The sequence below is a fragment of the Osmia bicornis genome, chromosome 16 (genome assembly GCF_907164935.1).
Source record: "Osmia bicornis bicornis chromosome 16, iOsmBic2.1, whole genome shotgun sequence".
NCBI classification, from domain to species: Eukaryota; Metazoa; Arthropoda; class Insecta; order Hymenoptera; family Megachilidae; genus Osmia; species Osmia bicornis.
In genome coordinates this window covers 7,160,144-7,658,611 of record NC_060231.1, presented here as the reverse complement: position 1 = coordinate 7,658,611, position 498,468 = coordinate 7,160,144, and the positions used below count along the sequence as shown (strand labels likewise).

Sequence of the window (498,468 nt, the reverse complement as noted above, 5' to 3'; positions counted from 1 at the left end):
GATTTATCTCAGGTTCCATAGAACCATTGAATCATAATAATAACAACAATAATAATAAGTATTATAATAATAATAATAATGCAATGATAATGATAGTAATAGTAATAATAACACTAATATTAAATAACAGCAACAACAACAACAATAATAATAAATAAGAACACTAATAATAAAATATATATATATATGTATATATATATATATAACAATAGTAATAGCAACATATAAATAGCCATGATAATATTTTGATCAATGAATATGTGTAGAACGATAATTAAAAATGAAACCAAGAATAATATGTAATTTTTAATAAGGATATTCATAAAAATAGCATTAGTAACAGCAGCAACAATAATATTGACAATGGTAAATTTAAGAAAGTAGTTGGTACCCGATAGTGGTTAATAAATAAATAAATGATAATCGCAGTAATAGCAGTTGCAACAGTAGTAGTGGCTTTGACAATGATAGTAATAGCGGCAATATTGTGTAATTGTGATAATAGTGTTAATGATGGTGTTACCACTATTATTATTACTGCATTTGCTACTACTACAATCATCATCATTGTTGTAATTATTATTATTATTATTATTATTATTATTATTATTATTATTATTACTGCTACCTTTAATAAATGTCATTATGATATTATTGTTGCTGCTGTTTCACAATTATTTAAATTTTTTTTACGGGATTCAGGGGAAGATCTGGAAGTCTTGAGATATGTAAAATTTTATTTTAACATTTTTATTCTATAGCAGTTTAAATAATACATAATATGGTACTGATTTTACTTCACAATAATTTTTCTTATAAATTTTATAATTTTTGAAATCCGCTATTGAATAGGGTTATATTCGGTACGCAACTATTACTGCTACTATCATTACCATTACTACCACTGTTACTATTACTACAGAAAAAGTTAAAAAAAAAAAAAGTACTAATCACACGTATTGTTGTTTATTGCTGTTCCTGCTATTTCCAATCGCTACTACTACCACTATATTTATATTACTCTTACTGCAGCCCTAAGTTTGTTTTATTTTTAATTTTTCGATTGTTATTATTACCATTAGTTATATTACACGTAATAATATATATATACATACATATATGTGTATCATTACTACTATGTATTATGGGTGCAATTATTGTTACTGCTACAACTACTATTACATATAATTAATGTTAAAGAAAAGAAAAACATAGAATATAAAAAACACTATTGGTGCTGTTTGTTACTGCTATTGTTATTTTATCAGTATTGGCATCACTGCTTCTATTACTATTATTTAAGACAATTCCCCCTGTCATTACTGATGCTGCACAGATAATGATAGCAGTAATAGTAATAATAAATAGTAGTGGTGGGACAAGAACAACAAACAGAAAGATTAAAAAATAAAAAAAGAACAAAAATAATGATAGTAGTAGACGGTCAGCTGCAGTAGTCACACACAATAGTTTTTAAGTGATATAGAATTAACCAATGGTAATAGTAATAAGGCTGCTAATTATAATATTAAACAAAAAAGAGTATAACTTACTGTTTATATAAATATATATATTATATATATATATATATTTAGTAATCAATGATCCGTAAACCACAATAAAAAGATAAGAGTGATTGTGACGAGGACGATAATAACGATTAATGAATATTAATAATCGCAATTATAATATTTTAAATCAAGTAGTATTAATAGTGGCAGTAATAATATTTGTCGTTGAATATTTAGCGTGTGGCAGCAGTGGCAGTATATAGTTTTAAACAAACAAAAAAAAAAGCACCAGTCATATAAGGAACATATATGTAGCGATGATATTATAATTAGTATATAATGTTAATAATATATATATATATATAGATATATACACATACACATAAATAGAGGTCTGAGGGCGTATTGAATATAGTGAATGTACCTTTTTTGCGTTCCACGCGATGGAACATAAATTTATATTGCAAGGAGAAAAAAAGAAATAATTAAATTTATGCAAGCGCTGGTACTTCCAACGACAATGGATCTTTCTCTTTCTCTCTCTCTCTCTGTCTCAATGGAAAGAAATGAAATGTGAGAATCCATTGTCCTTTTATCACGGGGATAAACGGCAGCACACTCCAAGCATGATCGCGACGTATTTGCTCGTAAAAGTTTGAAAAAATGCTAAGCTAAAGATAATATACCGAGTATTTATATGGAACTTGTACGACACTGGGGGTTAAATATTCTTTTAAATTGATAAACAATATTTTCGAGCGATGTTGTAGAAAATGTCCCCTTTTTTTTTAAATTATTTATAAAAGAATCATTGGAATTCGTTTTTAATCTAATAGTAATTTTATTTATGAAATAATGTGTTCAGAAATTAACGTTACAATTGTTTCTTTTTCTTTTTTAATACTTTTTATGGAGATAGGATTTTTGAGAAAGCGTTAAACAACGGAAGTGGAGGAAGGGGTGGTTCGTTTCTATATATTTTAAAACTTCATTTAAAACACATATCTATGAATAGGGAGAAAGGAAAAATCTCATCACCTCAGTGTCGTTAATTATTAATTTTATAAACAAACATACTTCGAGATATTAGAATTAGCATGCTATATATGTATATTTAAGGGTAATTCGCAATGCAACACCACGATAACTTGTACGCATGCGCAGAAAAAAAAAAATATGATAACGACGCGCTTCTCTCTCCTCCGTTTCTTTCTTCGCCATTTCGTCCGTGTACACACTCGTTACACCATTTTTATTCGTCGCAGACAAAGAAACATTTATTGTACCTAATATTACTTTTATTGTCTGTCTTCTTTTGAAACTACCAACAGCGTTCTGTCGCTCGAACTTATTCAAAGAGTCAATTATTTTTTCTTGTCAGGCCACAGTCTGTTGTTGTGATCACTAACCGTTCCGATTTCTACGATACAGTTGCAATAATTAGGGTTGAACGAGAATCTGGAAATCTAGGATTAGGTCCCGCGTCCTAGAAGTATCTAATGGCATCACAATCTAGGGATCCCTAGAATTTGTATCGACACGTGATACTCTTCGGACTCTAACCCGATCTGACTCTCCCTTGATCAGGTTCTCGTACATTCCTAGCAATAATAATTTTAATCAATCACGATAAACGTCCTAAGAAGAGTTTCTTCATCCAAACAGCTACTTAACCGTATGAAATTACAAGACCATTTTGTTTCTTTGACCAGTACAAATATCTTTATTCAAACTGATCACGTTCGAGCCCAGAATAATCGGTGCAACTGAACCGAGATCATGGGTAGATCGATCCAAACCGCCTCGAACGTGCTAGATCATAGATCGTGTCCAGTGAAACGCGTGGAACATCGAATTTCAAAGGCTTTAGAAACACGAACCGTTCGTAACTCGAATTTACGTTTGATAAATTAAATGAAGGGACAAAGTTTTAAAGGAATACAGTCAATAGGTGTATATTTATCAAACGTATTATGCATACGCGCAATTCGTAATAATATACGATACGAATTCTTCAATACGCTTACGCGCATGCGTGTTGTTGGTTCACAATTATTTTTGTTTCTTTTCATCTTTTTTTTAAATCTGCGTATGATAAGATTTCTACGCATGTGTGTGAGCTTACTCTATTTTTATCGTCAATATTGATTCAGTACGCTTATACATGCATACGCATTGGTTTTTTAATTCTATGTGCATGCGTTCCATTTGGGGATCCCCAGATTTACTTATGTTGTGCGCATGCGTACACACGCGCCAGTAAGAAAACGTACACATACGCTAATCCTTCTTTCGGGATGTTCATCTCTTTCCAGACATAAATGCGTGTGCATCAGGGGCGTGTGCCATTGTTGATTTGATGATTAAAAAAAAAAAAAAAAACGGATTGTAACATTTAACTAGTGTAATTCTAATCACTGATTATAAATTATAGTCAAGGCTCGATCATTCGAAATGTAAGGGAATCATTATAGAGACCAAAAGTATCGAATACTTTTTTAATTTAGGAAAGTATCTCTATTTTTTGTCTAGTATTTTAACAAGAATACTTGAATAATTGTAAATTTGATTTCTCTGCTTCTAAGTCGCGAAATTTAAGTACTTTTTACAATGGCTAATAAGACAATGCCGGTGAAGGTTTTAAATAAACAAAAAGGCATACGTAATTAGCTTTACGTCTTAACATTTCGTTATATAAACAATGTATGATAATAATAGTAGGTTTAGTGGAAATTGAACATATATTAAAGTTGCTATTTAATTAATTTTTTTTTTTTGTAAGTATCGGAAAGATTGCAAAGTATAAAAAAAATATCTTTATAGTTTTGATCTTTTAATTGTTATACACAGTATTATTTAAAGAAGCCGCGAAAGTGTGTGTTCAAATTTTAACAAATCACTTCTTTTTTCCCCCCTTTCCTACATGTTCTACAGTTCCTCGTATTTCTGTAAGAGATATATATATATATATATATATATATATACATGAAATGTGCTTAAATAATAGTGTACCCTCGATAATTAAGTTCTAACCATTATTATTATTTCTAAATGTTAAACATCAAGAATAAAATACTGCTTGTTGAATATTCTTTTACGTTTCTAGTATTTGTTTTTCTTAATCAATAAAGCAAAAATATTTCTCGAGTACTTAAAATACTCAGTTTTTGGAAAATTTCTAAAGTTTCATACAGGGGTGACAAAACACTGATCAAAAGTTCGGTATTCGATTGAAAAAGTGCTTTAAAAAACGAAAATGCGAAACCTGTAAATATTTTGTTAAGTAGGCATTACGAAAATGTAACAAAGGCTGACGAATCTTTCAAAATGCAATTTCGAAAGTAGCAAGAAATACGTTAAATAGCATTTTTTGCCTTAAATATATAAAAAAAAAAAAAGATAACACAATTGATAAGTATAAATAGATTTATAGAGTACATATGCTTGAAAGTGCAAAAGATTAAAAGGAAAGTTCGGTTCGAGATATGAAATGAAATTTGAAATGATTTCAATTTTGTGAAGATTTTTATTATGCGACTTAAGTGTATATTCATAATTGCAATAAACGTACAATCTCTATGGTGGATAGAAAAAGTATGAAATTTTAATAAAGCTTTTACGCACACTCGAAGAAAAAGATTTTCCATTGAAAAAGAGCTCTACTTAAAATTTTCTGTTATTAAATTAATATATGTACAGGGTGCTTCAGCAACGTTGGCCAAAAATTATGTACAAAATTTAATGTATAATACTTTGAACCACCCTGTAGATTTTAACACTTTGGCATTCAACATTCATTGAACCAAACGTAATTTAATTTCAAACAAATGCGATTGTCAAAGTGTTAAGACCATTAGAGGAATAATGATGTGTGCCATGCACTGATTTTCAAGAGAAATAATTCTAAACACAGCGAGTAGTCTGTGTGTCACGTTGTTCATTAGATCTAGAAATAAATAAAAATAAAAGTGTCCCTAGTGCACACGTTTCGAATTAAAAAAAAAAAAAAACATCCCGAAAGATCAAAGAAGTCCAATTTCGTCGTTTAAGCGTATTATTAACAACAATATACATACATACTTACGATTAGGTAGCAAGTACAGGACACATTAAGGCACGGATGTACGAGCGCGCGTACACACACTTATACACACACACACATACACATACACACGTAGTCACGCGATATCGCGTGATCGATTCTCACGTGTTAAAAGAATCAAATTTTCACAGCAGGCTTTTAAATACACGTACACGTTGTTTATCAATTTATACGTATATATTGCACTCGCGCGCGCGCGCCTACGCATATATACATTCCTATAATATTATTAATAGCATAAGATGGAAAAGAAACAACACACGCAGTTTGATAAAGAGTACTAGTTGATAAGGATTGAATTAATTATTGTAAAAGAAAAAAAAGTGACTATTGATTAATGCAACAAAGTGGACTAATTCGCGAGTAACCTCTATTCCTAACAAGAATGAAAGATTAATTAATTTTAAACAGATTAATAGTAACTAATAATAATAACGATGAATGAATAAGTAGGTATTAACAGTAATAATAAATAATAATTGATCGTAATGTTCATTAATAAAAATTAAAAATAAAAACGCGATATATATATATATATCTATATTATATATATATAGTGCTAATAACCATATATTAAAGAAATAGAGATTGCGGTACGAAATAATGGAAAAAATATATAAATAGTATAGTTATTACGATTTTTGCGATTTTCATTGTCTAACGGTATTTGAGAGATATATTCACAGTATGTAGCTTAGTATAATAATAATTCTAACGGACTCTTAGAATAAGATTTCGAATTGCAGAAAAAGAAAGAAACTAAACCGCGCGAGTAAATGGGGATGAATTTGAACAAGTAACTATGCTTATGTCAGCAACATTTCTTTCTTTCTCTCTTTTTCTTTTATTTAAATGTCGTTTGAGAAGCTTTTCACTTGTGAATTTTCTCTGGTATCTTTTTCTTTGTAATTTAATAATGGTTTTTTTTTTTTTATTATTATGAGCTCAACGTAGGTTTCAAAATCTCAACGAAAGTCCATCTGAAGTAATAGATAATTATCTTTTTTTAAATGGGATGTTACACATATCAGGATTGAAGAAACATCGAAAATTTATTTTTATTCTGTTATTTTGTGAACTGCGAATTGCGAATTCGTATCATTTTTAATTAATATGACACGGATACGCATCGTCTTCAATTGCGAAAGAAAAAGTCCAGAAAGAATTCAGAGTGAAAAAAAAGAGGAAAAAGGTGTATAGGGTTATTTGAATGTTAATTGTATTAAACATTCAGATATACATACATAACATGCATTACGTACACAATACACATACATATACATATATACATATATATATATCAAATTGAATCAAAGGGCGAAAAGCTTTCTTAAACTAGCGGAAAGATATTTGTTGTGATAATAAATATTGAGTATATAGCTCTTCTAGGATATAAATAATTACTTTAAATAATGAAGAATTAGGGTTAATGAATAAACCGCGGTGGATTTAGCTTGGGGAGGGAGAAGAAGAACAAAATGAAAAAAAACAAAAAACAGGAAATTTTCAAAAAAAGAAAGCCTCGACTTTTTTCTACTTGAGAAAAAAAGGTTCGCGCATGGTATGCGCATGTGTAACATTGAACCTGGTCCCATTTTCTACCTGCGTCTCTGTATGTGTGCCGATATTGTGATGAATGAGATAAAAGAAAGAAAAAAAAAAATGACACAAAAGAAGGAAATCTTTTCTTTGGGAAAGATTCTAACACGCTCGTGTGGTATATATATATATTATGCTTAACGATTCAAATATGTACAGGGTGTCTCATCAATTATAGTACAAGAACGCAGTTACGATTCCCGTGCTGAAAATAAGATGATTTTCAGGAGATCGAATACCCTTTTTTTTGTTGTTTCTTCAAAGATATTCCCGGTTTTGAAGGTACATTATTTTCCCGCCAAATTTACTTGACTGAAAGTTACATGAAAATGAAAGGGTGGGGGGGGAAAGCATTGCCGAAAATTATTTCGTTTTATGGTAGGGAATTGTACTGTACACTATAGCGCCTCCTATATTAAGCACCCTATATGTAATACGGTTATATAAATGTATAAGATTAAACCCAGTCGTCGTAAAAAGAAAAACGAATTTTACACTTTCTGTTTTTATGCCGCTTGAAAACAAAAAAGAACAATTATTCTAAATTTCATTCGATTCCTTCACTGCACGCATTTTTTATATACAGGGTGTTTGTAAAAGAAAGAAAGATACTGCTACAGGAAACAGTTGTATTCTTAAGCTTTATTTCTATGACAGAGCGAATGCTTCACTTTATTTTTGTCGATTCGACGAGTGCGTGTGCAACCGAGTATCAATTTTATTATTTTCTTGAATAATTGGTGTAATTTGAACCCGGGAGTCTTACATATCGCCCTTCCACTTCAATTGCACATTTTATGTCCGTATATATTCGAATATACGTGCACCTATGTGAACAAAGTGCTCATGTATGCGTGTGTATGATATATCGGTATACATTTTAAACGTATAGTCGCGTTTACCATGTTACTTTCCTTCGATTAAGCGAAAGTGTAGAGGAGGATTTAGGTTAGCTTCTCCAAAGAACAAAGGCAAACTCTCTATCTTTATTCTTAGCCAAAGTGTACAGTTGGTGGAAGAGATATAGCGTAGTCCCACGATCATTCAAGTGTGAACATACGTGAAATTTGAAATCGGTAACTCCGCCCAACGCTTCTGATTCGCTCGCGTCCCGAACTCGGCCAAGTTCGACGCAGCTCGGCACGTTCCGCCAGTATATCTCTGTCACGCTCAATGCCTCTTACTCGTTGTCAGTCAAGCTCCGACCTCGACGCAGCTCGGAGTGGTTCGAGGGAGCTCCTCCCACTAACCTCGCACGGTCAGTACATTTTCTTTTAATCGAAGAAAGCCATCCATGCACGCGACTGTACATAATACGTATATACGTGAACGATGTATGAACACCATTAAATATTATATATATGTATCCGAATTTTGTAGTCATGCATATAAATATGTAGGATGAGGAAAAATGTGTACCATTCACGTGTGCACGTATACATATTAATTACTTAACATACTTTCTACTACACACACACACACACACACAGGGTGTTTTAAAGATTGTAGTACAAGAGAAAACTGCGGCCTTTCTTAGATATAAAATGGAATATATTTCTTAAACCGTGGTTTTTTCTTCACCGAGAGAATGATTGCATCGTTAAAAAGAAAAGATAAAACACAATGTTGATAGATAGCGATCACGGCTTAAAAGTTCTGGCTGCAACAATCAACGATTTTTGAGTTGAAAATAACATGATTTTTCGATTTTCCACTTGATTTGTTTCCTGTGAAGAGTCGAATTGTACAGTGTATTTTAATGTAACTGTATAGAATAAAGCAATTATGCAATTAATTTTCAGAGTAGATTCGTGAATTTTAACTTACATTTTTTACAAATTTTATAACTTTTTATGAGCTGAGAAGTTGATGATCATCAAATTTTGTTTAAATCGACTTCTTTTTATTATTGGGAAAATTTCGAAAATCGTCTTATTTTCCACTTAAAGATATCCCAAAATTGTCTCTTGCACCATTATTTTTCGATCACCCTGCATTTTCTAAATGTGTTTCCCTTATTCTGTCCATTAAATGGGGACTTTTCTTTTATAAATGAAACGAAACAAAACGAAATAATCAACCCGAATCGAGTACGCTTTTTTTCAGAATTTAAAAATAATCATTACGAAGGTATTAATTAATGATTGTAGAACTGTACCGATAAGCGAATTAGTTAATTCTTTATAGAAGGTATTAAAGAAAAAAAAATGAATAATGTCGTCATACACCTATTAGAACTCTGGAGAATAAGTTAAACGTGGTTTTTTTCTTCATTTTATTATTTATTTTTAATCGGAATCCGTAGAAGTTAATTGTATTAATTAATATATATGTAACATATATATATATATATATATATATATACACAAATGAATATATCTATATGTGTATATATGTATCATTGAGCATATATACATGTATATGTATATATAGAAATGCATATGTATATTAATTAATTGTATGAATTTAATATATGTTTATAATAAGATCGTTTAAGTTTTTTCCTTTCTTTATTTTTTCTTTCGGATATGTCTCTGGGTTGCTTTCTTAAAATTACTTAATTATGTAATCGTTGAGTGAGAATTAGAATAACGAGTGATTGAACGATCATGGGTGTTCTCTCATTTTCTAATAATTATGATGATAATAGGAAATAAAGTTATTTAAAATCAAATTATAACCTTTTCTTTTTTGTTTTCAATATTTCCCTCATACGAATTTCTTCAGTTCGTTGCAATCACTTTTTTCGTAAATACGTAAGTAAATTAGTTTAATCTTCATTTGATATGTATTGGGAAAACAATGGACCTACGATTTAACAGTGATGGGTCAGAATAGGTACGTTCGATGTTTTGTGCAAAATTAAAATTTTTAATCTTCACTCACAAATAAAAGTCCAATCGATTTATGTTTTCATCATTAATGTCTAATGCAAAAGTAATTTAAAAGTACTTTTCATTAAACGATTATTTAAATGTTGAAAGAAAGTGCGTGCAGACAATCTTGTGTCGTATTCAACAAATCAAATTGTTGTTAAAAAGATTGTTCGGGTGCATGATATATGAATTTTCTTGTTTCCTTATTGAAAAAATTCAATTGTGCTATAAGCAAACTTAGACCCTCCAGCTTTGATCTATGTTTTTAATAACAAAATATGATACAGATTAAGTCTGTTTTATTTAACAGGGTGAGAGATACAAGAAAAGATAATGCAGTGAAGAGGAGGCGCTATGGCGTAGTAGTATTTATCTTAGAAATAATTGTTTGAAAATTTCTATTTATGTTAGAGAAACTGACAAAAAGTTCTATGTAATATATTATGATTAATTTGTATGTTTTTATGGCTATCAAAATTGGTTTTCTATGTATTTATTGAGTGAATAATGCAAATATAAAAGACTAATACATTTTGTATTGAGTGCGCAGAATTTGAACTTTTGTATGTCATACTGCGCATGCGCAAGATCCGTGGCGCGTGTATAAAAATAGAGCGTGCACAGGGGCACGCGTATAAAAATAGAGCGCGCACAGGGGCGCGTATAAAAATAGAATGCGCACAGGGGCATGCATATAAATAGAGCGCGCACAGGGGCATGGTCTTCAGTTCCATGTAGGATCTTCAAGCGGGTAGGACTGTAACACTTTAATGTGGAATTTTGTTTTTTCTTTTGTCACATTTACATGTAGAGCGGCCTATAAACAATAGAAAACGATGATGAGCAAACAACGAATAAAGAACTTTTTGTCAGCTTTCGAACTTGTTGAATTTAGTTGTAAGAAAGTTAAAAAAGTATCAAAACTCAACCAAATAGACGACATTAAACTGACGATAATTGTCAGCTATTGATTCATGAAATACCGTAGTAGAATGACATCAATCCTAAACCACGAAAATAATAACGTTGAATTCTATAAGTATACTGTATTTTGCGAAACATACTCAAGAATGATCTACTCTTAAAACTTATTGGAAACATATAATATGTACATAGGACGATTATATTAGGTTGCATCACATCAAATGACCAATTTGAAAAAACATAAAGTCTACATAAGACTTCCTAAGTTTTGAAATTGTCAGCCTTGATATGATACAACCTTATATTTAGCATCGTTAAGCCTTACGTATGAAAGATATAAAAAATTGATAATATTGAAATATTTTTTTGAAATATTTTAATTCTTCTTAAACTGCATGTACATTAATTAATAAACTGCCCTTGGAAGTTCTATAACATCAACGCTTTATCCAGTGATTCTTTTGTTTCTGTGATTCTATTGTCTTTGTTGTAAGTGTCAAGTGCCAATACACCAGGGAACAATAATTAAGAGAACAAAGTAATAAACATGTTTTTCCATTTGTTATAACTTTATGACTGATTAGCGTTGTATTAACCGTATAGAGTAAAATACAGAAATTTTAAAGGATCATTTAAAATAAATTATTTAATTGTTATTAGTGATTACTGTTATTGAAAATTTGAAACAAGGTTCTTCTTCAAAATTCGACAATGCTTGTTCAATCTGTTTCTGTTTTAAGTCGATTTTAAAATACAAAACCAAAATAATCGTACATAATAGTCGTATTTTATTAAAAAATTAATGTACGGGCGCGCGCGCACACACGCACACGAAAATACACTACAAAAAGTTATTATATTAGAAATCTCAGCATAAAATTAAGTAATTTCTTTTTCATTTACATAAAATTTGCATGTTATAAGTGTACTGATGCACTAGTCATTTTTACTGTCACTGTAAAATTTCTAAGCTCGTATCAATTATCTAATCAGCGGTTTTGTAATTTAAAGTTCCATATTTCTTTCGCTTAATTAACAAGTTCAGGGTGTTTAACATTTGTTTCTTTCAATTTCTTTTTTTTTTTATATACAAATAGTTGAAACGAAAACGTCTTCTGTCAACTGTCCACTTTTTTACATTAGAACTAAACGAAATTCAAAATAGGGCATTGAAGAAACAATTGATTCGTCCTTGTACTACATTTCGTAATACTAAAATACACCTGATTTCAAATCTTTGAAAATTGACAAAAACACTTATGGACAAGAATGGCGGCCGCAACTCTATAAAGGATCTATTTTTATATTATATTGAATCATGTTTCTATCATTATTTCACATTAATTTAACTATTGAAAATAATTAGCTGTCATTCAATTGAGGCATTAATATGTGTTGTACGAAAATCAAAAGGGGATGATTGCAAATCAAGAATCTGACTGTCATAATATACTTTTCCTAATTGCGACTTATTAAAATGAAATAATGAAGCTACAGAAACAATATACGGTAAACATAGGGACGCGATTGAGTGTTGAAAATCAAGAGATCAAGACTATAAACCTTGTTTGCGTCGGTAGAGTAAATGGCAGAGTATACTAGCGCAAGTAACTTATTTACTACCCCATATTTACTGGCTTTCGGCCTAGTTTACTGTGGTAGAGTAAGTAGAAGGGTCTATCAGCGATAGTAGGTAAAATCCAGTTACTGTAATTGCGCTAGTAAATGGATTTTCCTACTAATCTTACTCGCTCTGCTAAAGTAAACCAGACTTTAGACTAAACTTCTGACTACGGGTGAATACTACAGTCGAGAGGACAGATCTTGGATACTCGTAAAAGCCACATTGATTCATCATTCCTTCCACCATATCATTTAATTATTTCACCGTGATATTACTCGACTTTCCATTATGCCTCATAGTAACTTAACGAGGAAAGAAATAATATTTTAACGAAGGAAAGCGCGCTCGATGAACTGTAACAAAACAAAAAGCAAGGCGATTGAAATGAATAGCGATAAAGAAAAAAAAAAAAAAGAAAACAAAAATGATGAAAAATTTTCATAAATATCTGTGATGCGTACGTGAAAGGGCCAGTGCATGTGATAATTGCTAAAGTGACGTTCGTTTTCGTAATCGTAGAAAAATGGCCCTACATTGCCAAAATCTTTAGCCCAAAATCTACGAGAGATTCGAGGGCATAAAATGAGATACTTGAAATAAGTGTTTCTTAGATTTTAGTTCTTAATAACATATCTCAAGGAGAACAAAATCGGTACTGCATCCTTTGATAATGTCTCTTGTTAACCTGAACAATCCTAATTTCATTTCCTAAACGATTATCGATTGGCAACGTAACGATGTATTAGGTGTGTAAATTAATAAATAAACTAACGTGTAAATGTGAACGTTGAAACGTGAATGAATAATGTTTTGTTGCTTTATTAAGTAATTTACATCCAGAGGCATTAGCACAATCTATAACGATATTTGTGATACTAAATAACATTTATTCTTGTTACAAGCTTTCATTTTCTCTTGGATTCCTCGCGAGAAAAAAAAAAAAAGATAAACGACAAGTTATCGTACAATCGTACAAATTTTCTTTTTTAATTGAATTACGCTAAACAGTGACTTACGGTGCGCTAATACACATTACATGTAGTCGTGTGATCATGTGATGAACATACGAAGACAATTCAACCATGATGTACATTATACGTGTAAAGATTCTTAGAACAAACAACAGGAGAGATATTCTCAGTGTGTTTAATTGTAAGTAGTAAATCTAAACGAACGATAGAAATGTCACTGGAGCGAAAAAGAAAAACGATGAAACGATAGAAAACCGAAACAGAGAAATTAGAGGAACAACAAGTTCTTAGTTTATAACGTAGCGGACTGCAGAGAGTATTTTTTCTAGGAACGTTAGTGGACCAGCCAAACTAAAAAAAAAATAAAAAAAATGAAATAAAGAAAAAGATTTAAAAAAAAAAATGGATTGCGAGGGTACAGATATGGGATATTTATCGAAACGAGTAGAAAAATGAATATGGTACGATGAAAGCTGAAATAAATGCCTATCCAATGGATATAAAATGAGAACTTATCTTCTATGAACTATGGATACACCATTCTTCATTTGGAACTTTCTAAAACACTAAGCTATATATCAAATATTTTTTAACAACGATACTATTAATCGCTAACAAAAAAATTGCTGACTATTCGAACATAATCAACAATCACGATAGAAATGAATATTAGGCTTAATTTTCGTACGAAGACATCGATAAACTTGCATTCTTATACCGAATCCGTTTCAATTTTCCTCCTATGCCATACTTTGAAGAATGCTGGCTACCGGAACTTGGTACCAGCTTCCGGAAGGATGTTATAGGTATAATTTTCTTCTATTCGATGATCGATCCTTCTATTCTGTAATACAATATTTCTTTTCATTTTTACTTTAATAATTTTCCATTATTTTCTTTCGTGCCATTTCATTGTTGTCAATCTATAAATACAGATCTTTATATTTTATTTTATTTTATTTTATTTTTGCTGTCGAAATGGTCATGGATTAGAAGAACAATTATTATGTCAGTTATGATAGTCTTCCAAAAGAAAAGAAAAGAATCAATGGCTACAAATAGCTAAGCACAAACGGAATTTTTTTCATCGAAAAGAAATGGGGGGCAGGGGGGAGGATACTTGATCAAAAAAAAAGGAAAACAACGCAGAACGATGTCTAATACTTAAACTATCCGTATCTGTAGTTCGTAATGTGTCTTAAGTTGTCCTTCCGAGATTCGTAAGGAAGCCGAAAGAATGTACACTTCTTAAAAATGTAATATTTATGGAAGTTATATATATATACATACATAGTAGAATAAATAAATTAAGAGCAAATGAAAAAGCGACAGAAAAATTGTAGGTAAGGAAAGATGCGATAATCGAAAGAAAGAAAAAAAAACAGAACGATTATATTATAAGCAACAGAAAGTGCGTATAAAAGTATCGTATAAGTACACATATACACGCATTACAGATGTAATGCATTACGTAGGATATTAAGAATGAATAAATAAGTGTATATCTATATGTATTTATTTGTTTATTTATATAAAATTAAATGATATGTACGTATGTATACACGAGTGTGCACGCGTATGTACATGTATCGCATATGCACGCAAGCAACACAATTAAAAACTCAGATTGCAACCGATATAATAATAATATTAACATTGTAATAATAATTCGTAGTATTATGTTATATATTGGTGATGTATTAAATAATAAAGGTTGTCCTATATGTGAATGAAGCAATTATTCACTGGAATACCGAGGTACATTATTTATTAGTAATATTTTTTCTAATCTAATTTATTTATGCTAGTGCAACTAGTACCTCGGCATCCCTTACATTTTTGCATCCCTTACATCTCTGTATCCTTTATATTTCTGTATCCTTTATATCTCCGCATCCTTTATATCTCTGTATCCCTTACACTCCTGAATTTTCCCTGCATCTCTTGTATCCTTTCAACCCTTATAACAAATATATTATAAATAATATACTAATGGCCACTGGTTCGAGTAAAGGTAAGTAAAGGTAAGTAAAGTCTCGTGAAAAATAATTTTAAATTTAAATTTTTGCACAATTTAGTTCCTTTTTTTACCGCCAGAGGGCGCTGATTCGACGTCGAAAATTTAGTTCAAATTTTTGCCGCTAGAGGGCTAAAATTGATTCGTGCTTTAGTTCTTTTTTCGAAAACCAGATGGCGCTGTTTCGATGGGGTCCTAAGAACCCCGAGAATTATCGCCGGGGTCCTGAGAACCCCGAGAATTACGGATGGGGTCCTGAGGATCCCATTTGCGCGAACGGGGTCCTGAGAGCCCCAAAATTATCGGTGGGGTCCTAGGAACCCCGAGAATTATCGCTGGGGTCCGGAGGATCCCATTTGCACGACCGGGGTCCTAAGAACCCCGAGAATTATCGATGGGGTCCTGAGAACCCCGAGGATTATGATTGGGGTCTTGAGGATCCCATTTGCATCACCGGGGTCCTGAGAACCCCGAGAATTATGATTGGGGTCTTGAGGATCCCATTTGCATCACCGGGGTCCTGAGAACCCCGAGAATTATCGATGGGGTCCTAAGAACCCCGAGAATTATCGCCGGGGTCCTGAGAACCCCGAGAATTATGATTGGGGTCTTGAGGATCCCATTTGCACCATCGGGGTCCTGAGAACCCCGAGAATTATGACCGGGGTCTTGAGGATCCCATTTGCACCATCGGGGTCCTGAGAACCCCGAGAATTATGATTGGGGTCTTGAGGATCCCATTTGCGCAACCGGGGTCTTGAGAACCCCGAGAATTATCGCCGGGGTCCTAAGAACCCCGAGAATTATCGATGGGGTCCTGAGAACCCCGAGAATTATCGATGGGGTCCTGAGAACCCCGAGAATTATGATTGGGGTCTTGAGGATCCCATTTGCGCAACCGGGGTCCTGAGAACCCCGAGAATTATCGATGGGGTCCTGAGAACCCCGAGAATTATCGATGGGGTCCTGAGAACCCCGAGAATTATGATTGGGGTCTTGAGGATCCCATTTGCACCATCGGGGTCCTGAGAACCCCGAGAATTATGATTGGGGTCTTGCGAACCCCGAAAATTATCAACGGGGTCTTGAGAACCCCGTGAATTGGTGCCGGGGTCTTGAGGATCCCAAAATCTTGTTCTCTCATGGACAAAGGCATATCTAATCATCATGTATGTGTAGTCTATGGTATACTTACGACACGAAATTTAAATGATATTTAATTATGAACTATTTCTAAGCTTTAAAATTAATCACTCTGCAGTAATAATAATCAAAAATGTATGTAATGATTATTTATAACAGTATCATTAGAACAATAAAACTGAACAAGAATATAGAAAATAATTGATAAACAATCTGTACATTTCATAAAATTTTATTACTGAAACTTCTCATTGCACATATACATTATTATTACAAATTGCTCTGCTGCATCTACACGGATGTTACATACAGTAATTATATCGTATTGAAATATTACAAACAGGTACAAAAAGTATAGTCACTTCTTATCGTAAGTCGTTTGAATTTACTTAATTAAGGATTATAACTACAATCATTTACAGGAGTTTGACCCTTTATTTATTGTACCTATAATGAAAAAATTTTGTTGAAGTATCTTTACTGGTTCGACTGTGTAGTTATTAAAAGGAAGGATGTTACATAAGACGAGGATATGTAGGTGATTTATCATTTATGATTCAAGTCCCAATAGTGTTCACCGTAGCTACCATCAATGTTTCCCCATTTCACCTATAATTTTATTATATAAATTATTAAGGAAAAGTACATTTGATGTTTAAATCCTTACCTTTCCACGATGTCGATTTTCCGCAAAATCCTTTTCCTCGAACCTCTGTTCCCACTGCATTGGATTTTCACAAACGTAGCCAAATTGTAGTTTATTATTCTTTTGATGCTCCATAAAAATATCTCTAAATGTATCATATATCAAAACCAATTACAGAAGCAAGTAAAAATTTCTATTTTTGAAAAAGCCGCGAAAAACAGGTGGCACCATCTACCGGCGTGTGCAAAAATGAGCTTTCTGATTTTACCAACAGGGGCGCAAAAAATTATTTGCTCTTTTAGTTCATCGAACCACCGTTAGATGGCGTTACATTAGGAAAAAGCGGCATATTTGAAATATAAAATTTTTGATACATTTACCTGTTTATGTTTATAGTATTATACTTACTGAAAAAGATGTTTCTTTAAAGAAATTATATCAAAATCACCATCCACAGCTTTTTCTTCTAATTTTCCATCTGTATCTATAAATTTGTATCACTGTTATATTATTTAAAATCATTATATTTGAAATGAGGAAAGTATGACAAACTACCGGTAAGAAGTTTCTGTTCTTTCCTCAGTGCACTTGTAAAAATGAAAAAAACTGTAATTAGTTGTAAATGAAAAAGCTTAAACATATTATTATACTGATTCTAATCAATACTAAAGTATAAAGCGATTCACTAGTCAAGTTTCGAATCGAACTGTCGCGTTGATCAGTGGCCGCACATCTTTAATGCTCTAATTGTTTTCAGCGACGTGAAAGCTAACTGTAATTTCTTATTTAACTCTCCCCATTTCTCCCCAGTTTTTCCCAGGCAAGGCAAGATTGGAACTTAAATTTTTATTGTAAATAAATTTCATTAATTACGTTCCGAATCCTTATCATCCCTCGGGAATGCTCCCAAATTCCTGATGGCTAGCCGTCCCTGCTTCCTGATTTCTCCCAAGTGGGAGACTCCTCTCCTTTCCTTTCTTTTCCTTTTAAAAACAGAAGCCTGCATTGCATCAGAATATACAATATTTTGTGTTTTTTTTAGTGTATTATACAAAGATAAATGCTGATATTAGAACAAAATACAATACTGCTGTTAAAATATGTGTTAAATTATAACTGATGACCAAAAAATGTTTTTCTAAAAGAAGAGTTAAGCAGTTCTCAATTTATTAATAAATATAGACAATGTTTATCAATAAGGTTATACATATTATAAGACGAAATGTTTCATGTGAAACTATTAAGAAGTCCAATACACTTTTATTAAGAGATTACACTAATAATTTCCGATACTCGTCTAAAAGGAATTTTAGATATTTTTCCTATGAACAGAAGCTGAAGAGAAATCGTATCCTGTTATTGCTTTTTATCCCTTGTTTTGTTACAAGTTTGGTCGGCTGGAAAAGGTAAGTTTTTATCATGGAATAACTTATGTTTTCTATAAGATCATTGCTGTGCTAATAATAATTTTGAACACAGCAGAACTGAAATAAAATTCAATAAAATCAGTTTCAGTATAAAAGGAAGGTACTTCCCTTTTGTTGATGCAGCTGAACAGATTACAGAAGAGGAATCTAATGACGAAGATAAACAAATAGAAGAACAGGATAATGAAAAGAAAAAGAAGAAAGAGAAAATTGGTTTCAGAGATCGAAAGGTGAACAATAAGACGCAGCTTAGATATTTAGGTTTCTTTTTAAACAGTTATCTCCTTTTGCAGTGATCAAAAGAATCATCTCCAAAGCTAATAAATCCAAGAAACTATTTATATTATTTGAGAAAATAAATGTCTGTACAATTAGAAACATTTATCTTTGAATTGGTTACAGATTATAGAATATGAAAATCGTTTAAGGGCATATTCAACTCCAGATAAAATTTTTCGTTATTTTGCGACCGTAAAAGTGTCGCACCTAGACAATACCGAAGTTTATATGACGCCTGATGACTTTGTGAGATCAATTACTCCTGGCATGAGACAACCGGATGGTATTATTTTATTTTTCTTCTTTGTTTAACACAGTTTTTAACTTTCACATCCTTTACTAACATTAAAATCTGCTTTAACCAGATGTTTCTTTATTTATTGTGAACATATATTTATTTATTTTAATACTTGTGAGATTGGGCCAACTGAAGTGGCCATGGAAATTCTTTGTTACTGAAAAGTATTGAAAAGTTGTTCTAACAGCAGCTGATACCCTTGGAATCTTTTATTTTGGAGATAATACAATTGGTCACTATAAAAGAATCATCTTGCGTTAGCCCAAACAGCACTCATTATTAATATACAGGGTGAGGCAGACCATTAGGCCAGAAATTCATTAAAAGATTTGAAATATCTCGGAAGTTATTGATTTTCCTAACACTGTACTGTGATACTCACCCTGTGTAAGAAGTATGTCTAATAGAATTTCATCATTTCAAGATGCTGTGCTACTGGGCTTAAATTAAACGAACAAATAATTGTTTGCAATGCAGATAATAGAGTATGAAAATCGTATGAGGCACTATTCTACTCCGGACAAGGTATTTCGATATTTTGCGACACTACAAGTGGTCAACAACGACATCCCTGAGATCTTCATGACACCCGATGACTTCTTAAGATCTATAACGCCTGGTCTTAAACAACCAGACGGTAATTAATGAAATGTCCAAATATTGTGTGTACATGTATGCAAATTTATGCCTATAGTTGATTACTTGTCTGTTATTAAATTCATGGGCTTTCATTATTTTCGAAATCAATTTTGTTACACATATATGTTTCAATATTTTGTATACATTCATTTAGCATTAATAATAACTTGCAATCTTCTCAGAATAGGTTCCACTAATGCCTTTATATTTTCTGTTCGTTCTTGTAAAAGTGCCTGTTTCAAATCATTCTTAAATGTCAGAGATTTTCCTTTCTGGTGACCATGGAAATATATCAAGTTGCCTGATGCTTATAATCATTGTTGAAAATGACAAGTATCATTCATTGTGTCTTCAATAAAATCTTCTCTACTCTGAACATCCCTGATCATGGCAAGTTAACTACCACAGAGTCTTATTACTGAAAATGTTCAATTAAGTGACAGATCATTGATTCCAAAGGGGACCGCGTTTGTTTTTTAAATGGCATACCTTTTGTATAAGCACAGTAAACGCTGCTTTTGAAAATAAAATCATACAAGCTTTAGCCTGCCGTACGATGCTTACATACTAATGTGCGTATTTATATGTGCATGTAACATTACATTTTTTAACTGAAAACAGAATAATGAATTAATAATAGAATAGAATAGAATTATGATGAGAATTCTGAAATTCTGATGTAATTATTTTTAGGACTTGGCCTGGACAAATACAGACGCTATGATCCAAAGGTGTGTTAACTGTTGTATTATTAAATTTCAAACTGTAGAATAGTTATAAATATTGTTTTAAACTGTTATAGCATATTCACACAAAATTAGAGTTGGCTTTGGACGAGGACAGCATTTTCTATAAACTTGGAAGTGCAGGCTTAATCACTTTCTCTGATTACATATTTCTGCTTACAGTGTTATCCAGTAAGTTAATACATCTATTTCATTTTAAGTTAACATCTTTGAGAAACTAATAACCCTTTTATATAGCTTCCAGAAGACATTTTGAAATTGCCTTCAGAATGTTTGACTTCAACGGCGATGGTGATGTGGACTCCGAAGAATTTGGTAAAGTTGCTACTTTAATTCGACAACAAACTAGTATTGGTAATCGTCATCGTGATCATGTCGCTACTGGCAATATGTTCAAGGTACTGGAAATGATTACTGTTGTCTAAAACATTTATGTATGTTCTAATATTTATTATATGTTTATCAAGGGTGTTAATTCAGCGTTAACTACCTACTTTTTTGGATCCAACATGAATGGGAAGCTGACAATTGAAAAATTCCTTGATTTTCAGCAACAATTACAGAAGGAAATACTTAGCTTGGAGGTAAATTTTGCAGGAACATTTTCCTAGGCAGAAAGTACCGCTTAAGGATTAACAAAAATCATTTGTTACAGTTTGAACGAAGACATCCTGATGAAAATGGTCGAATAAGTGAAGTAGATTTCACTGAATTATTACTTGCTTATGCCGGATATCCTGACAAGAAGAAAACAAAGATTATAAAAACTGTGAAAAAACGGTGAGTATATTGGAGACTAATATCATTTCTAAATAATGTATAAAATATACATTTTGAATGTTACAGCTTCAAAGACGATTCAAAAGGAATTGATAAAGACGAGTACTTGAAATTCTTTCATTTCTTAAATAATATTAACGACGTGGATACAGCACTGACGTTTTATCATATTGCAGGAGCATCCATAGATCAAGGTTTTTAAAAAAATGATTTTATTTACACCCCTCTGAATCACTGAAATATATGTATAATAATATACAAAAATGCACAGTAGATCTATAAAAATTGGTTTCACTTAAGATTATATTTACTTAATTTATTAATAATATGTAATTAAAATATTTTACAGCTACATTAAAGCATGTAGCAAAAACAGTGGCACACGTTGACTTGAGCGATCATGTAATACAAGTGGTTTACACGATTTTTGATGAGAACCGTAAGTTTCTAACAAATAAGAACATAGTATTAATGTATTTGGAGAACTAAAATTTAATTTTTTCTCATTAATCTCTAGTGGATGGCCAATTAAGTAACAAAGAATTTGTTGCTGTGATGAAAAACAGAGTTTTGAGAGGATTAGAAAAACCGAAAGACACTGGATTTGTAAAATTAATTGAATCACTAGCTAAGTGCTTAAAGATTACGTATAACATGCATTTTGAAAATTATAATAAATAGCTTTCAAAATATGAATTTCAAAATAAAATTAACTAATTATTTATCTCATTGAAGTGACATGTATACTATGTAATTTTAAAAACAAACAAGTGTGTGTAATAAAAATGAAATATTATTCTATGATCTTTCTTCTATTAAACTGTAAGCTCAGGAAATAGATTGATCAAAATGTGATCTAGAAGTACATAAGCGAGATGTTTATTGAGAGGCGCGTTTTGTAACGAATCTAAAATAGAATCCATCAACTCGGTCCAAGGTTTATAAAATCCTATCAACCAACAGGGTAATAAACCGTACAAACCCTTCTTCGCATTTTCATAATAATTTCTACGACTCGTATCCTTGGCGCTACTTTTATCGCCCATTACTTTTGCATGTAGAAGTTTCACGACAATCGCTGCGCGTCCTCCGCTTAGAAGTTTTGCTAATGTATTGTACAACAAAACGTTGACATACGGATCCATCTTTGCGCGTGATGACGAGGCAAACATCCAAAGGATCCGTGTGATAATTGGTGGCACGTTTAATAACCGATCCACTGTAATAATAATCGTACAATGATTCAGTACCTTTTTACCTTTTAAATGCTCTAAGTAGCATAGGATAAGTACCTACCTGCGTCAACGGTACAAAAAGACGCACCCTTAACGTGAGAACGTTTCAACGAAGAAGAAGATGATAAATCCCTGACGTTTGGGTCGAAATTAAGATTGTCCCCAAACACTCCAAACAGAAGATCACGACCCTTTACCTTTTTGCTTTCGTTCACGCTAGGTTCACCTAAGGGTTCAACTCCTACATCCATGTATTCATTCTTAACATTGGTGGATGCCAAGAAGACATTCATGAATTTGTCCAAATTCTGACCCTTCTCTTTTCTCAATTTGTTTGCCATACTCTGATACAATATTCCAATATCTGGTGTGCTACAGTTTGTAAAGTAAGGCTTGAAATTTGGCATGGTTAAGAAATTGTACAGTAGTTCGCTGCTTCTAAGTACCGGCTTTGAAAGAAGCTTCTCAAGAAAGTCTTCGTATCTCTGTCTATTTATGGTGTAAGAACCATGAGGATTTTTTCGCGAAGGCAAAGGCGAATCGCTCAATTCTTTATCGCCATGGAATTCAGCTAATCGTGTTCGTAGAACGTAGAAGTCTTGATCTCGACGTAAGACCGTCCATGATTTCCCTTCGGCGACATTGTGTACAGCGATCACGTACAGGGCTTGATTATCACCTGTTTCCATGTGTGGAATATTCACTCGCCATGTCGTTAGGTCTCTGGAAAAAGTATCATCCGCGCCTTTGATCTCGTTATAAGCACGCGACGAATAGTCTATCTCTTCGCCTTGATAGATGTCTTGGAACGGCATTCCATCGATGGTCGTTGTTCGTAGCACCCCATCGATCTTCGGAAAATGGTTGCTGATTTTTGAAGAAGAATTTCCGATTCCACTGGAAACGCTCGCACGAGATTGCTTCACGGGATTAGGAGCTGGCTGTCCGCACAATAAATCATACAGCTGGTAACTGTGATGAAAAGATGGCAGACAAGTGGATTCTAATAACGCATGAGCTTCTTGATGCGCCTGATAGAATGGTCGCGACGTCCTCAGCTCCTGAATTTTCTTTGAACTTCTCTCAAGAATTCGTCGGATACCCATTGATATATCCTCAGGTAGATGTAGATACTCGGGACCCTCTGGATCCAGGTACGTTAAATACATACTTTGTATATCAACGTACAAACTATCTTCAGCGTTCGAACTCATCTCTGGATTTAACATACGCTTACTGAGATCATCGATGTCTAAGCAGAATTGAAAGAGATTCATAGGGCCGGTTTCTTTGATATGTTGCATGAACATGTACAGCAATTGAGGATTATTTAACACCTCGTCCAACGAGGGTTTTAAATAATTCTGTGCAATCTTTGGCACCGGTGGGATTGTCACCCAATACTGCAACATTGGTACGTTCACTGCGTCCATAGAATTAGAAACTAAACCGTCCCGATGTGTCGACAGCATTACTAATGCGTTAATGTTTTCTGGATCGGCGATTGCATCCACCGCTGGTAGAAGAATCCAATTAGCTAGGATTTCACGGAGAATTACCTTGTTGTTAGTGGACACGTGTATAGCAGGAAGTAAATGTGGGATAATTGCAGTGACTACTCCTCTAAGATAGTTCAATTCGGCTTTACGCGAATAACTGGCTGGGTGAATTTCGTGACCGAAGTAATTAATTACTTGATCTCCTAAACGAGAAATATCGTTTATTTTCGCATTCAGGTTCTTCCAATCTTGGGCGTGCTGCAATATCAACGGTACCAATCGACAAAGGACGACATTAACCACGTCTGTACGAAGCAACCGTACCGCAATGTTTTTCGCCGCCGTGGCTGTAGCCAGACGAAGTTGCTGTACAAACGCTTCGTCCGTAGAGAAGTCTGAATACCAGGCACAAACATACTTTTGTACCAAGTCTTCGAGAAGCTGCAAACAAGAAGCAGATGATTAAGATAAATTCATTGAAATTTAAAATTCTGATTGATGATTACCTGTTCCAAAGCACGGTCACAGTCCTTTGGTATTTTTACTTTAGCTGAATGCGGTAATTGCTTATGCCTTTTGCAACTATTGTTAGTACAGACACTACACGGATCTTTTACTTCAAAGGTAGGATTAAAAGTATCGCTTATAGCATTTAAGTTTACTAGTACCAAGTTGATATATTGTAATATAACCAGTCCATAAAAGATATTTATTACATAGAGACAACATATGACTAGTGCCCAGATGATACTGAAACACAGAAGTACAGAATTTTTAATTAATATTGTTGGGTTTTCGACAACCCTGTATCTGCAGGATGGGCTGTGAATATTGTGCAAGGAAATTAAGATTGTTAGAGCACTGACATATGATGAAGTTCAAATTACTTACCTTTTAAATACAATTAAAGTAAATAAAACTAGTAGAAAAACAAACACTGGAATTATTACATTACATACATAAAAATCTTGTACTCTGGCCCTGGATGAAAGTACCATAGTTTCTTAAAAAATTATGCTCTTCTTATAACATTGTCATGCGCTATTAACAATACAAATAACGTTTACCATTTTTAAATAATATATGTATAATCATGGACCAAGAAACAGTATAGACCAAGAAGTTGATAAAGAAGAAAATGTTCATTCGGGAGAAATTTTGCTCAAATAGCTTTTCTGTACATTCATTCCTTCAATAATCTTTAAACTGTAAAGACATGTTAACCTTTCCTAAATTTCTATTTCAATAAATATTTATAATTTATACTTCCGAATGTTTAAACTGTAATATGGATTGAGACTCCATACGGGGTCCTTGACACCCCGGATGCCATAACGTCGATGTTCAAAGAGGATCATCAGTGCATCGGGGTCCCTAACACCCCAAGCTGTAGGAATAAGTGATTCCTTAGGAGTTAGTATTCCTACTTTATCAATTGATGGAAAACAAGCTCACTACCGCTTTTCATATAGAGTTTTATTAATTGTTAATTATTATAAATTTGTAACTACGCTGTACATTTAACTGGTCCTAATGCACTTATCACAGCTTAGAACGCTCAACAACGCCTATAAATTCTTTGATGCGAACACCTACGAACAGAATACAAAGTTTCTCAAAACACAAAGCTACCGCTTCAAACGTCCCCACGAGAATGAAAAACTTCCATCCGGAACGGGAAAACGACGCTTTTCCCGGAAGTAGATGTCGCGGTATATTTATTGAAAGTGTACGCTTCGGCGAGACGGTCGACCATCAGCAGAGGTCGCCACACAGCCATCGGCCATTGCGCCATCTATATAAAAGCGGCGCAAACTATTCGTTAACTTACCGACTGCTGAAGTGTCGACAAGTCGGTAATTTATTGAGTAGTTTCTGCTGCTTTTGTATAGATGACGCGGTGGTCGAACTTTAAAAATACGTGGCGGTCTTTTCAAAATATAAGTTTGTCAAATAATTTTTCGATCTTGTACTGATTTTGTCTGACTTGTCAAAAAATAGAATCAAAGGGAGTCCAAATTGTGTCTTTTCAGCTGTCAGTGCAAGGTATGGTAAAAGAGGGCTGATAAAATAAGCACGACTGTTGCCTGGGAATGATTGGAACTTCGAAAATCACGATTCATCGAAAACAAAGGCATGTCCAATCTTTTACATCTGTAGTTACTGTCCTATCACAGCTGTATGTCAGTTTATGTATGGAATGTGTCTTTTTTTACAAGTTTTTAGTTTATATAACAGTTTACAAAAGAAATGATAAATTACATCTTTAGATAATTAAAATTACTTAAGTATCGATGAAGGAGAATTTCGATAGCTAAAGGTATTTCAACAAGTAAAAATAAATTTTAAACTGACATTGATAAGACGACAGATTTAAGGTTATGCAGTAACGTGAAAAGGAATGAACAGAAACGATGAATATCGATGAAAATTGGCAAAATTTTACTGAAAAAAAATGTATAAGATTTAAGTCTACCAAAAAGTCCGATAGCCAGAGTAATAAAATTCAAGATGTGAAGAGTCAATTCAGTTTTGAGAAACGTCGGCAAAAAGGACAAGGTGTTGTTTTTATAACTGTGGTTTATTTATTAGACAAATTTGCTGACATGTATGACATTATTAATTACTAATATATGCGAATGTGTTCATATTGAATATGTGTATAAGAAGTTGTAAGAATTAAAAAAATGTTCCTATTATCATCATATTATTTTTCTTCTTATCTGTAAATGAAGCTAAAGACCTTGTTTATTTTTAGAAAAGGAATTATTAAAATTAAATTATTTGAAATACATTGTTATGATATATTTCATTTGCATTTCTTTCTCATTTTAAAGTAAATATAAATGATGTATAGACAAAACAAATATATATTGCATCCTTTTTAATAGTAATGTATTTATTTATCACCACAGGTATGTCTCTCTCACAGTTTTTACGAACGGAATTAACGAGAGGCTATCAATTGGAAAATGATGAAGAAAGATTTTCTGCAAGAAGGGAAAAAATTTATTCCTTTATGAAAATTCCAAGGGAAGTCGAAAAGTTTATGATCTATGGATTCTTGCAGGTACAGCTACCTGCTTAGGTATTTCATTTCACAAATAAAAGGTAATGTATGTAGCTAAAAATATTTGTCTTCTGTTTTAGTGTGCAGACTCATTTCTATTTGTTTACACATTTTTACCGTTGAGATTCATGATGGCACTATGGACAGTAATTACAAGACCCCTTTGGTACTGTTTAAGGTAAGCCTGCATGTTGTGCATAATCTTACAAGTATCAAGATTTATCGTATGTTCTGTGTAAAATTTAGAAAAGAGAGGAATAATTTAAAAGTTGGAGAAAGACATTTAAGACCTGCAGAGATCTGTGATCTTTTGAAGGGAATTGTAGTGATCAGCTGTTGGGCAGCTACTTGGAAAGTTGATACATCTATGATGTATCATTTGGTGAAAAGTCAGTCGGTAATAAAATTGTACATATTTTATAATATGCTGGAGGTTGGGGATAGATTGTTCAGTGCTTTTGGTCAAGATACAATTGATGCTTTGCTGTGGACTGCTACAGAGCCTAGATCAAAGACCCAAACAGGATCCCAACATTTGGGTACGCTACCGCACTTGCTGTTTGCGGTTACTTATGTTTGTATCCTTTACATATAAATTAATAACTCGCTACTGTTTGCGGATTAATAAAATAAAAATGTCATTTTCTGTAAAGTTTTAAGTCTATAGCATAGAACGTATTTTCCTATACAAGATTTATCTTTAAAGTGTTGCACAGTATATTGGTATTGTTCCAAGCAACTACATTAAATGTAGCAATAAATAGCAGCAACAAAGCCTTACTGACTATAATGATGTCTAACAATGTAAGTTTAATTTTAAATATTCATCTCCTTTACTACTGTCACTTACACACCTGCTATGTACTTCTGTTCCAGTTTGTAGAATTGAAAGGTTCTGTTTTTAAGAAATTTGACAAGAATAATCTCTTTCAACTATCTTGCGCAGACGTAAGGGAGCGTTTTCATTTAATGATGCTTCTTCTTGCTGTAAATCTGCAAACGATGAAAGAATATGCATGGAAAGCGGAGCGTCTCGCGGTGCTTTTACCAGATTGTATAATGTTGTTATTGGCAGAGGTCCTCGTAGATTGGGTACGTATTTTAGTAGAACCAGATCATGGTGATAGTTAGCTGTTGATATAAAACGAAAGCTTCTACTTGTTTCAGGTGAAACACGCCTTTATAACCCGTTTCAATGAGCTTCGTTCCACAGTGTATAGGGGTTACACTATAAGTTTAGCTTACGATATGGCACAAACGCGTCAAGAAACTGCTTTTTCTGATCCTTCAGATTTGGTAGCTCGTAGGATGGGTTTCATTCCTCTTCCTCTTGGCGTTGCGATAGGGAGAGTCCTATGCACAACTATCACACCAGCTGCGAAACCAGCAAACATAATTCTTTTACTTTTAGCATACCTAATTCTAGTAGCGTTAAGAATTCTAATCAGCTTAGTAGTTCTTGGTAAGGCATGCGATTTGATCGCATCGCACACGAAGGAATCGGAGGTGGTGTCTTTAAAGCATTCAGCTACTAGTACGGATGTAAAGAATCCAAATCTAGCTACAGCAATGTTTTCCAATAGTTCAATCAGTTTAAATAATGTTTGTCTAAACGAAGCTGTCTTAAAGGAGGAGGTAGACAATGAAAAAATTAGTAAAGAAGTTATAGACTAATGTATATATCTTTTTTTACTAAGTTATAGACACAATTGATAATCTTATATTAGAAAAATTCTTTGAATGATAATGAAACAATTTTACAAATTTATTCTTAAAAAGGCCTGTATAAAAATCCTTGCTGTACAGAAACTGTGATAATAAATATTTAACATTTACTGGAAGTTTTTGCAACAGGAATACCTCTATTGTAAAGATTGCTGTTCAAACATTAAAAATTAATAATTAACTATATAACGATATAATAAAAATATAGTGCATAGATAGTTCATTATTTCAGTATTTATCAACTTTGCAAAGAATTTCTATTTTTTTGCTATATAATCAACAAATAAATGGTACAAAAAATTAATAAAGTCTGAACAACAATGAATTATGATGCCTTTGTTAAACTAACATATTTATTTGGTGCTGTTACACGTCAACAGGGTTTAACGTTGCGTTAAGTTTAATTCTTTATCATATTTATATACGAGTAGTAGCTATTGTTGTGTTAGATATTTCTGCTTATTGGTGTACAAAGCATAATATTTTTAAACAAGTAGAAATAAATGTATATAATATATGTATTTATATGTAGCCTATCGAAATGTATATTTTTTCATTAATTCGTACAAATTTTTTAATAAGATTTGGTGCAATAAATTTTATTATTAAAACGGAAACGAATTTACGAGAAATTAAATATTATAATGTTAAGAGATTTTATAATTTCATTAAAAAAAATTGTTGTAATTTTATTTTTTTCATAATAAATCAAAGAAAATTTATTAGTTAATTATTTATGTATATTACTTTAATTGCATGTACTGATTTTAGGTAAACATTTCTTCCTTTTCAATTTAGACAAATCTTTAAGCACTAGAGTTGGTTTAGTTTGTTCATTTTTCGGAAATTCAATATTATATACTGGTAGTTTGTACAGCTGATGGTGGCTTCTTTTAATCGGTGCTCGTAGAATATCTAGATAATTACTGTAGTAGACAAATATTCTAAGCGTCGCAGCCTTTTAAAATGTATCAAGTATTAATGAAAATTAATTTTGAATAATACATTTTTTAATTGTAACTTACTCTACCAAAAAACTGCAAAGTTATTAATTGCTGTTTCAAATCATTCATCCATAATTCCATGTGTTTATCAAAGTCTATATTCTGCTTTTTATTATCTGCATCTGTTTTAACATTAGTATCAATCACTTCCTTTAAATAATCATCTATATGATGTTGCATAGCAGATTCTAACTGTTCTATGTTGAGTTTAATTCTTGTAAGTAATTCACCACAATCAGATGCGGTTACAAGAAAATCTGATGTTGAAATTGGGAGATTCATTTTTCTTTGCTTCCAATCTTTTATCTTTCACATATGTACAAAGCAATGTAATTGTTTTCGAATTTTAATCATAAATAATCAATTTCGTTATAATTTATTTACCTAAATTACTGATTTATTTCTGACATTGCAATAATAATCATGAATTATAATTTTATCAAAGTTACTATCATTTGTTTTTCTCCCAAAATAAAAGTTTATAATTTGTAGAATTAAAAATTTATAAACATTTGATTTACAGAGATTAGCTTTACCGAGGTATTGAGCAAATTTATTTACATTTTATTTCATGAAAATATTTTTCGGTAGTTATTACGAAATACACATTCGAGATGTTTATTCGTATTACGTTAATTAATACACTGATAAATTAATCGTTCAAATAAAAGCATTCAAAATGGCAGCGTGTTTGTATCGTATGTTCCAATCACGTTATAATTGTCAGAAAAATATATAATCGAATGATTACTTTATACAAAACAACTAAAAAAACTAAATTTATATAATATACAGGTTGCAGCATCTAATTTAATTAATTGTAAAACTATAAAAGAAGCTATGTATTGTGTTTCAGTCTTATGATGAACAAACAATGATGTCTTCTTCATTTCTTGAGTCATTTATAATATCACTGTATCACCACAGTCATGTGCTACTTATGCTTCTTTCAGTTAAACAGAAGCATAGAAAAAGAACTTCACTTTTCTCAGCAATTGCTCGCAATATCCCTATGGTAAAAAGAGAACAGATATCATGGACACCATGAAAATGTTGAAGGCAATTACTAGAGTAATCTACTGTAATTCTGCAGGGCCATCCACAACTTATAAATTCACTTTACTTATCATATAATTGTTCACAATTATCATGTCTTCTGTGAGGAGCACATACGTTTAGTATTCTTTTTTATTACACATAACTAATCCAAGATGTTTTTTCATAGTCCGTGTACCATATGGTATAAACTTCCAATTTACTTTCTTCAGTAACCACCACCCATAACTTTTTTATGATGTTTTCTTATATTCAAAGATAATCCACTGCACCCAATGTTCACTTTTCGTTAGTAAAAACCTACTGCACTCCCGTAGAATCATCGTTCGCTTTTTCTAGTAACTGGCTATAACGGAGTCTTCTGCAATACCTACTTTTGTTGCAACAGCTTCCCTTATGATTCGTCCGTTCTTAATACCAAAAAGATGATTATTAACTCATTTTACAATTCTTCATTCATTATTTATTTCGAGAAATGTATTTACCTTCAGCTTTTAGCTGTAAAAATGTTCTTTTTTTAAATTACAATTAATTTAATTACAGCCCTTTTCTATGCGTGGATATAAAATAGAATTATTAATTTTAACCAAGTACATGCCACTTACACATACAGAAACATACATAATTTTTAAATAAAATTATGAAGTAAAAAATTAGAAAACTAAGAAGTCCAAAGTGAAAAATTAAAAGATTAAAATAATTAAAAAGCCCATTTAAAAGTGTATTTATTTTTAGATATTATATTAAATGTTTGTTAATAATATTATTAAGAATCATGAAAGAATAAAAAGGGGTGAAGAGATTTCTTCACTCAAGCAAAAGTTCGTAAATTTAAAAAAAGAGGAAATGGCAGTTGTAGATAAATTGCACGTATTTGCAAACATATGATTACCAAGTTGTCTTAATTACACTTCAGAAAGAAATGTTTTCATCGTTTATCAATGGAACCGATAAGGAGTACGAAATTTTCCCTTGAAACAGAAGTTCAAGACATTGACCTTTCGTACAATACTTATCAATCAAATACTTAGTGAAAATAGTCATTTGTATATCATTTTTTTTCCTTCTACAATAGATACACGCATAATGTTAGAATTAATAATTAAATAAGGTAATAGATAAGAATACTCGAGAATATAAATGGTTTTTTAAATTAAAAAGAAAATTTTCATCCTAGGTAATAAATGTTTAATACAATATAAAAGGGTAAAAATGATCACTTAATAAGCAAATACTAAAAGAAAATATGAATTATCCTTATCAATAGTAAGATAATACCTATTTAGATGATTTCAATTTCATCTCAGACAGACTAATGTTTGTTATTCTTTGAAAAGAAAGATATAACATTCCACGTGTATATAGAGAAGAATAATAATAAAAATGAGATTTGGTTAACATATTTACCATTGCAACAATGGAATCGTTTCCTATCGTACAAGAATTTTCCATACAAATAAATCCTCTTCATGTTTCTGAACAGATCTAGTTGATGCTTGCGAAACCGATTGACGGACCGCAAAACCTGAAATATGTTAATTTATTAATTAGAATGACATTTCAGATACCGGTGTATTGTTTCTATGTTACCTACGAACTATGGAATATTCTATATTAATAAATCTAATTAAATGACTATAAAGGGCTATCAAAAAATGGTATCTTTTCCAAATATAAATATAATAAAAATTGACTATATTTTGACTTGATAAATACAAAAAAAAATCGGAAGATCTTTTTCATGTAACTAAAATAATTAATACAAAAAAGTGCAATAAATATTTAATGTAGTTTGGGCTGTTGTCCAAAGATATCAATAAAAAAATTTTCAAAAATAAGAAGACCTCGCGAATGGTCCATGCTTATGCAGCGATGTAAGCATTATTTTCTCTTTTTTTCTTTTAATATCAACGAAATCTTTTCTTGTATTTTAAAAGAAATATTACAATTTTTGTATATTCTTTTAATATAAATAGATTAAAATTAGTTTTGATATTAAAAATTACAAAATATTCCACTATGTTTGTTAACTATTTGTATATAAAACAAAGGTTTTATTTTCTTATGAAAAACAAACCCCTCGATCCGTGACATCGAGAAAACCCCTATCCAGATGAAAACTAGAATAGTCTAAACTAGAATAGTAAAATAGCGAGAAAAGTAAGGAAAGATGTCAGTTTGTTCCTTTTCCTCATCAACAAATTGAAACCTCTTGCGACAGATCCAACCATTAATAATAATCAAACGTACAAATATACACGTATCGATGACACACGGTATCTTTGGTAATACGATTTGGGTCAAAGGTTTACCTGATTATTTTATTCCGAATAAGTATAAAAGCACGGATGAACGGGAACCCGGTACATATTCATTCAATTCTACCGAGGGTGAACAACTTTTTTGTATTTGCTGTATATATTTTTTGTTGTTGAAAGAAAGAAAAAGGGGATGCTGAAGGTAGCGCTCTTGTTGGCGCTCGGCGGCATGCTATGCGTTGCCGAAGGCGCGAAATTGACCGGAACTCGGACAGCCGACAAGAACTTCTTGGACAAACAGAAGAAGATCTACAATCTCTTGCTCTATGTCAGACAGAACGATCTGACAGACACGGATTGGTACAACCAAGGCATAAACTATGAGATCGAGAAAAACATGGACAAGTACACAAACCAGGTGACTTTTTTTGTTTTCTATTTTGAAAGTGGTCCCATTTTCCTTAAGGATGCGTACTATGCCTTACCAGGCGCTAGGATAGGCTCCTTTTAACTGAGGATAAGGGTAGAGGAAAGAGTCTCCTATAACTTGCTTTGGATTTTGAAAAGTAGAAGAAGCTAATCTAAAGAGTTTAACGTACCTGGAAAGGGATAAATAGCAAATTGCCATTTTTTTTCCATTGGAATACCATTTGAAAATTCAACATCTTTGTTCCAGACTGTTGTCGAAATGTTCCTCTCGATGTACAAGCAAGGAAAGTTCCTTGCCCGCGGTGCCATCTCCAACCAGTACAACCGTGAGCAACGGTTCGAAACGCACCTGTTGTTCGATCTGTTCTACGCCGCCAAGGACTTCGAGACCTTTTACAAAACTGCTTGTTTCGCTCGGATATTCATGAACGACGGCATGTTCACCACGGCCTTTACGGCCGCAGTTAAGTACAGAAGCGACTGCCAATGCGTAGGTCTGCCAATGATCTCAGAGATCTATCCAAACCTCTTCTTCGAGTCCAGAGCGATCCAACAAGCACAAAACATTAAAATGACCAGAGGTGATTCTTTTCGTCTATTAACACTTTATTCCTCATTGGACGGACAGGATCCCTAAAGACTCGATGTTTAATATTAATAATACTTTTCAGGCGCTGACACTGGTATATCTACCTACATAATCCCTGCCAATTACTCCAGCAAATACATGTATCCATACGTAGACGATGAATACAAGATGGACTACTATATAGAAGATGCCGACTTAAACGCTTATTACTATTACTTCCGCATGACGTCCCCCTTCTGGTTAGACACCAACAGACGCAAGGAAGTCCGTGGAGAATGTTACTTCTTCATCCACAAACAACTCATGGCCAGGTATAACCTGGAACGAAGATCCAACGCCATTAGCAGGATAGCATCGTTCGACTGGAACAAACCCATCTACCCCCTTTACTTCTCGAATCTGATGTACTCCAATGGCGTACCAGTTCCTACGAGACACAAATACGCGTCCCTCCCCTATCACAAATACAACTATCTTAAAGTATGCAGCTTCTACCGAAATCATTTTCAGTCTTAAGAGTTTACGGATGACTGGATACCAACAATTGTTTCATTTTCCAGGACATCTTCACTCTGGAAAATCGTATAATGGACGCAATTGACTCTGGATACTTGATGGACACAGATGGAAGGAAGATAGATATCTACACTCCGGGAGGTCTGAACATGTTGGCCAATGTGATCGAAGGAAACGGTGCTTCTTGCAACAGTCGATACTACGGAATGTACGATGCTCTGGTACGTAACGTCCTTGGCTTCAGCTATGAAAAACCCAACCAGAACATCTCGATACCCAGTGCTCTTGAATTCCACGCCACCAACATGAGAGATCCAGCATTCTACATGCTCTACTCGAGAATCATGTCGTTCTTCTACAGGTATTTTCATCCTTCAGAGTCTATTAAAGTTTACATATATTAATTGCCTAGGTCGTATAACATAAGTTAATAAAATTGCTCACCGTGTATTTCCATAGATACAAGAGAAACGTGCCTAAATACAGTGAAGAGGAACTGAAGCTGCCAGGAGTGAAATTCGAATCCGTTACCAACGTAGAGAAACTCTACACGTACTTCGGCAAGTGCGACACTGTTATTAACAATGCTGTGGCAGTGAAGACCGCCACGGAAGGAAGCCAATTTGTTATGAAAGCGCGTCGTCCTTGCTTGAACTACCAGCCATTCATGTACAACTTCACCATCAACTCCGATGCTAAAATGGATGCTACCCTCAGCATCTTCCTTGGTCCAGCGTACGACGACGTGAAAGATGACATGGTTTACCTGCAAAAATTCTACCATCAGTTCGTTCAAATGGACCAATTCAACGTGTCACGTTAGTGTCTTTATTATTTTATATTGAATTTTTCTTTAAACGGATGTTTTAATAGACTTTTCTTATATCTTTCCAGTCGTTCCCGGTCCCAATAACATTCAACGTAGCAGTTCAGAGTCTATGTTCACAACATCAAACATGATGGAAGCCGAGTACTTCCACAGCAAACTGAACAAAGCCGTCAGCGGTAGTGAACCCTTCGTCTACTCCGAGGTAGACCGCAGCTTCCCGGAACGTCTGACTCTGCCCAAAGGTAGACGGGGCGGTATGATGTACAAGATGTTCTTCTTCCTGAGCACGGTCAACGGCAACGACCCCGACATGTGCTTAAACCCCACAGTCGATAAATTCCCCCAAAAGAGAGCACTTGGATTCCCTCTGGACAGACCCATGCCTTATACATGGAACTACACCATCCCCAACATGTATTTCAAGAACGTGTTCATCTATCATAATACAAACCGCGAGGGAATGAACTACTGAACGGACACTTTCCTTTTGATGAAAGTGGAAGCATCTCTTTGTCGATGATTGCTTAACCGCAGAGAAAAGATTCTTTAAATAAAAGATTCTGAATAAAATAAATGCTTTTTTTATTAAATCTTAGTATTCTATTCCATTGTTTTCCACTAACAAGCCTCAATAATTTAGAATATTACAAGAAATATTTATAATATGGTAGTAGGGCCTAAGGAGAGGCTTATGGTGCCATTTTCCCTAAGGAAAACTACTCCATACTTGGACACTATATGCTTAGCTGCCGTATAGACTTCTTTTATTAGTTAAGAATAAGTATTATATTGGGAGAACCCACAATTACACTACTTATGCATTGCAATCTTCAGCCATTGTATCAAGAAAGGAATACTTAACGAGATAATGATTATCAGTATTCTATTACAAGAAGATTTACTCGACTAAACTTGTTACAAACACATGCAAAGTCCGTTCAATGATATACCAGAGACCGATAACTGTTAATTCCAGGAGAGAAATTAAAAATCCTAAGAGTGAATGAACTTTCTGTGTGCCGAGTGTGAATGAACTTATTATGTGTTAACAACGTTTGAAATTCCATTTCAAATATTAAAATACAAATCAAATCAAATCGATTCAAAATAATGATAACATTAAATAGAGATAACGAATGTATACATTCAATCTCCTTTACATAACAAATATTTAAGTATCATCTCTTTATAAATAAGTAGAAGATAACATTACTTTTTTATCACAATTAGAAAACGAAAGTTTCCATATCTGGATTAAATTTAAGATAAAGGGGGAACTATGATTTCTTCAAATGAAGTGCTCCTAATAAATAGTGGTGAATTAAAATAAATAACTTCAGGGACATGAAAATAATGGATTATTTATCTACCTCTTATTTATATTTATACACCTCTCAGAAAATTGTTAGACTACTGATAGAAATAATGCTGCATTAAATGTGACTATTTCTACCATGGCTTCTATAGTTTTGAATAATATTCAAACATCACGATAGAAATATATCAAACCAGTTTAATTTTACGATTATAATTAAACAGGTATCTCACATGTTTATTTATAGAAGACTGACTAAATATAGAATGTATTATAAATGATATCCAATTTTTGAAACACGTGATCAAAGGCTGAGATACGTGCATAAATTTTTTATTATACAAAGTGTGCATAAAATGATTGAGTACTACTGCTCAGACAAAATAATAAGAAATATAAACTAGAATAGCATTCTCTAATTATGACTGGTTAATGAAAAGGACTTTGTTTATATAAAAGAAAAATAAGACAAGATTCACTCAGACTGTATGATCTGTCGAAACAGATTTTTCGGGTCAAAGGTGAACGCATGTCTTGAATGATTGTTATTGATTAACGTAAATTGAAAGTTTATCAGCATCCTTACACCTCGTGCGTAGCCTGAGTAATCTCCAAATATTTGAATTTATAAGAGGTACGATTACTACAAACCTAGTAATCATACAGTAATTGACTAAATGATATCTCTCTATATTATAAATCGAATGCACATATAATTATGTAATTATTATGTAATTAATATGCAATTAATCGTTATCAATAATATACGTAAATAGTGATTTGTCATATCTCGTCATGAGAAAAATTTATCAAACAATAACGAGCAATATAACTTTCGAGTAAATAATAATCAGTTATATTTACTGCTTTCGTCAATCACTACTCTCACATTCAGATTATAAAATTCAGTTGAAAAATATTATTTTTGTTATAAATATTGATTCGTAATATTTTTTAAAAGGCACTGTTAGGTCTTCGCGAAAAATTTCAGTTGATTAAATCGATCGAATTACACCCTATCGAAGCTTGGTCCACGAGCCGAAGATAAGATTATTACTTTCACCACCCTTGCAACCTTTCCCTAAATCGATCCCGATACATTATCGCCGATGTTTATCTAAGTCCAAGCTATTGGACCCACTATATAAACCGAACGGGACCAAGATGATTTGACTCAATTACGGTTTAATGATGCTCGACATTATGAAGTCCGTTTTCTTGATTTTTGCAAGAGTAGTAATCTTCTCTTATAAACTTTCAAAATATATTTTTCATTATGGTGTCTGTTGGTTACGAAGCAGTGAACGGAGTTCACCCTGCTTCGTTCCGAGGAACGCCGAACTTCGAGGTGTTCTATAACACCGTTGTATGGGCTAGATTCCACGTGAACGACCTGACACCAAGTTTATCAAATCGCCGCCCTTGTACGAGGTGCACCCACACTTCTTCTTCAACGAGGATGCTACAACATCGCCATGGGTGACGTTGGTTAGTAAAATAACATTAACTTTCTTTCTAATGGTGGCAAGTGTTATCACTATGGCACTGCTATAATAGCAGTTAAATGCCAAATGGAGAATTATTAATATATAAATAGTTTAATTTAAAGTAGCTAGGGTGAAGAAATCAGCGATTGGAGGTGACTACTACGTAATCCCAGCTAACTATACTGAGCAGAGAAGACGTACCTGAACAAAAACTGACCTATTTCACCGAAGATGTTGGCTTAAACTACTTCTACTTCCTGGTCAATCATCAGAACCCACCTTTCGTGAACACCATCACCACCACACTCCATCCACTTTCACAAATTTTGATATGCCAGAAGAGTTGTTTCATGATGCTTTTAATTCATCAAATTATATTCAAACTTTCTAATGTATCGAAATGCAATGATCTAATACTGTTCTAAGTAAACGATGACAAATGAAAAATCATTGAAATTAACAAGATATACATTTGATTATCTCTAGGAGACGATCATTAAACGTTCGTTTCTATTAGGAAAACAACAGCTGCTCGGATAAGACGGCTTTATTTCCGGCATAAATCATGGATAATTATCGTGAAAACAATAGTATCTTCATGAATTATTGACAAAATATGAACTAATAAGGGAAGGGAAAGCTATGATCTCAAGTGAGAGCAAGTGTTTTCTGGTGATAAGAAATATCAATGACTGATAACGTGTTTTTTATACGTTCCATTAATTTTATATTTGAAACAAAGTTGAAATTTTAGGTATTTAAGAAATCTTGTCATTCAAAATATTACATATTCAAACTTTCACCTATTATGTTCAAAGATGTTTTTCTAAACTTTATGTTTGGTAATTGGTAATGACTAAGATTCAATATTGAAACCTGGAATTAAAATACAATTATTCTATACTACAATTGTATATGAAGTATAGCATAAGAAGTTGATTTAAAAATAATGAAACGTTTAAAATATGAAGTGCCACAATTGGCGCAACTGACCTAATCAACATACTTTATCAGTTTCTTCAAACGACAGCTTGTCTGTGAAATTAATCACCGAGAAGCTTGATAGATAATTTTCTAATGAATCAGTACTTAAGAAATAAAAAAATACAAAATAAATGTTAGGTCTCAATAGAGAAAACAAAATAATTATAAAAATTTCAAAATTTGCTCTTTGATTAACCCATTCGTACCATCATTATTTCCTGGTCATCATAAATGGCACAGGAAAAAAAAAAAACAGAAATTGCACGTAATTTAGTTTGACGAATTCCTAATTTGATCACAATGGAAAATATTATCGACGAAACGTAGTAATATAAAAATATTAATAATATCAGCAACATTACCTAATACCCATGAACTATTCAACCAAAATTCAATCTACAAAGCAACACGCTTGAATCTCATCCCGTCCATACAAGTGTCAGAATAAACGAATAAACAAAACATTATTTTCATAGTTAGTTAAATAATAAAGTTATTCGATAACGCTGAGGTCTTACTTATAAAAGACACAATTAATGGAGGGGATAACAGAGTATAAAAGTAGCCGCGAGCGGAGCATCCACGCTTTGGGACGCTAGAGTTTTGAACTTTGAAAAATAATGTTACTGTTGACACGGATCTGGGTGCTAGGGTTGCTGGCCTTCAGTTTGGTCAGCGCAGAATACTTCACCACCAAAACAGCCGACAAAGACTTCCTATTGAAGCAAAAGAAGATTTACAACTTACTTTATCACATCCCTCAACCCAATGTGGTGAACGTTCAATTGTACAATGAGGGTCAAGCATGGAACATCGAGAACAGCATTAGTTTGTACAGGAATCAGGTCAGTAATCATAATGTAATAATTATTAATCCTTTCCTTACTAAGAATCACTATAATCACCCATCTCCTGGCTATGTTGCATCTGTCTACCTGTATGTTGCACCCCATTTTACCTAAAAATAAAATTTTTATGTTAGAAATGATATATGATAAAATTGTTGTAGATGAATTACACATGTTATACTTACCTAATATTATGTTGCACCCCATTTTACCTAAAAATAAAATTTTTATGTTAGAAATGATATATGATAAAATTGTTGTAGATGAATTACACATGTTATACTTACCTAATATTAAATCAACCTTTCTTCACTGTAATTTTTTGGCACTCAAACTAAAATTTGAAGTAATAAAAAATGTTCTTACTTAATTTCTAGGATGCCGTGAAAGAATTCATGTACATGTACAAAAATGGAATGCTTCCACGAGGAGAAATGTTCTCGCCTTATTATCCAAAATTGCTTAAAGAAATGGTAGCTCTGTTCAGACTGTTCTATTACGCGAACGATTTCGATACTTTCTACAACACAGCACTTTGGGCAAGAATTTATGTAAACGAGGGTCAATTCTACTTTGCTCTTTGCAATGCTGTAATCAGAAGACCGGACACTAAATACATTCAATTACCACCCCCATATGAAATGTACCCATATGCGTACTTCAACTCTGAGGTGCTTGAAAAGGCACACCACGCCAAAGTTTTCGGTAAACTAGGTAATTATGCTTTAATAATCAATTTAGATGTCTTTACTGCAGTAGAATATCGACAGAATTAATTAAGGAAACAAATGAGGCTAAAAATAAACTTCAATGGGGTAGATAAAATTATTTATAAAATTTATTTCCTGTATCAATCTTGAAGACGGTTTAATATAGCGTTTATGGTACGGTATCTCATTGCGTTTGCTGTGAAGCGAAATAATCATAAGAAATTTGATTTCAGACTCGCAGAAAACTGGACCATACGAAACGTACATCATTCCTGCCAACTATTCCGGCTGGTACCTTAATCGCGAATACAACATGGAGAACAAGTTGAACTATTTCACAGAGGACATAGGTCTGAACGCGTATTACTTCTTCTTCCGTCAAGAATGCCCATTCTGGCTGAGCTCGAACGAATTTGATTTCTTACAATACCGAGGAGAAGAATACCTTTACGGGCACAAACAACTGTTGAACAGATACTATCTGGAAAGACTTTCCAATGACCTGCCTAAAATCGAAGACTTCGACTGGCAAAAACCATTCTACGCTGGTTACTATCCTACTATGACATATCACAATGGAATGCCGTACCCACAGAGACCAGACTGGAGCAACTTCCCTGTCTACAAATACAAATATATTCAGGTGAATAAATAATAGCAGTAATAACAATAATGGGCCAATTAATCTAACATAAATCTATTTGTTAAAGGATATAATGGACATGGAATCAAGAATAACTGCAGCAATTGATTCTGGGTTTATACTGAGAAACGACAGCAAGTGGTACAACATATACCAGGAGGATGGTTTGAATATGCTTGGAAATATAATCGAGGGTAACGGAGACTCTTACAACCGTGACTTCTATGGCAGCATCGATACATTGGGCAGAAAGATCCTTGGTTACAATTTGGAACCAGCCAGCCCCTATCAAATCTTCCCTAGCGCTCTGGAAACGTTCAGCAGCTCCATGAGGGACCCTGCATTCTACAGGCTTTACAAGAGAATATACCGCTATTACTATAGGTAATTAATAAATTTATAATAAATTCTAGATATTATTTTCAATGTTACTTAATATGTATTTACAGATACAAAATGCGTCAAGAACCATATACCAGAGACGAAATTGTTTACCCAGAATTGAAGATTGAATCGTTCGTTGTTGACAAATTAACCACATACTTCGATCAATATGACACATCCATCAGCAATGGTTTATTAGTAGAAGATCAAAGAGAAGCCGAATCGTCGTTAATAAAAATTAGACAGTACCGTCTGAATCACAAGCCATTCAACTTCCACATCGCGGTTAACTCTGAAAAACCAATGAAAGCGGCGTTCAGAATCTTCCTTGGACCCAAATACGACTCGCACCACAAATTAGCAGAAATTCCAGACAGTCTGAAATACTTCTACGAAATCGACAACTGGATCGTTGACTGTAAGTTTATATTTTATTACAATATATGTATTTATATTTAAATGTGTCTAATATAATTTATTATAATCTGTCAACAGTGACCACCGGTCAGAACAAAATCGGACGTAACAGTCAAGACTGCTTCTTCGTGATGCCCGATCAAGAACCAAGCGAAGTGTTGTACAAGAAAGTCCTGAAGGCTCTCGATGGTGCGGAATCATTTACTTATAACGAGAGAGTATTTGGATTCCCGGAAAGACTGTTGTTACCAAAGGGCAAAAAGGAAGGAATGCCGTTCCAATTCTTCTTATACGTCAGCCCAGTGACTACAGAAGTACCATATACTTCCAGAATATGGGGCACTTACAAATTTGACAAGAGACCATTTGGTTTCCCTCTAGACAAGCCTCTTTATGACTTCAAATACGATGGCCCTAATATGATGTTCAAAAACATTCTTATTTATCACAAGGACGAATTTGATATGGGTCTTTCTTATTAAATACTTTTCTTCTTTCGCTTGTATCTTGCACATTTACTTCTATGATATTGTAATTTTATAATAAATGCTACTTTTTCTATCTCCCAATATGTTTCTGAATTATTATCTTACCATGTTCTCCTTTAAGCTTATGTATACAGATTTGTTCTTCCTTAAATGGTACACCATGAAATTTGTATGACCAAAGAATTGGTATATAATCGTTTTTGTAAAAGCATTCAGCTTTGTGTAATATCTATCTCTAAATAGGTACTTACCTGGATTCATATCAGCCAAATGTTGGAGAATGTAGCCATTTGTCCACAGAACTCTGTACCATTAGGATTCTCTATGTTTTATCTCTTCTTTTGATTCTCCACACCATTTTACTCTCATCCAAATAAAATATCAAATTTATTTTCATCTAATTGTAATTACACAGACCTAAAAATTCATGTATTAATCATCTCTTTTCTTTAGAACGCAGTAATTTATTAAAGTCATTTGCAATGATTACTATTATTGTCAGTACTCGACAATTGTTTAAATAAAACATACTTACTTAACTGTCCTGATGTGTTACAGAAACTGAATTGTATATTTCTTGGATATTTCATATTTTGTAACGGATATTTTTTAAACGCACGTGATAAACTGAAGTTGCTTATAGAAGAAACGAATTGTTGCGGTTCCCTTCATTTTGAAATACTGATAGTTCAACAATGGCGACTACCGCTAATTACGCTTTTTCTCCTGACGGTGAATATTTTGCTCATTGTGGAAACGATGGAAAATTAAAGATTTGGGACACAGGAACTGGTCGTTTAAAACAAGAATATGTATCAAATTTTCATCTTTCCTCTCCGTGTTGCGTTTTGACTTGGCTTTATGTTAATTCCCGGTCAACAAATACATCGGTGAGCCATGTGCTCCGTTATTTTATATTTAAATAAATTTTTTATTTTATGTTAGTACATATATATTTAATATGTTGCGCTAAAAGGAAGATCATCATTAATTTCAAATAAAATTTCATGTCTGATTACGAATATTTTTTTTAATTATCTTCGTAGTAAAAAATAGAAGGTTATACTTCTCTACTTTTTACCATCTCTAAGGAGTTTTTAATATTTTACATGTTACAAATTGAAGTAAATTCTTGAAGATCACTTTGAAGTCCAATTATTTTTAATTTCACCTGCTTGTCAAGATAATATTTGTATGAAAAGTCTGTTGATTTAATAAATTTATGTAGATTTAATAAAGGTTATATTTTTATATGTATAGGCACAGATTCTTTCTATCTTTAAAATTATAAGAGTATATTTGTAATTGTATGAAAAAAAATATTAGGTATAAAATGAAATACATACGTGGATGAATATTTTTAGCCTTTACCATGGAAGAAACGCAGAAGAAAATCAGTTGCAGAAGAGCCCAGTCAAAAGAGCATGGTTGCAATGGGTTCTACAAATGGAAAAGTTACTCTTTACGATACAACAACATCTTCTGTTACCTCACAATTGGATGGCCATTCCAGTACAGTCACTGCAGTAACTTGGTCAGAAAATGTTGGTTTATTTACTGCAGGGGATGATCATCACATTATTCATTGGAATCTTCAAGAAAATGGAGTAAAATGTAAATGGAAATCAGGGAAAGGAAAAACAACATCTTTAACAGTTTCAGAAGATGGGAAAGGTCTGTTGTCAGGGGAAAGGGTTGTTAAATGGTGGGATTTGAGTACAAAGCAGGTGATCAAGATCTTCACGGGTCATGCTAATCAAGTAACATGTCTTTGTGCTGTTAAAATTCCGCTCGGAAGTAATTATGTTATTAGCGGAGCTTACGGTGACGGTTGTCTTAGCGTTTGGGCTTTGGATGAAGTAAGACATTTAATATTTAGCGATATATTAATGGAGCATGCGATGTAAGATTCTGCCAACTAATTATTGAAATATTTTCAGCAAAGAAATGATAGAGCAGCTGTAGCGAGTTTAGCTCTACAAGATGACGCGATAAGCGTGTCTGTAAATGTTTCGGAAAGCTCACAAGTGGTTGTATTGGTAGTAACTAGGTCTGGGCAAGCACACATATTTCAATATCAACCAAATGGGCGGACGAAACCATTAAAGCCTAGTTTAAATATCGCGGTTGCTTCTGATATAAGTCAAAAAGACAGTATTCAGCAAATTCCCATCTTAGATGCGAAATTAACGGAAGATCAAAAACTGTTACTCTCCTATGGAACGCATATTAATCCTGTGTTTGAAAAAGTAACACCTGATTTTTCTAATAAAGTACAGTGTTTAGTACGCTCGGACAGTAAAAAAAATAAAGATAGAAAGGAGGAAATTACTAAAATAAAACCTACAGTAATAGAAGGCAATGTTGAGTATCTTGCACCAGGTACTTAATATTTATTTACAACTTATATCATAATTTAATATTTTCGTTCATTTAAATCCATTTACTTTTCATAGGTATTGTTGAAACAACCACAAAAAGAACTAAAAGCAGTTCTGGATCGCAATTATTATTAAAAGATAGATTAGAAAATTTGAGCCTAGGTACTGAGAGTAGTCCTACTGGAAAAATTACGAGCACAGGTAGCAGTCGAGCACAACTTTTGTTACAAGGATTGAACAGTAAAGATAAGACTATTTTAAGCAATGTTTTTCTCATCAAGAATGAGTCTATTATTAGGAATACCATTACTAAGTTACCGATCCAGGCAATTGGGCCACTACTTAAAGAGCTGACCATCCTACTTCAGGGTAAAACTTACACGTAAGTTTCACGATAAGAGACAGTTAAATAGTTTATAGACACTAGAAATGCAATATTTTGTCTAATATTCTAATGTGTCATATTATTATAGGAGTAAAATTGCCGTGCGATGGTTAGAAACATTGCTAATGGTACATGCAAGTCATTTTTTGTCACAAGCAGATCTTGTGGATTTATTTGGACCAATTTTAAACTTAATTGATGCCAAGTTAGCTCTTTTAACAGAACTTTCAAAACTTAAGGGACGTGTTTCCCTTGTTACTGGCCAAATTGCTCAAATAGTAGAAGAACAGGATAAAGATATCACTGAGAATTGTCTTATGTATCAGGATTCAGGTTTGTTTGCTTCACTTTTATTGTACATTCGTATTTTAAAGCACTGTACAATTAATGTGCATAAATATAAATAGATACGTCGGACGAAGATGACGCAGTCGAAGATGAGGATTTAGAAAGTGAATCTGATGAAAATTGGGAAGAAATGTCGAATCAAGAGGATCAAGAGAACCAAGATGATCAAGAGGAACAAAATGAGAATGAAGATGTCAAAAGCACGAATTCTGATTCAGACGAAGAAAAATCTATGTCCAGCTAAATATTAATTTAGGTAAGAAATTATAATTATCAAATATACACATCTGAAGTATTAAGGTTTATTATTTATTATTTTCGTTGCAGTAAACGTTCGAGTTCCTGAACATAACAAATGTGAAAAACGAGAAAAACTTGAAATGTTAATAAATAACATTTTTCTACACAAACGATTCATTTTTATTGTTATTAAATATATACATCATTTACTGTAACTATAAAACAGATTTTATACTTCTAATTTTAATTTGAAGGTCAAAATCTATATAGAATTTTTAATGCTAAAAATATATAACAAATGTTTGTTTGGAAATAAACAAATATATTAAAGAGAAGATAAAACGATTAAATGCTTAATTTTTGATTATATGAACAATTGTGTTTGGATTATAGTTTTCTTTTTCTTTTCTTTTTTTTAATTATGGCGCTCTGTAATTCTTGGCATAAAGAATGACATCTTTGTGCGATACGATTTGGAGGTTAAGGCATATGATGGGGTGTATGCCATTTAAATTTTCTATTAGAAGGATAGTATATGTGAATAGTTTTATAATTTTATCTAAATGAATGTAATTTAATAAAACTTAGTGGTCTTCTTACTGTTCCTTAACAATTTTTATAACATGGCAAGTAGAAAAAAATAATTCAATATAAAAAATTTAGTAGAGGTTAAAAGTCATTCTTTAAAAATGTATCATATTATTTTAATAAAAACATTAAAATTATAATTTTAGAACATATATCACAATGATTTATCATTTAAAGTATCTCATTTATGTTTTAGCCAATGTCAAAACATGATATTGAAGTTCCAACTTCAATTCCCGATTTGTTATTGGAAAAACATACAAATTTCTTACTTTCTTATGGCACCGATAAAGATGAATATGTAAGTGCGATAATTATTTTGTTTAATATTGTATTAAAATAGGCATCATACAATGTGAATAGATATGATAAAGATATTAACAAATTTTAGATATATTGTATGACAGAACACATGAGAATGTCTGGTATGTACTGGGGTCTAACAGCATTAGATCTTATGGGAAAACTAGACCAAACTAATAGAAATGAGGTGCTTGAATTTATTGCTCAGTGTCAAACAGAAAGTGGAGGTATAGCTGCAAGCTTACAGCATGATCCACACATTCTTTATACTTTAAGTGCAGTACAAATACTTTGTATCTATGATGCTCTGGATACTATTGATATAGAAAGAGTTATAAAATATGTAAAAGAAAGGCAACAACCAGATGGAAGTTTTACTGGTGACATATGGGGTGAAGTTGATATGAGGTTTTCTTTCTGTGCTGTAGCAACTTTATCCCTCCTAGTAGGTTTAATTAATAAATATAATTCTCTTAATATTGTACAGAACAACAGATATACATATATATATATAAAAATCTTGTTTTAGCATCGATTAGATGCAATAGATGTTGATAAAGCAGTTGAATTTGTAATGAAATGTATGAATTTTGATGGTGGTTTTGGATCAAAACCTGGGGCTGAAAGTCATGCTGGTATGATTTACTGCTCTATAGGACTTCTATCAATAACTGGTAATTTTTATAATATAGGCATATAGAAGTTAATTCTTTTGAAGCAATTAGTTAACAATGTTAATAAATTAATTAATGTTTACAGGTAATCTTCATTTAGTAGATGCAGATCAGTTAGGTTGGTGGCTTTGTGAAAGGCAACTTTCATCTGGAGGTTTAAACGGTAGACCGGAAAAGTTACCCGACGTATGCTATTCGTGGTGGGTTCTTTCCGCGCTTACCATTCTTGGACGTCTTCACTGGGTTAATAAAGAACAGTTGGTAAGTATTTTTAAAGATATAAATTTAATTCAATTTATGCCTTTATTTTAATTTCGATATATAGGTAAAATTTGTACTGGCATGTCAGGACGCAGAATCAGGAGGATTTAGCGATCGTCCAGGAGATGTTGCCGATCCTTTTCATACTCTCTTTGGCTTAACTGCACTTTCCCTTTTAAATACAGATTATCCTTTGAAAAAAATTAATCCAACATACTGCATGCCAGAGTATATCATTCAGAGGCTACAACTGAAACCTTCAAGGCTTGACCAAATTAATTGACGTTTAATTAAATAATCTAACGTTTATGCGAATTAAATATTTATGAATTAATATAAAACAAGGAAATACAATGTATATCTTTTATACCAATCGTTTCACTGATTTTATTTCAAAAACTCAGTATTTTTTATTTCACTAGCAGCTTAGATTCTTTTTTCTCATTTTTATGATTTTATCTAATTTGCGAAATATGTACAATTTTATGCACAAAAATCTAGAAGTTTTATAAGGAATGTAATAGAATTTTGTATAAGAAAGTATTTGTTAAATACATTTATGATAGTGTTTCATTTACAAATAAATTTGTTAGTAATAAATTATCATCTTTTTTGAAAAATTTTAAATATTTTAATAGGTAAATTTGTAAACTGCATATGTACTCTTCTCTTTGATACACTGTATTCTTCAAAAGAAAGATTATGAATCTCTATATGGGGAGAAAAAGGAAACATTAATTTTTATTACATATTATCTAAAAGATATGATTTTCATCAATTCAAGAAAATACCTAGCTGTTGTAGAAACTGTAAAATGGTGTCCGCATTACGAATCGTTGCTGCAATAATAGCATACGTATTATTAAAAGATAAAAATATTTTTAAACCCGACACTAATGCACTAAACGAATCTACGTCGTATAAAATATCGGATCCAATTATTATATTCGGTATGATCCAATCTTCATTGATATATTTATCAATATTTTCCCATTTTAATTCCATTATTTTTACATTTGTGCAATTATACTTTACTTCCAATTTTAATCTGTCGGCTCTTGTCTGTGATTTTATTATTTCCTCATTGTGTAACAAATTAAGCTTAACATTTTCAGAAAGCATTTGAAGAACTGTCTCATGACAATCTGTGAAAATATATTGTTTTGGAAAACATTTCTTGATAATACATAATCCTGTTAATCCAACACCACAGCCAAGTTCTAAAATAACTTTATCACAGAATTCATTTTTGCTTTCTAAACACCAGTTGCTTAATTCAATAGCACCCTATAAATAGTGTAATAAATAAATTTATTAAACAATTACATGTAACTATATGGAATAATACCTGCCAGCTACATAATCCTGTAGTCCCTTCTGATATAATATTTGTACTTTCTAACATGGTAATGCAATCTGTATTTTCATTATCTATTATAAAATGCCGATAATGATTAGATTCATCAAAGGATGAAGATACCAAATTGCAATATGTAATATAAATACTTTCATGTATGATACCATCTTTTTTCTCAATCTGAGTTCAAAAATGATGTTGATAATTTAAGTATTATTGGAAAATAATTTTGCATACATTATCACAAATTAATTTTGTATACCATAGTCATGAGCCATTTTAAAAATGCTCTTTGATAAGATTTTTTTATGGGATACTTTTTAATCAGTTCACTATTTAGTGTCTTTTCCAAAATTTCTTGTTGTCTTTCAAACTCAGTAACCCAATCAATGTTATGTTCAGAAATCTAAAATTACAGTATATAAATTCATGAAGCTATTTGAAAATCATTTTAGTAGAAAATTTACATACAAGTACATTCATCGTATTTATTGGCGTACAGCTAAGAAAATACTTCACCAAACTATTGATATCTAAAGATTTATAATCCATTTTAGTCTATTACAATCAATAAATTACATAAACAATATTGACACAATCTAATACAGACATTTGTTGTAAATAAGTAGGTTAAAATCTGACTACAGATTTGCCTTTGTGCTCTGAAAACGGGCGCCATCTGCTTTGTCCTTGTATAAAAATGTAAAATGTGTAAATAAATATATATATATTTACAATTCAATTATTTCCTTCAAAGTTTTAATTATTAAAAACATAATATTAAACTAGTTCAATCTTATACACGGTTCAAATTACGCGGGTAAAGTAAAAAAAAATAAAAATGGAACCGCGCCATCTAGCGGACGGTGATTCGAACTAATGATTTCTAATAGGAGAGCAGAAAGAGCAAGGAGGTATACCAGGAGGTATACTATGTATACCCAAGGAAAAATCATTAATAACTCATTTTCTAGAAACAATTTATGAACCTTTATGATTTATTCTTAAACTACATGCTTGTAGCTACTTTCACATATAGGTTTTGTAAAGATTTTGCCAGTAATTAATTAGTAATAGCAATTTTAAGATCGACCGCTCGATCCGCGCTTACGGACGGTGGGGAACTTTTATAGTTTGCTGCTTTCCGGTGATTAATTTCTGTAATTAAACGATCGAGAAATAAAGAATAGCATCTTAGCTTTCTTCCAATATAGGTTTTATGAACCCCCTGTAAGTAATTAATTAATTATTAGTCATTTTTGGAGTGGCCGTTCCTGTAGGTTTGAGCCGCCCACCCTTATAATTGCTTATAATTAATTAATTACTAACTAAATTCTCATATAACCAGTATGAAAAAGTTGCTGCAAGTATATAGATTAAGAATAAAACATAAAGGTTCATAAATTGTTTGTCAAAAAAGAGTTATTAATGATTTTTCCTTTCGTTGTCGATTTTTTCAAATTTGATAGCACCATCTTGCGGATGGGATCGGAACTAAAAATTTATCTCACCATGCGTATGCCGAGAAAAATCATTAATAACTCATTTTCTAGAAACAATTTATGAACATTTATAATTGATTTTTAATCCCCATACTTGCAGCAACTTTCACATACCGGTTATATGAGAATCCACCTAGTAATTAATTAATTATAAGCAATTATAGTAGTGGCGGCTCGAATCTGTAGGAGCGGTTACTCCAAAAATTGCTAATAATTAATTAATTACTTATAGGGGGTTCATAAAACCTATATTGGAAGAAAGCTAAGATGCTATTCTTTATTCTTCGATCGTTCAATTACAGAAATTGATAACCGCAAAGCAGAAAACTATAAAAGTTCTTCACCGTCCGTAAGCGCGGATCGAGCGGTCGATCTTAAAATTGCTATAACTAATTAATTACTGGCAAAATCTTTACAAAACCTATATGTGAAAGTAGCTACAAGCATGTAGTTTAAGAATAAATCATAAAGGTTCATAAATTGTTTCTAGAAAATGAGTTATTAATGATTTTTCCCTGGGTATACATAGTATACCTCCTGGTATACCTCCTTGCTCTTTCTGCTCTCCTATTAGAAATCGTTAGTTCGAATCACCATCCGCTAGATGGCGCGGTTCCATTTTTATTTTTTTTTTACTTTACCCGCGTAATTTGAACCGTGTATAAGATTGAACTAGTTTAATATTATGCTTTTAATAATTAAAAATTTGAAGGAAAATTAATTATTGAATTATAGATATGTCGGTTGATAAACTATCAAGTAGTTTCAGCTGTTTTTGTATAGATGTTGCAATGGTCGGGTCTTGCGCGGTGGCTATGGGTGGCCACTGACATCGAATAATCTAACATGTTTTAACTTACGTGTATGGAATTTATTAATTATAAGCATATAGCAGTAAGTCTACAAAAAGAAAAGAAAACAATGATGTTGCATAAAACAAACATAAAATTATGTCGTCTATGTGGCAAAGAAAAACAACAGGGCACAGATTTATTGGCTGACAAAGTTAAAGGAACTGTATTAATGTCAATTATAAACAAGTATTTCTCTAAGGAGGTATAGTTTTAATAAATTCCAAATTTCATTATCTTTTTCCCAACAATAATTTAACAATGTACTAATTCCAGGTGATAAATATCTCTAATTCCGACGCATTTTCTAAATATGTCTGTATAGATTGTGAGCAAAAAATTTATGTATTCGATGAGTTTTATTTAATGGTAGCAAATGTACAAAAACAGCTAACAGCTCCATCATTGGAAATTGATTTTGCAGAGGTATAAGCATAATTTTTGACTGCTTATATTATTTGTTAAACATATTTAATCTAATTAAACTTTGTTTTAGGATATGTTATGTCAATTGAAAGTAAATGAGACAGTACCTAAAAGTACTTTAAACAAAGATGGGATAAGGAAAAATGTATGTCCAATATGTGCTAAAAGCTTTAGATGTCAGGCTCATTTAATCAGACATAAACGTATTCACACTGGACAAAGGCCTTTTGTTTGTAATGTTAGTAATAGAAAGACTGTTATGGTTGTATAGTAATTATATATTTTTATTATATAGTCATGTAAATGTGACAGGTTTTAAGAATTCTTTGAAATATTTTCAGATTTGTAAAATGTCATTCAATCAACAAGAAATATTAATGAAACATAAAGAGAGACACGAAGGAAAGAAAGAATTTCGTTGCGCCAATTGTCATCAGTCGTTTCGTTATAAAGTGTCGTTAAAATCTCATATGATAAGTTTTCATATGGATATGGAACAATCTGTTAATAATCAAAACTTGCAAACAGAAAATAACTCGTTTATGTGTTCGGAATGTGGTAAGCAATTTGTGACAAAATATAAATTGCAAAGACATTCACGGTGCCATACCGGGGAGAGACCTTATCATTGTACGTTTTGTTTAAAAACATTTTCGCAAACTGGTAATTTAAAAGTACATCAGGTGAAATATCATCAGATATCTGCTTCTTTGACCGATTTAAGAAGGGAGACTCAATACGATAATCAAATTGTCGACTGTGATGTACCAGCCGAATTAAATAATTTCCATACGATAAATATGTCAGAGATTGAATTACAAAATACAATAAACGAAACGATAAATTCTACGCAACAAAGTAGTTCATATGCTACAAAAATATATGAAAATTCTTTGTACATCGATGAAGAAATTGAAACGATATTAGATCGTGATCTTGGCCAATTGGAACAAAATAAATATTCAACAAATTTGCAAGATAAATTATCTCTTTGTTTGAAACAACCAGAAACTCCTGAATTATTAAATAGTTTGTTGTATGATGATGGATAATTTCCTAGATTTAGTTAAATGATTATCGACTGCCTATTTCTAATAACGTTATGTATCCTTATAGCTTACAAACGAATAATCTATGTATTTATAATTATACAATTTTAATGCTTCGATGTTGGTAAATTACTAAATACAAGATATGTATATATACCAATAACTTTCAACCCAAATAAATCCCTTTTTATTAGTATTGTTGTTATTAAAATTAGTAAATTTCAGAGAAAAGATAAGCATAAGATCAAAATGAAATAAAATTGATACACTATTTAAATTGTGGTATATTTTCAATTTTTTAATTAAAATATATAAAATTACTTTTAAAAATATAGGATAGGTCTTATGCAAACTTAAGTACACGTTAATAATAATAATCATTTTCAAGTAATTTAATTGCTTAAATTATATGTAATAGTAAAATATGAATTCATCAATTTTCTGCATACTCTATGTTATACTTTACAAATTTATGAAAGTTCAGAATTATTAATAAACTTCCTTCCATACGTAATTTTGTTTAATAAAACAATTATATCGGTACTGGAACTGAATGTTTGTTTTAGTATCGTAATATTATAAATGCATTAATAAAGAATATTTAATTGTCCAGTGTTTGTGGCATAAACTAATCCTTGTCCAGGTTGCGGTGCCCATCCGATGCAGTTTATAGCCTTATATCTATCAACTTCTTGATCATTTTGTAGTAACTCCCTAACAAGTACCATACTACCTTTTTTAGTTAAATATTTTATATTTAAATCACTAATATTTAAATACCTGAGAGGAAGAGGCCAAAGAATACTGTATGGCTTCCAATCACATAAATTACGATAATTTATATCGTTTATATCTAATGGTACTTCCGTCTGGTTTTCAGATTCTTCGTTTACAAGCTTATAAATACCGATAGATTTTGTTGAACCAACTAAAAGGTGTTGTTGCGTCGGTGAAATTGATACAGAAATTGAAGATTTATATCTTTCAGTTGAATACATTCTTTCACCTAATGTTTCCCATTGCAAACTGTAGATTCCTAACGAAAATCAAATTAATCTAAACATATATTTACACGTATATACTATCTTAAACTAATTATTTACCTATCGTAGTATTACAATATGCTGCTAATAGTTTTCCATCCGAAGAGATATCTATACTGCTATCGTTAAAAATATGGCAGTCACGAACAACAATATTTTTTTCAGCTACAACATATAAATACTTGATTAATAAATTATAATATTTATTTAAGAAAGAAAGATATATAAAATATTTACAGTTTGTAATGTCAGGCATTTCTCCGTTAGAAAAATCCCATGCTTGTACACGGTAACTCTGAAACTTCTGAGTCGGTCCTAGAAAATAAAATATGTTATTTCAGATAAATTATATCAGAATGATTAATATTCACATATGATGTATCGGCGGTCTACTTAAGATCGCATCTATCGTATATCTGCCATATTTACCATTAAAATCAGTATTATCATTATATCTGCGAGTTGCTGTTATCCTTGGCCTGGAATTATTGATACATTCAAAGTAATGGGAGTGTGGAATCCCCGTTCTAGATTCAGAGATTTCCGAATGATGTAAGCAAGAACAAGAGGAATTTGTTGTATTGGTAAATAAACCATTACTATTCGTTTCATCGTGGGTCGAATAATATTTTTTCCTTGCATTTAATATCTGAGATGTTCTTGGCGCAGAATTATTAGATACTTTGTCGATGAAATTTAAAATATTAGGCAAGCATGATTCAACTCTATCTACTCCATCTGCTGTTGCAGGAAAAGTTGAGTTTCTATCAGAATTATTCCGAACTGATAACATGGAATCAACATTACTGCTTCCAATAGATTGCCGTATATTTTCCAATAAACTCTCACATAATTGTTGTAACAACTTATTTCTTTGCAACTGAGTAGTAAGTTTCACATTTTCTTTGCTCTCGCTACCATTAGTAATGACTGATTTCATAAAGTTTCCATTACAATTATTTGTTAAACTTGTAAATCCTTTTGACGTTGACGGTTGACACTGACTGTAAAATTTTTTATCATCAGTATTACTATCTTCCTTTTGATCAGTTCCTAAAAGTACTTGAAAATTGTTAACCGTTTCATTTGTAGAATTTAAAGAGATACTTGAAATAGATTTCAATGGAGTATCGTTATAATTAACATTTAATTCTGTGGTCTCTTCGTCGTTGTCTTTTTTCTCTGTAGAAACAAATGCACGAACCGAACTTTGAATAGATAACGCTTCTGGATTTATACGCTTCTCTTCTCCTTTCCTTTCTAGTTGGTCTAAACTATCGCTATTTAAAATATTGTCAATTTCTTTAGTATCTAATAATTTACTGTTTATAGTTTCATTATTAATATCATATTTCAACACAGTACTGTTAGTTTCTGTGTTTGAATTGGAATTTCTTTCATCTATGTTTTCATAATTATTCGTTCGACCATCATCAGTAGTGTGCAGTTGAAAAGTGACATTATCATTTTGATTAAACGTTGTATTTCGTGATATAAAATCTTTATTATAGCTCTCAACAGTTACAGTATCGAGTAGTGGATTGTTCGTTGACGAATTAGTTCTTAAACGCTCTGTGGGAATGGTTCTACAGCACTGAACCATTTCATGATTATTCGAATTCCGAACAGTTCTTATCTCATAATTATTTAATATCTGACAACGACGGTAATATCTACGTAACCGACAACTACGAATCGAGCGTAATATATTTAAGTTTACCGAATGCCAGGTAGGTCTAAAATTTTGTTACATATATTATGTTGTACTAAAAGATGTGCAACGAGTTAAGTAATTGTTATATATATACTACCTTGATATATTTCCATCATAATGTCTTCTTAAACGATCAATTCGTGAAATGTTTTCAATAGCAGTTATTAATTTTCCCCCTAAATTGTCAAAAGATACATATCTGAAAAGTGTAATCTACATAAAATAACTATATTTGCATAAATTTTTGTAACAGGCATCAATTTTAAGGATTGCTGAGATAATAAAAAAGGAGTATTTAAAAAAAAAAAATTGAGGTAACTTTTTACGACATAAACGAGACGAATTATAAAGAATATGAAATTTCGTTATGCAAAGCACCTTTATTACTTAAAAATTTATAAACTTTGAGATAATAATTCTGTTACAAAACATTATTACAAATGAATTAAACTTTGTATGTATACAGCTATCAAATATACGTTATCAAAACTTACCTTACTTTTTCCCTGTTAGTAGTTACTACTGCAAATGGCGTGGATTGACTCCAATCCCAAAAATGTATTTCATTATGCGTCGCTATAACGAGTAATTTTGCAGATGGATGAAAAGTAAGGGATGATATGCATGTTAGATTTTCTGAATTCCAAACTTTACAACCACCCTATGTAAAACATATGTATCTATAAATTACTTTAATAATTTAAAAAGTAAAGCTCCTATGTAAATTATAGATATAATTACTAACATTTAAATTCCAAACACGAACTTGTCCACCAAGGCAACCAGAAGCTAGTATGTGACTAGAAGAAGGATGAAATGCTATGCACCATGGAGTACGTGGATGACCGCTAAGAGTTTTAATATTTTTTCCAGTTGCAATTTCATTGATATAGACATTATGATTACCATGAGTTGATGCCATCTTAGTTCTGAAATTGATAATCTTTTATATTTAACAAATTCAGTTTTTAATAGCAATATTTAACATAATTTATTTTATTTCTTACCCATCAGGACTAAAAACTATCATAAACGTTGTTCTAGGAACTCCAGGTAGGTCACATTGCTATAAGAAAGTTGAAATTTGATAACATTAATTCTTTGGCTTGAACTTGTAAGCATTCTATATTTACCAATTCCTTGTGATCTTTTAAAACTAGATTCCTTTCAGCTATTGATTCTAATTCACGGGTGCCACTTTTATGTAATGTACAAAATCCAAAATCTCTGAGCATTAAGTTTCGCAGTATGTTCTGAGATTGATTGCTATGAAGCAACTCTAGTCTCTTCTTGACCTTCTCCATTTGGTATAATTATTTTATCTACAATATGTAAAATACGTGAAAGTTTATTAGTCATTTTTTGAAGAAGTTAATTAAAAAAGAAGATAATCAAAAGAGTACTTGTACACAATTTGCTATGGAGTATATTTATTTGTTTAACATTGTGATTCAACATACTTATACTGTAACAATATATGGAAATCTGATTATTTAATAGTATATTTGATGTTACCTGAAGATATTTGTATATCTTTAAGTTGAGTTTTAATTGTTCTAATCCAAGAATGCTCAGCAGGGTCGCCCGTACGGGCAGCCGAGTGCAGTCAGGATTGTCACGGGCTCCACTGTTTGTACATACACACATACTACTGCGATTATCGATCAGTGATGTTAGATGGGATAGGTTTACTGCGCATGCGCGATTTTTCTGATGACGATCGCAGAACACGTGATGATGGTGGGAATTTTAGACAAGAGGTAGCAGATTTAAAATAAAGTACAGTGGATTAATAACTAAAAAGGAAATCGAACAAGGTTAATAGAAAGAAACAATTATAATTGAATCTAACGATACAATTCATTATTAGTTTTATGAAAACAACATTTACTTTTAGTTTATAAAATAAAATTTTTACATAGTTAGAGTTGAAAATTTATTTGATTTTTAATTTTAAATAAATGTACATATAGGCATTTTTTCTTTGAGTACAACAAATAAATTTTTTCATAATATATCCATTTAATGGTCTAAAATACGTAGATTACCAGAAACAATTTTATTCTCTAAAATTGTGCCCGACGGGAGATCGATTCGTTCTCCGTGATTAGCAATAATAATAACCGTTCCTTTAAGCGTTACGCCTTTACCAAAAGTAACATCACCAGACACCGTCAAATGATCCAACTCCAAAAGATCTGGTATAGCTGGAAATCTGGTAAGAAATTCTTTAACCTGCACAAATAATTTCAAAGGAATTATTTAAATGAAAACTGAAATGAACAATAATAAAAATAATAACCTTAGAAAAGTGATTATCCCCTAATTTTATAAGAGGCGTTGTAGGAAACATGCGTTGCGGGCTCATCACTAACGAACCATTACGGAGAGTGTATAAATTACTCATAACAAGCATCAAGTCAGAAGTCTTTTTTACTGGTAAAAATCTACTGCGTGGTACATTTATACCTATAACATAATTATGTCGTTCAAATAATTATATACATGTATAGGGTAACAAATTCAAGCGCGTCTTACCAATACTTCCTTCGAACGATTTCATCGCAGCTCCAACAGCTGTTTCTAGTTGAATTATGTTTAAGCCATTCGAAAAAGTCTTATTGTTGACAATAATCTCCATATTTAAAGAATTTTTTTCAAGCACTCTTTCAATCGCTACAACATGCAATTAAAAAATATATATGTACATCCTAATAATTATTAACCAGTAGTACGATTGGAGAAAATAAATATATACCGCTGAGTTTGATCCATAAATTATTAGTATTGAAAAACTTGAATGTTTTCACAGATTTAAAATCATCTGCATGATCTTTTGGAACTTGTGCGATTTCAAGGAGCCGTAGCTTATCCTCGTATTTAATTAATGTTCCACCCTACGAATGTGTATAAAGATTGATTCATTTGAATAAATAATTAAAAACGTTTCAATTGTATAAAAGTAGAAAGTTTCATTACCTTGACATCGGCCCGCGTTTTGTCGGTGACTTCCATAAGAAATTCAAGAGGTGACGTTTCAGTTTTATCTAATAATAATTTTAGAATTTTGAAATCTACCGTAGCACCCAAATTATCGATGTTCGAAATAAAACAATAATCACGACCCTGTGACAAACAGAATATTTGTTATCTCATTTAGTGGCAATATTATACACTGAAACATACCTCTTTCAAAAATTTTTTCAATAAACCGGAATTTCGGAAACTTTCATAGAAATCTCCATGGCCAGGAGGATACCATCTGTTAATAATATTTATAAATATTTATACATACAACACTTCTGATTGACATGCATCAATTTTATTTTTATCACTGATCTTACGCTTCGATATCATCAGCAATATCACAATGTTTTGCAATTGGAAGTAACGAATCTCTGTTGATACGAGGATAACAACTTTGATTAAACGTATAAATGTCAACGTCTATTCCTTTATATTTCCTGATGATTCTTTGTGTATCGTCATCGGTGTTGAAGGAATCCATCAAAATTAGAGGTACATTTGCATTATAGGTTTTATTCAAGTACTATACAGATAGACAAAAAAAAAATTAGTTAATTCTTTGAATATATTAATGACGTGTAATACTACCAATAATCACCTCAATTTGTTGAACGGTCAGATCAAGAAACGTAAGTCCATTGCGAACTGCTATCACAGACTTTGGTCCATGGCATCCCATACTAGTTCCAAGCCCTCCATTTAGTTTGATAACAATCAATTTATTTAACAGGGCTCTCACCTCTTCTCCTTCCGGCATTGGCAAAGAATTGTAATCTCTTATCTGAAAATGAAAACATTAATTTTATAATTTTTATCATTAAACACAAGGGAGAATAGACAGTTAAGTTGGATGGTAGAATAATAATTGTATAACTGAATCGCATACCGCATCGTCGGGAAGCTTTTGTATGCGATCCCATTCTAACGAGGGTCCTTCTTCTTGCAGAAATCTCTTGAAGAGATGGGTGAATCCTTCGAATTGCCGGTGGACCTCCTCTTTAACTTCTCCTGTAGTAGCTGTTCCCTCGAGTTTCTCCAATTCCCGTTGAAGTTCGATCAGGGCATCCCTCTTGGTTCTTTCACGGAATGCCTGTGTATCTGAGGGACTGCGTTGATGACCGCGTGCCTACGGATTTATTCAGCAACATAGTACAAACATGACAATAAATACCTCTTCCCTTCATAAGTAGCTTGGCTCCGCCATCGCCGCCATCCAATTTTGTAAGATCGTGCATCACCGATTTACGTTTCTTTTTTCTCTTTCTTTCTTTTCAATTCACACCCGATACCGTATAATGTTTGTTCAGAAACAGGGAGCAAAAAGCTAGTATAAATTTCGCTAGAATGTCCTTCTTATTGGAACAGTAATCGATGAAAATGTTTGGATTAGAAATAATTATTTTGTTTTTGATTAGAAATTCTTTTCTTTTACAAATGCAAATCAACAAACGTTTCTTCTTCTTTTTTTCTTTTCGTTCCTTTGCTACTTGTAAAGTTCTATGAAAAGGGAGATGAGATTTATTTAAAAAAAGAAATCTCTCACACGGATCCAAGAAGTAAGAACCTTAAGAAATTTTAAATATATTCATGAATAAGTGATTTGATCCTCGTTCAAGTAATAAAAACTGAGAGAAAGAAAGATGGAAATGTACTAAGAAATATCTATATGTATATATTGTATAGAAGTTATGTTAATAATAGTTACGCAACAAACGAAGTGTGTGTGTAAACTTCAACACTGATAGCAACTAAAATATAATTAATCATTATATAAATTAGAACGTCTGTCTGTACGATTCCAATTAAAGATTAAAATTCTTTACAGTTATCCTCTATGACCCAATCATAGAACCCGAACGTTCCATCTCTACCCTAGATTGAAGTTCACTACATTATTATATAAGTAATTGTTGTGTAATAATTAACGAAAGGGTCAGTTAATTATAAAACGTAAAAATTAATCGCGTTGGAATGTATACGATATCATTAAACTGTTACACAATAACGGAACGGAGAATCTCTATGATATTCATAACAGACAACTATTGATCAGAAATTGTTTACTCAGATGTATCGTATTGCTATTTGTAACAGGATACATGAATATGTAAATAACAAATTTTAAGATAAACTCTGCTCGATATAGAATCTTCAAAGTTTTGAAATTTGAAGACAATGAATTTAAATCAACGTGTCACGGCTCAACGCGTGCGGATCACCAATAAGAAACACACCAATGGAAATAATTAACGCGATTAGAATTGCAAAAAAAAAAAAAAAAAGAAACAATATTAGTTCATAATTAATTGAAAATTACATAAGTAAAAAAGAAAAATTAACATGTGGTCGTAGAAATGATCACGTATAATGACCGTGACATGCACATTCCCATTGGTCTTTTCTTAAATAACGTTAGTCTGATAAAACGTGTGTTGCGAATTGTCGCCAGTGATGTAACCGCGCCTGTTTAATTCTCCTTAACGTGCACTCTTTTGAATCCGAACGAGACAGAAGCCCAGAACGAATGTTTACTTGATGATCGCTCTTCTCTAAAGTGTCCTAAACTTATTAACAAGTTTCCTCTGAACGGAAACGAAAATGAACGAATGAACGAACGATGATTAATAAAAAAGAATTCATATCGCAAGAGTCGCCAAGGGATTAATTTAATCACGTGTGATCAGCATTTCGTTGAATCGAAGCCAAATTAAAAGGACAGTGGAGAACAGTGCTGATCTTTTTGCTCCGCTAACACTTACGTTGAACAAGTAAATTCTGTCAATAATATTCGACAAGGTTTACGCTTTGTCACTGTACGAACGCGAACGAGAGCCAACTAAATGCGACCGCGAGCTTGCGACTCTCGGTTACCACTGAGAAGCGTGTCGTATAGTAAATCGGTGGGTACAAACAGTGAAGTACATTGGTCATTGGTGTAGTTCTAACGAATGAATCGCCTTAGATAACCATTTACAGGAGATTGAGAGAGAGAGAGAGAGAATAAAAGAGAGAAAGAATTGTATTATCAGCATGGCCTTCGAACGGAAGAATTTTTATCATAATGCGCCGGTCAACGTGACTTTGCAACACTAAACTCCACTGTTTCTTTATCAAATGGATTCATAATTGTCTATGATACTTGACGAGGTCGCAGCATCGACATTAGCATGTCTTATCGATACTGAATTTCTAGTTGGAAGATTTTCACTTTACTACTACAAGCAATCTTAACGTACTACACGTCTGGTATTTAAAGGCCTAAAACCTCAGCGCCTAAGGGCCTAACGTCTAAGAGTTAAGACCCAAAACCTAGGAACTGGAATCTGACAATTAAGTCCTAACGGGTATAACGTAAAAAATGAAGGCTCAAGGGCTATGGCCCAACAACATTTAGAGCATAGGATCTACATTTCAGACATCAAAGTCTACAAGATAGATCCTAAAGTCAATAAGGAAATATCATCCACGAGGAACTCCGATCCCAGAAGCAATCTGATGGGATTACACCTGAAAGCAGTTGTAACGCGTGTTGAATATATGAGGAAGAATGAGAAGAGACAGTAAATAAAATATGGCTCATCAAAGTATTATCATCTAGAGGATTGTAAATATGTGTATACTCACTTGAAGACATACGTGAGAGAAATGTCGAGGCGATTATCGAGCAAACGAAACGTATCAATCAACGTGATGACGATTAATGATATCTCTTATCGGATAAGAATGACGGGCGAGAGGCAGATTAGTTCTGAAAAGATGAAATTTCATGATCATGATGTAAAACGTATAACATATTACAACAGACTTAGCCTCTTGATTATTATGACGTTTGAAAATGACTTGTAACTACTGTATAGTAGAATTCGTATAGTAATTTGAATACTACGGTAGTTGTGTACCACCACAACAGTGAGGCGTCCATGATAGATCACGCGATATCGCGTTGACAACATAAGACTATTATTCTTTCTTTGAATACAATCAAGGATTATATTAACAGGCATTAGTACTACTTCAAAACTTGATTTGTTAATAATACTTGTGGTTGAGTATTTAATTGCTGAGAAACGTTACATGATAGTCACCTTATTATTACTATTACCATACCAAAGATCTCTTAACTTTGAAATTAAATAGCTGCGAATGTGTACTGACTTTTGATTTTCGATTTTAGCCGATATCAAATGCAATCAATCGACCGTGTAACGATCAAATAAATGGATCAATTTCTTGCCTTTAAATCAGGGAGGATCGGTGAACATCAGGGTCAATCTCTCGGGACAATGTGTGTCGCAATATTTAAGTGTTGAGGATCGCTCACGCGATATCAAGTGAGCGGTAGTAAGCATTAAGTCAATACAATGTCATATGTGATCACCTTGATGCTTTCACGTCAGTATTTACAATAGTAATAACTGATAAACATACGGTTAAAAATAATATGAATGACTAACAATGTCATGGACTAATAACAGGTTTAAATGTAACAGCTCTTTAAAACTAGCAAATGCTTCTCATCTTTAGGAATTACTAATATTTCAAAATCTTCTAGACTTTACATTTCTTGAAGAGACTGACTCAATGTCCATCCATGCTTTAATCAAATCTTAAAAGATAAAAATCCTCGCATATTCTCGTTCTCTGAATCCACTTATTAAAATCTTATTGCAATTAATGAGCAATAATCATGGAAAGAACCATGCAACGTGCATCATCTCGATGAAATAATTAAAGAAGCGATATGGACGTTTAAAGTTATCATTCCGGGTAATTGGCGAGATAAATGTTGACTCGTAAACCCCTATCGGTAAAAACGTTCTTAGATTTTCCTAAAAGAAATTTTGAAATTAAGCTTGCGACATGGATCGTAAATCCATCGATTAGAATCGAAGATACGTAATGAAATAAGATCCAATTTATTTTGATCAAATCGAAATTGAAATTGATTTAATTACTTACTTACTATATATTTTTGCGAATAAGGTTATCTGAGAGTCAACTCGCTGTAAGCCGTTGACTCATTGCTACGATGTACATATTATGATACAAAGATCTTTGAAATATCTACGTATATTTCTCTCTACCTCATATTCTGTAAAAAAAAAATAAATTTCATACTAAACGAACTTATTTGAATGGTATACATAACATAAAATTAAAATGTTTTCATTTACGTGTTCGTGTCGGTAACAACGATGGATGACATTCAAGACGATTGAAACGAATGCAATATCATCTAAATACATACACAGTAGCGAATATAATGTTACTTACTCTGTAATTAAATTCGTACGTGATGAATCTAAATTAAATAAGATATATATGTTTTATGTTTACAAAAGTATACCCTTTGCAATCTAAGAAAATTTAACCACAGATTATCTCACATTATCTTGCGTAATATATATCTTATAGAATAGAAATGCTGTTCTATTACAAGCGAACAATTAAATTTGTGAAACACTAAGCGTTTTCTACGTATCGTAACTGCAAATATGATCTTTATATTTAAGCGATGAAAACTGACATTTGAAATTGAAACTTTAGGCGCAAATGGAATTTTTCCGCGGTAAATTTGAATAGGGTTTCGATAACTTCGTTGCTTGAATTTATTTTCTATTTTTGCCACGAAGAAAAAACTGTTTAAAGTAGATAAATTTTATCCAATTTACAATTAATAACGATAAGCGAATATTTTAAGAAACGAGTTATATCTCAATAGTCGCTTGACTTTGACAATATCCGTACCAACAAAATTTTAAATGCTTTTAACAAATGTAAATACTTTTAATTTTAGAATTTGTTACGGTATATTCATGACAGTTACAAATAACTTTCTATTCTAGGAATAATATGTATATCTACACATTATACGTAATGTTTCTAATTTGAATTCGTATTTCTAATTCTTATAACACTATATGTAATATTTACATAACTATTTCCATTTTACTGCAAGTAACAAATAAAAGATTTAAAGAAAACGAAAGTACAATACCATTACGGTGACGAAAATTCAAACAAAAAATAAACGTAACAATGACATCCGTCAAACAAAAAAATGTGTAATTGATATTTGCCATAAAAAACACATAACCTCAAAGTATACTAAAAATAAATTTAGCTGTTATAAAGCATATGTTATTAATTATATTTAAGTTAGTACTATTTAGTCGACAATGAAAAGAACGCAAAAAGATATGGATTGAAATAAAAAAACTTCAACGACCTTCACTGTAAAAAACTAATAGTTTCTTAATGTTTAAGGATTATGAAGGGGATAGCAAGTTAGGCGATGCTTTACCTTTCTATCATCTACTTGTAGCATTGTTATAAACTTCTTATTTCACACAGTAGTTTCTTTCTAATGTACGTCTTTTGTAGTGTTGCAAAGGTTACCAAAACATAAAACCACCGCCTTGGATCACGGCCACAGTGTTTGGATCATGCATATATCTATAATGCAGCAGTTGTACTCAATCCGTGGATCCTGATCTTTCCAGGTATATATATACATGTAACACTGATAAATCAAATGAAATGTTTACATAAATTTTACATGATAAAGTTGTAAATATTATAATTATAATACATAAGTGATTACATATTTATGCAAATAATAATCATAATATTAATAAAGGTTTATTTTCAGTCTGTTTTTTAGATAACCTATGAAATAACGGTTGAATGGATAGCAATTTACCAGATTAAAAAATATATTATGTAATTTACTGAAGAGAATCATATACAGAAAGTTTACGAAATTTTTTATTCAATTGTAAACAAAGTAACTTGTGTATTATAAAAATATCATCAATAATGGCGGAACTAGCATCTGACAACAATGTGGATGAATGTCCACTAGCAAAAAAGGCTAAGTTAAACACTGAAAATTCATCTGAAAATACCAAGAGTATACATGAAAATGACGTTACTTTGCCTGCCTTTGATTTAACAAAAGTATTACAAACTAATTGTATGAGGAAACAAATATGGGTTCAAGGCACTTTTGAAGGTTATGACGGGCCGGCTATTATAACACTGGAAAAACAGAATTTTGTAGATGACGAGAAAGCATTAAAAGAATTTTTCTCCAAAGATACAGCCTTTCAGAAACTTTATAGTAATACTATTTATGGAAATTATGAATGCTTTCCAGCCAAGAAATATACTGGTATGTTTACATTGGCATTTAACCTTTCTTCGTTTTCTCTTTGTTTAATTATAACACATATTTATGTTATTAAAGGTATAAATGCAATGGTAATACATCCTGCTACATCAAAACATATAGATAAGTTTACAAAAAAAGAATTATACATGATAGATGAGACATATGAACTTTATCAAAAAATTACTCTCCCATACATAGAATCAAGTAGTTTTTCTACAGAGGTACATGATTGAATTCAAAATAATTTGTTTCAATTTCCTAAATGAATGTCCACTTTTACTAAATGTTTTATTTTGTTTAGTGGATACACAATATTTTAGAACACAAGGCAGAACAGGATAAAATAGTTTATGAGGATAGAAATGAAAAAACTGGATTTGTATTAGTAAATGATTTGAAATGGGATGGACAACTAAACACGTTAAAATTAATAGCACTCCCGTTACAAAAAATTAAATCGATAAGAGAACTAAATGCATCTCATCTTCCGCTATTGAAAAATATAAGAGATGCTGGAATAGCTGCAATTGCTAAAAAATTTAAATTATCCGCTTCTCAACTTAGAATATATTTACATTATCAACCGTCGTACTATTATCTGCACGTTCATTTTGCATATCTTATGTATGATGCACCAGGTAGATTTAACATATCTTCTAATTATAATGTAGATTGTTTTCGGAAGTCTTGTAACATCTTCATATTTTATTTTTGTAGGTATATTCGTAGAAAAAGCGCATCTTTTATCTATGGTTATAAGAAATATCGAGCTAATGTCCGACTATTATACAAAAGCTGTGCTTTCTTACGTAGTTGCCGAAGGTGATGCTCTGTATATTAAATACAAGGAAGAAGGAGCTATAACTGAACTAAACTCTAAAACCACCGAAGTTTAAAAATAGTGCATTTAGCTTGTGAACAAAAATGTATACATTCAAAAATAGGGGACAAAGAACATTATTGTATGGAATTAATGTTGTGACGGTAAACTATTACAGTTACATAATACATCATTTGCATGTAAATAGTTTCTTCTTGTACATCGTCACGAATTAAGAAAATCATATAAATAGCATAAATTATTTATGTTCATTCATTTTATAAATCAATTAAATAGAAAATACTGCCCTTACACTGCTTTTGTATTCAATTTTAAAAGTCATTTACAATAACACGAATTTTTTATATACAGAAGTTTCTAATAGGTAGAGAAGAGAATATTTTGATAGTAATTAAGTAAAAATATATATATGATAATACACATAATTGGGCGAGGTAGAAAATTGACGAAGTAAGGAACGACGATTATATGTACACGTGACAATTTAATTATATTAATTGTAATATATAAATTATACACGTGTCATTTTACAATATTTATTTTAATAAATATTTCTATCGTATAAATGGTGGTACACAGTACACAATGAAGAGTCATTAAGTACTAATACCGAAGAAGTACCTAGTTTCTTTCCTTTTGTTCAAAATTTTACAGCGTAAAAGGAAAGTGTAGAATTATTTACAAAAAATGTAACAAGATTGGGATAGTAGCTTTGTTGTTTTTTTTTTTATACATACTAAAATATCATATTTTATTATGTGTGAAAATATTATGAAACATTTAAGTTAATTATTTTTTTTGTATACGAACGATTATTCAAAGTCGTAATTCACTGTGCTGCAATTAAAATTATAAATTACTGGGTCGACGTTCTTTCCAGGCTTCATGGAGTACAATGTGAACAGAATTAAAAGAAAACTGAAACAGAGTTATTCTCAATCAAACAAACAGTTTGGAACAATGGTTCAACAACCAATATAAAAACATATTTAATCCTTTCATCGTGGCAAACTTCTACTATAATAAGCTCAAGCCTGCCTGATCAGAGAAATAGCTTACAGTCGTCAAAGATTATTAATTTGAAAGAAAATGAAAAATTGTATCGATTGAGCAGTCGACAACAACATGTACATAGAAGAATCTCTTGTAATATGTCTCGTATACCATCGGGTTTGTAATGATCACGACAAATACGGAAATAATGAACATCCATGTATGTAGTTACAAGCATACGTATTAAGAATGTGTTCATTGTCTGTATGAAATTAAGTTTCGCTGTTAGAACAAGGTTTTTTTTCTTTTGTAAGTTCAATGAAAATTTCTTCTTCCATTGTTTCGCTTAAATAAATATTAAAAATTCGGTTATTCTTAACAAGCTATGCACATTTACAAGGACTAGACGAGTACTTTACACCAACTAAAAAATTGGAAAGTTGACGAATGAATCGCGTGACAAATGTTAAAAAAAATGAGATTATTTTATAATACTTATACTTAAGCAGAGAAGGACATTTGCGTGCATAGTCAGTACATTATCAGACAAAAAGTATAGTTTAGCGTGATTCGTATACTGTTTCACTTCCAACATTTCCTTAACGCATAATAAAACAGAAAAAGATTGATTAAATACGTGGATTGTTCAGTGTCAGCTTTTATAAAATATTGAGTTACAGATCAATGTTTGAAAATCATTTATCAAAGAGTTATACGCTTCTATTTGGTAACGAAACTATTCGTTTAAATTTCGTAGCTCTATTTTGGAAGCAAATCCAGTATTATACTAATATTGTATAACATCCATGACTTCATTTGTGCGATTATAGTAAGTATAAGAGCTTATCAGTTCTTGATCTTGTTTAAGAAACTACAAAATTCAAATATAACTCTTTAATAAACAACTTTTTTTTAACAAAAATTCATTCATTTGTGTATTTTCAAGTTCACCTACTTAATTTTTACCGCAATAACAGTTATTAAAAATATCGCACATCTTTCTTTCATAAATGAAGATAGAATATTTTATTTCACAAATGAGAAATCAAGAGACAATTTCGAAGTTTGTTTGTTTTCTTAACAATCGTTAAAACAAAGAAAAGATAACTTAGAACAGATATAAGTACTTCTTTTTTATTTGCCGCGTCTCTTAATAAACTCGTATCAATTTATTGTGACAAAAATCATATAATACAAAAAAAAGAAAAATACAATAATACATTATGTGCATATACAAGTACATATTCTGCTGTCATTTATAAGTACTCGTTTAAATTACAATTTAGCTCTAAAATGTTTCAAGCTTAACGAATTTGATACTGTTTATGTTCATGTCTGAATTTAATTATACACAGATATAAAACATACCGAAAAATAAATCCAAACACAAGCCATTTTATAATAAAAAAGCACATTTAGTCTTAATAAGAATACACACAACCGATAGATCATTTGTTATTTTGTGAAAAAAAGTTATGTACACTATTACATATACATTCCTGGGATATGGTTATCAAAATATAATAAACATCTTGCATCGTTACACTTGTTCATTGTTTCATTGTCAGCTTGTTACATTGTCCTGTATATTTTTTTTATTATCAATGAACGTACAGAAATATATTAACAAGAATGATTATGTGCATTAATGTGTTAAAAAAAAAGTGACCCTATTTATTCATTTTTCTTCTTAAAGGATGTTACAATGCATAACATCATTAACTAAATTTTAAGTTTCAAAATAAAAAAACAAAATCATAGCATAGTCCTTATTGAAATAAATTTTCTATTCATAAGGAAGTTGTAACATCCAATTAAAATCCTTTAATCGAAGCAGACACTAGTGTAACAATAAGCAATAATCATTATTGTCGTCAAAGTATGCTTGAAATAATATAACTGAAATGGTTAACGACAAGCTCGATATTGTGAAACATGTTTGTTACAAGTATGAAAAGCGCTTTTTCATGAAATTTAATAATTCTATTGTGAAACATAAATGATGTTCTTATGAGCAATTAAATACACGTGTACATGCTAGAACAGTTAAGTGAACATATATGCGCAAGTGTTTGTGTATGCCTACAATATATCACATTAACTCAATGTAAACGATATTAATTAATTAAATAGCAAGAGTCTGTTTGTTCATGAAACCAGCCTTATAGTGGAATCAAATCCATGATAAGTATATTAGCCGCGAATACTATAACATTCTCTGATCAGGTACTTAACGTGCATATGTTAATGTGATGCATTGAAAAAAAAAAAAAAATATATATATGTATGTATTCTAAGACGATTCCGTCTTGGATAATCTTTCGGCATTTTCCTATTTAAATTAACTCATTTATGTTTTGCATTTCAAATACTAAATAATGGGTGAAATTTTGTTTGCTTAGTCTATCCAGTCTATCACTTCTTGAAAATTTTAATAGACAGAAATTTGCAAGACATTTTAGAGCACCACAATCATAAATGAGTTAAAGAAAACAAGTTTTCTTTAAATAAATTAAATTAACAATACGTGTACAATGCTTTGACTATGCTACGCAAGTGTCCAAACAATTTTAGTACAAGTAATTTTATGCATTTGATCTATTTTAAGTAATTATTTACACTGTTTTGTTACATTAAAAGGGTTTATGCACATAATGATTCAAGTTGATATAGATGAAAATTCAATGAATCTTAACTAAAAGAAAATTAATCTTAAAGATGAAACTAATTGTCACACTGGTTGAACAATAATCAACAAGGGAACAGTAAATAGCGTATAGATGAGATAAACTATTTTGTTTCTTTTGTAAAAGTGATGTCAAGATACAATAACATATCGAAGTAAGCACATTATTCTTCAATAGTTTAATTGCTAACATCAGTGAATTATTAAAGAATAATAATTAAAAAAATATCAGTACTGTTTATATCATAGAACAGAAAATGAAGTATAGATTTTTTCAAAATTACACGACTTTTGTATCGATATGCTTTTCACTTTTTAAGCAAAAATTACTATCTTTTACTTATAATTGCCTATTATTTAAAATAAAAAAGAAAAAAGCAACTTTTTATACAAATGTTAATTCAGTCAATTTGTAGCTCTTAACGGCAATTTATCTAGATATTTAAATAAAATAACTTTTTCAAATACAATTATCGTGTAAATTGAAAAATATTCTTAAAATATTTATTGTGCATCAAATATTTTGCAATTACACTTAATACGTGGATCATCCAAGAAACATGAAATCAATTAGTAAATTAACAATGTAATGAATATCAAACGACTTTTGAAAACTAAAGACATTAATAAATGAACGCAAGTAAATAGTTGTTATTGCTTTTTTATATAAGGGTAGAAATATCAAATGAATATTAGATATCTAATAAATATTTGTGCTTATAGAAATTCATTTGACTAGTTGGTCATGATCCACTATGCTATGAATAAATTGTCATGACAGTGCCTTATATATACAATCATGGAAGAATGATTCTTACGATATCAACCAGTCGTTAATTGTTCATTGAAGCAAGCAGGTACTGGCTTTCTTGCGGATCAAAAGCATATGTAAAAATGATTTTATATTAGAGATCGTTTATGTGTAATGCCATTTTCTTTCTCTTCCTTTTTTCAATTATTTCCTGCATAAAATTAATTTACTAGGAATTTTATAAAGGAACAACATAATAATATATAGCTATACAGAATTAATATTTAACTTTTTGCAAGTTTATTGCAAAACTAATTGAAAAATGAATTTTGATACTTTTCAAGCAAATATTCCAATGCTAAACTCAAATAAGAATCAATTAAATCTCGCTTGAAAATTCATTCTTACTATATGTACATATTTAATTATTAAATACATCTTAAAATTTATATATATATATATAAAAAAGAGAAAATCAATTCAAAGCTAGAAATTGAAAAAAAAGTATAGTATACAAAAAATAGTATAAAAGTAATATTAGAAACTATATACTATGTACTTCTGATAATAGTTTTAGTAAATTATATCATCACTGATCGATACAATGAAAAGTATCATATTTTATAAAAGGAACATGTATTAAATGTGTAAAAGGAAGACGTTTTCAGGCAAAATTTTAGAAAGATATAACTAGGATGTTTAACAAAATATTATGCAATTCGATTACTAATAACACCATTAACAATTAATCAAACTTTTCAATTTTAACTTTTTTGTAATTTAAAAGAAAAAAATTACCGAACTGCATAAAATTAATAATAAGTTATTTCACGTCTTGATATCCATTTCACGAGTCAAAATCTTGAGTGTAAAATAGATACATCCTTTTTCTTTTTTTACCAATTAATACATCTAACTTAAAATTTCTACAATTTTCTATCTATCATCATATTAAACACTGTACATGTTTGAAAAACTATTACGAAATATTAACACTTATTTCATACCGTTCGAAAGCCAATACACAATTGAACTACGAAACTAAAAAACATTAAAGACATTTAAAAATATAAAAAACGTAGAGAAATGAAAGAGAGAGAGTGTGTGTGTATGTGTGAGAGAGAGTATTGATGCAATAATGAACATTTAAAATGAATTTGGCGTCTTGACATTCACATCAATCATTTCGAATGATGAACGGCAGGTTTTTCAATGTATATTAATGGCTGGTTCTGGATGATCACATGACTTAAATTGGCTTCATTTGCCAAAGACATTAAATACAGTTTGTATGCTGGACTAGCTTCGGATTACGACTTGAGTAAGATTTCTTTTTCTCCATAGCAAGTCGTCAATAGATTTAGGCGTATGCTGTAGGAGGATCGCGTACAGATTAAAATCTTTGATTTTTAACCTTTCTAATTAATAATAGATATGCTTCTACTCACTTATTGTTCCAATGTACATTATTTCACTTGTTGTATGTGTAAAGATTGTGTTGTGAAAATTCATGTACATCGAACACTATAAAAAATTAGTAAAATATATGTATAGTTTCAGTTAATTACACATTTCTTTTTTTCTTTATAAATCACATTTAGTGATACCGAATGTCATTTATCACATTACAATCTATATAGAAGTATTAAATTTAATTTAAAACTTAATTACTGATAACAAGTATATTCTGCACGACATTGTTCACTTCAGTTTGTTGTCCTAATACTTTTTAACAAAAAACGCCAACACGTTAAAGAAGATATCTGTTAGATCAACCTACAGCATGTTTAATGGAACGTAACTAACTATGAAATACTCTTAAACTCAATGTTAATCACGTCCCAGGGTTATACGTAGTTAATAACGTTGTATTACTTCACGTGACAAGTACAATGTAAAACATGTTTCTAGAAGCCTCTCATGGAAGACCTTACAAAGGATCTTTCTTGTCAAACTTATTTTTGCAGCAAAAGAAAACAGAAATATACACAAGTATTAGAATTAAATTTTGAGAGAACCAAATTACTTTATAAGTTTTAAGCATTTTATAATCGGAAAATTTGTGTTGTAACAAAGTAATATGTAATATTAAAAGTGGTATTTCAACTTCCATTGAGAAACAGACTGAAACATGTTCATGTAATATATACCGAATTTTTGTAAAGCCTTAATGTGGCCACAATTGTAGTTGTTCAAGCTTCGGTAGATGCTATTAAGGAATTCTTAGGTGTATATGCTGTCGCATTTGGATCCAAGTTCGACACTGTACACCCTGGACAGGGACTTTCGTTTGAACGTATTTTTGTACCTGTAACTCGTACTTCGTTACTTAACCGAAGTTTAGATGTCGCACAGGTTGGCGCAGGTCCAAATGTATCTTGTGGCATCACAGCTAAATCTTGGGCTATTTTTGTTTTTAGCATTTCAATTTCCTTCTCTTGAGATCTAATTAAACCTGATTCAATACAAAATGTATCAATTATGTCTTATATATATATATATATATGTTATAAAATTTCAGACTGCAAATACAACATAATCCTTCGTATCTCTTATAATAACATATTTATCATAATAAACATAATCAATTACCAATACACAATGAAACATTAACGACTGCAAACAATTGTACTTACTTTCTCTTATTTCTAATTGTCGCTTAGCTTCGCCAAGTGCAGAGAATAAATCGAGTTTTATTCGCGTTTCTGCACTTAAACTGTCTTCTAAATGAGCAGTTTTATCTTGTAGCACGTTAAGTGCGCCAAGTAAAATTTCCGATTCTTTATGATTTTCTTTACAACGAGTTACATCTTTTTCTAGCACGATACACCTAGTTTCAAGGATCAATTTTTCATGAAATTCATAGCATAAAAAATCATATATACATGTATCCTGAAAATATTGACAGACGTATAAAATTCTTACCTTTCCTCTTTCGTTTTAAGCTCTCGTCGCAGATTCTTGAGATCTTGTTCCATTTGTGATCTCCGAGTTTTACACGTATCTGTACATTCTTGTCTAATTAGTGGCGGGGGAGGTGGTGGAATCGCAGAACGTGCTTCTTCCGCTGCCCTTCGCGCCCGTCTTTCGGAAACTAAAGACGCTTCGCAAGCGGTACGTTGTTTCCGTTCTTCTGCGATACGTTTCTCCAACGATGACATTGTTTGTTTATCTAATTGACGAGCTGTTACCAATCCGTGTAACCTATTTTTCAATAAATAAGAAACTATATATTTTTCCAATACCAATTTATCCAGCTATAAATACATTAAAATGATATTAAGTACACACATACTTGCTTTGTAACTGATCGTTATCATGTTGAAGCTGCTGTATATCACCCTTAGCTTGACGTTCCCCATTTTGTAAAGTATTTATCTGAGAACGAAGTTCCTGTTCTAATTGTCGACTGGATTGTAGATCCGATTTCAAACGTTTTATGTCTGCCTCGAGCCTGCGACACATCAGTAACCTATTTAAACGATATTACATTACACCAAAGAAAAATTTGATTATATAGTTGCTAACTGTAAATTTTCTTTCATTTGGGATCAAAGTGATAATAAAAATAAATTAAATAACATACACATAATACATAATTGATGTTTAATCGAATTTCAGGTAATTTTAATATATTGGAAATAAATATAAGTAATGTACCTTTGACAATAATCATCTTGCTGTTTTTGTTGTTCAGTTATGTTATCGACTGTAGATTTCATCTGTCGAGTTTTACGTTCTCGTTGCGTATTAACAGTGGACGACGGTTCCCGGTTCTCCTTTATATTGTTCCATTTTCCGGCTACCGAACCATTAGTCTGTGATTTCATTGTAGCGTGTCCGCAACTTCCACTCTTAATGAATTTGTCTTTTTCTACTTCGTTCGCATCAAAATCATTTACTGATCTGCATTTTACAGTTGGAATATTAGTTAATATCTTAATACATAGATCCGGTCAGTTTCAAAACAATGTTTTTTCAAATATTACTTTATTCGAAAATTATAACTATAAGAAGCAAGTAATAATGTGACGTTAACATAAAATTAGTAAAAATAATGTAAAAAAAAAACCACGTGATAAACGATATTATTATTTTAAACTATTTCTGTTGTTTCTTTATATCTCAAATAATATCTACAATAAATAAGAAATTAAAGTGATAATCTGAGATCACCATATATAACCTACCCGATTCTTTCAATGAACTGTATATCACTCTGAGCAATTGTATTTCCATTTGTATGTATAAACCTTTTATCATTTTTCTCTGATTGAGACACATTTGTTACATTATGCTTATTATGTTGTTCCTCTTGTTTTTCACCTTTATCTAACGATTTTCTGTGATTATTTTTTGTCGTAACATTTTGGTTCTGCGGTGTAATTTGTGAACCTATATGTAAATTACCATTTTGTACACCCGTTTCCACAGAATTATTATTGTTTCCTACAATATATTCACGTGTTAAATTATCAGATATCTTTTTTTTGCATTATTGTATCTAGATATATGAATAATAGTAAAATTTGAAAATAAATACAAACTACCTCTACTTTTCTCAGGGCTTGGATTGCACTGCGAATTTAATTTATTAGACTGTGTTTTAACGTGTTGTTCTAACGATGTAGTAATATGTGTTTGCGATTGAACTTGCTGAATCGGTTGCATCGTAGTAGAGGTTTGTTGCTCTAAAGGCAGTGCTTGCTGCAACAATTGTAGATAGAATTCGTTTTCTTTTGCTACATCTTTCTGTTTTCTCTGGCAAAAGAAAAACAAACATTTCCATATACAGAAACTGTAGAATATTTTTAAAAATGTACATATTATGTATCTACCACAAATTTACCTGTCTCATTCTGTAGCCAATGTAGCTTTTAAAACCAAAACCTAATGTAACTACAGGATAACCGATGCTGAAAGAAACGAATTTTCACTTGGTATAATTTAGCTCTGTTCTTTATATCAATAAAAAATATATACCAATGCGCTGCAAACGGCCGACAGAGATCCAAATGAAAAGGCATATGTCGTAAATCTCTTAATCGAACTGCTGCTTCTATATATAGAAATAGTAACCATAGCATCACAGTTGGTAGGCACACACCTTTATCTGTTAAGGTATACATCAATAATTTATATTATTTATAATTATAATTTATAAAAATATTTCAAATAAATGATTTGTATTTACCTGTGTGCCAAACATATTGTACCCAAACATAAGTGCTGGCAGCAAAAAACAACCAATGTACTGGTATGAAAAAGAAGCAAATCATATCTGATGTAAGTGCGATACAAATAAAAAACACAGAGAAGGCCTGAAAATACATTAATTTGTTTTATTACAATGGTTATTCTGTTCTATTCTACTTCAAAAAGTAACTTATACAATACTTACCAAGCCTTGATATTTAAAAGAATCGTAAACGCTTCTCAGAAGTAGCCAAAATGGCCACAAGAATTCAAAACGGAATTCTAAAATGAAGTCTGCCAAAATTACCATGGCCCATAGCAGAAGAAATTTTAGATAAAGCAAAGTACTGAAATAAAACATTTATTCTGTTATTATTTTATTTCAATAGTAGGAACATGTGTATCGTTACATCTTAAGAAATGCTAGAAATCAATGATAACTGCAACTGCAACTACAGAGCATATTAAATTATTTCACACCTGTTTTATCATAATACGTATCTACTTTTAAATTCTAAACAACATATTGAAATGTTTTAAAAAACATAGTACTTGAAATAAAGTAAAAATTATAATTATAATCTATATATTAATTACATCTTAAGTGTGCAATTATATTGTGTAAAGTGATAGCAACTAAAAGTAGTAAATAAATATAAATTTATAAGAAATTTTTGTAACGGTTACATGTGAAGAGTATATAATGGTAACATTGTGTAACAAGTAATAAGACATAACGTAAGTTGTACAACATCTAAGGTAAGAGTTAATTCAATAAACGTATTTTGTAAGAAAACAGACACACATGGTCAAGGTTTTGGCAAATGTCAAGTTATATCACACAGCTTCTGGAAAGCGGTCAATCGTGTATTGATACATTGCACCGTGAAGGCTTTATGAATATCTTAAATTAGAAAACGTACAGATGTTCAATTGATCGAATGAAAATACATGAAAGAGAGATCTGTTAGATTTTTGGTTATTTTTAAAATTAATCATTCCAAATGAGAAGACATATGGCGGCCAAAATTTACCTTCCGTAGATTCCCTCGGTGAGCTTGTTGCGTTTCAAGGGCCTCCGAAGCTTACCGCACTCGACATTTCTTCTCTTCATATTCCTTGACACTTTCACCACGACCAAGTAAACGTTATTTGCGGCAAGCAACAGAACCGAAAAAACAGCAATTCTTCAGTGAAGTCGTGAAAAAATCCACTGTCTCGCGCGCGACTTCTATCAGTCTCTTTTGTTGTCATTCGTCTGTGGACAGATTCGAGGTTTTACAGCGGTTTACCAAGCAGCTGATTGGTCCATTGTGAGACATGGCGCTAATCAGTAAGAAAAATCACCTGCTGGAATCTTTATACCTTGATGCTCCTTCAGATTTAACGGACACGTTCATTTGTAGTTTTCAGTACATAAATCATTCGTTACAAACTATGCGAGAATTTTTCAACGAAATATCCATGTAGGCTTTATCGATTGTATATGCTTTCTATTATACGTACGTACCCGTAGGTCAATCGACTTGTTCGTTTACGTTAACGTTAACAGCGCTCGGATCTAACAGTACGTAAATTCTTTTTTCTTCCCTATTTCATTCCATTTTTTACCCATAAACAACATTTTTTAATATTTCAATTTTGGCGTGTTATAGGTACACTTAAAATTAGGAGAAACCACTAAAAAAGGTTTCATATTAGGTGTTTACGTATAATACAATACGTATCAATATAGCAAGTATTTTACATTTCAACAATGAAATAAGTTTTTCGAATATTTTTTATATAAACCTAGCGTATGGATAACAAAATAAAATTATCCTTGATAAGCTGCACTATTTCAGGTATATTAATAAAAATGTATTTTCAAGCAACAAATGATAACAGCAATTTAACTTCTTCAAAAAAGCTATTTTATATTATACTTTGTATCAATGCGGTTGTTGTGAGCATAAATATTTTACTAAGATCTTATCCACACATAAAAAATGCACATTCAAATACTTATAATATAGATTTTACAAATTTAATGAAAAATAATTTTAAAAATTGTGTATTTACATCAATTTTCAGCATTCAGTTAATGATCTATGTAATATTAACTGTTATTAATTATGAAAATTTGTATAATTACATACAAAAGTTTGAAGTATTAATAAGTTGCATGTTGATTTTATCAGCATTAGTGCAAATTATTGATATAATTGATCAAGATAACGAGAGCACCTTTGATATTAATTCGTTGCAAGGTTTAGATTATGGTACTGGTATGGCTTATAGTTATTATTATGGATATTTGAGACTGGTACTTCCTACGACTGGTTCCCTTAACAAGGGACTAATTGAAAAATTAGAAAATATAGAGGACGAGAATAATATACGTGTAGCTCTACATAAATTATTAATTTTAATTCCTGAGTCGTCATACGTACCACCGGATCTTAAAGAAGCTTCGTATAAATGGATGGAAAGTGCAAGGACACTGGAGGAAGAAATACGTGATCGAGCAGGAGTTAAAAATCGGATCTATCGTAATAGTTTATACAAAATTTTTCCGGATGGTGATAGAAACTCTACACCCATATATGTTCCTGTAGAAGGTGCAACTCCTTTAGTAACATTTGGTGAAGTTCAAAAACATGCTCATCCTGAAACAAAAGTTTATTCAAAATATCGGAAGGATGTTATAAAAAGATTTTATGAGAAGTTAAAAGAGTTAATAAGTACCGACCCCGAGTGTGCCGATAAATGTGAACTGATTTATTACAATGACTATGATGAGAATGGAATGAAAGTCAATGTTGCTAAAGTTATACTTGACAGATTACAGAGGTCAGAAACATATACATGATACCAAACAAATTTATAAATTATAATTATGCTTTTGTAAGAAATTTATTGTAATATATTTATATTGTAAAATGAAAAACAGTATTTTTTTCAAAATAAAAGAAAAGGACCTTATGAAGTTTATTTCTTCAAAAACATTGTTTATTTATTGTAGTAGTATAAATTTGTATAAAGTTATAAAATAATGGATCAAGTTTTGATTTCAATTTATTGTCAAATTTCTGTTGGTCATTGCTAAAAAATAAGGTAAGAATGTAATGAATCAAGTATATTAATTACATTCAATATTTTTGAACAAAATACAAAGACTTATTATACAAGGCCCCTGATCGTATACTTATGTAAAAAGATACGTTTTTGATAAGTTTTAGTCAGTTAATTAATATTTGTATAAAGGCTGGCACAATATGAACACAATAATCACAATTTCTTTACATGTCCATTTCAAACTGTTCTGCAGATTCCTCAATTATTGGAGTATCTGTAACATTAATGATAAAAGTGGTATCAAAAATAATACATTATTTTTTTTGATAATGTTTTCATATATAAAACTAAAACAACAAAATTTTACTAAAAACATGAAAAAGAAAAAAAGAAAAATTGAAAAGATCTACTAAAATCAATAAAACATATATTCACCTTTGTTAATTTGAGGTTTTGCAGATGTCACAACATTTGTTGAAGGATTCTTTAATAATTCCGTTGCAAAAGATGGCATATTTCGCGGCGGTGTTCGTGATATAGGTGAATTTCGTAAATTCATCAAAAACTCACGTTCATAAACTATACGGGTACCTACGTATAATTTGCATAGATTATGTTGATAACTAATCCAAATATTTATAAATGTGATTTACTGAACATCTCTCTTTTGGTTAAATTGTTTAATAATTCATAGTAATATTAATAATGATAGAAACTTATTAAATACATCATAACACAATATTTATAAATCTTAAAACTATGAACACACTCTAACTCTAATAAAAATACTCTAACATAATAGAGGTATATGTATGGTAAATTAAAGAATGAATTGTTTAAACAAAACTTTTTCATTTACACTGTACTTCATATTTCTTATATATTCCACCATCACTTGTTTAGATAAAAAGATATGTATACAATGAAAAGTGTGCTTTTATATTGAAATTACTTGATGGTAAATAAATTTTGAAATCAATGATGTTTACAAACCCTAGGCAACAAGGTTTAATAATATGCACAAGTGGCATGTATTTACCATATCAGAAGATACAAAACAGATTATCTAATCATACTTTGACCTAAAAATGTACATATCAATTACAATGATCAATAAATTTAAATCATTTAGCTAACAATTTACTAATCTATATTACATGTATGTATAGTATATTAATAATGTTTCAAATGTACCTTTGTATTGAAAAATTCTAAGTACTGACCTCCAGGTGTAGTTGAAAAAAGCGTTCCGCCAGGAGTCGATGAATAATCAGCAGGCAATTGACTAGAATCATTGATCACGATCCGTTTTGAAGGGATATTTTGGTTCTGGGTAGCTTGCTTTGCAATCGGTGATGCAGACATACTTGATCTATCGATTTCTTCAAAAATAAAAAGAATTTCCATTCAACGTAATTAGTTTATATCAAAGATAAAGATAAGATTTATGCATGATCTTTCGTTATATTGTTGACAAGAAATTTTACTGCGCGTGTACGTTAAACGCTTACAAATTTAAATACAATTAGGTACAGCTGTTGAACCAAAAATAAATATAAACTGGTTTCTCTTTTTTGTATACTTTCATATGAATATTATGCTCACAATTTTATTTAATTAAAACGATACACGTTCACGATCTTAATTAAATGTAAACAGCATATATAACATACGTGTAACCTAAAAAATCAAACCACAACCAACCACAGCGATTCACAAAGTCGCACCATCTAATAAGTAATTGTTTTATATAAGTTCCAAGTTTCCCCTCCACTTTCAAAATACTACAGAAATGCTTTTCAAAGCGTTACCAGTCATTGGCGCGAAATGTTCAGTTACTTATTAATTCAAATGTAATTTCAATTGAATGTACTTTAAAGCAATATTCACATACTTTTATGATAAACAGATGATACATTTTAAAAATGTAATAGCGATCACTGTTGTTATTATCAAGCATGTAGTTTATAATTCAGTATTTCTTATATATATTTTTTTTTTTATTTAGTACTGCTATTAATATGTGTATATTCAGTATTTTTTCAACAATCAAGATATTTATAAATATACAACTTAAATATTATTTATATTCGTAATATGTACATTCTTTACTAACAAAGTATAAAATACTTTTATACATACATATGTACTTATCTTGTATATTATGTACTTTTACATTTTACAATTATTTAAAAAAATTGTTTTTTAAGATTTAAAATACCTTGAATTTTAAACTAGATTATTAATTTTTGCAAATATTTATTTATATCGTTATATTGTTATGCATATTATTTATATAAGATTTATAAATTTATATTAATATAAAATTCTACAAATGTGAAAACTAGATTTAAAGAAGCTTCAAAATGTTTGAGTATAAAAATAAATTGACAGAAAACCCGTCTATTAGTTTCAAGATTTTTTCAAAAATTAAATTAGAAGATACTATGCAGATTTAAATGTTTTTAAGAGTACTCAAAGCATACAAAAATTTAAGTAACTTATAATTTATCGCTAATGTTGTAAAAGAAAAATGACACAAAACTATACATAGTGTAATATTCTATTGAGGTGTCCATATTTTATTTTAAACATTTGGAATACTATCCAATGCTTCTGGCATCTAGAAATTCCACATTTTAAAGCTATAAACAAGAAATTCTTGCATTAGCGCTCCCTTAATGGCAGGGATTGATGCCATACTAATTTAATCTATGAAAGATTTAAAGTTTTCTCATGACTTTAATAGTAAGCAGCCACGGTATAAACCCAGTTGAAAGAAGATATAAGTAATTTTATATAGATTTTGGAAGCGGATACGTCGGATGAAGGAACTTCACATTATTGTCGAAGTTCAGTCTACTAATAGACACAGTACAATTACTATTACACCTCCTCCTCCTCCTCCTTCGGAAAAAGCGCAATAACAATGAATGTAATGAGAAAAAGAACGCAATGCCTTATGGAGTCGATACTCGTTTAATTAGCTACCCCTCAACATAATAAACAAAGATCATTCAAAGTCAGAAGCAATTATCATTTCCACCTAGCGGTTTAAGTTTCTTAATATCTGATTAATCCTCCATCACTTTAATATTCATTACGCCACTGTATTACACACTTATATCACTTACTATTATATGTTAGATATACATTGTTTGCTTTTTTAATAAATATGTCAAAATTCATAGTTTTCATGATTTCTAGATTGTTTAAGGAAACTTAAACAATATTTTGTGAATGATACAAAACTAGGACCATCGGGAAGCCGTCATAGCAGTAACAACAGATTCAATTCGCAATACTTAAAGTAAAATAAATGAGTATTTAAAATAAATATAAACAAGTAAACTAGTGATGCAATGACTAAATGCAAACGACATTTACATTTATTCATATTGACTGTAAAGATTATTCATGTTATATATGTATATATATATAACGTCTAAATACAATCAAACTCACAAAAAATGGTTCATCAATTTAAAAATCATTTGCATTATTTACAGAGTTCAATAATGAACAGTTTTCGGAAATTCGAGAAGTTTCTAAATTATTCTAAAATGTTTCAACAATATTACTAAGCGTGTTGACCATAAAAGAAAAGAAAATTATTCTAAGAAATTGCTCCAACTTTCGAAAACTATTACTGACGCTACTATAAAGGACACGCGACTAAGCTGAAATAATCGATTATTATTTTTAATACATTTTTCATTAACATATAAAAGTTCTCACAATATATATGTATATATACCAAACACTGAAATTTTATTCTCAACGTAGCACATAAATACACGGCTAATGCAATGAAAAAAGTACTTTCAGTTTCCTTTTCTTTTTTTTTTTTTTTTGTTTTAATTGATAAGATATAAAATGATCGTGTAAAAGTTTGATTCCTATAATCGTTAAAAATAAATAATGCAAGCGTATAAATAAGTCGATATTTATGTATTATTGTTTAATAGCCTGCAAAGGGCAGGAAATTAGAGAGGTAATCGATTTACAAAACTTCTATATATATTCAATCACGAAATTTGGTCTTTATTTCCAAAAATATCTCCCTCATTTCTGGACCGCTCAAAATTGCCTGCAAATACAAATAAAAAACTGTGAGAACTTTTTCAATAATGTACAGAGTTGATAAAACTAGTTCCCGACATGATCTGGTGGATGATAATTTATGGTTATTATTAGTTTACACACTTTTATCATAGATTCCTTGAAAGGTTTTCGTTTTGGATATTAAATTGTTTCTAACATTTCGGCATAATAATATGTATGTAATAACAAAAACCACAATTAAAAGGTCAAACACTTTATTTCTTAATGAAGGTATGTACTTGGGATTTGGGACATACAAAAATTCGTATCATCTAAGCCTGAATGTACATCTCCTTCGGCAACGCTTATGATTAAAATATCCCTTCCAATACCCAACTAAACCTCTGCCTAGACAAACACGCTGTAATCGCGGTGGTAGAAGCATCGAACAGGGGCCACGGAACATGGAATGAATCCAATTGGAAAAGTCGTGTAGAAAAGACGATGAAATAAGATGATTCAAGATAAAAGGTTTGAAGCTCATAATCAAATTTCGACTCGGATAAAACTGTGGTTGCATCTAGGCAATATATCAAATCTCCTCTGAGGGTGGGGGGGTGGGGGGAGGGCAACAAAGAGATAAAAAAGAACCGATTTGTTTGAATGCCTCACTTCTTAACTATTTCCTTTTTCTTTTCCTTGATCGCTTTATACTGGTAGCAGTCACAATGATTGTATTATCGATGCAATATTAAACACACTACTGATTCTTGATACTTTTTAGTGACAAGAAATATTAGTTATAGTTATACGAGAGGAGCAGTAGCAGGAGAAACAGCAATAATAAATATTGAACGAGAAGAGAAAAGTGTAAGAGTATATACCAGTTATAGTGATAAGAGCAATAGCAGTAGGAATAGTAGTATAGTAATATTCGTAATGCTAATCGTAATAATTATAATAGTACTAGGTTCTTTCTCTCTAGTGTAACGGATAACTATTTTTGTAATCTACTATTATAAAATGAAATTGAGATGAGAACGTTGGAATATTTCGATAGATCGCGTTTACATAAGCGATTATAGTTCACCAACTCACTCTACATATACTCACACACCATGAGAAATCAGCTGAGAGCTCCGTATTTCACTTACTTTTATTATTTTTTTTTTTTAATTATAATGAATTGTAGCCAATAATCGGATTTAAATTAAATCTGCGACGTTCATTGGCATTTCGTCAATATGAGTGTTGTAGAATTGTTCAATATCTTTCAAGGTTCGTTTATCCTCCTCTGTTACGAAGTTAATAGCCACTCCCTTACGACCGAAACGACCACCTCGACCGATTCTGTAATATAATTTAACTTATTAAATATTTATACTTATATACATACCTATAAAAACTTGAAGAACATTTCAATTATAATTAGCAGGAATTAAAAAGACGCTTAATAAAATGTGCTATATACATTCAAGTCAGTTATATATATTGTGCATCATCGCTTACCTATGAATATAATTTTCACGATTGGATGGTAAATCATAATTGATGACAAGTGAAACCTGTTGAACATCGATACCACGCGCTAAAAGATCGGTAGTTATGAGAACACGGGATGATCCAGTTCTAAATTGCTTCATAATGAGGTCTCGTTCTTTCTGTTCCATATCTCCATGCATAGCAGAGACTGTGAAGTCACGGCTACGCATATTATCTGTTAACCAATCTACTTTACGCCGCGTATTACAAAAGATTACAGCTTGAGTAATACTCAATGTATCGTATAAGTCACAAAGGGTTTCAAACTTCCATTCTTCGCGTTCCACGAATACAAAGAACTGCTTAATACCCTCCAATGTAAGTTCTTCCTTTTTAACCAAAATGCGAATTGGATTTCGCATAAAACATTTAGACACGTCCAGTACATCTGATGGCATAGTAGCAGACAGTAATATGACCTGAAAATTTTATCTTACTTTTACCAATTTATAATCTAACAACATCATTAAAATATTACACAAAGTATAAATTATGTGTTTCTTTTACATTTTCTCTATTAATTTCCACGTACCTGTACTTCTTGAGGTAATAATTTGAACACATCATGAATCTGTTCTTTGAAACCACGAGAAAGCATTTCATCAGCTTCGTCTAGGACGAACAGTTTGATGCTATTTGCTCGTAATGCCCGTCGACTAATCATATCGTAAACTCTACCAGGTGTACCAACTACTATGTGAACACCTTGATCCAATTTTCTCATATCTTCGCGTACATTGGTACCTCCAATGCATGCGTGACATTCTGCATGCATAAAATCTCCCAAAGCAATAACAACTTTTTGAATCTAAAACGTGGGAGTTAGAATAAAAATTTATAATTACAGTTGTTACTGTTAGTTTAAAAAATATTAGTAATTACCTGTTGAGCAAGCTCACGAGTTGGGGCTAAGATTAAGGCTTGACATTCTTTAATACTAGTATCAATTTGTTGTAGAATAGAAATTGAAAATGTAGCAGTCTTGCCAGTACCTGCGAAATATCGTTCAAGTTAATCTACCAAGGTTTATTACTCGTTTCATAATCGTGTTTCGTTTGCCCGTTTACCTGATTGTGCCTGCGCGATGACATCGTGTCCCTTTATACATGGCAGAATGGCACGTTGTTGGATTGCAGATGGTTTCTCAAAGCCATAAGCATAAATACCACGTAGTAATTCTTCTTTTAAGTTCATTTCATCAAAGTTGTCCACGACCTGTATATCGTAAGATCAGCAATAATATAATGTTTTAAACAACTTTTTGATAAAACCAAAATTTCATGTTCAATTATTGGTCTAACATAATTAACTTACAACATCCCAGTTGGACTCGATGATTCCATCGGGATCCATGCCAGGAGGGCCATTGTACGTTTGTTGTTCACTTTCACTAGGACCATTTTTGGAGTCTCCTGCCCATTGATCATCGTTTCTAAAATATAAATGGAACAGTGTGTTTTTATTACAACAGTAATTACCTCAATATACAGTTCGCATTACCAAATCTACAAAGTGATTTTTCTGACTGTTATCGCATTAATTATATATTAATTATATTGCGAAACATGATCAATTGTGTATTAGATATATTTATTATAAAATAATACAAGTGAAATGATATTAAGTAATTTTCAATTCTAATGACCTTGAAAAGTAAAATTTAGCTTTACAGTAAGTTCAAGCTGGTATAATAAATTCAAATCACTGCAATTCAACAACGTAATAATTTTTTAATAAACGATACTTAATTTTATAAACATCATTTAGAATAGATCGTTAAATAGATGTAGTAATGAATTTATCGATGACTTGATAGATGCGTTGACAGTGACTCACGCGAGAGCATGTCAGAGACATGTAAGGCAAACGAAAATTTGCAAAGGTACAAATGATCGTAATTTCACGCAATATCTTTAATACCAAACATTTCGCTTTATTTATCCTTGAGATTAAAGAAAATATTCATTTTTTATTACGTAATTTTAAATACAAAGTAAAACGTGTGTTTGCACATCGGAGTACCATGCAAGTTTTTTTCATTAAAATTAAAAATATATCCGCCGAGTTTTAATATTCGATACATGTATTAAATCATAGGAATATGAAATTATAATAACATTAAGGTTATACGAATCGACAGTGATCAAAGATTACTATTCATTTTGTGAACAATGTGACAAAAACGAATGCACGCCATGTTGTCAGTCTCGTGTTCTCATGCATTCCCTGATTGCGGTACTATTTTTTAAAGAATATACTGTTAACTGTCCACGTCCAAGCTTGCACAACGTAACATTTACAGAAGCATGTATAAACAAAGAATTTCGGAAATGTAAAAAAGCAAGTATCTTTTGCGATTACGCAGGAAAAACAGAACTTACCTTCGTTCAGACGTATGCGACATGTTCCACTCACGGTAGGTCGACGGAAAGGACGAGTTCCTATTGCGTCACAAGAAATATTCTTATGAATGCCGCACAATGGCGCTGCGAACGGTCTTCAAAATTTCATTTAACTTTTTCGATCGAATACAAATTTTCCTACATCTATTCGCAATTGTTTAATGTCAACGTGAGAGAGTTTTTTAAACGTGTGTAATCGGTTTTAAATAATTCCTTATTTTTCACGATATTTCTTTTGTAAATGTCTATTGCGCATAAGGGAAGTGCGTCAATTACCCATAATCCTTTATGATCTGTTAGTGGGGTGTGTGAGGCAAATGCAAATCTATTACATATCTCTTATTCTTTCTTTAAATTTTACTCTAAACCAATATCCAATTTATTTGTTTCAATAATTCCGATTATATTTTTATTATATTATACAACATTTCTTTTATGCGCAGCAAAAATATATTTCACATATGATTTGTTAATCAAACACTATTTTTTGAATCTTTCAACACTTTCACATGATTTTTAAGTAGAAAAAATGTTATATAGATTAATCTTGAGAAACAAAACATAAACATAATAAAAATATCATTCACCAATATCTATTTTTTTTATTAACATTTATTAGCACAAATGTGTTATTTAAACTTTGTGCATTAAATTCTTAATAATAATATGTGTTTAGATATTTAAAAATTAGATACAAAAAATTATTAGCACATTATTTTCCTTACCTACTATGTATCTGAATATTTTAAAAGATACAATTTCTTTTATTGTTTATATAATATTCGATGTGTACATGCACGTATATGCATCTGTACGAGTATTTTAATATTTCTATATACAATTCATAATTAAAATATCAAACTTACATCATCTTACGTTTGTTTATCAATATATACACAATATATATGTACAAAATGAACTACATAAAAGCACAAGCAAGAATAAAGAATAATACTGCGATAGGGAAAATTACATACACTTCCATACGAGGATGACAGACTGATAAAAGTAAACTAATATCATCTATTTCATATTCAAGACCATCTTTAGTTGGTATTTCAACAATCACCCTATCAGAAGACAACAAGTTTATTGAAAATGAACATTTTGTTTGATTTATACAAGATTTTGTTATATTTTCATAATGAAAAATAGGTTTATAAATGTCAAACAGTGCGTATATATCATTTGATACGATATCGTTATCACTATAAAAGATATAGTAGTAATAACCATTTTCTATAACATTGTGGGTCGCTTGCATATGTTTACCATTCAATAAATATGTAACATTAGTACACTGTTCGGAAGGTGGAAATTCTTGAGACATTAAAATTGAACCTCCATAGCATTTAAATAATTCATTTTCGAAACTGGATACAGAAGAATCATCATCACCGTTTGTTAAATTTTTTACAGCATTTCCTCCATGTTTAACACCTTGATCCAATAAAAATGGCTTAACAAGGTCTTGATTTCTTTTCGTTCTTTTCTTGAATATTTCCTTTTCTTTAATGTTAGATCCATTTTCGATGTCCCTTCTCGTTCTTCTTCTTTCTTCAAGCATATTTTTTTCTTTTTCTTTTATTTGCTTTTTGTATTGTTTTTTTTTAGCGTGTCTTAATTTTCTGGCATTATGTACAATTGGTTCTTTTGGGGATTTCATATGTTGTTGCATGTACATTTTTGTATCCCAGACCAGTTTCCTTAATTCTTCTTCAAAATTGTCCTCATTAGATAAGGTATTGCTATTTATGGGCGAATGAACATTTGTAGCATTTTTATCTGTATGGTTTTCTTCCAATTTTGAGGTAATATTTCGGAAAAATTTATTTGTTGTATTGTTTAATGTGTCATTGTGATCAACTTGTACAATACTATTATTAGAAATGGACTCTATTGTGTCCGATTTAAATGTTACTTTAACTTGCTGCTTAGCTTCTGGTAGAAATATATTTTCTACAATTTCTTCATTATTGTGTTCTAACATACCACATGTTCGTAAATTACGTTCCCCTTTCACAACAAGTATAGATGCACCTTCAAACCTACATGAAAATACCAGCAAGAATAATTAACATTTTAAGAACAATTAATATAATGTTGAATATTGATATCCAAGTACACACCTTGAACAAACAGAAAGTGCTACACTTGATCCTTCTAAAAGATAAAATCCCCAATATTCTAATGTGTCATCTGGTAGAGTCATACTCTTTTTAAGACGTATATGCTTTTTATAAGAAGTTATTTCTGGTTTGTGGGCCATTTGAAAGGCATTAAACGTTCTATTCATTTGTAAAACATGTTCCTACACAAATAAATATTATCAATGTTAGTTTGAATTATACAATCTTACATATGTAACAAATTATCAAAACCTACATTGTTATTCCATGTTTAAAAGTTTATTATTAAATATAATACTTAATTGTACATATAAAAAAGCATTCTTACTGAACAAAATACTGTAGAAATTCCATCAGTGATTTCCAAGATATCAGAATCTGTTACAGCGTATGCTACATTACCATAAAAGTTGTGGCGCAAATATAAAGGTGTAATAAGAAACAGAATTGGTACAATTGTTGTTAATGTACAAAACACTAATATCCTTTTGATACCACGCATTTTTTATGAACCTGAAAGGAAACCAGAAACGTTAATAAATGCTTAAAACGTTAAAATCTTTGTACAATACTTATAAATTTTGTATATATAGTTTACAATTAGCGAATTTTTAATGTAAAAGAAATTTGAACATTATGTATCTAATATACATGAAAATAATTATTAATTCATTCTTTACATTATAAAATTTACATGTAAGGTAATACAGGTTAGAAATTTTACAGTGATAAAAAAACGTAAACTTAAGTTCCATTATACATGTTAAACTGATAATAAGTATCATATGATTCTGATTCGTCTATTATTTTGACGTACAGAAGATTTTCATTACTTATCGCGCATGCGTTCTCAGTTACAATATGACATTATCTCACTAATACAAAAATTAAAAGTAAACAATGTATGAAACAATATGATTTCAACATATCTTCAAAACAACTGTTAGATAAGCAATTAATATCAGGTTAAATAATAAAGATTATAAAATTAAAAAGATATTTTATTTGAAGATTTCAAGTTATTGTATACTATGTACAGGTATTACCTTTTCCATAATTTTATAGTTTAGAAACATTATCATAATCAGGAATGAAATAAAATGATTATAAGTTGAACCTGCATGACACAATATTTACCAGCTTATTTCTTTACCTTAAATCATTTGTGCTTAATAATTTTATGTAGAGATAATGTAATTCTGTGAATCTCAAACATTAATGTAAAGTAATTTTTGCAGTTGCTTGATAATATCCATTACTACTGATTGTGTGACGTTGCGATAGATGAATCTCTTTTAATACAGTTTCTCCAAGGAATGTATCTTTGTGAGCCTAAAAGTTTCAAAAGTTTTGTTATATAAAGTTTTTACATCGTATGATTTAAATAAATAATTAATGTCTTTACTTTCATTATTTCGGTCGCATCAAATGTGTTCAACGATCTCTTTGGTTTTTGTTCACGTTGCTCGTCATCTAGCAGAAATTTGGTATTCATGAGAGTTATATGCAACTTTACTGTGTCGTTGCGTGGCACTATTAATCCTGAAGGATATATATTTGCTATTAATGTATGTTTTCTATTTTTAAGAAGTACCATGTATCTTTTTACCTATATCACTAAAGTGATTAAAAATTTTATTTGCCATTTCTTGCAAAACATTATCCGGATCGATTATTTTTGCGTATAAAACATTTGTTTCGCTAGGATCATCGTTCATTATATCGGTTCCTTGTAAGCGTATACGAATTTGTTGATGTTTTTCCATCATAGGTCTACAATGTATTATAAAAAGACATATAATTATAAAGAAACAATAGTAATTATACTGATATCGTAATAATTATCGTACTTCACGATATGGTCTTCACAGTAATTTAAAGCCTTGATAGCTTGATTTCTTTCCGCATCATCGAGCAACGTTAATCCCACTATAGTAAGATGTAATTTGCTTGGTGTTTGAAATAACATTTTATCAACACCTCTGGAGGTTTTTTCAAAACGTGTAAGTACATCACTTTTGAACATATTAAATTTCATTATTATATGACCCTCATTCAATGGTATTGATATAAAATGTGTGATAGGAATCCTTTTTCTTGTTGCTTCCATTAACAAATCTATCCTATGACGTGCTGTAATTATTCCTTTAGGATCGCTACCAACTATCACTGTAAATACAGATATTATTATTACTTAAGATTGTTACTTAATGATACATTATGAAAACTAAAATATTAATTAAAATGATAGAAAATATGTACCAATGTCTCCATCTTGGCCAACTTTTGGAATCTGTATAGTTGTTCTTGTTTCAGTTTCTAATCTCTTACGAACTGCATTTTTGGATCCAATAATAATTGGGAAAAATGTTCTAAAATATTATAAGCATTATTAATACCGTTACAATGTTTAAATTGTCACATCTTTTTGAAAAGTAAATTTTACTTTGCCACATGAAATGTGTGTTTAAATCTTGATCCTCCATATGGTACAATTTCTATATTAGAATCACAATGTTCATCTTCATAATCATTGTAATCTAAGTGACAATTGTCTTCAACATAAGGAGAAAGATTACGAGCATTAGACCACTCGGTATTTGCCGATAACCTGTAACATCTACCATCTACCCAAGTTAATTCTGGTTTCAGAACGTTCATTGTATCAAGAATAATCTCTTCCTTTTTTCCAATAAGTATGTTAACTCCAATGAAGTTATATTCTTATACACAATAACATCAGCTTGAAATAGAACAATTTTTACTGCGAAAATGTTAATTCTTGTTTGGTTGACTATATAGTAAATTTAAAGGTATATATATAGATGGCGATTACATATTGTCACACTTCTGCAGAGCTCTTCTATATCGTATGGCATATCAATAATTTAAACAATTAAGATTCCCTTTTATTACAAATCTTACAGCTTGTTTTTATTTAAAGATCATACATTCCAGAACAAATGTATCTGAATTGCATAGAATAAGTTTAAAGAATAATAAAATTAAGTTTATAAATGCAAAATTTATTATTTTTCATTTACTTTTTACACGTATTAAGGAAATAGTAATTGCAATTTACTTTTATGAAACAGTTAAAAATTTGTATAATATATATTATTTACAATGTTTAAGATTTTAATATTGACATTTAACAACAAAATATAGATTTTAATGTCCTTTTTTTTCCTTTTGAAACCGATATAAAAGATAGGTCAGTACGTAACTATATAAGATATACATTTGTAGCAGGACATAAAATGCAATATTTTTTAAAAAGATATAACAGACATATTATTTTATACCAAATTAAATATCAAGTTTACACATTAAACGTACGAAGTTAGAAATTTACTAATTTTCTTTTAATAGCTAAATTACGAGAATGTTTATGAAGCATGTACAAATTGACCTATGTTACAATAATAATAATAATAATAATTACAAATGTATCTACATACAGGCGTTTTGTAGGTGTATTTTTCTAATAAGTATATTACAATGAACAAAATGAAAGAATTCGTATAATAAATAACAATTTCACGTTATAAATTATATAATTAATCTTCGTCTGTACTTTTTTGGTAAACTGCACCGAATTTACTCATATACTTACGTACAAAATCTTTAGCTTTATGTTTAACATTTTCGTTACACTGTAATTCATCGACACTTTTACAGTGTTTTAATTCTTTAGCAAGTACAAAATGGGTAAGCTAGAACACAAAAAATTGTTAGCATATTAAAGTTTTTCTTATTGTTATTATCAAGATAAAGTTTCATTATCCGAAAACATACCTTTCTAGCTAGATGTTTAAAATCTTCTGTATTAGTTATTCTACCTTGTTTACAATCATTTTTTCTATAAGGATTCAAAAAGTGTACCATCACGTTGGCCATATTTATTCGGAAAGTATCTTTAATCTTTCTTTCTGACATTGTTGACAAATCTGTTGAAGGTGATTGTAATTTACTTAAACTATGTCGCGAATGTGATTTAGATTTGTTATTGCGTCGATGCCTTCGCATTTTGTCAACGTGTTCTTTAAATTTTGCTCTTTCTTTTTGACGACGTAATTTTTCCTTTATTCCTTTGTGCGTTTTATGATCCATACGATCCTCTTCTCGACGTGGCTATAAAAATAGACAATAATAATAATAATAAATACCAATTATAATTAAATACAAAAATAAAAAAAAAATAAAAAACAGTATTACGTACACTAATAATTCTTTCTTGAACTAAACCTTCTCTTCTTTTCTTGCCCTCCGGTAACAATCCAGCATTTCCGGTCAAGTGAAAAGCACTTTTCTTACACGCATTATGTTTAGAACCATCCAATGATTTTTCTACTAAAATATTATTTAAACTCAATTCTTCGTTTCGTGAATCTTCGTTGTTATCCTCATCAACAATGTCTTCCTCATCTTCGTTCGACGAACTAGATTCTTCGCTAGATTCTGAAGTTGACGAGGAATCTGGCTGAACTCCAATATGATCCGGCGGAGGAGGTAACCACTGCGATATTCGCTCTTTCACGTGATAGTAATACGTTCTGCCTCTGGCGTCGGTTGCACTTTTCCATTTAGGTGGTAAATCTATAGGAGGTACTTCCGGTTGTGCTTGTCTAAAGGTAGATTGTTGAAATTGTTGATCCGACTGCTGTTGCTTTTCAATATGTTCGTACAGAGATTGAGATTGAATGGTGACTGATGTTCCGCTATGTACTATGCTATTTGGAAGTGACAATTGACCTTCGGGATATTGTTGATGACAATGAGATAACAAAGAATATGCTGTTGTCGTAGTTTGATTGAACACAGGCGTTTGACTTATCGTATATATTACTGGAGGTACACCGGAAGGTATACTGCTCGACATTCCAGATGATATCTCGGATGGAATCGATGGTGGTAGTACGTGTGAATTTTGTGATACTATTCCAGATTGAGAATGACCAGCAACCGCTTGTGCACCTCCTACGTATATCGGGGTACATTGTTGACTTATTTCGCTGTCTGTAATAAAATTTCATATAAATGAAATGCAACGCATATTAAATAATTTGAAGGATAAAAAGATATGCGAATGAAAACCTTGCGTAGGGTACTGCTGCCACTGGCCAATAGATGGATTGTAAAAAACGGGATATCCTGTTTGCGGATCTACCATAGCCGTCGTATGAGGATCTATACTTAACGCTAGACATCTTGTCTCATGATCTTGCCACGATTCTTGTTGCTGTCGACGTTGTCGTTCTTCTTCCTCTTTAGCAACTTTCAAGGCAAATAATTGTCTACGTTCGTACTTCGTCATACGCGGAATTGGAACTAAACTACTTCTTTCTTCTACTCTTTTATCTTTTGTACGAGTGTGCTCAGATTCTGGAGATTCTCGTCCCCGTCTTCTATCTCCACGTTTCTCGGTTTCGTTTCTTCCGTATCTATCGGATCTATGTCTATCAAATGAAAATGATAAATGATAAATTATATATAAAGAAACGTCGCGTTTTGATTATTTATCATACCTGTCATACGACGTTCCTCTTTTCTCCTCCTTTTCTAATTCTTCTCTGTATCCACGATCTGAAAGAGAATGAGTTATGTTAAATGAATTCCTACGCAGAAACGTTTCATTTTATATTCAATATTATACCTGCTTCTCTTTCGTGCTCTTTCATTTGTTCAATTCTTTCTTTTTTTGGTATACGAAAAACTTCCTTCAAATTTGACCATTCAGCTAACAGACTGGAGGCTAACTCAGGAATAAGATTTCGATCTCCGTTATCCAATTTTATTTCGCTATTTTCTATGTTATTTTCTTGTTTTTCTGTATCGGTTAATTGATTAACATCATAATTGCTTTGCAATTCCTCGCAATTTCCTTTTACTTTTTCTTGATCGTCTTCCGGTGAATCTCCGCTAGGAGAAAAATATAATCGTCTCGACCACTTTTCGACGACGTTATAAATTTTACTATCCATTAACATTGTTTTATTAGGAATCGGGAGTGTGTTTAGTGTCTTCAAAACTTCTAGCCGGAATTGTTGTGCCTCTTCCGAATCGTTCGTTGAAACATCCATAACGTAGCTCCAAATCAAACGTAAACCATGATAATCCAAAAATAATCTTCTACATGGTTGTTCTCCGCTTTGTATTAGACGTAGAAGCCGCGTCCTGTGTTCTAATTCTCTGCTACGTACCATTAGTCTACTTAACGTTAACGTATGAGCTCTATTTTTCAAACCACCTAAGCATAGCTTATCTATTTCTTCTTCCAACTAAAATAAATGAAGGAAATAGAAACAAGAATTTCGATATTTATAAATCTAACATAATATTTATAGAACTTACATCTTCATCTTCCATGTAATCGGCTTGTTTCTTTTCACCTTTCTTCTTTCTCATATCTTTATCACGTTTCTCTTTCTTCTCAATCTTTTCTTTCTCTTCTTCAGGCGTCTCACCGATCCAACCACGGCAGTTAGGAGCTTCACAAAAACATTTCTGCGCCTCTTTACTAACGTTATAATAAAATTGATAACATAGGTAATTCAGTTTCAAAAATTAATGTACAATATTAAAATCACATTGTATATATATATCATGCGTACCCATAACGTTGAAAATGATAGTCGAATGTAATTTCTTCACCGGCAGCTATGAATTTTTTATTAAAGAAACCTATTCTTAGTTCCCCGTTAACCGTCCACTGTTCACAAATTTCGATGATAAACATGAAAATTCATATAAATTATTCTGCATATATATAAAATATTTAATTATACTTACTTTTTGTGTTTCAGAATTCGGATCACAACTATGATTAATGAATCGTGAAACGTTTCCTTTCATAGTGGCATCAATAATTTGATCAGATTTTAATGCCATAAAATAATAATGTTTATTTTTATCTTTTGAATATTCCTTTGCTCTACGTCGGAAATCTTTTGGATCAACCACTTCACCTACGTATTCCATTATAAATTCTCCTCTAATGATTAGAGATTAAATGTTTATTAAAACAAATAATTATAACATCATAAATTCGCGTCGCAAAGAATACTTACGCTAGCATATCTACGATAGCTCGCAATCCAAATCCTTTTTTCTCGGTTCTAAATACTTCACACTTGGCGTATTCACAATTTTGAAATCTTTTATTTGTACAACGGTCACCAACTATACATCTAGGACCACTGAAATTTATATTCATTATAATATACACTATATAACAGAATCAACGAATAAAAATAATACAGTTATACCATTCTATCATAAGTAGTCTATTCAAACAATCCTCTCCGCAACCTAATTCTCCTCTCTCAATCTCTTCGTCCGTTAAAAAACAGTCGCACACCATGCGTTTCGTTTCTTTGTTTGTATACCTAAAAGAATGATTATTTATTTAGAAGAATAAATAAACCAATCTCCGACAGGTATCATAATTTTCCAATGAAATTACCTTTCCGTTAGATATAAATTTTCATGCAAATATTCAAACTGACTTAGCCTTTCTTCCATTTCTCTGTCTTTTATCTCAGGAACCATAGGTAAGAAAATTTTGGCGCCGACAGTTTTTGGAATTTGTACAATATTAGTGGTATTAGTTATTAAAGTTTCTTTCGTTTGTTCTGTATCTACGTTAGATTGAGTATTTGTGACTGTTGAGCCAGATCCAGAGTCGGAGCAACTAATATCCGTCAGAGATCCAGTCGTAAATTTAAGAGCAGTCGAAGATGAACCTGTCTCGGATATATTTGTGGTTGCGTTTGGTAACAGAGATCCAATTGTTAACGCGGATACAGCACCTGTACTTGATCCACCCATTTCAAGTTCACTTGATCTTCGCCAACGAGATTTTACTTTAACGGGTTTCGAAGAATCTGAATCGTAGCCTGTAGTAGCGCAGTTTGTTGCTAACGATGTAACAGAATCGAACGTATTCGCTGTTTTATTAACATTATTTTCTTTATCCGATTGCGGTTCAGTTGTATTATCAATTTTAACTTCACTGCTAATCGAACAATTATTGTTAATTATTTTTTCTCGTTCCGGTTGAACGATTGGTTTTGAAACATCTATATTGGGTTTCGTGACTAAACCGCGTCCGCGAGACCTGTTAAATGAAAAAAAGATAAAAATATATTTATGTACTTACACCGCGTTTTAAACGTTTCAATATTAAAATCCTTACCTTTGTTTCATTAAACCGATCGACCTGATTCTACTACTTCTTCTTACACCAGAACTATTTGATCCACTTTCCGAACCTGTTGTATCGGTACTACCGCTCCTGCTTCTAAATTCGCTTCTTTTATCGATATCATTCGAGCTGTTATTACACTTTGGGTCGAGTTCTGTCAGTTTACAATTATTCATGGACAATAACGTGTCGTTACTATTATCACTACTACTAGATAATTTAGTATCTTCTCCATCAAGTTTGCTATCTGCTTCACTGTCACCGTATTCTTCGTTAATCTGTTGCGAATTCATTGGTTTCCTTTGAACCTTTTCGTTCTTTTTATCTTGTAAAACTTTCAATTTCAATACATTCTGATTTGTACATTCTACTTTATCATTGCAAGAATCAGACTTATTTAATTCGATTGTGTTTTTATCTATCGTATCGAGCAAGGTAGCAGAATTATTCGATTGATGTAACTGTTCCATTTTATCTAATATCGACGAACTGCTTTCATCGTCGACACTCATCGGTATTACTTTCTCTATGTTGTCGGTAATTTGTAGCGGAGACATTATATTTTCAATATTAGATAAATCATTGACTAACTTTTGTATTTCTTTGGAAGATTCGTTAATTTGCATTTCTGCTAATTTGTTATCTATTTTACAGAACTCGTCTTTAGATAAATTTTCATGTGACTTTTTAACGCTTGTACCATTATTTACCTGTAATTCTTCTTGATCGTTAAGGATAGTCTTACTGTTACGAGTATATTCATTGTTTTTATCGATACAAGTAATTGGCACCTCTGTACATAAACCTGATATGGAATTGTCTGTTTTACTTCTATGCAAAGCGCACATATTCTTCTCCACGTCACAGCAACACTCGTTACTCGACGTGTTTATCGAATCGCATTCTATTAACATGGATGCCGCACTATTCTCATTTTGTATCACAGTATATTCCAAAAAATTTTTTTTTTCTAACGAAGGATTATTCACTAGTAACACCTCTTTTACCATCGCGTTATCCTCTTCTTTCAGGCTATAATTGTTATCTTTAACGTCATCTTTAACTTCCATCTCTTCGCAAATTATTGTTTCTTCTATCACATCTTCCGGCCATATTTCGATTTCATTGGAATCAACTTCGGTTAAAATTTCCTTACTTGGATTACCAACGACTACTTGTTGGACATCTTCCGGACTAAGTTCTTCGGATTGATCAATTATAATATCTACTCCGTCTTGACTATCGCTTTCGCTAGAGTCCTTTTTATATTGCGACGTTGTTGAATACGCGTATTCTTCGTTAATTGCAAGTACGTTACTATTAGAACCATTTTTGTGCTTATTATGCTTCCTTACAGAGTTTTGATTCTTCTTAGGAAGTACTTGGTTCGGATATTCTGTAGCGCTTCTACCATCTTCAGAATTATTTAAGTAAGATATTTGTAAAATTTCACCGTTAACCTTTTTCTCTTCTGATTGCTTTTTAGCTATCTGTCTACTAGATTTTCTAACAGGTACATATTTAATAGATGATTTTACGGATGATTTCATTTCAGTTTTACGTCTACGTGCCATTTTGATTCCATGTATTCCTCTAGTCTGAAATATTTATAAGAAACAAAGTTAAAAAATGAGAGAACATCATAGATTGTAATTAGTTAGGGCTATAAACAATGTGGTTATTACATAGTATTAGTATTAGGTAAGTTCTATATTATTTTAATAAAAAAAGAAAGAATTAAAAATTATTCAGATATATATTCTTTATGTAAAGAACATTATTTTATGCTATTATTAAATAAAAATATTAAAATTAAAAGTGAATATATCGATACAAAGAAACGTTACCATTTGTTTCGCTGCAGTCTTTTATTATATAAAAAAATTGTTTTATTACATAACAATTTATGAACAGTTTTTATCAAATTTCAATGATAGCTTAACGTTAATTTTATTATTCTACTATTACAGGTTTTATATAGCCTTTGTTTGTGTCTTGTTCAAAAATATACTATTTTGAGATTTGTATAAAACCTATAAAACTCTTGAATCCATTGAACAGTTTTTAAAATAATGATTATTATTATGATATATGTATATATTTGAAACTTCTAACATTATTTGTTACATACAATATCTTAGTAATTATCATAAAAGCACTTACTATAAAGTGATAAACATTGTTTCCTTAAAGTATACATTTTGGCCTGACATATTTAAATCAAAGTTTTAAAAAAAAGGTACTGATAAGTACTTACCATACACCCCTAAAATTGTGTTTCGTAATTTCATCATAATTATTATTTAAGATATTTTATATACATTAGTGAATAAACACATTTTTGCATTCATTGGATATCCTGAGGAAACATAAATGTAATCGACATAGTATGAATCATTGCGACGTGAATTGTGTTAATTACTGGCTAACAAATTCGAATGTTATTGCAAAGTTTGTAAGTTGAGTAATGCACAGTTGTGAGCTACACATTGACAGAAGTTTTAGGCAATATAGTTATCTTCCCCTGTCTTGCTTGTTTCTCACTTGGTATTCATCACCTTCGATACGAATGGAACGAAATCTCAATCGCAGCTAATACTTTCTGAAATCAATTTATGATTTGTTTAAACAAACATTAATCACCTGAACGAACTCATCACGAAGAAGTGCAAAGGATGTGTGATACTTGATTCATAAAGTGTATATCTCAAACGTATACGTAGTTGCCACTGGATATTACTTGTTTGTAACAATACCGACTGCACAGCATATAAGGCTGACGCTTTAGTATTTTCACTAGGTAGTTTCTTACACAAAAAATTATATTCCCTAGATATGTATCGTAAAAAACATGACATCGTAGAAGCAATGATATTGTGCACTTCAACATTTCTCGTTTTGCATGCTCATATTTACTTACACACCTTTAAAAAAATAATTCGATTTGTTAATTAGGTATATTCATACATTTCTTTCATAATGAATTTTGTTTTACTAGCAAGTTTTAGTGATTTCATGTTTAACTGTAAAACTTAACAGCACTGCCTGGTTGGTATTGGTTGGTCAACTGAGAAAATGGCCGTTCCTATTAATTTAAATTTGAAAGTAGTGGAAGTTTATAATTATTAACCTTATTTCAGTAATATTTATTGTGATATTGCAAAGGATTTGAAAACTTTGTAATATTGAAACACACAATTTTTTGTTATTTGTTTTAATGGTACCATTAAAGAATTATAAACATTGAAATATGAATTGCATTTTCCTGTGATTAGTCATTATCATTTTTGATTAGATTGGAAATTGAAACCCCTCAAGTATTTATAATGTTATATTTATTTAATTATTTATTAATCCTCTAGTAGATTAAGCAGTAATCACACTAATACAAACGTTTCTATTGTTTTAGATTGAAAGGTGTTTTCAGAGACTTGTAAAACTTTTCATTGCAACAAAACAACAATGTATACATTCTCATAACAATTATACATTTGCAGAAGCTACACATCTACAGTAAATAAACAAAGGAGGAATTATAACTTCAAATGTTTTGATGATTTCAGCTGACTCAATACTTTTCCACAATAAATATCAATTTGTTTTCTTAAATTTCATTGAAATAACAGGCATCACCATGGTTGTAGCTGTGCTACTTTGAATAGCTTCTAGTTCTTCCTTTGGCAGATTTTCTGAAAGCCAAGCATCAATTACAGGAAGATTTTTTTCAGTCCATTCTTTTCGGTCTGCTCTGAAAGCTTTTTGAATCATCAGGTTTGTAGAGACTTGATCAGGCTTAAAATCATCAGGATGGCTTTCGTACAGTTTTTTAACCAAGTCTAAACCTTGCTGAGTACTGAACGTAGAAGTGGCCAATTCTATGATGCGGGACCACAACTGCTGTTTATCCTCAAATCTTTGTTTAACAGTATCCCAATTGTCAATCAAGAAGTTGAACAATGTTCTGTAACCAGCTGCTCCACCGCTTAGTGTCACAAAGATTAGCTGAATATCTGAGTCTGAGAAATTTTCATTGGGATCGAGGATCGTCACGTTCAGTAATCTACGGTATTATTGTTAAATCTTAGTAAATTAAGTTCTCAATATTAATTCCAATTTGATAAGTTATACTACCTTTCAATTTTATACGTGTCTTTTGTACAGCCAGCTAAAGATTTTAGAAGATATGCACGTTCCATCATTTTTTGCTGCGGAAAATTGATGATACGTTGAAGTCCAAATTCCCATTCTTCTTCAGTGCCCCATTTAAACAGGGGACAAATGAAATCATTGGTTACTCTGAAAAATTCAGGAAAAAACTTTATTATATTGCTATGAAAATGGTATGTAATTAGGAAAATATATAATTTATTTTCGGAAACTTTATAATATAACATATTTAAAAAGCAAATATAAATATTTGAACGCATAGATTTCGGGAAAGAAAATGAAGATACGAGGTGCATAGGGTACTGACGAATTTCTTGCATCTGGATCTTCGTCCCTTAGCCATCTTTGATACTGATCTCTTGCTTCGATAATGCAAGGTTCGTATCCAGCACGACAGAGGAAGTTTTTCGCCATTCCTCGCATACGAGACTTCCAAGATGGTTCACTTGCTTGTTCACTTACCTTTAGTTCCATATACAGAGGCTTCAGCAAGGTACGTATGTATGCCTGAAATAACGAAGTTGTATAATAAATTAAGTATCGAAGGGTGGCTTATATTTGAAAATAGTCACACGAAAGGGGGTGTGCTACAAAACTTCGAAATTTGGAGATTTGAAATTAAATTTGAAATTTAAAAAATTTGGATTTGAAGTTTGGAATTTCAGGGTTTGGAAATGTACATTTCTGTTAATAAAAAGAGAAGGAAAGTATTTAAAAATGTTTTACATGTTTTACCTCAAATTTGGGATACACCTCAGATCCTTCGATACGTCTGCCAATATGATCGATCATCATAAAGACAGGTTCCCAAACTACGTGACATCTTTCTTCTTGCAAAAATAGAGTCATATTCAATGCTATTCCAAAACAGAGTTCTCCAGAATATGCTAAATTCCAAGAGTCGTGAAGTAATTTCGCTCTAGTTAAAACTGGAATCTTTTCGCGATTTGGACCCCGTAGATATTGCGTTAACATCTTCCAGTTGCATGAATCGTAATTTACTGGAAACATTCCTATAAAAATAATTGATTGAATATTTCACAAACTTTGACAATTTGTACTTAAAAATATCAATAATCACTATAGCAGCTTATTAGTTGCGAAACATTTGTCATACCTATTTCTTCTGGATTAACAATAATGAAGTGATCCTCGTCGGTGATGTCTGGAACGGTGAGATTCTTTGGTTCGTTTCCTTTTGTCAACCACAAAGGACACGGTTTGTGAAATTCTAATTTTTCCTCCGACATCATTACTATTGGTATGTCCCATTGATAGGACACTTTGGGAGTCGACGCTCGAGGAGCTTCTCTGAGATAGACTTTCTGTAATATATATTTTTTCGTATTAATATATATTAACCGTATTTTTAATCTATTTTTACAACTTATTCCAAACAGGTTTCAAAAATCTCAATCCGACCCTGCTACTGTGGTAATTGTAAGTGATAATACCGTATGTTTGGTAGCAATCGAGGAACGTAATCTCAGGGACTAACGCGGTTGTTAACGTAATCACCAAACGATCGAGGTGGTATGTAAATGCTTTCCACAATAGAAGTTATCAGCTCTGAAATTTTCTTTTCATTTGTGCGTCTTTCAAATGGTTGTAATAGTTTCTTTAGAGAGCGGATATCATTTTTTACCGCTTCCAAGGGTAAAAACATTTTCATTATGTTATCTCGTTCGTACAATCAATTACGCATCCGTTCGGTATCAGTCTTAACTGCTTAAGGACATTGCAATTTTATTGAGAACTTTAGAACCTTAGAATTTTAGTGGTCCTTATGGGCGACGAGGAGGGCCATATTGGTCCCTGCTTAATTACGTCGATGCTTTTGCACAGAAACGACTAAAAAATAATTGGGTGCAACATTTCTTTTCCAGGTATTCTACCTAAACCTACTAGGCTAACTTCACCAAGAGAATTTTTATTCAAAGCGTAAATGCATTGAAACTCGCATTTCCTTCGGCATCAAGGAATTATCCGTGTAAAAATCACGTTATCGTTCTGGTTTTCCCAACCCTGAGCCAAGTAACGCCTTTGTTCGCTGAGATTAGTAACACAGGTAAGTACACTTACCTGACTAAGCGTCATTGTCTTCGTTTCATAATCGCGAATGACCGTGACCAATGGCACCCTGTCCCGAGTGGTCCACGGACCAGCGATGCTGTTGATCGTCAGACCTTCCGGAAGAATATTTGTTTGGTTCGCTACATCATTTAAACGGCTGTAGATATCGTCTGCGAAGAAGGTTCGTAGATTCCTGAAAAATTATACTCGAATCATGTTCAAAATTGCATTGAAATTATTATTATAGATTTATAGTTAGTTATGGTGGTAAAATGGGTGTTTAATAAAAATCATCACTGTAGTAAACTCTAGCTATATTGCCGCTATTTACTATATTACCACTCTCTTTATATTGCCTATTTTACAAATCCCCCCCCCCTGTTCGAGGTGGTGGGGATACGAATACCCTCTCCACCGCTTGGTTCAGTTCGCGCTCCGCTTACCCAAGCTTCGTAACCGGCATTATAGCAAGAGTTTACTGGAGAGTTAATTTAAACGTAATATTAAAACCAGTAAGTGTTGCACTACTTATGAACGATAGTGTATATCTACTAAAGTTTAAAATTAAAAATTAAAATTGCTTTCTGACTAATTAAAAAAGCAGTTACTCTTCTGAATCTTGTCGAATGAAATTTCTGACGCCCTTTTGGAACAGCTCTTTGCCAAGAGTATAGTTGAACATTCGGAACACCAATTCGGCTACGAGGAAAAGAAAAAAGTAGTTTTTAAATTATTTGCTCTTAATGATAAAATTAAAGAAATACTTGAATTAAAACATACTCTTGCTCGATGTAGCTTCGTTCCTGATACCTCCAACCCTTGAGAAAGGCTCATATTTTCCAAATTCGTAATAAAGAGAATACAGCATCGTCATTGGCCATCTTCCTTCCATTTCATCTGGATTGATCTGTAACAAATTCTTCTTTTCAATTTGATATTAATCCCGGAGGAGGACCTTCTATCATTTTTTTTCTGGCAGAGTTTTTAGGGAGCTATAGCTCCAAGCTCCACTTTCCAGAGGGCCCTATCGTAACCCTTTCATTTTTAACAATAACAATGACAATACGTACATCAACCGTAGTCATCGAAGCCAAAAACGAGTTCAATGCTTTGCTGACTGGTGCATCGCTCCAGCGGAATGGTGTGATGTACTGCCCCATCCATTGATAGATCAGTTCGTATGTTACAGTCCAAATAGATGGATTGTTCAAATGATTCGTGCTGTAAACAATTTTATTTTTTTATAATTTATAAATGATTCTCAATCTTTTTCCTTAACGTATCCCTCAGCGTACTAGCTGTTTGTTCTTTTTAATAAATCCTAGGATGATAAAGTTTTATATTTTTGAAAAATTTTTCTTGCTTTATGGATCTTCCCAGTAAAGTTACGTACCCGAAGAACATCAAGCCCCAGTTGTCAGTTGGATTTTCATTGTACCAAGGAAGCGCCACAATGTCGAGTTTAGGCAGGACTATCGAACTATTGAAGTATTCTTGTAAATAGTTCATAATCCTGACAACCTTGTCGGGCACGTGTTTTAGGGAATCCAAGTTTGTTTTTGGTGCCCAAACATTGATCTCCACCCTTCTACCGTCCATTTCGTTAACTTCCTGGCTAGGTGAAATGCTTTCAAAATCGGACACCAACAGAGCTAACTGATAGGTGGACATTTTCGGTGTCGTTTCGAAGTGATCCCATACGAAATTTTGATCGTCCGATCTGAATAACGAGAAAAAGAAATTATTACAATTTCAGAAGGATTAAGGATGAGTTCTACAATATTACAATTAATAAGATTAACGTTCCTTCAAAGAGACATATTTTCAGCTGAAATTATTAAATTATTTACCAGTTCAAACAGAAATTGATACCGATGATTACTTACGCTGTAGTAAGTTCCAGAGGGGTGTTTGAACGAGCCGTCATGTTCACTGGTCGAAGGACGCTCAATTTGAAGGTTGCCTTGTAAGGAGGTTCGTCCATGCAAGGAAAGACGGTTTGTGCCTGATCCAGTCTGAAGGAGGTAGCTACGTAAGGACTGAAAAAGAAATGACAATAATTAAGAATATCCTTTTCCTAGATTCTTTCAGACGTTGACTGCGGATGACATTACAGTGATGTTATCAGAGTTGTCAGACTTACTGATTCAAGTATTCCTTTCTGTACAGCCCACGGTTTGCATCCGCAGTCAGATTTCCGACGAAACTGATATCCACTTCACAGCTGCTGCCTTTCTTCAGCATCTGCTCCAGATGAATCGTGTACCAAGGTTTCCGCCAATTCGGAAGATTAACCCTCGCCACGTTAACGTCCATCAGTGGCAAACCTTTTTCTCTTTTAACATTTTTTTTTATTAATTCAATAATTTTTGAATTTTTATGTTGCAGTAAAATGAAGAGCAACATTTCGACGGGTCGCAGGTAAATAATTGCATGCACACGAAATCGCCCACAGGGCGGCCAGATGCTCGTTTTACAAAATATAATTTCTTTATTGTTCTAAACCCTAATTGATTTTCACTTATTTATTTATTTACCTTTCTTCGGACGACGCTTCCGTAATTCTAACATTGTACTTTAAGATATGAATATCTGGATGAGCGTTCAAAGTAATTGTATCGCTGGTATCTGTCCAAGTGACGTTGATCCTCACTCGACCATTGAATTTGTCGTTGCCAACAAAGGGTTGAAGTTCTAGGTGGTAACTAGTTGGCACGACTTCCTGCGGCAGTCTGTGTTGACGAACTTTAAAATGGTAGACCTCATTTAGGTCCATACTTCGTTTAAATCTTGATGTTATCTAGGAAGGTAATTCACATTTTTTCGGGGCAGATAAAAATTAAGTTAGAATGATAGAATGTTAAATGTAAAGCTATCTAAGTTTTATAATAATAAAAATTAAAGTCCCTTACGGCAGGAGAGGCTGAGGCGTATTGCGGTAGAGCCAATATCAGGAAGAGCCCCGTGATAGCTGCTAAGTACCTCATGGTTCTTCTGTAGGTTTAATATCAATATACTTGGACTAAAACTTATACATTCAACTTTACGTTAATACCTTTCTATATGTTCTAGGTCTCGATTGACCCAGACCCCGCTATTCAAGGATTGAATAAGGCTTCCCGATAAAGTTTGAAAAAAAAATTACCTGCATCTAATATTCCTTGATCACTGATCACTAAATCATGGACTTACTTGGCAATCCTTGTCCAACAGGTCCGTAACCGCATTCGCCGCTGGAGTTCCAGGTGTCCGGAACAGTCGTCAGGAAAGATTACTTTGGGTCAAGCTGCGTTGACCTTGAATACTCGAACGTTGTATCCACAGAATGTAAAGGACTGCGTTCGAACGCAGTCGCTGGCAAACTGTCCTCCAGTTTCCTGCTTCTGTCAACTGGTGTACCAGCGTTGACGAGCAGGGAAAAATGCGTAAAAACTATCCCTGTGCAAGAGGGAGCAGAGGGAAGGTGAAGGAGCCATTTAGAGCAGCCGCGTAATCGGTGGATCGTCCATTATTCAATTCCATCGGGCAGACGTCACAAAAGGGGCCCAATCACCACGGTATCCGTCGGTTGACGGGCGAGATACGCAGCGTCAATGGCCAATCCTGAAAGCATTAATGAAAATTGACACGGCAAGAGCTACGCGTTGAATATATCCGTGTTTCTGCTACTGATTCTGCAAACAGAAACCATTGTACGGTCATTTAATGGTTGAAAAGCCGACAATTCATGTCCAGCCTCAACGGGCGTTTCTGATTTGTCGTCAATTGGAATCAGTGACGGGTCTTGACTTTTCCTTGACTTACTTATTCTTAGCCTACTACGCGGTTTTCGTTTCCAATCCAGGAATGGTTCAACCCTCGGACGGCGGACCACGGAGAGAGCCCTAATTTTAATTTAATCTAAATTTTACATTGTTCTTTTAAAAATTATTCTAATATAGGAAACTCTTTTCTTTAAAAATTATTTTAGTTTAGGTCTCGATTATTCAGACGCCGCTGTTCAGGGATTGAAACTGAGTTAGGTCTTTTTTACTTTGATTGAACCGCATAGAAGTATGTGGGTCAGTTGATGTTGTCAGTTGTCAATGGCCCGGTCACGCGGTATCGCGGTGCCCAATTGTAAACCGAGATGAGTATTCAGCGTTTTTACAGGAAATTTACTTATATAAGATTATAAAAGTCGGGACTTTTTCAACGTGAGCATAATCAATTTTTTTGTTACAGATACGATTTACATAGACTGTACATCCGTTTGCTCTTAGAAAATTGTTACGCGAAGAAGAAGGTAGGAGATGAGGAAGGCAGTAATTGAAAAAAAAAGCGAAGGTGGGGGTAGAAGCAACATTCAGAGCGTCGGGCAACGTTCAGGTAACGCTTCGTAGGTAGAACAGCTAATTGCGTTACACCTGCACGAACCGAGCGTGTTATCGTGCTCGCGAGTTTGACTCAGCATTTACGAGAAGAATCTATAAACCTTTCGTTTCGTTTCGTTTTGTTTTCACGTGACTGATTTGCTTTCACGTGTAATTGCCAGTTGCACGCGAGACAGCGTTGTTTGTTTGATCGAGGAAACCGGAAGCTGGCCACATGAGCCGAGGATCTATTTCCAGTTGGCAGGATTATGGACGCAGAAGTTGTGAGTGACTTTATCTCATTTCTTATCAGATTCAATGTGAATATATGATACAGAATTTTATTCTTTGTATTTAATAATTATCGAAATGATTTTTGTATTAATTAATATTTGATACTGTGCATTTTGTAGTGAAGAATTTTTAATTATTTTAAATTAATTATTTCGAAGGTGATTTAAAGATTTATTATTGGAAGAATATTAGGAAATTTATTGTGGAAATATGACATAAAATTTTATTGTCTTGATTTTATAATTATTGAAATTATTTTATATTAATTAACACTTGATATTGCGTAGTGGAACATTTTTAAATTTTTTGAAATAATTAGTTTGGAGATGATTAGTCAAATATTTGACTAAGAAAAGATGGTGACGGACATAAAGTAATAATCGCGTTAATGCTAAGATAAAAATGCGCGATAACTTGGAAGAGTTATAGAAGGTGAACTAAATGCAAGGTTGAGCTTATTTCCATATTGTTACTTGTATTATTATGACTTTAGCTTCACAGTAATTTATCTACTAAATTAATGGAAATGGTTGAATCATTAGGAACATGACATTAATAAATATTAATAATAATAAATAATAGACATTTTAATCTTAATAGAGATTATTAATAATAGTCGAAAAAAATGTTATCCTAATTAAAGGATTGAAAATTAAATTTTTGCGTGATTGAAAAATTGCAAAAGAAAGAAAACGTTATCATCAGTTGAAATTTTCCCGTGTAAACGTTTATATGCAAGTGGTGGGAGGCCACAGACCTATGTGTATAGGACTCTTCGCTGTATTGGCATTCTCCCCGGAGAAGCCTATGGGGATGGACGGGAATCCTGGACCTCACTGTTTTCCTCGGAGAAATCTGATTTGATCGCGACTGTACTACGATACACGCGAAACGCAGATGATTCTAAGAGGAAATATACGATTGCAGTGATTATCTGACATAGTTCTACTCCTGGTGTTCAGCGTTACACGTGTAACCATCGGTCCGATGAATTACCTTAACGTTTAATACGATTATTCTTCAACAGCGCATCTTATATTCTACCAAGGCGTCTTAAAGATTCAATTATTATTAATAATTTATATTTCATTCTATTCTTGATATTCTCATTCAAGGTTTATTTTTGTTAAAAATAAAAATAGAAGGCATTGTGCAATTACAAATTTTGATAGGTATGTTAATTTTGTTTACTAAAGTTATCGTAAGATAAACATTTGAATGCGAGACAGCCTTGAGAATAATTTTTATTGTAATTATTATCAAGAGACTTCGATTGAAGGTTTCAATTCGTAGCATAGCTAAAGAAAAAGGTGGATTTGGATTTCTTTGTTCTTCCATACGATTCGTAGAAAAATTGTTCTTTAATGACCATCCTTGGGAAGATGTTTCGTTACAATTGTAAAGAGATTTAATCTTGTTTCCTTTCCTTACCAGTTTTCGTCCTTCGACTGATTTTTTTTTAAATAGTTAAACACAAGAATAAAGGAATCTCAAATTTATCAGATTATTTTTATTAACATTTTAAATTTAACTATTTATCTTGTTAAAATTTCTTTTCGTCAAACATTTCACTTCAGAAGGACAATTCATTCGAAATGGAAGTTTCGTAAGCTTGTAAACTTTCATGCTTGGAGAACACACGATTTACCTATCAAGCTTATCGCAGGTTTATCATTTGTTTCGGTATGCGGTTGTTAAACGACTATGAATGGCCGGAGAACGTGGATCCGGTGTATTTCGAGTTCCGTTTGTTTTCAGATTGATCACGCGCCACGTGACATAACGTGTAACAACACAATCTCGTTGCATGTAAAGAGCTACATGTCCGATTCGCAATACGTAATCCTACGAAACACTGTAGTTATATACCTTCGCTCTCATCGTGTTATCATCGTTGATGAATCTTTAATTGAAACAATTCGAAAGCGCGAGTTCAGAGATGAATATATTCCAAGCAAAAAGTGTTCGAAACGGTAATTGAAGGGATTGAAAGATCGAACCTTTTTTTTATATTCTTATTTCATAATAGACAACATTTGAAATGAGGATCTATAATTAAAACAATTTTTGAAAAATGTTCACAAACTTGGGTCGCGTTATGGTAACATTTGTTTGGGACCAACGAGACACAAGTTTTCAATACGTATATACACAGATGCGTAGCATATTTGTAACGCATGAATGAATTTTAATTCGTTGAACCCGGATATGAAAACGGTTTATTTTGATTGACATATAAATAATGAAATGTGGAGTATTACGACAGAGTGTCATTTTTCTATCTAGGAAGTATGCGAGGTATAAATATGTAAATGATCATGAGAATGATTCGAGGACAGTTGGAGACACGAGTTGCGTGGAAAACCCAGGAATTTTCTGGACCCGAGTCCGTTTCCGGTCCCGGTAGCGCGCGCACCGAAAGAGGGTTTCCGGGGCCGCTGGGCTTCCGGGGAGACCGGCAGAATTGGTATTGCGCTCTAGATAGGGATAATCCCTTAGCCTAAACGGCGGCAGCCGTGTGTCATTCGTTCTTGAACCTTTCTTAAGTCAATGCGTATTAAGTAAAGAGTTCCAAAGCGAAGAATTTAATTTCTAACCCGCCAGCACTATCTGAAACAAGAACAGCGTTACTAAATACATTGGGGAAACGATTTTCCAAGGTCCTGCTCGTACACGCTGACCAGCTATTAACTTTAGCAGTCGCATAATCAGTTATTGAGTCGGCAACGTACGGTTGGCTATTATTTTCAATACGTTAACGACACTATGCGGTATGCTGCGTGGAATTTTGCTTCGAGTCATGGAATGATGTTTGACAAGTGTATACATATTGTTAGGTAAAAGAATAGATGCTGGAACAGAGCTGGGTAAAGTCCCGAGATAAAATTGTATTTCAAACACTGTTTGAATTATTACCTGTTGTAAGTTTTAAATAAAATAATACTTTAAATAGAAATCAAAATTTTATTTTTTACTTTAAATTATTTAAATAAAATTACTGAAATTTTTATTTCTATTTAAAGTATTATTTTATTTGACCTTTGACCATTAGAATACTAGGGTATTAGAATATTAGAATATTAATATCAAGCCTCCCTCTACATTTTTCATTATTTTATCAATTTGTACAGCTCAAGGCATACCACAATTCAGTGGAGGTCCGGTGGAATTTATGACTAGCGATGGCATGGAATACAAAAGGGGTGATGGTTGGTTCCTTTCGTACACAAAGATAGCAGGAATCGTCGTAGTATTTGTTATAGGCGTTGTTGCCGCGGGATTTCTCGGATGGTACATTAATTCTTTACCAAAGAAAAAAGTAAGTGATGTATTCAAGAAACACGACCATAATTGTAGCCATCATAGCCATAATTTTTTCCCCTCCAACTCAAACTTTGAAAGTTTGACAAATTTCAACCCCTATGAGAATATAACGAGAAATATGCAATTTCATTTATGTAATTCTAAGTTTGTACAGAGTGATCCAAAACACACGTTATCCTTCAAATGTTTTATTATTATACGTGCCATTTTTTTAAATTAAAATTATGTAAATAAATATATTTTATATAATAATTATTATCGATATAGCACAGGGGTTGCGTGGCTTCTGGATTACCCTCTCTATTAATAATTCCAATTTGTATAAAATTAGTATCACAAAAACTTTTCATTTCTCAGCCTTATGACACCTTAGATCTATTGAACGATGAAATCGAAGACATAGACAGTGTTAGTGAAACTTTGATTTCGCCTTCGGTGAATCCTTTGAAATATCGTCTCCAATTGACGCCGATAATTAATATCGATAGTGTGTCAGGAATAGTGGGACGAGTGATTATTGAATTTCGAGTAAACGACGCAACAAGTTTAAATAATCTATCTTTAAATGCCAAAAATATCTCAGTGGAGAATTATAAATTATTGTTGCTGGATCCTGAAAAAGGCAGGGAAGAATCCAGAAGAAGACTGGACAATGATGAAGCCAACTATAGTAGTCAAGAAAACAATCGAACGCTTGGTAAATTGTTTTTTTTTAATAACGATAATATAGGATTATTTCTAAATATAAATTAAACAATTCGTAATGAAAGTTCATTTATTTACAGCTGTTCGTGCTATGCATTCCGTAGAAAATGACGATTTAGTAACAGTATCAGATAATGAAACAACGGTGTTTGAAAAAAATGTTGAAACAACTCCGATAAATAATGATTCTTTTCGTTACCCTAATCAGAATAAAGATCCAAATCTTTCGGATAGCAACAGCTTCTCGGAAATTGAAATTACAGAGTATAGAATAGAAGATGAGAAAGATATTCACACGATTCAATTAGCAAATCGATTGAAAGAAGGAATTTATTTCTTAGAAATCAATTATCAAATTGTGATCAATGAAAATGCATTTTTTATTACAAATTGTTGTTCATCCGAGGAAGAACGGTGAGCAGATAGTAGTAAAAATTCATAGATAGATAAATGTAGTAATTGAAAAAGATTCTTATTATTTATCAGGTGGTTTATGGGAACAAAATTAAAACGATCAGGAGCTCGATACCTTTTTCCAGTGTTTGACGACACGTTGCATAAGTCAATATTTTCCGTGTCTGTAATACATTTCAGAGAATCGAGAGTCCTCTCGAATATGCCCCTTAGGACATTAAGAGATACGTGAGTAACAGTGATTAATAAATTTTAATTTTTTTTTAATACCACTCTTATTAAACACTAAATACTGAATATTAGCGCTAAGAATTAAATATCAGAGAATACTTAAAATCCTCAAATCTGTATAGAGGAAATCGTAATAACTAGTTTCATGATTATATTATTTCAAGTTCAAATGTATCGGTGGTAATTGACACCTTTGACGAGTCTCCGCCTATCTCGCCCCATAATCTGGCTTTTCTAATGGGTCACTTCGAGTCCATAGGGGTGACATTCGCAGGAAATTCCGACGTGGTGGCTACATTTTGGGGTGAATCGAACAGACAGTCGCAAGGAATTTACGTTTTTGATAAATTCAGTCTAGCTGTTACTAATTTAATTGACGTGTTCTCGATGCCATATCCTTTACCCAAGTTGGATGTGGTAGGTTTACCCTCAGGAATCGACGAAAATATGGCTAATCCAGGACTAATTGAAATGAAGTAAGAACCTCCTTTGTTCTTTTTTCACTTCCTTTTAATTTCCAAAACTATGAAAATCATGAAAATCATCAGGGGACAAAAATACAGTTGAACAATATTTATTAATTCTATTAATGGTAATAAAATTTTTAAAAGACAGTCGCTGTTTTATGCCACCGAAAATTCCTCAATGGCTCTAAAAACCAATGCTCTAAGGGTCCTCGTCGATTTGCTGCAGCAGCAATGGACCAGCGAGTTCACGAATGTGAATCGAACAGATGCATGGATCTTCGAGGGATCGATGATCTACTTTCAACAGGAAATCGTTCGAAAGGCAAGCGATCGGATCATGTAAAAGTAAAATGAAAAACCGTTTTGATAAAATTCCATTTCCAGATAGATTCGTTATCGATCGACTTCTTCGTCGGCGACATTCAATCGCATTCCATGGAGATCGATGAGTACAGTATCTCGAGACCTCTTCACGAAAACGTTAATCATCGATCGTTGCACATGCTCGATGATGAGTATGCGAAAGGTAAACGAATGAACCGATTCAGCGTTAACACCTTATCGATGGACGACGCTTTTTATGGCAAATTGAAATTATAAATTTTGCTAAACGACACGTTGCCTACCAGTTCATTCGCTATTTAATCAGGCTTCTTTAGGAAAAGTACTAAACCAGCGACCTTTTTATAAATACCTACCATCGACACCAAAAATGTTGAATTTCCAGTTTTTTATTTTTATATCTCTATGTTAGATATAAGTAACAACCGAATTGGTCTCATCGATAAGGTGTTAAATTTTGGAGATACCGTTAGTTAAGAATGGTTTAGCATTTTTGAATTGCTTCTTGTAGGTGCATGTCTGATACGCATGTTGCATGGCGCGATAAACGATACAGCGTTTAGGAACGGCTACAAGAAACTGATAAGCAGGTGGTGGGTATATATCGTTCGCGAGGAATTTTCAGCGTTTCATATCTTTTCTTTGTTACCTATTTCTAATGGGTTCGGATCCACTTGGGTAGATATATTCACACCGGCAGAAGCAGGAATTAAATATCCAATTTTGAATTATTTATATTAGACTCTCGTTATATTGCCGCTTCTATGTAACGCGTCTACTGTATTCGTTTATTTATAAAATTTTTCTGATTATGGTCCCTAATGATTGACGTTGAAATACAAATTAAAGCTACAATCTACGATTAATCAACACCTCTACGAATAATAATAGCGTTTTAATATTTTTCCTCTTGTTATTTTCCGTTTATTACCTTAATTAATCACAGAGTGATGCGTATATCAAGATGCAATGCGAGAAAATTCTGTTACCTGAATAATTGTGTAGTAACGTTCATTTTACGTAATTACGAACATTCCATTAGTAATTATTCCTTATCTTCGAAGATTTAGTAACGAATAAGATTTTGTTATTCCTTTAGGAAATATAATACTACCGAGGTTGCTGATTTTTTGAACTTCATGCAAGAAGAAGCGACTGAATTGCCTTCTGAAATGTCGTTGGAGGAAGCAATGAATTCTTGGATTTTTCAAGGTGGATACCCACTAATCACTGTTATTAGAAATTATGAAAAAGGATCTGCCATTCTTTATCAGGTAATACAGAACGTTTAATACCACCAAGGTATTTTAATATCAAGTTTTTAATGATATTTTGGATTTTTTAAATTATTTATAATTTTAGGAGCAATTTACTTTGGACAGGCCACTGGAAAGTATTTCCAAATTTTGGCACGTCCCCCTTGATTACATCCAAGAAGATGGTGACTGGTCGTCTCCCACAAAAATATGGTTTCAATCGGAACCAAAAATTAAGTTAGATAATATTAATTTAAACGAATCATGGATCCTATTTAACATAAACAAAACGGGTATGTTTTTTATTTAACATGAACAAAATAGATCGACTCCCATGTTTCTTAAGAATTCTTTATCCGATATTCTTGAAGGCTATTACCGTGTCCATTACGACGAAAGAAATTGGAAGCTGTTGAAAATGGTGCTGCAAGATAACCATGAGCTGTTTCCACCAGAAACTAGAGCATCACTTATAGATGACGTTTTCAGTTTGGCTGCGGTGGGCTTAATGAAATACGAAGCTGTATTCGATTTTATTAAATATATGCAAACGAAGGAAAGGCATTATCTACCTTGGACTGTGCTGATGCGACATACTTTTAGATTAAACAGACTTTTGTACGAAACTACCGCCTTCAGTGACTTTCAGGTCAATAGATAAAAGAATTTTTCAACAAAATTGATATTTATATTTTTTATTATTTCTGATGAAAATGAAAATGAAGGAACAGTGGACACGTAGAAGACTTTGTAGTTTATCTATTTTTCAGGTATTCATGATAAAATTCGTGTCACCATTGTACAATGAAGTGGGATCGACGCTGAAAGAAGGTTCACAGCTGCCACTGGTTGCTGTAAAAATGGCGTGCATGTTCGAGCATCCTCAGTGTCTAAACTGGACGAATAATGTCTTTGAGAATACAAAGAATGACACTGAACTTTATGAAATGTAAGTTTAAATAATATTTCAATAAAACAGACGCGACAGTTCAAGTTTTCTTGAACTACTCTCTTTTGAGCGATAGCTAAAGGGTTTAAATTTAGCGATTCCGTAATTCAAAGATCCTGAGGTGAAGAAGCAATATTTTCTCATGATTCTTTTTTAAAAATATTCATTGTACAATTATGCAGCGCCGTACAGAGCCAGATTTTGCTCCTCTCTACTTTATTGATCGGCTCTCGGTTTCTATTAAATTGTTTTTCAGTGTTCCTTCGCATGTTCGTGAAACCTTCTATTGCACTGTTGCTCGTTACGGAACACGAAGGGAATGGAGTTATTTCACGGAAAGGATAACGTTAACGGAAGACGAAGAGGAGAAGAAACGATTGTTATCGGCGTATGCTTGTTTCCAAGCTCCGTGGATCTTACAATCGTGAGTAAATTTATTTTGTGATCACTTTACAAAGCTGTTTCACTTCTTTTTCCGAAAAACAAAATTTATTGTAATAACGGTGCTAATAAAAAATTGTTCATCAAGCACTTAGGAAGTAGATACACGAAAAATATTTAAATTCCATTAGATGAAATTGGAAAAATTGATTACCCTTATTTTAATGCATAACATTATTTCATTTTCATTTTAATCAGCATTTTGAACGAAATCGTTCATGAAGAACTATTCCAAGAGGATGAAATAGCAGTAATTTTAAAGTCGTTCCCTCGAAATCCAGCAGCAGCTCAAGCTGCGTCTCGATTCGTTCGTGCAAATTGGCATGAAATTACCCAAAGGTATTTTAAAATTTTTCCAAGATAAAAAGAAAATGTTTGTAAACGATGAAATCGCGTTTAACAACATTATTTTGTTAATTTAGGTTTCCTGGATCTTATTCGTTGCTGAGAACTTTTGTGTTATCAATGATTAATGGTGTTACCACAGAACAAGATTTAGAAGATGTAAGAAAATATTGAAATTAAGTTTGCAGTCTTTCAATGATTTTGTATATTTATTTATAGTATTTTTATTTTATTAAATATTTTAGCTTCAACTATTTAGGGAGAATAATTACGAAAGTATGAAAGGAGCAAGGTATGGAGCAGCACTTGTTGAAGCGAATGGAAATTTTGGGACGTTGTGGTTGAAAAGTTTTTTGCCTGAATTTGAAAAATTACTGAAAGAAGAAATCATTGATGAAGCTTAAACTTCCTGAGAGTAACTAATTACTGTAAGTGAACACATTTCCAAATTTCTAAATTTCTAAATAATATCCAAAATTTTCAAAAATATTTTGTAAATTTATTCTTTATTCATTTACAGTTGATCAAAAATGATTCGCGCAAGAACAGTGCGATTTTAGTATACAATGTAAAAGAAATAACATTTAGAAAATAAATTTATTATTAGATGCTTTGTCTGCAGTAATTTGGGGATGCATTTGACGGCGGAACAAAGCAGCAGCAGTAACAGGTATGGCGGGGGGTTGTTCTCCTACAGCAGGCCTGGGCAACATCGGTTCCCCCACTCCTAGTATACCGGCTCCTCCACTACTAATCTATCGGTTCCCCCACTCCTAGTACGCCGGTTCCGCCACTACTAGTCTACCCGTTCCCCCCACTCCTAGTATGCCGGTTCCGCCACTACTAGCTACCCGTTCCCCCCACTCCTAGTACGCCGGTTCCGCCACTACTAGCTACCCGTTCCCCCCACTCGTAGTACGCTGGTTCCGCCACTACTAGTCTACCTGTTCCCCCCACTTCTAGTACGCCGGTACTTTCGCTGCTAGCTATCGGTTACCCCACTCCCAGTTCGCCGTGGCGTGAGAGAGGAACCTAGGAGAAATGGTTTGTAATCCACGGGTTAGTAAGTAGTCTCTCGTTATATTGCCGCGGACAGGGATATCGTAGCGGAAAAGTCAACTTTCCGAATTCCCACTTGAAAGATGGGAGAACAGATAAAAGTGTGGCATGTTCATAACCTATGATAGTAGAAAAGCGGCATTAGTAAGTTAAGGTCAAATTACTCAGGTGGCAATATACCGAGAGACTGTATTCTTTAAAGTAAACTGAAAAGAATTTCTACGACAACAAGTTTTATTTTTCAAATGCTTTCATCAAGCATGATTACAAAACCAAGCAACAAGAATCTCGTTCTTACATCGTGTAGTCTTAAGAACGACGGTCGTCGATAATTCATAGGTACATATTTAACAAACGATATACATGGTAGTTGTATCTAACGATAATAATCGATACTCGATTATTTTTCTCCGTTACAATTTCTCTCAGCTCGTTAATCGTCTCATTTTTAATAGCTCTATTGCTATATAGCACATTCGTTTTGCTAGAATTATATCTTGTAATAATGTAATCGTATCGTTTATCGTTACTCGTCCTTAGCCTACGGTTTAGCTAATGTTTCTCGATTACAGAACATTTTAGCTACCTTTCGTTACGTGACGCGTGAAAATGTGTTTAATGGTCGAAGATCGGGACGCGGGTGTCGATTAAAAACGAGTGCGAGCAATTAACTCGCGACGAAGTGATGACTTGGAGGCGACAAATTAATCAAATTCTATCTTTGTCGCTTCCGCAGTTACAAATGAGTCTCGATTCAGTAGATCAATGAGACAATTGAAAAGAGCAGATTTCGCGATGACTGATTTTTTGGTTGAAACGGTTCTTCTTCAATCTTTATTGTCATTGTACGATTTATAGGCTTGTCGCGCGTTTACTTGGCACAGTAAAATACGTGTAGTAGGAGATGTAAATGAGGAATGTACAGTGAATTCATCGAAAGCTTGATGGTATTTAACCCTCGGACAGCAGTGCTCAGCTATTTAATATGTTCTGGCCCATTTTCGGAAAAATTGTGAACAAATTCTTATAATGTTTAAAAGCCAAATTGCAAAATCGGCCTCTGTACGACGCTATACGATTGTATAAAGAATATTTAAAAAAAAGAATCATGAGAAAATATTGCTTCTCAATTTCAAAATCTTTGAACTACGAAATCGATAAATTTGAACCTTTTTTATGCCAACATGGCGGTCTAGAGTTTCTCAGTTTCGCCACTAGAGGCCTTCACGATCAATTTGGACTTGGGTCGTCACTTATGTTCACTGCTACTCCGCTAGAGGTGTTAGTATCAAAGCTAAAATGTGAAATATAAAAATTTACTTTTACATATCTTAAAAAAATGTAACTATTAGTTTATGTTTGACCCAATGTACGACTGTCCGAGGGTTAATTGAATCGTTGTCAAAATGAGATGTGTAAATGCGATTCAAATTCTTTTCTCCTAAGTTTAATACTTTTAGTGAGCTTTGATTGGTCTACTTAATTCCTCGGCATTTCGCGCAATATCTTCTCAATTAGAAGCTTCCAAGCCTAATAGAAGAATTGTGGACAAATCCACCCTCTTTCATCATCACCGAATCCTCGTTTTTCGTCGATCCTACGAGAAGTATAAAATTCCTTAAAAACGTTCATACTTTAACGAAAGAACTATCTTCGGTTTCCAAAAGTTACAGCATTCTTAAATGCTTTCGTGCAAAATTGAAATCTAGATAACACCTTATCAACAGGGACATAATCTAATACCTAAAGGATTTTTAAAAATATTATTTCTATAACTTTGAAATATGAAAATTATATTATGAAATAAGTAATCTGTTCGTAGTTATGATTTATTTGATTCAAAATTATTTAAATATTTTAACACGTTCAAGTCCATTGGGGTAAATCTACTCGTAGCAAGGAGGTTCTCTCCAAGGTCCGCCAAAGGTTGAAAAAGTATCAAACTTCTAATAATTTAATTTGCGACCTCTGAGATGCTCCTATCACCTCAAGCCCTAACGAGTAAATTTACCACCTCTCTTTATGGCAATTGAACCATACCCCTTATCTCGGGCTCGAACGTGTTAAAATGATAGGAGACAATGTTTCCTGTCGACAAGGTGTCAAGTACTTTAAAATCATGGAAAATATTCGAAAAGATCTTTAGTTTCCAGAAACACCCGCATAACGATCGTGTTTGAAGTGTGCGCAGTTTTATTCAAATTTCGCTCGACATACGGGGGAGGAAAGTTCTTTTCACATTGAAAGATTGTGCTTCAAGGAACGATTCGAGCGTCGAATGTATCGCGATTTTATTCTAGTTTAGTCGATACGAACTAACTGGAAACATACAAACGGTAATTGACTCCTTGCCTTACGATTTTCTTTTCTTTTTTATGTTAAATAAAAATTACAATGTATAAATAAATAATATTGATGCGATTCCGTAAGACAAGGGGTCAACGATGCATACTTAAACAAACTATCGTACAACGAAACAATGAACTTTTTATTCGAACTCGAAGCATTTGTGTGTGAAAATTTGAAAATACTGTATTTATAATACTGACTGAAAGTTAACCCTTTACGCTCCTGGGCACGAACCTAATTAAAGTGCCATTGCCTAGAATAATTCTGAAATTATTGTAAAATAAATTAGACTTATTGAAAGATCATGTTTAACACGTTCTAGAGGAAAATTAGTGACAAAATTGTTATTTTAATCTTGGAAACTCTGAGCGTGATATCTTATGACGCCATAGGGCGCCATATAACCACCTTGACGTCTTATGACACTATCCGGCTGAACGTGTTAACATGTATATAAAGAACCGCAAAATGCTAAAAGAAGAAAGCAAATTAGAAGAATCTTCTAGATATTATCTCGACTTGTTCGTTGTTATAAGATCAGCGTTAATTATCGGCCATCATTGCGATGCGATAATTTCTGAACAATTTGATGGGACTCTTTCGTGCAACCTGTGATCCCAGTTTTTTGAAACAGTGTAAAAAACGTTCGATCGCTTTATAGCCTCTGTTTTACGTTACGCTTAGCTATGTACACGTTATTTACACCTTAATTATTACATATCCCTTTCTACTTTCGCTAATAGAACCTAGAGATACGGCGCACTTGTTTTCCGTTTCAGACCTGAACAACGATTAAACAACTACTGCGACAGGTTAACAACTGTTCAAATATCAGAGTAACAATAGCCAACCATCGATGAAATTGCATATTAAATGGCCGATTTATTTACAAAATGTTCAACAGCTATAACTTTGTATTATTATATTTTTTAAATAAAAATCTGTAGATTTTGGCCAGGGAAACTTTAGACATCGCGTGATGTCCCTATCTGTAACTTCCCTTACGAATTGGTCTTCAAATGTTGAGTTATTTTGCAGTACCGCTAATATCATCAAATTGTATCAAACTTTTTATGTTTCGAATTCGGCCATTTGATATGCAACAACTTAAGGGGTATCCCCCATTTCAACGCACATTTTTTAACACGACTTTTGCAAATTTATTTAACAAGTTACGCTTAATATGCGGGTTTTTTTATATTCATATTCAAACATGTTTGAAGTAATATTGAAAATGTTCTTGCAAACAAAAAATTTAACTCGTTAAAATATCAGACTTATTTTCATTCTTAAAAGCACGGCTGCAATGGGTGTCTCCAACTTTCTTTATGTTAAAAAATATATCATTTCTACAGGCAACAGCAGTCAAAACTTTTTGTAAAAATCAAACCTTCCTCTTCAAAGTGCCATTTTTGTTTTTTTAGGATGAAAGAGATAACGATTATAGCTGTGCTTTTAATAATAAAAATAAGCTTCTGATATTTTAACAAACAAGTGTATTTTAAGTGGCGCAACTATAATCGTCCGATAGGGTGGTCAACAAATTTTGTTAATAATTTAATTTATTTTTGTTTATTCTCGATAATGTTTTCTGAAATTCTGGAAAATACTTCAGTATTTAGTTTCTTGGGTGGTGGACCATGGAGAGAGCTCCACTTGTAATTCTATTTCATATCCTGTGATTTGTAATTTTGGGTCTAATAGTTAATAGGGAAGTTAATTGCTCATGATACCACCCCCACCCCCTCCCCTCAGTTGCGCTACAGTTCTAAAATGTCAAATATATTTGAATATAAATATAAGAAACTGTACATATTAAGTTCTTATTAAATAAATTCACAAAGATAACTGTTAAAACAGGGGTATCCCCTTAATACTATTGTCAAGGTGGGACTTTAATTGTACAGCTGCTTCGACACTGATCGCGCATAATTATAGTGTTTAACATTTGTAAACGAGTAACTGGACTCTATCATAGAAAATGTGTGCGTTCTTCCCTATCGTTCTAGTGCAAAGTAAACTTCATTTTTATTTGTTCTCCTTTCTGAGTCTAGAATCGACGACGTGCTTCGGCGTTCACTGGACGATTTTTCGATCAGGTAGCAAATACTTTTACACTTGTCATTTGATGGCTACATGCTTCAGCCTCGATCAATCGATAACCATTTTTTCAATGCTTTTTTAAAAATCTGGATACCGATTAATAAAGATTCGGCAGAGACAACCGATACAACGGCTCGAAACGTTAGTCACGCTAACAACGCTTCCTAATGGCAGTATTTACGGAACCGATATTTACCCTACTATAAAATGTATGTACAATTCAACGTGACATAAGGCATCGTGCCTTGATGCGTTAAGACTAGAATTCTCAGCCACGAAATATGCCTGAAAACGTCGAAGAGTCGGTGGTTTGTCGAATCGAAAAAAAAAAAAAAAATAAAAAAACGAAGCCAGTAAATCAGCTGACCTTTTTATTGTGAAAAATTAGCTCGAATGAACCGCGGATTCTTCGACGTCGAATTACGTTTCCCGCGAATATCAGTCCGCTCGCACGAGGCGTTTTAACCGCGTGATTTCCTAAACGAAACGGAAACGAAATCGTGACAACTCACAGTGACACATCAACCACGTACTACGAGATTGAACAACGACCTGAACGGCTGTTCAATCGGCTACAACTATCAGCTTTAGAATTCGTATGCTTTACTTGTTCTTACTGTACTATTAGTTAAGTATTACTTTAACGTTTCGTGTGTTTCCATCATTGTTACAAAATACATAATATTTCTACAGAGGCGAAGTACGGTGTGTATGCAACGAAGATGTCCGTCAAAATCGTCGATGAAAGAAAGAAAATATGATTTATGAGAAAATAGGAGTACAATACAGATTCTTGAGACAGCCTTCGAATTTGTCCAAGTTGTATCTACATTGGTACATTGAAATATTCAGTATAGCTATCACGCCTGACTGGGTTGACGACCTGCCAGTATGTTTGGCGCGACAGTGTACGTTGAGCTTGTCGTCTTATGATGTCATCCGGTTGATGATTTCAACTAGTTTGGAAACTTTAGATTTCATCCAAGCTGAATGTGCTAATGCATTCAGACCTATTACACGCTTCAGACGCGTATATTATTTATTTGAAATGACGGAATGACTGTGGTAGGCACTTTGGATCAGCTTAGAACGAACTGAACAAAGTATAATTACGTTTTGTCATCTTTGGAGGATACTTCTTAATAAGGTCGCCACGTTAAGGCTTTATCAGTGACGTTATGTACAACTATATGTACTAATATGACTTGTACAGTATGAAGCATAGGCTTCCTTAGGGAAAATGACGTTACAAGGGAAGAAGAAATTTTCAGAACCTTAATTTTGACGATATTAGTATTAAAAGTGATTTAGGATAAAAAATAACATACTTTTTAATTATTAAATATTATAAAATTTAGTATATACTTGAAGAGTACAAGTGGTGGGAGCTAGGAACCTATATACATATACAGGGCCTCCTCCTATACACTGTCATACTGACCCATTCTCAAGAATCTGTAATTTGTGTGACAAGTAAAAACGACTGTTTACGTATAATAATTCACATACTTATTCGCATACTTGAACATTTCAGGAAATGTGATTTCAGGATTGTTTCTGAAGATACAGCGTAAATTTTATTTACGATATTTGTATTAAATATTCACAGTGTCTATCGTTAAAGGAATAAAATGTAATTATTTTACATAAATAAATGTTACTCGTATGCGAATAAATTTGTGATCTAGTTAAAGAAACAAGGATAATCATAAAATTCGGAGAACACAAATCACAAGCGACACTTCGACGCACGTACACAGAAACGATCACCCTCCTCCGTTTTCCTTAAAGATACATTCGTATAAACGGTTACGTTTCTAAATGTTTAAAGCTAATCGATTATACGTTAAGTTACGGGTTAAATTCGTGTCGTACAACGAGCTACCTACGATCGTGATGCCTAGAATAATTTCTCTTAACGTGTCGGATAAACGGGATATACAAAACACGCGATCGTACCAACAATTTTTCAACCCTTAGCCCCTGGGAACCGATCGATTTCGACAGCAAAAATTTCTTTATGAACTATAATGGTCAACGGGTGTGACACTAGCGCCTCTAGCGTAATGGCAGTAAAATACGAGAAAGTAATTCACGTTTTTCGGACACAATTCTGAAAAAAGGCCAAATTACAAAATCGGGCTCTGTACGACGCTATATAATTGTACAAAGAATATTTTTAAAAAAGAATCTAGAGAAAATATTGCTTCTCAGCTCGAAAATCTTTGAACTACGAGTCCACTAGCGAGAGGATCACACGAATCTTCCAGGAGTTTCTCAGTTTCGCCGCAGGAGGCCCCTAAGCTCAGTTTCTATTTGGGCAGCCACTAGTGTTCGCTGCTACTCCGCCAGAGGCGCTAGTGTCACCCTCGTCGACCCTCAAGCGTCCCGGTTGTTCGATCAGAACCGGCAAGGGCTTGAATTAAATTATTATTACAAGTACTTTTAATTAGTTGGTTGCTTTTAAAGGTAACCCGATTAAGTAGTGGCAGCTTCATATTACGATTTACTTGAGCAGACTATGTAGGTATAATTCGATCGCTTCTTCCGTCAACGACGAATCAAAATTCTTCTCGTCTTCTCAATTAGAACATACATATCTCGACAATTGTTCCAAAAATATTCCAGTACTCTTTGCTGTTAAAAGGTTCCGTGAGAACAGGAACAACGTCGTATATTGGAAAGGAAAAGGACAATTTAATAGAAGTTTCAATGAATATCCGTCGTCTGTTGTCTTCTGTTGTTGAAATACGTTCAAAGTGGAGCCCTTTTACCGTAATCTCGTGTACTGAAGTTTAATGTTCCTAAGACTAGGGCGGGATGATCCGGGTTGGTAGCACAGTTACTTCCGGCTGTTGGTCCTTAGTCTTTGTCTACGGTGCAGGGCTCGGGCATGGACTATTGCGGCGGGCAGTTTACTACCGTCGTGGTAGCGAATTCGCTGAATTTTTTATCGATTGGAACTCGGTCGTCGTAGAGGGTTGGTGCCTGCAGGATGATCCCGGCTGTCCCGACCAGCACCGCCAATGTGAAAATCCATAGGAACAGTCTGTCCAGCACCATCGCCACGTATTTCCAGTCCTCTTTTACCTTTTTCACAAGAATTAAATCGTATTACACGTTGCGGAAGAATTCATTTAACTCCATAAGTGGTACTTAAACTTGTGCTTTTAAAACCTAACCCTTATAAATGCAAATCAAGTACCTTGGTTGAATCTTCGAGCATCTTTGTATGCTCGGCGATAAAACGCACACAGATGCAGGATTTGTGAATTTCTGGAGGACAACGCGAATGCGAGAAAGCTGGAGGACTTCGTAGGACAGGACTTTTAACTTCCTCGATCCCTGCTTCGCCGGAAACCGACAGATCCTCGCACTCGGTATGAAGAGGAAGCGGAGGCAATGGTGGTCCATGGATTAAACAGCTTCCACCGAACCTTGCACCATCCGCCAGACTAAATAACAAACAACAAAGTGCCATTGAAACTGGGAAACTTTCTCTACCGAAGCAATATTCGGTGTCTATTATTTTGCAAGTTTCGAATCCTCTTCCATTTATACAATTGCGCTAGCTGGATTAACCCTTGAACACCGGAGTCGGGGTCAATCGGGACCGAAACTTACAAAATATTAACCCAAAGTTAAATGTATGATTTTTAAAAAAGAGTTTTCAGAGTAATATAGTGTAAAATTTAGAAAATGAGAATGATAGGAGGTAGAAAATTAAATTAAAATTGGGGCTCTCTTTATGGTCCGCCGCCCGAGGGTTAACAGTTTCACGTAAAAATTGCTTTTAATTCTGTAATTTTCTGCAGCATAAGAGGAATTTTTTTTCATTATTATTTTCTGGAATATAATAGTCTTCTGTTCAAAGCCTCGTATAAAATTTTGCAATTTATAAAGTTAAAGATCAACAGCAGTCGCGGCCTAAGTTTATACAGGGTAGCAAACAACCTTTTCTTTTGCCACAATGTTGGTTAAAGCTTCGTTTTTGAATTATTAACGAAAAACACTGTCCAATTAGAGCGCGGGCTGAAACGCGAGAGTGTTGGCTATTGATTACGTCCGAACGGCGGTCAAGTCACAATTTGCTGCTTCGTTTTCGAGATATAAGTAATTAAAAATTAGGAAATCATCTTCTGAAGCGCGTATTCTTCTTTCGAACAATTGACGCTGTTATGACGTCTGGTTAGATTCACAATAAACTCTATTTAATAGCTTATACCTACCAGTTCAGAAAGTTTCTTCGTGTTACTCTAAGTCTGTTTGAATTGAACTTCGAAGTAAAGTCGTGTAAGCTTGTTAACCAAGTCTAGTAATACTATACTAGTTTGGTGTACAGTACATCAACGTGTCAATTATTTTACAGATTACATTTCAAACATCCTTTGGGGATAACTTTAACTTAAAACCAGCAATCATTTCAACATTTTTCTAAAGCATCGAATTGAATTTATAATAAAAATAGATATTATATTACTATCATTATTGGTATTATTATAATATTATTATGTTCCAACTTTTTTCAAAAAAATGTTGGGATTTTTGTATTTTCTTATACATATGACACCTTGTATACAGCAGACTCTCGCTATATTGCCACAGACGAGGCTGTAACACTGCAAAATTTTTGGAAGGCTGACGAGAGTCAACTGTAGTTGATGTATACAGTGTTTGATTAAATAATTTTGCATACCTGGAAGGTGAAAGGTCTTCTTTTGATGCAGCACGACTATGAAATCGTTTAGGAGTTAAATGTTCTTCGCTATTCTCTTGAGTAGATGGGTGATAGGGATAATAACAGGTTTTTTCTTTCCCCCTTACTGTTCTCATTAACACTCTGCCAGAACTATATCTGTGAATATAAATTAATTCGTTAAATAAACAATGTATTAGAAGAAATACTACTATTGTTTGCTGCAAATGTTTCAGAGTGTGCCTTGGATATTACAAATAATTTAATAGGCGAGCTACTAGAAAAAGCACTAGTGCTAAAAATTTCTTATTGCAAATAAAATTTAATTTGCGTTCAGATATTGATTTAGATACATTATAATTTACTTTAGAATATTTATAATTTATAAAAACTAAAATTCTTACTTTTTAATTACCTATTTTCTAAAATTATTTTTATAAATTTTCAATAAAAACGTACGAGTACAGTTTCCGGCAGAGATATCCATAGCGAGAGGGTTAAACGATATTTGTGAAATAGAAAATTTTTGGAGTAAATAAATGATAATATGTGCTTACCTATTTGCTTCGAATTTATACTGAGGCCTTCGCATGACCAATAAGCGTGGAAGGATATGAATGAATACCCTTTTCACCCAAGGCGCCATTTTGTGAGTTTGAGGTGATCGAAAATGGACATTCAGTACAACCACCGTTACACATATACTGTAACATAAAAAGACAGAAATTCCTAATGATTTAAATGGTTAATGAAAATCAACTTTTAATTAGGGTCACAACTACTTTGCGTAGCCTGAGGAAAATGTATCCACCATATGTTTGAAAATAGTCATAGCTTATTCCCTTTGATGTTTTAATATTTTCGATGAAATCTTAGCGGTAAAGCAAGGCAAATTGCCGTAACGTATAACCGGGAGTGGCTGCGGTGGAACGACAGAACGTAAATCTCGCCAGGCCATTCATAACGAGGGAATCCATTCGGTGATGGCTGGCCTTAGCAGCCGCCGGGTACTAAGGGACAGACTATGATTTAAATTGAACCTGGTTCCTTTACCTTGACTGGAAACTAGGGATGGGAAGAAGTTCAATATGTACTCACTAATCTAAGTCAATTCCAAAATCCAAGTCTCAGTTCAGAAGGTAAAAGTCATTATTACAGAGTACTTAACTAAAAGGAGATGGTTTTGAAATTTCAACATTTTGAATGTACGAAAAAAATTAAAAATTTGAAGATATAAAATTGTAAGATGGATTATAAAATATTTCTTTTATAATCCACAGAATGTATTTATTTTAATATTTAAAGCTTAGATCTGATCGTTAAGGGTATTTCCATGAAATTCGCTAATACGAAGAGTCATTACGAGGAAATAATAATTCATAAGAACAGGTCAGCTGTTTTAACGTTTAAGAGGAGCGCTCGAGGAGAACGTGTGGCGGTCGATCTTGGCTTTAATGGCGGCACAATGTCTCCACGTTTCTCGGAAAAAAGCAATAAGCGATGCGGTTTAATGCACCAGAGCACCGACCATCCCCTTGAAATTCAACGAAGAAAAAGGCTCGGTTCTTTGCTTGGCCTCCGCCTTCGGTGAAGGCAAGTCACGAACGATGCTGTTACTGATTGTCACACCTACCACTTCTTTTCGTCTTTCACCAGTGGACTTTGTAATTCAGCGTTTTGATTGTGTGGTTAATAAATAATGAGATTGAGATTGTAGTTTAATTTTAATGAAGAAACCTACATTTCAACTTCCGTCTCCTTTATTATACTCCTGCAGCTGCATTCTGATTTTTCACTGATCAAAGCAGTGCTATAGTTGTCCTCAGACAGTGCTAGATTAAGGGTTCTACTTTTCAGGGGGCCCTGAAATATAAGCCTTCCACTTACGTTTTATGCTTTTATTTAGAATAAATTTTAGTTTTTATGATCATCTAGTTTTTCTACGTTGTTCATCAGCTATCTCACTTATTTTTCATCGATTCTCCCTTTCCTATCTCCTTGCTCTTCATTTCGCTTCTTACACCCCGATCGTCTCATATTTTTTGCAAAGCTCTCTTGCGTTCGTGTTACGGCGACGAAGAAGCGTTCTTTCTTAGAGACTGATGGGCAACGATGATGAAGCGACTTGGAAATTTGTAGGATAGCGGTTCTTCGTGGTGATGTAGAAGATTCCCGGGAGAAGGCGAATAAAAAAAGAACGTGGATCGAATACGTCGAGCTCCGAGCCTTTACAGCTTCCAATTTCGTCATGGATCGACTATGCCTCTTCTAACGATTTATGACGGTTTCACCACCAAAACCGGTGGGGTCATCAGGGCTGCTGGCGTCGGGGGTGGAGGCTCCAGACGACCATAGGATAAGTAGCAGGGGGAGATCTCAATTTGGACCTCCTCCCTTACATCTTAGCATCTTTTACACACCTGCATCCCTTACATCCCTACATCCCTTATACTTCTTCATTCCTTACGTCCCTTACATCCCTTATATCTATGCATTCCTTATATCCCTACATCCTTTACATTCCTGCATCCTTTACATCTATGCATTCCTGATATCCCTACATTCCTTATGTTTCTTCATCCCTTACATCCCTTACATCTTTCATCCCTTACACCTCAGCAAAAAACGAAACTAAATTTGGCAAAAATTATGAGCCCTCTAGCGGCAAAAATTTGAACTAAAATCTCGATGTCGAATCAGCGCCATCTGGTTTCGGAAAAAGGAACTAAATCATGCACCATTTTTGGCCCTCTGGCGGCAAAAATTTGAACTAAAATCTCGATGTCGAATCAGCGCCATCTGGTTTCGGAAAAAGGAACTAAATCATGCACCATTTTTGGCCCTCTGGCGGCAAAAATTTGAACTAAAATCTCAATGTCGAATCAGCGCCACCTGGTTTCGGAAAAAGGAACTAAATCACGCCGGAATTTTGGCCCCCTAGCGGGAAAAATGCGAACTAAATTTTCGATGTCGAATCAGCGCCATCTGGGGGCAGAAAAAGGAACTAAATCATGTCGGAATTTTGGCCCTCTAGCGGGAAAAATGTGAACTAAAATTTCGACGTCGAATCAGCGCCCTCTGGTGGCAGAAAAAGGAACTAAATTTTGCAAAAATTTAAATTTAAAATTATTTTTCACGAGACTTTACTTACCTTTACTTACCTTTACTTACCTTTACTTACCTTTACTCGAACCAGTGGCCATAAGTATATTATTTATAATATATTTATTATAAGGGTTGAAAGGATACAAGGGATTCAGGGAGAATGTGAACATGGGTGTTTGACTCCAGTTGATTCCTAACTCTTATTAGAGCAGAATGAGAGCAATGACCGATAGCAATCGAGGTTTATTCTCTGATTCCTGCTACAAAAAGCCTGTGTCTGGTTTAAAATATAATTAATGCGATCGATACGGAACGTTGGATGGTAAATGACGGGTTAAGTGCGAATTCATTGTGTCTTCGAAAGTGGGTTAATTGCAACGATCGTGGTGCTATTCTTATCATTGAAGGAACATTGTTTGTCTTGTATTCGGCTTGATTGGATCTAAAGCTGGCAATTAATTAAATTTCATGATTTGAAGTCGAAGAAATTAAGGACAGCTGATTTCGTGTAATCAATAAATTAAATAAACAACCTATTGTATCATTAAAATGATTCACAGACTCGCATCCAGAATTCAACTTTGTAAATTTAGTCTACGAACCTTTCGCAGCTGTTAATTATTCAATTTCAGAATCGCGATGTTACGATACGTCAACCTTTGCCTCGTTTTGGCATCAGGACGCTTGGCGTCTACGTTTAAACCGTGACAAGTCGAGAGCAGGGCCAGAAGTGGCACTCAAGCCGATGAAATTTACTTAGCGAGAGAAGTAACGACGTCACTGTCCACTCGAACAGACTGTTGGAAGAAAGAGCTGGGCAGACGCCGCCGCGCCGCGTCGGCTGGCAAAGCGAAAAAAGGGAAACGAAGCTGAAGAGAGACTCGCTCCTCTAAACGTTTCGCAGTTTCGGGTTACCCAGATGAGAACCTTTAATCTACGTTACTTTCCGGAATCTCTTAATTCTCTTTTCTTCTAATGCGTAGCAAAATTTTTGCACCAAGCAAATGAAAAATTGAAAGTTATAAATTAAAGTAGCTAAATTGTGTCTTTAAAATTTAATGAATTTAATGATTAATTAATTAATCTATAACACTTAATAATTCATAGATGATCTATAAATAAATTTATCTTTGAAATTTTTATTTAAAATTAAAACAGTAATTTTTGAACGTTAATTTGTAATAATGTGAAAAATTAAATTGTTAAAAATAATTAAGATATGATTTATTATACATGCTACGAATGTGAAGAAATTTCAAAGTAATGCTCAAACACTTTTAACTGTTTGAAAAGGATTAAGAGAACAAAGAGCCATATAAAGTTATTATAAACGTAGAAGCTTATATCCGGTAAAAAATTCATTTCATTTCTCTGAATCCTTCAAGACAAGCGAAGCGTTAACTCCAAACGGAAGTTTAAAGGAATTTTTCCATTTCCAGGAGCTTCAATTATTCAGGAAGGAGAATATAAAGAATTCGTTTTTCATGGTATATTCAACAAGTTTAAAAGCGATGCGTCAGCTTCAAATATTGACAAAAAGAGATAAATTATTTTTCAAACGAATAGTTTGCGCAATATCGTGGAACAAAAATACTGTTGCACGATGAAATTGTAATAGTGGAGGGATCCTATCGTTTTTTTTAAAATCAATTAAATTTGTTTCTGAATTCAATGAATTCAAAACTAATGATACAATGAATTTTCCAGGTATTCGTTAGTTAAATCGTGTCTAGTGAAGGGGAAGGACTTTCACAGGTGACAAAATTTACTTACTCTCGACTAACGACATCATTGCCCGCTTGAACGGCGACGTCAGAGAGAATGACAGAGATGGTGGTGTGAATAGGGAGAATAGGAAAGGAAAAGCCAGGGTAGGAAGAGAATTCACGGTGCCAAGTCGCGTACCGGAGCATTAATATTTGCGTGGTTCATTTAACACGGCAAACTAACCATTTTGAAGTATCTGCTTCGTTTGCTGCTTGAAACAGATTTCACGTTAGTGGATAATTTCTCCCAATCTTCCAACGATTTGCTAAATTCTGTTTAACTTGACAAGTGGGATAGAAAATGGAAAAGTAAACTAAAAGTTATTTATCAAATTGATGTACATGAAATGCAATGAATAAATTTAGTAATTAAAAATAAAAATACTGATTTACATTTTTATCCTTCCTATTTTTTTTTGCAAAAGAATTAGAGAAAGTTGTTTAAAATTGGAAGAAGATATTACTTCACTCCTTTCTCTTTCTTTTCTCTTATACAGTTTCCAGATTTCAAGATGCACACTATTTTTGCGACAGCCTGTATAAAGCGATTACAGCTCGGGGTTTCATAAAGGCGAACTGCGACGATAAACTACATAGAAGGATAAGAACACCATAAAAAACGTAACGTTGCCTCAGAGTTGGAAAAGGATCCATTGGTAGCAGTCTTATCGTAAGATACTTTCCTCCTCTGACTCTATATAAAGCTTGATAATGTTTACACATCAACGGTGAGTATCGTGTGTTGAGAAGCATTTTTCGAGGTCTTGAAAGGATTTCTTTCAGGGGTGACATTTTGGTAAAAGAAAATCCTCTTCAAAATAATCCCAGAGTTACGAGGAAAGTTATAGCGTTTCATGAATTGTGCTCTTTTTAAATCTAAGAAAAAGTTCTACATTTGTACGGTATCAGAAGTTTCTTCAACCCTTGGACGGCGGACCATGGAGAGAGCCCCAATTTTAGTTCTAAATTTTTACAATTTGAAAATTATTTTTATTAAATTTGTGAAGCTATCGTTCTTCCAAATCGTAGTTTATGAATTTCTAAATACTTTATGATAACACATTTGAAAATATCTAGAAAATTTCGTCACCATAAATCAGAAAATAATAGGTGCAGCTGTTGTTGGTTGCGAATTCGTTCTGTGTACAATTTTTGCCGTTTCGGAGTATCGTCTAGGCCGAGATAGCAATCTATTTCGCATTAACGTGATACCACACTTTCGCAGTGAAAGAAGAGGATCATCCCTTACATGTTTTTCTCGCCGTAGAAGGGATTGCACGTTCTTTTGTTGTCCACAATCCAAGCTGAAGTTTAGTCGTAATTGTACACGAGGATTTATATTAGATTTCAACGAATTACTTCCGGTTAAATTAAAGAAATCTGTACAGTAATCTTGATGTAATTACAAAATAAGAAAAAATTTTATTAATGAAGAAGCGAATTATTAATGCATCACAGACACTTAATGGAAATCATTTTTTAATTCAATTTTAATTTCAACCTTCGGCGGAATTTTACCACAGAGCATTGTTAGTCTTCGTACGGTCTGCTCGATATTAATTCTGCTAAGAATCAAGTTGAATCAGCCAAACAGTAGCTAGCGTGATCAGCATCGTACATCTCACTGGCGTACTTTGGCTATAGAAGTAGCCGGCTATGGTGGCTGTTAGGCCGAGTCAGTATCACGACTTGGGAAACGTGCCACGTTTAAATTGGATTCTATTCTCGAAGGAGTAGCTGAGCTAACGGATTCGTGGTTGGCAAACGGAAGTCTCCTGGCACTTCCTCCGTCTTCCTCCGGCCGGTAGGAATTTCCAATCCTGCCAGCTACCAATGAAAAAAGCTACCATGTTTAGAAGGAAACTTGTATTAACCCTACCACCCGGCTACCAGTTTACTGCTGCACCGACACACCCTATGTATCTTGTAAAATAATTCTAAAGTTTTGGATATGAAATTCAATTATTAAATGATTTTGCCTGTAACTATTAGAAGAAGAATTTTTAAAGGAACAGTTAAAAATTTGGTAAAGGAAAATAATATGAAATAGAAAATTAAAATCTCCATGGTCCGCCGTCCGAGGGTTGAAAAGAAAATTACCTCTAAAGAAAGGACGAGCATTGATTCTCGATCGAGTGAATTTATAACTATCCTCTGTGCCTTCGTTCCAGCTCGTTTCCCAGCTTCACTTAATTCCATCATTTTCCACCTAAACCATACGCCATTAGTGCAGTCACGAACCTGTGATAAAACGCGTCGTTGAGTAGCTTGTTTACGCAGCTCTCGCATATTACCCGACGCGTACAGAAATTAAATTGCTTAAACTCGTTAGAAGGGTAGCGTTATCATTTACCTTTTGGGAATTTTACCATACAGGGTGTCCCGCCTAACTTGAGTAACTAAGTTACAACTTTGAACGGTGGAAGGTAGAAAAATATTAAATAACGTCAGAATGAATATCATTTAACTTGAAAACGGTTGACAATGTTACGATTCTGGAGAGAAGACTAGACGAAATGAAGCTGAAAAAATAAGAATTTCACCATGCTAGAAGAGAGGCATGCGTTCGATATACGGGTCAGCTGGTCGTCGACATTCCAGAACATTAATTTCAGAAGTGTTTCTATTCACACCCCTGCATGGGTTCATTGGCCCGTAAGGGCTCTTTTCAAAGGGCGCTATGAGCCTCGTACGAGGAGGGAAGTCTCTTTGAAACCGTACCACTGGGCCCCAGTTTAATATTAATAGCTGCATTTGCGGCTTCGTATGAACGACATTTAACTAACGAGACGCCTAGATTTGGTCATCCTACTCCTTTACCCTTTCTTTCCTCTTTCTTTTCCGCCACTTGACCGACCACGTGGCAGTTGACCCTTAAACGTACCCTCCGTAACTACAGTAACCGCTCGATAATTTCTACCTTTCGGGCTTTTTCGAAAAACGAGCAGTTATCGAATGTATGATGAAGAAATTGAAAAATTTTGAAATCTGAAGAAGGAATAAAGATAAAATAAAAATTCGTCAGCGAGATTGAAAGTCGTCGAACAGTGTGAAATTGAATCAGTCTACGTACATTCCCATTACTATCGCTTTATTCGTCGAATCAGCTGGGGCAGTAAGCCCGGGAAATGCTCATAAATTTTTTCCTGTTGCGGCAGATGAAACGGGTTCCGTTTCATTCGCATTGTCTCAGGGAGCGTAGCGGAGGCAGCGGCCGTAACTGGGATGCAGTGGATCGATCGTGCCGAGCCATTGTTTCGCCTCAGTGTCGCTATCAATCGCGGTAGACGTTCATTATAACGGCATTAAAAGGCTTTTGAAACGGCGCGACGGGACGCGGGAGGGGAAGAACGATTTGCAGAAGGTAGGAAATTGCAGCGAAAGCGTGGGAGGACGAAAGAAATAAGGGAAAAGAGAGCCTGTTGCTGGTGTTATCAGCGGAGTAGGCGAGTCGGATGTTTGTTCCGTTTCTTCGATGTACACGCGTCGACGGCCAAGGGACGATCTCGAATTGTAAAAGCGGTAAAACAAGACATTAGCTTCATGGGGTGGAAGGAAATAGTGGGAAGGGGGAAAGGGTAACCGCGGACCTGGACCTTCTCCAAAGCCGAAAGGAACTTCCGTTCCTGTACCTCGTTGTTAGACCCGTTCGTACAAAACCAAGATTTCAAAGTCGGCAATAAACTGCCGCAAACTGGGACGCTACGATTTAGCCGGTCTCCGTGTTCAGTCATTCGTTATTAACGTTTCAGGAGTTTTCAGGGTATTCGGGTCCTTTGCTCGGTCTACCTCGTCCTCTCTCCCTTCCACTTGCTCTTTTTATCTCTCGCCATGGGTGCGTACTTTATTGCAGGTAAAAATGAATCTCTAGCACGCTTATGCTGCGATACAACCAGCGAAATAACATTTTTCACGTTTCATGTTCACCTTTGTAATGGAGAGTTTATACGAGGATTCTTTAAAAACAGAAGGTACACGAGTATGGGATCACGTATCGATGAAGATGGAAAACAGCGGTTCTCATTCGCACGGTCTACGTTTATATAAATTTTTATCAAAACACTCTGTGAAACTTACATTGCCAACCACCAAAGTGATCGTGGACACCCTCGCAACTCTAAAGTCTTAAAATCCTAAAATTCTAGAATTCTAATATTTCAAAATTCCCAAAATTTCAGGATTCGCCGAACTACGAAATCCCTGAACTTTCAATTAATAATAAAAATAAGAAATGTCTGTAAATGTAATTTCATATAAAAAGAGTCATTATATAAATAGTTATAATCGTAATTGATCTGTACATATGAGAGTCACTCCATATGATACATTGTTGAAACTAGCCTACCTGTTCAGAGCAAGGTGGGCTCGTATGGTCCATTTCTGCGATAACCCAGATTCGAAAACAAAAAGCTTTTGTCTGGACGCTGAATATCGCGATGACGCACTTTGATAATCAGAAAGACTTTCGAGAACTTGCATTCCGATAAGGTGTTAGGTAATCAGACCACATTTTTTTATTTCAACAACAGTTGAAATAAAGTTAAAACTTTCTTCTACTATCAAAATATATAAAAAGAAATGAATAATTTTGTGTGCTCCGAAATAAAGTTCAACCCAAACGAGGGCATAGAGATGTACAATAAATAAATCACTTACCGATCACTTTATGCACCTGTATTTAAGACGTTTAATCAACGACACTGTATGTTTAAAGTTTTACGAAAATTACCTTAATGGAGAATCACTTTATAACTTTCGTACAACACGATAAAGTTAAGGAGTCGATGGTAATAATCGACTATTCAAGTTATAATATACTTAAAGCATGTTTTGAATGCTTACCTTATCGAAACGAGTATCATGGCGAATATCAGGTACTTTCCAAGCAGCGGCACGACCAGCGACGTAGGTGGAATGATCTCAACGACCAGCAGGAAGAACACGTGAAGACTGATGAGAATGGAGATGGAGAGCGTGACCTGTAATGGTAAAAAAATTTGGTTAGACTTTGCCCTAGAAATATTTATATTATAACATTTATTATAATTATTAACGTACAGTGGTATCTTCGTTAATTTCAATTTAAGCTTAGATAAAAAATTTATAGAATGTGTCTTTTAATAAATATTTTTGTTTTGCGATTACGACAAATTGTTATTTTTTAAAAAGACACGAGTACATTATTTAATAAATTAATTTTTATAGCTTCTCAGAAGCCCTGAAGTCATTTGGTCCAATTTCGAAAAAGGTAATCTGATTTAAACGATGGTTATCATAATAATTCTTTTTCCAAAAGAAAAGTTACACGAAAATCTGTAAAATTGTACGAAATCTGTTGAGAAAAATATGAGAAAATGTAAAAGAACTGGGGTGCGATCCAAAGGGTCACGTACTCGAATATAAGCAAACAAATCCCTGAACTCCGCTGTATCAACACCGACTATGCAGTGAGATGAAATTTTCAAGCAAAAACTCGGTCAGTTTGTGTGAATTAAACTCCGCCAGTCAACTTGCAAAATAACTTGGAGCTTGTACATACCGGATCGTCCAAGTTGATGTTTGCGCAAGGTATATTTGTATGCTCTTGCAGCTACAGTAATTGAAGAGAAAGTGAAATTCTCGTAACTCCTGATTCAGTCTCCTGTTTTTACATTTCACTTAATGTTCCCGGGTTAAATGAATCTAAATCCTTTTTTTGTAAAATTAAAAATAGTTGTCCTGATTTTTTTCATAGAGAAAGGAAGAAATAAAGGTGTTAATGCACTAAAGCCAGAGATGCGTGGCCGCTAATCAAATTAACGTCGAAATAGCCAATATATCAGTGTCGAAAGATTAGAACGTTGCAGGATATAACGATCGGATTCATCGTTAAATGCAACACGGTCGTCAACAGTAATGATCGTTAACTGACACTGCATTTTGCCCGTGGATGCGACGTGATATGGCTTCCTGCCCACGAGTCATCAGAATCGACAGCTAACATGACAAGCATGTTCCTTTATTGTTCACATAATACGTATCTGTGGTTTCATACAAGAACTACCAATGTTTAAATAAAAATATTTTTGTTTAATAATTAATTTTTCCAATATAATAGCTGAATAACTTCACAAAGTAAATCTGTAAATAAATTAAATAAGATCTGGACTTTGTTAAACAAAAATACCACTGCGTTTAATCAACTATGGTGGATTGTAATATATTTTTAAAAAATCAATAATTTTGTGTCCCTTGAGTAAAGTTGAATCCAACTGAATTTTTCTCTCGTTAAACGATTAAATTCACAACAGGAGTCACTGTACATCGTTCAAATAGAAATTCAAAGTTAAATTCAAACGATAGCCTCGGGTGCAACGGTAACGCGATGTAATCAGCGCACGATGCAGTAGTGCAACGGAATGCAATCGTGGATTGCGAGCGCTAATGGGTTAGAATCGCAGCCGTACTTTCACGAGATCCGAGCCTTTGTAAATCGAGCGATTATTAAGGGTAACCATCGAGGAAGGCGGGTGCATTCCTTGCCACGGTTAATCACGGTGATTAGTTTAAGCGATCGCCGATCGAACTGTAATTAGTGGGCCGAGACTCTCTGGAGGATAGGGATGGAGATACTTGGAAGGCGTCGGTCACAAATGTCGGGACATTTAGCTGGCACCACGACCGAAATGTCAAACGATTCGATGCTTCATTGTAACACGACGTCATTGATCGTTATTCGTTCGACACGAAAATAAACGCCCCCGGATTGAATTTCACCCATTTCTCAACGTGTCTCTGATTTCTACAGCTATGTACATTTTCAGAGAAAAATATTGAAATAATTTCAATTAAAAATTAAAATTAAAATTAAGTTTTAATATCTTACAAGGGGAACTACCCAAGCCAGCTTGTAAAGCTCGTCGAGCTGAACAAGCCTGTACCCCCTTTTGGGGGCAGACGGCTAATTGTTTAAAAGATATTAACAATTACAGTTAGTTACTCCTTAAAGAGTTACACCCAACTCGCAATCTAGAGATCCACGGGTCAAATCCTTGGTTCCCAACATCTTTTTCTTTTTTAATGATAATTTGTCTCTTTCTGAATAACTATTATATAAAAATTATCATTAAAAAAAAAAAAAATTGTTGGGAACCAAGGATTTGAACCGAGGACCTTCAGATTGCAAGTCATGGGTCAGCTTCGTGGTTAAATACATGATTCGCTATCTAAAGGTCCTCGGTTCAAATCCTTGGTTCCGTTTTTTTTTTTTTTTTTTTTTAGTGATAATTTTTAGGTAACAATCATTCAAAAAGAGACAAATTATAATTAATTCGACAATTTATTTTATTTAAAAGGTAACAAAAAATCTGTGAACAAAAATATTTTGAACATTACCATTAATTTTGATGTTGACTTTAATTCAGGCTACCATTAAATGAAACATTTTGTTTAAAAAGGATATATGGCTATCAGGTATCTCTGTTCAAGGCCGGATATAGGCAACATAAAAAAACAAATGGACCACCCCATGAGTAGGGTACTATACATGATGTCCCATGCTGCCTGACATTACGAGCAACGGTACGAAAAAGCTGGTAAGCGCGAAGCATGCAATTTCGAGGACCATGGTGGCTACGAAGTCAATCACCGAACGGTGATATTGCTTATCGATTCTCTCGGATTGATTGACATGCCTCGAAGGCCGAATGGCTATGTATGCGTTCCTCCCTCCATCTTTTTCCTCAAAAATACAACTACCCCCTGTCCCCATCTCTATTTTATTTCCTTTGTTTTCCCCTATCGCAGGGATAGAATGGATTGTCCAGTGGTCACTGGCTTCAACCAAACTCGTTAAATACTCGAGTATCAAGTCTAAACTTCGATAACTAACGAGAGAAGTTGTTTAGCGAATGTGAATTGTAAATTTGCTTATTAAACTTTTAATTATGTATTTTGGAGGTCCAGTGAAAACTTATAGTTAAACGTATAATTTCTAAACAAAAGAGTTCCATATATTGGAAGCATAATATTTTATAATAATTTGTCACTTTTCAGTAGATTTCCAAATCTAAAACTTATAAAAATAAATCAATAATTTCATGAGCTTCAAAGTAAAGTTCAATAGATTCTTTTTTTTTACAGAAAATTTTTGTAAAGCTACAAGGTACGTATTTATTCTGCCCTCTGCCACGTATCGAGAGCGGTGTACAAAGAGGATCCTTAGGCGGGGTAGGTTTTCGAGTAGGGACAAAGCAGGGAAGCAGTGAAGTGTGGTGTGTAGGAGTAGAAGGAGTAGGTGGAAGGTAAGAGGCGATGGAGAGCAAGAGGCCGTGGTGGAAATGAAAAATAGTCCACGTCGTCGAGCGAAAAGTAACTACTAGCTCGTAGCTACAGATAAGGGAAAATAACGAGGCCGACAGCCGCGCGGAAGAGAACTAATTCGGCGCATATTTCACACGCGTCCGCTTTCGCGGCAGCCTAAGTATAGGTAAGCACGCCCGTTCTCAGGGATAAAGGAATTAATTGCATCACCCCGCTTCGCCGTCCGTCTTTTTCTTTCCGCTCGAGGCTCACCCATCCGCCACCCCCATCGCCCATCCCTCAAAACGCTCGATCCATTCTCCGCGTAGGTTGCTTTGCGGACCGCGTTGACTGGCGTCTGTCAATTTCCATCGACATTTTTCCGTGTACATTTCGCATTGTTGACGCGACGCTATATATATATGTAGAATCAAACAACTAATTACGGAGGAAAATACGAAAGAAGAAAGCTTTGACGAAAGGAATCGATACTCGAGGTCAATCATATTTTGAAAAGAAAGTCGATTTTGGACTCTTTCCTCTTACAGTTTTCCATGGAATTGGAACAAAACACGTATTGTCTAAAAAAAGAGTTAGAATTGCAGTAGATCGGTTTGGAACAGAGGGATCGGTCGCATGACGGACTTTGGTTCAATAAAATTTACATTCTGCGGAAACCCAGCTTTCCACCGAAACTTTCCTCACAATGATTAACGACCGCCATAAATTCTAAGTTTCTCCATCGGATTTATATTCGTTGCCACGGTTCATTCGTTCGCTCAAACTCAGGAAACTAGCGATTACAATCATTCTACGATCCTTCCCTTCTGTTTTATGTTTATTGCAATAGAAATCATATTTGCTTTGGTTCAGATTTTACGATCATGAAATTATCTTGGAACACCGTGTGCAAATTGGATTACTAATTTCTAAATACCCACAAAGCAATATAAAATAATATGTACATTACAAACTTTGAGCCAAGCTTCGCTGTCCAAGAATAAAAAAATAAAAAATTGATTCTACAATTTATAAATATAAATGTTTGTAAAAGGCAAAGAAAAATCCTAGTATTTGACCGTAAAAATTTCCGACACTCAGTTGCTGAAGAAGTTAACGGGCATTCACCGGCTCCACGACAGATAAAGGAATTAATTGCACTGCGGGAATCGTGACCGCCAGCGATTTTAATTAACGGTTGGTGCGGTTTAAGGGACCGGGATTGGTCATATCTCTGGACGTTTAGGTCGATGGAAGACAAACCTGTGCGTTTACAGGCAGCGAGTTTTAATTAACGGCCGACTCTTTGACGCAGCCTTTCTTATTGTTCGCGAGATATTGAAATATTCAGTGCGGATCGTTTTGGATGAAACTTTTCACCTAGCTGCATGAAACCTCTGACCTATGTCAGATGAAGATTCCACAAGTTTCTTCTTATCTTGTTATTAATATTATATTATTAATTTTTACTCACCTTCTCCCCGCTGTCGCTGGGTAGATAGAACGTCAGCACCGTAAGAAAAGAAATCCCCATACATGGTATAATTATGTTCACAGTGTAGAAAAGTGTTTTCCTTCTCATCGTTATATTAAACGTAATGTCTAGGTACGGCTCGTCGCAGCAGGTGTAAAATTTTTCGTTTCTGCGCAAAGAAGAATAATTTTCATATTATTTTATCGTACAGTAGACTCTCAAACTAATGGAATGATTCTTTTTTATTTTAACAGATCGAAGTTGTCAATTTATCTTCTTAAACGCCCCCCAAAAAAAGAAATTAAAGAACAGGGATTTAAAGAGAAGACAATTATTAAGTTTTACAATATATCTTTCGACTTCAAAAAGTTTAAGCGATCTGCAGTACCTATTATGAGAGTTAATCTAAATTAAACACTTTCGGGATGAAAGTATAAGTACGCTTTAACTTCAATCGCTTTGTATTACGAAGAAACTTTCCTTACATTGCAATTTGAAAGTTCGTTGAATTTCATAACCGGTTTTCCAAAGCGTTTCGCTACGTGTAAAATTAACGATTATACTTTTTGTAAATGTTTGTTTTTATAAATTATATTCTAGATTTTTTTAGACTAAAAGGATTATACATAGTTTTTTTTCCAAAGACAATGAATAGGAATTAAACGCTGGAATCCGATTTTTCATTAAGGTTTATTCAACAGACAACGATTTTGCTACACGACCGTGCTAAACGCGAATCGATCGAAATCCCGGTTGCAATTTAGAACCGTCTGACCATTGGTCGTTTGACTACAGCAATGATATTCCCTTTACGTGACAAGTCGTTTAAATATCCACCGAAAAACCGATTCGATCCGGGAGTCACGTCGCATGGAGAAAAAAGAATGATTCGTAAAAGAATTGGATATCGACTTTCCGTGCGGTTTTCGTAAAAGAAATTTATCGAAAGATTATTGAATACATTAATTAATATTAAAAGCTCACCTTACTGCAGGTACTTCCAAAATGTCCCATTCTACCGACATGTAGAACTCGGACAGATCGACCCCAACGTCCACCACGTTGCTTCCCGATTTTTCGTCCATGTGTCTTAGGTCGACCTAAACGAAACAAAAGAGCCGGAAAATTAGACTCGCTCCACGATCAGATTCTCGTTCGATTAGGATATTTCATGCCCACGTTTAATTTACTCGGAAAAACAAACGAGACTGCTGTCTGGACACCTTGCGACGTTAAAAATCAATCAATACATTACTATGAATAATATTTGAAATTAATTTTGAATATAATTCGTCGGACAAGGTATTTCCGGACGACAGTTCGCGTATACGGGCTAAGTACGAACAATAAATTCCGAAATGAAAGTTAAAGTGCATGTCTCGTGATGCACTTAGTGTTCGCAAAAGCGCAACGGGAGCAAAACACTAATAAATAGTCTGGACGAAAAACGGGCGATCCAAAACACGAAGGCCCAAGAAAGAATCTATAATAGTCAACTATCAGCGGAACGTCCTCTTCAACTATGCCTTCGCTTTCAACTATATTGTGCAGCATGACGAACGAACAAACAAAGTCGACACTGAAAAAAATGAAAACTAATCGCTAAGCAGAGTCCTAATTTTGTTGGAGAAACGAATAGTCTCGCCGGGTGATGTACATATTTTCTTTTTTCTTTTTTCTTTTTCAATTTTCTACGATTCTTCGATCATTCGGACACGATCGACAACTGTATCCGAACGCTATCGATAGGATGTTGTTATTGATGCACGCGCGATTTCAATGATTTCTCAGCGTTCGATTCGATCTCATTGGCGCGAGCTTTTTTTTCTCTAAGCGATTTCAAGCGAATGCTTCGAATTCAAGCGGTAACTTGGATGCACGATACCGTGCAAAATTTTTTCACGTATATCTCTCTCCATGCTGTACAAAGGTTCATTTACTTTACCTACCGATCGTGGAATTTCAAAAGTTCTTGCATATTCGTTCAATTATTTTCTGGTATTCCATCGCTCTACTGCGTTTTAATCAAGTGTATAGTCGGGCGCGGAAATGTAGCGAAGTTTAATAATTAGATATGAAAATACTTAAAGTAAAACAAATATTTCGAAGCACAATAATTTTCACCGTATTTTTAGAAGAAAATATAAATTTAAATAGGCAGGTGCCTATTTTGCTTAGCGATAAACGCGGCCCTACCTAAGTGCTAATTCCGAGTTTGCATCGTATGTGCCTCAACGGGACCCGAACTCTTTATCTTCCCAACACCCGTGTTTCGCTGCTTGAATTTTATGTTTTCTCACGGTTGAACAATTTTACGACAGTGCTATATCTCCCAACCCGACTATACTACCATCTGGTAATAATACGCCTCGTACTCGAAACAGAATGGATATTCGCAACAACTTTCTCTCAAACTCAAAACCAATAATCGTTTAATAGAAATGAATATAATTGGTTGAAGTAGTGTACATTGTTTATGTATATTTTTATGACAATCTGAATGCGACAGCATTAACAATAAGATTGCAAATTAATGAATATAATTACTAAGATTACACGTAAGAGATAGATACAAAGATACAAGTCAACATTAAAATAGAAACGTAACATGTATATTAAAAATAACAGATGCTAAGAACAATAATGCAAAGCAACAGTAATACAATAGCTATAAAAAATGGGGAACTAATAAACGTAATTAAAAATAATATTAATGGTTGATATAACGTTATAGGCTAAAGTCTGTTATTATGAAAAATTAAATAATCGATCGGTAGCTAAATTATTTATAAAAAATTTTTCATTCAACGTTACACACCGATCTTTTGCACGGTATTGTTGATCGCTAACTGTTTAATCTGTTGAACGTTGCACATCCAAAACATATTTGTATGCACGTAAAACAGTGCACACAAGCATAACTTCATACATATACAAAAGTATCGACAGAGACTTCTTAAGCAACGATAATACACAAGAACGTCGCACAATTAGCGCAATATTTATACCAATAATTCTTATGCAATTGCTTGGCTATCGGCGTTCAATAATTAAATACAACCGACGATGGTGTGCTCAACTTCGAAACTGCGAGGAAATTCGTTTGAACGTGTGAGTGTGTCTGTTGCGAGTATAAAATGTTAAGTGTATATGTTGTGAGCATGTAAATTGTTTAAAATAGTGTAATTATTTGATTATAAAATTCGGTGATATTTGAAAATATCAAAATGATAAGATAATCGTGGAATTTTATGGCTATTCTTGGATTTCTATTCTCTGTAGTTAAAGAAGAGTGCTATCGTCAGCAGAACGGAAGCAAAGTCTAGAATCTTGCATCGAATCGATAGGAAAGACGGAAGGATAAATATATTCAGAATATATTCTCTTCATAGATTTCACGGTAGGATTCGGAAAGCACTCTCATCTCAGACGAGAGCACTTGGAGAGGTTGGCAACTTTGCCAAATGTCCTTTTTGCTGGCTGCGAATCTCATCGATTGTTTTCTTCCACCTTTTCATAATATTTCCGTTTCCCATTCTCGCGTCCCCATTATATTTTATATGTTATTAAGAAATTTAAAACGAAAGTCATTTGACCATTTATTCTGTTAAAAAATAATACCAATCCATATTATTAAATATAAAAGATACGGATAATCCTGAAGCCTGAAATTAAAACTGCTTCGAAAACAAGAATGATTGATGAAGCCAAATATTACAGAATCATTGAATACATAAATCATTTTCTAAGCAATTCCAACTTGACCTCTTTCCATTCTCTGGCTAATAAAAGAATATTTGCTGTGCGAAGATATTCATAATGGTAGCACAGTGATTTTATCTCCGCGTTTAATATAAATTTGATAAATTGCTACGTTCGATTAAGAATAGATCTCAAAATTGGTAACTTTTGATTTCTTTTTCCATGGAATTAGAGGAATCATATTTATTGATTTTTATTAATAAAAATAATAAAATTTAGAAGAAAATTTAAGCGCCACTAATATCTTCTTAAGAAAAATGGTTATTATTTAATTTATAGGGTAGTTGTGAAGAAACTAAACTGAGAAAATTAATGGTAGAAAACACGTTCGGGCTTCGGTGCCAGGATCCAGTATCGGAAACCGCAAAAGTTGGCGTACTTTCGCGAACGGTACAAGATTCATCGCACCGTGAATTTTGCTTAGCTAGTCAAACCGAAATTAATCGCGTTCCTTTCTGCCAGGAACCGCAAACATACATACGTTCGTAACATGTAGCTAACAAGCCTCCGGAGACCACTCAACAGGTACACCGTTTTATCAGCCACATCAGAGGCTTTCTGGTAAATCAACTTAATCGCGTCTTGCGTGTGTAAATATATGGTCCCTTGATATTTGTTCTACCTCTGCTTATGAAAATCATGGCATCTAATTTAAATTCTATTGAAAATTTATGACACTACTTAAAAATTAAAAAACAATCATTGAAGTGACTAAGCAGGGGTCAAGGTGGGCCTGGCACCCTTAGGAAAAATGGTCTCTCCTTAAAAATGTGAACTGTCACCATTCTAAAATTTTTCAATTCCTCTTCTCCCTATTGGAGACGAATAATCTAATAATAAATAACTGAAACATTAAACTACCGCGAGAATATTAAATATTATATGATAAATTAATTGGCGCCAAATTGGAAACGTAAGTTAAAGTGGCACAATTTGGGCAACTCATTTCCGTATGTATATTTGCATGGACATCAGCATCCGGTTTATCGCAAACTAAATTGCACAAATATATGCTGAAATTTTACTAGCACCCCGTGAAACTAATTAAGGCAATTTGACGTTTAGAATGATAAATGCGCTTCACATATGTTTACGTGTATGAACGTGACGTTTACCACGATATGGTAAACTAAAGTCAGCCAGACGGATGAAATTAATTAAAAAGCCTCGCGAGCATGAAAGATTATTTTCATCGGCCTGAAAATCTAAATGAACTTTACCGGCGGTCGTTCCCGGTTATACAGGCTGAGGGTTTAATACACTAGAAAATAGTATCAAAGTTCACTTTCGAGTGGTGTGCAATTAATCATGAACAGGCTCGTTGCACTTTCTTAATAGAAAATTTATTTCAGACATTACTGTTTTTTTTAATTGTGTATTTATGTATTCTCTGTATGCACCTTTTGTTTTTATTGAGAATTTCAAATAATTAATTAATTCAAAAATTAATTGACTTTAGTTATTGAAAAATTTGTTCAACATTATTCTAATTATTTTTTCATTGATATTTTCTTATATATTTTCAAAAATAAAAATAAAATTTAGTCAGACACGTGTAAAATTGTCTGATACTAATTAGGTATTAATTTCTTTAAGAAGGGATTGTACAAAATTAAAATAGATCTGCATTGTTCCAAGCAAATGAGCTTTGACTAATCCTTTTTTCACAGTTTCTACGGTGACAAAGGGTGGCAACCCTCCGTTGTCATTTGTCATCAGTACTGTAGCAGTCCGTCGAATCGCCAGTGATGAATCGCACAAAACGAATGATGGATGTTCCATCTGCCCTAGTACGTTTGTTATTTTTTTCAGAACTATTAATGCTTCGTCTTTAATCCCCTATAGCCGTTACGATTCTACTGAATTGATTCATAAATTTTTATAAATTCTAATCTTACACTAACATAATAAATATTATAAATATTTCATAACTATTTATTTATTTTATTTTATATTCAACCTTTCCTGGTCAGTTTGCAGTTAGATATAAGAACAAAGGAACCAAGAGACCAAGAGACCAAGAGAAAAATGTGTTCCCAGAACTATTAACAACTTTATTTTTCACATAGTAACATCTATAACTGCAAACTGTGACCAAAAGCGTAAAATCCATTTACGAAGGGAATTCTGGAAAAGTCGTTATCGGTTTTTCCTCTCCCAAGTTCTCTCCTATCAGTTTTACTCTTAGTTTCAACGTCGAACGACAAATTGCGTTTGATGGGTCGATCGAGTTTCGAAAATTGTATTCCTGGAAAAAAGGGTAATATCGAAGAGATACGTTCGCGTTTACCATAGCGAATTGAGAGAACTATTTAAAATCTGATTTCTAAGAACCATAGTAAACTGTACAGTAACTGACGTCTTAAACCAAAACTTTACTTCAAAGAGATTTCAAACGATTTTGAATCGTGAAGAATATTCTGATAAGAATAAAAAGAATACCGTGTATTCACAATTTCTAAAAGTTCAGAGAGAAGAAAAAAAGGATACATGAAATTTTTTGAAAAACTTGTTGAGAAGTTAAAAAGGGTAGGATAAGTTTTTGAGAAATTTCTCGAGAAGTTAAAAAGGATATCGGAAGTTTTTTCAGAAGTTTCTTGAGAAGTTAAAAAGGATATTTCGATTTCCTTTGGAGAGGGAATTCACGTAATCTTGCCACTCAAAGGGTCAACCTAGATCGTCTGGCTATAACTCGCGTGATTCTCCTGTATTCGATGGTATATTGGCTTCTTTATTTTGAGAACTGTACGGAATCTCGCTTTATCGGGAACAATTCGATCCTCGCGAGACACTCGTTAAACCGGCGTCCAACAAAACGTATTGAACGCCTCGTTTCTTTTACGAGTTTCTTTTAAGAGATCATCAATATAACTCGCTCTCTTGAGTTCAGTTTTATTACCATCGAATCGTTGCATTGCGTTTCTGTTCAAAACTAAAGTTGCAGAGCGCTGAACACGGTGAACTTCTCCAAGGAAAATTATAATTAAAATAAATTAAAATAATAAGTATGCATCTTTATCGCAATTTAGCAGCCTGATGATTTTCTATTCGCGTATGAAGAACAAGGCATGCATCGTCGCGCGAAGAGGAAGTAACCTGCCGGAAATAGCGCTGACAGGAGCTGCAGATCGAGATAAATCGAGCTAATGAATTTCACGTTGAAATAGCTTCGTCTGATCAGGCGGAATTATCGAGCGACCTACATTTTACTCTTGTTATGTGAAGATTCAGAGACGTTAAATGTTCGTTGCTTGATTTTTCCACGGTATTGTTCTGTTAATCGAGAACAATGCGCGTTAATTACCAAGTTTGGTTCGTTAATGAGCTTCGATATTGCCTAACGTTAACGATTATTTACAATAAGTATTTCAAACATCACTATTTGAAATTAAAAATTAAAATTCCTACTCTATTTTAAAAAACGATGCAATATTGCAAATTTGCAGCAATAAAAAATTGTGATTATGAAAAGAAAATGAGATCTATTTTTTCCCTAGACTCTAGGGCATAACATGTGCTGTACCATCAGCCGTAGATCCCCTTTAACAGGCCCTTAGGGAAAGGCACAGTGTAGTCACGGCTTTAACTTGGCAACGGCAAGTCGCTGACTTGTTGAGTGGCTCGTGTCAACGTAACCCGGTCACAAAACGTACCGATATTCACCTCGTCTACGACACGAAACTTGTGATTACTATACGTTTTGCTCTATCGCTCTATATACGCGTGTACAGTCAGCAAAATTTCCCTAGCTCCATACACAGGGTGTCTATAAAAACAGCGACTATCCTATCAAGTTGTTTCAAAAATTCACAATTAAAAAATTCTAAATTTTGAAGGGACCTCCAGAAGAAGGTCCAATGTATAAACGATAGATTATTTCAATTTGGAATATCTCTACTTAATTGATACGACAGACATAAGTGAATTAAGATAGTGGTAATTAATCATTCGATAGAGTACATGATTGCAACAGAAATCCGAATCGCTCAACCGTGCCACTCTATCTGCTTTAGGTAACTATGCCTGCGACTAGTGATCTTAGGGTAATAGGATCGCCATGGCGCGTCGTCGGCTATGCACTTTGCGTTAAATCCTATAAGCGTGTTACATTGTTTAGAAGGGTAGTGGAAATGTTACTGGAGGCGAACAGTCTTTGCTTTTCGAGCTTCCTCGTTCCCTTCTGGGTTCGATCCAACTGCTTGCACATGTCCTCCTGTACAAGCTGATACGGATGATCAGTCACCGGTGTACGTTGAAAGGTACGTCTACGTTATAGTAGAAGTGTTTCAGAGACAGGTGGTCAAACCTTTTAACCGTGAAGTGACGGGCCAAGTCTGAAACGATCTTGATGGCCTTGCCACCCCTGTTCAAAAGCCGAATTCACGTGTCTTTCGCATGCACGGTTGAAACATCCAAGCATCGACGGGACTGACAGCCTGTTTGGAAGAGATACGCTCTTGTATGTACAAGTGCATGGGATTCCCTTGGTATACTCCCGTCCAGAATATCGATCTTCTCTTTATTGCGCCAGCAAAGGGGAGAGTCGCGAGAAATCACGCCTAAAAGAGAGGCTAGCCGCTTTGAACTCCTCGGTTTTCATGGCCCAATGTGTTCGTACTTTTTCATTTTCAACACCAGACAGTCTATTTAACATCTAATAGATTTTTAACATTCTGGTAAACATTTTTACTTTTATACAATAATTGAAATTTATTTTTAGGAAGAATAAAGTTAAAATTGAACTGTTCTTATTTGAAAAGTAAATTTTTGCACCCTTCGTTTCTCTTCCACTTAAGAACATCGATATCTACCAATGAAAATACACATACACGAATTGCTATGCTACCATAGAAACAATTCAAACAAGACTAAATTATTCCTGCCAAAATCATTTTTAACTTCGTTCTTTTTTTCTGACATACTATATCATGCTTCAATCCCTTCGATTCCCTCCCCAAAACCATAATTACATGCAACTCCTTATTTTTTATCGAATTTCCCAGCCAAAACCCAACGAATGTTCACGCGACTCGGAGAATAATGCCGTCATCTGCATTCTCGGGATTTTATTATAGAGCCGCGAATATGGAATTTCAACAAGCATTTCGTAATCACAATCTAATAAATTTATCGAGCTATACGAGGGCAGAACATAACGGTTAGGTTAGGTCAGGTTAGGTTAGCTTTCGAGTAATAAATGGATTCTCTATTTTTTGGAATAAAACAGATTAGAAGATTAGTATCCTTAAACTCTTGCCTTATGATACCGAGAAATTATTATAATTACGATTTGAAAATCAGTAGTTTTGCAAAAAACATTTAAACGAATAATTCTTTCGCTTTTTATTTCGTTCTATTTTTTTTATAACTGAAATAAATGCCATAAACCTATCAAGAAAGTTAAGAAACCAATACCATATAATATTTTTATTTTTTAAAATCATGAGGCAAGGGATTATCTGCATTTCATTTTATTTTACGAGCCGACGATATTTTCGAATTTGGGCTGACAAAAAAAAGGATTTACGATCAAGCATTCTCATATTTTCCACGATTTTACGAGGACCGCGGAAACTATGACAGAAATTGCAGGACGTTAGTTGGCAATAAAGTTTCGGAAACAAACCGAAACCGAAAGAACGGAACGGTACGACACACGTTCCTGCTTGCTCGACATTTTTTCGGGACTCGAGTTTTTATGGGGACCTTTCCTCTTCTACCTTCCTTCCTCATTTTTTTTACATACAATTCTTCGTTTCGCTACACACTCAGCTTATAAGCGATGCTTCCATGAAACATGCTCGACCATTTTCATGCTATGTATGCACAGATATGTATAATATACGTGTGTACGTGTGTGTTCGCCGACGAATGAAAAGAACATTGAACTTCGTAGCGTTCCTTTTCGCGTTTCTTTCACAGTGTTTCTCTTTTCCTTTTTCTTGTTGACCCTGATGGAAATTTCATGTATCTTTGAACGAGAAGAGAAGGTCAATAGAATTTTACAGCGAAAATTGTTGAAATATCCATGTGTTGTTTGTTCATTAATTAACATCTTGATAAATTTTCCTGTGCGATATTAAGTTAACTTTCTGGCTGATGGTATAATGTGGAAAAACTTTGAACTCTCAAATAGAGGATAAAAATCTTAAATAACTGATGCTCTTTCTTTGTGGAAAATGAATTCCAAAAATGAAGTGAAATAAGACATTCTGAATAATTCAGAGCAGTACACTATTGCTCAAAAGTACCTGAGAAGTACATTTTAAAAATGGTAAAAATCAGCGATGAAATTACAAGAATTGTGTTGTTTCTGTGTTTTTTAAAGAATTAATAGTGTATAAGTGTGTTCTGTTATTATTAGACTTACATATCGAATTATTCATAGATTTTTCAAAATGTATTCCAAATTTAGCATCTCAAATTATTTAAAATTATCAAGTTAATGTGACTGTACAAATAACTAATTAAAACGAATCATTTGATATGCAACAATCTAATAAAAGACGTGTGATGATAAATGTATCATGTAGAGAGTCTGCCCGCAAATGACCCACTATTCCCTACGTGTGTCGTGTATAATGTCGTCCAAAATTGAATGACAGCTATGATAAATAAACAATCGGATCCCAGGATCGGACGTTTAATGTTTCCATCGAACTGCAAATGTCACAGAGCAAGACGACCGACCAGCTTGGATACGCTTCGAAGCTCGTGATCGAGGTATCCTTTCGAAACCTTCGACGTGTCGCTCTTTCTAGTCGTTCGTCGAAGCGAGGATCAGAGAAGAATTAAAAAAAAAAAAAAAAAAATGGATTATATTGCTACCACATTGACTGCTGTGCATCCAATATCATTAAAGATATGAAAAATTAATTTCACAATTTGCAGTTTCCCTAAATTTTATAAGTTCTTAATTTTAATTTTCAATTTTTTAAAAATTTTTCTTACTTTTGTAATTTCTTAATAATAATTTTCAATTTTCAATCATGTGATCTCTGTAGTAGTCAACGTGTTGTTAAGCACTGGTGATCGATGATCAACAAATGATCTAGATCCTCGCAAGAACGACGACGCGAGACGTCTTAAAAAGATCGCGATTCAATTACGAGCACCTGTAAGAATCGTTCGAGCACACCGCAGAATAATAATACGTATATAAAAACGAGCTGACCGTACGACATCATGACGAATGTCAATCAAATAACACTGCAATCCACACCAAGTAACAATATTGAAATATATGTGTACGCCCAGGATCAGTCACTATGATTTCGTACCTTGAACAACGGCCTCAAAGTTGATATTAGGAAAAGAAATATTTTAGAAATATTATACAGGGTACAGGAAAACGAATATGAAAATATATGAAATAAATTTTCATTTTATAGATAGAAACTTTCCTTTCAACAATTTCTAATTTAATAAAGTACTACTCATTAGCAAACCTTTGTTGAATATTTAAGAGCATCGTGACTGAGAAACTCCGGTCGATCCTAGTCCCTCCCGCACGAAAAGGCAGAGACAGCGATAAAGGTACAATTTCAGCGATTTAGTAATTCAAAGATTCTGAAGCAAAGAAGCAATATTTTCTCATGATTCTTTTTTTGAAATATTCTATATATAATCATACAGTGTCGTACAGAGCCGGATTTTGCAATTTCTCTTTTAAACAAATTTTATTTACAATTTTTCCCAAAAAGTGCCCTCGTATGACTCCTATGGACCCTTGAATGACTTAAAACCTTAGAAAAATATAAAAAATCCTCTCCCATGAATATAATATCCTTCCTTACAAATTCCTTTATAATATCAACACAAAAGCAGTTATCGAAGATACCAAATTACAGTGACTCCCCTTGCATATGTACACATACGTAATATATATAATATATATATATGTAATATATAGATAGTATATAAATATGACGTATGACGTCCAAGACCAGCGCATCGCAGAAACGATTAACGGGTATCAAGGTGGCATTCTCTGATGGAACACAAAGAAACGAAAGTTGTCAACCAAGGATTAGGAAAAGAAATATAAACGAAAAAAGAAATTGGGTGTAGGACCGATTATATATAACGATACGACGAGCAAAAAGGTTGAAATTCTGGCGATCGTGCTCGTTGCTGTTTGGCGTTGGCACCTTAAAACCGTCATAGGTCCAGGAGCCTAACTTCAAAACACAGGTCTGTACGTCGTACGGAAAGAACTCAACGTCGATGGAGCAGGAGGATTTATATACGGCCGGCGGTTGCCAGACGACCAATCCCGAATAGTAGACGGTGGCCTTGGTCATCAGGGTCACCTCGTAGTTCCCGTCGGCGCTGGAATCACCGAAGAAACGAGCCGAGCGTGATCACGATTGGCTCATCGACGATCGAGCCACCGGATGCTGCCGTTGCCAGAAGAAAGCTTCCCATTTTCGTAACGTATTAACGAAGAAGCTAACGTCGAAGAAGAAAGCTGATGGCAGCATCCTAGCGTGGCTTTCGATTGCTTCAGCTGGATGAACGTGTGAATAATTTGTATAAACCCGCGATTATGGAAATCCACGCGACGAGCCGATCGTTAGAGGCTAGTCTAGTGCCTTAAGGACTAAAAAGGGGGGGTGGTGGTGGCGGTGGTGGTGTAGGTGGTGATGGGATCGTCCTGGACGTGGGACGAGAATAAGTCTCGTATCACCTCCCGGACGATCTCAATGGATCAGAGATCTTTGCCCAGCAACTTAGCGGCTACCATGCAAGTTTACCTTGAAGCCGTCATAGGTCCACGAACCGAACTTGAGGACGCAGGTCTGCTCGTCGAAGGGGAAGTACTCCACGTCGATCTCGCAGGATGATTTATAAATGGCGGGCGGCTTCCACTCGACCAATCCTTGATGGTAGATGGTGGCCTTCGTGGCCAAGGTCACCTCGAAGTTGCCGTCCGCGCTGCGAGCGAGCACATTAGTGGTTCTGGGCGCTGCGGCGGTCGAGCTTACTTTGTACTTCCGATTCGATATCAAGCCGTAATTTTTTTTTTTTTTTTTTTTTTTTAATCTTAACGCTGGCTAGAGGTATAGAACGGACTCTATCGATGATTTCGAAACGCGAGATTGTTACGGATTGTCAGAGGTTTTGGCGCGGAAGGAAGAGTAGATGTGTAAGTATATTGAACCTCGCTCGCTGACTGGTCACAGGAAAGCGAAATGAAGCCAAGTTGTTGAAGAATCGTCGCTTTTTGTCGCGTCCATGAATGAGCTCGCGGCTTTCAACGTGCTACACCAACAACGCGAATGGTAAAAGGGTCGATCAAATATAAAAGAGACTGTTTGAGTAAATGTTCGGTAAAATGGATCCGTCACGGTAAATGCGTTCATTCGGTGAATGTCAATGGATTGCATGTGCTAATTTCATGATTTACCCGCAAGTGGTGAGACCCCAACTAATAAAAATTAAAAATAAATTAGACCTCTTCATCTTTAATTACTGTCAAATTAGAAGGCGACAGTGTTTACCTATATAATTTTCAGGCTGCAGGTAACGCGCGAATGTAAATACGTTCGGGTACAGTTCCCGGAAGAGATGATCGTAACGAAAGGGTTAAAGTGAATTGATATTTGATCGACCCAGGAAAATTCTGCTTCGCCCGAGTGGTGCTAGAAATTTCACCAACGACAAACAAACATGTTCTAGGCGCGAATGTGCAATCGATATTAGGACGAAATGGTAAATAAAGCAGTGCACGTCGCGACTATTTCACCGAGTACGTTTTGATCGTTCCAATTTATCCGTCATTCGAAATCTCGTCGATGCTAGTGTTCCTGGCAGTGTACGAGGGGCTCTTATTTCGATCATAAAACTTAACGAGTACACGTACAGAAGTGGATATAACTAAAACAATACAAAGAGACGCGCGATGCTCTCGTTTATGATCAAGCTGCTTTAAATGGACCATTAGGAAATGGGATTGAGAATGTTTCTCAGGGAAATAATGGTTCTGCGTTGAAGAATCGTAGAAGGAGGAAATACGAGAGGTACTTATACCGCGGCAAATGAAACTTCTGTTGATTTTTCATCCAGAATTAAATCATTTTTGAAGATCTGCTTTTATTTCTTTCATTCTACGCAGTGGTCTTTAATTTCAACGGATAGCTCGTTAATGCAAACGCTTTAGGGTGTACGCACTGTTAACAATCCAGTTCGAGTTACCTCAAACAGTTTACTCTCCGACTGTACACTTAGCTCCGTTGAATATTTCAGCATGAGGGCAAACATCGAGAGGATATTGCTCTTGAAACCGAAACAATTTCCTCCTTATTTCTTTCTGGTAACGAGAACAACGAGCGTTTTATTCTAATGATAGCTGCAACCTTTCAAGTACTTTCTATTATTTAATAAACAAGGGTGATATTAGGGTAGATACCAATATAGAAAAATATATGAATATTGGAAGAATAATTTCTCGAGATAATAAAAGAAAATTAAATTAAAATTGGGACTCTCTCCATGGTCCGCCCTCCGAAGATCAACTATACTCTGTTATGGGTCAATTCCACGTAAACCTCTAATAATGAACATTTTATTTTTCTCTCTGGGGATCAGAATTGACCCGAGCACCGCCTTCCAAGATTAAAAGGAAACCATCGCGGAGCAGTCCAGTCACCTTAAATCCACCCCCTTCTCAGACGCTCTCAACTCCGACCTCTCGTTTAAACTGTCATTGTTATTTTTTCCGCGGTTCTATTTCTTCCGAGGCTTCCTTGGCCCCGGATTTGAAAAAGAGGTCTCCAGAATTTTCGCTCGTTTTCGCCCGGTGCTTCATTTTCCTCGTCCATTTCGATGGAACGGTTTAAGATACGAACGTCGAAAGCTCTTAGCCTGATATTCCTTTTAAAATCACAGAATTTTACTTAAGTATTATTTCTGTGACGCGTGAATTTTTAATATCAAAGATAATTATTTCTATTTTCTTGATTAATATCCGAGATTACAGTGTCTCGCCGTTATTTCGCCTCGTGCCGCTATTTGCATGCAAGATTAACGAGAAGAATTTCAGCAGCAATTCGTGGGCTACGTCATTGAAAAATGGCCGGCTGTTGGAAATCCGCGAACAGGGTAACCGGGATCCGGATTTTCTAGTAACGACACGAGTATTTTTCAACAGAACATATAGCCAGAGGCAATCTCTTCGATTGGAAGACACTAGCTCGTCGTACGACACGTTTCCGCAAAATCGAGTTCTCTCAGATCGTGATACCAGGCTTATACACACTGTCGAAATGGTCACGATGTTCAACCTTCGTCGTTGATTCGATTCTACCTCGAGTCCTGAGTAAAGCTTGCACGTTATTGAAACAAGCTTCCACTTCATTGCTTGTTTGTACACCTTTTGCTACTCTATTTCAGTGGCTTCCACTTGATTACTGAATTGCTTAAATAAAGGAGAAGAGAGGAACGAAGGGACGTCTATTTTTCAACAGTTTTTCCTCATCGATGGAAAACTACTCGCCTTTAACTGGTCCGCCCGCCTTCACGAGTTAACTATAAATTTTTCTTACGGTCCAGTCGACCGATCGTTTGCCCTCGATTCTGCTTCTCCATTTATTCCCGCTGATCTGTGGGTTACACGACCTGTACCTCCTATATTTATAACCCCGTCGCGAACATTTTCAATAAAATATCATTTGACAATTTTTTCCTCTTTTACCTTATCAAATATTAGCCTGTCTGTCAAAGAATTGAAAAGAGTGTGTGCCAAGATGGTTTCAGATAACATCCAGCACCCTTCCTGGTATCATCGAGCTACTTTCATGAATTCGATGGATTACAATAGACACACGGTGGATAGAATTGAATTTCCATACCGTGGATAGATTTAATCCGAAGATATCCATTTTTATAGAATCGATGGAGAGGAAGGGGTTGGTAGGGAAAAATTGGCGACACGAGGCTCGCGCGGACCGGGAAGAGAAACTTTTCTCCGGCATTCAGGGAGGAAAAGTTCGAAAGGAGTTTGCTGAGGCATGCGAAAACCGTCTCTTACGCTTAAAACGAGAGCAATCGGGTCTGAGGAGTGAAAGATGGCGGGAGAGGATAGGGGGTGAAAAGGCGGGAAAGAAGGAGGCCGCCGCGAGGGCAGGAAAAAGAAGTAAAAGAGACGTCTCTTTGGGTATCTCGTTACCTCGGTTTTGCCTCGACGTTCCGTCTTAGCCAAGGTTATGTGCCAAAGGATAGATTGAAGAGGAACACAGACACAGAAGGAGGCAGAGAAACGAGAGGAAAAAGAGGGAGCGTGAAGGTGAGGTCGAGAGAAGCAAAAAGCGAAGAAAAGAGCGGCTGATTTAGCAGAGAGTGCACTCTGCGCCGCACAATGGGTCGATGCTACAGTGCCATGCGGTATTTCAGTCTCTCTCATTTTTTTTCACAGGTGTGCCCGTATTTCTACATATCGTACACTGTACACTATCGTTGATAAAGTATCCGGACACTTTGTAACCCTTTAAGCAGCAAAACATTTACTACCCTCTGAAAAGTCTTGCAAACATTTACTAGTGTGAGTGTAATTATGATCACCTGTTCATTAGTTTCACTTTTTTTTTTAACTTTCAGCTACATTTTAGGTAATTACAGTGTGCTTAACAATGTAACTCGGTCAACACCCTCCCCAACCCCCATCTTTTACTCCTTAGACTTGATTGCTCTTATCTTTTAATTACTAGAATTAAGTTCACATGGTCAAAGAGTGCTCTTTATGCAATATTACCCTAATTACCTACAGCACACTCTCGTTATAATGTCACGGAAAATTTTGGAAACTTTCGAATTTTCAGTTGGAAAATTGTCAAAGGGTTAAAAATCTATGCGAAGGAAATCATTAGAATTTAATTTTTCGACTTATTTTCAAATATTCCTTGCAAATTAATGAATCTGAAATTTTATACAATTAATATTTAATTTAAGACCAATCAAAATCGAATACCACTTTCATAAGAGTGGAGTAAATTACAAAAACCCAAAATTTTATTCACCTCTGAATTATTTAATACCAGCTGATGCATTCGCTTTTTGCCTGGGGTTAAATTAGTTTTGCATACGATTTAAGTGTCATCAGTTCATCATACATGGTATGCATAACGAACTTCTCTTTGTACGTCTGTGATTTTTTCAGAAACCAGTTATCCGATTTTGATAGATCAATTTTTCCATTTCAACAACTGCCTGCGGTCACTATATAGCCAGCTTGTATAATTGACCAGGCGTAAAAATACATGAAATTCAATCTAAAAAAATTTGACCAGCACTGTTCAAACAAAGGTTTGATGGAGTGTCAACACAAATATTTATACATTGAAACAAACTACACAGGAAAAAATTCGAAATATTCTAAATAAAAATTACCATCTATTGATTCATCGAATCGATAGTAAGTCGTCGTTCTTTTGTTATACGAATGTCACCACATCAATCGATGTGGCTTCTTGATGTTTGAATGTATAGTACCCGCAGAATATCAGAGATTTGTAAACTGATATGAAAAACTGTATTCCACGTTCTCAGTTTATTCTTTTTAACCGACTTCGAAAAAGGAGGAGGTTACTCAATTCGATTAGTATTTTTTTTTTAACATATGTTTTTTTTTTTCTTTTTTTACATCAACAATGCTCTCTGTTTCGTTGCACGTTTTCCTAGCAACGCAATTTTTATTCCGACAACAGAAAACAACGCAGCGTAAATACGAAGGAAAAACAACAATTCGCGACAGATATGCAAATCGTAACGTTTGTCGCCTCTGTGCATACGGTCCGTTGGTAACGAAAGTTTCCAAGGGTAGCCTGGGAAAAATACTGGAATTCAATTCCCAAAGGGCAGTAACTTTCCAGGTAAGTGTATTCGTCTAGAGTAGGGAATAATACTCTGTGAAGATCGAAAACTATTTCTGTCTGGATTCAAGAGAGCCGGTGAACGCTCGTCGGTACTCGGAGACGAAGATTTTCCGAATGACCGACCAGCTAGGCCGAGTGAACTTCCAATGGAATTCGAGATTCCACTTTTCCTCGTCCTTTTTCCTTCCGTTTTCACTCAGCACGCGCGACGACACGCCGTTTCGTTTTCAATTTCAGAAGAGCCAGGCCGGATATGGCGGAACACCGGAGACTGCCACCCACGGGTGCGAGGATTACGGAACGAAGCCCATTTTCGACTCTCTATGAAATATTCTCGGTGGAAGAGAATACCTTCTATTTCTACCTGCCTCGGAACCGAATCTCCCTTTTTACGGAATAAAGCGATGCAATTATACCGAGTGTCCGAGAGGATTGAAGGGGGCATTAACTTGCTCTTAAAATCTATATCGAGTTAAATTATTTAAAAAGAGCAGTAACAAAAATGAGTGAAAATTTCCGGAAATCCTTTTACCGATATTTCCAGCCCCAGCCAGTGTCTTATCGAAGACATTCGGCGTGCAGAGAATCGCGACCACTGAATTGGAACGCGCACACCTCGATCTCATATTCAAGATATTCCTCGTAGACTGACAGTCACCTGCTCTCTATTCGAAAAGCCGCAAAAATAAGCGAACCGAGAGATCATCGCGAGACGCATCTTCCTTATGAACTCTGTCGACGAATTCGTCTTCCGTTTTCCTCGAGCTAAGAGAAAGGAGGGATCGCTTTTGCGATTCAATGCAATCTGTTTAGAGAATTCTCCTTTTCTGTGACTACGGGGAGGAAGGTAAATGTATCTGGGGACTTACAGAAAATTATATTTCCGTGATGGAACGAGAATGAAACGTTCGGGATATTAGATTAACTTGAAAGTTCGTAAGAACTTTTATACAAGGTGTTTGATGAACAGTAAGATGAAAATAATATTGCAAAATCGGATTTTCTACGACGATTAATATTTTAAAAAGTCAAAATTTTACTCAAAATCTTTGAATTAATCCGTGGCTCTTAACTACTTGCTTATAATTAGAACTGAGATTTATTCATTATTCATATTTCTCAGTTATATAAAATGAAATTTATTAAGGTTCAGGATCTTTGTTAAAACTTTTCAGGACATAACACGAGAAACTTTGGGAAAAATCGTGGTTATGCTCTTGCTCATCTTCCAGTTACTTTCAGAATCGCTTGAGTATAGGATTTGCGAATTTTCAAGAGACACCGCAGGTTTATAAACATTCCTATACATTTCACTGTCGCTGTATCTTTGCAGATAAATATGATTCCTCCACGACTGATGATCGCTACTGGTGTCAGCCGACCTACATACGTAAAATTAATTCATAAAAATATGTTCTAACGTATCGTTGCAATTATTATTATAGCGAAAAGAAATAAGAAAAAAGTGATAAAAGACGCCCTATATTTTCTTAACAACAAAGGAGATTTCTTAAAGCAGAAACATTGTTTCTCTCTGTTTGAAACTAAAAAGTCCGAATAATATTTTCTTTCCCCTGAAGCACGTACGAAAAGAATCAATAGGAAATTGATAAGATTTTATTGATTCCGTTCGTTCTCGGTGTATAACCTCTCCCGAAAAGTATTTGGTATCGTAGCTCTTTTCTGTATTCATCGAGAAAATCTAGCCAGATTCTCGATACGTTTCGTTTGAATTTCATCCTAACGCGACGTTTGGCTATATTTACTTTGAAATTTTCAAGAATTCGATATACAACAGGACCTTATGAAAAATTTATGAAATTGTTACAAAAGAAAAATACCATTGAAAGGATACTGTTAAATCTATATAGAATAAATTTTCAAATATTAACATTTATGAGCGCAGACTTTTAGGGGATCCAGGCCCACCCTCTCCTGATATCAATAAATATAACTCAAACAAGATAGCTAAATTCCACCCTTATAAAATTAAAAAGTGCTTCAAGTCGGAAAAATAAATTATTTTCCTACATTTGCCAAAACTAACTGGTGAAACGATTTCTTTACGAGTAATAGTGAGTGTTTCGCCATACTTGGATCGCAGGATGGCGAGCGATCGAACGTAGCTGGTGTTCCTCAGGCTAGCTCTTTCCATCGGAGGCTTCTTTGTAGTACATCGGCAACTCGTCGGCTTGATTCTCCTCGGAGAAAGCTGCCCGATCCAGTGAATCGTATTCCCGAAGGGCTGCAGGGACCTCACGAACCTGGACTTCAGTCTGTTGAGGTCAGCTGAGCAGATTGCCTCGAGGTCGTAAATTTTCCTCTTGTAGGAACAGGACGTTGCTGCTGAAAGGCGCTGCTCCAACAAGTTCAGTTCATCTTGTAACTCGTCGATGATTTTCTGATACATCGAACTCCCAAGATACGCGAGATTGTTCACCCTCGTCGGATCCTGATCATCAACGTTTCGATTACGGTCTAAGGGTTTAACTAATCAGCCATCGTCCAACTTACTCGCTCTGGGGGGATAGTTACATGAAATTTGGGAAACTTCATTGGGATCCGTGCAACGTTGGACATTAAAAAATTTCTTCTTGTGCCATCTGTGGGTCGAGCGATTATTTTTGCAGATCCAAATTTAATTACGACTTCAATATAGTAGAAATATACAAATATTTTAATCAAGTTCAGAAGTATAATAATGTTTAATTTAAGGCGTGCAGTTGTGACTGGATAAATTTTTAAAATTTCATTTAAAATTTTTGCTTCAATTAAATTTAATACTATAGTCTGAAATGTTGTATCTATTTTACCAGGGAATACGATATATGAAGGGCTCTCGTGTTTCGAAAGAGAAGGTAACGAATAACCTGACAAACTTCGATAGTTACGACGTTCGATAAACTTTTGCAATATCGTCATTTCTATTTCCTGATGAAGATTTAGTCTTTCGATTCGTAGAGCGTTTCGCAACTCCCCCAGGACTCTACGAAGGTTCTCCGCTCGTGAAACGAGGTTTGTGTCGTATTCTAGGTTATCCAACGATTCGCCACCATCCACATTGTCCATTTTTCTTTCCACCGGAAACGGATAAACGAAGCATGCAAAAAACACGCATATGTTATAGAAAAAAAAGAACCAGCGCGGCGTAGGAAAAATTAATACGTGCTTCTCAAGATTTCGTCATCTTTGAGGTGTGCCTTTCACCGATACACTTTCACCCCCGAGACCGACCATTTGACATCTCTGACAGACGCAAAGTTACTAACAGCTCTAAGATTAGTAACTTGAATATTTATTTATTATCAGTGCCGAATGAAGGAAGGGGTGTAAGGGGGTCTAAAATCCTGGATTCCCCTCTTTGAAGAAGTTACGATACCAGTACTGAATTATTTTTTAAAATTAAATTGACAATGTTAATTGAAACCTCCTATCAGTTTCATTTTGCTTTGGAAATGAAAAATTATTCACTGAACCCTTTCATTACGTTTCAGACACGTTCCCAAGGTAATCGATGAATATACAGAGCAAATGCATTAACTACGAAGAATTATAGGTATTATATTGAATAAATGAGAGAATCAACGCACGTGACGATTAAACGATCCAGAAATGTTAACTAAATTCTTGTTAAAAAATAAAAATGATAAAGAAGTCTAAAATTGAATTTAAATTGATATCTCAACGGTGCTCTATTCGAGGGTTAACGATTTAACAAACTGGTTCGTCTTAAAGATGGAAGACGTTTAATCGAGCGAGAAGGGCCCTCGAATGGCCCAGCGAGAACTGAAAAGGACAACAGCGAAAGTGGAGCATGGAACGAACGGAGACTCGTGAGTGATTTTCATCTCGCTAATGCATGCAAGAATCTTTCAGGGGGTGTGTAATGAACACTATTACACGAAATGGGTGTTCGTCTTCCTCGAGAAAACAACGGAACAGGACGATGACGATGACGATAATGAAGAACCGCCGTCTGTCGACACGTGGCTTAATTAAAATGACGCGATATCGACGGATCCTCTTTTTTTTCTCCCAACTGCTCATCTACTCGTCGCTCGAGTACGGTTTTGTATATGAATATTTATGATTAAATGCGTTTGAAATTTGCAGGATTGATCGCGAAGATGGAATCTAGGTCTGCGAGTTGGAATTCAAGAGATCGAAGCACGTTTCGTTTCGCGAAGAATGTATGTGGATTATTAATTTTGAAATTTATTATAATTTCCAAACATTTTTGGAATAACATTAAAATAAGTTAAAATTGTTATGTAGGGTGCATTAGCAGTAGATACTTAAATGGTCTAGTATCAATTAGAATGTAATCAATTTGCTACTCAGTGTTTAATCGACTCATATGACGTAAATAATGTAAATTGCTATTAGCCTCTCATTGATGTGTCAGAGGCTAGTCAAAGGATGACGTTTGACTGCCCTAACATTACCACCATTAATCTGGAAACTGTAATTACAGATGGTTATTTAGGGTGGCTACGTAAGCCGAAGGGTGCTATATCGGTAGTGTGCCATTATTCTCGTGACAAATTGCTACTTTGTTAAACGATACCTTCAATCTCTACCTGAATTGATTTCCCCTTAACATCCCATTAATAATAAAATAATAATTAACCACGAAATAAAATTAAATATTAATTAACCAAGTGAAAACTTTCCCTCGTTTCTGTGAGCTGACTGTAGGATTGAATTTTTCCCATAGCAATCGGCGTTCCCTCCTAAATACCAAGAAATTAATAAACGGGGTAAGTGAACGTGTCGAAAGGAAAGTCGACCCCTTGAACTGGCAAGTTTGCAGAAATTTGTACATCTAGGACAAAGAAGTAAAAACTCGGTTACGAGGGAGAACGATCGTAAAGAAAGCTGGTGCATCTAGGAGAAAAAGTAGGACAGCTATTATCGGAGCGAAAACCAAACGCCTTAATAAGAAAAAGTCGGTGAAATTTTTACTCGAACGTTCATGTACCGAAGATGATTAAAAAAAATTGATTTCTATCTCATCCACGCTGTATTGAGAGAGGAAATTCATTTGTTCGATGAGAGAGGGGAAGGCCATTCGTATTTGATGGCGGTGTTACTTTACCCCCAGCGTATTATTCACCATATAACGGCTGCACGCGTTTCTCTGGTATACGTGGTTAGAACAGTCGAATATTCAGGTCAGTTGGTCCTTAATCGATATATAAGCGCTCCAGAATGACCTTTGAGCGGTCAAGTGAACCTGTGTGCATATCCGTATGCAGCGGTGTTATCTCGCGTTTCGTACGTGCGCCTGGCACCAGCACGTACCGTCAATCCGAGGCAACGGATTCTCCGGATAGTCGGCAGCAAGAGTGCTCCTCCATCCTCGTTCGCTACCTCTCGACCGTAATAACGCTGTCCTGCCCCATCGGTATATCCTCGACCGAGCTAACTATGCGAGGATTCACAGAGCATCCGCGAATTTATCCTTTCCTTCCGGTCCCGACGCCTCGCGTCGCCTCGCGTCGCCTCGCGTCGCGTCGCCGCGCCTCGCATGGAATATCTTTTTCGATTCGCCACTCGCCATTCTACCCTTTCTATAGATACTTCGATATCTCTTTTTATTTTTTTCAAATTAGTCGATTTGGTAAATTGCTGGCTCAATTAATAATAATAGAAACGAGTTCATAATATTTATCAATATTAAAGATTTTGCAATATAACTACAAATAAGAGAGAGAATACGATAAATGATATTAATATTAAATATATGCAGAGACTCACACATTTATTTGTATAATAAGAATTAAAGAATATTTGAAATATAATAAATTCAACATTTATTTTTAGAATAAAGATGTGAGCCACTGTGATACACAAAATTTTAATTTTGTAACTACAATCTATAAAATATAGATCAACAAACTAGATAGTGTGTTAGAGTTAAAATGAAGGCTACGAAATAAAAAGAGAAATTATTTTCCAAGAATAATCTAAGATCAAATAATTCAATTTTAGCAATGTTTTACAAATTAAAGATTTTAAGAATAATAACCCTTTCACTGTATCAGGCGTATGTACAAAAAGATTTATTCTAAGATTTTAGAGGTTTATAGTGTTCATCGATAAGAATGAAGAAAAATACTTACTTCAATACTAGATTCCAAAATGAATGCTTTCTGTAAATAAAGAAATCAGCTTGGAAGATATGTTAATTCAAAGAATTGAAGAGAGGTTTTAATACGATAAAATATTATAATCGATATCAAAAGACTTAGTATAAGTGTTCAGTATCTATTCGATGATTGTTATAAACAATAAACAATAGAAGCGACGGCCTAAGTCTGAAATTGATCAGGGAAACTGAGAAACTCCGATAGTCAAACAGCGACGTTGACATAAAAGGGTTGAAATTTAGGGTTGAAGGGTTGAAAACCTTCTCTTAGAATACTAAGCATTATAAACCCCTAAAGATCCTTTCTTTTAATAACATAAATCAATACCGAATACAAATTTCTCCTAAAATTCCATAGAATAAACATAAAGATCAGAATGAAAGTATTATACTTTCCCCATTGTGCGATCGAAATAAGAGCCCGCTGTTCTGAAAGTTGCGGTAATACGATAATCTCAGTTTTACATGATCCCCTTATCGAAAGGGAGCATATTTGGAACGAGAAAACGTCTCGTATCGTTACGATTTCTTTCAGCTCGTGTTTGTATGGATGTTTCACGTTTACAGCCGAAGCTCGTGACGCGTGGTTGGTGCTCGTTCGAATTGCTGAAGGAGCTGATCGTAAAGGTACCGTATGGTGGTTGTTCGCGACAGTTAACAAAGTAAAACGTATTATATCTCGTGACCTAGGCCCGTTCGTAAAGAACCATTCACACGAACATTCGCCGCAGCGCCCATGTTTCATGCGATATGAATAATAATCTATCCGGTGGCTACATAGAGAGCACGCCGTGAGTGTCGAGCACGAGCCAAAAACCGAGGGAAAAGACTGCTGAACAGGCTCGTTGGCTCCGGCTCGTTTTAATAAGTTACGCAAATATGTGTACGCGGAAATGAAGGATGGCTGTGAAACTTTGAACCACAGCTGCCTTCGTTTAAATTATCATGGTTTTTTTCTTTTTTGGAATTTGTTTGTTGGCCGAATCTGCGATAGAGGTATTACAAGTGCTGGTGGTGGTGGTAAATGCGCGATAGATTGGGCAAATATTCTGGTAGAGGGAAAATAATGATCTTATTGAACTTGAAGTACAGAGGAAAATGGAGAATATATGGCCTATATTAAATTAGGTAGAAAGAATTAATAGCAACCCCCGAAATTTAGACCAAAAATAATAATTCCATTTTGCTGTTATTTATTAAAAATCATTAACAGCAACCCTTTAAGTATTTTAAAATTTCAAAATTTTATATAAACCATTGTATTTTAAAATTTCGATTGTATCAAAAATACGCTTTTAATTACAGCACAAATAATACGTCCATCGATGAGACTCGTTTCTGTTCTCTCTCGAAATGAAACGAACGTGAACAGTAGTATAAACAGATAAACAAAACGATGTCGCTAGAAATAGATTAGAAAGGGTGATAAGTTTCATTCAACGTTCGCGCTGGCAAGCTGGTGGTTCAATTTCAAGTAAACAGCTCACATTTTTCCGTAACTTTCGGGATGACGTCGCGATATGAGATGCACTCTGACATCAAATAGACTGTTCTACTTTGAAATGCAATATGCACGACGATGGTACCTCTCTTATTAAGTCGAGTGGACGCTCGTTTCTTCCTTCCTTTGTTTCTCGCGATAAACGTGCGACAAAATGTGTGGACGCGGAAATATTTAGGTACAAAACTGTTTGAGAGATAATCAGGTTACACTCCTTTTATTTACTCACGTCTTTCATATATTAACACTCGCTACTTGAAGTTGATAGATGAAATTAATTAGTTTTTAATAGCTCATAAATTATTACAATTAAAAATTCCAAACTATATTTTCTTTTGCTAACAAAATTGAACTTTCGCTGTCATGGATTGCTCATTAATATGTCCCTTGTAGATATTGCAAAATTTAATTAATATAAAATATTTTCGAATCCTATCAATTTTTTCAAATTAATTTAATTGAATGATTCATTGAAGAAACGAGCATTCAGACGACTTGTATATGTATATCCAGTAGCATGCTGTACCACTACTATTATATATGTATATAGAGTATGTAATGAGAAACTATAGAAGATGTAATTAGAATACAGAACAAAGAAGCAGACAGACTCACTTGTTGTAGAGGACTATGTCGGGCCGCCATATGTGGTCGGACGGCACGTGTAGCATGTGAACACCACCGTATTCCTTCGGCTCCCATCGCAGCTTGTAGTCGTACCATGACTTGAAACAGCCAACACAAAAAATATAACAATATTATTGATCCGTATTTTTCAATATTGATACTTAAACTAGTATTACATTCTAGATTAATTTTCAGAGCATGCGATTAGTAGTAATTAGTGTAATTACTTCCATTATTAATTATTTCAAAATATCAGAATTCCAAAATTACAAAATTTAAAAATTTTAATATTCCAAACCCTAAAAATTCAAAAATTCCAGAATCCCAGATCCTTCAAAACCTTCAGCAATCAGCTTGAATGAAAATATGCAAAAAATATTCTTGTTAGTAAAAGAAAAAAATTATATTAAAATATCAATCTTTGAATTTTTGTGGATTGCAAAATAGCGTATTAAAAATGAAATGGTTTATGAAAAAATTCTTGTCCATTATTATTAAAATATTTTTTACAAGCTTTATATTTGTTTCGAAATTCAACTTTTAATATATAAATATTAAAAACGCTTCGTTCCTAGAAATTTTAAGCTCGCAGAATTTTATTGCGCTCTTCGTTCTATTATATGGCACACGAAAATGGAAATTGCAGGTGGAAATATATACAAATGTTTGTTGCAAAAACGGAGGCTGTCGCAGTTAAAATAAAACTGTTCGTGGCAGCGTGAAGTCAAGAACGAATTTCAGCGTTAAAATCTTCATCGTTATGAAAGTAGGTTAATGAAATTTACTGTGGAACGCTTAGGACGACACCTCACCGATGTCATCATTATTTTTTACACTCATTGTCGGATAAATTTACGTTCTCGAATCCCGAACAATTCCAATTACGATCGCTTCATAATTATACCTATTGTAATTGATAAAAATTTAATTAAAATCTTCATTAAAGAGGAGAAACGAATACACCGAAGATACGGTGAAAAATGGAACATTTAATCACGGCTACGGTTGTCAGAGAACTTTTCAATCTTCGTATATTTCCATCGAACAAAGAATGAAATGTATCAAAGAAGCGGTCGCTTCAATTGTGAAACAGACTTTATCGACTTGGCTCGCGAAAACAACGTCGCGCACCGTTTCTTCGTGCAGGAACTCGACAAATACATAAATCCAAACTTTCCATTCCGACAAAATAAGTTCGAGTATCTTCGTATGAAATGTTGATAACCATAACATTATTCAAAACAACGATCAATATATTGGGAGGATGATGTTTCAATAAGCAAAGTTCTATTTCTAATTCATTGTGTTCTAAGCAATTATTATGAAACGTTTAATGTTCCACTAAAATTACTCGTTCAATATCCTTCTAATAACATCAAGAACACGCTCGATATAATTCCTGATATTAGCTCGCAAATCGATAACTGTAAAACCGTATCCCGAGGAGCGTTAACAGGATACTTGTAACGGTGGCGGTGCATTGGAACCAATGGACCGTGTTATGGTTTAGAAATGGCCCTGTAATGGAAGCACATTGGTGTGCGGTGTCTCTAACGATCTAATTGCGAATATTAATACGTTGAAACTATAGAAAAATATAACAGTATGCACAGTGAATCATCCAAAGCATAGGTCTTGAAATTATCTTTTTTATCTATGCCAATTTTCTTCCTGGACATCGAGCAAGAAAATCGAATAAAGAACCGGGGGTGTGAGAAAAGGGGCAAGGTGCACGGAATGGCACGAAATCGAAGCGAGAAATTCAGGATGATGGCCGTGTACAAAGAGGGAAGGAACTGATACCAATGGCAAAGGAAACGGAGGTATAAAGTAAAAAGATAGTCAGGACGTGTCCATAGATTTAAAGGGCACCGGTGAACCACTATTGTTAGCAATTTATTTCCGATGTATTGACTGGCCGTTAAAAGGGGCGCCGTCATCGATACGCGATCCTGAATCTCCACAGCAGAAGCCTCTTCAGGCTTATCGATTCCACCACCTGTCGACCACAGATACGTCCGGCTAGTTCAGGAAACACATCGGAGAATTCCGACATGGTCTCAGGGATCTGAATCATATGATTCAGATGTTCGATTTTCACCAATGACCTGGATTAATGACACATTGTTCCAATCTAGGCTGGCTGCAAGTGCCAATTACACTCCTCATCAGAGACATGAATTCTTTTTTCTTTTTTTCTTTTTTTTCTTAATATTCAATAGTTCTGAGCATGGAATGTGATTTTTAAAATTATTTTTCTTCATTTTCATTTACGGCTAATTATACTATTCCTTTTTTTTCAAACAGGAATAAGAGAGAATTGAAAAAGAAGGCGCAAGGGTGGAGTTCCATCATTAGGCTGTATTAGACGTGTGTACTCGTTGTAGCGAGTGGTAGCTGAAGACAAACTGGTTGTAGCTAACATAGCAAGCTGGTAGGTTGCCGCGAACGCTTGGGACGAGGTTGGTCGGAAGCTAAAGAGGGTGGTTTCGACGTTGAAGGATGGCGTGTCGCTGGGAGACGCGGTAGGAATACCTCCTAAGCGCACGTACACGCATAAGTGCACACCGAGACGAATGTGACTCGGTGTAACGCTCTGAAACCTTCTCCACCCTCGGTTCTTCCTCACACCCTTCCGCTCGAGCAAACAAACGTTCGCCACCACCGTTCCTTCGTTGCGATCGTGTCATTTCTCCTCCCTTTGAAATGCCTTTAAGGCTTCCTTTCGATTCGCTTCCTTTAAAATTTATACCAATTCCATGCTACCCGCAGAAAGGTGCTGATGTATGTATGAGTTCACCAGTCCTGCTGCTTTCTACGTTGACCAAATTTTCGGAAATATTTTTTTACAGGATCTTTTGTCTAACTTTAGCAGTTAAAATTTATGAAAAATATTTAAAAAGAATCAAGTACTTAATTTATCTGTTAAAGTTTCTAAGACATTTTCATGAAAGTGTCAAGAGGTTGAAACTAATAAATTCATGAAAATAATCCCACGACATGGGGGAACTGTTTACCTCGGCCATTACTCGAGCCAGCGTTTATTAACGAAAGCATAAATTCTTCAGAAGGAAAGTTAATTTGCTCTTTAGAGTAGGAGAATGTTCCTAGGTTCATGAGCATAAATTGCACGTGTACGTCTAACGAATTTAAAGGGATTTATCTTTGAAGACGTTTCTCGAGTTGCACGGGCAACGAGGATGAGGATGTTAATTGGTCTCGCTTAATTATTCTTCAATTACATTTACTGGTCTCTCAATTCTTTCGAGTAAAAAGCCAGAATGCAACGGCGAGCATTTTTACGGTATACGTGTTACTCAAGCAAAGTAATTACTGCGTTGTAAATTACTTGATATGTTGGAAATTTTTGGAAATTATTTCCGAGTATAATAATTGTACAACGATTAATTAATCCGTCCTGAAACATAGGCTTCTTTTATTTCACGTTTCATTTTTATAAAATAGAAATGAATTATAAGAATTTTTTCCAAAATTTCTAATTTGAGTTATGTTTCTTTCTCGACATTGTATTTATTCGAAAGTTGAAAATAATATTAAAAGCAATGTCGAATGGCCACAATATTGACACGGGAAAGTTTTCCATTTATATGTAAGAAACAGGAAAACTTTATATGGAATTGTATGGCTGGTTTCCAATGTCTCCAACAATGCATAAAATTTTCGTATACGTATGGAGTCATAGTCATTTCATATGCAATGTTACCAATTGGTCAGCTATTTAATAAATATTTTCAATTTTATAGATACGGTTTTAGATTCTTCCTTATTAAATTTATTAAATTGCTTTAATTTACCATATTCATTCGAGCTGACCCGAAATTTCCTCTCTAATTTTCCTCTAATAATGATATTAAATATTATTATTATCGTGACATTTTCGTCCTCATAAATATCGCTCAAATTTTGATTCTCGTTTTAACCGATCGTTGGCGACAACAAGAAAACAGAGACGAGAAAATTATTCTTTTCGTAATGCAACTGGCGAAAATGAGTGGCGGCAGAATAATTAAAATTAATCTCCAACGCGGGAAAATTTTCTTGCGACAAGTAATTTTATCCGCGAGAGATTAAGCCAGTCTAATCTACTTACATCGTTCCTACTAACGGGATAAATTAATGTCGCTCACCTGTTCGACCCACAAATTCGTCGTCATGATCTGATTCTTCAGGTTCTGTAACAGAAAACAGGGGAAACAATTATTCAATTTGTCGTTACGTTAACTTTTAGTTACATTACATAACAAATTATTTGAACAAGAGTTGACCCATGTACTTCGCAATACAATTATTCAAAAATTTCTAACTGATAACATGTTTATTTGCTGTACCTTCAAAATTGCAACATGGGCAAATTGAAAAACATGCAGAAATTGGAAGTTATTTACGCGATACGTCGAGAACGGGACGCGTTAGTTCACAGTAATAACCCATATTCAGGGATGTCATTTCATTGCTAGATATTTCACATGTTATTAGCTTTCAGCTCGCTTGCAAAACTCGTGTATAGAGCTGTTCGCTCCTATTTTGTGCCTGTCGTTGACAGTGCATTGTAATTTCCGGGTCCAATGTCGGATGGTAACTAATTGGACGAGCTGCAAGACTGCTTCAGGATTTAACTAAAACGCTCTAGCGAACTAGCTTATGGACATTTCTTCAGAATTTCAGAGATAAACTGAAGACAATTAATTCTTAATTCTTAATTAACAATAACTCTATTTTGTATCAAAAAAATTCTCTTAATCTTATTGGAACGTAATTCAATAATTTCAAACTTGCTAAATTAATCAGTTCAATTGAAGATAGTATTAATATATTCAACGTAACTGTCATGGTATATTTATTTTTATGGCGATAATCCTGTTCCGGATTTCAAATAAATTTGTCAATGTTCATTGACTTCGCTTATAATGAATAAATCACTTCAACCGTCAGTCAATATTTTAATCTTCTTATCCGGTTACAGGCAGTAAAAATATTGTCCGCGATAAGCGACATTTTTTTCCGGTGGAAAAAATTTGAATTTTCCGATATTTAATTTAAAATTGCACTGGGTGTCGAATAAAAGCTTGGCCGGGGAATATGAAATCCGTACTTATTGCTGGTATACATACCAGGGATATTGATTTCGCGGTGCCGAAATAAACCTGGTTAAGCAGCTCATTATTATTTACAACGTTTCCCTGGAAAATTACAATCCTACAGTATGGAATTACCTTTTTAATTTTAATCAACCTCGTCGGAGTGGAACACTTTTAAATTGCATAAAAACGTTGGATGGTTACTAAATTTTTCCAGCTTCGGAAACTTGAATATTCGGAAAAATAAATTGTTGTACTGGCTGTTGGATAACAGGTGAAAGAAAATTTCAGTTAGAGGTTCTAGATGTAAATAAATAATTATTAGAAATAAATTCCCCTCAATTATGAGTGTTTCAACTAGCAGTTCTTTGGTTGCTACGCAAATGCTTATTTAATATTTATTAATTTGATAAAAAGCTTGAAATTACTAGAAATCTTATAGAAGATAATTAGGAACTTTCAATAGGGCCATTCGCGGACCGAAAGTTTGATCAAGATCTCTCTTTGTTCCTGAATTATTCATTCTTTGGATCGATCTTTGCAAAACATTTGGGATGTCTTCCTGGTTCCTCACTGCTAATTTGAATCCTACGGTGTACAAGTTTTAACGAGGTCGGTATTCGTTCTTCTTCTTGAAGAAGAACGAAACTGTGCGACAGCTGGGAAATGTAAATGGCTCAGAGGTACCAAAGTAGCAAAAGCCGAGTGAAGATGGGGTTCAATGAACGAACCTTCGATCAATATGTACCGTTCCTTTCCAGACTTTAATATCCTGCCAACACATAGGATTGTACCTTGCTAATAATTAATGGATCGTACCTGTCCAAATTTAAACAGTATAAAAAGGATCGTATAGATCTGGCTTCCAGTCTTTTAACTGGGGAGCTAACACGTCGAAAGCGCATTCAAATATATTATGACAAGTCATTTTTAAGACGTTAAAAATGTATCGAGTTTCTTCAAAATTCTATGACGATTTAACTCGTCATATTTTAATGTTTAATTTTCATCGATGAAATTTTATCAAGAAAAATGTGCACGAAAGCATCGTTATTTAAATGAAATTCAGAAGCCATAGTTCGCGATCCACGAGGCACGCGGCATGATTAATGGACAAATTTTCCTATACGAATCTTGCAGCTTCGAGAAGTTGCAAGCTGCCGCGATATATAAGGGAAGAAGAAAGTTGCACGGTAAAGTTTAATATCTGTAGAACTGGCACGCAAACCACGCTGAATGTCGCGACTTGTCTGCGATTTTAGCGATCTGTTTCAGCGATACAAGTTTTCAACGGATCCTACATACAGAGTTTCAACGACGACGCGGTAAACTTTGGCCGGACCGAGTGATTTTCAAGAGCGAAAATGTTGGATACAATAAGCTATGTACACGGGCAAAGTGTAAAATACGATAATGTATACATTGCTAAAGTTAACTCAGAAACTTATGAAGTATAAAATTGAAATAAAAGAAGAAACCTTGCTATGTTTCTGACTTATGATTTAGGCGAGTATTCGAGAATCGAAATGCAGAAAACATAAAAAAAGAAAATTATTTTTTAAAGTTTGACAAATAATATCCTTTTGTTTTAAGACATCCTATATGTCTCGCATCACAAATATAAAAGCAGATGCATAAAAGCGACAGATCAGAAAAGAGGAAAGCATAGGGGATGGAATCGTTCGTCTTTCGATAAAATCTGACTAAAATACCTGGGCATGTGGTGTAATTTACGGACAGCGGCAGGTGCATCGGCAAGTACGTAGACATTCGATATGGAACGGTTAGGGAATCGCAACGGGTCGGGTAAAAGCCGCGAGCTCACCAGCAGACGCATAATGAGATGATCCCCCTTTTGCACTTGCAGATGCGACGCGACACGACGTTGCTCTGTATGAATAATGCAGAACGAGTCGAGTGGCATGACGCGTTGCTTTCGTTTACGTGTATACGGTGAAAATCGGAAAACGTCATACCCTATGAATCGGTAACGAATTCCATTATCTGCACGGTTTTTCGTTGCCACGGTTATAACCATGTTTGGCTAAGTAACTTGTATTTCCTTTGCTAACTGTGGAGAACATGCCTGAGGAGAATTTGTACAGTACCGAGTATGGTAGGTTTCTTTAAGGGAAAAGGTAGCAAAATTTTAAGATTCTAAAATTCCAAATGTTTTAAATTAAAATAATCGTATTTCAGTAACAAAGAATTTTGATATGACATTGCTAATAATTTTCCACAATATATTACAGTCAAATTGAGCATATTATTTAACATTAATTCAAGTTCTTACCTCCATATTACCGCAAAATTGGTACCATTCGCTATGATTTCAATTGCGTGTCATTCAAGTGTCTCTTATTACGTCTAAGGAAATCGTCTCTGGGAGATCCTAATAAGATTATTTGATTTTCATTGAATAATATTCTGGCAACGTTATTAAATTTGACTTCTCTCTAAAATTATGACGTTTTACCATTAACGTCCTGGTTTCAACCCAGTCTTCCCTATATTAATTATGTTTGAATTACAACGTGTCAAATGCAGAGATGCTGTTTATCGACTAAGCATGAAATAGGTTTTGCAATTTTTAATACAATTGGAAACCTTGCAACTTGACTTTTTAGTAAAAGCAAAAAATAAATTGCTTTGTTATCAAACTGATTCTATTGGAAAGCTGTGTACACAGTTGAAAAAAAATTTAAAAGTTTATCTCTGTATTCAAAAATAACTACATTGTTGTCGTTTTGCATTGATCGATACGAAATTCTAGCTGGAGAAGAACTTTTTTCTGAGGCAAATAAAAGAACCGTGTTAACGATTCAGGGGAAAGGAAACTTTCCCGATTTACTCGTAAATCGTTGTTCCACCCCTGTACGCGTCGATTAATTAAAGAAACGAAAGGGGTGGCGAGAATGTGAAAAAGAAGAATTATAGACGGCATGAAAAGCTCGCAGCGCGAAATTACGCGAGGTTTGCGGTAACGCAGGAGGTCCGCAAGTTAAATGAATTTTCATCGAAGTTCAAAGAAAGAACGCGAAAGCTGCTTTTGTTTCCCCGCTAGAATTTCTCGCTTCAGACTGCTCGCAAAATTACATATTTTAATTTGAAGAATTTGCAGGAAAATTTTAAAAAATTTTACGTTTAACAATAAAGAAATTTTAATCAGTTCTATTTCTTATAGTAAGGAAAATGTCTGAGTAGAAAAGTTGCAAAGGGAGTGATAATATGTCTGTAGAATCGACGAAAGGATTTTCGATTGTTTCAAAGAGGATCAGAGAGCTTACATGAAAATCCACTCAACGAATGATCCAAAATCGGCTTGTCACTTGGATAACTTTCCTTGTTACTGTTAACTAAATGGTAATAGTATTGCAAACTATGTAAAACCATTGCTCATCAGTTTGTTATTTTCTATAGATTATATAAGTTAAGCGAGACCGGGGTTAAAAGTGACTATTACATTTACAAGAGAAATATTTGCACCAATTTGTTTTTTTATCCCCCAAATGTAATTATCATAATTGATAATAATAACTGAAGTTCCCAGTAAATTACCAGTCCCGATTGACCACAATAATTACAACATGCAATTGTATATTGATTACAATAATCCATATAACAGCGTGTTTTACCTTTCCCTTCGCCGCGGTTCATTGATCAAACGCTATCTGTTTATCCCCACCAAACCGAAAGCCCCGTTTTTTACCAACTCACCCCTTTATCGACACTCGTTCCACGAGCCCTGATAACCAATCCGAAGCATTTCGAATTGGTGGCAGCCAGCGACGATGCCAATGCACTCACAAGTGGTTTATCGCGATAATTATAGGCAGCTGCTAGACTACCCGGCTCTCATTGCCGTGTGTGCTTGCGATTAATTAGACCACCTCATCTCGCTGAATTTGTGGATCGTCTACGACGTTACTTGCTAAGGTATTCGCGTAGAACACAAACAAATTTTCTGCCATGATTTCCGCAAGTGGTACGAGATAATTAACCGTCATCTTCGAATTAAAGGTTCTATCTTATTCTAATTACAAACAAGACTAGAAGTTAAATGTATAGAAATAAATTTAGAAAATAAGAATAATATGAAATATAATAATTGCATCGGTAGTGTTGCAGCTGCGCATCGATGCAGTTATTAACAGGTAGAACTAATCCCAGTCGGCTTTTGCTCCATAAACGCGTGTATTAACTGTCCTATAATGCATAATCCTGCACATGAGCCAATTGGCTGGCCAATGGCTTTCCATTACTACTTACCAGGCTTTTTACCATACACTCGTTTGTCTACCTACTTTCAACTGAAATCAGACTACAAAACCGCAATGGCTATTCGGATGATCAGAAATATGAAGGATAATAGCGGTAAATTGTTCTGGACAATGTAAAAGAGGATAGCAATAGAAGGTAGATTTATGCGGCTGCTATTTTCTGAGGTGTGAAATTTTTGTTATTTCTCGCCAGGCAATTTCCAATGTTCCAGTAGGACTTGGTAATCCGGGACTTTTATCAAAAATTGTTATAAAACTTTTATTTGCAATAAAACTAAATAATCCAATAGATACCCAAAGAACGTAAAATATTGATTTCTTTGAAAATAGAGTGCTGGTAAAATGAAATTTTATTTTCCACGAGGTATCGGCTGTTTTATGGTTGCATCGCGATTACAGAGGAACCAGGAACCGTATAAAGCTGCATTACGTATTCATCAAGTGAGATAACATCGCCAAATTCTCCACCTTCGTGGATCACTCGTGAATTCAACCCTTTTAACACTCCTCGTCTACACGGCCTGGTAATTCTTGCTTGGAATGATTTTCATTTATGCGCCACCACGTACCACGAAACTGGATGCATTTGAACAACGCTGCTGCTCTTTACGAGGCAATTTCAATTTATGCCCACTTTTTGATAGAAACTTATCGCTCCAATCTTTCTCCAACTATCTCCAGAAAGCCATAAAATATTTGGCTGTCTAACGTTGGAAATATTTGATTAATATTACACTATGAAAAAGGATAATTTAAATTTTTGGAATTTTTATAATTTTTATAATTTATGAAATGTTCAACAACCTCAGCATAGCAATCAAAGTGTTAAAGCATTCTTTGCCTTCTAATTTTTTGTTAAATGAAAAATTATATTAGACGGCCCATTTTACCCCTCTATGTGTCTAAAGAGTAACGAATGTGCAGACTGTTAAAGGCTTAACCACTTTCATGGAGGTGGTTAAAGCAGACGATGGCTATCGTCTGCACAAGGGCGCAGGGTGGTCTAACGATGATGCATGAACCATGAGAACCATAATGTTGGAGAGCGGTTAGTAAAGAGAACGCATAGCCCAATAATTACGTAAATATCGGGCGCCCCTTGTAGCTTTCACAATAGAAATGATCTAGAACCCCTTTACTACCTTCTAGCCACGGAATCTCTACCTAGAATACGGTATTTTCTACCCCCTGATCCGTTTAATGCTTCTGTTAGCCGTAACACGACATTAACTGGGATGTATTTGCAATGTAGGTACTAAATGTATTATGAACAGAGATTAAAAAATCATTCCTTATAATTATGCCTGAAAATTTTTCAAGAAATATAATATATTTAAATTCAACGTAATTAGTTTCTTTTTATTTATAATTGATAACAATTAAGGAGGTCAGAGAACTTGTACTTCTTTCCATGAACAAGTGAAAGAAATGAAAACATACCGTAGAATATCTACATTGAGAACAAAAGGTAGATTCCTTTTATTTAGGAAATGAAGAAAGACTTATAAATTCTTTGTCATTTGCATCGCGCATTACGCTACGGAATATTCAACGACTTGCGCGAAGCGAAAAAATGTCCAGGCAATTTTTGTGTAAATTGGATGTCGGCGGACCGTAACAAGAGGTTAAGAGCAACGAAGCTTTCAGTAGGAAAGATATTTCTAACAATAAGATACGTAGTTATCCTCCCTGTATTTTCTTCCCACTTTGCATTCTTATTTTCTGTGGGGTTTTCAACCTCGATTCTTAAAATTTTCCATAATCACTTGAAATTTCAAATCTAATAGCTCTGGGAGAAAATTAAAAAAAATAAAAATAATTTCTGTGCCAGTAGGTTGAATAATTATTGAAATTAATGTAGGCGCACGGATCGTTAAGTAATTATTCAGTTTCTGGTAAGCCAGGGCAAACAGTTCTCTAGTCTCTAACGTAATCTCCGCTAGGCTAGCCTCCAATTTAGGAATGCCAAGGATGCTTCTAGTTTCCTCTATACGTATACAGACGCAATATCCTTCATACACGTATGCATAAATCCTCGTACGGTTATTGAACAACTCCGCTATCGGTTCGATATAACGTCAGATGTTTCCACATCGTCGCTTTCAATCGATGAACGTCCAATATTTTCAACTTGGCCCATGAAATTTTAACCTCCTATAGGTACTTCGGTCAAACAGTTACGTTTCTTTTTGAAAATACTCAAAATACCTAAATAGTTTAATTTTCATTCGGTAGAATTTTGTTATATCGCCGCAGACGGGGCTGCAGCCGACTATAAAAGAAGCAAATTTTGAAAAGGATGTAACAAGAGTCAATTGCAAAATATTAAAATTGTAAAAGTGACCCAGTACCATCTGAACGAAGATTAACAGAGCATAAAAAAATTAAGTACAGTTTGAGGAAAGAAAAACAGTGGAAACGAGTCTGTTAACGAAATATTCCAATTAGTAAGCAAAAACTGGTCCAATTACAAGAAGAACTCGGAATATCTCGAGTTTGATTGTAGAACAAAGCTCTGCATCCCGGCGTAGCCCCCATACATACGCACCTACGATTTTTAATATAAATTCAAATACCCGAACTAAAGTGCACGTCAGAGAAAGTAGGACACAGATGCACCAGGCGCAGAATGAAAATTGTTAACAGACTCTCTGGGGGAGTTTTTAATACCGTCGCGTCGTGTCTCGCGTCGCCGATGCTCTCGAAACTTTCCTAGTCGAGTTTTACACGAAGAGGGGCTGTCACTGTGGCTCTAGCAAGCTCTTTCATGAAATATTAAAGAGACCGGTGCAATACCCATCGGATAAAGAATTTAATTGCGTCGAAAACATCTTTTAAATCGGCTTTGTTTCCTTCTACGTCCACTTTTTCTCGTCAAAAGTTAAACGATTGAGAAACTCCATTAGAAATTTCATCTTCAAACGTAAAAACAATTTTCATTACAGTTCAATGTCCGATTAGGGCTCTCTCCATGGTCCGCCATCAATTAAATTAATATTTGAAAATGAATAATTTGCAAAATTTCAATCATTCAATTGTAATTCCTATTCTCGGTTGGAGGACTCATAGTAAAAGGGTTAACGAAATTTCTACTATTCAATTTTATTTCAATCTGCTCCATTCCATAAGAAATGAAATTGAAATTTTCTATCAACCCAAGTGGTAAATTTTCTTAATCGTTCGAGGTGCTGGTTAATCTTGATGACCGCCTTTGAAAGGGGGAGTTATTTGGGTCAAGTTGAATCGAGTGTTTCATTCATTAGACAGCTTCATCTTTCCAATATTTTTTTTTCTAAAGTCTGTAGTGAAGAAGGTTCTTGTTTAAAAGTCATCTTATTCATTGCTAAACACTTCAATATAGAATGGAGTACTTTAACATATATTTTTTTCAATGGATTAAAATAAAATACTATATTAAATTGACCAGTAAGCTATGTCTAACTCTGATTACAACTATCTTTTTAGATTAAAGAACGAAAAAGTTAACTGCGATCTACTCCTGAAAGTTAATGTACGCAAGAAAAAAATGAAGATAAGTGTGTTTGACAGGTATCTCGTTAATCACAATCGCCATTAATTCCCACCGCCGAAACGTTGAAGAGAAGTTACAATAAAGTTATCAGTGGTTATTCTTTACAAGAAGCAGTTTCTAACGAACGTTAGATCCCTTTTATGTAGTACTCGTGCATCGTGAATAGGGATGGGTGTCGCTTTATTCCTCGATCTCGACTGTCTGCTCGTTTGTGCGAAAGCGCGCTGCACTTTTGCCCTTCCCTTTGTTCGTACCTTTTTAAAGGGTAGCAACGAACAATGATGACACACTTTCTCAGCCGGGATGGCTGGGACAGGACGACCGTGCGATCCTCGCGAGAGAGGCTCATACTCAAATTTTCTTTTTCTCCGCCGGCTTCTTTCAATCCGTCTGTCCTCACACGTCCCCTTTGATCCGCCTCAACCCTTTGTCGTCAAAAACACCTTTGAACCGGTTCAATTCGTGTGACCGTATAGGAAGTTTGAATATTCGTTTTAGAATATTTAGAAAAAGAGGATGATCAAGTAATGCTGTTTAAAAAATATTCTTTGTACAATTATGCAGCGCCGTACAGAGCCGGATTTTGCATTTTCACTTTTGGAATCTGACGAAACATGAATATAAAGTTTAAATAAATGGAACGTAAACATGATATACTAAAATTGTTGAAACCGCGCTCGTTCGATGCCAAAATATCAAATTTATTTCCACGTCGTATCGATGCATAAACTTTTATTATACTCGTATTTTATGCACAACTTTAAAACTTCTGCATTAACGCCTTCTATGGCTTCTTCAATGTTTCTTATCACAGCTTGGGGAGCATGAAACTTGAGCCACCCATATTTTTTAAACAGTTGTAATAATTTTACCATTTTCCGCAACAGAGTTATAAACTATCACGAGGCATAATAAAATATTATAACCACTATTTTTTCAAATGCACTGTGTGTAAGGGTGGAAAATTTGTTCAACTTTACACATTTCAGTTGGAGGGTAATGGAGAAATAAAATGATATGGAGAATGATGCAAAGAATAAGGGTGTTATATGTAATTATAGTTGCAAAACAAATCTCTAATTCACAGGTGCAGACGAAGCAATTTAGTCATCCCTGGAACGAGAATCAGCTAATTAAGCGAGTATACACGATGACAGGTAAACCTCGACCCCACATGCCATATTGCGCTATCCGCACATTATGTGAACCAAACAGATGCCACACGTGTTGTGTCGAAAGATCGAAATTGGTACATACCTATCTGTGTCAGAAACTACAGGCAATAATGCATAAACAGAAAGAAGAGAACTATGTACACTAATCTCTAGAGAATTTCTATTGCAAATTTTCCTATTTATCTATTGGAAGTTTTTCAATTTTTCTCAAAAAAAATCTAAAGCATTTTCCTAGCAGAAATTTAGAATATTTTCTTGATAGAAATTTTCTACTGTAAAGTTTATTAAAAATTTTCCCAGATCTAGACCAATGGCGAGGTCTCCAAAATTACCATTTTCTCTAGAGAACACTAGTACGCTCCACAGAGACTGAATACACACATCCTGCTTTCATATTCAATTCATAAGACGAGCCGACAGTTAATTAACTAAAACAATGAACGAAAATCAATATTCTCCAAATTTGCACATATAAATCGTTTATTGCAGTGAATACGAAGACCTAAATTGCGTATCTGTATGCCCCCTCTATTTACACTGCCAATCACCAATGACCCTGTATGCCATTCAACCTCACAAGGTGTGAAACTTATTGTTCGAGGTTTGTTTGAAAAAAAAAAAAAAAGGGTATCGTATACGTTTCATGGAAACGTAAGGAAAGGTCAATGGAACATAAACAGTCGGTTCTTTTCAAAGCCCATCCTTGCGGAACGACGGAACATGGATGAATGGACGGCCCTATCGATCCAACTAAAAGCACCGCAGCTAAAGTGCTAAGGATTTTGTAGCGAAATAGGAGGTGGAAGCAAGAACCCGTACCGTGAACAGGGTTAAAGCAAGCGTTAAGAAAAATTATTGCTTCGGTTAGACATCAGGCTCCATTTTCGAAGGCATGAACTATGACAGGAAAGGAGACTGTTCTTCTACTTTTCTTGCACACCTACGTGACCACAATATGATACCGGTAACCAGGATATCTTCCATGTATCACTTTCTGCCAGTTCATTTTTCATGCCATACACAGAAACGTGTTTCTTCGTTTCTCTCACAAATCCCTGTTGAAGATCGTCGACTCCGCTACACACCTTTTTACTTAATAAATGATCAACTTTTTAATTTTCTCATGTTTTATGGACACTATTAGTCAACGATTTCACACCGCTTCTTATAAATTGAATCGTCTTTTTATTTTCTTAACCCTTTATAACAGGAATGGATTTAGACCTCTGGAGCCCCGGGGCTACCGAACCTTTGAGAATGTTTTTTAATTGAATACAAATTGGAAGGAAAGTCTTTAACCTATGCCATTAATGACCCAGATTGTTATTAATTTTCCAGGACACGATATCAAGGAAATAAATATTAAAAAAAGGGATGAATCCTTAGTTGGAACGTTAAGGAACTTAAAAAGCAAACGTTCGATTAATAGTTTCGTACACGTAGAGGAAGGATTAAAAAGTGGGAAGAGGCGAGAAAGGGATTAGAATACTTGCAGAACTCGGTAGTTTCCGTTCGGCAAGGAGGTTGAGAGGCGTCGTTTTCCCGAATCCTCCTCGTTCCCGGCATTTCTCTCGGCTTCCGACGAAATTATTACACGCTCAAGTGGAGTTTCGGCGAGTGCCGGTCGGAGTAATTAAATTTCACTGTATATGTTAAAGAGGGCTGGCAAGAGGAGGGGGGCTGGTGGCGAATGAAGAGAGGAGGAATGAAGAGGAATTTAAGTACGGTGCAACGAGGACTGACAACGACACCTCCACAAGCTTTGTTATTACCGAATTAAATAATACAAAATAGTAAAAGTATGTTTGTCCAGCTTGAATGATTAATTACCCAAGAAAATTTTGGAATTCAATAGTAAAATTATTTTTCTACTAGAAATTTTCCTAATAAATTAATATTAACTACTTAAACATATGCAAATTACATTGCATTGTATTTAATTATAGCTATAATCTGTTATTGTATGGTATATAAAATTTGATTTTTGGATTAATGATCACTGCTGAACATCTGTCCCATGCTTTTATGCTTCTGTTACCACTGTTGGCACATTAATTACCCCTGTTATACCAGCTTACATGACCTCGGTTTTCTGCGACAAGGTGACATGGTAAACGAATCAGTGGTCACGATGTGGGAAGGTTTCCAACAAGGATGCGGATTCTGGCGCCAGGGCGACAAAAACCTTCGCAAATAACACCATGAAGACCACCAGAAACGGTAATTTACATTTGACGATGATTTCCCATTTATTAAGGGGAAGATTCCATTGAGGATCATGAAAGTGTTATATTAGAAACATAGTTAGTCTTTGAAAATAATAAATCCTCTCTATTGTTGAATCAAATTTATGAAAAGAGAAAGCAATGAGCGCTTGGGAAGTCGAACGCTAGGGTTCCCTAGCGCGAGGAGCCTGCGCAGAGACTTTGCGCACTAAGAAAATCCCTAGATGACCATCTATCAAGATTAGGAAAGATTTAGAGAAAAAATGTTAAAAATATTAAATACTACTAAATTCAAATAAAATAATGTTAGATTGAAAGTGAAATATTTTTAATTGTGCCACTATCACTGTCACGAAATTTCTAGATTTGAAGCTTCGCGTATCAACATGACTTCCCTGTATGAATCCCAAGATTAATTTACACCAGGACCCTCACTCCTGTTGACCTTAAGTGTTTGATTTTGAAAGTTTCATTGAAGAACACCGTTTCAAAGGGTAGGCACTGTAAAGCCGAGAGAAATTAGCTTAACAATGTGTGACCAAAGGCGGTGGAACCAACAACGTGTGCTGGCAAATATTGATATTCGCGTTGTTCACAGACTCCAGTCTGGCTCGTAGCCTGGATAATTTCCAACTAGGACGACAATAACGCGATTCGGTGCGGCGTGACATCGGCGATAAAAATGCCCGATAGTAAATACGTGATTTCGCCTTGGCGCAGCAGCAGATGGGGATGAGCTGCGTTCGCGTAAGGAATTACCATTGCAACCGGTGAATATTAATCACTAACCTGCAAATATTTTACGCTTGGCAACGTATGCATAAAGCGTCTGCAATTCATTCGCTTAAAATATGTAAATGGATAAATAATACAGGTACGTGCAATATCGTGCGAAAGTGTTTGGCCATTGTTAATCTTCGATATTTACATATTCTTTACACGGGGTAGTCCGTGCGACTAAAACAAGTGTACTTCTGATTGCAGTCAGAAAAATAAATAATTCAACGGGGATGAACGTAAATACGTAGAAAACATTTTACAAAGAGAGCAAGAAAAATTATTATTCATCTGTAAACTTAGCTAAATTTACTGTATGTCCTTAAACGTAAATACACGAAACAAGAAAGACTCTTATTTAGTATGAATGTAATTTGCACGAACATCTGCAGTCTATTAATCACGACCCCTTTATTCCACAATCTTCTAGAAGAGAAAAACGCAGGCATGGGAGAAGAAAAAGATGCATAATCCCAAGATTGACGAGGCTTTGGATTAAATCAGTGTTACAAATGGACTTTAGGAAAAAGCGTACCCACAACCATCATTAATATCTTCGTGACAGAATCATGTCTGTGGTTGATTGCTGCCTATTCGCGAATCTTAATGATAAGCCACGTTGTTTGATGGATTCCAGAAAAGAAAGAAAATTGGGGGGAATAAAAATAGCATGAATAGAAGAAACGGGGAAAGTCGATGTACGGTTATATTGCCGCAGACAGGGCTGTAGAATTGGACAATTTTTCAAACTCTCTAGCTTTCATTTAGAGGGAAAGAGGAAACAGAAATTCGTGTAAAAATTATATCACTCGCGTGGCAATATAACGCGAGTCTACTGTATATTTATGGAACAGAAGCTGCAAACAATTAAAATGAACAAACTTTACCCAAGATCACGACTAGTCGTGTATTTCCGATTTTCAATTCTGAAACGTTTGAAAGGAAAATGAGCGCGATAACGGTCTATCTGAGAGCGACAAATGAAAAGTTCGTTGCATAGGAGGAAAACTAGATATCAGAGATCGATCATTGACGATCGCGCAGAAGAATCGGCATATTCCTGAAAGGTATTCACGGCAACTCGTGTTTATCTGTACACGGTACGTTTCTCTTGCCAGTATGCTCACTTCATCGAAGTACACGTTGATAGGCATTCGGCTCGCGATAGTTGCTCAGCCTTGCCAGTATTGTTCGAACCATTCCCATTACATTGCATTGTCTTTCAACCACGCCAGTAATCAGCACGCTTTGTTCCGGGCCTTCATTTCCTCCAACAACCACCCCGATACCGACCCTGAGCAAGTTTTTAATTGTCGGATAACCTTCGAACTTCTAATGCTCACGACTATCCCTTAAACCGCTTCTGAAACTGCAACCTGCTATCTAAATCTGAATCGTAGTAAATCAGGGAATAATCGTTATTTTAATAATCTAGGAGCTTGCAACTAAAGGGGTGCTTTTTAAGAACATTAATTAAGGAGTGTTAAGTATCAAAGATTTATACTGCGTATACTTACGGAGAATGAACACAGAAACAGCAGTGAAATTTATTTTAACAAAATACCAGAAGAATATGGTGGAAAGAGAGAAGTATATAATAAGAGAGAAAGAAAAACGAAGGGATTTCACGGCTTTAAGCGCCCAGCGTTTCATTTCTCTCGCCACCCTTTTTGTCTATTTTTTACTAGCTGCCTCGCGGCTACCGAAAACGCAAAGACGTGCATTTAAAAAGCTGTTTGTCAGTTATCACCACGCCTCTTTGCCGCTAAGAAATCAAAGGGATCTTCTCTAAAGAGCAATTTGCACTTATTTAAATATTTTCTTTGCATCGTTCATGATACGATTTTTACAAAAGTCAATATTTCAAATTTTTTGGTGTAGGTACAATCGAAAAAAGGGGATGACTTTACATGAAAAGCAATTTGTATCGTTCTAAACTCTGTTTCTCTTTAAAATTAAATGGAACTCGAGGAACGAAGGGTTAATATAATATTCTTAATGGAACTTGGAGGAAAGAAGGGAAAGAGGAAACGTTAAAAATGTTGGCGATAAATTCAGCTGGAACAGTTCCATGTCCAAAGTACAAGAAAAGTATTTATACATTAGAAAGTTCCGCGGTAGCATCTATTTCTATTTGCCTCCTCGTCTGCCATTCAGGTCAAACTTCCGGGGCAGTCGGATATCGAAAAATAACGACAGAGTAACACTTGAAAAAGATTACGATACTGGGTCGTTTGTTCAGAGAAATGGATATCGCGGCTCCCGTGACTCTCTCGCCTTGGAAATTTCTATCGATTCTCAAGATTTCCTACGCTATCTCCAACAACCATCCCCTTTTCTACTCCTCCGTATCTCCTTAAAAGTGGTACTCGCGTAACAACTCTTGCACCTCTCGCTTCGTGAACGTGCAAGGTACTTCAAAATCGAAAGCCAACATTTATAAAAAAAGGAGAAAATAAAAATTGATCGATTAGAGCAGCAGTTCTCGACTAGTGGTACACGTATTCGACATCAAACAGTCGCACCATGTTCCTAGGATACCTTCCAAGACATTTTTATCTAAGAGCAAGTATATCAGGGTACAATCCAATCTAAGGTCCCTGGGTACTCGTATCAACGATCACGAAAAATCCGAGAGGGTCGAAGAGGACCGAAAGTAATCCAAGTAGGTCTTATTCGCTACAATCGTTCGACGCGTAGCACTATGATTGCCGTCGATCTTCCTTCCTTTTTTATTCACCCTGATAAAACGCGACGCCTGCTTTTATCTTTCAAAGAAAATTAAACGAACCGGTGCTCATACCTATCCATGGAATTAATAAATATTTTAACAATTTTCGTAAAAATAAAATTTCCGTGAAATATGAACCTTTTTCAGTATAAAATTCTGTGCTTCAGAGAATTAATATGCGCCTCTTAAAGAAACTTTCTTTTCAATATAAACTAGTTACGAAGGTAACAACTTTTGATGCAGCAAAACTTCCTTTCATTTTTTGATTGACGAAAGAAACAGGATATTGCAGCCGCGCTGCAAAGTAATCTGCATATTACACGTCTAATTTTATGACTCGATTTATCTTTAACCTCTGTGATACGCCGAGAAAGATGCATCTTCCTGATTCCATGTCCTTGCTCAATTTGCATTTTAAGAACTCCTAGGAAGTTAAATAAATTACACGTTCATAAAGGATCAAGTGCATCCTTATGATAATGTAACAACATGGAATACAAATTCTCTTACAAATTAATGCAGGAGACGAACACAGTAATGGGAACAGTAAAAATTATTATTCCTCCTTATAATCAGTATGTTTCCTTTAATTACAAGTATAATTCATTAATATAAATTACAATGAACTAAAGAGAATCATTTATTGAACTTAACAATCACTGCAGGTGCTTGCCAATTACTATGAAACTACAAAGTCATTAATGTAAAAATTGATCTAGTCAGACAGGATGGTCGACAGGGTAATTCAGTAAAAGGTTTGATTACAAGCGTTCCATAGTTTCGAGAACAGTTGTTGACAAGCGATCGCTCCTTTAAGGGTCCTCGAATGCCAGAGCATGCGATGCGAATCTCGACTAATTAGCGCGAGTTCGAGCGGATCGTTAAAGCGGAAGTAGCCGACGGGCTTCATCGACACTAAAGTATTCCCTGTGTTCTCGAAATTTTAATGGAACGAGACATAATTACCGATTGTCACGCAAGAAAACGTCTTATACTTATTATTAATAATATAAGCTACCTTCTGTTGCATAGCAACCAGAACTAGGGTATAGACACCACGATGTCCCTAGACAAAACGTAAAAAGTAACTAATTATAATTAGTAAAATTTATCTATCCCCCCTGCACTTGAGAGAACATCCTGTGCTGTTTAAATGGCAGCTCATTTCGAAAGAAAATCGCTGTTAAAATTGCGAAGCCGGGTAGCTAGTTTCAAATCATGTGTACTTTATTAATATTTAATGATATTTTAATGGCTCGGCAGAATGTAAAAGCGAAGCAGACGACGAGGAGGAGGTTAAGTGGTCGCTCGACTGTATTTGTCAGACGACTTTTCTGTTTGCATGCCGGCTGCTCGTTTGTTCCACGTACAAGCAGTCATTGTTCTCCCAGATTATTTTTCCTCTTTCGTTTCCTGGTTATCCCCTTGTGCACGTAGGCGGCACAATCGAACGCTTTTTTCCCTCCTTTCTTTCTTTTATATCTTTCTCTGCATTCGTTTCAATTGCTACGGCACCAGGGAAACTCTACATTAATCGTGGTCCCGTTTTATAATGCTTAATTAATTTGCATGAACGGCATTTCTCGTTATGTCACGGATTCTTTATGCCGAGTTTCTTTCCCATTTGCGAAGCTAACGAGAAACATTCAATTAGTCAATTTTCCCGATGCAAAGCTTATGAAAGTCACGATTATAAAAAGACTACAAATTTAAAAAACAAATTAAAATTTTTTTTAGTCAAGTAGTTCCACTTCCATAAAAGAGCAAATTAAAAATTCAGATAAATTTCGATAACAGAAAGGGACGAATTTGTGTGTTCAATATAGAGTAATTATTCCTTTAACGTTTCACAGGAAACAATGGTGATCGCAAAATAGGGTGATAAAACGGAGTTCAGTCGTTTTCGGATATTTCGCAAGGGTCGTAAGTGGTGTTCCCACCAGTATTTAATCGAGCCCCAGCATGATTTAATTTGATTCGCTGGACGAAGCCTACGATCCATTGGGAGTATCGTAGATAGTTACGGAACAGGTGCTGGCGTATCTAGTTCATTTACCATGCGGTTAATGATGTATCCGTAGGGGGACGAAGTACTCACAGATCCCAATAGATTTACCTTTTAATGATTTGCGTTTAAGTTAATTGAAAGTTGCCGCCGCTCCGATGTCGAGATACTCGGTTGCCGACTTAACACCATTAAATCAAACCGGTTAAAGTTAGAAATTCACCATTCGTCTCAACAATCTCATTTTACCTCTGATAACGTAATAAATAAATACTCTACTAATTAATTAATTAGACTTCGAGGTTTCAAAATTCAAGTTCCGAAATTTAACCCTTGCCATCAGATAATTGATCTATTTAAATTTCACCTATCACCAAATTCAAAGAAACGTTTTAATATTTTGTGCAATCTGAAAAATTGAATACACGATTGGAAACTGTTTGAATTGCCGTAGGAAAACTTATATCCAATAATTTAGGGGATGTTAACGTTTCTACTAGCGAGTCGACGACGGTGAACGTATTTGCTTTTCATTCAAGCGAAGGTAACGTGGTTTATGGAAGGTAGGCAAATATAAATATATATAATACTCGCGGAACGAGAATGTATACAGTGTCGTATACTTTTCTTTTTACACGTAAGGCAAAGAGTGATATTCTTTCTAAAGTGAAAAGAAAAGTCTGATTTAAATACTAAAAAAATCTAATTTTTTAATTGAAGAAAAATTTCTGAAGAAAATTCTTGTTTGCACAAACAGATAGAATCGCGAAAGGATTACCAATCACTCTTTACCGAAACACGTCGATCCAAAACGTTTCCTGTCGATAGGGACGTGCTTTTCGCAGTTTCCCTATGAGAATACAAGTTTAGAAGCTTGCCAAAGTTTTCCTGACAAATCGTCTAGAATCCGCGCGGGTGCACACGCGCATTCGTGACACTCGTTGGAGAACTTTTGCCATAACCATTGTTCATTCAGCTGACACGTACGGAAAGCGTTCTTTGTTTATATTTCGCTGGACAATCCACCGCCGTTTCTCCCTCTTTCTCTCTGTTTTTGCTCGTTCACCTTGCCCCGATTTCCCCGTGTGCTTCTTCACCCTCTTTCCATCCCCCTTCACCACATATCCTTCCTATCCGGCAATTTTTCTCCCGTACGCGTGCTTTCAGTGTGCATACACGCTACGCGTCGACATCCTTTCAGGAAGGGTGTTCCAGTTGAAAATAACGTAAATTTTTGTCTTTCGCGATGGCTGTTTTGTTGTTGCAAAATGCATAATTATATAATTCAGAAAATCATAGTTTTGGAAATATTAATGTTGGAATTAATTTAAAGAATATGTAAATTGGATTTCAAGGTTTTGAAATCCAATTGGTACCAGGTATCTGCCCTAGAGAAATTGTCCTAAATTTAATATAGGAGCTATTAATAATAAAATTTTCCTAAATGAACCTAAAGGATATAATGATATTAATTCTTTTTGAATTTACATAAATGGTACCTCTACTTTATTAATGTATTTAAACGAATCAATCAATGTTATTGGTTCCTTGAGTTTCTCATATTCCAAATGATTACAAGTGTTCGAAAATGTAAATTGAATCTATATATCAATGAAATATGAATTTATGCATGAATCAACTAACTAGAATAACAGTTTAATGGGATGAATTTATTTCCGTTCGAAATGCAATGGTTGATTGCATTTGTCGTGAACGCGTGGACCTTTACCAATACCTTTCTGCTATAACCACATAAATAGAAACTTACATAACGTTGGTGAATCGAACCAACCGTGTGGAAATTTTTCATCCAATCGGAGACTAGTCGATAAAACGTGCATACACGCTGCACGTTGAATTAATTTTCATTTCTGAAAATAAATTTCCTTTTCGACAAAATTGCCGTTGCTATTCGCTTTTTTAAAAAATTTTCATTTATATCATTCATTGCTGTAAAAATATTTATGCGACCTGTTACCCTTTTATTATTGATTTTGTTTTATGATTAACGATTAATTTTATGATAGAGTTCGTAAGTGTGATAAGCTTTAATTACTAAGCTTATCAAAATAACATCTATCTCTAATTAAGCCTCTATCATTATCATCACATTTCTCGTGAATGAAGTTTGCCTAGAGAAAGCTCAAATTTCAGCCATAAATTCCCAAACTATCCTCTCCCCCCACCCAACTTTGATCCAAGATCATTGGATCACTTTGTCACAGGAATTTCGTAATATCACCTTAATGAACTCTAATGGAACTTAATTGGAACTTATCGTGAACTTCATCTTCCTCGATATGAGTGTCTAGATCATGTGCTATTAGTCAAAGACATAGTGCTATCATGTTCAAAAATCCCAAAATTCTAAAATTTCGAAACTCTACATTTCCAAATATCTAAAAATATCTAAACTTCCACATTTTCAAAATTCTAAAATTTCAAAGTTCCAGGTTTCCACAATTTTAAAGTTTTAAAATTTCCAAGGGTGTTGGCCCACCCCAGAAAAAAGTCCAAATTAAAATTTCTTTTTATACTTTCTATAAAGCTTATACATAATTCCTGGAAAATATTATTCAATAAAGAAGATTTCATTAACCCTGTTATGGCGATACTGTATTGTTAGTTATTTTAAAAAATTAATCACCGATGATAATGGCCTGATAATACAATTATTTATTACATCACAGGATTTTAACTCCATTATCGCATCGTATTTCAATATTGCAACCTATTAACAGATATTTTTAATCCCTTGCAATTATTAAATCAAATTACTAAGATATAACTTTAAAAATCCAATAGAAATTCATTTTATCCATCGAATTAAAGTTCATTCATCATTTTCATTTGAAATAAAAGGTATGAATCAAATTCAACAGATAGAATAGAATAGGTCTGATGCTTTTGACTATGTATATCGCAAGGGTCGCACGTAAAGTGCACTGTTTATGATAGATCATCCTTAGAATAGAGCTAGCCTGGCAGTACCTATGTCGTCGTCATAAATACCTACATAGATATGTAGATTCGCGTGCTCTCTGAAGTATCTCTGAACCTGACAGGGCTGCTGCCTCTGCAGTGTTCTTAACAACGAAACTTTGTAGCCCCTTTGACTTAAAGAGTAAAGTCCATTCATCTTTTCAATGAACGACACAGTGAACGACGTCAAGTATTAAAATCAAATCATTTTTATTCCATTTTCCAAAAATACTCAGTCTTAATATTACCAGTGTGTTCATATGAATCATGTATTGTCTTAGCCTGTTAATACAAGCCGTGGAAACTTGCGGAAAACTTGAAATACAAAGCCACGAAACTTCACCGCGACTTACCAATTTCTCCACGGGGGGAATACGAAACTTTCCGCGTTTCCCCCCAATATCCTGACTCCGCTTTATTGTTAATCAGTTTATGAATGCGCGAACAGCGAACAACACGAATTTCAATTTCCACAGAATTTTTATAACAATCCAATGAAATTTTCGTGTTATTTATTGTTTAGATTACTAGGAATATTCGATAATCAATACGACATCGCGTATCGATTCTTCTTCCTCGTACATAATGGACGTACTTAGACATCGGAGGACTTGTCAGCTTATAGGTATAAATCTTTATTACTCACCACGTCGATGAGCTGCGATAGCTTCAGCTTAATGCAGACGCGTAGCACGTCCGAGGTGTTCACAACGGGTCGTACCAGTTTGTTGTAGTTTGAGAGGAGGTCGTCGTAAAGGCGTTTCGCGTCCGGATTCCCGGCGACAGCTCCGTGAACCACCAACGCCGAGAGAAACCATACTCGTAGCGTTTCCCCTATGATCGGGGGCATCATGATCCTCTGATTCCTCCACTATGAACAACACAACCGACACCCACGAACCCTCGCTCGACCGCACTAACCGTGAACCACGAATCTGTCAAGCACACAAAATGGAACATTTGTTAATTTAAATACCGGAGTTTACCCTTAGTTGGTGAGCTAGGGTTTGACGTATCCTAATTATAAAAGAAAAACATATAATTAAAAATATAATTTTTATATTTCAAAAGGTTGAGAATCACTGGCCTATAGCAAAAAGTTTATTAGTACGTTAGAAGGAATTTGTTCTCCTCTTTCTATTCATTTTTTTTAATTGAGGATCACTAAGCGAATACTACATTTGTCTTGCGATGCATTGACTTGTACTACTTGCACCAGTAATCTATATCAACGGTAACCACTACATCAATTTATACTCCTTACTAAAGGGCATATGATTTATTTTTAATATTTTTTATCTTAATGGTGACTTAATTTAGAAGGTTTTTGTTATAAACAAAATATCTACTATTAAGGTTCATTGTTTTGTTTTAAATATTCTAAAAAATGTTTCTTTCTTATTTTAATATAAATATCAATTTGCAACGATCATTTAGAAAAATCTTGAAATACAAATTGTCATTAATCTAAATTTAAAAATAAAAATAAATTTGGACGCTATATGTTGCATCTTGTTAACTACAACCTGCTAATCAGAAATATGAATTGGGTTAAGGACACAATGTTCCACCAATTATGTGAATTGTCACAATTCCAGATTTGCTATGCTATGATTGACCTACGATCAGTCTCTCCGCGGAATGCAACGAAGTATCCTCGAAATGCACGAATTTCATCTTTCAAATAGTACTGGAACCGCATCGATTGTACGACATTCTCAGATCTCGAAGCAAGACATTCCACGAACATTTTGCGACGGTTTGACATACATACAGGTAGAGAGCGTAAAATAAATAATTTATTTTTCGTTTGCGAAACAAATTCAACAGAAGGTGAGAATATCGAGGAAAAAATATTACGTAATATTAAATTTTGGGTCTCCTCTTCGTTTATTATGATTTTTGTGATTATAAAAAATTAAGGATTATTGTTAATTTAAATTAGAAAATTTTCTATATCGTTATATTGCCTTCATACTTCATTGTTATCAATTAATAATCCCGGAACACGATGAAATATGGTGTCGAATAATGAACTTTAATAACGTCCTGAGTGGATGACTTATATGGATTAAGCAGCAGACAACGACGGAGCTCGGGAGAAAAGACAAAACGCGTCTCCGTCTAGGTATCGTTGAAAGGCGGAAAATTGGATGCCTAGCGTGCTTTAAAATTTAATTTAAATAACTTCATTTATCGCACATCGGCCCGACGTTAATGTATATTAAGAGAGTTGTTCATAATCATATTTTCCATGGCATTAAAAAGCTATTAATACAGTCGCCTGGATTACTTTAAGTTTCAAGACTTCCATTTGCCGCGTGTACTAAAATTTCCTTGATTTAAAATTCTGCTAACAAACTTATCGGACACAAAATATTTTTTTCAGATCAATTTCTGCCTTCCACCTTTATTTCTAACGATTTTTCTATTTAAAAAATTAGCAAATGTTACTAAACTGAAAATGAATTACTCCTTGTCAAAGGAAGCCACAATCGACACCGACCGATTGATCTCGAAAAATTCGAATTAGGCGAAGAATTCCGATGGAACGCTTGGCATGGTTAATTTATCCGGCAAAGTAGCAAACAAGAGATGCAAGGGTTGCCATTAATGGACAACGAAGTGGTGGAATGCGAGTCGACGAGCGACTGATTGATTCGCGTATCTCGCGAAAGGCCATTAGAGGAAAGTCGGCTGCAATTCAACGAGATAACCGCTGCATGTAAATTCAAGCCTATATCTGACAGCGTTTAATCCGATTTTCAGCGATCGTTATGCAGGTAGCCTGAACACAGTCCAGGTGAAGCACTCATCGGTGCTGGGATTAGGATTATCTCAATGGATTTTCCACTTGGATATCAAGCTGGCAACTCGTACGTTTTCGACTCGCAAATTGCGCCACGGGTTTAGCAGCCGCGGGAACAGAAGACTTTATTATCGTGATCGAGTGGTAAATGTTCGCTAACGAGACTAATCGCCAAATTTCCATTTATAATTACCGATAAACATTAACAAACAAACGGATTACATACTAATTTTATCGGATCAAATTCGAATATCGGGTATCCGACCCTCTACAAAACACACTGGGGTCACGATGACCCAGGATTCCCCGTGTACAACGGTTAATCAAATGGTCGATACTCTTACAACTGGAGAGTGTAATACCGTAAATGCAATTGTCTCTGTTTGAAGCCGGCTCTGCTCGGATCGGATAAAGGCTATCTTTCAAAGTGGCAGGATACCCTTTATCCGAATTCTGACATAAAAGTAGTTTGGTTCGGTTAACGAATAGTGCAACTATTCGTTTGCATCTCTTCCCCGGGTAGGGATTTGAATTACCCTAGCGAGACTGAATTTCCTGCTCTTGCAGGCACGCTAACTCGCCGATGGGCGGCCCGCGTGCCGTATTTCAAGCCGATGTCACCGCACGCACCGATACACAAGTGGAAACGCGAATTTACGATGGATCGCGTACATGCGCTCGGCAACGACGAAGGATCGATCAACACAGCTCTCATCTACGCTCCCTTCTAGTCACCAACCCCGCGAATGTCTAATTACTTTTGCACCGCTAACTGGGTCAATGATATTTTATTTCGAATAATCCGCGCATCTCAAAGATGTCGACCTTCTTTCCCGCCTGTAACGCCTCGCCCTCCCTCGGACGAGGGTCAAAGTAACATACCATTAACAATACCGTCTTCATCCGGTCCGACACTTTTTAATTTTCTTTCAACCGTATCGAGCGCCACCGCTGCGTGCCGAGTTATGGCGCGCTTCGCGATTCGATTCGCAAGGTAAACTTTCCTCCCTGTCCTATGTCAACAAGTTTACACGTTCGTTGTTACCCGGAAAAGGACACGCTGTGTGCCATTGTATACTAATTCCTACGAGCAACGTCGAAGCACAGTCGACGGGTGACGCACAGGTCATCGAATTCTATGTCGACGATGCTTTGAAGGTGGCAACGAACGTGTTAAACAACGTCCTCGGGTAAATAGGAATGGATTCAAAAATGTTACTCACCGGAAGCGTTCTGAATTGCTCGATTGCCAGGTATCCTGTACAACGGGGATCACATATTCGAACGAGGTAAACGTCGAAAGGAACGCGAATGTCCGTGACGGGCAGACGAGTTGACACTGACCTAACCCCGCGCGCTTCAGGCCACGCCGGTCTCGAAGGAGCTCCCGAAAACACTGCACACTCGCACGCACTGCACCCGCGACTGAACAACCGAGGGGGGTAGCGACTCGAGGGCTGAAGGATTTCGCCCAGACGGCGGCGCCACTGGGCACGCACACCGCCGCAAGAATCGTGCAAGCGTGACAGGAAAGCACGAAGAATTAGTGGTAGGGGGGGCTAGAGCGAGAGAGACGGGCTTCGAATCTGGACCAATCATGCGCGCGCATAAACGCGATCCCTTTACGTATGCACGCGACGCGCCGTGAAGCATCGGTACAGTAGTCGGCAAGGTGCGAACTCGAAAAAAGGTGTCGACGCTCCGCCCACGAAAGGCCTCGTACCTCAGAGGATTTAACCCCTTCACGGCGCTAAAAAAAAAAGGTGTACACTTCTCTTGTCATGTAAATTAGAAGGTTTATGTGTAGTTGGATTAATCTCGGAGCAGGGTGTATAAATTTCTTCGCAGCTTACACAGTATGGACAATTATAAGATTTGAAATGTTTGCTATCTAATAATGTTAAATTACCAATAATGTACTACAATAGAAGAACAATACCTGGTTACAATGGAGCCCAGGACTGTAGTCCTCCCACCCATAGACCTTCCCTTAATTCACCACTGTTTGTCCAGTGCACCCTATGATGAAGTAATTATAATCACAATTATTTTGTAAATAAAATCATATAAAATCAGTTTCTAGATTGGTCTTGAGGGGGTAATTAACGGTGCAGCATTTCAGAGTAAAGCGGAGGAAGTAGGTTACGAAGAAATTAATTCTATTATTAGCTGTTGCACAAATGACGGCCGAAACGAAATAAACTCTAATTGTTCGAAGCCAATTAAGGGCCTCGGATTGATTTACGAATTCGAAGTTGTCGATTTCCAGGCCTCGCTCCATTCCTGCAGTTTCGAAGCACAATAGCCGTCGGATGAATTAAAAGAACTTTAATACTTAACAAATAATTCGGTCGAACTTTTCCAAGTCTCTCTACCCTACTCTTCATTTTACGCTTTACTCCATTCTTTTTCCTCCCTTTTTCTCCCCTTTCTTTTTCTCTCTATTTCCCGATTCAGCGAGAAGGAGATTGGCATTCGAGGTTCAATGATAAATGAGCTGCGCTGAATTGGAACGACCCTTCCTTGCTATTTTCTCTCCTCACTTTTCCATCGCTTCCTGAACTATCCCTGCTACGTCGCTTATTTCTCTCCGTCCATCGATTTACCAACACGTTGTATGATAATTTTGAAATTGACACGAAACAAGTTTACCCTCATTTCTAAACTATTATGTTGTTGCATATCAAACGGTCGATTTCGAAACACCAAGTGTCTCGCGTCGTTTGACAGCGCAAAAGCACTTTGGACACAGGAAGTTTCGTGATAATTAATTTATAATGATTTCGTTAACGTTTTTCATATAAAATTCATATTTGTCGATTGTTGATTTCAAGATATATTTTATTTTTCTCTCAATGTTCTATAATACAATGATTTTCATTGTATTGAAAAGGTTAACAGACGTTTACAAGGTACTTTTTTTTTCTGATACCATTGTGTGTATTATACATTGTGTGCGAAACGGTTGGGTGAATAAGAAGGACTGATAAAGGTGCTGGGTTTGATGTGAACCGCCATACTGAAGGAAAGAGTTGGCAAGTTACCAATAATCTTCTTGGATCAGCAATATCGACAGTACGCTTTACGATTCAACTTGGAAATGAACGTGTGAGATCATTCTATTGATTCGCAACTGTCCAAACCATAGGGAAACTTAATTCCTATCGCTTATGTCTGTTTGAAACTGCACTTCAACTCCCTAGTCACCGGAAATAACTATAACCATTTCTCATTGAATATCCGTTTTACATATATTGTAGATATGAATCCTAATGTCGAAGAACTTTGTATAAATCTGAAAAAGTGATTTCGTTAGACCATCAAATTAATTTTTCAATTGTGATTATAATTTTTTTACTGATCAAACGAGACTATAATTATTGAACATTATTTCACTTTTATCATAGTCGAGCTTCCTCGGCAATGATACCAAGAACGTGCTATGCTAATGAAATTACCTCCAAAGTCGTCGCAACAATTTTGTCATTGCTGCAACGTGACCTCTATGCATAGAATTTCCCAAATGCATTCTGAGAATTTGGAGAATTACAGTTTATAATTTACTCTATTATTCTGACCAATCAGTCAGAATATATGTTATTTCTGTCATCTAGAATCTAGAAAAATTTCTAATTTTCTTAAAATATTTTGAATTATTAATAATTCAAGATTCCAGGCGTAACGCAACATGTTGAAAAATGTAAATTTCAGTTATTGAAAATGATTGCATAGAAGCGAAAGGTTGTAAATTGAAAAATATGAGGGGGTGAGAATTTCGAAAGAAAGTTGACAACATTGAAATCTTAATGTTCCCGTTGTGGGATCAGCCGAGTTCCGACGCACGGATTTGTTATTCATGAGAAAGTGTAATACTACTCAACTTTTTCTCGTACCTACGTGTATCCGATTCCCAAAGGCTACAGGGAAACGTTTCAATCGCCTGTTTCGTTCAATTTATCAGCAGATTCCCTTGTGAGTGGTACGCTAACTTGTAAAGGTTCTCTCGATCCCCTGATAATTTACTTCATATCACGCTACATTTTCTTCGGCTACACTGATACCAGACTATCGACGTAATTCACTAACTATTTACACCGAAATATGTGAGATAACGTTAAATTGAAACACGATGTATCGTAACAAAATTCCGATAGATATTTATTTAAAAAGGGATATCACCGATGATTTTTTAATTTGCTGATAAGGCGGTCATTGTTTATTAAAAAGATATAAATTAAAGAATTTCGAAAAATATTAGGATTAACATTGACATAGAAAAATATGGCATTTGAGGAGAACGTAGGTAACATACAGAGAGACAAGAGTGATGACGTTTGCTGCAGTGATTCGGCAATCCTTGAGGACTGCGGTACGAGTTTTTAAGGTGCCAAGCAGAGGCCACCGACAAATTGCCCCAGTAAGTTCGAATCTCGGAAAACTCTTGCTGCTGATTTTAAGAATTCAACAGCAGTGCCAGTAAACTGTCGTCGGAATGTCTCTAAGGGATTCAATTTTGAGATGTTGTCGCAGTCATAATTTCTTTAATAATTTCAGAGCTTTCAATAAAGACTTTTAAATAAAGACTAAAATAGGATCAAATATCAGGAACCCATAAAGATTTATTAGGAATTATTATTTGATAAAAAATTATTAGTAAAAAAATTAGAAATTCGAGTAAAAAGTATAACTGTACCTGCCCCTTCCGACCTGACGTTCAGTCGTCGGTGCTGGGCGGGTTGCAGGTTTCAGGCGCTTTTTACTCGAATCTTTAAACGTTAATTACTGTCAAACAAAGCCGCAAACGCTATTTCGTTATTCTTGATTTTCGTCTTATTTTCATCCCTAGAATCACCCCTTAAAATTTTGCCCACCTGTTGTCGAACACCCTGTATTTTTGCACCCTGTGTATATGACCATAAACTGAAAAGCGGGCGATAGAAGAGTATCACGCTGGTGAAAAGGAGCATTCTGGACTTAGCCTATTCACCAGATGGCAGTTTGATGCTATCTGTTTAATTTCTATACAAAGTTTAGCTATCTAGACCACTGATGGCTCAATGGAACGAAATGTGTGTATACATACATAACCTGTAGTTAGTTACTGTCGAATAGCAACGAATCGGTATATTTACAAGAAATTGTACAATATATTGTACTAAAAGGGGCATACTCTAAGACATTTTTATTAGTAACGATGCCAAAATATTACTGTGACTACTGTGATACGTATTTAACGCACGATTCACCGAGTGTACGAAAAACGCACTGCCAGGGTCGTAAACACAAGGACAATGTTAAATATTTTTATCAAAAATGGATGGAAGAGCAAGCACAACATCTAATTGATGCAACAACGGCAGCATTCAAAGCGGGGAAGATTGCGTCTAATCCGTTTGCGGCAAACAAGGGAGCAGCAATTCCACCACCTCCAAATCTTGGTCCTCGACCTGGAGTTCCACCTCAAGGTCCACCAGGTATGATGCCACCACCAGGTATGCATCCTGGTGGTCCAATGGGCCCAGGAGGTCCAATGATGATGGGACCACATGGACCAATGCCACCAATGATGGGCATGAGGCCACCTATGATGGGTCCTATGGGACCAATGGGACCAATGATGGGTCCAATGGGACCTATGGGACCAATGAGACCTCCGATGAATGGACCACCACCACCTATGGGAGGACCTCCGCCGATGAAAAAATAATGTTGGAAATATATGTATTATTCTAATTATTTCAATTATATTAATACATATTTCAATAATAAGTATTTCATTAATTTTGTATATTTAAGCACAAGCCTAATGATATGTATATATGAATATAAATACAAATTTTCCCCCATGATTCAAAATATTCTTAGAATATTGGTTTTAAGTTAGAAAAATAAGAATCCCAAATTTACAGAAGACTAAGTGTGATGCTAATTTTATTTAGATAAATGATCTAGTATTGTAATATAAATATATATAGGGTAAGAAATAAAAACTAAATGTATAATTTTGCTTTCAAAAAACCTGTTTTATTTACAAAAAAATACACATAAAGAAAATTTGTGTATTATAAAATTTTATATTTCCAATAAAATGCTCTTTCAATTTTTGTAGTTATGTTTAACAGAAATTAATCATTGCAGTAAAGAGTAAATGTTGAATATCAATAATGATTAAATTTTAATTCATTTGTGAAGCATATTATACAATATTGCATACATTGTATGCTTATTTCTATCTTACAACCTATAATATATGAACTTAGGATATAACAGTACTGATATAACTTAAATGCAAACATAACTATCACATCATAGTTGTGTATTGTTACAAAACACATGATTTGGCGTCTCCCTGTAATGCTTGAAGTTTTAGAATTAAAAAGTTTTCTAATTAGGCGGATGATGTAACATGCATTCATCTCATTATGTATATAATTTTGTCCGAAATTGACTGCTTATTTTTATTCTAAATATGTATAGGAACAGCAGAGAAAATCAGAGTAGGTTGAAAATATTAAAAGCTTTAATAATTCGGTATTACATTTGAAATTAGAATATAATAAAAGCTTTAACGTTCACTGTAAATAATTACAAAAAGAACTCACATATTGTTGGTGTTCTTTCTCTAAGTTTATTAGTCTTTGCAACACATTAATGTGCTCTTGCTTAAGATTGTTGTTACTTATCCTTTTCTGAACTTCTTCCGCAGCTTTATTCATATGCGGCAAACTAAATGCAAGAGCTTCGTCTATAACGGTTTGAGCTTTATTCACTATATTTCCATCAGAATTTGTCGCTTGATCTTCTGTAACTTGCAAACTATCATCAAGGTCTGTTTTTGCTTTTTTCGATTTTTTCGATTTTTTCTTTTTTGTAGCATTTCCATCAGAATTAGCTGCATCATCTTGTTCTGAATAAGATGTATCCATTACTTTGCTACTGTCGCTTGTTTGTTCTGATGATTTTTCGGCACTATTTTGTGGTGGTTCTATTTCAGAATGTTTTTTCTTTGAGTGCTTCACAAGACTCCCTGTGGTTTCAATCGGTACAGTTATTAAATTAGGTCGAACAACCGTATCTTTTGACATGGATCTTGTTACCATAGGTCTAGGCTTCGAAGATGGAGTAGTACTGTAGTTCTTTACAGTATCTATCACTTCGCTATCTTTTCTCCGCACATGGTCGCGTGGTAACGATATTCTTTCTATAGGATAAACTGTACTAGATTCGTTAATATTAGTTTCCATATTAATATTTTCCACGCGAGCGTTCCCTGTACTACCCTCTGTAACGTTGTCATACTGAACAGTATTAGTCATCACAGGATGTTCAACAGTAGTAGAAATAACAGTTGAAGTTTGTTTATTATGTTTCACAGATGATTTTGTTGATTGTGCAGCATCATTAGTATTGCATGCGTTTGTTTTACCTTTCAATTCATTGTAATTTCTTATTTCTTGTACAAATGTTTGATAAGCGCTAGGTTTTGGTGGAGTATCGGTAATATTGCATGTATTTGCTTTACCTTTCGATTCATTGGTATTTATTATTTTTTGTACAAATGATTCATAAGGGTTAGGTTTTTGTTTCTTCTGCTTTTTACATTCTTCATTTTTTTTTTCCATGTACTTTTGATTATGTCTGATTTGTGTGTTTACTGATCTTTGATATTTTTTAAGAAAACGATTTAATTCAGCGCTCGTTAATGTACGTGGTAGAAATATTTTATTATAAACGTACATAATATTAAAATACAGCGACATTTCAACCTGATGCTGTACACTAGTATTTAAATATTTAATACATTTTCTCAATCTCTTTACCTCTGCACTCTGCTTAGGCATAGAATGAAACGCTCTGGTAAATTTTTCCTGAAGAGACATTAGTTGTTTCGACATTGAAGCCCTTTCTCTAGGATCCCGTACATTAGGTATCTCTTCTTTAAGTTCTTTTATTTGCTGATGAAGATTGCCGGGATGGTCTATATCTTTTCTTATTGCATCCAATTTTGTTTTTAAGAATTTCGCCATCTTCCTTTTACTATACGGAAAATCTGTAAATATCATCAGATGTTTATCTTCATCAGAAAGTTTAAGCCAAAACACAAAGATGTCACAAAGATTTGGAGCAACATTAGCCATAGATCGAATCCTTATCATTAGTGACCTTTGTGAATCGTAATATATTTTGATTTCAAATTTCATTATTTTTTTTATTTGGTCCAAAAATGTTGGAACAATACGACCCTTTAAGAAGTTTGTCAACTGAGAAGCATGAATTTGATCGCCCACAAGATTTCTCTTAACCTCTTCGCCCTTTGGTTCTTTTATATAGAAAGCTCCATACGAATACACAACAAAACAACCATCAAGGTTTTCTTGACCTTGAAGAAATGACATAAACTTATGTTTCTTATTTTTCGCTGCCAGCGGAATGACATCTTCACTCTTACTGCTTACAGCAGGTGGAGGATTTTCACATTTCGGTCCATCTACATAATTCGATACATACGCCGGTGTTGGAAAATGCTGCGACCATCTATATTCGTTACAGGTCGAAGAATCATGACCGCGTTTTGTACAATTACAACAGTAGAGTAAATCAGGGGGTTTCATAACGTCGGATATACTTTCTGGGATCTCTATGTCACAGTTTTGTGTCTGAAAAATAACAATATAAATTGTCATTTCAATTGTTTATATTAATAAAACAAAATTACTAACAAACTTACAGTCTGATGAAATCTTCTCCAGAGATCAGGACATTCTGTTGATTTGTGTCCTACAGCATTACACATATTACAATATAATGTGCGACATGACTCACAAGTTTTTCTAAATGTTCCTTGCTTTTTACCGCACTGTAAAGAATGAACATATTATATCAGAATTATAATGTAATATATTTTTTACCAAACATATTCGAACCGTGAGGCACATTTTTTCAGGGCATCGAGATTCTGTGTGTCCTTCACTACCACACATATGACATCGCGGAGGTTTAGTGAGTTCTGGACAGTTGCGTCTTCTATGTCCTTCGAACTGACAGTAATTACATTTTGAATTCCAATATCTTTGTTGTCTCGCAAGGTCAGGTATCAGGTCTTCATCTAAAATAGTCCAAAGTCTTGGGTCTCCTACAGTTTATTTAAAATATTTAATATAAAAAAAAAAATTAATAATCAAAGTATAATATAATTTTTACCGACTTACTTGACATTTTATTTTGTATTTCTCTGATATCGAAATTCTCTTGCCCTCGAGATTCGTTATAAAAGGCTTTAAGATTGTCAGACAGGGGAGCGAAGAAATATTCTTCCCATGTTTGCTTTTTATTTTTATCGTTATTAGGAGGTTTCTCGGGGCTTAGTTTAGTACGCTTACTTTCGTTACCTGTGTTTTCATTTTGTTCCGCATTATTACCAGTTTCATTATCAGTTTCATCGCGCCTTCTCTTATTTGAAGTTGATTCCTTAGGTGATTCATTAAGGAAATTCGTTAAAGGTACATCTTCCGCAAAATTGATCGATTCATCTTTATCTCTTTCATACACAACATTACTATTGGCAGTAGATATCGATGGTAAATGAATGTCTTGCGTGTTTTCGTCATCGCTGAAAGGGTAATATAATATACCTAATTGAGTTTGATTAGAGATCGGCTGTGACTGAACACTTTTACTTGCTTCTCTTATTTCTTCTATACTTGAAGCACATTTCTGAACTTCTGTGCAATTTAGCATTATGTCTTCGGTCACTGTATTTGTAACTGAAGATTTGTCACTTTTATGCTTATCATCTGTAATCTTTGATGTATCATTTTTATGTTCTACAATAAATGGGTCAACATTACTATCGCTATCACTTGATGAATCAGAACTTTCATCAGAGTCATTTAAATTTATAACAGGGGGTAGAGGCTTTGGTGGAATAGGTACTTCTAAAATGGAATCTTCAGAATTACTATCTGTTTCTGACAATAAAACGATTTCTTCACAACAATCAGGTGTTTTTTGGGATTTTTCATTTTTAGTCTGTACTTTATATCTAGTGTCTGTATCTGCTTCATCTACAACATTGGTACTGTTCCTAGTTTGTTGCTGTTTTCTTTTTTCTTCACTTTCTTTAAGTTCTGCTTCCTCTCTTTCTTTAAGTTCTGCTTCCTCTCTTTCTTTAAGTTCTGCTTCCTCTCTTTCTTTAAGTTCTGCTTGCTCTCTTTCTTTAAGTTCTGCTTCCTCTCTTTCTTTAAGTTCTGCTTGTTTTAAGCACTCTTCTTTTTCTCTTTCTTTATCTTTCTCCTTTTCCATTTCTTTTTCCTTTTCTATTACTTGTAACTTTTCCTCTAAATCTACATATTTTCTAAGATAGAGTTTATTAATGATCAATTTTGCAAATTCATATTTTGTTAAAATATTGTCACTATTTTCATTTGAATTTCTTTCGGTGCACGTTACTTCTTTCTTTTCTTCATTGCAAGAAGATTGGACAGGTGTTTCAGGATTTAAAAGCTTCAAGGATAATTGTTCTTTGCTTTCTGTTTCTACTTCTGGTTCTGCAACATTTCTTTCTGTTTTTACATTCTGGTGGTCTAAACTAGTTTTTGCATTCTTCACATTATGACACATCATTGAATCTGCATCATTTTTTAGAGACCCAATATTTCCTATAGAATGCTCCAATGTTTTTATAGAAGATACACTTAAATTATTTTGGCTGTCTGTGCCACCATACACTGGTTCAGTTTGACTTGGATTAACAGTAGCTTTAATATTTGATTTATTATCAATTATTGTTGAACTATTCTCTGAATGTCTGTGATTTGTATCATAGTTGTCCTTTTTCGTATTGTCATTGCGTTTGGGTGTTGTAATAATACTTTCTTTTCTTTGTAACGCTTCATTATCGGTACTAACGGTTTCGGATTTAATGACTGGTTTTACATCCATACTTTCTATATCCCTTGGACCATAATAAATTTCAGCATACAATCGAGATTGCAGATCAAAATTCGCTTCTTCGTCGTCGCTGTTTTCAGCTTTACAATAATCTGCAATGTTTAAATCGATTTATTAAGAATACATTGTTTGATATTGTTACGCAAGACCGAAGTTTATATCGGAGAATAATCTCACCCCGAAATAGATTATGATCCATTCTTATTTTATATATGTCTGCAACGTATTAATATTTTATATTAAATAATAGTACGTCTTCAAATCTGTACGACGGATACATATAAAACAGAAATATCAATGCTCCTCAACAAGGAAATCGTACATTCTTAAGAAAAACACATGTGCCCACGTACAAATTGATCTAGTAACATTTAAGTAATGAAACTAGAAATAAAGCGAAAATTATCCAGCTAGTAGGAGAATGCTACTCACACTACATGCCTCAATATTACTACTTATTTATATTGTACTCAAACAACTATTTTGTATAAAAATAGTATAGCATTATTTCTAACCAATGTTGTTAAAAAGAATGAAAGTAGCAGCTTTTGTTAAGAAAAGCGGATAATACTTCATGTGACAAGTAAAGTATCATCGAAAATCCCTAAATATTCCCTATTTCGGAATAATCTTGCTAGGAGGCGATCACTTACTTGCGTCGGCTGCTTCGGGAAGATTCGGCAGTAACGCGACCAATCAGAATCATTTATAGTTTGCGATCAGTGCAGTTGATAAATGGAGGAATTGTGTTTGTCAAGGTAGTTTTGTTTACGCGTAAATTTTCATTCAGTATCAACTCATCGTGTGTTTTGTGTGTGCTAAGAGGTAGATGAAGGTGCGTAACAGTTTCCTTCGGGTTTCGTATTCTGTTTGAAAGGTAGGAAAATTACCCGGACGAAGAAAAATGTTTTCTAACATGAGATTTGTGCGGAACATATGAACTGTGTAGAGATGCAAGATCGTTCTCGTTAAAAAAATAAATTACATTCCGGAGTATTGTTTAAAAATTGTATTAACATCTCTCACATGTTTTTCGACCAGTACGTTCATGAGAAGTAATAAGGTTAACTTTCGAATCTTAAGCAATTCAGTAATGTACATTTTTACTTCATAGGTTATAAGTATACTTTCATAGAATTACTAAACTTTGCATATCAAAATAATTTACTTTTTAACAGTATTATGTTCTTAACTGTAAACGTGAAATATTTTACAATTTATTTAACATAAAAACATATTTTTTTTATTTTAACATAGTGTCTGTACAGTGTAATTTAGATACATAATTCTCTAGCTTTTTACTCAAGTAATTTATTGTTCTTATAATAACGTTGTAAACACAAAAAAATGTTAAAGAAGGTTATTTACTTTTAAGTTTTCATTAAACTGAAATTGTTATATTCTATACATATGTATTTAAATCTTTGTTTTTATTATTGATGATTCAAAGTAAAGCATATTTCATTCTAACATATGTTTATTTTTTCTAGGATTTAAGATGTCCCGCAATCATAAGGACAAATATGAAAACTCCAACCAAGTCCTACCCATACTCCCTCGTCGTGCTCATACTTTCATGTCCACAGAGGATGCAAACTCTGGGAAGAAATCTTATTGGCCGGAGTTGGAGATAACAGGCAGCATAAGAAATTTAAGCCCAAATTTATGGCAGTTGACGCATTTGACAGCCTTGTATCTCAATGATAACAGTTTGCAAAGGATACCATCTGAGATTGGTCGTTTAGTCAACTTACGTGCTTTAGATCTCAGTAGCAATAAATTACGTAGTTTACCAGCTGAACTGGGAGACCTCATCTACCTTAGGTATGTCTTATATATTTTATATTTTTATATAAACATCATAAAATAATGATTACACATGTAAATAATGAATGATTAATAAGTTATTATTCTTATTTCAGAGAATTATTGTTGAACCAAAATTACCTCCGTGTGTTACCATATGAACTAGGAAAGTTGTTCCAGTTACAAGTGCTTGGACTTCAGGGAAATCCACTCAGCAAAGAAGTTATGGCATTGTACGGAGAACCATCTGGAACCCACAAGCTGCTGTCTTATATGCTGGACAACTTACAAGGTAAGTACAACAGTTTGATGTTAAAATTTCTTTTAAAACACGTCAGTTTATCTCTGTGTTACTGGCTTATCATAACTGCCAGAAATGATAACATGATAAAGTTATCGTCGATCGATATTGAGCGTTATGTTTGAAGAGCCCGCCACTAGATGGCGGGACGTGTTTACTTTCTCCCCACTTTCTCCAAAATCTTGATGGATACGAATCTAAACCATTTCCGTCCCACTATTTCTAGTTTCACTAAAAGTTCATTTATCAGTTGCTTCGATACCTCAGTATTTAAAAAAATGAAATTTAAGACCCACCCAATCAAACTCATAATTTAAAATAGAAAGTAGAAATGAACCCTCGCGTGCCCTTCCATTCTCAGGAATAGAATCCCAAATTTTCGCCACCCGTTTCCCCCTATCACCCTGTACGTACGTACTTGAAAAGTTGAAACGAGCGATGAAGAAATAATTTATCAAGTTTGGACAATCGATTCGTGACCAGCTTACAAAAGACGAAGGGGTTAAAGGTCGTAAAAAAGGATTGCCAGCGTCGATGGGGGTTCGGACAAGTAGGCCGGGCTAGCCGAGACCGTTTAGTGTCTTGGAGAGCACATTAGAGCCTACATAATTTAATTTCTTTTAACTTCGGGGTCAAGTGGGTGTGCCTGGGCGCAGGCGCGTTAGATGTACGGGTGGTTACATTGTTAAGGAGTAGGGGAATTGTAAAGAGGGCCAGAAGGGAAGGCGTACTCTTCTATCCATTGTATTCCAAGATTTTTGCCAGTTGCCCGATTGCCTGAAAGGTCTTGGCTGTACCATTCCGTTTATCCATTGTTCTCCGACTTTTACTGTTCGCCACCACGGTATTGTGCCAATCATTTCCTCCTCTTCCACAGGATATTCCCTCGTCATCGTCGTCCTCCACCTTCCTCCACTTGTCTTTCTTTTACGACCAGGGTTGTTCTTTGCATCTTGGATCAAAACGAGCGATGAACGCTCGACTGGAAGGGCACTGACTTCCATTTCCTTGCCATTTCTTTTCCACATGAATTGTATCTGGAAATTTCATTTGAGATTTGAAGTATTTAAGTAGAGATATCCCAGTATTTATTTTGAAAAAGAAAGAAAAAATGTTGAACCCTCGAATAGGGGAGTGTACTAAATGAAAATTGGCACTCTCTCCATATTATTGCTAGATAGTATGTTGAAGTGCAAAAGGGTTAATAGAATGTCTTGGTGTTCAGAGTGGGATAAATAGAAAGCAGAGAAACGCCGTTCAGAAATAAATAAGAAAATGCTGCTTTCAGTATTGCCGGGAGAAAGAAAACACGGTCTCGCGTGTCATCGAGTCTCCCCGAGGAGAGAAAAAAGAGAAAAAAAAGGAAAAGAAATGAAATTATACGCGATTCACTAGGTTGGCCAGTGCCAGCTCAGTCGTGTAATTACAGGGGCCTCGGTCTGGGCTGCGTGTAATTGAGGACGAGTCTGAAAGGAGAAAGTGAACCGTGGTTCTTGCTCCGGCTGTTGTGTATACACATGGTGTTTCGTGGCAGCAGCTTATATGATTCATTCGTTATTCGGCGTGTATGGTACTATTCAGCGAGCATGTACGAGCCGTGAATCGCGATCGGACGCGTTACGAATTCGTTTCGCTGCTTTCCTCCGACCCCGTTAACATCCTCCTTCTTGCACTCTTTTATTTTTTTATTTTTCTCTTCTCGCCGCAGATGCGAAATCGAACGACGTTTCGAAAGTGTACGCTCGCTTCCGGGTAGAAAATTGACGAGGAAGAAAACAAGCGGAGGAGCATCGCGCACTGTTGTTTAAAAGTATTAGGGTTCTTGTTCGTTTTAATTAGTTGCGTGTTTAGTAACTTGAATTTTTCAAATTTTTATCAATTCCAGTTTTACCAATTAGGTATTACCTTTAAAGGCAGTGATCAGAAAAGTTGAAAGAATTATTTCAACTTTTTGGAGCAGTCACGGAAACGATTCGGGTCATCGAAAGCGTGTCTGTCGGTTGTGGCCGTAATAGTTCACGTTCTCATTCTCGTTCTCCAGTTCCAAGTACATGGTTCGCTTTCTACGAACACCTGACCCATGCCACCCAAAGTACTTTCTTTGTTTAAGTACTAATTTCCTGTCTTACGATCTTTCCTAGTTTTATTCCTTGCTGCTTAATTCCTTGGCGTCAGACTTCAAAGCCGTATTTGAGAAGTTTCAAATTATACTGTTTATAGAGGAAAGAAATAAGATTAGTTATAATTAGAAGGTGGAAGAGAGTTGTCTATATCGTGTTACTATTAGCTTTCTAATTAGTATTAACTTTCTTCTTAAGACAGCATCATTTTATAAAATAAAACTATTAGATGAATGTACTTATTAATATATGACATTTCAGAACCTTTTATCTAACAACTCTTCTAAGACTTTGAGCGATAGCGTGATTCACACAAACACTAGAAAAAGAGAATAGTTATAACAATAAATTTTGACTTTTATTTTTTCGAAAGTCTCGCCATCGAGTTTAGCACTGCACGAGGCTTTTTCTGTCAAATATGCGGCTGATGTATCGCTTTTATAAATCGTTCGGACATCCTCCGAAAAGTAACGCGACAGAGCTTTTTTTTTTCTCAGCAGCTGACAAAATCGAGATAACAAATGGGAGCGGTGTTATCAATCACGATAGATTTCCGATTGCATGCCTTTCCTAAAAATTTATCGGTAATTTCGCGTCGCGTTTTACGAGGCTAACGTGTATCTCATCGATAGCTTTGTGTTTCTCTCCATCCGTTCCTTTTTTACGAGCGTATCTTCGTTTTTCGTGACCCGAATCAATAATTCCCGTAACATAATGTAGGAATGAAATATCTCGTCATTCGTATGCAACGTGTTAATATATTTTTTTTTTTGATTGAAACTTACTGTATATATTTTTTTATTTGAATCGTTAAACTTTTCTTGCGAGAGAAAAGTTTCATTAATATTTGATGGACTCCATTAATTTACACTTGAATGATTTATTAAAACCAGTCAGATTCGTTCTATTCCCTCGTTTCCATCGTCTGCATTCTCACGCCAAGCCGCTTGTTTGTCACAAACTGTTCTCGAAATCTTTCCGCTTGTTGGAACGCGTACTAGAACGCTCGTTTCCGCTCGCGGTGCCATTATTCCGCGAAAACTTTGGACGCAGCCCGTCACTCGAACGTCGCCACAGAAGTCATTCTTTCCCAGCTTTCTCTTCCTCCTGTATTTTCGCTTACATTTCGCTTATACGCTCCCCGAAAACGTCTCTTCGATTTCTTTCCCCCGCGTTGCCAGCGTTTCAGCTTCGATTCTTCCGGCACGGTTGCTCGAATTTCTCCTCGGCGATCTTTGACAATCGTCCAGATTGTCTGCGGTTGCCGAGATGCTAGCAAATCGCTCTCGAAATTCTCAATCGTTGCACAGCATTGCTTCTGACAATAAGTCTGCACCAGGGTTCAAGTCGATATTCTGCTACCCATTGCTGAATTGGAATTATTTTAAGGCAATGCCTCTTCCCGGCTGACCTGTTTTAAATCCATTTTTCAAAATGAAAAAGAAAAATCTACAACATTGGTGGTTTTCATGTTTGAATATTGGGGCAACATTTTGCCAATAACGATATTTATTGCCTCCAAGATATTTATGAAGTCCATACGACCACCATTGAATAATACAACATTTGTGTTTTAAAAAAATTAATTGCTCGTGTTTCATGTTTGGTACAAATAACAGTTTGCCAATATCAATATTTATTGCCTCCAAGATATACGTGAGGAAAAATCTGGTATACGTACACTTGCGTGCATAGATGGCTTTCCTCTGTAAAAAGGAAGGGAAGAGGCGTGGCTAAAGCACCGACGCGAGCCGAGTAGTGCCGAGTAGTGCCGAGTGGAGCGCGTGGTGGGGGATCTTCTACGCTTTCTCTTAACTGCGGAAGAGCATCTATGCACGCGACTGTACAGAGCACATAAAAATTGAATTTTAGCTACCTTTATAGTACTTTTTCTCCTTAAATTAATCCTGTAGAGAACAGCTCGAACGTTCAGTACAGTATGTAATTATTTAATCTCTAATTTTCGTGCGAATAATTCCATTACACAAAAGCCAGTGGAGGAGTTATGATAAAAGGCAGGTTGAATGTGTAAGAAGGTAAAAAAGAGGTGTACGAGAAGCGAACCCGCTAGAAGAAACTTGAGGCAAAAACGTCGAGGTTATCTTGTCTGGCTTGTTCGTTTAGGCTAATGTCTAGAGGAAAGAGGTGGAAGGAGTGTGCGATGTAGAGCAGCTCGGCAAAAACTTTCCATTCTCTTTGCTCGGTATCGATGCGAAAGCGTGCTGGCAATGCTTTTCCGTGTTTCAACCGATTACTTGACCTCTTTAGTGTCAGCCAACTTGGCCCCAACTTTCCTAAATTGGTTGGGTCATTTTCAGTTGCTCGTACTAACTTTCAGCTTTACAGTCGCTAAAGTTTAAACGTTTACGTGTTCGTGCAATTGACATTGATAATAGCAATGGTAATAAGATTTTGTGCTTCATCGTTTGAAGGGTTTAGGTGATTTGTACGATTCAATTATTAATGTGGCCCTCTATAGATCTGCTCTCGATTCTTCTCTGAATTTACCGCTAACACAGCAGAAATCTCTAAGTAGAACAAAGTCAATTCCAGTTCCAAGCCGTACCAATAAATACTTTCTCTAATTTGAAGCGGAAAAGGAGGAAGGAAATAACTAGTCAATCTGAAAATCATAATTCTGTTCATCGAGAAGGAACGATCGAAGCGTAACGCGATGGTAGTAAGAAAGAAGAGCATCAGAAGTCAAAGTTATTTGTAAGATGCTTTATTCTTCGCGACGCTTTCCGTTTGTGAAAGAAAACTCATCCCGGCGGGATTGGATTCCGATTTCTCGTCGAGCATAGAAAAAGCTGCAGCAGAGGAGGCGAGTGCAAAACGGAGGGAGAGTGAAAGCCGACGCATTGTTCCTTTTTTCCTCGTTTTTTTTTTCTTTTTTCCTTTTTTCGCGACGCTGAATACGAATCGCGGCACGTGGCGTAGACACCTGCGTCGAGACACCACGTTCACCGACGGAAGGATAATTTTTCCCCATGGAAACAAACGCGCTACGTGCTCGGAAATCTCGATCATTCGATTCGATATCTCACCGTGGACTTTTCCAATTAGGACCTCGCGAAGATTCATGGCGATGCAACCTCTGCTCCGCTCTTCTATCTTCCTCTCCGGATTCCAGAATATGATTTTCTCAGAAATGTGACGACGACACGAATATATTATTTTTCAAGAATTACATGCTGTTACAAAATCCAATACTAATTTACGAACAAATTGGTGTGCCAAATAATAAAATGTCTTAAGTAGTACGATTTAGACAACTCCTCCCTTCGAATCTTGATAGCACTTGTTAAGATAATTTCAGTTTTCCACTCGTTCGTGTTTCGCCTCCTTGCTTTCTTGCAAAGACAATGTCTTATCGATCCGTCGAGACCTTGTTCAATTTAGATTACATCGTAGCGAAGTTCGGAAGGGGATAGGACGTGCGCGCAATTAAGTCTTAAAACACGTTGCTCCCTTAAGAGTACTTCCACGGCACGTTTCCCAATCACGTTGTAACTGAAAATAATCTTCTCGATAATTACATATAGTTTCCTTTACAATCGTTGTGTATCAGCTTGCTATAGTCAATTCACAGGAATTGTCCGACCGTAATTTTCGATTCCTGATTTCTAAATAGAAGGAACCGGAAGATTGTAATAGCTGTGTCTCGGCTAGCTGTTAAAATGACTCGAATTAAGCTGGAATCGGAGCGTTTCAAAGCGGTGTGAATCGTAAAAGGAGGACACGCGGCGACGAGAACGGAAATTTCTTAGCGGGTAGGAAAGGAATGGGTCAATAAGGGACGGGACGGGAAATGAGAAGGTAACTTTCTCCCGTGATCGTTCCACTAACCGCGATATTATCGAGTCGAAGATTTCTATGTGTATCTGCTATATTCTACGCTCGCTTCGCAGATTTCCCTTCTATATACATTTTTATCCTCTCTTCCCGCGATTTGACCTCCATTTCCTACCTTTTATCTGTTTATTGAGTAGGTTGAGTTAGGTGAAAGAGGCAGATGTGTCTATCGGATATTCCCGTTGCTCTGTGTAGATAATTCGCTCTGCGCAAGATGAATGATGGAGTGTCTCAGAAAAATTGTATATAAAGAAAAGGGGTTACTTCAGTGCCGGATTAAAGAGGGATCTAAGTAGGGTTGTAGCCCCAGGGCTCGCTTTGCACGGGGGTCAGATTAATAATGAAAGAATGAAAAGTTAAACGAAAATATTTTTCTGCAAATGAAAATTTAAGCAATCGACCTATCGTACGAATTTCGTAATTCCTGTGGCAACAGCTTCCCTGACAGCATATTCTCAAGGACGTCGTCAAACAGTCGCGTTTGGTAGAGAAAAATAGAGAATGCAGCTACCTATAGGGAAGGCTGGCTGCATTATTCAGGCGAGGCACAATAGGCTAGCCTATTACAAGATGCAGGCACCGTTGCTGAAATAAATGTGCTTCCTTTTGAACGAATGCTCCCGGAGACCCACTCGGCCCGTTCCGGCTGTTTTGTGCTTGTTACAGGTCTCGCCTCTTTACCAACCCGGCCCTTCGAGGTGAAAAGCGAGAAAGGGTAGGGAAACGGACGAAAATGTCGCTGGAAGCTTCCTCTTCCTTTTGCCCCTCGAGATTTTCATGCCTTTGCCGTTCTGTTGGCCGCAGCTCCCGTTTCGTCTGAATTATTTATTGCGATGGATATTCCAACCTTGGAAATGATGCATTTCGTATGCTCTGGAACTCCGGTGTAATTCTGCTGGATTATTTATTATAGAGTTGAGTGAAGAAAATTAAGTGAACAAATGTTGTCTCAAAAATAGTATCATTGTTATTTGATGTAACTTACGTTGAGGTGGTGAAATTTGTTTACAATTTAATTTAATGATGTATAATTTTGTAGCAAACCCTCCAAAAATTTAATTCCAAATATTGTTTCATTGTTAAAGTGAATTCACGTTTAGCAACATTATAGGGAAGCTATTATTTTCACGACAAAAGGATCGCCAAGGCTATTAAGTACACGCGAACTAATTAACTTACCAGCTTCTAGGCTGCTATTCTTCTTCGAACTCTTCCCCAACGATTGCCAGGAAAATTAATATCCGCGCTCTACGTAACTTTCTGTCATCTGGAAATGACAGCGACGAAAGTCCTTAGGAAATTTTTCACCTGTCTTGCTGATATAACTCGAATGTACGTCATTTCTAATTACGGAAACTATTGACGAGTGAATACACGTTGTATGGCTTTCATTAGTATTTCGACCTTACGTCATTTAATTAATATTACGTAAATGCTTTGTTTGCAGAATTATTGTTTACCATAAAAATTCAGCATACACATTTTATTATACGCTGTTTCCTTGGTATCATACGCGAAGGATAGGGTCAAGATCCTCAGAGTACCGTTTCAATACTCATATTTCAGGGCCGATGTATACAGAAATACTGTTTAACGCGTGTGTAATTCCGTGACACATTTCTCTAATGTTTCCATGATTTGTCTTCCGGCGTTTCCTGGCAACGGTATCTGCAACAAATGAACGCCGTACATTTGATCTTTTGTAATACACCAGACGAACGTTTCGCAAGTAGGTAAGCATTTATTCGTATTTGTCTAATGAGCACCAGGTACCAGTAAGTCGAATGGAACATAGAATCGTAGCAACGCTTTATTGCCATCAATTAATTATCTACGTCGAGGGTTCACTGGTACCGTTATGTCCGGTAGGATTTCGGGTTCGTGGCACACCGATAGAAAGCAGGGGTTAAAAGCTATGGAACGTTATCTTGCCAGAGTTTACAGACGTCGTTTCCCTTTTTTCGACCCGTTTCGCACGACCCTTTGCACCAGATACCGTACACTTCTCTTTTCAGTGATGACTCAAAGAGTTAACTTAGTCTCTTGGAGGATTAGATGATTTGTCAGAAAAGTAATGACATTGATTTTTTTTTCCATTTCTCTATAAAGTGTACTTGTTTACAAAAAGATAATAGCAAAAGTAGTAATTATAGGTTTTTGACACTAATTAAATTTTCCATTACTAATAATTGATTTGCACATGAAAAACTGAAATGGCAGTGTGGGAAAAACTGAACGAAGTTCCAAAGGTACTTAATACATACGTTTCGGTAGAAAGGTCGTGGGTCGCAGATGTCTGACCCTAATCAGCATGCAGATGATACGTTTTGTTCCAACGCATCGTTAATTCGTCTATCAGGCTGTCGCTACTGGTTAAACATTACCATTCCATTCTCATCCATATTAATGAATGGAAATACAATGGAAATTTTTCATATTATTTCTCCTGATGGCAAGGTGCCATTCTCGATGGAACATTTAATTTCTTGTTCGTCGTAACGTCTCCCTAGAAATGAGGGACACTGATTTAAATTTTTTCCTCCTATCTGAGGAATAAATTTAAAGCTTGTATGTGAAAGTGTAAAGGTGAAGGATACGCTGGTCAGAATTTTTAGAAACTGTGGGATTGTAGATGTAACAGATGCGTTGATTCTAGGAAATATAAATTAAAATAGAAAAAATTCAAGAATGTTGCCTAAAAAGAGATAATGAAACACTTCATCATTGATTATTTATATAAAGATATTTTTTATAAAGTGGCTAAGCAATTTTTCTTTTTATAATTATGTAGAATAGGATCTATTTAATGAAAATAAACTAGTCACTGCTCTTCGTATGATAAATTATTGAAGAGTCATAGTCTCTGTAATACCATAGTGAAATAATTAGTTCTGAAGTATATACATAAGTACCTTGCAGCTGCTCGATCTAGCTGAATACATGTACCTACTTCATGTTAGTAATTACTTGTAAATGTTCTTGGGGATTAGTAGCGTTCAGTGTATTGTTTCTATCTTGTTTTAGGTAAGCTTCTTAGATCCAAGTTATTAACGTCTGGATTCGTACTTCTAAGAGGGATCTACGCGGTGAGTAAGCTTTCAAGGAATAAATTAAAAATAATTCATTTTCATATTTCGTCCTTTAACTCCTGCACGCTGAATAGAGGGTCATTTTAACCCAGTCTACATCGTATATTCGCATGTATACTATTTTTATGTGTATATGTTCATTTAAACATACATATTTAGTATACAATTTTTAGGGGTCAGAATGACCCTGTCGCATCACGAACACTCGAAAAATCTGAAATAATCGCGTCACTGATTTTGGATAACTCTGTACATCGAATAACGTTGACAATATTCCACGGAACAACTGGCCTTTCATTTCACTGCTGAAATCAATTTCATGGATCGCGTTTTAACGGTTAATGCCGGTTCATGAATACAGCGTGTGTATGCGCATTGATCCTCGAAGATGCATAGTAGGTGTTCATTGTTACGTCGTTCAATGATTGATCGGTTTAAGAACAAGACTACCCGTTTCTATAGGCATGGATTTGCTCCGATTTATAACGTGATTAAGCTTTCGGTGTCGCGGCGGTAATTGATAATAGGAGTAGGTTAATAGTGCTCTAAATAGAATCAATTATTTCTCGTAATAGAGTTCGCAGGGTGGTACCTGAAAATTTGGCTCGGGGTCAATTTGAGCCTCGAACTTGATGAGACACTACCCGATGTTTCCTATCATTATCTGACTCAATACGAGTCTATACCTTGAAAAAATTTGTAAATAATTGAATTTGTGTGGAAATATTCAATTTAATCGCGAATCTGTAATTTTGCTTTCTAAAATATTTCCTGCTCGCCGCAAAAAGTATCGTTTTGCCGGTTAACACGAAACAGTTTCTGCTTAAACAAGACGGTAAAACGAAAACCGCAACGTCGAAACGAGAGACAGAACAGTTAGACGGCAGTTTGAATATTCCAGCCGGTGCTCGAGAGTTTCGGGGAATTTGGTAGAAAATAACAGTGTTATTCGAAAAACGCGCTATTTGTCTCATCTGGTAGGAGAGAAACAAAAGGATTCGTGCTTGTCGCGTCAGAAACCCTTTTCAAGCGTGTAGCCGCGACGTGGAACCAGCAATGGAACAACAACAACGTCGAACGAGCGTGTCCCGTGTGCAAATGGCAAGGCATTTCGTGCATCCTTGGATAATATGCGGCGCAATGCCAAATGCCAGCACGTCTTCTGCGTGCATGACACCAGCCGAGTCAGCCTTGCAATATGCATGCGTGCAAGCTGCGCTCAGCACGCGTGCACCACGGCAAAATAAAGGCTGCGTACCACCGGTAGACAAAATGCTAAGACATTCTTCGAATACCATTGAAAAATTATTCAATCTTTATCTGTCTGCCTATCAAACTACGCGATAGCTGAAAATATTGAAAATTTTTATTTTTAATAATATATTATTATACTTATTATTCGTAATTTCAAGTATTTTTAACGAGGTAAATCACAGAAACTCTTATTAAGACCGGATTATCTTTTTAATCTCTGCTTTGAAAATTAAAGGGTTATAAAGTTTTTCTTGCCTCCTTTAAAGTATCTAACTGCCAGCAGGATGACCACTTGACACAACGAGTAAGCTCTGTAGAATCAAAAACGAATGACCCAGCGATCGTTTCGAACCGCTTAGTCAGCTACTCGAAGAAGCATCTGCACAGAATGTCCAACGCCGCGGCGTGGACGTTCCTAGATGACTTCCTGCGGAAAATTTCGGATACTCGATTTCACGGACGACCAAGCACGTGATATTACACGTTCGTTGCTCTAATATCCAGTATTTCATTTTTTCGTCTTATTTTCTCGATTCCCATCTATTCTATGCAATATAATAAAATGGCACTTGGGCTGTATCAATTTAAATTACTAGGTATCCCAGGTTGTTCTGCGCAAATTAATCTCAAGAAATTTTTGCATTAATTAGTTTTATCGTTAGGTAATTTTGAACGAACCAAAGGCAGGACCGTGATCGCGCGTTGCATGCCAAAGGTTCCTTAATTTCATAAAATTGCAAAATAACTGGCGATAGGCACGCTTAGGCAAGGATTGAGACATCGATCGACGTTTGATTAGAAAGTTTGAAGAAATCATATGCAAATGTTTTCTATGGAATTGCTAAATTCTTCCTTGACATTTCATTCACTGAATTTATTTTTATTTTTATTTTAAATTTTAAATCAGTTAGTCAATTTAAATCAGTTTTACTTTTTTAACGTGATATTTGTATTTGTGAATCCCTTAAGAATTATGACTGAAAGGATTAATATAATTAAGCGTTAATTAACATGTTTAATGCAGTGTTCTTTGGAAAAATATGAAAGTGCCAGGATACAATCTCTTTCTTTTTTATATTCATAGCAGCAATTCGATTGTAATGAAAGGAATCGTGTGACGAGTTAACCGGAAATGAAATAGCGTTCGGCCACTTTTATGGACGTTACACGGGTGTACTTGTGACATATTCGGGCTGGTGACTTTCCCCTTTATATTGAAATTATATAGCATGCTTTTGATTTCGCATGATGTCACGGATATGACTTTCCTATTACACATACCATAGATATACAGTTCTAACATATGAAAGTTAAATTTTCTATTTTAAAATATATCCTACTGCTCAAATTATTTAAATTACATGGACTTGGATTTTTTATTTCAAATCACAGTTGCAATTTTTGAAACATGCACCCAGGGCTCTGCTACGTAAATTCCTGCACTGTCGTTTTATTCCTTTTTTCGTGTTTAAACTGGAAGTTGCTGATAAAAGTTTTCTTAAAAATATATTTTGTAATTTGCATATTTCTTAAGAGAATCTTTCTAAAGCCTTCATGGTGGCTCAACCCTTTAAGATACACTGCAGATATGTAAATGAAAAGAGACTTTAATTATCGCTAATGATTTTGATAAGATCTGTAATAAATTACTTCGCATATTTATTATATGCATAATTAATTGTATAACATATGTGAGAGTAGTGTTTTCTTTTAATTCCAACAATTTTCCTTAAGTCCATGAAAGTTTAGTTGGTATTTTATGACTCCTGGGCGGAAGTGCATATGCATAATTATATATAAACATAGAATCTTAGAACTCTAATGGAATACCTTATGGTTTTATGGGGTAATAATCAGTAAATTTCGAATTCATTTTCTTCATCATGCATAGCTTGTTCAGAAACAGCGAGCAGTCTGAATTTTATTGAATTACATATTGCAAAGATTTCACGTAGCTAAATGTGCATAGTAGGGAACATTCCGTTTCAGTGGTTAATATTTTCTCGTTAAATATTGTTAGAACGTGGTTAAACGTTTCCCAGAAATAAGTGTTCTACAAATTTCCAATAATTAACACCAATGGTTTCTCACTGTTCTACGAACGGGAATATTAATTAATGTATTATCGATCGGCACCCAAGTATGTAATATTCCAAGTAGATCTACCCCTTATTGTTTTCGAGAATCAGGGTTGAATCCATAGCTCTCTGAACTTGCAGAGATTCAGATACAGGGTGATACTTTTAGGGTGTTCTTTAAAAAAAGTTTCTTTCGCAAGGAACCGAATGCTAGACATTTTTACTGGCGACTGAGCTTATCCTTGCTTGGTATCCACCAATGCCAAGGTTGCAGGACAAACAAACGTAGGGTATACTCGAATCCGAGCACGTACGTCTGGTGTTTGTATATGCACGGCCTCTTCGACCTCACGGGGGCCGGTGTACCACGGCTCTCGCGTTGGTTTTATGGCTCGCAGTTTCACCGGGAATCGGCCGTATCACCCTGTACAACACCGTTTTGCTAGGACATGCACGATTTTCACCGGACACCGACGATTTCTCCTGACAGTCCGCGTCGTCCTGGGAAAAAAAGGTACCCGCACCCAGCACCCAACTCTATTATGCTAAATGCATTGTCCACTGCGTCCTCGCGCGGGACGTGACTTAGCTCGTCTTCTTCTAAGTTTTTTCACCTATGATTTCTGGAAAAAGGAAACTCAGGATTCCCAGGATAAAAGATTACCCGAGGGTTGGGTCCCCAAATTTTCGGGTACCATATCACGGGAAATAAATGTTCCATAAATTATTGCCTCCATATCCCACTAATTGATGCCGGCAATTAGTTAAACATCCATTCAAGCGACGCAACGTTAATTCAGATTATTAATGAGTCGTGTAAGAGGCAATGATACAATACGTTGCAATTTGAAACTGAAAAGTATTCAGCCGAAAATTAATGGAAGCTGACGGAATTTTTTTTTTCAACGGCCAAAGGCAAAGCAGAAGCGGCTGAAAAATAAAAGAAATTCAAGGTATTCGTTTCGCAATCCATTAACGAGGTGGTTTCGGGAGCACGTGCACGTGCCTGATGGAATATTCGGCGCGGATGCGAGGCCTAGGCTGGCTTAACGCCGCATTTCCAGAAGGACGGTATTTAGAGGATGATTTCGAGGCACGTGCCAGTACGCAGACCGGTGGTCATCGATATCCGGCCACGGCATTTTCAAAGGAGTTATTCAGCATGGTATGCACTGGTCTGGCCGTTGAACCGTCTGGATAGAATGCCAAATCTCCTATTCCTCTGTACGCGTCTTTGCCTCTTTATCTACCCTATCCCTCCGATACGATCCCTGTCGTTTGATTGCTTCTCTCTGTCCTCCTGTGTTTAGCACTTTGCTATGATTAATCGAACATCGAAGCTGAAAGTGCTGGACGATGCATATCGATCGTTTCTACCGCGTTTCGTAAGGTACGATTGTTTAATCAAACGAGTGGTACAGTACCTGGCAGAGATGACGCTTTTCCACACGAAATGAAATGTTCGCCTAACATCTTCGAAAGTTTCAATTCGATCCCGCGTATATAGTGTTGTCTTTCCATAAGATAAAATAAATAAGGGCTGATAATGCAGCGAGAGAGGGAAAGGAGTCTCCGTGCATAAAGTGCAAGCCCGATATGGAAAGGCAGCGCGATGCGTTAAACTGTCCACGAGTTTTCGATTTACGACGTGACGGGATCGGAGTTTCTACAAGCACTTTGCCATTGGCTATACTTCTGTCCCACCGTAACAGGGGAGTCAGGAAGAGTCAGAAGGGACAAAAAGAGAAGGAGGTAGTCCCAAAAGAACTGTAGTCAAGCAAGGATAAGAAGGGTTGACATTCAAGAATAGGCGCGTCCGGTCCGGCTTCGCTGGTTAATAAAAAAAAAAAAAAGCAGAAAGAAAGGGTGTGAAAAGAGAAGAAAAATGAGCCGGGAGAGAGAGCAAACAGAGAAATATTAAGGGAGATACAGCTGTTCGAGAACTAATCACTATCTCCACATAGCACCCTAATACTTTTTCACGTGGAATGAAGTGAGGAATCATCTTGTGCAACAAAAATTATACATTCCCATTTTAAAAAATTATGCTATTAACAATTGCACATGCACTGACAGCATTTGCAAAAATCAAAGGGCCTACGGATGTCCGTCGCTTTTCCGCGCTCCGTTCTTTTTATCCGATCCCCTCTGTACACGTTGCATTCTATTTGCATAAGTGGGTAGAATAATGCTGGCGAACGCTTAAACCGCTGCGTTTGCGTGCACAACCCGGGGGTCGCTGCACCCCTATTCTTTTCAGTGTTTTCGAACTGAAACAGGAAAGCAGGAAAATGGAAAATGCGGTTGGATAAAATTAGAATTTCAGACCCTTATGATTCCATAAGGAGGGGTGGAAAATTATTAATTTTATATTCTCGAGCTCAAAGTAACAATTAGGGTAAATAATATTATTTATCGAGTTGATTGTAACCACAGCAATCGCGACTACGACTATCGAGTAAATTGCAACAAATATTGAAAGCTATTGGCGAGAGAGTTAATTACTTTTCTCGTAGACCGTTGCCTGGGAATACTTTATACCGTTCGAAGGGCACGATCTGAAACGGAGGAAGCATCATCGATCCTCTTTTCTTTGAGAATTTTTATTCTCTGCTATGATCGATCGATATCGTATTAATTTGTTTCTGTACCAGAACGAAACGAAGCGAAAACCGTTTCAGCCGTGTTTCTACGGAAAATAACGAGCTTTTATGAGCGCTTCTCAACTTTTAACGTGTATTTTTCTTTGTCACGGAAAGAGAAACATTTATGAAACTCGAGTTTCAAATTCAACGCGAATTCCACCGTTTGGTATTATAACATTTTGTTTGAAGTAAAATAATGAAATCGATAAAACTGTTTTCAACATTTTATAACGCTGTTTATTTTTCAAACGTATTTCAATTTAATTCTGTGTTCAATTCATTTTCATTTTCTTCATTTTACACTGTTCTTCTGAAAATAATATTTTTCCACATTCATCTTACTCAAGATGTGTTAAAATTGTTAGTTCTTTCCTGGAGAGGATATTATTCTTTAATTTTATCTGTCTGTTTCTTTTCTTTTGTAATTGTCACCGTTCCTTTTCTGTGATTTTATTTTCAATTGCTAAAATTTTGTCGACAGAGTCAGTTTTTTATACTATTGAATTTTTAAATTATTTTTAAGATTTCAAAAATAGTACAACTTTCAGATTTTAAGCCATTCCTAAAAAAATCTTCGAACGTCGCAATCTGTTACTATGGTAATAAAAATGGTGATTGCAATAGATTTGCAAGCATCGGTGTATTTAGATGATAAATCGCGAGCCGAAAATTGAATATCGGCAGCGCATAGTTCGTCAGGTTTGTAGAAGCGTTGGGTGTTAATTGGGTTGCATTTATTAGCCCAGCCCGATCGTACAATTTCGCAATTACGAGCTTGCAATCGATGTTAAAACTACAGTACGTGCCAATAAAATCAGCGCAGCGAAACGTCGATAGCGAGACAGTGTATTGCTTGTAAGCAAGAATAAATTTAATATATACAACTGACCCTGTTGCAAACGAAGAACCAACATATATACAATTTTCCTTCGTTATTTTGATATTTTCGTTTAATAGAGTTTGATTGTTTGCTCGTGATTGTCGTTAAATCGAAGAATACCTCTTCAATTTAATATCAATCATTATTTGAACGCTTCAATTTATATGGTATGCTTGTATGGATAGGAAATGAACAAAATTTAATTTTATACGAATGGAAATATTATTTAATAGCAAAAAAATATTTTGTGTACACCGCGTGTTCAGCTCAAAAATACCAAACGTAGAAATTGCAAAAAATTTTGGAAATGTTCAGAGGATGACCCGTTAATTAAAACAGAATTTTTTTTACTGCTTATTTTGAAGGGTTTCATTTACTGCAGTCTGAAAGGGTATAAAAACCTTCAAATTTTAGTTATTTTTTTTTTATCCAGATGAATATAAGTGTAAAATTATTATTAAAATTCTTTGTATTTAAGATTACTTGATTATAATTAACGCAAGTTGCGGTGAGATAGAAATCTTGGTAATATGGGTGGAACCGGAAATCAAATCTCCGTCTCATCCGCGATAATTCGTCAGTATTGATTAACCAGTATGATTGCAGTGTCCCTTGGTAGAAGGAGGCCTGTATCGAACCGTTCATGAACGTGCAGCGTACCATGGTGTATCGTTGTTCCATTCGTAAGCTACCTCGTCATTCTCTCTTTCTCCCGATGACCATACACCACGGGCTTCCATTCGATATCGTCCTATATCGCGGTTCTAACGTATCCATTGGGATATTGCGTCCACCCATTTCCAGAAACTTTATACTCGGCCAATTTTATCGTGATATCGAAGGTCTGCTTGTTTCCACAGCTCCACGGACCATTTAACTCTGAACGATAGTAACTGGGTCATTTTTTACAAATACTCCATTTGTATATTTAAACGAAATAATGGAACTTTCGGAATTGTCGTCTTACTTTTAGTAAACAAATTTTCACAATTTTTAAAAAATAAGGCTGCCTGTAAAGAAATTTTATTCTACCTATTTTTCTCCTATTTTTTCATTAAACTATGATTATAGTTAACTGAGTCTATAATTAGCATAATCATAGTCAATTCTGAATTTGGCAATTCTTTGACATAGCAAATGCCAAGCTTTGATGTAATAAAGAATGGGGCACACCTGGAGTAGGGTGCAGGGTGTTGTCCCACTTCAATCCCCCTTGATTCGACGCTGCTAATATTCCATGGGAAATGAAGGTTTCCCTTAAAAATAGGGAATAGTTCGAAACGAAGTGCACACGAAAGGACAAAAACCAAGCGCGGTTAGATTGGCGTTCATCGATTTTATGTCGCTTTGAAGCACGACGCTCGCAGCAGACTACTTTATAAATATTTGATCGATCCGCCGAGCGAGAGAGTTTAAATTTAACGCGGACGCGACGCGTTCGGATATTTACAAAATTATTGTGATACAAACGAATTGGAATTTAAAGTGGATCCATTCACTCGTATTGATCGCTCGAAATTGCTTTGCTCTTTGGAACCAGTTATCGATTATATTTTCAGAGATAATTAATACTTAACGCGCTAAACTATTCTTCGTTGAGAAAATGAAATGTAAATCATGAAAAATTGAATATAATCGGGGAATTCAATAAAAAATCATAGAATGATCAGAGAAACGACCCTCTAAAGGGGATCGAAAGAAAGCAGGAACCTTTCGGCTAGCCCCGTAGAGAGAGATCTGAGAAAAGTGTGCGGAAACGTATCCCACGGTGGTTGTTTTCGGTGGTACAAAAGGTAAAGGTACCCGTCCTTGTTGTTTTTAGTGCGGAACCGAGGCATGTGGTCGACACTTCTCGTAATCGACGTACCAACCATCCCCTGTTCATGTTTTTCTGTATTTTTTGCACGCCTTCTTTCTACCTTTCCTCTCCCCTTCTCGTCTTTTTTACTATACCCATAACAGCCGTTTTGTGTCTAGGAAACCCTTTTGTGTGTTACGTTATTACTGGAACGTTTGAGACCTTGTTAAATCCATAGATCTTTTTAAAAACAATTATTGAAAAAATTAATAAAAATTGAATGAAAATTGGAGCTCTCTCCCTGGTCCGTCGTCCGAGGGTTGACCAATTTCAGTGGCGTGTGTCATCTTAAATCAAACGAAATGGTGAATTGGAGAAATGTAGGGCAAGAGGTGAGAAACGTTTTGTCGCCGATAAATGTCTAGCCAGCGAAAGGAAAGCGGTGTATCACGGTGGTAGTGTCGGTGAATATTTCAGTGGATCGCTTTCACCGTAAAATCACTCGTTCGGCCGTACTTATCGACCGAGATTTTCACAACGGTCACAACTTTACTTTCACGTAACGCTTCTCTCCCGCTCTCTTTGATACGCGTCATTTCTCTTTCACGAAAACGCCACGTACTACCGTTTCGAACACCAAATCCCATGTTTTACTGCATGACACTATCGAATAAAAATCAGTTTTTCTTTCATTTTTACTTTTAACCCACCGAGAGAGCCCCAATGGGGTCAGTTCTGTTATGTCAGAGGATACATGAAACGAGGCAATAATTTTGATCACCTTAATCATCTCTATCACTTTTACAACTTTAATCACAAAAATTGTACTGTATCACGGCGGTGATATACCATCAAATAGAAGAAGGTTATACCAGGCAATAATCCTGTTATTATAGGTTGTTAAAATTGTCTGAAAGTTTTATAGGGACACTAAAGTATAACATGCCATTTAAACAAATGAAGGTAATCGTGAAATCTCCAAAAATCCTCTGCCCGCAAAAAGTTTCTATGAGTATATTAAACCCCCCTCGATATCCCACAACCTTTCATGTATCTCAAAAAGTAATGAAGGTAATTAAAACGAGCGAATTTATTGCACCACCTGGTATATCAGATTTATTTAAATCCCTTTGAAATCAAAATAGTAACTCGGCTTTAATACAAATAACTTTTGATGATGATGAAGTTCATCTAACACGTATCGCACGACTGATTATCTCGAGCGCAGATTACTGTACTCCAGTTGGATGGGAATTTCAGAGAAGTTCTGCATGCTGGTTACGAGGATGGCTTTGCTTTTTGAAACTTGATTGGAGTGTCTTTAATAGTTCTACTTGCAACTCTTAATGCTTAGGGTTATGTGACTTTGGAATTGTATCTTGCGGCTTCTATTTTCCACTAGTAAGCATTGTTTCAAATATTTAAAATCGTTATTAAAAGAGAAAAATTAAAATAAGCGATTATTGCAATTTTTCTAAATTAATATTGGCGGTAATAAATATTTTGGACAAATTTTGATAAAATAGACTATTAAAATTACCAAAAATTTATTTTTAAATGGAATAGTTTATTTCATTTTACAAAATTACATTCATAGCGTTGGTCATTAGTGACCAAGATTAGCGATAAACACGTCAGGTGAAGTTCTGTTTTCCCAGGCCCCAAAGTCATAAAGATCCTAAGATTTGGAGACTTAAAATTCCTTTGTACGTCGTGCATGTTGCAGATGGCAACTGTGAAAAATAGAGATATTTTAGAAAGAAAAAAAAAAAAAAACTAACGGCATACGATGGCTTTATGAATCCACTGTTGACACGCAACGAACGTGTCGCGTTGCTTCGCTCCAGATGAGACGTTCCAGAGTAGAATAGGTGGGTCGTGTGCTTGGGTTCGAGCGAGCACGGTAGCGTGCCGCAAGCGATTGATGACTTGTGACCCACTTTTGAAAGGCTTGTGGCCTAGATGCGAGGGCGCCGTAGCCTGATCTAAGATATCAACCTTCCCTCCTCTTCTTCATCGTCTTCCATTCTTTTGCTCTTTTTTAATCCCTATCTACCTTTCGGATGACGGTACCCCGGACGTGAACACGCGGGACATGACTCGTGTGTTCCCCTGGGATTCTCGTTTCCTTTCTCAAATTTCGCTTCCACTTCGCTCCGCCTTTCTCCGATGTAGGGTCTGCCGCATTCGAATTTGAAAGATCTTTGCGGTTCGAAATTTCTCATCCTTTGTGTCACAGTAGATCAATGGCTACAGCATTGCTTCCCTTCTTCATGAAAAATTATTCCATTGGAGTTATAAAAGAAACTGTGAAATGCAATAGATTTTTTAACTCTTAGACGGCGGACCATGGAGAGAGACCCAATAAAAATTTTCTAAATTGTGACCTCCCGACGATTTCGCCGGCAACTATCTCGCAAAATATCAATCACACTCTTCTTGAACGTCGAACGTTATTATCGTTCGCAGGGGAAGCCGTGCTGTCAATCTTGGGAACGGTTTACAGCAACTCGCTAACCACGCAACTTACCTTCCTCGCTCAGCTTTCTCCGATAGCCGGCTAAATCGTGACAGGCTCGTCCACCGGAAGGAACAACGTTACGTGTATATAAGCGGTGTACGACGGCGGAGAGTTTCACGTCGAACGGTGTGGAGAGGTACATTGTAAAGAAAGGAGGTGGCGGTAGCGATGGAGGGGAAGGATGCTCTGTCGATGGAGGGTGTGCGACTGGCGGCGGCGATGGTGGAAAAGCGGTGGGGGCAGTTCCACGTCGCAGAGCGAGCCGAAAGACGATGTAGGCGCGTTCGCCGGATCGAGCTTCAGTGTCGTTCCGACCGCCGTTTCGTACGGTTGTCCGACATATAACGGTGGCGAAATTATTTGTCGAGGTGTTTTCCCGTTTGTTTCGTATCGAAACCGCACTCCGGTGATTAGGAATCAGTGTCTGTCTGTTCGGTGATCGATCGGTAAAGACCGACGATGAGAATGGGCTAAAACACGGTGGTTAGGTGTCCGAGCACCGAAGACGTCGCGTTGGGGATCTGGGTCAGTGGAGTATAGCAAAGGTGTGGATGTGTCGGGTGATTAATCGGTGAGGTGCGATTAGCCGATTGTTTGTCGAGAGGCCAAGTGGTATCTTTGGCGGGTGGTCGAGTAAGATGAGCCCGGCCTCCCAGGGCGGCGTGGAGGTGGAGCGTTACATCGGCAGTTGCTTGATATCGTCGAACATCAGAGGTGGATCACAGAAGATCGCGGGCAAGAAACAGGAGCCGGTGATCCGGGGTAAAAGTCGAAGCTGTTACGGCGGGCAGAATTTCGCAAACGGCAGCGAGCAGTGTCAGGTGCAGTATGGTGCGGGCGGATGGACAGGTGCCCCGTTGATATCCATGACGTCCAGTCCACGCAGATGCAATCAACAGCAGCAACAGCAGCAGCAGCAGCAGTCGCAGCAAGTTTGCGATCAGCAAGTGTCGGTTCACCTGCACAAGAATCCGCTTTCTAGACTGGCCATTCACACGCAGGGAGCGCCGCTGATCCTGGCCGGTAGGTTTCACAATCGCGGCAAGGTGCACACCAACGGCACCGCTAATGGCGTTGGCAACACGGTGTGCGGTAACGCCGCGGTTAATAGTTACGTTCACAACACTGGGAACACTGGCACGATGAACGCAGGGGTCAGGTGTCCACCGGCTCGGCCACAGAGACCTATGGAACTGTCGAAGAAACAGCAAGGGAATCCCAAATCCGAGAACGCGGCGGCCGGCAACAGTATCGCGAACATCGATTCCCTCAGCATCGCCAGCGACGAAAGTTCCGGCTCGAACAATTCCGAGAACAGCCTGCCGCGGATCATCAAGCCTAGGAAACGCAGAAAGAAGGACAGGAAACCGGCGAACAACGTGGCTATCTCGACGGACGTTGCGAAACACGAGGAGCAGCAACAGCAGTCCGGTGCTGGCGTAGCAAGCAGCGAGCAGAGCAACGTGGTCGCCTTAAAACCGTACGTGCCCGCTTGTTACGAGCCGCGTTACGAGGCTGTGCCTGCTCACCTTCGAAGCCACAGAAGGCCAGGTCTCGGGAGGGAAGGCGCCTCGATGTACGGCATGTCGATGCAGGAGATGGTAGACTGCAGGCAGAGGTACGCGCATCGACACGCGGAGACAAAAGTGTTGGACGACAATCGGAACGTCGTGATGCCAGGGCAGATGCGCGCCATCCTGCCGAAAGATTACACAAGACAGAACGGTCCTCCGCGTTACCTGCACGAGGACGGCGTTAAGGACGGGCTTGGGTCGTGTCAGTGCCGGTACTGCGACCCCTCGGCGCTCATATGGGACGTGGATCAAAACTGTTACTCGCCCTTCCTCACACCGTCCCCGTCCACCGAGTTCTGTCCCGGCCACTACTCTCAGATGCCGCTCTTTTTATCCCGGCCGAGTTTGAACTGCCCGGAGCAGAACATCGACAGGCTGTTCAACGTGGACGCGGCGCGGCTTCAGGAGAAGGACAGCTGCGGCTCGAACGGTGTGGTACTCAGGCGCAGCTGGAGTGATCCGACCAGTTACTTCAGCGAGGAGATCGCCGCGCCTAGCAGAGACGTCGGGGTGATCGGCGACAGGGGACAGGCGGAAAGCGGGAAGCGTCGAACGCTATGGCGCGGGGACACGATTGGTGTGCCCACAGGCAACGTCGGATCAGCATCCGCGGCGGGGATGAACCTGGCCTCGCCTAAGGGCCTCGAGGTGTCGACGGAAATCATCACCTCGCCGAACGGTCACAGGGACCTGGAGATCAAATTCTATTCCGCCTCGCCTAACGCTGCCCCGACCGAGGAGGCGGACGAAGACGAGGACTTTAGCGACATATGGAGTTATCACGAGTCGAAGCTGCAGCAGGACTTTCGCACACTGCTGCAGGCCGAGGAATGAGCGCGGTCTTTGGGACCGAAAGGGAAAGCATTGGTCCATGGTGATCCGTGTGCATCCGCGTGACTACTGTGAGTGTGAGCGTGGGTTATGAAGATCCAGTTGGTCCGTTTTAGGGATTCGTCTCGCGTTGCCAGGTCCTCCGTTTCAGCCACCTGATTAGGTCCAACGACTTAGCCCTCGGACCCAGACCTGTCTGGACTATTAACCGAAAGACTGAGAGATAGTCCTAGCCAGTGCTGTCCACTTAGGCGGTCCTAATCGCTTGTGACGAAAATCCTTCTGTGAACGCGTACACATTACTCAACAATGGAAGGCTGTGGGGAGTCCGGCTTCACTGGACGCTGCGGCAACCCGATCCCTCGGTGCCCCCCCTCCTCCGCCCCCAGCCGTCCGAGGGTTAAACGAATCGCGCGTTACTTTCTAACGCCAGCAGGAAGACTGTAGTGTAAAAGTGGAGAAGTAAATTAGGGTGAAGAGCTTTTGGACCTTACGTACCCTAGCTATTTAGCCTCGTGCGACGGCCACCGCGTCGCCAGCAGTCCTCGGCGAAACGATCAACCAGCGTAACTGACGGTAACGAGCAAAACTACGTGTCGAACGATTCTTCTTCCTAACGGTGTACGTTGTATACACGTAGTATACGTGACGTGCGTGCACCGGTGAAGCATGCACGAGAGTAGGTCTGAAGGATCGTGGCTCTGCCTCGTACCCGTTTATCGATGACAACGTGCCACTAATAAACGCTGCTCGGACTCGCGTTTTTTTCCTCTTCCGCGTACTCCCTATTTCCCTTCGGATACTACGAACTTGTGATCTATCCGATTCTTTCGGTAAAACGAAATATATCTGAACGAGCAACTGGTTTGTCGAGTCTCCAGCATCAACGGTAGATGATTTTCAGTCGAAACGCGCCGTGGCGAATGGGATAATCACAGTCACCCAGTGTCCCGTGAATAATTGCCTTTCGATCGAACGCCAACGTTTTCGGTGTGCGTCCACCTGTCCGCGCGCCCACGCGCGTGTGTTTTTCTCGTCAACGGTTGAAACGGTGCCGCGATATTTCAGACGCATCCTCGAATTGGTTCGCCGCGTTTGCTTCGCGTTAACTGTTCGGTTCGAACGTAGCGCTGAGACGAATCTATCGACCTGTTAACCGGGTAAGACGAAGTAACTCGTCCGATTCATCAGCATTCATCAGAGATATTTGTGTCCGAATGTATCACCGTACTTGCGTTAACCCTTTTACTATGTACGATGTTCAACAGTGAAAGGGTTGACCAGCCAGACGAATTAAGTCGTTTTCATTCATTTTCTATGACGCGTATAGGAAAGAAATGATTTCTTTCCCCGGTTAACAGGTCACACTGGTGGACAAAATAACGAGATGTTGAAATTTATTTTAGTTTGTTATTGAAAGGAAGATTTAAAGGATTGCTATTTGCTACATTATGATGTATTTTGATTTAAAAGAAAAATTTTCACTGAAATTTTTTTTTCTTACTTATAATTCAAATATTGAAAGTTTAAATTTTAATTTACAAAATTAGCAACCAAGTCAACGAACTGTCTGCTTATTTTGTCTATCAGTGTAATTAAGTCGCGTTTTACACTGATCAACTTAAGACTACGTATTAGGGTCCAATAGTTTTCAATTAGACTACTCCTAACTTTTTTTTATAAGAATTAGTTATTTACTGTCTGAAGATGAACGAAGAATTCTGAAATATTGTACATAAATTTTCTTCGGAAATCTTCAGCTTTGTAAATGACGATTGAAATTTTAATTAAAAGTTGGGTATAATTTGTTTTCTCCCATTTAGACTATTTTTATTTTGTTATTATAACATATACCACAAAAGCGTATTGAAAATTAATTTGTTTTTATGTGTAACTTAAAATTAGGCGCTTTTGGACCTTAATACGTAAAACAGCGATAAATCCCTCGAACTTTCATCGAAAATATATTTAACACGTTGACTGTCACGATCTGATAAGAGAAAAAAGAATACAGCTTGAAAAAGCAATAATTTTTAAACGAAAGAGTTTCATATATTCGAAGAGTAATACAAATTTTATTTACTTTTAACATAAAAATGTATGAAAACTGACCACAGTTAAAGGGTTAAGGATAAAATTGAATAATTTTCAAATTTCACGACAGTCAACGCGTTAATAGAAATACTCGTAAGAAACATGATGTACCCACCAGCGAGCATCCTCTTTCATTTAAAATGTAAGGAGACTAGGTATTAAGGCGATCCAGTTAGATTATCACCGTTGTCTATATGTGTATAGGAGAAACGCGCGTGTCAAAACGGTCTGCCTTTTATTTACCAATTAGACCGTTAGAAACTGTCCGAACGATTGCGACGAAAGCAACAAACGAGCGAGTCTCGATTAACCCTTTCAGTCTTATCTGCATTCTGCACTCGAAAAACATTGGAAAGTATTCTAAATCGTTGTACGATTGAAATTATAGGACCATCTTTCGACAGTCTGCTGACAGAATTTCACGAGTTATATTTTGTTATAAATTTTTTGTAAAAGCTCCACATATAATTTTCTATAAAATCTCTTCATCGATAGATAAAAAATTCTATGAATACCATCAAGGGTCGTTAGAATGTTAAAAATTTTTAATTTTGCAAAATTCCTCTTTGTACTTGAAAAATCTGAACAATTTTATATTGGATATTTGAATAAAATATTTCATCTTCTTCAACATTCCAGTGAATTTTTGCAGTATTACTCATTCAACTGTATAGAATATTAAAAAAGAAATGCAATTATTTAATTTGTTTTTCAAAACTTGACAAATGTCAAAATGCAACCATCAATATTTATTTTTCATTTTACACCGAATTTCAGCGAAACGAATTTCTGAATTTTGTTTTTAACAAATTATTTTTGTTTGCGAAAAAAATGAAAAAATTTATTTTCAATTTGTCAGGTTTCAAACTTAATTAAACAATTTTTTAATTTTGAATAAAAGCGGTCCCTTGATTTTCGTATATACCTTCGTAGTCTTGAAAGGGTTAATCACTGACGACCGATTAACTAGACTCGCAAGGGAAATTTAGAAACCCGAAAAATCCGAATTTCCTTGAAACTGCAGCTTTGTAGAGATTTCTATTTCCCTACTTCCTTGGTGATTCGAGGTGAAAGTACTCCTTAAAGATTCATGTCTGTTTTCCCATTTTCTCCTCGATATAAAAGAAAGATGTTAGAATGAAAATTTAATAGCGCTTTATGCTCTATAAAACCGTGTAATGACGTTATTAAAAATTTCTTGTTTGAATAAACTACCTGGTTTAAAGATTTTCATCTTATTAAGTAAGAAGAATAGAATTTTATTAAAAATATAAATATGTATATTTAATCTGTTTGTTAATTTCGAAAGTGTGTTGACAAATATATTTTGACAGAGTTTGGCATTATTGGAATTAAATAAATAATTTCTCTATTATAAATCATTAAAGTTAAAAACAAACTGAAAAATATTAGGGTAAAAAATTACATATGAAAAACAATTTTTTCTCTTCTGTAGGAATCTGAAAACAATAATTATTTTTTGGATGGTTGTATTATCTTTTTCACTTTTGAAATATTATTAAAGTAATTGAGCTATGGGATGGTAAGAAAACATATGAATCTTTCAAATTGTTTTCCTTCTAAAAAGTCCCTCAAAATAAATTTATCTGACATTTCCATTAAGGTTGTTCACAACTCTATAAAATTCCAAATAAAATGGAATTTCTTGGGTTTCCAAAGTTTCCTTGTTAGCGTGTCAGACGAGACACAAGGTCCTACACGAAGAATCATATTAGCAATATTTCTCTCTTGCCGGGTTCGTAGCAAGTTTTATTGCTAAGTAGCAACAGACAAATATTGACTATTGAGCCTTGTTAAAGCAGCACCGCCGCGTATCAAATACGGACCAGGTGATTGTTGTTGCTGCTTTAATAACAATCGTCGTTGATATTTTTCTTCGAGTGCGAGGGAATGTCGTTCAGACGATACCATCGTTCGCTCTTGTCACGTCTAAACTTTGTCGTGTTGCGTTTCTCAATCAATTCGAGCACACTGATCCTCCTTAAATAGTGTGTATCAATATTTCACAACTACTAATCAATCGAAGCCTCTAGGAACACGCGACTACCCGAACTCGAAAAAATTTCTGACCCGAATTTTCGGGTACCCGCCCACCCTTAGAAGCGTCGTTGATTGATATTTTTCACGAACAGTTTGTTTGAGAATCGAGCGAGCAACGGTACGAAAAAAAGCTTTGTGTCTCGTGTTGGTTTGAACGAATAAAAAGAGAAAAATCACGCATGCTTTTTAATCAAAGGAATCCTGCTACTTAACTGACGTTTGAAACGTCATTTCATTATTTTTCTTCTTTTTTGCTTATGATCTCTGAAGTAAGAACGAGAGAGAGAGATTCGAGATCGTATCATTTTATTTTATTTTTTTTAAATTGCATTCATGAGACTATTTTTCCTTTGTCGTTTGACTCTTCTCCCTCTCTCCTTCTGATGATTGTATTTATTTTGAAAAATAATAATCGTCCTTTGACGATGCAATGTATTGTGATAACGCAACGATGATACACTCGACTCTGCTTCGTCGTTTAGACTGATCAACGCCGATCTACCAACGTCGCTTTAGTGCTCTGTCGTGCACTGATTCGAATTACATTGTTTGAAAAGAATTCAATAAAAACGTCTTTTAATTTAATCTTACAGATTTCTATGATTTCATTAGAAAGCTTATTTAAACTCCCTGTTCTTCATTCAAAAATCCTAAATCTAACATTATGTGATTTTCTTCATTACTGAACATAATGATTGTATGGTCATTTTGACCCAGGTGTAGAAATAAGATATGCAAAATATAGGAATAAATAATTAATATCCATTTTTAATATTTTATGAAAAATTGTCCACTCTTACAACCCCGCCCACAGCAATATAACAGGAGCCTATTGTATTATGGCAATCGCTATTGTTCGAAATACAATAATATAAACGTCATCGACTCGGATCATTAATAATTCTTTTTCTCTTTTGATTCACAAGGGGAATGTTTTTCTTCGACGCACCATAATAGTTAACGCGTGAAGTCCTGACGGTTGGGTGGATGCTACCCTTCTTGTCTTTGTACCTAAGAAATAAGAGTGGCTTCTTCCCTTCCACCCCTCCTTAATCGAGCGAATCTACCCTTGCGTCAGTCTATACAGACCTATGTCGTTACTATGACGCAGGAGACGAAGGGAAAACTTCACTTGGCACATTTATCACCTTACGACTATCATTTGTTTGAGCCACTTAGAGAATGATGGGGCATTAGGAGAAAAGTTTCCATTACAAGTTTTCACCAAATTGAAGTCAAAAAACTGATATTAATGGGTACTTTAGAAAATAACTTTGGATTAGGTTCATTTTGTAAGTTTATTTATTAAATTAAATCCTCTCCAATTAGATGCTTGGAAACTTGAAAAATTTTTCGCTTCTGCAGTCTACTGTAATAAATAAATAATTCTAATTCTATTTATATTCCATCAAAATTAGTTTCTAATATTTTAGAGACACGCTTTTAAAATTCATGGCTTTGATAGTACCACCCACCCATTGGATGTTAATGACTTCTTTCTCATTGCGTGGGTTGACAAAACTGTTATACTTCGCCCACACTAATTTCTCGACTTCATCTTCAAACTTTCAGTCCTTTCTTTTTCCATTACAGATCATTTTTCAATTGTCCTGTAAATTTAAGTGACGTTTCATGAACCTGAAAGATTATGGAGAAAGCAAACTTTCACCTTCGCTGATATTATCGTGAAACTTCTGTCAGTTGAAATGAGTTTCCATTGGAACGAACATTGATAAATTGCAATTGCTTGTAAAAGATTTTTTTTTAAATAGATACATAGTTATTATCATCTTTAATTCGTACAGATAAATTTTTATTTCGTGTTGGAAGTAAAAGATGTAGAGTGATAAAATATATCACTCGTAAAGGATTGCTAGTAATTATTTTCTCGTTAATGATCCAGTTGTCTGCGCTCGAATTGTCGTTTCACGTACCTGGTTCCGCTTTGTTAATTAATCCGTCCCGTTTTTCATTTAATTAGCTGTTTGCAAATCGTTTTATTTCGTACGAGGAAAGAGAGGCTCTTTGAAATATTAGGTCAAAGCTAATCACGTCGGAGGAATTCGAGCCTCCCAGCGAACGTGTTCAGAAAAAAAAAGTCTCTCTGTGAGTTCGGATTAACATTTTTAATGAGTGACAGCTAATTACCTGATCAGCGTATTGTTCGATTACCCATTATGCGCCTTTTCAGTTACCTAATCAATCTGTTCCAGAGACACGAATAAATTTCAATTATCTGCTCATCACATTTCATAAACAGCATTTAATTGCAATTATTCGCGTTACTTAAAAATTTCATTTTACTCATTTATTATTTTATCCCTCTTCGTGTTAATAATATAATTATTATTTTACTGATCATTTACTTTAAATTCTTGTGACCTAAAATATTAACACTTGATTCTCTCAGTAATGCTATTTTGTGAGATTTTTAGCTTTTTCTCCCTATTGTTAAAGACTTGCCTACCAATAAACATGAACCTGCTTTATACTTGGTTCTCCGTTAATAGCATTCTCGGTGCCGTATTATTTACTCTTTTACATAAGCATGGTTTCATAAATCGCTACGGTTTGTAGTTAATTTGCATCTGAATGCGCAGAAAGCTCGGCTGGTCGGACGAATTTTCCATAGACGACCTTGCGTTCAGTCGAACGAGCAAAAGCGGCCGCCTAATTGTTGCTACTTAAGGAAAATTAAGCTGGCCGCGCGTTCATTTCGAACGGCTCGAGGACAGTCGGTTGAGCGAGCAAAAAGTAGCTCTGGTAATGAGCACCAATTACTATAAGAGCGATAAGTGCACGCCGCTTGCTCGAGTGGATCTTCAAGCATCGACCGCGAAAGAAAGCACCTGAGCATCGTAAAGCTATCGTTGAACCTTGTTCTTCGACCGTTTTCCTCTTGAAATATGGTAACACTGACAATTTCGCCCTTGGGACGGAAACATTCCACCATTTTCTTCCGCTTCCAAGTTTTCTTCTAACTTGTAGAACATCGAACCGCAGAGCAATTAACTCTTGGAGGGTTAAATTTTAATTTAATCTGATATTTTATATTATTTTCATTTTCGGTAAATTAAATTTAAAATGGCGAGTAGTAATTCTACCAAACTTTTTAACAATTTCCAATATCTGTTCTCCATTTTTAAAATTCATACACCTCGGCTATTACGTAAGAATTTTGTTCATAATCCCACCATTATTAAATTTAAATTTTCAACCGGTACCAGGTATGCCAATCGTTAACTAAGAGTGTAGAAATTTTGCTGCAACTCAGCGTATAATTAATCCAGGATTTAGAGGGATATCAAAATCCAGAAAGTTCTGAACAAATTGGAGAACACCGATTGTTAGAGAGGTACCGTTCCAAGCGCCCATTTACATGAACCCCGTGTAACGTGCAACGTCACTCGCATGCAGAAGATTAGAATGCAGTGCAACATAATAACACGGTTGTGTAATCACTATCTATTTGATAATTTCGCACGGTCATTAGTTTACCTAGATATCGTAAGGTTTCAACGGATACTTTCGCACGGATTTGCTGTTGGGTAACCTGTCAGGACCAATAGTAATGAAATTCTTCAAAAAGAAACATTTAACCCTTGCATACAATGTAAAAAATTTGTAATTACAACGTTATCATGAAACAGGAATTTTACTTACATTAATTATTTAACGCCAATAGCAATCCTCTTCCGTACATAAACAAATTTGATCCTGAAGTTAGATACACAGAGAGTAATGTTTATCGAGATAAGAAAAAGATGATAAATCGATGGTTTTTGGCTTTCATTTTCACCGACGATCATTAATTTCTTTTCAAGCCTTCCGGTAGGTGTTTATTTTCTTTCCTCGAAACGTGTATTAACGACTCACGACCCCCGAGTTTCGGTTTAACGTACATAAGTACGTGCGTGACGCATTGGCCATTTTTTGAATGAAACTCGTCCTTCCCGCTATTCCTGCACGTGACGACCTTTCGAAACATCCGCGTTGGAATGTAACGGGGAAACATCAGGAAATCGTAGATACTTTCTGCGCTTAATGCCAATGCTGCTGAATTATTAACCCTTCCGCAGTCTAACTTACCTTCACGATTTTCTACACACCAGAATCAGCTGTGACTGAGTTAATTAAATCGTAAGGACCTCGAGCAAGGGTTTAGTCGACGCGTGGGCGTAATTCAACGGATTCTTGACTGTTCGTTGGCAAGTGTAGCTCGTTTACGAGCGAGGAGGAAAAGGAAAAAAGGGTGCCGGTGTGTCTGGGCGTTGAAGCGAGCTGTGCAGAAATATAGCGCAACCAATGCCAGCTGTAAGAACGCGTGCAAAGAGTCTTCTTGGCCGTCTGGCCAACCGGTTAATTAAACGTATGAATAATCCGTAAACTAGATTCGACATCCGGCGATTAAGCTGCGATAAAAAAGTCTGCCGGTTGCTTTTTGTTTTTAATTTCACTGACATTCATTCAACTCGGTTGCATCCACTGATTAAATATTATAAATTTCATTCGAGTACGAAAATTAAATTTCGGAGGAAAACAATTTTTTTCTATTTCCATTTATTAAAAATACAGAAGAAAATTTTTTAACGATTGGTACTTGTGGTCTTTTTTATTTTTGAAGCTGACATTCGCGGTGAGGACGTTCGAAATAGAAATTTTCATTATTTCCTGAGTAATTTTCCAGGTGTGGTTTTGGAATAGTTCGAACGCCAGTGTACACAACTGTTTCGGATAACGCGCGGTTGTTATTCGTTCGAGCACGTTTTGCAGAAAGGTCTCGCCCTCGATAAATCTCCGCGCATAGAGATTTCGTTGTACACTGCCGGTAGCGGTCTGTCAGGATTGTTAATTTCGCAGACACACGTGGAATGAATCGAGCGTGGTGTGGTTACGGAGCAGCCGTCTCTCTCCTGGCCGCGTAAACAGGTATACAGGTACAGGTTGCACGAGAAATTCAACAGTGTAGGCAGAAGTTGAACATCGTTACGTGGCGGAAGGGAAATATTGGATCGATGCAAAAGATTTGCTCTGTTTTAAAATAATTGTCGATTCTTTCTTTCGCTGGGAGGACGGACCATGGAGAGAGGCCAACTTTGTTCAAAAATTAATTTTCAAGAGCCTAATATTTATGAATTTTAGAAAGAGTTAGAGACTGTTGATAGAAGAGGGATAGAAAAAAGTCGATTAATAAGCGACGAGTGTCGAGAAACAATCGATAAGCGTGTCACCGGCCAGGCAGACAAGAATTTCTAAACACGAAGTAGATGTTAAATTATTCTGTCTGAAATGGCTAGCTGTCGTATTCGACGCGTGTCTTCACCTCGACAGCAGACTTAATTTCTTGTCTCCGCTCGAAGCACGTGCGCGAACGCGTAGGCCAAAAAGTAATCATGAAATCTTTCCACGGGCTCGGTATCGAGGAAAGGTCATTTTATTAAATGACGTTCGATGAATTTTATGATACATCCGTTCGAATTTTTGCCAACTGTCAGTCGTTTGTTTAATTATTCGTCTAATTGAACGATTCACTTCTGAAACGTTCAGTGCAGCGGCGCGTTATCAAACGACTGCATGACCCATGCCGCTCATTCTGCCTAACCTGTCCTGCTCGTATCACGCAAATCACCTCCGTTTCATTACCATTCCATTCAGTTGCAATTTCATGTTTCATCGTCCTTTACTCCCTCCCTGCGATGCCTTAGCTGTGTTCCCTGCCACCCACTAATCGGCGAATCCAATCCGCCTACGCTTAATAGGACTTGTCGCGCGCGTTTCCAGCGTACACAGACGATAGCTACCGCATCTGCACTTGTACCGACCATTACCGATAAAACGTACAGTGCGAAGTGGAAAATTAATCAATATTGCTCGGCCCTTTTCTGCATGCGATTGACGATGAGACCCATTCAATCATATTCTGCTTTAACTCTTTCATGCCATTAAGTATCCAATCAATTATAATAAAAGCTATGAGTATTTTCTTAAAATAAATACGAAATTTTGAATCACTCCTTAATTAATATCTTTCCATTATTTCGCCATGAATTATAACGATCGTTTCATTAATTATCGAAATATTAATATTTCTCGATATCTTCGACTATTTCAGAAAATGTATTTGGGAGAATTATTTTGAACGGAAATGCATTCGTATTTATCGCAGCGTAAACGAGCGCGAAATCCTATTAAAAATATTAATTGGAGGATTGTTTATCCGGTTCAATCAGTTCCAAGCGTTCGAAAAATATCGATACACCGGCCTTTATCATTCGTGTTCGTTACGTTCGTTCGGTGTGCTTTTTTGCTTCAACTGAGACCGATAAATTTTCATTTATCTGGATCGAATTCTTTTTCATAACCGACAAAATACTCCCCCTACGTGTTACGCTTCGAGTGAATGAAATTGATTAAAACTAAAACCCCGGGAATGAGCGTTCTTTATAACGCGAACGTTGCGAAAAATGTTTTTTACGCTATTTCGTGGCAATCGAAATTTTCTTGATTAACGTTCGCCTAGCTGCCGGATAAAAACATGCATTACGATTAAATGCAAATGCAGGTGTCCGTGAATAATAACTTAAAGCCCGTAAGCTACAAGAATAAACTAAGAATTGTACACACAATGTGATTACAGTAGACCGTGGAGGGGTGGAAAATTTGTCAAGCTTCCAAAGTTTCAGCTGAAGGTGAGAAGGAAAATAAAAATAAAAGTATATCATTTTTGTAGGTCATGCACTAGTATGCTTGAAACTCCATTGTTTGATAAAAATAATTATAATTTTTCATCAGGTATTCGAACTTTGCCATAATAGCCATAATAGATTTTGAGTCTCCCTCCAGAATTTCCACCCCAATGAGTGCGCTCCGGGTTTAATCATCCTCTCTACTTGGATCTGAATTCTCAAGGAGTATTCTTTCCAACCTTGATCCCTCCGCGATTTATCGTAATAAATGATCGCCGGTTGGTTGGTTGTTAAAAGGAAGAAGGCGGTATCGGTTCGCGATTGAAAATAATGGTAACTGTCCGAGTATACGCGTGTACGGTTACTAGCGTGCGGCACCGTTTCTGATCGGTGTGCAAGCGCATCGACCTGGTCGACGATTGATTTCGCACTTGACTCGGTACGGGCTAATGTAATGAACGATGATGTCGATGCATAGTATTAATCAGCGGCAGGGTCTATTACTTTTGCGCGTGGCTCCGGTTGATTAACTTCTTCCGCAGATACAATGCTCGATTTTGTACCAGTTTCATCAAAGATATGAATGAACGTAACTACGTATCCGTTTTAGGTTAATTAACAGAATACCCGTTTTCGTTCGAATTCGCGTTACTCGTTCGTAATAAAATTAATGGAGCGTGACGAGTCGTCCCGAGGACATTTCTTGCTCCTCTTCTCCCCGGCAACTTTAGCTGAAGCGATTCGACGTTTCAATTTCCGCGGCGTTCATTCAACAACTCACGCACACGCGAACACTGTCACTCGATGGAACGTTTTGTGGCTTCGAACACTGCTTGATTCCTAAGTTATTCTCAAACTGTGACGGAATTTGTCTGTACTCTTGCCAGAGGGAATTGACTTCCATCTAAAGACATTATGTGGAGAAAAGTTGGAAGTGAGGGTTGAAAATGAATTAAAAATTCATTATATTATTGTGAGGCAAACAAATTCTCAAATTTTTAAACTAGGTATCGTTTTGTGTCTCTTATTTGCAGAATTATGTATTCGTGTGAAATAGTGAAATAGCAGTTTGGGGACAAATAGCAGTTGACGCGAGTAGCGCGTCATTCCAGGTCAAGGGGTTAAGAATATTGATGAAATGGTTAGTCATTATGCTTCATCTTGTAATCAAAATATATTTTCTAATATAATCTTCAACATGTTCAGTGCAGCAGTCGAGACGTTAATTTTATTATAAAATAATCTTTACTCGTGAAAAGTGTCTTCCATCTTGTAATGAGGACACAGATGCCTGTCATGCAAAATGGTGTCGACTTAACTTGAAAATATGCAAACACTACATCTTGAGAGCCCTTTGGTTATTAATGCTCTGTCGCGTAGTGTTCGCCGTGTCATGGAACTGATGATAATCTGATGATAGTCTGTTGACTGTGTAGTGTGTACTAGCAAGCAGAAGAGACCCTTTCTTGTTCCCAAGCCATGGCTGTTTTGCTTGAAGTTTATCATGTGTTCTGTATACATAGCAGGTAATCAGATTATAAGAACTACCTGCATAAATTTACAATTTTATATTAAAAATTTAATTCTTAATTAATTAAATGTTCTAAAATTCAAATCAAGTGTTCTATTAAAAATTATTTTTTAAGCGAAAGCTTAGTTATACTAAATTTCTATTATCTTCTAATAATAGCTCTAACGAGTTGGTTCTAATACAATAATTTCTAATGATAGTTTGCCTTGGTCTACAAGTTAAAAATGACTCAGATCTTGCAATAAAGGCATAAAAGACTTTTGACGAGATATTGTCTGTGTATTTTGAGATTAAGTCAACAGAATTTTATATGAAAGACATGGATGACCTCATTACACGATAGAGAAGGTTCTTGAATGTAATGGAACCTATTTTGATGAGTAAAGGTTATTATGTAATCAAGTTTTATTTCACCAATGGGATTTGATGTATCATAGAATAGATCATCAAAGATAGATAGATAGCAGATATTAATTAAAATTCTGCAATAAAGACACGTTGGCCATTTACGTAACTCGATAGCGCCTAGGGTGTGTCCTATTAAAAATGGGGATTAGTTCTCTCATCATTATAAAATTATAAAATTTTTTAATTTCAAAAATGGCTTTGGCCTGGCAATATTTTGGAATGAAGAATATTAGGTAAAAATTTATTCACGTTTGTGACGAAAATAAGCGCGATGTAACGAGAGGAGAAGCTGTAAGAGAAGGGGAGGAGAAAAGAGAGGAGCCATAACTGGAGAGCGGCACAGTTATCGTATATGGGCACAGATCTCGCTTATAATAACCGCATGTACAGCTACGTTCTACATAGGCTATCGCGTACGAACGAGATCCTACTTACTGTTTCCATCGCTGTTCAACACGTTCACTATTCTGGTGGTCAATAATCACCATCGCCACGAATTTAATTTAATCAGTTAATTGCAGTGAAATAAAAACGAAGAGAGTAGCATTAATACTTTACTAGGAACTGGGAACAGAAAATGGAGTATTTTTAATGATTCTTTTTAATATTGCAATTACCAAGGGAATGAAAAATCGAAAAATTTTCCACCCCGCAGTAAAGAAAATAGTTTCTGAAAATATTTGTATTTGATCATTGAATGTGTAAATTTATTACAGGAAGCATTTTGAAATTGATCATTATCGTTGTCACTGAAGTGGATAATTTGAGGATGAATAAGATTCTTCTATGATGAAAGAAATTTTATCAGCATCTTGTAAATAAGAATTATCAGTAATTAAATATTATTAAATTGACAGGCTACAATTATTAGAATTATTAGAACTGCAATTGGTACTTTTGGCGAATTTAACATAGCAATCAACTCTACTTAGAGACACTTCGTCACTCGTGTGTCATTGATGACGATGATGGACGACTATGACTGTAATTTCCGTGGTAACGCCCCATTGGCTTGCAATTACTCACGCGAAATGAAGCGGTCAGTATGCGCGTGTGATTTGCCACACTGGTGCTTAGATAAAATTGACCCTTTCGTTGCTAAACGCAGCTTTAAAAAAAACTTTTCAACTTCTTCAGGTTCTTTGAATTTGTCGAATTCTCTAAATTTCCTTAGCTTTTCCAAGTTTTCTTCAATTTTAAAATTCATTAAATTTTCCAAGTTTAATCATTTTTCCCAATTTTCTAAATTTTCCGAATTTTCCAGATTTTTCAAAACTCCAATACCCCAATAATTAAAAACTTTTACCACGTTCTAACAATAAGCGTTTAACATACCGCTGTTACATCAAATTTATTATTTAATACATCTCTTTGGTGATTATTGTCGCCGAAGCGTGAGTGCATGTTAAAAATCGAATTAATGAGAATGAGTTCTGGACACGAACGAACATTCTGTTTGACACGGTTGCCTTGGAATATGCAAAGCAGTTAGCTTCGTCCGTTATGTTGATGCGATGTTACGGAGTGCAGTGTACACGCGCGTCATAAAATGCCATGTACAGCTTATCTACTGCTATATAATTACTGAATCTTTCCGATCATGAGTATACCATACGTGTGTATTACTTTCAGCCCGTCGAACTTTGGTTACTCAAAGTATGAAAAAAAATTCTCTATTTCAAAGAATTCCTTTTCCAACCAGCCTGTAATTCAATATGGTTTTTGAAATGTTAAAACATTGATAGCTGTGTACTTTATGGAATCGATGCTTTTTGTAATTTTCAATTATAAAGGGAATTAATTATATTTGGACGCTTTGAAAATGTATGTTTCAAAATGTTCAATTTCCAAATTGAAAAGCGACGAATACGAGGCAATGGTCGTCAAAGTGTTAACAAATATGAATAATCAATAGCCGTGTAACTTTGGTAATAAATTTCTGTCAAACGCAACACCGTAATACCTTTTTAAATTTTGAAAATTTTTAATTTTTAATTTTGAAAATTAAAAAAGGTATTATACAAGGAATATTAACATTGCACTAGAACTGATGTATCGAATCGAATGATCAAGAAAATCATGGTACACGTAAAGAAACATCGGTACAAGAAAATGTGGTAAAAAAATATTGAAGAGATTAATCGACGCGTTGGGTGTTTCGCGTGTAATCGCGCGAGATTCCCGCATTATCGATTTCACTGCAGTTTTTTACTCGCATATGCCTGTGTTAAAAAGTCCATCGAATTTATGCAGGTTCACGCTCACCGCAGAAAATCTCGATAGCGCGAAAGCTGCGGAGCTAATTACCTTGTGTAGCCGAGTGAAGAGAAAGCAACGCGGTTTTACACGTCTTTAGAAAGCGGTTGCAAATATGATAAATGTTCTTTCTCGATAGAAAAATTCTCTCGATAAATACTGGCGATGAATCAACGCTGATGCAAGCTAGAATATCCAACGTTTACTCGCTATTTCGAATCAGGGTGTGCCGTTTGACGATGATAGCGGTGAAAAATGCAGCAAGTGATTCGAGCGTGGGCAGCGTGGACTGCAGTTGTAAGCTGACGCTGTCGCAGCCACTTTCGACTGCTGTCTACACCGTTAATCGTCCCACTGGTAAATTATCAACCACTAGGCGATCTTTAATATGCACGGTTAATTGGAAGGTTGTTAAAAGTATCTGCGTGTGAATATTGGTTATCGATGACCCAATTTCTAACACCTTGCATTTCCATTGAGCACCTGGCTATTTGATGCCTTTAGAAAAATCCTAATTATGGAGTTATTTATTGACGAGTTCCATGGAATCATTTGTGGAAAATCCTGGCAACCTAACGAAAGCCTATTGCAAGTGTTTCGATTTAGGTACATTAGTCGGGAATAATGGCACCGACGTGATCGTTTCGTGAGAAAAGTGATTGGGCAATGATTTATAAAGGTTCATTGGATGTCGAAGAGAATGGCTTTCGCAAAACTGCTCCGATTTGCGCGAGGAGGATTGCCCTTTAACTCGAGCGACTGACTATAATAAGCGGTGAGGCCGTGTCGAAGCACATTCTGGCATTATGGCGAAACCTTTCGTGATATGTCACGAGGAAAGCAACGAACGGGATCGCGTTGCACTCGTTGGCTGTTTGTGTCTCTGGATCGACGTATAGGACGTTTCAGACGTGGAGTGACGACTGAAGTGGCAACTAGAGAGCGGGGGTGGCTGACCCGCTATTAAGAAATGAAAAATCTGTTTTTTAATAAATACAGAAGAAAAATGAAGAAATATTTTTTGAAACCCATATTGGTCTTTCTGGAGTTAATACAATCAGCTTGTAAAACTTGATCCGGAGTATTATTGATAACTGGTCCCAGAAAATACTAGCCAGGAGATCCGCGTGGAGTTGGTAAACCGATTTATTTATCGATTTGAACTCGGAACAGCGGAGCGTACTAAATCCTCCGAACGATAGTCCGCACGGCTGGTAACCATATTCGCATCCAGATACTTTACGACACGGATCCATGCTATTTATCTTGACTTCTACCTACCTGGTTGCTGCAACACGCGGATGGAATTCGAATTGCACTCTCCTTCGCCTGCGAGACGAAGAACTTTCTAACGGTCGGGCAGCGCGTGGACGATCACCGCTCGCCGCCTCTGGAAAATCCTCCAGCTAAGCTAATTCACCGGCTATTATCGATTCCAGTTAGCGTGCCTTGTGCCAGATTTTTAGGTAGACGAAAAATGAAATTTGAAGGAAATTTATAGATTTTTCGTGTCTATCAATATTCTAACGTTTCAATTTGACTCTCACGAGTCGAGCACCTTAAAGTTCGAGGTACGGTGTGAACGAAGCTTAACGGGGCGATGGACGTTCGATGACGTAGAAAAAACATTATGTGACAGACTGGTCGCTTTTATAACGAGCAGCACGTGTGTGTTGATCGTGGAAAAACGAGCTTGAAAAAGGACGCACGAGGGAAAAACCGATATCGTAATTTATTTCGCTCGACCGCGGAACGAGTTTTGGAAAATCCTGTCAACGAGCAACCTCGTTGCTACACTTGGATTTTTCATAATATTTAACGCGATGCATGATTCATGTTACATCATTGATCGACTCTTTTCACAATCGTAATTAGAAACAAGAATTAGATTGCTGCAATAATGCAACGTAAAACTTTCGTTTTTAAAATATTAAAAAACTTTTCATTAATTTCCCTGATGTCTTTTGAATGGTTCTCAAGAGCGGTATTTTTCGAAATGAGTTCGACCCATAGTTGTTTTTTCCACGGTCCTCCAAGGGACACCGTATAATTGGCAGAGAAAAACGGTGGTCGGTGCTTTGTTTCCGGAGGGAAATAGATGGTCTCCCTAACGTTCTTCAATCACTGCATCGACTCTGTTTTTGCTTGTTACCGAGTCAGACCGAAATAGCGTTTCCAGCAAAGGTGCATTGGAAAACTGCGGATCAATTTGTACAGTTGCAATCAGCTTTTCGAACCCGGCTTTTTAATTGTACTAGCTTTCAATATTTTTTCCCTCCGTGTTATTCGTTTGTATTCCGAGAATTATTGCGTTACCAAATCCTCGAATTCGTATTGCTATCATTTGGATGGGAATTTTACAAGTTTTTTTTTTATTGCATCTGACGGTATTTTTGTAAGAAATTCTGAGTTGAATAAAAATATAATTCTGAATAAATTAATATAGAAGGAACCTTGTCCTTTAATATATAGAAGCTGAACCGTAGGTTGCTCGAAATCGTTCCATTATACGTCGGCTCACAGCACGCATACCTGCATCTACGTATCATTATGTGAAAACCTCGTGGAATCCGCGAACAATACGTCTCGACTATGTGTGCCGAGCATGCGAGAGAGAGAGAGAGAGAGGACACGTTACAATAGAATTACCGGGATACGCGATATTGTTAATAACCTGGCCTCTGGTATTTTCCATATCCTACGGTTACACGTCGACCCATCGTGTTGTCTATCCATTCTCAAACTAATTGCAAGATGTCTCAGGAGGGATTTCATTTGTAACTGTGAATTCATCATTTCACTCCTCTCAGTATTGGTTCATTTTAAATGGAACCTTCGACTGGTAAAAAACGCACAAAGGATCGGTTAAGTGAATTGGTCCGCCGGTAGACCTTTAATCCATCGAGTTATTGGATCGTCAAGGTCGGTTCGATCGAAATGGGTCTGTATTTGCTTCAAGTGGAAATAACAATCTGCGAAATTACGTAGCGGGCAAGCTCGTTAGGTCTTCATAAATAAAGCTCTCGTATAGACCGCATGCACGCAACTAAAGGAAAAAAAAGAAAGAATGGTTTTGCAGGAGAAAAATGATGCTGCTATGTTATTACATTACCTCTGCAAAAAGTAGACGGATTATTAGCCGAGCTATTTCATCCTCTGCCTTGCACTTTCCCTGCCCTTTGCTCAAAGATATATTTTCTTTTTTGCGATCCGTTTTCGAAAGCTAGCAGACGATTTCGCGAAAGAAAAATCGAGCCACGTTCTGGTTCCAAGTGACGTGGAAATCATCTTAGTTTTCTTTGCAATTAAGAAAAAGTGTGATCGAACCACGGTTACCTAAATTTCCAAGCGTTCAATATTCAACAGCGGTCAGTCCACGCTGAAAGGAGACTAATGCGGAATGCAATCTTCCCTTCTTGACGGTTCGAGTCCAGTCACGTCCACGTTTGGGGACACATTCGATGGACTCACCCTCTCGCGTTCCTCGTACGCGTATGTCATCGGGGCCGACGTATTAGCACGTCGCCCGAACCCGTACACTGTAAATTTCCCCGCAGAACGTCCCGTCCAATTTGCCATTGGCCATCCGGAATTACCATTCTCCTCTGTGCATCTTTTTCTCCCTGCTAGTTGGTCAAAGGAGCGAACGGTTCATTTCACGAATCGTACCAAACGTATTTCGAGTAAAAATTCTAGCTACGGTTGTCATCTTTTAAGGTCATCGACTGACAGCAACTCATCGATGTTCCATTTCGAACGATGATGGTTGCACACATTGCCGAGAGATGTTGACCCGCAGCGATTGGCTAGACAACATCGATTACCAGCGATAAATCCTACCTTGTCAGACTTCTTTCACGCTGAAACGTAACCTCGATTTATGATGAACTTACATACAGCTTCGTTAACGGTCCCGATCGGAACCTTCACCGTGCTCTATCATTCCGAGCGATGCTTGTATAAAATGGACCTTCTATCTGCTCGGTGGAATTTCAGCCTCGCGATATTTCCGTATGTTCGTCGAATTAGTCGACGCTGATTCTGCACGATTAGTATCAGGAGGAATCGATAAAAAGGGGATGGTCCTTGGTTCGGATGGGTCAATTTCCTGAATGGCCACCTACAGATTACCTACTAGTCGCCGGAAGCTGTCGGCGAATGTTCTGGATTAAGGGCGGAAATCGCTTCGTTGCTGACCACTGTCATCCCTGACGACCATCCATTAGGTGTCAGGAAAAGTTTCTTCGAATTCGTCTTTTTTTAGAGGGTGGAAATGTGTTTACTGTTACATCATTTGTGGGTGAGTAGGGTTCGAAGATTAATTAAAAATAACCCGTCTATTATAATTGAACTTTGTCTCATCATCATCATCATCATAAATTTAATGACGTTGCCTCCTTAAACCCCTCTTGATCCTGATTTAACGTTATCAACCGGTTATTATTATAAAAAATGGCAAGTCTCAAGGTGACGTGTAGGTACATTGTATGTATTTTTGCATTTCTCGTATCTTTATATCTTGGAACATTCTATAAATCAACGAATAAGATACATATATCTTCATCAAAGCGTAATGATAAAATTACACTGAATCATCTTTCTGTTTTCTTTCGTTAATTAGTGGAGTATTTAAAATTTACGATTGTGACCACCATGGTGTACGTGTTAATGTTGAACGAAAAATCGACGGTGGTGCTAGATGATCATAGATCAAAGATCGAGGATACGTTGCAGACGTTCCCCCAGATCTTATCGAAGGACGTCCTCATATTTGGTTGAACAGTAATTGATGGTTACCAAAGATTCAGGTCGATGCGTCTGTCCGGTTTCAAGAGTCCACAGCTTGCATAATTACGATCCGAGATTACAGACTTCTTCTTCGACGCTATTACTGGTTTAGATTTATTGTGCTCTCTTTATCATAGATATCGAAAGACGACTCTTCGTTCAGATCTGTGATAAATCATGCTCCCTGTTTCCTCGAAGAAACGAGGCGTTAACCTTGGCTGATGGGTCTGTTTTCTAACTTGTAGAAAATAATTGTTTATTTTTCGCAACAGGCAAGGGTTTGTTGGGGGATGAGCCAGGTTCCATAAAAATTTGTAAATTCTGAAATTATGGAAATCTAAACTTTCATTTTGAAATTTTTATTGCTAACAATTTATCACTGTCTTATCAACGGGAACCATTTCTTAAATAAAATGTCTGAAAGTGTCAGAAATTGTGAAACATAATTTTATATTTATAACGTTGTTAATTCACTGTAATATTTCATTTACTGAAAGATTTTTATCTTTGATCACGCCATTACAGTGTAGTTGGTGTATGCCACGTCTAAGATAAATGAATTCTTCATTTACTGTTTATTACGTCTGTTAACGGTTAATATCGAGATAATTTATGGGTTCACAGTCCACGATAAACGATTCAGGAGTTTCTACATTGTAAGTTACATAAATCCGTTGTTAGCTATGTGAATATGTTTTTGAAGGTAATTTTTGAAAAAGATTCAATTGCAAAACTAGAATATTTTTTTAATTTATTAAAAAATTTATAAAAAAAGAAAAATTATACAATTTCTCTTTAAATAAAGATTCTATTATACACAAACTCATTCAATTATAAAAATTTTCATATAAATTAGTAGCTTGAACTGTGACGAAAAAGGATTAAATATTATCACGCAAAGAAACGTGTTCGTTTTCGAACAATGCTGAGGGGTGCAACATCCAACAACATCGAGCCAGTGTCCATTTACCAGGGAAGATCGATGGCTAACGAGAACGTCTCCAGCGATTTCCCTGCGGGAAACATTCTCCACTGGTCCACCTTCGATTCCATTACCTTCAGCTCACTTTCTGGTGGCCGGGTACGCGAACATAAATCTCGAGGAAACCCGACGAAGCAATCGGAAACGAACGTCTATTGTGTCCACCAATCTTTTCTGACCAATGGACACTGTTTTCAACCTACAAATTGAAAAATCAAAAAAATCAAAAAAAAAAAGAAAAAAAGAAAAATGGTTTAAAAACGTACTACCACGCGAATGAGCGCAAGTGTGTTAGGATACAGTTTCCGTCGAAGCTTTGAGCAATTTAGAACGGCGTGGGAGGCGAGTCGCATAGCCCGGAGCGAATCTCGTGTACCTCGAGGCGATTCCATAATTGAGTGGTTTGCATCTCGGTCGGGAGCGGTTAGCGGACTTCGGATTGCACGTAAACGCGGAACGAGAGGGTCAGAAAATGGGTGGAATACGGTGCCTGGCGAGGCGGACACGTGTGGGAAAATGTATCCGCGCGTGTTCGTTAAGTGGCCGTTAAACGGCCATGTGCCCGACGATGTTCATTAGTATTTGCTGCTTCATAAATTCCCACGGTTTTGAAAAAGCGCCAAGGGTCCTGTCTTTCAGCGAGCAGCTGCTGCTGGATATGATGGTCCATAAATTGAATTCTTTCAAAAACCCGCCAACCGGTTCACCTAATGAACCTAACAATTTATGTAGATTCTGTACTTTTAAGCATAATCACCTGTCTTGTCTTTCAATTCGTATCTTATTGGCTGAAGACTTACTTTCTGCTAATAATATATTAACAAGTAAAATTGTAACAATTCCATTGTTATCGGGCAATTAACGGTATGTAATTAAACCGTCCCACGGCGAAAGGGTTGAAACGATTAAACATTGACACACACGCGGCTGGTGAATTGGCGCGGTTGCACGGTGGGGCGCACGTAATTTATGCATTTCTGCGCGATTCCGGGAATGTGAACGGTGCAGAAGCGCGGAGGGGGGTCGGGTCGGGGGGATTTAATGAAAGGAGAACACCGCGTAAACGGGAGCAAGAAGGGCCAGGGAGAAGTCGAGCGAAGCCAGGTAGACATTGATTGAACTAGGAGCACTTGCCTCGGCATACCAAGATAATGCTACTAAATTATAGCCGCTGCTCCGAGATGGCACACCATAAAATCCTTCACTGATCGCAATTAAATATTCTTTAAATATTCTCGCGTTCGCTGGAAATCGGATGAAATAAAATTTCACGGTGATTAACCCTTGAACAGGTGAGCAAAACTTCTGCATCTTGAAACGGATTTCCTTGAGAATGGAACTTGACTTTGGGGAAAAGGAAGAAGTCGTACAGAAGTAGATTTGGTGAGCAAAGGGTCTTGAAAGAAGGATCATTCATTATTTAAGGAACAGGTGAAGAAGACCGTCAATTTATCAGCTACCTCATACATGGAGGATTAATCCCCAGAAACCTAATCTGGTCAATTACTAACTCCTACGCTCGTATAGTCTGATCTTACCGCAATTTCCACGCACAATAAACGCGTGTCCCAGGATAATTGCAACTGGACTGGAGAACTACGGTATAGAACACACCTGCTCGTTGACACCTCGGCGATAGCATCGTGAACAGAGCCAAGTACGCTGCTCAAAGGCCCCTGGTTTATCGCGATCAGGAGGATAGAGCTGAACGAGGCCGATTATGCTGCAGCGGGGAACAATTCTGAACCCTTTCATAAGAGAATCGGGTGTCGAAATAGGGTACTTTTTATTTCTTTATCTTCAAGCACTTTTGTTGCAACTCGCTGAGAACCACTGGTGTAACATATTTGTCGCACAACGAAAGATCAAATGTGGTACAATATACAATAAAGTCACGACGCCTACAACGTATGAGACATAAATCAAAATTTGATTCCTGCTATGTATAGCACACCCATGCCTACTGTAATGGATGAAAGTAACCATTTGCTATATTTGCTCTTACAAAGTAGAAAGGATATACACTTTCAAAAGGAACAGACATCGTGTATCTGTCACTACAAATCTTGTAAGGTGTAACTCAGTGACGTAGCAAAAATGATGTATATCGATGTGTCTGTGGTACATGCTAAAAGCAAATCTACCGCGATAGATCCTGTATTTATCATCACTTATGTCCTGATACCTATCAATTTTAAGAAACGCGTTTATCTGGCCTTTTTTGTTTATTCTCATCGATACCATATTTTGTGTCTGTAATAACTGTTATTGTGGCGAAAAATTATTATCATCAAAGAGTTAAACGAGTTTATTAGATTTTTGTAACAATCTAACACCGACGATGCTAAAATTTCTGCAATTCAATTTACACAAATATTCCTGATGATAATAATTTTAATAACGGTATTACTTTCTATGAACAAAAAATCCGTTTATATTGTTCCGTTACAAAGTTATAAAGAAAATTCAACACCTATCACATTAGACGAACATATTCCCTCGATCGTCTCTATATCGCGATACAACGTGCAAATTTTCAACGGAAATCACGGTGATCGACAGGTAACGGGGAAACTGATGCACCAGACAAAGTTTTTTCTTTCCTACGTTGTAATTACCGTGCTCGTGTAACGGTCCATTAAGCTCGTCAATGGTAACAAGAGATATAAGTTTGCGACTGGTCTAGATGTGTCAAGGTGTGTCAGATAGCGATCGATAAAGTGGTAAAAGGCAAGGATGAAACGGTACGATGGAAAGATGCTGCCTGACCGCTTCAAACTAGCGTTCCCCGCTTGTTTTCACGAACCTCATCAGCTCTTATCGATCCACGTGCGAGCTTTCGACGATTTACGAGCTACCGTTAACACCTCCTGATCAACGCTACCATAAAATATACCTCGTTTGACAAAATTGTGATTTCAAGCATTCAAACGTGGCGCCAATTGATCGCGTGACTATAAGTCGACTAATAGTACGACTGCGCATGCGCCACGTCGAGTGCGCCACCTCGTGACCGCGTCAATGTATCGCGCTTGTAATCATAAGACGTCATCCGGCCTGAAAGTATTAACTCTTCCTCTACAGTCGTCTCTACCGGAAATTACATCTTCCATTTTCATATTAAATTATCTCCTTTAATGAAATAAAAATTAGATTACAGAGAAGTAACGTTACAACCACATTTATTTCAGTTTTCATTTATTCTTCTTTGACAGAGACTTCCTGTGTGATTAGAGTCGAAGATTAATCAGTAGATGTTAATAAAGAAGGTGAAGAGAGAGAGTGAGAGAGATATGTATATAGAACGAGTCAATTCTGCGTACTGCAATCTGGTTAGCTGACACGAGATTGGCCGGAAATAGGTTGGAGATCGGTCTCCAAAGTAGTCCACGAAACTAGCTTTGGCCAGAGAGACTCTGCTAGCGTTTAGCTTCCCCTCTTTGCAGACAAATTATCGTCGCTTCAGAGGGAAACTCGTGTGCACGCGACACCGAGTGGCTCCGCTGCGTGATTGCGCGTTATTGTGAACCGACCAACTTCTACTGGGTACCGCTTATGGAATGCTAATGCCGATTAATGAAGTCCCTTGCATCGAATCAGCCGAATTTCGGTGAACGTTTGCAACGCTTGCTGGTTGAAAGCCGGATTAATTGCACGGACGTCCCGCGAGGAATTATCTGGTTATCTATTTTCTATCGAATCATCGTTTTAATCTTTATTTTAATTTTAATTTCATAATAAATAATTAGCCTAGAATGTCCATTTTCCAAGGATCAAATTAGCGCTTCCCTGTTTCGTATCTTCGCCTACTTTGGTCTGAATTTTTCTCATCTCCCTCATATTAAACATGCTATCAGTTGATCGCATGGTCTTGTTCGCGTCTCGGTCGAATCAGGTATGGAATGTTAATCGATAAGTGACCCATGACCCGTTTGGCCTGATTTTCCGCGTGTAAAGGAAAAATCCGTGGAAGCGTTCTCACAATCAGTGTTATTAACCATCGACGACCCCTGATCTAAGTAACCTCGTTTCCTCCGCGCGAATATGAAAACATTTTTATGAAAAATAAAAGATAACTTCAGTGATAAAATGTAATAATTTACTTAATTAAGTAACAGGTATTCAAAAGAATGCAGTGGAAGTGACAGTGTTCCATTAGATCAGTTTCGTAAAAGTCGTAACAGAACGTTCGTCGTCCTTTCACTTTGCTGGCCCATGAAATAGTTAGAGATCTTTTCCAGCTATTACGTCGCCTTTCGACTACTTTGCATCGACGATTCCATTCATATTCGCGTGCTGCTCCGTTTGCCGAACGCATTTATGCTCATTGACAGCCACGATAGCGGCTGCTATGATTGTAGTTAATAGTCGAACCGCGTAGCCACGAAATTCAATCAATCTTTCTTTCTATCCGTCCTCGGTTCCCCTCAAACGATCATTTATTGTCCTCTCGATACTCCGGATCCGCCTTAATGAAGCTGCGATCTTTTTATCTGGATTCGATCAATCATAGAGCGTTTATTTTTCCAATCGCGATGGAACGTGTCTATTTAACCATCGCGATGGATATATTCATCTGTAATATCTTACTCATCTCTAGTATTTTTTTTTTTTTGTATCTCTGACAGCAACCCAGGGAGAAAGAGATGCATTCCTGAGTTTCCAGTCAATTTTCTTACGTAATACGGGGGGATCAGTGATGCAGGTTCACCGGTACCAGATGGGAACCGTTACCATTACGCGTTATTCGCAAATTACCCAACGAGTCTGTTAATGTTTAATGGACAGTAACGAAGATTCATCGGGATGATCGCGTGTGCGTAGCCTGGTGGCTCGTCAATCGCTTTGCTCGGTTGATCCCGTCGGAGAAAGTAATCGTCTGTGCGTGCAACGGGGTTTCAGTCTCGCTTCAGACACCCGATTCTTTTCTATATCAACGTTTCAACTGCAACGATGACCAAGATTTACTCCCTAGAATTACTTGCTGATCCTGGTGACCCGGTTTCTTTCATTTTTAAGCTGGCTCGTATTTTACCCGGTAAACTTAGTCGCGCCGTGTTGCACCAGATCCATGTCCTATGTAGATCATGATGGATCGTTCTTTTTCCAAATTGTATTTTCATGGAGCTTGCGATTCAATGGAAAATATGAGTATCAGTATTAGGGTAGTTTTCAACTCTGTTTAATATTTGAAATATTTCAGGAAACTAATTCTAACTTAAAAATATACAAATTTACGTTTCACACTATGTTTCTACGATATATTTCACCGAAGATTCCACGCACTTGGTTCCATCAGGACTCGCTATTTATCTTCCGCCATCGAGGATAGTTCGCTACGAATCGCAAGGATATTAAACTAAAACAGAAGCGCGGAAGTACTTGGATCTTCGACTCGAATCGGCAAGTATCTCGGTTCCCTACGGTTTGCCCCCGTGGTTGAGTTTATAAATACTCTGTCGCAATGTCACAGCACGGAAGTTGCTCGGCAAAAGTTTCGTCATGCTCGAGTTCCTTCCCGCGGTAAGTTTCCCGGGGAGTGTATTCCCGAGATTGAATTCGGCCAAAGTTCGTCGAGAGACGCGTGTACGTCAACCGGGCGAGCGGAAGCGTGTAATTTCTTGTGACGGTCCAGTTTTCTAGCGAATATCCAAATTTACAGATAGATGGGCGAGATCGCAGACTATACTGTCGCATAGGTTTCCAATGAAGACTCCATTTTCGACACGTCCAAAGTGGTGAGAATTTAGGTCTCTGGGTTTTTAAATTTACAGGTAGACAAGATCGATGATCGATAAGTTTCTAACAAAGACACCACTTTGAACGCGTTCGAGAGGATCAGCTAAGAAAGCAAATGTTGGATGATTTTGAAAATAAAGATGGGAAGTGGATGATCCGAAGGCGTTCTCTCACGAGCTTTCGTAAGCTGCAACTCTGCTCACTGGTTATAAGTAGGGAATCTCCCCTTCACTCTTGCACTTTTCCCACCGTTTGTTAGGCTCTGCCTGTGCTATCCTCGTTGCTGCATTCTAGCTAATCCATTTTTCGCGACCTCCTTGCCGGCTAACGAGAGAGAGCATCTGGGAAACGAGGTTAAACGTGCAACAGGAAACCGCGTTTTGACGCAACGTAACGTAGAATGCACTTTGCCACGAGCGGACCAAAAGGTTTACGACCGCCGGCATTAGAACGCGTGTTACCATCTACCGTTACTCGAAAACGCACGTGTTTTCCTCTGGGATGTTTGGTAACCGTTTAGATCGCTGAATGGATTGCTTAACTAGGAGGAATGTTTGTGGTTATCGATCAATTGGATGGAAAAACAATTGATCGTTATATTAAGAGCTTGTACCACTTTAGAAAAATAAAAAATTTGTTATGCATATTTTAGGAGATATAAAAATATTTCACTGTTAATGATCTATCAGAGAAACGTTGAAGTAATAAAAATTGAACGTAAACTTTGAAATATTACCGTCAATAAAAGCCACCTAATTATAGTACCAATTCCGTTGTTATCTTCGGATAATGATGCATTAGTGGAATAATCATTCAGGAATTCAGCAGATAATTTCCAGGTGCATTAGTATCGAGCACATCTGAGAAACCATAAAATTGTTCGCAATTTACGAGTTTCATCTATCATTCTAAGCGAATCTTGTTAGTTTATAAACCCATAAGATGCACTCTCACCAGGTCTGCATTGTTCACTGACTGCATCTTGGATGCACTTTAGAAAGTGAACTTTGAGATGTTTACGCGGGATCCGGTTGAATATGCGCGTGTAGTGAATTACAAAAGTCAATTCTTGACTTTACGCAATGTACGTGGGTACATGTTTTTCTCGTAAGAGAAACATTATGCGATTTCTGTTGATGATTGTAACCTTTCAAGTGATATGTACTGTGTTAGCGAGGGAGTGGATCATTACTGTGAATACATTAACAAGGGGTACTACCCAAGTGTTACACTCACTTATTAATTACAATTATTTACTCCTTACATTCTGAAGTATGACAAACTCACACATACAACTCGCAATCTAGAGATCCACGGTTCAAATTCTTGGTTTCCAACATTTTTTTTTTTTTAAATGATAATTTGTCTCTTTTTGAATAACGTAAATTCTATAACAATTGCAGGGTATGTAATTACTTATTAATAGATGCAATGATTAAGATTTTCCATTTTCTGAAAGCCCTTATCAATTCTTACCAACTTATAAAGGGTTAAGTATTATTTCTTTGAATTTTTAACACGAATCTCGTTCACGCTAGATCATTTTTCCTTGATCTCGTCTTTCCGCACGACGCAGCCGTACTATTGAATAATCACATTCCGCAGTGGATTCCGCGTTCGAAAAACGAGCTGCAATTTGCCCGTGGAATCGATTCGTTGGCTTCTACGAATTGGCCGAATTCCACGGGTGCCGATCAGCTAGCCGATTCGCAGTTCAAATTTGACGCACAGACACACGGCTAACTAAATCATTTCCATTCGTAATCTACAGAATCTTTTAGAACAGATATATCCAATATACAATAACGTCGAACTTTCATTATTTCAATGAAATATTATATTCTGAATTTGTAATAATCAAAAGGTCAGTAATTAGTTCTTCTTCAACAGTCGATACTGTCGAAAAGCCTATCAATGTAGATAAAATATTAATTATATGAATTAATTCTTCACAAGGAAAGAAAACAGAAAATATAATACATTAATATTTTAATTCCAATAAAAAGATTCAATTAAATTTCCATCAGAAATATTAATTTGTCCCGTATAAAATTTCCTTAGTTATTAGTTTCCGCGGAAATTGCAGTTTCACATAAGAGGTCATGATTGCACTGCAATGCATATTTATTCCTGTCGCGTATTGACTCCGCGAAGGAAATTATTGACTGGCCTGCATTCATAATCTCAGTCATAATTAATGCATTCGGTTAAATATAATTTGCAAATTATACTTGATGTTTATCGTAGTCGTGCAATTTCAGCATCGAATTATTACGATGCTCGACAGAATGTTAATTGCAATTTCGAAAATGAAATTTTCGAGCGTAGTTTGTTCGAATGAAATTTTCAAAGCGTAAGAACGTATTTCGATGGGAGGAGGGGATTACATATGGTGGGTGTTTCGTGCAAATGACGATTTCACGTTGTTTTTGGAAATTAGATTGCACTCACGGGAGTATAACGCAATTACAAGTTTTACCGGAAAATTGTTCATTCGTCGCAGGCTGAAATTAATTCAGCTGTTCGGGGGATTAGTCGAGAGAAATCAATTAGTGGGACGAGTGCTGTGTAATAGAAAATTCTACGTTTCAATGTTTTTGTTAAATCGACTTAGTAAAAAAGTAATAATTGTTCTGTGCATAAATAAGTAATGCTAGGTGACTAATAATTTATCATAACACCTTCAATTTCATCTTCTGGTACATATTATGCTTTCCAAAGTGTATTATTAAATTCATACGTGTCACGAGATATTACCGTTTCCTTAATAAAGAAGACTTAATGAAGATTTAATGAATGAAATTCCCGTCTTACGCAATTTACCTTCATCAACGTTTTCCGGTCGATATAATGGAAAAATAACGATCAGTAAATCGAACGATATAGCTTCTGTGTTACTCGTAGAGTAAATTTTTTCCGTGACATTGCAGAATGCAAAAAAGATTTTTTGTTACTTTTGAAAGCGAGGACGTCTTGCGTTGCGTAATGCACTACTCAACCTCGGTACGATACGTGAGGCATTATCAAGGTGAACGTAAAAAATTTCCAGTTCTTTGTCTAGGAAGTCAGACTGGAAATTAGGTCATGGTATGATTATCGTTCCTATGATCGATGACACGTATTTGTGACTTTGACACGAGTCCTTCCTCGTAGAAAATAAAATTTCTTAGAATAAATGTGTCTGTCCTGCCGAACGATCAAGATACACGCTGGTTGCAATAGAGGAAAAGGCGAAAGGATACAAGAGTAAAGGATAGAGTAACTGGAGGTCTTAATCAGAACGTTATCATTTATCTTCGTTGGTACAGTGCTTGAACTGGGTGACACAAAACGGAATGAAGGCTGATACGAAGCTAGCAGATAGGTAACGATCACGATATGAGCTTGAAACTCCAAGGGGAGACGGGTTAGAGCAGCTGGGGCTCCCAACCGCGATGATCCATCTTCGTTCCTCGACGATGCTTGTTGTTTCGCTTGTTTGTCCTCCGAGAGGGATCACAGGGATGACGGTGCATCGTTCACGCTATTCTTTGCTTTGATTCCCATTCTTGTTTCGCCATTTTAACTTATTATATCTCTATTTTTCCCTAGAACAGTGTTTCTCAAATTTCAGATCATTACCGAGATAATAATAATAATGAATAATATTCCATTGTAATATTACAAAATTAATAAAGTTCTACAGGTTCCCTCACCACTAATTACTCCGTACCCTCGTACCGTATATTATTGTGAATGACTACTATATCCCCCACTCCTTCCATGCCGTGTATGCGCATGGTAGGAGTAGCTGAGAAGTGGGGGAAGCAGGCCCCCTAAACTCCCCTCTCACGCTAGAACGAGAATTAGTGCTTGGCGCGCATTCCAGGATCGCTGGTGTCGCTGTAAACACATCACGTGACATCGGTGAGATACGCAGACACAATATTTTGTTTATAACCTCTGTTACTGACAATGCAATTTAATGATTGAAAGAATAAAGTGGAAGATTCTGATTGTAAGTATTAATTTATCTCTCGTAAGCGTGTGACTTTGTTAGAGGAGTAATTAGTGGAAAATACCGAGAGTCGTCTTGTTTCTTTCGAGCAATTAACGGCTCAGGATAGATGAAAATCTAATGTAATTGTTTTTATATTGTTCCAGGTAAGTGGTTGCAGTTATCCTACTACTACTTTTTGCTCCTTCTTTTCTTCTGGAGTGTCTTCCTCTTCCGTTTCATCGATTGCATCGTTACGGTAAGTTAAAGTCCTGTTCATGGATTGTTAAATAAATTGATAAGATCTATGAAAGTATAAAAGTTGATTTATTGTTTACGTACGTTAGCTATCGTGTAGGAAGTGAGAAGAAGAATTTATATAACTGACTTAGACATTAGAAAAGAAATCATAAGTCCATTAGATTTTTATAATTATTTTTTTAATTTTCATTTCGAGATCAGAAATTATTTGTCGATTTAATATTTATTGTTCATTTGGAATAACTGTCTCTATGAACATTGTGTACGGACACTCTGTCGAGAAATATTTTAAAAATCATATTGAATGGTTAAGTTAGGTTGCTAAAGCGTTGGATGGTTTCATGACGAAGAATCGATAGGCATCCGTGGAATCGAATTAAAGCCGTGAAATACACTCGTGACAACTTATGATAGGTTCTTTTTTCCATGATCGAATTATCGAGCATTCATTGAACGAATGCTGCATCATCGGAGCGTTAGAGTACAATGAACACCTCCGAATGACCTGTGACTCACAAGCAAAATAGCAGTGTAATACGAGATAGCAAAGAGACGATCAACAATTTTTAGTAGATAACACTACAAATCTTCAGGAACATAAATATAAAATTAATTATTATACCTGAAATTAGATAACTATTTCATTAATTAAAAATTAGAATGATAATAATTTTTTCAATTTTTTTTGTCCTGCAACAACTAAGTTTTAAATTTTCATATTTTTTTTGTAAAATTATTTATTAATATTTGAACATAGCAAAGCTAAAGCTTAAGATAAAAAAATGATTGATTAGCCACGGAATTACACAAACGTTAAATTAAATTTATCATTAGATTAGAATAGAAATTGATGAAAATATTTTTTTTTCTTTCTGTAAATAAATCGAATTCGAACAAAAAGGTTGACACTATTCACGTAGCACCGTAACGATTAATCGATAGTAGAACAACGAAGAAGGAACGCATCGGGCACGTACGTTCGCGGTCTTAATTACAATTTAAACGGTAATTAAGTTCCTGGTAGAATCACAATTCCATTCGCGAACTGCAGCATCGTTATGTTGTGGTTTGTTCCACCAATAATACCATTGACATTGTTTCCAATCATTTCTTAGAATTCGGCTCGTTAGTATACTTCCGATCTCTAACAAGGATTGTTTCAAGACCTTTTATTTGAGAAATTGAAACTACTAGGTAAAAAGTGAAACAGAGGAAATCTATTACAATTTATGAAGTGTTATTTAAGAAATATTGAAATGATTTTTAATTTTCTAATTGCCATAGTATACATTAAGTCTTCATTAAGTCTCCAACGTGTATTTGAGGTATTATCTGGAGAGAGCCTCAATTTTAATTTAATTTAGTTTAATATAATTTAATTAAAAATTATTCTTTCGTTATATGAAACCCTTTCGTTTAAAAATTACATATTTACCTTTAGGCTAATATCTTTGTACATGTTTGAGGCCCGATTGACTCAGGTTCCGCTGTTCAAGTGTTAATTACTGCATCTGGTGTTGACAATGTCTATCGTCGGATATTACCATTCGGACGATTGAAGTACAGGAAGGAAAATATAGCGATTATGTAAGCGGGGAAATAAATTTTAGCGTCGCGTTCTGAATTGCGGCTGAATAAATTTCAACCGAGGAGAATTTAGCAGGTGTGTGTGGTAGCTAACGGCTGAAAATGTTTCATTATGAACGTGTCTGCTATTTATCGTCTGTAAACCGGTGAATTGTAACTTTGATCATTTAACATGCGCGATCAACGCTTCCGTTACTACCATACCTCCTGAATTCAATGATAAGTCGCCCTATTAATACTAGATCTACCAAGTTCAAATGATTTACAGTAGACTCTCGTTTCATTGCCACGTGAGCCACTCGAGTTTCACATGAATTTTCAATCATATTCGTATCGCTCTTACATCGTCATATTCTACGAAGATGATACACCTTTATCTTTCCTCCTTCAATTTGAAATATTTTCCACTTTTACAGCTCCGTTTGCGACAATATATTTGATATATTCATAATAATTTCTCATTTTTTAAATGTTTAGTGAATTTTATTGCCAGTAAAACATTCGAATAATTAGTAAGATAAGATACATTGAGATACGGTTTAGTTAAATAAGCGTATCGAAACACAAATATACGAAAATAATAATCAGTTGACACATACTGATGATTGATAGAGGAGACAAGAAATTTTTTCATTTTTGAAAGACATATTTTGGCAAATTATAAATATGAAAAGAGTATAAGAAATAAGTTGATATTAAATTTTCTTTATAGCTCTTGTTGAATTAAAAAGATGATGAATTGATTATTTAAAAAAATGTCATCATGAAAATTCAATTAAAATTGTGGCTCTCTCCATGGTTCGGCAAAGATTAAAAATGATTTATGATTTTTTTAATATTCATTTTATTCATAAATTGATGAGAATATTTTACCTGTTTCACTCAATGCTCATTATTAAACGTAATTTCAACCAAGATACATTTAACGAATAAACCATTCGTTTTACCACTGATTTTCAAGCTGGAAAGATTCCTTTTTGTGTTCGTAATTACGAAACCATTAGACGCTTCTCTTGTAACACGAAGCAAAACCGATTATAGTTTCGGGTCGATTATTTCAGCTGAGATTTTCCTTAGTTAATTTGCTGCGTCGCGGTATTAATTATTACTGCAATTAATTACGAAATTCTAATAATATGCTTAAAGTTTTTGGCTGTGGTCGAATTACCTCTTGTTATGAAAATACCGTTAATAATTTATAAACCAGTTAAATATTTTCAGATGAGAGATTTTAATTTTCTAAATTATATTTTATAGTATTTTGATATTTTTAATTTTACACTATTTTCCATTATTTTTTCATTAAATAATTATACGTCTAACTGCAATTGAGCCAAGCTCTGCCATTCTAAAATTAAACGTCAACACATTAATAATCCAGGATGACAAAAAATCTTTAAACAGAAATAAACACGCTTAGAGCGATAATTTCATCGAGCAGACGTTTACGAGTTAGTAGAATGATAATAACTAAACCCGTTTGCTATATCGGGCTCTATTATTGCCGGACTGCAATCAGAAGTATCGAATAAATGAAATAATTCACGTCGCGTGACTAGTATGTCACGACAATTACCGGCTGCATTGAACTTCGCCCCTTGGTCGTTACAGCTCCATCAGGCCGCGCTCGTTTGCTTGCGGCGAGAAATTTTAATTATCACGCGCGCTTTCATTTGCTCGCTTGCGCATCCGTTCTTCCCAACGAAACTATTACGTTCCCTTGTTTTCCATCGCACGGACACTGTTTTGTCCTTCTTGCATATTAATCGTCACGCATTATTCTGCACCGACCGAACTGATTGGTGTCGAGAGACGAAAAGCAATTGCACGTACACTTGCGATCACGTCTGACCCACACTGGTGTTTCTGCAATGCATTTCCGGGTCTGTTTCATTCGGAATGATTTTCATTTATCTTCCTTCAAGTTTTAATATTTTCAGATCGACATTTTTCAATTTATTTATAGGAGATTATATTAATAAAATTATTTCTTTTAGCTAATTTAATATAAAATTGGAATTCAGTTGCACGTCTTATTTTATTTATTATTTAAAAAGAATAATAATTATGCAGAGATTTCTCGTGTTGTATTGTAATTTTCGCTTGGTTTACCGAAATATTCGAGGTTAAAGTTTCTTCATGGGGAATGAGCGTTCAATTAGTTTCATAATTAATGATGCGCGGCAATCCAGGCAGTGGATGAACCTGGAATCACCGATCCGTTTCGTAGCTGTGTGTATGTTCGTTAAATTGCGGCCATAACGTTGCGGCGATACCCGTTAAAACGTTACGATCATTATAGCGGCAATGTTATAACCATTGTGGACGCTTTTCTAAATTTATCGGTCGATACGTATCGGAAAGTCATTCACCGATCTTTGATTTATCGTTCGACAGGGATTGTTTTCATCATCCTCGCGAACGATAATTTTATCGCTAAAATTCCTTCGAATATCGTGTCGATCGACGATCAGGGTCTTTAAGAACTAGGTACAGCCCTTGTTTCACAAAGTTGTGTGCACTGGCTGCAAGCAGCAATTTTCTCTCGTTTTTTGCTCTGCACATTCTGAAGTTTTCTGCTTTTTTAACCTCCTTTGTACTTCTTGAAAAATGGTTTTTACTCTTTACTGCTGTCTCGAGTGAGATATGAGTGACGACAGAAAATGAAATAAAAACCAGTTGTTTCGTTTAAGACTGGAGATTCTTTTGTCTGCAGGTGGGATTTATGCGTTCTGTGTTCCCTGTTTTACAAAACGGCAATTTGCAGTTCAATTGCATTGATTCAATTCACACTTTGAAAGATATTTTTTTAATTTTGAAAAGAAATAAAATTCAAGAAAGTGAAAAGTATTTTTCTGTTTTGAAAATTTATTTGAAAAAATCCTTTATATTTCAAATTTTTAAAACAAAGAATTATAGTTGTAGACAATAAAAATTATTTTTCATTTAGAAATATAAGAAAAATTTCATTAATAGAATTTTCTATGATCAGGCTTTTCCAAAAGTATTCTTTTTTTTTGAAAATTCTTTTCTCTTCTGTTAATGAATCATGCATGCAGAAGTTGAATATACAGAACACCGAACATTTATTTCTCTCTTTGTAGTTATTAGTTCATTGTGCTAGTTTTTTTTGTTCCTGTTATCGATAAACGAGCTAGTGACTCGTGGAAACAATAGTTGGAACTGTACAAGGGGTATCGAGAACACGTTAAACCGAATATCTCTGGCGAAAATATTTGGCTGAATGAGTGCTTGGCCAAGCGTTCCACTGGTATTTGCTTCAGAAGATACGCATTTAACGATTTCCGATCGTAATTTCGTAGAAAAATGACTAGTGCTCAAATGAACCTATGAAGAAACAAGAATAGAGTTTGCTTTGAAAGAAATTATGATTTACTTTGATTGAACAATGTAGGAGCAAGAATAATAAAAATTATCATGACCAAACTTTTTGAAGAAACTATTAGAAATCTTCTCGAATTTCATGAAAATTACACGAGAACAAATATTTAATCAAATGGTCAATGTTGATAACAAATAATTTCCATTCACCGGATATATCGAACTTCAAATAAATCAAAATTTATTTGAACCAATTTTCGAAGAACTTTGACGATAGCCATCGGTTGTGCTTTTAACGAAAATCTGACTGCACGGGTCTTATTGGAATTGGCAAACGATGACGATTGCGTCTCGATATCTCGCTGAACGTTCAGCGATTTATAAATCGAGTGGAAAATGGCATCGTTCCGAATAAAAGTTGCTCGCCGATTTTCCTGCTGGCACGAATAGAAAATTTTCGTGTAATCGTTTCTCCATCGACCCGCGCCGAATGAATTATTATTCGAGTATGGATTATGCTTCTTTCATTCAACTCGTTTCTTTTTCTCTCTTAAAAGCTTCGACTTGTTTTTTTCATCCTTTTAAGAATTGACAGCTAGTCGAATCATCGAGCATCTGTTAACATGCTTGTTCACGTTACGTTGTTGTACGTAGTCATTGAAAGTTATCGATGATGAAGCATATTGAACGGCCTTTTCGTTGTCATTGATTGTATCCATTGGTGAACGGTTTTATATGAACGTATAATGGTTCATAAAGACGGCGGACCATGGAGAGAGGCCCAATTTCAAAAGCCCTTATTTCTTCTGAATTTTTTACCGCCACGAATAAATGAAAAATAGGCAGAGCCTTAAATATACGAAGAAAAGTCATTTTTTAAGATACAGAGTCGAGGCGAGAATTGAAGGAGAATTTCATATGATCATGAATTAATTGATGCCGGACGACAAGTTTCAGCGGCAACACAGTGATAACTCGCTACACGACAGATATCAAGATCCATATCGAAGCTGCCTTCGGCGCAGAAACTACGTTTTCCGTTCAATTTTAATGACAGTTTCAAAGTTCGCCCGTGGAGCAGCCGTTTGCAAGCTTGATGCTCCGCTTCCGGGCATTTTGGAAATTAAATTAGATGGAGTATCGTCACGACGCTCCTTCTATCCCGCATGTTTCCTCGCTACTTAATGAATTTACTTGCAAACAACGTTCGAAATGCAATTTCCTGTTGGACGTATTCTGCAACTTTAACGTTAGACTTTATCGAATCATCTGCTGATTAAATTATCGGAAAAAATGCTCTGTAGTTTAACACGTGGATCGATAGACAATGTTCTATTCATCCTGATAATTAATTTTTTTTTCAAAGAACAAAAGGTAAAGGTAATATGAGTATTCTTATTTTTTATAACAATTCATCGGTTGAAAAAATATAGAATTACAACAGTTTCAATCTGATTAGGTGATTTCAACGAATTTCCATTAGCGAAGCGTATCATTTCCACGTTCCCGATCTACTTCCATTCAACAGAATTCTCGTTAACTATCTTCCTTGTAACAATGATTCCCACGACTCGATAAGGAACAATAGACCAACCACGCTCATCAAGCTACAAGCTAAATACTGCTACCATTTCTTTCTAATGAAACGAATACATTAATTAATCATTTCTAATAAAAATGTGCTACCAGGTTGTGTCTATTTATAGTGTATATATTTCTACTATGTCGACATAGAACACTGTTATTCTGCAAATTTTTATTAAATCATTTTGGTTTTCATATTGTTATTTTTTATAGGATTTGTTTCCTTCAAGTAGAATTTTCTCTTAACCCTTCTGTTGTCTTCGGTTCTATATGACCCAACGATATCTTTTTTAAAATTTTATTCTTTGTTGAAATCGGGGTTCGTGATTCTAAGTTTGGTAAGAAATCGTCTGAGAACTCCTACTCAAACGATCTGACATTTTCCAAGAGCAAGGTTATTTGATTCGACCACTTTAATATCCGGTAACATTTAAATCTCGAGGAAAAAGCTTTCTGCAACGACCCATTGACCTTTTTCCCGAGGCCTCTTGTACTCTTTCTTTCGGCTCGTAGCCGTGCATAAATGGATGAAAGGGGTCGATCGCTTGAAACTATTTTAGTACTTCGATACAATCAAATCCACGACTCGGGAAACTTTCGTTTCAGCTTTCTGCTCGTTTCTAAGCAAACTTCGGCCGCACGTTCTGCAAATAAACGTGTCGGGGATCAACGGAATCTGTAAAGATTGTTTCGTTCAGATCTCAACACGAATCTTAAACAAATAAATGAGTTTCTGCGATCTATTAATAAATTTTTTCCTTTGATCACCTCTAGAAATCAATTAATACGGTTATACATTAATTATTCTATCGTGTCAGATTTTATATTTTACTTTAGTCCGTGTATTTAATCATTTTTGAATATTTTACGTGAAATTGCTTGAAAGGTTCACGAAGTTATATTATACAGTCAGCTTCAGAATATTAACATCCATCAGTATGCAAAAGCTCATTTAAATATCGACAGAGCAGTTGGAGAGTTCTCTTTTTCATCTTGGCACAAAGTGTCGTGTAACTGGTGATAACGATTTTAGACAGTGAGAATATAGATCAAAAATCGGTAGTAAAATTGAAACTGTAGTTTCCATTTCAGGGAAAATCGAATTTGAAAGTTTATAGACTGTGTACTATATTTACATTTAATACATAAAAAACAAAGTATGACAATATAAAAAGAATTGTAAATATTTGATAGTGAAATTATACAAATTTTAAAAATAATTTTTCTTGGATAAAAAATGAAAAATAGAAAATTAATTTCTTAGAATAGAGAAGGTTCCATTATCAGATTAAATTAAGTAAAATGTACATTATTTAATTAGGTAACAGAAATATACAAATGATACCTATATATTACGCCAATGCTGACCCCCCACTGTGCATTACGATACTATGCAACAGAGAATGCACTAATTCATTCTAAAATCGTTTCGCCATGAAAAGTAGGTATCAAATGATGGTGGCTTTTGTGCGGATAAATTGGCTTCTCCTGGGATCGTTTTCCCAGGCCTGGTTGCCCGTTGATTCGTAACATTTCGCGGAACGAACACGTTTATATTCGACACGTTACACAGAGAAGACCCGATTCGATGGGCATACTGAAATAGCTTTCCTTTCAAAAGTTTCACCGAACCTCGACGGTACATACACAGGAGTAAATAGCCGGGCTATTTGCGAATATTCGTAGAAGAGGAAACGATACGCGCTGTATAACCTACCGTTTTCGCTATTGACTCGTCCTGGAAAAAAGCTGGAACAGTTTCGATGAAAAAAAAAAGAAAGGAAAGAAAGGGAAAAAGAAAAATTGGAAACGAGTTTTGGTTCAACATTGTTCTCTATCTTTCCTTTTGTTTTCCAATATTTCTGCATATTTTGAGGAGAAATATAATGGTGATACAAATGTCACTTGCATCTTCTTGATTAAATAAAATAATTGGAATGCTTTACTATTTATGGCATTTGACGCGCTAATAATAAAAATATAATTCAACGTGTACCAGGAATGGATGTACGATCGGGTTAAAAATCCTCGCGAGAAAGACGGATGAAAACGCTTCCCACATATCATTGCAATATTCTCCTCGATTCAGAGCGAATCAACCGACAATCCTGATCCTTTCGATTCGCAGGTGCGAGCGATTTCCTCGTGTAATCGTGCAATCAGCACGGCGCGTCTTATTTATGCAACCATAAGCGTTCTATTCGCGAACGCGCTATGATGCTCACGTGCAATCGGCTAACAAGTCTACCAGCATATATTGCGAAACGATTTCTGGAAAGTAACAGCGGTTAAAGTTGCCTTTGATGAACCAGTGTCTGAATATGTATGCACTGATAAAGGAGACCTCTCGAAACCTTGTATGAGCTTTTGTAGGTACAGTGATAGATGATGGTAGCCTGAAAATATACAAAATGAGCTTCAAAAGTTTGACAAAAATTAACAGAAGTTTTATGTAAATTAATTAGTAGGAAAAGAGAAAAAGGCAAACCTTGAATGTCATTATTCTTGAGAAAATTATTTAAAATTTGACCGCTATATACAGGAACTCGAAAAGAACAGAAATCTTCGACCCCCTAGAATTTGCATTCCGTTAGCAAGTGTTCACGTTTTCAACGTGTTGACCATCGTTTTGCAAATAGAAGGTTTTCAGCGGCGCAGCTAAAGGGTTAAACTGGCTTCAAGCCACCGCTTTATGTCCTTGCGTTTCTGCCTGGATCGATCCTTGTTTTTAGTACCGTTCCTCTCTTTCTTCGCCGCGTTCACCTGTTTGACGCATCTCTTACATAAGAGTGCTGCTTTCTTCACCAGCACCGGCATTGCTGTTTCCATTTGCGGCTGTAAAACCGCGCCGCAGGTGACACGAGGCGCACGTGCAACCTGCGCTTCGTTCAACGACCGCGTATATAAGTACCTGTCTTTTTCTTTTCATACCCCTTCGATAGAAGTGCGGCTTGTTATTAGGAATTAACACGTCGACGCCACTTCTGAAAGGCGAGAGAAAACTGATTTAATCGAACCGAAAGCTCTTTATTAGTAACGGAGAAATGCAGTTTCAAGGTGCATAAATGCATTTCAACTCTCGGAGGGCGAACCATGGGTAGAGCGTTAAGGTTCGATTAATTAATTTTTAATTTTCTGAATGAAAAAATGTTGAAAACAAAGTTGTCTAAGGAAATAGAAAATTAGTATTATCGTGGAGGGAAATATCGATCATCTGACGGATTTTAAGAGAAAGCCACAACCGGCGAGACACGTGCGCTGATTTACGTCGTGAGACCAAGGCACGTGCCATCGCGGCAACCAGAGGATTCTCACGATTATCCTTTCCACCGTTAACCCTTCTTCGCACCCCATTCCACTCTTGTACTTATTGTTCCTCTCTCTTCCTCCGTACTATACAATCTCTCGTTATTTGTCCTCCGAAACATTTTATTTTTCTCTCCTTCCTCAACTTTCTCACTCCGCGTGCAAAGCAGCATTAATTTGGAGTTATGAGGTTTGGAGCTTACGTGACGTGATTCTTCAGTATCCGGATATCCTCTCAGTATTCACCGCGCTTCTCCCTCGCTTATTCTGATTTCTTCCTTCCGCTTTCGTGAAATAGTACGGAAATCTCCTGGCGCGGTTTTGCTAAATCGTGGACGAAATTTAGATTTTCAATTTCATGATAATTTGAAATTCTTGAAATTTTCAAAGTCTGTTGAAAAATTGAAAAATTAACAACAAGTTTTTAATTCAGTCTTTGGTCACGTAAAATGAACACTGTGAGTAATAAGCAGTTAGTCAATCAAGTAAACTGCAATAAAAAGAAACGAAGAAAATAAGATTGGTCAATCTGTAAATGTGTGTTGTGAAAGGGGAACTCGTGAAGCAGGCAAAGAAGATGAGGGAGAAGGTGGATGAGACCGAAATTACTGCATTACATGCTGAGTTAATACAGAGGTGAACACAGCCATGGATGAGTATTCTAGGAATACTAATTAACCTGCTTATATCCGCCAAGTAGAGAAACTCTAGATGGCCGGAGATGACTTGATTAATGGACGACGCATGCTTAGCGTGAAACAGATAAATTGCAGGCGTGATGACATAATTGGAAGAAACACCCTTTACAAGCTCCATTATAAAATAAAAATAATAACATAATCCTTTATATAAAATTTTATAACAAATATAATAAAAATAATCTAAAATCTGTCCCATAAAGACATGGATGGTTAGTTTCAAAATTTATAAAAACAGGAAAAAATATTTCTGCTGGACGAGGTTAATGGAGCACCCCCTGGAAAAATTGAATCAATGGAAGTTTATTTTTTTCAACTACGATAACGTCATTCGTGTTGCCCAACAAACACCAAATATTGCATTAGTAAACCCAGCCCAGCGAGAAGCTAATTCAATAACTCTTTCCACGGTATCGGGCATTTACTGTGCGTTCGCTTTCGCAAACAAACGCACCACTCAGCCGTGTCTAAAATGTTTGCACGTTGCTTTTATTTTTCCTTTTTTTTACCCCACACAAATCGTGTTTCTGTTCTTTTGCAACAGTGAAAATGGAAGAAAAACAAAGTGTGCTCGGGTGTAGACAAAAATTGGTCAATTACTCGCTGCCCTGTAAACGGTGTAAAAAAGTAAAGGCTAACGTGGAGGAAAATTTTCAAAAAAAACACTGCAACAAAGTGTACTGTTTAAGAAGCAAATTTATATATTGAACAAAGGGTGTTGCCCGAATGCGAAAAAAAATTCCTGACCCCAGCTCGACCCCAATTCTCGACTAGCTGCACCCTTCTAGTTAGATGGTATCCAAGGTATCGGGATAAAAATCCTATTAGAAAGCATCGCGCTAAATCGTCTGCACCATAAACCAGGTGCAAATTGCCCGAACAGTTTCTATGGTTAGGACAAGCATGGCGGCGCAATCGAAAAGATAACACGGCAGTCCGGGTCGAATCTGCGGAGCATGGAAACGCGAATACGTTTTCGCGCTCGTTCCATTTGCATAATCCCATAGCGAGGGACCGTTAAGCAGGCGAACGTTTGCGGTCAGGTAGTGAGAAGTATCTGGAAACAAAGAGGGCAGGCGGTACGAAAGAAGGATATTTTTCAGGGACGTTGGAAAATTAATGGACGCGAAAGAAGGACGTTAACAAGTAAGAAATTAGGGAATACAACGTGCGGTTCGAGGCCGGCTACGAATGAGAGCCGAGAAAAAGATTAATTAGTGAGAAGTGAATGGTCAGTGATTAAGAAGAAATAAAAGAGAACGAGCGGTTGCTCCGGGGGAGGGTGGGGGTTAACAGGGAAGGAAATCCGGAAAAATGTTTGAAAGGAGGAAAACAAGGCAGAGTAGAGGAAAAAGGCTGCGGGAGAACAAAAACACCATCATTGCCGCAACGTAAGCTGAATCGACAAACGATCCTTCCATTTCCTCTTCCGTTTAAATTACTAGTCTGTGCGTGAAACAGTCGACGAGTCAATAATTCAGTGCCACAAAGATAATACATTGTAGAACGAAGTTACGTATTAATTTTTCCTAATGACATATTTTTCTGTCTTTGACCATTTGAAAGATATAATTTGGCCCAGTTAAATGGGGCATTCTGTGTTTGGTTACGAAATTACAAACTTCTGTACCGAAGCTATGAAAACTCTAATTGGTATTTACAGAAAACTTTGCTGAATTCATTAGTATGGATTTCTTTTTCAAATGTAAATTTTTAAAAATATTATATTTGAACGAATATTAAAGTCAAAGAGAATCCAATTTTTCAATAAACATTTTCAATATTGCACACCAATTACGTTTACAAAATTTAATATTAAAGAATGATATAATTAAATCTGAAAAATAGAATGCAATGTTCCCTTTGAAATTTTTATAATATGTTACTTTGTGGATAAACGGCTTTGAAAATTGTCAAGTGCAGATGTGGCAGGCAAAAGAGTTTGAATAGCATATTTTGCATGCCTTTAATGAAAATATTTTCATAAAAATTGCATTGAATTATGTTTGAACATTTTTACATGCACTTGATAGTATAATGAAACAGTTTAATTTTTCTTGAAATTTATATAATGATTACACAATCTGTTTTAATGAATAGTGATGTACTGTAAAATTTTCACGTGATAAATTGTTTTCTATTGCACATGTATTTCTGTCACTAGTTCAAATACTTTTGACAGCCCTTGTGACACTTGAACAAGCTGAAACGAAGTGAAACAGGAAACAGGAAAAAAACAGTAATTAAATTTCGTTAAAAAATAAAAAAAAAAGAAGGGCACAGACAACAGAAGTGCTCTTCTCGGTATTTATCCAACTATTGAAAATGTATAAATTGTACCAAAGAACAGATTCCAGTTATTTGTGAAAATACACTTGGAAAGGAAAAATACGTGAAATTAAGTTGATTATTAATAAAAATTCGAGTCCGTTGAGAGGCAAGTTAGCGATTACGCGGACGGAAGTGTCTCGTGTTACCGCGAAAGTTAATTTCGAAGCAATTTCACGACATTTTCTCGTCTGCTTGCAGTAATTTACGCGGTTCGAGAGAAGCTGGAAAAAAAAGAGCGAGGCACCGTTTCCGCTATACGAGTAAATTTATCGCTCTTAATGACGCGTTATTAGAGACGGACGACTAAAAACACAAGCGATATCGCGTGCACCAATTAGTCCGAGTCTGGACCAATTAAACTTCGGATCTGCACAACTTGCCCGAGCATCGATGTACTCAGAAATTGAGGCATCGATCTTATATACCACTCGGTTTACCTTACCGAGTAATTAGTATCCTCAAGACATAGTAGCTTTTCATGAAAAATAATCAACGAGTGCTAAACGATGTCTATCATTACCAAGGTGTACATTTATATACAATAACGTAGCAGAAATATGAATTCATTTAACTTTTTCTTTAAAATATATATATAACTCTTAAATTAAAAAAATAATAAATCATAAATTATTGGCTGGTATAAATAAACTTTTCGGTAAAGATTAATTAAATTTCGATGACTAATCGATATCCTATTGATACTCGGTAATATATTCGCAATATCATTAACTATCTGCAAACAAATTAGATTTTCTTCTAAAATTGTAATTTTACTTCGTTTCACAACAATTTTCCTTGTATTTCAAAGCATTGTATTATTTAATTTGTAATAATTAATCGGAAATGATGTTCAGTGTGATAGAATTTGTAGCAAACTAACTACAAAGCATTTTCACACCGTGTCAAAGGAAACTGTACGTTTAAAAATGAGACTTGATATTACTGAATACGTGATGGTTCCAATCTCCGTTCGTTGATATCAAAAAACAAAAGGAAAAAAAAAGATACTATGGATAACAAGCACGAAATATCGTTTCGATGCGGGAAAAAGTTACTCGTAAAGTGTTGTATCGCGAACATGAAAAAAAAAAAATCGTATAAAACGCGGACCGTTAAAACTGAAATTGTAAAAGATACCAGAGACACGTTTTGCACGTATCATTTTCTTGGTTTTATATTCAGGTAACGGTTATGAGCTGGACGAATAAAAAAATTAAGAATATTTCACTTTAATCGCACTATGGATTATCTTTATTATTTAGTAGGTACTATAAAAAGGATAAATTATCGTAGATTTTCATGAAAAAAAAAAAGTTATTGAAATTGTTTAGGAAATATTTGCCAGAAATTAAATTTTGAAAACTGTTGGAAGACGAGACTTCAATTCTACTTTCTTGTCTTTGGCATTGAACTCTTTCATAATAAATGAAGAAAGGGTTAAAATCCTCCGTTATTAAAACACCCTGGGCGGTCCTCGAATTGCCACGATTCAACGATGAAAAAAAAGTATTCATAACTTTCTAAAGTTAAAAGGTGTATTGCTTGAATAAGAGAAAAAAAGAAGCGGCATCAAAAGGTTGAAGACAATAGAACGATGAGCAGACAGGAGGGAGCACAAAAGATTTTTATCCCACAATTTTCCCCGTAATCGGCTTCTTCCGGCCAAACATACCGCGAAGCGAGGTAATGAAACGAAACAACAGACTGCTCGGTGCTCCTTAAGAAGCATAACGGACGCCTGCGGAGTCAAACGTTCCCAGCAATACTTAAACCTCGTAAAATGGTCGGCATGTCGCTCTTTATTTTCCGCTAAATGTAAGCCGTCCGGTTTCGGTGCGGCCAACGAAAAGGGAGAACAGCAACGACGCTCAGCTGGACGCCAAAGACTGAAAACGAGCGAGATTCTTCCCGGCCCCAAGCTTTATGAATTTTACACTCCCATTATTATGTGATTACTGGAAAAAGCGAGCGCCTTCATCACGTGCCCGCAAAAGTACACTGATATTTACCAGCTAAGAAGCTTTCGACTTGGCCTTCGTGGACTTCAATGAAATTTAGTGCTATGATAGTTCTACATCTGACTTTAGCCTCGGATGGTCAATTAATGATAAGAAAAATGCATTTGAAGTTTGAAAAAGATCACATACTGCAAGATGCATTAGAACACTGATCAAATCTCATGGTCCTGGGTTCGAATCCACTTTGGGGGAAAAGTTTTTTTTTTTATATAATTGATATGGAATATTATTTAAAATTATTTTAAAAAGGATTATTAATAAATATATAATTTACAAAGTGAAATATCTGAATTCGATATTATTTATTATAGATAATATGAAAATTAGCAAGGGGGAAAGGGAGGGTTGTAATAAAAGAATCCGATATCAGTCATGAAACGGTTTCACCTCGCCCGCCTTCGACAAGTTCAACCTACCGGCTCGTACTTGTACAGAGCGAATGAAGAATTGAAAGTGGAACGTAAAAAATGAGAAATCGTGCTGAGAACGTTCCTCTTCGCGGTTTGCACTCGTTGTCGGCCGCAACGATCAACACGGCCTAGTACCATTATTACGGGGCACAGCGCGGAATGCTTTTGCAATTTAAAACAATGGAACGGCTTGGTATCGCGAAATCGACAATTACAACGTATCGGCTGGCCGAATGTAATGATAGAGCAATAAATAGCTCACAGTAGATCTCTGATCCCTTTTGACGAGCCAACATGAAACACTGTTCCAGCGAATTACGCGTAACTCAATCCAGCACCCTATTTCCTCCACTTTTGATCATTTCGTACTACCACCATCGTAAAATTGTTCAATAATACATGCAGAAGCTTTGAATGTGCTTTCGATGTCAATTTCATTATTGTGTTGCTATTGTGGATTATAAAAGTACAATTTAATAGAATATTTTCAAAATTCTCAAATTTTCCAAATTTAGAAGAAAGGAAAATTTTTTAAATTTAATTTTGTTCCTGATATCTGGACTTCCCTTTACGACACAGGCCTGAATTTGCTGAACATGCACTTTCAGAAAACTTTTCCAGTGTCCTATCATTTTTCCCGCCGATATACTCGAAGATCATAAATTACGTTTCGCGTGACGCCCATGAGACTGGAACGATTTCACGGTGTACATCATGGCGAGAAAGAAGTTACCGTAAATTACGAAGTTGAACGCCTTTCACGATATCTTCTCAGGTTTATTGACAGTCGCTGTCTATGGAACATCCATCTGCTGTATCTGCGGGCCACGGAAACCGTGGATGAATAGAGTTTGACGGATACCCTGTGGCGATATTCCCTTAAACGAATCTGGAATCCCTCTGCTCGAACGCCAATTAACATTTCCAATATTTGCAAATCTTAGATTCCATGTAAGCGTTGAAAATCGGAAATTCCGTGAAACTGATCGAATCGAAGATATTGTAAAATTAATTTCGGAGATGTTATTTTGCTCCGTGGAAGGATCATGACGGTTTCACGTACAAATAATTTTCTTTTATTGTTAGTCAATAACTTTACACACTGGCATCATTTTTCCTCCAAAAAGTTCTTTATACTCTATTTTTCCACAATTTCGGTGTGTAGAATCAATTCTGCAAAAGTGATTCCTGTTTTTATTAACAGGATGTTTGCGTGAAATAGATCCATTTTTGTGTACAACAAAACAAAGTGGAAACCATTCCCTTTCTCGTTCATCGAAATAAAAACAATTTTACAAAACGGTAAAAACTGATGGTTTTTTACGTTAGCGTTATGTTACAGGACGTTTGTCTGAATAAAAGAGGGGAAAAGTTGGTAGCTGTTTTCGAGGGAATAAAAAAGTGATTAATTTATTAGCAAGTGATAAAAGTAATAACCGATCGCTTCGGTTAACGTACGAATAACTGAATGTATTTTTCAAATTCAGAAAGAGCGTCATAAATGTTTTCCATGCAATTGCGAGAACGGTAATATTTGTTTTCCGATCTCGATTGAACGCGATGGCTCAAATAAATATTTATTACATATGTAGCTTTATTTTTGTTTATAGTTTTCACAACTAAACACGCGCGTGACTTTTTATTCATATTTTTTATCAATATTTTCCTAGTATATTAAATGGCACTATAAATTTGATATCAAAAGTAGGTATCCAAAATTCAAAATAGTACTAATCGCAGTACTAAGTAAACTTCTTGAAAATGTTAATCACACCACCCTAATCGCAATTACTCATCAATTTCATGCCTGAAGTTGCACGGGCAAAGTTTGCAACAATTTGACGCCGGGAATTCTATTTCTTTCCTGTCGGGAGGAATCGGGGTGGATCAAAAGGGAATGAAAGCTGACCGTGGAACGTCAGTGTAATTTTCCGCGGTTGATCACCGAGGACCGTGCCATTATCCTGAAAGCTTGATATATCGCATGGCATAGTTACGGGTAATTAGCTGTTACGCGCAATTGGTAATAATGACCGTGTCCAGCCCTCGTTTCTGCCTTTTTCAAATGAAACACATCCACTCGTTCGCAGAATGTCGCGTTCCGATTACATGTAAGGCACGTGTTCATCGGCTTCACAGGTATTTCAAAGTATTCACTTTAGTTTAAAAAAGAAATCTAATTGTCAGATACTATAGTTAAAACTTTAGCAATTCGAATATATTCTAATTGAAAAGGGTCGAAATAGTTGAACCGGGATAAAAAGTTATAGAATTGAGGGAAGAAAGTTGGCAATAAATATATTGACCGATACGTTCGATAATATTGCCAATTACTTTTCGCAATTGCAAAGTTTCCAACTAACCAAGCGCTTCAGAACTTTTGTCCGAAGTTCCGATTCTCTTCCGGTTCTTGTTAATTGTTTCACCGGGGATTTTCAGCGGAAACTTCGTGATCGTTATAGACGATCTCAAAGACCACACGTGTCGGCTAACGTTTCAGTATACCCCTTCAGGAACAAGTAAAACATACTTCCTCGCGAAAGATTGTTGCCTGCTGCTCTTTAATTATCTCGTTCATGAAATTATAGTAGACCTACGCTTCAGACTGATTTTAACGTCCATAACATAAATGCACTTGCCAGCAAACCCCTGTACTTCAATGTCATTATGTATAAAAATATTGCAAAATAATATTTATGGTATACCAGTTTAAGAATTAAGGTTTGATAAAAATAACAGTAAGAATGATCACCTGAAAATAACTCGTTACCTAATTTTATCAGAAATTGTCAATGACCAAGTATCTCTGTTGCATTATTCGGACACTTCCTCGGTTAGCATTTCCTGTTCACCGTTACATCTTGCTCTGATTCATGCTTCCTTTTTGGCCGTATTAGTTGTAGCGTGGAGAAGAAAACGTGCAGTTACTTCCTGTCGGAACTGTTCAGCTCGCGACCGGGTTGCAACGGAGTTATGAATATTCGTGTGTCGGCTAATTAGAGTGTCTCGAGAAACACCGTTTAATCTCTTGTTTTGATTCGTCCGCGTTTCACAGAAATTTCATTGTCTCGATGGATTTGAAAGACTTAAATGGAACAATAGCAGGAAGAATATGTGATGGAATGCTTAAGTGTCAATTATTACTATAAATTATTAAAAAACATCAGGTGTTAAATTACATATTGCAATTAATTTTTTAATCTGTTTTGTTACATTTATTTAAAAAAAAAAATTTAAGCAGTTTTGAGAAACAAGGAAAGGTGAGCAATTTTTTCGAAAGACGCATTTCAGCAAAAATACGACCTGCTATGGATATACGAAACTAAAGGATAATTTTCACTGCAAAATCGCTTTGCTCGAGTTTTAAATGACAGTAATATAAATTTATCTCGTTAAAGTTACCATTGGAATTCGCTTACACCCTCGTTCCGCGCGGGTTCATACTAAATTCGTGCCTGTTAAATAATCCGCTTGGCTGGTTTGCTCATTAGTTTTTGTTTCAAAGATGAGACGGCTTATAAACTCGTCAGCTGAAATATCCGACGTTCGGTGTGTTTTGCGCGATACAGAATAATATTATTGAATAAAAGACACCTCATCAAAATATTTCTTGAAAATACCTCCCTCCGTATATTTCATGTTATTTTACGATATAATAAAAAGTTAGTTTATCACGGAAAAAGAAAACAATCCCACTTTATTCTACTTTTTGCTTCTCTTCATTTCACAAGTTTCCAATTTCTTTTACTTCTTATAAAAAGTAATTCTCTCGTCTGCTTCCCTTTTTCCTTCTTCAGCAGCTATTTATCTTTTCTTTCCGTATCTTTCCTCCACTACCCTCTCGTTTAACTCTGTCATGAAATTTATATGGGAAACAAGGTCCGAATGGATTTCAATGTATTTGTAGTCTGTCAAAGAGCAGGACAGGAATCACGGTTCGCGAATTTCCCAAAATTTCCTGCTTTTAAATAATTAAAATTAGCATCGTCGTCGCCAGCTCTCTCATTCGGTAGAATGTAAATGAAGTAGACATGATTAAAGTTGCCGTACTGGGAATGCAGCCCGGCCTACTATACTACTTTCATTAATATCATTAAACTTTCTGCATTAAGAACGGGGCCTCATCCTTGCCTCTCCATTCTTTTCTCCAAAAGTTTGCAGTGAAGTTACGGCTAACCTTTTGTTACACCGAGGAAAGACCATTTATATAGCCTTTCGAAGCATTACTCTGTGTTTTTCAATTTCGTTAATTTCTCCTGAAGCAGCTTAACCCACTTGTCTCGAGATTTTCCCTCAACTCTGTCAGAGTCACTTACTTGAGAATGAATTATAATTAATTGTCGTAGTAGAAAAGGACACGTGTAGTCAGATAGATAAAATTTTCAATATTAAAACTTTGGCGCTTTACAAAAATGGAAACATTTGAATTATTACAATGATTATCTCCATTTGTAATATACAGCCGGTATCCGGCCACGGTTTCCTCTTTCACTGGCAAAATATTTTCGAACCCTTCCGAACAAAATGCTGGAATATAGCATAGTTCGAATTCCGATATAATAATAATGATTGAGACGAGTAGCAAGCCGCGACGGTAATACCGTGCATTTTATAACGATTGCCGCGATCCCCTTTATCTCTTTCCGTTTCCCTCGTTTTCTCTCTTCCATTTTCCTTCTACGTATTTATGCTCCGATGAACTGTGTCGCTCGTAAACAAGACTTCCTAGTCTTTGGACTCCATTAATTCGCCACTCATCGTTGCTAGTACCGTAGCCCGTTTTCCGTTAGTGCTTCAATAAGTCCTGGATAACCGTGCACCGATGTTTTTCTTTTCCTTTCGACCTGCGAGCAAATGGTTAATTGCTTGTCGTTCAAGTAATAATGGTTTCCCTTCGTGCCTCTTCAATCGTTCGCTCTGCTTTTCCAATTGTAGCCGATGGTTTACTTTTTCCATACAAAAATACATTTTTTTTTTTTAAATATTCTATTGTACTTAGGTCGAAAATTTTAATTTTAGTATTTCCTAAACGTTACCTATTATCAAAATATCCATTATTTATAACGCTTGATTAAATGATGAATTTGTAATTTCATGTAAGTAATTAATATTTAATTGAGCCAATTAAAATCTAATATACACATCGCAATAATTATGAATATTATCTACTGTATCCTTATATTTTTGTGCGAAATATCGCATTATTCTGGATAATTTGCATTTCCCAAAAATGATCTATTATCAATCTATAATAATTGATTAAATAATTGATCGAATAATGAATTCGAAATTCCATATGATTAATATTCAATTATCCCAATCAAAATCTAATATCATTATTAGAATAATTATGAATATTATTCACCATATTTCACCATAAATTTCGTATCAAAAGATAAATTGTAAACTATTGACGTCTCTGTTGATCGCATCATCCTGAAATTTCAATCGATCACTTCTATTTGTTATAGATTCTGATTCGCCAGTATGTATACAGTTTCTCTGTTATAATAGGTAGCCGAGATCACGATTTGATCTCATAAGCTTGCACCGTGGTCTTCCTGAATAGATTATTCCACGTAACACACTAGGTTCGTGATATCGTGCGGCGGAAGTGCACAAAGGAGAGCGTGGTCGCTGAATTATCTTACAGCCCGGGGGCTAGCGAGAAGAAAAATTTCTTGGCAGAGATTGAATTAAAAATGGAAAAGTTGCTGGTATAAATTTCTCTCGCCTGCGGTCGAGAGGATAATAGCCGGGTTAGCGTTGGTCGCTGCGTGAAGATTAAACATTTCGCGCCCTCCTTATTAGGAGTCGGCAAATATTTTAACCCGAGCTTCTTTTCATTCGGCCAGCACTATTAAGTGTGTCGATTCTGCTGGAAATTTTGATCTAAAAATACGTATCCATTAAAAGAACAAAGAGCGACACTGTTTACCGAACAATTCTATGGTGTTTCTCATTATCGTTGAAAAGAAGAGAACAAAATTGTGATACAAGTTACAGGTTTTTATTGAGAGACGTGAATAAAAGAATAGATGTAAATTCTGAAGGTGTTCCTTTTGATCTGAAATAAATTAGATTTAATAAATAAACCTCAAAAGGCTAATCATTTGCTAGAAGTAAACAGGAATGGCATCGATCGTCACGGAAAGCTGAGTTTTCTCTGCAGTTTCCATTAGCTCACTCATTCGTGTAGTAGATATTTGCCCATTCATTGATAAATACTATCCTAAACGCTTAGATAGAAACTGGTAATCAGATATTTACCATGAAATACATATCTGTATCGAGTTTATTCACTTCTGACAGAAAGTTAATTCTAAACTTGAGATAAAGTACTCGTAACTTGGAAAGAAAGTGTTGGGACTTGATTCCGAGTAGGAACATAAATCGTTGTTTATTTTTCATAAAACAACTCGAAGCATTATATACATATACACTCGACTGAGATCATTAATAGTCATTTGGATGCACGTGAATAGGAGAAAAACGTGTGTAAACGCATGAGTAAACACAATGACTAAAATGAGCAGTCGCATAAGCAAAACATGGTGGATACTCTGCACATGAATGTTATCAAAATATAAAAGAGATTAATAATTTTGTGTGACCGAAAATAAAGTTTATTCAGCATCAATGTACTTTTGGAACAGCCTATACAGGAGGACATTAGATCCTATGGAATCAAATCTCGGCCAACAGAACATCGTGATGCAAAATCGAATCGCCAAATGGTGCGTGCTAGTAGGCGTTACATATGCACGTTTCACGGTTGGCCAGTCACGCTGCTTACCCTACCGTTCGCCATAATTTACACGCCGAGGCGAAGTCAAATGAAATCGTATTCGCTGCACGGTCAATTTATTAATCAATTAACTAATCGATATCTTTTAAGATGCGCAAACACAGAAAAATTAATGATTACGTTCAAATATCGTGGAGGTAATCGCTGATCTCAGAACCGACTAGACTAATATAAACTTCGTTCTTCTTGGCTCTTCGTAATTATCACTTGGAGGAAGTGCTGTAAAGTACTATCTTCGACTTGTCGGGTAATCAGTGCTTAATGTGTATTGATAAATATATGTCTGTTTAAATTAACTAGAACCTCCTCTTGCATGAAATAATTAATTAAGGAGGTTTAGTAGATTTTCTCAGGAGCAGGTGGAGATAGGGGGGATAAATTTACATTCAGGTTGCAAATAATTTAGTTAAAATTTTATTTTTGTTATTTAATTTCAATTTTAATGTATGTTATTGAGCTGCAATCAGCTATATCGAAAAACAAATAGTACTGAATGAGAGGCATTCAATTTTTGTATCGATCGTAGTATTCATAAATTCTTCACCAGAATTATTTTACTCTTTTAACGAAGAATATTGAATAGAAGATTAAATAAGTCATTTATTGAAAGGGAAAAATGAAATCTGTTCAAGCGCCAGTACGACTGGTGAAATTATGAATAAGGGAAAATGAGATTTATAAAAATTTTCGAAGCACTTCTGGTAAGCTGCTGCTGGGATTTTATTTAGTCATTCAGTACGGATATCGTAAAAATGAGTGCCTTTTAACATATAAATATAGTCGATGGCGAAACAAATACCTTCGAATCCCAAAAATTCAAGTAGCATTCAAATACAAAATTTGAAAAATGTGATTGCATGTAGAACCTGATGACTGTACTTTAGCTTTGACAAAAAGAATGACCCAGGGTGCAATTACTAATTAGTCGTTTAGCTAGTGGCGAGTTGGTCCGTCAAATGGAGAGTAAGGGAAGAGATGGAACGTTGGAGCAACTGGGGTGGAAAGGAAAGAAGGTAGCAGCTCTGTAATGACCTTTTGTCTTAATGCTTCTACGACGTCGACCGTTCCTCTTAACCAACTTGCTTCCTTGTGTTTCTTTCCTCTTCTCGTCTGGCACTCGTCTTCCCTTTCGCCTCTTTGTCTCCTTCGTTCCAACTCGGTTGCACGCTCGATCTTCAGCTATCTGCGAGGAAACACCTAGCGCTCTGTGGATTTATGGTCGCCGTGGAAGAAATTCTATAGCGTTCGCTTGTCCCGAAGAATCTTATCGAGATTCAACATTTCCTTAGCTTCTTCTCTATGGACGGGCAATAAACGCGTTCGCCGTTGATAGAACCGCTAATTACCGTCATTTCGCCCTGCGACCAAGGGAAACGTGTGTACTTGACACCTCATTTAAGTGAGGTACTCTGTTAATAGGCTTTTGGACAGCTCGTCTTAAATAACAAATGAATTCCTCAATTTTTTATAATTTCATTGAAATTGCAAGGTGCTACACGTTTATGGAAAGCGTTCAGTTTGCCTGGAGTAATCAATAGTTGTCTAACACGAGGTTCAGCTTCGGCTGATACCCGGAATATCGAGTGCATCCGTGTCTGTCCTGGATGCGAAATTCCCAGCTGATCTTTCATGCGACATATCCGTTCTGGCTCGTAAGACGACTTACGCTCGTACGGATAAACTTGCAGACTTTGTTCTGAAAGAGATCGCTGCTTTGGGACGTCTTCTCTTCTTCCTCCCGTTTTTCCTCTTTTTCAGACGAAAGATCAAGGAAGGACTCGGTTACATAATACCTTTTTTATCCTTTTACGTAAGTTTTCCTCCCCTCGACTACCAGGGAGAAACTTATTTTATCGGGTTAAGTTTGTTTGATGCTGCAGAGGTTTTGATTTAAGTTGCGTAACAAATGTACGGGAATAAAGAAGCGAATTCTTGTCTTCTGTTCAGGTTTCCCAATATTTTTTGCAATAATTATTTCTTATCGATTTCAGGAGATTATTTAAATTTGAATAATCCATTTTGGAATGGAAAATTCCTTGCATAATTTGCAATTTTTTATAGAAAAGTTTGTCGCGTGATTAATTACTTAACATTGCCTTTCTTCCAAGAAATCTTGATTTTTTTCCATTTTCCAAGATTCTCATAAGTGAAAATTGAACACTCTAAGACAGATGTTCACCGGTTGAACCATAATTGGCTCAATGGTGATTACACGTGAACACTCAAGGGTACTAGCCGGACAACTTACGCCACTGCACTGGATTTACGGTAGTCGCATTCCGTCGCGTATCTAATAATGTTCAGTGAAAGTTCCCCTTATGCATGGTCGCTCATGTTTACAAGAATGCTTGCAGACACGTTTGCAGTTGCACTGCTGCAGTTGTTTCCCGTTAATGCGCTCAGATCTGTCTTGTATATCGACCTCGATGAATCGTTTAAACAATTTTTCTCTTCTTTCATTTTCCCATTGATCCTCAAAATTAATAGTTCAATATTTTTTTTGTTATTTAATTGTAGACATGAGCGAACATTATTTTAAAAATTATTATACAAAAATCCTACATTTCATTTCTGATTTTATCTTGTTCCACATTTTCTTTCGACAAAGAATAATTCCATCATTATTTAACAAAAAAAAATCTATGCCATTGCAACAAAGCTGCGCTAACGAAACGGGTTACATACACCGTGCAGGAGGAAATGGTTAAAGGACCGATCGATAGCGAGCATGGAAACTGAATCGATTTAATTACGCGACTACCGAACGAAGCAATTAACGCGCGAGTAATTTCAATCGTCAGTGTAATCAGCTCTACCCGTACGCTTTAGCCACGTGCAAAACGTTCCTGTCCGCGTGACACACGTTTATTATATAATCGTAATCGCATGATATCGGCCCTTATACTGGAATCGGTACGCGGAAGAGAAACAACGATATCCGTTCGCTTTATCCTTTCCCTGTTATCGATGGATTTTACAGCGACACTGGAGCTGAAAGATGAAAGCGTAACGATATCGAAAGGTAACGGCTGTAGTGCATGGTTGGGTCTCAGGTAACAAGAATTTTTTGTTACTCGCAAGGTGCATAGAAATGCATTGTTTGGAATTTTCGGTGCTGCATCGATAGTCAGTGTGACGTATGGTTGTTTCCTGTGATTTCTTTATGCGTACACTGGACACTGGGTTAGCGAAGAAAAATATTATTGAACAAAAACCTTTGAATATGGATTGAATATATTTTATATTTTGTTAAAAATAAATTTAATTATTTGAATCTAGATTACTTTTATAAAAGTTTTATTGCATCAATCACGTTCGTTTTAATTTCACTGTTACTAATTAATAATTTAATAAAAATCTAACTTTATAAATTTTATTGAAAATATTTGTATTTTTGTGCAGTACAAAGTTAATTTTTAATTTACTATGAAAAATACTTGGAACAGAATGTTTGATGATTCTGGATATTTCTTTTATTAAAATACATATTTGAAGGAAATGTGACAGTTCAAATATTGATAAAAGTATATAAAAAGCATGAAACGGTTGTTTCCAGGTTTGAAATTTATTCTGCTGTATATTTTCTCGCGAATTTAGCTGTGTCTAATAAAACTTCATACCCGAGCTGTAAATGTGACACAAATTGCATGCAAAAATTGCATTAAATATTTGAAATCTAACTTTTATTCCTCTTTTACATGGACGGTATTTGATTCCGAGTTTTGATGTCGAGTTTTTTTCAATGAAAACATTCGCAAGATGAGCTGAATTGAAAAATTCTGCTTTTTATAAAAAAAAGTGTATAAAATTTTGCATGGTTTTTCATTCTGAATTTTGCGTTAATAAAAAAATAAATAAAAATACGAAATTAAATAGGCTATTTTAAATGGAACAGCCTGTATATTTTTCACCCCTGAGAATTAATGGGTTAATTTTCCCCTAATTTCATATGCATACATCATTTGTCGAGGAATGATCGAATAGCAACTCGTTGAAAGATGGAACTCTTCCTTATTCATTAAAACAGGAAGATGGGTGGAAATCTTTCAGTGGCAGTTGCAAATCGACTTCATCGTTCGAGTAATCGAGGCGAATAGCAAAAGCAACCAAGTCAGTATGGTCGACAGTGGGCATCAATCGTATCGAGCCCTCGAACGCGTATCGGCGTCGATCGTGCGGATCGATCGATACCGTGGCGCCTTTAATAACGAAGAAGATGTATCTTTAATCGTTTCTCACGATCGTCTGCTCGGTTCCGTTCTTCTGATTAATTGCAGCCGATACAAAGAACCGTATCGAACCGATTTTTCCAGCGTATCCGTCGAGATCCGCGCCACGATTCGACGCGAGCTTGGTGCAATGAACTTTTGCGCTTATAGCAATAATCATCGGCCAATAAAACGATGCGGTCGTTAATTAAGGCTACGCAAATGGATCGGTACTGCTTGATAAATGATCGCGATGAAATTGATCCAATACTTGCTCAATTTATAGTTGTGTCTATTATATTTCTGACAACAGTAGTAGAAATTTTTAACAAGTTTTCTTTCTAATAGAACAATGAATTAATTTCTAATAAATATTCCCATTAAAATAATACGGATACAAGCTGGTTTAAAACCGCCTCTGTAATAAAACTTTCACTTGGTAATTTCATTCGTATCATTTATCGGTGAAGCAATTTTTTTGCAAGAGATAATTACACATATAATGAACAGCTTCGCTTTCAACATTGAGACGTTCCTGACGAAGCGTCGGATCAAGATCCATTTGACTGGTTAATTGCATCAGCGATCATACTTACCTGCAAGGTGCTGGTGCAAGAGGAAATGTGCAACAAGTGTGACCGCTTCATCGGTCGGCTGGAGTGCGTGGTGGGTAGGCGTGAGAAACTAAGCTCAGTTGGTACGAGGAGGATGAAAAGAAAGGATCCGAGCGGAGAGAAACGTTGGAAAGGTCGCATTTCTGAGATTTTCTCGAGTTCCCGGTGACCTGGAGCCGTGGCTGAAGCTGGATCCGCGTAGACAAAGGAAAGGCGACGCCCACGCGGACTCTGATCACGAGTTGCTTTTCAACGATTCGAAAGGGCACCGTGTGATTGTAGGCCGAAGTCTTTCGATTTAAGGAATTCTTTGTTCCTTCGATCGGAACCCTTCAACAGCGGAGTCTGGGTCAATCGTGACCCTTGGAGCAACAGTGCAAAATTTAGAAAATTAAAATAATATGAAATACAAAATTAACCCTCGAGTACCTTAGGGGGGTATATTTTTGTAAATCAATGATCGAATATAATTTTGAAGTTTTGAAGCATTATAGTTTGTATAAATGTAAATTTTCATCAATTTAAAAAAAAAAATAAAATTGGACGAGTAGTTTTTATTTCCAAGGGGCTGTGACATTTTGTTCAATTTATTTTTGCAAACATGCAGCTGTTTGCTTTCGATGCGTTTGATCGCCGTTTGATTTCCGGGAAAAAATCAGAGAGCTATGATACATGTGACACTTTCGCAACGGTTATTTCCATAAACCCGCTTTTATATCATCATCTGTCATTCGCATTTGTTTGCAAATAGATCGGGGCACGTGCTGACTAACCCAATTCCATGGAATATCGATTATCTACCAACTAAGCCATTAATACACGCATTCGTTATAATTAACAAATACGAATGAAATGAAATTGCATGGGATAGTAGTTTACAATGACAAGCAAATTTGTATCAATGATAGATATTGTTTCCCCAGAAAATTATTCATATTAAAACAAAATAGAAAAATATTTCAACTTAAGAAACAACAAAATATGTGTCTGATAGGATTTTCCCTAGGGAGGCCTGATTGCCTAATTCTGTACACATGGAGGAACCATCTGAAAAGAAAACCGAAATAAGTATTAAATAAAATGTACAAGAGTGCATGTATAGCAGATAGAAAAGGGAATCCCTTGAAGCATCGTCACTGATGTGTCAAGCACTCGCGCGTAATCCGTTTCTGTCGCGTAGCCAACGATCGATGGGGCTGGTTTGATTGACGCTGGAAATCTAATATCCGAAATGCGTCAGAGAAAAGAGCCGGGCGAGTATAGCGAGGCTTTTCTCCCTGGGAACTGCTAGCGTTGTGTGTTGCTTTCACAAAGACGACAGCAAAGGTTAACGGTAATCGATTTTCGCATCATTTTCTGCGCGGTGGCGATGTTATACTCGAACGAATTCGATCAAACGCACCGTTAATCCAATCTACCATGATTTCTCATATCCCTTCTTCATTTTCCAAAATAAGATTTATTTTCTTTGGTTGGCTGGAAAATTACAATTTAACTCCTTCAACCCTGAGCAAGAAAATATGTTACATGTGTGCATTATGTATAGCTATCTTCGATTGACAACTATGGCAGTGGTTGAGTCGAAAGGATAATTATGTGCCATATAATTTTCCATTTGGAATGCCCCATGCTCACGACTGTACATCTCACTGTCCCACTTACTGTACAATAAATATTTGATAATTCCCTGCTCTTGAATTATTGAATTATACATTTATAAAAGAACGGATTAAACAGAACAATGGAATATTAAATAACTACGAAAAAATCTTGTCATGTTCCTTTGTTAATTTTTCGGATTAATATATTATACGCCATTATCGAACATTTTACTTTTCACAAAATTTCTAGAAAAATTTACAGTTTCAAATAAAATAGCCGGAAATTCAATTCTTTGAGCACGACAAAGGGCTCGATTGAAAGGTCCTTTGAACCACTTTTATCGACATTGTTACAGGTATTTCCAGAATAATTCTTTCTCTGAACGCGGTACTAGAGTAGTTTCGTTTGCAAATTACCGAACGAAAGGTCAAAGGTTCGTAATTTCTGACGTAGCAAAGGGAAGAACGTGACAAAAGCGTAGGTTCCAGGTTGAGAGTAGTACGAGGAGAAAAGGGAGCTACGCAAAATCGTATCTCCGGTAATCGACGTGTTTCCCTTCCGGCGACACGGTTTCTATTTTTTCCTTTTTTCCCAGCTGGCTTTTCCAGCTTTGTGTCTTAGCCTGGCGGAGACCAGTCTTTCCATATGTGTCACGGATCTGCTTTAAATTCATCCGTCCGCGAACTCGGGGATTCTCAGAGCCACGGCGAGAATTACTGTACGTTTCTTTACCTTCTTTTCTCTTCTTCGCTGTCCATCCGTGGCGTGGAACAGCTATCGAGCTGTGTACCAGCTTTCTGTCGAGGAACGTTCACGTGTGCGCTACTTCTTTTCGGGGAAAAAGCAGCTTCCTTGTCGCAGCTGCTTCTTTCGTTAGCCTTTAAAATGACCGTGTCTCATCTGACTCTCTGCTGAGTTGAAAATTGAAAATATAAAAATTGCAAAAGTGAGAATTGAAATCAGTGCAAATTTCAGTTTTTTTTAAAAGGAAAGGATTACAGTTTAAGAGGCTTAAAACAGGTTTAAACCCTGTTTAACCAAAGGGTGTCACAATCCTACCACTGGTCATTTTCTTCAGAGGTTGAAAGAGCCTACAGAACTTGATCATCGTTTAACTCTATTCCGAACGACGTATAATTTAATATAATTTGCTCATAATACCAGACGGAGAAGAACTGAATATGTTAATCGAGTCTGTCCACGGGAACAGTAGCTCGATTGAGACGCGTGACAGGATGACGAGGCAAAGTAGCGATAATAACAAGGTGTATAGGAAAGAACTCGTATAATATTAGAGGTCCAGCGTGTTGTTCAAGGACCGGGTACCTCTCCGCCGTAGGATGTATCAATCACAGGAAACCTCCCAGCTGAACTTTTTAGCCGGGACAGGTTTTTTCGTAATTAAATTGTCCAGGAGCAGGCTGCAATCAGGCAGAAAAACTCGGTGTTAACGTCTGTACCAGGTGAGGGAAATAAGCTGTACGAATGAAACATCATTTCTCCTTGATTATTCCTGTCTTGGTTTAATATTCATTTATAAGATATTCGGTTATTTATGAAGAACCTTGGGGAATATTTTTATTCGCTATTTGCAAATTTCTGTGGGGAAAAAATGGTTGAATTCTAGGTGTCTGCAAATAACCATTCAGAAGATTACAAAAACGCTATTCTGTCTTGGGCATAAATCCTCTTATCGGTATCAATTGGTGGTACGCGGCAGCGTGTGTTACGACACCTGGTTATCCGATGATATAAACGCGAGACTATCTCGATGAAATCGCTGGCGAGAGGCGGTAAGACGAATAGAATATAGTAAGCGACGTGTACTTGCAGATGTGGAAGGAGGTCGAGCGCACGGTAGCAGAGATTAGGATTTATAATGTGGCTCGTGCGGACGTACTTAGCCTAGTGTATTCTCAAGGCTTGATGGTTGGCATGCAGGGATTTGTAATTCCCATATAGGTGTATCGTGTTCGAGGCAGAGAAAAAATATTTCAACCTACTATTCAAAATCACATTCCTTATTTCTGATATTTTGAATAATAGGTTGAAATATTTTTTTAATCTTAATCAGATTAGTAAAATTTTTCTTTCTGTTTGAACTGTATAGCATGTAGTATTTTAATTATCGCAAGTGGATATAACACTTTCAGCTTCTGTTTACAAGAATTTGCTGTAACTTTAATTAATAAGGAAAAGAGTATACGCGAATGCTTAAGTTTGTAATCTACTTATGCTGAATTTTTCAACCCATTTCCATAATGTTGCTGGAACGTACAGGAAACTGGCTGCTAGTTAGATTACCAGGTGGAAAAGAGTTACGAGTAGAACTGGTTAAAACGTGTTAAAAGGTGCGGCCGCCTTATGAGAAGGTACACAAAGCGTAGTGTGCGTGAATTATGCATGAGTGCATTCTCGGCTCGTTTTAAAACAAGCTCGCGTAATAGTTTGACACAAATATTTAAATAACACCCTGGATACCACCGGTTAATCCTATGCGTGAATGAACGTTCGAGTGTAATTTGAACAATCCGCAGGATGTTATAAAAGACACGCGAGTCTAAGGTGTTAATATTCATCGTATCTCGATTCGAAATCTCACCGATCCAACTTTAATATTCAAAATCACCGGTCTGTTCTTAATTAAAACATAAAGCGGCCATGCGTGTTCTTTATTGCCTCGAGCGTGTATCTTGAAAGAAACATGCACCACTCGGTGTAAGTACAAGTTCCCTCTTCCCGGGTAAATCTACTATGCTCATTTGACGTACGCACGTCTTTAAGACAATAGTAACTTGATTATAGCGTAGTCGGAGCTGATGTGCCCTTAGGTGTAATAATAATAGATGTGGATTTCGAGTAATGTAATCATACGGTTGGGAATGGCGGAAAATGCATTAGAAAAGCAAATTAGCACGGTGGAGTCTCGTTTGAGAGATTCTGAGCTGTTAACGTGTCACAGGTATTATTCTAACACTTTTATGCCATCAAATCGTGTTAGAATTTCTATGTTAGGCTTAGAAGAAATTTTCAGGTCCTCGCACACCTCTATCAATAATTAAATTAACAAAAATTCGCAGATATTTAGCGTATCAATTGGACGTTGATCAAGCACGCAATTTCGTTTGAAGAAACCAAGAGCTGTCAGGTTCACTTAACAACCATAAAAAGGTAACGAAGAAAGTTGAGCATGCCCTTCATTGCGGTAGTTCTGTCCGTCGTATTTCAGTTTTCCCCGACGATGATTCATATTAATTGGCAGATGTCGGAAGCGTTCAGTTCGCGTAACTGGTTCGACGTGAAATACGCGACGGACAATTCTCTGTTGCTTTGAAGCGAAAGCCTCGCGTCTCGTCGTTGGACACCGCAAAATACGGTAATAAGTTATCGTCGGGTCTGGCCAGCTGACGGGGAACGAACATTACGTCAGCGCAGGTGCGATTGACGTTCCCGCCGTGCCATGTGAAAATTTTAATACGATACTACCTATATTTTCGCTATCAAACTCTGAGGAATGGAAATTTTAGCCTTTTCGCCGTTCGAAGGGCAGAGTTATCGTCGTGACTTGGATTTTCTCGGATTCACCCTTTTACTGGAAATGGCGTATATATACGTCATTTCCAATTTTTTAATTTGCCAACAAGTTCGAAACTAATATTTTTTCTAATTGTTTAAATTAGTGATTTCCATTGCATTCGGTTTGTTAAATTTGCTCAGAGTGAGAGATCCACGGTTCAAATCCTTGGTACCCAACATATATATATATTTTTAATGATAATTTGTCTCTTTTTGAATATAAAAATATAAAAATTATCATAAAAAGAAAAAAAAAATTTTTGGGAACCGAGGATTTGAACCGAGGACCTTCAGATTGCGAGTCATGGATCCGCTCCGTGGTTAAACACATGATTCGCAATCTAAAGGTCCTCGGTTCAAATCCTTGGTTCCTTAAATTTTTTTTTTTTTTAATGATAATTTGTCTCTTTTTGAATAACTAAAATTCTATATAATTCTAAACTAAAATTCTGTATTCTGGCAAAGTTTCATTAATAAGTGAATGTAACACTTGGGTAGTTCTCCGTATAAGATATAGGTATGGAATTTTTTTAATATTACATCGATTAACATCACGGGTATTACATTTTCTCTATAAAGAGTTTTATATAAAAATTATGCGCGAGTTACCAGGAGTCATTTGAAATTCAAACGGTGTGTCATACGATGAAAGCATAAGAATTTATGATCCCCGGAACGAATTCATAAGCTGCAACTCCATTGTGAGCCACAATTAATGAGAATTTTACCCTTAGAAAGTGACGTTCACGCATTGTAACCATCTCGATGTGTGTGAAATTTCATCTGTATGCTAAGGAAATATAGAAAGGCGTAAAATTATTTTTAATTACTAATTTTTATTCTCTGGGACTTCTATTTATTTACGAATATTCAATTTCACTCACTTACTAATTTAAATTTTATGATTCTTGTATTTTGTTTATAGTTTTATTTTTGAGAAAATTAATTAGAAAATTTTCTTTAAATATTTGCAAATTAAATAGAGGTATTTAAGAGATTGAAAAGGTGAAGAAACTATGCATTATGCACTTCCTACGTTTAGTATAAATTATGCTCCCACTCGCGAGCAACTTTTAGTTAAACTATTTTAAATCATCTGATCAACCCACGGCCATGTTTACGCCCTTTCTTTCACCTCCTCGTGTCGTTACTCTTCCACACGCGTCTGAAACTTCTCTCCTCCGTCTAGTTCGCTTGGCTCCGTATATTCTCGTCGTATCTTTAGTTATCTCCTTGTACCCCAGGAGAAATCAAGCCCGCCCGTGGGCCATTTCCACAGACTCGACGAACCTCCTCGTCTCCGGCTTCTTTGACGCCGCACTGCGTCATCCGAGACGCCTGTGATCATATATTATGGGTAACAACATGTAGAGTACGACAATGGTAAACATTCGGATCGTAGGATAGATTGAAATTGCAGTAGGAGTCAACGAAAGCTTTTTCTATTACACTAAAAATATTTTCATCCAAAAAGAAGAAAAAGAAATATTAAAATACCCAGAGAATAAATTTGAAAGAGATGTCAGCGTTAAAGCGCTAACTCATTGTTTTCAAGTTGTCCCTCAGCCTGTAGCACAGTTTAACGTACTTTCTTCACATTTTCATTCCACTTGTCTGTACCTACCTACGTAAACGCGATTGTGAGCAGTGTCTGTACATCGTACTCATTATTCGCGAGACAGGGTGAAAGAGAAGATCGTCGAGAGGCAGAGATCAGATAGTGAAACGAGAACGAAAAAGGAAATAGCTCTCTTTGTTCGTTGGAATGTCACCTGTCTTTCTGCCCCTCTGATGTGACGCTTCGCGAATGCACTTTTGTGTCAATAAAAGAACGCCTTGACGCTTTGTTGTTGCACGTCTTTTTGACAAGCCTTTGGCAAAATTTACGTTTCAACGGCTACTTTTTTTATTTGCACAATTTAATGTGACATAATTTTGAAAAAAAACTGATGGAATAGGCAAATATTATAAAATTCAAAGGTGTTTTAAACTCTACTTAATTTTACCAAATCTTCCAGAATTTCTTTGGTTGAAAAATGAAAATTGATTCCGAATAAATTGTCAGTAGACCGCGTTTCTCACCGAAAGCTCTCGTTTCGATCGCGACCGGTAGCTCGCGGCTGACCGCGTCTTTTGCGGCTGCTTTTCCCACGAGAACGGAAGAGTCGCATTCGGAATGCTTTCCGGTACCGACAAAGACCGCGTGCACCCCCAGTGCTGCTATTGTCAGCGCGATCGCGATCGCTCCCGTCGATGGTGGATTCCGAGACACCGCGATATCATCAAAGGGGACACGCACACGCATGGTTAACAGCGTGGAGTGACATAAAGGGAAGCAGAAACTTGAAGGTTTCCCTTTTGCTCCTGGAACCGCTCTCTCCCTACGTCATTATCATTTTTCTCCGGCTGTTTGTTGCCGCGGCATTTCTCGCTTGCTGGATTTTCGCACGGCTGATGAGTTTTCGTCACGATTCTGCGGTCACAGTCTCTGAGTAGTCTGCGAGCGCCGTGGAATGCCGCTCTGCCTCCTACTGCGTCGCCCACATCAGTGGCAGCATTTAGGACCTCCGCTTCGCTCGCCTATTTCAAAGGGTTACGCGTGAGAGCACGCACTTGCCACGAGGAGAGACCTCCTAGATTTTCCTTAGGCCGAGTTTCCATTGGGAAAATATGGAGGAAGAGGGAAGAAAAAGGGGAAGATTATTGGAAAATTTTGTCAAATAAATAATTTTGATAAATTCGTTCTGAAAGAGGATAAGCGATGTATAATGTTGAATCTGAAATTTTTGGACGAAGAAATTCGTTTCCATTCCCTGCTGCTTTCGTCGTCCCAGTATTGCGGGAAATATTCACGCAAGAAAGCGCGAAACTGTTCTTGCGATAAGACATTACGAGCAGAGAAAGAAGAATCCTTGTAACGTGTAAGAAACGGGAAGCTGCTTTAAATGGCTTTTAAAGTAGATAAATTCCGCTGGCAACGAGCGGTGATGAGATACTTTGAAAGTTGCTCGTAACGCAGCTCTTCAGTTTGTTTCAATTGTTCTCTTATGAATGAAAGCTCTTACTGTCCTTCGCACCCTTTCTTTCAAATGTTTTGTCTTTGCCGGAACTTGTGTTTACTCAAATTTCGCTTCTGTCAACCCTTGTGTCGCTCCAGCTATGAAATAGCAGTAAAATAATAAGGATCCATATTTTGGCACAAAAAGTAAATTTCTTTATAGCTGAAGAAATTTATTAAATATTTGGGATTTGAAGAGTTTTTTCTTTTTCTTTTTACAAAAATAGTGCTTCAGTTCAATATTTCAAAAAACTATTGTTTGCTTTCTCTTTTTTAATTTCGAGCCGTTTAATGCGATCCTCTTTTACCTGATTATAAAGCACTTAGGTTTCTCGAAGAGGAAACACCAGATTCCGTCGCTATTTTCCCTTATTAAATTTCTCTTTACCATGGAATTATTCTTATTCCCTCTGGTCTGCTTAGCTTCCATTTCACAAGGTAATAAAGAGAAAGAGGTAGAGGATGAAAGGAAACAAACCTTCTGCCTTTCATAGCTGTTCATTGTCAGCTTAAGCGTTCAACAGAATTTTTTAGCGATCCGACTTTTATGATGTTTGAGGGAAAATCTTTGAGAAAATTATTTTTCTTTCATTTTGAAAATTCACTTTTCCCCAAGAAGTAGGTCGATTTTTTTTTTTACAGAAAAAGTACAAGAATCCTCTTTTATTATTATTAACCCGTTGCTATTAAATGTAAGTTTATATTCTTTTAGAATTGTTTAATTTTTAATTAAAATTATATTGCAAGTGGTTAAATAATATTATTAGGCTGACAATGAAATTTCTAATTTTGCAAAATAATAATATCTGGCGAAACTATTGAATTGAATTGAATTGAAAGTTACGTAAAGATAATAACGATATCAAGGTAGAGATTCAATTTATTCGTCTGGCATCGAATTCCTTTTTTTCCTCTCGAAGAAGCCGTGTTTTCTCGAAATATGGGTCTAAAGGAATGTAAATAACGTTTCTGGAAAGTATCCGCAAACACAATTAAGTCCCCCGAAGGAAAATATTCGACTTGGTTTCCTCTTTCCAACGATTACACAGCTCCAGCGAGAGTACACCGATTACTTGGACCGAGTATTCATTTCTCTGTTACGTAAGGAGAATTACCGACGCGGAGAATTCCCTTCGTGCCTTACCTTTAAACGGATCGCTCGTTTAAGATTCAAACGTCGCGTTTCGAACAGCAAGTTATGCGCTTACGGATACTCATTGCTGCGTTTAACGATCTTTACGTCCCATTGAAATATTACGGGAAGCTCGGTTCCCACAAGTTACACTGGCTCGCATTAATATTCGGACAGTGCTATATTTCAGTAGTTATTGCACCGTATAACCATTCGCGACTGCGTTGAAGAAATAATTGTTGCAGCGAAAGATTTCTTTGCGACAATTTATTTCAACTCTTTTTATCGTTAATGGCAGCAAAAGGCTATAGGGTGGTGTAAAAATGTCGTATTTATAGATTTTTTCAATCCCTGGTTAAAATTTGGCAAATTGAAATATCATATATAATTATAAACGAATTTTTCCTGAAAATGAAAAAATCATGCAACAAAGAGTTAATCTTCTTAAAATCTCAAACAAATACACGAGTATTCATATTTAAATTTGGAAATAAAATAAATGTAGCAGGAAAATGGAGACCAATTTAAACATGCAAAATAGTAATTAAAATGTGATAAAATAGTCGCTGCATAATAAATGAATGCCAGATAAATAAAATGTCTCGTTGACCAACGAAGCAAAGTGCAAGCGACAATGATCACCATTCATTCTGTGATAATCTGTAAAATCCCAACTCGACGTATCATTCGTTATCAGTTCTATATATATATCACTGTGATTTAAAAAAAAAAAGCTCACATGACCGGGAAATGATTGAACGTTTCAAACGAGCGCAATAAAAACGGAATCTCGCTCGAACCTTAACTCCTGTATTGCAAGATAAACGACTGGCGTTGTTCGCTTAAAATTGCATATTTTTGCATAAATTCTACCGAATCACTGGTCGTAAGATAAAACATGAATAACTATGGTTCCGCGTTTCGTATTGTTCGAACTAGCATTCTTTTTCGCAATATTCTTATTATCGTTATCAGCAATCGTGTAAGAAAAATACAAGCGTTTTAATTTTAATATCAGAAGCCCAGTAGTTGGAAGGGTGGGATAAATGAACGCAAGCAGCGAACCGCGAAAGTGTTAACAAGTTAACTGAAAGTTTTTCGTATTATGCAAAACTCGAAACAGAAAGCGATGAGTTTTTAGTACTCTGCCGGGCTATTCATCTGGCATGCGGTTTCCCGCGAGACAGCCGTTGGAAAAATTTCTACGACGCTCTTTCCTTCGTACGGGAAAGTTTTCGAAGAGTTATACCAAGACGGATTATTCCATTTCGCTTGGCCATGGTTACAGTCCGTGAGATCGGGACGGTAAATCAACCGTATTGAAGTAAAATAAAGTCCCATACTTTTCTTACTGGCGTGTTTTCATCGTAAACATGCATCTTGTACACGTGTCATAAAGTACCCCTTTGCCATGGGGTAACCACAAAACAATATAGAAAAATTTTTATAGCTCTTATTTTAAATGGTAATAATAATTAATCATTACTAATTTAGAATATAATATATTTATAAATTTTTAGATTTCAAGTGGGACGTTTTATAACTTTATTTGTTAGCATACCTCAGTGCCAGATATCTCGTAGTTGAAAGTATCCAGGAAGTTCTGGCAAAGTTGTTCCGTTAAAGGCGAGGATGATCCGGTGTTTTCTTCATCCTCTTTACCGGAACTCTTCGCCTCGTCGCGTTCTTTACCAGGGGTAGGAATCAATACGGTTGTGCGTTACCTCGGAAAATGTCGTTTACGTACTTGCTAAAGCTTGGAAATTGGCGTATCACGAGGCTGGCAAGTTTATAAAGTTTTCTCAACGCCTGTGCACGTTGATGTTCTCCTGTTTGCCGAGGAAGTAAATGTACCATGCTTTACGATATTTAGCTTGCGAAGGTAAATTCAGACACCTCCTTCCTCGGCTTGTTACGATCTGTATGTATTAGGTCGCAAAGTAACTATAAACTTTCTGTTTATGACTCATCGTCGGAAAACTCATCTGGTGCTCGATGAAGAGTTTCTGCTGCGGTCACGTATTTTCTAGAGTTCGACATAATTTTGTTAAAATATTGAATTTCATCGTAGTATTACTTTCTAGTATGGATAAAATTTATTTCAACTACCTTGTACCATTAAGGCAGTGGTGTGATAATTTTGTGAAATAGTAGACCTCTTCTCTAGCTGCAAGTTTTCATATTGCAAGGCATAAAAATTTATATTCTATTTTGACTAACTTTAATTATTAATATCTTTTAAACAATTAGCCGTCTGCCCACAAAATGGAGTATAGGCGTGTTCAGCTCGACGAGGTCTACAAGCTGGCAAAGTTTCATTAATAAGTGAGTGTAACACTTGGGTACTTCTCAGTATTAGTGTAAAAGCTGATAGGTATATTCTGTTTGTAAATAGAAATATTCAAAGGGGTAGGTTTTATGTTCCTATAGGAATGACATCCCCTAAGCACGATCCCTTATTTTGCATTCATCGAATGTAAAGCAGAGACTGGTTTTCGGCAAAGTTTGACTGCGAAGGCAATTAGCGATGGCATAAATTGAGACAGACGCAAATGTCGGCCAGCACGTTGAGGAGCGTTCTATGGGACTCGTAGCTCATGAATATGAAACGAGCATGTCTGTAAGTCCTTTTGTTCGACTACCACTCGGTTTGTCACGTCGATCCGTTTCCCTTCTGTCATTGCGTCTGTTTTATTGCGTCTTCTAAGTGTAACGACACATGCCTAATCACGTTTTCCTATGGCAAATGCCTGGGGGCAGGGAGGGATGCATGTTACAACCGAGTAGAGAATTATTCTACAGGAAGTGTATAGGGTTCTTCAAATTGAAATTTGTCAGGTTCTTTTTATTTTGACATAAAATCTTTTGTGTACATACTCAGAAAAATTGAATGGGGACAAAAATAGATTGGTAATCTCCTTTGCAACAATGTCTATAATAAATGCAGAAAATTGAAATCGTAAATCAGAGTTGCTTCAACTTGGCTCTGATACAATGGGTGAATCAGAGATAGTACAGTTGCCAAAGCTGAACTATATTACAGAAAGCGACGAGCTCATCTTCAGAGCTTAATATGTATTCGGTGATGCAGAGGAATAAAGTGTGTACAGATTCGAGTTCCAAAGTAGATTTCTAAGTACTTGGAAAGTCCAGACGAAGAAGTCTATAAATTGGATTAAGCAAGTTTATTGTTGTTAATTTATCGCACAATCCTATGAGAATTAAGCTGTTTCAGGAAATGGCTTAAGAGAAGCTGAGAATTGTCTGGTAGGAAAATTTCAAAAGGACTTTGAAGTAATCCCTCATTGTAACTACTACTTTATTTTATGATGAAATTATTTTTTGAGTTGAATTTAAAAAGAAATATATTTTACTTCAAACTATTTCAAGCAGAACTAATCTCCTATTTTAAACAAATAGCAAAAAATTAAGTAATTCTTAACTCCTGAACAGCGGAACCTGGATGAATCATGACCCAAACTTACAATACGGATATTAAAGTTAATTAAAATTGGGCCTCTCTCCATGGTCCGCCGTGCTGGGTTTAAGAAATCAATCAACCATGAAGGCATTATTCACAGCAACAAATGCTGTTTGCTCGAAGTTTAAACGAAACGTGAATCACGTTTAGCGATTACGATTTCATCACGTAATAATCCGTGATTTGGAAAGTCCGAAACTGTCGAAATCGATTCGATCCCCGACACACCATCGCCTTTGTCCGTTTCCGCTTCAATTTCCATGTAAATCGCCTTAAGATCCGACCGTAGGCGGCCTCGCAAATAACTTGAACGAACCGTAGCCGTTCCTTTCAATCTCACGATAGCAAATCCGTGCCACCATCTGCAGCACTCGTTAACGATCATTTCTGAAGCAACCGAGCGAGAACGCTTTTCCAGCTGGCAATTTCCAGCTAACGACGCCGCTGGGATTTATTCGCTGATTACAGTGCCGGACAAAATGCTACGACATTCTAACTAAAGCACGAAAAATCAAAGTTTACCCTTTGTACAATATATTCGCGTTGCCCCATTTTATTTTCCTATAATACAACGGCGAAAAGAACCGTTTTCTGACTCGTAATAAAATGTCACAGCTTCGATTGGCTGTGACACGAATAAGTCACGTCAGTTTAACAAATACGTAACTCTTCCGATTACGACTTTTCGAACTGCACCAGTTGCATCAACTTTAATGCCAGGCAGAGTCGTAACTGAAAGTTACGCGTCGATAACGCTGTTCGTCTTTCTCGTGTGCTGCGCGATTATAATTCAAACACAGCTGTGTACCACTGTGAAATTTTGCATCGAACTGCCTGGAATTGAATTGGTAAATTCCAATTGTTTATCGAGTTGGTAAATGAGTTTTCGTAATTTGTTAGCTGTAGGAATTGACGTAACTAGGGTGGACCTGGTTCCCCTTAAATTTGGACTAACCCCTTCTAAAAAATGTGGACCTTTTTTTATTCTAAAATTTTTAAATTTCAGAGTTTGCCAAATTTAAATTTAAAATAAATAATTTCTTATCAAGTATAATCGATTACCCCTATTTTTTTAATTAACATTCATGATTTAAATTTAAAGTAAACAACATTCCGCTTAACAACGCACTTGAAAGTAGATTTATTAAATGGTGGGATTATAATATATTCACATGCAAATATGAATGAATTCACACAATCCAAAGAGAACAAATGTTGGCATATGAAAGTGCCCACTGCCAGGTATGCACTCATAATGTTTAATTAGGTTCACCAGTAACGTAAATAACTTTGCAAAATAATACAAATCCCTGCAACGTTACTGTACGTAGCTTGGTTAATCAGCTTCTGAATACATGCTAACGATACCAAACGAGATTTAAATTAGAAATAAGCATATTCTATTCTTGTTATCCAATTGGAGTACTTGTAACCGTAGAATTTATTATAATAGGATTAGGTAGATACATTTCAGTGAATAGATTCTAGAAAATTTATGCAAATAATGCCTCAGGTCTGTGAAAAATGTATAATTATTTTTCAACAATAATTATGGCACCCAAATTTTCAGAAGAAGGTCTTTTATATGTCGCCAATAAAACAAACGAATTAATAATAGAATAATAATTATATGAATATCTCATTTCGCATAGAATTTTTTAAAAGCCATCTTCTTTAACAAGGAAAAGGTTACTAATTTGCAGCCTTTGTGCTTTGGGAAACCTTTTGTAAGTTGGACTGGAATTCCGTCCTTTATTATCGATAAAGATAACTGTGCAAATTCCCTAGATACTTTTGTCAAAAGAATATTTCTATCGTAAAAGTTTCAAGAACAACTTCAACCGAGGCTATTCAGCATGATCTGCTAAGGGCTTTTCAAACAATTCAGCAAAGTTTCGAACTGCTTTCGAGTATTGCTGAAACCGTTTGAAAGATCATTTAATTCATGGCGGAATTTAATCTCGATTAATGTAAGAAAAATTGCAAAATTCTGGAAAAGAGGAGCTTTGAAGTTTTCCATGATGTCTGAACTAATTAAATGATCACCTATTCACACAATTTTATTGCTCATTAACGTGTTCGATGCTCTGGTAGTTTAATTAAAGTTAGAATTTTACATAATATTTTTATGCACGTTTGAATATTTTTTCAATTATCTAAAACAGATAAAATTGATAAAATATTTGAATATTCATTTTTAATATAAAAAATTTTAATAATTTCATGGGTAAAGAAATTTATCAGCATACGTTCATTGTTCTCCAAGTTATGAACCAGATATTGTTGAAAATTCAGTTCCTTTTTTCTTTTCCATTGTGTACCTAACAAATGAAAATTCACGGACGCATTAAGCTGGACGAGAGCAAGCGAAACGTGATTCCCCCAGGAAATTCGTTCTCGACATTCTGTATCCAACAGGGTCAGCGAAATTGAATCAAGAGGGTCGCATAATTCGGTGGTTAAAGTCGGCTGCAGAGGTGGCTGGTTTATCGAGAGGCGGGCAGGTTGCTTCGTTGTTAAGCATAATTGCTATTTATTGCGCCTGGCTTTGCACTTCTCTCTGCCATGCTGGCTGTAATCCCGACCGTTATTGCCACGTTTTAGCCAACGTCTTTGCAACTGTTATCTTTTACACGTGCACCCTTATTCTTCCTTATACCCTTCCATTTGTTACAGTTTTAATTCCTGAACTTTAACACCACCAAAGGATAACATATATTATGGGAGCAAAAGATAATTGTTAAATAAATTTAGCAATACTACACATTTATTTATGAAAAATTATATACTTAATTTTAAAAGGGTGAAATTTGAGAATTCAAGTGGGAAAGGAACATTGAAAAATGGTAATTAAACAGGGAGCGACGAATAGCGAAAAAATGGTAACAAAAAGGATCTGCCTGATGAATTGCCCGCATTGTTTCATTAGCAGGCTATTGATAGACGTCGCGATGAAACGGTTTCCATTTTTCTGTTCACCGTTGCACGATCATAAACGTAGCGCATAAATTACGACTACAGCCTGATTGTCTGCGATTCAATGACAACGCATTATCGGCCATTAATAGCCCGAGTCGCATTCACGTCAGCTTACGAGACCAATAGCCAAGTTATTGTTCTCCCAGGTGGCACACGCTTTATGAAGCCTGACCCACCTGCACCTGCCAATACAAGCGTGCAGGTAATGTTCGTTGAAGCAGTGTTATAGTTCCCTAATCTTAAGCTAGTACCCGTTAAATCAGACGCAACAAACAGAGATTCTCTAGGTATACTATGGCGAAGGAAACGATGATTAGGTTGGATGATATAACCATTGCACCTGCAATACCACCAAAACAGAAATTTTGTAATAAATATTATTATTAAAAAGAAGTACATAAAACGCCAGGGGGTCCAATAATGATCCTTTTTTCTAAACGATTTAAAAATCAATAAAATCATTGCTTGAAACGAACAATTCATAATCAATTTCGTATTCGATGACACTCGATTCCTGAACGAAGGGGACAAATGAAATCCACGAATGAGACTTGGAAACTGTGTCTGTCGGATGCTCGTGGAATCAAAAGCAAAGTCAACGAATCTCTCTATTCGCGTTATAGTTTCACGGCATCCAACGGGACGCGCATAACATGATTTCGCTCTCACAGGTTGATTGAGGATATTGTTCTTGATAATCGTGAACGTTCGCCCGTAAAATAGAGCAAATGTGATCGAAGGAGTGGATGTTTCTAATTGAACAACAAAAATTGGGTTCAACTTTACTTCGGAGCACACGAAATTCTTCACCTTTTTAAATATATTTTAACTTTAGTAATCTATTTCTTCAGAATTAACATTTTACACGGTATTAAAACATCTTCATCGAAAAACGGCGCGATCGAACGAGAATTTTAATGCGACAAAAAACGAGGTGCATCATCGTCGCTGCAAGAAAGCCGGGGTTAACAACGGACAATGTTTCCAGCATCCGGTCATCGTGTTTTGCTACCGTATCATAACGTCGAACATTGTTTCGGACCGCGAAATTGTGCAATCCGACTAGAAATTTCGCTGTTGGAATAAAAAGGAGGATTATAATGAGCTTTTATGGACGAGTAACATTGTAGTTCTTGCTACTTTCGCAAATCCTATGAAATAGGCTTGGATGCATTTTTTACCCTTGAAAATGACTAGGAGATCCAAACTAATAGGGACCCATATCATTTTATAAATTTTTTACTTTAACTAATAATAATTCCGATTAAAATTTTGGGATTTATTTGTAAAAATCTTTGATTTCAAATCATAAGTTTGTTTGTTATTTTCATGCGAAATGAAAAGTACGTAGTCCTTCTGCCGAGTAGTTTACACAGCAGGTACGCTGTTCATTAAATTTCTAACAAGGTAAAGGTAAACTTCGATCCTCGGAAGTTCCGCAAGATGTCTTATCATTTAGTGCGCCAGTGTATTTGCTAACATATTGGAAAGTAGCAAGTTCTCGAATAGACGGAAAGTTTCAGGAGGTGGTTTTATAGAAGTCGTCTCGCTCTTTCCTTCGGCGAAAAGGCGAGGAAAGTGGAATATCCTCTCTCGACTTTTGCGCGCCACCGCGATAAGATATTTTAATACTCGCGGGAATTTTCCACGTGTCACGTGAAATATATTTTCCGACGGGGCCGGATTATACGCGGTGCTTCAAGAAAGCTTTCAAAGATTTGATTGGCTTTCAAAAGTCCCAACCGTGTATGATAATTCTACAGCCTGAGAGTTTTATGAATGCTTTTCTGTCGAAAATTCACGCGGTATTATCGAGCCGAGAGAAACATTCAGTTCTCATTTTCTTTTGAGTTTTATGGAGTAATTCGGTACCACTCACCTACTTCCGGTGTACCATTAGCGGTGCATGTATACTGCTAGTTGAGAATCGCTGTTCTATTACGTTATTTATAAAATGCATTGGATATTTCACCTCCAATTCCATTTTTTCGAATAGCATTTTATTTTATTTCTTTTTGTTATTTTGACAATACCAGTGACGTTTTACACGATAAATAATATAAAGGCATTCTGTGTCATAAAATAGGGCAGGTGAAACAATTGAAATTAATTTCTTACGAATCTCATATTTTTTCCAATTTAATTTGTCTCTGTTAAATAGAAGATGGTAAATTTCATCGTGTAAAGGATGAACTCGTTGTCAGTGTCTTAGCTTCACGAATTTGTGTATAAATATTTGAAGTTTACTTAATTACGGAAAATTCTTCTAAAAATATATAGAAACGACGGAAATTTCTCGAGTTTTCAGTAAAATTCTTTTTTTAGAAAAAAGAAATAAACAGAAGAGAAGGTATGCGTGAAATTCAAATTTTAAACGTCTAATAACAGCGGTTCGAGGAATTCCGCGACCAGTTCAGCGCGGCGCAACTTCGTGCAGGCCTCCGCGTTTAAAACTTTATTTATTCCTCGTCGCGGCCTGTAATAATCCTGGTGACACATGGGAAATCTCGGCGAAGCCGTAAAAATATCGAAGAAAAATTTTATGAGCGTAATCTGCGCGAGTACGCTACCAAGTATTTCACGATTTTACATTGGTAAACCGGCGGGCAAAGTGGCTGCGACCAGACGACTTAAAGACGATAAAAATGATAAAATTATTGAAAACTTGGATAATACAAACATAGACTAATGTCTAATAAATTTGATCATTAAATTAAGATCATTTAATATTTTCAAAATTTTTAATTTTTAATTATTAAATGTTTATTCTTTGAGGATGAAACATTCTTAAATTTGACAATGCAGATATACACTTGGAATATTTTTATTTGTACTAAATTAATAATAGTATATTTTATTGTACATTCAAGTGCAATTTGCTAATTTTATAAAATAATGTAATTTTTAATACGGTCTTAATTCAATGGCTAAGGGTTGTACAGGCTCAGACATTAAAGCAGGAGGGTTAGGTCGATTGATCTTGAAGTTTTCCAGTCTACCTTTCCGTTTGATCTGCTGCGATCACCGCTAAACGACTAAGGGTTCAGCAGGTTGCAGTTTCCAGCCAGCCAAGCGAATCCGAGACGAGTCTGGCCGCAAGTTCCCATGCCATTACTTCTCCGTACCTTACTTTTGCATCCGATGAGGCAGAAAGGAGGACACGTATTCGCGAGGGTCCTTTTGCGGAGAAAGTTTATCGCTTACCGTGTACATTGCTGGACAAAATGATAAGACATAGGAAGAAGTTTCTGAAAAAAAGCATTAATTATACATGCGCAGTCCCCGGAAGTTTCGGTGCACTTTATAAAAAGGCAATTAATATTAATTATTTTAGGTATAGGAATATTTGTGTGTAGAGGGTTGATGATGAACGGTGCTTTCTTTCTTTCATCCTACTTTCAATATTCTATTTAGCAATGTCTTGTAAAGTTCCTTTTTCATCTTTCAAGGATTGCTACTTTTAATTAATTTGAAAACATTCTACTTTGTTGATTTTGATTAATTCAAAATTGTATGCTTCCTATCTGCATAATGGATTAGTTGGTTCAGACTTTGTTGGCAACTTTAAGAACAGTATTTTATCAACTTTAAAGTCATCTTTCATTACTCGAGAAGTTTTCTGGGGCGATATTTATTGCATTATGAATAATAAGAATAACTCCAAGATATTGATTAGTGAAGGAATATTTTTCAGATTTATTAATTATTGATTTAGATTAATGTTGATTAAATCAACAAATATATTTAAAAGTGACTCAGAGGTAAGAAATTTCTCAAATTGAAATCTTTTTATTTTTCCTAATGCATAAATAATAATTTTCTGAAAAAATAATATTATTATCTGCATGTCGACGCTAGTTTCAGTTTATTACTTTACCACTTGTTATGCATCCCTGGGCAATTTTAATTTCCATTTTTCAATTATTCACCGAACTCCATGAATATCTTATAATTTTGCCTGCCAGTGTACACTCGGAAAGATTCGAGGTGGAAGCACCGGAAACTCTTCATAGTCGTTTTCTCTCGTGTACCTCTTCCACCTTCGGTCCCCTTATTTCAACAATACCTCGTAATACAGATTTTTCCCAGTGTATCTCTCTATTTTTCGTGAAACGGTGTGTTTTTTAACCGTGATCACACGCTTCCGCTTTAAAGATCCTTTGACTGGAACAGGAGAAGCCTGGTGTCCATTGTTGCTCGATAACGAACGTCCAGCCTTGGCTGCCGAGATTGTAACAATATGTTGGCTATGAGATCGTGGAGAATGGATTTCTGGGCACTTCTATTTATTATCAGTCGACCGTGAAACTGAAAACTTCAAAGGTACGACTCCACTGGACCAGTGCTCTTGCTCTTGTTTCGGATCGTTCGATGTCGTAGTTTTCTACCTCCGTATATTTGCAGTCGTTCTACTCTAACAAATACTTGACAGAACGAACATGCCTGTTTTCAACGTGCACTCGCTGATTTATTTCTTCCTAGGGGAATCGTATCGAGGAAATTAAATTTCTTACGTTTTACTACCCTTGGGACTAATAGAACTCGATCGTCTAATCATCTAATGGAAGTAAATTTAATTTTAATTTCTTTTTTCAAATCTAAATTTCACCTTTTCATTTTATAATTTAAATACCAGAAGCTCGATTTCCTTATTTCCTAATTCCTCGTTCTTTCCGCCGACTTCCGCGAGACCTCGACGCAGGAAGGGGTTAAGTTAGGAAACTCGGTAGAAAAGAGCCGAATACGAAAGGTGTATGGCCAGTTGCATCGAACTGCAACGGAGCGTATCTCGCGCGAAACGCCAGCAGGTGCCGAGTTATAGGAAACGCTGACGGTCAATCGGCCGAGGATTTATGTACCAGGAAGATGGTGGTGCGGATCTACCCATTTATGTCCATCCGGCCGCGGTGGGAAGTTCGATTAAATTCACGGCTCGAAAGTTAGCTAGCATCAGCGCGGAGTTAACGCGAGACCCGTCGTGTTCTGTCGAAACCGAAGACGAGTTTATGAACTCTGAACTCGCGTCTCGTAATAATCGTCCTTTCCTCTACGGGAACCTCGACGAAGTAACGGTTCCAACAGCCGCCAGGGAGAATATGATGATGCTTCAGAATTCGTTCGTTCAACTGTTGTATTAACCTGTTAACTGGAAAAGACGGGTTAACTCGGCACACGAAGGAAGGATACGCGAAACCTGTTAATGTCTTTACGGTAATTAAGAGGAAAATTTAAATGTTTAGATTATCTAAGTATATTCCTGTTTAAAAATCACGACCATTGCGTTTCGTTGGTAGTCTAATAAATAGTGCAAAGGAACCAGGACACGTTCCTCGGTCTGCACACCTTGACGAGCCTCTTTTTTTCCGGCATACATAGCATCGTTCTCCTAGCACAGATGCATTCTACTCAACCTGCCTCTATTATCTTTGTACATAACAGGGTAACGTTTGTTTCGCTCATTAATTGCTGACGAGCGTTTGGCATAACGGGAGCAGACTTTCATGTCCCAGAAAGGATCATGGACGCAGTACTGGGATGGTAGACTGCCATTCTTAGTCGATGTTTAAATTCTAAATTGGATCTGGTAACTGTAGATACAGTACTGGGGGTCAGAAGTGAAACTTTGGAATGGGAACTTGCTTACAAATTAAAATTTAATTGTAAAGAGTCTAAATAAAGCCTAAGGCGATCCTAGGGAAAACTGGAGGAAAATCTGTCCCAAGTGTGTTTAACCCACTTAACCGAAATTAACCCACGTGACACGAAGAGCAGTGGCAGTAGTTCACCAGGATTCACTGGAGCATCCGTTAGAGTTGCAATGGAAAAAGAGATGGGCGTCGGAGGAGGGGGGTCAGACCCAAACACCGGTGGTTAACCTTCCGGTGGTCGTCTGAGCGGTCTTCCGGGGATTGTCTCGCGTTCGCCATTCGGTCACGGTCTATTTCCGGGGGCCGGGCGATCGCTTAACGACGCATTGTACCTATGTATTTATGGTGGAAGCGATAGAGAGACGGTAATAAATACTGTTATACCGGCATTAACGTTAGAAACGGTGCATCCCTCTCTTTCCCCCGGTCGGGTGCTTGTGTCGCGTGTGGGTAGCTCGCAAGGTCCCCGACAGAATAATGAGAGGAAGATGAGCCTGGCCGGAAGAGGAGGGAATAGAAGCAGACTGGTGGACCTGTCTTCGGGTACATTACCTGGTGTCAGTAATGTATTAGGTGTTTACGGAGAATCACTGGTAATATCTGCAACATGGACGTGGATATTTGCTTATCTGTGGGTTGTATTTTTTCTCAGCACTTGCTGCGTCTAGAGAGGGACGGTTCTTCTCAGTTTAACTCTTTGAACAGCTGAGTTTAGATCAATAATTTTTCGAGGAAATAACGATCAAGCTACTTAGAGGAAAAAACTTCTTGAAAATAACGATCAAGCTACGATCTTTTGTTCAATTGATTCAAGTCCCAGTTGAAAAGTGAACTTTTCTTCGAAAGTCTTTCAATCTCGCAAATGGCTTTTCTTCGTATTTCTACTACCCACTCTTTTCTGAAAATGGGATCCAAGATCTCTGTAAAGAAATAATTCTTTAAACAAATCAACGATTCCACGAATTTCATCGTATTACTACGTAATCCAGTCTATAGTATTATCGTGAATGTGAAAAAATTGCCAAGAAAGCTTGGATCGTTATAAGAAATCTAGGAAAAGGAAAGGATCTGCGTGCCATTAAAACGGTACCGTTGAAAGTCTTTAGATTTTTGCATGAAGTATTCGCTCGAGCGTTGGATATAATCCCGGCCATTAAACGGGTAATACGAGGAAGAAAGTAGAAAGGAATCGTAAAGGAAACCGAGTGTACAGTGATCGGTGTTCCCAAGAACAGAGAATGTTTCGTAAATTGCGAAAGTTGCCGGATCCGCGAACGTCGTTGCATGGAATTTTCGTTTGAAAAGAAACGTTCCAGCGGTCCCTTTGGGGAGGGTATATTCCACGGTCGATGACTCGCTCGGTGGAAACCGATTTCGCGATAAAAAGGAGCGAATTTGCATGACAAACCACGGTTAGATCGTTTGACAAGCAGACATAGCTTTAATCTCGAGACTGTGCCGCAGTCGTTACACTTTATTGCGCTAGATCCGAGATCGAATGCTCCTCGATGAAACGGATGAAAGTCAAAGCGTGCATGAACGGCGCAACAAAGGGTTTCGATGCTTTTGGCACTGGCCACCATTCTTCCGGTTTGCCGGAAAATTTCGCCGCTCCATCTTCCGCCACGTTCTTTGAGGAAAACAGAATTCAACGCTAGAATTTATAGCATCGAATATTTATACAAGTTTCTTTCGTTGACTCGAGTTTTCATCGTGCCGTTCTTACCGGAGTTTTACGATACCCGGCGCAAAGTTTTTCAAATGAATGTTAAAATAAAGTAAGCGGATGGCAGGAAAAAAAACGGCGGAAGTAGCTCGTGACTTCATCGCCGGGATTTTCTGCAGCTTCGGCGAAGTTTGATTGGCTCGAGCTATCGGGAATTCGGTACCCTTAAAACGCGAACGTGCGGAATACGAATTCAGGAAGTTTTCAATCGACAGTAACCACGTGCGCGCAGGTGCATCCTCGCGTACGCCGATTTACGAGCTGACGGTGATAACGGTTTTAACGCTTTGATCATCGTGCGAAAAGGATCGTCCGGTAAGCTATCCGATGAAGGTAGCGTTATATTGATGAGATATCGAAACGCTATCCTAAAAGTGCATGCATTTCTTCTTTTCTGAAAATTATATATTCGTCAGTGGGGCTGACGACAGACGGTCCCTGCTTTTTGGAACCCATGCCACGGGACCGCTAGCGAGAACAGAATCAATCCCGCTGCCACCTGGCGGTCGCCGACCCAAATTAAGGGCGTCCAATTACATAAATGTAATTTCTAAAGTGCCTTCTTTGTTTGACCATTTCTTCAGTTGTCTATAGAGACATTACGCGGTAAACGTTTTATCATTTTCCCAGGAATTTGACTCGTTGATGGTTGAAAGTGGAAAAACGAGGGTGGAAGTTGGGCGCAGTAGGAGTTATGCGAGACACGTTTGAAGGCGGTACGGTTTCAAAGTAGTCTGCCTAACTAACGCTTCTATACAGTGCCGTATTCCGTATGCAAGTGGATTGTATCCAAGTTTCGTACTTCGTTACGAACTTGCGCGCCCGTCTTTCCAAAGTCGCTCGGCTTTGTTTTCAGTTAACTCGCGGAATAACCACCGAAACTTTCAACCGTGTTACACTTAAGTGGCTGCTGACGCGATGTAAACTTCCGGTTCCACGGCCATTTCCTCCGTTTCAATTAAAATTATTCAAGCTACGTCCGCAGCAATGTTAAACGACCGCCGTCGACGAGTTTCAATTAATGTTACCCGATCGAAAATCCATTTACCGGCTGTTCTTGCTGGAAGATGAAATCTTTCGTTATGGAACTTGGTTGGATAAATCTGAATCTCTAGAAGTTTCAAGGATTATTTAAAGATTAATGTAGAAAATTTTTACTGTTATTTCTAATTAAAAAATATTCTTTCCTTCAATTTTTCTCGCGGGTCCTTGTAATGTTAACTTTTCACTCGCGAAAGAAACTTAAATCTAAAATTAATTGAAAAATTTAATTTCGAGCAGAAAGAAAATCATAAAAGGGAAAAGCAACTGTTTGATTAAAAAATATATTGTTTCCTTAAAGTTCGTTGATTGTACCGAAACTAACGGTGAACTTTTCCAGATGTGTAATGTCAACTTTTCGCAACAGAAAACTTTTCACAGTTTTAGAGATCGTAACTGTTCCACCTACTCTGATGAAAATTCATTTCAGCTTTTATGTGGTGCTTGCCGCCTGGAATACTAGAAACTAATTACTGAATACTTGCCACTGTTAAGCCAAGAATCTCAAAAACAGCTGTCTCATAAACTCAAACTAACATTCTCAACGAAAATTCTTGCCGGTTTAATTCTGTTTCTGGTCGTACCAGAAGAATTCTAGTTCCTTAAAAAATATCTCGCGTGACAGGACAAACTTCCCTTTTCACTTTCAGTTTAATTTTCTTCGCGATAATTTCATTGTGAACAGAGGAATTCTAAGATTTTTCGTAATTTTTTGTATAAGAAAAATTCGTCTGTTTTATTAAGAAATAAATCAGAAATTACAATACAAAATTAAAGTAAAATTCTCTTCATAGAATTCTCATCCATTTCCCATAGATCCAAATTACATTTAACCATCGGCTACACGAGTTAATGATCTACCAGAAATTAATTACCCCTGGTACACAGTTTCTTTCTTCTACATCCATTTTCACTTGCGCGAAAATTTGTTCGTTTCATCGATTCGACCCCGATCCTCGTAACTCATTGGTCCAGAAGGAAAATCGTCCTTTGGTCCTGTCCGTCCTCCGTTGGCATTCGCGCGATAATAAATTAGCCGGCGGCTAGCTGCGATTTCAGAGGCGAGGAACACGCTCGCGAAAGGACTCGTGAATCATGGCAAAAGGGACCGGGCTCTAATTATAATATCAATACCGTATTAGATTAATTAGCGTCACATCGCCAGCCGGCAGCCGTGCTCGACGCCAGCCAGCCGAAGATTAATTGCCTTGTCCTCTCTCCGCTCCGCTGTCCATACACCTGCTATACTTTTACCCGATTGCTACGATTTAATACACACACCATACACGTCTGCGATCAGATAACAGATGCTTCATCGTGCACTGTAACTGGGAAAGCGAGTTTTTAGCTTGGTTAAAAGAGGGATGGGGTTGTCCCTGATGCTGTATGAAAACAAACAGGGTACAAGAAATATTGGTTGGTCCGATAAGACAAAGTACTAAAATTCGAGGAATTTCCAGGCTGATTTTCGATTTATTTATTTAAATTTTTGAATTTTTCGTTCATTATTATTTTTCATAAGCAAATTATTGCAAATAATTACGTTTGCACTTGGGTGTAAAGTAAGCTTCCTGTAGGCAAGAGTAAGAATAGGGAAAGGAATCATCCACCATTTGTCTTCAGTCTTAGGGAACTCTAGGAGGACTTAGGGAGAACTAGAAGGAGCCTAAGGAGAGCTTAACCTAGAACCTCTTGTCCTTACATTTAATCCAACCTTTACATAGCAAATATCCCTACTATTTTAATAAAAGGCTGTTTCTCAAGAAGTAAAAGGATTTATCACTTATTGATATTTGAAAAACATAGAAAATAATTTTTAAGCATTCAAAATATTGTGCTTCATAATATGGGGAATATTTTCAGAATTGTTTTGAATTTTTTTGAAAAATGTAATTAATTTTGCCTAGTAGATCATTAATAAATTTTTAAAAAGTCAGAAAATTCTGCCATATATATTCTTTTCAACAATGCTGTTTTTGATCACTATTTGTAGTTCCCTGGTCAGATTCTTTGAAATATGTACCACCGCTTTAAATACTTTTTAAAGCAGTACTTCTCGCTACGTTAACTTCGCTCAATGGATCCTTTTCGCCAAAAGGATTGAACGCTTGATGTGCATAGATCTTCCTTATGAAATTCGTCTGACGTAATGTATTATGTATGAATCGCTTTGCAGTCATTGTATAATGATAAATCTAGAAACGGAGAGACTTCTTTTATAGTCTGAGCTAGGTTGAAACGAGGAAACTGTAAAACGGTAAACTGTATTCTAACGTGCTGCCCTATGCTCCGTTATGCGATCACCAAGTTGCAGGAATAAATTCCTCTCTGGTTTCAACCCTTAAAACATATCACGCGAAAAGTGACAATTTTAAAAGTAATCCCATTCAACGCGCTCCATTCAACATTTTTTGTTTATATTTACATGAGAAATCAGCCCGTGACTGGCAGCAGTCGACGCACTTTTAAGCAGCTTTCATTTATCAGCCTGCTGTAAACAATGCGCGCTGCTGATTCAATTTGAAACTCGACGCATACAGATTAGCTGGTTAATTCCGAGTGAATCGAGCCTGCCGAGTAATGGCTTTGATACCCGCGCGATGAAAGTTTTCAAATAACGAGCTTCTGTAACACGTTTTAATCGCGACCAGTTGCTCTATCCCTTTAGACAAAATGATACGCTTTTTTGGTTATTATTTATTTTGATTAAATTATTTTTCTCAACGAAGTATAAATTGGAGGAAGAAGAAGGGTACTAAAGTCTTGAGAGAAGCACGAAATACTAGAAATACCAACAATACAGCTCAGAGGTTGTATGATAGCGAGGCGTATTAAACCGACGAAAGTTTCACGCGGAACGCTGGTAATCCAAGAGAGGCATTAAGACGGCGCTATCATGGGGAACCATGATAACGAGCGCGCGTACTTTCGCGAATGAGACGGTACAATGTTGTTGCCAGCCATAAAGTCGGTCCGTGCGGTAAATTCCATAAATTTTCTACTCGTTAAGGATGGGGCCCCACGGTAGTCGGTTCCGAGGTCAGCCAACACTGTACACTCCTAGGTAAAATCATAAGATATTCAACGAAAAGCTTTATGAAACTAAGTTTACCGTTGAACATGGAACAGGTTATTCCTTTACAAAACTTTTGACAATTGCACTCGTAACTTACAACGCAATGTAAATCTAGAAAAAATGTTTTTATTTTTTGAACCCTATTCAAGGGTTAATGCTTGGAGCACATAATATTCTGATAATAATTTTCTCGTCTAATGGTATTAGAATAAACTTAAAAAAATCTGGAGTTACGAGCTCGAGATTCGTAAAATTTAAAGAGAACGAGCTTTTCGAAACGTCATTGCGGTTTGCGCATTCGTAGTGGCAAAGCGCTTTACCGTGCTGGCCAGTTGGTCGACGAGCTCGGTAACCGCAGGCCACGTTATTAGTAAATAAAGACGCGAGGAAATTCTGTTTGCGGACAAACATCACGGCACCGGTGTGTACAGAACCCTCGACCGCCGGGCTTTGCGAGCCCTTCCTAATGCACTCGAGGAAACGTCGCAACTCTCCGCGAAACTTTCCTGGCTCCTTCGAGCGGGAACCGCGTCTCCTCAAAGAGAACTTCCTGGCAACGACCTTTCTCTGGCCACGACGACCATTTCTCTACCTCCATGGAAACCACTTAACTATCAGGCAAGTTTTATTCCCTTCTTATCGGTTAATTATTTATCGAAACTGATTGAAACCTCCCTCGAGTGCCAGCTGTGACCTTCGTCGACCAATTTGTTCAAACACTTTGATAACAGGCTAATTTTATTACATTTATTGTTTGCCATTTTGTGAATTAAATTGTTCATTTGTTTTTATTTTGTAAAATTATATAAAAATCAGCAATACCATGATTATTATAGTTATAGTCATTAATATCAATCAAATGCAACCGTAACGTTTTGATTGATAATTCAAAATACATATTATGTTTCTGGAAACCACGTAATTACGATCTTCTAATTGTTACGAACGCGTAATTGGATACGAGAAACTAACAGAAATTGATATTGCCTGATGCTCTATTATATAAACACCAAGGAGTAGAAAATAATTAAAAAACATTATCGAGAAAATTATCGTGGAGGGGTTCGTTTCCTCGTGGCTTATTATGAAAGGGTTGTAAAAGTAATTCTTTGTATTAAGAATATCAATTTTACGGATGATTTTTCATCGTCAACAAAATTTCAAATTCAAATAGAAATGTCAGGATCGGCGAATCCGTGTGTAACGAGAAGAATGAAGAGCTCGTTAATACGTGTCTTCGGCACTTGGTTATCTTAAACGGTGTCGGACGCGTTAAGGCCGGGAGTCGGCGATAAATCCTCGGTGGTTTTAATTTGCCAGTGAATTCTCGGCGGAGAACCGAGCGGCGGGGTGCAGTTTGGGGGAATGGAAAAAGAGAATAAAAGTGGAACGGAGGAGGCTGGAACACTGACGTATTAAAACGGCCAGGTATAGACGCGGTAAATTATGTCTTTCTCGAGGGTAGCGGCGCGCGTCGCTTTAAAAAGCTCGGAAAAAAGTTTCGACTGGAAATGTATAGCCACTTGAGGTTACTTTTTCTTCCTCCCACGAACTTCTGTCGACGGAAACGAAGGGAACGCCTTTATTTGTTCATTCGATATAGCAGAGAAATTAATTTTCCTCGAGCAATCTTAGCGAATGTTTACATTCCCTATTAAAACTTTAATTGACAAGTACTTTGCAGAAAAGAAAAATCTGAAGGAGGAAATATTTGAACAAATTTTCAAATCAGTGATGACATAGCAAAGAAATATTTATATTATTTTATAAAAATAACATCCAGTAGATAGCTCGTTAGAGAGCTAATAGCACACTTCGTTGCAACTGCAACACACACGTAGCGTGTAATTGAACAGTTTGTCATTCGGTGAGTCTAATTCCGGTACAACAGCCACACTTCTATTATCGTACATCTTTTTCTTGCCTCCGGTTGTGTAACTCGTTGTGCAATTAGCGTCGAACAGCCCTCGGGTCATTAATTATCGCTGGACCAGTGCAGAGGTGTGTTCATGCATCAACGAAAGACGAGTGCAATCGATGGATTGGATAGAACGGACCTTAAGCTTTTCGAAGGACTTCCTTGTCGTCGAATCGGATTTACAGCTTTCATAATGGCCACTAAACGCTCGTACCGTGTCGTAATGCACTCTCGAATGTACTACTGGAACATTCTTTTACAGCAATAATGAAGATCTAGCGAAGGTGCAGGTTAAATTCTCTTGGAGCAATCATTGACTGATTCATTTTTGGAAAATGAAGAAATATTATATTTTTTTGTGAATGAAATCATTTGAAAGAACACTTCTGTATGGGACGAATAATATTTTATTGCTGTGATATCTGGATTTAAAAGGATACAGAGAGAAGTAGAAAGAGTATCAGTGAAATCGTAACAGAATGTCTGTCGGGCCATCGTTTAAATGCATATGCATTCGTCGATCGTCCCTTTGTTTCCCTCCCCTTTCAATGCCTTTTTACAGACAAGCTTTTCACGTCTATTCATCGTCCCGTGAAAAACTAGCAGAGCGCGAAAAACATTGAATCTTGAAATATTAAAAGCAAACACGTTTTCGGTCTGTTTGCCAGGGTTACATAACCAACTTCATCCCTCGCGTGTCAATAAACCCTTTCGCGTTTGCTCGTCGCGATACGGCAAATAAAAGAAAATGCTACAAAAATAGCCAAATTTATGTTTCCAAGTCAATAGAAATTTTTTTACAGATAAATATCACCATTTCCAAAAATCTTCAGTTTATTATTTAAATGTTGTATAATTAATTTGAAAACAATTTTACAAATAAAAATTTTTCAAGTGTTAAATTAGAAGGGTCGATAGAAAAGTAATAATTTTGGACGACAAAGGTTGTTTACTAAAAAGAAAAACGAAAGGTTTGAAACATATTTTCTATTAGCTCGGTCGAGAAAGACTTCTCTCTGGTAGCACGAACGAGTGCGCCGGAAAAACGTGATGCAAATTTTCAATTTTGCGCCCAATCGATCAAACTAGCGGCAAAGGAAGCTCGCCGGTTTCACAACGTTGTGGAAAACTCGAGTTTGAGAGGGGTAGGTTTGGCCAGAAGGGGTGGCGCAACGGTTTTAATGAAAGTTTCTGCATCGGGAGGGGGTTGAAAGGGGACAGAGGGACGAGCTGATGAACCGTAAATGTGCGAGGGTGGATCAAATATAAACGAGACTCTTTTTTTTTTGTATTTTGTATCGAGTGGTTCGAGAGTCTGTTGATGGACAAAATGAGAAGATACTGAATTTATATACACTTGTTCGACAGATGCAAAGTGGAAGAAAGTATTGATTTTATTCCAAAGGAAGAAGTAAAATATTTTTTTTAAATTATAAATTTATTTTTAATGCTACCAAAGATATTACAAGAAATAAAAAAAATGACTTCTGCATACAAACTTCACTGCTGCTTTCGGTAGAACGAAACGGAAGCACAGAGGCATGCAAGAGTGGCAATTATTTCCTGACGCAGCACCGAAAACCAGTTAACGCACAGTACATTCGAATTATCGATCTAGCAGGATTTTAATATGAAAGGATGCGTTTCATGGGATGAATGAAGCGCCGAGTTGCGCGTGTACATAACTCCTGTAATACCGTTCCCTTCATTCATATGCTAATGGAAATTAATGCGTTCAGTTCCTAATACACGCTCTTCTATTCAACGGGTTCATCATTGATGCTTCGATGTTTCACGATTCAGTCGATGGCGATTGAAGAGTATTGGACAGATCCTGCCACCATAAAATCATAGAATTGTAATTGCCACAATGGGTATAATGGAATCATTTTGCTTGATTATAAATCGTTTTGGATGTTTGATAAAAATTGTTGGTACCCGAGTAATTTTTTAAAGTTTAAAATTTTATTTTTATTTTATTGACAACTATAACAAATAAATTGGAAAATAACGTATGCATCTAGGTTTTATTCAGTTTTATTCTACATTTTCGAATCAGCTTTTTTACCATCACAGCGGTACCCTGAATATTTCAGGAGGGTATAAATCGGATTTTCTCTCGAACGGGATGACTAGTAACGTATTAATAATAATTGCTGTGGGAGGCCATTCATATTTATCGACGACAATCCCCCCTCGTTTCACTATAAATTCCATTTTGGATGCAGCTATAAAACAAGAGCTATCGTAGTCTCTCGTGCCGTTCCTCGCATAAATCTCAATTTCTCGTCGGTTGCGGCGTCGATCGTAACCGACACAGAGGATTCTATAAGCCGTGAGTTGCTGTTCGCTTCACTTGTCAATTGCTATTGTTCCAGTACGCTTGTTCCCGGTCCCTTCCGGCGTCTGCTCTAGTTTCGCTTCTTCTTGTATCAAGGAAATTCGATATCGCTTCTTCTTCAGCCTTAAGTGCCTCGATCCTCTACGTCTTGTTTAATGAACAATTTTCAGAATCTCAACTCGACGCTATCGATCTTCCAAACTCTTCTTTCGAAACAGCTCGGAATGAGGTTAGCCATTTCGAACGAAAATTAACTGAGAAACAATTTTTTTCTTGGAATATTTTCACTGTAGAACGCAATGTTTAATATACATCTTCTCAGCAGTAATGACGTTATGACGAGCTTGCAATAACGATCCTTGATGCGTGAGTTTGCACTGCAGGTTGTGTGGTAACGGTAAAGAGAGCCGCGTCGAATAGGATTCACTTACAGTGGCTTCAGGAAGTGTTTAGGAATTTGGTATGCTGACAGATACCGAATTAACCCCTAATAGTCCTAGAAGACTGCATTGAAAAATATAAAAAGAATTTTTAAAATATTATTTCAAAAGTATTTCAAAAAAATGTTCCTACAATTTTTTGCTATTTCAAAAAAAAAGAGATGAAATACGGTTTTACTGTATTAGACACAGTAGCAGAGGAAAGGCGTGTTCTCTGTTCCCTTCGGCCACGTACCGTTCACACCACTGTCATCACCGTATTACAGCTTTCGCGAAATAACAGCTTGAGGTTCGCGTAATGCACGTGAACTTCGGCGAGCTTTCACTCCCACTCAATGACCCGGGGTAACTTAACGGTAATCGTTTTGCATCTTCGAGCGACGAAGCATGCGTGAGAGCTGGTATTCCATTGATAAGTTACCAGATGATACACTGCTGGTCATTATAATAAGACTAGTTCATATTTCTAAATTTTAATTTACACTTGGACGGTGACTAACGAACACACATTGAGCACCACCGGTGCAAAGCTTAAGAGCGGCATCAAACGAACAGTGTATCGACAGGTTTAGGTGTTAATGCTGTATGCGCACAATTATGTCAGTTATTATACCGAATTACTCTCCTCCCGTCGGCTGATTCGACACGTTTTACGTATTACTGAAACCTGCCTGAGAACGACGTGGTATAATGGCTAGGAAAATGACTATCGGCTATCAAGTACGATCGCGTGGGCGTAACAAATCATAAATTGGAGTGTTTGGAATTTGGTGTGCAGATTTACACTTACCAACGGTACAGGATAGCCTCAGGAAACAATTGTAACAATCTCTTCAGCTACTGTTTCTGCAATTTGCATTTCATTGAATTACGATGAGTACCGATTATTTGATATACACATTATCTATGATTTATACCCGTAACTGAAAACAATGCGCACAGGCTCGGTTGTTTAAACAATCACAAGTCTACCGGTATTATTTTACCACATTACACAGTTGGTTAGACGTCGTTCGAGAATGAATGACACCGCTTTGGTAAAACAGCTCAACAAAGCAACGGGTTTGATAAATCGACACGCTGTTATGGCAAAGTTTTCGGAATAACCACATTCGTGGCCGATCGCTCGATCAAGTTGTATTAACAGTTACGAAATGCCAGACACACGCGGAATATCTGTCGTTCCGTAATAGCCGTATTAATCCAAGCGGTCGCGTTCCGTGGAATTTCGTGTTATCCGTCGAAATCGATAAACGCGTTGTTATGGGGGAAGAAAGTTGAGGAATTAACTCTTTAGCGACTGCCGGATAAAAGGACAAAACACGGGAAGAATTTCATTATCGATGTACAGTCACTGGCAACTCTGCTCAGTACGTTCGGATCCATGCGGGTAGATGTACTTAAAGAGATCGTTAAGTGGACTTTTTTGTCCATTTTTTGGGTGGCTCATTTTTCAGAAAGGTGATAGAAAGAATTGATGACAAAAATTTGATACGTAATCTCAGCCTTTGGTTAATTATACAATTCAGTTTTGTAATGCGATCTGGGTTTATCTCGGATTATCATAACGTCGTAAATCACAATGCATCGCGGCCCCTAAATAAACATTTGCAATCAACAGTGTTCGCATAATCTATTCGCACGTGATCCTCATATGGACGCACTGCTGGGTACTCGGCTTTGTTTGACGATTAGATCGGAACTCGAAGTGCATGTCATTGCAGTCCTGTCTCTGATTTCCCGGAATTGTCTGCGGTGTAACTTGAAACCCCTGCAATAGATATATCACTATTGTTTAATGGAATTCCAGTGTCTCCTTAAGATCAAGTAGGATTTCTATGTGTGTATGATTAGATAAAATAATTATAAATTTAATTTAATTTTTCGTTTAAATTACTGTTTTCTCTCTTCATTTATTTATTTCGTATGTTCATTCCCGACAAAAAATTCTGCAATACGGTGGTATTAAAATTCTCTGAATATTAACGCAACATTTTCCCCAAATTAAGAATGTAAACCCGCGAATTAATGTAAATTAGGATTTTTAATTTTTGGCGCGCGGATTATGTTTCGTAGCGAGTAATTCACGGAATTTAATTTTTAAATTTTTTCCCTTCGGTACGTCATCCATTCTTGACGATGGTTGCCACACGCAAAAAATATAAATACTAACGAAAACGTACCCAATTAAAAATTCTGGTATGCGTAATTATTCAAAAATTAAATCTGAAACTTCAAAGTATTCGTGTTCCTCAGTTATACATTTTATTCAATATTGAATAAACATCAGCCCAATAAAAAATGTAGACAGATTTGTTGGTTCGAAAACAGAAGGATCGTTCCTGCGGCGGAAACCGTGAATTACCTGAAAGCTCATTTAAATATCAACGGAACGGTGAAGGAGCGTTGCTTGTTAAACAACGGTATCGGTTCGCCAAAGCTTCCGAATTACACGTCGGCAAGCGGGTATAAACACGGTTTATTTCGAACTGTAGCAGCGTGTCAAGTGGTGGATGAGGTGCGATCAAAGGTGCACGTATAGTCTCTGACGAAAGGCGATCCGGTGAAAATCGATAATGCGAGAAACCGTAATCGACGTGGTTGAGCGAACCAGCGAAATTATTCTTGTAACGGTACATCAAGGAAAGCCTTTCGATATCCCGCCCCTTGGCTAGAAATACGGGATTAGACGATTCGAAGTGGCCAAAGGAATTTAGTGCTTCGCGCTTGCCCGATTTTATTTGCATAGGCTGCTCGTTCGTTCGCTTTGTTTTGTCACGTGGCCTCTTTTACGAGACCTCTCAGAAATGCTATAAAATCGCGCCTACCCGGGGCATCTGGCTTTTCAATTACCCGCGGGAGAGCCGGTTCTCCATTACGCGGTCTATTCGCTCATGTAATTGCGTCCGACTGTAGGCCTCAAAGCTCTTCTGTCCCCACGATTACAGGACACCGACTTATTGCTCTAGATTGTTTTTCCCCCCTCGTCGGAAAAAGAATATTCATTATCACGTTCGGTATTGCTAGACCACGTATAGCTGATCTATGAGAGTCGTTCTAGAAATATTTAAAGCTATCCAAGAACTCGGAATTTTCTTCCAAAGAAAAAGTTCTATATACTTAATTAACTTTATCACCGTCGATAGAAACTTTTCGAATAGCAAGTGAAACAGCTCGATGACCAGTCACGCCAGTTACGCAACGTTGCTACAGTCTCTGGTAAAAAGCGTCTTACACCATTCCACGGGCAGAGTATTATTGCGCAATTACAGGTGGATTTGCTTCGGTTTAACTAACCAGTCTATCGCAGGATGTACTAGCTCTCGGTGGCTTGTATTCCGTTGGACAAGCAGCACCGGGTGGCACTGTTCGATGCCCCATTAAATCCGGATAAGGCGAAACATATCGGTGACTAGCGATAATTAAACTGCACGCGAGCACAAAGAAAACTTATTAACCCATAGGAAAGGTATTCGCATAAAACGAATTAAAGGAAACGTCGACTGCTGTTCCATCGTAAACGAGAGATTTATTGTTCCTAGACATGCACGGAAGAACCTATGGAGTCGTTTCTGTGTAAAAAAAGAAATAAAACGTTCCACTTTCCAATGGAAAATATGTTCAGCTGTTCGGTGCTTTTAAATGCTCCTTATCAACGCTTGATGGACACCTTGAGAAAAGTAGACGACGGTCCCTAGGGTAAGCGGGTCGTGAAAAGGGAGTACGCGTTCGCGTAAGAATCCACTTTGTATTCCCCACGGTGCCGGTTGTTTAAAATAATCGTTACGTGAAACGAGCATTCGCGGGAATGACCGGCTGATCTCGTTGTCAGAACGACGGGGTCCAAGTCGCCTGGCTTTGTAACCCCCGAGCAATCGCTGCATCGCTAAGGAACGAGTCAGAGATATCCGAGGATTCTCCGGGACACATTAGCTAAGCCGAGACTCCTTGGAACGAGGAACAACGCGTTTAACGCAATCCTTCTGCTACGAGATCGTGTATTCTAATACCTTGCAGGACGAAATAATCAGACGTAATGTTGCAACTTATCCGTAAATTCTTGGAAGTTTCTTTGCTGCAACTACAAGTGTGGACAGCAAATCTTCATTTATCCGGGATGAAGGTAGAAGGATTTTTGTTTAGAATAGCTTTGGACATTTGATAAAAAATGGGAATGATTAATTTATAATAATTGTTTCTTATACTTTTCTCTTGTGATCGAATCAGTAGTCAATGTTTATTTCATGAAACCACAAATGCCTGAAGTGTGATAAAAAGTTAATCAGGTGATATGTCCACTTAATCTCGTGCTTAACTGTAAATAGTATTTATAGTGAGTATCGAATGTATTTTATTCTACCAGTTATCTGTACGTCTGATCATTTTGTCACCAGTGCAAATACCATTAATCCAATTGGCTGTTTTTGAAAAGAAGAGAACCGGTGCTTCCTGGGAGACGAAGGCGGTTAACTAGTAGGTCTCCTCACGGTTTCTAGTTTTCTTGTAATGCTGCCGCAAAGAGATCTCAGGATCGCTTCCTGCTTGCTTCGTTGAAAGAAAAAGAGAGAGCGGTTCGTGCTCGCCGTTATTTAGTCTTCGATACTGCGTGAAACGATGATTTATGCGGTTTCTTGCACAATGCAAATCGCACGCCCTACTCTTTTCAAAGATCCACACTGTTATTGTGAGAAGGAATTAATAACCCAGAACGTCCCGAAGAAACACACCTCAATTTTTTCTTACTTCTTAGAACCCTTATTTAAGTCCTTCTCAAACACATTTCTTGAGAAATGTTTGAAATGTGGTAAAAAACCCACCCATGTAATAATTAGATTATTATGACCCAGATAATTTTTATTTTTTGTCTTTGCCAGTGAAATTAGTTGCCATTCAATTGAAATGCTTCAAAATTTTTGTTTAGAATTCTCCTATTGTCGTTTTGTCCGTGATTAAATCTGGTTAGAATCGGAATAATTTCACGCTTATTAGCGAAGCACACTGCTCCAGAAGGAGAACTTATCGCTGGGAATTACGGGACACAGTTTGCGGTACACGAATCCTCACCGTTGTCACCGTGACTAGACCCCTGTTCTACTAACGTCGAACTCTGAAGATTGCAATCTCCTTTCTCTGCCACGATTGTTCTTGTCCCTGTTCCTCTGATCCGCCGTTCTCTGACCGAAAACTTTACGGATCAGAGAAGAAGAGAGGAAGGTGTGGCGTACGTTGGAGGAAAATCAGGAGTGAATGGGGAAAGAGGCAAGGGAGATCGATGAAGAAGGGGTTAACTGCTAACGACACAGTTTTCATCATGCACAGGAGAACGCTTAACCCGAGGATTTTTCTAGTTAGCCGTACGTGCTCAAGGGAGCACCGTGGCGTCACGAGTGGAGTACTCGAGGTTGCAACAGCACCGAGTGCCTAGAATATCCGAAGGATGGAGTATACCAAAGTCCACTTCGGCTTTTCCTCGGTCTACAGCCGGTGAAGTGACCCGCCAGACACCCATCAACGCCTCAGATACAGACGATGCAGTTAGCTTCTTCCACTTGTTCTCTTCGCCTTCCACTCGCCGCCTGCTTTTTCCCTCGTTACAGCTTCCTAACTTCCCTTCGCCATTTCGCTTTTCTATCTTCTCCATTTTCTACATTAACACGTTGATTCCCACGGCGATCATGATCGAATTGATAAGACACATTGAAGCAACAGTTGTTAATCGCTGCTGTGGATAACTGTAGTCACTTGTAAAATGATGGCATACAATCAGTACCAAGGGGAAGTATAGTCGTAAAATCATGATGAGCCTATAGTAAGACGATTCAATTTGTCTTCTCGGTAAGAGAGATTAAATGAACTTGAAACATGATGTGTTACTAATACCTTGATCGTACCTTAAGATCACTGGCGAACAGCTTTCGAAGTATTATGCTGCCTTTCTTTTACTTCTCTCCCAGCGATTGCGATCTTATTACGGTGAGATTAAAGTTACAGAAAAGGAAAGTACCGAGGAAAGTGAGCGTCTCGTTATTCGTGAAAAATGAATTTTTCGGCAATGAAATATCGACAAGATTTGGAGAGAGTCCCGATACTTAAAATTCATTTTCTGAATTTTATACCGTTCCTTTAAAAAATATGCAAAGTACCACAGAAGTACCAAAAATCTTCCGCTTTTCCTTTCTCTCGTTTCTCCGCGTATCCTGCCACGATATCCTCGAGTTTCTCACGCGTCGAAGTAACACAAGACGAGTAGGCGGAAGAAAACGAGGGCAACGAGAGCGAGCAAACAGAAGACAGTGGAAAAAGAACGGGTCGTGAGAAGACAGAAAGCTGGAAAGAAGGACAGTGTAACACGTGTAACAGACACGAAGGGTGAGAATAAACACGGAAATCCATTGTGACGATACTTGCCACAAATGGATTGTAGGAAATAAAAATTTTTGCAACATTTCCTGAGAGATTAATAACTGATAAGCTGTTAAAAAGTGGACTTGTGCTATTTTAGAATTCATGGTTTCATTCGGCAACAGAGGAGACTGTAATGAAAGGGTTAAAAATTGAATGAAACCATCCAATATGAATGGCATTTCTAATTTTATAGAATGAGTTAATAAGGAAACACGTAATTCATCGTTTGAAATTTCATGGACTTCATTACAAGCGGAATCTAGACCGTTGCTAGACCGCGTCGTTGTTGGAGCAGAGATCAAGGTCGGATGATAGAATAGAACGAATACAGGTCGTATCAGCGATCTCCAGCATGTTCAGGCTATATAGATGCAAGATTGCGAAGTAATGTTAACATAACTCCGAGCGAAATGAGTGGAAAATGATAGTACCCAGGCGGTTTATGGATGTCTTCTGTCCGGGCGCTTCTTTAACCCAACAGCTGATGTGGACAGCTTGATTTGTGTGGAAATAACGCTTTGTTGCAGTTCACTGGATGCGGCGATGATAACCTTCTAGAGAATCCTTAACTAACCACGAATCGTTTCAGAAGGTTTTTAACCCTGTTAAACGCATTGTTAGGCTGTGAGATACAAGGAGTCGTTAGAAAAACGATAGACGACGCGTAAAAAGCTGAAAGCTTTTAATTTAAAATTAATTTATTAAGGGTTTATTAATTAGGGAAATTACTTCTTGTTTAAAAACCTAAGGTACCCTTACAATTAGATCTGGGTTTTGTAACTCTTGGACGGCGGACCATGGAGAGTGCCCCAATTTTAATTTCATTAAAAAAGACAAGAAATACAAGAATTTCAAATTCTACAGAATTTATATTCGTATTCATATTTAGATAATATCTAATGATGAAAGATTTTTCAATTCATGTTTAAGTTTTACGGCGCTCGTAATTTTTGTAACTCCCTATATGTCACGTTAAATCTGAAATCATACAGATAAAACAACAAAGTGCGCGTTGTTTCAACATCGCAACGGAGATTTATTGCAGCCCTGGTATCCATTTCCGTGGCATAAATCTTCTCGTGTCTTTACAAAATCGGAACACTCCTGGTGCTTTCCTTTGCACACCAGATTACTGTTGCGTACCGCATACGTTCGCTAGCAGTATGACGTTCCAAGGTGCGCAGATATCGCTATTAAAAAGCTTTTTCGCGTATCTAAACGTAGTTTCTCCCCTGGCTTATCGTAAGTACCGTGCAAGTACAACCACGAGCCCGTACAGTTTCTATCGCGTCGTGTTTCATCGTGTAAATTCACGCCGTGTCGTTTTGTTTTAACGTGTTAAACGTTTATAGCTGTAATGAAAGAACGAATCATACCTAAAAGAGGTTTTCATAATATGAATCAAATATACAAATTTTAATATTGAGAAAATGATACTTTCTATAATTAAAATAGTAGAAAAATATTATTTATATCAAGAAATGTATTCCAAAAACATCCAGGTTATATATTACCTTCTTCTATTTAAAAAAAAAAGTCGTAGAATCTGTCTTATATTTGTTTACTTACGGGAATACGTTTTGAATTGCGCGCGGGATCGCGTGGACGAATCAAATCGAACCTCCTACGAGGTAGGACGAAGTCGCCCGAACACGGTCGAATAGTTCCGAATAATAGCGTCAGTACGAAAAAGGAAAGTGATATGGACGGGAAGTAGTGCGAATGTTTCAGTTGCTAGTAAACGAATTAGGGTGTTTAAATAAAAAAATATCTGTATTAACGAAAGTAACGCTTATATTTGGGAGATAAATTGTGCGCGTTATGGGCGGGTCCTTCGCTAATGCAAAGGTAAACAGTAGTGCGTGCCGGTGGCGACGATACGGTTTGTGTACGGTGGAGCGTGTAGCATTTGCGAAGCGAGAAGAACAACACAAATCACAGATAAGCCTTGTAGTGTTGTGTGGACACCTCTCCTAGTCACTTCAGTTCCGAATTCTTCGTGAATCGTTGACGAAGGCGATCGGTCTGGCGATACTGGAAGATTTATAAGGTATTTGTTCGCGAATAATTCATTTTCGCGTTACGGTTGGTAGGCTTGAAACTTGTATTGAGAATCATGTCACGAGGTTTCAATTGCGTTTCGATTTTTGCAAATTACAGTGTCTTCTTTATTTGTAATGGTGTTAACTTAGGTATGCTAAAAGACCTTTGTAGATAAATGTTTACATATTTCATTTGGTTAAATGATTATACACATACAGAATACTTAAACGGAAATTACTGTACCGGGTAAGTGAGAAAAATTCGAAATGTATGTGGGTGTTTGCAACGCGTGCTATTCCGCATATTAATTAATTAATCTGTGTAGTTCGTGTTTAGAATTTATTAGCTTGTTTTTAAGCATAGCTCATACGATTTATTTTATGTGCTTCGCATAGTGTTTGAACGTCTAGCGTGTATGAAAATTATTTATGCGTTTGGAGTAAGGTTAGGAATTCCAAAGTAAATTGTCACGTGCAGGCTGTATTCGCGTTACAAAAGAAATTTCTATAAACAAATATTTTCTGTAAATATTAAATTTCTCTTTATTAACATTCTATTTTATTGCTCTGTTTCAGGTAAGGTGATATTGGCAAACCTTGTTTCGATTCACTCTCCACTGATTCTCTACCTTACCATTAACCGGTAAGTTATTTTATTGCTAATTTCCAATATCTGTTTCGCTGTTTAATCTCGAGCTATCTTATTATGCAATCACTGATAAAAGTTGGAAGAGCAATTTAATAAATTAAGTACTAATTGTTTCACTTTTAATACCAAATCATGCTTTTGGTGTTGATTACTGGTTTAACCCTTGAACAGCGGAGCCCCGGTCAATCGTAACCCAAACTTACAAAACATTTAATTGATATATTAATTATACTTAATTAATACTGGAAGAACCTTTTTTAAAGTAACGGTACAATATTTAGAAAATTAAATTAAAATTATGGCTCTCTCCATGGTCCGCTGTCCAAGGGTTAAACGAGACAAATTATACAATGGAAAATCATCAAATAGATGATTGTCAAAGATAAATTAATTTACTTCCTCCTGCAATATTCGATCAATAAATAACAAATTCGAATATTTGACAAAAGACTGATGAGGAGGAAATTGCGATAAATCGTTCAAAAAATAAACAATTTCCCGATAAACTGGAATTTCGCGATATTCAACGTTACAGTTCCATTATTTTCTAATTATCTCCAATGTCCTTTTACATTGCGTCCGTTTAATGACGGATTAAATGAATAGAACGACGTACAGCACATAATCGACTCTCGTTGATGTCATTAGTGAGTGTCTATTGATTATGCCGTTCGGTGCAACGTTACTTTGTCGTAATTACATTAATCCCATCATCGATCAGTCATTTAATTACCGCGCCGTTTTAATTGGCGTATTCGCTCATTACACTTCCTTGCTCGATGCTGCGCTTGTGTGTACCCAGTATCCATTGAGTTCTTTTTCAACGATCGCGTACCACTTTAATGTGCTGCATTGATTAATTAAAACCATTTTAATAGTTTTCATCGATGGATCATCTCCATCGTTCGTGTTTCTTGCCATGGTGTACCGCTTCTAGGATCAGTTCATTTATTTACATGAAATATTGGCTTTTTATATTTATCTATTTAGAGGGAATTATATATTTAAACATTTTGTCAATTTTTCAAGTCACTGTATTTGAAAAGGGTCGTCGAGTCGTTTTGATCAACGATACTTTTAGCCGAATCGTGGGTGTTGATCAAGTTTGTAAAGTGGTAGTTCGCGAACTGTTTCCTAGAAGATTCTAATAGCGGTCAGAACTACTGGAGGGCTTGCTAATCGTAGGATAATTGCATTCAGTAACCCCGACCCAGACAGTAATCTGATTCTCTTGGCCAAGCTTGTCGAGTTAACCGTATCCTTCGTTGAAGCTTGTGTTGGCTGTAGAACTCTCGAAATTACGCGGGCTCGAACGCCTTCCTTTGCCGCGAAAAGCTAGCAACGAAGCTCTCGTTCCCGGGAAACTTTTCTAAGCTTAAAACGATTAAAGAACGCGTAACTGTTTTCAACTTGCATTGAAACAAGCTGTTGTCCGGTTAATTCCAGCGCAGTTGCAGTCAAGTGCATTCCACTTTATTTTTAATGCACCAAACTTATGGATCTATCGTCTTATCGAGTGTCTTTAAAATTGTTATCAACCGTATCTGAACCTAGACTAATTACCAGTGCTAGCCTCGATGGCGACCTGCCTCTCGTTCGACGCGATCGTTTTTCTTTAACGACGACCTAGACTAACGGGTCGGCACGGGCAGACATGTGCCCCCTTATCCCCGAAGAAAGGATCCTTCGAAACGGCGTAACGAGCCTCTAATTAATTGACTGATCGATCGATCCAGCCGGATGGAATTGCGTAATTAATTGATTAATTAATTAAGCCTGTATCAGCGTCGTTCCTATAACGGAGGAACGTCGATTATATGTCCCTCGGTCGATTGTTATGGCTGATTAATTAATTGCTATCCTCGTTGCCTCTGAATTACGTTACTTCCACTGTTCTCGAAGATTTGTCGATCGAGTGATCGGCGGTCGACAGAATGACTGATACTTTAATTCCATATCAATCGACGATTAAGGCGTTCGGTTCGCGCGGGTACCCGGAAATTCTCAATCGTCTTGTCTTCGCGTTGAAATTAACACAGAAACCGGTTGAATTCTTTTCAATTAAGAAAGCAACGAACACGATCCGGAATGAGAGCTATTCTTCCGCTGGCAATTACTCGGGTAGACACAGAAAATCCAGAAGCCAGCGAAGAGATAGTCGCACGGCTTCACCTGCTACGTTTGTCGCCACAGTTTTTACCCCCTTCTGTCAGCCAGCGACGTCGAAAGCGGTTGCTGCTACAACGCAGCCCACTCGCATTCGGTTCCCGTCTCTTACATGCCAGTCGTTTTTATCGTGCTTAACAGTATCTTCCGTGCAGAGTAGGGCGTCCTCGGATCACCTAAGGTAAAACGCACATGCCCTCGTCCGAGTTTTCTGTTATCCAGCACAACCTGCTGCACGTCCCCCTCCTCCTTGCACGAAGTAGCACGCGCCAGTCCCAATTTGGTTAAAAGCATTCGAACCGCCTTGTCAGCCGATCGACGATAACTTTCGAGAACGTTAAGTCCCATTTCGTTTCTGCAACGAGTATATAGAAATTCTTAGGTTTATCCTCTTCCAAAATTTCCTAGGTATAGAACTCCCTTTTAACGATTTCTGAAACATCCTATATATTACGTTAGGGGAAAAACGTAATCGTTGATTCATCTGGTAGAGGAAGTGGTCGGTTGTCGGTACTGTAGACAAGGTGGCACCGGTGTGTCCTTACGCGTCGAGGTCCCTCCAGGCAGACAATGAACCTACTCTTCATTCTGTCGATCCACGTGCCCACTTGAACAGGTAAATACACTGGGCCCATTATCCTCTTCCTAGCCTTGCCGTGATTCCAATTCCTCCGACTTATCGACGCAAGGAAATGATTGGCGAGAGGGGAACGGAGGTGACGGAAGGTGGAGGGAGGCCGCATAAAGGGAAGAACGATGATCCGTTTTCAATAGATATTATGCGATCGCTTCTTCTTTCGTTCTCTCCGGGTCTCTGTCGTCGATATTCCTCGTCGACAATGCCGACAATGACTCGGCTGGTGGAACGTCGCCTTCTTTCGATCGTCGAAAAGGGTCCTTTCGAGGGAAAGCGGCCGCTGCAATCGGGTCGTTGACCTATAGTCACCGATGGAACGACGTTTCTGCTCCATCATTCGCGTTCGCTCTTTGATCGTGGCAGTTTGCGCGGAACGCAGTGATCGGTATTGTCTGATGGAAGATTTTATGATAGACGATCCTTTGCACGTTTGCGAGATTCCTTGGAGAGATAGCTTTTCAGACGCTTGCCACGAATTGTGTCGTTGATGATTTGTATACAGATTTTTAATTATTATAGCGATAGGTCATTGTTAATCCTTTCATTTCAAACAGAAGAGAAAAATTAGGTTGATACGTCATTTTTGAATGAAATCTATAGCTGCACTAATATCAGCGAGTTCATCGAGCGTGGAGAAAAAGCGATCGGTTCAATGGAGCGATGCTTAAGATTTAACGAGCACTCGTACGAAAGGCTTGCTTACCGATTCGCTCGCTTTCATTTCACCCACGCCACGTCATTGTAATTGAATCGCTACATTATCGATATTCTCGTGGAACTTTTAATCCGGTAAATTGATGCTTCGCTCGTCACGGTAACAAACGGGACTCGCGTTATTATCCATTCGTGCAATTGGAACGACGAAACTTAAAAGCTTCCATTAAACAATCCTGTGTTGCTGTGTTTGCTGTTAATCTCGACCCATTTTTCATCAATGAATTGATGTATCGGAAAAGACGTCTTAGTACTTATCATTACTCGAAACTCATTACCCTTTATTACTTATTATTCATTGTTCGTTATTCAGTATTCGTTAATTAGTATTCAACACTTGTTACTTACTGAATAATTATAATTCAGTTGAATAAAATAATTTCATAGTGGTTGAGCAAGGAAAACGAACTTCTTCAGAAATCATTGACCATAGATGAAGAACAGTGGCGCTAGTTAGACTTGTATTTCTATTCTCAATAAGGGGTGCATGACATTCGAAACGTGGGAGGCTAGCACGTGTCCACTGCATCATTAGTGCAGTTGCAAGCTGTTCGCATGCACATAGAGGCTTCCTCGTAATGACGCCTGCTATTTTATACATACAAGCACCATTATCTACGTCCATAGCTGTGTGACGTTTGCAACCAGTCAGAAACCTAACAGAAGACTCTTCTTTCTCTTCACTTTTCTTTTTATCCTGCCTACCCTACCGTGTCGTGTCACTAACTGATTATGGATTAGGAAAATGAAATCACTATAATGCCAATTTTTTATTGTTTCATTTATTAGAGCGAGGAATAATATTCAGGAATATTAACATTTGAAGAATATTTCGTTTAAAAGGTACAATCTTCTTAGCCGCAATTTTCAGTAAACTTCTCAGTCCCAGCTTAAAAATTCAGAGAAAAGACGCAGAGCTTCGCAGTTTTAAAATGAGAAAAAGATCAGACGCAAGAATTTCCGTTCCCCGGTGAAATCTGTTGTTCTCTTCGAATTCCGTTCGAATATTGGAATCGAAATGATTCCTTGGCCTTCTTTATTTCCCTTCAATCTAAACAGATGCAGTGCACATGCTACGTTCGCGTTGCATATATTCTGTTTTTGTGAGAACTAGTCGAGTTAATAAGATTTCGATAGAAAATAATTATTTTATCACCAGATGAGAATAGAAACTTGGACAAATCAGTTATCATTAGATTCTTTATTAATACATAGTTTCATACATTTCTATCCGAACGGTGGTAACGAGCGTGGGTGTTAAATCAGTAGTTAAAACAACAGCTTGTAATTGTACGCGTTTTCATCCACGATGTACCGTTAATGTAAGTGGACAGCCACGTTTACCCTAGAAACGTTTGCGAATGCAATTGATACTTCCACGGTACTCGGTAATTTCTCAAACGATCCGACCGTCGAAAAATCCACAATTGAATTATTATCATTATTTGTGGAATAGTCGGCTTAGCCCAAACCAACCTGATCACACCGTTACTCCTTTCAATGAAGTATTCCGCCTTAGGAATGTAAATAGGCCGCGTGAACTCTTTACACGTCTGTCAGTGATTAAACAATTATAATCCGTTAGTCGACGAAAGATATTATCCTTTCACGATCGTCGCTGGTTCCGTTTATAGGCTACTAATTTATCTATCAACGAACATCTGAAACTGAATTTATTTTCTTTCGTTATTTAAGGCTCTCTTTCATTACGAGACCCTGAAAATTAATTCTGACCCGAGCCATCACTGAAGAAAATACTGCAACACGTGCATTGGTTACTCTCTAAACTCTTAACAACGCGTTTAGAATAGCAAAACGTAAGAGCGCATCCGTAATGGCGATTACGATCGGTCGGTTTATTTATTATGCGCAACAGTAACAATGTAAACTAATTAAAGGCATTATGCATACGCAACACGTACGTATTATCCGAGTGTACATGAATAAGCTGCGACCGATAAGGTGAACTCGCTTATCAGCTGCTCGCTTATCGAAGACGATACATTTTCTAGATTCACTATCACTATTGAACGCAAAAGCGCTTAGTGTTTAGAGAGGTTAACGAGGTCCATCTAAATGATTCCGAGCTGAAATTAAAATTTCGAGGATATAGAATATTAATTAAGAGAGGGTGAAAACGTAGGGATGGCTTTGAACAATAATTGGGTGAATAACTCTTCAATTATAATTATTATAATTTTAATCAATTATAGGGGTAATCTCTTTGCTAATTAGTCGAATTATGAGTAGAAACCCTAAAAGCCCTCAAATTAAAACTTGTATTTTTGAATTTCTCTCCTTAAATACTATTAGAAATGGGGCACTTATTCTTTCCTACTTAAAAAAATTATACATCATTTGTGTGTCGCATTTTATATTTTCGTTATTCCCTCTAATTATAAAAATGGCTCTTTTGTGCCAGGGTAATTGCACAATTACTTAAAATTCATCGTACTAATTTTTGCCCGAGTGGAAGAGATTAAATCAGCTTCTGAAATTGTTCAATTCGCCGGTAATAACGGCGCGCGGCACGGAACAGCGCGAAACGGCGACGTTAAATGGAAACGATAATCATTTAGGTATCTGATAGGCCGGTATACCAGGAACACGAGGGTGAAAGAGATGCGGAACGATGTCGAAAAGCGATGAGAATTCTCGATAGGCCCAGTGACGAGACCGACAGCCGCGTTTCAGGCCACTGTCAACGGAAGAGACGTTCGTGAAAACGACAGAGATAAAGGCCTGGGTGATTACGTTGACGGTGGCAATCGGAAGCGCGATACCGCGATAGCGTAAAAGGGATGGAAATATGAAACGATGAGGAAGACAACAACGAGGAGGCGGAGAGAAGGATCGAAGTCGCTATCGTCATGGTCGTCGTTGCCGCGAGGTATACGAATAGTTAGGTGTCGAGTTCGCCTGGATTCTATGGCCTTCCTGGAATGGAATGCTTTGCATAATGTGACTCCACAGACGGCATTGTGAGAAAGCAAACTCTCCAATTCCTGCTGGCTTGGACGCGATCCAGCCTCCTGCCAGAGAGAGGCCGTGTAACCGCGCTTTCCGTCATCCGACTAGTCGATTAACACTCGCCGAAATAGTTACATAAACTGGCTCTTCTTAGACCCATATCGTATCTAATTATAGGAAAATTTGATCAAACTTTGATGAAATTTGATTATTATTTCGATGTATCAATGTTTCTTGGAGTTTAGTAAGGTAGGATAGAGGATGTCTTGTCATTTTGTCGAGCGGTGTAGGTCAGTGTACCGGTTTAGTGAGATACACATCTACAGGGAGCAACCGCGTGTACACCTCTTCTGTGGCGTCGTCGGTGGTGTCTGGGCATTCGTTGTCGCTGTTACTGCACTCGCGACATGCTTGTTCATTACGCCGTACCGATGCGTATACCGAGGCTGGTGTACACGGCCAGGTATAACGGAAATGGGAACGTCGAGTGGCGATAGGCGGGAGGCGAGAGTGTCTGTGCTCTGTCAGCCGTCAATGGGGATTCTCTAATTAGCTTTGCGTGCTCGTTACTTTATCCGCGGAATCGGCGCGCACGCGCTGCTGATTAACAGCCAGCCAACCTACCAGGTATCTTCCTTCGTTTGATACGTCGACAGATATTCAATTATTTTCTTGGCTTTCTAACGAAATAACGAACCTAAGACGTTTCATTATCATCTTTTGTTCGGCGTTCAAAACAGCTGCAAATAAAAATTGCAACCTTTTTTCGTATCTATTCATTATACATTCTTTAAAGTGGAGATTATCAGATCTCGTAATTCATATTCGTTATTACATTGTTATGATGCAGTATTTCCTTTCTACGTCTTTTCCTGTGTTAATTTAAAATTTGATATTCCTTTTTAAAGTTTTATGAAATAAATAATATTCATGTAAGCGTGCATACATTGTAGGTTTGTCGGAACTGTTTTAATTAATGAAAGGGAACAGTCTGAGTTTTTCGTATTTTAATAATTCTATAAAATTAAAAATGTTGGATTTAAATGGAACATGTAGGTTCTGGCAGACATTTTTTGTTAAAAATCATTAAAGAATTAAAGAATTTTAAGGGAGATAATTAATTACGATATGCAGTATTAAAATTGTGTTGAAATATTTTTGTATATGCTTTTAATTCAGGCTCTGTCAGTTTGTTTGATCTCTGAATTTATAAAATTCAATTTCGTGTTTGCAGTTTTCGATTTTAATTATAGTTAACGGGGCCGTGTCTTCATTATATTCGCAAAACTCGTGGAATTAATTAAAAATTTAATTTAGAGGTTTGAATTCTTATATTCAATAAATTCGTTTTGAAATTCTGGTTAGCTTTATTTCCTTTCATAGAAATTTGTCCATTGAATCTGAAATGAATATTTAATGAAATAACATAGAATGATGATGTTTCGATCAAATCATACCAAATGAAATTACATTATTTTTATTCCCCTTGAACAACGAAGCAATTAAATAGACATTTTGATATATCTGAACAGCAGAATAGCATGGAAACATTGAACGTTCGAGGAAGATTCATTAATACAACAGATTGAACGTGTAATCGTGTAATCTGATAAGTTGGATCTGAGCGTCCTCTCATGCTGGTGAAACGTCGAGGAAGGTTGCACGCGATCTGGCAATTACAGAACTAGTTTAACTTTGTCACGTCGAATTGTTAAGTAATCCTTTATCCACGTACTCGTTACGAACTACGTCTGGATTTTCCAGCAGATGTCGTCCCTTGTAGAGCCGATATTAACTTAGTTTTCGGAACTTTGTCCTCGCCTCCATCGTTCTGGAACTGACGCTTGGGACCGAAGGTCAAGTTTCTTCTCACAATATACCTTGTTATCAAAACTACGTAATTGCTTCTTTTGCTTCAGGGCACACCAACTGTTTGTTACTAGTCTGCACAACAAATTTAGTTGGAATCCTTCGAACGAAGATGGAATTACAGAATTTTTACGAAACTTTTGTTCGTTTCCTTTAATTAGGATTAATATTTGATCAATATTATCAGATTATTATTTGATAATATGAAATTACACTTGTGTTAGTCAGTTTGGAACTTTACTTTACTCTAGAGACCTCAAAATGATAAGAAACTTTAACAGCAATTTTCCTGAAAAATAAAGAGAGTATTTTTATAGATAATATAGTAAATTTAATGTATATATTAGTAATGTTAACCATTTTTATTTCAAACTGTAACTAAAGTTTGTATGGCTTGTATCATAAACGTATCTCGTGCAGGGCTTTACAATTCAGGGTCCCGCGTCGCCATTTTGCTTCTTTCCTAACATCTTTAAATTTTAAATTATAGGTAAAAGTTCACTTAACATATCCCTGTAAAAGTACCTTTCGTATCTTTTATACTTTTCGAGAAAACTGCTCTTGAAGTTACCTCTTATGTACTCTGCAGTTTCCAGCAGTTCCTTCAAAGTTTAGTGAACATGAATATATATTATTTATTAATTTTCTTAATACAAAATGGGTAACTATTAATTACGACAAACAATAGATGCAATTTTATTCATCGTTGGCAAAAAATACAGCCAGTACACATGTTATTTCAAAGCATAAAGCGCGCGTCTGACCAATTATTGACTTGTACTACTGAAATCTGAAATATACTTAGGGTACGCTTTCACAGGACGGTAAATTGTAATGACACGAAATGTTATATCTTTTGCCATCATGAGAATCACTAATTACATTGTCATTGACATTGTATTTCATGTCACGAGTTTAATATCTTGATTGTCACAGTAGAAAAACCCATATGTAGTCAGACATCGTGCTTCAGTTCTATTATTCAATATTCTTAGTGCAATTTTAATATTATTTAAAATATTTCTGTCACGTGGGAACGTACCCTAACGTACCAAACTTTCCATAATTTCAATATTTTGCTGGAAAAGGTAATAAGCGTTTAAAATGAGGGCTGGCCATAATGAAGTGACAGAGAAGCGTAGACGACAAAATCGCCTCTAATGAAATTTACAGCGACCTTCCTTCTGATTCCTTTTGTCTCGAAAGTAACACCGGGGATCTTCTACAATGCACTTATCACTAGAATACGATTTGAAGTTCTCTGACGTCGCTGATAGAATAATGGCGACGTGGTCATAAGAGGATGAAACTCGTGGTCCATGACGCACACTCGGCTCCTTTCGTTGTCAATTGCCTTGTAAGCTGAGCTTGGTCATATTCAGGGGATAAAAAGAGACCTTCTCATAATTCCCTTTTGCTTAGTACTCTGCTGACCTGATCAATAACCATTGTGCTCTATTCTCGGCACGGTATGAGACCCGAAAGATAATCCAATGTTTTCTCTTTACTTTTCCACGTTTTTCTAATTATTGACAAACGTCCACGCGGACCATGGAGAGAGCCCGTGTTTTAATTTAATTTTCTGTATAAAGCTTTGGTTGATAATAATCATCGATAATAATTTTTGGTGTAGAATAAATTTCGCTTTAAGTACGTTTTTCATAATGAAATTTTGAACAAAAGATTCCACTTACGAGCATAATGCAATGCATCGTAAATTTTGAAATAAAACAGACAAATCTGTACATCCCAGCTACATTGCAGCCGTGTTTAATTAATTTAAATAAAACAACTACAGACGAACGAATTACCCTCTCTCTTTAAAATTTCATTACGTGTTAATTATCGCAGACAAGTGGCGCGCAAATACTGCCTACGGTATCGAATTTAAAATCAGCAACACAGAGAACCATTGCAATGAAACACACGATTCAGAATGCAACAGTGCCTGTTATTCAACAACCCTGGGAAATATTTAGTTTACAAAAGAATTTTTTTTTTATTTTGTGAAACATTTAATGTAAAAATTGCAAGTTAAGCTTTTATTGTAGTCTGTTGCCAATGTATTGCATAAAATAGTATACTATGAAATTTTTGCAATTTTTACATAAATTTGATTCTGCATCATAATGCAAATTTTCAGTATTTTAATTTTCAATATCATTTCTATTGTTTAACTTGCAAGTTTTAAAATTATTTATATAAATTTATATAAATAATGATTAGAGGCTCTTTGAAATGAGAAATAATTTTATTTCTATTTTTTGTTTGTACACATTTTTGAATTTTGTATTTTTTGATATTATTAATTACTTATAATTAGACTTCTAAATGGTATTATATTAAGCCTTAGTTTCCAAAAATTTGTCATTTGTTCAGTAGACGTGTTCATTCAGTAGATTCATCCACACTCTCATTTCTACCTTTCGGATTTCAGAAATTAGCAAATTTTACAGGGTATTCAGAAATTTCTACGTTTACCCTTCCAATTATAAACATTGCTACCCATGTTAGCTTGGTAACACAGTGTGTTCGTAAGCGCTAAGTGACATTCTCGTCAGATGAATCTCGATTCTCGGAAATTCATTTTGCAAGCGACGGTATTAGGCAAATTACCGTCGGTGCAAAACGAAATCTGCCCTTGTGCCACATGGTTCGTCATTTCCACGAATAGAATTTCAATTGCAACCATCTTCTTCCATCATATTTGCATTTCCTGTTGCAGAAATTAATTCTGCAGAATTGTGAGGTTTATGTAAATATTTTTTAAAACAATTAATGTTTCGTGGAGAAATATTTAAGTTTTTTAAATGAACCTCTATCCATCGTCGAATCGTGACAGATTTCCCAAAAATTTCCAAACAATTTTTCTATCCAATGTGGATCAGAAGTAATCGATCGATCGGCGGGTGCAACGCGGCAGCTATCGCCATGAATTGATCGCTAATGCGGCCGACGAATAAATTCGCCGATCTGACGAGCGGTAAACGTCAATTTCCGTGCGTTAGCCAGCACCACAGGCCACTAGCTAGGAATGTTTAAAATAATGGAAGCTGCATTAGTAACGCATCGATTTCCAGGCGATCTGCAATACGCGACAAATGATCCTAGCTGATGACAACGACTGTACAGAATGTTCCCTCGTAACGGTATTGATTTTAGATCGTCAGGTGAATCGGTTGCTGTTCTGCAGGAAATTATTCAATATCTATTGCGTAACTTACACAGGCCGGCTTAATAATATCGCGTGTCAGCGCTTTGTGAAATAATATTTAATCCCTTAATATTATGTGTATGCTGAAACGTGACAGTTACGTGATAACAAATTACATTTAGATTTAATATTGAAATATTGAAATGGTGCGAAACTATATCATAGCTTTTTTTTTTAAACTGAAGGATTATAGAAGAATATTTTCATCGATAACTTGACAAGAAAAATATTTATTTCTCGCATATTTATATTATTTTTAAAATCAAAATATTTGACTGGGAAAACACAGATATTCTTCTACGATCCCTGTGTTCTCGTTTTCTTCTACCTTTTTAATTATTCTCGTTGTTGCACGGTGCAACCAATTACATTTTACCGCGTGTATCTCGCGCAGGGGGAGTTCGAAAAGGACGAATACACAGCTACCTAAATATTTGATATTGATTTTGCTGGAGGCAACCGGAGACGTTCAAATAACTTCGGATATATTCTATCGTGGCGGGGTGTAGCCGGTACGTGTGAACTGCAAAATCTATCGATATTGCAAGCTTTCGGTATACGTGGGTTTCATGTTATTAGATATTTGTCAGCGGTAAATATTCCCCATCTTGCTTTACTCGCGATCGACACAGGGATTGCGTTCGATCTTGGCGTTTTCCAATTGACCAATATAGAAGAAAATTTGCTCTGTACAAGTAACGATCGTCTTTCGAAATTATGAATAACAATAAAATTTTAGATCTTTAATTTAACACCTTGATTGGGGAGCTATAGCCTGAGGCCCAAAAATCTGAATCCGCTCCAATTTATTTAATTAAAAGCACTCGTATTGCTTAAAATTATGAATAATGAATAAAATTTTTCAAAGTTAAAAATATTACCCGATGAAATTTGTATCAGTCTCGGTGTGTCAAAATGGTACTAAAAATGCAGAAGGAAGAAAACTAGATGTGTTAAAATTTTTTTCACGATGACAATCGTATGCTCTTTAAGTACTTCGATTGAAACGATGGTATTGTTTCTTTTTGTGGCTTTCGAACAAAACAATCTTTCTCTTATACAACGGAATCGCCACGCTCTTAAACGATCGCAACGCCCATGCACGCTCGAGCAAACAGCGGAATCGTGCGGAAAGATTTAAGCGGGGCCTGGTGCACGCCACGGAACGTGCCGAATCAATCGTAACCGAACAAACAGCCTCGAGCGTTTCCGTGTTGATCACTGGGCATCTTCGTAACCATTTTAATTTTTTCTAGCCGCGAACTGTTGCTGGGAACGGCCTTCAGGTGCCAGATTTATGTACAGTCTCGAGCATGATGGGCTTCCTTGAGAAAAATTGCATTTTGGGGAAAGGAGCATAATTTGCATAAAATTTTTTAATATTCGATAAATAAAAGTACCACCTACATTGTCATTTTCCTTGAGGAAGGCCTCCATGCTCGGTGCTGTACAATTATAGTTTTCTGAGAGAACAGCTGATTAGGCTTTGAAACTCTCTTTTTCGTCCATCGTTTTGGGACTCTCTCCATGGTCCGCCATTCGAGAGTGCAAAATGATCATTTTCCCGAGTGATCGGCGATCATGGATCTCTCGAAGGGCGAACGGTGCCTGATAAATTATCCGGTTGGTCGGCGATGCGCGGCGGCGGCATTATTAGTCACGACAAAGGCAAGCAGCTGCAATAACTCAGCTAGCGCCTTCTTATATTTATAATAATTACACCTCGCGTCTTGATCGCCATTCTAACCGTCGATATCGAGCGGCAGGCCTCTCGAGAAGCTGTCCGATCTTTTTACTTCTCCACGAATCGCTGCCGCGGCTACGCCTATTGCTATCTCTTATCGTTAATAAATTTTCTGCGTTTTCTTCGCTGCGCGTCTGCTGGCGTGAAACCGTGTTTCTTCTGTTGTTTCGGATGTGAAGGAAGAGTGCATTGTAATAATTTTGAGATATCATCGATGCTATTAATTCTATAATGATATCCTGATCGCTTTTAAAAAATAATTTAAATTATTTTTTGGAGCCGAATTATTCTTCAGCTCGTTGACCCAATTGCTCTAGAAAGGGGGATAATTTTTTTCGGAAGAATTTAATGTAACGAATGAAATAGCCCATACAATTAAGGTTAATGTTTGTTGAATCGAAGAGACAATGAGTATCCCACGATGCTTGTTGGAGAGTTAAATAGCAGCTCTCACGACCCGATAATTAGAGAATGGAGAGGTTGGGAAGGGCGCGCCTTCTTACCTCGTTATTTCGCTCGATAGCTGCGAATGTGAGAAAATGTAACGCACGAATTCTCTTCTAATTACAACGCTGCTAAATTGTAACTGCCTGGCTAAACACGTGTGAAATTCATTCGTTGACACAAAACGTTAGCTACCATAACGACCCGAATTCTAGCGCCGAATACTCGGGAACGGATACGTTCGAAGTAGGTCAGAAATGAATTCTGAAACGAGCCGAGATAACTCGACCCTTGAGTAGGTGAAATTAGGCTCCCTTTGTGATCCAACAGCGTTATAAATATGAGCTGCAGCGAAACGAGGAAACACGAACTGTCACTGTAAATGATGCTGATGCACGTGGTGCATAGCCGAAGTCGGGTATCGCTGAACACGTGGCTCATAATTCACGATAAAGTAGACTGAAGCGAAGTTCCCCAGGCACCGTGATCGTCTATTAATGACCAAACGCAATGTGTACGTATTATCGAGCGGAATAACCCTTAACCTTGCTCCCATTAAACTTCGCCGAGCTGGATAGAAAGTAGAAAATGCGTTTCTTGCTCGAACCAGTCGGTTCTGGTTCTATCTACGTCCCGATATGCATCTTTCCATTGGTGTACTGTCATTACGGTGAGGCGGTTAGTTATTTGATAATTACAGAGAAACTGCATGTGCACTTTCATGCGGTGATTTTCACCGGGCCGTGAGAATTGAACCGGTGCTGATGGGAATCGGTCTGATGATTAGTTTCTTCTATCTTTTAACTACCAAATAATAGATAATGGATAATTAAAAGATAAAACGTGAATGATAGTAGGATAGTAGTCAATCGTTAGTAGTCCATAGTCATCAATTAGCAAGTTAGTAGTAGTAATTGATTGATTAAGCAGTAATTAATAATTAGTAATGTAATTTTAATGGTTCAACATGGTAACAGATTACCATGACAGAGATTGTACAGATAAGCAATTGGTAACCACGGTTCGCCGTAACAACTTCTCTTTGGTAGAATCGATCGATCGACCCTCGTAGTCGCTTTCCATTGCACGTGGCCCTTTTTTCGCGAGCTTCCCGACCATCTCCGTGTTGCGCTGTGAAATCCAATATCGCGTGGGACAGCCTATATCCAGCGAAAGGTCCTGGCGGGAGAAAGCCCAGCCAAGTCGAAGCAATTATGTAAATCCACTTCCAGGATCAAGATACATTTCAATCCTGCCTCTCCTACCTTCTTATTCGCTCTCTAAGGGCATAGTCCGGTTACATTGAGCCGTACACGCGAGCTATGAAGTCGTCCTTCTCGCTGTTCATCCTTTGACTAAGCTGCGTTTCAATCCCTTTCGAACGATGATTATTTTACGAGGAATTTGGAAAGAGGTAGGAAATAATGGAAAAGGTAAAGAAGAGTTTTTCGTCAAAGGACTTGGTGGATTTTTGTATTTGTAACTTATTTTCTAATGATCTCAAAAGATCTATCGTTACCTTTACTTTTGTCGGAAGTCTACTTTTTCTCCGATGAAATTGCACTTTTACCTTTGTTCTCTCGCTACTGAAACCCTTCTGTCGAATAAAAGAAGAATTCGTTCGTTACTGCGAAAAAGGCTTGTCCTTTAAGGGAAGGTATACGACTTCGTGTTCGATTCGATGATCAAACCCCAGGCGAGCCATTTCGTGGGGACGATCCTAATCTGATAACTCCTTCGGGACTCTTTTTTTCCCTTCTTTCTTGATGTCTAGTGAAGAAACGATCCGAACCTTAAAGGACATCGGGATCAAGAAACTTATGATTCTGGTTGGAAGGTTTTAGATTTTCTATCTGGAGGATGGATCTTGAAATCAGCGATTTTTGGGGAAATTCTTCAAGTTTTTGTTCCCGAGTTGGAACAAAAAAAAATCTTTCCTTATCTATAAGATAACAAATGTTGCAATAATTACAATTTCTGTTAAAATTATTTTGCATATTAACAATATAATAATTATTCATTCATTAACGGTGAATAATTAGAAAAATCTGAAACTTTATCATCGAATCCCGCTCGCTCGTGCCGATGATGCACTTAGCCGACGAATAAATCTCGACAGCCAGTAGTCTCAATACCGTGGTCGTCGACTTTTTCTCCACATGTAAAGCAGACACGATGCAATTAAGCTCTTCGGGTTTATCGGCGTTCCTTACGGGACCGTTAATTAAGTGGCAGATATCGTAACGAAGACATCGTTGGTACCGCTGTTCTTGCGCGTCCTATCTCTGGCTTTCCGTGAGAGATCACCGGCTTCTTTGTTCCTGTTTTACTGTATTATATCCAACTACCAATCCGTAACATTATTTTGCATATTTCAGAATGAAAGAAAAAGCGGTTGGATTTTATTGTTTAAGTTCTTCGAAATCCTATTCCCGTTTCTCGGTAATAAAATTCGAAATACCCGAAGAATTTTCGAAAGTCGTTCGCAATCATATCCAGCGGTTCGAAGTAATAGCCAGAGTCATAAATGGAAAATATTTTAAGACGAGCGGAATACATTGAATACAAAATTTTACCATTTATTTCGGTTCTTATTGAATAAATCGTTGGGATTTTCCGAAATATGAAAGAAAAAAGAGAAGATTATCGGCGCCGATGTAGAATGCAATTTCCGCGCGAAAAGAGTAGAATCGCCGGTGAACTGGAAACGTTCAAATTGATCGTCTCGAAGAGAAAGAGTACTGGATATCTTGCTGGTCGGTCGAAAAATAATTGCACGGTTAAGAAGTTAAATGAAACGTGAATGGTACGTTAAATCCTCTTCCTTGTCGCAAATATCAGCGTCGTTTTTTCGCTGGGGAAGCTTCTTCCGCGTTTTCCCTCGACTGACAGCTGCCGTCCTCGCGATTTTTCCAACCACTTTCCAACTATTACCTCGTCGTTGGATTGTCGGCGATTTGCACTCTAACGAGTTTCTTAAACGCTCATTGGGGGTCACCGGTGTACCCATTTGTCACTCCACACTGACGCGTTCCCTTTACCTTCTTCGTCGAATGAATTTTCATATTAAACGACTTGAAATCTGACATCAATCTTCAACGTGAGTTGTTAACTGTCATTGTTTATGGTTGAATTTTATTTTGGGACACGTCACTTAGAATCAAACCTCGCGATCATCAGCGGTTCGGTGCGAAAATAATTAACCAGTTTAATTTGAAAAAGAACCTTAATGTTCGCACTATTTTGTCCATTTAGTATATCGTAGGACTAGGTTCGATTAAATTGACGGTCGCGTGCAAGCTGCGCAGACACACCGTTATCGATTAACGTGATTAATTAACGCGATTGCCGCGCGCCGTGCAATTTCAGCAGGCCACGAAAAGCTAAAAATAAAGCGCATCGACGCGAATCGGGCCTGGATTGCGACGGGTCGATAACCGGTGGCCGCTAATCAGTAAAACGGCCAACGAACGTCAAATCGTTCGTGCCTGATAGAGGTAACAAAAGCGCGATTCCCGTGCTGCCGGATTTACGAGTCTCGCCACGATACACGCGTTCGCAATCTGAAATCGGTGTAGGCAGGTTCGTGTTGGTGTGCCGTTTAGGCTCGTTGATTAACGGACGTTATTTCAGACTTCTTTTTTTGATTGCGCGTTTGCCGGAATTTTTCGGTGGAAAATCGGCCGAGGCATGCTTCGAAAGAGAAATCAGAGTTTTGGCAAGGTATTACAATCAGATTTCTAAAAAAAAAAAAGAATTCAAATCATTTGATTCAATTAAAAAAAGAAACAATTATTGTGAAATGAAAAGTGGAAAATATTTTTGAAACCTACTGTACATTAAAGACTTAAGTTTCCTTGCCTCCTTTTTTTCTTGTATACAGCATCAAATGCAAATGTTCCCTCTTATAATCGCAAGAAAAAGCATGTCTTACCCGTGTCGATGGAAGGAAAGAAAATTTTCCAACAAGCCTGAAAACGGAAGAGTAGAACCGAAGGCTATAATTCCAGGCTTACAGTGTTGTTTTGATTTCAATATCGCCCGAAGGGATAGAAGAGGGTGCGCCTCCGCTCGCGCACGCTTATCCGCCTCGACGAGATTCGCCTCCGCGAATCGAAAGATTTGCATTCTGCTCTGCAACTGTGGCTCGTTTCGCTGCCTAGGATTTACGTTATTTCTGAGCTTCCGCCCGTGTGCGACCAGCCATTTCATAAACATGAAAGTCCCATGACGCAGGTGGAATGACAAAACGAATCTAACGTAAGTGAAATCTCTTCGGTTCTTTTTCAATTTTTATTTCAAATAAATTCATACATTTTTAACCCTTTTATTAGAGAGCATTTTTAAGGGAAGCAAGAATTTTCATACATTAGAAAATATGTACTGAAAATTCAATTATATCTGTATCGAAGCAAATCTTACCACATAGAGATTGTACTATAAATCTGTAGCAACTCTTGATTCATTACAATGTATTTGCGATAACGAAAATTATGCCCTTCGTAGCTGGTAGAAGTTAACAAACGGATTCATAGGCGCAACCGAAGTTATTACACCGGTCCGTCGAAAGCTCGCTGTGAATGGTAGCTAGACTCGGTTGGTTCGTTAAAACGAAACCTGTTCTACCGTTGCCATCGTCTACGCGGGGCTAGATTATCTCAGAGACATCCTGCGCTTCCTGCCCGATATATCTAACTTTTAATTGGACAACGAAACGCGTCATAAACCAACCCCGTCAAATATACAATATATCTCGACGGATGGGAACCGGTGTTCTGATTCTGTGCTCTATTTTCATTGTCTCTTTGATTCGATAAATTGATTCATCGATGATCTGTACTTAGGATTTTTGTCTAAGGGTGGTTAATTTAAAAAAAATGTCAGCAAAATTTGCCGTAAAATTGATGGATAAAACGATAAGCGTTCAACTTTCTCAGCCTGTCGGGGTCGTTTTACTCGTCCCATTGAACGTCATGATGGACATATTTCCGCGAAGAAATTCCAGAGCGTCAAACGCAACGACGTCGAGCAGGAGGGCATTAATTTTGATTAGCTTGTACAGGGAAGCGAACATGGAACGAGTTAAAATTGGAAGCTCAAGCTCATCCGTCTCGCGGTTTTTTTTCTAAGTTAGCACAGGGTTGATCGACCGCGACTCGCTTTGGATGCATGTAATGGCGTAACGTCTCGGTTCCGGCTCTAATCTCAAAATGACGCGATATAGTTTAAAATCTCGTACACGCTTCCAGCAACTGGCTAGTGTCATTACGCCGGTTTACTCGTGCACCAGTATCAGCCGCCTCCCATTTATTCTACAAGATTATGCACTTTATTATTATCGTACGAACAACTGGTGTAATCCATTCCTCTCGCTGTGCCATCTGCTTTCCGGATTGTTGCTCGTGCCGACCGGTATGCCGGCGATGAGCGCATAAACATGTTGCCTGAATGGTTTCATTCATTCAACCCTTTCCACCAGTTCCTCTCTCCCTTGCTCCTCTGCCCGTCTCGTTCCGGCGTAATTCTTTCCTTTTTCTTTGCAGACGATCTGCTTCAGGTGTGCGTATCTAACAAGCTCACCTCTCCACGTGTTCAGATATTTAAACGAGCTTTTGCTAGCTGATAGATCTTCATATTTTATAGCTTCCTATACGGTGACAATCGCTAGGAATATTCGAATGGGATTCCATTGTAAATTTATTCGGGTAGAAATTTCTCAATATTTGAATTCGGATTGGTTGCTTGTGGAAACAAGGATCGCACACAGCTGTGGATAGACAACCGTAGATAAGACAACTATCATCCACGTCTAACAACCTTTCGTATACTCGCCGAGGGGTGGGAGGTAATTACGCGGAACTGATGAGATCTTCATCGTGGCTCGCATTATCTATTCTAAATCTAGCTAGAACGCTCGTCGCTTTGTGCCAGACTCATCTGCCCATGTAAATGTCCCCCGCGCCACGAGACCACGTATCGTTACACGGAATGCATTAGGGAAGTTTGTTGTTGCTCAACAATCTAGCTGAATCACCGTGTTGTCTGGGATTGATTCGATGTACAGAGCGTATCAAAAGGAATGATTTTCTAAATATTTTAATAGTTTTATGTTCTTTAGATTCTCTTTATAATCATGAAATTCAAATTTTAAAACAGAAATGGGACTCGAGTCTACAATTATTTAAAAAAGAGTCTGATAGAAATTAGACGATTGATTCTTAAAATAATCCTGCAGAGTTTACCTGATTTATTAATTACGTATGAAAATCCAGGTATTCAAACAACTAATTCATCCTCGTCTCCCAACATAATTTGCTTTTATCGCGAGAACATAAATACCCTCTGTCAAGTTTAACCTTAGCTACCGTTAGACATTAATTCCACTCGCTGTCTTTTCATACGTTCAGCATCAACTTGATACCCTCTTTGTAGATTTCCCATTTTTTCGGTCATGTTACAAGAGACTTCTTCCGTGCACTCGTGTTAACCTGTGCTTCCGTAAATGTAAAATGACTCGTCCCTGGTGTGTATTGCGTGTAGGTAGATCGACAGTACCGTTAGATACAAGTTTAAATCTGACCATGCCCATTCGTGGTATTCCTATTCTTTGATTATTAATCAATGGCGAGCTTTGAAAAAAAAAAAAAAAATCATAATCATTCGACTGATGATATATTATACTACTTTCATGGTGAATAATTAATTGGCAAACGGTGCACGCTAGATCAATTTCAGTTTCTCTATTTTCTATTTTTCTATTATATTATTTTCCAATTTTCCAATTAATGAAATTATTCCTCCCTTCGCTACAAGTGCTACCACCAACAAAATAGATAAGCTCGAAAGGAATCATGCAAATAAAGTATCAACTCGATGGAATTAAAGTTGTCGTCTCCATGGACCTCGTGTATTCCGTGTATACAGTATTCAAAATACGCTCGAGTATACTTTATCCGAGTTTCCCTAGCTGATCTGGGATTTCTCCTTTGGAGACAGATGTTACAAGAAGCGAAGTTCGGACTTCCGGTACTCGGCTACGTAAATCCCATTCCATAGCGAACACGCTTTTATCGAGAAATATAAAAAGGAAACCAGAATTCTTATAGTCACTTCGAAACTTTTTCTACCAACATTATAAGAAAGGAAAAATAATAAAAATGAGTAAATAATGATTTATTGCCATTATTTAATGGTGTTAGAGGGCTGGGTTCCAAATCTTTGAATAGCGATGTAATATTTAACTCCCAGTGAATCAAAGTTGCAAAATAGAGGATGGTTCTGTTGGTAGATACTACTTGAAACTTTCAAGCAAGAATGATTCACGAGGAGGCCTCGACCTCGCCGCTAGTCGTCTCTCGACGCATTCGAGGTGCATACATTTTAATCTTAGTCAGTGGCGCGCGGACCGCGGAGAGAGCCTCTTCTTCGATCCGTCGCCGCGTCTTCCGCGTGCTATATACTCTCGTGTCTCCTCGTCCTTGCTGGAACTTCTGTGAAACGCCACTTTCGCTGAAAAGAAGATTCGTCTCTTCGTCGCCGAGGAAAATTGTACCTGTTCCCCGGCTGCCTTTCACCGAATCCCTGCCTCCGGCTTGTCGCCACTTCGAGACGCGAATGCTTCCGGCCTCGTAACACCGCTCTTAATGCTCACCGTTTCTCGGACGTGGCGAATCTTTCGTCGAGTGTTCGGTAAAAGACGGTTTAACTTGTTTTAAATTGACGGGAAAATGAGGGTACCAGTCAAAGATGGGGTAAATCCTTCGGAGATTATGTTTTCTTCTTTTCTGGGCTGAGAAGAGTGCTACAAATTGAGAGTACTTTCTTTCTTTTAAAATAAATTTAGTTGCATTTTGTATTTTTACTTCAGCTTAAAGATAAAATTGAAAAAAAGTCCAGTGGGTGCTTTCCTTTTTAAATTAAATCAGTTGATTGTTTAATTTTTGTAGTTTTTTTAAGAAAAAATTTTATATTATTAACAATATAAAGTAAATATTTGATGTCTTATGAAGCGACTGGCATTTCTCTTCAAAGAGTCATTGTTTTGGAGCGAGGCATCGTAAAGCACACACCGCGGAATCGTAATCAAAATGAAAGCACCCATCAAGTACACGCAGTACTACCAATTTCACCGGGCAAATGCAGCAACCATTTCGTCTGCGGATTACGACATACCGTATCGTTCCTCAAGAAACACCTTCCCTCTGTGATTCTTTTCTTCCCCTAAAAATACCTGCTTCGAAAAGTTCACGGATGACTTGGATTTAGGTTTACGATACATTGCAAGATCTGCAATTTGTATTAATTTAATTAATTCAGTCAATATAATTTTTATTACAGCATCTATATTACATAAATTATTTTCATAATTTTGATTTTAACAAAAGCAAATATTAGACTTGGAATTGGATAGAAAGATATCAGCGATTGCCAGTTGGATTTAATTAAAAATCTGAGAGCCCCTTAACGATTTGCTCCAGTTTTAGTTAATTTTAGTTAATGCACTTCTTCACTCGGTTCGGTACTCTCGCTATCTTTTTATTTTTTTCGACGTGCAATATATACCATCCAATACGTAAAATTATTAAATCAGTAAAGAGGCTGAATTTTCTAATAATCTAATAGTCCTTACTCGCGACGATAAACGTTTCGATTCCGAATTTAATTATTTCTTGCCAATTAAATCAATAACGATTCCCCGCCTACTTGTCCCTGTTCTCCTTATCCAATTAAAAAATACTGGGTTCGTGATCTCGAACAGATTGGGTACATGATCGTCCTTTTGCTTGCAACGTGATAATTGAATTTATCTTATTAAACTTTATTGTTTATCAATATTTTAAAAGAAATCGAAATGGTTGAAATAGAACACCCTATAGAAGAACGTATACGAGCCAGGTCATCGTTTCACTCTGGACAGTTAATCGTTTCTCTACCCAAATTGAAACTGTTGACTGGACGAGGTTATTTAGTTCTAAGGAACGTCTAACAGCGGTTGGATATTAACCGGAACGTAGCCGTAGTCTCGTTACTCCGTAAATTGATTTCCTCTATTATTCTCCGACCAATCGAGCTTTGATGGAAAATTTATTGTTTATACCTGTGTATTGTGTTAGTAATATCAGTGGAGGTACTATAATACATACGAATTAATTAGAATCCGTAATTAGAATTCCTATCATATTCCCCAGAAATGCAATTAATTTGACGAATTTAAAAATGAAAGAAAAATGTCTGCCATCAAAGTAGACGTAACTTTATTTCCCGGCTGTACATCGTCGTCCAACGTAATAAACTGTCAGGAAATGTAACGCGAGCGGATCGCAAAAGCATCCATATCGCGATGCATCTGTCGTTGACACTATCGTTCCGTTTTCTCCTGCTTCACTTCCGGTCAACGTTCAGCCGATCGGTCTCTCCCGCATTCTTCGGTTCGCCTCTAAACCCATCATGTTTCTTCCTTTCGTACCGTTATGAACTATGACAGGTCCGTAGTAAATCCTGCACGTCGAACCCTCGGTCTATCGATCGGCCTCGAATCCACGCTGATTGCTGGTCGCCGAACCGAAACGATCCTCCGTGACCCCGCCATTCGATCGCAAGCTCATGCTAATTATTTGACTGGGAACGCTTTATGCGGCGAAGCGAAAAGCTTGATAAACCTGGGATCTGAAAATTAGAAATGAAATTTTTCGTATAATCCATCGAATGGCTCATCAATTGCCGTTTCTTTTCGACGCCCAATACGGAAAGCTTATCGGGATGCAATTTCGTTTCTCGCGAGTCGAACAAATCGTCGGTTGTACATATATCAGTGGGTGTACTCTAGAATCTCTTCTTGTTCGCTCCGCCTAGTTTCTCGCTGGTGATTCAACGCGATCGAGAAAAGAAACAGACTGATCGTAGGATGATATTTTTCCGAACGTTCGGACCATTAGCCGCGCGGTGAAAAATAAAAGGACGGAGAAACGTTTTAATCGAACTGGCTGGAATTACACGGATGCTGATGTCGAATGGGGAGGGAAAGCACTGCAATTATGATGTTACTCGGTCGATTTATTAAACACGCGACCTACGAGCTCCTTCCTTGGTTAATTAACGGTTACCGCTTGTCGTCTTCCATCGTTGCTAATTAAATTTACATGACAAAGTCGTATTCCGAAATCGATTTTCAGCTTTGAAGTCTTATTAGCGAGCTGACTGTGCCAAACGTGTAATTCTATGTGCACCTGTAGTCATTTTCAAACGAGGTATTAAAGTTATGACTTCAAATTTTTGATTAATTAATCATTAAAAAATGAAAAATTTTAAAGAACCCAATTGCAACTCAATAATTATAGTTGAAGTTATTTGAAATAATGTTTATAAATTTCTTCATTTCACTGAACTGTAAACATTTTCTCGTCGAACCACAACTAAGATAAATTAACAGCGAAGGTATCGGGATGTCGGTGAACACACGGCCACATTAATTCCCAAGTAAGGCCTTAGCTGAACTTAGCATGTATCCCAGGAAGCGGGAATTTCGGTTCTAAATCTTGCCCGAGTCATAAACTCCAATCCTAGTACGAAATACAGCATGCAGTAACGGTAATCGAGTAATTACCGTCACCCTTTGAACCGTTCGCTGTCTGGTGTAACCAAGAAGCTGCTGTTCTCATTTTACACCTCTGTTTACAACATATCAGATGTTTCTTGATTTCATCTGTGAATCTTACATGTGTAGATCAGAGTTGGATTAGGTTTTAAATTCTGATAAAACAAGTGTCATCAAAATGTGTCAGAATTTTCATATCTTGAAATTTACCATAATTACTAATTTCTCATTAAATTTTAACCTTCAAATTGCTACCTCAAAAGTCCAATTTCACGTTACTTTTATATGATGAAACGATATTCAGAAATGCATCATTCAATATTCAACTTTCAATTTTACGATAGTCGATAAACGTTCCACTTGAGAAACAAAAATTGATCACCATATAAATCGATGTTCGAATGTAACATCTATCGTTTATCATCCTTTGGCAAAGGGAAAAACAAATATTCAGCATCGTAACATTTTCACGCATCAGGTGAACGAGTGGAACGCTGACGTATCAAAGCGCATATCTCATAAGTGAAGTTAACGTTGAACACGCTTGCAGATTATACAAGCATAATCGAGGGTGCATGGAGGATCCACGATGAGATGCCCTCTTCATTGAAACGGTGTACATCCGGTGCGCGCGTGCATCGGATATCCGGTGCATTTCCAAGCGGAATGTAACCGCGCTTTGAACCTCAGCTTTGCCGTTTAGCGAATGCAGCTCCCTTCGTCGAACGCTTTTTTTTTAACCGCTTTGTAGGTCAACAGAAATATGGCGGTGACAGAGTTTGAACAGTAAATTCATATTTTAATTTTTAAACACAGCCATTCGGTTTTAAAATTCAGACACGTTCGTATTTAATTATTGCTCGACATTCGCGTTAATAATTATGTTAGAGAAATAAAATTTCAGAGATGTAATTTTGCGTTGTTGAATTTGCATTCAACAGGACATACAGTAGACTTTCGTTATATTGCCACGCGAGTGATTTGCAAAATTGGATAGCTTTCCTTATGTCGACTTTTCTGTAATATCGTCGCCGTGCTGTTTGTATTAGGTCGAATTAGCGTTAAGAAAGCTTGTATAATCCTGTTATTCCGGACCAGTTGCTGTTCTTTATATGACTACTTAATTAACAGTGATGCATTCTAATTCCAGGCTTTACTTTTCGGACGAGGACAGGGACTATGCCAATTACGACCGGTACAATTAGCTTTCCCTCGTACAATCCACTTCTCCCGTGGCAATTACACGCGAAAGCTTAATAGTTAGCTGTTCCCTGGCAATGTTACTTAAAAATTCGTTAATTGCTCTTATACCGATTCCGTGGCGAAGAAACTTCCTCCTCGTAATTCGAAGATAAATTCGTAGACGTCGAGTTACATGATACTTTTTCTCTCCTTTCTTCGAACCAGTTAATTGCACCTTAGGAAACAAGTTAGCACATGTAACAAAACAATTTCAAATCGAACTTCCTTGAACGTGCACAATTATTTGAAATGAATGAATCTATTTCCTCTTTAGAAAGTAATTAATATTTTAATTCGATTAAAATTTCTTTCTTTTTTAAATTTATTATTTGGTCATCAGTTTATTTTAATGTTCAATATTTTTTATTAAATGTTTAGACAAAATTCTGTGAAATATTAAAATTGATGGTATCTGATTAATTGGGATCATTAAAGCGTAATGCATTTACGTTTACACGGTGCATGAAAAGAAATTGTTTGCTTTGGGAGGAAATTGTATACAACTATTCGATAATTGCCCGGTACGAACAGCAAAGATTAATGGTAAATTTATACGGGGTTAAACGGCCCTCTGTTCCCGTTTATATCCATGTTGGAAAATTACGTCACAGGGATAATTTATCTTTGGCCGAACACGCGTCGAGAAGTTGCTTTTCGCGTGTTCCGCTTTTATTTATGGGGCTATCTACCTTTGCCACGGATAATTTGCAGTTATTAATTCGGTGGATCGTTCGACGTTTGCGAACTGATACTTTGAATCTTCGTTTAATGATATGTTTCTATTCTTGTTAATTTGTAACGTAAACATATTATTTCTGCAGAGTTTGATTACAAAACTGATCAAATTGCAATGTATTTAGTAAATGGAGTATAATGATGTAATTATTTATAAATTATTAGGTGTACAAATTAATTCGGTACCTTTGATATTAAAAGTAAATTGCTGATTAATTTGGAACTTTGAAAATTTCCGAAACCTGCGAAATGAAGTTGAAACTATTTCAACGTTCCATAAAATGTATCGATTAAAAATTGCACGATGGACGATAAATCGTGAGATTCTTTCACAGAAACCAATAACCCGGCACTTTTAAATTATGTATTTAGCTGTGGGCTACAGCTATTTCAGGGGAATGCAGTCACATTTTTTGTACCTTCGGCTACTGTAATATCATCCACGTTCAAGCTTTAGTTATTTTATACTCTTCGAAAGGCAATCTATTTTTTATTTTTTATCCCTCGATATTACATTTTTTCATAAAAAAATTTAATCGATTACTTCACACTAGCGATTATACACTGTTTGGAGCCTCGCGATCAAACGAGGCTTCCTTAGAGAAAACAGCGATATAGGAAAAGCTGTGATCAGTATTTCAGGAAAGGGTATCGCGATGCGTAGATGAAATTTATCGACAAAACATTTCCCAATGTATTGATCCCGGTGGAATGTTACTCTATACAAAGTCCGGTGAATCGCTGCAAAACAATTCCTTTGGTTAACAACGGTGTCGATAGCGAACAGTGCAATCAGCTGGAAGTGCAAAGTTACCCGACCGGAACTCGATAGTCCGTAACTGTGAAACCCGTGAGATGTAGGTTCGCGCGTAGTCGTTTCGAAGTTTACGTGACGAGACAGCACAGTTATCAATTGCTACAAAGTTTCAGTCGCTTTACTCGTTTCTATATCGTACTGCTGTTTTTCTTCCTTTCAAACCTTTCCATAATTAATTACATAAATTTCTTTTTCTAAATTATTCTAATATCAGTATCATCAAAATCAAGATTCTGAGAATTTCATAATAATTAATATTACAATTCTCAGAATCCTAATTTTAAAGATAATTTTTTAATTTAATTAAAAAAAGAATTACCATAAATTTTCTCACATATGAATGATAGTAGGCTCTAAAAGAGCCTACTATGCTCGGTATTGCACATGCATGGTTAAACAAAGCAATGTCAGAAACGAGTCAAAGTTTGCAGATAAAGGTTAAAATGAAGTCGTTTCAGTGAACAGCTTTTCGCAGTTCTTGAAACTAATTACAAGAAAACGTAGATCATCGTGCTTTCTCTTTCAAGTAAAGCTGAGCGTCGAGTTGGTAAATCGAGGAAAAGTCGGCTTAAGCCTTGTGTTGACTTTTCGGCTTTGCAAGCACTTGCTGGTAAATTGCAAGCGTTGAATGGTGCTACGATACACAGCTTTTGAATCGTACGTGTTCTGTAAAGACTAGGACTCAATATTGCTTATACCTTGCCATTTCGTTATGATTTTATTTTATCGATTGTTATCGACAGCTTTCTAATAGTCTGCTTTGCTTTCTTTCCAGGTAAGAACCCGCCATTTTTAATAGATCCGACGCTATTCCAGCGAAAGGTAAAGTAATTTTTACTTCCTGAAAAATAAAATTGTTATAATCGTTTCTTTGAAATTAAGTAATTTAACTTTTAATTCTTTTATCTAATTAGTAGACAAAAAATGCGATTACAGAATCTCTTGTTATACGCTCGCTATAAGAGATATTAATTTTTAATATAAACGTGTCATCATTTCCATAAAAATGATTGTCAAGGTTTAAAATTAAAATTCAATTATCGGGTGTATCTTCTCGGTGACCGTGTCACTCCATATTCAGTTCTACAGAGGAAATTGATCATCATTGAAATTTCAAAGCCAATAATACATAATGCATTTATGATGCACCGATGCACAAAAATGCATAAACTCATTTCCAAAAGATGTACCACTGATACCATTTAATTTAATTAGTAAATCCAAAAGTACAGGATTCAATTTGAAAAACAAAATGCAACTGCATTTTTCTGATGCACCGATGCACAAAAATGCATGCACTTAATCCCAAAATTATGCATCACTGACACCATTTAATTTCGTCTTACGACTAATCTTCTATTTCTAATCCTTTTTAAAAATACAAATCGTTTTTTTTTTTAATATTTTGTTTTATATATACACATTGAATGTATTGAAAATATTTGTTCGGATATACGAAGCTTTTACTCTGCTATCGTTACGGTGGCTCGCAAAACACGTGGACAATGAGCTAGGTCGAGAATGTGGTTTCCAAATAAATGACCTCGTTCTTCCTCTCGGTTACATTAGGGGTGGGTCGGAGTGCATTTCGCGTTTCCTGGATTTCGTTGGTTTTTAAATACATCTCCTATTTCAACGTAACATCTCCGTAATATTTGCTTCGTTGTTTCGGTAAAATGTTTAAAATATTTTTAATTAATCCACCTATTATTCTATTGCATCTCTGAATGTTTTAATCCCGTGTATCCTCCGAGGCTCAAGCTTCGTTTAGTACAGTGGTATATCAGAGAGAAGAAAATTTTCAAATATACATTTTATTTCTAATTGGATATAATGTAGCAATGAGAATAAGAGAATGTATATTTGAAACTATTATTAAAATATAATAATATTTAATAATAAATTAAAAATTAATGATAAGTGACCAAATGAAAATATGCCAATTTTGTAACAGAGTTTAATAACAGACCTTTGAATATAATTTTCATTGTATTACGAATTTAAAAAACTTCCGTTTTCGTCTGAATAGCGAGAGTGATTAATTAGTAGAAGCTCGATAAACGATCAAAGTGCAATGTAAAGGGATTACGAAAGCGAAGCAGCAAACGATGTCCGACAGAAACGTAGTCTGTGTATCTAGCCGGCTGTTCTGTGCCTAATTAAACCGAGGTTGACTCATTACCGTCAGTGAGATCTAGCTAACAAGCTAGAAAGGGAGGGTTTTAACATAGACTCCACTTGCCATCATTTCCTGGTGATAAGACTATCACTAGCCACAATTTGCAGATTATTCAAGGTACATCTTGAAATGAAATTTCAAAATTATCAGCTAATTAATTTTTAGAGTAGTATAATAGTATACATAAAAATATTAGATTATTACAAAAAAAAGATATACATTTCTTAATAATTTAATAAATAAAATTTTGTTTGTTAAAAAGACAGCCATGTCGAGACTTGTAATCTTTAAATTTAATTATACATAGTATCTACTATAGTTGTCCTCAGTAGCTGATATTTTCGTTTGAATATTTCTATAAACATACTCTTGAGAGAAACGGAATTGTATGATCAGCTGAGTAAAGTTCGCCAGTTATAGGCGTTCCCCAGGAAATTGCTATCGTTTAATTCCTTTTATACGCAAAGTAGATCTCTATAAAGTAATAGCAACTACGGTATTACGTGGAAGCTTATTCATAATGCTCTGCCATAACCAGAACACGACTAGCTCCATTAAGTGTACCAGACGGATTATGCGCACCCATTTAGAACTGAGTTAAACTTCAGCTGCGCGTAGAAATCCTTGACAGTGATCCACAAATTGCAGTCAAGTACACGTATCGTGTGGACTTTGTAGCGTGGTTTAATGAGCACGAAGGAAGGATTTTGTATTTTTATAATTATACCCAATTTTCGTTCAAATGATACACTGGTGGATATTCCATTCAGTTCTTATCAATGTAGATATAAATGTACAGTTAGGGGCAATGTAGACTTCTTTCGGTTAAAATGAAGCATTGTGCTAAAATTTCAAAACTCACTTGCTTTATTAATCCCTGTTTTTTAAGGGAAAGATAAGAAATTTAAAAAAAACTTAGCTCCTCCTGCATTTGCTCTGAATTAAGAGAAGACTACGTTGCTTCGCACTGTACAGTCGCTTGCAACTTAAGTTTCTCTCGATCAAAGGAGAGATTAAGTATAAAGGAATTTAAATTATCTTCTCCCAAAAGCAAATGGTTTCCTTCTGTCCTGAGGAAAGTCATAAATTTCCAAGTTCATCAATCAAGGGTGCTCTCGATGTTTAATATTCCTGGAGCCTTAGAAATCTTAATCCTGCATTGGAATGATAAAATGGGAAAAAAGGCAATTTTTATTAATTAATACCGTTTTCCTTATTATGCCATGAATTTTATAATACACTCCATTACCAGTTCTTAATCCTCAAAGCAATGGCGAACTCAGTCGCTATTAAGGCTTTATTAATGGCAGAAGAATTAATTAGCGTGAGAATCCGTGAACAGGCCACAGCTTTCTCGTCGAACGTTTAATCTTTGAAAGTATCCTCCCAGTGATTATAACTTAGTTTACTTTCGTTCGCGATACATAAATCTGAAGAAAGCTCCTGCACCGTCTAAAGTTTTCCGCTTTCGATTTAATCGCTCCTCAGAGTATCTTTCAGCCTCCTTCGTACTTCTTCGAAATGCACCCAGCAATATTCGTAATGAAGTCTTTACGCTTAGGAATGTTTTATTCTCCGAGAGTTTTATGACGATTGCTCCATCTTTTCACTGATATTACCAAGAAACATCTTTCCTTTCTGTGGTTTCTTAATGCTTTCTGCTAATAATTATAATTCATATCTTTTTTTATTATTTCAAATAATTTATTTCAAAGAGTTGACAAAATTAAAATTATAATTATTTTAATTTAACTTTTTATTTTGCTTAGACAAGTACTTAAAATTCATCTATTTTGAAGTTTTGATTAGTTCAATTAAACATTAATTGTATGAAATTTTTGTTATGTAACCCTTTGTTACATCATTTTTTTTTTATTTTAATATCCTTGTACGTGTTTCGTGAGTTTTAAAAGAAGATAATTCAATTAACGATACCTGTATAATCGTTCGTCGTCCTTCGAGCAAGAATTCAAAGATCAAAGTTAAGTTCTTAAAGCTCGACGTTGTAGAAGCATGGCGAGCAGACTGTAATAAGTAACCGGTCGTAATCCAAGCAGAAATCGATGGTGCAAGCTGTGTGTGAAGTTTCACGGATAAACCCTGCACCGCGAGGCAAATAGACGGCCAGACGAGGCGAAGGGTCGTGAACTTGCGTTGTTTCCTGAAAATTATGGGTATGGTTTCTTCGTAGCACATACCGGGTAGTGATACCTTCGGCTGTCGATCGCACGGCGAAGGAACATTGTATACAACCGGAAGTTGCAACAATATGGCATTGCCTTTGCAGGGATCCGTAGGAGGAAGAAATTAACCCTTTGCACTTCAGCTTCCAACCTGTTCTACAATGTTCCCTTAATATTCTTCTGAATGCCTGTACGAACAGCATTCAATGTACAATAATTTTGTTGTGGGTCATTTTCGACCTGTAACTGTAATTTCAATAGTGCATTTTCATGTTAGAAAGATCGAGCTTAATATTTTCTGTTTCTAATAACAAAAATTATTTTGAAAAAAATTACTAATGAATTTTCATTATTTTTTAATTAGTGCACTTAATGAACCCCCTCGATCTTTCTAGAATTGAAATTTCTCTGCCTAAACTATTAATGAAGGTAATTAAAAGCCATCATCAGACGTGCACACAATACTTTATTAATTTTTGCAATTGGAATTTCTTAATTGTATTTCAATTAGTGTTTCAATGAACAAACTCTACTCTTTTGTAACTTTCAATCGAAAACTTCTGGGTGGAGATGAAAGTCGTGCCTGGGAATCTTCTGAATCTGTGTTGCACGGTGCTAATCCAGTATTTTTATACTGATAACTGCCGTACATGTAACCACACAGGGGGCAGATCATTCGAACCTTCTTCGCGCGTTTCATCATTAGTGGCACGAAGCAGAGAGGCCAGCATCTATTAAAGATGTTAATTAACCCATTCAGTTAGTGGTACCCACATAATTGTACAGTATCGAGCAGAGTAGGTTTCCTCCCACCACACCCCATAGGTGACCATGGGGAGTAATAGTCTGAATTTTCATAAAATTTAATACTTCTGTTTCTGTTCCCTCCATTTTACAATACGAACATAAGAAGAAAAATTGAAAGCATTTCGGCAGAGATTGCGAAAATTTTCAGAACGGTGCAGCTTGTTTTGACAAAGTTCAGTGGTTGCAATGTGAACGGGGCAAATTCATGGACAAGTTAAACGAGTGGTGGTTTAAGTTTCGAGACCGCTCATTAATCTTTTATCCTGACGCGAAGAGCTGAACTAGCAGACAGCCAGCGTGAAATTAATTGTTGGCTACCTGTGCGCCGACCAAAACCGGCTCTGAATTCTGAATCATCGTCATTGATGCGTACCAAGTTAACCCGATCCTCAATTTGGGTGGCGCGGGAAGCGCTAAAATTGCAGAGTCCAATCAATTCAAATTCTCAAATCATTATTAAATCTACTTTTTTTTTATTCCCCACAGAAGATTTATGATATTCATTTATTCCGTAATAAAAGTTCATTTCAAGTGAATTAAATTTAAGCCACTCTATAATAGGTCTCGGGTCGTTCCATAATTGTTTTTGCATTTTTTATGGTATAGTTTTTTTTAATGAAGATTAATCACATGTATAAAAAATATATTTCGGTTAATTAAGAATAGTGTGGATAGAAAATTAAAAAAAATTCAGTTTTAACTCCTGAACATATAAATTATTAAAGAAACAAATATTTTCGTTGCATTAAAAAGGAAAATGTTTACAAAATTTCGACGTACCCTAAGAGACACAGAGCTCCAATGTGTGACGTTGTTAATTTGTCTCCTCGAGCGTGAAGCGTAGGTACAGCTTCCTTTTTACATCTTGGACAAAGCTTTTTTTCATTGTGCGACTTCCACGTGTCTACTGTTAGGAAACAATAAATGACATCACATTTTTTGCACGATGCAAAGAATTGTTATTACAGAGGACGTACCACGAGTTGCATAAACTTTCCTTGGTTCGTTTTTCCGGTTGGTGCAACCAGTCCTCAGAGAACCCTTTGATGTCAGCTGTTTTGACACTGTCCTGGACTCTTTCTCCTGATATTTTGGAAAAATTCTTTAGTTTTGCATTGAAACATTTCAATCAATTCCAGAGACCAAGGTTGACCCTTTACTTCACAATTACTTCATTTAAAAATTAATAATTACATAATTTTAATTATGAGACCTTTGGACTGAAATAGGTAGCAAAAAATTCCTTGAATATTCCTCAGATTTTATAATTTTTTGAATTTCTGTTCAAGATTTTAATTTAAAAAATTGATGGTAAAATTAGAATAATTGAAAAATAAAAAATGAGAGAGTGATTAAGCTAGAATAGTTTTATTTAAATTGTTCATTTACATACCTGAGTCAAGAATTGGTTGGAATGTTTCGGATGAAATTCACGAATATGGGCGAGCAACCCATACGTGTCCCTCCCTTTATCGCTTACTCGTTTATCACACACGGGGCACCACGTAGCCACGTACGGCTGTAAGGGAAGCAAGAAAACAATGTAAACGTACAACATCATTGAGTTTCTAACCTTCGTGATTTTTCGGGAAATTTCGTTTCTGTTGCGCCTTATGAGAGAAAGCGGAGAAAATAACCTGTGTTCCACATATCATACTTCCTTTTTCGCCGTAAGTTTGTTGGGCATTATGAGGAAAATGTTGGTCGTGCAGACTTTAAGTGACAGAACTACGATGATAAAGTGTGAATTTGTTCACTTGTCGGAAAGAAAATTTACTGTGAATTTAGTTAGCTTTAGGGTGGAAAATGAAATTTTTTATTAGGGTCCGATCTACCCAAATATTTCTCCAAATGTATTCCAGTTACATCTTCCATGAAATACGATAAAAATGAGAAAATAAATATTATTTTCATAAAGCAAACGGAGGAAGGGGAAAGAAAAAGGAGCACAGAAGGGAAGAGCTTTGTCACGTTTCAGAAGTTAGTCACCGAGTCCAGAAGTGGTGCTCTACGGAAGCAATCTCCGAAGAACAGAGAGAGGGAAGGAGCTTTTCCTGAATGCGGTATGCGAAGTTCATGCCGGAGTCAAAAGTTTCAGACAAAGGCTCGCGCAAAATGCGCCCCCAAGTCCGCTGCTTCTCAGTTTCCGGAATTTCCTCAGTAGCCTATCGAATCTTAGATAATGCCTCCTAAAAGATTTCTAACTCTTCAACTTTTGAATGATGAACTTAGGCAACAACTGTTGAAATTTCATTCCTTTGAACCACCCCCTTTCTGGTACGGGTAGATCTACCCAACCGAGCCTGAATATATTTCTAAAATTTTATACTGAATCATCCTAACCTATTCGAACGACGTCCATTTTGATCGCGACTGTACTCGCCACCATTTTGGCGTTTTAGCGAAGAACACGGTACGTGACAGCGTCAGAAAAAAGGAGATAATTCAATTAGAGGATGAACACGCGCGTGTCGGGTGGAAGCGGATCGCGCCGTTGGCAGTGGGTCAGAAAATCAGGTCACATGGAAGAGGCAGTAAGGAAAGGTTAGGTGGTAGGGGTTAGGTACCGCTATGCTCGTCTGGCGTCTTCGCACCTGGAGCTTCTTTCGCGTCGAGAGATAAAAAAAAGAGGAACAAATCGTTGCTGATGTGGGTGAGATGTATTGAAACCCACGCCCGTTACTTCGGATTTTCTCCCTACCTCTTTATACAAAATTCAACGGCTAGGGCGAATTTCAAGCCGGTGAAAAACTAGGGAAATTACGGGAACGTCGGGAAAGCTTTTAGACCAGGACACTGTCTCGACCGCGAATAAAATATTGAAAGCTCCTTGGACGGGGAATGTTTGCCTTTCTGCTTGCTTCAAAGACCGTCGGTCGTGAAAAGATAGATTTTAAAGTAGTTAGGTATTTATCATTTTCATATGGGTTTCTGTTAGAACATTTCTTCAATTTCCACCTATATAGTAAAATTTCTTTTTATTCAAAAATCTTAATTAATTTTTCAAAAATTACAAACATTGTACAATTTAGAATCGTATTCATCGAGGAATAAAAACTTGTGAAAAATTAACTGTAACAGAAATCTGCAAATTACAACTTGTAACTTATAAATTCAGTAATAATTATTAGTTAGAGGTCCTCGGTGAGAACAGCAGCCTTGATTGCATCTACGATCCCTGTTCGCCAGCGAGTACGTGGTCACTGTAATCCTTTATCGCCCCGGCTTACCAATAATAAATATTATTATCGTTTATCGTGGTAGCAGGGGCGGACTAAGCCGAAGGCACCATTAGGGTTGCTTTATGCTGTCTTATCGCTGGCTAGCCAGAAGCTGGGAGACCACCGACCTCGATGTGTTACTTCTGACCATTTTTTTCATTTATTAATATGAATTGTTATCAGCTAGATTCAAATGATTGCCTCTGAGTTACCTTTCTATAATTCATATTCTTTTATTTTTGTAAAAATAATAATAGTATAAAAGGTGGTGATAATAATTTTTAATTTGCATCACATATGAATGAAAATAAGTTTGCAAAATTTTTGCAGACATAAAATTAGAAATAATTAATCTAATATTGGATAGGAAAAATATAGAGGCGGGTATAAATATGATACTTCGTACTTTCAACACGCTTTCATCGTCTAACAGCGTGAGTAATAGGAAAAATACGAGTAAACGAGAAGAAATTTATTGCCACGGTTGTTCTCGCTACGAAAAACCATCCGACGTATCTATAATAATGATTCTCCATTTGAAGTACTTTTCTCTTGCTTAGTTTTTACGAGGAGCGCTTTCAAGTTGTATGGCAGCGCTGTGATTGTAAATCGTGATAGGGGCGTGCAATACGACTTTCGCAATCACTTGGCATGAACTACGCCAAAGACCTGTTTTACATTCACTGCAAACATACTATGCAATCTAGGATATTATATAACTTTGTTCATCTAAAATGCAGTAGAACCCTGATTATCCATGGCACACATTTGCACAATTAAGTAATTCTGTTTCCACATGAGAGATGATCATTTATTTTAAACGATCTTATTTCTGCTGGGACTATATCTCGATTGAAAAAGAACAGAAACCCCAGAAAATGATTAATTTCATTCAAAAGTTTTCTTTTATATTTATTTTAATAAAATTAGAATAATTTTGATCTCTGTTCTTGTTTCTCAATTGAGGTATAGTCTTCGCAGAAATATAGTTCGATCATAAATTCATCTGTTTTTTAAATAAGAATTATGATTGTAAAATGGCAGGTAATTTTAATAATGTACATGATTTTTTGAGACAACCTGTACAAGTCAGTAGAGAAGTATTGCAACGTGATCTCTCTGATGGCGTATCCGCCTGATCGTGTGCTGCAGTTTCAGTCTGGTTAGACCCAGTGATTCTACGTCTTCGATTGTGTGGCTGTATCGCATCGAACGATCGAATCTAGTGAGAATAAGAATGCACGCCCGCGGATACACATCCATTTTGAGATGTCTGCGAGGCTGAGCGATAAGGTTAGCTCGTGAAATAATTAATTTCACGCCTCTGTAATCTCCGTGATCGGGCATCATCGATAAACTTTCTCATTTTTTTGTCTTTCTTTTCTTCTATCGAAGGAGTGATGATAATTCGAGAACGCGTTCCCAAGATTATCGTCCCGCCATTTGTCATAATTATCTTCCCAGTAAACTTTCCCATGAATCACGATTTACCTGCTGGATCGAACCTCTGAATTTATTTCTGGCAGAACAGAATAGATCGTATGTAGAACGAAATTTATATTCTTATCAGTTTTCGAATATTATTAGTATTCATATGAAAAATTACAGACTTTAGTGGTTTTTATCAAGTAGACCAAGAGAGACGCATAAAATTGGGATAAGGTAGCTTTAATAGTAATTAGTATAAAATTTTAATTTCAAAATGATTCAATTCAGCCTTATTTCATGAATTTTGTATAGTTGATTGTTAACTATGTCTGCTTCCAACTACCTCATCCACTATACCAGACAGCCGGCTGTCGTCTCTTTCCAGAATCCTGTGATTACTCTCTGCTAAATAAAATGGTATAAAGAACCACGGTAACGCGAGTATGTACTCCGTGGATCGTGATGGGCCAGGTTTATACCCGCGCCCACTGAACATTCAGCTTCCGAGTGTACCGCAGTCAAAGGGTTAATCTCGCGAAGAAGATAACAGCGACGAACCATCCGAATATCTACATCTGCTGACCCTATGGGGCAACCGATGCCTATCTACCCGACAATTTGTACCGGAGGACGCAGTCGAACGAACCCGAGTGTCTGATGGTACCCGGTGATTAGATTCTGATAGTTGCGCTGTGTCTAACGGGACCGAGTCGGTGGGCAAAGTAGATCCGTCGTGGCCTTTTCATCTCCAACCGATGGACATCTAGGGTCAGCTTACCATTGGCACGTATACACGTGGCCAGCTCCCTAGAGACGTGGACAATTTAGAGTCGTGAGCTTACCCGTGTCGATTCACTCCTACTCATCGTCGATGTTATTTCCTCCCTCGATCAATTCTACCCTAGGTCGTTCACCTGAAGCTAGTTTTATTTTATGAATTTTCGGTAGCTCGTGCGTGGAATATATGATGGCTGATAGGGTTATCTTGATGGTTGATTAGGTTATATTCATAGCTAACTAGGTTAGGTTCATAATTAATGAGGTTAGGTTATCAAATAAATTTATGGCGCCCTATAGAACAGTTCTCCACGTTGTTTACCACGTGTAAACAAAATGGAAGCTCGATGTTGCAAAAGGAAATATTTGTAATGTCTTAAACTTGTTCGATGGTAATTCCTGAGTGAAATTGAGTGAAACTTAGCGCATGTAGCTTCGGAAGGAAACTTTTAATTAGGGAAATTCCTCTAATATGCTTTTGTTCGGTATGGACACAAATGTTCCCGTCTAAGAAGGAAGGAACAAAGCGGAATTCGGTTGAAGGAGTTTGCGCAGTGCCGAGTTTTCGGTGTACGCCCATGACTTCTTGAACAATCGCCCATTACTTTGGCACGGAGCTTTGATCGTCGTCCTGTGATATCGAATTAAGCTTGAAGGGGGTCCTTTCGAAAGCAACGAACAAAGTATGCACCTACAAGTACGGGCAAATTGGTTTGGCTCTTAGCGAACTCACTTTAAGCCGCGGTCTTCATTTCAACGCGTTGGTATAAGATTTTTTCCATTTTCTGAGCTTTTCATTCAAAGATGGCGTGTATATAAATAATAGATTATAGATAGTTTCACTTCATGAGACCCCAAGATAGAATGACCAACGTTACACCATTCATTTTCATTGTGATGGTTAGTGCAAAACGTGAATTTGCACAACGCTAGGTCCATGGAATTATAGCGACTTAAGAGGCTCACACGACGGTTTGAACGTCCGTTTGATCCATTTCGTGGCAAATTTATCTAACAGTTAAGACCACAGCTGCAGACCAAACACAATGTATTTCGGTTGAGTACATTCCCTCTGTTTGCCCGGAGCACGTTCTTAACTGCCAGGTAAATTTACCGCAAAGTGGATCAACCGGTCTTAAAACACACAATTACATGTCTGCACCGTGTTTAGCACCGAGTAAATATGTCTAAACAATCGTTACTTTGATATACCTAAGTCAAGCCTTCCAGTATTTACAAATTTTCCATTCATAAAAAATTCATTAATTAAAAATTAAAATTCTCAATGCCAATTCAATTATTATTGCAGGCAATATTATTATAATTATTTTTAAAATGTTATAGAGTACAATTAATTGCAAAAATAAATATTCTTTTGTAATAAAATAAACAGAAATGAAACAGAAGAAGTCGTGTAAAAAGTGAAGTACCAAAGGTGCAAATAGGTGTCCATATAACTGTCAGTGTTGAAAAGTTGTGATTTCTGTTGTGCGCTACAAACGAAACAGTTTCGAAAGGGATAATAAAAAAAGTCACTGTCCCATCCGTGGCTCGATCAGAACGCGAGGCTCGGTCGTCAATTTGTTCTTTGATTACGTTTCCATTTGTGACGGAACGCGGGAAGATGAGAGAGCGGCGAACGAACCAGTTGCACAGTGATAAACGATACGACCGACGGCACGAAAAGAGGCAAGGAGAAGGAAATTCCTTCCATGGGAATGCACCCTTGTTTTCTGGTATTCCGAACGTTGTTCTCTTTGTTAGCAAACAGCAATACACTGTAATATGGCATTCCTTTCACCGTACATGTACAATTCTGAAAATTTCACTCATGGTCTCTGTTATTTTGGACCAACTATGTCCTTTAGGTATCTACAGAGGCCAATTTTGCAATTTGAAAAATACTTCTCTGTTTTAAAATTCCTGTAGATCTATAGATCCTTAATACAGATTTCAGAATACAAAATATCAGACACTCTCTTATTCGGTATCACCTTAAAGCAATTGGACCGCAAAATTCTCTGGGTACGAAATTCTAAATGCCAGTGCTTTCTAACCGATCCACACTGACCCGTCTTCTCTGATCGTAAAGAAATTCGACATACTCGTTGGCTAGGGAATCCTTTCTTGGCCATCGAGGCAAGACGAGAGAAAAGGAAAATGAAAACGAACGCGAGCGAGAGAGGTCGTCGAGGTGAAAGACCGGACGAAAAGGTAGCGGTTCGTGTCCGGGGCTAATGCATCCGTGGAACGAAACGAAGAGGCCACGTTAAACGAGTGGGTGGAAGAAGGAAAAGGGAAGAGGTCCATTGACCCAGTGACACACTTCCGTTTCCACTTTCAGCGAACCCTCGCACACTGCCTCGCATATAAATGTACAGTATCGAGCATGGTAGGCTTTTCTTAGGAAAATGGCTATATAAGGAGATGGGACTTATTAAATTTTATAATATTGAATAATTAGAAATTTCGTCAGTTCTTTTCTAAATTAATCCTTTAAAATTAGGATTTTGAGAATTATCTTTTTTTTAAATAAGATTATTTAAATATTATTATTGAGAAATATTATTTCTATTGATTTTTACGAATGTCATAATAGGTCATTTTAATTAGTCAATTTCCTACAATTAGTTCGAGGTAGAAATTAAATTTTGTTGAATCAACCAACTTGATTCTACTTCGCGATATATAATTTTATAAAATAAAGAATGGATGTTCCGAGAAGACGAAGAGACTAAAATAACTGTGAAAGTTGGTCTCATAGCTTTACGCCCTACAGTGAACTGTCCCGATAGGAAATGAAGATTTACCACTCAATTTATGCGAGGCTTGAACATCCCCAGCGATTTATTTCAATTTAAACTATTAATGCATTCTTTCCCTTCTATTCCACAAACGGTGAAATTTAAGAAAAGTTTCTTACGAAAACTAATGGCTCTCATATACATAGTGCTCACTATTTTTAACGACTCTAATTTATATTCTGTCATTGCTAATTAGAGCTTTAAAATTATCATGCTAATTATTGATTGCCTAGAATTGAGTTGATATTTGCAAAATTAAAATTTTTCTAACCCTTTTTACTTCATAAAAATTTTAATTTTTCAAAAAAAATTATCCATTTTATCTGAAGGATATGTTTTTCTTCGTATCTATACGTATCTAACCGCATGGCCACCGTTTCTTCCGCTTCGATCTCTCTAAATTCGATTTACGCGATTTTCTTATCCTCTTTCCGCGATCTCCACACTACTCGAGACAAATTCACCGAATAACGGGCTAAAGGAGTAGAAAACACGTACAACAGGGTGGAGGTAAGAATAAAAGGAACAAAGTCAAAGAAAACAAGGAGATAAAGCGATTGAAGGGAAAAGGGGATTCGAAGAATGGGGAAGCAAACGATATTCGTTGAAATACTCTTTTCGTGAGCTACTTTTTCCAATAAAAGTTTTCCTCGAGTGTGCTGTTAGAAGATCGATCCACCGATATCTTTGTACGGTACAAATTTGTCTATAGAACCGAATATTAAATACAGTGGATGATCAAATTATTTGATCAACTGCATAAAAAAAAAAATAGATCTTTTATCTTTTAGAAGATATAAATACTGACACTAAATATCCATAAATTTTTTCTTCCCACAACGAATAACTGTTCCTCACAGCAACCTAGGTATTTGATAATAGATGTCTGTATGTGTGTATGAAGGCGTATCCGGCCAAGAGACGTTTCTCTGTCAGTAATCGATCACTCGCAATGTTATATCAAAATTTGCAAGTGAAACTCAGCTTGGTAACACTGTACGTTGTTTGATCTTGGCGTTTGTCCGCTTTGGCAATGAATACCAGATAGGTACACAGTTCCTGTTTGGGAATATCGTATTGTTCCGAACGTTGCAGTCCGGGTTTTGTTATTGAGATGTTGAATTTCGTTTTAAATTTTAAATTCTGATATTCTGGTTGCGAGTTCTAAATCTTCACCTGTACATTTCAAGGATCGAATTCGGACAGGAAGTATCTGATTGGAATTTAAATTTAGAAGATGAAAATAGTTCCAGATTTCGAGCATTCGTATTTAATAAAAATAAAATAAAATTTCTTATCAGTGGATTCTTGTCATATTTTCAGGGAGGGGGTTGTAAGAATGGAAATATTCCATATTCTTGAATATTTATTGAATTTCAAAGTGACATACATCAAATATAATAAATTCTCGCGTAACAGACTGTAAACTTGGATTTTTAGTACTTTGGTGGTACGTCCTGTCATTTTGTCCAGGCGGTGTGTGTGTACGGTGCATTAAGCGCGGGTCTCATAAAGAGACATAGCCGTACACGTGTAGCATCCTTATACAAATCTGGCGCCGTTTCCGGCGAGGAAAGAGTGGCCGGATATTACTTCCATCCGAGCCCTCGTCTTGTCACGGCAACGACTTTTGTTTCTGACGGGGCCAGTCTCATCGCCATCGTGCTCGGCTTGGCTCCACTCCATCAACCTTTTCTTTTAGTCGGCCAAGCCTGATGCAGGTTCCTCCGAGAAAATTTCTTCGTTGGAAATGAGGGAAATACGTTGGGGAGGTGAAACGTCGTCGAAACATTGGATCAATACCGTGCGACTCTGAAACAAAACACGTTCAGAATAATTTTTGACGTGTTTAGTAAGTAAGAATAATTTCAATCGTGCATTGGAGATTTGAGAATGAAAGGGTGGAACGTTGAATATATAAAGGCAAATATTTCCTCCTAATTATTTGCAAGGAATGTTTAATTAGGAGTAATTATTGTCTCAAGGGATGCCGAAGTTTGTTCGTTACTTTGTACACGGTGTATGATATCGGTGGGCAAACATTTTGAGGCATTATTGAAGCTCACTGCCGCATATTAACTCTGTGATTAAACCGGGGATGGAAATACTGAGCGTGTATTAACTGTTTCAGACGTATCGGGGAGAATTCATAGAATTCCCAATGGAGCTTTTCGAATAATACACGTACCGTTTACGGCCGCATGCCGGGAATATTGTGTAAGAGGCATTCGACGTGAATCACACAAAGCCCTATCTGTAATGGGAATTGTTACACCGTTATTTCTAATAATATTAACTCGTTGAAAAGAACATATTTATTTTAATAAATTACAATAGTGCACAGTGGAAAAGGCGAAGTCAAAAATTTAATAAATTACTATGCCGGGACAATATTTTTGAAACCCACTGTAGATAGGATATTACTTTGGTATCTTCGACGTAACAGAGATATATCATCCAGGAATGACTTTAAATACTTTACGCCATATTTGTCGGATGATAATGTTTCAGAAGGAAGTACCAGAACACGTTGATAGCCTGGCGGATGCCTTAGGCAGGATACACCGAGCGTCGAATGGAACTCGCGTCGTCGCCTCTCGCCAGAGATTCATTCGAGCCATCTTCAATAATTACGTTACGCTCGATTACGTTCTGATTGTTCTATGAATATCAAGCCTCGGATAAGCCGTGTTCCCGTATCTGTTCAACGGTTGTACTACATATATTAAGCGTCGATTCGATTGCCACTCACAGTGAGATCCTGCCTCTACTTTCTCTCCCCATCTAGCTTTGCCGCCTCTCTAATTAATTATCAACATCCTCGACCGCCTTTAGCGTTTCCATCCGTATTTGCTTTAAGTATACGTGTCCTATCGAGATTAATTTCATACATGCGCGCAATTTGCATGAATTCCAGCCTCATTAACGGTACGCTATCTTTCCGGTTCGAAGCTGACACTGTTTTACCCTTCTTGGAATTCGTGGTCCCTCGAATCTTGAAATTAAACATAAGGGACAATTGGTGAAAAGTGAAGGGGTTGGGGGACAAGTAAATCTCATGGTAGCGTAGACATAAAGTGTCCATCTGGACCAGGCGCAACAGCTCGTGCGCGGCTCAATAAAGTGCACAGATGTTCGCGCAGCATATGCGGGCGTATCGTTTATTCGAACCGCGGGAAAGAATCTCAGTCAGGTATCTACCGATACTCGTTCGATTTCCAAGGAACACGTCCCGGTCACCGCGCGTATACATCGATGCCAGCGCGGATGGGCAGAGGGTAATGCAAGGCCGTCGCCGTGGTTGGCGCAGGTGGGCGCATGCCACGATGCGCGTGTCGCGATAACGTGGCCAGCTCGCTTTCCATCTCCCCCGACAACTTAATTCCGGTGCCAGGCGGCCTGCACGCCGTGCAGCCGGCTACGAGGAAGCCGGCACCCCTCCAGAGAGAAAGGCCGTTGTAGCCCGTGACGAGCCGACCTGGCTTTCCCCTCTGCCCGTCCGCAGATCGCTGCCTCGAAGAGCTTTACAACCGTGTATCCCCCGACTCGGCTTAAAGCTCGGCGAACAGTATCTACAGGGTGCTTTAAAAGAGGTGAGACGCGATGAAAAGTGGAAATTCCCTGGGGTATCTATCATAGACGTGTAGACAATCTCGTACAGATACGCGCCCTCCGCCTTTCTTGTGTCAATTTTAATTTATTTCACAGAGGAAGGGTAATTTAATAAAATTTAAGAAATTGCCTAAAAATAAATTTTTGTTAAAAGTTTAAATAAACCCTGAATTTGAAAAATGAAGATAGAGGTTTCAAATTATACAAGAAAGCAATGATATATATCTGTAAGTTTTCCACGACATGCTGTGGGAATGTACATAATTTTCCATATAACTGTGCAAACTAAAGCCCGTCACGTATATCATTCCATAGATCATTACAGGTGGAGAATTACTTGTTGTTACGGTTAGCTCGTGATAATTAGTGTTTCAACAGTTGGCATTAAATCCTCCCGTTGACAATGTGCTCGCCAGTTGCCATGGCGCTAAATCAAAGACAAGATGCGCCACAAATAATTTGCCCTGCTATTGCGTTCTCCAAAGTTATCCAGCCACGTGCAGTTCCGCGTGATTTACGTTGGTTCGTGTACTTAGGCAACATTTGTGAACCACCGGATTAATGGTCACTTTTAATCAATTCTTTGCTCATCATCATTCGGAGATTACTTTCAGACTAATTAGAAACCTATTCCATTAAACTGTCCTTCATATTTTCATTTAAAAGAACATTTACACTGTAAATAATTCCTTTATTTATTATTTTCTAAATAATTCATCAAATCATCACTTTTATATTATTAAATCGTATCAGATTTCCATTTATTTCACAAAAATTTAACGATTCCTATTGGAAACGAGCATGCGCACAGGGTGCCAGCGCAAAGGAGCATGCGCAAAGACTGCACGCGCAAAGGAGCATGCGCAAAGGCTGCATGCGCAATAGAGCATGCGCACAGGGTGTCAGCGCAAAGGAGCATGCGCATAATGGCACGCTCCGCGTCCGTGATCAGTTCGGAAGATTGCACCACGAAGGTTGCCACGATAATCATCTGGATATTGCTCCTGCGTACGTTGCATTCGAATGCCGCGTACATCGGCCAATACGCAGGATCAGATAATTGGCATTCAGCCGATCGAGCGTACCCGATGCAATGGCCCGGACCTATCGGCTGCGATCTCTCTTTGGAAAGTGACTAGCCATGGCCGGCGCACGACAAACGTAAAGGGCCAGCGGCACGCACGCTTTAGTTTCGCCGCGTGGGATATCGGCCGAGATAAGACTCGCTTTTCGTATTGTTTCCACTCGTTTGCCGCCCCTTTGTGCCGGATGAACGATCTCAACGTAGACGCGCCGTGCGATCGTTGCGGTTTACTTGAAACGCAGTCTCATGATGAACAGGGAAGTTCGAAGAATCGAGGAAATCGCTCGGAATATTCTTCGTCATTGACTTCACTCGGGATGAGATTCTTCGAGACGTGTCTGACTAGGATAAATAATTCCTGTTTATAGGTTAGGTTATCATTTTTAACTAGAAATAACGTAAGATTTAGGGAAAGAGTTCCTCGCCATTCGTTTACATTTCGCAGCTAACCATTGCTCTTTCAGTGTCGACGAAACATTCTTGCTTGGCGGCTGTCGCTCATTTAAGAAGGATGAGGCGCTAAGTATTCCCTGCACTCGCCATTAAGCCAGATTAAACAGCTCTCCGCGACAATGTCATCTACGCGAAGCGACGTCGAGACGAGCGGATTTTGCGTTTCTGCGAAGATGCAAGTGTGCGGGATTCCGTACCACTCGCATCGCTTGGTCCCTTTACGTAAATGTATAATACTCGTTTAAATCAGCGTAGAACATGGAGGATAAGAACCGTCACTGGGCTTGAGTAACGACTTTGTTTTTTGGGCTCCTTTATGAATCATTCCGAACATGCTTTTCATGTTTCTGAATATCAATTTTCTATGCAGACGGGGAAACATTTTTTTTGTACAGACTGTTTCAGACATAGGTGGATACAATACAATTCAACCAAAATTCAATTTTCAAACAAATTTTGGATAATCTAATTTGATTACAGACAGTCGTTTCAGGAAAGAGCCTGAGTAGAATGCGGAAACCGATGTATCCGCAGTCCGAAGCGTATAAAATGAAACGTGATCTCGGACGTAAAATTTGCACGAAGGTTCCGGACCTAAGTCTCTTAAATCTGTTTGTTGCGTTGAAAGTGAGCACGTTGGTTCGTCCTAGCAACGTAATCGCGTCTTCTCTTAACCAGGAAGTCTTCCTTCTACGCCAAGTGGTCTTAATTTATTTAACCCTGCTTCTACGTTCTCCTTGGGTAGCCCTTTACATGTTGTGGTTTGACTAACCACAAATTGGTTTTGCATTTCAGCGACTTTACATTTGAAATCTTATTTAAGTTTAACCACCAATTTACTAGATATTTAATTCTAAAAAGTAATCAAGGAACAAAGATTATTCTAAATTTCATTACAACATTTTATTAAGGAATAATGGTTTGGACCCTAAAGATCCTAACTCGGGTTAAGAGCTGTACACTTAATCCGGCCATTTTGAAAGACAAGTGGCGCTATCATTTTCCCTAGGAAAGCCTACCATGCCCGATAGTGTACATGAATTTGTACGAGTTTAAATTTCAATAATATTCAGTAGTCACTGTCAGCTAACTCCATGTCCCTGGCAAGTACATACGTCCCGAGGAGTGAGCATTGAAACGGTTAATAGAATGAATCGTTGAGTCTACTGGAATTCCATTAGCAATACATAAAAGATCGACTCCCATTTCATCGCGATAACGTACGAGGCTGGAGGGCACTCTTTTCTCAAATGTAACTCCCAGTCGGACGAGCTAAAGTGGCTTGCTATCGCACGACAGGAAACGAGAGAGGAAGCGATCGAACAGAGAGAGAGAGAGAGTGAGAGGGATAACGAGAGAAAGAAAGAGAGCATCGGAATCGATTTCGTTTCTTCCCGCTGCGCCCTGAATCTCGTAGCTACAAGCCCGCTCCGTTTGAGCTTTTAATGGCCAGATACGGGAGCCAGCTTACGCAATTAAACCGAGACCCGTAACGAGTTTCCACCAACCTGCGTATCTTTGGTTAAGTGAATTAAATCCACTCGGCGTGGCGTGGTCAACTACATGGGCCGAGCCCACCACTCGACAAAAGATGCCATTTCCGTGTCACCGATTTGACTTACTACTTGATTTCGTTATGCAAATATATTTGAATGAATCGCAGAGCCGAGTTGGAAGTCGAAATAGGAATAGCGGTGAAAGGATAGGATCGTCTAGGGTTCCCTAGCATCGGTTACCGCGTCGTCTAGGGGAATGATGATAGTGGCGCCACCGTTAGGTATAATTTACCTTCAGAAATAGTTGAATACTAAACCCAGGAGCACTGGGAGAAATAATAGAATAACTTTTTCCCAAATTTTAAAATTCTTTACTAATTATATTAATTTAGTTAATATTCTTTATGATGGAAAATATTCCCTTCAAAGTACTGTGTTTTTACAGAATAAATTTACATATTTAAACGAAAAAGTTTCATATATTTGGAGAATAATTTTTAAAGGGACAGTAAAAAATTTAGAGTACGAAATCCGCCGTCCGAGGGTTAATGTAAATGGATTTAATTTATGAATAATTTTCATCATTTCTACAATCAAAAAATTAAACTCAACAGCATTTCATAAAATATTCATCCGAGTTCGTGTAACTCCGTCCTCGTTGTTTTTGAAAATTCCATTAAGCTTCGGTTCGGTGGAAATTCGTTAAAAAAGAAACCATCCATCGAGAATTTAGCCAGCCGAGAAACTGCACAAAGGGAACATCGTACATACGATCGCACACACGTAGTCGATACGTGTTATTTCCTCGGGATAAACGAACTTTCGAATAACCTCATCCCAGTGTGGACCAGAACGTACGAGCAGAATCCTTTCCGAATGCCGGATATTACAGATATTGGGCCGATCCAGCAAACACGTACCGCGATAAAACACATATATCTGAACCTAATTCGAAACAACATGCGTCAGCTAGTGTGCAACAGTTTCCTTTTGCTGGTCGAAGTGCACGTGGAATTTGAAGAAGTGGCGTTCGATTATATGGAAGCTATTCTGACCGGAAATTGGGACAGTATTGTTCCAGCAAATTTATGTTAAACTATTTTCCATGTAATTACTTTGAATTATTTAGGACCGTAATATTTTTGTGTCATCTTATGATGTCATTGGGCCTTTCAAGGCTTACAAATCCGAATCTTCCAGGAACGTTTATGCAATCATTTTTATTCGCTCGATATTCAACGTCTAATAAAAATCGTCACGTGTCTCTTACCGATCGTTCTTCCTGAATCATTCAAATGCTTCAACGATCTCTCGAGATACTCCGACGCACGAACCAGCCGGAAATATCAGTTTCCATTCGAACGCTCGGTGGCAAGTGCCCTCCGACGCGTGTTCCAGGTTCTTTTCAGCATCCACGAGCTCCGCCATCGTGCCAAGGGTTTTCAATGCGGCGAAAAATTCGCATAGCTACGCGGTTCTCTGCTGGGTCGAGTATGGTGCACACATCGTTCCGTGTTTTCTGGTCGGTGTGACATTTCCACTCGACGTCAGCTTCCTCGATGTCTCGTCCACACGACCGTGTAACCCAGTCGCCCAATTCACGCGTCCGCGTGCACCTTTCTATTCATACGCTCCGCTCGTACCGATGCTTGGCGCAGAATCCCAAGAAGTAGAGCGGAGACGAAAAAGATTTTTCAAAAATTCCTGATATTTTCATTTTTTATATCGACCAAAAACCTCGGGAAAAGAAATTGAAATTTTCCTTGACAAATTCCAAAAATTGAAGTTCTACCAAGTTGAGAAAAATAGAGGATTCTAGAGGAGGCAGTTGGTCCTTAATGGTACGAAAGTGGAATTTTTCTAGCAGTTTGATACCAGGGATACAAGAGGCTCGTCACGTGCCCGCTTTCCGTCATACGCTTGGTAGTTCTACCTTGGAAGAAAGTTTCCGTCAACGATGGATTCAGCTGCCCTTAACTTCTTTCACGACCCTCGAAACGTATTACCGCCCAGTCGAACTTTGTACCGATAGTTGGGGAAATTTACAGTGAAGCGTGGAATGGTCAGAACGCAGTTGTATTTCGTAAAATTTGCAGTATTTCTTTGGTAGAATAAAAGTAGAAATACGATACTTTGTTTCTTTGGATTAAAATTAAATGAAAATTGGGACTCTCTCCATGGTCCGCCGTCCGAGGGTTGAGTCAAAGGATGTTCAGGCAGAGGAGATATCTTAAATATTAAAAAAATGTATGCAGCACAGTAGTAAAAAAGGTAAAGTAGACGGCCATCTTGGGCGATTGCTCAAAGTGCAGAGGAATTATTCTTTTGCTACGTCACCCTCGCATCTCTTCTTTTTTCCATTCCAAAAGTCTGCTCCACGGGATGGCTTAAAAATTTATGGAATTTCTAAGCGGTTGTATGCGATCCGCCAGCCTCTTTCGTCGCACGATGAACAGCACTCGGTGTTTTTACGCGCGGTCGCATACGAATCTACAAAGCATCCACCTTGTAGCACGGTAGCCAGGAAGCCAGAATTCGACGGACGATGCAATATGCGTTGGCGACGGAGATGCCCCGCGGGTTTTGTCTGCGGGGTTGGCAAACAGCATGCATCGAGAATCACCGAGGTAGCTGAACCTCGTTGTTTGACCTACATGAATCTGGTATAACACCTAGGCCACCCTTGTTCGAGTTTCCTTAAACGATCTTTAGTAAATGTACCAGGTGACATTTTGCCACTTGCATCCATTGATGGAAAGACCAAGTCTTTTGTCACAATCTTAAATTGAAATTCTTCAGGTTTCTTTATTTTAACATAAAATCTGTTTTATTACATAATTTATGAAATGAGGTTTGTTTATGGAATCACCGTATATAAACGAAACTATAGGGAGTAAAAGGAAAATCACCGTCCACTTTCCTTTTAATTTCTTTCGCAAATAGAGTCGAACAAATCGATGGAAAGACGTAACCATTACGGTGGTCTGTGTTTTTACGAATATAAATTGTACTTCTCTTTACGATCCACTTTCCGCAGAGATGCGTCCTCGGTTGTCATAAAATCTCTCGAGAGTAAAATGTCCTCGTTCCGCTGTAATACCTCTGTTTCTTGCATCAGGACGGACGTGGAGCTCGGTAATTTCCAACGGAATCGTTAGGGTGTAAAAGAAAAACTGGATGTACCGCCGATTTCGATTCGCCTTTTCGCCCGGAGGGCAGAGATTTTGATTGCACCAGCCGTAAAATTCAATCGTACCGAGATTCCCTAGCAATAACCTACATTTACACATCATAATCCGGGATAATGCTCGCGAGAAGCTACCAGATAACGATACAACAACGTGTAATCAAACGCGATGGAGGATGAGCTACGATGATCAGCTGGGAGGAATGCGAGCAAACCGCAATTTCGTTCATTTTTCTTTTTCTCTTTTTCCTCCAGCTGCTTTTCCCATCCGCGACAACTTCACTTGAAGGAAACTAACGTGTCCCCCCTTGCGATTCGATGCGATCTAAATTGTAGAGAATCCTGAGCAATCTAGGGTTGCTATTAAACCTTGCTGGCACTGCTCGTTTGAAATGCGGCTTTTTATTGGTAGATGAAAGATTGGACATAGGTAGATTTTTCAATTGTTTTTCAGAAATTTAGATTTAAAAATATTAATAATGCCTATGTTTATCTTGTGAATCAATTTATGCAAAGGAAAAAAGAAATGGAGCAACGTTTGTAGAAATAGCTGCTTGTATAGCGACACGTGTTTTTAATAAGAGCACATCAGCATTACCACAGATAATACAAGGGATGAAAATATCAGTAGGTAGAAATGCACAACAATATGCAATCTGGGAGAATTTGCGAGAGTTGAATTTCTCTAATCTTGCCAGAAGATGCAATAAAAGGGAGAAAAGGAACGATATTTTTAAAGCTTTACTGTCTGCTGAACGTTTATTATTAAAATTCAATTTCTATTAAAACAAATGTGGAGATATAAAAAGAAGGAGAGAAACAAATTAAATGGCAAAGCCTTACATAATTAAATTCACTATTTAAATTCTAATTAGAATTTAATTAAAATTCATTCGATTCAATGAGTTTTAATTAAAGCCTCTGATGCTGAATTAATGTTTCTGAAATTATTTTACCATTGAAATCGTGTAAGTTCAACTATGAATACAAAAAAATATAATGTAAATTAAACAATTAAACACTGATATTTGTTTCTTAATCGAAATTGCAAATACGCTGACAATTATTAATTAGACCTTTGCAAAGTCCACAGGTGTCTCGTTATTCGCGCTTAGTTCACAAGTTACATCTTACATCAGGGTAAAGATAAACTCAGAAACTATCTCGGTACGATGTAACATCGCCCGTTTGCATCCAGTTTTCCAAAGTCTGCCGCGTCGGAACAGATAGGGCGGTCTTTCAATTAGTAGGGTCTCCATGGAAGCGCCTCGGTCGTCTCACAGGAAGTCTAGAATCGGATCGCGTCTTCGTGGTATGTAACGAAGCGCACAGTAGACGGTTCAGTAATGATACTGGGCGGCGTGACGAGATTGCCGATGGTATCAGGTGTATCTTCGTTGATGAAGGTTGTAACCTCGGCCGGACCCCATTTATTAAAGCGCGTCTGCTCCGGGCAGCGTGTAGCAGCTTGCTAGCAATGGCCAGAGTCAACAACCATGCAACAGTGACTCCAAGTTCTCTGTGGACCTGTGCAGATTGGCCCACCATTGACGCCGTAGACCTTTAGGACTGTTTCATTCAGACACCAATCTACTGTGACAAATTAGAAAGAAGAAAACTTAAATAATTCCTATTTTATCTTGAATTATGTATAATTGTTTTTAGTGTTATTTTGGAAGTGTTAAGACTGCTTAGTCATGACGAATCAAATTCGGGTATTTTTGGGTATTAAACAAAAATATCCTGCTAATTGGAAGCCATCAGTGGTGTTTCATTCGCATCCCGGAAAATTGATTCTTCTGGTGTGAAAAGGCATTTACCTGAGGCTCGAGGAGATTGCAATCAGTCATATTAGCCGGACACACCTGGAATATGTGTGGCCATCTGGCACGTAACTATCCATAGTGCGCAAGGGGTAACGGTTGCTTGACGTAATCACTGGTATGCTCGGCAGTGTCTACCACCTAGAGAGAGACGGACACTTTCCTCCCTGGCCGTCCGCTTTCAGACACACGATATCGCGGAAAATCATTTTCGAGAACGAGATATATCGCCGTGACCCAGGTGCCAGACGATCGACCACACCTTCGGAGACGTGCTGGCATCCGTTCTATCGCCTGAATATCCGGAATTTTTCCCTGTCGAACCCGGAGATGCCTTGTTAGATGACATTTGAAACACGGGATTCCACATCCCGTTGTGGCTTTTGAAGGATTATCTTCGAGGGACGTTAAAAAACGTCCGGCTGTCGGGAAATCCTAAACCATCATCGTTCCGACCATTTCTGTACAGTGAAATCAAAGGATTCTGTGAACCATGAAAAGAAAAGGTCCGTAGTGTCGATGGGTGGTTGGGTCGTAAAGGAAAAGTTGCTGATTGTGCACAGGGCCGCATTAAGATTTCTGGGACCCTGGGTTACCAAACCCTTTTAATTGATATTCGATTCAAAGATTCAAAAATTAAATATTTTCTAACACAAATGGGGCCCAGGGCTTAGGTCTCCTCTTGAGCCGGCGCTGAATGTACAGTGTCGAGCATGGTAGTCTCTCCTGCAGAAAATGGCGACGAGGTTGCCAATAATCTTCGAGCTATTCAAAGTGATAATTACAGACAATGTTGTTTAGTTTATTTACTTTTGATATTTGCTTTTAATTGTTCGGTCCAAGTGTCTCGTCTCGGGACGTGTGTATCACCCAAGGACCTTTTGAACTTCGTCGAGTTGTTCGTCGAACAAGATATCCAACCGAATGAATGCCAGCACGTCTACGAAAGGCGTGGCCAAGCAATAGTCTGGCGATGATTTATCTCGCGTACGGTCTCGAAAATGATTTTCTACAATATCGTATCTCCGTCCACGAGGAAGCAACTTTCTCGAGTAACGTGACAGCAAGATTTCTAACAGTTACAGGACACACGTCGAGGATACGCCTCGCTCGTAGCAATTAGAGAAGCTAGCCTGCTATAACGTACAGTTAGATCACGCCATAAATGATATCTTCATTATTTTTCATTCTATAGGTGAAATGATAAAATTATTACACTGTGATAATAAACTTCAATTTAGTTAACCCTTTTCAGAATCATGGAAGCTGCTGTAGATTCTAAGATTGTCGGTCCAGGAATATCATTATTTTAAAATTTATTTAATTTTTTATTAATAAATTTAAAATGAAATATTTGATTATCGATTCCACTGCAAATTTTTAATAATTCTTCTCTCGTTTCTAATTATTCATATTTAATTATGTCTTCATATCATAATATTCGTCTCTCAATTAAAAAAAGAGGAAGTTTTATGAATACTCGTTCCACTTTCGTAGCACTGTAAAAAAGATAGAAAATTTGTAAAAGGGAAAGAAAACGAAGGTATATAGTTATTTATTTGCACATAAAAAGTGGTTTATAAGATACTACACGAAATGAGCACAAGTAATTACCTGTTTAATCATGTCCAGTGATTATCGAGTATTTATAAGTTTGCAGTTAATAAGATGATGGCATTTACTGCGTGTACTTAAATTTTATTCGGATATAAATTCTTTGATACTTGTTACGTGCTCATCAAAGTGTAACATCAAATTGCTTTTTCCCTTCTTGATATCATACGGTAGTTCTCGATAAGTATTGATTTTTCTTATTAAACTTGATTCAGAGGTCTGATTTATGAAAAGCAATTTTGCTGTTATAAATGTGATTTTTAACAATTTCTAATTATCAATAATTTAAATCTTACAATTAGAAAATCAAAATATTAATACTATTTTATATTTTTTCATCCATTTTCCTGAATTAAAATAATTGTATCCTGAAAAAATGTATGTACTAACAATTTCCTCGAACCGAAATCGCTTAATCGTTTAAATCTACCAAAGCTTTCCACTATCTAGCGTCTGAGGTAACCGAATTCCTTTATCCAGTGAACGCTTTCTGAAATTTAATTGGACCGATAGGAAAGCACAAACGATTCGTTTGCACATAGCTCGGTTATCGGTGATCGAAGCAATTCCGATGAATCGTACACGATACGGGCCACATTGTAATTAACGTTTCGCGTATAAATGACCGCAACGAATAGAATTGAGCTGTACGAGATGATCCTCCTTGCAGGGCAGATTTATTGCGAAAGAAAAGCTGACCGTTTGATCCGCATGAAATTAAATTAAATTTCCGATCTGCACGAACGCTGTTACAGCTGGAATTCCATCTTGATACGCGTGTTAATTAGCGCAGCTTATCGTTCCAAACTTGGTCATGCGTTTCACCGACTGCTACCTTTAATCTTCCCTTTGGATACTCCTTATTTTTTTATTCGCCATCGCACAGCTTTGATCAGAGGAATCTAACCATCCATTAATTTTAAAATTTTCAAAAAGGACGATGGACTGTGCCATCATATATTAACATTTGTTTTTTCTTTTTGTTTCAGGTAAGTGTCAGACCCGAGTGCAAGTTAGTTGCCCTCATCTCCATAGGGTAAGAGTGTCATATTACCTCATCGGGATGGAACGCTTCTGATGTCCATGGAGGAAGTAATGTAAGTAATAAAGAGGCTAGTAATGTTAAAGCCTTCGAGGCAATTGGAGTGAATTCATTGTCATCCGACACGGTTCGTGCCGATCGTTCGTCCATATAACAAATGACATTGCATGTTACTCTCGGCGAACGTCAGTCGGTATCAGTTGGTCGGATCGTCTGCGAACGAGCGTTCGTGCGAAACGAGATTCCACTGGTGAACTCGTTACGCGTTTTATAAAAATCCTTGCTCTCTGACGAAGACGAAGACGACGTTGTGCCCGAGGCTCGAAGGCGTGGATGGAACACTTGCCCCGATAAAACTGCACGCACAATAGCGGCCCCCACCTTCCTTGTGTGACTCTCAAGATCTCTTGGGAGACTATACCCTTAGGGTGAGAGGGATGACTGATGGTCGCGAACAATAAAGAGACTTTGTGTTCCTCCACGCCGTCGAGTCTGGGGAATCAGTGCTCCTTTTTGTGTGCCATTTTGTAGTAACAAGGGTACATTTCAGTTCTAATATTATGGAGGACGGTAATTTAGGACTTCCATTTATTTTGCTTAGAGTGGAACAAGAAAAGCAATATAGGGAGAGGGAGATCCATCATTCGTTTTAATAAATTGAAACCCACTTTGAATTTAGAAAACATTTGTTTATACAATTCTGATCTTTAGGGGTTGAATTCCATCTTCTTGAGAGCTTAAATGATTTTAGGACCTAAGTGAGTCTAAATTTATTAAATTATTAATCTCCATAAATATTAAAAGAAATTTAAAATTGCAAATGTCATCTATTCCAGAAGGTGTACAGTTCCCAAAGTGTTAATTTGATTCGGTTTGCTATTTCCATAAACCTTTTTTAAAAAAGCTGAGCAGATAATAAGAATGGTATATCTTCGTTTTATCATAAGTTCGTTTTAAATGTCTCGCTGTTGTATAATGGACTATCATGTTTAACAAAGGATGCATCAACTGTGTATAACGCGGTAGTAAAGTGAACTGCTAATGAGCTATGTGTTTGTAGAACGAACATATCTTCGTCTTTCTCTGTTGCCATAGCAGCTCGTTTTGTCTGTCTTTTTCTCTTCTCCTCTGTCGCTACACGAACATTGAAGGCAGAACGAGTGGCTTTAAAGTGCACTCAAAGGCAAGACACTGCAAAATATATACATCAAACGGGGGACACTGTTTTCTTACCATTATGACACTCGAAGGGAATGTTGATGCCATTCGACAAATTATTTTCAAAAGGGATCCTCGTTAAGTTACTCAATTAGTATTGTTTGACGTTCTGAAAACAAGTTTGGGAATTGAAAAGCATTAGTGACATTATTTCAAACATCAATTTGTTGTTAATATTAGAAATGTTATAATAATTAATAAAAATAAGAATTTAAGGCTGTAACATTTGGAATCACGTCAATTTTGGAAAATTAAAAAAGAATAATTTTCTTTTAAAAGAAGAAAGTATTGGAAAATACCACTTATGGCATATCAGTTTACAGCTTTGAGTTTTTTGAAAATGACTGCATAAACACTCCATAAATGTTTCTTCAACATAAATTGCCCAGTTCTTGAGAAAATGCATCAGAGTGCTTTATCTACATCTAAGAATGTTCAGTGCTAATCAAACTCTTCAGGTTCTTGTCGCAACGGAAATCATTCCCTCGTGAAACGAACGACACTTTAAAGAAAATGCGATCCGCGCGGTTTCTCGATGGTCGTTCGACATCTGAACACTCGGAAGAAACCAGAAACTTTTATTTCTCCTCGAGTGATAAACTTGGTTTCCAGTAACCACAGAAGTACTTGTGTGAAAGTAGCCAGAAGGAATAGGACATGGTTCTTGTAACCGCAGCTGTATCTCATCTTTGTCATTTATACATCAGTGTCATCAATTCATAAGTTGAAATAGTAAAAAAAATGTTTTACCGAAGAACTCCCTTATTCCATTCAATTCAACTTTGTATTCCACTGTTTCTCTAAAACTTATTCTTCCAATTATATGATTGGGTCTCGATTGATCCGAACTCTGCTGTTCAAGGTTTAATAAAATTGTAGGTTTCCACGAAACACAAAATGGAGGGAATAATAAAAAGAATTTCACAGAAGAATTCTTTTATTCCATTTCCCAACTTACACTACAAGATTATTTAATAAAATCGTAGGTTTGCATGGAATACAAAATGGTGAATATATTTCGAAGATCAAGAAAATGTTGAGGTTAGGCAAGAGATGTTCCTTCAGATGTAACTATCGTCATGAATTTTCTGTGCGTTTTAAGGCATTCTGTTTCGTGCAGAGAAATTTACTGCGTAGAGTTCAGTTGTGTATGTTTCAGACGTATGAAATATTCCTAATGGCACGATTGTACGCGATGAGTTGCGTGTCTAGCATTTTCGAGTAATGGCGGTGTTAGACAAACGCGTTGAAGGCAGCAAAATTGCGAGATGCTTGGGCCAAGGTGGTTTAGTCAGTGATTATTAATGTAAAAATTCTGCGCAGAGATATTTAGGTTAGGTTAGGTTCCGCCGGAGGCGCCATCCGAGGGAGACAATAATTACTACTGGTCAGGGCCGTACGGTGCAGATTGATACCAGGGTTCTACCAACAAATGGCCACGATCCATCCCTTAAAAACCGTAATACACGTCTGCTCGTATGTTTCGCTCGTGTTAGTGCGTGCATGCGATGGTACATATAAATATACATGACCCTTGACAAAGAGTCTCGCATGCTGCAACGCTGAATGTGACTTCTGGGTGGTGGTTCGTAATTACCATAAGTCGTGAAATATGACTTCATGATGACGTGGCTGCGCGACAAATGGAACAAGCGACGCTCTGCTGCCCAGTAATACCAACCGACATTGGCCCCCTTCGTTTTCTTCGATGCATCCTGCCAAGGTGATTACTCTTCCTGTGACCAGCATCCGATGAATGTGTATCGTTGACCCCTCCGAGTTACGTGCTTTAATATTTTAAACGGAGAATTCCAGTTAACTCGTCTTTTAAAAATGGAGTGATTTTTATTTCATTTTTCTTTCTACAAAAATTTGAGGCTTGATATTTCAAAATGAAAAATTGACATATTTTGTAATAATTGATAGGTGGTTTAAAAATCTTCGAAATTTTTTCCTCCAATTTCTATCGCTTTGTTTAAATAAGTGATACATATTCATAAAAAATTCTTTGCTGTCAGTCAATTGTCCCCCACTGTACACCGTGCGGTAAAACCATTTACTTTATATATTCAAACGATGTACCCTCGTTTCAGCGAGCTTTTAACATCTTTAATTTCCGGGATTTTTACAAGCCGCGGAGAGACAGGTACTTTGGTTGCCGCAAGTGGAATATTTTTTTAATGAAACTGTCTCGTTGAAAGCTCATCTAAAAAGAATTAACCGAGAGAGAAGGTGCATAAAGCGGGTTACGTTCGCATCGGGTAGCTGGTTAAAGCAGACGTGAAAATAGTATAGAAGTTGGTCTTTGACTTTAGTAGACGAGTCTATTGTGAAGTTAGGGTACATTTGGGAGCAACGTCGACTTCTGTTGGTAAACATGTAGAACGGGGGACAATTTCGTGAAGTTCATTGTGGGTTCTTGAAACTGTAAAGTTAGTGTGTCCAAGGGGGTAGATTTGGGTGCCAAGACCTGCGGTTTGTGTTATAGAGTGTAGATCTACTATAGCCTTTATTAAGATGAGCAGACGTTTGCTTCTGGCCAAGGAAAATTAAAATTAATGTTCAATATTATTTCTTCATGAAGTACAGTTGTCAGTTGTCCTGATGAGTATAAAGCAAAATAATAATTTTGAAAATAAATTTATATGAAAAATGCGAGCTTTTACAAGTTAAACACAATATGTATGAAGACTCGTTGAAGATGTCGTACGTACGCGAGGATCCGCTTTTATCATCGTCAAGAGGGCAGAAAAAGGAAAGCGATGTAGCTGTAACAGTCAAGAGTTCGTTCTCTTCGCTTCCTTGCTCTCGCCACTTTCCACAGAAATCTTTGCTCTCTTTGCTTTCTTTCCGCTAGAAAATTTTCCACTCGTGGTAAAAGAAATAACGTCTTGAAGACACTTCTCTCCGGTGTTCGACGTACCTTTTTTATTTTCTTCTTTTTTTCAAGAAAATTGCACCGTCTAGGGTTGATTAACGTTTGATCGGCCAGTAGGTGCTTTGAGAGCTTTTTAAACAATAATTGTTAAGAATTTAATCAGGGAAAAGAAAATAATTCAATAATTACTTGAATAGAGCCCGAATTTTAATTTAATTTTAGTTTAATTTTGGACTTTTGGATTTCCTCTGTCATGGACCGCCACCTTTTTGGCAGCACCCTGTAGAATTCCCAAATAGTACAAGAATGAATGTTCATCGATTTAAATGTGATCGAACATTAGTGCGAGAACGTTTTATTGAAAGGTAACGAGGTGAGAAAGTAATAATCGATCTGCGAGTCGAAGCTGTCGATTGGTGAACAAGATAGAGGAAAAATATCAAACCCCTCAGCCGTTTTCCGGTGATGCGGATATCGAGTGCCAGTCCCATTTAGTCGAAGCAGTCCACCCTCTCAGGAACTCGCGTTTCGAAGCGAAATACGAAACGTCGTCTATTTCCGACCTGGATGTTTCTCCAAGTCAAACCATCTGCCGTAATCGTACTTGCCAGGGAAACTTCGAATGATTCCATCTCTGTTTCTCTTACCACCTATGCGCCCAGCATTTTATGCTGCGACCAGTTTAACCTCGCTCGATGCACCACTATTGTTCTCGTTTTTTCTTTCTCTCCTCCCCTCGGTTCGATTTTTAAAAAGGATCGCTGTGCTTTTTCAGGCGAAGGGCGCGGACCATGACGAGAGGGTGTTGTTATCGACGCCCCTATGTTTTTTTCCAATTTTCTATAATTTATTTTTCCAGCATTATAAACTAAAATGTGCAATGATTCTTTATTAAGGGATGGACATATTTTCGAAACCTACAGTGACTATCAGATAATATGCCACCCCTCTAAAAGAAGTGTTTTTTTTTTTTTTTTTTTCATAGTATTCAAAAATGTGTTCAAAAATTTAATTTAATTCTATGAAATATTTGGGATAATTTGGGAACAGTGTAATGTGTCAGCATCGATACGTCTTCGTGAAATTTGAAATCAATGCATTGTTGCATCTGCATAGCGAATCCTGGCTCCCGGTCAAATATCTCCATTAATTAATTCGGCACAGGGATACATGCAATTGCAAGGACGTTACCGGAAGATATGATCGTAATGGGAAACACGCGAGTAGCCCTAAATACCGAAAGTTTCGCGTCAATGCGCTGGCAGATTGCATTAAACGGGGCTGAGCCTCTTTAAAAGGCTCTCATGCGAAAACCTGATACGTCTGATGCATTCATCCCAGACATAAAGGGAGGGTCTGGTCCGCCTCGTGAAAGGGGTGACTCTTCGTGTAAAAACACGAATTTCGGGGATTAAAATGAAAAAAAGCTGAAGCTTCGTGCTTTGATTAAAGGCGTAAATTTTTCTTTACACATTTTCAATTTTTGTAAATGTTTGAATAATAATCTGTGGATGCTTAAACAATCTCAATGCAGTAGATGCATTTTCTAGGACGACGGACCAGGGAGAGAGCCCCAATTTTAATGCAATTACATAAATTAATTTCATATAATTGGAAGAATAATTTTGAATGAATTAAATCGATATTGAGGTTCTCTCTGTGGTCCGTCGTCCGAGAGTTAAACGACCTTTGCGCAAGGAATAGAACAATAAAAAAGAAGGAAATTCTCAACTTCTAATTGCTCTATTCTTCTCGTAAATAATTTATAGCTGTTCATTGAAACTGTTCATCTTATAATCCACGATCGGCAGGTAAAACTCGAAGGAAAACTTGTTTCCTTGAAACATCGCGAACGAATTCGCACGTGACGGTAGAGTAATCGAAAAAAACTTATTCCCGATGGAGGAAGCAGGGTCTTCGAGAAAAGTTATCCAACTTCTCTTTCGCGCATGCACAAGTAAATTGAATTTCATGAATTTTCGAGAGCAATTCCTGCTCTTTAACAACGAGGCGTTAACTTGTCGCAGGGTAACTCGTGATTCTCGTAACGACCGCATTTAATTTTCCAAAACTTCGAAGCTCGTATTTTTTCGAAGAAACCTCCCCTTGAATTATCGCAAAAGTTTCTGCTTATTTCCATGCTAAGAAACCTAGTAATTCTAGGCGATACTTAATACGTAACACCATTTTTATGGCTGCGATAAAATGAATGAAAAATTTTCAAATTATTAAAATAGATATTTAAAATTAATTTTCTTCTCTTTTATTTATCAAATATAAAGCCTTTCGGTAGAAGGATTATTAAAAGGGGTAAATGTCCTATGATGTTGAAAAGGAAGTGTATATCAACCTCAGTTATGGTAGTTGATACTAAATTATCTGGTTTAGCGTGTAGGTTGTTAATGATGCTACATCATCGATGAAAACATGGGGAAGACTGTCTAAAAACGTGTTCATAGCTTAAATCGAAGTTGCCGCGCAACTTATCCGGTAGTCTCGCACGAGATTGATCGTTCCGAACATCGGGGAAGAGTGATTATACCAGGGGGTTAGGTTAATCGCGTTTCTCGATCGGCTGTCAATCTGTCATTTCTAAAGCAGCACTGTTGATATCGATACATCTCTGCGATAAATTACGCGACAAGAACCTCGGGTACAAGTTTGTTTAGATATATCTACAGTCCCTTATAAAAGTCTTCGTTCCTGGTATGAAATTTTACAACTCTTTTAATTTAAAAAAAATCTTCAGATAAAATTTTTATTAATATTATGTAACATCGTATCATTAGTTTCGCAAATGACCTCGTAATAATTTCATCCGCAGTTTCCCATAATTCTAAATGAACGTGTCTGGTATAATTAAAAAAAATGTAATGCAATTTAGCGTTTACCGTGGAATATAACAATTTTATTTAAATTATATGTTCAATTATGTCTGAAATGGTCACTCGAGATAGAGGCAATTTATTATAAATTCACAATATACTGTATTACATCTGCTAATAAGCATATGAATATATGCATATCTCATTAAATTTCAACAGTGATCATTAATTGTTCATGAAAGGCTGAAACAATATGGCAAATGATAATATAAATTCTTAACAACGTTGGTATCTTATTTTATTTGCATTTTTTAAACATCATACTATTCTCGATTCCGAATTCCGAAGTTAGGCGAACAATGTACGGTTAGTAAATAAGGAGACTGGGTTTCTGGGTCCCAAGCTACCTAACGTAGATCAGAATTGAGTGGGAAGATGTTGTTAGATAAACAGAAGCAATGCCTGCAAGTTTCAAAGACGTCTTGTATTAGTTTGCTGTTACACATTGTTTGAAGTTGCCGTGTTGCCACCATGGTACGCCGCAACTTGCCAATGTTATCAGAGTGTCCAAAATACTTCCGTATAACCGAGAGCATTTACATTAATGAACGTGTCTCGTGTTATAAATTAATTATATAATGATACACATTTTAGTTTGTTCTTTTTTTAATTCAGTAATTTAGAACCTTTTTTATCTATACCTATAGATATTTTAATTTCTATAAAATTTGTCCATTTCTTGAAATACAAGGGGTCATTTTTATTCCCCATAAGTCCCACACAAAATCGACCTTGATAATGGTGCAAGATTTTCATGCTCCTCGTTCGTCGATCCTCAAACCTATCATTACCGTGCACCCTGTATTTATATCTTAATTTACGTGACAATGCGCCCACACTTTTTGTATGCAAAACAGGTACCAGCTACGTGGTACTGTAATGGCGACTTATGCGTTGTCTGGAGCACCATGGTGCGTTCCCGTACGTACAATGGGATGACGGTGGGTAGGCGTTCGTTAGGGTGTTCAATGGCACCCACGTTGTTTCTCCGAACCGCTATGAAACAATGTACGCTGCTCTTACTAGCCTCTACTTCCTTGTTCGTCGAATCCCTACATCGGCTAAGCGTAAAACATTATCCAAGAATGAACCTGAGTGTGTTCCTAACATCACATTGTAATTGGGAACCTCTGTTTGCTTCGCCCTTAGGGTGGTAATTTATTAAGTTGTTGCATATCTAACAAGGTTTCAGGTGCTTTCAAGACCGTAAAATGATACTTATGGCATATCAATTTGATGCTTAAAATTTAATGAGTAAGATTATGTCAAAATCAATTGTGATACTTGATTTACAATTTAAATCACATTTAAATTTTCATCATGAACAAAATAATGAGCATGTGCCCTATGATAGAGTATATTTATGAGTTAAAGTTAATTTAAAAAAAAAATTCCAAGTGAGTTAATTTTTCTAACTAAGGGCAGTTGGGCCCATTTGCAAGAAACTCTGAGTTGTATTTATTATAGTTATAAATCCAGAGTAATGATTAGGAGCCTACATCCCATAAGATATCATGGTGATTATGAACGGTTCTCTAGGAGGAAAATATTTTACCACACCGTTAAGCTTTGCGCTCGTCCCGTTAATGCACGAGATGGTAGTTAATGAAACAGAAATTAATATGCCCCAAATCAATTTATTATATCAATGTTAGGTTACCGGTTCGCATAATTATTTCCAGGAAATACGATACTAATTAATACAGGAACAGGATTTTGCAATCGTCTAGTCGGAGTAATTGTCTCGTTGTAGGAATTATGGGTAGAATCCAATATATTTTTGAATTTCACTGATACAATATTACAACAAAATATTTTCAAAAATTTGATAAATTTTTAACATTACAAAATTTTTCATCCAACCATTTAAAATGCCTAAAAATATCAGAATGCCCGTAAATTAAAATTATCTTTCGTTAAGAACAAAGGGAAATCCGTTCGCGAGGAAAATGAAAAAGATCTAGAGGACCTGTCGTGTGTTTGCTGTTGGTCCTGCGCTCATCGCCCATTAATTAAATATCACTTCTCGGAAGAGAACGTTCCTCGTCGACTTTATATACGTACCGCCGCAAGAATAATAATAATCAGCAAAGAATAATAAGACCATGTTCGCTCTCTTTCCGTGCAACGGGGGTTGGAACCCCCGCCGAGACCGTTCGCCTCGCGGTTGCACGCAATTTCTCGCGTATCGCTTGACGTACTGCATGCTGCATCGCAATAATTATCTCGCCAGATCGCGTGAGCGCTCTTGTAATACAGTCGCACCGATGCAACCAGTGTTGCACGTCTAAAGCCGCGGAACTGCGAGACTGAAAAATCCAACTGGGTTCATTATCGATCCACTTTGCTCCATATGAGATGTAGTTGATCAATTATGTCGATAGATAGTGCTCAAGGGGATTGAACACTGACAGGTAGAAAACGCTTCGATCCCATTGGTTTTTTACTGCAAAAAATACGAAACCAGGTGTGAACGAGTTATATTATATATAGGGTACTCCATTGCACTCGACCACCTTTAATATGTTAATACCGGTTATTACCTGAATTGAGATGATCCATAGTGATAAATAAAAAAAAAAATATTTTGAAAATTTCAACATTAAGCCTCCAAGGAATAAACTAAACAGCTTTGGACCTTTTACTCTTCTCTTACTCCGCATCAATTTTTCTTTCTCTTATCACTGGCTGCAATAATAATTGCAGTCAGTTCGAAAATGACTCCATTACTTTTTACATGGCTAGAATGGAAAAGATGACGCTGCACGTGTGTAACAAATGTACCCATCACGATCAGAAATAAAGTACCGTCAGCTAGAGCTGTCGAGATTATTGGGTAATCTGATCCAAACGTGTCTTCGTTAAATCCATCGAGTACGACCATGGGTGCCGTTCAAATAATTCTGATTTGCATCGTCTGCCATTTGTCAAGACACGCGTCGGGTGACACCTTCCGGAGCAGGAAAAGCGAATCGTTCGTTCGTTATCGTAATTCAATCTCTATTCACTGTTGCAAAGGCAGATCAGTTCGACGGCAACCTGATTTGCAGCCGGTTTCTTTCTTCCACTTGTCTTCATTATGCGACTCTTATCCGATGAATCGGATCCACAGTAACAATTTGCACTGTGAGACCTGATCCTGAATGAGAATCATGTGTTCTTCGTGTAACATGTTATATAAGCGCTACCGCCTTCTTCAGACCTGGTTCGCAAAGACTCTCGTTATATTGCCGCTCGAGCAATTTCACGCGAATTCTAAAGTCATCATCTTGACTTGATTATCATCATCAGTCTATGAAAATAATACATTTTCCCCTCTAAATGAGAGCTTGCAGCTTGAAAAATGTTCCTCTTATACAGCTCGATCGGCGGCAATATAACGAGAGTCTTCCTTATTAGCGCTATTTTCCCTAGGAAATTCTATCATACGTTTTGGTCGTTAATTAACTGGTTTGATTTGATTGTGTATCAAGCTAGACGAACCACCTCCAACGAGTCCTATTTAATAAAATCGTTCCAACGCGTTGCACCTTTAATCTTTGCGCAATTACCAGCGGCTGACCTTTTCATGAATCACGATGTTCTTCCTCCTCACATGTGCATCTGCATATCGGATTACGCGAGAGTAAGAAGAGAAAAACGGGCGGGTAGATGCATGTGTGGAAAGGCAATCGCTTCGCATAAATATGTAACGCCGAAGAATGTTTTGCGTTCGCGCGTAATTGGCCGGTTGAATCAACGTTACTTTCCTATCGCAAAGGAGCGGCCATGTTTCTGCGTCCATTTGTAGGTGTATCGCGCGAAACTTTCCACCATCTTCCGCGAACCGATTACGCGTGCCCGTTTGAAAGATGGCGCAATTTGATCGCCCGTTGAGAATAATTTAGACGCTCTTCGCTTTGTGTTACGTTTGCTTTTAGCTCTGCGATCTCGGCGACTAATTACACCATCCAACGCGTGTTTTAGATATCTTTAGCAGAAATATTAATCGTGACATCTGAGGATCAAGATTTTCTTAGATAGACCGATATTAATTTCTATTGCAATGTAAATATTTAAGATTATTTATACAAATTTATTCAAAAAGAAGGTAATTATTTATGAAATATCCAAATTTATTACAATTTTTTGCATCATCGCATTGAATTCGTTCTAAATGTACCGTATAAATTCAGGCTGTATCCGATTAAGATCCATCGTTTGCGAGGACATCGTGTCGCTGTTCTCGGGGATACGATCGGGATATATATCAGAACGTGTAAGTACGGCGAATCCGTGGAAAAATATTTTCCGCTTTTCACGAGTCGTCGTAAGACGGAGACGAATCTGGGATACGCTTCGATAATAGAATCGTTTGTTATGCTCGAGCATGCTCCGCTGCAATTCGCGCGAGAAGTTTGTCAACATCAGAACGCAAATACCACGGATGAATCTCGTGGTTCCATTTTGAAAATCCACGAAATTGTAATGTACCCATCGTACGTCATGATTTTTGAAAAAAAAAAAGAACAGGATTTAACACTTTGAAAAATTTGAAATTATCCGATCTCCATGGTAATTTCACCGAGATTGATTACAAAGTAGATGGTTGAAAATAACCGGGAAACTAGCCTTCGAAGTGAACTCTCATTGATTTAAATAATAACGATATTTCCTCGATGTTATCCGCAATTCACCGGCCTATGATTCACTTTAGTCGTCGAGTTACTTACGCGAACGAGTCACGACCTAGCATTACCGTAGCCTGTATTGATCATACTGATATCCTGGTCGCGAATCAGACTGGGAAAATTGCTTCTATGTTGGAAAAGTATTTGTGTGTTATAATCAGAAACAGTTCTTGTACTTCCATTAAGCTAGTCAAAAGGGTTGTACTCCATGAAAAATGAAAATTTTCTATGAAAAGTGAAATTTAATTAACAATTGGGTGTTCCACTTCTAGGGTGCCCTCTTTAACTTCCGAACGATGAAGCTGGGTTATTTCTGACCCAGAAGTATTTTAACGAAATAGACCTGTCAGACGTGTCACTTTTATAATAAAAATATTTCATGAATTTGAGTTGTTGCCAAAATGATCCGTCATTCGAGGATTCAGCCACAGTCAATTAAGTGAACAACTGATTGTGTAATCAACGATAGTAGTAGTGACGCATGGAATTCCCAGTACTGTACAGAGCTGACAGTTTGACATCCCGAAGGAATGCGGGTCCGATTGATTATTGTACAATCTGTTCTCTATAGGCTTATCTTCCCTGACATAATCATAAAGGCAAGATAATGACCTAAATGGACTGTAACATCGATGAGTCAGATCCTATATAACTGAGAACGAGCAAACCAGAGTAGAAATTGTAAATGATTATAAAGAACTCTTTTTTACCACCTCTGGTACGAAGAATGTACAGTTTCCGCGGTGTAAAAACTTTCTGAAGCACCTTGTACGAAGGGTAAGAGAAGCCAGTGTCCGGTCTGCGTCCAAATTGCTTTGCAAGACACGCGAGTTGTAGGAGGACCGGATACAACCCAGAGGACGAATTACACAGGTCTGCAGTTCTCGACTGCACAGCTTGAACCTCGCCTTTATCAGCATGGTAGAATTGAATTCCGTCCTGAAATTCCCATATCAGAGGTGGATTTATCTTTGCCCTGCGGTAACACAACTCGGTTTGTTTGCAAAAAAAAAGAACATCTTTTTCAGATTTTTTCAAACACTGGATTTTAATTAAAAGAAGCTTTAAGGGTGTAATTGATGAATATTGCAAAAGAATGATTAACGATCTCTGCAATATTCTTTATTTCAGTCTGTTTCTATTTTTTGTAAATGGTATTATTTTTATTATCGTTGGCATTGTGCAAATGCAATTCGCTATCAGTCGGATTCAACGTTCTTCGTGAAAACACGAGGCAGAGCCCTTGAAATTTTAGATGCAATTTTTCCGTTCCATGCATCGATTCAGGAGCTTCAATCAAGCCCCAAACTTTCGTACACCAGAAAAGAGGCAAAAAAAGAGAAAAGAAAAAATTGGCTATTCATCTTCTGTCCATGCTACTTCGCAATAGCCCATAGAATTTTACTTGCTATACAAGCCGAATATTTTCTGAAGTACATAAAGGAACGAGAGTGGGTTGGAAAGAATAATTGAAAGGCTGAGAAAAAAGAAAGAATAGAGGACGAAAAGCAGGCAAAGAAATGAAAGGGCAAGCATTAAGGAGACGAAAGATGCGACTGCGCAACGAGTGGAAAATAAAAGAAAAAGAAAAGTTTAATATTTTTACCACATCGTATTTAGCGCGACGTCTTATGACGCCATCCGGTCACGAAGTGTTCGGAGTGACACAGCTTATATAAAAGATCACCCTTATTGTTTCTAAATCCCTTAATCTGATTTAAAATCTGAAATGCTCGAATGAAAACCTCTCAGAAGTAACCATAAATCCATCACAAATCGCCCTAACTCGAGCTTTTACGGTGAATAAAATACTCCCCTACGCATCGGAGTAGGTAAAGTAATGATAAGTTTTACGAGATCCGAGAAAGCAGATTTCATGGTGCAGTTGAATCAAGATACGAAGCGTTACATTTTGCGCCTTACAATGCTGATGGGCATGTTCAGTGAAATACCAATAGCGTATCGTCTATATTTTCTGCTATCGCAGCCAACGTGCAATGTTATAATACCATTCGAACGTTTCACTCTACACGAGATAGGATACATATTAGTATAACATTACGCTGTTCTATTCTATATATTGTATTCACTTATCGCGTGCCGATATGGTATGGAGCCTGTGATACGTTTATTTCAGGTTCTACTCTATTATTATTCGTTATGGAATTGCTGGTATCTGGCTAAGTGATAGTTGAAAAGAGGGAAGTTTTCCTGAGGAACGAAGGTTCAAAGAAAAATAATAAAGATGGAAATTTTATACTAATCACTTACAGATAATTTTGTGTATTATTACAAGTGGATGCAGTACAAAATGAAAATAAAATACAGTAGCATTTACCTAATCACATTGAAAACGAGATCCACTCGATAAAGGGTTAAAAAATTGAAATACCTAGCGATCTTTTTTAATCGTCCCATTAATTTCATGTAAATAAAATAGCGTACCATCGATGCACGATCGTTATCAGTGCTGGTAGCGATAACGAGAACGATAAACCGTCACCGTTGGCATTAACAGAGTTATCTCTTATGGTAATACACAACGATCCAACGTTTGATTATGCTCTGCGTACTCTCATTACGAGCATTTGCCGGATACGTTTCCTCTGTCCTGCTATTTTCTTTCAGCGACCACTCTCGTTACGCCACTCCAATTACCAGTGAACGTTGCATTTGAATACAGCTCGATATATAATTAAAAGAAAGAAACGTACCGCGGAAGCTGACAGACAGAACCTTGTATTTTTGTCGCCATCTTTCATCCGCCACCCTTCGTCTAAAGCCCAGAAGGGGTTGGTATAACTCTTCGAGCGAAGTTTCTCTTGAAATGTCCTCTCGGGTTACCTCGTAATCCTTCCGTCTTCGGGACACCGTATAATTCGGTTGGGTAAAATTAAAGCTGCATCCGTTACAGCAGTTTTCCGAATCAACCGTACCGTAACGCCCTCCCGGGTTACCGTTGTTCCCCTGGAAAAGTATAATTGGAACCGATGGACAATCCCGTCGGTGGGTCCTTGTTAAGATTCTTCTGTAATACGGCACTCGAGGTAGTGGAAATCTACAAAAGAGGGAGAGTCCACTTGGTCGAGGGGTAGATCTTCCTTCTTCCTTTCTATTTTAATACCTACCGCGTTTATCATGCATTCAGGGACAAAAGGTTATTATTCGTCTGTCGTCGGGTCGTTAAAACGGGGGTGGTTTTAAGGGAGTACCAAGAAAATGATGGACCCCTTTGATCAAATGAATTGGACGGTTTTTAATTGAACCGAGTTCTTTATTATAAAATTATTGTTACATACATTGTTGAATGTAATTGGAACGAGTGCTTAATTACATTCTTTTTTTCACACTTTGATACCAAGATCGGCTGGCACCCATGGGACAGCTCGGGGGTGCGGTTTATCGGTGATTAGAGCCTGGGGTGCAGTAAGATCCATGAAGGGGCGTCAGCTAGAATTTCTCGCCTCGCAAATCGAATCGATCGTATCGTTCGAGTGGAGAAGAGCGATTCGATGCTGGTAGTTAACAGAAGGGGAATGGGGGGGTGGTCGATGTAATTCATCGATCGGCCATCGAGCCACCACTCGGCGTTACCCCGTGCAGGAGATATCGATGGCTCTTTGAACGTTGTCCGTGGACAGCGAGGTCCGCCATCGTCGGACAGCTTTACAAGCATCTCGAATACCATTACAAGGCTCACCGACATCGGCCGTTATCGTGCCCCGTCGTTCACGTACGCCCGGTACGTTGCAATGGTGTTGTTGTTGTTATGTTGGCGAACCGCGGATTCACCAGATGAACGGCGGTCCGATTCCGTATTCACGGGCCGGGATAATTCCTTGCCCGTAACAATATCAAGTCACCGTGAATTGCTCCATGAATCTCTCTACGAGCGTTTATTCGTGTGTCGGTCGCGTAACTCTCGTAGATTTAGTGCGTTCGTCGAGCACACCTGACCGAACTGAACGACCGGATGCCGGGCACCGCGTGCCCGGAACCGGTTGCTCTCGCCCAGGCCACCGCGATTCCACTTTGAACAGCTCCTATCGGCCCGTCCCATAAGTAATGCCAGTCTGCCGGCAACTTACCACTGGAGCAATAAAATTCTATTCCTTACCTCGTACCCTGCTGGGATAAGTATCGGTGTAAGGTATAATTAGGTTTGTCCGTGATGACTGTGTAGGTACTTATTAGCTTTTGATTGGACAATATATTATTCAGGAACGTGCAAAGATTATTCTGTGGAAATTTAGTCAAATTCGATCGATTTTCAAATCTGACCATTATAGGTAGACATCAGCCATGTTGTTGATTAGAGATGGAATGCTCGACTTCCGGGCTGCCCTATTTAAGTCATCAGTCGTGTGAAACGTCGGGTCGAAGGGGTTAATCGAAGAACTTAACGAGTAGCTTGTTATATTTGTCGTACTGTACTTTGTTGCAGTATAGAAGAGGAAAGAATTTACGAGAGACTAAAAGGATCGCCACGTAGCTGTTACTAATTGATTATGGTGCGCCATCGTGACTTATTACCAACATGCTCGTGTATACCCGTTGGTCATGAACTGCTTTTTGCACATATAAATGAGTTGTCGCCGAGTTCAGCGTTCTGTCTATCAGATCTTTCAACCATTTTCTCTACTTTCACTTTATATCTCCATTGGAATTCTATTAGAATTTTGTGATTGATCACACAATTTTTTAATTATGTTTACTTTTAATTATAATAAATTTGTCTTTTTTTGAACTACAAACGTGTATCAGAACGTGAAAATTAAATGACTGTGTTTTATTCCCTGGAGTAGGTAATATATTTCTCGTATCAGCATATCAAGTTATGGCTAATTAATCTTGTATGTAATTAAAAATTCTTTCCACGATTTACAGTAATGTACATAATTAAAAGTAAACAAGCTATAAAAATCGCATTATCGTTTGTGAGAAATTGAATAATCCATGCATTATTTTATTTTAGGTGAATCAATTAAAAATTACAATTTCTAATTGAAAAGAAAAGTGGATCGAATTAAGTTGTTACTGTTTTAATATGCTTCATGAATCTGTTCCCCTATTTTAAATGAAGCCGAGGTGGAAATAATGCAGCAATTATTTATTTTCACACTTGAATGTAACATAAATATATAATCATACTTTTCTTCTTTGAATTGGGAAGAATGTGAATCTCTTATCTCGACAACCATCTTCAATTTACCTTAAAATAGTGTTGTTATTTAAAGTACATTAAATCAAGTCTGAAGCGATGCATTAGAATGGCCCACAAAGTGTTCGCAGAATGGCAATATGTCGATAAGCTGAAGAAAGTACACGGTACGATTCAATGATTCCCTTCATCCTTTGCCCCATAGACCATGTCTTCGATGGGAGAACTACTGCAGCTTCGTACCACTAGAACCTTCTATACACCTCGCAGCATGAATTATGGCACATTGTTCTATTCGTACGATACTTACGGTCCAACCTAACCAGAGAAAGTGAGAAACGAACGAACAGGACTACCTAATGTCTTTCGAGAGTGGATTTAACATGGATGCAAGAATAATATTTCTTCAACCCTTGAACGGTAGAGTCTGGGTCAATCAAAACCCAAGGATGTTAACCTAAAGTATAAAATTGAATTAAAATTGGGTCTCTCTCCATGGTCCGCCATCCAGAAAAAAGAGAACCAAAACATAATTCTACCAGTGTCCTTTCTCTTTGAACGTTCCAACTATCGCCAGAACGTTTTACAAAGTTGGCAATAGATTACAGGAAAAGATTCCATTGCATCGGATATCCGGCTGAGAACGATCGAAAGAGCGGCGTTTCAGATTCCGCAAAAGCAGACCGCGCGCCTCTTTGAATTCTTTTCGTTCTCTAGCCACCGTTCGTCCTTCCTTTCTATCGTTTGTCCAACGTATCAGTTTGTCCCCTTTTCTCTTTCGTGTATCCGTATCGTTGGAGTCGCGCGATAACGATAGATTTTATTGCGGCTCGTAATACGTTCTCATTACAGAACGTGCTCCGAAGGTTGAATGGCGCATCTCCTGCGTGTGTCGGCCTCTTAGGTCACTCCTTTCCTAACGAGTTGCCGTTTCCCATGCAAGCGAAATGGGAAGAAGATAAATTCGATCGATAACAGAGCTCTTCTTCGTACGAGAGAAAAAAGGATTTAATAACGCGCTGAGATTCAACGAAGATGTGAAAAACTGGTATTCCATATATATATAATTAAATCCTTGCGCGTTTCACTTGGACATCTAATAGCAAACTATGATGGATATCTATTTTCGTTGTATCAGCCCCTTGATTATCAACGATGATGAAACAATTCTTCCATGATTAGGTAATCTTTCATTAATTTCATTAACCGACCAATCTCTGTTCAGTAGTCATTTTGTTTCTGGTGAATTAATTGAAGATTATATTTAAGTTGGTATTAGTAATTTTTTTTTCTGTTGTGTTAGCGAGGTACTAAATATTTAGTTCCTTAAGGAACTAAAGAAATAAGTAAAAGTAAGGCGAAATGAATGCTCGTTCCTTTTGTTTCAACGATAGAGGGTTACAGTAGACGTATCTCGATATTTCATCTCTCCAGAGTTTAATTAGCTCGTATAGAATATTGTGGGGAGAATTCCATGAAAGTTTTTTCGATGTTATTAGATTATGCTTACTGGTGTGCAGCTTGTAGGCTTTTCTTTTCTTATTCTTTGGACGATAGAAAATGAAGAAAAAGATTGGAATGCGATGCAAGGCACGAAACAGAATGCTAATAATTTATTATTTTATAAATAATGGATGATCATCAAAATCGTATAAAGTTCCAAAGTCACCGAGGATCTAAAATAGATATCTGGGAAAAGTATGCCAATGCATGCCTGTCTATTGTACTTCCTACAACATAAAATTTATTTATTGTTATTTACAAAAGATCGCAGATAACCAGGGAAGAAAGAAAAAGTTTGTATGACGTAAATAGATCCACTTTGAGAGCATATGCGTGAGTCTAGTCCGCGTGATAACGAGCAGATATCCGATGATAGTCATCTCTGCAATGTAAATCACGTCGGATGATGTGGAATACTGTGTCTGCCACGCCTTTGCTTCTTCCTTATTTCCCGCGTACGTATAAAGATACAGTTTAAGATAAAGCCTGATGCTCGACTGTATTTATTCGCTTGTTGTACAAAAAGAAAGATGTACCTTGGCTCACTGACTTTTATCTCTTTAGTTAAGGAAATAAATTATTAGGGAAATTATATAAATACAATGATTATCGTGTAATTTCCATCATAATAAAATTTCAATAAAATTTTCATATTCAATAAAATTAAATTTTATTGGTATTACAGTATTACTTTAGTGGCAACAAAAAACAAATATTTTTCCATTTCACAATTAAACCCATCACTATAACAAGTTTCATATTTCTTTTTTAAAATTGTAGAATTTATTAAGGGGCCATTGAAAATTTATTTGATAACAATCATAAGACTGTTTTTCTCGTAAAAGAATAATGCTGTTTTGAATAAAGAAACGTGTCCGCTCTGTTTATTTCGAAAACCATTTAAATCTTTCGAACTTGCATATTGTTTACGATGCTATTAACCTTAATTCCACTATACGACCCAACAGTACCGAAGACGTTAAAGTGGTACATGTACAATCGTAAACCCAGTTTGGATTTAACTTCTCAATATACATAGTCAGTCCACGTTCCAATACTGATTAAATTATAAAAAAAATTTAATTTTTACAGTAATTTTTGGGAGGGTCAAACTAAATTAGGGAGGGAGGCTAAATCAGATTTTAATCGCACTTATCCCCCCCTCCCCCCGACTATTAATTACCACAAGACTATTATAATCTCGTAAAAATCTTCGTTCTCATTTCTGATTTAGAAACTTTCCCAATGATTTTCCTTCTCGTACGAGTGTTCATTGTTATTAGTAAAGGGTGTCTCTGAAGATGAATCGATTTCGCGGGTATCATTAAAATTCGTGCTCGTTATACGGAACGGAATTAGAGGATAGACGGAAGGAACAGTCGGCAGAGAATATCGAGCTGAATCAGACTGTGCGTGGCAAATACGTGTCCACAGTCGGCTGAACTCCACCCTTCGATCGTAACCGCACCAGCATACAATGGCTGATTAAGCCGCTTCCAAGCGTTTACAATGTCCACGAGCTGCCACTCAACGGGCGTTTCAATCGGACGAGCCGACGACCGGATCGACCGGTTACATCGCCGTCACTTCGTGTGTGGACATACAAACACCTATGCAAGGATACACACTGATGTGTATTCCAAGTGATTCAGCCCTTTTTCACGGTCTTTAATCAGTCCTCGACGAAAGCCGATTGATCTTTGTTCGTTAGCTGTTGAATTGTTTTTAACGCGTCGCCTGGTTACTGAATGATAACTATACCGAAACGTGGACCACAGATAAATAATAAGTTTCCCTAGGAAAAATATGGTCATACCCCATTTTCCCTAGGGAAGTCTACCATGCTCGGTACTTAATTAGCCCTCAAATGGCGGACCACGGAGAGAGCCTCCGTTGATCACAAGTGTACAGGGAGTTACAAAGTAAACAGTTACTCGTTATAATGGCAGGAGACGATAGGGCACAGGGACAAACGTTACTGTCCGTGACGCCGAGCGACGACGAGGCGAGATTAATAAATAATCATTAAGCGGCAATAAATAGCCCAGATGTCCAATGGGCCAACCACGCGCGGATGTCTCTAATTATTAATGGAGAGAAGTCGCGTTGCACGTTGAAGACCGCACGTGGAGCATCAAGAGCGGTCGGGGCAGTCGCGATCGTCATGGACACCGAGCTTCGAGCTAACCGAGAATTTATGATTTAGCTGGTCAGTCCGTGTTGCAGCTGCGTCCCAACGTTATTCTTCCTATGTACGACGGTATATCTGTATGTATAAACTCCCACCGACGCTTTTATTACGATGGAAGGTTCGCCGCGTGTAGACGAATCAGCGATGGAATCTCTCGTTCGCAGCTTGCTAGATGTGTTCTTCTGTTCCATTTTTCCAGTTCCCTCGACAACTCATTCTCTTCGCCGGCGTTCGGGAAATATCGCGTCGCTCGTGACGGTTTCTCATTTGTCCTTCCATTGTTATTACAAAAAGTAGAGATGTGTCGAGAGTTAGGTTAGGAACGTCATTAACGCGACAAATTTTTTTCCACTGCATTTCAGATTTGCATTTCTTTGCAAGAAAATTCAGATAGATATTTATGTTCCAAATACTTTACGAATCCTCTGGAAGCCTCATATCCTAGTTTCTGTAAGCAAAACTGAATCCCGGTGATGGAAAGTAAAGTTTGCGAGGGATAATTATTACAACGGAGAGATTGATAAGGTTGGGTTACGATACAATCTAGGTTAGGTGCATAGTATTGTCCGTGGAGGCGAAAACCCGAGCAATCAGGAAAGTGGGGCCTCTACTTGCAGGTCCAACCTGCTTCGCATTACCTACATGTATAGACAACATAATACTCAAACATTCTGCACGTGTAACCAGTTCAAGCCACCTATACTGATGAGGTTAGCAACCTGGTGTACCAGGTCACTCGGAAATCCTGCTCGTAATTTCCTGTCGATCGCATTACGTTTACGTTAAAGAAGAATTGGCATTTTGCCTGACGGTTTAGGAAAATGTTTCCAGGTCCATATTCTGAAAAATTATTATTTAAAAAAATCGATACATTTTTGTGTGGAATTAAATAAATAGAATCCATTTTGTTAGTTCATTTTACAAGGATTCGATTGGTGTCCAACGTCGATGAAAATAAGTGGAAAAATGACGGAAATATCAGCTTAGCACGGGACGAAGGTTCAATGATAAACGGCCCGCATAAAAGGTACGGAACTGCAGCGAACGTATTAAAAGGTGGCAATAAATCTTAATAAAGTGTATAGAGGGTGCCATTGTGGCGTAACCTGAAATCTACGTTGTTTTTTTAAATTCTTCAAATTTTTCTGGATATGACAGCTTGAAAACAAGCCTTAAGAGCTTTATGTCACATAAATAATCTCCCTTTAACTTTCAACCATTCTGTTTGGGAACTTACTAGAGTGTATATATAACAAAAAAGGAAAAGAAAAAATGGTGAACTTTATTCTGGAAACGGAACGCAACAATAAATCGAGCATCAAACGACAAAGTGGCCCAGGAACGTGAATTATTGGATACGTAGGTTGCAAACGTTGTTGCTTGTAAGAATTGGTGCAGTCGTGCTTTGAAGCGTTTCATTTCTTCGATTTTTCATAGATTTCTCTTTTTCTCAGAGACCAGCTCGCCAAGAAGCCGACATGATATGTAGGTATCGATTATCTATGGTCGAGAGAGTCCACCCTGGCGTAGTGCCATTAACGTCCCGTTGTCAATTCGCGATACGACAAGGGGGGTATCGGTTGCACGAGGAAAAGAGACTAACGTTGATCGCTTTGTATCCCGTTTGTTCGTTACGTAAATGCCCATGGTACGTTCGATACGTCGATACGTTTAACGAACGATTGATCGACGACGATGAAACGAGCGTTATTTATTCTTGTTATTATCCCCTGTACAGTCGGGTTCAATGTAGCCTTCTTTTGATTAACCTTTTCACTAGTAGGGGCACTGCAGTCGATCATCGTGAGAGGAACACTGGTTACTGTGGGCGATTGTGGTCGTTTTATAAGAAGCATTTATATTCTAAAGTATTAAAAATAAAAAATCATTTTCATTAATAATTAAAGTTACATTAATTTGTATCCTGAAAAATAATTGGAGAAATTTTATAAAAGTATCTATAAATCGTGAAAGCATGTTGTATATTAATTATTTCTACAAAATTACTGGACGGAAATGCGAAACTCTTCGTTTTGTAAAACGTGTTCAGAAAGTAAAAATCAAGGTTCATTAATATCAAGTTAAACCGTGTCGTTTATGGAACATTAGCGTTCCTCGCTTCGAACTTTTCCATCCCCCTTCTAATTTTCTTTCATTTAAAAACACTTACGGTGTAATTAATTACAGACGAAAAGGTAATTAAAAGAATCCTGAAAAATCTCTTCCTTTGCGTATAATTGTATAGAATTCACCTTGCCGCCCTGTAATTTCAGCTTGAGAAATTCTCGTTTAACTCATGGATCATAGCTCTTTTAAATATTCGAAGGATTATACCTTATTCACAAGCAGATCTCCATTTTCCAAAAGAATTTTCATCTTTTTTTATGGTATGCGCAGTTGGATTCAAATTTAACTGCAAAATTGGCGACTTTGGGTATTTTTATCTAAGGGATTTCTTTCTTTACATTTTCTACCCTGCTCGGTACTGTACAGTATCGAGCAAAGTGGACTTGAAGGAAGCAGTAATTCTCAGAATCTGAATTTTGCAGTAAAAATAATTTTTAATGATTAAACATAAAATTCACCAGCAAAGTGATAGGGTTAAAAACTTACCACTTCCTTTATATTATCATTTTCCCTAGAAAAGCCTACTGTACGTATTTAGAGTGACTCATGGTTGAACTCGATGTCTGGTAAGTATGCCAGACAGGACGTGGAAGATCCAGATGAAAGAAAGCGAAGAAAACAGGAAGAAAGAGAGTGAAGTAGGTGCGTCAAGTGTTATATCCTGGCTTGACGTAATCTAATGGATAGAGGTTAGTTGGGGTGAAGCCGAAACAAGTCCGCAACCGCGGGTGGTACGCATGCGGAACGCGGAAACGCTGGTCAACTTCCTCGTTCGGGTGAAAGAACAACTCTGTTCGCACCGGGTTCGAGAACTTTGCGTACATTTGCATGCTGGTTTACAAATGGTACCGCGTCTGTTCCCCGAGTCAAACGTCACAAAACGGTCACGTTCGATAAAAAATCCGACCAACGAATCACACCTCGCTAATTGTAAGATTACTATGATCGACCTGCTATTCTCGTTCAGCTTAGCACATCACCGGTACAGAACAAGCTCGGAAGCAATTTCCTCGCTGATTGAATATGCTAATGCGGGCTTGGCAGACGATTAAAATTAGATTATAACCCATTCATAACGTGACACCGACAAGCTGATCTTTTGTTCGGTCGCGCGCTCATGAGCTTTGTAGGACATTGAAGGAATTCTTGGGGGGCAACGCAATTACACTTCTCATTATTCATAGTCATTGCGATTTTACCTCCATGAGAAGACTAATTATAGCGTGGACTATGAAATATTTAATTCGAATTAGACATTTTCTAATCTTCGAATAACAAATTTCAAACGATTCGACGGTAAAAAGATACAACACGCGATATCGCGTGATAGGTGTTTCAGGCGGCTAACCACATGGAATCATGTAACAGCGAACCTGTTAAACAATCGGTCCATCATTTGTTGAACTGGTACCTATCGTATTTCTAAACCATTCAGCCAGGTATCCTGTGTCCAGGTCCTGATTGAACCCTACACGCAGTCATAAATTACAGAAAACATACATGTGGCTTCTAATAAACACATTTCACCTATCAGGTAACATGATGTACACTTTCGGGCAAAGTACACTTCTCTTAGTTAACCTCCTATATGCCCAGTCCATGGAACATAGTGATATGACTGTTTTGTGATCAATTTCTTATGTAATTGATGTCAGCACTGTGTGCAAATCAAAATCTTCGTAACTTCAAATGCTCTTTGAAGAATTCAGCATTAGAGTTGCAAAAAAGTCTCGTAATTAATTCCAAAAGAGTGTTGTTTGATACTTGTAGAGGTTAGATGAAATCGTTCGATAGCATGCATCAGACAGTAACTGACTGTAATGGACATCATGTTCGGAGTAAAGGGAGAGAGCGTAAGGAATGTTACATGGCAGTGGATGGAAAGAGAGGAGATAAAAAGAGAAACAGAAGGTGAGCTCGCCGCAAACAAGATAGGGTCACGGAAATGGTAAGGTAGGAATTATTCATTGACTTCGCAAACAAGTTGTTGCACGCCAATTTGTTGCCAGTTAAACGACACGCATTGAAAAAAAGCTTTTTGTTTATTTGCCACGGTGACAGTATTCCTGTTTGTCCGACCGTGCATTTTAATGCGTTATTAATGAAAATAAAGTAACAGTATCTCTTTCAATTATAATTTAAATAAAATATTTTCATATATAATTTACATTTCATATGGGATTCGATTTTCATTACAGATACGTTAAAAATAAGTTTTTCTTTTCATCTAGTGGACTCTCGTTATATTGCCACTTTCGGCCCTTTAAATGAGAGCTCGGAAACAATAGATTTTCTCCTCTTACAGTGTCGTCTATTGTAGTTTCTTGTCCCTTCTCCTCGAATCATCTCATAGAGATGATCTGTAGCCATATTATTGTTAATTATGTCGATACGAGTTTAATAAAACCAAAGAAGGTTAGGATCATCAAGAACAAACCCAGTTTCATTGAAACAGTGCCGTGTAAGCATCATCAATCCAGGGATGCTAGCTCGTTTCGCTATCGTACGTTTAGATGCCATGCGACTCTTTTTAGCAAAACGATCCTGTTTCTTTCGATCAAGAGCAGAACGATCGTGGCTGCGTAACCCCTTATTACGAGTCAGAGATTTCTTTTACTCTCGTTTCCAGCCGAGTCGCAGCCGGTTTCCACCGGGCAGATCCTGCGAAACTGGAACGTGACGCGGACTCTGGCCACTTTCCATTAAATTGCTAATGATTCTACCGGGAGGAGGAGTTTGTTATCAACAAAAAATCTGTCGTCCTTATGCCAAGTCGATGAGAGCTAAGCGCCATGATCATCCTTTACGGGAAAGATTAACCGATTTATCCGCATCCTTGTGGATTGAAGGCTTCCTAAAAGGGTTCAGATGGGATCATAACTTCCGGATGTGTCCCTGACACTGTAAGGCTCTAGAAAGCTCTGGAAAGCCTCTTTGCCCCCAGGTGTACACTTTGGATAAATGGGAGAGCCCATATTTTATCCCGGATTTAAATCATTCACCAATTACCTTCTATGCAAAAAGGCGGGGCGTAAAAAAATAATTACTCAGATATTGATTAATTCCACACAATCTTCATTGTACGTGACTGAATTCTTTTCACGTCCGAGTCTGAATGAACGGCAGAAGCATTTCTCCCCGTCATTGGACAAGTGGTCACGCCGGCTCCGCGGAACGATTTATGTGCGATCAAGAGAATGATCCTTTGCAGAGCCAACTCGTTTCTCACGCGCAATTATCAGCAAGATAATGCTTAATGACCGTGTGGCACGCAGTATGTTTAACACGTAGACAATTTATAAACGCATGGGCTGAAACTGCATTCTACGAGTGTTCTCTTCGCTGAGCCGACGAAAATAAAAGGCAGGAAAGTGTAATAACAGAGGGAAATGAAGTTTCTCGCGTTAATACCTTTGCCAACTCGGATAATAGCTGGCTGGCTTCTTATCGTGAAACCGAAACTTTCCTTTCTTTTTTTAGAAAGAAAATATGATGAGTTGGTTGCTATTAACTGTTTTGTTTAATGTTTTGCAGCAGACTCGGTTATATCTGATTATAATTGGCCCAAAATTACCATTTCCCTCCCTGTTGGCAGAGGAATGAACATATTAATCAGACTATTAAAATTATACTTTCTCCAATTTATATTCATTATTAAATTATCTTATCCGCTTCGTGTGCAAACGACATGTATCGTGTGAAGATGTATTTCAAAGTGTCACCAATTGCTATCGTTTCCATCAAATCTATTTTGAAAGAAAAACCACTTAATGCTCGTTGATAAAGTGAACCTGAAATGGCTAGCATTGATATAAGACAAGTATTAACAACTTAAGATCTTCTATCATGATCTGTTTCTATCACTCGTATAAAGAAAAGAAAAATGAAGCAAGTCACGTCAATTACATGATTTGCAAATAGCTGACGGTCAATGATGTTTTACTAGGATTCCATCTAGAAGCCTACACGTAATGGTAGATGTATACCATCGGAACCGTCCACCTGTCCGTAATGAAAGATCGATACTCATACTTCAATGAGCTCAATTTTCTACGGTGTCCGTAACGTACCGCGATGTAATCACGGGTAGCCAACAAAACAATTCATCATACGCAGGTGAAAAAGATGTTTCACGTGCGTGTGGCCAATGAACCACAATGTATACCGACCGGTAATTGCTTTCAAGGTGGAAGTAGCTAATTATAAGGTACGCCGAGGGGGTAGAAGGGGTTTATCAATCGGCGATATCAAGGTAGAAAATGAACGAGCGGAAAAACGAGCAACAAGTAACCAGATGTAATGAGCTCTGCCACGATTTGCTGACACTTTCATTGGCGTTTCACTTCGACGCGCTGAGATACTCTGCACGCGACAGGATGTTACAGTTCCGTTGCTGTTTTTTTTAAATACTGATTGTGCCAGGTGTCTTCTGAGGCAAAAAAATTAAGATTAAGATATTTTTTAAGAAAATTTAGAAATCGAAATGCAATTTTATTTTTTATTCTGTGCTAGCCCCTCTTTTCACCGACCTCTAGGCACGTGCCTATTTTACCTAGGGTGGCACCGAATTAAGGAAAAGTGTAAGGGAGCCTTTGGGGGGCAGTTATAAGCCTCCCCTTCGCTATATTAAAGAATATTGAATGAAATGATTTCTCTATTGCCCAATATTATTTAATTGAATCCAGAATGAATTTCACTCTTTGGACCAGCGAAGGGTAGATTCAGAAGGGTAGATTTAAAGTACAAAACACATACTTCCTCCTCTTCTAATATCATGCACAGCATTTATCTGATTCCACTCAGTTAAGAAGGGTATTGTTAAGAAAAAGTCCTCTCCAGGAAGATAAATTGTTTCCTACTACTTACCGCCTCCTTTTTTCTCGCGGTAGCTGACACACTTCCGTTCTCAAACTCTATATTCTCTGTTCCCAGCTTGCCTCCCTGTTTTTGTCAGACACCAACATTCCATTTCCTTGTTCTTTCTACCTTTTTCGCCCTCATAGTACAGCTAAAAACCCATCCGCACCACCGACGCGTTCCCTTTTTTCAAAAAACTAAAAACACACGCGTACATTCAATCCTCTCGTCGAGCACGCGACTAGCTAGTTGAAGAAACGGTGGCATTGTTGAAAAGTATGCTGCCAGTCGATATATCCCTGTACAAAGCGAGCTTCCACGACACGGTTTTTCTTTATACACCAGGAATTTAGCGACGCTTTAACGCGTTTCTATGAAGAAACATTAACGGGCACGACTACCACCGCGTTACAGCGTGCATTGTGTTTATTCGACTCCAGTTGGCCGAGATGAATTGTTACGACGAACAACGAGCGTACAATACAATTGAAAATTATACAGATGCCTGCAATTAGTTGCGCAAATATATTCTTTGTATCTCCGTGCACCGGTGGATCGAGTAAATTTTTTCTATTGTTATCCTTTTCATTTATGATTCAATGAAATTTGGTTCGAACATATTTAAACAAATTTATTATTCCGATACTGTCTCCATATTTTTGGCAATTCGTGTTATTAATTCTTTGACATTGATATTTTAATAAACGCCATTGCCTTGGGTTAAATTGATAAATTCGAAAATTTGTGATCTGCTTTTATATCGACACGAAGGAGATTAATAATAATGCAATTATAAAAGTAGCAATTTATTTGATGTTTTAAAATTGAATTTATTTATTGAGAAAATAAATAGCTGACGTGGAAATTCAAGCTACATTCTGTACACCAGAATGCCTCTGTTTAAGCATAAACGTTTGCTTCAGCAAAGGCAAACATCCGTTTGATGTTTGCAAATGCGCGACGTAGTTGTCGCATATCTGTAGAATGTTTGATGGATATTCAAATGCTGCACGGTATTGTTTATGCGACATGCGAGACGCGAAAGAATTTGATGCTCATGAATACAATGGCAGCATACGTTTTTCTCATCAAGCTTTTTTACCCTGCACCCTCTTCGAAGGCATGCATATATTGTAAGCAGCGTAGAGACAAAGAGTATCGCAACACTTTTAAACGATGCGTTTTATAACGCGCCTGGATTTAATGAGACGTTCCATCTTAATCATCCTTCGTTGACGAATATTGCAATTGTCATTCAATGGCCCTCCACCGATTTGTGAATCGTGCCAATAAAATCTTAGGAAACCAACTCGGTGAAATATTCAAGAAGAAAGCAATTAATAAATAAAAGAAAAGAAAACATCACAGTTTGATTGTTTTTAAACTTGTATTTGGTCAATGTTTTTCCGGAAGAAAAGAAGAAAAGTGCAGCCATGTACCCTTGGACAATACCATGACAAAGGTCTCTGGTAGAGGGTAGTGCATACGGCATATTTGGTGGCATGCGCTTCGTTCGGGGTTGAAGTATAGCACTCGTATGATTTTCAGCAGGTATTGTTGGTGAAATGGGCCGGTCCATGTGGGTGTCTATGCTCGTATCCCACACTGGTGTACACCGAAAACTGTGAAAGGCTTGGTACCGCGCGAAACACTTGGAGCTCGATGTCAAGGGGTCGCAGGAACAATATAACGGCATTGCATAAAGGCAACCTCACTCCACCTCCTTCCTCCAATACTTCAATGCAAATGGTTCGCTCTGGTCCCACCTTCACCCGGGCGTGTGTGTGCATCTTCTCGACCCCTCTGGTGCTTTTCGATTTATCGTGTCGGCGGATTCTTCAAAGTGGAGGAAGGAAGAGAAAAAATTTCCCTGGCCGAAAATAAAACCCAGGAACTTACTGCCTCTCCGAATGCTGAAAATGCATCGATCATCTACGTCTCACTAGCAGAGCCGGGTAAATTTTATTCGAAATTGTGTGAAATATCGAACGGGACTATAAATTCACGGTCTTATTAAAATTTTCATAAATTTCATGCCGTTCGTACGCTTCGAACGAGGTTAAAATTTATTTTTCGAAAAAAATAAAAAGAATCTCTGGTAGCAACGTTAAAATTTTACGGTTTGCTGAAAATCGCAGCCGAGTCATGGTGTTTTGCATCGTTGAGATGCCAAGCTAGGTCGAATAATTTTTCATTCTCCCTGCAACCATCCCTCCGCGCCAACGGCCATGCTAGTCTTTTATTCAACCCCTCACCTACGGGGTAACTCACTTTTGGAATATGTGAAATCGTAATTCGCCAAGCTACGATGTAACTGAAGGCGAAACGTCATTTGCCGCCGTATTTCAGAATAATATTCAAGGTCTACGACCTTGCACCGACAGATGTTCGATAATCGGGTGCAAAACGATTGCTTTCAGGGTCGAGACAATTACTGATAAATTCAGAGAAGGATCGACAGCCCCGGCCCATAGAAATCCGTAATCCGGTCATACCCCCAAGGCTTAATTTATAAAGTTTGTATTATTTATTGAAAGAAATTTTAATTCCACACGGTTTGAACTAGGGAAGGCAATAATCATGAGAGATAGTTTTTACTTTGATTTGTGAACAAGCAACGAAAGAATCGGGTGCGGTCAGAAACGTTAGAAAGATAGGCTTTTGTACCGCTGACGACAGGCTAAGAATGATTTGTGGAAGGAAGACGATGGTAATCCGTATAAATTGTGGACGTAATCTGCGGTGAACAGTTTTAATGCGTGGGTTTTAAAAGTACGTGATGCAGTGTACGTGGTAGTCCCTTTTGCAGTGAGAGCAACGGGTTATTATAAATCATATCAATTTATGATTTAAGTTGCCCCTTGCTATTTTGCATCATTGGGTAATCAAGAACAGCTTCTTCTGTTATTTTTTCTTTTTTTATAATGATTTAACATGCTATTTGCATGTGTATATTGAAAAATAAGAATCCAATTAATTGAAATAGGTGTTAATCAGTTTCTTTTTTTACGAAAAGATTACAATTGAATGGATATTATATTAATATTATTATTTTGGATAATAGAATCAATTGTATCTGAATTATTTCAATTATTATGATTTTTTGTAAAAAGAAAATATTGATTATATCGACTATTTTGATTGTTTGTTTTTTATCATTTTATATGCAAAAAGATTTTACTATTTCGATCAATTTTTTTCTATTCAAAATCCACAAAATACACTTTTGGAAATGGTAGCGAAACTCCAGGGTGGATAAAAAATTCGAACTGGGCAAAATGGTGAAACGGAATAAATAAATAACGTTTCAACCGTTTCGATGTTAGGACATCCAGAATTTCTCCTGTGATTTTCAATTATTCAAGCACCCCCGGGATCCCTGAAAAACGTGCGCGACAGTGAACAACGAAAGCACCTTTCACCCTTTCATCGGTCAACCTCTAACGTCGAATACGGAAGTGATCGAACGTTTTCATTTCGCGCGTACTGCAGTACGATTTTTCAGTGCCTGAAAGCTGTCGAATATTTTCAAATTGCTTAGCATTATCGAAACGTTTCACAGTATGGTTCGTAACGAGAGTTTATTTCTTTCTGTATCGGATTACATTTGACTTTTATATCTTATCCAATTAATTCAGTAACATTCTTTTTTGTAAAAAGTCTTTTTAAATGATTTTCTTTAGTTTCATTAATTGATTTTCATTTCAGCCCCCGATTCTTACAAACCACCCCTGGTAAAATTTTCAAATATCATATTTCGACAAAATTATTTTAATAATTATTTTCAATAGCTTGAAATATATTCAGCTCTGCCAGTCGCTTAAATTGTAACGTTTGAATCAAAACTTGAAGCACTCGCAGCTGATTAAATTTCAATATCTGCCTTAACACGTGGATAGTTTCCTGTGGCAAATAGGGACGGCTGGTAACGTAGAAGTGGAAGATCAATAAAAAGGCACATCTATATAAGCGTAAAGCGTATCTATCCGGGGTATGCTGGATTTTCAGATAATAAGGTGCTCCGGTATGCCATAGAGCGAGTTCTGAAAATGGATCGACCCTTTCAAGAGTAATCTCATAAATACAGAGCTTTACGCTCTCCTAGTGAGTAGTTTATGAAAAAAAGAAGAGGGAGGGAAGAAAAATGAAGGGTAGTTTGAGAGAATAAAAAATCGATCAATTTGCATCGTGTTGATCGAAAGTTCTAATAAATGCGCGTCGCAAAAGAGAGCTTCATTAACGTCTTACTAAATATGCAAATTTTCTTCGTACATTTCGTACGTTTGAACTTCGTAAACATTCGTGGAATTATTTCGTCAGGTTTGGTTGGGGTCACGCAGGTTATAGATCATGGTTCACGCTTATTTACAATTAACAAGGTCTGCTCATTGTATGGTATCGATGGTTGGTAGACAAGCTGACAAGTCTAAGGGTCTTACGTCTATGACCCCAGGTAATTAGATCGCAGCAGGGGGTTAATGGCCATCGGTTCATGACAGGCTACTTGCTTAATGAGGTAATTGTCGTTAAGGGGCTCCCTGCTGTGACGGTCCTTAAAAATGTCAATTTTTAGAAATTTCTTGAAAAAGAAGATCATATATATTTTCAATTAATTAAATAATTTATATCAAATTATTGGATAAACTCGCAAACAACTGTGCAAATGAAATGTTCTTCTGAATTATCCTGCAAACAATTCTGTCGATAAAATAAAATCTCTCTCGGAATATCATCACCTAAAAGTTAATTTAGTAACAGGCTGATGGAAAGTTAGCGTCAATTTATCTTGGTGCCTAGGTAACGTTATAATTTCCAGCTTCAATGCTGATCCCATTGTTCCCGAAAAGGAAACTCACGAAACAAACTCCTTACCGAGTTGCGACGTCGAGGTAACGAGCTCCAGAAGCTTCTTGAATCGCTTTCCTTACCGTTCGCATAATCAAGCATCAATGATGTCCGTCAGACAATAATCGGCTGGCTTACCGTCGGTTAGCGGCTAAATCGGAAAACTTTTCGCCATCTTCGTGTCGAGCAAACGGCTACGGGAAGCTTCAACTGCTAGAACTGTCGGCAACTCGGATTACTTTTAAAGTAAGAGTACGGCCCCGGCCATCCTTCCTCTTCTTTCTTGCACCGCAGACATATCCACGATGTCTTGATAAACTTTTCACTGCCATCGAATTTTCTTCGCTTCCACGATCCCCGAGAAAACAAATGCTTTCTTCAGGAAATGGGTTGAACATCAGTTAGAAGAAACTAATTTATTTCTTTTCGGAGGATTTTCGATAACTATCATCCATTACAATTTTAATCAAATGATGCTTACAAAAATTAAGATTACAAATTTTATTTTCTCTTGAAAACCCCATGCTCGGCACTGTACTCAGTACTGTCATAAAATACCAGGACTGCACCAGCAAACAAGTCCCTAGGAGCAAAGAAAAATTTAATAGTACTTCGACGAAAGTTTAAAAGTAGTTGAACAACAGTAATCCAGAAGTTGAAGAAAAATGGTCGTTCTTGCAGCATGCAAGTGTAACTTTCTCCGAAAGAGCCAACGGTACCTGATTGTTTTACGAGAACATTATTGCAAGGCAACAGCTAATTCTCTCGTAGGTGAGACAGCCTTATCGACGAGGGTGCGGTTCACGCGTTCACAATTAGGAGTACTGGGATTCGCAATTAGCGCTTGCCTGGCGTTCATACTCGACTAGGCCATTAACATTCCCTCGGTACAATGCTTCCATCCGGCATACAGCCAGCCTGGTGTGTATACTTATGTAGGTGAAAATGGTGGCACGTTTTCAACGTTGGATGCTAATTCCGTGACAGAGACAGGGAGCTACCTTCGAGCGCCGTTGCATTCCAGCCAGTTTTATGAAAATGGAGCTGACACACGCATGAAGGAACCTTCGTTTCGAACCGTGAGTCCCTCGCTCGCTCCGTTCGCTTCCGCGATTTCATGAAATTGCAATTTAAAATCGTGGAACGGCTCGAACGCGGACGTAGCTGGAGCGTGAACGGGACAAAGTCGCGTTTGAATAATGAAAAGAGAACGATCAAATGCATGGAAAATGACGACGTCCAAAGGCAGAGACGCCGCGACGTCATTTCTTCGTCCACTTTCATATTCGTCTGAATATTAACAGAGGAAATCTTTTCCGGATGATGCATTATAGATCAACCGCCAAACATTTCGTCTCTTCTCCTTTTCTATATCTTTTTCATTTCCGTCAGCCGTATTGCTAAGTAATCTTCAGGTAAATAAAATATTTTTTCAAGAGATAATTAAATTTGCCCCTTAACAGAAACTATACCTACCTTAAAATCGAGTAATGACCCAAAATTTTAAAGACCTTGCCTGAATTAATTCAGCAGAATCTAAAAGTTTCAAAAGTTAAAAATAATCAGTGTGTAACTGAATGTAATGTATCCTTATCTAAACGCGGTAATTAAATTACAATTAAGCAATCATTATTCTAACCAGCAATTAATTGAAAACCTAGATATACAATACCGGTGGAATCATCGGTCGAACAGCGTTAACGTGCAGTAGGACTAGCGCTAATTGCGTTCGCGTTTCTCTTAATTACGAACGGTGGCTGTCCAATGGTCGAAACAGCTGTGCTGCTGCGACAACTAGATGGTCCCTAAGCAAAATTAACGATAGCAATTACGCAAAAATGGTACGCGCGTATATGGTACCGACGGTATTGTTTTTACTGTTTCATTTTCTCTGTATACACGTGCTACCAAGATTAATTTTCTCTTCCCTTTCCTTTTTTTTCAATAAATTCTACTACTCACCAGAGGCGAAGGAGAATTTATTGACCAATAAAGATAACAATTTCTCTGTCGGTACTGAAACATTCCCTAATGAGAGTTTGCAATGTTTATCGAAGAGTATCGGTATACGATAAGAGTTACACTTAATTGTGCCCTACGGTTGTTGCGAGTGGGAGGTGCACTTCAATCGACTCAGACATGAATTGCGAATGCAAGTACAATTAGCGGCATTAATGACGTCATGTTTATACACGTAATTTATTCGCCGCATATTAGTACAAGACCCTTCCCCCTCCATTTCTACGTCTCTGCCATTCGTTTATCGAATCAACGATAGAAACTGAATGTCAATCAAATTGATTGGTACTGAATGAGAATACCTATTTCACGAGAACAGTTAATTAAATGAAGTTACTTTATCCGAATCGAGCGGTATGAAATTATAACCAAACGTTTAAAATGCAGGTATAATTAAGGTCGATAGACATACCTGCACAATGGATCGTCTACATTAAATTATTAATTATAGGGGAAGCAGGAGCTTTTGTTCCATTTTGGTTAAACGAACCATTATTACACGTTTTCATTTGAACCTGACGTTTAATTTCGTCAAAGATAATATTATATTATTATTACTGCAATATCAAATTCTTTTACTGAATTAGTCAGAAATGTCGGCAGGACCGAATTATGATTTTTGGGGCCCAAGTGGAATCCCCTTTGGTTCAAAAATTGAAAAGGTAGTAGTATTATTGACGAATCAATTGTTTGCGACTGTATACACGAAGAATGTTAGTACAGCAATCAGTTACATGCGTCCACCGCTAATTGTGCCCCTAATTGTAAACACAAGTTGTGCCAGCGAGAAACGCATTGACCATGAGTGAAACTCGATCCATGGCTAACCAAGGAATCCTCTTGCGGTAAATCTAACCCCTGAAATTTGTCCCATTATCGAAGGGGATCGTCATTAACGGCCACAGTTTCCGGTGAATTCTACTGTTGAAACGGTCGTTGACCCCCGGGACACGTTTTCCTATACAAACCTGTAAACCGAGGGTTTGCTGCCAGCTATATTTGATATGTCACAAACGCAACACTTCATTAATATCTCAGAAATATGTTTATTTTTGAATTTGGGTAAAACACAAAGAAAATTTAAATAATTGTACAGGTTGATTCAAAAAGAATGTCATTTATTAACACTGTAGTAATCATTTCTCATAATTTTCCACTGTCTTGACCAGGATGTCGCTTCATTCAGAATCCAACTGTTTCTACAATTTTCTCAAAAATAAATAACCCTAGAAAATAGCGATTTATAACAGAACCAATACACGTATTTCATTTTCGCTTCACTTTGAACATCCTTGCACGCTAGAGCGGTCTATAAATTACCATCAGCCGGTAATTACACCGGACAAGAAGATATAAGGCTCCATTTAAATCGGCCATCGAATTGAAATTTATCATGGCGCAACGGTCAGGATTAACTGTAAACAGTAACGTTGTGGACACGGGTTGATTTTGTCTTTACATAATTCTTCGATAACTGCCTTTAGCCGCGGGCCTTTTCCTGTCGATTAACATTCTTCCGTGGAATTTAATAACGAGCAGTTGCGAAATCGTTGATGCAAATGAAATTGAGTAAACTCGTAAGGAAATTAATTTGAATGAAATGCCTTATTCGTCCACCCTGTACATATAACTACCTTGAAATAATTTATTGACGGAAAATTTAATTCTCAGACACTTCTGATACCTTTTCGCGTCGTTTGATGGCTATACAAGTTATCTCGAGATGTTTTTAAAATGGATTAAAAGTAAGCGAGAGGGGTATAATGAAGAAGCTCGTTCCAGGTGTTCCGGGCATAAAAATAATTCCTCTAATTGCACGATAAGGAAAGTTAATTATTCTCCAGCGTCTTCTGCTAACTTCCTACAGCTTCTTCGACTGAAACTTTCCTCGGGATGCGTTTAAAAGTTTCTGAACGGTTTAGTTTATTTTACGTTCATTGTCACAAAGTCAGCAACCTAGGACCGTCGACGATTATTCATTAATAATCAGATTTATAATCTTCGAATTGTTAACAATTTTTATGGTACCCTTCGGTTAACGATTCCCAGTGAATTTGATCAACTGGCTGACTTCGAATGGAAAGGGACAATGACGAAGGCACACTTGACAGTCTAACTCGCTTGTAGCCCCACGACCATGTCGGAGACTTTGAATTGTTAATTCTGATTACCTTCGCGCCCCTTCCACTTGTCTAATGTACCGCCATTTATGTCGGAGTTGAGTCACGTCTCGGGGTTTCAGGGCTGTTACCGTCATTTCCGGGGAGTCGTTAACGCCCTTCGTTGCAGCCAGCTCTTCGTACATCCTGCGATTCCTCTCTATCTCTGCTGTAGCAAAAAGTAATCTGTTTTAATATTCAACATACGATACGTACCGTTTCATTTTTTTATCTCCTTTTATTACTAATCATTTGTACGATTATTTGTTTCAGTTACTGCAAATCATCCACCTCAGAGACCATGGATACCTTTGACGAGACCGAACAGGACGAGACCGACATGTAAGTAGTACAGAGTGTAGGCGTTTAGTGGAGGGGGAGAAGGGACGCCTTTGGTTCGGGCTGGGGACCGCTAGGTGGCTGCGAGATGATCGGTGGATCAGCGTTCTCGCTGGTAGTCGCCCAGCACGCAGTCCAAATTGCAATATGATGGGTGTCTGGGCCCTCTGACGAGTCTGACAGACGATTCCGAGACGGAAACGCCTTTTTCTCCCTTCTCCTCCTTTACTATATTTGGATATCTTCGATAACAGTTATTAAAGTAATTCGATGAGGTGTTTCTCTGAAGCCTCGCCTCTTATGGATCACCCTATAGGGTAATAAAATTCTAATGCTCGTACACAGACAATAATGTGTTTCCGCCTTAATGTTAAACGAGCATCAAAGTAACATCGTAAAACGAAATAAGCATATTAACTTGCGTGTTGAAAAGAAAGCAATAGAGCAAAGACTAACAGCACGGTCTAATGAAGGCGTGATAATCCGCGATGAAATTACAGAAATATCTGAGGGTGCCGAGGCGGAAATGCCTGAAGGGGAAACCATATTACGGAGGATAAGGCGGGAACATTAATAAATTTGCCTCGAGTCAAAGTATAATAAAATAGTCTCAACGACCACCTCGACCGGGTGGACAAGCAATTCCTTTTCCTTTTCTTGTAACGTAAAATAACGTTATATACTTTGTTCCAAAATTTTGGAGCTTACAAATTTTACTCGAGATATTTTTATTCTACAATATTTATAGTCGTGCTATATTTCTGCGGCGACTATACGGTACTTTTTTACGTGCTACATTTCTGTCAAGACTATACAGCCCTGAAACGAAGCTCGAGTTCGCCTCGAGCGCATAAATTTTCTCATTTTTTTCACATTTCATATGACTATACCCATGGTCGTTTTTTCGTGTCGGTCTGGAAACGCGTGGAATTATTTGAAATCCATTGGTGTCCGTAAATCGGTACGTGCAACAACGCGAAATGGGACTAACGACTGTGCCAGCAGGACCGTGCAAATTACTTCTTGCACTTCTCGCGACAACCCTGACAATCATAATCATTATGGGACGTCCACGGGGATGAGCGTCCGTGTTGCTTGAATTCTTTGACAGCCAGCAATTATGCGTCGTTGTCGTTCCAACGTTTGTAACGTTACAATCAGACACTTATTAGAATCGTCGTTGCCGTGCACGCGTTCATTACTCTTGTCCCATTCGTCATTGTTAGAATTTCATTAATAATTATAATTTCTTATTGTGCTGTTACTTTCTTCCTGCATGGTCATCCTGGTCGCTTTTTTTAAATAATTAATTTAACCTTTGAACAACGGAGCCTGGGTCGAAATCATAAGAATATTAACCTGAAGTAGAAACACTAAATAAATATTTCAATTGGTATATAAAATAAATAATCCAACATGTTCAAGGAAATAGTTTCTGAATTTTTATTATTTATTTTAATAGAATAACATATTTCTGTAATTTTATTTAAGATTCTTAAAGTACAAGGTAACGATCTCAGGAAACTGATAAGGATGCAAAAAATCGTATAAATTAAACCCATCCAGAACACGTTAAACACGGTGAAGATGGTGACAAGGATGCGTGTAACTATCATTATCACCATTCCGTTTCCGATGGAGTTCATTTAAAAATCTTTCAGTGATATGTTATCGCGACAATAAATAGTCACGGGTGAGTTGTTACTTTTACTACCAAAGCCAGTTTATGAAACGAGTTCGCGAGTAAAAAAGGAAACAGGTGAAAATCATGGAAAAACAGCTGCAATAAAATACACATTTATAATAAACAAAATTTCGATTGTAATTTGAAAGGTCCATTTCGTTAATTACTCGATAAGCCTGTTTTATAAAATTCAAGAGAATTAAATAATCGTATCGCTAATTGTAAATTTCAGTTTAATTTATTGTCAGCTGCAAATGGAAGATAGAGAATTATTTATACCTTCATTGTTAAAATCAGTATCAAAATTATTGTCGATGAAATATTATGTAATTCTGTGCATATGGATTACTCGAAATGACGTTTCTATAACTTTTCGATACAATGTGACAGAACCTGTCAGCACTGTTTAATAACTAACGAATATTGAAACGATTTTATGGAGAAACGTATTGCGATGCTTATTATCAGAACATATTTGTCAATAATTAAATTCTCTGAGGGATTGTTGAATAAATATACAAGACATTTTATGTTTTACCGAATCGTGACTTTTTAATGGAATTTGCCATAAAAGTAATTCTCTATTAAGGGTGTGTTGGTTTCTTTGAATCTTTTTCAAGTGAATTTCAATTAGTTTTCGAAGAATTTGTAAGTCAACACTTGTAGCACATCTTGAATGCAGAAATTCAATCAGAGGGTAATAATCGCTCTGAATACTATCTAAATGACTACCATAAATGCCCTCGTGCAAGCTATCGTGAATTAAGTAACCTGTTTGAATTTCCACAGACTGGTTTTGCCACTGTTGAGACAAGCTATGGCATCGGTGACCTCGAAAATTCCATTTCTAACCATGAATGAAACGTTTCCACGATTCTTGTTGCTACCATTGACTACTATTTTCTATTATATAAACGATCGTGCATTGAATATAATCCATTATTAGATCGTTTCATAATAAATGCTGGACTTTGATCGTTCATTTTGATTGACGACAATTTCACTTGCAAACAAATTACTCTAAATACCCCTGTGACATTTTAATCAGCATTTACAGTAAGATTCAATAATTAAAGGCATACTTGGGACTTAGCAATATCAGATTATTGAAATATATTTGTAATAGTATAAAAATGAAGGAAATGATTCAAAACTGATAATGACATGAAATGGAACGAATTTTTCACAAAATCCTCCACCGTACAGCATCCGCTTCGCGAATGGAGACGTAAGGTCTCCATAATCTTCCTCGAACGACGTTCTCCACCTTAAGCAGGTTGTTAACACGACTTGAACAACTGCTTCAGATTCGTCGACGCGATCGTGTTAAGAGGGCATTATTCGGACCCGATGTTGCGTGAGATATGCGCCATTAATGGGCGTCGCGTCGTCGTTTCCCCTGTAATCCTGGTTCGAGGATGAAGACAATGACGGGCGCACTCATAGATGCTATAACCTTATCGCTCGTAAGGAAGATCTTCCTCTTTCTTAGGTATATCCATCCGAGGAGTCGTTCTTTCGAGCCGTTTGAATATTCTACGCGGTCGCGGCGTCGTAAGCGATTCAAATCGAGCCACATAAAGAAAACGAGTGTGTACGTACGTGCTTCGGAGGTGTACCGAGGAAACGTCTCATCGATGGAATTCGAAGCACGAAGGGGAAAGGAAGGAAGCGTTTCCAGTTCCATTCAAAGTCAACCCTGTCGACATGATATTTTGCTTAACAAGCATCGACGACCACGATTTCGATAGGATTCGCGCGTAGAAAACATACCGATTTATTTGGAATTGTTGGGAGGGAAATATGATAGGGGATTCGTGCAAAGTTGTCAGGTACAGTGTCGAGCATGGGAGACTTTCTTAGGGAAAGTGGCGCTGTAGGTGAAGGTCCTTCCATATTTAAGAATTAATTAATTCATCCTTCGTAATTAGGTCTAAATGTTAAATCTTCGCTCATTAGATACCCTTTAAACATGTATGAAACTATTTCCATTCTCGCATCAGGCACAAAATAACAAATCTGATTTGTGCGCATGCTGGATGTACAAGAAGCATCCAGTAATTCGATGTCGTGCTTCAGCTAAGATGGGATGCATTTTGTCTGGGATTTATTCAGACAGAAGCACGACGTCGGAAAGGCAGCTCGCTTTTATGTTGATCTTCTTATCCTGACGTGGCCCGTAATGTTGTTCCTGAATGTGTCTATGCTTGCTACCAGCGTCTGTTCCTATTTACCAGGAAGCAAGAGAAATTAGAGTAATAGTCATCCTAGAAGAAAATTCTTGAAAAGTGATCTAATAAAAATCTAAGTTAATTTTTAGAAAATTAAAAAAATTATTAAAAATATAATAAATTCTGGGTCAGTGGTATAGGGTCCAGTACAATCAAAAAGGCAGGAAAATTCAAAAAGTTTTATTCATCCTTATTCTTTGTACAATAAAATAGAAATGTCTAAGTTTTTCCCAAATCAGACAACTACTGATGAAAGTCCCTATTGCCCTGGAGTGTACACAGAACGTTTCTCGGCTGTTGCAGGTATATTCACGGTAATGTGTTACAACGTGCTGTGCGACAAGTACGCGACGCGGCAAATGTACGGTTATTGTCCGAGCTGGGCGCTCGATTGGGAATATCGGAAAAAGGGAATCCTCGATGAGATACGACATTACGCGGCGGACATCATCAGCCTGCAGGAGGTCGAGACGGACCAATTCTACCACTTCTTCCTGCCGGAGCTGAAGCAGGATGGTTACGATGGAATTTTTTCGCCGAAATCCCGGGCGAAGACGATGGCTGAGAACGATCGAAAATACGTGGATGGCTGCGCTATTTTTTATAGAACGGCAAAGTAAGTGCGTCTTCGTGCCTTTACATTTCAAATACCTGATTTAACGTTTGAAAATTCATCCTGATAAATTTCTCGTGCAACGATACACGCGTATCGGTAGATTTACGAACGAAATGTTTTCATTATCCTCGGTTTATTGCTTTCGAACGGGGACACGCGAGCGCACAGATGGGCTCTAACGCGTGTCACATTGATCATACGCGTACTTTATCGTTTTCGAAGGATATCTATTCCGGGCAATGCTTATTTTCAGTGTATCACGACATAATGGCAGCCAAACGACGTTACCTTGCCTGGATGCATGAAATTATCGAACGGGTAAGGACGATTAATGTACCGTATGCACAGGTCGTAGAGACATAACGGGTCCTTTATGGCCGGCGCGATAAATATTCGACCGAACAAATGACAATATTAAGATAGGCCAATTGATAGCCCCACTTGCTGTCCATGTGTAATCAGTTTATTCGCGTAATTTCAAGAATTATTGTTTCCCTCGTAATCCGTTCGCTTATGTCGGCCATGTTGTATAGGAGCAATTCTAACCTCAACGCTATGCACAAATAGAGAGGTTACTAACCCTAGGGATGATCTAGTAACTTTAGCGCAGTACTGTTTGCACTTGGTGTAAAGCAAGTATAAGTTCTTAATTCTAGGGAACCCTATATCTGTTCATTCTAGGGAACCCTAGCATTCATAACTGCTACAAAATATAATTATTGAAAAAGAAAAAGGATAGCAGCAGTCATTTTAATAGATCCCTTCTAATTATTAACTAACATCTTTTATTTCAATCCAGATACTTTTCCAACCTGTATCATCTCTTTGTACAGAACTTCTCTATTAGTTCACAAAAGTGGCTGCGAGGTAATACGAGTGTTTGGCGAACGAACGCGTGGAAACTTCAGGGAAAAATGATCCGAGTTAGCCGAAGCGTGGTCGGAAGTGTCGATACTTCTGATCCCCTGCAAACTGAAGATTCTACCGTATAAGATCACACCGGTCACCTCCGGCATCTTGTATCAGAAAAGTTTCTTCTCTTTCGTGAAACTTGCACCAAGCCGCGTGAGAACGCGAAACTTTGAAACTATGAAGCTATTATAACCTTACCAACTGCATAGAGGCTGTCATTGACAATTGTTCGAAGAACGACCGAAGGTGTTTAATCCTTTCACTCTGAAAAATTCCAATACTTCGGAACTTTTATTCAGTACTCGAGTGGGATTTGCGAGGACATATTCAACCTGATCCCATCTCCATTGACGATTGTAAACTCGTAGCAAGATCTACTCTTCAGATCGCTAGTAATTCCCTGGATGCACGATTTGCATGTTGAAAGTCAGCCGGTTGAATTGATTAAAACTCGTTCGCCTCATTGCTAACCACGGTATCTCTTTGAACGAGGGTTCGGACCAAGGCACAATCAGTCCTTATTGATTCGACTAACAAAGTTCCCTCGTTTACAGTGTCACGAAACATCAGTCTAACAATTATAATGGAGATCAGGAAATAAGGTGCCTGTCATCCTGCAACCACCATTGCTCAATAGTAGCAAATTTTTCAGTTCAAAGATTTTTATTATACATTTTTAAAAATTAGATTTAGGGGCCTTTGGGTACACGTGGAGGGGGCAATTATCAATATTTCCCTACGCTATTATAGATCTTGAACAGACGGAAAATAAATCCCACGAGACGTCAGAAGTGGTAGAGGTAGACCATACATCGGCCTTCTTAATTATCTCGGTAGCGAGTTTTAGTTGGAAGTATTATAGCATATCGTAGGTCGGCACTAACTCGGCGAAGCTCATTCCGAGTTTTGTAACCCAAGTCCGAGAGCGTCGTGGAAATATTAGATATCCGCGCTCGCATCTCACGGGATAACAAGATACCAGACAGACATGGTCCTGTTGCACAAATGGCCTCTGTTAACGGCTAACGTTGCTATGGGAGCTACTATATCCAGAGTGGACTATAAAGAGCGCTGGGCTTCTTTAAACGGCAGCCACGCAACCGCCGGCCATTTTATGCCACTCGGTTCGCCGCAAAATCGCGTAATGAACGCGATCCCAATGGCGGACTAACGACCTAATCTCAAAACGACCGTTGTTGTCTAACGAATGCGTGCTAGCATGAAGGGAATAAAATACAGACTTCTGCTTTATTGGTATTTGCCATATTAACATTTGGCTCCTCCTCCCCTCAAAAGCTATACACTAGGCATTTGACCAACGAAGAGACTGCCAGGGTTTGATTCTAACTGGACCAAATTGGACCCAAAAAGTGGAGAACACTTTTACCCTATTTTGATTTGTTTACCTGAACCGAGTTTTTATTCTCGTCAAAGTATTTATGCAATCAGTGCACGACATCTGTTGAGTAACTGCGGGTGACGTTGATTCAATCTTGTTTACGGGTTCAGGGACGTAAGGGGGATGATGGCTCGTAATGGGGATTCGGTGAAGAATATATTTCCCAACTATACGTGCCACACATATCGGAAAGGGAAGCCTGTATTCTACATGGCGTACGTGATACGCCTTCGTACGAGTTTCCCGACGAAAATCATCCAACTATCGTATCCAAGTCGCGAACTTTCTTTCCCGCTCGGGCGAAATTGAGTCTTGCCGAGCGGCTAGACGAGAACCGCTTGCGCAGGACGAACAGAGATTCAGGAAGGAGAAACGATCCGTTCCGGCCCTTGACTTTGTAATCCGTTGAAATAACTGGTATGTCTATGACGATTCTCTGATCTGTCTGTTTCTTCTTGTTTCATCCACAGGTTTACTCTGATCAAGGATCATTTAGTCGAATTCAATCAACTGGCTATGGCGAACGCGGAGGGCTCGGACAATATGCTGAACAGAGTGATGCCAAAGGATAATATCGGATTGGCTGCTTTGCTTAGGACGAAGGAGGCTGCTTGGGACAATGGTTAGTGATCAGACGAATTTATTTATACTGATTAACAGGAGGGATTGAGATTTCTGGGGACCGGGGCTATCAGACCTTCGAGGGCCCCTTGGAAAATGGGGCCCAAGGCTGTAGTCCCCCTTAGACTTCCCCCTGGAAAAACTCATCGATACCTAACCTAAAAATCTATTACAAGCGTTCAGTTTATATTTCATGTTCGAAAAATACCAATGTAGGTCTGGTTTATGTATAATATAGCTGTTGCAGAGCTGTCCGGAACACATCATAGGGCGATACATTAATTTTCTTGTTTCCGCAAGATCGATTCGTTCGCGAAACCAATTGCCACCATTAATCACGTGGTGGCATGGTACGGTGCCATCTATCAGTTGCGCGGCCTACTAACGTATCGGATTGAATCTACATGAACGAATCTCACATTTCAATAACGATACCCTTCAAGTATCGTAACAAGAAGATCGTTGGAAAATAATATAATCTTGTGGCGTAGAATGTGCATATTAAGAAGGGTAGCGACACACGATCGCGATGCGGACGCGTTTAAATTGCTAAACCAGTCAACGAAATGGACCTAGCTGGCGTGTTCGGTATCGAAGCGACTGCTTAATTAATTGCGAGCGATGCTCGTCCTAGCGTAAATCGAAGAGCGAGCTTCGAGGTGCCTGAAGGAGATGAAGTGGCGAGAGTTCGTAGACCAGATATACGTGAGCAGCCTTATAATTCATGGCACAGGGACGGCAGAGCTGCCAATCCTATCTCCGACAGTCATCTACCAAGCCTCGTCTCCCTACGTGTCACACGATCCACATTTCTTTTTTTCTCTTCTCTTTTTTAATGAGCATATTAGCTACCAACCAGAGAGCATCTCAAAATGCAGCCACGCGTATGTATTACATGAGCCTCTGGCTTTATACATGCTCCCGTTTCCCTGTTATTCCTTTTATGTGTCCATCAATAGTTACTCTTCTACATCCTCTCTCTGCAAAGTTGACTTATCAATATCAATGTATCTTCTGATTTCCACAACCATCATACCTTTACTAAATTTTTATAGAATTTAGAATTTTTATAAACAAGGATTTTGGTAAAATTTTTCATATATTTTATTTTATTTTCTGTTTTATACTTTTATAAGGGTTCACCCTTGAACAGAGCGAATTTACAAAATATATGTAAGAATATTAAACTAAGTAAGAGTCTTATATAATAGAAGAATTAAAATTGGGGCTCTCTTCATGGTCCGTGCTCCGAGGGTTAATTTATTTTATATAGTACGACAAATGAAGTCCTTACTGAGAAGACCCCTCAAGTTATTATAATAAATACACCCGCCTTCTAGTGGTTACACTATATTTGAAATTCCTGTCGGCTGTGTGCAGCGAGACGTTGAAAATCTCGTCGGGTCGGAAATGCGCTTTGAAAATCCGAGGGTAGATGAAAGAACGCATAAAGATTTATGGGGAGGGATCGCATGATACTCGTGACGTTTCGTTAACGTACTAATTAATTATCCTTCCTCCCTCGTCATTTTTCCTGTTTCCTTACTGTCTATGACTTTGGCGTATTGATCGAGCGAAGGGCGACTTCTGTGTACAGCATACGGGATAATTAACCGCCCTTTGCGTATGACGTTGAATAAATAACAAGGAAATACATTTAACCCGGAAATTGTAATCGGTACGATATGAATCAGATTACTGAAGCAATTTTATAATTAAAATTTTGCTTTATTTTATTCCTGAACAATTCGAGATATAATTCAAAAGAAAAGAGAATTGCAAGAAGAAGAGGTTTTAAGTTAGGCTCCTCCTAGGCTTTCCGGGGATCCCCCTATTTTTTCCTAGACTCTCCGGGGATCTTCCCGTCTCTCCCCAGATTTTCTCAGAATTCTTTCAAGATTAAAGGTAAAAAACGATGGGAAGCTCTTCTCTCCATCAAAAGAAGCCTATTTTGCACCCAAGTGTACCCTGTATTGATAGGATGTTACTTTTCAGTACACGTGCGTGTACGTTATCATACATTAAGTTGCCTCTGGTAGGTAAACCGGTTCATCTTGTAGCAAATCAAAGGAATCAGAGGCACATGTAGTACAGAATACACTGCGATTTCTTGTTATAAATCCTTTCTGAAGATCATTATATCTGATAGAACCGAGAAGGTTCCTTGAGGGACTGGTACAAGTTGTACATGATCTCAAACAAATTTTGTGCCATGGTTATTACAAATGTATTTTATTTGCTAAGAAATTCATACAGTAATACTTATAATAGCATTAAATGTTTATTATAATTTTTCTCTGTTATTGATTTTGCAAATCATTTTTGATTTAGTTTATGAAAATCAATGATTTTGTTCTTCTTCCTTGACGAAGATGTCGCTGAATGTCTCTTCCAATGTATCACCAACGCATGCGTGGCTCCATATTTGCCTGAACTGCGCCGCTATGCGGCCTGTGTAAAAATAGGAGTGTTAATTAATAAGTTGTTGTCATCAAGGGCGAAGGACTTAAATCTGTGGAAATATAAACATTACGAAAATGTCTGATTATAGAAATCAGCAAAATTATTGGGCGCAAGCTGCACCTCCGCCCAACTACAATTTCGATAGCTCTGGTTTTGGCCAACCTAACCAACAATTTGAATTTCAAACATACAATGATCAGCAATCTGTAAATTATTCGTCTTATACCCAGAAAAGCTTTCTTGATCCCACTGAAAGTGTATACACTGGTGATATGTTCGGTCAGGATAATTTTCCAAAAGGTATATGATCAAAAGAAATAAACATAATGATATATTACACAATGACTGTTATTATTTTGAATATGGAATTGTAGGTCCAGCTGGATTTGGCGATACGGAAGAAGAACCACCGCTCCTAGAAGAATTAGGCATAAATCCTGATAGAATATTAAGAAAAACATTAGCTGTATTAAATCCATTTCATAGGAGTGGACAGATCGATGATGCAAGTTATTTGCTTCAAGATTCTGATCTAGCTGGTCCAGTAGCAAATTGCTTACTCCTCGCTGCCTTTCTCCTGTTAGCTGGTTCTAAAGCACATTTTGGTTATGTTTATGGTTTAGCCATGACATCTTGTATATTAATGTATATTCTTCTGTCATTAATGACCAGTACCAGTAATATTACATTGTCATCGGTAGCATCTGTATTAGGTTATTGTTTATTACCTGTAGTAGCACTCGCGGGATTCAGTGTCTTTTCATCTTTGCAAGGTGCAGCTGGTTTGGTTCTAGCTGTACTGACAGTCACATGGGCAACACTTTCTGCATCTAGACTATTTTGTACTATGTCAGGAGAAAAAAATCAGCGTCTTCTTATTGCTTATCCTTGTGTTCTTCTTTATGGTGTTTTCACATTAATAGTAATATTCTAAAAGCAATTGATTCTACTTGAATACTTTTCATACAAAAATTTCAATTTTCGAAATATTGTATACCACATCTTGTAAAATGAAATATACAATAATGTATTATTGTTATCTTCAATTTAAGATTTTTATCGTCGTATTATTGATACAATGTTAATCATCATCAACATTGATTTATATGTGAAGGCTATTTATTTATATCAGATTTTAGACATTCTTGTATGTAATATTAATTTACATTATGGATAATATGATTTATAATTAATTATAATATCTTTAAGTATATTGTATCAATATGATATATTTGATTATTCTATACAGATTGTAAATAAATTGCATTTTAATAAATAATACCCTTTATTTGATCTGGTAACGTATCCTTGATAATAAAAATGGAGGATATTTAAATCGATCGATGAAAATATCTTTAAACTAAGTTTACAGTTCCCATGCAATTGAGACAGGATAAATTAAATGGCGCCAGATGGAGCCCCATGTGATGCATATGACGGTACCGGATGTGGGGACGTTTCAAAAATTTCAAAGTCACTTCGATTGTTGTATAATACAATAAATTACACAAATTTTATTTTTTTTTAATAAAATTAAAATTTTTTTCAGGTCTTCCATCTGATCCAGCACAGGTTCAACAACCAATTTTAGTTTGCACAGCGCATATTCATTGGGATCCAGAATTTTGCGATGTGAAATTAATACAAACAATGATGCTCAGCAATGAATTACGTTCCATTTTGGACCAAGCTGGCCAGTCTTTTAGACCTGGCCATAAACCTGACTCTTCCAATGTTCAGTTATTACTTTGTGGTGACTTCAACTCCCTACCTGATTCTGGTAAAGAGATACATTTCATTTACTTTTATTATAAATTTATTATAAAATATAACAAACGTTTGTATTTATTCTGATGTAGGTGTAATTGAATTTCTTACATCGGGACGAGTAGCGGCCGATCACCGCGATTTTAAAGACTTAGCTTATAAATCATGCTTACAAAAGATCTCTGGTTGCGATAAACCTAATGAATTTACTCATTCTTTTAAACTTGCATCTGCGTATAGTGAAGACATCATGCCCTATACTAACTATACGTAAGTTTAATTGATTCAATATTCCATTAATATATTAGATAAAATATTTATTTTTATATTCCCTTTTACAGATTCGAATTCAAAGGCATAATAGATTACATTTTCTATTCGAAACAAAGTATGGTACCATTAGGACTTTTGGGTCCTCTAAGTGCAGATTGGTTCAAAGATCATAAGGTGGTTGGATGTCCGCATCCACATGTTCCATCCGGTAAGTTGAGTTTCTTAAGATTTTAATAGTTCTTTCCATAATAAGTTCACCTTCGTGCTTATTGTAGTTATACAAAAATAAATTCCTCTTTTTTATATAAGAGTTTGTAGGCGTTTAGTGGAAAGGGAGGGCGGTGAGTCTCCCCGGACGCCCTTAGCTTGGGCCGGAGACCGCCAGATGGCGGCGGCATTGATCTATTCTCGCTAGCGGTCGCCCGGCATGCGATTCGAATATATTGGAGTTCCAAAAAGTGGTGTTATAGGCGTCTGGGGCAGGGATCGTCTGTCGTCAACCCCACTGACGAGTCTGGCAGACGATCCCCAGACGAAACGCCTTTTTCTCCCCCCTATAAGTTTCATCTTCCATCACCTGTATCGATTATTAACTTCCAAATATTAGGATTGGGTTTCTAATTAAATTTGTCGTCTTATTTTAGATCATTTTCCTCTGTTAGTGGAACTTGAAATGACACCAACAGTAGGAACAAGCAATGGACTGATCTCACGCAGGTAGCAGCTGCTGCGATCTAGGCCCAAGTAACTATAAGGGAATAATAAATGATAATAAAAATGAAATCCCCATCACATTTTCTCTTACTTCTGGCTCTAGCAATATCACTCGCAGTCGACAACTATTTCAATAGCAAATGTTATAAATACTCCATATTACCGCACATTCAAACAAAAGCTATCAAATATCGATGAATAATTCTAATGACCAGGTGAAGGGAGCTGTGTTGTAATGCGTTTAGCCCATGTATAGTGTATTGCATTTTTAAGAATTAACTTTCCCCATATTAAGAGTATTTTAACTTCTACTACCATCGTAATATGTAGATACCTATTTTCCTACAAAAAGATATTCCGATCAAGCCTCTGTGATATTGACATTAACAATTGGAACAACTTCACATATTTATCAAGAAATTAGTGTCTACTAGAAAAAAAAAAAAAATCCTAATCTCTTCCTAAATGTCATTACAACATTCTCCAAGCCAACTTTTTGATAAGAATGCTGCCATCCAACGAGAAATTGTATTTTTAAACAAAACAAAAACAAAAAATACGAAAACATACACGCTATACTGGGCTGTGCGAAGTGATTGGAGTTGACTTAACAATTTCAATGCAAGTACAAATCTGTTCTTATTGGCCACGTATATTGATAATGATAATGTTATATAAGGAAATAGATGATATTGTAGCGAGTGTATTTGTAAGTATGGTAATGTAATGATATTCATCATTCATAGTATCTTGGAAAAATCAATGGACATTCACTCATTAAATGTTCAGTTCCAATTATTAATATATACCATACTAATTCACTACTTGGTAATTCAGTTGAATTCAATTTGTATATGCTGCAATATTTCTTTTATGTTTATCCCTCTATCGTGTACTTATTCTTTAATCACATGTACATTTATGTCAGTGTATTTTCTTTCATTTTTATTAAGTTTCCGTTTGACAAACTTCATTATACATAATAATCTCAGCAGAGAATGTAAGATACATTTTCCAGCATCGTTTCAAATTTATTATTATTCAAATTTTATATCTGAATAATATATATGTAGTAATAGTTTGTTGTATAATAATTAGTTTCATTATTCATTATTGATCCGCACGCGATATGTATATTTTTTTTTTTAATTTTGTAAATATTAGATTTTTTTTTCTTAAACGATATAAAGTTGCATTACTTATCATAGTGTGTAAGCATTATTGTATGATATGCTTCAAAATTGCATGCTTTTCTTATGTTTATAATTTTTTATTAAAATCGATCTAATTTCATGCATTATTTATTTCTTTTTTTATTTCATTAGATACAAAGTAAAGCATGTATATGAAAGAAGATATTGCAATATTATAAATTATAAAGAATACTTAAGCCTGATTTTCCTTTTTAACATTTGCAATAGCTAATACAGTGTTCCTAAACATATTTCAAACAAAACGGCACTATCAATACACTGCATAACATTCATTGTACATAATAAATGTGATAAGTGTAAAATGGGCTTGTAATCTACTTGTAATTGAAAGAAGTAACAACTGAATTATACAAGTAGTAGACAATTAGTTTATCAAAGACATATGTGTAGTAAATGTTGTATAAAGTAGATAATTACAATATAGTTTTAATTAATGGAGGTAGAAGTGGCAATCCCTATTTGTATATGCATTCATTAACAAACGCGCGGTAAGCGAACAATACATATACAAACGAGTTATTCATAAATTTGGGCCTACATTAAAATTAACAAATCGTTCATTACATTGTTTAGAAAAATGTACATTTAATTTCTTTATCACGATCTATGTTAATATCAATAGGGTATATAATGTGAAACGCTAACGTTTCATAAAACTTTTCGATAGTATCGGTGTTGGCTACTTCTAAACATATATATTTTCTTTTTCATAGAATTGAAATTCAATTATATGATACGTAATTATCATATAAAGCAAAATTTTTTATGATCCAATAAAACCTTAAATAATTACTGACATTTAGGTAGTATTAAATGTTAAATTACAACTGAAAATTGTTTTCCTAAAAATACCTATGTTTTTCTCCTAAGCAAAATTAATATTATTTCACTGGTTTTTTGGTATTAGATCATTTTACAAAATCAATTTTGTATATTACGTTTCTAATATTTTTGGCATATAAAATAAATGGTACTGACGCATAAAAACGGGTTGTATTGAAATAGTACTGTTAAAGCATAGCATTTAATTATGTAGGTATTTTTTTAAGGTGTTTGTGTACAACGTTTTAATTATACTTCATCAGCAAAATATAACTGCTTATAAATTTAATTGTAATTTGAATATTTTAAGTGGACACTATGATTTGATAATTATAGTTTACTTTTGGAATGTTAGAACGTGGCAAAGAACAGTAGACATTCATGTTAAATCGAACCGAAACGATTTATTTAAAGTGTCAATGAAGCAAACATTTAATACTTACTATATCTTGTTTAATTTAGGGATCTGCAAGGACTTGGAACGGGTCAGGTTAGATTTTTACATGTTAAGTATCGGAATTTCCAAAATTTCAAGTACTAAATATTCGGGAAATCCCGATGTTGCCTCGTGCAATCAACCTGACCTGAACCCTTTGCTTGGGATTTTAGGTCCTCGCAGACCCCTTGTTCTCATGCATTTTGGCTCATACAAAGCCTATGCCATAGTATTCAAGATAGCTTTGAAAAAACATAGAAGCTCGAGAAGATTTATGATTAATATAATACTTTAACTTAGATTTTACACATGTACCCTATTTTAAGTACAGTGGTTCTCAAAAACAGATATTTTCTTATTGAGATAAATGTACTATACGCGGCATTCATTTTAATACAAATTCAGAAATCACATGTAAATTTTCGATTGACTCATTACAATAATTAAATTATGAAGTACAATATGACTGTTAGTCACAAATTAATATTTATCGTTTCATTTAATGAACTTGAGGACCACTGTTCCTCAACATAGTAACAGGACTTTTGCTAATATCAATTCATATAAACGCTAATGCAGAATACATTGTAAAAAGCATACAAGATTTAATCATTTTTTTATCTTAAGAAAAACGTGATTTTTTTTACAAAATATACATAGCAATACTCTTAAAAAGATCTTCTGCTGTAATAAACCATTTTCTATCTAGTTCGATGAATTCTTATAAACACTGAATTATATTCATTTGCATTGTTAATGATTATAAATACATTACATTAATACTGTTGTTTTAAATGTTATATGCAGGGTGTCCCATGCTACTGGGCCAAGATATATAATAATTCTAAAATGATACAAGATAGAAAGAAATGACATTAGGAAAAATTAAATGGCGTCGAATGGAGCACTATATGATGCATGTGTCCATACCGGAAGTGGAGGTATTTCGAAGATTTCGAAGCGTCTTTTTATTCTTTACAAAAAGGTATTAAGGTACTTAGGTCGAAAATTTATTAGTTTCAAAGATATCTTAGAGACGCCTTCACTTCCGGTACCAACACAGGCATCGGGTGATGTTCCATTCGACACCATTCAATTTTTTATTCGGATGCAACAGTATTAACATAAAAAATGTGATAGAAAAGCATCTATAAAATTAAAAACAAAGACAGTTTTAATAATTTTTATAGCGTCATTCATCAACATTTTATTTTATCATGGAAAGGATGTTAATTTCAAAGATGTTTCGTATTATTTCAAAGTTGTTGGAGAACAAAAATAATATATCCCTCTAGTCAACTAGTGCTATATTATAAAGCTAGATTATTGCAGGCCTCGATTGTTTCATTCTATTTATATTTGTATAATATGATAAAAAAAAAAGCAATTAAAATGATTTAGGAGATGAAATGGTTATACAAGTATGACAATAAATGAAGTATTTAGATAGAATAAAAGAGTTATTTAAATAAAGATTTACTTTGTACTAAGTAAATATTAGTTTCTCAAATGCTGTACCTAATAAATGATACTAATTCATTTTAATTCATTCGTACAATATACATTCATAAATATTTTGTTGATATTAATCTTATATTGAAAAAATGATTACTTTATTTGTACTTTAATTACAGAAAGATTCATTCCATATTTATAGAGATAATATAATTTAATGTCGTTTTAAATTTGCAACATTTTTATATCGATTTAATGAATTTTGCCAAATTTTATGATAAGAAGAGATAAGAATATTTCGAATTGAAAATATAAATTACTATACACACATTTAGAATTAACGAACGAAAGTATTGAATAACAAAATGTAATAAAATAATGCAATATAAGAATTCATCGAACTGTTGCAAATATCATTTGAATTATGGATTTCATATAATTCTTATTCTTTAAAAACATTTGAAATTCCAATGAACGTTTAAGTATCTTAAAATCTCCATAATTATATATCACTTTCGAATCCTCAATCTTCTGAGCTCCTTCAACCCATAGAAAACTTCAATCTTACTTTTAGATTAGTTAATAATAGGCAAATATTTTTACGTGATAAAACATTAACTGTCAATCCTGTATAATGTAAACATAATGTTCTGTTTGAAATGTTCTGTACATTAATAGTTTGAACGACGAGACATGTAGTTGATACCTGTACTTTTCTGTACTTTGTAATTCTGGGCATACCACGTAATTTAAGGGTATAACATTACATATAAATACAAAATGACACTATCCACGCAATGTTAATAGAATATTATTGTTTTTTTAAATTAAGGAAGACAATTTAACGAGACGCGTAGCTTTCAAATTACCACGCTGTAATAATATTTAATGGCTATAATTTATGCGTATCAGAGTATAAATATATATTTATAATTAAAAGTATATCTGGAGCTAGCAATTATGTTATATAATAATAACAAGTGACACCAAAAGAATCATTTTTTAAATAATTTTTTAATATTTTAGCAAATATATATATATTTTGTTTAGTTTATTGCACGTGATATTAGAATTTCTATTAATATTTTGGTATATTAACCAAGTATTTAATAACTAATCATTTTGATTGTAAAACATGTGTAGTACAATTATATAGGAGAATCACAATTTTGAATACATAGTCATTTTTATGTATTATGTTTTTACGAATAATCCTATTACATTAAGTAGAGACTAATATAATTAATACACGGTACATCAATTCTTAATATAATCCCAAAGATAATTTCATGAAAAATTATATTCTAATTGTTTTCCCTTACTGCCTCATAAATATATGTGATTTATTTACTTCAACGAAGTGCAATGCACAAGCAATCTTAATTATGTTCTATGCGATATTGCGTGATAGTGTCGATTTTTCACTTCCATAAACAAAAATATAATTATACTAGAATTATAATAAGACGAGCACAGCACATTTCAGCCTGTACTTTTGTAAGAACATGATTAAAAAAAAAAAACGTTATAAACATCGGAACATAATTCTTGCGTCCGTCATAAGATTAATTACATCTCAGTGTTAATGATGTAAATTCAATCAGATTTCGTGTATGCTTTTGGAAATCTTTTATTTGCTTTATTGGAAATGTTGGAATCAAGATTTATTTTATTTCTTTGAAAATAAAAAACTGTTCGCGTTAGATTACACGTATAATTTTTTCAAAATTTGACGGAATAATGTTATAAAATTGATAAGATAATTATAATAATATATAACGTTTCTAAAATATCTGACGAATTTTTAAATATTGAATATGTTATAATAGATATACTTTTAAATCAATAATTTAAAATTCTTTTATTGAAATTTTACATGATTATACATTTTAATGGTACTTTTATACGTGAAATCTTAATTATTAAAATAATTTTTCAAATTTTGATATGTTATCAATTGATTCCAAGTAGGATACGTTATATTTCGCTGATTTAATTAATTATCGATGATTCCTCGTTACCGTATATCCATTATAAATACTCAAAGATTCATTGAAAGTACAAATAGGTAGCAACACGGTCCTGATTGAATATTGGAAAAAAAGAGTTGTAAGGACAATGAAGGAGAGAATGTGTCTAGTAGGATATAAAAAAAGTTTGAATGCTCTGTCAGTCTGCACTTAAAACACCCTTTTATTTAGATATTCATCTTACAGTGACATGTAATTTAGTTTTTATTGAAAATGCAATGATTGTATATGGGCTGCGTTTGAGTCGTGATTGAATGTAACAGTTTATTAACTAACGTGAAATAAATTAAAAATATTGCAAAAATTAACTAAGCGAATGTTTATTGTTATACAAAACAAGATCAGTCAAGTTTTGTTGTTTCTTTATAAATAAAACAGTTTGCGCAATTTATTGAAAATATATACATTTTGTTCAAGGATTAAAGGTTTCTAGACTAAGCTTTAGGATTATACATTTATTTTTAATAATATAATATTATTTATTTTAAACAATGTTCAAATATTAAATTATATTATTTTGTATATAACATCATCTCTGTTTTCTGTAGATACTAATTCTAATTTCACTGGACAGTGTAACCAATAACTTAGAAGTTCTTCAGTGTAACCGATTAAAAAATATATTTTAATAGGCGATAATCTGCGTATAATAATTCCGGCGATTCTAATCACGTTATGTTGCCGTTTGATAATTATTTCACTGAGAAACAATCCATGCCATGTTCCTTGCATAAAACTTCGAATAAACATATCCTCAATTGCTGTTTCAGAAATTCTGTTGCCATCTTTTATACTTGCTACAAGAAAAAAGAAATACTGTACTTTCTATTAAAAAATGTTAAGCTAAAGTTATTGTATAACATACATACAGGTATTCCAACTATTCCAAGATTTCCTAGCAGCAATTTGATATGGAGGGTTTGCCATTTCATATGTTAATGATTGCTTTATTCTTGGTTTAGGTCTATAGTGCCCAGCTTGTGTTTTATTAAATACTGCACTAGCATGCAAACATCTTCTTGTAATAACATTTTGATTAAGTAATATCTGCAAATGAATTGGAATGTTTATTAATAGATAAGGTTATGTTGTGAATACTTACGTTTAGTACATACATTTACAGGACGTATACAAGAGACCAAGCTCATTATATCTTTAGTTTTCTGTACAATATACAACCTACAATTGTATTGTTAATAACAATCGTTAATTTTTTGAATGATCAACCTAATAAACAATACTCCAAAACATGACAGGAGTACCAAGCTCATAAGATAAAATTACATTCCAGGCTTACATCATGGAAATCCAAAAGACGCTATACACATTCTTCGGATTTATTTCTGTGATTTTTTTTATTGCATATACTTCAAATCAATTCAAGAAAGAAGAAATTATTTATATAAAACTTTGTAGCAATATGGCAAATATATTTAATAATCTTTGTTATCGTATGCAACTATAGTTTTCTCAGTTTAACAGAAGAGTATAAGTTAGTAGTTTCTGGCCTCTCTGTCTGGCCCTTCCTGGCCTTCCCCCGGTTTCTGCCTGACTCTCCCTAAGATTTCTCTAAATTCGCAAAAGATCAAACAATTTCTGTTACATGTTTCTATTCTACATTCAATTCTGCATCAAATGGCGCAAATTGCAGCTTTTTACGAGCATTCTAAATGCCCTAAATTTGAAAGCAAAGGTGGTAGTTCATGCTCCACTGTGTTCCCCTGTGGCTCGGGGGGCTTAGAATACGGCCACGGTATCCCCTGCCTGTCGTAAGAGGCGACTAAAAGGGGTCACACAAACACATACACACACGTACACACACATACACACCGATTCGGACAAAAGATGAGCAGACTCTAAAAGTATGGACAAGTATGAGTGGCGAAATTTAAAAATGTGCGGTGTTTGGTGTTGGCGGGGCTGCCAGCACATCCCCGAAGGCGCGTGGCCGATAGTGTTCGTTGGGCAATATGGGGACAGATAAGTCCCCAAAAGCGCGTGGCCGATAGCGTTCGTTGGGCAATATGGGGACAGATAAGTCCCCAAAAGCGCGTGGCCGATAGCGTTCGTTGGGCAATATGGGGACAGATAAGTCCCCAAAAGTCCCCTTTAGGGGCGAAATTAGTGAGATGAGATGAGATGCTCCACTGTGCAATCCTGCGCCATGCGACTCGCAGGTTGGAAGATGGTGGAGGAACGCAGCGAGCTCTCCGCTAATCGCTTTCTACTTCGTTTGGGAGTATCGCCAATCAGGGCGAAGATGCGCACTGGAGATGCGCGAAGAACGAAAACTGGTCTTTCCGCAGTTATGGACTCTGGTGAACTCCGCTGTATGTATTGACTGTACAGTATTCTTGTACTACCCTTGTAAGAATCAAACTTCCTAATTGTCCACTTTAATTAAAATGGCCCTTTCACATAATGTACGAAGTTCTTCGTGAGTAACTGTTTACATTCCTATTAGCACGCGTCTGGCTATGGTTATGTTTACGGTTATAGCTGTTGAGCAACTGAAAGTCGATATTACGTTAGTAAGAATTTATTTCTCATTCAGGCCAATTAAAAGTGTACAATTATGTAGTGAATAGCGGAATTATAGTTTCACTTTCATAGCTGGTAATTCTAACGCGAGACTAAGGCTGAAAGTTTCAAAGCTTTGCAATTAGCACAAGGAAACATACTAAAAATATTATAAATTATTTATTACACGGAATGGCATTTCTTATTATTGCTAATAGTAAGAAAGGATATACAAGTTTCTTAATCCTTGAACAAAGTTAATTTAAAATTAAATGTATAATTCTAAGCGCAAGAGATTGTCTACATCGACAACAAAAGGCGATGAAAAAGTGGTACTTTGTCACTTGCTCCTTCCATCGGATCGAATGATCACAGTGGAACGCTACAAACAGCAATTGAATTATTTGAACAAGACACTTCGAGAGAAATCTTCAACTTGTGCAACGAACCGACGCAAAAACGTTTTGCTCCATATAATGCGAAGCCCTATGTTGCTTCTCCAATCGAGCAAACACTTCTTGATCTTGAAAATTCAAAAATTCTAGAATTGCAAAATTCTAAAATGTTAAAATGCTAAAATTTCAAGAACCAAAATTTCCAAATTCTGAGATCCTAACATCTTCTCCCAATGTCTTATACTTTATTTCATAAAAACCACTAATGCCATACTTTCCACCTATTTTATAAATTTTCCTTTCCTCCATTTAATCAACACCCTAATTAAACTCTAAAAGGATTAAACAACAGACCACCCTATCGACAAAAGATTGTCGATAAATCATTTAACGCAAGGATTCATCGATGAGGAGAATCAAAGGAAAAGGGCGACGGGAATAGTCGCGATGGTGGGGGGAGACATCGAGCGTCGGAGGGGTGAGCGCGCGCGGTACGCGGTGGTGGGGGGAATCGGAGGGCAAATGGAAAGTCTGACTCCGACCCGCTGGCAGTCTCGTTGATCCAGCCACGGGTAGTATGCGCCGGTGACGTGACAATGGCGGTACTTGTAATTGCGGTACGGTGCGTTATTGTGATCAGCTGATCAACCGAGCTTGTCAGTGGTACCGGAAGTGTCCGATTCTAAGGACACGCGAATCGAATAAATAATTCGAAGAGCAGAGGCTCCGAATCGACGTTTCGTCTCGCATCGTCGTTCGCGAAAGAGAAATTCGTGAAAAGAAAAGAAAATTCCATTTCGGGAGATATGTCGCGCTCGTGATCCTCTTTCGTTCGCCAGGCGTCGGTGTTATCCTTCGCTTTTTTCTGTGAATATTGTGTTTTGCCATTTTCGCGGCTGTGTTGTGTGCACGTATGCGTGAGATTCGCACGAGAGATAGATAAATGTGTGTTAGCCATGCCTGCCGTGCGGAAATACAGAAGGGATACCAGTGAAGTGAGCTGCTGTCTCAAGTATGTGATCTTTGGATTTAATGTCATGTTTTGGGTGAGTGGTCACACGCTTATTGTACAATTTTGACCGGCATTTAAGGTGTTTGTATCCCTAAATAATCTAGTTAAATTTCAAAAACACTAACGTAGAAGATAACGAAGATAACGATAAAATAAACAAAAGGTACATTTTTAGTTATAATTCAAAAATGGTACTTTCAATTTTCTTCAAAATTTAGAGAATTATAGAAGGATATATTATGAACTAATTATAATAAAAATGGAGATTATTTATTGCATAGTTTTAGAAATAAAGTCAAGGACATTTAATATTTGTTTTAGTGAATTTATATCATAATGTTTCGTAAAATTAGTTTAACTGGTACCTTTACCAATGTTCTGATTTTTAAATTTGACTTAGGTGATATAAACACCCTAATTGTACGGTTACGCGCCAAAGGCGAGCGTTTGAGCGCCTAATAACTAATGTTTTGTTACGTTTAACGTATCAACACGTCGACTGCCTTGCGGGTTATTTGTATCTGGCACTGTGAATTTAATGTGTTTAAATAATTCAATTGAAAGCAAATTACAGAATTGAATGAGAATATGTATCTTACTACGTTTATTTTAAGGGTGGCAGTCAACGTGTTAAGATAATTAACCTTTAACCATTGTTTTATAACATTTATTATAAAACGTATCTGGGGATTCGTTTCCATATCTGTAATAATTTTTTGTTTAATATCCAGTTATTTACCGGGGCAGATAAAAATTCGCTTCAAATTTAATCCTTATAATTCCAGGATTATTGCACACGGTGTTGTTGAAATTATTAAATCTGTGTGTAACGGAATACACTGTTCTATTTGAAACGCAATATTTTCCACATTTCTGAAAATATTTGAGTTAAATTTTTATTAAGTTGCTGTGTGTAATTTTCTACATTTTCGCGTGGAAAATTACATTTGAAATTTGAGGTTTAGAATTTTAAAAACCACAAACCAAAAATCAAATTAACACAGAATTAAAATTCGCAGAAATTTTATTAATTATAATGAATTTTCTTTATTACGATTCAGGCTTCGCTGTTCAAGGGTTAATTATTAAACAAAAACTTGTAATAATTTAAATTAGAATAGAATGTTATTTAATTTATCAAGTAATATCAGAATTAAATCTGATCGTAAATTTCATCTCTTCAATGCTTTTATTAATTTATTTTCATTCATTAATTTATAAATAATAGGATGAAATTTTAGTACTTCAATTCCTCAATTATTTATATAAATCCTCTCCAAATCTTGTATCGACTTCCACGATTACAATTCATGAATCTATATTAAAACAGAATTTCAGTACTAAATTATTTAACCCTTGAACTGCAGAGTCTGGGTTAATCGAGATCCAAATTTACGTAGATCGGAGTTTCATATATGAGAACGTGTTTGAATTTAAATTCAGATTTAAATTTCCAAAATTTTGTATCGATTTTCGTAATTTGTTCGACGGTATTCGAGGAAGGGAATATGCCGCAATTGATTGAATTTATGATTCCGTGCAGCAGCGGTATACTTTTGTGAGGAACACCGCGAATGACCTGTATGCAGCTCGTGTGTGTCGCGAAGTGTTCCAATTGCAAGAACCGCGATGCAGTTGGTGCATGTGCGTCACGGTCTGTATACCCTATAACGATACACATAGGGAATACCCATATACGAGTCGTTCCGAGTTAAAAAGCATGCAAATCGCTGAACTTTTCCTGCAGCTAGTTGCGAATCGCAAAATCCGAGTGCTCTTTCAAATTTTCCCTGCCGGATGCCGTCGTTAATAAGCAGCTGCATAATTCCAAAATTTCATTTCGCTCTTTGCGCTAATTACGCGTTGATGAAATTTATTATTAGTCACGTCGAGTAGTATAATTTCAGATTTGGATATTTATTTTATTTATTCATCTCTTTGACGAGTACGATTGTTCTCCTCTTCAATTATTCAATTATCAATGACTCACCATGTATATTGTGTTAATGTTTTCTAACGTCGTGTTCCAGCCTTATTTCGTATTCATCGAAGTGTGACGTTCTGTTCCTTCAGAATGTTCGAAGGTCGGTAAGCAACGTGTTAAAAACTTGTATATACATACGTATAACGTTCCGAAGCTGGAGAAGGATATTTTAATGACTCGTCAAGGATACAGTGGGGACACTGCACTCGTTGCTTTCTCAGAAACAGTTGAATGTCCTTCACCTTGGTGAACGGACGTTCGATAATGAATCATTCTCCTTATAGAGGATATGGGTTAACAAAAGAAAGAAAAAAAATTTGGGGACTAGAAGGATAGATACGTCACTGAGAAATAAAATTTTTTTTTAAATATAAGATTTCAACTTACAATTAGTAGTGACCTCAAATAAATTTTTTTGAAGAAGATATTATTCTTTAGTAGTAACCTAATCCTACTAAAAAAATTTTAAATAAAAGATTTTTATATATTTAAAGAGAATACAATTGATAAAATGAAATTGGAACTCTGGCTCGATTCTGGTATTTGAGGGTTAAAGGAAAAGGATAATGGAGAAAGTAGATAAGGTAGTGACCAGACGTGGAACGAACATTCTATTTCCTACTCTTCAGACAAGGTACACGTGTTACCAATAGCAATGCTTGTACACTCTCTATGGTTGACACGCTTTTACTACCAGGTCCACGTTACGTCTGTTGCATTACGTGTACGCATGTACACGCGATATTATTCCTGCGTATTCAACCATGTGGTCACGAACCCGATGTCGATACTGTTCTTCATGAAAACGTCGGCTGGATTTTATCCTCGTCACTTCCTTCGCCGTGGTCCGTTGTTCTTCTTCGTACTCGCTCTCCCACTCGATCCCTGGCACTGTTTGAGGAATCTCATTACAAAAGTTGCCTGTAAAACCGGTTTCTAACCAGTGCAACCGGCCACCATGGCATAGGTTCATTTTACTTCATGTAGGTGTGACTTCTTTTCACTACCCTCTACCATGGGGTGCATTTTTGGACGCCCATCCATGGGCGTAACTGAGATTTTTCTTTTAGTAACTTTGCATCGAATATGCCCTGTAAATTTTCTGATAGAATTCTCGACCCACCCGGTATATTACGGTGACCAATGGATCAATATTCCTTGTTCATGGGGAGAAACTCAATATCTTGACGGAATAAACATGCAATTAATTCTGTCCAAGATTCGTTAACAATCATATTTAAGATGCATAATTACATCTGCATAATTGACTTTATTGTTACTTTTTTACTACATTTTTATAATTATATTTTATTGGTGGATTTAAATTCTTTGATTAATTGATTAATTGAATGGCAAAGTAAAAGGGCATTTTGTACTATTTCACACCAGAGTTGAGCATTATTTAATTAAAATGAGGTTGATTAAATTATTTTATAAAAGGTTATTCATTATTTTTAAATAATTTCCTGTCATTTATCATTTTTACATTTGTCATTTATTATTTACCAATTAAAATATTAATTATGTATTGTTCGTTATTTACAAATTATCCCAAACTCTGCGTCATGAAATGTCATTTAAATGAATTTATTTCGCAAATTCCACCCATGATTGACAGCTAATAAGAATACAGTGATCCATATCTTTGTTCACATGAAAATTTTATTTGTTAATTAAAATAATTATATTTTATCGATTTAATGATATACCATATAAAATATGGTCTCCACATTTTTCTGAAAATTTCCAAACATGTGAATCACTGTATAAATTCTTTATCATTGCCCGGAGGAATTAATTTTTGTGAAATATCATTAAACTTTTGATTAGAAAGTTGAGATTCAAATATCCTGGAAAGTTTAATTGGAGATAACTGTACCAAAAGGAATGCAGTTATCTAAAAAGCCTCAAGGAAATTTAGGTCTCGTAGAATATGCCACTAGCAGTGCACGAACAACCGCATGAAATCTTCAAAAAGCCTTCAAACAAGCATAACGACTCGTTTTATGCCCCTCAAAGAAATTTAAACAAAGAAATAGCTTGCATATTTCGCAAAGATTAAATTTATAATAGCATATTATAACTAATTATAGTTATATTGCCGCAGAAAAAAATTTTTTATCAAATTATATATGTCTCTATAGTAGCTCTAATCAAATGTAAAGATTTAGGGTTAATTTTTATTTATAATAATTTTTCATGATAAAAAATCATGATGATTATTAATTATTACTTTGAACACCCTATATACTACAGAACAGTCCTTAATTCACAGTGGGTATTTCCCAGATACTCATATATGGATTAACAGTCGTGAAAGGGTTAAAATGAAATATGAATCTCTCGAGTGGAGCATTAGAACAAACCGTGTCGTCGATTCGCTTTCTAATCATTACATAACCGATGTCACAAGTGCTGTAACGATCTAATGGTCATCTGACACTCGTGTGTGATGTATAAAAAAGCTATTCAATTTTTTGTGTAGTATGATGCATTCCTAGATAAAACAGTACCTGCTTGAAATAGAAAATCAAAACATTCAGACTCTTTCCTTGATCGTATTAAATAATACTGCAGTTTTATATTAATTAAAATATTGATTTGATATCAGAAATTTTCAATTGATATTTCAATTATACAATTTTCTGTATGAATTTATAATTGTTCGTTGAAATAAATATTTCTCTCGTTTCAATATTATTTCCATCAAGGTCTGATTTAATCACGAGTGCACTTACATATATACACAGAGAGGAATAATCGTGAAAATGTAGAATAGATACTGGGTCAAAATGATCCTGAATTCGTGAAATAAATCTTCAGGTATTATCCCATTTAGACAGAAATATTTCAATAACCATTTCCAATCATTTTTGCTCAAAATATACTCATTGTCAGTTGTTATAAAATCGTAATTAAAAGGAGAGTTATTTCATATACATATACAATATTTTATTTGCTTGTTCTAATTAATCGATAAAAAGAATAATTTCTAAATTGTCGGTTTCATTTGTGTATTTTTATATACAGTATTTGTAGAACGAGTTGAATTGATAATATCGATCAGAAATGTATTGTATCTACGAATGTAGTAAGTAGAAACCACACTTCTGATAAAAACAGAATGGATAAAAAGCTTCATTGCGCGAAATCATAATACCAACTTGAATATGACCGTCATTATTTTTGCATAAACCTGATATTAAACCGTAATTCTGTTTTTATCGTTTCATTTCATCGTGTTTCTTATTACAGACAAATTGAATGCAAAATCGTACGGTACAAAAAACTGTATATTTTGATCATCCCAGTAAGACGGTTGTACAAAATCCGCGATTTCCATAAAGCTTCGTTCTGCTTTAGCTTTGCAAAGCGTCTAACCGCGAGCGGATTTACGAGCAGAGAGGAAATTTTTTAGAGTACGAACTTTGAAGAACGTTTCAAACTTCAACTTTTCCGTTTAATCTCTGCTTCTCGTTTTTCTGCTATTTCAAATTTTCAACAAAATATTGCCGTCCCCTTTGTGAATAACGTTCGTTAATTAAAACGTTAATAATAAATTCAGGGATTTCGGTTTACTCTTTGTGCATGATTCTTTTTTTAATTTTCAGAAGAAATTAATATCAATAAATTAAATAATGAAATTCATTAAAAATCTTAAAACCACTGTTGATGGCCGTCGGTAATTTTAACATAAAAGAGAATCATGCATCAGTTACACCTGAAGCTATCAGACCATTGAACGAACAATGATCATATTTGAAGATCAATGATTTATTCCTTTTTTATACATCCGGTTGACGTTTCTGTGAACAGAGAGCATTGTCGCAACAGTTGCCGGACAAAAGAGGGTTCGCCGACCCCTTGTCACGAGTCACATGGACGAATAAGTGCAGTATGCGTGCGTGAAACCCTATCTTCCGGCCACCGGAAAATGTTATGGAGAACGTTATTACAGTACCCTTCTCGCGCAGCTGCATTCTAAACGCGTTTCCGACCAAGTAATCCTTTTGTTCTGATTAGCTCAACGCGATCCTTTGATGTTTCAACCTGCCATATTGAACTCATCTAATTATTAACACGTTATTTGTCACAATGAAGATCAATGTTTGCAGTAACACCTATTCAAATTCGAATTACTAACAATAAGAGTAGCTAAAAAATGAGATTTTTAATTTCAACATTTCTATTTGACACCTTACGTGGAGGGTTAATTACCGTCCGAGGATTAATTGATTAAGATTTATTAATTGCTTTTAAAATTTATTAAAAATGTCTGGACCGACTTGTCACTTCTGTAAAGTTATATTGAAAGTTAAAATGTATTAAAACAGAAGTGAATAATGGGGGATCATTCACACCGTGGTATAATAAAGACCAAGAGTGAACGACCTGTTATTATTTGATAGTCTTTGCACACGTATGCGTGTCACGTGTAGAAGTAACCCTTTGTGTTAGTGCCGGTATCATCGTATCAGTCGTTTATTGAACGGAAGTATTAAAAATATTCTTGACCCTCGTATAATAGACATTTCCTTCAAATATTTTTTCTAGATACAGAAATTATGCAATTAATAAATATCACTTTTGACTGTTCGTTACTGTACGGCTTACCATTCGACTGACCTTTTATTACACAAGCACGGTTCGTTTAAGTAGGTCAGGTACGGAGGGCTGGATGATGCGCTCGGACGCATAAGGAGGGTAAGTGCACTTATGCTGTTCTTGCATCCGTGTCCTCAATTGTTGATGTTCCAAGTCGCCGGTTGAGTATTGGATGAGATTCACGAACGCAGTTGCACCACCGGTGAATCTTTCGTGGTCCTTGAGGACTCTTTACCTTTGAACAGAGGAGTTTGGGCCAATCGTGACCATATCGTGACGTATACAAAAATATCAACCTAAAGTTAAAGGTATATTGGAAAAATTTTTAATTTTATTTTCTGTTTTCAAAATTCTATCTAATTCAATTTGATAAATATTTTTAAATTTAAATAAACTTTTTTAAAATGTAATTCTGTCAAAACAACAATAAAGAATAAATAGGGATTATTGAATTATTTTCGTAAAAAATAATACTAGTTGTATTGTTCAGAAATAATAATAATAGTGATGAATAATGCTGTTACTGCTTTACACCGTTCTATAACTGTTTCTGAAGGTATGAATCATGCTGAATACGTGGGAGTATCATTTGCAGTATGATTACCTTCGCAACTCCTTTCATTTATGTTACTGATCTCTCAATTTTAAGATTTTCTACTTACTTTATTACGTTAACTTAATTTTCGGTGATTTTTATAAATTAGTGCATTTTTGTTAAAATTAGCAAAATGTTCAAAATTCTAATATTTAAATTAATTTAGAATTTTAGATAATCTTCAATTATAAAATATTTTTTTAAACTTAATAATAAAATAACCAGTTTCTCTAGAGAGCCCTACTGATACTCGGTGCCATACAGTTTCAAGTGCACTTTACAGATTTTTACCGCGTGAAATACAGTTTAATCGCGTTCAAGTTCAGCCATTCGTTAGAAGTTTCAAAGTACCAGCTCGCTGTTGGCTTCTGTACGCGAGAAGGCATTGTGTTGCACACATTGTGTTTGATCGACCGTATTGTTCACGAGTACGTCACGTTAGCCTCGCCCTTTTACGCAGATTTCTCTACCCTTCTACGTTTATCACTCCTACCTTTCACCCTACGCTCATTACGACCCCTCCCCTGTTGAAAGCAAAGTCATTCCTGTTGGGGTAAAATTTTCAAGTACATTGAACACAAGAGCCGCTGTTGTGTCAACAGAGGTTCGCCCTACCGGTGTAAAAGTTTCCTTTCCTCGAGAGGTATTTTATTTTAATCGTCATTCTGCCTGTTTATGGGGAATTAGAAACGCGAATTCTAAAGACTTGATGAAAAACACAGCTGATAAATTTCTTATGTGCTAACAGGGCATTTTAATTTTCATTTCTTATTAAATTTGGAAATTAATTACTTTTTAATGTAATTTAGTTATTTAATATCTTTTAGCGAAATGAAAATATAATTAATCCTTACCAGTGGATGAGAATGAGGAAGGTAGCCTGCCTGGCTAGTCTTGTCCTCTTCCTCGCCCCCAGGGACTGGTAAGGCTTATTGCTCCAGTTACTTGCCCAATGTAAATTTGGTCCAACTGATGCTCTGCTGTTATTGATTATACGTATCCTAATTTGGTGCATCCCTCCTGCTCCTTAAGGCACGTGGTCCCACTCCCCCCAGTGTGAATATGGTCCTATTAACTGCATTAATCTTAGTCCTGAAATACTGAAACCTCCATCTATAATAGCGAGACAAGGCACGAAATGAAAGACCGAAATTGTCGAATGAAATATTAAAGTCATTTTTACTGTAACAGTTAACGTGTTACGGGCTAAACTTAATCACTTTGTCCGGACATTTCGTGGGTCTCTATTGCGTGGGTCTCGGTAAAGATGTCGTGACAGAAGATCCCCAAAGCTGTCCTAATTTGAGGCGATAAATGTAAATCAGAGAGTTGAGATTCCTGTACTTTGCAAAGCTTCGTTAGCTCGGTCCGTTAGGTTTCATCCTTGGCCTAATTGCATCCCAACTGGGGCACCGGTGAATCTATCGATATTCGGCTTCGGTTACGAATATCGATATACCGGGTGTACGCGTTAATTTGCCATCTATAGTTCCTTTATACCTTCAAATTAACACGTTCAGTCTGGGAAACTTACCTAGTATCATGGAGTAAACCGAGCGACAAAATTTCCAGGATTGAGTTATAGGTCCTTAAATTTTTCATCTAATTAGTGCAGAAATTTCAATACTTTCATCAAAATTTTGTAAATTAAGTTTGGCGTCTTATGATGCTATCAGGGATTCATTCTGAATCCATTTATGAATGTAGGAAAATTTGCTCAGGAAAAACTGCGGAATCAGGCAAATTATTTCCAATTGAGATTCAATTTTTCCTCGTCTATTCGAAGAAGTCACGCGACCGTGGGTCGACTTGTATCATAAAATGAGAAATCAAGAGATTTGAATCGAGGTGTTAATTGACGTTCGTGACCGGTCCGTCTGTTCAGTACAATGACAATGATGATTTATAACGGGTGTATACGTCAAGATACGCCTACTAAAAGACTAAGTCAATCACTTTAATCACCATTTCGTGCGAGGAGTAAAAGATTGTAGAAGCCTATGCGAAATGTACCCTTGTCCTAATAAAGCTCGCCTACTTGCATGTTGTAATGGAATTATCCACTCTTCTTCTTCCTGTCAGCAGACATTTGCACATATCATAATTAACAAGCGTCAAATAATTTTATTATAGTAATTTGTTCATTTATTATCATCAGAAGAGTACATTTTAATAAGAACTCGAATGCAGTAGTCAAAATTCAAGTTCAAAGTTTGCGAAAAAAACTTATTATTTAATTACAACGAATTTCAAATCACTTTTTTTATCGTCCTAGAGTATAAAAAATACCTTATTGTAAATTTACCTGGTGAACACCAGTGGACAATAGGCTTCGAAGTTTCGGAACACATTTGCAATTTTGCACTGCATAAAAGTTAGCATCCGAGTGAATTTAATGCCGTGGAACAGAGAGAGATTCTGTCGCTCGGAGTCATAAAAGAGGATTTCCACGACCTGGTTTACTGGTTTGGTCGTCATTCTTTCTCGTGCGACAACCACGTGGCCTCCCTTAGCTCGTTACTATTCCTTTCGTATAGACGAACTTGTCGGCTGTTCGTTACGCGAGAAATATGGAATCCGGTGAATCCATAAAAATGATTCCATGCAAAAACATGATTTATTTTCTTTTTTAATAGACAGAAAATTTTTATTTTCACACGATGTAAAAAATACACCGACGATGAAAGGATTTTAGTAGAGGTAGAAGAAAAGTATAAGGTGACTAACACTCGAGATGCTCCGTTTCTTGGCTCGGTTTTCTACATCAGCGAGCCTCGTTAAATTCCCATTGGGCCTGTTCCAACTCCGTCACAGTGCAAAAGCGACGAACCATGTTTCCACGAGAGAGTGAGAATGCACGTATGCATTCATGTGCACCCTCTTTTTGCTTACCCTTCTACATCATGTAGAACAGGTAACTGTTTCTAAGAGTATGTTAATATATATTTCTTTAAAAGCTTTTGTATTTGATGGAGTAAGTCGTACTTTAATTAACACCCCTGGAAAATCATAAATTATTATTGTCCTTTTTCTTTAAGATTAATTTTAATTTAGAATAAATTTCAAGTTTTAGTCTGATAGCCCCATGGTCTCAGAAATTATAATTTAGTCCTGGCAATGACCAACCTTCGTAGCTATCGTGTTTCAACCATAATCCCAAACTTGCTGGACACACTTGATATTCTCACACGCTCTGAGGGCGAGGGTGCTTTTTTCCCACGAAGATGCTCATTCATACAAGAACCCTCGAGGGTGATTCGAACCCATGAAGCCACTTTTTATGCACCTGGTACTGTCCCAGTCGCTTATTAACCATCTTCCAAGGAGTAAGAGGTTTAAATACAGATTTTTACTCTTTGGAGTAAAAAAAAGGGATGAATCTTCTTTCCTTGCATAATTTGAATATATTAACACTTTAAAGGGGAAGGAAAGTGCTTTCTCTAATTTTTTCTTTTTAAATGGATTTCTATAGAAATATTTATTTTACTGGTATCTGCACGTATATATAATAAATAATACAAATAATTAAATTACTCAGGAAATTAATACTATATTTAAAATTTCTAATAGAACTAAAAAAATTTTTAATTTTTTCAATAAATTACGTTTATGTACATACCAGTAATTATACGAATAGTCGAAACTTCTCCAGGACGTTGTGTGACATCTATTTTACTTCATGGTTCATGAATATTTAACAATCACACGTAATTGTATGTACCATGAATTTCCGAGCACTGACTCAATTTGTACGTTATTCAGTTTCCTATTGTATTTAACGAGGCAAATATTGAACTGTGATATAATGTAAGATCTTTCCAGGTGAAAATTTCCTTCCCTCAATTATTTAAACGCTTTGGGAAAGCAAACAGAGTACCAACATATATTAACTTCCTGTTTGCTATTTAGAATTTAAGTTTATTAAATCAACATTTATATACATTGAAATTCATTTCTAGATTGCAGATTCTAGAATTATTTCTAAATTTCGAATTTCTATATTACACGTTCTCTTAAAATTATTAGAAATTCAGGTATATTTTATTTTCGTCACTTTTACTGTTCGACTTGCGAAATTAGTCTGCGTCAATAATTGTCCTCTCTCGTTCCGGATTTCGATCAGAAACGCTTGGACGGCTCTTTCCATCAGAATCCTTCGTCCGCGTGTTCCGACGTTCCGGAAATTATTTTATCCTCCCTGCAGCCTTCCGTTTCATCGATGTCTACTCTCCTTTCCTTCCCTTTCGCTTGCTTCTCTGCTCGTAAATTTCATTTCTATGAAACTTCTATGTTCAGCACTAGCTGCACCTATATATTGTTCTTTAGAAAATAAAACAATTAGAAACGAGGTAGCTTTTCCTATGTTCTTATAAAAGAATCAAAAGAGAAACAGGGTAGCTTTTCAAGAGAGGATTAAAATCTTTGGGGTCTTATATTCAAAACAAAACTTTGGTTTATTTTACTGTAGAAACTCGTTTTCCTTTTGATGTTGTACATAAAAATAGTTCATATTATTTTCGTTTTAAAGAATTATTCTCTTGAAATAAATTTCTCTGTTTGTGGAAAGAAAAGTTGTTAGAAAAATGACTTTTCTTTAATCTTTGGACGACGGACCAGGGAGAGAGTCCGAAATTTAATTCAATTTCGTGTTTCATATTTTTGAATCTCAGCCTCAGAATATTTCTGTCGCCATCTTTTCAACTTTCAACCAGTACAAAAATTCTATCTTCTACCTTCTGAAGATGCTATTCTTGCGGAAGGCAATCAAACGACTTTTTCCCATTTTCCACGCAACGAAAATGTCACGAGCCTTCGTTTCCTCGAGTGGGAAACTTTCTCGTCGTCTGTATAGTCGAACGAAAAACAACGAAAGAAAAACTCTATCCCTCCTCGTATCGGGAGTTTCCACGAGTTCGCTCGATTGGCGGAAGTTTTGCTTTGTCGCTTACAGTTTACGTTAGACCAGGAAGTCTCCCACTCGAACGTCTCTTCGATCCATTCTATGAATCTCTTACACCATTAATGCAAATCTCTGGGAAAACAAAACGTTTTCACGATTTGAAATCATAGTAAGATTGTTGAGAAAGAAATATGAAAAATTTGACAAAATTTGATGCAAAATAATACTTCATTTATATTAATTTAAAGCTTAAAATTAGTATTCTTAATATAACGTAGGAGGAGGGGGGCAAAAAAATGATTTTCCATATCTTATTAGCATCAGGATAATAAACTTAATTTTCTTTCGTTTTTAACCCTCCCCTCCCTCACCCACCCCTAGTTTCACTACTGTAGAGGTTCATTATATCTTTGCCCTCAGTTCATCCACCAAGTTCATCCCATTTCTCCTCTTTCGAAAGAAAAATTAGCAATAATAAAGTTACGGTGCACGTTTCTCGAAACTAATATCCCCGCCGTGTACAATTTCCCCTTCGCAATATGGAGTGTCGTGGAAACTATGGCGAGTCGCGTTATGGATTCGGTAGCTCTAACTCCTTAAATTGCTTTATTATGAGCCATAGTCGGAAGGTGGAAAGGGGTCGTGAGTTAAGTGTCGTACAGGTTGCACACTCGAAACTATTCCAGCTACGGAAGTCGACGTATAAATCCTTGATATCCGTTGAAACATCGGCCATTTCGCAGTTTATCTTGAACGGATATGCATGCACGCCCGCATAAATTCCTGGACGAAATTGGACTACGTACCTGGTAACTTTCGTGTCATCGTTATGCATGTTTCATAAATTCTATGATTTTATGAAATTTTCTGTCGTGGTAAATTAAAATCCTTACGATGACCGCGAAGGGAGACAACGAGTTTCATTAAAAAATTTATTTTAGTCAACTTCACAGGCAAGTGGTACAACTGCACATTTTTGCATGAATACTATCGCCCTTGGTGGTAGTAGTATTAAAGCTATGGCCTATAGGGAATTGCATGCGAGGGTGGTAGCAGGGGAAGAGGAGCAAGCACGGGGGTGCATATGTTTGCACTGTGATAGCTGTAACCGCCAGCTATGTTTATTCCAACCCAGTTTGTAAAGCTAACTTTAAATGGAAATAACCTACCCCTCTGCATTCTGTTCCTCCATCTCTACCTTCATTACAATCTTCTGTTTTATCCTTGCTTCTATGCTTCTTGCACTACCCCTTAGTTTATTGCATTCTTCGCAATTGTTTGAAATGAACGAAATTAAAATTAGGGCTCTCTCCATGGTCCGCCGTCCAATTCCTTTGCAATTGTTCGAAATGAACGAAATTAAAATTAGGGCTCTCTCCATGGTCCGCCATCCAATTCGTATCTTCTATATACGCAATTTTGTTATTTATTTTCAACTGAGGAAGTTGTCGACGTGCTTCTCTTTAACGAAGCATGTATTATTTATGGTAATTAGTCGAGTAATATAATCTCAGAGGCGAAACAATAAACGCGTTCTATTCATTTTACTTAATTTATCTTCACGGTGTATGTTTCATCTGTATAACTCGGATTACGGAAGTTTCCTTAGCAAAGCATGAATAGTTTCATTATTTGCGAACTCTGGAAGGTAGCTGAAGGAAGCGATGGAAAAATATGGGCGAGACTCTTAGAAGGGGTAAACTCATTTATATCTTTCCTGTTTGGGAAACGCGACTTTTCTCTTTTCGCAAACGAATGCTCGTAAAATAGAAAAATTCAATCTGGATTTTCGCTATTAACTGAACTTTTCTCAATTCGGAAAAACGATGACAAACTTATGAATATATGACAGCAGCCTTCAAATTGTCAATTTAATGTAAAAATTTTAATTTTTACTTTCGTTAAAAGAAAGCTTTTCGAAATGAAATCAAAGCCCTGTACAGGAAACTATTTGAAAAGGCAAGTGTCTGCAGTTACTCGGGAGAAATTTCATGAAAAATTTACAGCTATGCAAAAAGGAACAAGGACCATTATATGACAAAGAATGAGATTTACTTTGAAACGAGGAACTGAAACAACAGCTGCGTTGTTTTTCCTTATTTCTATTTGCAATTCAGCTTTGTTTCGAAATGGATTTCGAGTGGGACGGGATGCAGGATGCCAATTCCGACAATGCATCACGTTCGACAACCGAACAGATATTTGCAATCGCGACGATTCATTATTTATTTACGAGACAGGTGGAAAGGAAAAATAGCACTGTTTCGAGGAGTTCGTGACGAAATTTCGAAGCGACAAACGAATCAATCAACGGTAGATTGGAAATTGAAACTCAGCTTCTCGGAGAATGGAATTAAATTAACTTAAAATTAAATTAAGTAAAACTAAAATATCAGGAAAATTTATATATAGATTGAATTATAATAATTTTTATGTTATTATGAATAATAATAACTTTTTAGGTTTAAAGTAGTTTTATTTTTTCAGAGGAAGAATTGATTACTTGAAATTATGAATAATAACAATTGTAAAATATTTTAAAAATATATATTTATGTATATTGATTAATACAAAATTTTGTGGACGGTTTGGTTTACAGTTGATAGAAGTATAATGACAAACTCATTTAGTTGTTTGATGTTGTTGCTATGCTAAAACGCGGCAGAGTTAGGTGCGGCAGCACAGATTTACATCGTGTTGTCGAGTGTTGTACAGATCGAGCGGGTGTAACAGCCGTGTCGTGCTAATTAGAAGACGTTACTTCCTCTCTGCTAAACACGGCTGGTCCGTGGTTAATTTACACTCCCGTTGTTTATTAAAATCCAGTGTTCCAAGGGAATGAAACTGTTGCATGTAATTGGAATTCATGGTACAATAGTATTTTACATGTAGTCGGAAGCAACTGCAGAAACAGGATGAAATAAAATTTCTTCTTCCAGAAGAAACAATAAATTTTTCTTTATAATTAAATCTAATGTTGTTTAATACTTTCGAGTGTTTCAGTACGTTTTATTTTTTTTTGATGATTTATCAATTATACAAATTTCAATTAACAATAATTCGTGCTTATACTTGGTATTATTTTAAACGTAAAATTAAAATTCTTATATATTTATAAAATATCAAGGAGGACAAGGTTAACGAATCGATGTTCCAAGAATAAAAGGCACAGATAGAGGAGCAATATAACGTTCAAGATCCTTTTCCAATATCTCCTTTAAATTTTATCAACTGCCTTCACTTCATCTCTCATAAATTTCATTGCAATTTAATAACCCACCGGTGTGACATCCGAAGCGTGAAATATTTTCTGATTAAACGTAGGGTAATTTCGAAATTCTGAGTAGACTGCTCGCGTTGAAATATTTATTTCGAAGCATACGCAAATTGAGAAACCGGAGAAACGTGCATTAATCGTAGCCGCTTATGCTTCATTATGCAGTATCGGTCGTGTACACGTTTCCAGGATTACATAAACGATGCAGGATGACCATGCGTCGCTTTGAATTATTCCAAATGGTTTTGTCTCTTTGGACTCTTAAGTCCTTTTGTTAGTCTAATATTTTCATTCTTTTTACCGGCTTTGCAATTATTGTTTCATTAAAAAAAAAATTCATTTATCATTTGGTCATTATTGTTAAGTTGTTAATATTTTCAAGATGGGTCTAAAAAAATCTTTGGAATATTTTTGTGTCTTTGGAACACGAAATTTCGAAAGTTTCCATGAACTTTTTCTTTTTGATTTACCGATCTTCCCTAAGTCTACCTGTACTTTATTCTTTCCAATAAGATCCTCCGTGTCTTCGATCCTCTCGTGCTTCCATCACGACAAATTGGGAGCGTCAAATTTAATAAACTCCTCGTCGAAATCAAACTACGATTTCAGCACAGTTCTTTTGGCCGTGTTATACCCAGTCTCGTTGTTCTCGTCTTTCAAGGATTAGTAAGATTGTCGAAAGACGATGCTGACGAGAACAATAGAAGGCGGATTAACGGGCTTCGATATAGGGCATCTTCTTGCAGGGCGACGAGGAAGCAGTGTCGAGTAATTAACGCGACATCGCTGCTTGTCACCCTTCCTTTGATTCTACGTCTCCTGGAACACCTATGTATTCTTTTCATTTAATCGTTTAACGAGTTCTGTCACTTTAGGAGACTTCAAAGTGATAGCAAAATCCTAATAAAAATAAAAACCATTTTTCTCTGCTTTGCGAAATGATTTTCTCGTCGGTACTGCTTGGAAAACAATTATATTTTACTTTATATTACATTCTTGTTGTATTATTTTCTGTATTTTCTGGGCACGTTTACACGGACAGCTGAAGGAATTGGAATACGAATCGCGTATAATGTTTCGATCTGATCCAAAGAAAATTGCACAGGCATGCGACTATTTGTTCTGCATTTCCGTACGTTCTACAGTGACGTGGACAAATGTTTCACGGATCTGGGTGTTATTTGAATAACATTATCTCAAAATGGTTATTCAAATCATATATCGTCTGATTTGACTGTAAAGTATACGGTTATTTAAAAAAAAAAGAAATTTTTATTTGTGATTTGTTATGTTACTTTATTAATTATTTTATTTGAAATTTAGGCATGGAAAGACTATTTCAATTATTTGAAAAATGAATCGTTTGAAATTTTTCTTTCATATTAATTATATTATTATTCGTTAATGAAATTAGTAATAATTCATGAGAAGATAAAAATGATTGAAAGAGAGAATAAACCATTAACGACTGCGTTTTATGAATCGAGCAATAAATTTGAAAGAAATTTCCCACTGTAATTGCAATGCATCGCGATCAAAACTTTCTCAGCGAGAATAAAGTCGTTCAAGGTAACCGTGGTATGAAATATATCCATAGACGGAGAACAATTTTCCCATAGAGAATCGACTAATAACAGTCTTTTAGGTCTTTCCGATTGAACTTCTCTCATATTTAACGTCTTTCCAAGGCGCGCCTTCGTGGCAGAAAAGCTGCTAGTTTTTCCGATACTTGAACGATAAATCAGCCTGAATCGGGTGATACACGACGGGACATTAAATGATTGCTCATCTAGGGAATTCACCACCGCACATCCGCCTGCTTAGCGCGATTGCATCGTTCCTGTTATTTTTATCGGTACAATTACGCGCATGTAGTTACTGTCCCCTTTTCGAAGGGGGCCACATCGATAGAAACAAGGAAACGCGTTCGTCGACCATTTTGTACCAGGGAAAAGCTGGTACACATTCCCTACGACGGTTAATCAGATTTTTCCGCAATCAGTACTTTGTTTATTTTTCAAATCAATCTGAAGGTACATGGATTGTAACGAAGCGTGGCACTGTTTCCACCTTGCTGGGTTCAACGTGATTTCTTTTCGAATTGACGCCATCTTGGATCATATTTGAACATCATTATTTAATAAAAGAAGTTAGGAAAGGAAAGTATGTTTTAATATAAATTTTATCAATTCATGATTTATAGCTTTACAGTAAATTGATTTTCATTTGCCGATAATGATGCTTTTATAAAGACTGCATAAAAATTGTTATCGAATTAACTAGGAAAATTGTCGCAACTGTTGAGTGGAAAATGCAATTATAATTTTCTGCTGCTTAAAGCATCTTGAAAATTATTCTGTTACCGTCAATGCTTTCGAAGTTCAAGGTAAGGAAAAGTTCGGCGACTTTAATAAGAGCTAACTTTTATCAAGTTTTAACGATGGCACCGGACTTATTCTTTAAGACTTTTAATGCCATTAATTTTCCACGACTGTTGAATTATTACCGACAACTTTCGATGCGTTTCTTCAAACTTTTTATGTATTCAAGGGAAGTTTGATTACGAAATTCTAAAATAAATAATTTTTTTGTTTCTAATAAAATAATTTCACATCCTTGGTTCAAGGTTCACATCCTTGTTTCCAACATTTTTCTTTTTTTTTAAATGATAATTTGTCTCTTTTTGAATAACTATTACATAAAAATTATCATAAAAAAAAAAAAAATTTTCAGGAACCAAGGATTTGAACCGAGAACCTTCAGATTGCGAGTCATGGAACCGCTCCGTGGTGAAACGCATGACTCGCAATCTAAAGGTCCTCGGTTCAAATCCTAGGTTCCCAATTTTTTTTTTTTTTTTATGATAATTTGTATCTTTTTGAATAACTAAAATTCTATATAATTCTAAACTAAAATTCTATATTCTATTTTGACTAACTTTAATTATTAATATCTTTTAAACAATTAACCGTCTGCCCTCAAAACGGGGTATCAGCTCGACGAGCTCTACGAGCTGGCAAAGTTTCATTAATAAGTGAGTGTAACACTTGGGTAGTTCTCCGTATGAGTAGAATTACCAGTGACGTTTGCGCCCTTAGCTCATAAATGGTCGAAACTCTTGCTGGTTGTCTCTGGTGTTTCGCAGAGTTCGCGGCAGGAAATTCTAGGGAAGAAAAAGGAACTCGACGGTTAACGAACGCACGAGCTGACAATGTAAACGGAAGGATAAATTCAACGTTTTAGTAGTCACCCTAGGGAAATTAAGAACCACGATTCGAGTGTTGATACCAATTTGCACTTGATGAGTAAACTCGAGAAAGAGTCGCGTCTCGTTGTTTCTGCGGCAAACTCGTAACACCGACATTTTCTGTGTACTTAGATTTCATGGGACTTTACGTTACCGTGCTGACTGCTGTGTATTATACAAGATTACAGTAGCTACCTCGTCGCCCCTTCTGTTCCACGGTAAATGTCCCATGTTTGCGAATTTTAAACTCGCCTTTTTTATTAGCTTTAGGAAGAGAAGGGTAATATTTAACCATGGAATAAAAGATCGGGGTTAATTGTGATATTTCAATTAAAATTAAATTAAAACTTTCAAATGAAACATTCGAAACACTTAATTTTTAATTTAGAAGGGAAAGGATTAAAGAATCAAATTGAAATATTATAATTTTATTTTTTCTCTGAAACTGAAATATTTCACTTTTATCCGAGACAAAATTTATAATGCAACCATGGAAAGAGTAATTCCAGGTGTCAGCGATTTTCACGATGCACCTACTTGAAAGGACTTTTATGAAGATGCGCCTTATAGGCACCTGTTTGTCTCCGGACGCTAGTATTTTTCACGTAGCTTGGTATTACTCCAGCCAGAGGTGGCAGAACGTACGTCACTGGAAATTTTAAGCCGTGCAATTTCTGCAGCCCGTAAATTCTTCACTCATCCACTTCTGTCTCTCATCCTGCTTTCTTTTTTCCCCGCAGGAACGTAAACACGTATGCTGCCTCTTGCCTCTGTAATGAAACTATGAACTTGAAACGAACCTAACTTCCCTTTACGACGAGACTTTTCGTCTCATTTCTTTGTTATTTCGTCCTGACGTTTCTTTATACAGGTCGTCTCAAAAGGAAAGGGGATCATAAAAATTATCTGAAGATTCTTTTTTCATCAATATTTAATCTTCGAACAGTGGAGCCAAAATTCCAATAAAATTGGGGCTCTCTTCTGTACTTTTTATTGTAGTTACAATTTTGTTTATATAAGGATACTTTTCTTTTTTTAATATAAGTATAAGGGTTTGCTTTTATAGTACGTTGATTCAGAAAGAAGTTTCAACGATGTTCGAACAGTAGGACGATGAAATCGAGGAGGAAAATAAAACGATTGAACGCCTCTGGTGCATTCCCTTTATATTACTCTTCCTAGCACTCGTTCCAGAATCATTTATCGCCGTGCTGCACTCGTTGCTTTTATACGCGGGCTGAAAACCATAAAGCGAGTTTATTGCTTTTTAAACAATTTCCGGCGTGTGGCAGTATTAAAATAAATGAACAAAGTCGATCAATTCGTTTGTTACTTTTCGATTAAAAGAAAAGAAAAAACAATATTGATATCTGTCACGAGTTATGATTATATTTTTCTTTCCAATCTGACAGATTGTTTTGAATTTTCTAGTTGAAATTTCGATATATCCTGACGTTATATTTAATAGGGCCAATGAAATGATGATCAATGGGAGTCGTGTAAGCGATTACGTGTATCAATTCATCATACTTTGCGATCAATCTTATTTTTCATTTCTTTCTGTGTTTTCATTTTTCAACCTGTCTACTTCAGTTAAACTATCCATTGTACATTATTGTGCACAATTGTTCTCCCTAGAGAATTTCTTTTTTTTTTATCAACTATGGCTTTCATTGTTCAATTTATATCCACGAATAATTGAAGCTAATATTGATCAAATATTCCACTTTTGCACCGCATGGTTTATGAATAATATCGGCCAGTTTACGGCAATAGCGATTATCAACTATTACCGATAAATATGCGGTTATTCGTGGGCGTTCTGAATTGCGAGCCACCTCGCGTACCTGGTACGTGATAGTAAAATAAAGTATTACCTCTATTTCGCACGTTTATCGTAAAACATCATAGGAATACGGGCGACAATTATTGTGCATTCGCAGAATTGGCAAACGTATGCCGGATTCGTGATCAGAATCGTTAAAAATATTTAATCCAACCCCAAATAATGACAACTAGTATTTTAATAACAATATACTTTACATCCTTGCAAACATTTAATGGAACATTTTTGAAATTAAAAAAGAACAAAATTCAATTTTTCTCCTTTCAACGCTTCAGCAATTTGTTTCAATTCTCCACTAATTAGCCGTGTATAAAGTTTTGCAGAGTTTAAATAATGTTCGTGCAGTTCTCGTAATATGAAACTATTTTGAAATACCTATGTACAGAATATTTGAAAGTTAAACTATTTGAGCGAGCTATTACAACATGCAGAAGTCTCTCGTTATATTGCCACTGACGGGTCTGTAGAAGCGGGAAATTTGTCAAATTTCAAAGCTCTCGTTTGAAAGGGGGAAATGACATAAAAATGTACAATTTTCATAAACTATGATGATAGAATGTGAACGTCAAATCGCTGACATGGCAATATAACGAGAGTCTAATGTATTTAAGCATGCTAAAAATTAATTTCAAGGAGAAGTTAGAATCTATAATAAAAATTGGCCCAGTTAAGCTCCGCTCGGTGGATTCTACAGGTACTTCCTTAACTATTCATTTCTTTAATTCAATCTGGTATCATCGCGACCTTTCGCGGAAAAAGATTTTTCTGCAGATAGTCGGCTCTCCTTGCTCCTACATCGTGTTAACCCCACGGGTCCATCCCATTTGAATAATTGAAAAAGTAGCCCACCCTGACGGATACGCCGGAGGGTGAAAGTTTAAACACGAATGGTAGCCGACCAGAGGAGAGAGTAATTACACAACAGACACTGGCCTATTCCTGAATTCATGGAATATGAATACGTTCACTGAACCGTGAGAGCTTCCCTCGTATTTTCGAGCAAACAATTTTACCTTATCTAATAATTTGTTGAAGATGATGTTGTTCGCAGTATTGGGTAAAATTACCCTTGGTAAATAATTTTTAAGTAAAAATGAAAATCATTAAATAATTATAAATTTACTATCATAAATTGTTGGTAACAATAGTTTTTAATTGTGCCAAATATAACCACTTTTCCTTGAGAAAGGGTTTACATAATCAGCGAAACTTTAATGAAAAAATTCTGAAAGTGTTACGTGTTCTGGTATTTCGATTAAGCTAAAGAATTCACGGAATTGCATTTATGGAAATTGGAGGTTATCCGAGAATCTTCAATATGGCGGCGAATTAAAATGGCCGCGATTTCCGTTATCGCATGATCGGGTACCATATTTGTGAAATGAGAAAAAGGAAGAGAAAGGAAAATGGAATTTATCTAATTTACCGAAGACAATAGAATATTTGTTTAAAATAAATATTGTTACTGTATTTCTTGTTACAATTTTATATTAATATGAAATTTATACTTGGTAATTTGGAAACCAATTACCAGGAACCTGAAGCTTCACTGCATTGAAATGAAATATTTTACCCCGAGGAGTTTTTATTTCACCCAACAGTGAAATCTCGCGTTTGTTCAAGATCGCAAATTAGTTCGAAGACAATAATCAAGGAATAAGTCAAAGAGCTTCTCGGTCGAACAATGAAGCTTCCTACCCATCGCTCATCGTCTATCATGTTTTTATCAAAGAATTGGCACCGAATGAACCGGACAGCCAACTGAAAGGGCACTTCATCCGCTCTTATTGCCGCGAGGCGTTTCCAAGTTTGTTTGAGTTTAATTGAGCTTGAAAGTTTCCGACTTGTTGTCTGAATCCACCCCTGCCCGTACTTTCCTCCATTCACCTCACCGACGGCGTCGCTACCGTGAAAACGATTTCGATGTCCAGGTTAACACTCGAAACTTTCTATACCGACGACGGTTTTGTATTTTTATAATAAATTCTGTGTTGCTTCAGAATAGTGCAGGATCTTTATAATATCTGGGGATCAATGTTGTAAATTTACAAATTTGAATTCTACTGTAATTTCTGTGGTTTCCTTTCTACCTTGAGAAGAATAACGAGTGACGCGAGTTGACACTATCGTACAACACTCTGACAGTATTAATTCGCTCGGTAAGGTTCATTTTATCGTTTCGCGGATCTGTTATCGTGTATTAATTAAAACGTATTAAAATCACGTGAAAACGCTTGAATAATTCATCCTGAAATGTTATGGATGAACGAGTCGAATTGGTTCGGCCGCGTTGGAATAAATTAATTTGAAATCAATTAAAATAAGAGAGCGAGGAACAGATTGATCGGTATGTGAGCAAACAGTTTGCTTCTCTCGCAGACTGATTTTTGCGTCCAATCAATTGTAAATATTATTCAAACGCGTTGCTTTTTCAGTTTCACACGTTTCATTTTTAACCCCGCATTGATCCATCCTTGCCGGATATTTTTCATCCGAATTCTCTTCATTCAGTATTATTTACTTCCCGTCTCTTTGAATTTTTCAAATTCCATTCAAAATAAGAATATAAAGCACAACAATGTTACATTTAATAAATTCTTCAGTGATGGCATTTTAGTATTTTAATCAAAGCCAAAGTAAAATTGCTAATTACGTATGAAAAATAATTAAAAATTTTTATAAATTTTTTATTATTTTAGTCACAAAGCAGATGAGACTTAGAATTTATTTAAAATTTAATTAATATTGCTAAAGAATTTTTAATACTAATGAATGTATTAAATATGGAATCTCTATTCATTTCATTCTGCATAAAAACAACCATCAAAAAAAAAGAAATGAATAAACTAAATGAATAAACCTCTTTCACCTGGCCTTGTTTCATTCAACACGTACATCTTTCTTTTTCAGTCGCTCGTTACAAGCTCTATCTTATGGATTTCACGTTCAAATTAAAAAAAGCTTGGCATTCGTTTCTATAAAAGCAAAAGTTTTATAACGAGCAATTGTGAGACCCTCTGACCTACTTTTAACCCTTGTAAATGGAGTATCCCCATAAATTATTATAATATGACACAGCACGTATGAAAATTATTCAACGAACGGTTAATCAGATATGTGTCATTTTTCATATTTCGCGTGCATATCTCATTATCTAACACTGCAACCGTGATTAATTACTTCCTAAATGATTTGGTTGATCATTGTTAATGCATGTAAATTATTTTACTGTTATATAGTGAATATGTATGTTATTAATTATTGAAAATTAACAAATTTTAAAGTTTAGAATTATAAATGATGATGGAATTATCACAGTGCTTTCATATTTTTATATTTTTTGAAGTATTTATTGTATAAAATTAGCAATTGAAATACAAAAATGATCGCCTTTGATATTCCACGCTCTCTTCAATCTCGCGTTAGTGCCTTTTAAATGCATACTAATTGAGCTAATGCAAACGTTTTTTGCATCAATCGAGCAGAATGAAACTCTCGGTGCATCGTAATAGCACCGAATAGAGTAAACACGTCTAGACGCATGCGGACGCCGACGGTGTATTGATTACTAACCGAAGTAAGAGTGCAAAAACCAAAAATGCTTAAACATAAGTTACTATCAATAGAGTGATCATTGATATTTTCATTAAAAATGAAAAAAGATTATCGAAATTTATCAAAACATTTTTAGTTTTTATTTATTAATTTGAAATTTATTAATATTTTTTAATATTTTGCTCGAGGATACAATTATTGTAGGTATAATTTAATACAATATTTTTCCACAGAATTCTCTCATTTTTATTCAATTCTAACTTCACTTTTTTTTTCTGTTTCAGTGGCTGGGTTTGGGCATTATGGCTGTGGGTGTCTGGGCATGGACCGAAAAGGACACATTTAATAATTTATCCCGCCTCACAAACGTCGCCCTCGACCCAGCATTTATTCTCATTCTAGTCGGTAAGTGACAATTTCTGTTTCTTCTTTTTTCATATTATTTTGTCAAGAATTCTTTAGTCATTTGTATGAGAATATCCTAATCAGTCCCCAGTTCCTTCCAAGTAAATTTTTCCCAATTGCCTGCAGCTCCATGTCCCCTTTTCTACAGTAGTGCCATTTTTTAAAAGGCCCATTTACAAATTAGCGCATTTTCTATCGCGTTTTTCATCTATTCACGATGCGGTACCTATTATCGACACGACGACATTCTAAACTTTGCAAATCGCGTTGTAACTTGGATTACCCGGGATGTACAGAAGGATTACAAGGAGCATACCGCAGAAAGCCGTTCTAGTGACCGGTCAACCACGGTCTAGTGGAACGTAAGGGTGGAGACTGCGGAATGTCCAGAGAGCAATTCAAACATTCAGCCACAGGGTACCGTTTGCTGGAAACGCGCACCGATCAAATCGAATTTGCACGTGATCTGGCCCTTAGCTGGCAAAAGAACGAGCCTCTGAAGGGCCGGCTTTTCGAGGTTCGATTTGCGGATAACCACGTTTCGTTTGACTCGTACTACCGACGGGAAAGCAATTCGTTTCGCGCGAACCTTCGACCCCTCGGACAACTGGATTTTCTCCTGTCCGCTGAGGGGAACTACCCTCGTTGTTTCCTCGTCGAGCTTAAATTGTATCGCGAAAGATATTTTATGTTCGACATTAATTTCTCAAATTTTGAAGGTGGTTAATAAACCTGACTTTCAGGTTTGCTAGTCCCTGATGGAAAATCCAAAAAATCAAATATTTCACTGTGTGAAATCCACTTTGACCTTTTACTTTACTTAGACGATCAAACTCACTGAATATTGGTGTTTGAGTTGCCTTCATATTCTCACGTCGCATATCGAGATCAAACGATCGCTCTGAATTTTTATGCAGTTTTATTACTGTGACCGTAAAGTAATTTCGACGTAGGAAAGTTTCTCTCGCCAATTCGATTCGATGCGTGTATATACAAATCAGGTTTTTATAAGGAAGATGGCGATATAGGGAAAGCAAGAGATCTTAAAAGTTTGGATCTTGTTAAAATTTAACAAATAACAATTTATTTGTTGGAATCTTTATTGGAATCAATAATCTTCTACAATATTTTTTGATAATTTTTCAACCCCCATAAGTTAGAATTTAGGCAATTTTGAAGAAATATAGGAAGAGGTCGGGAATTTCGTTGCCAAGCTAATACATCTTCCGTAACATCTTACACCTTCTGTTTTCGATCGAGAAAATAGAGTACTACCGTCGGAATCACGTTTCTCCTTGTTTTATTGCAGGTACAGTGACATTTATCATCGGATTTACCGGGTGTGTCGGTGCACTCAGGGAAAATACGTGCCTCCTAGCTGCGGTGAGTACTTAGATCATCAAATTTTCATAGTTTCCCGTAATTAACAAATAATTTCCTGAAACTTCACACCTTAACTGAAATTTAATTTCGTAAGATGCTAAATTAAATTTCACCCAGTGAAAAAAGTAGAATTTTTCTTTTATTTGAATAAAACAGGCAACAAGTTTAAGCAAACTCATTTTTATATTTTTAAGAACCATATAAAAAATGTTTGAAAATTATACATTATAAAAGTATGTTCATTGTATACGCGTCTTTTGAAACGTCCTGTATATTATTGAAGTACCTTGGTGCACGTTTCATTTTGCTTTCATAATTTTTGTCGGGTTTAATTATAAAAACCTTTTTCTAGCTAGATGTCTGTATATATCATCACTTGTGAAATTGAAGTTAATTAAAGTGTTCTTTTGTGCGAATTTATTACAGTATGCGATATTCCTGGCCCTACTGCTACTAATGGAGATAGCGGTCGGTGTGTTAGGCTTCGTCTTTAAAGACTGGGTACGTTTCAATAGGAATATATTAATTAATTTGAAGGAATTGTTGAATGTACAGGGTGGTCCATTAAAAAATGAACATCTAATTATCTTCTTTCCATATAAAAATATCTAGGGCCTAATTGGCAAAAAATTAACAGAATTCAGTAGAGAATTTCACAGTTTTCGGATCTTCTAGAATTAATTCCATAATTAATTCGTCTAAGACAACGTTCTCTACTTCAATCGCAATTTGTTCGAATGCAAAGGAACGCATTTACTTGCAATACCATTATTCCTTTGTCCCGCGTCGTCCGTTTGCAAAGAATAGATTTAATGAGCTCTCAGACCTCGGGAATAAATTAAGGGACAAACAGAAGTACAGGAAGCGTTTAATTCTGCCCTTATTTGTAAAGCCCGTCGCATCACTCTGGAAATGAAAATCTCGGTGAGCTGAGACTAGATATGAGAATAATTTCTTGTTCTCAGTTTGAAATGGCCTCAGGTTACCGAGCTTAATAGTTCTGCTGCGATGACAAGCTACCGAATTACCTTAGCAAATAACCTTTATATTTTCTTACAAATTTCAGCCATTTTATCAAATATTTTGTTGCCAATTATTTTTACTGTATATTGTCTTTTTAATTCCAGATTCAAGGATGTTAAAGTGGTCCTAATAAATGAACCACCCTGTATAATGCAATAATTAATTACAGTATAAAAATGAAACTTTATTTTGGGGCACATAAATTATTGATTTCTTTTTTATATTTAAAAAATATTCAAAAATACCAATTTCAATTCTAGGAAGCCATCTGTTCAAAAAGAGTTAATAATTTAATGTGCCCCAAAATAAAGCTCAACTAAAAATAATATTATAATTCGACTGCACAGATAAAGTCACAAGCTACTGGTGGCTTCCAAGCGTTTATCATTCACTACAGGGAAGACCCTGATCAACAGAATCTTATTGATTGGATTCAAGAAGATTGGGTATGTATCTTACAATTATTTCAAGCGATATTTATTTATAACGTTCGAGAAGGTTCGAGAGACGATGACAAACATCGAATAGTTTTCTCGAGTACTCAACTAGCAGTGCCTTCGTAGAAATCGTTAATCGATGGTTTGCCAATCAATTGTGGTTTACGAGATTTCAATAGAAACGCCGGCATGCTGCCGCAATTCCGGCAATCCTATCAGTTCAGTTGCACCACCATCTCTCTACAGTGTGCACTGGCCAAACCCTCGGGACTCGCTCGCTTTCATTTATAGATGGTTAATGAAATGCTTAGTACTTCGACTTTGTGCCACGCGAGAGAAACGCGATATTGATTGGTGCTTTGTTTAGCACACGTTAGCTTTATCTACTAAACGATTGGATCAAAATTTAATTTAATTAATTTCTTGAGAGCCTTTTTATCATTTTATCATAAAAATATCTAATTAGCGTCAAATTGAAAATATAATTTATAAAATTCAAACAACCCTTCCTAGACAGTGGAGTTTAATAAAGGTCTTAGTGTTTTGCTATGGAGATATCTGATGTCTGATTCTCCTATTCTTCCCTCCTTTTTACTTCTGTTTTTAATATCAGGTTCGTTCGTTTCTCATCGCGAGATTCCTTTTGACTTCGTCTCCGCACATCGTCTCCTGTGACCCTTTGTTCTCCTCCACTTCACCTTTTTTCCCACTATAAAATCGCATATTTAATATCGTCCCGTCTCGATCCGGCGGTTATGAAATTATTTATGATCGCGTTTGGAATTCATACGCAACCATTGCTCTCGTTGAAAGTACGATTGTGGTCGTTTCTTCTCGAACGGCGTGCAATATTTTTGCAGAATAGATAAACATTTTCAATACTTTAGAAGCTTTTACGACCGGGTTATTGTGTTTTGATATTCTTTGACAGGCAACAGGAAAAATAAAATAGACCCGTTAAAGAATTTGTAGCAATAAAAAAATTTATCGTAGCATAAAATCGAGAAGAAAATAAAAATTTGATTTTTACAGTTGCAGTGCTGTGGCATCGAGGGCCCTAAAGACTGGGATCGCAATAATTATTTCAATTGTTCGTCGAGCGATATTGGCTCGAGGGAAGCGTGCGGCGTGCCTTTTAGCTGTTGTAAACGAAAGCCAAATGTAATTTTTCAATTCCATATTTAACTACTTGGATATTTCAATGAATATTTTCCAAATTAATTGCATGCGAATTAATTATTTCATAAACGATAAAATATCACTTTTAACATTTTCAGGAGATTATTAAGAACAAACAGTGTGGTTACGATGTTAGGAAGCCTAGCTACGTAAGTACCTTCTGCAATTTTATACTGTGCCTTTTAAAATGCGTTCCAGCCCCCTACTTGTCGTGTTTGCAAGTCTCCAAATTTGCATTCGCATTATCTATTCTTCTTTAACCACCAACTAACAAACTACATAATCATATTTTCATTTTTCTTTTTATTTCTATCCATTCTGTATTTTATTTACTAACACGTTTCCATAAAAACTGGCTATTTCTCTCACTCGAATTTTGGTATATTTATAAATAAAAAAATTTTATTCGAACAACGTCCAACTCTCATCAATGGTATTCGTTCTGTAATTTCTCTGAAACGATAGCTCCAAGAATAAGAGTAAAAGCAAAGGCAGAAAAGAACGCGAACGATTTTTATCTTTGAGGAACACTAACAGGAACGTACAGCTGGTCTGATTACACAACGAGTCTACCAGTAAAAACGATCGGCTTGAAAAAAAGACCGTGGAGCTTAATTAGAGAGAAAACGAGGGGATAAAGGATCTTCCGTTGCTATTTCAGAAGTAGGTACGTCACGGGTAATGAGTTTAGGACCGCAAACTCTTCGGTCAGGGAATCGGTTCGCGCTAATTACATTTTCATCGTCAGATCATTATCGCTTAATACCTTCTTCTACTATATAACAAAAAGAAGTTTGTTCGAAAGGGAAAAGGTTAAAGGTTTCGTTTACGATAATTGTACACATAAGCGATGTTTGCCCACGTTATCGGCACACTGCAGGCACGACAACGCGATCCTAAACCTCGAGACGAAAACATTTCCGGCGATTTTTCTAAATCATTTCTGTTTCTGTATCCCCGGGGAATGCAGACAGGAGAGAGGAGTATATACGAGAGAGGTTGTCTAAGGGCGGGCGAAGAGTGGCTAGAATTGAATCTCGTACCTGTCGCTGGTACCGTTGTCAGCACTATGGTTCTACAGGTACATCCCTATTGAAACGTGCTCTCGATCATACTAACTCAGAGGTGGCCAAAAATTTCTGCCCTGGGACCGAGGGTTTATCTCTCCAGGCTGTGTCCTACAAATTACTTAACACCTTCGAATCTGGGATAACAGATGTAGCCCCATATACTGTACTCTGTTGTGGGTAGATTCCCCTGGTGATGGTAAATCTACCCATACCGAACAGAACACGTTGAAACGGTATCTCCATTAAAGTTAAATTTTTGCACCTATGTTGCAATTTTTGTAATTCCCTAGTTTTGAGATAAAGGTGAGACTAGCAGTAGTGTCCCAGGTCTTCTGGACTCAGTTTGGCCTCCTCTGGATTAATTGAAGGTTCAAATTTTCTCGTCCTATGGTGATTTTTTAAAATGATTTCTTTGACATTGATGGACTTTAAAAATTAAAAATCTATAATAAATTTATTAATGTTTATTTCAATTGAATATAGTTTATTTTTCTAAAAGTTTTTATTCACTTTTTCTGACAAAAAAAGGCAGTTGAGGAAAAGGTTTATAGAGTACACTAGAACAATCGACCGATGTCAAACTAGTTTAACAGCGAACATTAGTTTGCTTCGAGGCACGCGACGCAAGTTATACTGTCTGCAACAGCGTCCGGGAAAAAAGCACCATTTAACACGCAAAAGAGTGTTACGAGAAGGTTTTAACTGGGAAGTCATTTAGGGATAAATGATGAATTTTTAACCCTTTAACGCAACAAGCGGCCATGCTACATATTTAATTTCATTGTCAAATTAAACAAGACATTTTTGAAGAAGACAAATATTCCCCAATATTATTAAATTAATACTCCCAATATCATTCCTCATAATTTTGTAAATATTCTTCCTCAATTTTATAAAATTGACATTTCCAATAATATTTTTCCTTAAATTGAACCAACGTATTTTCATAAAATAATTTTGTAACAGAACAAACAAATATGTTAATGTTCTGCATAAAAAAATCTGAATCGAATGCGTTAAAGGGTTAATTAGAAGCAATCGATTGCACACACAATGTCGCATGTAAGCGTAAAGTGGATGTACGTCTGTTTTCAGTATATTTATTATTCACTTCTACTTGTTTGATTTGCTTGAAGCATATTTCTTTTTAATGGTACATGCTATCGTAACTGTATATGTAATCAGTATTTAATTTAAACAAATGAATGTGATTATATACGACTGGCTGCGTAGATACAAGTAAGTACTTACGAGAATTGAACATCTTAACAAGCACGAATACTAATAAATGGCTCATTCTATATTCATAGTTTAAATGGTAAGTATAACCTGATTTTCGGATTTCTATTAATTCAATGGTTTTGGAAATGAGCTCAGAATTTATTAGAATCAGTGGCGGATTAAGGGAAAGTCTAAGGGGGGTTGTAACCCCAGACTTCATTTTTCAGGATACCCATTGCAAGCCTTCCATTTATTCTTCTCCATAGAGAATAAAAATTTTTAGCATCAATATTATATAATTTTGTTATTTAAATAAATTTCTAAAAGAGAAAAATATTTCTCTACAAAATTCAAAATAAAGTCATCCAAGAGTAGGTTAATTCACCCTCGGACCATGCAATCTAAATATTCTTGTTCCCAGAAATTTACTTGAAAAAGTAGGTCCCTTAATGTTCGTGTCAATCAGTGCACTGTAATGGTTTCAAAAGTCATTCCAAGCATCCATAGTTAGCTCCACGTGATAAATGCACGGCTTATAGAAACTAAACACGCGACGTAATGAGTTTTCTCTGTCTGGTAATCAGCACGATAAATTACAGTGCCTTGGCTGCATAATGGTGACGTTTAGAGATTACATTTCCTTCGTTCACTCGCACAATAAAATTCTGAAGAGACTTTTAGGGTGTGCAAATGGCAGACGAATAAATTTCTCGTACTGTAATTGCTCCCTTGGCACCCTTGCACCAATGGTGGGGGGCCACAACCTATATACACAGGGCCCCTTCCCCTACATCGTCAGTCTCCTCGGGCCCGCCTAAAGGGACAGGTGGGAATGTAGGGAAGAGGATAAATTTCAAAACCCCGAAATATTAAAAACCCTATAGGAAAATTCAAAAACCTCGGAGGCCTAATGAGAGTGAATGGGCACCATTTTTCTTAGGGAAGTATAATTTGTTCAGGAGTGTACATTACCATTTCTAACGCTTTGTTCGAAGAATTTCAGCGTAAGAAAAGGGGTGCTAACGATGGTAAATAGGTTCTTCTGACATGGACCACCAAAGTCTCTAAGACGTAAGATATAAATTAACAGTTTCCAGGGGCTCTATCAGCCTCTAAATGAAAACTCTTAAGTAATTCGGGCATCTACCGTTCTGCTAATGAGGGAACCGTGCAACATCATCGCAGTATCGCGATAGAAGTGGAATCCACGGTAAGAGAGTGCCGGTTGGAATGGGTTCTGGGGTGGAAAGTTAGACAGAGGGTGAGAGTAAGGGAACCGAGATGGAGGAGGGAAACTGAAAGCTTTGCGTGGTTACTTCGTACACTGGTAGGGAGGGTGAATGTAAGGCAGTGTGTAATAAAGTGGGCTTGTTACTTAGGCGCTGTACTGACGTGACGTTTTATACAGACGGCTTCCACTCTCTTGCGAATTTCTCTTTTTTCGTTCCACTTTTCACAGCGCACTGCATAGCACTAATTTATGAGAACCCTCGAATGAAATATTAATGAAATCTTAGTAGCTCTGTTTACTTCGTACTGCTCCACTTTTTTTTCATTTACACTGTACATCATATGTACACTGCTGATCAAAAGTGTGGGGGACCGGTTTATCCATAATGTGTTTAATAATTTGTAATAAATTAATTTTATATTTGAGATATATTTATTATGTTTAATCATTTTGAAATTAAAAATGAATGTGATTTAAATAATTCATACGGAATTATACTTATTTGAAATTATTGAATTTTCTTAAAAATTAAATAAACATACAAAGATAGTTGTCTCATTTTTATTAGAAAAATATTAAGAAGAAAGGCTGTTGATAAAATGAAAGTCAAGACAGTAACAGTGAAATCGATAAAGACTTTATCGTTAGGATCGAGTAGAAGGATGAAAGTAGAAGGTAAAAACCTCAGACGATTGCTTCCACTTTAGGAGGTAAATGTGAAACTACAATGTAATAGAGTCGGCTTGTTACTTAAAGCAGCCATTCCACGCGTGCCTTTTTATCTCTCGATCTTCCTTATACTTCCCTATAGATGTTACGTTTCTATAAAATAAAAAAAATAAAATTCTTAGAAATAAATACTCTCCTTTAGTTTCTCTCTTACAATCAGTTATCACTTTTCTCTTCATTGGATCTAACGCTGTTCCTACCAAATCATGTCGGACTAACAACTGTAGTCGCAAGACTGGAGAATCTATCGGTAAGCGAAAGTAGCCAATCGCCTTTGTTTTACAGAACTTTGAGGTTGCCAAAGTGATTTATGAGAAAGGTTGTATTCAAGCTGGGGAGGAATGGGTTCAACGAAATCTTCTTTCAATTGCCACTGGCGCAGTTGGTACGGCATTTGCACAGGTATAATTACGTTTCTGTTTATTAAATAGTATCTTTATTATAAATTATGTTATATAATTTTATATTTGGGTGGGTATCCTTTGAGGGGGTGGTAGTTAGGGTGATTCTGAACAACTTTTTCCTTTACCAAAATGCTCCTTAAGGTTTAGTTTTTGAATTATTAATGAAAAACATCGACCAATCAGGGCGCGGGTAGCATGCGTAATCGGTAAGTATCGGCTACGAACCTGCGCGCGCCGGTTCAGTTTATTCGCGGCCATGCTCGAGCGCGGTTCTCGTAGTCGACGCTCTTGCGGCTGCGCATGCGCATTATGCGCACTCTGAACTTAAAAATCATACGTGTCACACGAATTGCATAAAAGCATGTATATACGCATACACAATGCTTTATAATAATTACTGCATGAAGCTAATGAAGAGTAAGCAGTTTCTGAATTACAGTAAATTCTGTCTATATGCATATGTAATATTATGTATGAATATTTAAATAATCATCAATTGATTAATTACTCAACATTAATTCATGTTAATAATAATAATTATTGGAATAATTAATTATATTGATTCCAAAAACGAAATTTTTAGTACTTTTGTTATAAGACTTCTAAATAGACAGATTTTACTGTAATTTCTTTCTCTTTATTCCCATTTATTCGTTCTTCATGTATGCAATCGTATTCTGAATCTTTTAAACAGATTTAAAAATAATATAATTGTCGTGCTGTTTCCAGATTCTGGGAATCTGCTTCGCGCAAAATCTGCGAGCCGACATATTCGCACAAAAGGCGAAGTGGCATTGACAATTCAGGGCCCCCACGGCGGTCTAGCATCTAATCATCATAGATGCTAATCGTTCACGTTGATCGATCTAAAAAGTTCGTCGATCTCGAGGAAGAGCCAGAGTTTCGACGAAAGCATCGACACCATTCCGAGTAGCAGTATTCAAGATGGAAGAACGAAGACAAGGCAGAATTAATTTGCAAGATGGCGCGCTTTCACCAACTTCGGGAAACTGTACGAACGTTTCCAAGGAACTTTGAACCTTCGACTAAGATCTCGTGATTTTACCCTTTTATCAACTGCCATAACTTTATGAAAATCCATAGTGGTTGCCATGACTCATGAAATTGATAGATTTTATGATAAATCGAAACTTTTTAATAACCCTTCAACAGACATATCATATGGAACCAATCACTGACGTTTTTATTCCTCTGGTTTATAACTTGAGATGAATTTTAATACGAAAAATTTTATATCCCATTGAAAATTGCAATTTATTTTGGAACCGTGAGCTGCAGAGAAGGAAAAATAACAGATTATATTAAAAGATTGGGATTCGCATTTAACCTTTTGCAGTCCTATTATGTGCGGTAAAAATAATTTTTCTAATAACAACCAAATTTCACAGATTTAACTTTTAGATTAAGGCTTTGCTATTCAAAGGTTATTAGATCAACTCTGAATTTTTTATAATCATTCCATTATGTATCTTTCTTTTTTAACACGTTCACTACCATACTAGGAGACATTAATGCTCAGCACTGTACAGTCACGTGCAACTTAGGCTTCCCCCACTTGGGTACATCTACTCAAGGAAAGCCTACATTGCACCCAGGTGTACATAATGTTAGTAATGAACACGTTAATCCAAAATTGGCAGAGCATCTACCAAAAATTGTATTTTTATAAATCCTTCAAACTGCAGCTCACAATATCCTTCAGAATCACTGAATCCAAAGAATATTACACCCAACGTCAAGTTTGACATTATTCTCCACAAGACTAAGTTAACATTGGACCTTACTAGCACTAAAGTTCATATAATGCGCGCGATAGAGGAAGAAAACAATAATGCCTACTCGGTTTATGAGGAACAGTGTGTCGATGCATTAAAATCGATCGACATGATGTGTCGTGGGGGCGCGGTGAACATGGCCAACTTCACCGCACACTAAAGCTCCTCTAGGTGCCTTCACCAGAGGAGAGCAAAGCCATATAACACGCAAGTACACAATAACTTTCCGTTGCTCTAATTGATCGTTAAAACGGTTGCGAGAACCACTTCGAGTATATTGATCCTCAGTTACACGCCGGCACGTTCCCCCTCACTTTCTAGCGACGGGCCAGGTGTCTGTCGCTATAGTCTAACAGCTGGCTCATTTCGGTAGGGAAATTCGATAGTGTTTCCAAGCACAAAAGCATAAGTCTGCCTACTTGATGATGCTTTTAATTTCATCAGGAGTCTGGCAAGCAAATGACGATATACTAAAATTTTCTAAAGGGATTTTCATCTATTTTTTGTTCAATTTTAAGGCTGACAAACGCTATATCAGTATGGCTAACAATTTTTTAGGCTGTGCACCTTCAAATGCGCCCTCTACACTAAATGTACAGTACCGAGCATGGTAGGCTTTTTAGGAAAAGTGGCGATGCCTCTCTTTTCATAGGCTTCCCACCTTCTGGGGTTCCTGGCATTCCCATAGGCCTCCCCATCCCGGAGGTTTCCCCTTCCTCGACTCCCTGGAGGCGGTCCCAAGGAAAGTGACGCTATATGGAAGGAGGAGCCTCATATACAGCCTACTTTGCTCGATACTGTACCCATGTCGAGTAGCATGATTCGTGTGTTTGTGGTTGGAAACACTATCTGAATTATTTTAGGTAGGAAAGTTCCTTACTGAAATGAGGTTGAAATTTGTCAGCACTCCATTTATAGCCCGGGTCTACTTCTGTCGCGCAGCGGGTCATAGCGTAGAGAAGTGGACACGGTGTTACTTGAACACTGTAAATTCTGGATAGGCTTCTTGGAGTGTCCTATTCTATTCTCTTTCTGAGAGACTCGTTAATGATCCGACTTTGAGTTGTATGCTTGCTTTTGTTCGCCCTCTTTGATGGATGCTGTTGCATGCGACGCACGTGGTGAGTTGGTACACATTGTTTTTGAATTCTTGATGATTTGAGTCTGGGTGGTGATATCTCAGGTTTTAACCCTGAATATTACCGAGATGTTTGATTTGCATTTAAATTAGCTTGAAAGTATCGAGTCCAAACTATAATAATGATAAGAGTGTAAAGATAGCAGAAAAGCGGCTGGACCGCGGAATGCTTTCAGTTTCAGCAAACACGTTCTTTTGTAAAGAAAAAGAACATCAACGGATACGTTCCATCCTAATTTTCTCAATGTTTCCTAAAGTAATTTTTATACGAACGTGTATATATCGTTAACACAGAATCATGGTGAAAAATAAAAAAATATTAAAAATACAAATATGAATGCTAATGTCCATGAGTTTAATTACAAAAATAAAAAATAATAAATAGAAGGAAAATATTGTAAATTAAAGTTTTCGTTTTATCAGAATAATAATTAGATAATTTACATGGACTATGAATAAACATTTTGTACTAGAATTATTATAAATATTTTTGCATTTAGTTGCTGAATTTTGCAACTTTAATTATTATTTCTTACAATTCTCATTAGTGCAATTATACTTGTGGACGATAGTACTAATAGGGTGTTTATCATAATCGTATTTGCCATTGTTTCATTATTTGTGATAGTTTGATAAAGGAGAATTTTTATCTATCAATTAGTTACCATAAATGGTCAGATTTCTATTAAAAGAGAAAAATGAATGAATTTGTACAAATCGAGATTCCAATGCTCATTAAAAAAAAAGAAAAGAAGTTTTTTAGTATTATACTAACAATTGCAAGACTAATCGATTCAATCAACTCAACTACTTCGAGAAGATTTTTTTACTGCATATAACTACGATGTTGACAATTCAATGTTAAGTAAACGTGAGAAAAAAAAATTAAGTTAATTAACGATTGTATTTTCTGCCCTGAATTTTAGTTGGATTCAGCAGGAAGCCTATTTTGTTTATTTATAAACTTCAATTTTAATAATTATAATTAGTTTACTTTTCGTCAGGGGCACCCCCCAATGCCCGGATTTGCCCGGGGGCAGTGTTAGGGGCACGGGGTAAGTCATCATCTCGGGCGAAAGTTGTTTAGGAGGGGGGAATCTACTTCGGCATTACATACCTCCCTATCGATTATTAATCGATAAATCGTACTAGTAGAGACAACGGTGCCCTTGTCCCTCAGTTGCTCCAGCACCATACAGTAGATATGTCCCAAAAACTGCTGAATCCAACGAGCCTGAACTTCATATCGTTCTATTAACTTAATTTGCTAACCTGATCCGATATCCTCCACTTCGAGAAAGAATATACGGATCACGTGACAAGAATATAAGTATTTACTGTATGCTTGCATTAGATATTATGTAGGTTATGTTTAATTGGTTCGAAGCGTTTGTTCGAGCCACGACCTATTGTAACCTTGTTTGTAACGTGTTGACCACCGTGCTCTGCTATTTTATTAAAAGATGAAAACTTGATTGAAATTAAGAAAACTATATTTTATGACACAAAGCATATCGCGTGATGTGATTAGATTCCTTATTACTGTGTTTTTTGAAGTTATACTCGTGATAATTGTACAGTAATGGCTGCTTAAGTATTACAAAATGGAGTTACAAAGTCACAACTATCAAAATGGTTCCTTCTGAATTAATGGCGTTGAAATTTGAAATTTGAGAATTAACAATATTTCTCAACAAATATACCTTATAACAAATGTCCAAATATTAATAGTAATTATTATTATACAATGTTTTAAGCAGACATTACTGTAACCAAGTGATCGTTTCGATGGAAACAAATTTACATTTCACAGCCTTCTATGTGTTCATATCGTGTTCTGCGTTTCTCAATAAATCTCATTACGAGTTGCAACAAGTATTAATTAAAAAGGAAAGTACATGTTATATGACATGCTTGGCTGAATTTGTTTAAAAATCAATGATAAGGCATCCCTTGTAAAATTATTGGTTTATGAAGATTTTAAGTGATATAATGATGTATACAAGATATTCTGATGAAAGTACACTCGTAATATTAATGATGATTGATTATATACGATGTTTCCTCGATTGAGAAACAATGCGACGTCGTTTTCATACGCTTTATATTTTCTTTTTCATTGAATTTTTATTGTAATAAAAATATCGTTTACAAATTTCTTTCCACTGTTGTTTGTTTTATTTCTGACAAAATTAATGATTCTTCTTTTTTACTTAATTTTATGTGGATGATTAAGTATCTAAATTAATTTTTCTTTTCCTTTTCAAGTTTTTGGTCAAGTAAAATTGTACAATTTTATTTTTATAAACTGTGGCAGATACTAGGGAAAGAAAGAAAAAAGAAATTGTCAAAATCTTGTAAATATTGTACAGTCGATTTTAAAAAAGGTGCAAAGGAAACAGTTTAATTAACAGCTTGACCAATATAAATAAAATGGAGAAAGAAATGATGGTATCGAATTGTCGATTACATTTATAGCATAATTTTGAAGAATTGTGTAATTGTACGTGTAGTAGAATCAACATTTATTATAGCTAATAAATTGTCGTGCCAAACGATTATTTAAAGTTATTTTAATAATGTGTAATTTATACACATTAAATAATGTGTAGCCAGTTTTTACAAGAAACGATCTAATAAAATATTTCTGAATGGCACATAAATTATTTTTAAATAAAGTATGCATTATAATACACAAAGACTTTCGAAACAATTTTGTATTTATTTGAACAAATGATGTCATAATACATGAATTTGTAAACAATTTCTTTCAATCAATAGAGTGTACAATAAATTTGTATAAAGTCTTCAATAGCACTAATTACTGTCGACGCTTTTCATGTATGAATTCTCGATGGGCATAGTATATTGTTAATACTGTAGATTAGTTTAACAACGTATCAGTGTAAATGTGAAAACTGAAAGAAAAATGATTTGTTGAAACCGTACATGAACCTTTCATCAAGCTCTTAACTGTAGTAATGTAACAGCTTTCTTACATCAAAATTAATTCATGGAGAATCAATTGTATTAATAGTTAATACAATTAAAACTAGCAATTGATAATTAATATCAATTGTTAGATTAATTTCAGTTTCAAAAGAGTGATAATTTATGAACAAGAAATAAAAAGTTCCATTCTAATGTAAGCAAATGGAACAGTATTATCTTGTTCAGAATTTTGAATGTAAAATTATTGTATTATTATTAATACAAACGGAAACAGACAAATAATTTAAAAAGTCTTACAGATATTATTATAATATTTTGCATGATATTTGGGTGTGAAACCTTATTTTTCTAATAAGAAATTACTCAAACTTTTTCTGACACTGCCATTACTGTGTTCCTTATAATTTTATTTCGCGACTGACACCTCTATTAGCCCATTGTCCAATTATACATATGTAATATAAGTACATAACACATCTTTCTAAGTATAATAATTATAATTAATGGTGTAAATATAACTGTGTACTTTTCTCGTAATAATTAAGAAGTTACTGTAATGTTTTTATGGACAAATTAATATTTATACCCATTGAACACGTAAACAAATAAAAAATTGCAATAATTCAAACGAATTTAATTATATTTAATAAATAAACCTCCATAATAATTTTAAAAAAATATTTTCATCTACATATTATCTTTTATTTTTACAAGCCATTCCCTCAACATGATATATGACGGTTTCACCACCAATACAGGTGGGGCCGTTAGGGCTGTTGGCATCCGGAGTGGGGGCTCCGGGTGCCTTTGTACGCGACTTGAGGAGAAGTCGATACCGGGTGCGACCCCCAGTGTCGGCCACAGGTAGGCAACAGGGGGAGGTCTCATTTGGGATCTCCCCCGAGATGGGCACATGTGTGTCAGGCGTGGAGGGCTCCGGGGTAACATACATAAAATCCCAGAGCCCTCCTTTAGCGCCAGTGTTGGTCGCCGTGGGGTTTTAGTCAGTAGGAATCTGACACTCCCCCGCCGCCCTCCCCCAGGGGACGGTGGGGGGTCTTATGCAAGATTTCCCCACGTTAAACAAAAAAAAAAAAAAATAATCCCCAGACACTGCATCCTTTATATCCTTGTACCCTTTACATCCTTGCATCCTTTACATCCTTGCATCCTTTACATCCTTGCATCCTTCACATCCTTGCATCCTTGTATCCTTTACATCCTTGCATCCCTTACATCCGAACTAATTTTGCAAAAATTTTAGCCCTCTAGCGGCAAAAATGTGAACTAAATTTTCGATGTCGAATCAGCGCCATCTGGTTTTGGAAAAAGGAACTAAATCATGCACAAATTTTGGCCCTCTAGCGGCAAAAATGTGAACTAAATTTTCGATGTCGAATCAGCGCCATCTGGTTTTGGAAAAAGGAACTAAATCATGCACAAATTTTGGCCCTCTAGCGGCAAAAATGTGAACTAAATTTTCGATGTCGAATCAGCGCCATCTGGTTTTGGAAAAAGGAACTAAATCATGCACAAATTTTGGCCCTCTAGCGGCAAAAATGTGAACTAAATTTTCGATGTCGAATCAGCGCCATCTGGTTTTGGAAAAAGGAACTAAATCTTGCACAAATTTTGGCCCTCTAGCGGCAAAAATGTGAACTAAATTTTCGATGTCGAATCAGCGCCATCTGGTTTTGGAAAAAGGAACTAAACTTTGCACAAATTTTGGCCCTCTAGCGGGAAAAATGTCAACTAAAATTTCGAGGTCGAATCAGCGCCCTCTGGTGGAGAAAAAAGGAACTAAATTCATCACAATTTTTCGATCTTTGGTGAAATATGTAAGAGATGCAGAGATGTAAGGGATGCAGGGATGTAGGGGATGGAGGGATGTAAGGGATGCAGGGATGTAATGGATGCAGGGGTGTAAAGGATGCAGGAATGTAAGGGATGCAGAGATGTAAGGGATGCAGGGATGTAGGGGATGGAGGGATGTAAGGGATGCAGGGATGTAAGGGATACAGGGGTGTAAGGGATACAGGGGTGTAAGGGATGCAGAGATATAAGGCTTGTAACTAAATAAATAACTCGGAAATAAAATTGGGTAAGTTAAATAATAGCTCTGTTCCTTTCTTTAAAATGATGTATTTACTGACGTGCATGAAGAATACAAGCTTGTTAAACAATTATAATAATAAATTTAATTTATTAATTAAATTATTTTAATTTGTAATCTATATTTATATTATCTGTATCTATATAAAATCTATATCTATAAATATAAATATAAAACATAATTTAATTTATATTTTAGAAGAATAAATATAAAATATATTTATAATCTAATAAATATTAATTAAAAGATACAAAAATAATCAGTCTTGTGCTTCTTTTGACTGATTTCTAAAATAAAAGTAAAAAAATAACATCACAGGGTGTGAAAATTGGATCTTTGTCTTTTCAGATGACGATTACAGGTGCGATAAAAGAGAGACTGGTAAAACGTGCTTTCTGCATGCTGACTTAATCTCACCTGGGGTACCTAGGACCCCCAAAGGCTTATCCAGTCTTTTGTATCTACAGTACTGATGATACTACATATATATGTATGTCTAAGAAAATGTAATACCTACGCAATGACAAAAATTAAAGTACAACAATACAGCACTTATATATTTACTGAATAATTGTAATATTGATATGTAAAATTAATTAACCCCTAACTGTCGGTAAGTCGATAACAAAATTCGACTCCTTCGCCACCTATGCAATAACGGCTGAAACTACTCCACAAGTTATCGACCGCAGGGTGGTCGATCGATAAGCCGGCAGCTTACCCGCTGCCAGAGTAGGTTGTCGAATAGTTTGAGCCGTCCTTGTATAGATGGCGCTGGAGACCAAATTTCAAAAATATGTAATTTATAAAGGTATTTTTAAAATACAAGCTTGTCAAACAATTATTTCGTATTTCATATTATTCTCTTATTATATAGAAACATAGTATTTCATTCAATATTGAAAAGGAATTATCAGAATGTTTCTACAATATCTTTAAATTATATTTAGGAATAATTAACCCATAAATTAATGTTCACTGTATTCTTTTTCTTTTATAGTAATTAAACGGGACTGTAAATATCACATATTCTATCATACATGGTACAATGTTACATTTTATTCTTCCACCCTCATCATCTTATATGGTACACTCATTCAAGGTTTCATAATTACAATACAAATTTTAAAATAACAAGTATAGTACACATATACAGCATATTAACAGTTGTCACGACATTTTGCAAACACCATTGGATATTTTTTTTCACGTTTAATTAAGAAAATAATTATTGTTTATCTACTTAAAATTTGTTCATATAAAAATTTATTATCAAACTTGATCACTCGTTTTGTTAATTTATTACCCGTCTCATTTCATTTTTCATTTCACTCACTTTTTTTTATTCACGATTAAACAACAGTTGCATTTTGTTTGTGGCTTCTTCTGTAACTTGACCGCGTTCTAAAATTTTGTGTTTCAGTCATCTCGTGCTTCCAGCGGGATGATGATGACTTGAAACGACCTAAAAATGAAATTCTAATCAATAAAATTAGTTGACAAAGGTATAACTCATTAATAGTATGGAATGAAATAAATTAAAAATGAAGAATAATTGAATACTTGATTACTTGAATTATAGGGAATAATATCTGATCGTTGAAGATTCACAAATTCCTGCATTGGACGACTCCCACTGTTTTTTAATTCCCATTTGCAAATTACCAATTGAAAATATACACGAAATCTGTAATAGAAAAATTTATACAATTTTTATTTTTGGTAATAAAATACTGTTACCCATTTATGATAATTTATTAAATAAATTAGAGATAACGACTTACCTATTGTTCATCCAATAATATATGATGGGGTTTACCATAGCATTTGACATAGCGAGCCAGTAAAAGCTTAAATAAACGTGTTGGATATAACTGCTCTCTGTAAAATGTCTATGATGATAAACGAAAATGAAAAAGGCTTGATACGGTAACCAGCAGATTGCAAATATTGTAACAACTATAATAAACATCTTCACAACCTACAGAAAAATGAATAGAAAATTATTTAAACACTGATAAATAAATAATTTTCCAATACTATAACTATTACTTTATATTTTGTACTGGTCTGTAATAAATTATATAAATCGATATTCATGTCAATTAAACTCTGTGGTAAAATTTCCAATACTGAAAATTGTTTCTCGTTATTTTTTCAATATCGCAGAAAGTGCTAAAATTTTTACAAGCGAGAAATTTCCAACGATAGTATTAATGTTTTAACGCTTTTAACTTTTCCAGTGCTGAAAATTGGACTTTTATTTATTTTTACTTTAATATTAATATTTTTTGTACCTTGCGTTTGGATTTCATAGATTTCTTCTGATAATAAGTCAGTTCTCCTATGGATTTCGAACCCCAAAGTTTACAACCCATGAAGGTATAACATATTGCCATTATAGTCATAGGAATTAAATATGTTACACTCAAGAATACCAAATTGTAACTGTAACAATAGAATACTATAAGTTTGCAATTCAGACGAAAAAATTGTACGAACTTTTGTAATAATGTAACAATAAAAATATTTCATAAGATACTTCGAATTTTTCCTTGAATAAATTTTTCAAGACGTCCAAAGGTATATCACAAAGTTTTAAAAGTATTAAAAAATAAAATGCTCGAAGTGGTTCACAATACATTTCGAGTGTTTCCTTTAACAAATCCTTCAAGACGTCTAAGGATCGTCTTAAGTGCATTCAACAATAGAGCTTCCTATATCATTCAACCTTTTCCTTCACCATTCATTTCTTCTTTTAATCAAAGAAACCTGTTCCACCTAATATTTTCCATTACCATTTATTCCTACCTTATTCTGATCTATTTTTAATCAATATCTATTTTCGAATTACTATTTTCGGTTTCTATAATAATAATAAAATAGGATTGTTAAAAAATTACAAATTATTAAATTAAACATTCTGTTTTTCTATAGCTTCGCCCATTTACATGGAGCACCCTGCATGGAACACCCTGTATAATAGTTTTGAAATAATGCTGCCTTAACGAAATAATTATTATTACTTACAAGTACTCGATTTTACTATGCAAATAGGGTCCATCTGGCCACAACAGGTAACAAGAAATTCTGGTCCTTCCGTTTGAATACCTGTCGGAATCAGTAATTATACTGTGATCCCTGTCATTAAACACTTTATTAAAGTTATAATTATAAGCTTAATAGCGTGACAAACATCAAATAACGCTTTATTAATCATGAGCTTCATGAAACCTACCACCCTTGTAATTTTCTCTATAACACCTTATTATAATTAATAATAAATTAAAGTTATGCCATGGAGAGAGTTCAAATTTAAATTGAATATCGTATTTCATATTATTTTACACTGTTTATTTTTATTATTATTTATCCAATATATGAAATTTTTTCGTTTTAAAATAATATACATATTTAAAAAATTAATATACCTTCTCGAGTCTGTTGTTGAATATAACAAACAGGGCACTGCTAATATTGATGAGATCGTCCATATTAAGAACACGACTATCACTGTTCTTTTGCGAGACATGTGATGCTTAAGAGGTCTCATGATGGCCATATACCTGCAACAAACGATATTAATTTCGTTAGAATATGATTAATTTATTTTTTAATTTTAATTGTCAGAATGGAGGCTGTTCAATTTTTAATAAATTAATATATCTGACCTGAATAAACTAAAAATATTCAGTTAATTTATTTATCAAAATGTTGCGATTTCTAAATAACAAACAACAAAAGAAAGAATTTAAGGAACAGAAGATGATCAATTATTAAAAATGTATGCTTCCTTAAAATAAATTATAAAAGTAATTGATGTCAACCACAGAACAGCAGAATTAATATCTTGTCATTTCCAAACTTCAGTCTAATTCTAACTATAATTATTTTCATGGTGGTAAGCACCCCCGAGTTTTGTGGACGTTTCAATGAGATGTAATCAGGAACACCTTGTGGAACAAGTAGGCCAGAATTTTAATATTCTTTACATAAACAATTAAAATAGAAGTCTGTGGAAACATTTTCAATTAATGAATTTCTCAAAATTATTAATCCTAACGATTTTATTGCCAAAATAAAAAGTGGTATCGTTATTAATGTTATTTGTTAATGTTAAAATTTAAGAAGACTAAAATTTTCCTAGTTACACCAATAGAAATAATTTGTATACTTACTATAAGCAGTATGGTAATACTTAAGAGTTAGAGGAACCACTTAATTCTTAAACTTTGTTAACACCAATCAAAACTTACCTGTCGAAAGAAATAACAACCAGAGTGAGGACACTGGAGGCAACTGTCACATGTGCCACAAAGTTGTTAATGGTGCAATACACCACTCCGAATGGCCAATCAGAGTTTAGAAGGAAAATGAAATTAAAAGCACAGTTGAGCAACGACATCATTAAGTCCGCCATGGAGAGGTTGACTAGGAAGTAATTGGTCACGGTGCGCATCCGACTGTGTGCTGGAACATTAAATTTATGATGTTATAATTAAAACTATTATTTTTCGATCTTCCTCCTTTCTCTTCAATCGTAAAACAAATTACAGATTAAACATTTTCAAAGGAATTTATTTTACGAATATGAAGCAGATGAATGGGCAAATAATTTTTACAAAAATTCAACTGTTTTTGCAAAATAATAAAGAATTTTTCTATTTTTTATTATATGACGATTTTGCATTTGAGCCACTCTGAGTAATAAAGGAGTGTCTTCTTCGCAAGCAGGTGGTATTTTTCTGAAACATTCTCTTCCATTTACACGATAGTACAAATTTTCTGGGAAACTCTGACCTGTGGTAATGGAAAAATGCGAGCAGTATCCATTTTTAGCTCGTCCCATTCTACCCTATCTTCTTTATTCGCGTTTCTTGTCCATTTATAATTTACTTTCTACTGTTTGCAAAATAGTGTGACACTCTTTTTAATTTAATTAAAATTAAGAAATGCAATGGGATGAAATTTAATAAATCGTAAAATTAATTACAATATAGTCAAAACAATATGAAATTGACAGTAAAAAAATTTGATTCCATATTTTTTGAAATCGATAAACTGGGGCTCGGAACTGCAGCTCCCCTCAGACCTCCCCTTAAACCAGCGGTGAAGATATAAAAATAATTAAAAAAGGATTTAATAGGATCATGTCGTCAATTATTGCTTACATTTTATCGTTTTCCTGACAGCTGATACAAATTATAAGAACAAAAGTATTTTCCTTCCCATTGTTGTAACAAAAAATCATATTTTTAATCAAGGATATCGCTTTTCATTTGTCAGAATGATCTGTGAATAATGAATTGACAGCACATAATTGAAACCATTGACTTTAGACGGAACCTAATGAATCTACTGTTCAAGACGTCTGAAGGAAATAAATGAAGATCGTCGAAGTAAAAGGTTCTCAATGTCAGCATTTCTTACACTGGTGACATTTTATCTACTATAATGAGTTCAATTATTAATTGTATCATCTTCACGTCATTGAATATTATAATTATTCATAAATGAATAATAAAAGCAAATAAAGAATATTATAAAAAAATGTTATTTTATGTACCTGTAATAAATATAAATTATAAGGAGCAATAAAAATTTCCTTCTTCGCAATCCCAGGATATTTGTAACTCCAATTGCATTAAAACTTGAACAAATATTTTACATCACTCATTAAACTGTAATTGAATACCAGATTCCTGGAAACTTTTATATTACTTTGGTAGACGAACTTATTCTCGCCTCTTTGAAACTTTACCCTTCTCGTTCGACAAACGGTCCCGCGGATAGGATGATGAATACACAAACTTAAGTCTGATAATAAAGCCCTAAAAGTACACTGCAACCCTATACATTGAATGTTAAATTTCACAACCTGGCTATTAATTTTCATCTTTCATTGCTGACAGGAAATTAATATCCTTTCATAATATCTCAAAGAACCATGATGAACAACATTTGTACCATGGTCCCGCATTCTTAAAGGATTTTTTGTGGCGAATCGAAACAGAGGATAAAAAACTGACCTATCCACATCGACAAGAAAACACGACGTCCACGAACTTAAGTTATTCTTCTGTGTCTGCTTGGATTAAAAAATGGTACTTTGTTACTCGCCCCTCCGTCAGATCAAATAATCACAGCGGAATGTTACAAGCAGCAATTGAATTATCTGAACAAGACACTTCGAAAGAAATCTTTATCTTATACAAAAAAATCATATAAAAACCTCCCTACAACGTAGACCTTATATTGCCTCACCAGTCAAGCAAATACTTCTTGATCTTGAATGGGAGGTCCTGGTCCTACCCAGCGTACCTTTTTCACGTCATGCTGTTTAATTACGCCAGGTTTCGCCTGGAAATGTTCTATTGTATTGATTATTTGCAATTAGTATCAACGAACATCGATGGTGTATCAGGTTCGTCCAAAGGCAGGGTATTAAAGTAGACGATCTATTCTGAATTGCAATTCTGATTCACAAATTGCTGGGCTCATTAACACGTAGAAACATTGACCTAACAGGTTTGACCCTGAAGTGAGAGGTCCTGATAAGGAGAGGTCGTAAATTAAGCCATTAAGATACAGTGGTTTCTTAATGCTAGTGCTTAGGATAGCAAGGTGTAGTCCATTTTGGGCTTCCATTTTGGTACACCGTGTTAAGGATACTTGAATGATTTAATAACGTCTGAATGTTGCCAGAGCTTTAGTATAAGTAAATCCACCCAAGTAGGTCCGAACGCGACAACGCTCGACACAACTTTTTAGACAGAGGAATCAGTTTTCTTTTATTCATTTTCTTTCTCCACTTTTTGTCGCGCTAAGGCTTTTCAGATTTTTCATATATTTCATGACCGAGCATATTTTATTGAAGTTTTTAGCCCTTGAACAGCGACGTCTGAGTGAATCGTGAAATTAAGATTGAGGCTCTCTCCATGGTCGGCCATGCAAGAGTTAGAATATGACTGATTCATTTGAACGAATGTAAGGTTTAAATTTGTTAATGTTAATAATGTTGAGGGTCAGAGAAAAATGTGTGAGAAATTAGGTTTCTAATTAGAAACATCATTAAGAAGAATAAGAGCTGCGTTTTCAACTTTCCTACTACGTGTTCGCAATCTTCTGAAGTATGAAAGGGATTGTCCAGGGCGATAAAATAGATTCCCTAGGGCGAGGATGGACCACCTTGTCGCCAATCGGTACAAGTTGCGAATTGGCCAGGTAAGCCTGACGAATTTCATTTTCCCGATCCCACAGTAAATTGAGCATTTCGAAATTTCCTGGGATAAGATTCGTTAAGTTAAAATACAAATCTGGAATTGACGTCAATTTGGAGGTGGAACTTACAAGAAAAGTTTAGTAATTCTATAATTCAAAAAAATAGAACACTCTTAGGGGTGAAAACAACCCCTTAAAAAAACCGTGGTAAACTTACAGTTTACGGTGTGAAGAAAAAAATTTAATCCTAAGTTATATGACTTTTCACGTCTTACATTGTGGAGATACAAAAGTTTAAAGAATTTTATCTTTTTCTATTTTGAAGGAAGACAGTCTATAAATGATCAATAGTATAATTTAAATGGCGATCTACCTTTTGGTTGAATCGGAACTAACTCAACTCTGTAAAGCAATTAATCATGGATGAATCCTGGATAAATCTGAGGATATATTGAGAATTCAGTGGTGTAGGTCAACGATTGATGAAACGTATACCTTATTCATCATTCAATACCACCGACTGCGAAATGCAATAACAGCTTTTACAGGAGTAAAATTGAAGATTATTATTTATTCATATTTGTAAACAATATTGATAATTTATATACCCAAAAAATTGAAAAAATATATTACTTTTCAATTTATTTTTTTGGAAAACATATTGTAAAACTAAATTCAATATTAAAACATAAACAAATCACATATTTAACATTTTTCTACAGGACCATTTAAATAACTTTTAATTAAATTCCAGAGCTGCTTTCGTGCCTTCAATATGAACAACTACCGACAGAAAAACACATATGTCGGACAATTTTCGCGCTAAAATTGTCCAAAACTCAATGTCAACTGTGTCGTTTGACGCCCCGTGTGGCTACAAAACAAGGGTAGTGGAGATTGTAAAAAGATTTACGTCAAGATTAATGCTCAAGAGAACGATATAAAGGTAAGTTGATCTCTGGTGGCGCGAAGCTTACGAGGTAAAAAAAAAGTTCAAATTTGTCTCCCGTTGGCAACAGCTTGACGCACGAGGTAATGCAGCGGAGGGTGGTTTGGGATTAGACGACTAGGAGAGGGTCACTTACGTAGCCACCACCCTATCCTTTGAATCGATATCGTTTTCCAAAGATTGTCGATGGCTTGAAAACCATCATCCACGTTCGATATGCTTCCTGATTCAAAAATATAGATTGCAGTTTCTTGTACAGAATCACGAACATACTTTATGGAGTGCAAGGTTATTGTTCATTTATCATAAGCGAAGACAAGGTTCTGATAAGGTTTTTGCGCGAAGAGAAGAGAGATACTCCATAAAGTAACTTAATGTTCCCAATGTTTTGAAAAGAATACAATCACTGTTTACAAAATTATCTTTATAGTTTCAAAAGTTGCAGGAAATCCACGTGAAGATTTGCATAACTTCCCGTGAAACGTTAGAAGATCTCGTAGAGAGAACAATCACTTCTACAAATTTGCTCGGTACCATTTCCTTACCAAGTTCAAGTGTCTTTTGACGAATAAAGTTTCGTTTTATCTTCCCCTGTGGCTTTACCAAGTAACCACGGCTATGAACTTAACTATTGGAGTAACATTTTACCGCCAATTACACAGTCGAGCGTGTTTCCAACGTGAAATGAAATAATCCTTTCAAACTATGTTACAATTACGGTGGAAACTTTTAACAAAATTGTTCTGGGAAGCAAAGAACATTTTAAAAGTATTAGTGAGAAATTTTTGTATAACCCTTTTCCCCCCACGATTATTAATTTGGTATTTATAGTAATACTTTTATTTCTTTGGAATAAATGGTAACTCGAAGACATTCGTTATTTCCTGTGACAACATTCTTATTGTTAGGAAAGCATTCTGTTGCAATTTAATGAAAAGAATCAAGAATAAACTTGTACAAGGGAACGTTTGTTGCTTTGTATCGTTAAGGGAAGAAACTATTATCCTATTCATACGACGATTCTTTGAAATCAGAACCTTTTCGTTAATATTTCATTCTCCTTGTCTCTCAAGCATTTCACTTCGCCCTTCAATACCGACTCATTCTTCTTACATTGTACAGTTTAATAAAAAGCAGATTTCCATTTTGTTTTCAATTATTTCTGTTCGCTTTAATTACATTTATATTTTGTTCCAAGTGAAATAAAGTTCCATTGACTTCGTCTGCCTTTGTTTTGCCTTTCTCATTTATTTCTTACGGGTAAGACCAAACAATCATGTCGAATGTATAACAAATATTTCACTTCACAATTTATTTTCATCCTTCGGAACAAAGGTGACTTGTCTCTGATATTGAATTTCTGCAACCTCTCAAGGGATTAATTTTTATTAAAGTTGTGTAAGGGAATTAAAAATTGATTCCGTAAATATCGCAGCGGTGACAATTGTTAATTGAGTAAGAACTTTATCAGGAGGTGAATCACGTTGAACTACACCATGGGGAAGAGATAGCAATTATACAATAAGAGCTCGATGAAATTCTAGGATCTTGGGACGGGCATTTCTAAGAAACGAGGAATTATCGAGTGTCAATGGCGTGCGTGCCTTTCCTCAGTGGGTGTGTTTGAATAATGCATGTGACCACGAGGCATTCGCAACAGGGAATTACCGAGTGTCTACTGCACTGTGATTTGGGACACTTTGTTATATGAAAAGTTGTTATTGCAATTTTTTTATTTTTCAGGAAGAATCAACATAATTAATGAAACATCCTGTAGGAATATTTGTAGGAAGTTGATTATGAAGATATATTCTTATGGCTTATGAATATTTTCCTCGCGTCCAGCATTATAATTTCATTTGAAGAAGGAACAGAATTTATTGTATAGAAGGTTAATACATAATATTGATCGAACGTAGTGTAATTTCAATCACGTATCACCAGAGAGTATCGTAAGTCAGATAAATACACACTTTCTGTGAAATATAAATCTCTCGTAATGATTCCAGATTTTTAATTCCTAATTATATCAATTTTCAAAACAGCTGATTATTTTCTGGAACGTTTATATTATATACTTCTAATGAATTAATATTACTAACGAACCTTCTTCAAGATTTTATAAAAGCAAAAAGGAATTGACCGTGGTAAAGAAACAGAAAGTTAGAAAATCCGATAGAACGTGGTATCTGGAGCTATACAAGAAACACCGTTATCTTTCAACGCAATAACGCTCGATTACCCCTTTCAAGGCAGAGAAAATTACATCGATTCAGCTAGAACAGTTTTCTAATGATGCCACCTTTTTTCTCGATTTGTATTTCGCAGAAAGCAAAGGGCCATCTAGAAAATCTTGCAATTGGTCTCACTTTGGTCCCATTAATGTTTAATATTTAATACGATAAAACAAAAGTGTTCTTACCAAGCACGATCCAGATGACGATAATATTCCCTCCAGTGGCTACTAACAGCATGGCAGCGAATACGAGGGACCATGAAAGCTTCTGCCACCATGGGAGATCGAACGGTCGTTCTTGATAATTAAAAATGCAATCGAAAAACGCATCACGTAGCGCATCGCGTTCGCTCGAGCTGTCTAAAGCATCCCCCAACACGCTGAGGAGCTCGCTGCGATTCAACATCAGCAAGAACGTGACATTGCGATCAAGAACCGCGGCGCTGCAGTTGTACAAACCGTGCAGGATCAGGCTATTCATATTCGAGGAGCCAGTTTATATCATCCCTGGCTCAAAGTCTAATCCTCTTGGTCTTCTTAAGGATCATCACCTTCCCTCGATGATTCGCATCGTTCGTTTCAAGGAAACGAAACGGAAAACGAAGAAAGAGTATTTCTTCTTTCAATTTTTCAAAGTTCGTAAATGCATTTTGTTCGAGGGATTTTCTTGCGTCAAAACTTGTAAGCTGTTTGTTCAAGACAGCGGAAGAGAAGCATTACTTCCGTTTCGCGTTTTCATGCCGCTCGCAAGTGTCTTTGTTAACAGATTATTCTGAAGTTTGAGCTGTTGTTTACCTGGATGCTAGTCGATTTCAAACGAAACCAATCTACCAGCTTCGCTGTAACAACAAGCTAGTTTCAATCAACGGGATTGCAGATTCTGATAATAATTTTCAAACTCTCATTCCACGTGAACAACGGACACACGTTGTTTCATTTCGAAGTAATCAGAAATGTTAGGTTTTGTATGAGTACTTATGTGCTATGAAGAAAATTTAAGATAACTTTTAATCACTAAATATTATTACCATAAAGATGATTGAATATTAAATAAAAATTGCTACCCTTAAATTTTTATTCAATAAATCTTAAGATAATTTAAGAATTTAATTTGTTAATTAATAGACATTTATTGATCTAAAATTATAAAATAAATCTTCTTAATTAAATTCAGATTTATTTTTATTGTTTAAGAACTAATTTTCACTATAAATATTAAAATTTAAATTTACTTCACAGCTAAACTTAAATTTTTACGAAAGAAATTAAATAAAATGTAAAGATAAAAGAGAGATTAACCCTTTACGGTCATATATTTGCTCTCAAGCGCCACATCACGATTTCGCTACACGTTTATTATCCTGAGTCAACACTTTACGAGAGCAGAAGAAGCTCCAAGCTTTGTTTTGAACGTGGAATAGATAATTAATTTTTTTATCACGAATTTATATAATGTAAAATTATTCAGACCAGTAGAGGATTTTATTAATGTATTGAATTACGAAAGGTATCAAATTATCAAGATGTCAAATTACAAAAGTACCAAGGTACCATGCTATCAAGTATCAAAGTACTCAGGTACTAAGATACTAATGTATTAAAATATTAAAATATTAATCAACCAAAATACTAAATTTCATATGCATTAGACATATGAGAACATAACAAGTTTTTACACAACTATTCAACAACTCATAAAATCATGAAGCAAAAAATGAAGGCAATTCTTTTTAAAAATATATTAGTTCTATTTCTTAAGTTGACAGAAGACCAGTAGACATTTTCACATGCAAATGTCACCGAAATTGCTACTACAGAAGATTACGTTTAAAAGTATGATATCTCATTTGAACAATACCTCTGTTACTTGGAATTACTTTTTCACTCTAAAATCCATTTCATAAAACTAAAATTATATTCTTCTTTCAAACTGTAAATCTGCGAGATACATTCTAGTTTAGCATGACGTATGAGGTTTCTTCGCAAAGTACACGTTATTTACAATGGTAGATAAAAGAGGAAAAATTCTACTGCAATTCTAACAAAAGTGGTAATTATTAAAAATAGAAAATCAAATTTTTATTTTATTGAAACGAATAAAAAAGAATTAAATAATCCCTTTGAACAATATTAAATTATGTATAAAAAGTTGTTTATTCAATTGCTAAATTAAAAATGGCTTCGATTAAAAACTAATAATAATTAAGAGTAATTGCCTGTGAAATAATAATTAAAAATA

The 498,468-nt window shown here is 36.1% G+C and overlaps 31 protein-coding genes and 1 long non-coding RNA gene across 76 annotated transcripts; 15 read left to right on the top strand and 17 right to left on the bottom strand.

Annotated features, from left to right (window-relative positions):
* Window positions 1–17,038: 17,038 nt before the first annotated feature.
* LOC114872226 lies at window positions 17,039–18,424 on the bottom strand. Of its 2 annotated transcripts, none has more exons than XM_029179223.2 (4): window positions 18,287–18,424; window positions 17,822–17,897; window positions 17,435–17,558; window positions 17,039–17,376 (listed from the first exon to the last, which is right to left on the bottom strand). In XM_029179223.2, the coding sequence occupies exons 1-4, from the start codon at window positions 18,417–18,419 to the stop codon at window positions 17,314–17,316; spliced, it is 396 nt and encodes a 131-aa protein (XP_029035056.1). In that variant the 5' UTR covers window positions 18,420–18,424; the 3' UTR covers window positions 17,039–17,313. The 2 variants fall into 2 exon arrangements, with proteins under 2 accessions (XP_029035056.1, XP_046145122.1); XM_046289166.1 differs by having other exon boundaries at window positions 17,822–17,891.
* On the top strand, window positions 18,425–22,378 carry LOC114872225 (calcium uptake protein 1 homolog, mitochondrial-like). 2 transcript variants are annotated; one of them, XM_029179222.2, is made up of 11 exons: window positions 18,425–18,819; window positions 18,923–19,070; window positions 19,243–19,402; window positions 20,750–20,787; window positions 20,859–20,973; window positions 21,040–21,200; window positions 21,270–21,386; window positions 21,458–21,582; window positions 21,649–21,776; window positions 21,932–22,021; window positions 22,100–22,378. In XM_029179222.2, exons 1-11 carry the CDS (start codon window positions 18,599–18,601, stop codon window positions 22,261–22,263), a joined length of 1,467 nt encoding a protein of 488 aa, XP_029035055.1. In that variant the 5' UTR covers window positions 18,425–18,598; the 3' UTR covers window positions 22,264–22,378. The 2 variants fall into 2 exon arrangements, with proteins under 2 accessions (XP_029035055.1, XP_029035054.1); XM_029179221.2 differs by lacking the exon at window positions 19,243–19,402 and adding an exon at window positions 19,895–20,054 and having other exon boundaries at window positions 18,585–18,819.
* LOC114872224 (sorting nexin-14-like) lies at window positions 22,303–25,437 on the bottom strand. 2 transcript variants are annotated; one of them, XM_029179220.2, is made up of 4 exons: window positions 25,208–25,432; window positions 24,823–25,066; window positions 22,879–24,757; window positions 22,303–22,801 (listed from the first exon to the last, which is right to left on the bottom strand). In XM_029179220.2, exons 1-4 carry the CDS (start codon window positions 25,312–25,314, stop codon window positions 22,398–22,400), a joined length of 2,634 nt encoding a protein of 877 aa, XP_029035053.2. In that variant the 5' UTR covers window positions 25,315–25,432; the 3' UTR covers window positions 22,303–22,397. The 2 variants fall into 2 exon arrangements, with proteins under 2 accessions (XP_029035053.2, XP_046145120.1); XM_046289164.1 differs by having other exon boundaries at window positions 22,519–22,801; window positions 22,875–24,757; window positions 25,208–25,437.
* A 1,031-nt stretch (window positions 25,438–26,468) lies between these two features.
* Window positions 26,469–29,221, top strand: LOC114872270 (protein TAPT1 homolog). Of its 4 annotated transcripts, none has more exons than XM_029179319.2 (8): window positions 26,469–26,636; window positions 26,695–26,875; window positions 27,232–27,386; window positions 27,467–27,564; window positions 27,633–27,964; window positions 28,093–28,190; window positions 28,263–28,478; window positions 28,554–29,221. In XM_029179319.2, the coding sequence occupies exons 2-8, from the start codon at window positions 26,731–26,733 to the stop codon at window positions 29,058–29,060; spliced, it is 1,551 nt and encodes a 516-aa protein (XP_029035152.2). In that variant the 5' UTR covers window positions 26,469–26,636; window positions 26,695–26,730; the 3' UTR covers window positions 29,061–29,221. The 4 variants fall into 4 exon arrangements, with proteins under 4 accessions (XP_029035152.2, XP_029035151.2, XP_029035155.2 ...); XM_029179318.2 differs by having other exon boundaries at window positions 26,688–26,875; XM_029179322.2 differs by lacking the exon at window positions 26,695–26,875.
* Window positions 29,222–32,706: 3,485 nt separating this feature from the next.
* Window positions 32,707–37,687, top strand: LOC114872268 (hexamerin-like). Of its 2 annotated transcripts, none has more exons than XM_029179314.2 (6): window positions 32,707–33,847; window positions 34,106–34,439; window positions 34,530–34,927; window positions 35,008–35,324; window positions 35,423–35,781; window positions 35,858–37,687. In XM_029179314.2, the coding sequence occupies exons 1-6, from the start codon at window positions 33,623–33,625 to the stop codon at window positions 36,262–36,264; spliced, it is 2,040 nt and encodes a 679-aa protein (XP_029035147.2). In that variant the 5' UTR covers window positions 32,707–33,622; the 3' UTR covers window positions 36,265–37,687. The 2 variants fall into 2 exon arrangements, with proteins under 2 accessions (XP_029035147.2, XP_029035149.2); XM_029179316.2 differs by lacking the exon at window positions 32,707–33,847 and adding an exon at window positions 33,906–33,995.
* Window positions 35,642–43,696, bottom strand: LOC114872274. The gene is made up of 3 exons (XR_003788742.2): window positions 43,604–43,696; window positions 43,320–43,485; window positions 35,642–35,729 (listed from the first exon to the last, which is right to left on the bottom strand). It is a non-coding gene; the product is annotated as an uncharacterized LOC114872274 (long non-coding RNA).
* Window positions 37,694–43,206, top strand: LOC114872267 (hexamerin-like). 2 transcript variants are annotated; one of them, XM_046289333.1, is made up of 7 exons: window positions 37,694–38,595; window positions 38,720–40,423; window positions 40,804–41,140; window positions 41,370–41,779; window positions 41,847–42,163; window positions 42,229–42,581; window positions 42,659–43,206. In XM_046289333.1, exons 2-7 carry the CDS (start codon window positions 40,199–40,201, stop codon window positions 43,060–43,062), a joined length of 2,046 nt encoding a protein of 681 aa, XP_046145289.1. In that variant the 5' UTR covers window positions 37,694–38,595; window positions 38,720–40,198; the 3' UTR covers window positions 43,063–43,206. The 2 variants fall into 2 exon arrangements, with proteins under 2 accessions (XP_046145289.1, XP_029035145.1); XM_029179312.2 differs by having other exon boundaries at window positions 38,576–40,423.
* Window positions 43,683–46,595, top strand: LOC114872269 (WD repeat-containing protein 43). Its single transcript, XM_029179317.2, has 7 exons — window positions 43,683–43,958; window positions 44,433–44,927; window positions 45,009–45,450; window positions 45,525–45,831; window positions 45,923–46,167; window positions 46,242–46,438; window positions 46,510–46,595. The coding sequence occupies exons 1-6, from the start codon at window positions 43,764–43,766 to the stop codon at window positions 46,424–46,426; spliced, it is 1,869 nt and encodes a 622-aa protein (XP_029035150.1). The 5' UTR covers window positions 43,683–43,763; the 3' UTR covers window positions 46,427–46,438; window positions 46,510–46,595.
* On the top strand, window positions 46,533–48,615 carry LOC114872272 (geranylgeranyl transferase type-2 subunit beta). Of its 3 annotated transcripts, none has more exons than XM_029179327.2 (6): window positions 46,533–46,564; window positions 47,207–47,311; window positions 47,402–47,758; window positions 47,843–47,987; window positions 48,073–48,248; window positions 48,313–48,615. In XM_029179327.2, the coding sequence occupies exons 2-6, from the start codon at window positions 47,210–47,212 to the stop codon at window positions 48,529–48,531; spliced, it is 999 nt and encodes a 332-aa protein (XP_029035160.1). In that variant the 5' UTR covers window positions 46,533–46,564; window positions 47,207–47,209; the 3' UTR covers window positions 48,532–48,615. The 3 variants fall into 3 exon arrangements, with proteins under 3 accessions (XP_029035160.1, XP_029035159.1, XP_029035158.1); XM_029179326.2 differs by lacking the exon at window positions 46,533–46,564 and adding an exon at window positions 46,595–46,633; XM_029179325.2 differs by lacking the exon at window positions 46,533–46,564 and adding an exon at window positions 46,677–47,048.
* A 90-nt stretch (window positions 48,616–48,705) lies between these two features.
* Window positions 48,706–50,299, bottom strand: LOC114872271 (protein-lysine N-methyltransferase EEF2KMT). The gene is made up of 5 exons (XM_029179324.2): window positions 50,077–50,299; window positions 49,868–50,011; window positions 49,597–49,785; window positions 49,040–49,535; window positions 48,706–48,958 (listed from the first exon to the last, which is right to left on the bottom strand). Exons 1-5 carry the CDS (start codon window positions 50,155–50,157, stop codon window positions 48,852–48,854), a joined length of 1,017 nt encoding a protein of 338 aa, XP_029035157.2. The 5' UTR covers window positions 50,158–50,299; the 3' UTR covers window positions 48,706–48,851.
* A 1,594-nt stretch (window positions 50,300–51,893) lies between these two features.
* LOC114872244 (gastrula zinc finger protein XlCGF57.1-like) lies at window positions 51,894–53,549 on the top strand. The gene is made up of 4 exons (XM_029179275.2): window positions 51,894–52,163; window positions 52,235–52,384; window positions 52,455–52,622; window positions 52,726–53,549. Exons 1-4 carry the CDS (start codon window positions 51,972–51,974, stop codon window positions 53,434–53,436), a joined length of 1,221 nt encoding a protein of 406 aa, XP_029035108.2. The 5' UTR covers window positions 51,894–51,971; the 3' UTR covers window positions 53,437–53,549.
* Window positions 53,550–53,809: 260 nt separating this feature from the next.
* On the bottom strand, window positions 53,810–57,939 carry LOC114872240 (activating molecule in BECN1-regulated autophagy protein 1-like). Of its 4 annotated transcripts, none has more exons than XM_029179257.2 (11): window positions 57,706–57,939; window positions 57,324–57,512; window positions 57,198–57,256; window positions 56,936–57,119; window positions 56,685–56,851; window positions 56,288–56,389; window positions 54,906–56,212; window positions 54,714–54,791; window positions 54,537–54,641; window positions 54,214–54,469; window positions 53,810–54,162 (listed from the first exon to the last, which is right to left on the bottom strand). In XM_029179257.2, exons 2-11 carry the CDS (start codon window positions 57,492–57,494, stop codon window positions 54,021–54,023), a joined length of 2,571 nt encoding a protein of 856 aa, XP_029035090.1. In that variant the 5' UTR covers window positions 57,495–57,512; window positions 57,706–57,939; the 3' UTR covers window positions 53,810–54,020. The 4 variants fall into 4 exon arrangements, with proteins under 4 accessions (XP_029035090.1, XP_029035092.1, XP_029035089.1 ...); XM_029179259.2 differs by having other exon boundaries at window positions 53,810–54,147; XM_029179256.2 differs by having other exon boundaries at window positions 53,810–54,469.
* Window positions 57,940–58,031: 92 nt separating this feature from the next.
* On the bottom strand, window positions 58,032–65,642 carry LOC114872242 (UTP--glucose-1-phosphate uridylyltransferase). Of its 6 annotated transcripts, none has more exons than XM_029179266.2 (11): window positions 61,977–62,318; window positions 60,389–60,781; window positions 60,104–60,315; window positions 59,816–59,998; window positions 59,535–59,740; window positions 59,377–59,452; window positions 59,170–59,316; window positions 58,949–59,087; window positions 58,729–58,866; window positions 58,493–58,659; window positions 58,032–58,425 (listed from the first exon to the last, which is right to left on the bottom strand). In XM_029179266.2, exons 2-11 carry the CDS (start codon window positions 60,450–60,452, stop codon window positions 58,213–58,215), a joined length of 1,545 nt encoding a protein of 514 aa, XP_029035099.1. In that variant the 5' UTR covers window positions 60,453–60,781; window positions 61,977–62,318; the 3' UTR covers window positions 58,032–58,212. The 6 variants fall into 6 exon arrangements, with proteins under 6 accessions (XP_029035099.1, XP_029035100.1, XP_029035102.1 ...); XM_029179267.2 differs by having other exon boundaries at window positions 60,389–60,714; XM_029179269.2 differs by having other exon boundaries at window positions 60,389–60,569.
* Window positions 65,632–69,147, top strand: LOC114872246 (m7GpppX diphosphatase). 3 transcript variants are annotated; one of them, XR_003788740.2, is made up of 6 exons: window positions 65,632–65,720; window positions 65,870–66,391; window positions 66,467–66,612; window positions 66,693–67,029; window positions 67,109–67,375; window positions 68,113–69,147. XR_003788740.2 is itself a non-coding variant. In XM_029179277.2 (5 exons), exons 2-5 carry the CDS (start codon window positions 66,037–66,039, stop codon window positions 67,285–67,287), a joined length of 1,017 nt encoding a protein of 338 aa, XP_029035110.1. In that variant the 5' UTR covers window positions 65,632–65,720; window positions 65,870–66,036; the 3' UTR covers window positions 67,288–67,487. The 3 variants fall into 3 exon arrangements, 2 of the variants coding, with proteins under 2 accessions (XP_029035110.1, XP_046145158.1); XM_029179277.2 differs by lacking the exon at window positions 68,113–69,147 and having other exon boundaries at window positions 67,109–67,487; XM_046289202.1 differs by lacking the exon at window positions 68,113–69,147 and having other exon boundaries at window positions 65,703–65,787; window positions 67,109–67,487.
* LOC114872241 (macoilin-1-like) lies at window positions 67,279–78,309 on the bottom strand. 4 transcript variants are annotated; one of them, XM_029179262.2, is made up of 13 exons: window positions 78,224–78,309; window positions 77,893–78,116; window positions 77,064–77,205; window positions 76,857–76,983; window positions 76,646–76,775; window positions 76,512–76,578; window positions 76,210–76,423; window positions 75,853–76,111; window positions 75,323–75,568; window positions 74,958–75,134; window positions 74,588–74,866; window positions 74,299–74,492; window positions 67,279–74,117 (listed from the first exon to the last, which is right to left on the bottom strand). In XM_029179262.2, exons 2-13 carry the CDS (start codon window positions 77,970–77,972, stop codon window positions 73,855–73,857), a joined length of 2,178 nt encoding a protein of 725 aa, XP_029035095.1. In that variant the 5' UTR covers window positions 77,973–78,116; window positions 78,224–78,309; the 3' UTR covers window positions 67,279–73,854. The 4 variants fall into 4 exon arrangements, with proteins under 4 accessions (XP_029035095.1, XP_029035094.1, XP_029035097.1 ...); XM_029179261.2 differs by having other exon boundaries at window positions 78,206–78,293; XM_029179264.2 differs by having other exon boundaries at window positions 74,958–75,116; window positions 78,206–78,293.
* A 26-nt stretch (window positions 78,310–78,335) lies between these two features.
* Window positions 78,336–79,792, top strand: LOC114872245 (stimulator of interferon genes protein). Its single transcript, XM_029179276.2, has 2 exons — window positions 78,336–78,425; window positions 78,514–79,792. Exon 2 carries the CDS (start codon window positions 78,657–78,659, stop codon window positions 79,707–79,709), a length of 1,053 nt encoding a protein of 350 aa, XP_029035109.1. The 5' UTR covers window positions 78,336–78,425; window positions 78,514–78,656; the 3' UTR covers window positions 79,710–79,792.
* Window positions 79,793–79,827: 35 nt separating this feature from the next.
* On the bottom strand, window positions 79,828–82,018 carry LOC114872166 (eukaryotic translation initiation factor 4E-binding protein). Of its 5 annotated transcripts, none has more exons than XM_029179048.2 (4): window positions 81,427–82,018; window positions 81,139–81,297; window positions 80,351–80,506; window positions 79,828–80,189 (listed from the first exon to the last, which is right to left on the bottom strand). In XM_029179048.2, exons 2-4 carry the CDS (start codon window positions 81,278–81,280, stop codon window positions 80,140–80,142), a joined length of 348 nt encoding a protein of 115 aa, XP_029034881.1. In that variant the 5' UTR covers window positions 81,281–81,297; window positions 81,427–82,018; the 3' UTR covers window positions 79,828–80,139. The 5 variants fall into 5 exon arrangements, with proteins under 5 accessions (XP_029034881.1, XP_029034883.1, XP_029034882.1 ...); XM_029179050.2 differs by having other exon boundaries at window positions 81,620–82,018; XM_029179049.2 differs by having other exon boundaries at window positions 81,521–82,017.
* Window positions 82,019–82,875: 857 nt separating this feature from the next.
* LOC114872227 (eukaryotic initiation factor 4A-I) lies at window positions 82,876–87,990 on the bottom strand. Of its 2 annotated transcripts, XR_003788735.2 has the most exons (8): window positions 87,883–87,990; window positions 86,816–86,933; window positions 86,569–86,716; window positions 86,384–86,493; window positions 86,034–86,309; window positions 85,469–85,920; window positions 85,114–85,309; window positions 82,876–84,005 (listed from the first exon to the last, which is right to left on the bottom strand). XR_003788735.2 is itself a non-coding variant. In XM_029179224.2 (7 exons), exons 1-7 carry the CDS (start codon window positions 87,903–87,905, stop codon window positions 85,165–85,167), a joined length of 1,272 nt encoding a protein of 423 aa, XP_029035057.1. In that variant the 5' UTR covers window positions 87,906–87,990; the 3' UTR covers window positions 83,935–85,164. The 2 variants fall into 2 exon arrangements, 1 of the variants encoding a protein (XP_029035057.1); XM_029179224.2 differs by having other exon boundaries at window positions 83,935–85,309.
* A 507-nt stretch (window positions 87,991–88,497) lies between these two features.
* Window positions 88,498–91,271, bottom strand: LOC114872238. 5 transcript variants are annotated; one of them, XM_029179254.2, is made up of 4 exons: window positions 91,186–91,271; window positions 90,361–90,545; window positions 90,033–90,214; window positions 88,498–89,951 (listed from the first exon to the last, which is right to left on the bottom strand). In XM_029179254.2, exons 2-4 carry the CDS (start codon window positions 90,532–90,534, stop codon window positions 88,823–88,825), a joined length of 1,485 nt encoding a protein of 494 aa, XP_029035087.1. In that variant the 5' UTR covers window positions 90,535–90,545; window positions 91,186–91,271; the 3' UTR covers window positions 88,498–88,822. The 5 variants fall into 5 exon arrangements, with proteins under 5 accessions (XP_029035087.1, XP_029035084.1, XP_029035083.1 ...); XM_029179251.2 differs by lacking the exon at window positions 91,186–91,271 and adding an exon at window positions 90,727–90,847; XM_029179250.2 differs by lacking the exon at window positions 91,186–91,271 and adding an exon at window positions 90,713–90,846.
* Window positions 91,016–92,871, bottom strand: LOC114872239 (activating signal cointegrator 1 complex subunit 1). The gene is made up of 6 exons (XM_029179255.2): window positions 92,479–92,871; window positions 92,295–92,404; window positions 91,883–92,201; window positions 91,642–91,805; window positions 91,438–91,574; window positions 91,016–91,364 (listed from the first exon to the last, which is right to left on the bottom strand). Exons 1-6 carry the CDS (start codon window positions 92,691–92,693, stop codon window positions 91,248–91,250), a joined length of 1,062 nt encoding a protein of 353 aa, XP_029035088.1. The 5' UTR covers window positions 92,694–92,871; the 3' UTR covers window positions 91,016–91,247.
* Window positions 92,872–93,037: 166 nt separating this feature from the next.
* LOC114872234 (histone-lysine N-methyltransferase SETD2) lies at window positions 93,038–101,458 on the bottom strand. Of its 3 annotated transcripts, none has more exons than XM_029179241.2 (15): window positions 100,882–101,458; window positions 100,496–100,597; window positions 98,230–99,836; window positions 97,498–98,151; window positions 97,301–97,420; window positions 97,103–97,231; window positions 96,825–97,026; window positions 96,647–96,744; window positions 96,387–96,552; window positions 95,689–96,313; window positions 95,561–95,618; window positions 95,130–95,491; window positions 94,255–95,051; window positions 93,831–94,166; window positions 93,038–93,748 (listed from the first exon to the last, which is right to left on the bottom strand). In XM_029179241.2, exons 2-15 carry the CDS (start codon window positions 100,496–100,498, stop codon window positions 93,593–93,595), a joined length of 5,313 nt encoding a protein of 1,770 aa, XP_029035074.1. In that variant the 5' UTR covers window positions 100,499–100,597; window positions 100,882–101,458; the 3' UTR covers window positions 93,038–93,592. The 3 variants fall into 3 exon arrangements, with proteins under 3 accessions (XP_029035074.1, XP_029035073.1, XP_029035075.1); XM_029179240.2 differs by having other exon boundaries at window positions 100,496–100,840; window positions 100,925–101,458; XM_029179242.2 differs by lacking the exon at window positions 100,496–100,597.
* Window positions 101,459–101,556: 98 nt separating this feature from the next.
* On the bottom strand, window positions 101,557–107,895 carry LOC114872236 (aminopeptidase N). Of its 2 annotated transcripts, none has more exons than XM_029179245.2 (15): window positions 107,671–107,895; window positions 107,391–107,472; window positions 107,016–107,278; window positions 106,622–106,813; window positions 106,365–106,517; window positions 105,872–106,198; window positions 105,549–105,699; window positions 105,259–105,385; window positions 105,087–105,177; window positions 104,488–104,671; window positions 103,523–103,730; window positions 103,141–103,418; window positions 102,713–102,912; window positions 102,370–102,534; window positions 101,557–102,298 (listed from the first exon to the last, which is right to left on the bottom strand). In XM_029179245.2, exons 1-15 carry the CDS (start codon window positions 107,703–107,705, stop codon window positions 101,830–101,832), a joined length of 2,925 nt encoding a protein of 974 aa, XP_029035078.1. In that variant the 5' UTR covers window positions 107,706–107,895; the 3' UTR covers window positions 101,557–101,829. The 2 variants fall into 2 exon arrangements, with proteins under 2 accessions (XP_029035078.1, XP_029035079.1); XM_029179246.2 differs by having other exon boundaries at window positions 107,624–107,686.
* A 542-nt stretch (window positions 107,896–108,437) lies between these two features.
* LOC114872235 (thyrotropin-releasing hormone-degrading ectoenzyme-like) lies at window positions 108,438–118,208 on the top strand. Of its 2 annotated transcripts, none has more exons than XM_029179243.2 (18): window positions 108,438–109,114; window positions 112,256–112,443; window positions 112,806–113,145; window positions 113,234–113,567; window positions 113,640–113,795; window positions 113,963–114,274; window positions 114,410–114,587; window positions 114,650–114,791; window positions 115,119–115,200; window positions 115,707–115,881; window positions 115,970–116,156; window positions 116,235–116,512; window positions 116,634–116,812; window positions 117,069–117,236; window positions 117,452–117,592; window positions 117,676–117,757; window positions 117,844–118,026; window positions 118,119–118,208. In XM_029179243.2, the coding sequence occupies exons 1-17, from the start codon at window positions 109,066–109,068 to the stop codon at window positions 118,000–118,002; spliced, it is 3,150 nt and encodes a 1,049-aa protein (XP_029035076.2). In that variant the 5' UTR covers window positions 108,438–109,065; the 3' UTR covers window positions 118,003–118,026; window positions 118,119–118,208. The 2 variants fall into 2 exon arrangements, with proteins under 2 accessions (XP_029035076.2, XP_029035077.2); XM_029179244.2 differs by lacking the exon at window positions 108,438–109,114 and adding an exon at window positions 111,675–112,045.
* A 665-nt stretch (window positions 118,209–118,873) lies between these two features.
* Window positions 118,874–197,365, bottom strand: LOC114872237 (acetylcholine receptor subunit alpha-like). Its single transcript, XM_029179247.2, has 12 exons — window positions 197,181–197,365; window positions 193,795–194,083; window positions 172,491–172,535; window positions 168,331–168,440; window positions 154,949–155,129; window positions 143,415–143,530; window positions 142,431–142,599; window positions 137,519–137,655; window positions 128,363–128,509; window positions 127,806–127,964; window positions 126,315–126,564; window positions 118,874–126,199 (listed from the first exon to the last, which is right to left on the bottom strand). Exons 2-12 carry the CDS (start codon window positions 193,999–194,001, stop codon window positions 126,008–126,010), a joined length of 1,713 nt encoding a protein of 570 aa, XP_029035080.1. The 5' UTR covers window positions 194,002–194,083; window positions 197,181–197,365; the 3' UTR covers window positions 118,874–126,007.
* Window positions 197,366–200,999: 3,634 nt separating this feature from the next.
* On the top strand, window positions 201,000–201,959 carry LOC114872220 (U1 small nuclear ribonucleoprotein C). The gene has a single exon (XM_029179208.2). The coding sequence runs from the start codon at window positions 201,152–201,154 to the stop codon at window positions 201,662–201,664; it is 513 nt and encodes a 170-aa protein (XP_029035041.1). The 5' UTR covers window positions 201,000–201,151; the 3' UTR covers window positions 201,665–201,959.
* Window positions 201,960–202,459: 500 nt separating this feature from the next.
* On the bottom strand, window positions 202,460–207,462 carry LOC114872228. The gene is made up of 6 exons (XM_046289170.1): window positions 207,085–207,462; window positions 206,281–206,999; window positions 205,167–206,139; window positions 204,882–205,090; window positions 204,686–204,814; window positions 202,460–204,614 (listed from the first exon to the last, which is right to left on the bottom strand). Exons 1-6 carry the CDS (start codon window positions 207,104–207,106, stop codon window positions 202,530–202,532), a joined length of 4,137 nt encoding a protein of 1,378 aa, XP_046145126.1. The 5' UTR covers window positions 207,107–207,462; the 3' UTR covers window positions 202,460–202,529.
* A 154-nt stretch (window positions 207,463–207,616) lies between these two features.
* LOC114872277 (CCR4-NOT transcription complex subunit 6-like) lies at window positions 207,617–441,114 on the top strand. Of its 5 annotated transcripts, none has more exons than XM_029179333.2 (10): window positions 207,617–207,784; window positions 208,398–208,731; window positions 208,830–209,005; window positions 422,104–422,172; window positions 426,388–426,700; window positions 429,482–429,633; window positions 433,645–433,875; window positions 433,955–434,132; window positions 434,204–434,343; window positions 434,445–434,770. In XM_029179333.2, exons 2-10 carry the CDS (start codon window positions 208,406–208,408, stop codon window positions 434,459–434,461), a joined length of 1,602 nt encoding a protein of 533 aa, XP_029035166.1. In that variant the 5' UTR covers window positions 207,617–207,784; window positions 208,398–208,405; the 3' UTR covers window positions 434,462–434,770. The 5 variants fall into 5 exon arrangements, with proteins under 5 accessions (XP_029035166.1, XP_029035165.1, XP_029035164.1 ...); XM_029179332.2 differs by lacking the exon at window positions 434,445–434,770 and adding an exon at window positions 434,780–441,114 and having other exon boundaries at window positions 207,618–207,742; XM_029179331.2 differs by lacking the exon at window positions 434,445–434,770 and adding an exon at window positions 434,780–441,114 and having other exon boundaries at window positions 207,618–207,784.
* LOC114872276 lies at window positions 229,315–233,692 on the top strand. Its single transcript, XM_029179330.2, has one exon. It carries the CDS (start codon window positions 229,893–229,895, stop codon window positions 231,660–231,662), a length of 1,770 nt encoding a protein of 589 aa, XP_029035163.2. The 5' UTR covers window positions 229,315–229,892; the 3' UTR covers window positions 231,663–233,692.
* On the top strand, window positions 432,037–433,392 carry LOC114872278 (protein YIPF5). Its single transcript, XM_029179337.2, has 2 exons — window positions 432,037–432,395; window positions 432,470–433,392. The coding sequence occupies exons 1-2, from the start codon at window positions 432,170–432,172 to the stop codon at window positions 433,027–433,029; spliced, it is 786 nt and encodes a 261-aa protein (XP_029035170.1). The 5' UTR covers window positions 432,037–432,169; the 3' UTR covers window positions 433,030–433,392.
* A 146-nt stretch (window positions 441,115–441,260) lies between the features above and the next one.
* On the bottom strand, window positions 441,261–442,109 carry LOC114872222 (28S ribosomal protein S24, mitochondrial). The gene is made up of 3 exons (XM_029179215.2): window positions 441,922–442,109; window positions 441,676–441,853; window positions 441,261–441,603 (listed from the first exon to the last, which is right to left on the bottom strand). The coding sequence occupies exons 1-3, from the start codon at window positions 441,952–441,954 to the stop codon at window positions 441,314–441,316; spliced, it is 501 nt and encodes a 166-aa protein (XP_029035048.1). The 5' UTR covers window positions 441,955–442,109; the 3' UTR covers window positions 441,261–441,313.
* Window positions 442,110–443,055: 946 nt separating this feature from the next.
* LOC114872221 (tetraspanin-5) lies at window positions 443,056–478,986 on the top strand. 5 transcript variants are annotated; one of them, XM_046289273.1, is made up of 10 exons: window positions 443,056–444,767; window positions 469,027–469,147; window positions 470,457–470,530; window positions 470,957–471,031; window positions 471,901–471,999; window positions 473,023–473,151; window positions 473,268–473,318; window positions 474,140–474,250; window positions 477,685–477,822; window positions 478,554–478,986. In XM_046289273.1, exons 1-10 carry the CDS (start codon window positions 444,678–444,680, stop codon window positions 478,620–478,622), a joined length of 957 nt encoding a protein of 318 aa, XP_046145229.1. In that variant the 5' UTR covers window positions 443,056–444,677; the 3' UTR covers window positions 478,623–478,986. The 5 variants fall into 5 exon arrangements, with proteins under 5 accessions (XP_046145229.1, XP_029035045.1, XP_029035043.1 ...); XM_029179212.2 differs by lacking the exon at window positions 474,140–474,250 and having other exon boundaries at window positions 443,056–444,733; window positions 477,706–477,822; XM_029179210.2 differs by lacking the exon at window positions 474,140–474,250 and having other exon boundaries at window positions 477,706–477,822.
* Window positions 478,987–487,175: 8,189 nt separating this feature from the next.
* On the bottom strand, window positions 487,176–496,710 carry LOC114872219 (tachykinin-like peptides receptor 86C). The gene is made up of 8 exons (XM_029179207.2): window positions 496,416–496,710; window positions 490,080–490,293; window positions 489,255–489,389; window positions 488,854–488,934; window positions 488,121–488,271; window positions 487,608–487,804; window positions 487,395–487,510; window positions 487,176–487,288 (listed from the first exon to the last, which is right to left on the bottom strand). The coding sequence occupies exons 1-8, from the start codon at window positions 496,708–496,710 to the stop codon at window positions 487,176–487,178; spliced, it is 1,302 nt and encodes a 433-aa protein (XP_029035040.1).
* Window positions 496,711–498,468: the final 1,758 nt, after the last annotated feature.

Excerpts from the sequence above, each read along its gene's own strand:
- LOC114872226 (XM_029179223.2), bottom strand. The coding sequence starts at position 18,419 with ATGCAGGCTTCTGTTTTTAAAAGGAAAAGAAAGGAAAGGAGAGGAGTC. Across the intron at positions 17,559-17,821 it reads TTAAAGAAACATCTTTTTCA|AGATATTTTTATGGAGCATC; the intron begins GTAAGTATAATA and ends TGATACATTTAG. Across the intron at positions 17,377-17,434 it reads AAAATCGACATCGTGGAAAG|GTGAAATGGGGAAACATTGA; the intron begins GTAAGGATTTAA and ends ATAAAATTATAG.
- LOC114872239 (XM_029179255.2), bottom strand. The coding sequence starts at position 92,693 with ATGAACGTTCTGAAACCAGAATTAACTTGGGTAGATGGTAGATGTTAC. Across the intron at positions 92,405-92,478 it reads CACACATTTCATGTGGCAAA|AACATTTTTCCCAATTATTA; the intron begins GTAAAATTTACT and ends ATAATATTTTAG. Across the intron at positions 91,365-91,437 it reads ATGCGACCGAAATAATGAAA|GCTCACAAAGATACATTCCT; the intron begins GTAAAGACATTA and ends TGAAACTTTTAG.
- LOC114872225 (XM_029179222.2), top strand. The coding sequence starts at position 18,599 with ATGTTTATCAATAAGGTTATACATATTATAAGACGAAATGTTTCATGT. Across the intron at positions 20,974-21,039 it reads TCTGCTTACAGTGTTATCCA|CTTCCAGAAGACATTTTGAA; the intron begins GTAAGTTAATAC and ends CCTTTTATATAG. Across the intron at positions 22,022-22,099 it reads CACGATTTTTGATGAGAACC|TGGATGGCCAATTAAGTAAC; the intron begins GTAAGTTTCTAA and ends ATTAATCTCTAG.
- LOC114872270 (XM_029179319.2), top strand. The coding sequence starts at position 26,731 with ATGAATATCGATGAAAATTGGCAAAATTTTACTGAAAAAAAATGTATA. Across the intron at positions 27,387-27,466 it reads TGATCTATGGATTCTTGCAG|TGTGCAGACTCATTTCTATT; the intron begins GTACAGCTACCT and ends CTTCTGTTTTAG. Across the intron at positions 28,479-28,553 it reads CAGAGGTCCTCGTAGATTGG|GTGAAACACGCCTTTATAAC; the intron begins GTACGTATTTTA and ends TACTTGTTTCAG.
- LOC114872272 (XM_029179325.2), top strand. Across the intron at positions 47,312-47,401 it reads GCACCGATAAAGATGAATAT|ATATATTGTATGACAGAACA; the intron begins GTAAGTGCGATA and ends AACAAATTTTAG. Across the intron at positions 47,759-47,842 it reads TAGCAACTTTATCCCTCCTA|CATCGATTAGATGCAATAGA; the intron begins GTAGGTTTAATT and ends ATCTTGTTTTAG.
- LOC114872227 (XM_029179224.2), bottom strand. The coding sequence starts at position 87,905 with ATGTCGCATACGTCTGAACGAAG. Across the intron at positions 86,934-87,882 it reads TCGCATACGTCTGAACGAAG|AAACGATGATCAATGGGCAG; the intron begins GTAAGTTCTGTT and ends TTTATATTTTAG. Across the intron at positions 86,717-86,815 it reads TCGAGTCCAACTGGGATGTT|GTCGTGGACAACTTTGATGA; the intron begins GTAAGTTAATTA and ends TACGATATACAG.
- LOC114872242 (XM_029179266.2), bottom strand. The coding sequence starts at position 60,452 with ATGCACGATCTTACAAAATTGGATGGCGGCGATGGCGGAGCCAAGCTA. Across the intron at positions 59,453-59,534 it reads ATTGCTGATGATATCGAAGC|ATGGTATCCTCCTGGCCATG; the intron begins GTAAGATCAGTG and ends TATTATTAACAG. Across the intron at positions 58,867-58,948 it reads TTTATGGATCAAACTCAGCG|CGATTGAAAGAGTGCTTGAA; the intron begins GTATATATTTAT and ends TGCATGTTGTAG.
- LOC114872271 (XM_029179324.2), bottom strand. The coding sequence starts at position 50,157 with ATGGATTATAAATCTTTAGATATCAATAGTTTGGTGAAGTATTTTCTT. Across the intron at positions 49,786-49,867 it reads TAAAATGGCTCATGACTATG|ATTGAGAAAAAAGATGGTAT; the intron begins GTATACAAAATT and ends TTTTGAACTCAG. Across the intron at positions 48,959-49,039 it reads ACAGTTTCTACAACAGCTAG|AGATTCATAATCTTTCTTTT; the intron begins GTATTTTCTTGA and ends CTCCCCATATAG.
- LOC114872219 (XM_029179207.2), bottom strand. The coding sequence starts at position 496,710 with ATGAATAGCCTGATCCTGCACGGTTTGTACAACTGCAGCGCCGCGGTT. Across the intron at positions 490,294-496,415 it reads CGTCATCTGGATCGTGCTTG|CACACAGTCGGATGCGCACC; the intron begins GTAAGAACACTT and ends TTAATGTTCCAG. Across the intron at positions 488,272-488,853 it reads CATAGTAAAATCGAGTACTT|TTACAATTTGGTATTCTTGA; the intron begins GTAAGTAATAAT and ends CTATTGTTACAG.
- LOC114872221 (XM_046289273.1), top strand. The coding sequence starts at position 444,678 with ATGCCTGCCGTGCGGAAATACAGAAGGGATACCAGTGAAGTGAGCTGC. Across the intron at positions 470,531-470,956 it reads ATACGTGCCTCCTAGCTGCG|TATGCGATATTCCTGGCCCT; the intron begins GTGAGTACTTAG and ends AATTTATTACAG. Across the intron at positions 471,032-471,900 it reads GCTTCGTCTTTAAAGACTGG|ATAAAGTCACAAGCTACTGG; the intron begins GTACGTTTCAAT and ends TCGACTGCACAG.
- LOC114872222 (XM_029179215.2), bottom strand. The coding sequence starts at position 441,954 with ATGAGCTTGGTCTCTTGTATACGTCCTGTAAAT. Across the intron at positions 441,854-441,921 it reads CTTGTATACGTCCTGTAAAT|ATATTACTTAATCAAAATGT; the intron begins GTATGTACTAAA and ends ATTCATTTGCAG. Across the intron at positions 441,604-441,675 it reads TTGGAATAGTTGGAATACCT|CAAGTATAAAAGATGGCAAC; the intron begins GTATGTATGTTA and ends TTTTTCTTGTAG.
- LOC114872277 (XM_029179332.2), top strand. The coding sequence starts at position 208,406 with ATGTCCCGCAATCATAAGGACAAATATGAAAACTCCAACCAAGTCCTA. Across the intron at positions 209,006-422,103 it reads TATGCTGGACAACTTACAAG|TTACTGCAAATCATCCACCT; the intron begins GTAAGTACAACA and ends TATTTGTTTCAG. Across the intron at positions 426,701-429,481 it reads ATTTTTTATAGAACGGCAAA|GTTTACTCTGATCAAGGATC; the intron begins GTAAGTGCGTCT and ends TTTCATCCACAG.
- LOC114872245 (XM_029179276.2), top strand. The coding sequence starts at position 78,657 with ATGGATAACAAAATAAAATTATCCTTGATAAGCTGCACTATTTCAGGT.
- LOC114872246 (XM_029179277.2), top strand. The coding sequence starts at position 66,037 with ATGGCGGAACTAGCATCTGACAACAATGTGGATGAATGTCCACTAGCA. Across the intron at positions 66,392-66,466 it reads TCCAGCCAAGAAATATACTG|GTATAAATGCAATGGTAATA; the intron begins GTATGTTTACAT and ends ATGTTATTAAAG. Across the intron at positions 66,613-66,692 it reads CAAGTAGTTTTTCTACAGAG|TGGATACACAATATTTTAGA; the intron begins GTACATGATTGA and ends TATTTTGTTTAG.
- LOC114872220 (XM_029179208.2), top strand. The coding sequence starts at position 201,152 with ATGCCAAAATATTACTGTGACTACTGTGATACGTATTTAACGCACGAT.
- LOC114872269 (XM_029179317.2), top strand. The coding sequence starts at position 43,764 with ATGGCGACTACCGCTAATTACGCTTTTTCTCCTGACGGTGAATATTTT. Across the intron at positions 43,959-44,432 it reads CCCGGTCAACAAATACATCG|CCTTTACCATGGAAGAAACG; the intron begins GTGAGCCATGTG and ends GAATATTTTTAG. Across the intron at positions 46,168-46,241 it reads TCTTATGTATCAGGATTCAG|ATACGTCGGACGAAGATGAC; the intron begins GTTTGTTTGCTT and ends AAATATAAATAG.
- LOC114872244 (XM_029179275.2), top strand. The coding sequence starts at position 51,972 with ATGGAATTTATTAATTATAAGCATATAGCAGTAAGTCTACAAAAAGAA. Across the intron at positions 52,164-52,234 it reads ACAAGTATTTCTCTAAGGAG|GTGATAAATATCTCTAATTC; the intron begins GTATAGTTTTAA and ends TACTAATTCCAG. Across the intron at positions 52,623-52,725 it reads AAAGGCCTTTTGTTTGTAAT|ATTTGTAAAATGTCATTCAA; the intron begins GTTAGTAATAGA and ends AAATATTTTCAG.
- LOC114872235 (XM_029179243.2), top strand. The coding sequence starts at position 109,066 with ATGAGCCGAGGATCTATTTCCAGTTGGCAGGATTATGGACGCAGAAGT. Across the intron at positions 113,796-113,962 it reads CTTAGGACATTAAGAGATAC|TTCAAATGTATCGGTGGTAA; the intron begins GTGAGTAACAGT and ends TATTATTTCAAG. Across the intron at positions 114,588-114,649 it reads AACAGGAAATCGTTCGAAAG|ATAGATTCGTTATCGATCGA; the intron begins GCAAGCGATCGG and ends TTCCATTTCCAG.
- LOC114872267 (XM_046289333.1), top strand. The coding sequence starts at position 40,199 with ATGTTACTGTTGACACGGATCTGGGTGCTAGGGTTGCTGGCCTTCAGT. Across the intron at positions 41,141-41,369 it reads CAAAGTTTTCGGTAAACTAG|ACTCGCAGAAAACTGGACCA; the intron begins GTAATTATGCTT and ends ATTTGATTTCAG. Across the intron at positions 42,164-42,228 it reads ATATACCGCTATTACTATAG|ATACAAAATGCGTCAAGAAC; the intron begins GTAATTAATAAA and ends ATGTATTTACAG.
- LOC114872237 (XM_029179247.2), bottom strand. The coding sequence starts at position 194,001 with ATGATGCCCCCGATCATAGGGGAAACGCTACGAGTATGGTTTCTCTCG. Across the intron at positions 155,130-168,330 it reads GACATAGTCCTCTACAACAA|CGCGGACGGCAACTTCGAGG; the intron begins GTGAGTCTGTCT and ends GCTCGCTCGCAG. Across the intron at positions 126,565-127,805 it reads GAAGACCTTTCACCTTCCAG|TCTGGCGGATGGTGCAAGGT; the intron begins GTATGCAAAATT and ends TTTGTTATTTAG.
- LOC114872240 (XM_029179256.2), bottom strand. The coding sequence starts at position 57,494 with ATGGAGAAGGTCAAGAAGAGACTAGAGTTGCTTCATAGCAATCAATCT. Across the intron at positions 56,390-56,684 it reads ACTAACAGGGAAAAAGTAAG|ATATGTATCTTTTGACAATT; the intron begins GTAAGTTTTGAT and ends TACACTTTTCAG. Across the intron at positions 54,792-54,905 it reads TGATAATACTGATTTTAATG|GACCGACTCAGAAGTTTCAG; the intron begins GTAAATATGGCA and ends TTTATTTTCTAG.
- LOC114872236 (XM_029179245.2), bottom strand. The coding sequence starts at position 107,705 with ATGCGGTTACGGACCTGTTGGACAAGGATTGCCAA. Across the intron at positions 106,814-107,015 it reads GAAGCGTCGTCCGAAGAAAG|AGAAAAAGGTTTGCCACTGA; the intron begins GTAAATAAATAA and ends AAATGTTAAAAG. Across the intron at positions 106,518-106,621 it reads AGAAAGGAATACTTGAATCA|TCCTTACGTAGCTACCTCCT; the intron begins GTAAGTCTGACA and ends TTTCTTTTTCAG.
- LOC114872241 (XM_029179262.2), bottom strand. The coding sequence starts at position 77,972 with ATGAAGAGAAGAAATGTCGAGTGCGGTAAGCTTCGGAGGCCCTTGAAA. Across the intron at positions 76,984-77,063 it reads CTTTTAAATATCAAGGCTTG|GCCTTCTCTGTGTTTTTTAT; the intron begins GTAAGTATTGTA and ends ATGTATTTTCAG. Across the intron at positions 76,112-76,209 it reads CCCTGAGAAAAGTAGAGGTA|GAAACAATAATAATTCTGTG; the intron begins GTTTGTATTTAT and ends AATATATTGTAG.
- LOC114872234 (XM_029179241.2), bottom strand. Across the intron at positions 98,152-98,229 it reads ATCGGTTTAATGAAACAAAG|GTCTCGCGGACGCGGTTTAG; the intron begins GTAAGGATTTTA and ends TTCATTTAACAG. Across the intron at positions 93,749-93,830 it reads TTAAACATCTAGCTAGAAAG|CTTACCCATTTTGTACTTGC; the intron begins GTATGTTTTCGG and ends TTTGTGTTCTAG.
- LOC114872268 (XM_029179314.2), top strand. The coding sequence starts at position 33,623 with ATGCTGAAGGTAGCGCTCTTGTTGGCGCTCGGCGGCATGCTATGCGTT. Across the intron at positions 34,928-35,007 it reads ACAAATACAACTATCTTAAA|GACATCTTCACTCTGGAAAA; the intron begins GTATGCAGCTTC and ends TTCATTTTCCAG. Across the intron at positions 35,325-35,422 it reads ATCATGTCGTTCTTCTACAG|ATACAAGAGAAACGTGCCTA; the intron begins GTATTTTCATCC and ends GTATTTCCATAG.
- LOC114872228 (XM_046289170.1), bottom strand. The coding sequence starts at position 207,106 with ATGGATCATAATCTATTTCGGG. Across the intron at positions 205,091-205,166 it reads AATACAAAATAAAATGTCAA|GAGACCCAAGACTTTGGACT; the intron begins GTAAGTCGGTAA and ends AATAAACTGTAG. Across the intron at positions 204,615-204,685 it reads GGAGAAGATTTCATCAGACT|ACACAAAACTGTGACATAGA; the intron begins GTAAGTTTGTTA and ends GTTATTTTTCAG.
- LOC114872224 (XM_029179220.2), bottom strand. The coding sequence starts at position 25,314 with ATGGTACTTTCATCCAGGGCCAGAGTACAAGATTTTTATGTATGTAAT. Across the intron at positions 24,758-24,822 it reads GTGACCGTGCTTTGGAACAG|CTTCTCGAAGACTTGGTACA; the intron begins GTAATCATCAAT and ends TCTTGTTTGCAG. Across the intron at positions 22,802-22,878 it reads TTTTTGTACCGTTGACGCAG|TGGATCGGTTATTAAACGTG; the intron begins GTAGGTACTTAT and ends TTATTATTACAG.
- LOC114872238 (XM_029179254.2), bottom strand. The coding sequence starts at position 90,534 with ATGCGTGGTATCAAAAGGATATTAGTGTTTTGTACATTAACAACAATT. Across the intron at positions 90,215-90,360 it reads TTTCTACAGTATTTTGTTCA|GAACATGTTTTACAAATGAA; the intron begins GTAAGAATGCTT and ends TTATTTGTGTAG. Across the intron at positions 89,952-90,032 it reads GCACTTTCTGTTTGTTCAAG|GTTTGAAGGTGCATCTATAC; the intron begins GTGTGTACTTGG and ends ATTTTCATGTAG.
- LOC114872278 (XM_029179337.2), top strand. The coding sequence starts at position 432,170 with ATGTCTGATTATAGAAATCAGCAAAATTATTGGGCGCAAGCTGCACCT. Across the intron at positions 432,396-432,469 it reads TCAGGATAATTTTCCAAAAG|GTCCAGCTGGATTTGGCGAT; the intron begins GTATATGATCAA and ends ATGGAATTGTAG.
- LOC114872166 (XM_029179046.2), bottom strand. The coding sequence starts at position 81,322 with ATGGAAATTCTTTTTATTTTTGAAGAAATCGATAGATCAAGTATGTCT. Across the intron at positions 80,507-81,138 it reads TTTTTCAACTACACCTGGAG|GTACCCGTATAGTTTATGAA; the intron begins GTCAGTACTTAG and ends AATTATACGTAG. Across the intron at positions 80,190-80,350 it reads AAAACCTCAAATTAACAAAG|ATACTCCAATAATTGAGGAA; the intron begins GTGAATATATGT and ends TTAATGTTACAG.
- LOC114872276 (XM_029179330.2), top strand. The coding sequence starts at position 229,893 with ATGAGCCCGGCCTCCCAGGGCGGCGTGGAGGTGGAGCGTTACATCGGC.